Source organism: Lepisma saccharinum, chromosome 2 (genome assembly GCF_977018435.1).
Source record: "Lepisma saccharinum chromosome 2, izLepSacc3.1, whole genome shotgun sequence".
Classification (NCBI taxonomy): domain Eukaryota; kingdom Metazoa; phylum Arthropoda; class Insecta; order Zygentoma; family Lepismatidae; genus Lepisma; species Lepisma saccharinum.
In genome coordinates this window covers 37,754,267-38,330,982 of record NC_139230.1, presented here as the reverse complement: position 1 = coordinate 38,330,982, position 576,716 = coordinate 37,754,267, and the positions used below count along the sequence as shown (strand labels likewise).

Sequence of the window (576,716 nt, the reverse complement as noted above, 5' to 3'; positions counted from 1 at the left end):
CTTCTTTTTTATATATATATACTCCTTGTTTGGGGAACTGTTGTCGACATATAGTTGGACCAGTATCTTGTTAGACTACATTGACTGGCGTCATCTACTTAGGGTACACAGTACTACAATTTATTTTCATTCATGACATAAGATTTACAAAAAACCATTTGCAACTAATTTCCCAATGTATATCCCTCATATATACTTTCATCTTACATTCATTTACCAATCACCTTCCTTTTCAATCGAAGATAAACACAGCTGGAGCTAGGCAACGTCATAAACACACATGCGCGCGGCGGTAATGACACTCCCGATTGTGGGGAAACTCACCAAGGAAGATCTTGACATGAACCGATAAGAAGCCTTGGCGCAAATGACTCGGCGCAAGCGACATGGACTCTCCTTGAACACCAGAGGTGTTCAACCAAACGTGTTTCCAGGTATTTGAAATGTAGGACCTCCCCGATAGCGCAGTGGTAACGTCATCGGCTTAGGCCTATAATCAATACCCAGTGGAGGCACATAATAGTTTGGATCCCACTTAAAACTGCAGGTCCAGTTCCGATTATTCTATCTGTGCCTAAAATGGACTTAAAAACAAAAACTCAATGTCAGAAATGTGCTTCAGAAAGTAAGTATGTTATAGAGTTTAGTACTATATATTCGTCTTAAGTCCACTTGATGCAAAAATAGGCTAATCGGGACTGAGCCTACAGTTTATAGTTAGTTGATTGGCTGGTTGATTTGGTATTATTTTATTTCGCTTTTCTGCCACTTTTGGCTACTCGCAAAGATGAGAATGAATGATGATATCTATTTATTTCATTTGATTTTACTGCTGAAAACAGCGTACATGCCTAATACAGCAGTTTGTTATGACATGTGACATATACACAATATTACAATTAAAAAGAAAAAAATTAAAATTTGTACTACATGAAAAAAATATAGTAAGAAGACCAATTTCGTTAAAATAGAGAAAAATACAAATTTGAAAAGTACAATGTAATCACATATGTTAAAAGAAAACATTAAAAGTAAAATTACACATGTTATTATCACAATAAAAGGTTACTGGGCTCCAGTGGATTATGAGCGTATTGGGATATAAGAAAATTAAAATACCTATTGTGTCTAAAATAAGAAGTGACAGAAATTGCGGAGCAGTTATTTCGGAATACATAATGACTGTCTTTAATGTAATTTTAGATAATAAATATAGTACATCAAGTTTTCCATTAATTAATTTGGAAATGTAATTGTAATCGTTGATATTTCTTCTTTCCATGAGACACGAAATATTAAGTTTTTCTAATAAATTATAATATTCATAATAAAACCTAAAAAGTCTGAATTTAAAATATAGAAATGAGACAAATCTTTTCTGTACATTTTCCAGTATGTCTTTCATATTATCATTACATGCAAAATTCCATGTTGTTGTACTGTATTCCAAAAGAGGCCTTACATACAAAGATAATAACGGAATTAACAATAATAGATTGTTTGAATATGATGATATTGATGAAGGGACACTCACAAAAACATCCATGTCCAGGCCGGGATCCAAATCCGTAGCGCTACAACATATATATTGAAAGCCATATGAAGATGTTTCGCGAATGAACTTTAAATTCCCCCCATTATAGTCTAACATATAAAAACCTTGCTTATCGACTGTTGAGACCTTCTTTTTACCATTATGATTTTTTAAAAATATGTATTCTAATCTACAATTAGAGAACGCTAGGTATTTTAAGCATGGGGATATGAAAACGTTTCGAACATATTGCTACAGATTGACACCAAAGTTTCGTACTCCTTTGATATTTAGAAACTTTAAAACCATAAGAGTTGTCATCATATTTTAATTCTAAAGCCTCGTCCATCAAAATAATAAATAATAATTGTCTTGCCACAATGTACAGAAACTAATTAATTGAAAATGTTTACTTCCTGTACGTTCATAAATTGGGGAGTTGGAGGCACCGCTAGAAGAGAGGCGACTTTTACAATCGGTCGAGATGTCTTGTGTCATCCTCAAGTTGGTAAGTTACATAATGCCTAAGGAAATAACATATAGACTATTGGAAGTCTTAGATGTTGTGAGGGAGTAAAACGCTTCAGTAGGGTGCTGGTTGAGCCAGGGGGTGCAGGCGACGTCATTCCGATACCCTCATCACCACAAGCAAAATACATGGTACAGCACCTCCACACATTTTTTATGGCGTCTTTAATGTGGTCAATCAAATTGCAACAGGTAATTACTATAGTGCAACCCTGGATGAAATTATACTTCAGGTCTCCAGTACCTTGGAAGGGAGTAATTCACGTTATGTTCCAGTGAGGGAACAATGTACCCCCTAAATTTTTGAATAGGGGTACAGTACCCCCTAAATCCGTAGATCCAAGATGTACCCCTTGTACCCCCATCAAATAATTCGACAGAAGCAACGTGTTACTGTTCAAAATAATCTCATCTCTAATAGCTCAAAGCAAAATATTTATTTATGTTATTTACAAGCATTATCTTCCTTTCCAAAATAATTAAACCATATTGCAATACATTATGGTACATTATGGTACTAGTTAGTTCACTTCATCTGTAATCTGGAAAAGAACTTTTCAAGGACGTGAAAACTAATTAAAATGAGTTAAAGTAGGTTAACGTTTAATTTAAGAAAATGTTCCTGCAGGCTAATGCTTCTTTGTGTTGGAGACACATATTTCTAACGAAGTAACCGATTGGCATTCACTTTCGAATTTTTCAAATGGATTTTTAAGAAACTAAATACTTCCACTATAAAGTGTTAATTACACTCATGCTCATAAATTAAGGATAATATAGGTTTTGGGGCCCCATGATACAGCACTGAAACAAACTAGTTGTGGGAGCACAGACACATGTTGAACACACAAGAAAGACACCCACATACCTTGTTTAACCCTGATTATTGCAGAAAACGTGAGAAAAACCAAAGAGCGCACATATGATACAAAGCAAGGGAGATTGTAAATTGTTGTTCCACAGTTCTTTGAGCATGTGTACAGCTTTTAGTATGGAATGTGATGCCCATGCACATTGACACATGCAGTACAACGGCTTGGCATACTCTGGAGGAGGTTGTCGAGCAGCTGCTGGGGCATGGCCTCCCATTCTTGCACCAGTGCCTGTCGGAGCTCCTGAAGAGTCCGAGGAGGTGGAAGACATGCGGCGACACGTCGGCTTAGAGCATCCCAAGCATGTTCGATTGGGTTGAGGTCGGGGGAATAGGCAGGCCACTCCAATCGTATGATGACTTCTGTTTGAAGGTACTCCTCCACAATAGCAGCTCGGTGTATCCTGGCATTGTCATCCATAAGGAGGAACGTAGGACCGACTGCACCTCTGAAAAGACGAACATAGTCTTGCAGAATAACATCGCGGTACACCTGACCTGTTACAGTACCTCTGTCGAAGATATGCAAGGGTGTACGTGAACCCAGGGTAATGCCACCCCACACCATGACACCACCACCTCCATACTGGTCCCTTTCGACGATGTTACCGGGTCGGTATCTGGTTCCTGGTTCACGCCAGATGGTTACACGACGAGAATCAGTGTTGAGACTATACCTGGACTCGTCAGTGAAGAGTACCTGAGACCATTCTTCCATTGTCCATTGTCCATATCCTGTGTTCTCTACACCAGTTGTTAGGGGTTACTCTGTGACCATGTGACAGTGGAATGCAAATTGCAGTCGTCAGGGCGAATAAACCATGCCTGTTGAGTCGTCTGTACACAGTGTGTCTGGAAACAACTGTTCCAGTGACAGCTGCAAGGTCTCGAGCAAGGCCCGCGGCAGTACTCCGTCTGTGTCTCCGGGCACTTACGGTCAGATACCTGTCTTCACTGTGGACGTCCACTGCTGTAGCGCCGAGACAAGTCTCCAGTCTCTTGGAATCATTGCCATAATCGTGAGATGACACTTTGTGGCACATGGAGCACCTGTGACACGACCTGCTGTCTTTGGCTCGCCTCTAGCCGCCCAAGTATCCTTTCCCTCATTACAACATCAATATGTGTTCGTTGAGCCATTTCACACACGCACTCACCATTCCCACAACCGAACACAACTGCACACTTCCTATAGGCACTGTACTCTGGTCAGCAGTTTCGCTCCTGTGAGTCATTGGTCTGCTTACAGCGCCACCACACACTGGATCAACGTCATAGTCAACGCAGGTTCTTTGGTACAGTACCCGGACATCATTTCAAGCTGCAACGTGCACATCAAATATTTCTTTGTACAAGATTCAGCATTATCCTTAATTTATGAGCATGAGTGTACATTTTATTGAAACTATACGGTATATTTTTAAAATTGCAATTTTTGTGCAGGAAGTTTTAAGAAGTGAAAATAACTTCCCAGCAAGTAAAAAGAGAAAGCTTGTTCTGAGCTCATTTCAACAAATAAAAGAGTAGGAAATCAGGGAGAAATTTTAAAATATTCAATACTAAAGAAGCTGAAGAAAACTAGCCATGTATCGTCGTTCTATCTCTCTTAGTTCCGAAGATACAAATTTCATTTCCCAACATCTTTTTGGGAAATTTTCACTAACACGTATCAGTCCCTCTTCCGAAATTGCTTCAATTTCTCTCCTGATGTATTCCTTCAATTCTTCACAAGTTTTCGAACAACACTGTGTGGAACAGGAACATCTGGGAATTCTGCTGCAAAACGCCTTCTAACTTCCTTCCGTACAATAATTCGTAATGACGGCAGAGTCGGTCATAAAAATTGTAAAAAAAGAAGAAAAAACCTGTAGAAAAGCGCCAGATATCTTATAACAAAAAGTATTGTTTTCTGTGACTTAGAGGCCGTAAGTTATTACTAACTTATTATTAACTTAACTGTTATTATTATTTGAAGTAGGGCTACATTTAAGCTTACAGTCTATTTACACTGATTATCTAACTATAGAAAAAAGCTTTATGTCCTACATGAATTAATGTTAAATAAACAGTTTTGAAAATTGTATATAGATCCTACAGAATGTGGAAATTAAAAATGTATGTAATTTTAAAAAAACATAAGTACTAGTAATAATAATAATAATAATAAAAGTTTTTGTGAGTCTGCCCCCTTCCCCCCAAGAAAAAATCCTACGGGTGCCCTTGGTTGGAATTTATTTACCGATACCGGGCGTTATTTTTCCGGCATGTTGGTCTTTCACAGGCTCCGCAAAAATGTCGCACGACACTTTCGCAGAGTCCTGGAAATTATGCAAATTTCGATTATTATTTCTATTTTGCACCAGTTTTGCGTGAAAAATCTTAATTTTGTAATAACATAATATGTAATTTCATAATCTGATGTAATTCTTGAATATTTTAAAGCAAAAGTGTTGGTAAATTGATGCATATAATTTAAGTGGAATTCTTACGCACAAATATTAACCAATATTTTGAACAACTTTCAATTATTCCAATTTTCAAGTATCGGTATCGGTGGGAATCGGTGCGAGTGTCGGCATCGGTATTGGTTCAAAGTGGTAGCGGCTCAGCCTCAGCCTACGACACTTTCCCCGAATCAACTGAATGAACTGAAGAGGCGGTAAGAAAATGTAGTAAATGCCGTGGTGCAATCATTTTTTTGAAATTCCAACAACAGAGCATCAAAGCATAGCGTCAGGGAAACGCCGCTTTGCGGCAGTTTATTATTTCAGAAGCGGTATCGTTGCACTTCAAGAACGCCGCGGCGACTTCACGCTTTCGGCGGCGATACCATAGGTCGCATTTTCTTTTGCCCACTAACGTAAGTTGCGGTAGGGACTCATGATACTCGGGTGACTTTGCAAGTATGAAGGTGTAAGGAAGGATTTTTCACGGAAAGTGCCGCGGAGCCCCTGTTGAGCCCTTGAGGAGCCGCAGGGCTTCACAGAGTACACTTTGAGATGCGCTGGTATAGGGCAGTGGCGTAAATAACACCCTCGCGACTCCCGCGGTGCGTGGGGGGGGGGGGGGGGAGCACGAACTTCGGGGACTCAGTAAGAATGATAAATTTACAATGACCGATAGTTCACAATTTTTTTTCCTTTCGACATTAAAATACATTTTCAGCCAAACATATTATATTTTTATGCCCATACGACTACAAACAGAAAATGTTAATCACTTGAAAAGAGGAAAGTGAATTACCAGATTAGAAGAAAACCTTCATTAGCTGAATAGTTCAAGTCATCGAAGGGTGAACGACAGGCAAGAAAATGCTCTGGCAGCGCTGACTTTCAACCTTGCAACGAGATATGCAAATAATTTGGCATGTAGGCTAAGAGACAAAGTCCGACACTATACCACTTCCTTTTGAATACCTTGCTTTTCTACCATTTTTCGTATCGTTGGTTCACTTCCCATTGGTCTACAGGACGCGTTCCTCGCTTCGTTTTACAGCACATAATGTGGTTGGTGGTTTGTCATTTCTCGCAAAATTTGTGTGTTCCTTGCAATCGTGCACTGTTTCACCGCAAAAAATGACGTCACTGATGCCATGTTGAGTTGCCAGCATTCAGGCGTCAAAAGTGCTTTTTTGAACGACTTAGCGCCGAAATGACGCACCAACGATAAAAATGTTAGTGAAAAAAGTTGTCTGTTTTGAAGTCCTATTAAATGTTTCTGTGGTTCGTGGGCGCCATTAAAATGACACCCTGTATATTTTACAGTTTGTCTGTTGTATTAACCTTTCGAACTAATTTTTACATTGATTCAAATTACATGTATATGTGTATTTTCATGTTTGTTAATACCTTATATTAATGTAGGCTGTAGAAAAGAGAGCTTTTCTTTTAACGAGTAGGGGCGCACAACTGAAAGTTGCGGGAAGGAGGTAGTGTTGCCCACGAGACGAGACTTAGGTCTGTCTCGTCTCTTGGAAATGCTGTGAAATGTTGTCTCGTCTCGAAAATATTCGTTTGTCAAAGGGACACATGATCAATCTCGTCTCGTCTCGAATTTTTAAAAGCCTGTCCCGTCTCGTCCCGTGGGCAACACTAGAAGGAGGGGGTGCGCAGAGCGTGTTAGTTAAGCTACTGTATAGGGGTACCATGGGGAAGCGAATGCCGACGAAAAAATATTGTTCAAATTTTCTCCTCCATGTGAAAATGTGTCGCTGAACGAACGACAACAAGAAATCGGACATGCAAAACTATTTTCAGTTGATGCTAGTACATTATTCAATATGACCCTTGGAAGTGCAAGTGAGCGTGACCAATGGTCGCACGAAGAGAATGGTAGCGACAGGAGAACGGGGTGACCAATTATCTGGAAAACCTCTGGAAATGACATGATCATCGCCAAAGTTGGCACGAAGCAGGTCATTCACTTGTCGAACAACATGCAGGGATGCCCCATCTCGCATGAAAACAGAACATCATCGTTCTTGCAGGCAGAAACCACGTGCTGTGCAAGAACTTGAGCGTTCAGAGCAAAGGGGCACAGAATGAAATCAGCTGTGAATCCACACATACGGTGATGCAACGGCTCTTTCAGTGCCACATTTCCACCTGGTGGCGAAAATTTGAACTATTTTTTCGTCGGCATTCGCTCTCCCATGGCTTGCATAGCCTCTATACCAAGTTTTACCGCAATCCGTTGCATCGATCGAGCTCCAGAGGGCTCTGAGAAGGGACATTTGATTGATTGATTTGCTTTATTTTACTATGCTTTTTGTGCCACTTTTGGCTAATTTGTGAAGATGGGGATGAGTGATGATATGATGAAATTGATGAATGGATACTCACAAATATCCATGACCAGACCGGGATTCGAACCCGGGTACCTGGCGTCGTAGCGCGATGTGCTAATCAGTCCACCACGAAGGCCGGCGAAATTCAATTTAACCACCCGGTATATGGGGAGACGTGGGGATAGGGCCCCACATATTCACAACCGTTTGTTGAAGCGCAGAGCCGTTCGATGCAGAAACATTACCGGATCAATCCCTCACTTGAAATCAAACACCCCCGGAATCGAACCCGAGTCTCCCGCGAGGCAGTCACATGCCCTATCTCACTGTGGCAACAGATACTGTACACACAACATTTGAACATAACCGTCCAACATTTGATAGCGACCCTTGCAAGTTTGTAAACATTATCGCATGTTTTTAATACATTGAGTAACATTTGCATGTTTAATGAACTTTTGAGCACGAGTTCCTAAAATCTCCTCCAATAAAGCGCACCGTGTTGTAGCTTGTGGCCCATCTCAAAGGCCTCTTTCGTATGAGCGGAAATAATGTCCGACTACAAACGACTGCTCTGAAATATTGAAGGCCATTGAGGATTGCCTTTCACTATAGCTGTTCTCTGTAAGAACCAATGTCACACTGTAGCTTCTCTTCCTCGCTTCCCACACAACACCGATTCCGACCATGCTGTATAATGTTTAAATTATTCTATTACCACATATTGTATTTTCCTTATTTTGGGTCGTTTATCTGCCACCTTTCGGCCTATCCGGCTTATCACGACGATGAGTATCAGTATGATCAGATGACACTGATGAAAATACATTCAGAAAGAAACATTCATGACCTGGTCGGGACTCGAACGCGGAACCTTCCTCCGCTGCATGCTACGAAGGCAGAGATCCCAGATTCGAACCCTGGTTCAGGCATGTGTTGCATCATCATTTTTATTTCATTACCCATTTCATCAGTTCAGCATTATCTTCATCCTCTCGATTAATCCAATAAGTAGAAAGCGATGTAAAGTAACCCGAAAATCGAAAGAAGAGCCTCTATCATAAAGTGTGAGAAATAGCCGATTTCTAACAGCGTCGAATGGTATGTCGTTTGAAACGACGCAGAAACCAAGTGTCATCTTAGCGGGGATGAAATGGACTCGTGGGAGTCTGAAATCTAGAAATGGACCCACGCCTGCGTTTAGCAGAAATGAAGACAATAACTTCTACGCAAGTCTTCACTCAGTTGGTCTCCACGCCACGCGCGTGCTCTACCTGCCCCAGCTATCCCCCTGGATTCCCTTGCGGGTTGGAATCCCCTGCCTGGGCATGGTTATGGGTGTTACTTACATCAGCATCATCACTCATCCTCATCTTCACGAATAGGCAAAAATGGCAGAAGAGCGAAGTAAAATAAACCAAATCAATCAATCAGTCAAAACCCCAGGAGTTCCGAACTATTCTCCATCCACTGCAAGAATGAAGTCGTTATATTGATTGATTGGCTTGTTGTTTAAAGTCCACTTTATACACAGATAGGCTAATAGGGACTAGATCTACAGTTTAAAGTGGGATCCAAACCACTGCGCAATGTGCCTCCACTGGGTATAGAACCCGGGATTCCTTGATTACAAATGAAGTCGATGTAAAGGTGTAAGATGTCTTCTGATAAATCGTTGATATTGGTCAATTCTGATTTCAGCTCGTCCGAATGTATTTTTCATGTTTGTATTGCATTTTGTATTTTTGGTAATTTTACGATGCTATTACACGTAACGATTTCCCTATATGCTTTTCCAAATGAAGTTCCCCACATGAAAGCAGCACGTTTAAATCCACTTGGGAATTAACTCCATGCCAACTTCCAGACAGATCCAATCGTCTTGATACTTTGGGCAAGATGGAGAAAATGATAGGGAAGTTGATATGAGCAATAGCTTGAGTTTGAGGGTATTTTGGTCCACTTTATGCACAGATTCGCTAATCGGGCCTGGACATACAGTTTAAAGTGCGTATCGAACCCGGACCCACGTGTGATAGCAGCAATTCACATGGAGAAGTACATGGGGAAGTCATTAGGTGTATAATACCTTCATTACATCGCTTGTCTATCCATTTTGGTTCAACGAAAGGGATGAATGGCGCGAATTGATGCATTAGATGAAGAAGCAAGCAAGCACAATGATACCTTCAGGCCTTACCCAGGATTCGAACCTAGAACCTTTGCTTTGGAAGCTGATATACGTTCATTGTTTGCTTGAATACAGTTCATAAATTGAAGTTCCATAGCTTGATAATGGCAGATTAATTGATTTATGTGGCTTTATTTTGTACGACAGGGTGGTGTTGATGGGGAAATGAGAGGCTATTCCTCCCTATGTCTGATGCATCCACCTCTGGCTGCTAATTTCTTTACTTTAGATGAGAAATTATATGTCAATTTTTTGTAATATTGCGATGCTTCAAGAGTAGGCAGTTACTGGAACTCCCTCCACGAACTGGAATTTTCTTCAAATACCACACTGGCTATACTCATGTTTATCTTGGAGAGAACAAAACATGATGCAGACATTGAATATATGTATGACATAGTTATTGTCGAGAAATCTGTAGTATGAAATTGATTCTTTTATGCCCCTCAATGGTACAGTGGGATTTAGAAGTATTACCAAGCAAATTGTCCATCACCATGTTTATTTTATTTGTTTTACGCAACGAGAGCTTTCAAATTGGAACAAAGCACCAAACAAGCTGCTGACACCCTCTGCACCAGCATAAATAAGAATCTATCCCTAAAAAACACGTAGGACGCAAGAGAAAAATTAATGAAAGTAATAGTCAACAATTTGCCGAGCAATACTTGTGCATCCCCCTGTACGTGCACTTTATGTAGAATTGAAGTCGATGGCTTTAAGTTGAATATAGATGACTAAAGTGCTCCCCTCACTTAGCCCCGAGTGGCGTATAGGGGGTGTGGGGGTAACGCCCAACACTTTCTTGATCCGGTCGTGAGAGGGGGTGATGTGGTCAGCATCACGCCCCTGACCGCCTTTACCCTCCAGGGTTTCCCCCAGGTACCGGGGCCGCTTCCAACGTTAGAAAGTTCCCGGATTGAACCGGCCGGGAATCAAACCCGGGACCTTTAGCATGGTAGTCAGACTTGTTACCGACTGAGCCACCATGACGTCCTAGAAAGGTTTTTTGTCGTCTGGAATGTAGTAGGGGATGATTTTCCTAACATTATTCACTTTTTTTTCGTTGATTGGTAATGTGGCATTGTAATAGGTCCGGGATTAATTTCCTCTTACACCTTACGTTGATTTCAGGGCTCTATATCTTCCTCTAGGGACGGCTTTTTATATATTTCTTCACACTTACGTTTAGAGCGACGCTTTCCGACGATGTCGAGTACAAAAGGTCATTTTGCCATTTTTTGGTCTTCATTCCCTTTTTAAACCTGCCGATTCAATTAACGGCTCACTAGATAAAAACTGAGTTTGCATATACCATGTCCCGGGAATCTCTGGAGCGAGCCAACGAAAATAAGTCTCTGAGCAAGGTGACACGAGACGGATCGACCAGTGAACACGCAAAAAGGGAACGGGATTGTGTAGAGGGAGGCAGCGACTGCAGTAACTAGCCTTTGCAACAGCGTGCACTGCTTCGCTCCGCCCATTAGCTTCCCTCTTCTCTGCCGTCATGTGCGGCCTAGCTCTAGAGATTCCCGGGATAGAGTATAGCTGGACAACAGCATTGATTTTAACAAAACCTTTCATACCTATATAGACATAAAAATGGAGAAAAGAATATTTAAAAGCAAAATCTACAATTGATCATAATTTTAAAAATAAAAGTTACAGCCACAATCAAGAATCCAATCCTGCCTGTCTGGCTTCAGGCCAACACCATAACATCGATGCTTAACATGTTTGTGATGGGTGTCACCAGTGGGTGAATCAAAAGTGCCTTAACACCCCATATAAAATGTAAAGGAGTTATGTTGGATACAATTGGCTTTGGGGGAACCATAGTTGTGTGTGTGAATTTGAGATCCTACATATTGGCCGCCATATTGAATTCAACCCAAAAAATTTAAAATGGGAAGGGAGTGTTGCGATATATCGAGTCAGTCTAGAATTTCACTAGAAATGCAGTGATGAAGCTTTTCGCAACGTATCTTTAAACAGTAAAAAGTTGTAAACAGTTCCACTTATAAAATCTGCTCAATATGGTGACCATGTTCCTGTATACACACTCGTAGCACGTTTCTCCTACTCACGCAGAACATTTTGCTACGTAGCAGGTATGGCAGCATTGCAAGCAGCAACAATCATTCTCTCAGATGGTCAATATCACGGATCATTACTGCACTTATCATTGTTTTCAAAATTCAAATGTTCTCAAATTTAAATACCCAAAGGTGTTAGATCCGGTGAATGTTCTGGCCATTCAACAGGTTCTCATCTGCCAATCAGTGTACCGGGAAATCGAGCATGAAGAAACTGTCTCACTCTAGTGTTGTGCCACTTCGTCCCGTTGAAAGTACGGTACACTAGATATGTACCATAAGCAAGGATGGAAAACCTGTACACGTAACAAATTCGAGTAGTCCTCAGCATTTAAGGTTCCGTGAATGAAAAATGGACCAACAAATCGAGTTCTCTAACAACACACCAGACTAGTTGCTTACCAGCACCAACCATTCGTCTGGAATTTGTCAAATGTTGGTTATCAGATGACCACCCTGCTTATTGACTTCATCGTGAACATAAAAGTTAGCCTAATCACCGTGAAGGATTTTAGTTCCAAAGGAAGGATCACGTTGTAATTGTTCGAGAGACACCATTCACAATATAGTCTATGTACAGTAGATGATGTTATGGCTGAAGTTTATAGGGGTGTCATTCGTGCGCTTGCAAGATGCGAACAATTGGTCTTGACTAACACCACATTATTTGTGATAATCAGGGTGTGGAACGGTTATGGACTTTTTAAATGAAGCTCGTACTGCTGTGGGTGTATTACTTCGTTGGTGGAAGTTCTAAGACGTCCTAATCGTCGCTTGTCGTCGACTGATCCTATCTTCCTAAACTTTTGGAACAGTTGTGTAAATGTCACATGCGATAAATGATTTGTTTGGGGATGTCGTTGAATAAAATCACGTGCGATGGTAGACATCGATGCGTTCCTCACACGACGCATTCTAACACTTTTTTCGCATACCTCAAAAAGGAGAAATTTGTTACGAACATGAATTCATAACTTTTTGCTGGCTAAGGATACGTTGAAGAAAGTTTCAGCACTGCATTTCTCCCAATATTCTAATCTGATTTGATACATTGCACCACCCCCTTCAAATTTAAAATTTTTGAGTTGAATTCATCATGGTGGCCAACAATATGGCGGACCTCAACTTGACACACACAACTATTCAACTATGGTTCCCCCTGGGCATAACCTCTAAACAATTGTACCCAGCATAACTTCGTTACAATTTATGAAGGTGTTAAGCAGTGGCGTGAGGTGACTTCTATCCGTGGGGAAGCATCCCCAGCAAAATTAAGGTCTTGCTTCCTTCAAAACGATCATTAATTAGTGCCTATTTGAAGGTGAAAGATAGCATTTATCTGCCTTTGCAAACTCTAGTATTTCTTGATGAAAATGTCCTTTGCTTTCAATGTATGCAAAAGTTCATTTTCAATCACCTTCGTGCGTAATATATTATTATTCTGTCTGTATGTCTACTGTACTCCAAGCTTTTTAATTGTAATTTTAAAATATGCTTCGCTAATCTGTCTGTCTCAAAACTGGTTGCAAATGTAACGCTGGTAGCGAATTTCAGTCCTTCCGATTGGAGAGTAAAGGTATTGTTAATAGAAGCTGGCCTGCTATTAGATGCTTCAAGGTCACCTAAAGTGGTTCCGGCCAAAGAATGGACTTGGAAATTCTATTTTTGTCTTTTCTGTCGAAAGCCAGGGAGGGTCACATGAACCGCTGAACCAATCGGCTATTTCCATTTGCCGTGGTGAGGGGAAATTCTGGTGGTATTCTGCGTTCCCAAAGTTTTCGTATCGAGTCGTTTCCAAAACAGGTGGCACCCCCAACAAAGTCAAGCACGGCGAAGCCTAATGGTTGCCGCAGCGCAGCAAGCGAATAGGTCTCCGATTCCCTGCCTCTCCCTGAAATGCGAGCGAAGGGGGCATGTTGACAGGAAGAGGTGTCGTGTACGACTGGACAAAAATCAGGCGTGTAGCAACCGGTAGCACGGTACTGGAATGCACGCGCATGCTGTTAAGGGACGTTTTGAATCGCCCTGTATGTATGCGCGTATGTAAAGCAACCAGTCCCGTGCGCATTGTAATATGCCATGGTGGCACAATGTGTGGAGATAGGGGCCACACATTCACGATTTTGTCCTTTTTGTGGAGGTAATGTGATTAGCACCACTCTCCGTCCGCCTTTATTCTCAGGGTTGCCCCTCGGGAACACATTTCATTTATTAGAAAGAGCCACTTTTTGCAGGGACATGATCGGAAAAATTCCCACCTGAGATCACCTACCCCAGGAATCTACCCTTTGAAAACTCATAAGATGAGCTCGTATATGGGGAAGCCTCCTCGATGGCGCTGTGGTAGCGTCGTCGCCTTGTAATCAATGGGTCCCTGGTTCGATTCCTGGTGGAGGCACATAGTGGTTCGGATCCCACTTTAAAACTGTAGGTCAATTCCCGATTAGCCTTACTGTGCACAAAGTGGACTTAAAACACCTACTCAATCAATCAATCAATCGTATATGGTGTTTTGCCCTTTCATTGATTGAACGTTCTAGTTTACCAGATCTCGTAATCAGTGATTCTCGTCTTGACCTAAGACATTTATTCTCGGTCTCGTCTCGACCTATATACATATATTCTCGGTCTCGTCTCGGCAAATATAGTTCTATTTTAAAACGATGAACTGGGTATTCATTTCGTGTCGGTATCATCATTGCTGTACTCCACTCAAATCGACCTCGAGATATCTTGACTGAAACAGATGAGGCAATTGAAAGGTCTGACAGTCTAAGAAAGTTACCGTTCTATTTAGCTGTCAGTCTGCTAAGACTGAGTTTTAAGTTTTGTTTTTAAGTCCACTTGATGCAGAGAAAGGCTAATCAGGACAGAACCTAGCTTAAAGTGGGATTCAGTCTGCTTAGAACGTTGACTCGGAATATATAAATGTATCGCACGAAATAATTTAAGGTGGTAACAAATTAATAATAATTAGTATTTTATTTTTTTAAACATAATATTTATAGAACTCCTGATGCCAACGTTTGGACACGAGCATCAATGAGAACGGAAAATGCCTTGTTGTCAAACCGTACTGTACAAGGCAAATTAAGTACAGTGCAGTTTCGCGATAACGTACATGTCACGTATAAGGACGAAGCATGTGACAATAATGCATTTTCCGTTCTCATTGAGGCTCGTATCAGTGTACAGCCTCAACGGTACATTCTACTTTGAGCACTCAAGGATATTAGATTAAAAAATACTCGATTCCGTCAAATTTTTCCTCTTTATATTTATCGGTATCTGCACTACTAACCGAGTTGTCACCATGGTGTCCGGAATTTGGAATCACCCAGTATTGATACCGCTTGGTTAAGTTTGCCTACTAGAACAGACACACGAGACGAATGAGATTCTTTTTCTGAAAACAAACTGATCATTTTTAGTCTTTCAGTCCACCAAAATTTCCTATTTTCAATTTTACTAGTTTTTACGGTATCGATAGACAACCGGGGTAAGGGGAGGGGGGGTGACCACCTGGTAAGGCACCCAAAAGTCAACTTCACTTCCCCGTAGTGCATCCGGTAACAGCTTCTTGCAGGCTAACGAGGCTCTGGCGCCTGGGCCCACGGCCAGGATATTCCTCTGTGGAGTCGTGCTGTCCTGTATTTGTCCTTGTGTACGTGCTGAGCAATGGCGCCCGCAGAGGGGGGTCAGAGGGAGGGAGGGCACTTGTCCCTCCTTGAGATTTCTGGAAAGACTTCATATAATTTAAATGGTAAAAGTGTAGCATGAAAATATGGACGAGGTAGTCTAATTTACGAGGGGTGCCGTGAAAGACAACAGATTAAGTGCCTATGCAAATTATCCTAGTGCTGGGATGATTTGTGAGAATTCTCTTAACTGCGGAAAAGCATCACTCCACGTTCCCCCGACCTAAACACTGTTGCCCTCCCATGAGAAAAAATGCTGGTGCTGAGTGCCCCTTTTAAGCATCAGCTTCGGAAACGGTATTAGTTTTAGTTCTTGTTAAGTAATGCATGAATGAATTAGTTTTAGAAATTAAGTGCCGAAGTTTTACATATACATCTTTTATTTTCTTGTTAGCGGCTTGCTTTAGTTAAATACCGTATCCCCGTATTGTCATGTGTGACTGGAAAAAATAGCCTTATGGGTTGAAATACCCGAAATATCAAATCAGTCAATCAATAGACAATGATGATGGTCATTGTTAGCTGTTGTTTGACTCCCACGGAGAGATGAAACGGTCACACGAGCATTCTTACCAACAAAATTCAAATGACACAGAAGCAGCACGACAAGACATATTGCTTTATCTTACACCGTGTTGTTTCAGACAGAAGAATTCACTGTACAGAAAATTCTTAGCTGTCTATAAAAGGTACAACTAATATCACTACCACTATCTTATGCTTAATGCTAAGTAATGATAGTATCGAGAGGAGAGGAGAGGAGAGGAGAGGAGAGGAGAGCAGAGGAGAGGAGAGGAGAGTAGAGGAGAGGAGAGGAGAGGAGAGGAGAGGAGAATAGAGGAGAGGAGACGAGAGGAGACGAGAGGAGAGGAGACGAGACGAGACGAGACGAGACGAGACTTGTTAGCGACTCCGTCTCGTCTCGAGTTCTAAATGTCTGTCTCGTTCTCCGTTTAAATAATTATTTAAATAAATATTATATAAGAAGAATTATTTTAAAACTGTATTAAAAAGGTTGTTTGCCTTAATGACCTCTATACGTTGTGAAAGTTAGTGTGATGACATGATGTATATGTTGGTTATATACTACACGCGCTCAATCCCGCACGTTCATACTTGTCTATCAAGGCTGACAGGAGAACGAGACAGATATTTATAAATCGAGACGAAATTTTGCCAAGTCTTATCTCGTCTCGTCTCTACTCGCGATTAAAATTACCACCTGAGCGCTAGTGCCGCTTCCAATATGGCCGCTCTATGTTGGATAAATCTTTGTTTACATTCATTAGTATACGTAAGAGCAGCGTGTTGTCACGGTTGGTATGGAAGAAACGTTTAAATTACGCGACATTTTTAATTATTAAATTTCGATGTGAATTCCAGGAACTATAACGAAAGTGAAGCTGTGCTGAGAACGAAGTATTTAATGATGATAGGCAAAAATAACACGGAAAACTCAGACGAAAATAATGTATACGCACTGGTTCTTCAAAGCAGTGCTGCTTCATCTGCACCTCAAGTTGTATCTGGGGCTCTCGGAAATGATTTGAAAATAAAGGAAATCACCAGCACATATCCAACAAATGCTGTTGCTATTGTTGTTAATATAATTATAACTCCAATAGATCATGTATGAATATACAAATAGGATCCATAATATATTCCTCCTCCGACATGTATATATATACAAATGAAGAATATAGAGGCTCCGGTATTTGCAAAGCTTGTGCAGGAGAAAAATGTAAACATACCGTTACAGATCTTCCCCCAAAGAGGCAGGCTGTTTTAATAATAACACAGGATAATAATAATAATAGAATTCACAATTTCATCGAGGCTATCTTCACTGAAAAGGGACGTACTAAATGAAACAGTAACATTAGCATGTCCATTTTCTTCTTCTGGTTACCTTTGTAATTGAAAACTAAAATTGGTAAACGCTGTAAGTGCCACAATACTTCGGACACCGTTTTCTACGTTAAACTGTGAAATGTGCCATGCTTTATAATGTGGTAAACGTGAAATGTGGCTGGTAGCCCTCTAAGTAGTTCAAAGGGCGTGCACTAGCGTGCACGTTCTTACGGGCTGATGTGCGGAACGATGCAATTTCCCAACACTTTCGCTTTTGGCACTTACAACGTTTCCCTCAATTACAGACATTAATTAATTCTCAAACTATTTTCATCTTCGCACTTAATCGATTTGCACCTGTTCCAAATTTCATACATAATACGATGGCGCAGTGGTAGCGTCGTCGCCTTGTAATCAAGGGGTCCCGGGTTCCGGTGGAGGCACATAGTGGTTCGGATCCCACTTTAAACTGTAGGTCTAGTCCCCATTAGCCTTACTTTGCATAAAGTGGACTTAAAACACCAAATCAATCAATCAATCATACATAATACATTGTTTTCTAAAAAAAAAGTTTTATTCATAAAAAGCAATTTAAAACTTTACTTTCAAGGTAATAGAATCATATCATCTTTCTGAAATTAAAGTGAACAGACTTGTGCAGTCTTCGTAATTTCCTTTCCGCATTTCAATGTTATCCATTCCCCATGCCAATCTTCTGTAAAGCAATTCTGTTTTTCCTGATTTATTTTCAAATTTCATTTTGTTGATTCCACGGGGTGGAAATACGTCCTGACCCACAAAACGATTTAGACAAAAAACTGAACATTTCCCATGCTTTGAACAACTTACCACAACATAGTATCCTACATAGAGTAGTTCCGGAAAATCCCACCAGATGGCATATCGGATAATTTTAATCGCGAATACCATGCCTAAATTTTGCAACTGGTTTTCAACATGATTACTTACCTTTCTCTTCCGGGGGATAAATGGACTGTCAGTTTAGATCAGTGTTTCTCAACCGCCGGGCCACGTCCCAGTACCGGGTCCTTGCTCTTGCATCAGTTTCACTTGGCCTCGAGAAGTGCATTGGATCTAGTGGTTGATAACTAATTTAAACCTAATTTTATATTTGTCAACAAGCCTACATGTAATTGAACTATTACTTTTTTATGAATGAATTAATTAATTAATGATTTGATTGATTTTACTTCGCATTTCTGCCACTTTCGGCTAATTGCGAAGATGAGGATGAATGGTGATAAGATGAAATAGATTATGTGACAATCACAAACACCTATGGACAGCACACAACCCAAGTCCTATAGATAATTATACTGGCCATGGGTCTAGACGCCAGAGCCTCGTTAGTCTGTAAAATGCAGTCCAGGGTGTATTACATGGAAGTGAGGTTGACATTTGGGTGTCTTGAGAAATGGTCACCCTTTACACGCCTACTCATTATGATTATGCCATAATTTATATATTTCTATTTCATATCGATGATCAACACTCCTTGATTTTAAATGTTATAAAATCAAAGTTTATTACAATATTATTTTACCTTTGTGGCTACAGTTTTATCGACTCATACAATTTTATGTGGTATCAGTTGATTACATACACTCGATATGCGCCCCTCCCGTTACGCGGCAAACATTTATGCGATAATCTACGTAGCTCGGACCAGACTCTCCGCAGCATACCCGGCGTGATCGAGTTTACAGCTTCAGTAATGCGTTCCTGCAGATCATCCATAGTTGCGGGTTGTGGAGGTACGTACACTCTGTCTTTCACGTACCCCCAAAGGAAAAAGTCACAAACAGTTAGGTCCGGTGATCTCGGGGGCCACTTGAGGAACGCCTGGTCATGTTGTCCAGCGCGACCAATCCATCTCTTTGGCAGGTGCTCTTTAAGAAATGCACCGACAGCGAGATGCCAGTGCGGTGGTGCCCCATCTTGCTGAAAAAGGTAATCACCTGCCTCAGCAAATTGTGGAATCAACCAGTTGGTTAGCATTTTCAGGTAACTTTGGCCAGTAACGGTTCGATCCTCGAAGATAAACGGACCGAACACTGTCCGCTCTGATACGGCACAAACACATTACATTTTGGAGAGTCACGTACAACCTCCAGGGTGGCACGCAGATTCTCACTCCCCAATATTCGCACATTGTGCCTGTAGACTTTTCCATTTAAGTGGAAGGTCACCTCATCACTGAAAATTATATTTGACAGCAGGTTATCATCATTTTCAATGAACGCCTGGAGATTGCTGCAGAATTCAAGTCGCGTTGCATTGTCTTGAGGGTGTAACTTCTGCACGAGTTGCAGCTTACATGGGTGAAACCGCAAGTGATTGCGTAAGGTCTTGCTTACCGTGCTTTTCGGGACTTGTAACTCTCGACTAGCTCTGCGCGTTCACTTTTTCGAGCTCCGAAAAAAGGTTTCTCTGACGCGATCAACAACTTGCTCCGAGACCGATGGTCGGCCTGAATATCCCTTTCTGTTATCACAGATGCAAGCTTCCTCAACGAATTTGTTGTACCACTTCAAAATAAACTTGGTAGTAGGCGGATCCACATGAAATTTGCGTCTGAAATCACACTGCACAGTCACAGCACTCTTTGTTGTCTGAAATTCCAACACGCACCAGCTGCGTTGCTGTCGGGTGGGCGCCATCTTGGATTTCACTGTCCTTTGGCGGTAAGAGAAGTGCACAGAAGATTGATTTCTGTGGGAAAGAAAAGAAATGTTTTGAGTTAATATATCTGCGGTCACCATATCTGTAAACATATTCCAATAAGTTTTGATTTTATAACCATTTGAAATCAAGGAGTGTTTTTAGGGGCACCCTGTATATTAATTGATGCATGAAGTTAAGAATCAAAAAGGCATTTACGAATAAAATCGTTGGGATTGGGCCATCTACTTTTAAAAAGGAATTTACCGGGCCTCGATCTCAGGAAGGTTGAGAACCATTGGTTTAGATTATGTTCGACATTAAATGCAATTTGTTAACGCAAAAAATGTCATATTGCTTGATTTGGAATTTTTATTTGAAGTCCACTTAATGAACATGTAGGCTAATCGGGGCTGGACCTACAGTTTAAAGTAGGATCCGAACGACTATGTACTTCTGCAGGGTAGCGAACTCGGGTCCCCTTGATTAAAAGGCGACGACGTTACCACAATTATTTTTTTCAAGGGGAGCCCCTAGGCAGCAGTCTTCCCCGCACATCATTTCATTCAGAACAGACGTCCATGTCTTACCCGGGAGTCGAACCTGGAACCACTTCGCCACTACGCCATCGGGGAGGCACAACATGTCATTCTAATCAGGATGCGCACATCCGTCACAAGACATATTCAAATTCGCCCTCCATTGAACATACACCAAGGAACTGAGACATAACCAACATCAACGGCTTCAGTTAGGCAAGGGGTACCACAATCTCTCCTTCTTGGTAGTCTCACGAAATCCATAGGTAGCAAGCTTTGAGGCAACGCCTTCGTTCCTATTCAGTTTTATTCTTTGCCGGGGATAAGATGTATTGGTCATTACCCAAGCAGAAGAGGTTCTCAGTGGTGAGCTGGAAAAAAAAATACAAGAGAAAACAAGTGAAGGACGGGCACTCTCCGCATAGAGTACAGTGAGTCCGCAGGCACCGGGAGGCCCGGCCAATCCTTGTGATTTACAACAAAGATGGCGAGGATTTACGATCGTCTGGGGGAATTGGAAGAGGGCGAGTGGAGCCGGAACAGCGTCACGGGTCATGCATCATATCGAAAATGAAGAGCTGGGAAATCGGTTAATTTTGTGCTGAACTCATATGGGGGAGGGACATAGCAGAGAGGCATGATATGTGCGTTAATCTGCGGTTAGGATGTGCTGAACGTGAACAACTTCTGCTTGTAGGCTAGTTTTCAAAGTTAAAAACTATCCATCAGTTCGGATTGTAATGGGTGAAGTTGCTGCTCGAGGAGTGATGAAATTCTGAATTAATTGATTCGTTGGTATTAAACGGCTCATGAACAAATGGAACTTCAGGTTTTTTTTCAACCCCCGTAGAAGCGGGGAAAATGGCTCTGCTAATTGTTTACACTACGTTAGTGCTCTCCAAGTGGGTGCTCATCTCAGCGGAACTTCGTGGCATTTAGAGGTCCTGATTCATTAGACAGAATCATGCTTATTATGAAAACAAACTCCAAGGGACGAACAGGACTGATGCATTCTGAGTGGTTAGCACATCGCGCTGCGACGCTTTGGGTTCCCGGGTTCGAATCACGGCCTGGGCATGGACGTTTGTAAGTGCCCGCCCATTCATCAATTTCATCATGTCATTACTCATCCCCATCTTCGCAAATTAGCCAAAAGTGGCACAAAAAGCGAAGTAAAATAAAACAAATCAATCAATCAATCAAAAGCATTCTGATAGTTATAGATTTATTTTCATAGCGTGTGAATGCAATAACCACATTCTTAATTATCTGCTTTTATGAAAATAGGCCTCAGAGACGACGCTGGATTCTCATTGGCAGAAAGAGCGGCTGCAGAGGGGAGAGGTGAGATGGTTAGTTAGGAGGTCCACATTGTAACTCACTTTTGGTTATATTCGAGGGCGTAAATAAAAAATTGGATCACAACTTCTGTGAGAGCCTTCTTAGATTGTCCATGTGGTTGTGTCCACTAAAGAACGTGATATTTTTTATTTAGCGTCGCTTTTCTGCCAGTTTTAGCTAATCACGACAGCGACGACAAGTGATGAAATTGATGAAGAGTCACTTGAAGCTGGAACCCCTGGTGTCGATGCGCGCTGTGATAACCACTCCGCCACGAAGGTCGGCACTAAAGAACGTGCACGCTGTAATGCCCTGCTAATAAAATTTAGGAAGACATTGCCCTGTGGTCGATTTGTGTCTTCCTAAATTCTATTTAAAGGTGTAGCCAAAGGGGAAACGAATTTTGCTCATTTTCTCGACATTTTCTGAAGCTTTTTGGTTTAACAAGAAGTGCATTTGCATTTGTATTTTTGTTATTTATAGTTACTTTTCTGCCACTTTTAGCTTATCGCCACGATGAAGATGAGTGAAGATTAAATGAAACTGATGAAGACACAAAGAACACCTATACACAGGCCTGGACCCGAACCCGGTACCTTTAGTGGCGAGACCAAAAGAGACTTAACGTGCTCGGTTCCCGAGCAGGCTGTAGCAAAGCAGTGTTGTTGCCTCCTGTAATCACGGCTTTTTCTAGTGTAGCAGTATCATGAATGGCATTAATACACAGTGCCGTTTTCTTATGTACTTCATGCAATGTATACGTTCGCAAACGGATATTTTCTAATAGCATATAATATTTACACGCTCTTTGCTGAAAAGTGGTGTGATTTATACTACTCTCGCCTATTAACAATGGAAAAGCTAATCACTCTCCCATATTTAAAATATGAACGTTCGGATCCCGATGAATGCTTTTGTCTACACTTCTCCGTCCGCGAATCGTCGCCTGGAACTACAAAATATTTTTGTTTGCTTTTTTATCAGAACTGGTACCGAACGCCCTGGAGCAGTTGGGGGTCAGAGTTTAGAATGAAGGATATTGAGGGTGTGTGTGTGGGAGGGGGAGGGGTTAAGCTACCACACAAATTTTCAGGTTTAACGCACCTTACTTAATACATTTGTCATCCTTATTTATTTATATAAAGTTGATATATTATTTGTAGACTAAACGTACACTTACATTATCCACATTTTGTGTGAGGGAGTTGTAATACGAGTATTTTCAATATTGATTTTTGCTGTTGTTGTTGTTGATTGATTGATTGATTTGGATTATTTTACTTCGCTGTTGTTCCACTTTTGGCTAATCGCGGAGATGAGGATGTCTTGATGAAATTGATGAAGGGACATTCACAAACACCCATTCTCAGGCCTGGATTCGAACCCGGGACCCCTGACGACTTAGCGTAACCAGTCCGCCACGGAGGCCGTGTTCTTGTTATTATTATTATTATTATTATTATTATTATTATTATTATTATTATCATCATCATCATCATCACCATCGCCGACCTTCGTGGCAGAGAAGTTAGCACACCGCGCTACGACGCCAGGGGTCCAGAGTTCAAATCCCGGTCTGGGCATGGATGTTCTTTGTGAGTGTACCTTCATCAAATTTCATTACATCATCACTCATCTTCGCGATTAGCCAAAGTGGCAGAAAAGCAAAGTAAAATTAACCAAATCAATTATTGTTATCATCATCATTATTATTATCATTTCCAAGTTGGGAAATGTCTGCGGAAATATATGCAGAGCGCTAAAAATCATTCGGGGCTAGTCCATGACCCAAAACAGTTTGGCACCTTCGATTCGGGTGAGATCAGGAAATCGAACGACGTGATGGTAACCAAAACTGAGTGTTGAAATTTTCGGCTCAAAAGCAGTGAACAGTAATCGAAGTGGGGGAGGGGGTATAGGCTACCCCTTGCTAGAAAGATTTTCGCAGACCGTCCCACCAGCTGTCTCATTGTCACCATGCTAAATCGTAGGAGCATCCCCATACCTCTCTACTAAGCACCCCTGTGCTAATTTTATTCCACTTCTGGCGCTGGGCGTTTTCAATGACAGTCTCTATCAGAGATCGTCAAACTACCCGAGCCATTCACCTAATTCCCACATATACACGGCGAACTGCCAACAGCGGATTGCAAGATGCAGTTAAATTATCCTTTCCTTCAAACGGACGGGATAATATGAAAATTATGTTGAATTAAACTTTTATTTGCAAAATCTTCGAACTTTAGAAAATTTCAGGTCTTCGCATGAGATGTCAACAAACAAATCACTTGAGATCGACTGTTGTCTCACAGCCAGGTTAATCTATGTTGTATTGAGCTACTATTTGGTACGTCTATCGAAAATCTTCATATAGTTTGGTATTTACTAAGATACACATATAGTTGATATTGACCGATGGGTATAATCGGCTCATAAAGACCCTACTTTCAGTTTTGCTAAATCTCGTTTATTGGTACGAAAGGTTGAATTGAGACTGAGAATGTATTGGTATAAATATCATTATTGATTCTCTTATATAGTGATTTTCTTGATTCTCTCTACAGTGGTAGAAGGTGCAATCAGCATGTTGCAAAAGATTTCCTCAAAATTGCTTTCAGCCCTTCCAACCATTCACGAGCCACGGGAAACATCTCTGCGAGTTAACGGTAGCTCGCGATCAACGGTTTGACTATCCCTGGTCCATATTCTTACATTACATAAGGATTATCCAACACCCAAGGACGTATTCAGAGGGGGGTTAAGGGGGTTCGGATCCCTCTATGGGAATAGCATGTGCACACTGTGCAAAGAGTGTTTGGGAAATCGAAAAATTGCCTAAATTGGCGTTTTAAAGTTTGCTTTAAGTCTAATATTATGCACAAATAAGCTAACTCAGACTGGACCTACAGTTTAAAGTAGGATCTGAACCACTATGTGCTTCCACCGGGGATCGGACTAGGAATCCATTGATTACAAGGCGACGACGTTACCACTGCGCCACTGGGGGCCCTTTTTGCATTTTGATGAAGTTATTATGAAAGTAAACCTGGAGGTATATTTTAGCTGTTGCTGCATTATGAGCCAAAAATTTTGTACTGGTGTTTTATTACGAATATTTAAAGCACATTCATTATTTTTACAATTGATATATTTATGTTACGTTAACTGTTATCTGTACAAATTATCTATGCCACTTACAATCATAGAATCATTTGAGGGGAGAGGGCAGTGCTCGAAGTGGGAATTCCTAGCTGGGAGAATGCTTGTAGAGTTTTAAGATAGGATTTGGGATGCTTGTATGGATCAATATGGAGAGAATGCTTATGCAGATTATCCCAGCTTTATAAAAATCTTCTAGAGGAACAGTATCCTCATCGTTCCCCCCACTTTGACCACATTCTTTCAATTTCACGTAAAACAGTAGATTAGCGTATTTGCGTAAAAGAACGATAATACAGTTTTTATTTTACAAATAAGTTTTTCATAAACTTTTACCTGTTTCAAATAATTTGCCTATAGAATTTAGCACAGCGTCAGAGGATTCGGGGTGGGCATGGACACCCCTGCAACAAGTGCTATCGCTCGGCTGAAACTCAAAAACTTCCAGTGATCAAGAGATACATATGATCAGGAGTCAGCCCTAAGGCGGAGGTCCCGCGCTTCAGGGACCCCTGCGCCAGATAAAAATAAATGTCAGTGGGACGCTGGTGCTTACAATTAAGCAACAAATTGGACTTTTCCTTACTTCATATAGGTTATTTTGAAATACTAAAAAAATATCCAAAAATACTGAAATCATATTCTAAACAAGGTAGTAGTACGTAAAAATCGTGTTCAAATATTTCAATCAAAAATAGTTAATGTGCAGTATTTATAGAATGAAATCATGAAGTGAAAATATGAAATGTAAATTTACTAGTGTCAAAATTCAATGAAAAGTAAACAAAAGAGAATTATTGCAGAGAACACTATTCTGATTGATTTGCTTTATTTTACTTCGCCTTTTTGTGTCACTTTTGGCTAATTTGCGAAGATGGGGATGAGTGATGGTATGATGAAATTGATGAATGGACACTCACAAACATCCATGCCCAGGACAGGATTCGAACCCGGGACCCCTAGCGTCGTAGCGCGATGTGCTAACCACTCTTTTTTTAAAAAAAATACCCCCTACACGGAGGTATCCCTCACCATTCACTCTTTTTCTCACTTTTACACTTTCCAATTCTTACATTTTTGTTTGTTTCTTATCATCTGGACAAATACAAATACCCATGGCTTACCCGGGACTCGAACCCAGAACCCCTGGCGTTGTAGCGCGCTCTGCTAACCACTTTTTTTTTTTTTTTTTTTTTTTTTAAAGGAAATACCCCCTACTCGGAGGTATCCCCCACCATTCACACTTTTTCACTTTTCAATTCTTACAGTTTCTCAGTTTCTTATCATCTGGACAAACACAAATACCCATGCCTTACCCGGGACTCGAACCCAGGACCCCTGGCGTTGTAGCGCGCTTTGCTAACCACTTTGCCACGGAGGTCGACATCCACTTCGCCACGGAGGTCGACAATCACTCCGCCACGGGGACCGAGTGGTTCTGGATATGATTAAAAATTGCTACTTTGATAAATATTGAACATACCCAGTTTTGTAATTAAATGTAACTATCGTCGTAATAGTGGTGCATAAGATACAAGAAACAAACTCCAGGAGGTTTAAATCACCATTCTGGAGTTTCTTAGACAATAATTCGATATATGTACGGACAACTAATTTAGTAATAAGATGTGTTTTATACAGAGTAGGTATATTGATACACTTGCAGGCGCGGTTGGCATAATTTGTGTGTTTTTTAAAAAGAAACAAAACAGGTTTTTTTTGCATTAAACAGTATTTTAAACAATAACAAAAACAAGGTTTTAAACCACATGAGTGCGCACGGGGGAGCAAGGGGGCAGTTGCCCCTAATCATGAACGACCGAAGATTTTTTTCCACGGAGGAACAAGAAAGGTATTTTTCCATAGGGTATATTACTCCGATAATAGAGTTGCCCCTTCAAAAAACACATCTTGAATTTGAAATTATCGCATTAATGTAAATTACTATGACTGAAATCAAATTATACGTGTGAAATATATACTTTTAGGTTGACATTCGATTTCTAAGGGGTAGGTATGGCCATCTTTGCCCCCTTCCAGAGGTCTCATGTCCTTACATTATTGTACTTTTACCTAGAAATTTAGTGTAGAGGAATATTATCACCGTTATTAAAATATATTATACTCTTAAACCAAATAACTTGGCATTGTCCCTCCCCAATCTTTGACGGAAATCAATTCTAGAGGGGCAAGGGGGGTAAACATTGAGGTAAAAGAAAGCAAAACTAGTACGATCCATGAGTAGCAGGACAAAATGATACTCAAGATGGAATTAGTTTTCACATCTTTCTTGCATTATTACTTCTAGAAGGCCAAGAGCACCTGCAAGGGGGCACAAAAGGACAATTGCCACCCTCGATATAAAATTTTATACAAATGAAAATACATTTCGTAAAATTCCCTTGCTCGCAATGTCTGCCTTCCTTGCACTCTTGTCATGTTCAGAGCCTTAGCTAGGGGGGTGGCGGGAGTTGGCCCTGGGCGCCGAACGATCTAAATTAAAGAAAATTGGAAATGAGAATGCCATGGTGCCCCAATGAAATTTCTTGAGCCATATTAAATCAATATTATTTTCAGTTTCAAAAAATTTGGATCTAAAAATTTTCTTGCTTGCTTCGCTTGCAATTTTATTGTTTTCTGTAATGCACTGTAAATTACCAGAAAGAGAAGTAATAACTACTACGTACTTCAGACTCTTGCTGCTAAACAGTTTTGTCTTAAATGCATGAACACACACATACATATATGCAATGAGACTAAAACAGTAAGAGATAAAATGAGGTTTTCTTTCTCGACTGAACTTTCATCAAAACTTTTGCCCTACTCCCCCAACCCCCCCCCCCTAACAAGAGGGTCTGCGCACGCCATGTTTTAAACAAATAAAACGTTTAAGACATAATGTCAAGAAGACTGATTTTCTAAGAATAATGATTAATAAGAAATCTGATAATCATCCAAGAATGAACTGTGTTCCTATTATAAAGTAAACTCTTGACTAACTTATTTAAAATATATATTTATATTAGTATTAAATCTCGCTTGCAGGCTGTTCGAAAAGCTTCAACTAATCCACAGTTGGCAGGCCCCACTCAGTCCACGTGGTAGCTACTCTTTTTTTTTTTTTTCGAAATTCGACATTTTATCCTGAATGCAAAAAAAAATATATTGGCATTAACAACTACGTATGTGCAATGCAGTGTGTTAAGTGAGGAACAAAAGTGTCTCATCCACAAAGTATTCAATTTTGAAAATGTTTCAAACACTTGTAAAAAAAAACAACATATTCAGGTTTGTTTGTTTTATTTGTTGTTTTAAGTCCTCTCTATGCTCAGCAAGGCTAGTCGGGACTGGACCTACAGTTTAAAGTGGGATCCGAACCACTATGTGCCTCCACCGGGTACATAGGTGTTTTAAACGTGGCCCACGGATATTCTTCACGATATGTCTCTATGTTAATTCAATATACATTTTCAGCCACTGAATAGATTCTGTGCACAATAAACAAAATGTCACGGATTGAATGAAAAGGTAAAGTTACAAAATACATAAAACCACAAATTATCAAACATCAAATGTGTTTTAAACACATCTGAAAAAATAAAAACACGTTTAAAACACTTCGTTTTAAGCGTTTTAAACATTTGTGAAACAACAAAGTCGTGTGTTTTAAACGTTTAAAACAAGTTGTTTAAAACACTTTTGTATTAAACATGCCAACCCTGCTTGCAGGTTGAATTGTATCTTCTGTAAATACGCTGCACAAAGAAGCAAACTGCTGGAGTACTAAGTAAGGCGAGTGTACAGTGGGATCCATGAGTATTACCATAGAATAGTAAGGTATTACCGTTAAAATTGTCCATGATTATTTCCATTAAATTTTATCTTGTATCCTATGTGTTTTAAAGCGATGGACTTGTATGTATGCTGGTGTAGAAGTTGTCAACAGCTTGTTTTGAGTTTTCTTTTAATTCTTGAAGCTTTTATTGGGGCAAATAAAGTGCACGAACATGGTGATGGACAATTTGCACGGTAATACTCACCACTGTACATGGACGTCCGCAGATTTTTTTCCAGGAAAGAGCAAGCAAAATATTTTTTTCCAGGCGGGGGGCAAACGAGGCATATTTCCCCTTAATTAACATGACTGAAACTAAATATATACGTTAGTGCAACGTTCATTATCCAGGAGCGGCCGTGACTCCCTTTGCGCCCACTTCCAGACGCCCATGTGTATATCAATAAATATTTATTAATCTGAAGAATACATATACGTATAGATATTGCATGCCCCAGGCCCCAAACTCGCCTAGACCAGTCAGGAGTGACATGTTTAGAACCAGTAGCCCAGAAACGTTTTTCATTTGGGGGGGGGGGGTACAAAATTCAGCCTCCCATATATATATATTTCTTCACAGGTTCCCATTCCTAGGTATAATGTGAAGGCATGTGAAATATTCCATTCTAGAACAGCACACACGAATTTCCTGTTATTTAAAGGTAAATTTGAACAAATAATTTGTATTTCTTTGTTTTTCTTAGAATTTATGATAATTTTAAAAACATTATTTAAGATCAGATAATACAAGGCACGTCCAGAAAGTAAGTTCCGTTTGGTAATAAAATTAAATTGTGTACAGATACAGAAAAGTTATTTATTGCACAAAATTCTACAACTCTTAAACTACTTTTCCACATAACTGCCGAAATTTTGCAGGCATTTGTCATAGCGTGGCACAAGTTTTTGTATACCTTCTTCATAGAAATTTGCCGCCTGTGTCTTCAACCAGTTGGAAACAGTTTCTTTCAGCTCGTCGTCATTGTTGAAGTGTTGACCGCCAAGGAAAGACTTGAGATGTAAGAACAGATGAAAGTCGCTAGGAGCGAGGTCAGGGCTGTACGGAGGATGGTCAAACACGTCCCAGCCAAATCCCTGTAGGAGGTTTTTCGTCACATTTGCAGTGTGTGGTCGTGCGTTGTCGTGAAGAAAAACAACACCTTTTGACAGCAATCCTCGACGCTTATTCTGTATTGCGCAATAATAATAATACAGAATAATACAGAATAAGCGTCGAGGATTGCTGTCAAAAGGTGTTGTTTTTCTTCACGACAACGCACGACCACACACTGCAAATGTGACGAAAAACCTCCTACAGGGATTTGGCTGGGACGTGTTTGACCATCCTCCGTACAGCCCTGACCTCGCTCCTAGCGACTTTCATCTGTTCTTACATCTCAAGTCTTTCCTTGGCGGTCAACACTTCAACAATGACGACGAGCTGAAAGAAACTGTTTCCAACTGGTTGAAGGCACAGGCGGCAAATTTCTATGAAGAAGGTATACAAAAACTTGTGCCACGCTATGACAAATGCCTGCAAAATTTCGGCAGTTATGTGGAAAAGTAGTTTAAGAGTTGTAGAATTTTGTGCAATAAATAACTTTTCTGTATCTGTACACAATTTAATTTTATTACCAAACGGAACTTACTTTCTGGACGTGCCTTGTAATTCCGAAAGATATAAAGCTCTGGGTCTTGTTCTGGGCTCATTTTGAATTTAATGGAACTGAAAATCAGGAGTTCGAAATGTGAAAATTGCGGACAAAGATACATCTATTCATTTTAATGCAGGTTGCGATTTAAAGGGTGTGAGGAAGATTCCCACCCCACTCTTCCAACCAGGAATAATCATCTCCCACCTACTGGATATAGAAACCATATCATTGAATATATCATACTTATAGAATTCCACTTCAGTTCAGATCATTTTAATGTCCCATGCCTACATATAAAAATAAGTAAAAGTAAAATGTTCCCCTGTGCTTTGCACCACGCCATGAAGGCGTATAGGGGTGTGGGGGTGTCGGTCGAGCTGGGGGTGATGTGATCAGCACCACGCCCCTGGCCTCCTTTAGCCCCCAGAGTTTCCTCCTGGTACCCACTTTATACGACGCTGGGTGGGCGCCGGAACCGCTTGAACAGGTTGAAAAAGTCCCGGGTCTCCCCCGCCGGGGATCGAACCCAGGTCTCTCGCATAGTAGTCAGACGCCCTAACGACTGAGGTACCGCATCTTAAAAAAAATCATGGAAAAGCATTTATTTGTAATATAATTAGCTGTACCTAATGACGCTGTTCAAGCACTGAAAGCACTATTATTGCGCACAGTGGCGGCGATTAGGGAGGGTGAGGGGGCAGTTGCCCCCCAAATTTTCCGCACTATGCTAAATCTTATATACAAAGGGAAATATACTGTCTTTGCCCCCTTAGTTTTGCACTTTGCCCCCCCCAGTTTTGGAACCCAATCGCCGCCACTGATTACACATACAAAATCGAAATCCTTCAGATCTCAGAGCAAGCAAGGAAAACCATACGCTCGAAAGTTTCTTTCATTTCAATCTTTGGTGGACAATGTGAAGAGCCAGCCAAGGTTTCTTTTCACATATAGTGGTATTGAATGTAGGTACATGCGTGTGTTTTAGGGTGACATGCCAATTCTTCGTCCTCCGTGGCGGAGTGGTTAGCATAGCGCGCGCTACGATGACAGAGGTTCCGGGTTTGAATCCCGGCCTGGACATGAGTGTTATTTGTGAATAATAAGCCTAAGTGACAGAAATGCGAAGTAAAATAAACCAAATTAATCAATCAAACATTCCCATCTAAGTAGTGTAATTGGCTATAATATTGGCGCGATAAAGTATGAACCCCCCTCAGGCAGATTTGGCTACACTTAAAACTAGCTCAACATGCCCATATGAGCTTTTTGCTCAAGTGTGGTACTCTGTCTAATCCAAGATTTTTGTAAAAATGCCCTCGGGAATTTCCCGGGAAAGTATGACCCCCCTCAGATTGATTTGCCTACACTTACAAAAGCTACATCTGTGAGATTGTTGTCCATAAGTTTGTTAAAAATATGCCCCTCTTGATATTTTTTTTTGGCTACACCTAAAACTAGGCCAAAAAGCCACCCACACCCACCCACCCACCCACACACACACATACACACACACACACACACACCCACCCACACCCACACCCACACACACACACACACACACACACCCACACACACCCAGATGTTTTCAATGCGGTCCGTGCTTAGACTATATAAAGAGATTTTGCATTGCATATCAGCCAGTATTGTGAGAGTGGCTGAGGAGTACAGATGTGTTGTTGCATTGCTCCTCATACAGGTCTGATATTTGACATATCTTGCTTGTTTGTTGTAATCCACTCATATTTGGAGTCAGGTTTATATCTGCCCCAGTTTGTTATACATGACACTGGTATTAGGTCATTGTTTTTCTAGGACATGCCTGTGTAGACATGCATTTGTGCTAGGGCAGTGATTCTGTACTTATTTTGCCTTTGTGCATGTAGGCTATCAGCTTTACAACCTGTCATAGGTTTATTAAGTATAGAGTTTTGATTTGAACCCTAAGAAATTTTATATAAATAACAAAGCCAAAAATATTAACGCACATACACACACATACACACACACTAAGTATACAAAGCACACTGCTGAACCCAACTGATATTTATTATTAAGCATAGAATTTTGATTTGAATCCCAAGAAATTTTATATAATAAACCAACAACAAAAGTGCCAAATCAAAAATATTGTAATCAATGCAATAAGAATATATCCAGCCCCAATTGGGCTAAGCACCAAAGGAATTGTAATCCAGACAAATGCAGAACTCCCACAAAAATATGTTCTAAATGCCATAGAAAATATAGTCTGGAATATTTCTTATATAATCATAAAGGTACTTGTTCTGCACAGTCATCAACATTGCCCCCACAACCATCTATATCTGATCTGAAAAGGAAGCATGAAACACCTGTTAATGCTAGACCGGCAAAGCAGCCACGCTATGCACCACCTATTCATAGCAGTTTTAATGGCCAACTTAGGGATCACCGTTTTGTATCAGAGCCAAGATGTGACATTAAGAATTTTTTGAACAGTATAAATCCTGATGTGCAGGCAATTCTAAATGCACAAAATGGCTCTTATAAGCTCTCCCTCAAATTGTTCACACAATATAAAAAGCCAAATGGCACAAAATTTACACAGCCCCACATAACAGAAACTGTAGCTATATATTCAAATACAAATTCAGACAAAATAATAAGCAATTTGATAGATCAATTGAATATTAAACACTCTGAATTTGCTGCAAAAGAATCAGGATGGAGCCTATGCGGAACTCCACACAGGCTCTATGTTAATATTTATGAATTCAGCCCATTACAAGGATCTACATATGTGCCTTTACCTGCCAATATTAAAAACAAAAGAGCCGTGGTTAACATAAAAAATAATGATGAGAAATGCTTTTTGTGGTGTATTTTAGCTGCTTTGTTTCCAGTTTTAAGGGATCCTGAGAGAATAATTTATTATAAACAACATGAGCATGATTTTGATGATGCTATGGAGGGTTTAGAATATCCAATGTCTGTTCAGAATATTGATAAATTTGAAAAAAAGGCCAGGGATATCAATGGTAAACAATTATCTATTAATGTATTTATTTGTTCTACTGGCCGTGGAAATTGCTTGATAGCACCTCTCAGAATCAGTACACTTGATGATGATTCTGCTGTTCCGATTGATCTGCTCTTAATTGAAGAGGATGGCACACACCATTACACTCTGATACATAATCTTGAAGCTTTAATTAGAACACAACTAGACAAATCTAAGACAATATTCAAGTTGTGTAGAAGATGTTTAACTGTATTTGATGGTAGAAAAATGGTGAGTGGGGTTCGTGAAGTGAATACAGAAATTGCTAAAAACAAGTTAATTGAGCATCTGAAATACTGTGGCAATCATAAACCTGTTCATATGCTTATGCCTAATCCAAGTGAAAATGCCAAATTCAAAAAAATTGAAGCCTTGTTGGAACACCCAGCATATATAGTCTGTGATTTTGAATCAAACCTCAAACCCCTTGCATTCTGCAGCCCAGATCCTGATGAATCTTCAATTACATCATACCAGCTACATGAACCTTCTAGTTTTTATTATGTTGTTGTACAGGATGGTGTTGTTAGTAAAGAATATTTATACATGGGACCAGATGCCATCAAAAAATTTGCACATAGAATAGAAAATGAGTGCCATGACATAGCATCTAATATCTTATTAAAATCAAAACCTATGTTGCCTTTAACAGAGGATCAGATTGAAGATTTCAACAATGCAGAAAAATGCCCGGTATGTGATTCTGAATTTTCAGATGCAAATATCAAGGTGAAACACCATTCTCATACAGATGGTAAATTCTTAATGGCCCTGTGTAATAGCTGTAATATTAAGATCCAGAGACCATAATTTGTCCCTATATTTTGCCATGGTGCATCCAATTATGATTTCCATCATCTGATCAGGTACGAGGGGTTTCACAAGCAGAATTTAAATATTTTAGCAGAAAATAATGAGAAATATATTGCCATTAGCAAAATAATTAAAGTTAATGGTGTTCCTATTCACTTAAGATTTCTTGATTCCTACAGAATTTTATCGGCTAGCCTGGCTACACTGGCCAGTCAATTATCTGATGATCAATTCAAAATCACATGTGCTTTGTTTCCAAATCAGGACCTGAAATTAATTAGGCGGAAGGGTGTATATCCATATGATTATGTTACAAATTTTTCTAAATTTAATGAGTGTTCTCTGCCACCACAACAAGAGTTCTACAGCAAAATCAGAGCATCTGGAATCACTGATGATGATTATCACCATGCCCAGTTGATGTGGAACAATTTAAAATGCCAGACATTTGGTGATTATCACAAGGCATATTTAAAACTTGATGTGACCCTCTTAGCTGATATACTTCAGGCATTTAGAAAATCTTCCATGCAAAATTATAAGCTGGATCCAATGTATTTCTACAGTGCCCCAGGCCTAGCATGGTCTGCAATGTTTTTAAACACTAAAATGCAATTGGATCTGATCCAGGATCAGGATATGTATTTGTTTATGGAACAATGTATAAGAGGAGGGATGGTGCAATGCTCTCAGAGATATGCCAGAGCCAACAACAAATATATTCCTGATTATGATCCAGCATTGCCATCAAATTATATACTGTATGTAGATGCCAATAGCCTCTATGGTTATGCTATGATGAAAAAACTGCCATATGCAGGGCTTGAGTGGGTTGAAGATTTCAATATTGAGGATCTTCAGGATTTTGATGACAGTCACTATGGTCTATTCTTAGAGGTTGATCTGACAATTCCTGATGATTTACACAACAAATTTTCAGATCTGCCCCCAATTCCTGAGGTTGAGTGCTCACCTGGCTCTAAACAAAAGAAATTGATGATGACTCTGGAGCCAAAACAGGATTATGTCATATATTACAAAAACCTCCAGTTCCTAATGAATCATGGTGTTCAAGTGACCAAAGTTGGCAAAGTTTTGAGGTTCAGGCACTCAAGATGGTTGAAACCATATATTGATACAAACACAGAGCTTCGAACATCTGCAATGAGCCAATTTGATAAGACCTTGTTTAAATTGATGGTCAATTCAGTGTATGGCAAAACCATAGAAAATGTCAGAAAACATACTGATGTTAAATTAATTACTGACCCCAGCCGGAGCAAAAAATTGATTGCAAAGCCTAATTTCAATTACAGAAGAATTTATGATGAAAATATGGCACTGTTCAACATGAAAAAAACAAAGATTAAGTTTGATAAGCCTATTTATGTAGGGGCTGTGATATTGGAATTGGCCAAATTACACATGTTAAAATTGTATTATAATGTGTTGAAACCTTTTTATGGTGATTGTGTAAAACTGATGTACATGGACACAGATAGTTTTATCCTTGATATTCAGACAGAAGATGTTTATAAAGATATGTCCCAGCCTGCATTGCTTGAATATTTTGATACCAGTGAACATTCAAAAATTCAACCCCACAACAAAAAGGTGCCTGGCAAGTTAAAAGATGAGACACTTGGTGATGTTATTGTGGCATTTGCTGGGTTAAGGGCCAAGATGTACAGCTTTGAAACATGTAGTGGTGTTGTTGCCAAAAAGGCCAAGGGCATTGGCAGAGTAACTGTTGACAAAGAGCTTGAATTTAAAGATTATGAAGATTGTCTCAAATCATGTAGCACAATGAGAACATCAGAATGCAGAATTCAGAGTGTGGATCACTTGTTGACTACAAATGTTGTAAGAAAAGTGGCTCTGGACCCACATGATGATAAGAGATGTATTTTGTCATGTGGCATACATACTCTACCATGGGGTCATTGTGATTTGAAAAGTGGCAATCAATGCCCAATTACAGAGCATGATTTGAAATAAATAAACATGCCTATGAACTTATTTGGGTTCAAAAAACAGGCTATTATGGACCTGCCAACACCACAACCCTCTTCTGATATAATATCTAAACTAAGTGCTTTGTTAATTATTCATCTGAACAGCATACTTACAGATGTTGATGATGAAACAGGTAAAACATTGTACATATTTAACAATAATTTAAATCACTACCAATTACCTGTAGGTGGTCAATTACAATTTATTACAACTCCCGAAGGTAATGTCAAGATTTCAATAGGGAGAAATATTTACAGGATAAAGCACTCAAACATGATTTCTGGCACTGTATATACTGTTTCTGCTGGTGACTGCTTATATATATTAAGGTCCCGGGATCCTATGACAAGCTTATACCTTTTTTTATAGAATTAAGAATTAGATATTCAATAATAAATAACCACTAAAACAAAAATGCCTAATGATATATTTGGCCATACAAGGCATGAAGATCACAGTGATGAGATTCTGATGCTTGATGTCAGAGTCAAAAAATTAAGAAGTGATTTACAAGCTTTACAAACCACACTCAATGCCAGTCTTCAACTAGAAATTACAAATTTACAATCACAATGCATGGACCCTCTTCTTAAAATTGATTCAGAACTCAAATTGCTGCTTCAAAAATATACTGACTTGGCTACATTGGATAATTTTAAAAGTTTAGAGGAGGCTGTAGCAGCTCTTCAAGCCAAATTTAAGACCCAGGCCACCAACTCTGAGCAATTGAAACAACAATTGGAAGAGCAGATAAATAATGTCCAGACACAGCTCCAAACAATTGTCAAAAGCATAAAATCACAAGAAGATTTTGATCTAGTGATTTCCACTCTAAAAGAACAGATTCAATCACTGGAGATTCCTAATCTGGGCCCTCTGAACAATGCCATAGCCGAGGTTAAAGAAAAAATTGAGACACTTGAAAATTGTGTGAACAACTTGCCATCTTCTGATGCTTTGAGTGCAATAACTCGGAGTGTTGCCAACATTAAGCTGCAACTCGAGACATATGAAGATTTTGGAAAAATTCAAAGTACCATAACTCATCTTGAAGGTACAATAGCAGCAGTGCAAAGTGATTTGACAAATGTACAAGAATCACTAGAATCCCGCTTGCCTGGTATTGTAGACACCCTTGTCAGTGTCCAGCAACAGATCACAAAACTTGAAAACCTCAACACTGAATCTGAGCTATCTCATTTTCATCACTTGATCGATGATATCCAAACAAAGCTTGAAATTTTACAACAATCAACACCCACTCAGGCAGATATAGCCCTGCTTCAAGATGCTATGCGTGGTGTGGTTGATGCTTCTGAATTAAATGATGTGAAATTGGCACTTGAATCTTTGCAGAATACTGTATCAAATCTGCCTACATCACAGGAACTTAAAAATATAAAGAGAGCAGTGAATCGCATATTGAAATCAGAAGATATCAAGAATATTGAGACAGAGATCAAACAACTTACTCAGACAGTGGCCACTCTACCAACTAATCAACATATTAATGAACTGCATGCCTTGTTTGAGGCAGGCCCGTAGCCAAGAATTCTTAGTAGGGGGGGCAAAGTCAATCCCAGAGGGGGCAAATTTTTAATATATTGTGTCGCATTGGCAGATATAGCAGGGTACACTTGCCCCCCTCCCCCAAAAGCTATAAGTAACAGGAAAGGTATGATATCTTGAAACTCCAAAGAAACAGAAAAAGTTCGAGCAACATCAAATAACAGTATTTCGATAATGACCTTTTCGGGCTGCCAAATAATACAAAGATAAAGTCTGTTCGGGACTGTATCTACTTGATATTTACAGGTCGATAATGTTAATAGACCATTAATATGTACCAGCAGCTTTGAGCCTCTCTGCAGAGCTGATTAAGGGAGCCCTTTACAAATCGTGCTTCATAATGTTTCCCTCTAGTTTCCAGTATGCAAGATTTTTACGCACAAAGGAAGTCGGTGCTAAAGCATTTGTGATGGAACAAATGATTTGGAAATATTTTTCCAACACGTTCAATTTCACATTAGCTAATACTGAAAAACAAGCACACAACTATATTTTTGAAAGACACAAAATGCATGATGAACATAATTCTATTTGTGTATATACAGAGTATTCCCTGACATTCGCTACGAGGCTCGGCGGCAAGCGGCCCGTCATCAGTGCTTGTCTTTCCCGGTGAACGGGGTCCGCGACAGTCGGTAGAGTCGGCTATTAAAATTACAGTTTTCATATTGTGTACTAACCTTGACTACAGAAGGTGTTGAAAATGATGTCCCTCTGCTGCAACACATTCCTGGCATCTCCGAAGGAAATTGGCATTTACACGTGCAAGTTCGTCTACTGTAATTCTCCCGATTTCTCGTACAATGCTCTATTTTAACTCACGGATGGTGCGGATTGTCTTTGTATACTTTATGTTTTAGATTTCCCATTTTTCTTCCGAGGTTTAATATAGTGGTCCTATGTGGAACGGGAACACCAGGAAATTTCGTTGCAAAACGTCGTCGCACTTCTCCACAATTCCTCTTTCTGAAGTAACAGTCGACAAGATAAATCCTTTGTTGGAATGTAAACTTTTGTGGTGCCATATTAAGCTACAATTTTCAACACACGGACACGACACAACACAACTTCAGTCTGAAATGTCAACAGAAAGGGAAAGAAAGCGAAGGCAGGGAGGAGAGCGAATAAAACAGACTGTAGCGTGCGACTGTCGCGGACCCGTTTACCGGGAGAGAGAAGCGCTGATGCCGGGCCACTTGCCGCTGAGTCTCGTAGCGAATGTCAGGGAATGCTCTGTATGACATGTATAAAACATATATTTTATTTATGCAACATGGAACGACGTAAAATAAGAAAATACATAAGTATGCAACATGTTAACGCTAAATTGTATGCATTCAAAGTTTCTTTAATGTATATATTATTTATGAGAATACATTAAATACATTACATAATCAATTCATCCACCTCGTAACAAATCAACAGTAAAACTAATACAAATTTTGTCTCCTTTTCCTCAAAATAATTATTCGTGCATTTGAAACAAAACTTTTTAGCAGCAACAGTCTGAAGTAGCTACATATTTGGTCTTACTTCTCTCTCTCGGGTAATTTAGAATGCATTACAGAAAACAATCATGTTGGGATCGATGCGAGCAAGAAAATTTTAGATCCAAATTTTTCAAACTGAAAACATATTGACTTAATAGGGTGCAAATAATTTCATAGGGCGCCATGGCATTTTCTTTAACACATTTTATATTTCATTTAGACCGTTTTGGCCCCATAGCTATGGCTCTGAACTTGGACTATAACAATAGCAGACATTGCGAGCGAAGCGAGGAAGAAAAGTTTATGAAAATTTGAAATCAATGGGGTCAATTGACCCTCTGTGTCCCCCCCTGCAAGTTCCCTTGGCCGTCTGGAAGAAAAAACTAATTCCATCTTGAGTATCCATTTGTCCTACTATTCTTAGATTCTGCTAGTCTTGTTTTTTTACTTAAATGTTTGCCCCCCTAGAATGGACTTCCGTTCAAGGTTGGGAGGACAATGCCCCCTGCCCCCCTGTGGTTGCGGCACTGTTTGTGAGTGCCTCTTCATCAATTTCACGTCATCACTCATTGTCGCGATTAGCTAGAAGTGGCAGAAAAGCAAAGCTAAGTAACAAAAATTAAATATCCATTCCCTCTCTCTACTGCATGAATCACTATTACCAATGGTAGACTTAGGAAACAAGACATTAAGTAGTTCAAACTTCATAGCATCTTCATAGCAACACATCCAAGTAAAACATCCAAACACATTAGGCACCTTTAATAAAAGACTTCTCAAAATGTCATAACTGTTCTAGATACTGAAAATTACGAAATAATTTCCCGAAGTCTGAATCAGGAAGGGATCCCGCCCCCCAATCCTAGTACGACATTATTAGGAATCCCACACACCTCATTAAATCACAAAATCAATAAATGTCTTTGTTAAGTTGCTACAGTAATACAGGATATAATTGTAAAGATTAGTGAGAATACCAGGTAGGATTGTGTTCTGTATATTTCACAGGGGGGCAAAGCAGGCTCTCAGGCAGTTGCCCCCCCTGCCCCCCCTCTAGCTACGGGCCTGGTTTGAGGATATCAGAAGACAAGTCCACGATCTTACTGCTCAAAATTCAAAATTGGCAGTTGTTGAAAATTTACAGCAAATTGTAGCTAATATCAAGCAACAGCTAGGGACCATGGAATCTAATCAAGCAAATGCTCTGTCTGTTTTTGCCACACAGCTTCAAGAAATTGTGCAACAATACAAAAAACTTGATGTGGACATAAAAATCATGCCAGGCCATGATGATGTTGTTAGGACTATTAATGAGCACCTTGAATCTGTAACAAGTAGATTGCTTACAGCAGAAAGAGAAATAACTGGCATAATCGAGAATCCTAAACATACAGTAATTCTTGAATTGTACAGTATCCCCAACAAAGAATATGATTCACCATTTACACCAGGTGGCAAAATATATATGCTGTCCCCTGCACAATTTTATTACCAATTTTTTGTTGGAGGCACACTTAGACCAGTCAAGATCAAATATTGGCTTCAACCACAGGCACACCACTACCCTACCTTGTCAATAACAAATGCTGACAACAAACCAAAAATCACCAGTGTAGAGTTAGAAGATTTTACAGATCCCAATACATTAGAAACATCTTATGCTGAAGATGATGGCTCTCTGGAATTTCATATACAAATAGGAGACAAACTGTATTTAGAAAATCCTGTAGTATCAGCTGCTGAACACCCCATAGTTGCAATATTCTTGTTTACATACTATGTCTAGACAAATTATTGTTGATGAATTACACAGACAAGCCAGACATAATTATAAGAGACTGCCAGTAGTCACAAGAGGCATAGATGATTTATGGCAGTGTGACTTGGTGGAAATGGCAAGTGGACAGCTGAAAAACTTAGACAAGATCAACAAGGGCTACAAGTATCTACTCACTGTCATAGATACATTTTCAAAATTTGCCTGGGCTGTGCCAATCAAATCCAAGACTGGAAAATGTGTTACAGAAGCCTTCAGGACAATCATCAATCAGAGTGGAAGATCACCGCGCTATTTGCAAACAGATAATGGCAAAGAATTCTATAATTCTGTGTTCCAACAATATATTAAAAGCCAGTCAATACAACATTACTCGAGTTACAGTGATCTCAAGGCCTCTATTGTTGAAAGATTCAACAAAACCCTAAAAAATCATATGTATAAACAATTTACACTTCAAGGTAATTATAAATGGCTTAATATTCTTCCAGAACTTCTACATAAATATAACAACTCGGTCCATTCCACAATCAACATGAAACCCTCTGAGGTAACTTCATCTGATGAGCAAAAATTGATCAGCACTGTTTATTATCCTAGATACCAGCCAACAACAAGAAAAGCCAAATACAAGGTGGGTGATCAAGTAAGAATCAGCAAATATAAGCACTTATTCAAAAGAGGCTTTACCAGAAACTGGAGCACTGAATTATTTACAGTGGTTCAAGTTAAACCTGGGACCCGATACACATATAATAAAAGACCACCGAGGAGAAATTCTCAAAGGCAGGTTCTATGAAGAAGAACTCAACAAAACTAAGCAGCCTGACACATATCTCATAGAAAAAATCATCCGCACAAAAGGCAACAAGATACTTGTCAAATGGCTAGGACTTCCAGAACACAGCTGGATCGATGCAGACAAAGTGATACTATGAACACCTGGGATGTTATAAAAAGGCTGCCAGAACCTGAACAGCAGAATAAGAGAAATGGAATGCTGCTGCCTGATAATATTAGATGTCTTATTGTTGGGCCATCGGCTTGTGGTAAAACTACACTAATGATTGATATTTTTTTATTGGCACCCAACTGGTTAGACTGGAAAAACAGGCACTTGTATGTTTTCTCTAAGAGCTTGGAACAATTTAATTATCAGCAGCTGATGAAGCTATATGATGGATTGGATATAGCCACTTTTGAACCAGATGTTAAGCCACTCCATGAATGTCTCGATAATTCTGTTGTTGTGTTTGATGACATTATACTGGATAATCAAAACAAGGTTAGAAATTTCTTTACACAGGGCCGACACAAAAACATAGATTGTTTCTACCTGGCACAGACTTTTTCTAAAATTCCAAAGCAGCTGATCCGAGACAACAGCAATTTTATATGTGTGTTTCATCAAGATCATACCAACCTCAAACACATACATGATGAATATGTAGGTGGGGACTTGAGCTACAATGATTTTTCTAAGTTTTGCAGTAGGTGCTGGAACCAGGACAGCTATGGGTTTGTCACAATTGATATGACAAGGAAACCCAATAGTGGCAAATACAGAAATAAAATCAACAATTTTCTAGACATTGAAACATATATATATAACCATGAAAAGGCCAATCATTGATGATCTTAAATTAAGAGATTATCTTGTAAAAAGATTTAAGGGATGGAAATCAGAGAATCGAGGAATCTATGAAAAACACAAGCAAACGGAACAGCCTATTATTGATGCTATTAGTGAATTAGGTAAAAATATCAAAACTGTTACACAGCAAAATCAAAATTTGATCACAGAGCTTGTACCTGTAGCTGCTAGGAACATATTAGATTATCCAATCACCCCACTTTCTAGTATTCATACACCTAGTCCTGTTGCTCCTCGAAGAATTGAAGCTACTCAGGATCCTATTGAATTGGGTCTTCTTGCTCAAAAATATTTAAGCACACCTAAAGACAACAAAGATGAGGTTTTTGGCTTATATGCTGACACAGAGCGTGATGGTAGCATCATACATAGAATTGGCAATTTCAGAGTAACATTTATGGGAGATGATCTGATTGTATATTCAGAATCTCATCTTGGAGAAAGAGGTGCTTTTGTTAAGTATCCTGGCACACCTGGATTGTGAGAACTGATGACTAGGAAAAGGCCTGGCAGCTATACAGATCAAGATTATGAGCATTACAAAGAAATATTAATAAAATCAGATGCTCTGTACCAGAACAATGATCCCACACAAAAAAGAGTCAAGTCTAGCAGTGGAGCAAAATACAACAACTTAATCAAGCCCATATGGACACAGATCAAGACAGGTAGTGGAATCAAACAATACAACACCCTGCCTAAAGAATTTGTGTGGGTTGATGATGTCAGGAAACTTGTAGATAGGTTGCTGGTGATAGCTGGGGAGGAAAATGCTGAAAACAATGAAAAAGTTGGAATTATGGACATGATAAGCACCAAATTGTCTAATTTTATAGTGAATGACAATAAGGGGATTGGATATCTTATAAAAATTATTAATACTCTACCACCTAAATTTTGGAATATCTCTGAGGGTCGGGGGCTGGTTAATGACATCATAAACAAGCTGCCATTTGAACTACGCATTCCAGGCTATCAGTATTGTGGTCCCGGTACAAAATTGGACCATAGATTAAACAGAGGTGATCCTGGTGTTAATCCCGTAGATGCTGCTTGTAGAGACCATGACATAGCATACAACACACATTCTGATCTTGACAAGAGACATGTTGCAGACAAAAAATTAGAAGAGGCTGCATTTGGTAGATTTGTAAGCAAAGATGCTTCTTTAAGTGAGAGAATAGCAGCATTGGGGACCACCATAGCTATGAACACCAAACAAAAACTGGGGTGGGGGTTGTGAATATATATATATAATAAACCTACAATGAAGGCCAAGGGTGTTATGTATCAGATACCTTATGCAGGTCTTAAATCTCTTAAAACTATTGATAGTCTTTTAACCAAAAAGCAGCGCAAGAAGAAAAGTTCTTGTCTTGCCAAGGGCCATGGTATGAAATTATTACTTAGTACCCCCCAATTAAAAAAATTACAGCAATCTAGAAAAAAATCACATGTGGGTGGCTTCATATTTACTATCCCGGCCATCTTAGCAGCACTTGGTGCTGTTGTGAGCTTGGCTGGGGGATCAGCTGCCATAGCAAAAACAGTAATAGATGCCAAGAAGAATAAGGCAGAATTAGATGAAATGAAGCGCCATAATCTGGCCATAGAGAAATAAGGCAAAGGTGTTAAGAGAGCCATGAATAAGTTTAAAAAAAACAAGAGCCGCTTACAAACCAAGATATTGAAGCTTTAATCAAGCCACTGGGCATCAAAAATTTTAGAGGTGTGTACATGTCTGATTCTTTACCAGAACAACCACTCAACAAAGAGTGTGGCATTGTTAATTTGGATAAGTACAAAAATCAGGGCACTCACTGGATCTGTTATCTTAAATATTTAAACAATGAGGCATTTGTGTTTGATTCATTTGGAGGTATTCCACCTGAAAATTTAGTAAAATATCTAAAATCAACTAATCTTTATTACAATAATGCCCGTGTTCAAAATTTCAAAGATGTTAATTGTGGACATCTGTGTGTATCTGTTCTTAGATATCTGTCTCAAATAAATGAACCATCAATTGAAGATTTTCAAAAGGCGCTGTGGTATCTGAAACATCATGGGGGTATTCCATCTCACCAGCCAAAATTCAATATTGAAACTTAGATTACATGATGATATAGTGTATCCCAAAACAATAGCTCTCAGAGCATTTTATGGCATGTACTTGATCCCTAATATTACACACCACAACAACACAATTGCCGTTGGTGATCAAAAAATTGTCATCACTCCATGGCAATATAATCTATCTACTCTAAATGCTCAGTTACCCAGAGGTATAGTGCTAACTCAAAATTCTGTCACTCAGAGAGTAGAGATTGTATCTGCTACAGAGACAGTGGATCTGGGTACTATAGGAGAGCTGTTAGGCTTTGAGAACAACACAAAACTTGAACCAGCCATCAAAAACACTGCTATTAATATACCTAAATTCTTAGCCATAGAGACTCTAAATATTCACTGTAATGTGGCCGAGGGTATGATCACCAAATCAAATGGCATAGGCACTCACAAACAAACTGGCATCATTGCAACATTCAAGCCTAACTCTGAATTTATGGAGCCCATCATCTACACTCCATCACCAACATTATATTTTCCTGTGTGCCATAATAGAATAGATTACATTGAGTTGATGGTCACTAATGAAAAAGAAGAATTAGTTGATTTTGCTGGAGCCACAACAACTGCAATCATAGAGATTAATATTTAAATAAAAATACATATAAAAAAAATGAAAAATATTGAGAGTTATGAGCTACAATCATTCCCCCCAAACAGGAGGACATTTGCAAATTTAAATCAACCCAACACAGAGATTGAGGTTGATCTTGATGTAGGGGATGGCTTTATACACCCCCACAGAGCAGATCTATACATCAAATTTGATGTTGTAAAGCTCGATGGTACAGATTATCCGGCAAATTCAAATATAAGATTGGTAGACAATTTTGTGCCACATCTGTTCTCTGAAATTGAGATCAGAAAACATGGTGTTGTTATAAACAGAGTGGATTACCCTGGGATTACCTCTACAGCTTTGGCCACATTAAAATTATCCAAAACCGAGGCTTCTTACTACAAAATAGGTGGATTTGAGGCTGGTGATAAGATATTATCTAAGAACCACACAGTATTGTTTCCTATGCGCCTGTTGCCAGGATTCTTCTCAGATTACAAAGATATTATGTGGAAGGGTGGTTTAAGAATTACATTTAGAAGAGCTGCCAATGATAATAATGCTTTGATGAGGTACAGCACATTAAACTCTACTGGGGTAGCTCTGCCTAATACCCTACCTGATGAAGGCAAGTGCCTTATTCAGACTATGGAGCTAAGAATGCCAGTTGTTGAATATGAAGCCAGTTATGCTCTTAAATACAAATCAGATATCCTAAAAAATCCACAGGTGCCTTTACAATTTTATACATATCAATGTGTACAGAAGCCTGCCACTGGTAGCTATTATGAGTTTGATGCTACAAATTCATTCTCCAGTATACAATATGACATGCCGGATTTTGTGGTGGTACTGTTTCAGACTGGAAGACACAATAATCAAGAAAAAAATTCAAGTAGATTTGATAACTGCAACATCAAAAACATATATCTTAAAAATGGCAGAAATGAGGTATTTCCTACAGAAAATTATAATTTAGACATGTCCAAGGATGATTTTCTTAAATTATATGAAGCATTTACAGCATACAAAAGGGTCACTACTGGCAATACTGACATGTATTACACACCAGATGAATTCAAAGCACAGAGGCCCATGTTTGTCATCAACACTTCAAAAAGGAAACAATTTGTGGTTAATGACAGGACAAACATTAAAATTATCTGTGAATTCCACGATACACTCCCTGATGACACCATATGTAGTGTTATTCTTATAGGTGAAAAATCATATGTTTATGATGTAAGAAATGAGAGAGTCACAGAGCAATTCTAGAAAGCCTCTGCATATTACATTGTTTTTGTACTAGATATGCAAGTTGAGGCTGGTATCCAATTGAACTTAAACCGGAAGTAAATATGTGTGGGTGTGTGTGTGTGGGTGTGTGGGTGTGTGTGTGTGGGTGTGTGTGTGTGTGGGTGGGTGTGGGTGGGTGTGGGTGTGGATGTGGGTGGGTGTGTGTGTGTTAATACGTTTGGCCTAGTTTTAGGTGTAGCCAAAAAAAATATCAAGAGGGGCATATTTTTAACAAACTTATGGACAACAATCTCACAGATGTAGCTTTTGTAAGTGTAGGCAAATCAATCTGAGGGGGGTCATACTTTCCCGGGAAATTCCCGAGGGCATTTTTACAAAAATCTTGGATTAGATAGAGTACCACACTTGAGCAAAAAGCTCATATGGGCATGTTGAGCTAGTTTTAAGTGTAGCCAAATCTGCCTGAGGGGGGTTCATACTTTATCGCGCCAATATTATAGCCAATTACACTACTCATCTAACTCAAAGACCTTGTGAATCCAATCCAAAATCAACTGAATGTGAAAGCGGGTTCAATGCCATAAACCTAACTTAACTGATTAGAGAAATAATTTAGAAGTTTTAAACCTACTTTTCCTTTCAATAAATAGACCCCCAGTGCATTGTTTTCATGCAGAAAAATTTGCAAGAAGTTGGATCAAGTCTAAGCATCACAGTGCCCTTGACAAGCTAACTGGCAAACCATAGAACCTGCAGTGATTCTGATTTCTCTCGTACATTCATCTGATTTTCTTACAGTTTGACTTTAGGGTTTAACTTAAAATGGCGTTGTGTTTGTGTTTCATTGGATATCAAATTTGATTTTAATCAATTAGTGTCTAATTCTAAGTATACCTGATACGTAGGTAAAAATAAGTCCACCTTCCTGTGATAAGATCACAAATGTCTTAATGTCTAGGAAACATTTCATTTCACCTAGGAATGATATCGCAATGAGACGGGTCGAGAATTGTCACAGCCTCATCTCGTCTCCTTTGTGGTGAGGTCCTTCTCGTTCTTGTTTGTGCTTATTCTTGTCTCGGTTTCGGATCAGAAGATATTAAAACTTTTTCAAGATTCACTTCATGCTCAGATAGGCTAATCGGGACTGGATCTACAGTTTAAAGTGGAATCCAAAGCACTGTGCATGTGGGACCCCTTAATTACAAGGCGAGGTATCTCGTCCTGACCCACGAAATGTTTAGTATAATCAACATGTACTTTGTGGCTAGTGTTGCCCACGAGACGAGACTTTGGCCTGTCTCGTCTCGAAAATATTCGTTTGTCTCGGGACACATGATCAATCTCGTCTCGTCTCGAATTTTTAAAAGCCTCTCCCGTCTCGTCCCGTGGGCAACACTATTTGTGGCACCACTCTCACAACGTTCAATATCTCATTAAAGCAAAAACTTTAGTTAATAACGTTTTTCTGCTTTACATCTTGTTTCGACACTGCGAACCATTGAAACACGGAATTTTATCCTGAATAGATTAAACGGGCAGCACATGCTTACAATTGTCACTACTGGATTTACTTTGCAATTACAATAAATAAAATACACGGCTAATTTGAAAAATAAATTAGTATGTCTGAAAAAGACGAAGCGTTTTAAATTTATTTTAAGCAATTTCTTCAAACATGATAACCAGTTTCCAACAAGATCGTCTCTTACATCAAGTATCGTCTCGCTTTGATTTTGCAGAGATTTACTTCATTCTTGTCTTGAAATTTGAGAGAAAACAGATTTTTCTTGTCTTAGTAACATCTGTATTTTCAACAAATCTCTTAATACGAGGTATATAGGTTTAAGTATAGTTTTCGAATACCCTCTTACAAAGTTATGAAAATTATGGGTGAGGTACAGGAGTAGATTGTACCCCCTAAGTTCGTCAGTCGTGTCTAGTCTCGTTTGTGTAAGTATTTCGTTTCGGAAAATTCCATTTGAAAAATTCAAAAGAAAAGGTCAGTCACATACTCTTCTGACTAAGATTTATATCGTATCTTCGAATAGACGCGACCGTTTCTTAAGAATAGTGTATTCCCCTTATGCAAAAGAGCATTCGCCTAGAGAGTGATTTTCTGTGAGTAGGCTAAACTTTACCTGATCCCACATTTTAAACAATTTTCATCTCCTTAAATAAGTTTCCAAGAACACAGGTCAATGAACTAAATCATAGCAAGCACACAATGTAGTAGAATAAGTTTACAATGGTTTGAATTTCTGTGGTAAGGAAAATAATGCTTATAAATTATAAACAATTTAAACTCTTTTTATTGGGCTAATTGAAAATAGGTTATTTTAACAGTAGCACCTTGCGTCTGTCAAATTATCTAAGGGGGTACAATTAGATTTACGGATTAAGGCCTCCCCGATGGCGCAGTGGTAGCGTCGTCGCCTTGTAATGAAGGGGTACCGAGTTCGATTCACGGTGGAGGCACATAGTGGTTCGGATCCCACTTTAAACTGTAGATCCAGTCCCGATTAGCCTTACTGTGCATAAAGTGGACTTAAAACAACAAATCAATCCAATCCAATCCAATAGATTTACGGATTTAAGGGGGTACAGTAACCCCCTTCAAAAATTTAGGGGTACAGTTCCTGCGCCACTGGCCGTGTCCGAAAGGTGCAACACCGTACTTGAAGCGAGCATCCTCCGAGTATGGTCTTGGAGTGCGGTTTTCAAGTCGTGGACTGGAAGTACGGTAGGATCCACGAGTATTACCGTGCAAATTGTCCATCACCATGTTCGTGCACTTTATTTGACCCATTAAGAGCTACAAGAATTAAAAGAAAACTCAAAACAAGCTGTTGACAACTGCTGCACCAGCATACATAAAATTCCATCGCTTAAAAACACAACAGGATGCGAGATAAAAAGTAATGAATATAGTCATGGTCAATTTGCACGGTAATACCATGGTAATACTCATGGATCCCACACTGTACACGTCTTGCGAATTGCACTTCGACTGTAGCGCCAAATACGATCAGTACTGAGTACTCGTTGTTTTCTTCGTGTTTTAAACACTTATTTTCACAATAGAAATCACATAGCATTATCAAATGTTCGTACACATACTTTTCCACACATTAGAAAAACTATAACCAACAACTTGCTGGCTCATAACGTATATCTACCTGTGTCGCTGGCTTTCAATAGATCGACCACAAGGAAAAAAACCTTGGGACGAAAAGTCCCGGCGCAACTTTACCCTTCTTCCCTCCACCTCCGGCCATAAGGAAACATGGTCCACTTTCCCCCTCCCCCTACTCGCGGGGGTACGGTGAACAGGACTCGCGGGTCTGCGCAGGTTGTTTTGCTCGTGGTTCCACTATACCTCCCTTGATTTTAAACAAAGGAACAACGAGTGCGGAAACCACGTGACCTAGTCAACAACCATCTGAACTGCGAGCTGTGCCATACTTCTATTCTTGGGCCGTGTCCGGATTGGCAAGCGCTCCGTCCAGTTCTCTCCCGTTGCTTTTGCGTTCCGTCGAAGTCACGTCCAAGTCGTCCGAATCTGCATGTCCCCTTGTAGTACGGTTGTCACTTTTCCCGCCAGGTGTCAGCCCGAACTTCACCCACCACGCTCTGGGGCGCAGGCGCACCGCACGGAAGCAGAAGGCAGACGCCAAACAAACATCACAATGATTTCCACCTATTTACTACTCATATTAAAAATGTAACACGCTATTTCATCATTTACAATTTTTCTGCATTCAGTATTATCGATAAAATGTTAAAGTATAACTGAGTTTTACATCCTCTAATCAGTAAATGTTGTCTGTACAAAGTGAAAGTTAGAATAAGGCTGCCAAGCGCAGCGTCACAGCGAGTTCAAGCGTGCATCTGTCGCGCCTCTTTGCTCTCCCCTCCGACTCCACGTCTGCCGCGAATTCGGACAACGGAGGTAGCATGAGTCCCAGGATGGAACGGTGCTCTAGGTGACATCTGCTGCCGATTCGGACGCGGCCTTGGCGCTTTCGAACTGTACTAGGTGACGTCACTTCCGCCAAGGCCATACATCAAGTCTGTACTTTGTACCTTTCGGAGAGACTGTTTAAAACAAACAAAAAATTACTTTTCCACCAATGCGCGCTGTGATCGTCAACTTCTGAGGCCACAGATGGCAGTAACGTTACTTTGTTGACAGAGTTGTAAACTGTGTCTCGTCGTCACCCGTGTAGCGTAGCGTGTAGTCTGTGGTTGTCAATGTGTTGTACGTTCCTGTTCGGGGTTTGCAGATTTTACATCTTGTGAAATTTAATATAAACGTCATGTTGGTCTCGAAAAATTGATTTTATTCTTCATAAATTAGGTGTTCCTCATTAAAAATTGTCAAAAGACTTAACTATATGCATAACTCCTGGTTAGTCTTCATGCTAACTTGGAGTAGGATCTCAAATTCTGCGTTCATAAACAACTGTGGCCAATCAGAGACAAGTCTGTTTAAAGTAAAGAGATAAACACCGATTATAACTATGTTGTCGTTCCATTGGTACAAACTGTGGTGATGTTTACAGAAAAACTGGTTGTCACGTCATAAAATTTTCAATGGAAGAAGACATGATAAAACGCGAAAGCTTGCTCTCCAAATATGTTCATATTACTACAGTAATTACATTCTATTGGTGAGTTTACTCAATGGATTAGGAATTTAACTTAATGTTGTAACAGTCCACCGTGACACAACCGGAGGGAAGAGTTTTCTTTTATCTGCCGGCAAATGGTTCAAGTTGTTGCCTTGTGAGTAGTACAGTTTTGAAGGAAGCTTGTGTGAGTCGACGTAGTGTGGAAAATAGAACATTTCATTTCATAAATTATCCTGGACAAAACTTCTAAAGATTTGAGGAATAGTAAAGTTAGGTACCAGTCTGTTATAGGGAAAACACATTTCACTCGTCCATTTCGTCTTTTTTTACATTCGTACTTACCTAATATGCATTGCGAAACATTATTTAAGGTGGGATTTTGCTTTTTTCACTGAAATAATTGTAATTTTTTCACATTACGAGTATTTATTGTTCGTTGTTTTTTCGCTTCTGTTACAGGCAATATGGCGGGCAAATCTTGACTAGCGTTGTCTATCATCTGTGGGTATGCAGTGTTTCAAACCATCTTAACCGAAAAATTCCTACTTTCGTGTTAGTTTTTTTTTCCGGGTTCCAAAATCTTGCGAACCATGCACGTATAGCCCCACAAACCATTCATAAATAGCCCCATGAACCATTCACGGTAAGGTTAGGTTAGGCAAACATAGTTAAAATTTGGGGTCGTAGTAATATCAGGAATGTATATTTCGTTTTTTCATATTCTTACAAAAGAACAGCGTGATTGGAAACACTGACGGGGGTTATGTCATCGAACGTACGCAACACATAGAGGAAGCAAGTAAAAGCAACGGCAATTGTGTGTCGGATATATATGTCCTTTCAAAAGTACATGAATTCCCGGTCCAATAGATTCAAGGATGAAAGAAAATACATCCACGAACTTTGACAATGCTACAGAAACTTTATTTTCGTAAGTAGTTTCTTCTGTAAAAATGAAGAAATCCGTTGATCGGAGATTGAACAGTTACCCAACTCATCATACATAATTCCCTCATGCAGCTTATGTCACGTGGAGTTAGCAATGATGCTATGGCTTGATAAATAGTACCACACAAAAATTACTTATTATAAAGTTTCCACAACAGGAACATTCACTGAAACTATAATCTTCATAAATGATGCAAACATTTCCACTTCCTTGCATGCTGTACAGATGGTTATGAGCACCAACTTAACAGCTACACAATATCAGGGAGTCTGTGTGAGACTCAAAGTGGAAAAATATTTTAAAATGAGAGTGAATTAATGTTTGAAGTTTGTAGAACATGCATAACTTGATTAGATTAGGTTATGTTCATGCGAAGCAAAAATTTCATTCCACAATTGAGGCTGCAGAAGTCATTCTGGTTGTGGAGTTATTTTTTTTGGTCTAAAATGTAAATAGCGAAAAGGAAAATGTGTAAATACTAAACCAAACGGAAGTTGCCTAGCCTACTCATATAAGATATTTCTTCAGATTGGCTGCACATAAAGCAGAGAAAGAAGTAGGGAAGTAGTAAAGGGTCATTCCATGGCAAATCACCGAAATGGTAGTCGCCACTACATCTCCAATATTAATAAAATTTTGCACAAATGTATGTCTGAGGGTATTATGGAAAACTGTGAAATTATTTATGTCTACGGTCATTAGTTTGGGCTACAGGACTGATTAAAGTTACCGTCTCAGTGTGTAGTGACGTGGTAACGTACAGCGCGAAGGTACAAGATAAATGCTTGTAGCGTACCGAAAAGAAATGACATATGATTTCTAGTTGTTATATTATGCAAAGGAAATATATACAATGAAAAAAAGTTCAGTTTGGTAACAACTATATTAATTTGTGGTTGTCTTTTTGATAACCGAAAAAGCAGCTTCCCACACATATATGTGGTATATATGTCGAAATGTATGTCATATTTTAAAGTGGAAGGAAATAAAGTGCATTCTTCATAGTTCTCACAAGAACAGTTCCTAAAGTGTGGGGTCTCCACACTAAAAAGAAAGACTGCAATATATTTCCTTCTTGCTTAAAAAGTGTGTCATGTATGTTAAAAATATGAAAAAGCTAAAAAAGCACTCTTTTTGGGTGCAAAGTTCCATATGAGGGAAAGATATCAAGAAGAAATGAGTAGCAGTAAAATAATGTACTATTCCAACATGTTCCTCAGGAGAAATTTCATGTTTGCACTCTGAACCATTTTCATAGAATACTGAATTATGTGTACTGCCGTTCTGCTAATATCTGCTTTTACATATAATGCGGAATTGAGTTTTCGTTTCAAATATTTAAGATTGTTGTACCTCGACCCATGCACTCACACCTGTAAAAGAGTGTATTCCAAAACAAAAAAGTTAATGCAAGTTCTGAAACATTTGTGCATTTTGATACTCATTTCATGTGAATTTCAGGACACTTTTTTTCCTGCCAAATCTATTGTGTGATATGAGACTGGCTTCTGGTGGTGTACCGTAATATTTTGGTGAGAGCAGTGGTGTTTTTCGATTATTTAGTGTGAAGAACAGTAAGACTTGTTAACAAACTGTACTTAGAGACAGGAAGACATTCATTCTGTGTGTGATTACTCAAAGTGAAATAAACACAGACATGAAGACACTTACTCATGTGAACGAAGAGAAGAGGAAAAGGTATGGAAGAGCAAAAATGAAACAAATACAATATTCTATTACAAAGCATGTTGCAGCAGTTTTACATATCCCTGAAGAGTCGGAAGAATCTGCTGAGGCTACAAAAACTCCTGCTGAACGCGACCTAAACCTTCTCATGTCAGAACTTCAGCAGAAATTCATCGTCTTAAAGAGCTGAACAGCTTCCAATACTCACACTTGCCCCTCATAGTTGGCAAGCAACAAAGGTTAAAGAATATTTCAACATTACTGAGTACATGGTAGGAACAGCCAAAAAACTGAGAGCTGAGAAAGGAATACTGGCACTGCCTTCACCAAAGACTGGCATTGCTCTGAATGTGGATACCATTGATGCTTGCTGCAAATTTTATGAGAATGATGAAAACAGCTGAATATGTGCAGGAAAGAAAGACATCATTTCTGTGAAGGTTGACAGAGGAAGGGTGCATGAACGAAAGAATCAGGTAATGTGCAATTTAAAAGAGTTGTATGCATTGTTTAAAAATGAACATCCAAACTTGCAAGTGGGGTTCTCAAAATTTGCTGAATTACGTCCAAAATGGTGTGTTCTCCAGGAGCAGGTGGAACTCATAGTGTGTGTGTATGCATCATACACCAGAATATGAAGCCCATGTTGCACTCTGTTCAACCCCATGTCAAACTTCTTACTATAATGGAAAAATGTGTTTGTGATATATCAAATATGGACTGTACGAGTATGTTTGGTGAATGTACAAACTGCCCAGGAAGCTACGAAGTGCAGGAGTACCTAGAAAATGTGTGTGCAGAACATGAGGAAATAACATACAATCAGTGGGTCACTACAGACTGGAGCACACACACATCAGTCATACAAACAACAGAAGAATTCATTGCCACTTTCCTTGAAAGAATTCCAGCCTTAACCAGACACCATTTTATTACCTCTGCACAAAGCCACTTTTTGTCAACAAGGAAATCATCGCTTGCAGATGATGAGTGCATCCTTCTAGTAGATTTCTCAGAGAATTATGCTTTTATAGCCCAAAATGCTGAGCAAGGATTTCACTGGGAAAATTCTCAAGCCACACTTCATCTTTTTGTTGCCTATGTGTGGAATGAATCATCTGTTAGTACAGTTTCTCTGTGTGCTGTAAGTGATCATCTGATTCATGACACAGCATCTTTTTATTCCTTTCAACAAGAAGTTCTCTCAATTCTCAGAAACAGATTCCCAGCTATACGGAAAATTGTGTATTTCAGTGTTGGATCTTCTGCACAATACAAGAACAGGAAAAAATTTATAAATCTCTGTCATCATGAGGAGGATTTCGGTTTGAAAGCAGAGTGGCACTTTTTTGCTAGTTGTCATGGGAAGGGACCTTCTGATGGTGTAGGTGCCACAGTGAAATGGTTGGCAACTAGGGCAAGCATACAAAGACCATACAACAATCATATTCTAACTCCTATGCAACTATGTGAATTTGCATCTACAATCAAGAATATTCAGGTTTTCTATGTCAGCTCTAAGGAAATTGAACAGCAAACAGACAAGTTAAAGCCACGATTTGCTCAAGCAACTTGCATTGAAGGAACAAGAAGTCTTCATTGTTTCATACCACTAACCAAAACACGCATGCTTAAATCTCACATATCCAGCATGATTACAAGAACTGAAATTAGTGTGATATCTAAAGAAGTATCCAACGTGCCGGTAACACATGGCAAAATAATGCTACACAGCTCATCATACGTTGCTTGTGTGTACAATTCACAGTGGTGGTTGGGGATCATTACATTAGTGTCTCATGACAACAGTGAACATAGTGTCAAATTTATGCACCCTCACGGACCTGCACAGAGTTTTACATTGCCGAGCAAGGAAGATTCATGTTGGCTTCCACACACTGACATTTTGCTCAGGATTTCACCACCTGGCACAGTTACTGGGAGAACCTATACTCTGGATTCAGCAACTGTGCAATGTATTCACACTGCATTTGCGACATACAAATGAGCTGTTTTCAGTGAACTAAATTGACAACCATCACTGTCAATGTAAAATTATATTCCACAATGCAACTCTCAGATTGATCCCTTGAAATTACTTTCCACTTACAACTTCCAGTTGACTTGGGATATGATTATTAGAAACTTCCGTATTACGGACATTCTACACTGCACGCATTTCGTATGTCCGCAACAGATACCAAGTGAGGCAGAGTGCAATTTTCATACTTCCTGTAAATAATACCAAAGTTCAGGTGTTTCCAATTATACCACCTGCATAGTGTTGCCACCTTTCCCATTACAAGATTTTAACTCCTGAAATAGCCTCATTTTGCACTTTCTTTCCCACACATACCGTAAAAAGTGTCTGTAATTTATAACCAGAAACATTAAACAGCAATATGTGGGTGTGTGCTGATGAACCATACATAGAAGTCATACTATGATAAATATAAAGACTTTGGCTGATTTCCTCAGTAGGGGGGAAATTAATAAACTTACCCGATTTTCTGCCGCACATTTTAACGACAATGAATTTCAACCACTTCCTGGGCATACACACATAAAGGTAATGCAAAATCTACATTTCGTTACAACTAAGTATACTTTACTTTGTACAATAAAGCCAAAACATACTTTCTATCTCAGTTTGTTGTTTCTTAACAATTATGTGAAAATGTCGGTGTCTTGTACTTTTTTTGAAGGATCCCATTCTTTAGAGGCACCCTGTACAATATGTATTATGTTTTGAAACGAGATATTTCACACAATGATATTTCCTTACTAACTCTATACATGCACAAAAGCTTGTTACAATCTGTTACTATGAGGCGACCCGTTTCCGGACAATTCTGGTGACTTCCCATGGAATGACCCTAAAGCATTGCAGTCAACTTGCCTAACCTACTCACATAAGGATATTTAGGGGATTAAACACAAATGGATGGAATATTATGCTCATTGATTTAGTTTATTTTACTTTGCCTCTTGTGCCACTTTTGGCTAATTTGCAAAGATGGGGATGAGTGATGACATGATGAAATTGATGAATGGACACTCACAAACGTCCATTCCCGGGTTCGAACCCACGACCTCTAGCATGGTAGTGCGATGTGCTAACCACTCTGCCATGTGGGCCATTATGGAATATTATGTAAGCAAACAGCCTGTAAATAAAGAAATTTCTACTCAAAGAAAGAAAGACAATGTATAATTGAGCATAATGGTAAATGTTTAAAAGATAGCAGCACTTGTCTGGGTAATGATTTTGAATGTTGAATGATTTTTTTCAAGTTTTAGAGCAGTGCTAGTAAGTGCTTTAGAATACTGGAAACTGTTGGAGTAAGATTGAAGCTTGGAGAAACTAATTAGCACAGTTAAAGGATTCGTTAAGTATTATTTACCAGGGAAATCATGATTTGAAATGTAGGTTACATGAGCAAATGTTGTTAGTTTCTGACTGACTGGTACAGGAGTTTTTGCTGATTTTCATGCAAGGGTTGAAGATGGGTTACCAGATTTTATATATGAAGTATTTAATTCATTTAGGGATATTTTTAAATGCTAAGAGCATTAAAAAACTTCCTGAAAGCATGTAGTGATGCTTCGCACCCCACGCTTGGGAAGTAGATAGCAGCAGCAGCAGTCCATATCCAAGACAATAGTTTACAAATGTTTGCTCGCAAACAAAGAATCGTTTGAGAGTATATGGAAGGGGAGGGAAATGGTTCTCCAGAAAATGTCCAGTTTCACTAAGACTGTGAAGTATGTGTTAACAGACATAATTTGAAATTGAAGCACGTAAAAAAATTTACCTTGCTCAACGCTAACCATTCATTCACATCATGTAGTGGAATAAATATTTTGTCAGTGTACTTTTTGTGCAATTTTTTTTGTCTCTTTTCATGTGTGTGTGTGTGTAAGAAAAACATCTGATTTACCTCCGTTCACATGTATCAGAAATGAAGGGCACATGGAGGTATTCTTGTGATCATATACCAAGGCATGAAATATCAACCATTCCATTTAGTTTGGTATATGTTTCCTATTTACTTCATTTTATTATTAGCCACCCTTCTTTCTCTTTTCTATCCTATGTTGTAATTTATCTTTTTAATTTCAGGATAATCTCCATATCAACAGTTTTTATAAACAAGACCTTACTTGGCAGCCAAGTTGTAAACCTTGATGCTCCTCTATTTGTGACTTGGTATCAATGTATTGTCTCATCTGTGATTTGTTTCTGCTTAAGCAACCTGTCCAAAGTGTTTCCAGCTATTATCAAGTTTCCTGAAGGAAATCCTTTGGATGTAGACACAATGAGAAAGGTATGCTATAAAATATTTCCATTAATATAACTAATCTTTGCTTTGATGGTCAGACAATTGATGTAATTTGACATTATAGTATGGAAGTACTATTATTACTATATTAGTCTAATAGAAACATTATGACACCATATCATCATATGAGAACTATAGGAATGTAACTCCAAAAATGTGATTTTCAGTTTTGTTTAAATAATCTCACCTGAAGATCTCTAATTGGAGTCAGATTGCCATACCTCCACTTCTCATCCTTAGCTGTAAGGTGGAGTCATGTATTTCCAATTTACTGATTTTTTTTTAAGTCGAACATATTCCTAAGAATACATTTTTTCTTCTCTCCTGTAAATTTGATAAATTGGAGTTATGTCCCTCTGGTTCTCACACGATGATATGCATATTTATATACACCATCAAGGGTGCTAACTTTTCAAGAACATTAGGTGGGCTCAAACACTTGAATTATAAGTTCACAAAAACTCTCAAAAATACTCCATTCCATGTATTATGATATTAATGCCCATCAACAATGCATCCTAACTTTTTTAAAAATCTGTTATTTACTGATTTAAGCAATCACTCCACCATGAATGATGATAACAAATACAATGATAATAACACCGCAAATTATTGCTTGGGTATGGGCCCATATAAGTTGGTGCCACTATGCACCATAAGAAAAACAGAAAATATCTAACTTCTTTTCTGAAGGAAATTAACACGTTTCATATATTCAAATTCATTTGAACTACATCTTCAAGGCAGGTCAACTTTGATGTAGACATGCAAGCTACTTGCAGCCAATACAACCTTCAGCCTCAACCACTGACTGTGCCACCATTTACTCTTCCACACCAGATAGCCTTGCTGCTTTGGTCCGGAACTGCTTACTTGTGTTGTCTCTAATGTGCTGCTACTATCCCATTAATCTGAGGGAAGGTCTGCCACCTGCAATCCCTCAAGTAGCCAGGGCTCACCCTGGGCGTAACCTACACCACTTCACAACATTTTCATACAAGTTGTGATGTTCATTTTTGTCACATACCTTGTACCTTCATTAGAAAGATGAAGAAGTAAATGGTAGAAACAAGAATGATTTACCGTGTTGTATGTCTAGATAGCATCTTGTCTGCAAGCTCAGTGGCTGATTGCATTATGTTCATACTTCAGGTTTGTGCGACTTACTCACTTTTATATATATTCTTTCGTATTTCTAAAAATTAAAAAAACAAAATTATTTATTACTTACATAAAATGAGTATCTATTTTGTATGCATGGCATACGATAAGGAAAGCACAGGCAGAAAGGGACCATCTTTTCTTTTTTAAAAATTTTAACTTGGTTTTTAAGTGGAAGGTTTTATAGTGATTATTTTAACAAATAGCAGTGAGCCTGGGTCAAGCAAAGGTTTTAGCGTTTTCCAAATATTTTACCTTTACCTTTTCCTGACGAGTGTATAAATTGACGAGGCTATGGCAATTTTCGGATAGCAGAAATATAGGACCTGAAGAAGGGAACAGTGGTTCCCGAAACATTGTTGGTGTACAAAATAGATATTCATTTTACGTAAGTAATAAATAATTTTATATTTTTAGTTTTTAGAAATACGAAAGAATATGAGTACTTTAAGTGGTCAACTTTCAATCTTGCCGCTGAAGTTTCCGAGTTCGAGTCCAAGCCGGGGCATGGGTACACAAGTATGCTTATATCGGCTATACAGATGGAACACAAATTAATCTGACCCATTTCAACTAGATTCTACATGCCAGGTATAATGTGTTCCTTGCACACTGTTCACTTGGATAAAATTACCTAGACTTAAAGCAAATGAAATTTCAAGAAACACTTTCCAGAACTCATGAAAGAAGAATTATTCAATTTGATATTGTTCAGAATTAGTAAGACTTCACACCAGCCAAAAAGGAAGTCTTGTCTCAATAAAACCACTATTGTGGATTCATGCCTTAGCTTTTCCACAGAGGGTCACATTCTATTATATCTTACTGTACTGCTGAACTGTGGCAGTCTGCACATGTTACTATCATGAATTTTGTAGGTATTTACATAAAGTAATAAGGGAGGCAGATTGAAAATTTGTTAAGGACAGCAATGGGCCAGTCTACCCCAAAAGGTTTGGGAACCACTTATATACATAGTAGAGTGTGTAGAATATGAAAATTCTAGTAAAGTTAGGTATTCTGTAAATAATATTGTAGCAATTCCCAACTACCAGTATAATGGACAATTTCTTCAAACAACTTAAAAAAAAAAAAAATGTCACATTTCACATACATCACTACTGCACATTATGGAAAAAAATCATTTTCTTCCATTTCTTTTCTGCATTGTCTTTGGATTTTCTTTACCAATTAGCATGTTTAAATATTAGGAAGTTTTTACTTTGCATGAGCGATGTCATCAAGCTGAAATTTACTGATCTCTCTCCTCAATTATGTTTTGAACTGGTTCCAATCCATTCATTTCTTAGAGCAAGGCGGATTATTGTTCACAATTGCAGAAGTAAATGTTATGAATCCTTCCATTTTAGAACTTCATCTTCATATTTCTTACTTACAAGTACATTCGTTTTTTCATAGTTCTGTTATGTATTTACTGAGAAAGATAATGAAAAACACATTTCAAATAAAATGCAACCTGTAACACTATTGTAACTATTATAACATGTTGTATTGTAGTGAAGTTTAAAAAACAATAGCCGGATAATGAGAAACTATTTAAATATCTTGATATTTTTTCTGTTTGTGGCATGATTATTTTGACAAATATAAATGCACCACAACCCTACTTTACATAGAGTGAATATGTAGTGTGTATAGTTTTTATTTGGTTGTTATGACATTTCTTTCAATTTATTGACTGCATTTGCATAGATCTATGTGTGAGAGTGTGGGTTGGTGTGTGTGTGTGTGTGAGAGAGAGAGAGAGAGAGAGAGAAATAGTAATTACCATAAACTGGGGTCAGTTTGGATTTTCTTGGAAGATTTATATCATAATAGAAGTAGGAAGAGTTGAACGTGTTCTGTTGTGATATTCTATATATATATGTCAGGGTGGCTACTCACCGGGAATTCCAGGAATTATGCGTGAATTATTGACTCTGGGAATTATGTATGAATTCTACTTCAATTTTTCTCGTAAACGTGAAAAATTACAACTTTTATTAATCCAAATCCTATTCACATTTTATGCAAATAAAAATTATTTTCGTAAAATTTTCTTGCTCGCTTCCCTCGCGATTCCTGCTTTTTTTAGTCTTATCAAGTTTATAATCATAGCTAGGGGGAGGCGGGAGTCGGCCCTGGGCGCCGAACTATCTAAATGGAAAAAAGTTGTAAAATTGATTGATTGACTTGTGGTTTTAAGTCCACTTTACACACAGAAAGGCTAATCGGGATTGGACCTACAGTTTAAAGTGGGATCCGAACCACTTTGCCATGTGCCTCCACTGGGTATCGAACCTGTGACCCTTTGATCACAAGGCGACGATGTTACCACTACACCATTGGAGAGGCACAAAAGTTGTAAAAGAGAGAATGCATTGGCATCCTATTAAATCAATATTGATTTCAGCTTGCAAGAAATTAGATCCAAAAATTTTCTTGCTTGCTTCGCTCGCATTATTTCATTGTTCTCCATAATACAGTGTACATAATAAATTATCAGACAGAGAAATAACACTTGTCTTAATTGATTTTGTTTTAAATGCATGAACAATTGTTTTGAGGAAAGGGAGCATGCACATTTCAGAGACAATTTGTCATTTTTGCTGTTGGTTTATTGTGAGATGGATAAATTGGTTGTGTAATGTATTTAAATAATATATGTTGTATAAAATATGTATTAAAGAAACTTTGAATATGTACACAATTTAGTGTCCACGTTGCTCCATGTTGCATAATGTGAAACATATTTCGAATGCTTTAGCACCAACTTCTACTCCCTTTTTGCATAATTTACAATGGTAATAACGTCCTTGATACTACTACTACTACTACTACTACTACTACTACTAATATTATTAATAATAATAACAACAATGTTGGTTCCGGCAGGTTTGAATCCCGGCTTGGGCATGGATGTTTGTGACTGTCATTCATCAATTTCATCATGTCACTCATCCCCATCTTCGCAAATTAGCCAAAAGTGACACAAGAAGTGAAGTAAAATAAAACATATCAATAATAATAATAATAATAATAATAACATTATTATTATTAGTATTAGTATGTTTATCCTGGCACTTTCTCCCTGCCCACTCAGACAAAAATTTGTGGTTGCGCCTCTGATTGTAAATAGAAACTCAGCATCTTAAATTAAATATTTTAATTATATTACGTATACCGTTTAATTGAATTATAATTTTTGGATGTTGGAATCACATAGACCCTTTATACGAGGGTTGGGGAGTAAGTCATGGCAACCCAGTAATAATTCGACAATCGAAGGATGTATTAAAAATTTATTATATACAACTGAAAGAGTATCCATTATGGATATTTTGTTCGTAGGAATCATGAAAGAAAACCCAAGCAACCCTGTGACATGCACATGTAGTAATGTACAAGTTACAAAAACCTGTCTGACCCTGTGACATACACATGTGCACATGTTACAAAAACTTGTCTGATTATGACAAACCTTCGAAATAATCTCCCGCATTGTCCACAGCATGCTGTCATCGATGTGGAAGACATCGAATACCATTGGCAGCACCATCCTCTTCACCATGCCTGAAGCAGGTGATCTGTTGTCGCACAGCATTTTCAATGTCCATGCGGGTCACATATTGTGTACCACGCAGTGGCAGCGCGCTGTGGACAATGCGGGAGATTATTTCAAAGGTTTGTCATAATCAGACAAGTTTTTGTAACATGTTCACATGTGTATGTCACAGGGTCAGACAGGTTTTTGTAACTTGCACATTAATACATATGCATGTCACAGGGTTGCTTGGGTTTTCTTTCATGATTCCTACCAACAAAGGGGCCTCCCCCATGGCGCAGTGGTAGCGTCATTGCCTTGTAATCAAGGGGTCCCGGGTTCAATACCCGGTGAAGGCACAAGTGGTTCGGATCCCACTTTGAGCTGTAGGTCCAGTCCCGATTAGCCTTACTGTGCATAAAGTGGACTTAAAACACCAACTCAAATTCAAATTCCTACCAACAAAATATCCATAATGGATACTCTTTCAGTTGTATATAACAAATGTTTAATATGAATTATTACTGGGTTGCCATGACTTACTCCCCCACCCTCGTATTATTAAGATATTTGTGTGTGGATGTTGAGGGGAGGTAATATGTAAGGTTGAAATAGAGAAAACATCTCCTTGAATTTTTGGAAAGTTTGCCTTGAAAACTGGGAATTATACTTGAATTTTATCATGGTCATAGAGTAGCAACCCTGTATGTGTGTGTGTAATAGGGATGGATTGATGTGAAATTTTGGCTGATACTGATATTCTATTGATTCAGTATAAAATTACAAATAATCCTTGAAAAACCTGATGGTTCATTAATAAATGTATGAGGGGCAGTCAAATGAAAACCGAACACCCACCATAAAACACATTTCTCGCAAAAGTTGGCAACACTGTTGTTACGTATCGATACTGCCATCTGTAGGGTAGGAGAAATGCATAATGAAAACACACAGGTCCACTCAGTTGCTTCGTCATTGCTCAGGAGGTGAGCGTAGTGGAAAGTGTGTTCGTCCAGCATTGGAAATTGAGACAAGCAAAGAAGAGCAGAGAGGTGTGGTTCGCTTTTTGGTGGCTGAGGGTGCTGGAACATGCGAAACTCATTGTCGCATGTCTGCAGTGTATGGTGAACACTGCATGTCCCAGACAAGTGTGCGCGAGTGGCAGAAGAGATTCCACGAAGGACGCACATCACTGTAAGACGATCCGCACCCTGGACCGGCCCATCGAGCCATTACACGTGATGTGATTGCGAGGATCAATGGTCTGATCTGGGAATTCCGACGAATCATAGAGAAAGAAATTCGTGTTCAGGTTGGCATTAGTCATGGCTCTGTGCATGCCATTATCAAAGATCACCTGCAGTTTCGAAAAATTTGCATGCAGTGGGTTCCGCATCAACTGACGGAGGGACAAAAGATTGACAGAATGACTGCATGTCTGAGTCATTTGCAGTGGTTCCACGAGGAAGAGTATGCGTTTCTGTCACATATCGTCACAGGGGATGAAACGTGGTGCCACCATTTTGAGCCCTAGAGCAAACGGCAAAGCCAACAATGGAAACACGTCGATTCTCCCCCACCAAGGAAATCCAAGGCTGTCCATACGAGTTCCGGTAAGGTCATGCTGAGCTGCTTCTTCAACTGCAAGGGCCCTCTGCTTGTCGACTTCTTAGAGCATGGAGCCACAATCAATGCGCAGCACTATGCAGCCACTTTGCAGAAACTGCGACGTGCCATAAAGTCAAAACGCCCTGGAATGCTGTCAGATGGAATCATCCTTTTGCATGATAATGCCCGTCCCAAACTGCCAATCTGGTAAGGGATAAGCTTCAGACATTTGGCTGGGAAACGCTTGAACATCCTCCATACAGCCCCGATATTTCCTTTTGTGACTTCCACATGTTTGGTGACCTGAAGAAAGACATTCGTGGACGTCAGTTTCATTCGGACGAGGAAGTGCAACAGTGGGTGAGGTTGTGGATCCGTCGGCGACCTACCTCTTTCTACAAGACTGGAATTGATCGTCTCGTCTCCCAGTGGGATAAATGTCTTAACTTGTGGCAATTAGTTTTGAATAAAACAAACTCCATTGTCACTTTGTAGCTGGTGTTCGGTTTTCATTTGACTGCCCCTCATATGTAGACATTTATTTAAAAAAAAAAAAGACTAGATCATGCAGATTATATGTTTATATTTATAAAAAATATAACAAAATTGCAGAATTTTGCACTAAATGATAAGATACTTACAGTTATATCAGATTGATAAAATTATTGGTAATTGTACTGATGATATGCCAATATTCCAGTATCAGATTTTACTGATAGAGTGCCGATTAATTTGTTCCATCCATAATGCATAATTACACTAAATATTACAGGGCTTCTCATGCCACTAATTCTGATAAAGAGGTATTTAAAATTATTTGTGCTCAAAATCATGCTCCAAGCTGGGCTGACTTCAGACTTAAGGAGATGGTTTAGAATGTAAAATCAAAATTTCTTAGATATTAGTGTGATATCAAGCTGTAAAATGCACTGTTCAGTTCCCTCAGTTTTCTTGTAAGTTTCATAATATGTAATGAAGTTAATGTAATAATAATTTTTGTGAGCTGATGATTGATGCAAAGATGTCATAAGATAACTTAAATATCAAGAACAAACAACTCTTTCTTTCATGGTGTCTATGCTGCGAAACATGGTGGCTATGTTTCACAGCATAGCCACCATAGAACAGCCTGCTCTGTTATTATGTATACTGCATACTCAATGTGTGAATGATTTCTGTATTTTTTAATAGAAATGTAGCAGGTGGGATTGTGTTCTCTTCCCCCTGTTATTTAGGAATTCATTTCAAGCTTGTTGACCCAATGAATCACTACTCTTGATATTAGAAACAAGACACTAGCATAGCAATTTTTTAATTGATTTTGGTTTACCCACCTGGGATGTCTTGGTTAGCAAAAAATAATTATCCTATTCCTTTTTTGTCTTTGAACAGGAATGTTATGAATAAAAACAGTTACTGAATATAAATCATACTGTATCTAGCACAGAATAATGTGTTTTGCACAAGACAGCTCCTTGTAAACATATACAAACATTTCTGAAATTTATGACCTGTATTTTGTCATTGGATAAATGTGATCGACCCATCTCTGCCAGCATACATAATAAACACACAAATGCAAATTAGCCTCAAATTATGTAATCTAAAAAGTATTGGAGCAATTTGAATTAAAAATATTGTGTTCTTGTCTGAAATGACCCTAGTGTCCAAAGTAACCTCAATTTATGGTACAATAATAATAATAAAATAGGATTATTTTTTTTAAATCCTTTACATAGCATATAAAATCTTTAATCTTTCTACCAGAGGAATTAGTTGATTCTTAATTTCAATGGAATGGCTTTCCAGGTATAGACGAGATACGATTCCTGCAGTTCAAATTTCTTTACAGTTAATTTCGTTTAAAAAATGATTCTGGAAATATGGCACGTATTGTTCCGCAACACTCTACCCTTACCAGGCCGCTTCTGGCAGGAAAAATCCAAATAAACAACTAAATGGGCTCGTTAGTCCTGCGTTCCCATCCTGTTCCTCACCAGAGTGCTCGGAACCAAGGAATCAATCACAGGCAAGAACTTACTGAATTAATGTTGCAGGGTGATGGATGAAACTCGCAGAAATGTGCTTTTTACATTTATTTACAATTCAACAAACAAGGCTCGGATTCTTCCAATAATTCTATAATTTACATTATTTACATTTCTCTAACTTGAGCCCCATGGCAGAACTGCCAAGTGGAAGCTAAGCATTGGTAGAACCGCCTCGGAATGCTCTTTCTCAGGGGAGGCCACCGGAGACACTCTCCCTTCTGCTATCCGGTTCATAAACACACACTGTCCCATTCTCTGTCAGAGGCCATATTTATACTTCCTCCCTCGTCGCATGGGCGAGGGTTGAAAGTTTAAATCTTATTGGCTCTTTTAAACTACACTGAACCATGGAAGAAACCCAAGCATACAGAGTTAAACACAAAAAAGAAACAAAAAAACAAATACTGTTTGTAACAGTATTATACTCCCCTCACCGAAAAAAAAAGGCTTACCCCAGGTAAGTCTGTGTGTCCAATGTTCTGGTGAGGTTTGCCTGAAAGAAAAAAAAAACACTAACACCGTCCACTTCACTTCACTCACTTTACACTTTCTGGAATAAGTCTCTTCGAATGTTCCTCACTGCATCCTGTGATCTCTGGAACCGGTCACATCCTAATTAGTCATCTTGAAGTCCATTTCCAGGTGTGTGCAGTTTGACATCCATGGAAAGGACGTCCTCTTCAAGGTTGCTTCCTTCTTGTGAGGTTCTGGGATCAAGCCTCTTCCCATCTACTCCTAGGGTGGGAGTAATATCCAGCATGTGAATTCGCGGCACTTCTCTGCTTAATTACTGCAGAAAGTGCAAACACTCACTAGTAAATATGTGCCTCCGAATAAAAATAAACTTTTAACAAATGGAGATTTCAATTAGAACTGTCCCTTTAAAGAAACTATTTTCTAAGGGATGTTGCAAAAGAAAGAAGACTGGTTTGTTAAGTCTACCCAGCTGTTTCCTCCGAAGCTCCATAGGTGTGTCTCTGGGTCAACTGACCACCATTCTTCCCGGCACCTTAAGTTTCCACCAGAAACTGTACATCATGCTTCGGTCATCTTTTCACCTGGTTGTTCAGTTTGAATGCGATCGAATCTAAGTTTTCTGACCAATTGCTGTGTTCCATGCAAAACTTGGCTATCGCTCTCTTTACTGTCTTAATTGCTGCTTCTGCGAGATCTGCTTGTGGGTGGTATGGAGTAATGTAGACGGGTTTGCAGTTGATGGTTTTCAGTACTTGATGAAACAGGTGGCTACGAGACACACTTTGATTGTCACTGGTAAAAATCGATGGAAAGCCGTGAAGGTGACAATATTTCAATAAAGTGTTGGAAATGGTCCTAGCTGTCACTGTTGTCAAAGGTGCCAAAAATATGTGTCTCTTGAAAGAATCTTCAATGAGAAATATGTAGCGATAACGCCCCCTAGAACTGGTCGGAAATGGTCCAAACAAATGTCCGTACAATTTCACTCCTGGGCGTGGCTGATTGCGACTTCTTATGAATCCCATCTTTTTAGAAGAATCTGGAGTGTATCTCAAACAGGTGAGGCATGATCTGCAGTAATCTCTAACATCAGAGTAAACATTTTTCCACGTAAACTGTTCCAAAATTTTGAACAGCATCTTAGCTGCCCCTGGACTTGCAGCGTGAACTTGGTCATGGGATATTCGCAGCACTTCCGGTTTCAAGGAATCCGGTGTCCATATCTTTTGCTGCTGTCCAAACGTGGGAAACATCCCCTTCCCTTCTTCTATGTTTCTGTAGAGATTCCCATCTTCATCCAGGTAAGAAGTGCTCAGATGAAAATCAAAAACTTTCTTGTTTCAATTTCTCATCCAATTGAACTTCCTTTCCCTTAAGGCATGCAATTAACAAAGACAAATATGGGTCCTTCTGTTGCTGTCTTACGCATAATCGCTTATCTTCCAAGTTGATATTGCTGGTTGTTATTTCGTTTACTTCCAACTTCCTTGCATTAGGTTCTATTGCTGATTGAGTGCAATTGTTGATTTCGCCCCGAGGCTCGGGTATTATATCTCCAAGAAGTTCAACAGAAGTGATGTCAGGGTTGTCTCTCAAAAGACGTTTAAAGAAAACAGAGCAATAAAAGTCTTTCTTCATCTTCGTTGTCCTGTCCATCATCATCCAAATTAGCTAGTGTCATTATATCTTCCTTAATGTCAACTAAGGTTACTTTCTCTTGTTCCATTCCCTGCACAGCCGAAGGAGTCCTCTCTTACCAGGCAAATAGGATTATTTTCTTTTCCTTTTTTCCTGTAACTTACTGAATTTCTCATTCACATCCTTCTCGAATTTGTGGTGATATTTATATCCACCATCCGGGAGTTCAAAATGGAGATAACCTTCATCCTTCAGGTCGCTAATCAGAATATGATCTGCTTTTTCTTTTGCTCTCCTTGCCGATAACCTTGTCTCTTTCCTGACTTTTTCGGCTCTGGGGGTTTGCAACACTGCTTTGTCGTGGTTCTCTTCTACATGAATGATGGTGGAAGACTAGGTTACTAGTTTTCTTCTCTTTCTTCCCAATTGTGTCAAAAGGAATAATATCGTCCCTTTCATTCAGAAAAGCCCAACCGTTCAATGCTGGTGCAATTAGAATCTTCGCTCTGGCCATAAAACTTCTACCGGCGATCAGGTCATGCTGGGGATTCTCCAAAACAAAGAATTTCTCTCGGACCCGTTGACCATAGAAAGTTACATTGAAAAAGACGTGTTCCACAGTGGTTGTTTTCCCCTTGGCTAACTGTACATTCCGCTTACTATGACGTAATTTTGCCCCCTTTTCCTCCAATTTCCGAAATAAAGACAAGCTCATGCAGGATATATTAGCGCCGGTATCCATATACATTTGGATGTGAATGCAATTTATTTCTCCAACAACGAAAGGTTTCTGAATTTTACTATTTGACATCTTTATTGTCGAATTACAGGCACGTCTCACTGTCACACCCTGTCCATGATGTTCTTTTGGCTCCGAAACATTATCTTTCTTTGAAGCTTTGTGGAAACTTGCCAGATGTGCAGTTGATTGACAAACGTAACACTTACGTTCTTTACCAGACATTACTGAGTGGTCAGTAGTCGCTATTGTCTACCTCGAAACAGCAGGGGGTTCCTTCTCTAACCTAGAATACTTTGCAGGGTCCAAAATACGTCATTTTTGGACATTTTGGTCTTTCCCGCAAAATGCCACGTGACATTTTCGAGGAGTATAATTCATAATTTTCATACAAAATTTGAAGTTCCATATATTCGGCAACAATATTGGGGAGAATTGTGTTTTTTGTGTAACGTAGGAAGTAATTTAATTTTCTGATTCAACTATTGAATATTTTGAAGGAAATCTCTGATAAATCGATGCTTCTAATTGGGCTGGAATACTCACCCTCAGTATTTTGAACAATTTTTAAGCATTGGTATCGGTACCGGTTGGAACATGACTTAACAACAGTACACAAAATATCACAACTATGTCAATAGATAATTAGTCCAGCGCCCACGTCACAACATCAGGGAAAATAACAAGCACTCCATTTGTATACGATAAGATATTTTAAACTGATTTTGGATTGGTGATTGGTGGTAAGGTTAGTAAATTAAGTTAATATTCTTCCCAAAAGAAAATATTTATCTTTGCCTATCATGGACATTTTGGCTGTTGCTCTAAGACACGGGACAGTAATACTTTGCCTATTGTCCGCATGCTGTTGCTCTCTAACGGCGTAAAAAAGAATTAGCATCATAGCATTTCCTGCCGGTCCGTCGTGAAGTCTTCTTCCTTGCCTGCGTGCGCCTGGTGGGTGACCTTGGTTAGTTGCAGAGTCTCTTCAATGACGAGTCGGCTTAGGAATTATGGAATTAGCTTTTTTGATGCAATCAAGGGTAAAATTATTTGTTTGTGGTCTATATATTAATAGGAAAACAATGAAAAAAATACTAACAAAAAGCATGAAATTTCATGGTAAAATATCCGGTTGTTGTGTAACACTGCAACAATATCAGTAACCGCCCCTGACTGGTATTATCTTTCATGGAAGAATGCAAAGGATTCTCCATGTATGTTTACATTGAGATACATATGGAGATTCTACATTTTCTATGTACTGAGTAGATTTTAGAAGGATCTGTTGATTAATTTAACCATGTGCTAAATAACTGTGGAACTAACTATCTAAAAAAAGAAAAGATCTGTCTACCTTTCTTGATCTCTGTCACTATGTCCAAGTCTGCATTAATGATGTAACATAAATGATGGCAATTACATTATTATGGATTCTCATTCTACACATGATGATGATGAGTAGTTCCTATACATGCAGATGAATTCTCACTGAGTCACAGCTGTAAAGAAAATGGTACCAGCAAGAAAAGCAAACTGAAAGTTGGGAATGTAAAAGTGAGAGAGTAGTTTAAGATATGAAGAATGTCATAGAGAAGGTATCTTGGGATAGCATTAAATCTCGGCAAAGAGAGCTCTTTGGAGCCAAATCCAATATTTTCATGGTCGCGGGTTCGAATCCCGGACGGGCTTGGTTGTTTGTGAATGTCCATTCATCAATTTCATCATTTCATCACTCATCCCCATCTTCGCAAATTAGCCAAGAGGTACAAAACGCGAAGTAAAATAAACTAAATCAAATCAAAAAAATCAAACCAATATTTTCATGATTGGCTGTTGTTAGTAACTTCTATTGATGGACGATATCGGAAATTTGATATTGCGATATATCATCAAGAAACTATTGTCACAGATGGTACAATATTTTTTCTGCATTGTGATATCGGTAATATATTGTCTCCACAATATCGCCAAATATCGTGACAATTCATTGCTGACACGATATATATTGATTAAATTTTGTGATGATATATTGCCAATATGATATATATCTCTAAAATATCATGATGATATATTGCCAACATGATATATATTGCCAAATATCATGACGATGTATCACCAGCACTATATATATATATATATATATATATATATTGCCAAAATATCATGACAATATATTGCTGACATGATATATATTACCAAAATATCATGACAATATGCCTGGATGATATTTTTTCAATATTGCGATATATCATCTGGATGATATATCGCTCAACACTTCTCATAACATTTTCTTTAAGAATTATGTGTAGTGTATTAAGAACTGGTCTCTCTCACTGTCTGCGAGGAAGTTTTTTGTTTATTCTTACATTTTCATGTGTTGTGTTTGTCTTGTGCAGGTCCCTTTACAACCTTGCACTTTTAACTTTTCTCAATGGATTTTTTACACCCCCTTTTTTAAACTCTCACGTAAGAATTTTAGATAAGGGGATATTTCCCTGTATACATTGAAAGGTGCAAAATGGCCATATGCTGACACACTTGTCAATAAGATTTGCGTGGCTGTAACATGGTAAGAGTCTATCCATGTGTAGGAACACTTATCATCATTTGTGATATTAGTCCTTAGTGTACTGATCACCATTTTTGTTACATCTCTTTAGTCCTTGAACTTCATTAGTTTTGTAAAATCCTAAGCAGTGGAGTGCTTGTTTTAGTTTTTAGTTACTGGCATGGATATATTGTGCATGTAGGGCAATGTATGTTATCAATTCTTAACAGTGTAGTCTTATTTACCAGGGTAATATGCACACTTAACTTTTTGATTTTATTTGAAATGCCTACGATTTTACTAAACTGTTTTAATTAACATCTTTATTGTATTAAAGTCTGTTCATTACAGTGTATTGCTTGAATGCTTATATTTAATGAGTAATAATTTATCTTTTACAGCACTATTAATATTATGTAAGAATTTGTATTCAATAACAATAATGGTATACATTAATTTGAAGTGCTGACAAGTATAATTCAATAACTGTAGATGTAGATGCTTGTAATGATGATTTCACTTGTTGCTAATTCTTATATTCTACAAAGAGGTCATTTCGTGAGATTTTGTAGACCAATTACATATGAACTTGATTTCTTTCTTTTTTTTGGGGGGGGGGAGGAGAGTTCAAATCAGTCGAAAAATATTTTCCAGAATATTAATGTTTAGAATATCACATTCAATTTAAAATAATCCAATTGTCATTATTTTCTAAAATGATTACCTAATGTTATTATAGAAGTATTTTCATTACAATGGATAATCCAAATTTAGTTGAACCTCCCCGATGGCACAGTGGTAACATCGTCGCCTTGTAATGAAGGGGTCCCGGGTTTGATTCCCGGTGGAAGCACACAGTGGTTCGGATCCCACTTTAAACTGTAGAGATATTCATGACTGTCCAAACACTGGAAGAGCCATGTACTATTTAGACGAAACATACATAAATGAACATCACACGGTGCCAAAATTTGGCAGTGTGACAAGGACGTTGTAAGGCCTTTACCACCAAGTGGAAAAGGAAGGAGAGGCTTCTAATGGCAACCATCGATGTAGCACAGTTTCCTGTGACCTTTCGCAAGTAAAATATTTGGGGCCCTTAGTGGAAAGAATATACAGGGTGATTGGTAATTCGACCTATTCCTGGAAAGGGGTAATACTAGAGCACATTTGCAACACATTTGACCCTATGAACCGGGGGTCGGAAATCAATGGGTTTCGAGTTATTGCAGTTTGTAGATTTTTGTGACATATTCTGACTTGCGACCAAAAAACTACTAATTGTGAAAAAACTACTACACCCTGGACACTTAATCGACACGTTGCTAACAGCTGACGAATGAGTGACTACTGGGGAAAAAATTCATGCCCAAAATTCCCATGCCCACAGAAAGAAACAGTCATTGGTGCACAAGTAATGAATAAATTTGAAATTATTGTTTAAATCGAAGAGGATTACTCAAAAAATGGCAACACACTTAGCGTAAAAAATACGGAAAAAACTTCCTCGTTTCATAAGCTCTCCAAAAAGATACAAAAGTTGTCAACTGGCACACGAGTTGGGGGAAAAATCTGATTAAAAAGCTGAGAAGGCACCTTGTAGACCTCTTTGTAAAGTGAAAAGAAGTTGTCGGTTGTGAGAAATAAAGGAACGAAAATGAGTGAAATAATAATGTTATTTATACCATTCTCATGATTCCAGGTTGTCAGAATTAACTGTTACAAAAACTACAAATCCTGTTCAAATTGCCTCCCCCGGTTACGTATGCAAGCACGCAGCCTGCGGCATACTTCAGACACAGTCACTCGCGTTAACACACTGTCTCAATTCTCTCTCTCAACTCTTCTTGGAAATCCACTGGTGTACTGAAGACTTACTCTTTCATGTGACCCCAAATGTAAAAATCGCATGCTATTGAGGAGGGAGATCCTGTCAGAAGGATGGATTTTTGTCGATTTTTACTACATACCGACACTGAAGACCCCCATCACCTGACAAGAATTCTGTGGACGGACGAATCCAAATTCGACGGCGATGGTATTACGAATTTTCATAATGCGCATTTTTGGGCCTCTAAGTGTCGTAACCCAAGAAAATCTAAAGAAAATGCTCACCAGAGAAAATTCTCACTAAATGTGTGGATGGGAATCATCCACAATCATATGATCGGGCCATTCTTTCTGCCACAAAACCTAAATGGCATTACCTACGAAAACTTCCTAAGGGAAGAATTGACGACGCTGCTGGAGGATGTGCCGCTCGCCACAAGATGGGGTATGATTTACAAACATGATGGCTGCCCAGCCCACTATTTCCAGGGTGTGCAAAACAATTATCCCATGCAATGGATTGGTCGAGGCATCCCGAAACCCTGGCCGGCGAGGAGTCCGGATTTTACGCCATGCGACTTTTGCATTTGGGGTCACATGAAAGAGTTAGTCTACAGTACACCAGTGGATTCCCAAGAAAAGTTGAGAGAGAGAATTGTGACAGCCACCTAATACATAAGAGACAGAATGTCAACGCGAGTGACTGTCTCTGAAGTATGTCGCTGGCAGCGTGCTTGCATACGTAACCAGGGGAGGCAATTTGAACAGGATTTGTAGTTTTTGTAACAGTTAATTCTGACAACCTGGAATCATGAGAATGGTAAATAACATTATTATTCCACTCATTTTCGTTCCTTTATTTCTCACAACCAACAACTTCTTTTCACTTTACAAAGAGGTCTACAACATGCCTTCTCCGCTCTTTATTCAGATTTTTCCCCCAACCCGTGTGCCAGTTGACAACATTTGTATCTTTTTGGAGAGCTTATGAAATGAGGAAGTTTTTTCCGTATTTTTTACACTAAGTGTGTTACCATTTTTTTGAGTAATCCTCTTCGATTTAAACGATAATTTCCAAATTTATTCATTACTTGTGCACCAATGACTGTTTCTTTCTGTGGGCATGGGAATTTTGGGCATGAATTTTTTCCCCAGTAGCCACTCATTCGTCAGCTGTTAGCAACGTGTCGATTAAGTGTAGTAGTTTTTTCACAATTAGTAGTTTTTTGGTCGCAAGTCAGAATATGTCACGAAAATCTACAAACTGCAATAACTCGAAACCCATTGATTTCTGACCCCCGGTTCATAGGGTCAAATTTGTTGCAAATGTGCTCTAGTATTACCCCTTTCCAGGAATAGGTCGAATTACCAATCACCCTGTATATATATATATATACCGTGTGAGGCACCTAAAAGTACCACCTGAAATAACGAAGAAACCAGAAACAGTAGCAATGTGAGGTTTGCGGGAAACAATAATATCAAATGGAGCTCATAAATCGGATGTATGGGGTGGGTCGAAAAATATCGACAAATGGGGCATCTGGAGCAAAGTCATATTTTTTTTAAATGGAACGATATACAATAACATGCATAATATAAAAGAGCACACAAAGAGAAACACAACGCCACGGCATGTACAAGTATGAGATGTCGGAAGCCATTGGACAAGATGAAGACAGAATGTGTTAATTGAAGAAAAAATACAGTAGACATCGTCAGCACCATGTATTTGACAGTGTTACAGCTTAATGAAAATGACCATGACAGTATGTTGAAGAACCACTGTGTAAGAAGCGAAAACCTGTCAAAGTGCGTGTTCAAAGTGGTGGCCGTCAGCTGCGATACAGGCAACGAGGTGCCCACGCAAAGATCGTTGCACAGAATGTAGCATCTCGTAGGGAATGTCCCTACAGGCCGCAGTAATGCGGTGTTGCATATCCTCTGGAGTTGTTGGCACATCCCGGTAGACAATGTCCTTCAGCTTTCCCCACAGGAAAAAGTCTAACGGTGTCAAATCTGGGGAACGAGCCGGCCATTTGACAGGCCCTCCACGTCCAATCCAACGATTTGGAAATGTATTTTCCACACATGCTGTAGCTCGTCATGCACTGTGAGCTGGGCACCCGTCATGTTGGTACCACATTTCCCTCCTTGTCTGAAGTGGTATGTCCTCCGATAGTACAGGCAGTTCATGTTGTAAAAACTGTATGTATCGGTCTGCATTCAGTGTCCCTTGTATAAAAAAAGGGCCAATGAGATGTTCACCCACTATACCACACCACACGTTCACACTCCATGGGCACTAGCGTTCCACTTGGCAAAGCCAATGTGGATTTGTCACCGACCAATAGTCCTTAGGTTGACATTTCCATGATTGGTAAAAGTTGGCTCGTCAGTGAAGAGGATACGTGTCAAATCGGGTGTGTCGTGTCGTAACATCCATGTGCAAAACCGAACACGGTCCACAAAATCATTCCCGTGAAGTTCCTGATGGAGGGAGATATGATATGGGTGAAACTTGTGTGTGTGCAGAATGCACAATACACTTCGCTGACTCATCCCAGCATCCCTGCCAATTTCACGGGAGCTAACGTGCGGATTCACAGCAACAGCGGCGAGAACATTTGTTGCACCTGCCTCTCCTGTAGTTGGCTTGTTCTGCACACGTGGTCGTGGTGTTACACTTCCGGTGTCTCTTAATTTAATAAATAACTTACCAAACAGACATCGAGATAGCTGTCATCTGTCCGGATATCTCTCTGCGTACACACGGTAGGCTTCTGAGGCATTCTTTCGGCATTCCCCATAAATCAGGATCATGTCTGCTTTTTCTATGTTTGTGAACACCATAATCTTCGCTCTTACCACTACGACTGCTTGCTATGAACTAACACGATCTCGTGGACCTGCTATCAAAACGTGCTCTGCGTAAAGGCAGTTCTGTCAGGCACCTGAGAAGTCTTACATGCCATGGTACTGACGGTCAAGTGGGCCACTTGTTAGTTTGTTTACATATTTTCACATGGCCATATCTTCGTTCCTATGTGCAGTAGATGCATGAGACCAACGGCGTTGTGTTTCTCTGCGTGTGCTCTTTTATATTATGCATGTTATTCTATATCGTTCCATTAAAAAAAATATGACTTCGCTCCAGATGCCCCATTTGTCGATATTTTTCGACCCACCCCATACCTCCGATTTACGAGCCCCATTTGATATTATTGTTTCCCGCAAACCTCACATCGCTACTGTTTCTGGTTTCTTCGCTATTTCAGGTGGTACTTTTAGGTGCCTCACGCAGTATATCGAGAAGAGACGTATATACGCATTGATGATGTCAGAGGGATGGACAGACGTTTTAACCCAATAACTTCCATTACAAAAATGAGAGAGAAGGAAATGGGGGGAAGAGGAGCTTGCAGCATTACATACAAAGCAAATGTGGCCGTAATAGGTTAGAAGGTCGATATACTTTTTTTTTTCAATTAAAAGAACGTAGTGTATATACAGCTTTGCTAAGAAATGCTCTTGGTTATCAAGCATTCTGGTAACATACATTGAGAATAGCAATAAATTAGTGCGGTTGCAAACACTGCTTTTGAAGGGTGGAGAACTCATTATGAGGGTTGTCACTGCCTCCACGGTCAACTCGAATACTTTCCCCCCAGATCTCAAGTTGTGGCACGAGACCTATAGTTTATGCTATTTTATGGTATAATCTTGTGATCTAAAGTACACTTCGCAACATGTTATTTGACCGCCCCGAAAGAATTCTAAGTCCCGAAATTGTAAACTTAGCAACATTGCGCTTCAGGTGAGAGTAGCCAACTTTGAGTAGGTCCTTCCACTAGACAAAAAACGCTGTGGTGATAGGTTTTCATTTTAACACATTCCATGAAGTTAGAAACTATAAACAGGTATTATAATACACAATGAAACAGAAATAATAAATTTAAAAAAGAACCTTGTAGGATATTTACGATCCTGCTTGCTCAACTTGAAATTTGGGGGGTTTGAAACACTGAATAGAGTTTCTCTACACCTGGAGGAAATTGCCATCACGTTTGTGCAGAAAGAAGCAAATTTGTGAGGAGTTTATGCGACATTTTATTTACAATACTTTGCATAATATCGAACAGTTCTCAAAAACACATATTTTACACGACTTGTCAAGAAAATGTGCTTGAAACACAGGAAGGTGGGAGTCTTCATAAACGTCAACATGTTTTTAAGGGTATAACGTCATTAAGTTAGCGTAGAGCACTTGGTTAGGAGCTGCTATCCTTATTTTTCATCAAGTGTGAAAGGTCGCAGGTTCAAATCCCACCCTCTCCTCTTTCTTTTTTTTGTTTGCTGAACAGATACCATTGATATTAGAATATTTAAAACATTAATCTGATGCACACTTGAGGGACGTCCCTTCTGCACATATTTCCCCTTAGAAGTTGGAGATTTCCAGGATTTAAAGTTAAAACTTTTCTTTTTAGTTATTGTTCATATGTTGTGTTAACACACACATCATGATTAATTCACAAATCACATATATGTATTCAGGATGCAAAATGTAATGTTATTTAAGTTATGTATTGTTTGTTCTTCACTGACACCTAAAATATTGATTATTTAATTTCAATATACTAAAAAAAGATATACAGTTATGTTAAGTAGTGATGTAGTGCAGTACTGTAACGAAGGAGAGCGTTTAATGAGTTCAAATTGCTAAGATTGGTAATTTTATGTCCGTTCCTTTGTAATGACTGTTGTCAATCCCCTCACCACCATCTTACCATGCATCTAAAACTAATAGTAAATCGCTAATTAACATAAATAGATTGTTATTGCGACGAAGGTCGATTCGATAAGAAACTACTAATAAGTATTTATATAGTGAGTGACAAACAAAAAATTCAAAACCTCATAATGATCGTTAATTCCTCACAGCTTTGTATCTAAAATGTTTGTCTTTGAACAGAAAGTACGAGTATCAGATATAACAAACTTTCCGCACTAACTTTGCAATATTCGAAACCACCATTACAGACTTAGCTCTATGTAACTTGATTCTGCGCATTCCACGTGGCATGTGACTTCCTCCTATCATCGAAATAACTTTCTCTTACTATTTCCTTTCCTCTCGTGAAATACAGAGACCAATGTTAACTTCTTAGCACGGTGGATAAACTTTACACCCAACGATATACTCCTGAAAAAAAACCCTGCCTAGGTGTAGAATCGAACCTACGACCTCCCTCGTAAGAATCAAGCACGCTACCTCTTGTCCAGGTAGCTCATGTTAAAATTTGCTACCAGTTTGAAGAAACCAATTCACACATAATGTCATATCTATAATTTCCTCATGGCAATTTTCATGAGGAAACGAATTCAGATAAAATCGAGAAATGCTGAAAGGGAAAATGATGAACATGTCTATTGGCGTTTTGTCATATTTTGTAAATTGTGTAAAAATTCCGTGTTTTGAACAAGCAATCGTTTAGTTATGAAGTATTTTGTTGTTTGTTTAAAGTAGGAACAGGAAAGCGAAAATGAGTCATTTGAACCAGACCATGTTTGACAAGAAACTTCAGATTTTTTCCAAACACTGTATGAAAAGAGAGAGGAACGTATGAAATATAAAATATGTGTGAAATTAAAACAATGGAAACCTTGAAAGATAATACTAACGAACTTCAAACTATGAAAAACATATTTTCGTGGTGGAAAACTGCAAGTCATTTTCGAAATATGAGCTTGGTGTTTTTCTTTATTATGAAGTGGAGATATGGGACGATACGATCCCTCAGCAAGAAAATTTTAAGTAAGCTACCTTTAACTTTTTCAATGGTCATAATTACTAATTAGGGTCCGGAAGTTGATGAAAAATCAACTTTTTTTTCTCACCCTTAAAAACAATGCTAAACCTGATATCATGTCTGTTTCCCTTCAGTTAGAGCCGGAAAACACTTTCTATTTTACATTTTTTTTGCATTTTTCGGCCTTTTTTGGCTTTTAGTTTATTTGTCAGTATTTTTAACAGTTTTTGTTGCATTTTTACTTATTTTTGAGGTTTATTTTTCTCCTCCCCTGTTGTTTCGTGCATTTTAAATGCATTTACTAGTAAAACTTACATATTTAGATTTCTTAACATGGTCCTTTTAGCAAATTCACCATGAATCGAAAATACAGTCAATGGAAAAGCATAATGTTATTCTTAACTGAAATGTTTGGCAATGGATTAAAATACTTTGTGTGAAGCTCTACTTTGAGGTTCTTTTTATGGACACTATTATTGCTTTAATCTGCAGTTTTAAAGTAAAATTAGTCACAATATTAAGTGCAATTACACTCTGGTATACGCAAAGCAGAACTGTATTTTCGGATTCTGGCCGACTACAGTATCATAGAAGGCCCACTCTGAAAGGAGATGAATTGGTTGATTTGGTGTTTTAAGTCAACTTTATGCATAGTAAGGCTAATCAGGACTGGACCTACAGTTTAAAGTGGGATCCAAACCGAGTGGATAAAATAACGTGAACCATGTGGTGTAGGGGGATCTTTGCTTATGGCATGGAAGGTTATAGGTTCAAACCTACTTCTTTGCAAAATCTTTTTAGGGAAGTAAATGGCTTTGGACGAGAATGCTTATCTACGTTTCTCGGATATTTCCGTTGATATTTATGCGATTTATGTCCAGCATTTCCGGATGCAGAAAGTTGACATGTAAGTTCTTAATATGTGTTAACTTATAACAGCTGAATGAAAGGAAAAGTATTTCCTAAAATCCTGCCAATCACGGAAAGATTAGAAACATTAGTAGAAGCATTACTTGAGGCATGCACAGTGGCGACGATTATGGAGTGTGGAGGGGCAGATGACCCAGCACTATGCTTAACATTATCTACCAAGGGAAAGGAACTGTCCTTGCCCCCCCCCCCCAACTTGCCCCATCAGTTTTGAAACCCAATCGCCGCCACTGAGCATGCATCGCATAAATATTTACAGTAATATCATATAATATTATATTACGTTATTAGAACACTTTGTACTCGGTAAATAAAAAGGAAAAAATAATAAGCAAAGGGTGGGATTTGAACCTACAATGTTTCTATCTTGAAGAAAACAGTAAAAAAACGAAAGTGCTGTCATCTAACCAACTACTCCAGGAGATTGCTAACAGATAGCTCAGTAAAACACGTTAATCTTAGTTGAAGCAACATTGTGCCGGAGTTTCGAATCATTTTTCGCAAGAACCAAGGAAAAGACACACTTTGCAGAATCGTTTGGTGTTGTGCAAGGTATCTTTACTAAACATTTCGCATAAAATCATCATAAATTTGCCTTCTTGCATTCAAATGTGACCGCAATTCTTTCCAGGTGGATGAGAACCTGTTCAGTGTTTCACAATGCACATACATTTTCCTATTTTCAAATTCAGAACGAAGAATCTTGAAATATTTTCAACATTCGTATTTCTACTTAACATTTTTTGTCTACTCATATATTTTATTACTGCTTTAGGGTATCTTTACTTTATGGAATGTGAAAGAATGAGAAGAAAAATCACGAGCGTTTTCATTCAGGAAGACGAAATGTTGCAAAGTTGGCTACTCTTATTTGGCTCTGAAGCTTTATGCTGCCAAATTTACGAATTCCGGACTTTGAAATTTTTCAGGGCGGTCAAATAAGATGTTGCGAAGTGTACATTCTTCTCTGTGGATTTGTAGCATACATTTTCAGTAATAACATAAAAATAACCCATGGCACAACAGCCCTGACCTACCTACTGACTGCCAACCCCACTCCCACCTGATCCTACTCATTCACTCACCAGAGGTGAACCCCCAGTTGTTGTAGGTTTCCGTGATCGAGTTACAATACTCATTCATAGCTCCCCAATTTCTTCATGATTGTGGGTGGCCACTGGTTCCATACACAGGTCAAAATCGCAAGAGAAAAGTTGTTACACTTTCCCCAGGAGACCTGCACCAAGCATGATACCTTTGACTGCTTAGCCATGGTGCGGGACATATACATTTTCAGTGGCTACCAAAATTAATATATCAAAACTAACCAGATTCACACATGAAGTAAGAACTTGTTTCATATATATTAATGACCCACATTTTCCATGAATCTTGAACACTTAACATTGTTTGTTTATGACATCTCAAGTAATTGCGAAAAACTGCAACTACAGGGGTACAAAAAGGAACTCTTACAAACTTGACATCTTGCTTTTATACATCAAGGTAAGGAAAGATTAAATATACTTTTACTTTGCAGCCGCTGACCTCTGTGGCGGAGTGGTTAGCACAGCATGCTACAATGCCAGGGATCTTGGGTTTGAATACTGGCCTGGGCATCAGTGTTCTTTGTGGTGTCCCTTGATAAATTTCATCACTCATCCTCATTTTCACGATTAGTCAAAATTGGCAGAAAAGCAAAGTAAAATAAACCAAATCAATCAATTTGCAGCCTTTCTCTAAAAATAGGAACCAAAGTTGTTTTGCAAGGCACTTACTATTTGTGCTGTTACCAGACTTCGGTTTCTTTGGCTCAATGGGAATTGTTAATAGCCAAATATTGAGTTTGTGCAGATGAAATGTCGGAGAGATGACACCTGTGTAACAGTGAGAAAAATAGTATGGACCTATTCAAAGTAGTCCCCCCCTCGACATTGTGCTGAAGTGTGAATCCCATGCAGAAAGAAGTGGCATGACTGTGGAATGAAGAACTCATCCATTGCATGGCATGTATATCTGTGGTTCTGAAACTGCACACCTGAAAGAAAGTGATCCAAAGTGGATAAAAAGGTGATAATCAGTTGGGGAGAGATCTGGTGAATATGGAGGGTAAGGAAGGGGTTAATACCCCAACTTGTGTAGTGTTACCTGCATTCTTTTGGAACAAGTGGGACAAGGACACAAATTGTATCACTACTTATAACAGTGTCATATATTTATGGTATAATGCTGCAACATTCTTGCAGCTTGTGAAAATTCACTTCATTTACTTATATGCTAATACTGCCAATTTAGGAGTTCTCACATTTATAGACAATATCTTCAAACAAGGTTATTTCCACATGTGTACCAGTATTGGAATTTTGAAGTTGATTTCAATAGGCACGCTAAGTAAAGACATCGCTAGCAGCCTTCTTTGTTTCCAGATAAATGTTCACTACACAACTTAGCTGTGCATTAGCATTGAAAATTAATTGTGAAGGGTTAAGTTTTATTACAAAGACAGCATATAGAAACAGTTATGTATGAAGCTGCGAATGAACCACATGATATTCTCGGTGCAATCCCTTGAGACAAAGTTCAGCAATAAATGTCTACCTCATCAGTGCAAGAATTGAAGGTGTGTTTAATTACCAATCTTGCCATTTTCCGTAATGTTATTATTATTATTTTCCTTATTATTATCTGTTGAATATGTGGAGAATTTTATAATTTTATTGAACACATTAAACACATCCCAATATTTTCAAGGAAGAACAAATATTATGATTAATATTTTCATACTAGTTTCTTCATTCTTCAAATATTTCTAACAATTTATACAAATGAAGCAGAAGCAAATAATGTGTAGTAAAATGTATCAATGGACAGTTGTTTAATTATCTGTAATTATTAATCAAAAATTAGTAAATACACCAATTACATATCTGTTATAACATCACTAAGACTTCGATACTACTTTTCATACGTGAGGTTTGCTATACTGCCCTGCTTTGTGGTCACATCATGCAGATTTTGATTTTGAAATTTTCAAGGGTGGGTGTTTTTTTCTGCTCATGGATGTACAAGATCAGGTCTATTCTGGAGTATTCAGTATTCTTTTCGATGCAACACAACAACAACAAGAAAACAGGACTTGATTAATGAATGCTAGCCCAGCATGCCTTCAATGTAGAACACCATGCTAAAATGAGTTAATATCACATTAGTCTGAAGGGTGTGCAGAAACAGCACGGTACATATATGAAATTAAAATTTAGATAAGAGTGGAATTGGCCAAGGGTCCCGGGTTCGAATCCTGGTCGGGCTTGGTTGTTTGTGAATGTCCATTCATCAATTTCATCCTTTCATCACTCATCCTCATCTTCGCAAATTAGCCAAGAGGCACAAAACGCGAAGTAAAATAAACTAAATCAATCAATCAATCAAGAGTGGAATTGGGTTGGCCATTTAAACAACCTTCCTAGAGCTGGTGATGGTAAGGTAGTGAGGCACTTCACTAAACACATTTGACTGTCACTAAATAGAATTTATATATTTTATTAAATGTTAATGTATGAGATTTACCCAAATACCAAAGAAGTGCATTATAATCTTTTACAGAATCTATGCAATAAACTCTAGTTCTTGTAGTAGAATGCTTATGTATTTTTTTAAAAAAATGCCTGATTATTTTACACCATTTCTTCTGTAACGTCTCATCTGTAATGATGTATCCTCAGAATCTATTCTTCACATTGGCACATGATATATGTAACCACTTTATTTCCTAACTGCTGTCATCATAATAAAAGTTACCCCTTCATGGTGTGTTTGCACATTGAGTTCTCGAAGTGGAAGTTTCATTTGAAACTTTTTGTGCTAGTGACATGTTTAACTGGCCTATATTGAATGTGAAATATGACAAAATGTTCAATTGCGATATTGTAGAATGCTCTCATGCAGTCTTTAATAAGTTCTGTGTGTTTCTGAACCATTTAGTTCAAACTGTAAGTAAATATATATGTACATAATAATAATATATTAATTTCATTTTAGGTCATTCCATTATCCTTCCTTTTCATTGGAATGATAACATTTAACAACTTGTGCCTCAAACATGTAGGAGTTGCATTTTATACTGTAGGACGTTCATTGACAACTGTGTTCAATGTTGTTTTAACTTATGTGTTACTAGGTATGTATACATATCTGTATATTGTTTGCTTTTTTACATCAAATTATAAATATCTTATTGCTAAATTACATGATTACGCTTGCTTAAAAGAAGAGTGTTATATTCTTAATTTCAGTTTGTTTTGGAATGAATAATTTTTACACATTACAACCATGCATTGCAAGTAGTTTTGTAATTACTCCTGACTTTCATTTTTACATGGTTTGGAGGCAAGAATTAAAGTTAGATATAAAACATAAAGCAGTCCTCTCAATGTGAAGCCTGGCAATAAGATTTCATGTGTTCTTCTTCTTGCTAATAGGAGATGCAGAAAGTACAGAAGAAATGTCATCTGATGCTCAATTGTGGAACAAAAGAGACTTTTTAGTACTAGGATTGACAGTCAAAAGAGTAATTAGGAAAGGTTGGGTGCTGGGTTTTCTAATGGCTAGAGTTCTTGCATTTGATTCAAGTAGTAACATTAATTTGTTAGCTACTTGACTCTGGTGTAGAAAACCAGGTAATGGTAGTCAAACATGCTGAACATCATCAAGTTTAATTATGAAAGGTAATAGTATAGATTAAAGGAGTATATTGCAAAAGCAGAGTAAGGTTTTTAGCAAATAGTAAAAAATAAGCAAGAGTGTGGTGGAAACAAGTAAACTAAATATGTTCTAACACTAGTATGCTCTAACACTAGTTTTACATTTTGCACATTTAGTAAATAAATAGAAGATAGATGTGTGCAATGTTTGAATTTGTAGGTTACATAACGCTTCTACATGAAACAGAAGCTTATCAAAGTATTCTACTAAATGAGAAAACTTTTTTTATAGCATTGAAAAAATTTGAAAATCACAATTGGTTATGAACAAGTACAGTGTTAGGGAAGGATGGGTTTTATGAAGTTTGTTAAACAATTGAAATTCCAGAAAAGGATAGGTATCACTCACCTTTTTAAAAGTAGGGTCTATTTTTTGTTGTAATTTAGTTCACTGCATCTAATTCCTTGCGAGGCCAAGAGATCGGAAGAAGTGTGGCAGGCGGTGCTAGCTGAGATGCCGACATTTTCGACCATTAACACTAGGGTCCCGGGTTCGAATCCCGGTCTGGCTTGTTTGTTTGTGAATGTCCATTCATCAATTTCATCATTTCATCACTCATCCCCATCTTTGCAAATTAGCCAAGAGGCACAAAACGCGAAGTAAAATAAACTAAATCAATCAATCAATCAATCGACCATTAACACCCCACTTATTTTTATGGACATATCTTTAGCATGCAGATATTTATATTAATATTGCAAAACGAGCACTAACCTGTGTTATAAGAGTTGTTCAAAGTGATGTCCACCTACATTCACACATTCCTGGCATCGTTTGATGAAATTTTGATTCACACACAAAAGTTCTTCTTCCGTAATTCTTCCAAGTTCTGCCCTTATATTGTCTTTTAGTTCGTCGATACTATGAGGGGTTTTAATTTTAGTAGCTTAGTGGCTGTATGTGCTAATGATTTTGACACACCCATCTCCTGTGAAACACGGCGTAGAGTTTTGTTTGGAGGACGTTCTAACGCTGCACCAATTTCATCGAGTTTTTCTTCGGTTAGAATCCGTCATTTTTGCTTAGGGGTTCTAAAATTTAATGATCCAGTTTCTCGTAATGTAAGGACAAGATGTGTAACTGTCTCTCTACCTGGAGGTGAAACGCCAGGGAATTTCTGTGCAAATTGCCTACACACGTCTTGACATGAGTCTGTTTTCACGTAAGTGTCATACATAAAAATTCTTTGTTCTAACATGAACTTTGCAGCTGGCATTTCAGTCACCTCACTTACACACAACACACAAACACACTGCAATTACACAAAGAAGTAGCACAGCAAGTAACCAAAAACCTTACAAAATTAACGTGCTCTTGGTTCAAGGTCTGTTCCTCACTCCTTTCGCAGCTCTGTCCAGGCCACATGTAGTCGCGAAGGAAAGAGCAACTCAAGCTCGGAGCTTTCATATTGCAAACAATGCTCACGAAAACCATTGACTTTTAACGGTTTAGTCTGCAATGTAATCTTGATACAGTGTTGCACATTCGAAACCTCCAAATGATTCCGAGCGAAGCAAAATGCTTTCGAAGGTAAACTTAAGCGGGATGTTACTGGTCGAAAATGTTGGCATCTCCGCTAGAGCCACCCGCCACACTTCTCCCAATCTCTCGGCCTCACAAGGAATTGGAGGCATGGTACTTGGAGGTAATATAAGATTTTCTTAACATTCATTTTGTGAATTCTTCCTCATAGATGTGTCAATGAAGGCTCCAGTTGTTTATTTCTTCCTTTTTTGTAGTAGTGCATTTTATGTTTTTAGTTTTTTAATAAAATTTCACAACTAGTCACTTGCCAGTATTGCGATATTTGCAAAATAACATTTATGTCTAATTTTGATTATATATTGTAAAAGGGATGGGCTGATAATTTTTTTTCTGATACTGATCAAGTACCGATATGTACCTAAGGCCGTGTCCGAAAGATGCAAGACTGTACTTGAAGCGATCATCATCCGAGTATGGTCTTGCAGTGCGGTCTTGAAGTCATTGACTGGAATTGAAAATCTTATTAATTGCACTGCAGTGCCAAATACGATCAGTAGATAAAACTTAGGATGCATTGTTTTCCCGACGTTTTAAACACTTTTGTTTTTCACCATAGAAATCACATAGCATTTTCAAATGTTCTTACATATACATTTCCACACATTAGAAGAACTTGAACCAACAACTTGCTGGCCCATAATGTATATTTAACCTGTGTTGCTGGCTTTGTACCTCTGTGATTTTAAACAGATGAACAACTAGTGCAATGATCTGTGGTGCAAGCTGTGCACTTGCATACTTCTGTACTTGGTGCTTTCGAACTGTACTAGGTGATGTCATTTCCGTCAAGACCATACTTCAAGTGTGTAATTTGTATCTTTCCGACAGAGCCTAAGAAGGTATCCTGACACAGTTCCTGCTAGTAGCTAGTCTGTCATCTGCTGGAAGACCTTGGCACTCATCACGTGAGTGATTCCACCCACTAAGAGGAGCTCTGGAGAGAGCACATGCTTTATTCTCTGTCTACCAAAGCTCGCCATTCTTAGAATTTGAAACCTTGGTTGCCATATCTACAGCAGAGGGGAGCAGGAGGGAAATGATGCATAGGGAGTAGATATTTTGGATGGCAAAAGGGCAAAAAAAAAAAAGGGCTTGATTTTATTTGCTTGCCCTTTGGTAAAACTTGTGCAACAGCATGATCAATCACACTGCATGAAACATACATTTGGCAACAACAGATCACGTAGTGATGAGGACTGTGCCAGGATAAACTTTGTGGCCTACAAGGTTCACCAATATCAATAACCAATATTCTGCTGATCCAATGTAAATTTGCAAATGTTCCATGAAAGTAAGTGAATGATTCGGTAGCCTCCCTAATGAATGTATGTGACCAGATTACTGCAACAACAACAAAAATTTTGTACATTTACTTTACATTACCACAGTCAATGAATACTACTTTTATATTCATTCATTGTAACAAAAGACTGAATTGCACACTAAATTACAGGTTATTTGTAGAAATATCAGATATGGTAAAATTATCAGGATCTGTGCTGGTAAACCAGTACATTGATATGCCTGTATTGGCTGCTACTGATTGAGTATGAATTAATCTGTCCAGGATCTAATTTTTACTATTTTTCTTACTCGTTTATTCTTTTTCACTGTGTCAACTTGGTGCGATTTTGTCAATCAGTAATACTGTTGTAGCCAGCCCCCATGACGGAGTAGTTAGCACATCATGCTACGACGCCAGGGTTTCCGGGTTTGAATCCTGGCCTGGGCATGGATGTTTGTGTGTGTCCATTCATCAATGTCATCATATCATCACTTATCCCCATCTTTGCAATTAGCCAAAAGTGCCAGAAAAGTGAAGTAAAATAAGAAACAAAACCAAAAAATACTTTTGTACATATCTTCCTTCAACATATACAACAAATGAAAATGTGCATTGATGTTTGTAATTAGTATTTGCATGAAAAATGCATGAACATCAATTTTTTTTTTGCATAATAACATTTTTATGGGTGCACACATATGTGTGTGTGCATGCACATATTATTAAAGCTTTTGGCATCTCATGCCACCTATAATTCTAGAACACACTGGAATAATTTTCTATCAATACTGCCCTTGAAGCATCTCGACAGTTCTTCGTGCCTCCTCGATGGTGCAGTGGTAACGTCATCGCCTTGTAATCAAAGGTTTCCTGGATTTGATACCTGGTGGAGGCACACAGTGGTTTGGATCCCACTTTAAACTGTAGGTCCAGTCCCAATTAGCCTTACTGTGCATAAAGTGGACTTAAAACACCAAATCAATCAATCGACAGTTCTTCAGTTAGATACCCAGTATATACCACTGGCTCTTTGACCTGTGGGAGCCAGTGGTGTATACTGGGTTAAGAACCCGGGCTATCGCACCATATCATAGTGTTCGAATGGACAGAAATTTGCTGTTGGGGGTGTTTTTGTTTTTTTAACTCATTTGGGGTGGCGGGTTGAAGTGATGATACTCTGTGCTTAAAAATATATACCTCATAAATTAAACATGGAAATGGACACTGTCAGTAAGGAAAGGATTTCAAGAATTTCATTCTTGTTTGCATAAATAAGAGGCCCATATTGTGAAATATTATGTAGGCCTATATACGAGAATAAAAATAAAATTTCAACCAACCTATTTTCAAGATTTTAAGTTCGGGTACTCCTTGTTGGCGCAGTGGTAATGTCGTTGCCTTGAAACTAAGGGGTCCTTGATTCAATGCATGGTGGTTGAGATACCACTATAACTGTAGGTCCAATCCCCATTAGCTTATCTGTTCATAAAGTGGACATACAAGAAAAATCCACAACGATTTGGAGCTTATCGACATTTGTAAGCCAAATAGACAGCTTGTTAATTATGTCCCTCATTTCAGTTCACTACACAACACAGCACATATCATTCACAAAAATACAATCCACTCACTACTGTATTCACACGCTGCCTCTAAATAAATTCCACGCACCAAGACCACTCGACGCAATCTAGACTAGATGGTCCTTGTCATTTTGCTAATTTTTAGATGCACTCATAAACCATTCCCACTCGGCCAATAATTTTCTACTCCCCACTGGATCTCTAGTTGTTTGAAGGTCAACGACCTCTTTTTCAACTCCTCTGCAAGCGTTCAATGATGTTCTTGTAACTGCCACATGACAAACTTTCCCCTTGCCTGCAATCATTTGGCTTCAAAAGTCCCCATTCCTGGGAAAATTACATGCTGGGAAAAATTGGTTTTCAACATTGACCCAGACTGTTGAGGAAGTTCAGAAGATTTTTCTCCCCCGCCATATGCAACCCTGTTCTCTCTCCTGTAACAGTTTGGCTCCACAATTCCCTGATCCTGGGGAAATTACATGCTGGGAAAAATTAGTTTGCAACATTGATCGGAGCCCTGTCAAGCTTGCCCGTCCTCCCCGTGGAGTTGCCTGCCGGCGTTGGGCCAGCCGCCTCGCGAATTCAAAGAAAGCGGGCAATGTTTCCAACTTCTAAGAAATCAGGTTCATCTTCTTATTGAAATGAATAATTTTATGCACATTTTCTGATAGATATTTTTTCTGTATTTTATTCACTGAGTCTGGGCTTCGCAGATAGCCTAGATAGCCCCGAGTATATGCCTCTGGTGGGAGCCATTTTCTTCTGACATCATCTGGCTTTTCCATATGTTCTTCCCTTTTTAACACTTTGAGTCCAGGGTTTTTTTAATTGTTAATTATTGGCTCCATTAATAATTAATAATTAGAGCCATTTTCTTCTGACATTATCTGACTTTTCCACATCTTCTTCCACTTTTAACACTTTGAGTGAAGAGGGGTTTTTAATTATTAAAATATCATAGTCTGCATATTGTATACTATTAGAAAAAGAAAATTAATTATCCCTTATATTGTGTAGTCACTAATGATTATATAAATTTTGTGCTGGACAAACATAATTGTAAATGAAGGCAGAACTACAGTGTGTTTTTCCATCGCTTGAGCCACCTGTCAGCACAAATTGCACACAAAACAAGCATCAGATAAAGCAAAATAATTTCACAGCTAATGATCGCAACATTGTACTGTAAGTTTTAATACTAACCAACTTACACAAAAATGGTTATTTCATTTTTTTTCTTCCTTGTTTTTTTGTTCTGTTATCTGTTTTATACATTGTGCAATAACATCTCTGCAGTAATTTATATCATGGCTCTTTTGCTTGTCTAAAGAAACAACCAATAAGATTTTGTTTCTCAACACTTGATAATGCTCAGAGAAATTGAGCAGAAGACCACATTTACAAGTAGTTTTCTTTGATTTTTATTATGTTGACAGGAACAGTGATTCACTTTCAGTGACACATCAAATCATTATTTATTTGTTTGCTTTCTTCTTGTAGGCCAGAAGACATCATTCCAGAGTATTGTGTGCTGTGGAATCATTGTTGGTGGTTTCTGGTTAGGTGTAAATGAAGAGAATGTTACAGGTAATTTGCAAAATTGAAATTGTTTACTTCAACATAGGTCAGTGGTGTAGCAGCCACCTCCGTAATACGTGTATGTATGGGGGGGGGGGGGAGGGGGAGGTGTAAGGGCCTCGAAATTTTCTCTTTTTGCTCCTGAAATTTTTTATAATCCCAAAAATTTAACAGATCCTTTGAAATGAGCACTGAATAGAAATACTTGCTTTTTTGTCAGTGAACTTAGAATACATATCAACAGATTTAGTTGTATTGTACACTTCTGTTCAGAGAAACTGGCACACTCGTTTAAGTTGAAGTCCACCTTTGTAGGCGATCGTGTCTGGCAGTACAGCCGAAGTAAAGGTTCGGAAAGCAGCACCACCCGACAGTGTTGCTTACTATCAAACATTTTTACCACATGCAGGGAATTTTGTGTCTCTCAGCCTCAAAGAAAAGGGCTAACTGAAAGATTGCAGCGTAAATATTAATTAACTGGATTTTTCATGTCTACAATCAAAGTAATGTAAATATGAAAAATTTGTGAAAAATATATTTAAGAAAAAAAGAATGCATTTTTGACGTTCGTGATGAAGTGGTTATCACAATGCATTAGAATGCGAGGGCCACAGGTTCAAATCTGGCTTGAACATGGGTGCTCATTTTTAGTCTCCCTTCATCGTCGCGAGTAGCAGAAAATGGAAGAAAAGCAACACTAAATAACAAAAATAAAAAATGCAATCAGAATAAGCAAGGTGGAAAAGCTGCTGTTGTAATTCTTGAAAATGATGCCAAAAAGACTTATTTTTTCTTTTGGAAAAAGTGTTTTCCTAGCCAGGGAGAAAGCTTGAAGAATATATAAACTCCTTCCTCATCCACTTTGGTAAACAGAATCGCAAAGTCAGCACAGAATATGTGATGGGAAAAATAATAGAAATCCGAAAGCAAGAAGAGTTTATGTCAGTCAGGGAGGCACATGAGAGGAGATACCCCCGCCCCCCCCCCCCCCCCACACACACACATCAGTCTTCCAGGCTATTAACAATAAGTCAATGGTTGTCCTCTCATTTAATAGTAAATTGAAATTTTTAAAAATAAAAATTGTCAGGCTTTCTTTGTTTTACACATGCACAAGTAGCCGAATGGTTTCGACATTTTCGGGTGTTGTGCTCGTTGAAGGTCGTCCTGATCTCTCGTCGTCTTCCAGTGATGTTCTTCCACTCTTGAAGTGCGCATGCCACTCAAAACACCTCGCAGAACTCATTGCAGCATCGCTGTACACTTGCTGAATCATTTCAAGCGTCTGTGGTGGATTTGCCCAGTTTCACACAGAATTTCACTTTCGCTCGTTGTTCTAACTTGCTGTCCATGATGAAATCTCAGACGTGGTAACGCACGTGGTCAGAAGAGCACCAGCTGCACAGCTCACGATGTACACAGGAAGATGGCTCTTGGCACACTGACTTATGAAGGTTGGTGCTCCCTGTGCCTGTGCATGCAGCCTTGCGCTGCCATCTGTTGGCGTGTTATAACCTGGTGCAAATTCTCAGAAAAGCATTTTTGAGGAAAAGCGGACAAACAACATTTTCTGAATGTAATTGATGTGCTGATTCCGAATATTTTGTTTGCCACTCTCGATTTTGATGTTATGTGCTTCAAATCACTAAAAAACAAAATGGCTGCCATACGAAATGAGCTCCAAATAACTTTTGAAGGAGCAGAAACAAAATAGTGATCTTGGTGTCAAACATTATGTTTTTGGGTATGCTGAATACAAATATTATGTTTTCTAATCTGAAAATTTAAGCTATGTGCTCCAAATCGCTAAAAAACCAAAATGGCGGCCATACGAAATGAGGTCCTAATAACTTTTGAAGGAGCAGAAAGGAAATAGTGATCTTGGTGTCAAACATTATGTTTTTGGTCATGCTGAATCCAAATATTATGTTTTCTAATCTGAAATTTTAAGCTATGTGCTCCAAATCGCTAAAAAACAAAATGGCGGCCATACGAAATGAGCTTCAAATAACTTTTGATGGAGCAGAAACAAAATAGTGATCTTGGTGTCAAACATTATGTTTTTGGGTATGCTGAATCCAAATATTATGTTTTCTAATCTGAAATTTTAAGCTATGTGCTTTTAATCGCTAAAAAAGAAAATGGCGGCAATACGAAATGAGTTCCTAATAACTTTTGAAGGAGCAGAAACAAAATAGTGATCTTGGTGTCAAACGTTATGTTTTTGGGCTTGCTGAATCTAAATATTATGTTTTCTAATCTGAAATTTAAAGCTATGTGCTCCAAATCGCTAAAAAACAAAATGGCGGCCATACGAAATTAGGTCCTAATAACTTTTGAAGGAGCAGAAAGAAAATAGTGATCTTGGTGTCAAACATTATGTTTTTGGGTATGCTGAATCGAAATATTATGTTATCTAATCTGTCATTTTTGAAAATTGTTGTAGTTTTTTTCTCTTTTTTAAATAAAAGAACCACAAAAATGACTAAACCTGTAATATGTATAAATTTGAAAAGACCTGCACCTTTGAGCCATCATCTTAAGATGTTTCTTATCAGTTCCTCCAGAACATTGCCACAAACAAAGGATTTAGCTACTTCAGATATTCAAGATACTCTCCTCAAAGCTGAAACACTGGGCCAGGTAAAGCTAGGCACCTTCGTGAAGGAAAGGATGATGGCCCCTGGTAAAAGTCACACACAAGTCAAGTTAAGTGATCCTCTACATAAGTCAAATGCAAAGACTTTTAAGTCCCTCTATGATGTTAAATTGGTAGTAAGTTACAAGGAAACCATTTTGAAAACTGACAGGAATATTCTCCAGCGCCTGCCTCGTAACTGCATATGAGGCAAGTCGTAATGTGGATCTAAATCGCATTTTGTGTCATGAACTAATGCCAAATCCAATCTCCCTTGTCAACACAAACGGAAGTCTGAGAACAGGAAACAAAGCCATTCTAGTATGTGATGACCAAGGATGTAATTTGTCCACCTGATATATCAATTCCGTCTGTGTCATGCCTTATAATAGATGGTCAAGCATTAGTTGTTGCACTTGGAAAGCCTGCAGGAGTTTTTAAACTTTGGTCAACTGGCAGATGTATTTCTTAACCTTGTTCTTTCTATGAGAAGAAGCTTTAATGTCACATCATGATGACACCTTTGATCGGTATAATGCAACTTCAATCAAGGCTGGAACAAGGGATAGGCGCTTGAAACATGGTCATTTAGTAAGGAGAGTAATAGAAAATGGATCCGTCCCAATCCCCAACAAATTCAGTGACTTTCTTGCTAACTCAGAGAATATAAAAGATTTGGCCTGTTTTCTCTCTAATCATTTGATCGACAATGCTCCTGAAGACAAAATATTTGTTGTTTCTGGTGGATTTCACAAGGAGGATGACATACGAACAAACAATCGTGATTTGTCTATTGAAGGATTGCAGGCAAACCACGAAGAGGAGGACACGCGCATTGTACTTCACTGTCTTCATTCTGGTGCTGATAACATTGTTGTCTCAGCACGTGATGCAGATGTATTAGTGCAATTGGTAGCGTTATTTCACAAGATTAGATGTACGAAATTGTGGTTGCGAGCAGGAACATAAAAAAAAAAAAAAAATACATTCCAGTACATGAAGTCAGGCAGAAGCTTTCATTTACGGATCCTGTCTTCGAAACTCTCATCCCATTCCACGCCATAACAGGATGCAACACAGTATCCTACATTGCTGGGATCAGTAAGAAGACAGCATGGAAAATATTTAACACTAATAATAATAATGATCTACTAAATCTTGGTGTTGAAGAATTGAAACAAGAAACAGCACACAAGGCAGAGAAGTTCATATGCAAGTTGTATGGTGTACCGGATGCAAGCAGCTGTGATGAAGCCAGAGTAAAGCTGTTCAGCAAAGGAAAAACACCACAAGCACTGCCCCCCCCCCACTACCGATGCTCTACGGGAGCATGTACAACGGGTCCACTATCAAGCCATGGTGTGAAGGCAGTCGGTCATACCAAAACCTGTGTTACCACCACCTACTGTATTGGGATGGAAAATGGTTGATGGACAGCTCGTTCCAAAACTTCAATCGCTGCCACCAATTCCACAATCCTGCTACGACATTGTCACCTGTGGATGTTTGGGTGGTTGTATATCTGCTATATGTTCCTGCAGGAAAGGCCAGCTTGCATGTACTGCAGCTTGCAAATGTGCAGATACTGGCACTAAGGAGTGCATGAATATCCGTGACTAGAAAAATGTTATACTACTATTTTTGTAGGAAAAATAAGGTTGAATAAGGATAACGTGCGGATTTATCATACACTGGTACTGTTAATATTTCAATATGGTCTTATGCTTTGAATAATATTATTATTTTGCATCTTTACTTTAGCAATGTTCTATACTTTTTTCTGTATTAAAAACCTATTGTTAAACAAGAATCACTGTTTTATTCCTACTTCAAAAGTATGGATACGAAACATTGCATGGATGCACGTAGCCGCAATTTTGTTTTTTTACCAATTTGGAACAAACAGCTTAAAATTTTAGATTAGAAAACATAATATTTGGATTCAGCATACCCAAAAACATAATGTTTGACACCAAGATCACTATTTTCTTTCTGCTCCTTCAAACGTTAATAGGAACTCATTTCGTATGGCCGCCATTTTTTTTTAGCGATTTGGAGCACATAGCTTAAAATTTCAGATTAGAAAACATAATATTTGTATTCAGCATAAACAAAAACATAATGTTTGACACCAAGATCACTATTTTGTTTCTGCTCCTTCAAACGTTAATAGGAACTCATTTCGTATGGCAGCCATTTTGCTTTTTAGCGATTTGGAGCACGTAGCTTAAAATTTCAGATTAGAAAACATAATATTTGGATTCAGCATACCCAAAAACATAATGTTTGACACCAAGATCACTATTTTGTTTCTGCTCCTTCAAAAGTTAATAGGAACTCATTTCGTATGGCCGCCATTTTGTTTTCTAGCGATTTGATGCATATAACACCAAAATCGAGAGTGGCAAACAAAATATTCGTAATCAGCACATCAAATACATTCAGAAAATGTTGTTTGCTTGCTTTTCATCAAAAATGCTTCCTACAGTCAGAATTTTCGAAAATTGTCCCAGTCTATTACAGAACTAGTCTCGAAACTTTTTGATACCACCTCCTATACTACATACTGATCCACACACCCCTTCTCAATGCTCTGTTTGTGTGCACCTCAACCCCACCACAGTTCCATGGATTATGGGTCACAGTGACTTTGCATTGAGGTGGTCACAGTTCAGTAATCACTTGGTCTAGACACTGACAAAGGATTGGTCCAGTGATATGATGTAAAAGAGGAATCTGTTTAAAAAGTGTTGGACTAAGAAGTAGGTGTAGTTTTCTTTAAGTACCTTTACTGGAAGAATTTTTAAATATTGATTAATTAAATAAATGTACTAATCATGGCTCTCAATGTGTTATCTTTGCAGGTTCCCTGTCTGTCATAGGAGTTATTTTTGGTGTCTTGGGGTCTCTGTGCTTGTCACTTTATTCCATCTTTACGAAACGAGTGCTACCAACTGTTAATAATCAAATATGGCTCCTGTCCTATTTTCTCAATGTCTATTCTTCAGTACTTTTCCTGCCTCTGATACTTATAAACAAAGAAGTATCTGCAATCATAAATTACGATGGTTTATTCACCCTCACATTTTGGAGTTTAATGACCATTGGTGGGCTTTGTGGATTGGCAATTGGATATGCGACAGCATTACAGATTCAGGTAAGAATGGATTTTACTTTTATCAAATCTTGCCGTAATTTTCATAAACACAGAATAAAGCAGAATAAGTAATTTTTGGCAAAGATTTCAAGTTCTTTGAGTCCATCTATATGAAAGTGGCATTGGTTCTCAAATCTTCTCCAGATTTTACATTGTCAATAACACAAGAGAAACTCTTGAACAGTGCATAAAGTGTATAATTTTAGCAAATAGTGTGACTTTTCTTCTTAGGTTCAAGGGAGGCCAAGTTTCGTACATGCTTTTCGAGCATGATGGACCAAGCTTGAGAACTGAAATTTGAATCAGGAAAGCAGTAGCGTGGCGTGGGATTTAAAAGTGTTACTGGTTATCAGTAGGACATTTAAGGGAGACTTGGGCACCTCCCCACCTCATGCCCCCCCCCCCCCAATGTCTTCCAAGTAGTTAAAGTTATTAATCAGGAAAAAAAATGTTGACATAAGGACTGAAGTGAAATCGCAAACATTGGTTGTTTACACAATAATACGTAATTTGATACTTACAGAAACCTCGAAGGCTAATTATAGAGCAGATCAATCCAATGACTCTTCTTTGAAAATAGTTATATGATGCTGGGGTCCCGGGTTCGAATCCTGGCTTGGGCATGGACGTTTGTGATGTCTATTTATCAATTTCATCATATCATCATTTATCCCCATCTTGGCAAATTAGCCAAAAGTGGCACGAGGGAAGCAAAATCAATCAAATCAAATCAAAAAAGTTCTATGATGCTGTCATAAAGTGAAGTTTTTAATTTGAATTTGAATTTTTGGGTGCTTCATGGTCATGGTCCATGTTATCCACACCTGAATTCCACACTTTTTTTTCACCCGAAAATAGAGTACATGGCCAACAAAAGAGTTTTGACAACTGCGCACATCCACATAACCACGGATAGTCATTATACCACAAAATATTGAAATGTCGGTCATATCCAGCAGATGACTTGGTTTTTAAATCATTCAAAATAGGCTTTGGCCTCCCTTTCGCCACAATTTTGCTTTTTTCTGCAAAAGAACGAACCGAAAGATTGCTTCAAAATATCTTCTCTCGCATGATTACGCACACTGTTCAGATAGGATGAACCTGCCACCTCAGAACTCGGAGCAAGCTCCATTAATTAATTGACAATGCCCGAAAACAACATAAAGACGAAAGACACCACTCACAAAACTTGCACTGCACAGTCCCTCCCACAAACCGTTGTTTACTTTTGTAACACGTGAAGCACCCTCCTGCCCCCCCCCTCTCAGCATCGGCGCTTCCCCAATATTTCCTTCGGAACCTGCAAGAAGTCCAGTTCTACTACTGTTGCCATCTTAGTTCTTTTGAAACCAGATTTGCCCAAATCGTGAAACTTTTCGTTTCAAATAAGACGAATGTAGAGTAGATGTAGTCTTCATCTGTTTCCTAACTACTCCCACTCCCATGTTTCGCTAAATCCACTGAAATCTCATTTCTGACACCACTACTATTTCGTATATTTTATGTCCTTTGCTACCTTTAAGGCTTTCACTTTATAGGATAATCGTGACGATGAGGATGCATGGTGAATTATTGAAATAAAATTATTATTTCTTTGTGTATGTAATTATTAATTTTTATAATTATGTAAGGAAAATAATAATAACAATGAACATTCAAATAACCATTTCTTGCTGAGGATTCGAACCTGCGACACCTGACACTTCAGAGTGTGCTAAGATAACAATCGGGAAATTATGCTTGTAAGTAATGTTTTCACCCAAAAACAGTTCTACCACCTCAAAACCATTGCTTCAATCCGAAATTATTGCATTTGTGCGACAACGTATGTCAATCTCAATCGGCCCTTTCAACAATTATCACAAATTCCTGTAACCGAAATTATATTATATGTGTGAAATATAGAATTTTAGGTTGACATTTTTAGAAGGACAGCAGACACCTTGATCATACCCATCCCTCTCCGCTCCTTCTCGCCCATGATGTCGAAGAAGGACAAAGAGGACTTTCGTAATCGCTGATATTTAGAGTAAATACAAAATATCACTTGGTAGTTTGCTTTTCCCCCAGTGTGATTTGATTTTTTAAAATTTTGATTTGGCAATTTAAGTCCACTTCATGCACAGTAATGCTAATCGGGACAGTTTAAATTTGGATCTGAACCACTTGTGCCTCCACCGGGTATCAAACCTGGGATCCCTTGATTATAAGGCGGCGACGCTACCACTGTGCCATCGTTCCCCAGTGTGACTGGACACCTTCAGAGTAAGATAGACCCGATTAGACGACTTAGCTCTTTTCTGTCAATTGAATATGGCAACACTGATCTGTATCTGGTAAGGATCACTGGCAACTGCGCCGGCTAAACAGGCATGGCAATAACCTGCCTCCTCCTCCCACCATAACAGTCTTTGCCGCTACGCGAAGTCTTCCTTGCGGTGGCTCAGGGCCCTTTCCTCATGTTGCCTGTGGAGGGTACCGGATCAGTCCTCCTCTTCGCTTTTGCCGGTGTCAGAAAAAATGTCAGTCTGCAATGTTTACTTTACGACAATATTACCAGTTTATGTACGTAATAATATTTTAAGACGGGTTCTTCAATTCTTTATATTTTGGTGTTACCTGCGGTAACAGCGGCTACATGCATGCCACGCCTCTGCATGATAGTGTAACTTTGTGTGTCATGCATTCACTGAAATATTTTCTACATAATTAAGTATTTGATCTCACACTTTTATGAGTTAAGAGGTGTAGATGTATATTCTTTCAATAATATGCTTTGCTTGCAAGATTTGTATGTTGTCCATATAAAGTTAATAACAACCAACACCAATGTTTACATCAGGATACCTTTAACTGACTCCAATCTCAAAGAAATGCACACTGTGATCAGCCCATCTCTGTGTCAGAGTGGTTAGCACAGCATGCAACAATGCCAAGGGCCCCAGGTTTGAATCCCCTGGTCTGGGCATGGGTGTTCTTTGAGAGTAGCATTCCATTGTCGCCGTGTAATCAAGGGGTCCCAGTACCCTTTTGTGAATGAAGACAGTGGATCTTCGAAATTAATAGGATTGAACCATTAAATTGTGCAACGCGGATGTGCGAAATCTTCTAAATTTCACGTAAGTAAGGGGTCCCAGGTTCGATACCTGCTGGTTCGGATCCAACTTCAGTTCAGATTAGCCTGTCTGTGCATAAAGTGGACTTAACACAAAATTTCGAAATTCATTCTGTACCTTGATTTTTTTTTTTATATATATATATATATATATATATATAATCAATTTCAATAGCATGTGCTATGATTGGTCGACAATCTGTTGTGAAAGGTTTTATTTAGAAGCATTTCTAATTAGATATTCTTGGATGTTAACCATGAATTCGAGAAGAAACATGACATGTGCTCTGACGTCACTTCTTTTAAGCATGGAATTCAATGTGTTGTTTGTGTTTCATTTGATCGTGTATGGACAGCTTGAGACAGGATTTTGTATGTACTTTTAAAAGTGTAATTTATGACTGAATAACCTGCAATAAATATGCAGCACAGTAGTGAAGCGTAGTCTTACGAAGGAGACAAGCGATGTTTCAGTGCAACAAAATATGTAGTACAATGGCATGCCGAAAGAAAAGGGGGGGGGGCTATTCAAGGTTTATAGTCTCATTGGCCCATTCGCTGGATTTGACAAAATATCAATAAAGTGACTGCACTAAAAATAAACCATGTGGTCCGCAAACGTCACATTTATTTTCAAAATTCCAGGTAACGTTATTCGTATGGTAATAAACATCTTACATATGCGAACTTGCCGCATACGACTAAAGGTGTACGGAATTTCTTATTTATTTATTAGTACCCACTTTAAACTGTAGGTCCAGTCCCGATTAGCTTATTGTGCATAAAGTGGACTTAAAACGTGAACTCAACAACAACAATAAAATTTAAAACATGTTCTTCTGTTCACAATGTAGACGATTTTCTTCTGTGCTGTGTACAAATATCAGTAGATAGTTCTTTTTCAGATAGCTTTATTTTCACCCCAAGTTCTATTCAAAATCCATCAATTTATTGAATGTAGTTGTAAAATTTGAGAAACAGCTAACTTGAATTACTGTGTAAATAATTTGGCAGTTGCAAACACTGGTAGCGGTCAACACTTCTGACATACTTTGAGCTGAACCATGCTGGATGCAGGTCCAAGGTCCATCAAATCTTCTCTCCCTCCCTGGGGAATCTCTTCATGGGGGTGCACATTCCACTTCCTGGAAACACAAACGCTCGACCTTTGCCATCTCGCCCCAACTTGCCAATTTTTTACGCATTTTACATTTTGCGAAATCTAAAATAATTTGTAATATAATATGATATATATGGAATTTAGAACAGTGATAATAACTTCTTTTAGTTATTTTATGACTAAGAATTATTATTATATTCGCAATGTTGTTTTCGTGTTCATGAAGACAAATATTCGTTACTATGTATCCACAGATGTATCCTTCTGCTTTCGGTTGAGCTCAGCTATTTTTGGGAATCACGCAAGCTCAGAAAGCAGAGCTTTTTCTAGAAGCATTGTGGACAGTTTCCACCCGAATTTCATGCTTCGCCATGTGACTCCTTTGGGTGCGTTATTTTCCCACAGAGTGGCCGCAAGCATTGAAGCTGGTGCTTGCTACAGACCTGCTGAGGAAGTTTGAGGCCGTATTCTTTCGCGAAATCGAGTGCGATGTAAAATAAATAAGGCTAAAACATTAGGTACATTAAATGATATTCGAATTTGCCTTTGATGCAGCATCATGGCTTATGTGATTTATTACAAAAAATAAAAAAAATTGTGAGACACTCACTACAGTGTTGCATGAAAAGTTTCTTGTAGTTAGTACAGTCTGCAGCCAACAAATTTTCAAAATTGAAAAAAACAACTTTTAATAACCATTGTCAACTGTATATGTAAGGTTAATTTATGTGAGAACGAGCAAACAGAGGAAGGGGACAGGACCGGATTTGTTAATGTAAATGGATCTTGATGTTCCACAAATTGAATAACACCAAAAATGTAGATTGTTGAACTAAAATTTTGTTTGTAATTAAGTATCCTAATCATACTTTTCATACATATGAATACATAAAATAATGCATATTTGGCATAATACATGATTGTAATGTTTTGTGAATTTTACCAAATTTTATGGTTAAAGAACAAAAATTACCGTGAACATGATTATTCTGAAGGATGTACCCAGCTATTTTAAAATTCTGTATATTATCATGTATGAACTTAGAAATATTTAAAAATAAAACTGAAGTAGATTGATATGGCATGGTTCCAGTGAAAAACTCTGAACTACTATAAATTGTAACAGTGTTTGAGGAATCTGTATCAGTACCAGTAAGAATGGTAAGAGTATCAGGAGAAAGATGTTATTGGTTGATGTCAACTACAACTCTGGGTTCTGTGTTTTCTTATTTGACGAGTATTTAAGGCTTATAATCAATGTGCAACATAACTTTTAAGACTTAATTTTCAATGTGGAAAAGTAGATCCCCATCTGCTGTTTTATTTGAGAAATAAGTTGACTTTAGTCCACATTTTTATTTCTTTGTTACTTTTTTTTGCCATAAAGTTAGTAAATAAAACCTAAAAATCAATTGAAATGTGTTACTACATTTTTCATTTCATCTGTTGAAGTGAACATTTTCCCTAATACTCTGAAAATTTTCAATTTTGCTTATTTGCTTTCAGGTAACTTCGCCATTGACGCATAATATTTCTGGTACAGCCAAAGCATGTGCACAAACAGTATTAGCAACCTTTATCTACAGTGAGCACAAATCTTGGCTTTGGTGGCTGTCAAATTGGTTGGTGTTAGGAGGAAGTGTTGCATATACGCGTGTGAAACAACTAGAAATGAAAGTAGCATATAAACAAATAAAGGCTGAGATTTAAATGAAAAATTATTTATGTGTTTGTTACTGTCATTTATCTTTTTTTAATGTGTAAAATTTTCAGTTGTTCATGAAATTTTTAACTGATGTTATGTATTGTACTTAGGGCTAAGCAGATACTACAGAATTTTATACTGATGCAGAATTTTACAGGTTTCTGACATTTGTGTGCATGTGAATATAAATACATAACATTGCAGAGGTATTCAGTCAGTGCATTCAGTCCAGTCTAATCAAAATTTTGACTTAAAATTTTCTTAGTAAATTTTCTTAGTCATCTATGTAATAATAAAGAAATTGTTATTTTTAAAGAATTTCGTGACAGTAATTAGGAATTATTCTAAATTTCTGCATTTTGAAAGCAACACAGGAAATATAGTTTCCTTTTTGTAAACCACTGCACCACTGCACTCTGCAGTGAAAATACATGACGATCCATGATTAGGTTTAATACCCATTAAGTCAAATTATGCATAATACACTTCCAAGCCAATTTTCAAACATTTTTGCTGATCACAAATGTAAAGATTTTCAGTTTTAAATATAGTTCAAGAAAAGAATAGTATTGAGTGTACATTCGATAAGCCTGTCAAAAGATGTAGCAATATTTTATTTATTTTTTTAGGCTTTGTTTGCATGTTTGTATATCAAATTCAAATGTTGAAAATTATATTATACTGTTAGATTCTACTTACAAAACTACTCTAATTATATGAATGTTGAAGATAACACTTGGAAAATACCGTCCATTCAAAAAAGTCTGCTTTTTTGCAACTAGTCCTTATGTTTAGCTATGAATTCTGCATTGGAAGTTGTATTTTAGATTTAGAAATGAATGTTCGTATACACTAGGGAGGTAAATGAAAGCTATGGAACAAGAAAAATGTTACCTACCAATGTACATTTATTGTGAAAATAGTCCAACACAAAAGCCACAGAAAGAGCTTATTTTCCCCGCAAAAAAAAAAATCAGTCCTAATCAAACTTGTTTTAAAAGTTTTCTGAGTGACATTCTCACAGATTTTCAGTCAGGTGAATTTTGGGAAGACTGTACATTAGTTCTCTCTTAGAGTTGTTTCCAAATATCACCTGCTTGAAAATCTGAAAGAAATTCTGCTCTTGTTAGTACTTATTCTTATGGTATTCAGGCATAATATTTTACAATGGATAAGATCCAAAAAAAAAAGTGCACTAGTCATCAAATTACACATGTGTGAGAAAGCCAATACTCAATTTAGAAATATTGACTAAAACTGACATACCAGAATTTAAATCAGTATTTATAAATTTAAACCAGTTTCCTTTAAAACTTGGTTTACAATGACAGAGCCTAATTTTAGCATAAGGTTATTCTGTAGTGACTGGTAGCCATGTGCTATGCCAAATTTATTAGTAAATGCAATTTTATGTGGTATACATATTTTAATTTTATTACACAAATACACTATTGTTTTGAAATGTACATATTCCTGTACTTTGTATAAAATTGGCTCCATAGATATGCAAAATATCGCTCTTTGTGCAATGTAGAGAAAATATTTTTGCAGGTTAATCACTATTTCTTTCTTTTTTATTTGACCAATACATATACATAATTTTTAGCACAATATTTTAAATATTTATATAACTTATCTCAGATTATGTAAAACAAATTTTCTTTGTAAAGTTCCTGCTTTTTACCAAAAATTTGACATAATGGAAAGTAGAGCTTTCTTGTTTTTACATCAAATGAGCTTTTGAAGTACTCACTCACAATGAGCACTGAAGTGTTCAGTGTGTAGTGCATAAATTATAAAGCATTAAATGCTAATTCATGGCATTACATATCATTATATTGTTATTGTAATATATTGCATTTGAATGAGAAAGTATACCTGTGGAATTCTGTAAGAATAAAAAGAAAACTGAAAGGAAATAGAATTGTTACTTAATTAATAGAGTTTTAAATTTCCCAAAGGACAAAACAATACTACAATGAATTAAATGCTAGATTATTGCAAAATACAAGGTAACCAAAAAAGTTCTTGCCATTTTTGACGTCCCATTAATCATGCGCTCACAGAGAGGAAACAAAATGACGCACGTGCCTGCCAAGCGATCAGGAGTTAGTCTGACCATCGACTGTCAGTAATACAGGCACGTTGCGCACACACAGCAGCCATAGCGCGTCCAGTGTCGAAGAGAAATGGAGGTATCGAAGCAGCTTGTTCGTGTGTGTTTGTTGTATGACTTTAAAGTGGGCCTGTCAGCTGCCGCATCAAGTCGCCGCATTTGCCAGGCATTTGGGGAGAATGCTGTGAACGAACACACTGCCAGGCATTGGTTCCAGAAATTCCGTTCGAAGAGATATGAGCCTTTCGGATGAACCTCGCAGCGGACAACCACATGTGTTGGATGACGAGGCCCTGAAAGCAGCCATCGAGGAGGACAGTGGTCTAAAGTGTGATGAACTTGCAGAAAGGTTCCATGTTTCCGTTGAAATAGTCAGACTGCGCCTGCATGGGATAGGGAAGTCATACAAGTTAAGCAAGTGGGTACCCCACACATTGTCGGCAGCCAACAAGGAACAACGAGTGACAGCCTGTTTGTCCTTGCTCACTCGGCACCTGAACACACCCATATTTGATCGCTTGGTCACTGGTGACGAAAAGTGTGTCCTCTATGACACTCCCAAGCATACCAGACATTGGTTGTCACCACGTGACCCTGTTCCTCACACCTCAAGACCACCTCTGCATCCACGAAAGGTTATGCTCTCTGTATGGTGGAATTGTCTGCAAGTGGTGCATTCGAGCTCCTTCCACCTCCTTCCACCTGGTCAGACCATCACTGCTGACCTCTACTCTCAGCAGTTGCAAAGGGTGCACCGTGCATTGCAGCAGAAGGAACCGGCATTGGTGAATCGCAAGGGTGTGCTGTTCCTGCACGATAATGCCAAGCCACATGTGGCAAAAAGGACCCGGGAGACCCTTCAGCAACTTGGCTGGGAGACACTGTGCCATCCACCATATTCACCGGACCTTGCACCAACAGATCACCACCTGTTTCATTCCCTCGACAACCACCTCTGTGGGAGATCCTTCGCAAATGAGGGAGACCTGCGGAATGCACTCACGGACTTCTTTGCATCCAAGCTGGCCGAGTTTTATCACCAGGGTATTGTCTAGCTGCAGGAACATTGGCAAAAGCTGTTGGATACTGATAGAGATTACTTCAAAACCTAAAGGTACATACCATCCACTGTATTGCTCTTTGTTTATCACTGCTCTAGAACGGCAAGAACTTTTTTGGTTACCTTGTACGTATTGATCTACATTTTTTTTTTTCCAAATTGTGACATGTTATTTTCAATCTGTTACATTCAAACCTTATGAAAACATTTATGAAGCATCAGTTTTAAACTTACCATATGTTTAATCTCAATTTAATGTAATGTTATGATATTTATCTTGATTTTTGTAGTGAAAAATGTGTGTTCCAGAGGCAATTTTTTTTTTGAGCCTGTCTGCAAGATGTAACTATGAGAAAATTGACACTTTTTAACTTGGGTATTACCTAACCTTTCAGATTATTATTGGTATGTCCATAAATTACATATCGTTCCTGTATTTTTCCATCTTATACAAAAAACAATAGTGAGGATATGTAACTTTTATCTGTTACTGCAGACTGTATAAAAATAAGTATTTTTTTCAGGTAGGCAACAATTTTATGTCCAAGTTGTTATTTTAATTGCATTGGCAGTTGTCACTTAATGTGAATTTTGTGTAAAATCAAGTATGTTACCTAATACCTTCACACATGACCAGGGGCATGGTGGAAAGACAAACAGGTGGGTGTCTCTCAATTGTGATGTCATGTGAATGGCCAACCAGCTGAAGAGCATATCTACTTCAGAGTGGTAAGGAAAGTTTCCAGGTGTTATTTTTTGACACTGTTTTAGGGAATTGTGTTTTATTCAGCCTTTAGTGCGAGAATCTAAAAACATTACAAAAACTACTATGACTAATTGTGCTGTTTATGGCTGTGTAATTGTTAAAAACCAACCTCCGTGATGAAGTGGTTAGCACAGTGTGCCAGGGGCCCTGGTTCGAATCCCAGCCTGGGCATGGGTGTCCTTTTGAGTGTTCTTTCATCAATTTCATCATATAACAGGGTGGCTACTTACCAGGAATTCCGTGAATTATTTGCTCCGGGAATTATGTGTGCATTCTGCGTGAATTTTTCTCCGTGGGCAAGAAAAATTGAAAATTTCGTTAATGCAAATCTCATTGAATTTATACATATTTATAAATGCTCTGAGGCAAATTTTTATTTTTATTCAAGAGGAAAAGAAAGCTGTGTGGAAAATCAAACAGTTTTCTCTCAATCCGTTTCCTTTGTTAGTGTCCTTTGCAGACAATCTATCTGATAAACAGAAGATTGCAACATAAGATATCTTGAAGTTGATTAGGCAAATTTTAGTTTGAAATTCTTATACGGTTAACAATTTTTCATAGATTAGTATATACCATAAAATTTAGGAATTGTAGCTTTCCTGGCGACATGATTCGAACAGATGTTCTTGGGTTACCAGCCAGGTTAAATCGGCGTTAGCTTCCAACATTTCGAGTGCATACATTGCTCTCATCTTCAGGGAGCAACACACTCAATGCAATGTATGCGTGAGTGCAAAACGTTGGAAGCTAACGCCAATTTACCCTTTAGACGGCCGAGCAGGTTTACGATAGTAACCCCGTTCTGGCCCAGGCTTCTCGGCGGGAATTTTAAATTCGAACACTCTTTGGAGGAAAATTGTTATAACTCTGGCACTATGGGAGCAATCTACTTCAGATAACTTTTGTTTTGCAGCTAAAACATCAGTGCATACAACCATGTACAATTCAGAACGCCGGACCGAGGAAGGGGGCTTGGGGGCACGACCCCCGAATTTCAATGGAAAAAAACAAAAATCTGGAGTTTGCCCCCTCTTCTCCCGCTATTTTGGGGAGAAGGCACGAACCTTAGTAGTCTTTTCAAAGAATGGACGTTTCCAAAGAGAATGAAACATGTTCCTGGGTGCCATACAAGTTGAATAAAAAGCCAAAATGTGAAACCTTGTTTTTCTACTTACAAAAAATAGGTAATTTGCATATTGCTTAGAAATTGTTATAACTCTGGCACTATGGGAGCAATCTACTTCGGATAAGTCTTGTTTTGCAGCTAAAACATCAGAGCATGCAACTGTGTACAATTGAGAACACTGAAGCAAATTTCAATGGAAAAAAACAAAAATCTGGAGTTTGCCCCGTCTTCTCCCACTATTTTGGAGAGAAGGCGCAAACCTTAGTATTCTTTTCAAAGAATGGACGTTTCCAAAGAGAATGAAATATGTTTCATGTTCCTGGATGCCATACAAGTTGAATAATGAGCCAAAATGTGAAACTCTGTACGGAAATGTGGTAGGGATATGTTGTGGGGAGAGGAAGGGGCCCACAATGTGAATTTCCCAGGCTTGCTCCAGACCTGTGTCAGAGTTTCCACCCCAAACATAAAGAGTATGAAGGTCCAAAAAGCACATCCATTTCGTAATCAGCACCATGATACCATTTGGTATCAATGGGCCAGTACGACCTTACTTTTGATGATGCCATATGGTATCATCAGGCCAGTAAAGATTAACCTAGCTGGTAACCCAGAGAACATCTATTTGATTTGTTCGAACATTTGTGCCTTATATTTGTAGATGTATTTCGACTCTAAAATATTAAACATTTTAGATATGTATACCGTTTAATTGAATTAAATTAGAATTTTGAATAGGATTGGAATAACACAAATCCATTTATTATATTTGTGTGGGGGGGGGGGGCGAGAGGCAGTAATCAAAGGTTCAAATGGAGAAAACATATCCTTGAATTTTTGGAAAATTTTGCCTTGAAAACTGGGAATTATACTTGACTTTTATTTATCATGGTTCTTGAGTGGCAACCCTGTATCATTACTCATCCTCATCTTCATGATTAGCCAAAAGTGGCAGAAGAGCAAAGTAAAATAAACCCAATCCATCAATAATTGTTAAAAATTTGGCTGTGATTGTTTACAAAGTCATCTAACAGTCCGTACATCTTGATGTTTTTCAGTATTTCATCAAAACTAGGACAGAATAAAATAAATGAACAAAAAGGTCGCAAAGTGTAGACATTGCAGAGAAAGACAATTAATGAAGAAATTGGAAGAAAGTCTGTGCACTTTTTCTTATCGTGTAAATAATGTTAAAGAAATCTAACATTGGCTTGTACCAGAACCATAGCTAAAGATTTCTGCACTAAGGGTGAGGTTTTTTAGTGCCTCCTGCACAGAATTTGTTCCCATCTTTAGATGGGATGAATATTTATTCTCTTGCATTTCATTTCTTTTTCACTTCATGTGCAAACCCCCTCCCCCCCCCAACCTTATAATGCACCCATAGAAAAAATTATATTAATATTGTTTTAGGTGCGGTGCTTCTCTAAAACAAAGAAATCTTCTTGCTTCTTGACTAACAAAGCTTACTGTTAAAATTATCCTTCAACAAAAGGTTTGAAATTCACATTTGACAAGGGGCCTGTTCCGAAAGTCGCACGAGTTGAACGTGTTAAACGAGTTATGGTTTACTGGTTGTCCCATAAGTGCTTCCATGCGTTTCGTGAGGTTCATTATGCTGTCCCAAAAGTCGCATTCAGTGCAAATGCATGGGCCAGAAGGCTGGTTTGTTCGGTGAGAATCATCTGCTAGTTGGAGACAACGTGCGTGCTTGATGGATTCAAACTGCTCTAGTTCGGAAAATGTATTATAATTTTAACAGAGCGATATGAAGCAACATGCACAGGATGAGTAATGCCTTAACTGTTCTTAGAATGTGATTAAAATGAGTAACAGTGTCCCCAGTAGAGTTTATTTTTGCCATATGGACATTTCTTCCGCTGGACACCATGTGGAAACTTTCTCTAAATGATACGCTGCGCCTGCGCTTCCGCCTAGTGTGTCCCATAAGTCTGTAAAATAACTGGTTTCACCAGATTCACGAACCCAGTTATTTTTGTTGAATGTGTGCGTTTCGTTAAGACTTTCGGAACGCACCCATTGTAAATAAAGAGACATTACCTGTCATAAAGAGTCACATCTCAAAAAATTCAAAATTTGAGATATTTCACCAACGTGTAGTTTATACTGGTCTGCATAATCTGTCAAAATGGCCCACTCAGCTATCACTCATTTTCGAGATACTTATGACATCACTATGTTGCATCTCAAGGATCGACAAAAAAAAGTTATTGCCAGTCATATCTTGAGTTATCTCTCTGTGTGATGAAAAAATTCCAACAGAAACTGAAATATGTCTGCCTAGCCCCTTGTGTATAAAGACCATTTTTCTCGATGGAAAGTTAATATCATCTTTGACAATGACTGAATTGTTGAGCACATTGATGCAAATGAAAGGTTCTAGAAAAGAAGCAAGATGGATATTTTATTTTAGCAGGAAGACATATAATGTTGTATCTACTAAGGATTTAATTTTTTGAGTGAACACACACTAAAACAGGGCCTCAAGTTCATACTTATTGGGAGCCAGATCAAAAGTGGTATACAGGGACCATGCTTGCTATTGAATAGGGTAAGAATGGAAATTCTTCATCCTGCAGTTATGTTCTTTTTATCACAGATATGTCAAATGAAGAAACCTGCCTTTGACAATTCCAACCTGGGCTAATCTAGTGACTTCTGTGCTTCTAATATTGATGATCCTACTTGCATGGGAGCATCATATGAAGTTCGTGGATGTAAAAAGGAAGTTATCTTTAGTACGAGTACATGTACCAAGTGTACGTGTTTTATGTGCTGGCATCATTAAAATGCAATGTAAGCTGCAAAAATAATTATAAACTAATTACAATGTTGAAGAAACAACCACTTAGCTTTGGGATCAACCAAAGATATAGAAATATTTTAAAGTTGAAGGCTCACAACAGGAGTTGGCTCAAGATAAGTCTTCAAAATGTAATAAATGTAAAGAAGCTGAAAGACTAAGAAACCAAGGTTTCAAGTCTTACAATGAATAAATAATTCTTGAAGCTTTCCTGGCAGCGATTGATGAAGTAGTTTTGGCGGGATATCAATCAGGTGATTTCCGGATCAACTTCCAAGCTTTCGAGAGCTAGTGTCACTCATCTTCAGGGATTGAAGTGATTCTAGGTGTATGAATTTTTGTTATTTTTTTAAAAAAAGAGGAGGGGGATCCACAAACATTTGAGGATATGTGCTTATGTTTTGGTGCCTAAAAAGACACCTTTTCTTCAGAATATAAGTTTTTTTTTTCCTTGTGACTTTATTTGGTTCAAAAAAATACACACAGATCCAGTCTTGCAGGTTAGAAAGTAATCCACAGAATCTGATACCGGAGTTGTTTAGTAGTCCAGAACAAGCGCAGTTTACAAAGTTTGTACATGATACTTGTTTTATCTTAGTTCTGTTGGGTATGTAGTGTGTGTGTTTCAGTGCATTTATATGGCTGTGATCATGCTAGGAGTTAAAGGGTAAATGAGGTTGTGTGGATGTGTTCTCATGTCGTATTGTTGTTTGGCAAGTTTTGTGTGTGTAGTTTTGTTTATGTGTAAGTGTGAGAAGGGAGAGTGAAAGGTAATTGATTAAAGGTAATGAAGGCAGGGAGAAGTAGTTAAATAAGAGGGTGGAGTGTGTGACAATAGTGTCAGATATAAGGGTGTGTTGTGAGTGTGTCTTGAGGTAGCAGGGAAGGGTATATTGGGAGAGCATCAATATAAACTATTCTGCGAGCTCCAGGAGAGGTTTGTCCTGGGATTCATCAGGATAGCAAGGTTATGAGAGAAGAAGGGGATAGAAGAAGGAGACTATTTAATAGAAGTGGATAAGTCAAGAGTTTTGAATGTGTGTGGAATTCTGTGTTCATTATACAGGGTGTATCATAATAGAGTAAACAACTTTAAGAATTTATTTCGACTTAACTATATGGAATACAACAATGATATTTATTATGTATCAATCACTAATGTTTCAAGTTTTTATGAATGTCTGCAAATGTTCAATGTGGCTTCTACCAGATATGTGACACACATCCCATCGAAATTTAGAGTTCTTGCCACACACCTTGCCGAGCACCTTGTCCACAAAAGCAAGGGTGTTTTTTATTCTCTCCTTTATCTGTTTCCCATTCTGTGGCATAAGGTCTGGGGACCTGTGAAAGTTGCCATTTCTTTTTTTAACACTACTCCAGTGCCACAATGACAGTGTTTACAAAATTCTTGTACATGAAAACAAAACATGAAGATTTTTCTCATTGTTGTGTTTCGGATAATTTTTAAGAATAAACCTGATAAATTGCTTACTCTATTATAATACATGCTGTATAGTGAGATTCATGTTTGGCATGTTTCTTTCCCTTACTGGGTTCAAATTGTAGGTGTCCTGGGTTCTAATTTTTTTTATGTAATCGTTATGAGAGTCTCCTGGAAGACTTGGTCGTCTGATGCATCTTCTCGCAGGTTCCTCCTGGCATCCAGTTGAGCTTCTGGAAGCTCCAGGCAGTGGCTCTGGGTCTTCAGCTTCAGGTTGTTCTACTCTTTCCACTGGGTCATCTTTTGTGAGGACTGGGGAGCAGGGATTTGGAGATGTCGTAGCCTTTCAGATCACTGTGGCTATGGCTGCAGAGTATGTCTATTTTGGACTGGAAACAGAAGAGGGTTGTACATATTTTTCTAAAATTTTGGAGTGAGTTTTTCGAGAGGAGGATAGTTTGAAAATAGCTGCCCTGGCATCAGCGAAAGTTCTGAATAAAACAATTACATTTTCCCAGATGATACATTACCTGTATTATTATTTTTTGAGAAACTGAATTGATGCTGTGCAAACAATATATGTATGGGAAACCTCAACTCTATGGTGATGTAAATGATATCCTTGCTAAAAATTAGTGCTTGATCTTACAAGTGTTCACATTAAATAAGACCCTGTGAAAATATATCTTAGTGCTTTTGTTGAAAGTTCTTTACTATGCTATGAGAGTGGGCCTTGGAGCTTCCTATCCACATGAGGATCTGACATACTTGAATTGCAATGCAATTGCAATTGGATGTTTGTTGTCAAAAGCTGGTTTTATTATTTTTTAAAAAAAGCACGTGTTTTTCAAATGACCATAAATGTTTATGAAAATTCCTATAATGAGAACTATTTGTCAAAGAGAGTTTGCATTTATTTTGGGTAGAATGGCTAGGGCTTTCTAGAAGGTACAATCTTGACATGTCATCACAATATAGGTGCAATCGGAGAAGAAAAATGGTAATCTAATCAAGAAATCCATTTTCAGGGAGCCCCTGCAGCTCCCACATTAATCTGAAGTAAACTGAAAAAATTCCAAAATGTAGTTCTACTATATACACTTCTCCAAATGTTACCTGATTGCCCTGAAATATTTCTACGTCCAGAAATTGTTAATTTGGCAACATAGCTCTTGAGAACCAGCAGAGAGTAACCAACTTTACTGCAGGTCCCTCTACTAGGCGAGAAACCCTGTGGTGAAAGATTTACATTCTTGTGAACTGTCATTTTTTTAAACTTCATGTTAGTACTAGTGGCACCAGTGGTGTAATGGTATCGTGCTCGATGTGTGAGGCAGGGATCGTAAGATCGATCCCCAACCACAGCAGAAACTTTTTCAGAAGGTGAGAAGCATTTCAAGAAATATTTCTTCGATTCATGGAAATGACATTGATTTCTTCCAAGAGTTGGAATCCTTAAATTCCAGACAACTATCTAAATTGAAGCAGACAATCTGATACCACGTGACAGGTGCAGAAACCAGATAGGAAGCATAGCTTAGCCATCGCTAGGGTTCGGAAGTTGATGACCTATAGAATAACCTTAAAATTGTTTTAAAAAAATGTCCTAAAATACTTTTCGGGCTGACATCGACGGATTTGTGTGCATGTATGTTTCCATTATCAGTAGTTTCGTAGATGTAGCTTGTTTCTTGCATGTGGTGTAGTAGTCGCTTGCATGTACCGCTGAAATGTTCGCGAGGCCTTTGCTTCAAAATTCTCGAATTGTGTCAAAGTGCTACAATCGGGGAGTATAAAAGTTGCAATGAGCTGTCAACAGTGAAAACATTTTCTTGATTTGAACTTTAGTGCATTTTAGCATATTGTTTATGGTGTTTACCCACTTACAATCAAAATTAAAAATGGCAGGCGGAAAAAACAACGTCGAGAAAAGTGTTGAGACCAGCATGTCGACGGAACATTCAGAAGCGATGAACATGCAACAGATGAAGGCCCAAATAATGACCAGCATGAGAACCATGATGCAAGAGATGGCCCAGGAACTACGGTAACATATCCACCAAGAAATTAACAATGTTCAGTCAATGCATAAACAATCAATAAGTGCCCTTTACTCGTACATCAGTGAGGAAAACCAGAAACTAAGGGACTCAATGACGAGAGATGGTGAATGAACAAGGGCCGAGATGCAGAAAATTTTTGAGGATCACGGCAACAAACTGGCTGAGATATTCCAATCTGACCTGAACAGAATCGATGCCAAAATATCAGTGTGTGGCCAAGGCCAAAACCAACAACAAATAGAACCTTCAATTGCAACGAATCGTCAAGACCTGACACAAAGGATATGATCAAGGGACTATTGGATTCGATTGAGGATGTTTGCAAGGACATAGATGTGTTGCGGAATAGCATTTGTCATGAAGCACGCAATTCCGAAAGATCAACTCTCCACCATTTGGTTAGCGAGCGGCAATAACAACGAGTCTCGATGTCCAGTGAATCGAACGTCAGCCAGTCACCCTTTGTTCAGATGCCTAACCAACCCACCATGCCGGACACTGCTGCCCCGATGTCACACTCCATGATGGTTCACGCTCTGTTCAGGCCTAACTTTGATGGATCTGAAGGACTGCTGAAACTCTCAATGTATTTCCAAGAACTGGAAGACTACTTGATGCTTAGCAACATTCCCCAGGAGCTACAAGTACACGTCGCCTGGAACACGTTGACAGGAAGAGCAAGGCAGGCATATGAGATGAGAGCGGATGACATACGGGATCTTTCAACTTTCAAGGCAACCCTGGAAGAAGAGTACAAAGACGACAACGCCTCAAGAATGACGTTTGCTGAACACGCTGCAAGGCCATCTCTAAGCAGTTTAATCCAGGAATTCAGAGGACACTGATTGCACATAGCACCTCCACGCTTTTGGAACTCATGAACATTTTAAAAGAACTGTCACATGTGAGTTTCGACAGGCCGAATGCACCCTGCAGGGAATACCGTCAGGAAAGAAGACAGCACGTTGCTCACTAGAATGCAATGGCGTTGGGCCGGCCTGGCACCGAGAGAGAGAGAGAGAGAGCCGAATGACCGATGCCGGGACTCGAACCGAGGACACTGGAACAACCGACTCCCGAGATTTCAGAGAAGCCAGTGGGATGGAACAGATTGGTGGCACAGTGAACAAGAAAGTGACTGGGACCTGAACCCACATAATACTAATCACCCAGATTTAAACTAGATACGCCTTCAGATGATGGGGAGAGACCTGCAGGCAAAGTTGTGAATTTTCATGGAACCACGAGTGAATTCCCCATTTATATGGCAGAGCAGATTTTGAGTGAACAACCAGTTCATAGTACTACAAACTCAGAGGACATGAAGAGGAGATCATCGCATATTTCTGATAGCCCGAGGCCAATGACACATCAAAGTAATGCTTCAGATGAAGATACTAGGGTGAAAGTACCGTTCGAGGAAAGTGAAAGTGAGCCCTCCAATGTTTCATTCTCTAGCACAACGTTTAATTCTAACGCTGACAGATCAGCTGATGGCAACACTGCTGCCCCAGGATTGTGCAGAAATGAAAAGAGCGCTCAAAATCAGTCCCCAGCATCTATTGACGTCACTGATAACAGGACCACCCTCAAGAATGAAGGGGTGTGTTACCTCCTGCAAATCGACGCATGAGTAGGAAAGCAAGTCATCCATTGTCTCGTACACAGAGGTGCCACCTGTGCAGGAATTAATGCAGATCTTTTCAACCAGCTTAAAAGAAATGACCCCTCATTACCTTTGTTCAGAGTCGCAAACGTCATTGTGAAAGGAGCGACGACAACAAAAGATGTGAAAATTAAGGAACAAGCTTTAATGACTCTTGAAATAAATGGAGCAAAACTATGTTGTCCTGCTCTGGTCGTACCTGGATTACGGCACGATTTGATTTTAGGATGTGACACGTGGCTTGATTACAAGGCCAGGTTAGATTTCAACACAAGAACAATGCACCTCAACGTCGATAACCAAAGCGTTAGCATACCCTTCATTTCGAATGAGAATGCACTCAGCAGCATATGTCACATGTGGGTTCATACAGTTGACGAAATGAATTAAATTACTGCAAGCCATGATGAGGAAGCATACGATTACTTGAGAAGTGTGAATGCGAATGTGGCAGATATAAATATAAAAAGCCAACTTGAAAGGTGCATAATGTGATTATTTAACGACTAAGGAGCAACAAATGTCGCGTCGACTGTTATTTAAACACAAACACCTTGTCAGTGAAGAACCAGGCACAGTTAATGGTCATACTAATAAGATTAAGGTGAATTATGAAGCTCCAATCAAAAAACGTATGTCATACCGATGGCCTGTGAAGAACAGACAACGAAGGTGATAATAAAGTTATCCAGACGTCCAGAAAAATGGAGGATAATAAGGAAAGTCAGGCTAAAATCTGACTGCATAACATGAGAAGAGCATATAGTAAAGGGAAATTATTCTTATTGTAAGTTTTGTGTTTTGTTAACTTTGTAATCATTAACATTATTTATTCATATCTAGCAACCCATTTAGTGGATTTGATACTTATCTATTTCATTTGTTAATTATTCTTATGTAACATCCCTATTTCAATTTTAGTGTTTCATTTCATTTCTACTGTATTTCTATATCACTTTGTATATGATACTTGGTAGTTTTGTGTGGTATTGGTGAAGTATTATTTTATTTGTGGGATTATCATTTCGTATCGTACCCAAGGTATTGGGTAAGAAGTATAAAGTCTTAGGATAGCAGGAAGCAGAGAAAGGAATGCAGAATAAGCAATTAGGCAAACGTGAGGTGAGTGTTGGGATTGTCAGGAAGTGTGGGCAGTTGGCGAGAATAGGAGAGAGAGTAAGGACTACGGTTTGTGAGAGAGGAGCAAAGTGGGGAACGACTATTGGACGATGGTGTGTGACAAGAGACAAGTGATAGTTGAGAGGACAAGCTAGGAACAATCTCCATATAGTTGTAAGGCAAGTAATATCCTTTCCTTAACCAATCCATATCGGTTCAGTCACGGAGAGTATAAAACCCATATCTAATCTAAGTTAATTTCTATCGCCATTCCTTTAAAAGGTAACCTCTTGCATTTGTCACATTTAGGCCAAGCGAGTGATAACCATCTGAGAGATGAATAACAAATAACTACATCACCCAATTAAATCTAGAGGTTCTAGGTTCGATCCCAAACGCAGCATGGGAGTTGCGTTACGTGGTGGAGGCTGCTTAGGGCTTCTCATCCATTTTTGCAAATGTGATGAGAAAACACTGCAGTACGTGAAATACTGCGATTTTCATCTATTTCATCCCGAAATATGATGAAAATAATAGAGCCTTCTAGCTTTTCAAATTACTTACGTGAGATATGGCGCCGGAATTTTCACTTGTTAGCGCTTCACGTTGTGTTAATTATCAATTGTTACCAAAGATCAAGAAAAGAAAGCAAAAGATAGGCCTAGCAATATGCTACGCGGTAAGGCGCAAATAAATAAGAGTAGAGTTTTAACTAGGTTATTCGGCGATTGGCTTGTGAAAAGATGAGAATTAACATTAGGATGTTGCATAAAGGTTGGTTAAATATTTTAAAGATGTGTTCGGTACTGTCGTCACTCTGTTACGCGATTGTTGAACCTAACTTATCAAATTTTTGGGAGAGTAAACAATTGAATGCTGATAATGTCCTGTCAAAGCCACGGGGGGATGAGAAAAGAAAACAAGCAACTTAGTGCTAATTTTAAGCTAATCAAGCATTTTTCCTGCGCATAGGCTAATCATAGAATTATGGCGCAATCTAGATTTATCCACCCCGACATTTTCAAAACTATCCAGTTTCAAGGTAACATTCACGAGGATGTATTAAAATTCATTGACAAATTTGAAAGTTTAGCTATTCTTAATGAGTGGAATGACTTAAAGAAAAGGCAATTGCTACCGGCATTTTTGGCTGATTCAGCATTGGAATGGTTCAATACTTGGAGTCGAACTCAGGAAGCACAGGATATAGATTTTGTAACTTTAAAAACTAAAATTGTGGAAGAATTTACGGAACCGGGGGACACTTTTCAATTAGAAGAACAAATCAGATTACGCTTCCATCAGGAAAATGAACCTGTTTCAAAATATGTGAGAGAAAAACAGTTATTGTTATTAAAATTAGATCCTGCCATGGACATTAGTGAGCAAATTAAGCAAATAAGCGGGGGTTTACAACCTAACTTTATGAAAGAAGTTTATAACAGGGAATATGATTCAGTGCATGAAATGTTACGAGACTTGAAACATGTTGAACAATTCAAATATCTCGTGCAAAAACGTAAAATTCTAGAAACTGAATGTGAGACAATGAAAGCTCTGTCATGTTCTGAATCGAGTCGAGCCTACATGCCGACTCAGCAAGCTATCACGTTGCAGCGCACGGTCAATGATCATGTTGACATAAGTTATTCTCAGGCTAATCGGGAGATCGAGGAAAGATTAAATGCACTACAACAAGACCTTGATCAATTACAGTCGAACAAGGGACTCCAGTCTCATGAGTCAGATTTAGTTTCGCAATTTCAGAATCTTGAGGCTAAAGTAAATGCACTTGCAGAACATCGGAAAAAACATTCATTTACTGAGTCATCATTCTCATATACAGTTAGAGAAAATGAACATAGAGATAGAAACAATAGGAGAACCTATTATCATAATACTAATCATAGAGCTCAGAATAGAAATACTTGGCATAACAACCACAATAATAATCTCGACACACAGTCGCAAAGCTCGCATAGGGGGCGATGGCGCAATGGCAGTAACCCTCGATTTCAGCGTTCGCATTTTTTCATCTTCATCGCCGCGAACATTTTTGGAGCAACAACAGGGACGCGAAGATCCAAATAACCCTACTAATCAGGTTGTAAATACAAATCATTCTACTTTTCGTCAGAACAGAAGCAATTTTAAACGAGTAAGACCTGCATATGACGGGGACCTATGTGTAGGACCTTCGGGAAAAACTCTAACGGTCTCTACTTTTCCTTCTGAAGATCTGATTTACATCAATGTGAAAGTAGATGGGGAAATTCGACAGTTCATCCTGGATAGTGGAAGTCAAATTTCGGTAACGGGAGATAAGAACATACCAGTCAATGCCAAGCGATTTAATATAAATACTGCGATTAGAGGGGTCACCAATAGTCAACTGACGGTTAAGGAAATTGTGTTACTACCATTTTCTATACATAACCAAACATTTGTTCATCCATTTAGAATAGTTAAGGATTTTAATCAAGTTACCATATTAGGAAATGATTTCTTGAAGGGACAAAAGGCTAAGTTAGATTTTGAGGAAAATAAGCTTACATTGCATAGATTCGGCACACCTCCAAGAAACCAAATTAAAAATGAGAATAAGAAAGCTTTTGACGTGTCAATCAAAGTTTCCCATTTATTACAGCATGTTTTGCAACCAGAATTTGTAGCTGCTAAAAAGATAAAAGTGAAACCCAGGACGCATTTGTGCATTCCATTGAAATTGGCTAATTCATATGACAAGGATAGAACACTCTTGGAACCGGACCTACAGTTTCAAGAGAAAACGGGATTGATGGTTGCCAGAGCAATTATTAATCCGGATTCGAATCTCATTTGGATCACAAATCCTTTAAATTATAATGTTACAATTAAGAAAGGCACTATTATCGGGAAAGCTGAAACATGGAATAGACCAATCATGAGTAACACTAATGATGAGAATAAGGATGAGATTGGTGAACAGGCACAGGTTTTTGCGACGGAAGAGTTAGGGAACGTCAGTGACGCACGGGCGGACCCTAGTCGGTTTGATGTGAATCCGAATTTAGAACCCCAGCAAAAGGAGCAACTTTTGGCTGTTTTAATGAAATATCCACATGTTTTTGCGTGGTCAAAGGATGATATAGGTAGAGCCACGAATTATAAACATAGAATTCAACTAAAAGATGACACAGAATTTCACTTAAAATCCTACCCGATTCCAGTTCACCTTCGTGATGAAATTAAAGATCAGATTGAGACTTTATTAAAGCAAGGTGTTATTTCTCCTACAAAATCACCCTTTAACTCTCCAGTTATCCTTGTAAAGAAGGCAAAGGGGGGTTATAGATTATGCCAGGATTATCGCAGATTGAATGTTTCGTCTGTATTTGACGCTCTGGGTGTGAATAACACAGGCGCGGTTGGCCCTATAGCGCACAGGATCAGTGAACCCCCAGTAATATACGATAATCACCTCGAGAATGAACAACGAACAATGTCTTTAAATTTTCACATTATTTCGCTAAAAATTCTACACAATAAGTCATGTATTTGTGCCCGTAACACGGCGAACTCTCTTGCTGAGAAGAAGAAACCGCGAATCGGCCGCCCTGATACAGACCCTCAGTTGAACCCCCACAGGACAGCTCGTGCCATTGTGAAAGCTTCGTGCGGGAGCAGAAGCGCGAGGAGGGTATAGGACAAAATACATGGGAGATGAGATTTGCAGAACCTATGTTCAACCCAACGGTCATGCGCAGTTCGTTCTCTCGCAGAAGGCGCGGGACAAGGCTCCTTTCTCGCTGCTTCCTCCCTTCCAGTGTTGCTGCGTGCGGTTCAAGTTTGAAGTGCACACATTACATATTCAATCTTCTCTTGTATCATTTTTGCACCGAACTTCTTGGAATAAATGCAAGATTGTGTCAGAGATGGATGAGTGGAAACAAATAGAAGCTGGAATTAGATGCGATGAATTAAAATAAAGGAGATACATTACCAAAATACCTTGTGCATGCATTCAGAGGTTTTTCCTTAAAGGTGGAAACACTTCGGGTTCGCGAAAGAGAAAGAATGGCGCGAAGACGTGACTCGCTGTCGCTCGGTGTCAAAGTCTCAAGTTTTTTAGTTTTTGAAGTGCTTGGATACTTGTTGGAAAGTATTAAGTGATGCTGCGAGTGAAACGAGGGATGGACTTTACCTAGGTTATGTCATTTGATGCAGTGTAGGCGTTGCTGTCCGCGCAGGTAAGAAATGACCGATAGAAATGCACATAATTAACGTAAACAAACTTCCTTGTCCACTGAAAAAAAGCGTGTGCTGGTCGACCAGCCCCAAATTTGAACAAACCTGTCGCGTATAAATGAAAGGGTCTCAGGTTCGATTTCTAGTATGCGCATGCCATTAGTTGCCATTTCCCTTTAACAAATGTAGGACCAGTTCTGATTAGTCAGCATGGACGTCCGGAAGGGGAAAAGGGGGCCGCCCCCCATGGAAATTGAATGTAAACAAAAAATTATATATTACACGCATATAATTTAATTTCAGTCACAGTAATTTTTGGTAATTATTATAAAAGCGTTGCAGTAACTTTAGACTGAAGGAGTGTTTTTTGCTCCTCGTGGGGAAAAATATATTACTTGCCCCTACTTGAGGATGTCCATGATATTCCAACAAAACTCAACTTTTTTCATAAAGGCACAATTTATTGTAGTTTCAGCCCTAAATTTATTCGCACACCCCTACAACAAAACCTTATACTCCCAGATAAAAAGAATTTTTGACAAAGCTTTTAAACCCTCCCCCATCCTTTTGTTGGGCGAAGGAAGTATATTTTGCGGAAAGTGAATATATGTCACATCACTTCAGTGAACCCCCGGGTAAATAATGCACGAGCCGCGCCTGGAATAACATCAATGAAATATTATACAATATGGGGGGCAAGAAATACTACTGTACGGCAGACTTGAAGAGCGGATTCTTTAATATTCCTCTCACCGAGGACAGTAAGAAATATACAGCATTTACAATACCAGGAATGTCACAGTATCAAATGAACGTCGTGCCACAGGGCCACGTCAGTTCATCAAGTGCAATGACTCGTTGCATTCACCTAGCGTGCTCAAATTTGGATCCCAATCACTTTGCCCATTATGTGGACGATTTATTTTGCTTCGGAAATACCTTTGAAGAAATGCTCGTAACTCTGGAGAAAATGTTACAATGTTTACAGGCCGCGGGATTGAAACTTGCAATAGAAAAATGTCACTTCGGCTACACTGAGATCATTGCTTTAGGACATAAAATTTCAAAATTTGGCTATCGGATCAATGACAAAATCATTGATTCTATCAAGAAATATAAGACACCGACAACTGTGAAACAAGTTCGCACATTTCTCGGATTAACATCTTATGTCAGGAAGTTTTTAAAATCATATTCCGAGATGGCACTTCCCTTGCAAAAATTGATAGGAAAAAAGAAGAAATTTCTCTGGGGGGGAAGAACAGCAAACTGCGTTTGAGAGGTTGAAAGAGGCTTTACTTACAGCTCCTGTATTAATGGCATATGATCCATCCAAAGAAGTAAGGGTATATACGGATGCAAGCAGTAAGGCTATTGGCGCGGTGATTTTACAACCGAATGCGAACGGTGATTTTCAGCCTATTTCCTACTGCAGTAGAGTTTTAAAAGACCATGAAACTCGACTTTCAACCATCGAGCAAGAATTGTTGGCAATCATATACGCATTTAAGTCATTCAGATTATTTTTACTTGGGAGACATTTCGAATTATTTACCGACAACCAAGCAATCACATTCATTCGCTCCTCAACGCAACTTTCAAACAAATTATTTAGATGGTACACGTTGATGGCCGAGTTCGATTTTACGCCAATTCACTGTAAAACTACACAAAATATGGCGGATGCTATCAGCAGGGAAACAGAACATGATCCAAAGGATGAAGACGAGGAGCTTCCAGAGCCACGTACATTGTTATTGTTAGATGAGACAATTGATGTTGCTATACACCAACGAGAGGATTCTTTTTTTGGAAATATCATTAATATTTTGGAAGGAAAAGAAGACGAGGGGGGCAACAACCCACCCAACCCCTCCCTGCAGAGGCAAGCTTGCTATTATGTTATGGAAAATGGACTTCTTTATAGACAACATAAACTGGGAGCTACGACTAAAAAATTATTATGTATACCGAAGTCACTTCGCAACACTGTCATTGAGACATTGCATAGTTTACCAGCTGGAGGAGCGCATTACGGCTTCACAAAAACATACAAAAATGCACTGGATAGGATTTACTTTCCATTTATGAAGAACCATATTCAGAAAATGGTCAAGGAGTGTGTAATTTGTCAGCAGAATAAGCGCATAAAAGGAGCGCCATATGGAGAACTATTAACGTTCAACTCACAGAAACCATTCGATAGAATCGCTTTAGATTTTAGCGGACCGTATCCACCAAGTGGTTTGCTCCGCCATAAATATATACTAAGTGCAATCGATCATGGTACTCGATTTTTAATTGCTCAATCAGTAGCAGATACTTCAAGTGAGACAGCAGCTAACTTCCTTTTTGAAAATGTAATTCTACGCTTTGGATGTCCTTCTCGTATAGATACGGACAGAGGTACTTCATTCACAGCTAGTTTATTTAAAGAACTATCGGAGAAATGTGGAATCCATCTGAAATTCGCTCCAGCAGCTAATCACAATTTAATTGGATTATTGGAACGATCACATGCTATTTTACAGGGACTTATGAAAAACTTCGTGAACTCAAAACACTTTTATACTTGCAATCGGCAGTGTGGTCGTACAATGTTAATTACCAGGAGAATTTGAAGAACAGTCCATTTTTTCTTCTTCATGGATTTACGCCTAGATTAGTCTGGGAGAGCGGACTACATTTAACGCCCAGTGTGAATGTAAACAACGAGATGAGATTCAAGATTCTCGAAAAAGCACGAGAAGCAGCTTATGAGTCTCTACAGAAACGCCACCGACAAGCAAAGAAGTACTACGATAAACGTCATCAGTCCATTGAATTTACGCCAGGAGAATTGGTTCTAGTATACGATGGCAGTCATCGTGTACACACCGCTAAATGCTTTTCGGGAGTATATAAAGGACCTTGTAAAATTATAGCAAAAGAAAATCCCAATGTTTACAAAGTGGAATATAAGACAAGACGAGGACAGACAGTCGTAGACTCAATTTCGGTCCAGAGATTGAAGAAATACTATGCTTCGGAATACGGTAGCGGCGATGAGAATGTAAATGGTGATGAGACTGAAGAACAGGAACAGTCAGGAGTGAATGAGTGAGAACATACCCTTTTACCCTGTACGTAACTTCCTTTTCAGTACTCTTATGCACTAAATAAATTTTACGTCTTGCAAATATTTTCTTTAAACTAACAAACACTAAAATTATGTGAAATATTATTGTTTAGCCCTTAATAATTGCACGGAAGTGTAAAACTAGTTATTACCACACTAAAATCATTAGTTATGACACGTAGACAACGAGGTTTTATAATAATGAACAACAAGTACAGTAACGCGCAAAAATAATAATAATTAATATTATTATATTCACGGATAGTGAACAAAGGGAATGGTGATGAATATAAATTGCGTGCAAGGAATTTTCCTCAGATTTCTGTAGGCCTGCAGAGAACTGATGGAAATAATCTTTTGTGAACTACAAAAGATAAATAGTGTAAGTCGATAATAGACTTTAGTATTTTTTATGAATAAAATGTGTTAAACACATTCGGTAAGGAAAAATGAGAATTAAAATTCTCTATGATTTAGCGTGGTTAGTCAAAATAGGGTTTAAACAAGTACACATTTTAATATTTCAATTGTTAAATTTAAGTTAATTACATTTATAATTTTAATAACTAAATAAATGACAGAAATATGAGATTATCAGTTTCATAAGTTTTAAATAACGTTAAATAAAGAGAACAGTTATAATAAGAGCTGACTAGGCATACAGCCAGTAAATTATTCAATTAAACGAGCTACAGATCAATAATAACTAAATAAGAGCGATAATAAGAATTATAATATAGATAATTATAATAACGAAGAGAATAGTGAACATATTGAGTTCTTTGATATTTATAATAAAATGTATCACATGGAAATAATATAAATATTAAGATTACCTTTATAATTATACGCATTTTACATTGAGATTTTATTATTTTGTATATTTTTCTTACATAACTCTACATAAAAGCTAGATTTGAAATCTAATATGAAGAGTAATAAGTCAATTAAGAGCATAGAAGAAATAAGTAGTATTTTACACATACAGTTACGATCATGAGTTATCAGCAGCCACTTGTCAGATTTTATTAACAATTTAACGACACAGTCATGAGATGAATTACGAGTCTTGAAGGAGTAAAATATCATTAAACATGTACATTACTTTGATCCATCTAATTTGGGATACTTCATTCCAAATACGACTCAATTAGTTTATTGAATGTTATAATCAAGTTACTTAGAGTACTTCCTAAAAATTTTTTTCCGCATGGTAGAAATTTCCCATCTTGTAAAATTCCCACTTAAAATTTCCCTCACATGTATTTCATACTTCTCGAAGCGATATCCAAAGTCAATTTCAACTGCCTTCATGGTAAAATGTGTTTCGTCAGCAAAAGGATAAAGTTCAACTCGGATGCACCGGGAAAATTCCTTCCTCTTTAAGCAATGGGGAAACTGGAGTGACATTCAGGAAGACAGAACAACTCAAGAAATATGCAAGTGAGGCATTCTATTCGTTTCTTCTGGCAACGATATCTATTTACATCGACAGAAGCAAAATTCTCTCTTAACATGAAGTAACCAACACGTTGCAAATTAAACAGCAGATATCTTACATTCCACATTAGCCGGGGAACTGAATAAACTGTGACAGAGCATTCTTTCAACTCAGGTTATCAGATCGAAAGATACAAGGGAACATGGAATTGTATGTCTGTTCAGAACGATATTTCTTCATCTGGCAACATTTGGAATATAAATTGCAATTAAGTTTTTATTTTTATGTTATTTAATGTTAGATGCATATGCATATAGTTACACACTACCTATTGTCAACTTTCATTTTTTTTTCTCCATATTTTTTTGTATTTTTAGGCTGATTGCAATATCATTAGGAGAGAAAGAGTCTATAATGGACAACGAAATTTCGGATTCTTAGAATATTATTTTACGTATTCCAATTGTCATGAACACTATCAGCAAGTTGTGTATTTTACAATTAATCTTTATTAATGACGTTATTTTTAACAATTATACTAATAGAAGGGCGATCGTTCGACACAGTATTTTTAGTAATATTTAAAGTATTTCATTTCATTCAATTGTTATTTATAAATATTTTCAGTCAATTTAAGCATTCATATATTTTCAGAAATCAATTATACGTAATTTAAATTTTGCAGTAGTATACAGTCAGTATACACTCATAACATCTTTAAGAGTATTTACAGCATTACATTCAATTCATATGTAAAGTTCAATTTGTTTTCAGTAATTATTAGTAGTTATATTTATTTATTTTCTCTTCTCCAGATTGTAATTATATTTGGTGTGTAAAGGATGGCATTAATCAGAATTTGGGTAATTTATAGTAAGAGTAAATGTTACGACTGAATCGGTACTCCTTTTCAAATTCCATTTCCTCAAATATAACAACCCTCAACTACAAGATTTTTCATACTTGTAATATTTACAAGTACTACTTTCTTAAAATAAGGGTGACTTAGAGGCGCCCTTGTCTCAACAAAACCTCTACACATACCGACATATTAAGTTCTCTCACACACACATTACACTAACGATCAGGAGGAAATACCTGTTCGGTATATGAAGCAAATTTCCTTTCCAAAACCTACCTGAATTGCCTCACAGATAATTCAAATTTTAACGGTGAAATGGACGTTTTAACAATTTTATGAAACCCTGTTAACAGTCCTCAGTTCAACTTTTTCACAGATGTCAATGTCTAGAGATGGTCACCAGCTAAAACCTTGGAGAAATAAGAAATCAACACGAATTACACCTGAAGGATGCAGAGGAATTATTTGTCCTACGATTTTTTTTGAGAATTTCTCAAGATTTTTATTTCTGAGATTTTTATTTTATTTTTTCGACACGTGGAAACAGGAATTACAATTAGACCTTTCATCAATTTTAATTACGCAGTTCAGCGAAATCAGTTGATAAGCACCAAATCATTTAACATGGATCTCCTTCATTCTATTCTAATTAACTCCTACTGAAGTCAAGTAGTAGCGAGGCTAATCTTCAACGCTGATAATACATACATCGATTTGAAGGAATATTTACATACAACTAAATACTTCACATTCACAATTCGACGATATGCAGTTCTCTACTGTACGTTTTTCTTCAATGACAATATTTGTAGCTGCAAAGTTAATACATCAAAGTGAAAAACATTTTTCACGGCCACAAGGAACTAATATATACATATATACGTGGTTTGGTTCAAGAAGAAACTTCATTGCTATACGCAGAGACTATTAAGTGATGATAACAAGAGTAAAATTATGGTATTTTACTTGAACTCTTTATGAGAATCAGGATAACTCAAGAATTATTTTATGGACAAATGTTAGTGCTGTGATTTTATCTATCGAACACTATTATATTCTTATCTTCAAATACATAAATTCATGTACATATATTATTACTCAAGGACAGTTACTGATACAGTGTATATATTTTGATTAACTTCAAGTTTTTTAATTAAATATTTACTGTGATAATTGACATATATTATAAATAAAAACGACAGCGATATTTACATGATACACTAAAGTAAGAGACGGTGAAATTTACATCGATAATATGACATATGTGTGCAAGTGTAACTCGGATGAGTATCACAAACTTTGCCGATTTTGTAAATAATTAACTTCAAAATATTTAATAGTGTTGTGCAGTGTCAGTGTTTACAGGATTGATGACATATTACCTCATTAGTGTGTTACTGTGCCACACACCTTTTAACTAGGTCAATACGGATGGAACAATAACCTTATAATTGTGTTACGTGTTCTGTGTTTACATATTTTATGCATAGACAATCATAACGTCAACGTGTGTGACGTAAAACTCTCAATCATTGCATACATGAGTCAGCATAACAAACTCACATGTCAGTGTTCACCTTTCATACGCTGACAAGTATTGTTTATTTATTGTTTATTTTTCTCCATTCCTTTTCCTTTTTTCAAGAACAATATTACTCAAATTTCACATTTTCGGTTATGGTATGTTAATTCAATAATTTTGGGACTATATTTTGTAATAAAAAAAATCTCTCCATAGAAAGGATCGATATGGAATACAGCTTTAAATTTTTCATCTTTAGGTGAAAATCAAAAGATTTTCATTAGGGGGTAGAGGAGCGTATCGTACCCAAGGTATTGGGTAAGAAGTATAAAGTCTTAGGATAGCAGGAAGCAGAGAAAGGAATGCAGAATAAGCAATTAGGCAAACGTGAGGTGAGTGTTGGGATTGTCAGGAAGTGTGGGCAGTTGGCGAGAATAGGAGAGAGAGTAAGGACTACGGTTTGTGAGAGAGGAGCAAAGTGGGGAACGACTATTGGACGATGGTGTGTGACAAGAGACAAGTGATAGTTGAGAGGACAAGCTAGGAACAATCTCCATATAGTTGTAAGGCAAGTAATATCCTTTCCTTAACCAATCCATATCGGTTCAGTCACGGAGAGTATAAAACCCATATCTAATCTAAGTTAATTTCTATCGCCATTCCTTTAAAAGGTAACCTCTTGCATTTGTCACATTTAGGCCAAGCGAGTGATAACCATCTGAGAGATGAATAACAAATAACTACATCACCCAATTAAATCTAGAGGTTCTAGGTTCGATCCCAAACGCAGCATGGGAGTTGCGTTACGATTTTCTTGTGTTTAATTTTGTACTTACTCTCCAATAGTATTTGGAATTTAATGTATGGGATTTAGCATGTAGTAGTATAATGGAAGCATAGATACACATGTTAATAGATGCACTGATGTTGTTGTTCACGTTCTACGAAACGTATTACATTCATACAATGCATTTCAGGATTTAAGTCAGGCAACCAAGGTGGCCACATGTTTCTCATCACTTATGTCAGTGCTTCACTTGAGATCATATCAGTCCCAAGTATTGCACTTGGGAGGGGCATCATGTACCCGTATTTCCATACGTGCACATTATTATCAATATATATCATTTTCTTCTGTATTTACATTTATTATTGAACATCAGCATGTCTCCAAGTCCCCATCAGTTGTAACGGTCGGATTGACCATTACTGGTTTTGGTAATATGTTTATTAATTGCTGGCCAGCTACAAGGTGTAGGGTTAAGTAATATGTTTCCATGAGTGTACTTTTATGTTATTATTGCATGTAAGTGTATATGCTTATTGGATTGTGCTTTGCTGGATGTTAGATTCCCCTGTTTTACCTCTCCGGTTGGGGGAGCTAGCTGTCTTTCAAAAGACCGTTGCAGTGGAATTTTCCAACGCTACGGGGTCCACGTCCATGGACGTTTACCCCGGCTATAAAAAAGGCCAGTGGGCTTTAGCAGAAAAACTGTGTTTCCCCATTGATCGACGAAAGAGGAATGTCTCCTCAAGTTTAGTCCACTTATGGTGGCTAAACTGGATATAATAATGTAGCATCTGGTTAAGCCAGCCCCTGTTGCTGTCCCAAGTCCCCTTTTAGAAAAAGCTTTGATTATGTGGATATTTCCGTATTGATTAATTGATGCCCAAAAGAAAGAGTGAAGGCGTAAGGAAACACATTTGTAATGAACTGAGTATCATTTAAGCTGAGGATAGGCCCACAGAGATAGTTATGCTAACTCTGCGGTAAAGGAAGTGCCGATGGTTATGCCATAGGTGTGCAATTATATTGATTTAGAGATTTGGTCTATGCAGACACATGGAAAAGCTATGTAAAATATGTATATATATATATATAACTACGTATAATAAACCAATATATCCTACTAGAATGTTATGATTTAAAGAACTACGGTACTGTCCATTTAACAAGTTGTATATTCACTTTCTGTACATGTGTAAACGAACCAGGGACATAAAAATATAAATTATTGTGTGAACCCCCCTCCCCCTTTGTAATTCCGGTGCAAATATAATCTGCTCGCTTGGCACCCAGGGTGAGGTGGGAGGAGAGATTGGAAGGATTAAGGCAGGAAGTAATCCAAAGGGCCGGATAGAAACGAGGGATAGGGGGGACGAACATTCACACAGTTTCTGCAAAGCCAACCAAAGATCATTTGCCTTGCCCCCTTTTGAGAGCCCACAAAAGGGGATGGCTATATTTGTTCACTTTCTCTCCCAGAAACCCTTTTGTCTTCCCAATGTCCAAGATTTTCCATTCTTCCCTGCAACCAACCCCTCCTCCACGTCAGCCAATAGAAACTGAACATGTACAAAACCCAAACCAAACTGTGAATTTTGGCAGTTTGGTGAAATCAATCTGTTTTAAGAAGTGGTAGCAAAAAGTCTGTTGTGGAGAAGTTGCGCTGAAAGTCTGTTTTATAACGTGATACGGAAGAGTGCATGTTAGAAAGGTTGTACTGAACAGTCTGTCTAGAAATAGTACAGAAAAGTCAGTGTCATGAAGCGTCCGTGTTAAAAGGTCAGTGTCCATCAGTGCTCAGAGTATTGTTGCACATACATTTCAGTCACGATGAATGGAATAGTTTTCGTCACGAGATAAACTACACCTTTTTACATTTAAAGTATATATGTAACTAGTCACCGGAGGGCAGTGCAATTGACACCCCAGGAAGCAGCAGACTGTGTTACAGTGGCCAGTGTGAGAGGATGGTAGTTGGTCCGAGTTCTATATCGCAGTGACCGACACCACGGACATTTGGGGCATCCAGGTTCCCTAACGGCCAACGATGGACTTCAGTGGACAGTACCAGTGCATTGGAGTAAGTGACTGAAATCAAAACTACGTGGTGGACTTAACACATTCACATGTGTCATGAATCTCAATCTACCTGTAGATACATAATCGCATATTACAACAGTCCAACAATAAGGATCCCTATAATTTCACATACAACCCTCTCCTTTTTCATCATTTCAATATTATTTTCCATTTGTTTATATGCACCGTGCATCGAACCCTGGACGGCTTGGTCCCCAACCGCCTATTGTTCGGCTTCAACCAAGTGGCCCAGGCTGTATGGCCATAAGGTGTACTTACAATCTTGTTAAATATAGTTTAAAATTGTCCCATAGTTTTACATAAAAATTAATATGTATTATGCAATAGTAAAAAAGTAACTGTGCTATTTCATAAGTAGGCTATTAGTTGGCTACGTAACCTAGCTACGTGAATTTAGGCACCACAAAAGACCACTCTTTGAGAAACTTACTTTTTTATTTTAAAAAATCTACAAAAAATATGAAAAAATGTATTTTTTAAACTTTCACCCACCTCTGTTTGACCACTGTTTAGTGCACAGTACTCACAATAAAACAATATTTACCTAAGTTACTGCTGTACTAAGGTATTTATCAGCATCTATCATGCATTTTTATCATTACATAATTCAATTAAAATTTCAACACCATTTTACTTGGTTGTACACACATATTAGATTTTTTTTTATTCACACCAGTTTAATGCAGAGGCTCTTCAAAAAGTTTTTTTTTGTAAAATTTTCTTCTAATTCTGTCTTTTGGGAATGGGATACCATAATTTCCCTCCCACAAGAGTGCTATACTTTGTGAAAAAATACAACTGTCTGCTGTAAATAGTTTTCATTCCTTTTTTGTAGAGCACTGCACATGAGAAAAATGTGCACTTGAAAACCTCCCATCCTACATGGCTTACAGACGGGAAAGACTCCCATCTGCTAATATAAGAAAAGAAGTGTGGTACTTTAGCATATGCACCTATAACTTTTCATGTTTACTCTTTCGAGCTAAATCCAGTCTTGAAGTATAAAAATATAAGTTTTCCCTCTCCTTTTTATTTCTTTTAAAGCAGTTCTCAAGAACTCAAAAGTCATTATGAAGGAAAAACCTATTTTTGTTTCTATTATCACATTTTATTGAGATTCAGAAACGACAGAAAGTGACAGATCGATTAAGAATATATGTCAAACAAGGAAATACAAATTCATTTGCCTTACATACAACAGCTGCACTATAGCAACTGTACAGGTTACAATGCTTCCATTACATATCTCACCAAATTCATTATGCAATCACTGTTTGAAGTACATCTACATATTACAAAAAAATCTTTTAAAATAATGTCTTTGAAAAGTTTCAGTCAATAAATTTACTTTTAAATAAAATACCTCACCATATTAATCCTTCCATGAAGCTTTTGCACCAGTTCATTTTCTTAAATTAATCGTCATTCTACAAACCCTTATACAGAGTCCCAAGTAACATCTAAAGAACACATAATGTGTAGTTACTTAGAAAAACTTACACACTGTAAAGAACAATCATATTTAAATACACAAAAATAAATAAACAGCAAACACAGCACACACACAACCAATACACAAAGGAAACAATGCTTTCTGTGGGGCTACTCTCCCCTATCAGCTCGTACCAAATTAATCCTCACTTATTTTTTTGACCATACATGTGCAACATTTAATTTAGACAGTCATTCTACCATTCACACACATTCTCTTATGCTCAAGATTACACATTCACAAATACCATTCATTCATGAAACACTGACCATGCTGATACATAATGCGGAAGCCATACATTTTCTTTTGTCATGAGTCACACAATCTTCCTCCCATTTATGATATACATGATGAATGAATAATTCATGAAGTCCTACAAAGATACACACCTCAAAGCATAACATATACAACATGCAGTGATGTCACAGTTGTACTCAAGTGAAAATAGATAAGGAAGAAATTCCTTCTATATAAATTGAATTATAAAACTTGTGATGTTGTTATTTTTTTGCTGAAAATACATCTACTGAAAATCTGCAAAGATGGCAAATTAAAGAGTGAAAAAAAGAGAAAGAGAGAGAGAGAGAGAGAGAGAGAGAGAGGAGGAGAGAGAGAGCAGGGGAAAATGCAAGTGAAACACATACATTCTCACAAACAGAGATTACAGATCTCTCACAACATTGATCAAAAAGCTCCAGTGTTGAAAGATTTTCACATTTTCTTAACAAGAAAAGGAGTTTAGTTTTTCAAAATGTACGGAAATTGTAACAATGTATAAACATCATCTCTATAACAAAATATTACTTTCTTTAAAAATTTATTGTAACTTTCTCATTTATTGATTAAAATTACTTTAAAATAAATAACAAAATATAGTGCATCACAAATAAAGGCACTTGGTAGCTGCACTAAATTCACAGTTATTTCTGTATGATATTCTGTAACACTGGAATGAACAAAGATGCTGCAGATATTAGCACACTATCAGCAAAGGAATCCTCATAACTTAAATTAAACACACTGACAGCTGTGTTACGTATTCCTCCTGCAGGAATAATAAATGCAATTAATTCTTCTTCTTTCTTTTAAAGTATGAATCAGCATAATGTCCCCCAAGGCCTTGTGAATGCTGTCCAATGTAATTTCCTTCTGGGCTTGGTTCAGGAGAAGGAAGGATGTGGTTATATTTTCTCTTTTGCCCAATGGGGGTGCTAAGGCCACTAGGAGGTGAACTGAGTAAGGGGGGACTTCCCGGGTGTGCCCATATGGTTGGGTAGGGTCCAAACAATGTCGTGGGAGTAGGTGAGGCAAGTACTGGGTTGGCTGGACCAAGGAATGCCCCAGGGGCCCAGCCATTCTGGAAAGCTGCTCTTATACCTGATTTTACATCCAAAAACCCCATCGGCTTTGCACATGTTGGCATGGAAGAGGCTACACTAATTGGAATATTTTTGGGGAGCCCGTTCATAGCAGGTCTCGCTATGGGGGTGTTCAGTATGGGTCTTCTTGGGATAGGACTGGTTTGATGAGGCTGACCGTTCGCTAACAGAGGAGTGATAGACTGTGGACGTGGAGTGCCGGGCGATGCTGGAGGTACCGGCCAGCCTGGCTGTTGGCCTAAAGTAGGAGCACCTCCTTGCTGTTGACCACCCTGCACAGCATACAACAAAGCATTAACTAGCGAATTTGATGGCATTCCAGGGGGCTGGTTACTTGGTGGTTGATTAATAAAAGGAAAGCCCTGAGGTGGGGTGATTACTGGAGGGGTTGGCGTGCTTACACGGATGCCAGGATTGGGAGGAGAAAGGCCTGCTCCATTTCCATGCATTGCATTTGTAATTGATCCCAGAAGTTGGTTGAGATTTTGTGCATTGCTTAGCAAGGTGTTGATGGTTTGTTGCAACTCTCCGGGCAACTGAAGGTCAGAAGGAAACCCAGGTATTCCATTTGATTTTATGCCATGAGGATTTGGCATTTTACAGGGAGCAGGAAGAGGCGGTGGGAAATGAGCTCCACCTGGTTTGTCACCTAGCAGAGAAGCCTTTGGAACAAGAAGTCCTCCCCGAGACTGGTCAAAGAAATTATTTTTGTTCATGGCATTGGGTTCAACTGAAAGTTGTAGAGACTGGTTCTGAAGCTGACCAAGAAGTCCGTTCCAAAACGAAGCTGCTGGATCTTGAACCACTCCAAGCACTCCAGTGTTTCTGGAATCTTCTAGTATCTGGCCAGGGAATGGTGGATGGTTTACTTCTCCTGGAGGTGAACCTAAGGCTGCTGTGGGATTTGGTAACAATGGAACCTAGAAAGAACAAGAAAAAAAGAAAAAAACATTTTTCTATTTGAAGTGTTAACTGAAAGTTGTAAATACAAATGTTGTGACTATTCATTACTAGAGCCATATATTGATGGTGAATAAAAGATCAAGATTTCGGTACAAAAACTGGGCATATTTTGGGATCAAAAGTGGTACATAAAATGGCATTTTGGTGTTAAAATTGTGAATAAAAAGATAAATTTGATATTAAAACTATACTTATTACACAAAATAAACATTTCACTTCCAATAGCACACTTATATAGTTATCAGAGCATTAAGTTTATTCCTGTGTAAAGGAGTCCATTTTGCTTCTCAAATATTTAAAGCACAATTAATCAATTATCCATGATTTGCATAACTCATAGGATAATTCAGACCTGAGAAGGTGTCATGTCGGTAAATAAATCCTGTAATTCGTGTTTAAGAGTTTATTTCAGATTTTGCAGTTCATTTCGCTTCATTTCATGACAAAACATGGTAGCAAAAAGCACCTCTCACCTTTCAAAAACATGAAAAATTAACATCACAATGCATTATTTACATTTTGTGTTTTCATCAAAAACAAAATATGTATGCTCCTACTCATCACACATTCCAAGGATTTACCTGTTATTGCAAACTCTTTGGAGGCTGTAACAATTATTTATTTAATCACATGAAGTCAAGCACTGCTTGGCAGCTTTGTAACATATTACAATTGAAGGGCTCGGGTGTATAACATGGTAATTGACATTTTGGTCATTTCTGAGTTCATTAAGAAAGAAGGTTATTAGAAGCTCTACTGTAGATAAATTGTTTTCGTGTTGTGTTTACCAATTTCACAAGGCTTCACCGAGCAATGCAAATTGTATGACATGGCAATTTCACTTGAAAATTGAAGGGTGACTCTTTTTACTTTGTAACTCAAACATTACCAAAATGTCACTTACCATGTTTTACACCCGAGCCCTTCAATTAAAAACTGGATTTAGTAGTGCCAATGGCAGAAAGGTTGTTTCTGTGACCAGTGACTGGGATCCGAAAACATTGAAATAGCACTCACAAGAACCAAAATTTAAACTGCTCCAGTGTTTCAAACTCCAAAGCCTTATTGTGGGGAAAACTGACATCTAGGATGCAGGTTGATGCATGCAGCTACATTGCTATTCTTGTTTTAATATTGTATTGTGCCAGTTGGAGACTATGGTCACTCTTGACTGAAGGTCTCTCAGTTTTATTATGTTTTTTTTAGACCACTTTATGCTCAGATAGGCTAATTGTGATTGAGCTTATAGTTTAAAGTAGGACCCGAACCACTGTGCAACGTTTCTTCAATGGGGTCTAAAACTGTTCTTGATTACAAGGTGGTAGCATTACCACTAAGGCATAATGAAGGCCCTAATCTTGTTCAGTAAAATGTATGGAAGCACATAGTGGTTTAAACTGAAGATCCATTCCACTTTAAACTGTAGGTCCATTCCCAACTAGGGAAGAGTCCCATTTAATATGCCTTTCTGTGCATAAAGTGGACTCAAAACTAGTACAAATATTGAATTATTTTATGGACTGATGGAAACCATTTCTACACCATGTTGTATAAGAGAAAGCAATATGACTAATTGTTGTGCTGTTTCTGTGACACCAGCAATGGCATTTATCAATGAAAGTTAGAGAGGTTGAATTAAGTGTTTTTTTTTTTAAAGTTGATTTTTAAGCTAGATATGATCTGTAAAAAAATATGATTAATAATAATTTATAGACTCCCATGCATTCCGTATGGACAAACAACTTCAACTTCAAGTTCTGGCTAATTAAATGGAAGTTTCAACTTTTCCTAACGCACACAAAATCTTCAACCTGCCCTGTTCCTGCCAGTGGCATCCAGGATTTTCGAAAGGAAGGGGTTACATACACTCTTTTTTGGTAGTCAGTCCTCATTTTGCCACCTTTTCTTACCTTTGACTTCTTTTCTTTAGGAATACTGATCCAAATGGAGGCTATGACCCCCACCAACCCCATCTTGGGGATGCCTCTGGTTCCCACTGATGTGTTTTTCTACACCATCGGAAGTTTGATATTCCCAAGAGAACAAGTAAAATAATTCTCCCATAAGTGTAATGCTAATAAGCTAATGCTAAGTTCTCCACTCCTAAAACCATCCAGCGCACAGACCTCTCTTCCATCCCCAGCTCGCTGCAGGAAAAGGTCGGTGGGGGAGGAGCAGTTTCGGGTTCTCATGTCTGGCTGGATGTGGAAACTGTTCCTTGTGCCCTCGCCCCTCTTAATATTGATGGTGAGAGAATGTGTTCCTCTACACTGACATTCTAAATCAGACTGACAACCCAGCATCTTTTCACACACAGTAAGGAGCAGACACAACAATTGGGAGTTATAACTCCATTAAGCCTTGTTTCCATGATTATGAAAAACTAAATATGCTGACCAAGGCAGTAATTTATTTTATTAAAAACATAAACTAACGTAACGTTTCAACCTTCTAGCAAGGTCTTCTTCAGACTCTGTATCAAGTATAAAAGTAACCAGATACAACAAGAAGGGTAATATATATATTGTAGAGATATGGAGCGGGCTTACAACAATATACACAAACATTACTCCCTCCAGACTGGGAGTTAGTGCAATTGTAGTTTGCCCAAGCAGCCATATTTTCAACATTGCTTTGTAAAAGTTACAAGAGGTTAGTGAAATAGGGTTAAGCATGTTGAAAAAACAAGACAAAAACAATATTCTAAGTACACTTACCTTTTGTGGTGTGGATCCATTAAGAAATCCATTCTTCATTCCATTTTTCATGGCCTGCTTTCTTCCATCTACCATAGCGTTCGAATTCTGATTAAACTGGAATGAGTTAGGGGGTCCCATCTGTCCAGCATTTTGTATTGTCAGCATAGGGTGTGGAGAAGCCCCATTGGGTTGGCTTCCCTGCTTTATTAAATTCTGAAGTGCAGCCAGCATTTGCGGATTGCCAAGTAATGATGGCTGGTTGTTACCCATTTGGAACTGCATTTGTGCTGCTAATAAGATAACCAATGCAGCTTGTGCATTGTCAGTCATCAGAGATGGATTGGTCCCATTAGAATTTGCTGTGGGGGCATTTCCTCCGGCACTTTTATTTTTCCCTGTTGTAGTTCCCTTTTTAGAATTTTCAGGTCCAACGTTACCATTCTGAAGGTTCTGGATATGTGTTAAAATGATATTTTGTAGGTTCTGGGCAACTGAAAAATCATAAACATACATATTTTAGGTACTTTTCTGTACATTACAAACACAAGTGTCTGGTAAACAAAATGCATGGTTAACATACAGACATACACACAATCATCCGTACAGTGTACACAGAAAGTAAAAAGATATGGAAGATTAAGTTAAAGTTAGTTTTACAACAACAGATTTCCAATTATAATCGGAAGACAAATGAGAATTGATTTAAAGCAAGGAAACAAGATAAACTGAAATTCCCATAACTTCAGTTGGTATATATATATTATTATTCTGATATTAATTGCAGTTAGGAAACACAGTTATCTTGATATCTTTTTTTAAAAAATAGCCAAGGCTGTATATTTGGTGACTCAAAGTCCTGAGTAAAAGTTGTGACAATGTTTTGTGGTCACAGATTGGGAAAAGTATGCGTGAACTTGGATAACAAAATTTGTCACTTTCGAATTGCAAGTGTGGGAAACCTAGTCAGCAAAGTCAAACATTTGAAATATCTGAACAACCACCAATGTGCTGGGTGATGAAAGTAGAAAATACAATGGAATTTGTACAGGTGAGCATTTATGATGAAGGGACAAAAGTGAGGATTACCCAAAGAATATGTGTTAGAAAGTGTAAAAGAATGGACCCAAGTTCTGCTTGTTTAATTCTGAATTTATCATGGTGCACAAGCATTTTTTACATGGTGAGATTTCTAATTATGTCTGTTAACATATGCTTCAGAGTCTTCGAGATGACTTACTGCATGTTTTCTGGAGAATGATTTTTCTCTTCTGTATACTTCTACAACATTTTCTGTTTGCAAGCAGCCATTCATTTACTGTTGTCTTGGATAAGGACTGCTGCTGCCATCTACTTCATGTGTGTGGGGTTCGAAGGGGTATTTTGTCACTAAATGCTTAGCCAGGTCAGGTTTAGGGCTTTTAGCATTAATAAAATAACCCTAAATTGTTTCATTGTTATGTTAGTTGGGCCAGGTTTAGGATTCTTAGCATTAAAATAAAACCCCTAAATGCTGATCACACCTGATCACATATCTGGTCTCGATCATAAAACTCCCTTTGAGCTTCACATGAAAACTGCAAAATCTCACGTCCAAGTCGACTGGAAACCAAGAACACCTGCTTGCGCAAGCTACATTTCAAATCATAATTTCTCTGATAACTAATACTTAGTGAAACTTTTTAACTGTGCTAATTAGTTTTTCAAGCTTCGAACTTGCTCCCACAATCATTTCCGGTATCCTAAAGCAGTTCCTAATACTACTATAAAACTTGCGAAAAATCATTAAATATTCGGAACAGTTACCAAAAAATGTTCTTGGAGCACTTTTGTACTTTCAAAGAAAGTAACTGTTCTTCTATGATTTCTGTTGTACTTTATTTTTTTTGTTGTACACACATTATTTTCTCACACACTGATACAATGAATGAGTTGCTGTAGAGAGTTTCTCATGATCATTGTTATATTTTGATATTGAACTATATATTGATTGATTTGTTGTTTTAAGTCCACTTTATACACAGATATGCTAATCGGGACTGCACTTACAGTTTAAAGTTGGATCCGAACCACTATGTGCCTTCACCAGGTATTGAACCTGGGACCCCTTGATTACAAGGTGATGACGTTACCACCACGGCATTGGGGGAAGGCTGAAATTGTACTATATTTGTCTACGGAGAGTTTGTTTTTGTTTGTTAAACTGAGTTTTGGGATCCTTGCTTTCGAATATTGCAAAGGGCATAAAAAAGATGTTAATTTCCATTTTTATAAAGGGTAAAATTTTTGATATTTACAGATGATTTCATGTGTCAAGTCCAAGTACCCAAAGGAGCACTTGGATGTTTTGCTACAATAGCTGATTGAATTACTTTCTTTCTTTTCAAGAAAACTGTAGGGAATTTTCATGAAAAACACTTTTTTTTCTAGGGAGGTATGTGGAGTTTCTAGTGTATCAAGCCAGAAAACATAACATTGAAACTCTCAGCAAGAATGGTTATTTTCAGTACGAACAGGGTTACTTGTAAAACAGAGAAGAGCAAAGTCACATTTATTTGTTTTAAGGACAAGATAGAAACAGAACTGCAGTAAGCACCAAATATCAAACTATAATAAATCTAAAAGATAAGAATATTTTAAATAAGAATCACACTTCTACAAATGAAACCAAGTCATACAACAACTAAATAAAACAAGGAGTACAAAAGTACATAAAGTAAATATTTGTCTCTAAATTTCCATACCATTTGCATAAATTATTATTTTTCTAGAAATAAATTTGTTTCTTTGAACATAAAAAAGAGTAAAAAAAGTTGTGGGTTTTATTCAGTAATGTTACAATTTTATACAAAATCATAACAAAAAATGGTATAAGACCTATAATTCATGCAATTTTCAATCATACTTGTACTGTTGTTTTCAAATATTTGCAGTATTAATACTGAGCAATTATCATGCATGTCCATTGAAAAAAATACAATTCACACAATTTTGTGAATAACTCAGCTTTCCCTTTCAGACATTTTATATTTGGACTCTAAATTACTGCACAATGAACTGAAAACAATAGATCATGTGTATTCAATGCAGTACTACCTCAAAATTAGTGATGTTCATTTTCATTTTGAAGTTGATTTTTATTGCAACTTCAGAACATCACATTAGCAAGGATTACAAATGAACGGAAGACTACTGATGTTTTGTAAATATTAATTATTGGGTTTGCTCAAATACCACCAGAAAAATAATGAAAAAAGAAATAATAATTAAAAGCAGCTCAATAGTATGGTTTTAAAGTGAAAAATCAAATTGGATGGAACAGTGAAGAATTTACCAAGAATATGAAAACCAATAACCACAAATACTGTTCAACATTACAATGTTATTGAATTAACTGTGCTAAAAAATATATATATATTTTTATAAATTTACTGAATGAAAATTATACAACAAACTTAATGTATCTACTGTTAAGTACAACTCATGCATAATTTAAAATGTTACGTGGACAGAATCTCAAGAAGCTACAATACAAGTGCACTTACAGACAGGATTCTGTTTTGCCAAGTTTTGAAGCTGCTGAAAGACAGCAGGAGCAGGAGGGTCTGGTAGAAGAGCTGATTTTCCTTTGTTTTCCTATGGTAAAAGATTATTATAAATTTAATAAAAGTAATGACAATTATGCACAGAAAGTGCATGATACTCAATGAACTAAATATAAGCTCCTAACAAACAACACATCTAATCTATCAAGGAAAAAGCAGTTTAGTTTGTAGACATGATCATTAACATGCATTTCTGTACACACATAATCACACATTCATTACATACAGAGTTTACATTAGAAGAGTAATGTGATCCAATATACTGATCGTTTGTGCTGGTGTATCATTTCAAAAGATAACAACAAACATAAATTTACTTTGATCTCCTATCTAGTGATAATACAAGTGCAACATCAAAAGAACATCACAGTGTTAAAAATATAACATCATCACTTATGGCCAGCTAGACATTGACAGACAACTACAAATATTCAAAATTTGTTGTGTGAGCAACTACTACAGAATGAACTTAGAAATCAAGAGACTCACTATGAATCACATACTAACTCTCTCTGACGTGCACACTCATGTACAAATATCAATAATTGTAAGTTATTAAGATTTTTGTATGCATATGGAATTAGGTGTGATATAATGTATAACAAGTATCACAAGAAAAGAAAGAAAGTTAACCAATTTTGGATGTTTACACCTAAAACGCTCTCTTCACATTAGCACTACTCTACAAGCATAATTATAAGTAGTAATTATTCAAAATTAATAGTTCTAAATTTTCACTAATTTATACCAACATTGTGTGACAAGAGTGGATTTCTTATGAAAATATGAATCTTTTCAAGCAAAAGTCTTGTACACTGGTTTGGTACCGTTATAATGGAATACTTATACACTGTAAATATTATGAAAGCTTTAATTATTAGTGTTGAAAATATTGGTATCAGTACGAATTAGTAAGACTGTCAGTATTGTTATTCTCCCAGCACTGCTAATTTCACTTCCATTATGTATGATCGCCCGACCCTGTGGTCGAGTGGTTAGCACATCGCGCTGCGACACCAAGGGTCCCGGGTTCGAATCCTGGTCGGGCTTGGTTGTTTGTGAATGTCCATTCATCAATTTCATCATTTCATCACTCATCCCCATCTTTGCAAATTAGCCAAGAGGCACAAAACAAAACAAAGTAAAATAAACTAAATCAATCAATCAATCATTATGTATGATCAAGTTTTGCATACACAAAGATTACACAACAAATATTCTCTCCAATTTTAACTCAATCTGAGCTTGAACTTGAGCTTGCCTGTACTAATCTAAATTCAAACTAGCGTGTCTTTTTTTATTATTATTCATCAATTTCTTTATGCTTTCTATGTATGGATGAAGAGAGGTCAGTGACCTCAGAAGTTCCCTAGTTGCCCTTATAATGGTACGCTGGAACCAGGGAAATGATTGCTGAAAGCATCTCCACCTATTTCATCACCACCACTGTAAACCACAGAAGCATCCTTCCTCATCCAGATTCTCAATTTTGTTGCATGATTGGAGCAAATATCATCAATTAAATTTCTACTTCAAGCACTGCTTATCTCTTAATCTTACCAGTACTGAACCCATTTTTAATGACTATTAAAAATATGATTATACTAAAGTAATGTGCAAAGAATCTGACAGGGGGTTATTTTTTTTAGTTTGTCAGCATTTATTTTTTTCATATTTTCATGGATCTGAAATGCATCAAATCAATGTTGGTACCACTGTTTAGTTACTGAAAATCTCATTGCATAATGTATATTACACTGCTCTTTTTCTTGTGCAATATTCTTATCCCTCTTTTTTCATAAAGTGAATGTGAATATGTGAACATATTTCATATTGTGTGAATGGGGAGCCAGCTCATTACTCTGAAGAAAGTTTGTGCAAGCTTCTCCAAAAGGGCAAACTGACTCTCAAACAGATCTATGAAATTGAGGGTTAAAAAGGAATCCTTGAGATGCTAAAGCACACTGTCAACTTTGGGATAATTCATGATGGCCAATACTAATAATTCAGTTAGTTTCTTAGGAAAACCTTATTTTTTCCATTAGAAAGTAATTAGTCTGTTTTCTAACCGAAAATATGTCAACCTCTGAGATAGGGGATCTGTTCTGTAGATAGCCCCTTGTTTCAATTGATGTGAACCTGTACTTGAAGCAAGAGAATGTTTATGATTCTTTGTGGCATTTAGTTCAGTCTATCAACAGTATCAAACATACCTGTGTGGGTTAAGACGCCAAGCCTGTGGAAAAATTTTATGCTAGAAAGGGAACTGTTTCAATGATCATAAAGATAGCAATAATGTAAAACTTTTATATGCACAAGAAAGAAGCCAGAATTCACAAACTTTTATCCCCGTAGTTACTACCAATGAATCTAATGGTGAAAATATATGAACCGGAATTCTCACCTGTAGTATTATATGATGTGAAAAGTGGTCCCTTCCACTAAAGAGATACATTAATTAAAGTTTTTCTTTTTTGAAGTAAAAACTTTAGAAAACTATTTTCATCTAAAAGAGGTGAAAAATAGGTCATTGGAGAAGGTGACAATACTGAAGTGCATACCTCATAGAAAAATTAAATCAAGAACAATTCAATAGGCAGGATATGTAGCATTAGCCTGGTCCAAATTTGCAAACACTCACATTTTGTTGAGGGTAAAGCAATCCTCCCTCCCTGTTGGGTGCCAATGGACCTAAAAACACCCCACCCAAAGTTTGAGAGCCAGGCAACATTTTCTGGTCTTGCCAAATTCTCAACTTTTGGTAATTTTGAACCATGCTAATGCAACATGCATGGGAGAGGAAGGATCTATGTTGGAAAATCTATAGTAAGGGACCTTTTGGAAGGTGCAAATGGTAGTGAAGATTGTATTGATATTGCGGAAACAGATGACTGACAGAAGTAATGTATACCAAGAAAAGAAGAGTTTGCAAAGAGCATGATGATATGATGAGAGAAAGCAGTTCATTGTTCAGCCTCCAAAATGTAACATCTCCATACATATATTGTTACAGGACATTTGATACCATATGCCATGAAGGAGACAACCACGAACAGAGTGTGGAGAGTGAAACACGGAGGAATATCCAGATTGTGGGATAGGTATAGCTACATAAGATAGCCAATTTACACTACCATGAGTGTTAAGAACTAAGATATACAGGAACATTCACTTCCCAATTTAAACTTAACAGAGCATTATTTTTATACCAAGTATTTTCCACACAATATTATGATTTACAATCAATAATGATCTTGCGCCGGACCCTGTGGCCGAGTGGTTAGCACATCGCGCTGCGATGCCAAGGGTCCCGAGTTCGAATCCTCCTCAGGCTTGGTTGTTTGTGAATGTCCATTCATCAATTTCATCACTCATCCCCATCTTCGCAAATTAGCCAAGAGGCACAAAACGTGAAGTAAAATGAACTAAATCAATCAATCAATAATGATCTTGCACCTGAGTGTCTCAGGTTCTAGTCCTGATGTGAATGCCCCTTCATCAATTTCATCTGATCATCGGTAGCCAATAGAAGCCGTGGTAGCTCAGTCATTAGGATGTCTGACTACCATGCACGAGACCTGGGTTCGATTCCCGGCGGGGGAGAACCGGGATTTCTTCCACCTGTTCTAGTGGCTCCGGCACCCACCCAGCATGGTATATATAAAGTGGGTACCTGGAGGAAACTCTGGGGGGTAAAGGCAGCCAGGGGCATGGTGATCACATCACCCCCACCTTTGGCCATGATCAAGAAAGTGTGGGGCCCTAACCCCACACCTATATGCCTTCATGGCATGGCACAGGGAAGCACTCAATTTTTTTTTTTTTTTTTTTACATCATTAGCCAAATATGCTGAAAAGGTTAAACGGTAAAGCTCCCCATGCATATTGCACCATGTTATGAAGGCACACAATGGAAGTAGGGCTCCTCACATTCTTGGTCATGGTATTTATAGATCAGCGCCACACTCACTTTACCCCTCAGGATTGCCCTCAGGTAATAATTTTATTTGAGGCTGGGTGAACCCCAGAGATGCTTTATGCAGAGACAAAGTCTGAAAAATTCCAACCTTAGATGACCCACCCTGGGTCTCCTGCATGACAGTCAGATCAGATACCCTACTGACAAGACCATTGTGGCTTCTTAAAAATGCAGAAAAGGAATAGAAGAAAAATACGAATGCATGTAATTCTACTTAACAGCAAGTAGGAAATCTCATGGTCACTCTTACTGACATGGTTGTTGAAAGCAGAAAAAGCAACCCCCCCTTTTATAATAACACGATCAGTTTTTTAGATATAGCTCTATAGATATATAAATAAATAAGCCATACTGTACCAAAAATAAAAGAAAAAAACCTTTATGAAAGAAGAATGTAAGTTTTAGAAGTGTTTTAACACGTATTGAATGTATTTGTGTACTCAAAAGTGCAATGTATACATTAGAAATGTATTATAGCGTTAAATACAACTTACTGAATCACTGAGAAGTTTTAAGTAGAGGTTGATCGCTCTTACACCTGGGATGTAATAGGAAACGCGAATTTTCTGTCCCCTTAACTGAAACCCATTAAGAGCAACTTGTGTGCTGTCAGCATCTTCTCCTGTATTGAATTCAACAAGTCCCCAATCCTGAGGACACCCATTTTTTAAAGCAATCTGAAAAATATAGAAGACACAATAGATGTAATGGATTCTACAGTTAGAATACTGTAGAAGTATCAACACTATGCAAAAAAAAAAAATAAAAAAAAAAAAAAAATGCAAAAGCTATAACAATATACAAAAACAAGCAAGTAAAAATCAATATATATATATTAGGGCTGAGCCGATACAGATGTATCAGCATCAGCCGATACCAGTGGTATCAGTATTGGTTGGAATTTATTTACCGATACTTTTTCGGCTTTCATGGGTTGCACAAAAATTCCTCGACACTTTCGTGGAGTCTAATAATCCTGGCAATTATGCAAAATTACAAGCGTCTCTTTATTTTGCACCAGTTTTGTGTAGAAAAACTTAATTTTCTGATGACACAACATATAATTTAATGTTCTAATGTAATTTTTGTATATTTTAAAGCAAAAATCTTGGTAAATTGATGCATTTTCATTGCTAATGAAAATTTAAATAATTTTTAATTATCCCGATTTTTAAGTATCGGTATCGGTGAGAGTATTGGTAACTCTTTCAAAGTGGTATCAGCCCAGCCCTAATATTATATATATATACTGTGCAGTTTTCTAGAGTGGAATTACCAGATGATTAACTATGGCCAAGTCTCTACGTCTTGAAGAAAGATGGCTGAACACTGAAGAAATCAAAAGTTATTAAATGAACAGCTCTGAAGGAAAACTTTATAACCCACAAAAGTATGAAACTGAGAAAAACGCAAATGAAAGTTCATCCATTACATTGTGACTCATGTGTTATCCAGATGTTCCATTGCATTTCTGACCATCACTGGCTACTGAAGCAACTGCATGTAATGTTAACTCAATTTTGAATGGAGTGTGGGTTATCAAGTTTTACTCCTGAGCCACTCAAATGTCAATATCAAATTGAGGTGATGTGGCTAAACAAATTATTACATACTACTGCTCTTAAACTTAGTAATTGCTATACAATGCTAGTATTAGAGGGAGAAAATGAATAGTTATTATTTTTCAAATTAAAACTTTTTCCAGTAACACCACTAACATGACAGGCAAATAATTTTACAGAAATAATGAGCCTCCCAATGGAATAGTGAAAATTAGGGAGCAGACTTTTACATAAAAACATATTTTCTCTGTTGCTTTGGAGGTCGGCCAAACTCTGTAGGAGTGATGACCATATGGTTGCAATGTAATCTCAGGATGGCCACTCTATGACCACAATTAAATTCAAGTATAATTCCCAGTTTTCAAGGTTAACTTTCCAAACATCCAAGAGCACAAGCAGATGTTTTCTCTATTTCATCCTGTGATGTCCAACTCGATTTAGTATCGGTATCCCAGAAATATAAATTGGAGGAAGCGAACATGGGGGCCAAAAGATGTTAATCGATACCCAAACCCAATCAGGCAGTCACAAACCGTGTATCTTCCCTTTATTCCAATGAAACTCAATACGAGTCAAGTGTATAAAAGGATAACTAGTATGTATATACCTGCATTCCCTGTTGCGTTAGGTATGACCTTAATGCAGAATGTTCACAGACGATTAAGCTTTTTCAGCAAGGAACACAAAAATCACAAATAGGTAGTTAATGTTTTCTTCACAAAAGTAAATTGTAGTGAATTAAAGATGTTATGAAAATATCGTAATTCATTACAATCCTTATGAATTACTGCCTCACACCACCCACACACATATATATTAACAACGTAAAGGGTCTGTGTGATTCCAATGTATCAAAAAATTCGAATTCAATTCAATTAAATGGTGCATATATAACAGTTGGGCTGAAAAGTTCGTAGGCTAACATAGTAAAAAATATTTTTTTGACAAAATTCGATTTTATTATTCAATATAGTTGCCTTCGAGGGCGATACAACGATTATAGCGGTCATATAATTTTTCGATGCCATTTTTATAGTACGATTTCTCTTTAGCCTCAAAATAGGCCTCAGTTTCGGCGATTACCTCTTCATCAGTGCTAAATTTCTTTCCAGCGAGCATTCTTTTAAGGTCTGCAAACAGGAAAAAGTCACTGGGGGCCAGATCTGGAGAATATGGTGGATGGGGAAGCAATTTTATTACGGTTGAATATCGCTACACATTTCTCCGAATCATCAAAACGTTGTTGCTTTTGATCGATTGTGAGCACGCGCGGCACCCATTTTGCACACAGCTTTCGCATGTTCAAATATTCATGCACAATATGTCCAACACGTTCCTTTGATATTTTTAAAGTCTCAGCTATCTCGATCAACTTCACTTTACGATAATTTAAAATTATTTAGTGGACTTTTTTGATGTTTTCGTCGGTAACAGCCTCTTTGGGGCTTCCACTGCGTGCATCGTCTTCGATGCTTATTTCGCCTCGTTTAAATTTAGCAAACAACTTCTCAACGGTTGATTTTCCTGGTGCAGAGTCCGAATAATGTTTATCAAGCCAAGCCTTGGCTTCAACAGTATTTTTTTTCGCCAAAAAGCAATGCTTTATTAACACACGAAATTCTTTTTTATCCATTTTTTCACAATAACAAAAGCTGCTTCACTCACAATGCTATATCTCACGAACTAATTTTCCGGCAGCTGTGAAATTTATACACGTATCTTTTGAAGGTTAGTGCTAAGTAAAAATCACATGGATTTAATTCTAGTAACGCCATCTATGAGTCAGCCTACGAACTTTTCAGCTCAACTGTTATGTATGTATATATATACTTGAAATATTTAATTTAAGGTGCGGAGTTTATATTTGCCATTTTACATACTCAGACTCAAAATACATCTACAAACACAAGTCACAAATGTTACGGGATATACTAATTTATGAAGGGAAAAAAATGTATAAGAATTTACCTAATCAAATTCAAGATATCTTATGTTGCAATAATCTTCTGTCTCTCAGATAGATTGCTCTGCAAGGGACACTAACAAAGTAAATGGATTGAGAGAATTCTGTTTTATTTTCCACGTAGCACTCTTTTTCTTCCTTGATAAAAAAAAATAGAAGCTAAACTGTGAATAAACTTGTATATTTATACATAAATATGTATAAATTAAATGGGATTTGGATTAATTAAAGTTGCATTTTTTCACGTCTACGGAGAAAAATTCATACATAATTCCCAGAGCTAATACCCAGTGGAGGCTCATAGTGGTTTGGATCCCACTGTAGGTCCAGTCCCGATTAGCCTTACTGTGCATAAAGTGGTGTTTTAAAACACCAATTCAATCAAAACCAGTGCGAATAATTCACGCATAATTCCAGAGTAGCCACCCTGAATCTGCAAAGTCTTATTTCACATAAATGCATAATTTTACCTTTAGCACATAAAAGACACATTTCTATGGAAAGAACGTGTAGGTGAAATTGATAAAGTAAGTGTGCATGACATCCCTCACTTGAAATATGTATGTCTGTATACGAGTGATTTGGCATGGTCATTTTTGCAATACAATACATTTTTCACAGATAACACTAAGGAACAATGAAATTTTCCTCAGCCGGAAAACAACCTATTTCTATGTTTTTTGACTTGCTGAACACGAAAATGATGTTCTTTTTTCTCCACCACGTCTAGTTTTTGAAATAACATGAAATTGAAGTAAATGTGACAAAGCTTTTTTTTGCCATACAAGGATTCTTCAAGAGAACACGTGTGGCTGTTTTTCCTGTGTAATATGAAGAAAGCATTGTAACGACAACAAAAAGGACAAACATTGTTGTTTATTTTGTTACCTGATAAGATAAGAGTAGAGAAAAGTCCTTGTTAAAGAGGCAAGGTGACTTATTGTACTGTGTCTTTATCAGTTGTGTTCTGTTCGCTGGAAGTGTAGGCTGTGTGTTAGGTTGTGTGCTTCATCGCGATTGTTTTGTGTGGTATTTGAAAATAGTGCAGTGATGCCTCGTAACCTTAGCAAAACAGATTGGGTGAATTTACAATGTGTGCGGTGAGTTCACGACAAAATCCCCAACGAAACTAGATTACACCAATAGTGAAGAAAGCTTACGAGCTATATTTCGGATGCAAAATCGGAGACCAAGATAAAGGGTGGGCTCCTCATGTATGTTGCAGTAGATGCTCGTGATATTTACAAGGGTGGTTACATGGTACCCATCTATCCATGCTCTTTGCTGTTCCCATGGTATGGCGTGAACCATGAGATCACGTTACTGATTGTTACTTTTGTTTAACAAATGTTATGGGATTCTCAAGAAAATCCAAAAATATCCTACAGTATCGAAATTTACCTTCTGCGATAAGACCAGTGCAACATGATGAAACATTACCTGTTCCAAAGCCACCATTGGAATGGTCTTTGGAAGAGGAAACAGAAACTTTCTCAGATGAACCGATATCTTCTCTCGGACATGATCCTGACTTTCAAGAGCCAGCCACCCAGCCAGAATTAAATGATTTAGTACGTGATTTGAACCTTACAAAGAAAGTAGCGGAACTGCAGGGTGGAACCTGCTGGAACCAGGGACAAGTATTACATTTAGAAAACATCAACTAAAATGTTCTTCCTTTTTCTTCTATGAATGGGTCCCTGGTATACTGCAACAATGTCACTGGATTAATGCAGGAGTTGGGAGAAAACTATAAATCAGACGAATGGAGGTTGTTCATTGATGCGTCAAAAACTCGCTTGAAGGCGGTCCTCTTGCATAATGAGAAACCTTCAGTGCCAGTTACTCATGCGAGTGAAATGAAGAAAACATATGAAAACATTGCTTTGATTCTCACAAGTGTTAGCTACGACAAACACCAGTGGAAAATCTGTGCTGATCTGAAGGTACTGGGAATTCTTTTGGGGATGCAATCAGGTTTCACGAAATTCTGTTGTTTCCTCTGTCTATGGGACAGCAGAGCAAAGGACATGCATTACAAAACTAAACACTGGCCTCCCAGAGAGTGTTACACACCTGGAGGAAAAAGTGTCTCTCACAAACCTCTTGTCGATGCCAACAATGTGTTACTCCCCCACACTGCACATCAAGTTTGGGTTAATGAAGAACTTTGTGAAGGCCATGAACAAAGAAGGAAAAGGGTTTGAGTACTTATGAAGCAAATTTCCTGGTGTAAGCGATTCTAAAATAAAAGAAGTTATTTTTGTTGGCCCTCAAATCCGGGAGGTTATGAACGATCCCAATTTTGAAGAACTGTTAAGTGAATGTGAGAAAGCAGTATGGGGTGCGTTCAAGGGTGTGTGTCGCAATTTCCTTGGCAACCATAGGGCTCACAATTACTCTGAACTTGTAGAACGTATGCTGGCAACATCCAATATGTCTCTCAAGATACACTTTCTGTGTTCCCATTTAGACATTTTCCCCTCTAATCTGGGTGCAGTGAGTGACAAGCAGGGCGAGCTCTTTCACCAACAAATCGCAGAAATGGAAAAACGTTATATAGGGAGATGGTCTCCCAGTTTACTTACGGATTACTGCTGGAACACAGTCTCAAATGTTCAACATGCCTGTTACAAGCAGAAATCATACAGAAATACGTATTGAAGGTGCATTAATTTTACTGTTTACTATTTTACTTCAACTGCAAATTTTAGTGCATGTCATAACTACATCATTTACAATCATATTTGGTATTCTATGAACACAATGTATTACTAAAATTCACACTATCACATTAAGGTTTGGAGCAAAATGCTATATTTTACCCTTCTTTTAATGTGCGGTGAAAATTTTTCAATATGGTTTCCGCCAGAAATGGTACATGATACAGCATTTTTGTTATGATTTTTTAAATCAGCGCACCAGATTTATTAATCACCAATTTTCATCCAGCAGCAAAACAAAAAGTTTTAATTTGTTCCTCAGTGTAATTTTCAATGGGCCATTTGTAAATGTGCTTTGTTGTTCATTGCAATAAATAGAATTCAACAAGCAATTAACGTCCTGCTGTCACTTGTAAGGATGTATTATTCGCTTGACAGAATTTTGAATGAAAATATTTTTGACTTTTAGCCACATATTTCTGTGTTTTAGAACATAAAAAATAAATATTTTTCAGTTTGTAACACAAAAAAATCTGCTCCCTAGTAATAATGCTGTTGCTTTGTAAACAAAGGGTCCCTGTTTTGAACCTGAGTGATGGCTCATTACAAGTGGTTTAGATCACACTAACAAATTCCTTTCACAATTAATGTCTTGCTTATTGTAATCTCACATGATAAACAGGTAAAGGATAGGAACAATTAAAATTAACATGAGTAAAGAATCAACAGATGGGCTAAAATGGAGGCTGAGACCAAATGTGAACACATTATGTCAACTGTATGCAGATTGAAGGGAAGAAAATGGGAAATACATACAGATTATACTGAGTGGAAAGAGATTGCATTTGACTCTTTGAAACAAACAGCCTCTTCTCCTTACATTTCACATCCAGAATGAAAAAAAAAAAAATCTGTGTAGTTTTCCCAGCATTGTTGCAGTTACTTGAGTTTTTGTTTTAAATCCACTTTATGCACAGATAGACTAATTGTGATTGGTCCTAATGTTTAAAGTGTGATCTGAACCAGTATGTGCCTCCACAGTGGATCAAACCTTGATTACAAGGCAACGACGTAATGAATATGACATGGGGGAAGGCCCTTTGCTCAGAATTGTCCATGTATTAGATGACTTATAAGATATCACAGATTATTTCACTGCTCATGCTGCATGACCAAACAAGATCGACAATAATAAACATATTAAATGAAGTAAAAACTTACCTGGCAATAAGGAGGGTTCACAATGCAACTAAACACTTTCCTAAACTCGCCCATATCTCTGTAATCCTTTGGCAGGTTATCTACATATAGGCACTTGGAATGGAGAGATTCAAATGTAAGATGACTGGAATCTAACCAATCACAGCACAAAATCCAGTTTTCAATATGTTTTCCATCCAGCAAGTTTTTTGCCTGAAGAGCAGCTTCCTTTGTAGTATACTCTACAAAGCCATATCCTTTACTGTCACCTGAATGACAGAAACAAATGTGCAATACATTACTAACCAAACAATAATTTTGTAATTAAAGACAAGTAAATTCACTGATAATTTATGTAAGTAATACAAACTGAGATTTTCACAGAACATAAAAGAATTGTGAAGTCTCTTGTTTGTTATTTATTTCAAAGTTCTGATAAAAATTAGCAATATTTTACATTTACTGAGCTACAAAAAAATCACATTTTTTACGCAAAAATAAAGTAACACAATGACAGGATAAGGCAACACACTTAAATTGCTGCGGGGTGTCAAAGTAGCAGCTGTCCAGACTGATTATTTATTGCCACACTCTTACAAATTAAATACAAAAAATCTATGTAGTACATCTCCTGTGTGTGCCTAATCTACAATAAGACTTCTCAAGTTTCACTGAATCTCACATTATCTGGCTCTTCCTGCTGCAATTTTAAAAGTATTTTAAGATACATCCATTATGCCATTTTTCTTAAGATTTACATTTACCATATTTGTTCCATATAATTTAACTACTTTGTTGAACTTGAGAATAATTAATACTATGTATATCTCACATTAACAATACTTATAAATATTTTCTACTTCTAAATTTCAATGTGGGTTTGAATTATATATGTATATATTCTTATGATTGCGCTGGCTGGACCTTTGGCATCTGCAAGCCAAGCAGTTTCCATTTTTTTTCTTTTCGAAAAACTGCTATGATATTCTAAATTCTGAAAAATTATATAAGTTTAGAATTTCTTCTACAGCATTCATGTGTCTTTCTTTTGCTGTTGCCTAGATATCTGTGATGGAAGATAGGCTTATGTAGCCACAAAACTATTGTAAATATCTAGACAACAGCACAAGCAAACTACAGAAAGATTCATGTGAATGCTCAAGAAGGAATTCTAAGTGATGTAATTTTTCAGAATTTCAATATCAGTGTTTTTTTTAAAAAAAAATAATTTATTATTATTTTAAAGAAGAGGAATTTTCAATAACTGCTTGGCTGGCACCTGGCAAAAGACCTTAAATTTTAAATATGGATTGTGTAGCCAAATGATGTAAAAATGTACACTGATTATATTGACCCGGAGATGGGAAAAAGTGGAGAAATTTCAAAATCGAAATCATTCGAAATCCACTGTTGTTCTGCATAGTGTTCTATAAATTAAAAACATGGCAGCAGGGATGTAATATTATCAAAGAATCAAAAAGGATACAACTAAATAAAGAAAATCATACCTGTTTTTTCACTTATCATGAGGAAACTTCTAGCAACTTCCCCATAAGCTTGCACCAGTGTTGTAAATTGTTCTTCTGTGAAGGTAAATGGAAGCCTTGCTACACACAGCATCATTTCCGTTGGAGTTGGAGATACAGGAACCCTCTGGCCTCTTATGCAGAATACTCTGTCGCGGTCCCACTCTTCCAGCATCTCTGGATCCTCCAACACCACGCGTGCTATACCTGATCCTGTACTGCATTGTATCTGCACCGACTGGATAGGGAAGTCTGCCAACACTTCTCGAATTTCCTGCGGAGAGAAAAACGTTTCTGATTAAACATCACGTAAATCATGAATCTTGATTGTAATATTATATAGAACAACACTATCATTGATTGTAGCCAGTGTTTTGTATTTTTATTCTTTTTATTTAGCGTCGTTTTTGGCCAATCACGACGATGAGGACACTCAACACCTATGCCCAGGCCGTTCCAAAGCCGGGATTCGAACCCGGGAACTTTGGTGGCGAGATTGAAAGTCGATCATTTAACGTGCTCTGCCATTAGCATTAGGATGCCATGGTGCGGGGGCAAAAAATGGCAAAAAGTGAGAGCAACTCCCCCCTTCATGCAGGCCCGTAGCTAGAATTGATCTCCAGGGGGAATTTGTAAACCCAGTCCAGTTTTCAAAAGTTTAACGGTATTAAATGAAGGTAACATAAAATTTAGAAATATCATGCAAATGCTACAGTTTTTTCTACACCTTCTAAAACATCTATTGAAGTGTTCATTGACTACTACTGACACCATCCCTTAATACACACTCTATACTATTTTTGATGACACAGGTATTTATATCATACCAGTAGTAATGTACAATATTTACTTCAATCATAGTGCCTACCGTACCCCGGCCGAAGCAATAAAACTCCTCTTCGTTCCCAAAACTATGGATCTGTTGGCATTTGACGCAGCTGTGGAAGGAATGTGGATGATGACGTTAAAGTCCCAGATATTTGTCAAACGAAAGGCTGCAACAGGGACAGGGAAGTTACAGATAAAGAAGCTCCCTATGAAAAAACAACTTTCTAAAGTCTAGCTCTAGAGAATCTTCTAAACACTTGTCGGTACTTGGACTTCTGCTCCCAAACAAGACGAACAACTCTAATTGCTGTTCATGTTCTGTGAATGTATCCCTTGCTAACTACCGTAACAGACTAGCGACACTGTTCCCATGCCAGGGTTTCAAATATTTCAAGATTCAATATGATGCATATCACACACAAGAATGAAATAAATTAAATGCACACATTTCACAACTTCATTACTTCCTTTCACACTGTATTTCCGAAACGAGACAGTGATTTTAGGTTTTTGTGATCGGAGTTGTGTTCTTGGGTCACCCCGGTAACATTTAGCAAGATACCATCCCTACCCGCAGCATTGTCTAGGCATGGAGCAACTGCACTTCCACATATTGTTGACATTTTAATATTTTCTGCTAACATTGTGTGATAAATTTCACGAAAAACGACTGCGTAGTTGATCTACAAATTTTCAACTACCATACTTCTACATGATAATGGCGACCAATTACTGTGCATTACCGGAAATCGACCAACCTGTTTGTATCTATCTTGGTCAACAGGAATTGTGGGTTACGAGTTGCAGCCGGTGGAACAATTTGCAAGTTCAGACAAGTCTTGGAGAGATTTCAGCAGTGTATATTTTGCAAAACGACTTAAATAATAATATTTCTGTTATAAAACTTCGATCATTGTGAAGGAAATGGCATCATTACCTTGAACATTATAAAATAACAACCAAGCACGAAAAAAGAAGAGGTGGTAAGTACAGGAAAGTTGGATTAGCATTAACTTTGAGCGTAATGTTTCAAATTTACGTAAAAGACATACCGTGCATATATTTTTTAATACTGTACTTGTCGTACAGAATTAAGGGAAGCAAATGAACAAACGTATAATTACAAACCATTATTTGTGTGCGTCTCGTAAAGTTTTGTCATTGTAAAAAATTAAAATGGATGTTGAATGGAAGCATATTGAACAAGATTAAAGCTGACATTTGGCTTTTAAAAAGACTATCTATAGTCCGTTCAGTTCTCGAATTACGATTCGATAGTTTCGAGTCCCTACCTTGAAAAAGTGTATTTGTGTCTATATCCTGAAATACTTGACATGCAGGGAAACGAGTATTTTTTTTTATTGCTGGCTACTGGTTACACTTTTATTTCACGTCTTTAGATTATTCGGGACGATGAGGATGAATGATGATTCAAATGATATTGATGAAGCGATCTGAACTGGAACTGGAGCCTGGATCACTGACCTCCGTGGCGGACTGGTTAGCACAGCGCGCTACGACGCCAAGGTTCCGGGTTAAAATCCCGGCATGGGTGTTCTTTCTGAGAGTCCCTTCACCAATTTCATCATATCATCACCAATCCTCATCTTCGCGATTAGCTTAAGTGGCATAAGAACGACGCTATATAACAAAAGTGGCAAAAAGTAAAATAAAATAAGCTAAATCAATCAATCAAACCTGGGACCGTCCGTGACGAGATCGTTGAGTCCAGCACTCAACGCACTCTGCCAACAAGTCGACGTGTCTATAAGTATCGGTTTATATCAACTCAAAGCAGGGTGTTTCAAACTTTCATGTATTCGTATTTGCTGGTATTTGACGTTGTTTTTCCACCTCGCGAGGTTAACCGGAAGGAAGACAGTGAAGGAATAATATTATATATTATATCGTAATGAAACGTCCATTCCTTAAGAAGGATTCGAACCAAGGTTCCCCTGGCTTTGCTGCACCCCATGCTAATCATTCATCTCGGAGGACCTAGGATTAGTGTCGATTAGATTCTTGAAAATTAGGACCTGGGGAAGGAAAGGTTCGAACTGGGATCGCTGCCTGAAGATTTTGAAGGGAAACAAGGTCCACAGTGGAATGTAGCGCAACTACAGAAGTTTTTGTAAAATGTGGAGTTTTCATTGATAAATGCGGCCGTTTCATAGGGTAGTTTTTTTATTATATTTTATCTGTTCTTGCTTGCAATAAACGCTTTTAGCTTTTTCTGTATTTTCGAAGATGGTGCATAGGATAATAAGAGAGCTCTAAAATTGGAAATTTGATTCTACTGATGAAGTTGAGACCCGACATCCAGTAACGCAAGGAAATATCGAGAGAGGAGGCAAAAGACGGGAAAAAAATAAGTAAAGTGCTCCCCTGTTGTTTGCACTACGCCATGAAGGCGTATAGCGGGTGTGGAGTTAGGCAAAAGACGGAAAGGAGTTTATTATTCATGTATATATTCCACAAGAAAATGCGTAATTGGGCTAAAAGAGAATATATTAATCTAGTTTTAATTGTTGGCTAGGGGCGGTAAGGGATGGTGGACTGTTCCCTCCCCTTCTGGCGTCGTCACTACTGACACCACTCTTGAGTGTCCAATGAGTTGTTCAATCAAATAATGTTGGTGACAATAGCTTCATTGATTTATTTATTTCGTTTATTTTACTTCGCTTTTGGACACTTTTGGCTAATCGCGAAGGATGAGTGATGATATGATGAAGGAACACTCGCAAAGGGACACACCCATCCCCTGCCGGGATTCGAACCCGGGATCCCTGGCGTCGTAGCGCGCTGTGCTAACCACTCCGCCATAGAGGTCGGCTGGTGACAATAGGAATTTCGTATAGTTTATATACCCAAAAAAGTCGCTTTCACTGTGATTTGGAATGGAAAATCACTATAGACCCTATGTGACAAAAATCAGGGTTTCATCTTCAAGCATTCACGTTTAATTTTGGAGCTCAATTGCAACAACTGCTTCTGCTATAATTCCAATTATTCGAAAACGAGGAGGTGAAGTGTCTTTTCAGATGTTATCAGAGTTATTAACTCCAGAATGCTTGAATTCTCTCCGAAATGCCATGATAATCATGGGAAATTGATTTGGAGAGGGGGTAATGGGTAAGAATCGAGTCCAAACCGACTTTCTCAAATCTTTAATCTTAATTCAAAGATAGAGAGCTATTAACAATGATTAGAGTAAATGTGATACCAAAACAGGAGCACTTAGCCTTTAGCGAAACTCGAGGTTTTATTGTTTTCCTACTTTTGTGTAAACATTAATGTCCGCAACTGCCATCAACAGTCGCAATTCTTTGAAATATATTTTTTGCTGCAATTTACTAGTTAAGAAGGGTTTTGGAGTGTGGGAGCCAGACGTGAATTTTAGTGATAAAACTTAACTTCAACCTAACTTTTAAAAACAGTGGTTTTTCGAAATTAGTTTACACAGAATATTTCAAAATAATTCTTTAATAGGCTCATGAAATTAATTTCCTTATCGCAGGACAGTCTTTACAGGAGAAAAAAAAAGGCCAGTTCGAGTTCAATTTTTGCTCTCCAACGGCAAGTTTGAAGGGGAAATGTGGAAGAATAGGGAAAAGGGGAGCGAGAGAGAGAAAAGGACTACGAAGCCTCAAGTGATTTTAATGGAATCTTAAAGCAGATATGTCAGAATTTTTTTAAGGGCGTTTTCCTCCTTCAAACAAAAGCGGAATTTCTTCCATCTTGGGAACGTTTCACAACTTTTAAGTAACTGAAAACAAATAGCACTTTTCAGTAGCGTATTAAAGTTTTATTTCGGCTGGTGTACAATGCTTTCTTCAAGTAGTGCTCACATTAGTTTCCTTGTACACGCACTTCACGATTGTATTTGGTGCCTTAAGAATAACGACTCTCAAAACATAAGTGTTGAGCATTACTGAATTTATAAGTTTTAAGAAATGATTTATGGTCAATAAGTAATAACTAGGGGCGTTCTCTCGTATAAATGCACACTTTATGTATTCATTTCAGTAGATAGTTTTATAGTGTTTATTAATCGCATATTGGGGATAATTTTAACATTAAAGTGTCTCGTTTTATACCTTACGTTACCATCAAGTTGTGAGCAACGCAGACTTGCATATATATTTTTTAAAAAACGGTACCTTGAAATTGGTTATCTTGTATTTGTAACCAGGTCTAACTGGAAGAAATACAATTTTTTTGACCAGACAAAACGTAGGTTATTTTTTAGAACAGTTAATGATTAATCTTCATAAATCGCTATTAAAATTAGCCAGTACAAATATTGGACATATGTTATCACATCATCACTCATCCATATCTTTGCGATTAGCCAAAAGTGGCAGAAAAGCGAAGTAAAATAAACCAAATCAATCTAAAAATACACTACATTGATTTCAATTTTCTCCGACCAATGATGAGAGATCCGCTCTTGGTCCCCAAAACATAGATTTCGCTTTATTTCGCGCTGCTCAAATTTCATTAAATCCATTTCGAAGCAACACAGAAACCTGAAAAATAATTGAGGCACCTTACTGGGAATAAAAAGCACGCACTTCTTCGCAACACCCCTCCCTAATCGCTACGATCCTAGTTCGTGATGGAGAGACATACAAGAAAGCAGGCAGAACTGGCAGGATGAAGGTAGTATAGTACCAGAGACGGAATGACATCCTCCACCTGACGCGGATAACCTTATCAGTTCCAGCTAACGTAAATAGACTGTGCTATATTTAACTCTATTACGCTAAGCCCTAATGCAAAAATTGAAGCGGTGCATGAATGCACGTGATAAGAATTGCCAAGTTTGAGGCTGTAATCAAACTTGGTGCACTACCGCTTTGTTTAAATTACCTTTTATTTTCAATTCTAACAAATTTGTTAATGTGTTTGTGGAAGAATCCTACCCCCATTGGATGAAACAAGTATTTATTATTCCCCTGCTTTCCACAATTAAATTCAACCCCAACACTGCATTCGAAAAACATTAATTTACGATGTACGCTGTACATTAATGAATAAATGGGAAGAAAATTATCACGAAAACTAAGTCGGAAATTCTCAGGTTTGAGATGGTACGGCAACTGAATTTCCCATTACATTACACTAAAGGTATGATGAAATTATATATTTAACTGACACCTCGCAAACTTGACCATTTCCATTGACACACTCCTTCAACCAGCCATCCTCCACGTTGCGGTAGATTTGACGAAAGTCTCCTCTCGTGCCCAGTACGTAAATACCTAATGATTGATGGTACTCATAGACAGATGCCGACCTCAGTTGCGAAGTGGTTAGCACAGCGCGTACTACGCCAGGGTTTCTTAGTTTGAATCCCGTCCTGGGCATGGGTGTTCTTTGCGAATCAATTCCTTCATATGATCCTCATCGTTGCGATTAGCAAAGGTGACAGAAAATCGACGCTAAATGACAAAAATTAAATCGACGACAAACTCTCGACGCTCTTTATTCCAGATATACTCATTTTGACTTTCGACGATGCGAGAAATTGCTATCGCCTCCTGCGAGTCGAAAGTAAGTTCCGACGCCGCCGATAAGAGTCGCTGTAGGCAGCCAACTTCCATCTTTTAATCTTTCTTATTTCACGTCGATTTTCTGCCTATTTAGGATAATCTGGACGGTGGGGGTTAAATGATGAACAGGTGAAATTGAAGAACACTCACGTAAATGCCAAGAACAGAATTTTCGGTCACGAGATCGTCAATCGACCACTCAACGTGGTTGGCCACGAAGGTGGTACCAGTGAACTTAGATTTAAAAGGGACGAGGTACAGTTTCGTATAAGATGCAAATTAATTTCCATTATGATAAAGTGCGTGCAAGTATATATTATATGAAAAAGAGAACAACGAGTTCTAGATTGATGGTATATTCTCAAGTATGGTTGTAAGCACATCTCTAACTCGATTATTAAGTTAGACAAAACTTATTTAATATATATGGTTAATATATGCAAATGTGTTCCGACACCAATGCATTTCTTATGGGGAATGAAAACGCTCGCTCTTCAACGCAAAGTTTTCCCTATCAGAGTAATGTTTTGGAATTTTGCGTAGCAGCCAGTTCTTCAACTTCTCTTCTTTCCGTCCACGTGCTTTGTTCAGTTATATCGAGTAATATGTTACTATAGCACTTAAAACTAAAAATAATACTTCCAAAACCGCCCATGTAAAAATCCCGTAGACGCATTTCTCTCTCACTCGACTCCTAGCACTTCGCGAATAATTTGATTTGATTTGGGGTTATTTAGTGTCGCTTTTCTGACACTTTTGACTAACCGCGAACAATCACAAAGAACACCCATGCTCACGCCGAGATTCGAACCCGGGACCCCTTGAGTCGTAGGGTGCTGTGCTGACACTCCGCCACGGAGATCGGCAATGCCACCTTGTGAACGAAACTACCCCTCATCTTTAATATGACGCCAGAAAACGAACCGTGTTGGAAAACTATTTTTCAGCAACAACTGCGGTAACTTATTCTGCTAGGCTAAGCACTACCTTGTAACCAAGACTCAAAATCTCGCCCCCGAAAGTTCACTGTTCGAGTTCCAGCCAGAGTAGGCGCGTTTCGTTGTGTTTGTGCTCTTCGAGATCAACCTAAAGAGGCTCGATTGTTTGGTTTCATTTTCTTTCGCTATTCTGACACTTTGGGCTAACCGCGAAGATGAAGATGAATGGTGATAAGATGGATGAAAGGACAATCAAAAGCCCAGAAGGACAGCACACAAGACGAGCTCAACGGAGGATTACGCTGGCCACGAGTCCAGACGCCAGTCCAGGGTGGGAGGTAGGTTGACATTTGGGTGTCTGTAGAAAGGGTACAACTCTTACACCCACCAAAGAAGCAGACAAACGATGCCAAGAAATCAAATTGAAACAATCCATGATGGATAATTACGACAGAACAAAGAATATCACTTCACTGAATATGATCAATGGAAAATGTTGCTGTGCCGTTGCCAGAGAAGATTTCACCCAGATAAAGTAAAGCCGGCAAGCAATTTGTCTATTCTCCTAACAGCAGGGCCGATAAGGTAAGAGTACTTTGTGTGAAGTCTGAATGATCCGATTCAAACACGGAACTGCCGGTGAAAAGAGAAGGAAACCGCATTCAATTTCCCCCCGATGTTTGCTAAGTATCTGAAATGTTGCCTTCCAAGCTTACCTTGCCTCTACAGCTCACTGAGTCGTTTGATGGGAGTAACTTGAGTTCGTGAATCAATACTCCAATATCAGTCTCGTACTTGTCGTCTTGGATAAATTCCCCTTCTGGACTGAGCAGTCGATTTTCCCCCTCGTGCCGCCAGGATTAGGGTTTATGAGCTTTACTAAGGTTTCGTTTACACGTTCTGGATAACTGCTGGATTTATTAGAGAATAACACTAACGGACAGTTAAGGCAAAAAATAAATCTGAATCTTAGAACCGAGTTTAAAACACATGCATCCTCCCCGATACACGTGTGTTCAAAACTACTCAAAAATGAATAATCCAATAAAGTTTCCAAATTAAGTGGATCGATTGGGGTTTGAAATTTTCTCTTGAAGTGTTTAATGTGGGTATCGAACTACTGGGGAAGTGTGCCTCCCGCCGGGAATCGAACCCGGAATTTCTTGATCACAACGCCACGTGACATCTGAATGAACGAATGAATAGGTTTATTTTAAGATGACGGGACAATCACAAACACACATGGGCAAGACAACACGAGGCCGACAGGGGATTATGCTGGCTCTGAATCCAGACGTCTAGTTAGTCAGCCTAAATGAAGTCCAAGGCGTGCTACGTGGAAGACAAGTTGGTAGTTTGAAAAGAGTCACCCTTCAATCAAGTGAAAACTACTCGACCATCTGAGAATCCTCGGTTTGGAATGTGTGTACGTACATAATTTAGACATACATTTTATTACAAATTGCATAAAAATAATGGTTCATTGGTTTTGTCTCAGCTAGCCTGTAGAATCCTAAATTACAGTCTCTCACTGTCTGTCTGTCTGTCTGTCTCTCAGTCTCTCACTGTCTGTCTGTCTCTCTCTCTCTCTCTCTCTCTCTCTGTGTGTGTGTGTGTGTGTCAAAAATTGTTTATTGTGGATGTTTTTTCGTAAACAGAATGGTCATTATTCAATAATCACATGCAATTCAATTCAGCACGAGTACCCGCAGTGAGTCAGGTATGAAAAGGTTGCGTACCGTGACGACGCCAAATGGGGGGCAGGGGGGCGAGCGCCCCCAGTCAGACACTTTGCCCCCCCCCCAACTGAAGTTAATGAAATATCGAATAATAAGAGTTCATTAAGAAGAGTATGACGATTTTCACCTTTTCTAAGCGGTGTATTCTGCATGATATCACTTTTACTGCTTATAATACCAAATTGACTAACAAATATTAATTTGTTTTAGTATATACATGTGTGTATGTACATGTCTATATGTGTGTGTGACTTTCGTTCAAGATTCGAGCGCCGACCTGGGTATAGTCGATGTCTCATTCATTTATGTCCTTTAATCGTCGCGATTAATTTAAATTTTAACCACTTTTAAGAACTGGAAAGAAGCGTTGAATGTGGATGGTTTGAAAACCTCACGAACATTCTGAGGACCACAAAACATCAACTGTAATACGGGCAAATTATTCTAAACGTGGGTCGTTGTTAGTGACAATGACAACGCTAATCAGTAAAAGCACATAGTCTATGGTAAAAGACATTCGAAGATGATTAAAGATTTGGTTGGCTGGTTGGTTGATTTGGTGTTTTATGTCCAGTTTATGCACAGTAAGGCTAATCGGGACTGTACCTACAGTTTAAATTGCCTCCACCAGGTGTCGAACCCGGGACCAAAGGTGATCCAAGAAAACCGACACTACATGTCAGTTGTTGTGGTTTCTTACTATTCAAGGACTTGATTTTCGAGATGATGAGTCTGAGGCAAACCTTAACAAAGGGAATTTCTTCGATACTCTTGACGTTAATTTCAAAATGAGAGGATGTTATTCGGAAATATATTGAACCTGAACCTTAAAATGCAAATTATACTCAAAATTAAATTCAAAATATATTAATCTGCGTAATGTCCACACTTATTCTCAGCAAAATAAGCCAGGAAGTAGAAGAGGCGAAAGTATTCGCACTGATGTCAGATGAAACAAAAGACATTGCGAGAAAGGAATAGGACATATATTTGTATCGCGGGCAGGTAAATTGATTGATTTGGTGTTTTAAGTCCACTTTATGCACAGTAAGGCTAATCGGGACTGAACCTACAGCTTAAAGTGGGATCCGAACAACTATGTGCCTCCACCGGGTATCGAACCCGGGACCCCTTGATTACAAGGCAACGACGCTACCCCACGCGGGCAGGTAAAAGAACGCTTTTTAGGATTTGCTATTCTTCAATCATTAAATGCAGGTTTACTCTTTCTCGTACCTATCAAAATCGAATAACTCCATAGGTGCCTGTAAATGTGTAGCACAAACATTCGTTGGAGTGGTAGAGTATCTGCATTATTGAATTATGAGATAACTGTAACCTTTTTTCAGATTTTTATTCCTGTGATAACATTTCCCTGAAAGGTGAAATGCAGATTTTGCACAAAACTCTTCAGCGTTACGAAGATGGAACGAAAGTAGTCCGCTTAATGGATTTCTTCTAAATCCTAAGGTTATTGGCATTTCACAAGGTTCACACTCTAATTGTAGAATTCTAGTTTCCAATGCAGCGTGTGACAGAACCTTCTTGTGTTTGAAACCTTTGAAAACCCTTGCTCGAAACAGTATGCTTGATGCCAGCTGCCTCATTTGGCTGTCCTTGCTATTGAGAAGAAGGAATGCCAAGTCTTGAAGGTGGGCAATGTGTTCTCCAAAGCAGCAGAATTGCATTTCAATAATTGACTTTAGTTGCTTGTTTCTAATACTTAAGAAGATTAATTTCTTCCAACGTCATGTTTATTTTGCAAGAAAATTAAACTCTTCTAAACATTTTTTTCGTCATTTATATTATTATCTTATACCTTGAATATTTATATCAGTAGTTTTATCTCAAGAAAGACGATGAATTATAAAATTATAAATGTCTTCCAATATTGAAATAGACCACTAGAAACAACGCAAGTTACGGCAGTTCCCACGAATAAAAAAAAGAATTAATGCCTATATTAAAGCGAATCACATGGAGATAAACTCGTAGTCAAGAAGTAAATTTAGGTAGTAAACGTCCACTCTGAATAAAGGACAAACACCATGAATATAAAAATACATGACTATAATAAACATAATAATAATAATAATTATTATTATATATTATATATATATACAGTATGTAGTGTTTTCAGAAGTTTTAATGTGACTGCCCCCCTTCCGCCTCACCAGTCACTTTTCCCTGGCGCCGTCACTGGTTGCGTATATACAATTTCAAGGAGGTCGTATTTCATAAACAAGAAAGAGTAATGGGTTTCAATAATTAGTATTTTGTAAATGTAATTCGCAAACCTTTTTCTCTTTTGTACTAGTATTTATCGTGTGTACGAATTCATATTTTACACATGCATCCAAATTTACAATGTATGTCTTAATCCCTTCTCAACGCTGGGATCCAGATTAGATATTCAATGGCGACACATTTCAGCGATAGCGATTCAGCTTTCACCAACTAATATGGGATACTTTAATTATTTGCTAATGTTATTGAGTATTCGTTTGTTTTTGCTAGTACAAGCCATAAATACTTTGCCTTCAACTCATACGCCCCCACCCCTACGTACAAGTATTTCCGGAAGCACTTGTAAGGTCATGCCACGCGACAGCATTTTGCGTGACACAGGGCCATAGAAGTTGAACGCGACATATAATAAATCACCCGCTTTCACACGAAACGTAAGAGAACCCGGAGGAGAGTTATTATCGATGAATGAATACGTTCTTACATTAATCCAGTAAACCACACATAAGAAAAGGCTAGGTCGTTCCTCCCACGCTACAGTGCTCATCTGTCATGGTTGTTTTAATGTATTTATTTACTTAAGTGCGTCATACCAGCTCTTATAAATATCATGACTTCATCCACGTCGCTACGGACGGCAACAATAATGTAGTGCATTAAATAGGCAACATGGCCAAGGGATTGGGAGGAAAGGAGTAGAGACTGGACACCTTATTCGCCTGATCTAAACAGTTACGTGTTGTATTTTGATATTCATGATCTTGTTAGCCGCCGACTTATGGGCTGCGCATTAAGTAGGACGCGGGAGCACACGATAAGTTCGAGTATACGTCGAATAGTCAATAATATATGTATAGAGCAAATCTAATCTGTTCCAGACTGAGATCTGTTTCGATTCTCTTATGTTCACGTTATACATTATGGAGGAAAGTGAGCAAAGTATACAGCAAAGAATTACTGTATGTAGCTATGCATGAAAGTTTCTAGAGCCTTGACACTAGGCAGACAAGCTTTGGGACACAGGAAAATGTGTTTGGTGCATTTTACGCGATGACGACAATGTAACGGATGAAAGTTTAAGTTTTTCTTCCTAGCCTACCCGTGCATTACCTGAAGGCTGGGGGCTTAGACCCCCACACTTTTTATCACTAAAATTCAATAAACCACTTTGTTATTGAATCACTGCTTCCTTTGTTTTTTTATATACGTGCAGTTAAATTATAAATAACAGGGTGTAATTCCCGGTTTTGAAGGCGAACTTTACAAAAATTCAAGGTCACAAACACATATATTTGAAATATATAATTTAAGGTGCAGAGTTTACATTTGCAATTTAACATGTTCAGATTCGAAATACATCTACAAACATTTATAAACTAATTTACAAAAAAATTGTTAATCATATAAGTATTTCAAACTCATATTTACCTCATCAACTTCAAGATATCTTCATTTGCAATAATTTTCAGTTGGTTAGATAGATTGTTGGGTGCAGTCCACTAGCGCACAATAATGTGAAAGTGTGAGCTCGTGGTATATGAAAGATGCCACGAGCGCACAACATCCAATGCTGCGTTGCCATATCTATGATTGTGTAATGGTTAGGTTAGGTTTGCTTCGACTATGTATGTCTCTGGGGTCTGCTGGTGTCTCCCTCCTCCTGCAGCGACACACTGCGCGTCTTACGAGGCCAAATTCTTTATGAGATTGTGAGGTTATTTAAATGGAATAGGGTGTTATGAATATAGCCATTCACATAATATATGATACATAATAAGTCAACTTATAAGGACCCAGCCGGGGTCCCTTGAAAGGCAAAAACAGTTGGCACAACGTGGCAACATCGCCATGGATTTTGTGCGCTCGTGGTATACATTTTTAACCACAAGCACACGCAGCCTTTTGTTTGTGCGCTCCCGGCCTACGGCCAGATTGTTCTGCAAGGGAGACTAACAAAGTAAAGGAATTGAGAGAATTCTGTTTCATTTTCCACGTATTATCTTTTATTTTTCTTCCTCGATAAAAATAATGGCTAAACTGTGAAAAACTTGCTTCATGGCATTAACAAATATGCATAAATTCAATGGAACTTGGAATAATAAGTTGCAATTTTTCAAGTCTACGGAGAAAAATTCACGCAGATTTCCCGGAATTCCCGGTGGGTAGTCACCATGTATAATAATTACAGAAATTGCCATCATTAATAAAAAAACAAGAACCAATCGTTCACTGTCCCAAGAGGGGGGAGTTGGGGGGGGATAGACCCACAGCGTGAATTTTGCCGATTTTGTATACAACGGTAATACGGAAACAGTGGGCACACCGTAGGGAACAATGCAATTTATTTCAATTTTTTTATGAAAATGTTCACCGTTGAAATATCGAAAAACAAGAGGTGGTGGGCCTGACAGCCCCCCCCCCCTCATGTGAGCTAAAGTTAATAACGCGCTGCACTACTATTGTTTAAAGTACATTTTATGCAAAGAAGTAAACAGAGACGGGAACTGGACTTCCGCGTGAGACCTGAATGACCGAAATTCCACGAGGAATCCAACCAGGGATCACGATTACCAGATAAAGTGATGCTGGGGAAGTTTTTGCTCTTTCTTGTTAAACAAGATGTAACAAGAACAGCCGAATCACCTCCCCCCCCCCTCTTTCTACTAATGATTGTTATTTGAAGTCCGCCTCATACGAGAAACCCAATCTGGATTGTAATAATTCCCATGACCTCCCACGGGCTCGAACGCCGGATTACTGATTACAAGGTAACGAGTACTTGGAAGCATGTATGAAGTGCATTTGTCAACACTATCGTGGATGTTTGTCTTCACGTCCAATGCAGAGAAACAATGCTCACGGGAGTCTTCAATGTCACTTCGAAATGACGGCACGTCGCGCTGTGCATCCGCAATGCCTTGGACTGCATGAATACGAAGTTTCCTGACCGGAATATATTAAGTTTATTACGAAATACCAAGTTCCTCAGTCTCACCCATGGGACGAGTGCCCTTCTTTATGAATAAAAAAAGCACTCTACACAGTTTACTCGGGATAATGTGGATTGAACGATGTTGCTTGAATAGTGCATACCATTTGGGATCCCCCTCTTATGTTAAAATTAACAATATAACCCGCATCTATAAAGATAAAGGTAAATTCCGTTGACGAATGAAAGTAAACGAACCCTTAATGTCACATAAAAATACCGTCTTAGTCTCTTCAAACATGGTTATTTCTATATGAAATGCTGATCTACAAGTTTTGAAAATACTGACAACCATATTATGAGTCCAAGGTTCCCATATAAACTCCTCAGATCTTAAGTTTTCTAGAATTCTCATTCCCCCAGTGTATTTAATACAGAGTTCATTACCATTTAAAGTGTATTTTGCTGGGTGACTTTCTATAAGCACCCAAATGTCAACCTCCCTTCCACGTAGTACACCCTGGACTGCACTTTACAGACTAGCGAGGCTCTGGCGGCTGGACTCACAGCCAGTATAATCCTCTGTGGGGCTCGTGTTGTGTCGTCCATATATGTTTGTAATTGTCCATTCATCTCATCACCATTCACCATTCATCCTCATCTTCGCGATTAGCCAAGTGGCAGAAACGCGAAGTAAAATAAACCAAACCAATCAATCAATCAAATTTATTTTGCAATGGCCTGTTGCAAAATGGGGAAGATTAATTTGTACCCTATAGGTATCGGCCGATATAGGCATATTTATTGATACTGATATATTTAGTCTTAAGTTATGAATAAAAACATAATTTTTAAGTTTTATAAATTAAACATGTAAATATGTATTCCTTTTTCAGAGGCAAAACCCGCAATCACTTAGTTGCATACATTAATTAAGTAGGTGAATTCATGTTCTTAAAGGAACATTTTCAATTTTATATTAAATCAGTAAGTAACCCTATAGCGCTACAGCCCAATACCAATACTACAGTCCCACGCGGGCCACCAGACTAGGGGTACCCGACCCCCAGCCGGATTACGCTCGCTCACTCACTCACTCGGTCCCGCAGCCGCCGTCCAAAGCAAGGTGCCTTAGACCGCACGGCCACGGAGGAGGACTTATTGGATCAGTGGAATATTGTTATTGGTGCAGCTTATATCTTCAAAGTAGCTTGTGTGTAATGCAAGTTATTGCAGTTGTAATTTTTAGTACTTATTAGTTGTAATTATTAATACCAGAGGGCTGGAGCATATTCTACAATTAAATTTTCCTCGAGATTTGTATTTTTTTTCTTCAAATTCCCTGGGATTTCCAGGTGTGCGGGAGACCTGGAGTTCTAAAGCCTGACAAATTTGCAGAGAAAACTTAATGAAAAAATATCACACCGAGCACGTGAGAGCAATCTATGTATTCTGTTTAAAACTCGAAGAGGAAAAAACAAGACTTATCTCCAACGCTTCTAAAGAAATGTACCAAGAGCTTCAGAAAATAATGTATTTGTTTTCGTTTTGCAAACCCCAAAAGCTGTGGAAACAGGTTTGTTTACATCTGAAGAGTTCAATTCGTTAAGTAAAAATGTACTCGTTATCTGAATAAAGTGAAAAACACACGCAGTTGTTCTGCGGAAGTAGGATTACCCATCACTGTAGTATAAGGAAACTTCAGGCGTGATATATAGTTCTATATTATTTTAAGCTTCTTATCTACAATAGGGTCGTAAGAAAACCATTACTGCCTCCTTAATGACGTGTGGTGAGGAAACATACTTTTCAAGAACAACCGATGACCAAAAACCTCGAAAGAATTCAAGATACAACACACGCAGAAATTACCGTTGCTAAGATGGGTAAAGGTGCAACAACATAGTTCTACATGTATATTCGTGACACTTGCTAGCAATTGTTTTCAATTCATTGAAATCGTCAACTTAACCTTTTCTGCACGGTGATGCATATAACCATTTCCCTTTTATCCTTCTGGTATTAATTTTCTAAGCACAGTTCTATCACCAATAAACCTCGTGAACACAGCACGCACGTTGTTTGATTTTTTGTTATTTAGCTTCGTTTTTCTGCCATTTTTGGCTAATCGCGACCATGAGGATGAGTGATGATATGATGAAATTGATGAAGGGCCACTTACAAAGAACACTCATGCTCAGGCCGGGACCCCTAGCACACAGGTTGTGTCGAGTACGAACACAAGTGTGTATATCACATAATGAAATTTAATAAAAATAACCAGGATAATGATTTAATTACGTCGAGTTTTTGTTTTGAGTCCACTTTATGCACAGATAGGCCGATCGGGACTAGACCTACAGTTCAAAGTGGGATCCGAACCACTGTGTGCTTCTACCGGATATCGAACCTGGGTTCCCTTGGTTACAAGGCCTCGACGTTACCACTGCGTCATCGGGGAGGCAAATTAATTATGTATTTGCATTTGGATAATTATAGGGAATGTCAACAGAGAGGAAACCAGATAGTGGATGCGCAAGTAGCTCATATCCCTTTAACACCTCAGGGGGTAATTTGTGCGAAGAATGTTTATACGGAATCTGGACCTGGGAACTCAGTAGGGAATACTATCATTTAGAAGAACATCAAAAGCAAACAATACTTCAAGTCACGGGTTGTCGACCATTTTCTGCAAACATGAACACCATTTGATTTTCCGGCCTGTGAGTCGGGGTTGGAAACATGAAATCCATCTTTAACTCTCTTAACGTCGGATATTTCTGCACTGGAGGGTTATCATGAAATTGGTGTCGCCAGATTATATTAAAGCAAAGTTTCATTCTATCGCTCTTCTGATGTACGTACAAATTAGTGGAAGTCTTATCATTCATAATATGACGACTATGAAATAACTATGAAGAAGCCTCACTTTGTGCGCGGTACCACAAAATTATCTACCGTACAAAATCTTACAGAAATATCACCCAAGCAGTTGGAAGCAGGTGTTTATCAAATTCGAGTTGACCGCAGAGGCGCCGAACTCCGTGGCGCAGTGGTTAGCACTGCGCGCTACGACGCCAGTGGTCCCGGGTTCGAACCCCGGCCTAAGCACGGGTGTTCTTTGTGAGTGTCTCTTCATCAATTTCATCATATCATCACTCATCCTGATATTCGCGATTAGACAAAAGTGGCACAAAAGCGAAGTAAAATAACAGGGTTGCCACTCTAGAACCATGATAAAATTCAAGTATAATTCACGGTTTTCAAGGCGTACTTTCCAAAAATTCAAGGGTACAAACAGATTTTTTCTCCATTTCAACCTTACATTTACTACTTCCCACCACACATACCCCACACACAAATATATTGACAATATAAAAGGTCTGCGAGATTCCAATGTATCGAAAAATTCTAATTTAATTCAATTAAACGGTATACAATTAAAATATTTCATTTAAGTTGTCATTTCACATATTCAGACTCGAAATATATCTACAAGCACAAGTCACAAATTTTACAGGACATACAAATCTACGAAAACTTGTTAATTGTATGAGAATTTCAATTTCAAATTTACTTAATCAATTTGTAGATATTTTATATTCCATCTGTCAGATAGACTGCTCTGCAAAGGACACTAACAAAGTAAAATAATTGAGAGAATTATGTGTTATTTTCCACACAGCCATATTTTCCTTCCACGATAAGAATAAAACTAAACTGTGAAAGAAATTGCATCATGGCATTTGTAAATATGTATAAATTCAATGGTATTTAAATTAATAAAAGTTGCAATTTTTCACGTCTACGGAGATAAATTCACGCAGAAAACAGGCACAATTCCCGGAACAAATACTTCACGCATAATTCCCGGAATTCAAGGAATTCCCGGCGAGTAGCCACCCTGAATAAACAAAATCAATCAACGACCGAAGAGGCAGTGAGTGACAACCCTCATAATGAGTTCTTCTTGTCAATAACATTATCTTGAAAAGCAAATATGAATATAGGTACACTCCATGATTATGTGATTGTACATACAAACATATGTTCATGCTACATGTTACTGGTTACAAGAATTCAAATGGTAAATAAATGAAGTATTTAATTTTCCATCTGGGGGATGTAAGTTCGTGTTTAGAGAGGGTGTAAGGGTAAATTTAGAGCCAAAATAGCCTTAAATTACCTCAGCATTGAGAGAGCGGTAGTCCTAAAGGAAACCCGTCGTCGCTTTGTAATCGAGGGGTCTCGAATTCGGTACCCGGTGGGAGCACAGTTGTTCGGGTCCCACTTTAAATTATAGGCCCAGTCCCGATTAGCCTATCTGTGCATAAAGTGGACTTAAAACAACAATTCAATCAAATCCTAAAGGAAACCACAACACTCCACCGACCCACACTGTGTTTTTCTTTTTTTTCTTTGTCAAAGCCTTGTCTAAACCATACAGTGATTGATATTCTAATCTTGATTACTACAAAATACACTACGTGCATCATTATGACTTTATAACAAAATACATTACTTCTAAAGAACAAGGCTAACTGGGGAAACTAGCAAAAATTTCATGCGTTAAAATGACCTTCACTTTTAACAGAACGAAACTAACTCTGGAAAGGATGTTTTTATATAACAAAACTTCTGAAACTGAAGCTTGTCTGCAAAATTGCACAGAACTGCATTTTTCATTCCAAATAATATACAGTCTTCAATTACCGCCCGGATTAAACTGAATTTTCCTAGAAACGATAAGCTTAAGTTGCTCATTTCCACAGCATGGTCAGATCGGAGTATTTTGTAGACAAAGCTCATACAAGATTAGTTTTTAATGCGGTTGTCGGTAATACGTTGCTCGACGCGTAATTTAATAAAAAAACGCAGTTAGAAATGCCTGCCTACGTATTAGGTTTCACGAAGCTTTACAGAGAGAGTAATTAAACCACGAGTTAACTTTACACTGATTGGATCAAATAAATTTTAAAATATTACATGCTTATCAAGTATATATGTGGCTGAAAAAATCAGTCCTGCATTCATCAATTTGTTTAGGATATTAATTTTTCTTGGTTATTGAAGATTAATTGAGGTCTTATTTAAGGGCGGAGCGTCAAGGAGAGCGAAATAATTATCTGATATAATCTGCCTGGCAAAAAAAAAAACACCTCAGGAAAAAGATAGGTCGGTATAGAGGACGGATAAACTTTATCCATGACATCATTCGTTCAAATTTCTTGGATGTTTTCCGATTTATTCTGTTGTTCACCGGAAAGCTTGGTGATTACACTTAATTTCCTTACCATCAAGGTTTTCAATTCCGATGGCAACCATGTCCTCCGGATTTCATACAAAATATAAGTGTAATTCAGATTAAAATTTTCAGAAGTTTTGCAGTTGACATGTTCATCAACGATATATCGAACGTCTAGAAATTATTTAAATTAAGCCTTAAACTTACAATGCCGACCTACGCGGCGGGGTGGGTGTTCTTTGTGAATGTCCCTTCATCAATTTCATCACTCATCATCGCGATTAGCCAAAAGTGGCAGAAAAGCAAAGTAAAATAAACCAAATGAATTAAATTTACAAGAAATGAAATGGGGAGGGGACTAGAAAGCGATATTACATGTTGGAGTGAGGGTGAACGTTCTGACCTCGGAAAAATTGTTTAATGGGAATAGCTCCAGACTACGGATAAGTTCGCGCCGGCCTTTCCAAATTAATTTTCTTGCAAATTTTCCAGGAAATTGAATTCCGGCTGGATGTCACCCTGCCAAGCAAGTTCTCTTTACAACTTTCGTGGGAGCGACTTAATAATTTAACATCCGATATCTGTCCCTGTACTTTGTGCCTCTCCTGGTACTAGCCAAGATCAGCAGTTGCTTTTTTTCTCCCCCCACGCGTAACTAAATTCGGTGTCTCCGAACGTTAATTTCAACAACCACTGGAGAGTCGTTATGTTTTTAATGGAAGACGGTGTTTGCGAGCGTACAGGAGCATCCATTTCACATAGGTCAACAAATAGGGATGTAAAGTTGAGGCCTGAAAGTTGTAAATTATGTCATACCGCGTTATTATATTACATCACCTATGAATGTTTCACGATTTTATTTTTTGTCTTTTTTAGCCAGAGCTCATAGTTATTACTTCTATATATACTATGAAGGACACAGAACGAGTAGTAATATTATACAAATGTGCGCCCCCTCCCCCTACATGCACGGGAGAATGACCCGACAAGGTGGTTTTCTTTATCTTTGGTAGTTTGACCTTGACGATGAACACTAATGATGAAATTAAGGCGAAGAGGGACAATTACGCACCAGGCATGCATTTATTCCAATATCGTTGGAATGAGCAATGCTACTAAAAAGATCTCCGCCAGAAATGAAGAGTATGAATTTCTCCCCATGTGGCAAGTGGAAGCGGTTTCCTAAGTTGATTATTAAGCCTTATATGATTTTTGAAAAATATGATGAATTAGTATTTACCGAATCCCATGTATTCCTTATGGGACATCAACTTCAACTTACGGCTCATCAAATGGGAGTTTCGACTTTTCCTACTACTATGACATAGTTCAACGTGTCCTTTTTCCGTCCATGTACTTTTCTACGTCATCGGATGTTTGATATTCCCGAGAGAACGAATAAAATAATGGTCCCATAAGCCTAGTGCATTTCTCCTTGCCTCCTACGGCCATCCTGACAGTGTTGCCAAACCTGATGTGCATAATAGAGCTAAATTTCACCATTAATATAGCTAAAGAGGACTTTCAAGGAGCTAGATTAACGAAGGCTGCATAAAGTGCCTACTAGGGTAATTTTAGTGGTCAGAGGGGTGGGGGTGCTGCTATTACCGTTTGCTTTAAAGTGATGGCAATTTATTCTTTAGTTTTCACCGCCTAGATTTGGCGGCATCACCCATCTCAATAATCCAATGATGTTAATATAAAATCGAAAATAAAGGGTTCCCGGATAACAAAATTTTCATCTTCATCTTAGCCACAGCGCTATATATAAAAATACATGGGGAGGAAAGAAGAGGTGGGTGACGCAGCCTATAGCTATACGAATATCACGTCACGTCCAAAATGTACACTCATGGCAAAAGTTGGTATTTATGGGCCGGAGCCAGTGGTGGCATCATAGTGGGGCAGAAGGCGGGTGCCACAGTTCACAGTCAAACGAGTGCACGAAAGAGCCAGATCTGGCTCCAAAAGAGTAAAGTTGGCAACAGTGATCAGCAGCTGCCCCAGCGAGAAAGACCTAGGGGAAATTGTCTCTCCTCGCCTTAATGAAGGATAAGTCCATACATACCCTGCCCAAGACTCGAACCAGGACCTGTGGCGTTGTAGCGTGCAACAATAACATCCCAGCCATGTCCACTGGAAAGCAAATATGGGAACAATTTAATTTAGCCAAGAAGAAAAAAGCCAAATTATCCTTGTGCTGGTGCCTACAATGTTAATACCCTCACTTTTCAAATTTTGGAGGGAAGGTGTGCCATGATCCTGTTATATTTTGCCCACTGTCTTAATTTCCAATGAACGTAACTATTGGTCATTAATCGATAGGCCCTGACGTATGAACATTTACACGTGGTTAATTTCATAAGGAGGGAAGGGGGAGCTTTGTTTCGTTTGCAATATGGTCATAATCCCGTGTGTGGTCAGTTAGAATCCCAAGTCTTATCATTTTTTCCACTTCATCATTATCGAAGTTCATCCAGAAACATTAAAAAAAAATCCAAGGACTCGCGTTCCTTATGGGAATTCAAGGTTTCGTAGCAGTGTCGAAAAAATGTCCATGCAATTTAAGGAACTGCAGTGACGGTGAAATAACCATAGCTGATGGGTTCTTCACTGTCTAAATTATTAACGGTAGTTCTGGGTATTAACGCTGAGTTATTTAGAAATCAGGATGTTAGTACATGTGGACGAAAGAGGACTGGATGACTGATGGACACCGAAATCTAAACTAACTTCTCCAGCATTCCAAGCAAATTGAAGGAGTTTATGTTCCGAGAGGTATTTACTTCCCTCGGTGATGGAGGCCGATGAAGTGATTCCTATAGCCAGAAATAACCTGTGCGATTCAAATTAGGCCCAGTTAATAGTGCAAGCCGATTATGTTTCTGGACAGAACTACCCTATTTCTGCTGCCCACACTCGCACACGCCAGATCGTAATTACGCACCAAGAATCGCTAAACTCGTATCGCATTACACTTCAAAAGCACATACATACTAATTATTGTAAAATGGAAGTGCCTCTCTGCAGCGTAGGATTTCCGTTACCCAACGCGAAAACTTTTAACCAATGCAAATTGGTTGAATAAGCGTTATATATGCGATAGGCCTGTTCTGAATCCAATGTGTCAAACATCACTTGAACAGATGTGCTACAAAAAATATATAAACTGCTTCCAGTCTGTGATTACTGCTGGGCGTTACCATTTCAGCAAATGACAAGTGGAGACAAGACAGGCTTTAAGCTATTACATCCTTTCCACAATAAAAATACATTAGTTTGTGAAATCTGTACTTAGGTTATTGCCACAGGTGAAAAAAAAGTAGCGAAGCGAATATGGTAGTTGTGGAAGCAGTTCAAATATACAACCCGTCCGTAACCTTAAATGGTTTCAACAAACAATTTGCTTTGATCTTCTCAAAACTGGTTTCTTCGCACTCTGCACATTTCGTATTTCCAGTCTTGAGTAACGTTTGGTTTGGAAAATATATATCCTCTAACGTATTTTTAAAATATTGAAATGGTACTACTCGGTTTATTTGGAGTTTTAATTTCCTGTCTATTTTAGGAAAATTTGCTTCAGGCAGTAAAATTTATTTTCATTAACACTTTCACAAAATTGCAGTTCCATCAACTTAAATATGACTAGCAAAATAGGCATTACGTTGTTTGTACATGTAAAAGTACAGTTGTATGATTTATTACGTTGCGGAAAAAGGATGGAAGTGGAATCAGCGCAAATCCTACATTAAAGCAAACGACAAATTTACTGATCAGACATTTCGTTGCGAAGTTTGTACAGTACAGTTATTAGTAGAAACATGATAAAGTTCGGAATTTCACTTTCTGCAATTCTTAAAAGTAAAGTTCATTTTATCATTCCTGGTTAAAATAACCAATAAACCTAAATATAACCAATCCCCCAATCTCAGCATTTTACCCTCTTATGTAGAGTAGAAATAACTTTCAATGTTTAACAAAAGATAAACAATAATCGAAATTATTCATCCTTATTTTCACTCAATTCGATTTATGAAATATATGTTTCAAGTAGTATAGAAACAAAATAATAATAAAACGCCCGTGACATACCCCACATCTAAAACATTAGAATTTCACAAAATCTTAATGAAAGTCATTATAAACAATTTGCTAAAACGCACTTTTGAGAACTGTGTACCGGCCTTCGTGGAGACGTGGTCAGCGTAATGCACTACGATGCCAAAGGGCCCTGTATTAGTCCCATCATTCATCCTCATCGTCGCGATTGAACCAAGAAGTAGAAAAGCTATAGAAATTTGTATGTAAGACATGTTTAACCTGTTGCTTCGTTTGATCCTCGCTGTTCACTTCGACAGAAGTAACGAGCACGGTATGTACTTTTCCTGTGTCTCTTTCCATCCAAATTATTTGTTGTTCTCCGTAAATAATATAAATAAAGACTAAATGAACGCTTCTGTGTGCCAGGCGATTTCGAAGTGTAAACACACAAAAAACAGAAACGAAGGAAAACTTGCATGTCATTCCTGTCAGCCACTTCTACTTTCTGCATCGTCAAAGGCAAAAAGAGTTACAACCCTTTTGAAACTTCTCACACCAGTTGAATATGATTATGGCGCAATATTTCGTTTGGAGGTATGATCATAGCAAGATGTCCAATACGGAATTTTGGTGGGCTTTAAAAAAATGTACCTCAAACACGAAAACATTTGCTAAACAATCCTTTCCATCCTTTATATCCCTCCCACTCCCCAGTTTTTTTTCCTTTGGAGGATTGCATGCAAGGTGCGTGGTGAACATAATGAATCCACAAGATGAAGTACCGCTTTAATTTTTCATCAGCCAGACAGCTCGAATGGCGAAGGGTCGGGGGAAACAGTTATCGATTTACTGAAAGACCATCAGTGAACACGAGGGAGGGGCAGTCAGACTACCGAACAAGCCTTGCAGCGTGTGAGAAAGCACGGAAACACGCACGCAGATAGAGTTTAAGATATATGTTTCCCTTTCGTGATTTCCATCTTTCCTGCATGTACTTTATTCGAAGTACACTCTGCTACCGCATTTCTTTTCGCCCAAAATAGCCCAGTGGAGAATGAAAGGAAGACGACTCGCATGCTATGGAAACAGCCCATCTGTGAACAGTGCCACTATTAAGTCATGAATACTACTTAGCCCTAGTATATCACAAGAGGAGCTTCTCAACAATTCGCTCGAATTCCGAGAGCCATAAATATAACTGACAATTACATGGCATATATTATATAACAAACGTACAACAAAGAGAAGCATAGCGTTGAATAAACTGGTATGAATGACAGTAAGCAAATACTACACGGGATGTTAATACAGAGACAGTAATGTGTGCAGAAATTGGCTGTACTTATCTGAGAGCTTTGGAGTGAATATTAGCGTCTGAAAACACCACTAAAAATTGCCAGCACAGTTTTTCTTTTGTTTTCTAAATGGTTATAATCTTAGCGAATGGAATGAGGGTCACATTGACTTGTACTGAAGAATACATCTAGAGCGCTATATCAATTTAACACTGTATGCTGTGAAATGCATATTATAATTATTAGAATTTTCACACAATCCTGACAAGGATTTCTCACATGCAATATTTCTTGACAGCAAACGAATTCCCCCTATCTGGTTTGGCTATTATGTTATATACATATATGTAAAGCTCGACACTAAGAACAGTATAATTTATTACAAATTTGTGAAAATAATTTCTGAAAATTTAATCGACCATCTTAAATTTCCCGGCATCTATAGTATCTTGCGGAATATTCCAAATGCAACAGTTAATGGCTGGAATATCTAGAAAATAATGGACTCGCAACACATCTTAAGATCCAATGTCTATTTATAGTAGTAAAGGCGTCAATAATCGACTAATGAAGTATTCAAACTTCAATCTCATCAAATTATTACAACTGCTTTCAAAATTTCTGCAACAATAAATCATCTTGCTTATTTGTGTGTCGCCGCTGCAGGGGTTTAAAAAATGAGCAATCTTTAACCCGCAGTGTGCAAGCACCGACATTGCTGGGATATGACGTGCATCTTTGCTTTTCGCAAATGGCTACAAAACGACGAAAATGGGGACAAGTGCCATAACGTTAATGGAGGGTCATCACATAAATGCGCTCAACTCCAAGAAAATCGTGAGGAGCTAGCAACAAATGCATGTCCCCCTCCAGTAATCTCACAATGATACTTGTGTTTCTTTTCTTTCTTTCGGCAAATGGTCAAAGCTTCAAGAAGTTTGACATCCTTTTCAAGACACAATGAAGTAAATGAAAGAAATAAAGAGAGAGAAAACATTATTCCGACTATAATTTCGTGTTGTTGAAGATCTTGAAAAAATTACTACAAATTTTGTTTGCCATAAAAACAAGTGGGGATTATACTTGAATATCGCGTTTGGAAATTTGCTAATATTTTCACACCAAATTCGTTCAATTGTTCGTAGTTTATTCGAGCAAAGTAATCGCGTGAAAAGCATTTGAAAATATTTGGGATGGTATGGTAAACTTGGCAGAGTCTAGGTATCGTATTGAGTGTCTCGTTCTAGTCTCGGAATATACCTCCGTGGTTGAGTGGTTAGCACAGTGCCAGTGGTCCCGGGTTCGAATTCCGGCACGGGTGTTCTCTGTGAGTGTAGCTTTATCAATGTCATCATATCACCACTCATCCTCATCTTCGCGATTATCCAAAAGTGGCAGAAGGCAAAGTAAAAAACAAAACCAATCAATCAATACATAGTACAAACAACATATATAGCATATTAATGCACGAACTTGCACAGCGTATAGAGGTCATTAAGGAAAACAACTTTTCTTTTAAAATAACTTCCTTACGAATCCTCGAAAAACGGAAGTCTACAATGATTTTTTCAAGGTTCACTATTGTTGCTGGATTAACTAAGGGTAATATCCGAGATTCTCGGATATTACACTAAGTCTCGGTCTTGTGTCGATTTTAAAGGTATCTCTCGTTTTCTTCTCGATGTTTACAAAGTCGTCTCTCTCTCGGTACCATTCCTAAATAAATACGAATTCGCATCTAGGGAAGTTGCTATTGCTGCTTTTGTCATACGTATTTACCGGGAATGTCCAAGATTAATTTTCCCCACCCCTATTAGTAAGTCAAAGTTACAAATTATCGATTATGCTAACACATCGAGTAAAGAGATTATACTTCCGTCAAGTTCCCTTACTCAACATAGTCAGAAGGAAGAAAAGATTCATGCTACGTATTTTCCTTCAAAATTATGGTTCCATAGGTCATACAAGATGCAAATTACGGCCAACGAAGGAAATTTAACCCGACATGAACGGTAGTTGTGATATCACAAGACAAAGCAATCCTATTCTGGATATATATATCAATGATATGACAAGTACTTCGCCTTAAACGCATCACTTCCGAGCAGCCCATTTCGGATAAATTCGGCATCGAACGAATCACTCCGAAGTTGCTTTCGCCAAGTTCTGAAATTAGTGTCACCATAGCGACATAATTGTGTCCACGTGTGAATTCCGCTGACGCTGATCAGATGAATGTACGCAGGAGGTGGAACTCGTGCTGAGTTCTTGGCTAGCACCACAGTTCCACAGCGTCCAAAACTATTATGTAGAAAGTTGGAATCCTCACCACTTGCTATTTGACTTATATTTTCTAGATTTCCCTACTCGAATGCAGGGACAGGAGTTAAATTATTGCCCACCGCGGTACCCGAACAGTAGAAATGCCTGAAGGTACACACCTCTCCAACATGGCAGTTAGGCACTCTACCTACTGCACCACCGAGGCTCAGAAATGCTTGTATGCGTTTTAAATGATACCATATGAAATGCAATAAAGTTTGCAAAATTAGTTTCTTGTATTCAATCTTTCGTGAAAAGGCTAATCTGTATCAAGTGTAAAATTTAATAACTGATTAGTGCTTAGGCCAACCCTAATCATCTAATCAACCCTGCATTGCTTGAATTACACCCCGATAGAATTATAATCAAACAATATGTATGATGTGCATGATCAAGGATGTCGTTGCTGGGCTTCTATATTTTTTTACTTGTCACTATATGGTCTGTATTTCGTTTCCATCGATATGTGAATTAGACATGTAGGAAAAAGGATTATTTCGACGTTTGCTAAGTAAAATTAGACTGTCAGCATGAAGTTCTCTAGACACTAATCTAAAATTAGAGAATTGCCTGGCCAGGACTCGAATCCCAGACGGAGCGTACCTTTGGTGAAGTCGTGACAAGAATTTCAAGTACACTTAAGCTCTGCAGGCTAATCGGGAGTAGAATCCGAACCACTGTGCTACGTGTCCCCACCGAGGATCGAACCCGGACCCCCCCCTCTCCCTCGAACACAAGCTGACAGCGGTACCACTATGACAATGGGGAGGCGCGGCGAGGTTGCGAGTCGACCACCCAAAGAGCAAAATACGTCTGAAACTTCCAGACAAGTAGTTAATAAACCCGTGCATTACCGCATCTGATAGCTTTTGTACTTAAAGGCTCTACCTACGCAATTTCCTTTTTCCGTCATTATCCGCCGCTGTCTGAAGCTTTACTCTTTGCAGGGCGCCATCACGATTAACGATTCTCTAAGCGCTCCGCGACAAAATGACAAAAGGGATGCCAGGACTAAAATCTTCGGTCACACGTGGCTGCCGGTTACAACAGAACGATACTAAGTTTATCTCGGGAGTACTAGAAATATTTTTAACTTCTGCTTTTACCATTCCCCTCCTTGGTCGTTTCCCACCTTATTCAAGGTTTTATGTTTCCTTCACTTTTCTTGCCGAAAATACCACAGTGAGTATTCCACAGGTTGCAAACACGCACTACCTGTTTAATATCAAGAAGTGAATATGAAACTAATTTACAGTCTTAATTATCCAAATACTATTTTACGTGCTTTTCTACCTCTGCTTAATCGCGACGACGAGGAGAAATTATAAATGTATGAAATACGGGAGGGAAAAATGTTTTAGAAATGGTTCGAACCTTGCCCTTTGTTTTCTACCAACCTAAAAGAGATCAGTTGAATAAGGAAATGCATACAATTTAGCACCGCTCTAGCAAATCATATACGATGAGTATGGGCGCGTGATATCCAACTCTTTGGGTACCTTCTTTGTGGTATGCACGGAGATCTATGAACATTTTAGGTAAAAAAAACCGTTAAACAAAACGTAGTTCTACATATGTGACGTAACTATATTAAGGACACATTTTTGGTATGTGAAACAATATTCCATACAACAGCACATCGATCTGGGGCTAATTCAGCCTCACCTGATTCTTAAGCGAGGGCGCAACCAGGCGAAGGGAAGGTGCCAAGTCCGGAAAATAGTGTTGATGTCACTGCTTCTATCTACATCTGGAATAGAGTTGTATAGTCTCGCTTTCCTACTTGAGTGTTTTCACGGCACTCTGTTTATAGGGAAAATTACCAATGAAAATCAAGGAACCGCTTGGAAGAGTAATAGGCTAAAAAGGCGAGAATTCAATGTTGACAGTTGTTCAATGTCAACAACACATGTCTTAATGACCCAATATAAAACATATGTACATACACATATCTAGACCTACAGTTTAAGTGGGATCCGAACCACTGTGTAATGTGACTTCATAGGGAGGCTCTGGTCCATCAAATAGCCGGTGTCGTAATTGTAAATTGTTGAGAGTATATGCTGACAGTACGCATACAACGGATTTTTTTTTTTTTTCACAGTATGCCTTTTTATGTTCTTTTGTATCTGGTTGTTTCGCACCGCGTTTAGTTTAACAATATTAACACGAAGGGGCGAATAATGGAAGATAAACAAGAAGATAACATTGTTTCTGCACAACAATACAGTAATGTATCCTTCTCCCATAAAGGATTAACCAAAAGGTAGAACGACAACATTATATGCACATACACGGGGAAAAGAAAAGCAAAGAAGCTCGAAATGTCAAACGAACATGTTTCAATAATTATCTACTTATTAGCATTCACGAAACGCAAATATAAATCGAAATCAATCACAGAAATCTACTGCGTATAATTTTATTTACGTTACTTTTCACCCTCCCTAGGTTAATCCTGACGAGGATGAATGTCGAATTGAAGAAATAGATGCCGGGAGAAACACATATCAGTTCTTAACCCACAATGTGTTAGCCATTTCGCCACAAACGTCGGCTGAACTTTAAAACTGAATTAGAAAGAATGATGGACAAATAAAGGAGTGCTTCAGCTCACCTTACACTGTTTACGAGAGCAATAAATTGAACATAACGTTGAATAAACGGAAATATACCGTAAAACAAGGACAGGGATTTTATAGAGGATGTTGAAAGTGATTGACGCTGCAAATGGAATGGCACTATATAAAAGGAACGTTAGCTTGTAAAACACTGTAGAGTTTAACGAGTTTATGTACCGTTGACGCGTTGACAAGTGCACATGAAACACCGTGTCAAACTGAATAGAAAACTGCTGCATTTCGAATACAGTTTTTGTTATTTTTATTGTCTCTGTCTCTTTAGTCTAATTGTGATGATGAGGATGAATGGTGATTAGCAGTTCATGAAGGTGTACTCACAATGATAGAACACTAAACGTTCTCGGCTACCGAGGTGACAATCTTCCATTGGTAAATATCGAGTTAGCCATGCCATTACTGAACGGCTTCCATGTAACTGAGTTAAGTCCTATTTTTCGTGAGTTGTGGTGGACACTTTTGGTGCACCTAGAAAAATAAATGAATGGAAACAGCAAAGCTGTTCCACGTAGTTGCATACAGAAAAGATAAAAATGCCGTTTTTCCAGGGTTTGTAGGGTTGAAACTAAGCCTGAACAAGGAAAACATTACTAAGAAAAATGTTAGTCTTGGTTTCCTCTAAGCGCTGTTACAGTTTGTCGATATTGGACGGCGACATGACACCCTGTAGATATAACAAGCAATACGATGCCGGTAAAGCGAATTTACTTGATTGGTATATCTTAGACTCTCTTGCAACACAGAAATCCACAAACATTCGGATAATTTATTGCCTGCTCGTGTAGTCTTTTTCCGTATGGATCCTTCAATGATTACAATTTTATTTTCTGCCACTTCTGACTAATCGCGACGATGAGAAAGAATGGTGAGAAAACTGATGAAGGAACACTCACATAATAGAAATTGAAACTGGAACCTTGGGTGGCGGGTCGTAAGTCGACCGTGTAACGCGTTCCCCACCGGAGCAAGTATGCAGTGATCTCTCAAGGTTAAACGGGATGATAACGTTAACATGAATAATTACTATTTTGGGTAGATACACGTATGGCTGATATCATTGGCCCGGTTGTTTGGTTATTTGTATGTGAAGCACAGTACCTTAAGAACCTACAAGAATTTCGGAGTTTTGTGTAAGCACGAACATTGGAGCATGGAACACTGAAGGGTAGGGTTTAATGAAGTTTAAAATCCGAATGGGAAGGAATTCCCTTGAACCAAACTCTCAGGTTAACTACAATACTTATATCTGGTAATCAGAAGGGCCGAGTCCAAGACTTGGACTGTACATGCGAAATCGCCCAACACATTCGAGCTACAACTATTGTTGGTCCATATTCTAGAACTTCGTTCATTTAAGCCAATTTTGCAAGCTAACTGGGGAATAGAAAGAATTGCTTACTTGCCTCCTCAAATTAAGAATTGCTGTAACGATTGATTTCGTTGGATGTGCGCCTACTTCCACGATTCTGATGATCGAATCAGAATCTTTGAAGGTTTGGGTAACTAATCAAATTGTTGAGATCCGGTAGTCTCAAATGCGGATACGATCGCCCATCCCGAACCGCGACCACAAACATCGATAGGAACAGGAGAAAGTAATATCAAAGGCGTTCGAACGGCGTCCCTTTGTCGGCAGGATTAACACCTTCATCAGAGAAGCACCTAGTCGTCGCCTATATTACCGATTCAGGGAACTCAATATTGATCGAAAGTCTTTCGCGTTCGTGGACGTTTCGCTGACCAATGCCTATCATAAAGTCCCCAATTGATTTCAATCACTCTCTGGTGACGTTAGAAGACTTTACTTGACGTCCAGCTTAGTGCGGGACTGCCAAACCATTAACACAAACACACACGAGACAACCGACAACGTTGTTGGGGGCTACGATATCACGGAATGTCCCTAGGAGATCTCCCAGTTTTGCCTCCTCCTGTTAATAAATTACAGAGTTCACGTCTCACTACTAACAGCTCATTGATTCACATATATCAACGTAGAAATATGGTTTCTATTATTTTTCTTCATTGTCTTTAATTAAGTCAAACCATTAAAATACGTCTTCCAAACACGAGCTTTTTTCTTCCTCGTGTGCCCGACGCGTTAAAAATAGAACAAGGGTCACAGACAGCTATGCGCCCTGCCCAGCCTTCTTTGGAAAGCTATGCTTTTCTTTTTTTCTGGTGTTCTCTGTGTTGTAAAGGGGAGAAAAAAACCACAAGAACACCCGGCTGGGGTAATCAATTTTACAGTATTACAAAGGGAAGAAAACGAAAGAAAAGGATATATGGAACAAACATATTTCTAGAAGTAGGCCTAACTTGTTTATAAAACCTATTTTGAAGCAATATTCTCTTTCCAGAAAGCACTGGAAGCACTTGAAATAACGTTTCCTTCAGAGTGAAAATAAACCAAATTGAAGTGTCCTCACGATAGACTACAGGTAAGAATATTTCTCGGAATGATAGTGATAATGGTTCTCCATTTACACGCAATGTTCATTAGACATTGTACATTGTGTAGTGCTTCTAATTTTGATCTGAGGAAATGGATGACGGGACACATTCATGCCTTACCCAGAATCTAATCTGGGATCCCTGGCTTCGTGACGCGTTACGCTTTAGCCACTCCGACCCGGAAGGTGGCAGTAGAGTGCCACACACGTAAATTTGCCGTTGCGTAGAAACGAATTTTCGTTTCGTCTCCCTCTCTCTTAGCATCACGTGTTCTACCCTGCTCGAAAACCTTCGCTATTGTTGCCATATTGTCATTCCATTCCTGGACACACTCGCGCAAACTTCATTGAAAACAATTGAACAGCGCTCCAGCTCGCGGTTCCCACCGGTCAGCAGGGACGGCAATGTGGCAATATAGCACGGCGTAGTCGTTGCTTCTTTTATGCAGTGCATGTTCATTGGCTAGCTAGTAACTAGTGTTGCCAACTGTAATAATGAAGCACTATTTCTGTCACGGAAGGGGAAAGCAGGTAAAGTGGCGGTGAGTTTTGTTGGATTGGAAGCACCATATTTTTATTTTATACTAAGTATTTGACCGGTTTGACGTTGTGTGCGTGTATTGCGTGTGTGTATGTAAAAGTGTGTGTTTGCTAATGAACGTTAAATTCCATAATGCCTCCAGTTCTGTCGAAGTTGAAATCAAAAACCTTGCATAGCCAAGCTCGGGAAATTCTAAGCAATTCAACTCTGGCTCCGGCAGGTGTTCTTGTAGAAATTGCATAGAGGAGGCTGTCATTTTTGCTGCTTAATGCGATACATATTGTTTTCTGTGTTAAAATTGCCATGCTTTGATGGGTGACCAAGTTCATAGCAGGGCCGGCGGAAGGGGAGGGCGAACCGAGCGGCAAAATTTGAAGAGAAGAAAAAAATAAGCCTATTGAAAACTGTGATCGAGCGAGATATTCTTTTGCGCTGAATAGTATTGAAATAGCATAAGAAGTCTCATTATTTATTTTATATTTGATGTTTTAGTTAGGAATATATTGATTTTCAATTTTCCGTTGCTGCGTAATGACCGGGGGGGGGGGGGGTCGAAATAGAGCGGCATCTACTGCCACCTCCCAGGGAGGCAAAATGACTAGCGCCGGCCCTGGTTCATAACAAAAGAAAAAGCCGCGCAGCTTATCATCTAGTGGCAGTATATGTACTTGTTATTGTTGTCGAAGCCGGCATCCTTTGTAAATGTACAACAAAGGCAACCGACTGTCACAGATCTCAGAGAGGAAATAATAATACTGTTTGAGGAGGAGTGTTATGGTGCAATTGTAGCGGTTTAACACGTTGGCATGTTATTATCTGCCGTTGCAGTTCCATACCAGTGTATACGGGTTTTGGGAGTGAAAAGTTAGAACGCCACCAGTGCATTAATGCAATGAAAAATAATATATACGTATATATTTTTTTTATTTTGTTTGAAATCACTCAAATAAGGAATCGTATGAAGAAGTCTTCTTTGCAGAATTTTTGGTAATTGTACTTATGTGTTAGTTCATATTTTGCGAATTTTTAGTCCATATGTATGTAGCTACATACAAAGCCACTTGTTAGTACATATTAATCCTAGTCCTGGTATAATGCATGACGTTTAAAACTCAACGTTAGATAGACCTGAATTCTCTAATTTTATTGTTGTACGTAACAGCTGTGCATCGGCGCACCGCAGCGATTTTTCTATCTGCTCCATTAGCAACACTGCTTCTTTAGTTCTGTCGCGCATTGCACGGCAGAATTATCTGCGCTGGACTCTACTGTATGCAATTACTTGATTGTTCAATGTAATGTTATGTATAAAAATCCTAAGAATGGGGCCTAAAGTAAATATGAACGTTAAGTATAAAAAGTGAACTGAAATTCCGCTATGTTGAGATGTCTGCCTTGTACACAGGGTTGCTAAAGGTCCAGGAATTTTAAATCAGTTCAATTCCGGTCCAGGAGAGATAATTAGCAAGCGTAAATGGGGTCTGGAGCGTAAATAACATTTTTATCTGCAAAATATTTCAATTCGGTCCAGGAACTTTTTCCAGATCAATTTAAATACGGTCCAGGAACCTTTTCCGGTTGAATTTAAATACAATCCAGGAACTTTTTTTCAATGAAACAATACGCAGCTTGTAGCGAATTTAAAATGTGCGAGAAAAAAGTTTCAGGTCCTGCAACGGAACCCAATAGAACCCATTAGAATTTATGGGTTCCTGGATCTTTAACAACCCTGCCTGTACACCGAACAGACTTCCGTAAACAATTACAAAAATTGTATTTTTCCAGGGCACATAAACAATTACACTTATTACCTAAGAATAAATTTCGTAACTTATCTGGGCCTCCCCGATGGCGCAGTGGTAGCATCGTCGCCTTGTAATCAAGGGGTCCCGGGTTCTATACCTGGTGGAGGCACATAGTTGTTCGGATTCCACTTTAAACTGTAGGTCCAGTCCCGATTAGCCTTACTGTGCATAACGTGGACTTAAAACACCAAATTAATCAATCAAGCAATCGTAACTTATCTGAATCCACGCTAGTGAACTCCCCTCCTTCCCACTGGGCTAATTATAAAATATGGGGACTCTGCTGGCCGCAAGGACTAATCCATGGAAGGGTGAATGCACGCAGATGATTGATCATCGATTTAGCCTTTGTTTACCTTCGATCTTTGACTTGGCTGGGGCTAACGACGCGGTGAAATGTGCATGAACTTCAGATATTGTCAGATTATGAAGCAAGGCTTAGGTCAACCTTTTCTCCTAACGATTGAAAACCAGGCAGTGAAACAGGATTCCTGACTGCAATCAACGAAGTTTGCTTGAACAGTAAGTGCACAATATAATTGGGTTCTATTCGTGGAGTAGATATGAGTTCGTATTTCTGGCCGTGCCTTTCGATTGATTGGTGGGTTGTTACACAAGGACGGATCTGAGGGGAAAATTGTAAATATGCCAGCTAAAAATTTGGTGATGCTGTTAACAAATATTTAATAGACCGAGCATGTATCATCAGATTACTTTCAAGAAAGGCTTGTTGTAAAAAGGAAAACTGGTTTCTGATTCTTTCATTAGAGAAAGGGTGACTGGTGATGCATCAGCTAATGAGCTCGACAAGCTATACAGCATTTTTTCTTCAAAAATACAAAGCTACAAAGAAGCAAACCTGAACTTACCAACAAATCGCATCAATTCTGAAGATCTCTAATTTGGTATGGTCTAATCCAATTCATATCTCTCGCCCTCACCCCAGCTCATTTTGTAAGCTAAATGTTTCCTGTTGTTGTGTCTTAGATGCAAATCAACGAGAAGGGTTCAAAAGATAGATTTCAGGACTTTCTCATCTACATCAACATAATTTATTCTCACCGTCGCGATTAACTTAAATCGGTAGAAGAGTGACGTTAAGGAACCAATTATAAGCAATTTAAGTTATATTCTACATATTGTATGTTTTACTGCCAAGTTTTTCCTCCCCATTCTTACATATACTCTAGGCATATGATCATATTTGGAGGATATTCTCAAACTGCGAATTCAGGAGCTTCGTTTAGAATGGTGATGGTTCTTTGTATTCTCCTCAAGTACTTTGCAATTTGCAAATTCATTGTTCATACCGTCGCGATTAACGAAGAAGAAAAGTGACGCTGACTACAACTTCAGCGCTGATAAATTGCAAGCAACTTGCAGATTCTTGACAAAATCTGTTACATTCATCTCTAATGCAAAACTGTATGAGGCGTTAACTCAACTAGAAAAATACTTGCATACAGTATGCTGTTTAAGACCTTTAGTCGTGTGATTCTCCTTCAAAGAAATTGAGGTGTTCGAAGCAGTCTTTGAAAACTTGCTGTAATAGCAGGTTCACCTTCGCACATCTCAGATATTCCAAAACACCCTTATTACCCAAGCTTTTGGGAGAAGACAGAAATCTCAAGAACAATGTTGAACCTTGCAATATATATATATATATATATATATATAAAGAAAACCCTCTCCTCCTCCTTTGAATTGCATTCATGGTCTTACATGACGGCCCTTTCACCGACTTATACTTAGTCACGCTACAGGATGAATCAGCTGCCAGCAAAAGGAATCTACTGTTGCTTCTAGTCACGCACAGTTTCTTTCTTAACTCGCACGGTGAGCAAAGGTTGTTCCACTACTAATCTTTAAGGCTACGCCTGTTTCTCATATATCCATTGCGGTGTGAGAAATTCACAATTTTCCTTTGTTAAAGCACGTGTATCTCTCAAATGAACGTGCGAGAAAAAATGTAGCAGCAACCACCAAACCACCAGCTAAACAAAATAAAAATTCTATTCCCATGGATAAATTCATATAAAATAAAACCGATGGTCGAGCAACAAACGTTTTGGAGGTACAGTGTGCTTCCTAGAATTATTCCTTCGCACAGTCGTGTTTGTGTGGTTTTACTTTTGTCATTTAGCGTCTCTTTTCTGCAGCTTGTGGATAATTGCGATTATGAGGATGAGTGACGATTAGATTAAATTAGTGGAGGGACACCCACAAAAACCCCCAACGTACCTATCGCACAGTCTCGAATGCCCTTTTTGTATGTAACAGTTGTAGAGTTGAATCCAAATAACAAATAACCAAATCTTTGCGACCTCGGATTGGGTAGGAAGAGGATTGGTATACGATCACCCTCAGCAACTGTGACAGACAAGGACTATTCTTCTGCTATTGGCAATTTGCATGAATGCTTCAAATATGTTATATTCACTTTCTCAAAGAGTAGTAGTAGTAACGCTGCCAACTAGTAATCAAGGGGTCCAGAGTTCGATACCCGATGATACAGCGGTTCTGATCGTATTTTAAGCTGTAGATCTAGTCCCGATTAGTTTATCTGAGCTTGAAGCGAACTATAAACAAATAACCTTCAGAGACTGTGCTTAAGTATGGCTTCCTTTGCCCTTTCGTAAACTTTAAAGGTTATGATTATACGCATGTGTGCTAACACTTGTAGATTTCAAAATTAGTAACATAGACAAGAAAACCTCTTGGTAGTAGTGATTATCGCAACTAACTGGGAAACTAAGGACCTGTTTTTTAAAATTATTTTTTTAATATTTGTACGGTATGAATGTTGTCATCGTCCTCCTTTCATTTCATGAATACGTTATTCTCAGTTATGATTAAACTTTAAAAAGTCGGTAAAATACATGAAAACTTTAACTGACCTCTTGATTGAGAGGATTCAAATGGAAACAGCAGCAAGTATACCACTGAAACAGGGTACGTTTTCGGATTATCCTGGGTTATTTAATTTCGATATACCTGACGCACTGCACAAACACCAATAGGAATAATACGTTATTCTCAGTTATGATTAAACTTTAAAAAGTCGGTAAAATACATGAAAACTTTAACTGTGACCTCTTGATTGAGAGGATTCAAATGGAAACAGCAGCAAGTATACCACTGAAACAGGGTACGTTTTCGGATTATCCTGGGTTATTTAATTTCGATATACCTGACGCACTGCACAAACACCAATAGGAATAACGCCAGTAAAAAAAATCCAATCACTGCAAAATCGCGTTTTATAGCATGACCGATTAAAATTATGGAAAAAAAGGTTATCCCTTTTTCAAAGATAATTTGAAATATGAAATAGGATGATATCGGAAAATAACCTTTAAAGAAACTACAGTGTAACAACAGGGTGGCTACAAACAAGCAGAAATGAAATTCCCTGACTTTTCCAGGTTTTCCAGGACAAAATTTACATTTTTCCCTGACAATTACAAACTAAACTAAATCGATGTTTTTGCAAATGGAAATAATAAACTCATACAGATCCACTATGGTTTTGCTAAGTACCAATATTATCTTCTATGAAATTGACTTAATTTCTCTATTCTCTATGATTTGAATTCAAACTGCAAAATAGTGAATTTGGAAAATTATTACAATTCACAAGCTAAGGAAGGATTATGGAATTTTGTCATACGCAGTAAGTTTAAAATAAAATACTTGATTATTTTTAAAGTTACGACTAAATGAGATAAGAGTGAAGAGTGATTGATTAAGAAATACAATTAGTAATTTATCAGTCTCCTTATACATTCTCGGTATTATATGTTGATATTTCCACTGAGGTTTGGAACCCTCTGCTTGCAAGAACTATGAGTGCAGACTCATTTTTCAATGCATAAAGCTACTTCTGTCTTCTTTGTAAAGCAAATAACTTAACTCTTGCATATAAGTGAAACAAGTGAATCGAACAAAAGAAAGTGTCATATTTCCTTACATTATCGATGGGATTTCTGCTTCAGTACAGTATATCCAAGTGAAGTGCTGTGAAACTGACAACATGCAGTAATACCATTAATGCTGACGAAAAGGGTATGTAAGTATTAGAAATTTAACGCAAGGAATTTATAGAATTGCATTGTATAGGTACCTGATTTAGCTAACCAACACATTAAAACAGGAACACTCTAATAATAAAAGCTTCTGAAAGTTCATATACGAGGGGAATCCTGAAAAAAGCTTCAATGGTGCCTATACGCAGCACTAGTGGTCAGAGAGCGACACACACACATGCAGGCAGGAAGAAGTGGCATGTAGCTGTAATCTGGTACAGTTGCAATGCAGCCGGTTTAGGACAGTTCTAGGTTAAAGATTGCAGCTCTCATAAAGTCTCCCACCGACTGCGATGTAACCTACATTGCACGCTCAGAATTTGGCACAGAGCCACCAGCAATCGTGTGAGTTGTGCAGACTGGACGTCGTCAGTGATAGTATGGTCAGACGATGGTGCAGACAATTCACGGAAGGCCAATCGAATGTGCACAACCCCATACAGCTGAGTACACACGGGTCCTTTGCATCACTTCAGGTGAGAGATCTTAGACCACTCCCGGTACAGCCCTGACCTTGAATGTACCGACTTTCATCTCTTTGTTTAACTGAAGAGGTTTCTGGCAGGACAAGGATTTGACAGCTACACTGCGGTAGAGATAGTTCCAGTCTTTGCTGTCAGACACATATACCATGGGCATACAACATTTAGTGCCATGCTATGACAAATGCCAGAACAACGGTGGCGATTATGCCAAAAATTAGGTTAGGACTCACTGTTACTAATGCAATAAATTACAACTGATATTCTTGTTTTATTTATGCCTAATCGGTAGGGACCTTGATATTTTGTTATTTTTTTTCAAATTGGTGTATTTTTTTATTTTTTTACTATACGGTGTTATTTTTCCCAAAATTCACATTTTCATTTTAGCGCATTTTCTGGCAAATATCTGAAATTATACCTTCATGGTGTTTTTAAACTACTGTTTCAAATTGTAAGTCACATGGCTTACGCCTCTTCGCGAGAGTTTGAGATCTTGAAAGTTATTTTGGGAAAGTTATTTTCCATACCCCTTTATTAATTTTAAGGCAAGGATTTTAGATAATGGAATTTTGGTGTGGAGTTAGGGCCCCACACTTTCTTGATCACAGCTGAAGGTGGGGGTGATGTGATCAGCACCACACTCCTGGCTACCTTTATCCGTCAAAGTTTCCTCAAGGTACCAGCTTCATATGATGCTGGGTGGGCGCCGGAGCAGTTTGAATAGGTGGAAAACATCCCGGTTCTTCCCCGCAGGGGATCGACTTCGGGTCTCTCGCATAGTAGTCAGATGCCCTAACGACTGAGCTCCATTATTACTCACTCGACAAATGCCGATAGTGCGCACTTAGCTTGGTAATTCAAAAGATATCTCGTGATACGAAGATGTGGCTCCCGTGTGACGGTAGATACGCACTCGATCTCCTGTTAGAACCCTGCCACTTTGCTCCGGGATGCAAATGGTTTTGATAGAAGTTGAAAAAATCGTGGGAAATAAATGATTTAATGTGGCTGTTGGAATTATTCCACGTACGTATAACTCTATAGTTTACTCTTGAGTAAAATGTTGGAAAACTTGCATGTTCTATGTACACAAACATGGCCTAGAAAAGACAAGGATGTTGGATTTCATGGAATTTTTTGTTGTTTTAGGACATTTCTTTTTAAAAAAATCGCTAAAAACGCCAACAATTCGCATTTTTTGCCAAATTCGCATTATTTCGATATTTCGAAAGGGCGAAAAATGTGTCCAGACATCACTGCACATTCCTAAACATAATTTCGCAGCAATTACCATTTTTCACGGTTTTGGCGTTTGCGAAAAATCAATGTACCTGCTAATTGGAAATTACTTTCTGGCCACCCTTCGTATAAATCAGTAGATGGAAAGTGAAAATTTAGCAGGGCTGGCAGAGAAAAGTCAATTCTTGAAGGAAGTGATTTGCTGTTATGATTGAATGATTCGAGTAAATATGATATTTTAATATTTACGTATGTATTATTAGTATTTTATTTCACTCAGTGAGAGATTTAAGACCATCTCTCACGAGATTAGACAGACGTTAATTTCATTGCAATACTAGTGTTGCAGTAAATTTGAGGTTGGGAGCAAGCACTTGCCAATTTTTATAACGTTCACCAATGCAGATTTATGTTTCACTTTTTCGTGATAGTATTCAATATATATCCCGTTTGGTTGGATTATTCTTGATATCTAAGAATATTGCAATGTCATTGTAAACATATATTAACTTGTGCGAAACCAGTAATAGTCAGGATGATAAAAGAAAGCCTTCGTAAGTACTGCTACATTAAATAAGGTGAAGTGAACCAGAAGAGTAATAAAATTCCAGCAGCATATTTGCAGTCTAAAGCTCTTCTTGTTTATGCATTCGATTTTTGTTGGATGTTGCAGTCGATGCAATTTCTGTCACATGTTGTAGTGAGATACTTTGTCGGGTGGCAATATTCGACAACAATCGTATGTATCAATGGAGCCTATTTGTTTCCATGTTCCTTCAGTTTGCCCAACAAAATGTCTTACTACGACGTCCGACGACTATCGGACAGCGCCACCCACTCTTATCTCCTCCATCTGTTGACAAGTCCCCTTACTACTCCCATACGGACAAGAAAAAATGATAATTCAATGCATTTTCCACATAATATTTAGAGGCTTAACCTTTACTCCTCCGATGATAACAACCATATGGTATCATCAGAGTAAGGTCGTACTGGCCCGATGATACCATATGGTATCATGGTGCTGATTACGAAATGAAAGTGCTTTTGGGACCTTCATACTCTTATGTTTGGGTGCAAACTCTGACACAGGTCTGGAGCAAGCCTGGGAAATGCATATTGATGACCAACCTCCCCCCTCTCCGCAACATATCCATGCCACATTTCCGAACAGAGTTTCACATTTTGACTCATTATTCAACTTGTATGGCACCCAGGAACATGAAACATGTTTCAATCTCTTTGGAAACGTCCATTCATTGAAGAGAATACTAAGGTTTGCGCCTTCTCCCAAAATAGCGGGATAAGATGAGGTAAACTCCAGATTTTTGTTTTTTTCATTGAAATTCTGTGGTCGCGCCCCCAAACACACCCTTCCTCGGTTCGGTGTTCTGAATTGTACACGGTTGCATGCTATGATGTTTTAGCTGCAAACCAAAACTTATCCGAAGTAGATTGCTCCCATAGTACCCGAATTATAACAATTTTCCTCCAAACATGCAAATTACCTATTTTTCGTTAAAAAATAAAAATTCACATTTTGGCATATTATTCAACTTCTATGGCACCAAAGAACATGAAACACGTTTCATTCTCTTGAGAAATGTCCATTCTTTGAAAAGAATACTAAAGTTCGTGCCTTCTTCCCAAATAGCGGGAGATTTTTATGGTTTTTTTAATTGAAATTCGGTAGTCGTTCCCCCCAAACCCCCTTTCCTCGGTTCGGCGTTCTGAATTGTACACGGTTCCATGCTCTGATGTTTTAGCTGCAAAACAAAACTTATCCGAAGTAGATTGCTCCCATAGTGCCCAAGTTATAACAATTTTCCTCCAAAACTGCAAATTACCTATTTTTAGTAAAAAAACAGTTTCACATTTTGGCTTATTATTCAACTTGTATGGCACCCAAGATCATGAAACATGTTTTATTCTCTTGAGAAATGTTCTTTCTTTGAAAAGAATGTAGCAAACTCCAGATTTTTGTTTTTTCCATTGAAATTCGGGGGTTCCAACCCCCACCTCCTGGGTGCCATACAAGTTGAATAATGAGCCAAAATGTGAAACTCTGTTCGGAAATGTGGCATGGATATGTTGCGGAGAGGGGGAGGTTGGTCATCAATATGAATTTCCCAGGCTTGCTCCAGACCTGTGTCAGAGTTTGTTGGGCAAAACAAAACAAAAGTTATCCGAAGTAGATTGCTCCCATAGTGCCCGAGTTATAACAATTTTCGTCAAAAGAGTGTTCGAAGTCAATGAAGACAAAATTCCCTGACATTTCCCTGACTTTTTTTGACACCTCAAATTCCCTGACTTTTCCCTATTTTCCAGGTCTGTCGCCACCCTGAACAACCTTTTGAGGACCACGACCCACCAGGCGGCTTGCCGTTTTCTGGCTTTCTAAACAGAAGCCAGCTACTTATTTTTCAAGTAACTCCCTAAGTGTCAACACTGAAATTTGGAGCACCCACCGGAGGTCGAACTCGGGACTGCTCACATCAGGCTACGCTAGAGCCCAGAAAATAATCTCAGGAAATTAAAACAAACTAACGAACATGTAAATATTGTGTTGTCTTGCTCAGCAAGCTTTGGAGTTCCTTAGAAAGATGTAGCCTTAATCCTTATTCTCTATCCTTCTTATCTTCGCGATTAGCCCAAAAACTGACAGAAAACAAAGGGAAAACAAATCATTCATTCTATCCTTGTAATCATGAGCGTATATTCTAGGCTATCTGCGAAGCCCGAAGCCCACAGAATAAAAATGTAATTGAAAATGTTCATAAAATAATTTAATTAGATTATGATGGTGGTGGTGCTTCCGGAGTTGGCAATCTGAAGGATTTTGCGACCAAAGTTCTTTGAAAACGCCAAAAACTAGCAATATGTGTGTTCCTAACCACTTATACTAGGCACGATGTTTACCGGAACATAAGACTTCTTCCTTCAATCATAACCTAGAATCAGGAGTCGAGCAGACCAAGGGGTGCGAGAATCTGGACAATTGTGAGATAACCCAGATCTTAGGTTCAGCATACGCCACTGCTTGGAATATAAGGCATTGCAGGAAATTCACGGCTGCAACCTCTCCCCCTACTTCTTCCAGGGTTTTGAACACAAATGTTCTTGTGCAGCAAGCACAGTGGTGATTGAAAGGCAGGTATCAGAGTAACGCACAACCACCTGCAAGGCAGAGCGTAGTAACGATAACATGTAAATACCATCAACCTACAATCATTACACATGCAAGCCCATTCATTAGACAGGAAGCAGCGCCAGGGACGTCGGAACTTGTTTCGGAGGGGGGGGGGGGGGGTTGGAGTTCTTAAATCCACCAACATTTTTTCTCAATCTATTTTCATATATATATATATATATATATATATATATATATATATATATATATATATATAAAAATTATATTAATTATATATTTTATTTTTCATATATTCATGTATTTTATATTACATTTTAGATTAAATTAGAGATGCTGCTGCCATCGTCCTCTCCGCTCTAGGTAATATAATTGCACAAACAAGCGGTGATAAATACATTAATCAGCCAATCGATGCTCTGTTGACGTATTCAATTCCATTTATTCTTACTGTTAGCTAAACTGTGATGGTATGTATACATTGGGGCAATACTAGCTTCATTGAGGTCACATCACGATCTAGAAGAGGGACTCCTTAATATATCAAAGTTCTTAATTGTTCAAGACTTTCTTTTATAATAATATCATTTAAAATAGAAAATTATCAATGGCTTTAACAAAGTTAGAAGAACGCAATGACTGAGAATAGAAAGTAACCTTTTGAGAAGCCCTTGCATCGCGGGTTTGCGGGGTCCTTATAGAATATACTGTTCTGATTTCAACACGTTCATCGGAAGCGAGTTCCGTACCAAGACTAAAACCCATAAAACTTTCTTAGAATCTCCGAAGCTAAGGAGACACTCAGCACACCCCACAGAGGATCATACTGGCTGTAGGTCCAGGCGCCAGAGCCCTGATGGGGAAAGTACAGTAGAACCAAAGGCAACGCAGACCCGCGTGGAGGGAAGGGGCAGAGTGAAGCATGCTTTGATAACTGTTCAGTAAAACTGAACTTTTCAACTGCGGCTAGAAGATCACTTGCTTGCGATGGTTCACTTGGACAGCTCTGCTTAACTGACAAGATTGAAGAAATTTAACAAAAACATGAAGTGAATCATGTTTTTCTAGAAATCGAGTTTCACACATTGACAATAGTTTTTTTTTTTTTAATGTCTGGTACATAATGCAAGGTACTTCTCTTTAGTATTTCACCTCTGCATATATTATTAAAAAAACACATCAACTTCAGTTACTGTACCAAAACAGTTTTTTTTTAGTGGATGCTATTTTCAGAATCCACAAAAAAAATTAAGGAATTTTGGGAGGGTCCGGACCCTGGACCCACAACCAGGATACACCCTTGCGAGGGATTAGGGTTGAGTGTCCCCTTACCCCTGATGTTTTGGGGGATCACACATGCATACTATGTATAAATATCCATAAATAGGGGTATCCCAGACGTATCTACTGGCTCTCAAACTTTTTATGCGATTGATTGCTGGATATTGCACCATAATTACTCTAAATATATTGCATAATGTACTAATTAATTTTTATTATGAACACAGACGAACCAGATGTAGAACGCGGGCAGTAGTTTGGGTGGCCGTGAACTAATTAATTAAAACAATGTAAGGGACAGTGTATCTCGTAAACATTTCATGTTGTAACACTAGAATATGTGCAACGGGGAACAAAAAATCTCTGGGTCGCAGATTCAAACCTAGTAACCAGCCATCACATTTTCTGCAGTCTCATTCCTGTAAGGTTAGTGCTGATGATGCACCTTTAATAATTAATAGACAGTGAAAACTCCAGTAGCAAATAACCTGGTAGTGAACTTTTGTCTGTAAAAGATAAATTTGCATATTACATGTACGAATATGGGCTACGTAAAATTGGAATGTCCACCCTCAAAATAGTCTCGCTCGTTTCCTATCACCTCCTCACTCATATTGGGGAGTTACTGCTTTCCAATCATCGTTGCGTTTAATCTAACTTTATAAATATGTGACGTTAGGGATAATTTTTCAAAACTGTCATGAATTTTCAAGAATGTCACTTACTATCTGCATTAGCCATTACGCTATATCATCGGTGAACAGCCAGTTTTTGTAATGTTATTTCTCGGAATCGTAACTAAATGATGGCAAAAAACAGTTGAAATATCATACAAGCCATTAAAAATATTCTTAATGCTCCTTAGAACAATTTTTGTTTCAGAATTCTAAATTGGTTTTTCTTTTCATGGTTAGCCGTTCATTATATTTAATTTTGACGCGCTGTGGTGAATTTACATTGTTTCATGTAAATTAATATTACCACGTTCTGATTTTATAATTAAATTGATAGTGCATATAAGCTATTTTTGATTGAAATGTTTGAACACGAATTTTATTTAGTACTTGCTTAAAATGTGATTTCTATAATTTGGGATATTTTTAACCCTTAGCTGGTGAGGTGGAGTTTGAGCTACCCCACGAATATTTTGAAGTGACTGTACTTACATATTAATCACATCTGATACCTGGAATGCTGAGTACATTTCAGCCAGATTTCTAGCAGCTGTGCGAGGATGAGGTTGTGTTGACCTGTGTAAACAGTCCGGTGAAATATTGTTGTATATACAGAGTGGGGTGGACTAAACCCCATCTTACCACTTACGTAACATTATTTGTGCAATATAAACTGCATGAAAAATGCATCAGTGTAATCTGATTGTAGAATATTTTTATTATTCTTTATATCTATGTCCTAATAAGCAATATCTTGTAAGAATTTGAATTTTTTCCTTCTGTATGAGCTGAAAAAATGTATGTGAAGGTATGCATTTTTTGCTTTTCATTTTGCATTTTGAAATAAAATAGCATTTATGTGTATTTTCTGTAAGGTTATGTTTAAATAAGTGATGTAGTTATGTTAATTAAAATCAATTTCATTCATTATTATTATTATTATTTTTTGGAATATATTGACAAGCATTCCTCTCTGAGGACATTTTTTTGTTCGGGCTTTTACTCACCCTACCTCAACAGTTACGTCCCAAAAAATCCACCTCACCAGCTAAGTGTTAAGTGTGTCAAAATAATCATGTAGTTATGAAAAGTCCGATTAGTTGCTTCATTGGAACCACCAGATAAACCCACAATAAACTGTGCACAATCAATTATTTTTATCTGGCACGGGCACCCTGAAGTGCTGGGCCTCGGGAGAGTGCCCGAGTTGGCCCTCCCCGGGGTCGGCTCTGCCCCCGCGCCCCCATCCCCCCAAGAAAAGCCAGCGTGAGACGAAATGTGGTGCGATGTGTTACCGTGCGATCAACATTTACGTTCAGTTTTAAATGTATACGTTCAAACAGAGGCAATTACCATTGAACATGTAACCGATATTTGCGCAATGGCTAAAGGATAGTCATGAATGAAGGAATCATGTATGTGCTTCATTGGAAATAGAACACCTTGTTGTTAAACTTTTAATTTTGGTGGCTTTACCATTCCACAATAGCTTCATCTTATGTAAATGATCGAGAATAATTTTATTCTACTGCTTACCTCCAAAAAGACGTCTTTTGTGCTGGTTGTTCCTTCACTCTTCTCCTACAACCAAATTTTCAGCACATTTGATATGTTAATAATGATACGATGGACTCATTGTTATTCACAAGTTTCCGATGCACCCGATACCTGAATACTGACCAAACAGCAAACTTCAACTGAAAAGTTCAAGACAAAGCGAGGGAAAACGAAATGCCCATCTGGACAAAGCTTTCCGGACAAGAGAGTTGTGGACATGCAACAGCAGGAGGGATACAGAGAGAGTGAGGCCAGGAATTCTTCATATGATATTTGGTTCCTTCACAACACCTGTTTCGCGGAAATATATCGGCTTGGATCTATTTCGGAACTGCAGACCGTTCCTATCTGAGTGCATTGACTTCTTCCCCCCTGCCCTCGCTGGAGAATTGTTACGAGCAAGGGCATCTGTAGAAAACCTACTGGAAACAGGAAGAGGGAATTTCTAGGAGGGACAATTCACGTTTGCACTTGCTTTGAAAAGACGAAACTGCCATTCCAAATCTGCTTAGGGATCTGTCAGTTAAGTATCGTACTTCTTTTCTTGTTCTTGCGGAAACTTCAGCCCATGTTCATTTGACGAATGCAAAAATCTTTTCTCAAATATTATTCAGTACCAAAAATGAGCAGAATAAAATAGTACATTTTTTATGGCGCGACTGGGTGGGGGGGGGGGCAAAAAAACCATATTGCCCCCCCCCCCCCCCCGGTTCCGACGTCCCTGAGAAGCGCTGAAAATCCGGAGTGAATTTCTTCCTGCATCATACCTCGAAGACACAGACGTGGCAACGGTGTACACCGAGGCCGCTGCACCTTGAGGGGTGAACAACCTGTGGGATGTGAGCAGTGACCCTTGAGTCCACTGCAAGGCGAAGGAAACAAAACGTGCTTCCCTGACTCATGGTGCATAGAACTCCTCTTCCTTTCACTGTTTCGTTCTTTTTTTTTCGGTAAGGAAATTTATATATTTTCCGGCCATATCAAGAATCCAGATTCTGCAGGTGACGGCATCTTTCTTAGATCTCTCGTGCATCCACTCGGTTCAGGCTACGACTTCATGAATACTCCAAAGAGTTGGGTCCACTGTGGATATACGATATACAGTGGCCCAAGAATTCGATCCAAATTGTACTCTCCTCAACTTGACAGACGTAAGAGGCTGCAGTTGCAAGAATTTTCATTTTAATATATATCCACAAACTTTAGTTTGTCTTATCTTATCCTTATTTGAAAAAAAAATATCAGTCACAATACACTCAGTATGACATAGTGACACTGGTTAGTTAGTTATTTGTGGCATTGGATATCATTTTGAGGCAGAAAAGCGGTTCAACCGATGAAACATGATTACGTGCAGTTTCAAGTTAAAGATCACTTTGTGCAAATAAAAAAAAATGCAATTAGAATATTTGTTTGCTTGAAAATATATAAGATTAACCTCTACTCTCTCTCCAAGGTCTGTAAGGAAGTTAGATCTGAGCTCGCTTGCTGCTTCAAGAAGTGAGGAATTGTAAGTGAAATAATGTAAAATAGTTGATCCAACTATTTGTGTGTTCAACATTCAAACCTCCACCCAATTTTATCACCATCTATGTGTATGGTCAGATGTAAACATCTACAGATTTACGTGCAATAAGTGACTGCAATCCCCCCTGTGACAAATGGCGTGCCCACTAATTTCTAAAGAGCGATGACCTTGGGGGGGGGGGGTATTTTATCTTCAGTAGCCAGTGTAGATATCCACGAAGAACACGTTCGGTTACTGGAAAGATAATGAAACATGTCACTGGATTTATGAAGTAGCTATTAACACAGCACCTATTGGGATTAACACGGGAAAAATGACCTCAACAGTTACTGGACATCTTGAGCGATACGCAGCTCTCGTGTACCATGCCCAAGCACGAAAGGTCATAACTGTAAAATAATTAGTACTCATCATTTCACTTCGCTTGAGGCAATCTAATTCGTTGATCTACCTGTATTGTCAATCTATGGATAATGTGCTGAAGATATTATATCAGCAAACTGTTCTCATAACTTATGGTAGGACTAAATTAAGGGTCACATTCTCTGTTGTGCCAGATATTACTGACTTTGTAGGAGACCATGTCTCACAATTAATATCCTCTTACATACAAATGTTCAGGAAATAACTTGTTAAATGGTTCTATTTGATTTGTTTTTTGTTATTTAGAGTCGCTTTTCTGCTTTTTAGGCTAATCGCAACGATGAGGATGAAAAGGTTAAGCGACATTAACAAATATCATCCATGTACAGGTCGGAACTCCTGGCGTCGTAACGCGCCGTGCTAACCACTCCGCCACGGAACTGTGAAAATCTGAACTCGTGCGGTTCAGCCGATTTTTCTAAATCAACAGGAGGCAACAAATGTTTGCTCTCACGTCCTTCCATCTTCCAATCATATCCTCGCCGCGACAAACATAATAGCACAAGCGTCATCTTTTAAATCAATCATCGAAACCTTCTACATGACTGCATAATACTCCTTTTATGCCACATCTCGCTCTTTTAATTAAAAACTTAATAGTATAATAAACTTCGATTCCTTCTATGTGGGGAGGAGGGAGGAGAATGCATTTCTGATCCCTGATAGTCCTGCTCACTTTTCCATTTTCTGCATGTTTTGAATAAAAAGCGTATTGCCACCAAGACGCGGATCAATTTTCTCTTAACGAGCTTTTTTCTGCACCAGAGAGGATCACATGCTTGACTTGATCACGTGTTGTCGACATAAAAGAGTCGACGTCGTCTCGTTTCCGGCGCCTTTCACAGAGCTGCACACACGCGACGACATGACATTGTCCGCGACACACAAGAGTGCTCTCACTATTTAGTCTGTCTTTGAGAAGTTATATATATATATATATATATATATAAATTATTACACACACACACACACACATATATATACATACATACATACATAAATAAAACTTACTCATTAGCTTGTTAAATAGAAATAATTTGAGAATATCTGGAAAGCAATTTATCTGATACGCGAATAACTATTGTTTTGTTTCAAAACCGCTCCAATAAAGTAAACTAGCTAATTGATTCAAGTCCCATAACAAATACAGTTGGAAAACATCCCACTTCATTGCAGAAAAATCATATTGGGTACCAAATATATAGTCAAGATTCTACAACTTGTGAAATAAAATTAATGCAGGACACCAAATTCATTTGTCATCAACGTAAAAATGGGGTTGGTAATGTGTGTAAAGAAATGAGCTTGCATTAGACGGGCAACTGAAGGTTATGAAAACTGTTCAACAACATTTTCAATCTAATCCATCACTTTTAGGCAATGAGGACCTTCCATTCCATAGTGCTTGAAGTGATCGATTGGAACGGGACCTTGGCAAATCAAGTGTCGTATAACATCAAGAGGCATTTCATTTTTCTATATATGTACTATATTGACTGGTTCTTCCTTTGCTGCTTGTGCGTATGAATATATTTTAACAACACGTTACAGAGAGCAAATGGAATAACTTGGCTCATAATCATACAGTTGACAATGTCTACATTTGGGGCTACAACAAATTAAATGCACAGTGACTGACACTTATGGGTTGAAACGATGTCACTGAAAGTCGATGGGGTTGCTGCAACCCAGACGTGTCCGTGACTATACTAAGTGCTCTAAGTCTAAGGTTTCTATAAATAACTGCAAATATGTGAAATGATATTGTGAAAGTGTTTTAGCGCACCCAAATAGCCTACACCAGAAAATTTCGCATACAAGATAAATATGCATTTTAAAAAGTCCATTTAGTGTTTCTGCAGTACTACAAACAGAGCAATCTTCACCAGACATTTTCCTCTCATCCAAACCCTTACGCTTAAATTTGCTCAGTAAAGCTCATCTTCCCCAAAATCCTTTTTCCGGTTGGTTTAATCGAATAGAAAAATGTAATTTTTATGATGAAACGATGATTTGAATTTCAAATTAGCGTCTACCTTTGTGCTACACACATTTTTTGGCGACGGAACTCATCGGTGAGTTGCATACATTCAGGTGCCGAAAGCATTTGTACGTTTCTAATGTTAATCTAGGATAAATTAATTAAATTAAATTTGATCTATGTATGTCGATTTGTTTCAACTCTGCAGGCATGGCGTTTGTTCAATCTAGTCTAATTCCAAATTCAACCTCCACTTCAATTTGGGCACGACGCGTTGAGAACAAGAATGTCTTTTTTGTATTTGTGTACGACACACATTAGGGTCTGCGGAATTTTAGTATGAGCACGTGTCTTTGCTTATACAAATCCCGAACCAAATCCAGCAAATGAATCTCACAGCAGGAATGGCAAGCTGTGTAAATTCAAAAAAATAGTGTGGACGATACGAGCAGTATATAATGAATATCGTGGTTGCAATTGCAAAGATGTGAATAGGAGAAGGAACAGCAACAAAACAGCGGAGGCATTAAACGCCTGCAGAAAACTTCCACACAAAGGATTTACTTCAGAGAACAGAACGATTCTTGTAATGCTCCACTCCGCTTTCTAATAATGCTCGAAACTGATGCAATCAGAAATTCTGGCTTTACTCTGTAGTATGATTAATTAGGGGCAAGTTTTTGTTTGGTTAACTCATTATAATTCATGGCCAACACGAAGCAGCTGAATCAAGAAGGGCAAGGACATTCCAACGGTCACTTCTGGGGAGGAAGCCATAAGGGAAACCACGTTTCCTGTTCTCGTATACTTTCGTTTCTTTGTTGTTGTTTTTCCTTTTCCAGTTCTTGTTTCCTTTGAATTTGTTAAGAGGGACGAAATTATACGGTTTAATAAATAGGGAAGACAATTATGGGTTTGTTATTTTGATAATATTTATGGAGTCGTGTCAAGTCGAGATGAGACTTTACAGTCTCGTGTTACGAATAAGGAACTCTGTCTCTTCTCAGGTTGCAAATGCCAGTTTCGTTCCTGGTCTCGCCTCGTGTTACAAATCCCCATCACTTTCTCGGTCTCAGTCTCGTTCTCGATTGAGGTGAGACCTGTCAAAATTTATGTATTTATCAGCGCGACAGTTATTTATACATAGTACAAAACGTGCTATGGGACAAGTCCTTTAATTCACGTCACACACACATGCACGAACGCGAACAACACAAGAAACTCACTCGAATAACCAGTACATTGATACGCAGTTTGTATTCGTGTTAATTATCGCCGCGAATCTGCCACTTTTTGGCTAACTGCGACGACGAGGATGAGTTGCGATGAAGGGACACTAACTAAGATCATCCATGCCCTGGCCGGATCCCCAATCCGGGAACTCGATGCAGAGATCGAAATTCGACTTCGAGACGAATAGAAATTGGCGTTTCAATATCCATTTTAATAGCTCCCTCCATATTGCAAATTTGTTAGGATGAAATACGGACAACATTGCCTAAGAACAATGCATGTACGTACGTACACTTATGGCAGTAATATCAAGTATTATGAAAAGCCTAAGAACAATGCATGTACGTACATGGCAGTAATATCAAGTATTATGAAAAGTCACTGGTGCTGAATATCATTTTCGCTGCCCTGTTATTTTAATCATTAAAAAAATGAAATGGAAGCATTTCCGATTTTCCTGAACTTCTGTTTGAGGTTTCAATATTTTACCAGTTTCCCCCATTCTACTTAATTTGTACACCACTTTTCCATCGAGAGTTTCTTGTGGTAGTCGTAGTTGTGCAAGACTCGCCACCTGCTCACTCATGTAGCTGTGAATCTAAGATAGCAGTTGGGGGGGGGGGAGAAATGCGTCAACACACTCGATAATTATTGATATAGCCTGAAGTGTGCGAAAATTGCCTGCATTTTTAATTAAACTGATTTCAGTGAAGTACCACATCGTCATATCTCGGTACTTCTTGAGTTACCTTCCCGCAATATTCGCATTAGCATTTTTGTTATTTTCCTTCCTTGATAAGTGAATCACTACGATCAGGATGAAACTTTTTTCCCGTCACTTTGTAGGAAGGTTATTAGGATCCGAATCAGTCAAAATTGCCACCAGCGGGAATTAAACCGAGAACCTCTGAACACAAGCCGATATGTATTAGTAATCGCTAAGCTATGGGGAGGTTATGGCTTATAAAATCAACAAATATACACGAGAAAGAAAAGTCTGTGTATATTTACGAGGTGTGCCTAACTTTCGAATTCGTAGAGCCCTACCATAATCTCTATTAACATTGAAGCAAGACACAACATCTATGAATGTTCTTTCAGGAAATAACAGTTTGGTTTGTTTATTTAATGAGATAATTTTCTCATGAACTACGAGCAATTATAATGGCAACCTTATTCTAGTTTCGAACTCAGGATCTGTAATTTCAAAATATGGTAGGCTAACAGTATGACCATCAAGATTGTCAATTTCATCATTTAATATAAAAATCAACTAATTTCCTTCCTGCAATGCTGAGCTGTAAATGTATAGGCAATAAACTTACATCTGCCTCCTTTCACTATGAATGCTTTATCCACAAGAGAAAGGCAAAGGTGCTTTCACTCCCATCTTATGTGCTTTCATCGTCAGTTGAGCCTTTTCTCTCGAGTTGAGCAGACGAGTTTTATGGTTTTGTAGTTTGTGATTTGTTTCGTTTTGTGCTAGTGCAGTGCAGTGCAAGTTACGACAGAAGATCGCAGGATAATGAACCAGGTACACGGAATTCAAGGGGCGGAAATTTTGTTATAGCACGCGGCGGCACTTAAATATTTTTTTCAGGGTTGCTTAGTTTTGCAGCAAAAACTTGTTTTGGGTTGTATCACATTGCAATATATAGGCTACAATTCACGGGGAACTGATATTTAATATCAGCATAGTTGACAGTAGTACACAAGCATAATTTGGTATCAGGTACATTAAGATTTTAAAGAAAATATTTGCATTAATTTCCTGGTATTTTGTACTAACGTTTTGAGGTATAAAAAATTAGGTTTGTTTTTATCTGTGTTAATTGAGTTACTTCACAAAATACGACACAATCACTCTTTCGGTATTGTGGTGAGCATATCACGCCACAGACTGGATCTCAGGCAAGGCTTCGGTGTTTCTCTCTTTTAATCAAATTGTCACCCAGCATCATGGTTGCTAGTAAAGAAACGCAGTAGAAAAGCTACGTGGAAATAATAATAATAATAAAAGCACAGCTATTGCGTTCGAAATACTACATATCGCCTTAAGCATACACATACCCAAAAGATGGTTCACCGAAAATAATTGATTTTAAACTTTTGGTAGCATGACCAAAACAGGGCGTGTATTTCATGCAAGGGCGAATGCATCTTGGTGAACTTGTTATTAAAAGAGTGGGAGGGAGGAAGCACTCTGTCCAACCCACACACTGAGCCGGCTGGATTCCTACTTGCTTCTTCCTTGTTTGCAGTTTCTTCCTTTACATTCGCATATGCAGGGTTTCCACTCATTTTGCAAAACCCAATTCCCCATTTTTTCCAGGTTTTCACGCATTTAATATACTCATAAAAAGTGTTATCATTGAATGTAAATCAGGCATATAAAAGTTCATTCAAAGTTGTTGCAAATCATGTAGTCCCGTTTCGCTTAATCCCCTTTCGCCTAATTGCTTATCAATACAATGTGATTTATGACCTTGCCGCCATTTTTGGCGAAACTGATATCCTCTTTCGCCAAATCCCATTTCGCCTAAACTGGTTGCAAGGGAAATATTTCAAATGAGGGAAATTTAATTGTCTCTCAATAGGGAGATAAGTGCTCTGCTTTGTTATGTTAATTCATCCTTAGCTCTCCCTGATGTTACACACCTCATCCAGGCGAATTGGGGTGAGATTGTTGAAAATAAATAGACCATAAAAGTAACACTTTACGTTTATTATTATTAAAAAAGAAACCAGATGGGAGGAAAAGGTGAAATGTGTTTTCAGTTTCCAATTCCAACAGGCAAAAACAGTTAATTTCCCCGAAATTTTCACGTTTTAGAATGTTTTTACACAATTCTGCTTTTTCCATTACCTTTTCGCTCTTAATTTTATTTCCTTGGGTTTTCCAGGATTTACATATCGGTGGGAATCCTGATGGCCATGTAGGAACTGTATTTGTATTTTTAATTTGTTTGACCGCACCTACAGTATAAAGTGGCATCTGGACCACTTTATGTACCCACACCGGTATCGAACCACGGATTCCTCGATTATAGAGCAACAGTCTAAATAAGGGTGTATGTATGTGAAAAGGTATACACAGAGCTTTTATGCCTCGACAGAACGACGGTTTGACCAACTCAAGTTTTGAATGCAGTATGGTCCCAAATTCAATTTATATAAAAGATGGTGCGGGTATTTAATAGACAAAATATTCCAATGCTAAATATATTTAAAATTGAATCAGGCCTTTGTGATTTATTATATTTTGCTTAACCTAATCTCAGAACATAAGTGTTATGTATGCTTGGACTTAGAGCATCATAAAGGAATGCCTTTACACGGACGAAGTTTGAGAACCGCTGGGATAGCACAATGGTGGAAAACTGGAAGGGGGCGGGACAGGTTGGATGTGGGAAGAGGTCCTGCAGTTAACGGAACAGCGGTAAATACAAGGAAGTTTGCAGGAGCAAGGACATACCAGGTGGGTATTACCTCAGGCTCATCAAACCTTCGCTCGTAACTGGCTAGGCTACATTAGCGATGTTGCCACATGTAATCTGAGAGCCCCCCCCCCCCCTTTCCACTATCGAAAACCGAGAGACCGTCAGTTAATCCGATCCTCGCACAATCCGCAGCGGAGGGTCAGACTCAGTCTGAGGATTTTTTAAATTAAAGTGTAACCTTATGATCGCACTGGATTCAGTTTCGGTCGAACATTTATTGTCGTGTTTGGTGAGCTGGAATGACGGACGTTCTGGTGAGGTGGTGGGCACACTGCAGCAGAAAATTCGTCAGTGTGCTGGTAGAGTTGATGTGCACACTGTACCGAAACGGCACAAGAAATGTTACATTGGAAAAACAAAGGGTGGGTTGGCGTGAAGTTAGAAGATTTTTATTATTTGGGCGTATTTCTAATAACGAAGATTTTCTTAATAACGTCGCTCGTTAAGGTCTCGTCTCGAAGCTACGAGCATTTCAAAAATAGTTTCTATCCTGCACGTATGCCGGGCGGCACAGATTCGTGTTTACAACCATAGTATATTCATATTTCATTTTCCTGAGCTTAAAATTTCAATATTCCCGGCAAGAGGCTAATGTTTTATTTCTATTTTTAAGCCGTGGAAATTTGTAACCTTAAACGACATACATAATATGTGAGTGGTACTTTACAAAAAAGAATTAAGTCAATAAGTGATAACCTTAATTTTTTTTTATTGATCGGCGTAATTTCGTGGACGAGGTTTCACTTAGAACTCTGGTGAGGTACGTATTTATGTATCATTGTTTTAACCGAAAAGGTAGCAAAAAGGGACTTAAAGTAACCAAAAATAGAATTAGAAACGTATATGCTATAGATCCTGAGATATGCTACATTGATTCCTACTATATGGATAGACAAGGCAGAATGCCGACCTCTGTGGGGGAAGTGGTTTTCACAGTGCGCTACGACGCCAGGCGTCCTGGGTTCAAATCCCGGCCTAGGCATGGGTGTTCCTGTGAGTGTACCTTCATCAACTTCATCATATCATCACTCATCCTCGCGATTAGCCAGAAGCAGCAGAAAAGCGGAGTAAAAGAAACGAAATCAATCAATCAACAAGACAGAACTAGTCGATATAATGCACGCAGCACTCTATTAGTATTTGCTAGGGCCACTATTACGCATGCTTCCACCTCTACTATTTCATGAAATTAATTCTACATAGTTGATATAGGTGGACGGACGGAGCGACACGATAAAAGTGCTTTGCTAGTAGTTCCATAAAAAGAGGAGGGGGATTAGTGATATACAAACACCTTCACTGAAAACAAGATTTGACGCATAAGTTTATATGATCTGTTGGTGTTTTATAATAGGAATCAAAATCCAACAAAAAGTAACAATGTTGCAGGTTGCCTATTGGAGATAAATTTAATTTACAGCTATTGCATCTGATGTGCTTCCTTGAAGAAAGATCCCCTGCGGCTCTTTCTACAGGGGGAAGCCCGATATGTCTGTTGTGAATCGACCAATAATACAGGCCTCAGAGCAGTCATGACTTGGAGGCTGCCCGAAAGCAAAATTCTCAAGCTTGAAAAGTCGAGGGAATGAACTCAAGGTCAGCTTGTGAAAGAATTCTCGACTTGTGAAAGTCTCCAACCAACAAGCTTCAGGGAAGCCAGCATAGTGAGTGCAAATGTTGTGAGGTATTGGTGAAATCCAATCGCCTCTGTTAACTGTATTTATTGCTTTTCTTCTCAACGAAACACATTCCAATTATCTTTTTTTATATACACATACAAAATAAGAATGAAGTTAAGGTGGAAGACGAACACTGCACGCTCGGAAAATCATAACGATTTAATGTAATTGGAGGCGGTGTATACGGCTCAATTTTTGTGCAATGCTCACGGTTACTGTCTCGCCATGGTGCGGTTTCCGGATTAGATTCCTGGTGGGAGAAATTTTAATGGTTCCCTTTCTACGTCTTATTTTAAGAATCTTGGGATTACTGCATTGTTAGATACCATTTAGTGTTCAATTTCTTAACTATGTACTTCTACAAGGAATATTTTCCTCTTTTGTATGGTATGTGTGAAAAATAATAATTAGATGAAAAGAAAGGATTCGATTTCGCCGACGTGCACATCACACGAGCAAGAACAGCAATGCTGTCGCCTTGTAAACAAGGTGTCCCGAGTTTGATCCCCGATGGAGGCACATTGCACAATGGTACGGGTACCACTTTGAACTGCAGATCCAGTTTTGATTAGCCTATCTGGTGATAAGGTGGTCTTAACCAAAAAAAATAGCAAGAAGATAAATTACTTTTGTGAAAAGTAAGAACTTAATAAAAAAGAAAGAGTCAAATGTAAAACGTCACATAATATTAAAATTTCCAAGTTATTTACGTTTAATTAATACGCAATAAAATATTGTCGGTAGAAGCTAAGGAAGAAACCAACGCTGCTGTAGTTTACAGCAAATGTATCTCCTTAGTATTAATCACCATATGTGAAACAAAGTGGACAACCATGAAGAAAAATTCAAATCACTTTTTCACGCTTTGAATCAAGGATTTCACACTTGTGTCTTCATTTCAACTAGTGAATGTAATTGAAATATGCATATATTTGCTAGTCACAATAAATTTACATAGGCTCTGAAAACTTCACATCACTATTGTGAGCAAAAACGTTTCTTTTTTGTGTGTGTGTTTTATCTTATATCAATATTCAAAATTGACACCACATTTACTAGTTTTGAATATTATTATAGTCTTTTTATTTCTATTTGGTTTCTAACCTTTTTGGTTCAACGTGCAATATAGAAGAGAAATGAAAACGAATGGTTCGTTCAAGTATTACACCGCACATTTTTTTTCTTTTTTAAAAATTTAGGTATGGAGACTTGGGAGAGAATGAAAATGATCCTTCACATGCTTGACGTAATGCGGAAAGAGAGCCATCTTGTGAAAAACCCATTATTTGTTTCTTGTACCTTAACATGCATGACCTCTATGTTGGAGTGGTTATCGTAGCGCGCTGATATGCTAAAGAGGGACCTTCGAATGCCGAAAATATATCCACGGTGTGCCACAGTGGTCTCGAGTTCGAACTCCGGGCTGGGGATGGGTGTTCCTCGTGAGTGTCCCTTCATTAGTTTCAGCATATCATCGCTCATACTCATCGTCGCGATTAGCCAAAATTAGACGAAAAGCGACGCTAAATAACAAAACTCGAATTTATTGTATTTGTTTCCACCCATCTATTCATCTACGCCGGCTCGGTGGCCGAATCCCGACTTTGTTGTATGTAACTGTCTCTTCATCATATCATATATCCTCATAGTCGCGATTATCCAAAAGTGACAGAAAAGCATCGTTAAATAATAAACATATAAAACCACAAAAAATGTATAAAATAAGTAAAATACAACCCCAAAAGCACAATAGGACGGTTTCCTTGACATTGTTGTTGCTCCGTCCTCGCTCTTGTTGACATCTTTCCATACGCATTTATTTACTCTGCTCGCAAAAAAAAAAAAAAAAAAAACCTCCCTTCGTCTCCATTCCAGTAACAGCCTGTTATTATTGTCTGCCATAAAAAAAATCCTACTTTTGAACAACCGCAGTGTCAAAATAATTTGAAGAAAGTGCTGACTAATGTCAAAGACAGTTTCACAATTTATTCAGTGGGATACTAAAGGACACTCAGCAACATAAATGACAAGATCTCACAAGCGTTAATCTCTTATCGCAAAATCCATCATTTAATTAATACCTTTTCCTTCTCTATGTTCCCATGCGCTTTCTTCTGAAGTCTGAAGGTCACAAAAATGCACTCTCACAAATACTAAAATGCATGTAGAATAAACAAGGCAACCCAGAAATTTCTTAACTGGAGCTATGATGTTACTTAATGGATCAGTATCCCTGAAGGTACATTTGATTGCATGGTAATTATTGCACCCTCGCATTTTTTTAAAAAAAATATATAGAAATATTGCATGTGCAGTTTCAAAAAGTCTTGAATCTTGGCCAAGTTTTGACTAAAGGGCAATTTTCCGACGGTGAATTATAAAAATTAAAAATGTTTTTCTTTACCTCGGAATACGATCTGTCCGCGATGGTTGCCATAAAAAGTATCTGAATCTGAACACATTTGCGGCAAAACTCGCGGGACTTCTCTATGTCAACTGCATTAAGTATACAACTGAAAATTGCTTCCTACATAAGCGCTTCCAAACGCAAGGACAAATGCTTCCTCTATGATGTCAGAACAATCTGAAAATGGCGTGGTGCAATGGCGAAAATGTCAAAACAGAGCAATTTTCGCCTTTCCTACCATAACAATAGTTTTTCTAACATTATAAATCGTGAGTTGAACTATGGATACTTTAGGTGGTGAGATCAGAGTCGAGTACTCAACTTGCTCGACCACCGAGGCGGCATGTTGCATGTAACATGAAAACCACGAATGATGTACACACACGTACGTCTTTGTGAAGGTAGTAAGTACATACTTGCGTGGGAAACTAAGACATGTTCACACAAAGCAGTCTTTCTGAAGCGTAAACAAGTAGTACCAAAGAACACACAAAATAATTCGTTAGACGTGTTTCCTATCAAGGATTATATATATATTATATAATGCTGTATATTTTTATCAGATTAATGTAGACAATAAAATTGAAAATTTGTATTGGTATTTTATTTATTTTATCGTGTATCATTCATTTCTAGGTCAAATGAGAAATGAAAATGAAAGGTGAACTATTGAAGAGGGATATGGATCCACGGCACGTGCTTTCGCAGCACTATACGGTAACCACTACATCACGGAGACTGAACTATACAAGATTACCCTTACAACGGTAAGTGACAGTACAAGCCTGATATTTTTCAATTCAACCGCACTATGGAAAACACACGCACGCACGCTCTCTCCCTCCCTCCCTCCACACACAACACACACACACACACACACACACACACAGAGAGAGAGAGAGAGAGAGAGAGAGAGAGAGAGAATTAGTCGTATTTGTCCGTGCGCCTAATCCTGCACCAGACAAATGTTCTAATGCTATTTATAAATAAATAAAACTTACTCTCAAATAATGGAAGAACCACAACACATTGAGAAAAAAAAGGAATAGTCCTTGAAAAGCTAATAACATCCATCAACTTTATATTAATTTCTGAAAAGATTGCAAATATCAAATAATTAGACGAAATATTTAAAAAGGACGTTCATTATATACCTACAACGTAACATGCTTGAGGTATACCTTTGAACTTCTCTGCTATCTTTTGGCTCCCGAGTCGATTTGAGAAATCGTCGTAATCGAACAGGTTCAGTCAAACCATTCTGGTTCCAATTTACGAAACCGATCATAGATTCACGAATTAACTAAACAATTTTTATACCGCGGGGTATATATAAAATTCGTAGTAAATCGCAAACTGTTAAGAGCGTTTGTATTTGTTGTACCATGTGAATCTTAAATAATGTGCAAGAAAAGATGATGAAAACCAAATATATTGAAAGCATATGATACACAGGCTAATGGGTTTTCGGAAAGTCGCGAAATGCAAAATTCTGAATATTTAACTGATTTTGGAATTACTCTGCATTGAAAGCAACACATTTCACTGAAATCCAAGGAAGATTCCACATTAAATAACAAACAATGTTAATTGCGCAAGAATGTGGATTACCACTGTTGCAAGGCCAAGGAAAATAAGACATGAAAGCAAGCTTGAGGACGAACTCGTATTGTGTAGATATCTCTTGGATGTTGCAGCTTACGCAACATTTGAAATAACTTCTCTGGTCAGGTGTGTTCACACAAGGGTTCGTGTATGCTGTAACATATTTAATTTATTTCTTTCGTTAATAAAAGCTGCCTATTTTTACCGCTACGCTGTGAGGGCATGGATGGATGCTAACTGATTAAGAGATTATGGAGAGACAAATGTAAATTTGTCCGGAACTCGAACCGAAACTTCCTGGTACCGAGGTGTTATAATAGTGATATCGAAAGTCTATTTCTCAAAATAAATAAATCCTATTTGCACGCAGCTAAGCCTCTAATTCATATTTTCTAGCAAACTGTAGGACACTAATGGTTTCCAACGAATGCGTTCTTATGACTTCTCCATACAATTTAAATTAGAAAACATATATATGCGTAACTAGTTGTAACGAAAGTTTGATAATTCGCGACGAATTCACGTTACTTACGTTATTTGGGATTGCATATCTTTTTAATCTGAAATGTCCTTAATTCATAGCGCATCGGACATCGTTGCTGCCTTGTAAACTAGGGGTCCCGGGTTCGATTTCCGGTGGAGGTGCATTGCGCAGTGGTTCGGATACCGCTTTAGACTCTAGGTCCATTGCCAACTAGCCTATTTGAGCATAAGGTAAACTTTAAACAAACCCTACCAAACTTTTAAATTGATATAATCAGAATTCATGTTCAACCGAGATATTTTCAATGTAATATTCCAGCGTGTCAAGGCAAGGCAATGCATTTTAATTACGCGTATCAGCATTATCACAGGATGCTTGTGTTTCATTTTATTAACTTTCGCCTTACACACAGTGACTAGTTGGAATGGACCTCACAGTTTTATTGCATCCGCTGGCCCCCAAGAGGCAAGTCTAAAATAAAAATAGCTAGCGCATATTTTGTCTCCAAGTAATTTATTCAAAACAAAGCATATCATCTTGAAATTTCATGCACATCAGTGTAAATTATTGATGCGAACCTTAACAGCAACTCGGCAGCACTGCCGAAGAGGGAATTACATAGACCTATCTAATTTATCGACCTCCGGCTCTTCTTTAGCAGCCGACTTCCTGGAACAACTGTCGCTGAATTCATTATACGGCAAGCAGCAACGCGAGTACAGCCCTTTCCAGTTACAACTTCTGGTGTAAACCTCGTCTGCAAGAGAGTAATGTCCCCGTGACCTTGGGATGAAAGAGAAAGTGCACATAGTTACAAGTTACGGTCGTGGCTTTGGCTTGAGGCATGGATCCATTATGGACTTACATCCAGAACGAAAATGTTCCAAACTGCAGAAAACTATTTACTGGGTCAGGGGTGACGAAAGAACCCTACAACAGATTCAGTGACGTCGTCGCCTTGTAATCAAGGAGTCCCGGGTTCGATACCCAATGGAGGCACATAGTGGTTCGGATCTCATTTTAAACTGTAGGTCCAGTCCCGATTAGCCTTACTGTGCATAAAGTGGACTTAAAGCACCTAATAAATAAATAAATAAACAGATTCAGTGACTAAAGCAAACCTTAGGTCACTACAGTAAGATAGCTGTGTAAACGTCTCTCTTCTTGGACATCGCTCAACTGACCTTTACGATTGTGACGCGATTCAAACACACGCGATTAATTTGATTAGAACAGAGTTCATTAACTGCGGATCTTGACAAAAATGCACCATGGACTCAATGACTTCGTTCAAATTCTCAAGCTCAAGGATCAACTGCATCGTCCAACACATCTTTGGTGTGTTATCAAAAGAAACTTTCCTCCCGATACATGGGTTAATGATACACATTTTGAAATATCCTGAGTCACATTTCAACCTCAAAGCTACATCATAACAATATGGGAGTGGATGACAAAATTATGAAATTTACGAGAGCAAATAATCTAAATATTACCAGGGTCCTGAACTCTGATTTTGCTATGCTAGGCGATTCAATCGAACAAACTGTATTGGGGAGTTAAGAGGAATGCTCAGACTACATATAATTTCAAATGGAAGTTACGATTGCAATCGTATTTCCAAATTTCATATGTATACTTTGTGGGTAACTATACATATAATTACCATACATACATACGTGCATGCATACACAGTTTCGGCTCTATCGGCAGAAATCGGAATGAACGATAAAGCATATTTGTATATATTATGTGCAGAAGCTGTTATTGTATAAGCTAAATAAAATAAAATATACGAACATATAGAACGGTGAACGCAGGTTCTATATTGATTTTTGCGCCAAAAGGCCGGAACTAGTGTACAACCATGCAGAACATCAGAGTGCATCTTCCAAAGGAAAAGGAAATTTTGGGTTTCTCTGGCACTTCAACGCTTCAGTTAATTGCATCCGTATTGATTGAAGGGGAAACTACCCTCAGATACTACACATCCGCGCACTGTGGCAGGGAATTGGAGAGGAAATTGTCTGTGGTCTAAATTGAGGCTATCTTATTTATGGTTCCGGACAGCGATAGCTCCCTTGATGTCTGGAATTTTCAAGGGAGGATCTCACACTACGGCTCTTTCCCTTTAATATACAACGTTTTGTCAGGTAACGTTCATTGTACTTATAAATATGCATTTATTTGTAGGTTTATAATTCCGTGAAAACGTACTAGTACACACCAAAGTGTTATGTGATATACGATGTATTTCATGGTTTTAACAGTGCAAATTTTTAAATATTTCACCCACAAAAGCTTATTTTAATACAGATATTTTAGTTGAACGCCCTCAAAGATATTTCACAATCTATTAATTGCTGTCCATCATCCTTAGATGTTTGCTTCTTTTACTGCTGTCATTACTATTGTTACTATTAATTGTTTTAGACATTTCATTACTTAAAATTATAATTTTAACATTGAATTTTCCAGTTATTGGTACAAATTACTGTTACATTTTTCGTGAACGCGTGCGTGTGTGTAAGTAAGTATATATCATTTACGAAAACATCACGACGCACACTAAAACTGTGCGTCTCACAGATCTCCGTGATAAATTATTTCCTTCACTTCATAGTCGAGCCAGACCGCGACTTTGTTTTGATGTCATACCCACAAGAAAGCGCTTCCGAGCTAAGTCAAAAAGCTTTTAAAAACAAGTAGTTTCTCTTGCCTCCCAGTGCACATAGCTATCTGACGTCTTGACTTCAACGGCCGTCATTAGAGATTTACATCGGGCGTCTAACTGCGAAAAACAAGGGCCAAAGTAAACAAGAAAGATAGAATACCAACGGATCCGTTGCGATGCCATTAATTTCTACAGCTTCTGGCGGGCTGTGCAGCAGAAATTCAAAGCAAACTATTATTCGCCCCAGCAAGATGCTGTGTATAATTAGGGAGGGGGAGGTGTATTAAATCATCTTTTATATTTGACAAAGGAGAGGTATTATAATAGTTCCAATCTGCATCTCAATCAGAAGCTAATTGCGGTTTACACAGGAGGACGGATTCTGGTGTAGGTGGGTAAATGCTGGATTCGAGGAAATCCTATGTAACGAAGGACGAATAAGAATCAACAACCAGCTTGCAGACGCAGGGGCGTACTTGGTCTATCGACCTTGGACCAGGTCCCAACTGTTCTCGCCCCAAAAAGAGGGAAAAAATAGATTGTGGTTAGTTTTGACTTGACTGTAAATCGGTTGTTAAATTTTAAGTCTAGTATCCCGAAGGAGTACACTCCTGTTCACATAAAGTGGCAATACTTCAATTGTCCAGCCTTATAAAGCGTGTCACTTTATGTGAACAGAAGTGTATAACTAAGATTCAACAAAAGGGCGTGTAGACTACCACACATACTGGGGTCGGCCTCTGTGGCGGGGCGGTTAGCACAGCGCGCTACGACGTCAGGGGTCCCGGGTTCGAATTCTGGCCTAGGCATAGGTGTTTGTGAGGTTTCCTTAATCAATTTCATTGTATCATCACTCATCCTCATCTTCGCGATTAGCCAAAAGTGGCAGAAAAGCGAAGTAAAATAAATCAATGAATCAACCCATACTGTAGAACCAACCTTCACGGCGAGTGCCAGCGATCCATACTAGTAATTTCTGAAGAGTAACGTACACACACACAATTTATATCTGGAGATAGCTGCGGCTTTACTTTTTATCTACTCAGTGTTGAAGCCCTGCAAATTGAAGGGGGTACACATCAATATATACATCCACAAAACACTAACCGAAATTGCTCAGTCGGTAACGCGTCTGACTACCATGCTAAAGGTCCCGGGTTCGATCCCCGGCCGGTTCAAATCCGGGAACTTTTCTAACGATGGAAGCGGCCCCGGCGCCCACCCAGCGTCGAATAACATGGGTACCTGGGGGAAACCCTGGGGGAGTAAAGGCGGTCAGACGCGTGATGCTGATCACATCACCCCCACTCACGATCGGATCACCCCCTATACGCCTTCATGGCGTAGTGCTATGCAGAGGGGAGCACTTTACTTTTACTTTACTTTTTTACAGAGAGGAGCATTGGGGGGGGGGGGGAGTTCACAACTTCAAAATAAATACAAAAACAAGCCACTGGACAGTTGTACAAGTACATATCTGAATCATTGATTAAAGTCTTTTGGGACGTAACAGTTGTACAAGTACATATGTGAATCATTGATTAAAGTCTTTTGGGACGTACAAGAAGAGATTACTTAGAATCATATACGTCCACCGATGTTAACAATGACGGAATTTTATGCCTAAATAAAGGCAGACGCAAATTATTCTTTCGGACAGCGATAAAATGTGATTTTCCACTATTTTGTGGCCCCATGCTTATCACCAGTCACGGTGTGGATAAAAAAAAAGCATGATGCATTTGAAAAAAGAGGGGAAATATAGAAATTGATCGTTTTGTAAAGTAGTAAAAAAATGTGTTTGTAAGTCCTCTCGTATAACCATACAGACTAAGAGAAGAATTTGAAGTTTAAAGTAAGGACTGAATTTCTGGGTCCCGTAGATTACACAGCGATAGCGACAACCACGAGGATGAGGATGTTGTTTGGCATTTATTAGAATAGGCCAATGCATACACTGAAAGTCCAGCTGCACGAGACCCCTACACTAGTTCCAAGATTTCACCAACGTATGTAACCCTAGTTCTAGCCAGGCTTGTAAAGATCTGTCCACCCTCTACACTCCCCCCTTTCTTAATATCCTTCAGAGGTGAAGATCTTGTTAACTGGCGCAGATAATCTTGCACGTTTCCAGTGAAAAGTAACCTACAATGCGATAACAGGGAAAATGGAATTTGTAATGAGCTTCATTACAGAGAGAGGAGAATTCGAATACACCGAATCGAATTACATCAAATGCACTTCGCTGCCTTGTTTGAAACCCGCCCTGCGTGACCTTAGCGCTCGGAAATGTTATTCGATCCTCTTCCTTGTTCTGGAAACATATTCATTACGCCGTGGCACGATCTGCTAGCGTGTCGAGGCATCCTTGATTCTATCCGATGTATGTGTGTCTGGATCACGTTCCGAGGAGAAGAGAGCTCTCTGGTGCCTTGCGTGGTAAAATAAGAAGTTCGGCCTTCATATTTTTGGACAAAGGTGACGATTTTGATCTTACTCTTGTTGTTAGTATCTTGGATACGGGACATAGTCCCTAATACATTTTAGGTAAATCACAATTTCATATTGTAAGACTTACGGTACTTTACATCGCGTACTCATATCCAGCTCAGGGATATGGAAAGGGCGGAGGATTCTTAAACTATGCTTAATTGCCATTCCATTATAAATTAAGGGGTGCACAGCCAGGTACACGAATCGTGCATTTTTAATGAATGCCGGATTTTGATGTTTGATAAAGATTTATAGAAGATCCTTAAGTGAGTGCATTATAAAGACAACCACGTCTCAAAACTGGACATGTAAATCAGAAATAGCAAATGACACAACGAAATGCCATTCAACTGCAGCCAAGTATACTAGGGATTTGGCTGTCTTTGTTATTACAGCTCTCAATTCTTTGTAAGGCGTTATGGATAGTGTAGGATGAGGCGAAACCAAAGGAGTCCAGGATTCAAATTCCAGGTAAAACCAATGTTCTTATATCACCCACTTGGTGACCTACCAATAAGCTACCTAGGCTAATAAAAGAGGAATGAACCGACAAGTTATAGGAAGCCAACTTCAATTCAACCAGGGATGTTTTTGCTATTTTATTCCGCTACGATGACAGCAACAATGGAGAGAGAACATGTATATGTACGAGGAGAGGCTAAAATGTTATTGTCCTTACCATGTGCTAGGAATAAGGAAACCATCACTTTCGTTTACATTTCACAAACTGGACACTTACACAGAAAATATTACATTTTGTGACCAGAAACTAGGGTTTGCTTTTCTGTCATTTCAACATACTACTTTTAAAAGTGAGCACAAGTGACTGCCACCTAACATATTCCTTTCAAGAGATTTTACTTGGTTCGTCGTAACAATAGGCATGCTTAATATACAGTAGTTACTTTTCTTAAATAAACCTGTTACTTATAAAGATAATGATTTTGCTACACATTATGATGCTCATATTATACTTAATATACTTGAAAAAAAAAATATTTTCATTTTGTAATCAATCATGAGGGCCAGAAACAGCGAGTTTGAGACCACTGCCAGGTACTGATGGAACCACATCTGAATTTCCGTTTCCATCGTTTAGTAATCTCAGATGATGGACATCCTTGAAGATGAAGGAACCGTATTACGTCTCGATGCTCAATGTTGTCCATTATGAACCTTCTCCAAATCTGGTGGTTATCCCCAGTTTAATAGGGCCCGTAACGAAAGTGTAAAAGGGCCCGCGTATTCTGAAGGTAACCACCCACAATTGCTTAGAATTATAGTTTCTTGCACACCTACAGCATGGTGAGGTTAATAACTTTCTGGCCTCCCTTCATATTAAGATATAGCATGAAATACAACCAGAACCTCTAGCTGCCTCGGAGTCCGAGAACGCCGAGTTTTTGACTCATAAGATCTCCTCATCAAGGGGTGTGGGTTCGAGTTTCATCATGAGTGTTGTTTGTGAGTATCATTCATCCTCATCGTCGTGATTGGCCAAACCTAGGACCCGTCGGCCTCTTTGGCGGAGTGATTCGAGTCTGAGCAAGTATAATTTCTCACAAACGGAGTTCCATCAATCATCTATTTCATTGGCTCATCCTTCATACTCATCGTTGCGATTAACCTAGAGAGGTAGAAATGCATCGTAAACTAATACATGGAAACCGACGAACTCATTATCAGTAGGGGTAGAACACGTAACGACTTCCCCATTTGCTTCTCCACGTGGAGATCCTCATAGGGAAGCAGTACGTGTAAACCCAAGTGGGTTTACAGCATCCAAACAGATATATATCCAAACCACAATGATGGAGAAAGTCATGGGGAAGTTGATATGTGTAATTGCAGCAGTGTTCAGTCAACTTCCCCATGGGGAACTCCATGTGCAGAAGTAGACGGATAAGTTGCTACGTGTACTACCTCCATTACAGTGACCAACAGACCACAGGAAGGAAGCGAAACATCGAAAGTCCCAGTGAAGAATATTGCGACGAAGTAATAATTTCAGTGCAACGACGTAGGGAAAACTTTTGTAAGGCAAGAGCTCCGCAACAGGTGATGGTACTCTCCCCCTCGTGGAGTGAGATGCTTTCTGGAGAATCAAATCCATAATAGCAGATTGCTTTCAGATCACGCTTGCGCACTGAGGAGAACCTTGGAACGGAAATGCCCTTGAACTGCGGGGATAATAACGACAAACGCAGTTCATCGTACGCGTCTTAATTGGATTGATCCTCCGTTAAATACGCACTGCTATCTACATTCTACAGACATCTTCAGTTTTTCCGAATAATCCTCCGCCATTCATCGACGATTCGTCCTAGGATGGAAGCGTGGGTGCTTTCAGCCGCTATTCCATGCGTCACATTCCATTTGAGAAGCTACAGCTGTGCTTCTTCCTGGAAAGCCATTTTCTAATTTCGCCTTCATCAGTTTCACACAAAACCACTTTTACGAGTCGTTACAAGCTCCCTTAAGACGCTTACAATGATCAATTGAAAGAGAAAAGAATCAGACGCATTAATTATAATTTGATTATCTTACTTATTATGATCTTTATGTAACTTTCTTTCCAGAAACTATACATTTTCAAAAACGCTTTCCTGGTCTGGGCTCTATTTCAGAATTATTATTAACTCATCAAAGTTTGAGAATAACTCGAGCAGTATGGGTCCGGTGGACGTGTTTCAGGAAACCCTCAGAAATTCTAAATCCTGGAAAATTACATCAATTTAGAAGTCCTGCTAGAACATCGAAGAGTGGTTTCGTACATCTGGATCTGTCGCCTCGGTGACCGAAAGCATTGAGTGTTGGACTCACGACCTCGCCAAATACACCTGAAACTTCGACTTGCATTCAATTTCCTGCAAAATCTGACATTTAAAATTCCTACTGTAGCATTCAGTGATGTGCATGAAATTATCTGTTCTCTAGATATTTGTAACAAACAGGTTATACATTTGTAAACGTTTTGTGACTAAACTATTGTAAATATTTAGACCACAACGAATACAATTCGCATGCAGGTTTTCTTATTACTGTATTAAGAATTTTAAATACCCCACCTCAATTATCAGAACCTATAATATCAACATGGTCTCTAGAAAGAAGAAACGTTTTGGAAATGTCGTTGCCAAGACAGGCCACATACCTAGCAGGATCTTATAAAATGCTTTAAAAGTGGAAACAAAAGTCTATTTCGTTGTCTTGCTTATTTACTGTTTTTGAAAAATTTAACAATGTCTTATATGAAATGCGATAATTTTCAATGATGGCCGACAAAACCCACAAGATACAATTATATGGGAAACGAGCTAATACTTAATTTTAGTGTCCATATCCTTCGCACCAGAAGCGGGGTGGAAGAGGAGGCATAGGAGGAACGAATTGTCATCGTCGCGATTGGTCAAATGTAGCAGAAAAGAGACGTTAAATAACAAAAAGATGTAAAATTTGTAATTGAGGTAAATGTGGTGTCAAATGCAATGCGATAAATAAATAAATACAGTAGTACCAAAGATGGGTATGAGTTAAATATTCTTTGCCGTTTTCAATTTTTACATTTATTGATTTGGTCCTAGCCCTAAGGAATGGCGCCTGAACACACGGCAAAAACAATCCTGAGGGGTTTCGTTATGCCATTTTTAGTGCTGAGTGCACCTTTACAACTTCACTTACTTTCACGTGCGTGGATATATCGCCGGCTGAATGTTGTTTTGTCCATCTCCACTTTTAATCGGAGACGAGTTGATGACGTTATCGTGTTCCTTACATGTTAATTCGTTATGATCTCCTGAAGAGTTGGTGCAGATGGACATGCGACAACATAGTATTCAACCGGCGATGTGTATATGTTTTAGTTTGGTTTTTGAGTTTGGCGAAATTTGGGGAGCTGAATGAGACTTTTCTTTTAAATCAGCATTTACACATACAACGAGGAAATCATACGTCAGCATACTTTTCTTGCTAAAGCTTTGAAAAGCCAAGCTACCTGGAGGCGCGTCATAAACAGCCTCCAGAATAATAACAATAGTAAAGCATAAGCAATCGTATGTTGATGGTGTCCAATGAACACCGAAAGGGAAATTTAGGAATAGAATTCCGCACACTTAAGCTAACAGATACGCCGCCGCGTACGTACATAGTAAAATAAAATAGAGAACTGCTTTTAGGAATTGTTTTAAACGTATAATCCAGCCTCTCCCTCTCTTCACTTCCTTCATTAAAAGATAGCATTCATGTGCACGCTCTGGCTCGGTATTCCTACTGCAGAGAAAAATCCACAGCCGCTAGCGAAATCCTTTGGACGGCCGCAGCAACGATCTTTTCTGTTCTGACAAACCAGCAAACGCAGCAGACCGAAGACTAATCTACCTACGTTATGCACCTTGCCTCCAATTTCTTTCGTCTGCTGTTGTTGAGCGGCATTTTTATTCGAATGGTCTGCTCAACGTCGTGCATTTTTACAATAGCATGGAAATCTCTTGTTAGTTTTTATGTCATGTGGTTAATATAAGTCACAATGTTTACCCTTGCAACAGCAGGAACTAATTAACGATGTTTTTTGTTGAAAAATTCAATCATTCGAATCATCAGGGACTTCGATTCGATTAAACTGCCAAAACAGTTTTGGCTTTGGATGGCACGATGGCGGAGCCGACCTCCGTAACATAGTGGTCATCATAACGCGTTGTAACGATAGGCTTACTGGGTTCGAATTCTTAGTACTTGTTGTTTCTATTTAATAATTTAAACTCGATGTCGGCTTTTATTGGATATGGACTGAATGTATAATTTTATCGACTCTCTCCACATGTAATTGAAACACTCAATTAGTATTTTGTATTACAATAACCTTTCTCTCGAGAAGGCGCACACATTCCCCTTTAATCTATAAACACTGGGTAAGTCCACGTACTTAGGAACTCGTTAGATGAGAATGAAACAAGGGAGACATTTTTCTGTCATATTGATTTCCCTCGTGTCTAGTGGTGGTACCGAGATGAGACTTGTTAGCTTCGTCTCGTCTCGCCCAATGAATGAGACTCTCTCTTTCGTCTCGAGTTGAAATTGATTTTCTCGTTCTCGGTCTTGGTTTGTGTTACAAACGCTCGACGGGAGTTTTGATTTGGTCTCAAGTATCAAACCGATACATACACAAAATTAAATAAATACTTATTCAAACAAGCTGAATCACGAAATTATCTAAGAACTCTTAAAACTCAAATTAACGGCAGGTAGTATTTTTTGCACATTAAGGAACACCCTTGATATCTCTGAAAAACTTGCATTCCAAAGCAATTTTAAGTTTAGGTGAAATTTTCGTGCATGCACTAAATTCACGAAAGACACGAGACTAAAACCGAATTCTGTCGTTTTGGTTTTTCAGACATCTATATCATTCTCGTCTCGGTTTTTGAACAGCGGTCTCGAACTCGCTCTCGTCTCGTGACCATCTTTCCGCACGTCCCTTAAATGAAGACTTCAAATTTCCTAATTTCATTGTATTCAACATTTTTGTATGATTTATCCATGTGGCAATTTATGGTGTCAGATGTCGCGAATGTCTCTTTCTATTTCGGTTATTTCACGTCTCTTGGCTTGAGCGCGATGACGAGGACGAATGATTAAATTGATGATAGGACAACGCAATGCAATTCATGCCTTAATTTTGTTTTGAACCTGAGGCGTCTGGCTTCGTAGTGCGTTACGCTGACCACTCCGCCACGGAGGCCGGCTGATAGCGTGAATCCTCTAATTCTACACCGACATTGCTTCGAGAATATAAATATTTTGAATTACAAGAACTAATTGACTTGCAAAGTATATATACACAGGGAGGGGCAAAGGTTTTCAAATTTTGTCAATGGCTACATACGTAATTGTGTTCATAATTTGAGCTTTAGGAGTTCTTAGGAAATTTCGTGATTCAATTTAGTGACTTGGTACAGTCAAAAGAACAAAAACTAAACTTTCATGCCAATATCGAGTTTGTTTGAGGTTAGAACTTAAAAGTTATTGACATTCGGACATTTGTAACAGTCTGGTACACATGTTACAAAAGCTAAGATATCTTGTTTTAACGGTAGTTTTTTCTTAGTAGTTAGTGTTAATTGGCAAGACTTTCATTACCATGGTTGTCCAGCAAACAGATCTTACATTGCACATAATTACTGCAAGAGCATACACTAATTTAACTATTTAAATGATCACCATGAAATAAATAAGAATGAAATAATAACTATTACAGAAAATACAAATGATGGTTTATTTGGTGTCGAACTAAAGATATATTAATTTAAAAGAGAACGATAATTCAGACTACAAAACAGCAAACACTAATAACACACTGAACAAGTTTCACAAACCAGAAATACCACCAAGAACAAGTTTCTCAGAACTATTATCAACTTTTACAGCAATTAAAATGTCAAGCGAAGTCCATGTGAATAGCATTATGAAATTAAACTGACGCCAACTTGCAGAGTTTTGCAGAGTTACTTGACCTATCCTGGTGAACCGTGCTGCCAGTTAAACTTCACGAAACGCACTGAGAAACGATGAGTATAGTGTTCGAATCTCATTACTTCATCGCCCTTCTCCGTTTTAACAGGTGCGATAATAAAAGCGACATATGTTGCACATGGATACCCTTGTCCACGCTAGGCATTGCATGTATTCCTTGCTCCCAGATATTTCGCATGAAAATATCGTTCCCGGTTACTTGCTTTTTCTCCTCTTACTAAGGCACACCCCAACTCCGTCGATGCTTCCTCACTCTGGGCTTTACACCTTGAACTAAGGGTGATACCGAATATTCTTGTCTAGTCTCGTGAATGAAGATGCCTGTTTCCTTCCCGTTTAGAGTCTGTAATAAAGCAATTTAGGCGAAATTTTCATATTGATTGATTTAGTTTATTTTACTTCGCGTTTTGTGCCTCTTGGCTAATTTGCAAAGATGGGGATGAGTGATGAAATTCACGAATAGACATTCACAAACAACAAAGCTCGAGCGGGATTCGAACCCGGGACCCTTGGCGTCGCAGCGCGATGTGCTAACCACTTTTTAAAGGAAAGCCCCTATGCGGAAGCTTCCCCCATCACACTTCTTTCACTCATATCATTTCATTCATATTTCAATTTCAGGACAGACAATCACAAACATCCACGTCCGAGCCGGGATTTGAACCCGGGACCCCTGGCGTCGTAGCGCGATGTGCTAACTACTCCGCCACGAGGGCCGACACCACTCGGCCACAGAGTTCGGCGAAATTATCATATTACCTTTAATTCTAATATACTAAAATCTAGAACAAAACTTCAGGGGATGTTTCTCTTTCTCGCCTCTAAATTCAAAATAAGACCGAGATACATATCTCATGTCTGTATCATTCTTACCTTGAACAGTGTATAAAGGGAAGGTTGAGGTCAAGTCCTTGGGCAAAATTGCTGCACTTACTCAGGGTTATCCATCACTGGATAATATTCGCCTAACTATAACCCAAGACACCGTCATGCGTATCATCTGTCTGGATAAATCATCTTGTGAAAACAGTAATAGAACGAAGATTCGTACATCAAGTGTACGAATGTATAATATCTAAGCATGACCGCGGAAAAAGCAATGAACGAATGACAAAGCAAATGTCACGCAAAGGTTGCATTAAATCTACTTATTCACACAGGCAATTGGGGCGGGATCAATCTGATCATAAGAATTGCGGGGCTACACAGAGCCGATTAAGTATTTCCTTGATTACGAAGCGATGGCCCTTTAACAGTAGAGAATTGGATGATTCCTAAAATATTACTTGTATTTGGGTTATTTTACATCGCCTTTCTACCCCTTGGGTTAATCGCGACGGCGAGGATGAATAATAGAATGGATGATGGAACAAACACAATGATACACCACGACTTAACGTGTGTTCGAACCTGGAACCTCTGGTTTCCTAGTGAGTTATGCTGACCACGTCGTCACAGAAACATTTTGAAATGTTTGTTTTAGATTCCAAGAAATTAATATTAAAGTTGAGTAGGAAGGGACGTAGACTGATTAACACCAAGTTCATTCTTACTCATTACGCCTTGTTATTACGGATCAAATTGTTCGTATTTGTCATTTGGTTATTTTAAGTCCACTTTATTGCTCTGTGGGCTATTCACGGCGACAAAATGGGTGGTGTACTGATAGAAATTAAATTAAAGATAAAAAATATGTAGCAGATTATCAGGAATTCGAACCGAACCAAGAACCACTGGCATTGTAGAGCATAACGCAATCATTCTATCTCGAATATTTTGCCATATATGACAATGGTAATTTTATTATTACGGAATAGCATTCAATTAATATGTCACCATCCCTGTATTTATTTAGATACACGTTAAACAAGGCCTAAGAAATGAATAAAATAACATGTTTAGTACTTTTATGGATTACTTTTGCTACTATACGGATTCAATGACGAGAGCTACGAACTTCATCACAAGGACTAAATTTTTTATCTCCTAACCCACCATGTGCGACCCATTAAGAGTTGGAAGGCGACTAGAGGACATGCGCAGTGAACTTTACAACGCTCATGAATTCCAGCCAAAAACACCCTTTGCACATTCCTTTATGCATGGCTGCAGCTTTGGAGGGTAAAAATTTTTCACCTCCCCCCCCCCCCTTTCGACCAGAGGATATAGTAGCTACTTGAATAAAAATTTCTTAAGAAACTGCGCATAAAATTTAACGGAATGTTATGCAAAATTTTATACTTTTTAAAATGAAATCTTCCAGAAAGAAAAATACATAAAGTCTGCTTTGAAACTTTCATTGTATCAGCGATAATGCATTTGATTGATTGAGTTGGTGTTTTAAGTTCACTTCATGCACAGTAAAGCTAATTGGGACTGAACCTACAGTTTAAAGTGGGATCCGGACCACTATGTGCTCCACCGGGTATCGGACCCGGGACTCCTTACAAATTGTCTTGTTTAGAACTAAGCTTAAGTAATACAAACATTTATAATTATCACTAGAACGGTTCATTTACCTTACAAGCAAGATCCCAAAGATATACAACCCCGACTTGATTGGTTACGCATCTCGTTTTTCAGGTTACTTGTTGGTATGACTCGTGATTTTTTTTGTCTTGATCTGCACAGCCAGTGTCCTCCAGGAGTTCACCTGTTTGGTCTTTCTTTTTTGCAGTAACTGTACACTGTGCAGCAAGACGTCAATGCGAATGTCGCAGCACAGCCGAATTGTCTCTCAAGTCACGATTAATCCTTTATGACTCAGCGAAGGTCTATGCCCGACTCTCGTTCACCATCCCTGTAGTTGAGCGGGGTCACTGACATTCCAACTAAAAACGCAGTCCCGTAACAAACTCCAGTCAAATACTGTTACAAGGTTTTCCACACCTTCTTTCCTGTCACAAACGGGCATGGATAAGCAGACCTTCTTAGCTACTGTTCATTCTGCAAATTAGATGTATTTTGTTGGTGTTTTAAACACTTCCCGTTGTGTAATGTATTGAATGCCCTTATATACAATTGTATCCATTGACATCTTCAATTTTGTTCAAACAGTTATCACGTGGTAAGTCCTATACAGACACGTATGGAAATGCATATTAACTAAATTACTGAAAAAATCTGATTCAGGCATAATGCTAGTTACCAACAATAATAAGAACAACCTCTAATAGTTTAAGCCTATACTACTCGCCTTTGTATTCTTATTGTCAGACAGTCTGAATTTCTCACGTGCATTTTCTCACAGTTATAATTACGTTAACACTCATTTCCGGCCATATGTTTTTGCAAGTACTGGATGGGTTACATCTTGTTTCTACTGTTATAGAACACTAATCTAGAAAACAATCCTAATAGCTTTCGTTACAGGTACGTATAGTCAAATTCACAAGGTACGTGTACTCAAAAATTTTTCATCAAATTTGTGTCTTTTGTTTTTTGGAATGTGAGGTTCAAACAAAATCCCTAACAAAGCAGATGATAACCCGTCTAGCATCAATAGTACAAAATTGTCCCATGTAAGCTAGTGGAATGTTGCAAAAAGTGGATGAAAATTTTGATGAGCGATTAACGTCTGTGTCTTTGACCTTGACTGTACATTTTAGTGTTCGGATGGCATGACTGAACCAAGGATCTCACTAAGTTTTAAACCGAACAAAATCTCGTCATTTATACCGTAACCTAATTAGTTCGACATTTTGTTTAACACTCTGTGGAGGCCCACTGCTTCAAATAGGACGGTCATGGACACTTTTGGGTTGTATCGATTATGGGGTCGCTACAACCCCCAAGTGTCCTGACTGTACGTGAAATGTTAGGTCTGATCTCTAAGCAGGAAAAAAGTCCTCCCAGTGTCATTAAACAAATGAAATGGATGGAAATAATTAGCGCCCCCCTTTTTCCTCTTTCAAGCCTCATTACATAAACTGTGATAGAAGCCAGGTAAATACAAATATTTACCATGATACATTTCTCATAAGATTAAATTAAACATATGTGGCCTTGCTTTCGTTAAGCTTTTGAGTTTGCTTCGATTTTCGTGAATTTCATCTCGTATATTACCAAAAGAAGCAACACATTTCGCTTAATTTTGTAAATGTTCTTGTGGCGCCATATTTAGTCCTATCGCTCACGTGAAACTCTTAGCTACGTATATTCAAGGGAGTACAAAACTTTGGGCAAAAAACTATAAATTCCAGACATTTTACAGTGGCGCTCATCCTGCAAACCTGTAGTTTTAGGATTCGGACGCTGTACTCGATGTATGAAACTAACACTAGTAACAAATTGAAACGAAGCCTATGGCATGCATATTACAGCTGCTTACATTGTGCGGCTACCAGAGGCATCTCGTTTCCTGCCCTTGAGGTCTAACTGTGGTAGGTGGAACCAGTAATCGCAGTGAACACCTGGCTCGACACGATTGTCACCAGGATTTCCGAGCACCGCGTTGAAGTTCGTTATGTGATCCACCTGGCATGGAGGTAATCTGCGTATCCTATGTTTATGGACAAGACGACAGCAGTCGTCTCTTCTTCTTTTCTTTCTTCTTGCTACTAGTTGCGAATAATTTTTACATCACAGGAATCTTGATTCAAAGTCTGTAATGGTCCAAGGTTGATTCTACCAAATATGGAGGTGACTGAACACCCACGTTCGCATAACTAATTACGTTGTACTGTACGTGAGCAATGCTACTTGAACCAACACTGTGCAGGCAATGCGGAAATCCAGGATTGCGTGTTCCGATGCTGCATCTGGCATGCAGGATATTTTTATTCGAGTTATTTTTGGATAACAAATTACATTGTTCTAGGCCTGAGTTCGCAGCTCTCATTATATCATTAACGCCTATGTCCCCGCTATGTGTGAGCTCCATTTCTTTTGTTTACTGAATTATTCGACGCATTCTGACGTCAGCTGTACTCCGATGGGCAATAAAAAAATTGGAATGGGCTGAAATTTTACTAACCTCACACTTCTTAACGCGAATGCACTCGTAATTACAAAACAAACAAGTTGTCATTCATACGGTTTTCTTAACACCGATAGAAGTGACACACTGCATGGGGAATGCAGGTTCGACCACGACCTGAACCCGGGATGCATTTTTATAACTCGTTCAATTTATTCGCTTATTATTATTTCATAATGACACACAGAAACACTTAACCACGCCTTACGCAGGATTCAGACATGGGACGCCAAAACATAATTCCTGCAACCAAACATGGTGATATATCAATGTCTTTCTATAACATTTCAACAATTGCTTACAACAAAAGTATGTGTGTTCGCGAAAACAGAAATCCTTGCTACGTTAGATGACACGAAAACCCCATACCTACGCTGTAAGGAAGCATTGTGGCTAAATTACAAGGGGGAAAAAAATCTTGAAACGTGAATAGTTTCAGTCTTAAAAGGAAAAAATAATACAAAAAGAGCGATCAATATATTCACCTATACAGGAATTTAGCTTAAGACACGCGTAATTACAGCAATTGCATTTCCCCCAGTTCGAAGTAACCATATCATGGAGAAAATAAGTCGAACAGTTTTAACCTTGTCGAAATTTCCCATTCCGCGTTAGCTATTCAGCTCAAGAAACTGAATTTGTTTCATAGGACACGCTTCGATACTTACAGTTCATTTTCCTCGGTGGTGGACAAATATTCTGAGTGTGAATCTTAGTCAGACCATGGGTATTCATTGCATTAGCTCTTTCAGCTATTGATCATTCGGTCTAATCGTTTCAATGAGGCTCGAACTTAAACTGAGATCCAAATTAACAACAAAAGATACATCACACAATTTCCTGTGTTTTAGCAATAAACCTACCTACAAAATTCCAATTAAAAAAAGAACTTAATGGCAATAATAGAAGATAGGAGGGGTATACAGCGCATAAACAAGCTGTCACGTTAAAAATATACGTTGCTCTTAATGAGTCAGATGAGTAAAATAACGAGATGCTTTTTTGGGACGATGAAGGTTCAAACCAAAGCTCCACAGCAGCATGACTTAGTTTTCTAAGGCCCTTCCAGGTGAATGTTGAAGAAATACATTTAAAAGAATTCCTAATTGCCTTAAAACAATCAATATATATATATATATATCCCTCTTTCTCGTTGCCTACCATTTGTTTGTATGTCTCGAAATTACTCCACAGTGGGAATACAACTAATTAAGTAACTTAATTTCACAATATTTTTTCTCAACATCAAACCTGACTTTTTCCACTCCGACAGTATTTCTGTACTGAAGAAGTTACACCGCGTTGTCATTTCGGTGGCCCAGCGTATAGAGTGCTCGACTTTTAAAGGTTCTGGGTCCGTTTCTCGGTCATCGCGTTTCATTAGTTCGTTCTCTTAACGTTGGTATATTTTATCCATAATTATCATCGATCCTTGTCGACTTGATTATTCTAAGGTAAAAAATGCGGTGTTTTATAAGCAGAAATTAAATGGCAAAAAGTAGTATTTTTTTTATTTTCAATAAGTATCATCGAGGCATCACCAATCGATCTTCTGGCCTGAACTTGAATATGTGAAAAAGTATGAACGTTGGTTCTCTCAACTTACTCATCGTTGCGATGTAAAAATATCCACAATGCAACATGTACACGTGCTATTTCACAGTTTGCGACAGCCAGAGAAAAGTACGGCAATGCTGGAACCACGGTTGGGTGCTGCTGTTCAACAGTAACAGGAAAGCGAAGGTTGAATTGTCAAGACAGTTTTTCTCGGAACGCCCTGCTTCTAATGGAACTTGAGAACTACGTAAGTTCCTGTTTATCACGAAACACAACCTGCTCAATGCTCCCTTGTGCAGGATGTTCCTACATTCAAGGCACATTATGAAGAAAGCGACACACAGGGCGGTTTCTCTGAAAGTATATGTAAACTATTTCACCGCACACTGTGCCAAAATACGTTGTCATTACAAGTTGAATGGTTGTAACGTTGCGTTTTTGCTACTTTTAGTTAATCAAAACGATAAGGAAGAATGGTGATGAAGCTGACGAAGAACTCGAATCTGGTACTGTTGTTGCCAAGATCGTGAGTCCAGCATTCAACGCGCTCTATGGAGAATTGATGGAAACTATTTACTGTAACTTATAGACCTAAGCGCGCCCACAGACACATATAAAGGCAAGGGAAACACGGTGTTAGTATGCATACTTATATCACCATCCTTTTAAAAATAACCTAAAGGGGGACTATTCTATGATGAGGATATTCGATGTAGTTTCATCGTCTGCTTGATTGATTTAGTGTTTTAAGTCCACTTTACGCACACTATGGCTAATCGGGACTGGATCTACAGTTTAAAGTTGAATCCGAATCACTATGTGCCTCCAGCGGGAATCGAACCCGGGACCCCTTGATTACAAGGCGACGACGCTACCACTGCGCCATCGGGAGGCCCCGTCTGATTTTGCTTTAACCTAACTTTACCTTAGGTTACCTAATCCAACCTAAATATCAAATCGACAATTCCTCGTAATTAAAGCGGTGCTAGACAAGATCAGGTCGGTGTATTTATACCACTCAAGTGTTTTTGGAAAGTACGAGGCAATACAGTAATGAATATATATTTTAAAAAATCAGTTTAATTTGATCCACTTTTCAAATATTGATTGAAGAGCTTTTAAGTCCACTTTACGCACAGTTATACCAATCGGGACCGCACATAGAGTTTCAAGTGGGGTTCACTATGCACCTCCACCGTGTACCAAACCTGGGACCCCTTGATTACAAGTCAACGACATTACCACTATGCCATCTGGGAGGGTCTATTGTATTGACAATTGAAGCGTATTTCAACATGGTCATCAGGGATTATCAACGAGTGATGAGCCTTGTCGGATCCCAATTTCAACTGGCCTATCTGTGAATAATGTGTGTGTGTGAAACAATCTGACGAGTATTGAGAAAGAAGGGCCAAGTTCTACAGAGAACGGATTTGTAGTGACGACTACCTTATTTTGAATCTTACATTCAATGCACTTTCCTACTTTCCATGAGCGCCTCTGTCAAGTCTATGTTTCTATGGCCTGTCTTTTTGACCCTTGTGAATGGAATTCCCGAGTATCTTTACTGATTGAACAAATCATTCCGGTACTGACTTTGAGTTAAGGAGCAAATATAACAAGCAACTTCTGACAGGAGGATAATCCGAAGATTTGAACCCATTGTATCCAGAATTCAAGTAACGAAATAGCTACCGTAAATTCACAACTAGTACTCTAACTAAAGTTGCTCCTTCTCAGAAATTAACCAATCAGTGGAAATATAAAAAATGAAAAATTAAAATTTTTCTATAGCTATCGAAACGGAAGGGGAAGTCTTCTCCCTTTTGATCAGATTCATTTTGTTTGTTCTTTTACTGCTATGGACAAGAGTTGTAAAGGAAAGCATGCGGAATCTGTGTGTGAACAGAATTTTGACGTAGCTTTGGTCCTCAAAATGATGACATTATGTTGTAATTTTGAAAGAAACGCTTATTAAACTGTTGGCTTGCTCATTTAACCTTTTCCTAAAAGGCCGCATGACGCGGGTTGACATTAACAAAGTCCAACACTCCTAACAGAAATAGTGTTCCGAATTTTAGCATGATGGTTTCCGAGAACATTCAATATCCTCTTTATAATTTCGTACAATAAAGTTAATAGAAAATAATCTTTCAAGTTGTCTTTTTAATTTATCTCCAAATGACTTCGTGGTTCACCACAGTGTGAAATGCAAGATCACTACGATGCAAGAACAAAGTTCGGGGGAAGGGTTATTAATAAAAAAACTGTCAGAATACAAGGAATCCACCTAAGAGTCACCACAGCCAAAACTTCGGTAATTTGCCGGGTGTTCTGAAGTTCAGAACTGTCAACACTAAACACAAAAGAACAGAAAAGGTTTCCAGGGAAGAAGTTTGAGGTTATAAGATAGCAGCCTGGCATCTAGGTGAGTGCTTCGTCTCATTATTCATGACTTTCATGTCTACATGAAAGCAGCAACTACATTAAAGAAATTGCTTTCGTGGGCCAAGAGCAAAATTACTCACCTCAGGTGCCGCAAGTCATGCGCCTACTCTTGTTTCAAACACAACAGACTCGGGAACAAGAAACGTTATCATAGTCTTAATTGAAATTAGAAAAATCGGAGAAGATTTTTCGGTTGATGTCAGATGGAGAGATGGCAATATTTTCTGAGTGAAGGCAGACGAACTTAAATTAATTAACTTTCATATTTACTTGCATGGTTTGCTACATGCTCCCTTGTCCACCCCCCCCCCCCCCACACACACAAAAGGAGACTAGAAAAACTCTTCAGGTTCGTAATTTGTTAATCAGGGAGAGAATACATACATACATACATTATTCAACAGTTAAATTCCTCATAGAAAAACAGTTCTTTTCCTGTTAAGAAGAAAATATTATTCACACGGTGAAGTGTTCCAAAAGAATAAGTAATAACAAGTCATTTAAACTACATTAGATTTCTAGCACAAACAGGTTCGCAGATATGTAGCAACATTGCCTTAAGGCGAATTGTTGCTGGATAACAAAAGTCTAAAAAGATATACAATATGTTGAAATATGATATACAATATATGTTTCAATATTATTCTAAACTCCAATGCATATTAACAGTGAGATTCTAACATGTAGGTACTGAACAGCAACAAATTTCTGTCTTATCGCGGTCTGACGCCAGGGGCCCCTGGTTCGAATCCCGGCCTGGGCATGGTTGTTTGCGAGTGTCCATTCATGAATTTCATCATAGCATCACTCATCACCATCTTCGCAAATTAGCCAAAAGGCACAAAAGCGAAGAAAAATAAAGCAAATTTCCCTCTTACACGAAGATGTTTGTTACTGCACTACTGGCAAAATAGCTTCGTGGGCCGAGCAAATCCCCAAAATAACCGTCCAGATGGTACAATTTACACAAGTCTTTTCTAAAGTCATTAACTTTGGACTGGCAGAACTCTGCAATTTGTGCCATTGAGACAGAGCTACGTCGCATAGCTACTTCCGAGCTTAACAGTTGGGCTGAAAAGTTCGTAGGCTGACTCATAGATGGCGTTACTAGAATTAAATCCATGTGATTTTTACTTAGTACTAACCTTCAAAAGATACGTGAATAAATTTTACAGCTGCCGGATAATTAGTTCGTGAGATATAGCATTGTGAGTGAAGCAGCTTTTGTTATTGTGAAAAAATGGATAAAAAAGAATTTCGTGTGTTAATAAAGCATTGCTTTTTGGCAAAAAATTACTGTTGAAGCCAAGGCTTGGCTTGATAAACATTATTCGGACTCTGCACCAGGAAAATCAACCGTTGAGAAGTGGTTTGCTAAATTTAAACGAGGCGAAATGAGCATCGAAGACGATGCACGCAGTGGACGCCCCAAAGAGGCTGTTACCGACGAAAACATCAAAAAAGTCCACAAAATAATTTTAAATGATCGTAAAGTGAAGTTGATCGAGATAGCTGAGATTATTACATAGCGTTGTTAGAGCGTTTAAAGGATGAAATCACGAAAAAACGGCCCCATTTGAAGAAGAAAAAAGTGCTGTTTCATCAAGACAATGCACCGTGTCACAAATCAATGAAAACGATGGCAAAATTATATGAATTAGACTATGAATTGCTTCCCGATCCACCATATTCTCCAGATCTGGCCCCCAGTGACTTTTTCCTGTTTGCAGACCTTAAAAGAATGCTCGCTGGAAAGAAATTTAGCACTGATGAAGAGGTAATCGCTGAAACTGAGGCCTATTTTGAGGCTAAAGAGAAATCGTTCTATAAAAATGGCATCGAAAAATTGTATGACCGCTATAATCGTTGTGTCGCCCTCAAAGGCAACTATATTGAATAATAAAATCGAATTTTGTCAAAAAAATATTTTTTACTATGTTAGCCTACGAACTTTTCAGCCCAACTGTTACATTCGCAAATGTCCTAAGCATAAGTGAAGAGTATGCATCTGCTTTCAAACTTATAGAAAATAAATCTACGCATTTCTGCCGCTGGAATATGATTTTTTAAAATATAAATTGCGAAATGAAATCTTAAATCAGTTTATTTACACTGCATTGAGGACAAGGGATTATGTTTAAAGCAGTAAATTACTTGTCTATTTGCACAAACGTCGCAAAGAGAACGGTGGAATATCTTCCTTTAAAATATTGCCAAAGACCATGTACTCTGCGGCATAATATTCTATAAATGGCGTTTACAACTGGCAACACTGTGAATCCTCTTTCATCTCAATCTTGGCTGTTAGGACGCTCATTTAACGTGCTTGTGCGATGGGTTAGTACCAGTATCCATTAATGAGTCAATTGGAGTGGAGGGAAAGGCTGAAAGATGTGATGCGACACGCTGGGCTCTTCTTGTTCTTCGGCTGCTTTAGTTGGGGTACTTTTTCTCTCATTTTTGCTTCCACGCACACGTAAGGAGTTGTTACAACTTACCTTCCTACGATTAAAAGTGTTTAATATTGCCCATTATTATAATACGATCATGCGATGCCACATTTCTTTATTGGGAAATTATATTTTGTGAACCCAGACAAGTAAATTACGTCAAAGAATAAATTATATTAGCCAGAAATCTGTATTTGTTTTATGTCGCTATTCTTCCACTTTTGCCTAACTGCGACGATGAGGATGAACAGTGCACGAAGGGACAATCACACACGAACTATGGTCAAGACAGAATATAAACCCTACATTGGATCCAGGGTCTAGGCGCCAGAGCCTCCTTTGCCATCAAGAATTCAGTCTCCAAAAATGTGTGCAAGAGAGAGTGTTCCACAACGTCCCTTACACCACCTGGGTCTGTTACTTTAGCAATTTGCACGCACGTAAAGTGTGGAAGGGCTTTTGTTTGTTTGTTCACGTTATTTAATGTCGTCTCTACACCGCGTTAGGACATCACACCGATGACAATGACTGGCGATAATGTGAAATAGATATAAACGTTTACCCACTTTATGTTCACATAGGTTAATAGGAACTGGACCTACAGTAAAGTGGGATCCAGACCACTGTGCCTCCAGTAGATATCGAACAATGGACCCCTTGATCACAATGCGACTGCGACCAGGGAGGCCCTTGAATCGTAAGAATGCATCGAAGAAGCAACCCCTGCTCAGGTTGGAAATCGAACCTTCGGAGGTAAGATCGTGCGTTGACAATTGAATACAATCTTTACAAGCATAGTCTTGAACTTGCGTAAGCGTGGCTCGCGATATATCACTCGTTCAAGAGCATGTGTGTAAAAGTCGCTAACGCGTTCGGTCACTGTTTTCCAGGAAGCAGAAGCGATTCCCGCGTCATGAAAGCATTCGATAAAAGAAATATCGTTGGAGATTGGTGTGATTGACACTTCCTTTCGGGATGTTCCAGATGCACACAGTCATCATGTTTGGCCGGAACATGCAATGTACCCAAAACCCGCATCCGGCCGACCTCCGTGGCGGAGTGGTTAACACAGCCCGCTCCGATGACAGGAATCCCGGGCTGAGCATGGGTGAATCGTCATCGTCGTGACTAGCCAAAAATTGCAGAAGATCGAGATTTTTAAACGAGTAGGTTTAGTTCATTAAGAATGAACACCGAAAGTGATTCATCCTTTTGTGCATTTTTTATAAGGGTCTCTGATTTGTGGTTTTCTCGATGTGGCAAACATGACAAGTTTCCTCAGACTGTTTTTCTACCAGTCCAGATCAATTATGATAATGAGGATGAATTAATTTAGGAAATAGATGAGAAAAGGAATCAAACTTATGTACCTTAGCCAGGATTCGAATAAGAACTCTACAGTTTAAAGAGGAGCAATACATTACAGGTTGAGTCAATCCTACTGCCACAATTTATCGATACGTACGATATGCACCTATGGTTCTCACCTTTATTTTTTTAAAAACCAATTAAACAAAACGCACTGGCCAAAATAATTAGAGAGCAATGAACCTTCCAAAGTCATGCATGACAAATAATGCAACAGTACAAGGTTTCACTTCGGGGCATATTTGTTATCACAAATATAAAACATGCGTTACACGTTTGCACTGATTTGTAGACTTGCAGCAGAAACAGAGAGAGCAGTTTATTACGAATACAGAATTTTGCTGAGGAAAAGCTGTGGAACACTTCTTGAATGCAGAATTTCCCGCTACTACACTACAATGAAGTTATTGGTCCAGAAAACACTGTAAGATGTTTTTAAAGAACACGTTCCATAAAAGTCAATCCGGGTGTAAGTAAACTGATATCATACACACATATCAATTCACGTACTTTGAGTATTAACAAAATATACATGATGGCTGATGAGCACTAGAAGCCAATAACAGTACAAAAACCACCATCGCAAAATAACTGGTGTTTTCTTGCTCATGGAGTGCTGTTGGTGTAGAGTACTGTTTCATCAGGGAGTGGACAAATATTACAAAAGAGACCCTACTCATTCCTAATATTTCTAAAAGGTATCTAAACAAAAACGACCCGCGTACGAGCTTCTGGTCAAACACAAAACAATCCAGAATATCTCTAAACTTGCTACAGGCCCAGAAATCACTTCTGTAGCAACACGCTACTTCACTACTACTTAAAAACATTTAAAAATTATACTCATTATCACTACATTCATGCTTCTTACTACACTAGCCACTTAGCTAAAATACACTAGAAAAGTATAAAGAAGTAAATGTGGGATTATCTACATTACAAGAAGAGACATCATTTATTCTTGATTACTCACTTCAGGTAGTAAGTTGCTCATGCAAAATACAAAAAAAGATACAACATAAAACTAATGTACTTGCCACTATACCTAAGAGACGTTTACAACATAAGCCACATGTGCGGTTCGGGTACAAATATATTGAAGAACAATTTAAAATCACAACACAATTGGGTATTGTGATACTGTTACTTGTCGTTTCACAAATTGCTCAACCAGGTATTTTCCTAGTATAACATCACCACTGGAAACTACATATTTCTCACATAATAATTATAATTAAGACAGAAAACTGAATCGTAGTAAGGTTAAAGTTGATAATGTTTGTTGATGCAATAAGGCAATAAAAATTCAATTCGATATAATGACAGTAAATATACTTTTACGGTAAATACTATCTTGAAACAAGAAAACAAATGGCATATGGTATGTTTTCTTATTTGTTTTTAAATACAAGCAACCATCACACTTCGAAAGTTTTCCTATTATCCTGATAATACACAATATTCACAATCTATGTCAAAAACAATCTGGAGCATACAGATTATAGATAAGAAGATACATATTACTGGTAAAACCAAAGTAGAGTTAAAAATATATATATCAGTACAAAACTTGCAAGCCACTTATCACACTGGATTAGTGTGCATTTCTAGGTTGATCCTAATCATACATCACTGTTGCTGTTTGCATAGCTACAGAAAGAAGTAACACAACCAAATAAAAGTCGTACATTCAGTCATTTTACAAAGATCATCAATTTATTTTGCCGAAAATGTGTGTCAAATATAGATGATATCCTAGCAGTAGCACAATTGTTTTGGTTTACTGGAACAAAGAGTTGATGCTATAAACATATGCTTTATTTTCAAATTAATTCGTATATCACGAAGAAAATGTTCGCAATAAGGTATGTACGTCCAGGATATCGTGGGATACGTACGTCCTTTTCTGATGAAAGCATGAACACAACAAACATTACGTTCTAACAAAAGAGTAGCCATCAGGAAAAAATTCTCCCCTTTGAACCGAGTGAATTTCTTTGTAGTTGCGTACCAATCCGTTTAGCCAGCAGCCTACAAAGTGCCTCCGCTAGAGATTACTAACTTCTGTGAGACCTGTCCCGAAAAAAGAAAAAAAAAAAACATTCGACGGTTGTTTTTTTTACATGCGAGAGCAATACGAACCAGACGTTAATTTATTAAAGTTTCTTCTGTAATAAATAAACGCTTGTTACGACGAAGGTACGTAAATTATGTTTAAAAATTAGTTATTAGACTATTAAAATAAATTTCAAGATGCTTTAACATATTTCGGAAAATTAAATCACTCTTGCAGTGTTACGTTTTGTTGTTGATAAGAATATTCTTCCAGTTAAGTGCTGATGAACCCATAATTTTGATTTCAATCAATCAGACTACAATCGCAGAAATTATACAGACATACGTACTTATTAACTGCACATACAAAATAACGTTTATAGAATCGTACGTATATTCAGACAGCCCCAGAAGTTGCCGCTTCTATCAAACGTTGCAAATATTTGTTACTTTGTGCTATTCTGTAACATTTTACCGTTCACAGTTTCTCTAACTTCATCTTGCGATTCACATTCAAGTTCTGCAAATTGAGCAGATGCACTGCTTATGTTTGTGTACATTGACCACGACAGTCCCTTAGCATAGTTAATTACTCAATCAACATTGCATCACTCCATAAACATTACGTCAAGGCATATTTATTCATTTACTCTCTGCTCATGAAATGTCACTTAGGCACCGTCAACAAGCTCAAGCTACTCTGAAAAACCTCCATAGCGTGAATTCTCTCAAGGGTGCACGATTCAGAACGTGGCAAATGTTTTGAATTGAATTACATCAGGATTTGCTATCAGACAAGGTCATACTGCTGCATTCTCGCCCTAGCTTTATTTTCGATGAATCCTCAAATACTTTCATTTCTTAATATGTAATATAACTTTCACAATATAGGTTAATAGATATATAACGTTCCGACATCACGACTGTTCTATTGCCAGAATAAAATTGTACTGAAAAATAACTAGCATATTGTTTTCTTCTGGAATTCCGCGATCTGTCCAAAAATAATGCAGTAGATTATCGCGATGATGCCAATACGTCATAATGAGCAACTAACAAAACAGTTAACAAAAATTACACGAAATCTGAAGGTTCACAAAAAAAATCAGTAATATAGCAATAAACAATTTAATATTACTCTTGGGCTTCTTCGATGCGTAGCGGTAACGTTGCCGCCTTGTGATCAAAGGGTTCCGGGTCTATCGCAGATTAAACTGTAGGTCCAGTCCCGATTAGTCTATCTGAGAATAAAGTGAATCTAAAACAAACTTCCTTTATTTTATACGAATCTAAAATAAATGTTTCTATCCCTGTATCGAATTTTCCTAATAACGTTTGGAAAGGAATTTATTACTTCTTCAATTCTTCATCTTTCTTTGCATTTCATATTTCATGCAAATATCCTATAATTAAATTGTGTAATTTATATGTTCGATTTTGAAATTTCATTTTGACGAGATAAAAAGTAACCACTTTCCGCGCATTACATATATATTTTTAAAATATTTACGATACAGTCTTTTGTAAAACAGCTGCTTAATCTACATATTACACACACACACGTGCATGCGTGCGCGCATGTATAATGTTCATGTGTCTAACGTTCAGTGCTAGCTCTCATTAAATCCTTTATATATTCTAGTAGTAATTTTCTGTGAAAAACTATAATTATTGTGCACCATTCATTTGCTTAAAGCGTGTATGCCAAATTGCTGGAGAGAGAGGAAAAACATATTCCATTGCGTAGTTTTATGTAAAGTTTTGAAGTTTATTCCTCCACTGTTGTGTGTGCAACCAACAATAAAGCTCGTGATTCTTTGCATGGTGAGGATCAATTGTCACAATTTAAGATGTGTTTATGTTTAGTTTTACTTTTGGGATAACGTTTCCTTAACACGATTGGTGACGGTCAATTTTGAACAATAGAAGCACGATTCTACTTTTCATAAATTGCCAAACTACAGAAAGGCCTCAGACTTCTTTTGTGGCATGCCTCCAAGTTTGGTGTGGTGACATTGGCGGTTATAACATCTAAAGTAAGCTCTACATCTTTTTGGTATTTCCTCACTTAGTCCACCCAGGGAGAGGGTTCGAGTGAAAGTTCCGTAAATTTGCTATGAACAACTCAAGTAATTACGTTGACCCGTTTTCAGGCCTATAATTCCCTGTGTGGAAGCGACAAGCGGTTTCGCAAAATTCCAGCAACAAAGGTGAGGGGAAGTGGAAGTTTTGGTGTTACCAAGTTTGAAAACTTTGAGGTAATATTTCAATGTTCAGTTGTGCAAGTCAACCTATTTTTATTTTTATTGATTCCTTTGCTGAGTTAAACGTGACAATGGCAATGGTACCGGGGAAAGAGAAAAGAGATCATGGCAAAGAAAGCTGCATTCTTTTATCTTCATTCGGATTCAGTATCGCCTTGCTTCACCACCGGAAATTAGACAAACTGTTTGTTCCAACGAGACTGGTCTATGATATTGTAACTTCATTCTCAATTGTACCAGCCGAAAACAATACTAATACATTTTAGATTCACGCCTCGATGATTGAGAGCGTTAAGAGATGGGCTTGCCACCAGGTTCGAATCCCCCTCTTACCAATGCGATTAGCCTTAAGACGTAGAACATCGACATGAAAAAATTTATGGATGCATTTCTTCCCTTCAAGCAGCTCTCTCCATTGTGGGTCAACACCGAAATTTTGGGAGTTCAACCGGGAATTGAACCCGGGACCGTTCGCACAAAAGGTGAGATTGCTAATAATTTTGATTGCGGGATCTCGGCAAGTATTCAGAAGATCACGAATTCGAAAACTGCTGCAGCATCCTGGTTGAGGTTTTCCATGGTGTGTACGTACGTATAGTATATGTGTGTGAAGTGTAGATCTTATCTTTCGTCCAATCATCTTCATCGTCACACTTAACAGCAAAACAAGTGTCGAAAAAAAAGGTGGAAAAATATTAGAGATTCATGCAAACATGTACTTCATTCACAGCTTTTCACACATAACTACAGAAGCACAATTACACTAAGAGATCTACACAGAAGCTTATTTATGTAATGCAAAGGATTTTCTAAAATATAAAGATATGGTGCGAGGGGGGGGGGGGTTGATTCTAATAATTAATTTCGGCTGGATGGACATGGTTCAACTTATAGCAATAAAGTGTATCACATCCAAATCTTATATTTAAAGCTGGCCCATTCTCTGTGTAACTAAATTAAAAAGAACGCACAAAATTCGCTTCAAATACAATTCAGTTTCCAAGGCAATAACTATTCTGCCGTTATGTTATGACATTAATCACAGCTTACTTCTATGTTTTCACGATGTAAGTACGTGCATTTTCCAAGCACAACATAAGAAAATTGTTACAGGCCTCTCGTCACGCTAACGTACGTTCTGACCTGAAGTTCCACCTGTGAGGTCCCACCCCTGTTCCGGAAGTCGGTAATATGCGTGCACTATGTCTGCTGTTTTGTCTTCAACAAAAAAATGTTAATGTTGTTTGTGGCTTTTGCAACGACGGGTTGCTGGCTAAACGCGATTTGATAAAATGGTCGTTACACAATTCTTTAACGAAATCTTTATAATGTAGATTAAAAACCTAATCAAACAGAAATATATACCGCAAGAATGATAAAAATTTGGAAATTTAGACCTGGTATAAGGAGTTTTCAAATTTGTATTCAGCTACACCAAAGCTGTCAGTCAAATCACTTACAATCTTTTATTATAGGCTACTTTTGAATTTAATTATCCGCTTTAAAATTACTGGAAGTCATAATCACAGATGTTAAAAAATAAAAATTCGGTTTTGTGGTGGACAGCTCAGAAATTGAATGATGTTAGTAAAGTCACCACGAAGTAGTTCCCCAAAATAACACCAAATACTACTAATATCTAAACACTTGGAAGAACTCAAAAACTCTCATAGACTTTTCAATGTCCTTAGTAATGACTGGAATATCATTAGATGAATGAAAGTTAATTCGAATTCTTCGTAGAAATATATCCTGGACGAGTATATTTTTTATTTCAAGGTTCGTTTACATTCAAGAACAATAGGTTTACAGCATCAACTTCATTGTTTAAGTAGCAACGTTATGCAAACGCAAAACACACTGTTTGGTAATTAGCGCAAAATAAAGAGATACACACAAATTTGCATCTTAAACCTTTTGAAGGTAGGTTAATTTATATGATATAAAATTTTGTGTCGTTTTTTGAATATGTTTCATAGCACAGGTGATTACGATAAATCAGCAAATTATTATACTCGTATATTTTATATCTTCATACTTATTATACAAACACATACATACCTTCAAGTAAACAAGCTATGATTGAACAAGATGCGCGTACTCACCTAGAAAGAGAAAAATTAAGTTTGAGTAATGTTACCAACTTTTACAATAAATATAACACTAACAGCTTCGTTTGATACTAAAAAAAAATAGCACAGTAAATTTAAGTCATGCATGTTTCGAAAACGTAAGTAATATATAATTGATTTTCATTGTAAGTAAGGTTAATAGGCCTCCCCGATGGCGCAGTGGTAGCATCGTTACCTTGTAATCAAGGGGTCCCAGGTTCGATACCAGGTGGAGGCACATAGTGGTTCGGATCCCACTTTAAACTGTAGGTCCAGTACCGATTAGCCTTACTGTGCATAAAGTGGACTTAAAACACCAAATCAATCAATCAATAAGGTTAATAAAATAACTTAAACCAATGAACTGCCGTCACAATAAATAAAAAAAGAGAACAATTTTATCACCTGAAAGGTTGCACACTAGACCTCAGTGCAGAAGCTTACAATAAGATGATAATGATAACAATAAATAGGAAGACCGTATCCGTTATATACCAAGTAAAAAATTGTACCTGCAGTACCAATTGCTCTTTGTGCATCAAGTGGAATAAACTCTGGCAAACTTCTGCCGTTGTGACAGTTACGATATATTTAACAGCATTTTCCACTTTAATGGATTAAAAGTGAAAAAGTAGCGCTACGTATTTAAATTCTAAAGCTTGTCCTTCCACTGAGATTGGCGTTCAACATGTGGAAGCAAAGTTGACCAGGAACGCGAGAGAGCCGTGAAAATGGAAATTTCGGGCCGGACTTCACGCAGAAGTGAGTAAAGGCATCCTCATCCCGGGAGAGTTCGATGGGCTGAAAAATCTCTATTATGCTGCTGAGGTTCATTAGCGATCCATTCAGGGGTTTACACGGAGTTATTTGCCCGAGCTCAATGTTTATCCAAGCCAGATTCACAGTCGATACTGATTACAGGTTATGTCCACGAGCTTCCGGTATCTCTTCAGGTACAAATTAAGGATTTATTTCAGTTCCAAAATGCGCAGACCCAGCATCCCTAATTCCAACAGAAAGGGCGCAATGCATTGCGAAACTCTTGCACAATGGTGAAGAAAAGTGAACAAGCTGATGCCGCAGAGTCGACGAAACGATCGCGGGCGTGTGGTTCAAGGGAAAGGCATGAAGCATCTCAATAATAGACTGACAAGGAAAGATTCCGATATGCAAGTCGCACCCTCTGGAAGCTGACAGTTGAATGAAGGTCGACGAGTTGGGAGGCTATTTATGCGGAACTGCATGACGCAAAAGATGTTTGCTTGCAAACGATATGTAGTCATCTCACCTACTGTCGAATGGTTTGGACTTGGCCATTTCAATGCAGCGCAAAATGGCACGTCTGTCTGGAACAGCGTAAACATTAATGCAGAAGCAGAACCTTTGGCGCCTCTACTTGTTGTATGTCAGCAGAAGACTCATGTATATCATCTGTCTATATCACGTGTGCCAACTACGTCGCCATTGTTTCTTTAGAATACCAACTCGCAGAACCCACTACGAATCGTATTTAAGATGACAAATGAAAAAAAGGAGTTCCTCATTGCTTCCAGTGATCACCCTTTGCTTCTGCATGCAATGACGACAATAAATCTTGATGCGCGTAATAGAATCAGCACTATTAATGACATAGCTACCCGAAAAGTACATATAATCCTAGTTATTCGGGAAATACAGTGCGCATTACTGATTATACTCAGTTCTGCAGTACAGCCTGGAGATAATTAAACTGTGGCACTGTTAATTGCAGAATTCAAATTTTAAAAAAAGAAGGATGTTGATGTGATCTTGACGTCAAGCACTGTGATGAACAGGGTTCGGTACATGATGAAAAATCATCTTGTTTCGGGGTGTTTTAATATAATAGCAGTCTGCTTCCATTATATTAATTAGAAGAACCAGAAGACGTTTTCTGAGGTTCTTTTTTGGTTATTGGTCATTTTTGGTATGTTTTTGCAGGTTCTTATTCAAGGTGTCTACCAAAATAACAAATCCAAAATTCTTGACATTTTCATAACTTCTCTTTCCTCCCCCCCTTTTTCTTAACATTTAACCACACCCTACTTGGATGTTTGGAAATAAAGAAAATAGATATTTTTATTCAATGAAAATCCCCTACCACAAGGCAGTACTGTAAAAAAAAATAGATTTACTTTAATTATTAGTGCAGGTAAAAATTCATGCTTCAGACTTCATCCTCGATGGGGAATGGCCACTACTTTATTTAATATTTGTACAAAATTTCACGCATGCAAGAGATACAAAGTGAACAAATCTTAACCACAACTCAATATAATTTTAGATTTCCAAATATTCAATTTTATCAAATCCCAGGAGGGAGGGAGGGAGAGAGGGGGGAGAGGAGGGGAGCAGGCGTCTTCTCGGCACCTGGTCACAGTTAATCGTTGCACTTCATTGTTATTTTATCCTTAGCTTCAGTCGTTTAAACCACCCTGCAATTAGTTGGGACGAATTATTCAAGTACTTATTAATGTCTAAGTACATTACAGGTTATTTTTCTTAAAGATGGTCATTTTTCAATAATTTTAAATATATTTTTTGACAATGTTCCACATTTTCCGCTTCCACACTTCAAAGAACTTGGGTGATCACCGTCCACTTGTAATTTATACAAGTGTATAAGTCAACATCTGTGTACAGTCACGGACACTTCTGGGTTGTAATGAATACATTGACTTTAAATGGAATCGTTACAACATACTTCATTGTGGCCTTATTACGTGAAATATGAATGCAAGACAAGTATTAAAATCTGACGAACCAATCTAGAAAAAAACAATGGTTCAAAATGCACATATCTCCTTCAGTCAACACATTTTCTTATTAAGTTCTAAGTGAACTGAGACATCGTCTCAAAAATGAGGAATGGTAACTTGCTTACTGCTTCTTTTGCTAAAAATATAGTGCAAAAGCTTTTTACACACTACACTCACAAGAGATTACGAGACGGTCGACTGAATTGATTTTGTGTTCTAGCCCAACGAAGTACATGAAAGGGTTCATGAATAAATAATTTTACATTAGTACACAAGGTGACTTTTATTGATCTGGGGTGTGACGTTTCCTTCTTTGTCGGAGAAGGGCGGTCATAGCACCAAAGTATACGCGAGAGGTTATGCATAATTCTACTATCTCTGTCCCTCACACAAGATCAGTTTTAAATACAAGTTATCATATTATCGCAACAGAACCTGTTTCAAGTTGAAATAACCAAATACTTATATTACCTGACATCGAACGGTCAAAATATAAGACAAACCACAACAATATGTAAGCATTAAATGGACGATAATTATTTTTTGAATCTCTCATTCATGTAGTAGCAGCTAACCAAAACGATAGAAAAGAGAAGTTATATGATAATAAGAAATAAACTTTATACTACATAAAAACGTAGAAATTTCATTTGGAAACCTTGCATACATATGATCATAATTCATGTGTTCTTTGTGCACATCGTATATCTTACGATAAAATCGATTCAGTAAACATTTTATCTGAATTTAAAATATTATTGAATTATCCGGTCAGTTAACGTACAGAGAATTCTCAAGTAGTAGTAATGTTTATTAACACTCGGTGCGTATGCTATTGAATACATTTTAAGACTCGCTCTATTATTATATTTCTGCTTTTATCCCATCATTTAGACACTAAATCGTTTTCTTGCGTGCAACTGATTTTTGTAAGGTAGCAACGAAAACCTCATAAAAAACCTTAGCGCGAGCTTCTAGTCGAAAGACAGATTTTTATCTTCAGTGTGAAACATGAAGTTTTCCATGTCGACAAATTTCAACCCTCAAAACTTCTTGATTTGGTGCCAATTACAATGGAATTAAAAGCAATTTGAAGCACGCAGTATGAGTAAAATAACATGTTTCCGAACATTATTTCCTCGAGAAGTTGTGAATTTCATACAAATTTAAAATCATTAAACATCTGCAATTTACCAAACTTTCTCGTAGTAGATTCCGTCTACGTTTTATTCGCAATTCGCGTGGACACCATTCTAGCCACCAATCGATCCAAAAATAGGGTACGTAATTAACTCTAGTTTATCTTCGTCTAAATGAACCAAAGTTGGCAGCCAGTCACATTTCATCCAGTTCACAAGAAATAACATAGTACGCTTCAAATCAATGCAGTTGCAGCCATTAAAATCTGTATAGAATGGGATGCTTCAAATCAACCCAACTGGCTTTGTAGTACAGGTTCTTATCAATTTCTTTCTTCCCATTTCCCTATATATTGGCTTTATACGTAAATGAGAACTTTTTGTTCTTTCATTAAGAGATTAAAGCCATTTGTAAAATGCCTTGAGGCAGAGTTTCACCTACACAGAGGTGATATAACCCAACATATTACTTTATAGGCCAGAAATAAAAAGTGAGCTGGAACAAGGCATATAATTTCTCTGATCTATAATTTTTAATTTAGAAAATCTTGAAGTGAGCAAGTTCATCTGCACTAACCTATATTTTGTCCACTAACAGAATGATCAGAAAGTTGAAATATAACAAATAGGGAACAACTCATTTCATTTTGTAGAACAGCTAATTTTGTTTGATTGTACAGTCATGGACATTTCTGGGTTCTAACGATCCCACTGATTTTTTATGAGGACAACTGCCCTACTTTTATAGCATTCACCTGGAGCAAACTATGTTTCTGTGAATATTATAACCATTTCCACTAAACTGCCAGGAAAATAAATGTATGTTAAATATACAACAATCCTTTTCCCAATAGAAACAGCTATTGCAATGACTAAATCAAACTCTCATTTATTTGGAACGTTCAATGATTAAAGAAAGAAATAAGTCTTTTAAACATTGGGAAAGCACAATATTTACATGCATTTAGAAAATATGCTGTCAACGACTGTGACAGTGACGAATGTGTTCGAACTTTCCCAAGAAACTGTTGAAACGAGAGACGTCAAAATGAACTCAGCCGAAAAAAAAAAAACTCCTACAGCTAACTTCTCTTCCATTGGTTACGCCTTGGAAATTTTACGGATTGCAGGTTAATGTTGACTCCGACATTTGGAAGCACGGGCCAGGATTATTCTCCGCTCCCTTTCCGGGATTTTACTACTGGCGGCAGCGTCCCCGCCCCACCTCCTTAAGGAGAGAAAATATCTGCTACACAGGAAAGCGCTTCTCGAGGAAAATCGAGAAACGTTGCATTCCTCCCTTCCTGAACTTTTTCTTCTTGAAGAGCTCCATTCGAGAACGTCTGCTTTCTGGAATAATATGATGTTTTATTTGGAACAGATTCACTACTGAAAGGAAACTTCACAATAACCCAGGAAATCGATTACTTTGTAATGTTCACATGACTGTCCAGATTTTCTGTCTCAATGACGGAGTCTTCATTTTTAAAAAATACGTGAAATCACTTGGAAAATATCTCAAGATGCACTGATAAAAGTAATAGTTACCGAAATATTCTCGTAGCGTTGTGGTAGATATGTTAACACATGAAATTAAATGTGGAAAGCTAGTTAAAATGTTAGCTTTCTCTGCAGTAAATCATTTACATTATGTATGTCAGATCTGTCTTCCAAGGATTACGTACTTACCTAGAAATTTACCATATTTTCTTTTCTTTTTGACGTATATAGTATTTGGAATTTTGCTTCTGAACAAATGAAATCATGTAAAAGGGAAAAGGGAAAAGGGAACGAAGTTTATTTCTTCCTTTGTTATTAGAAGACGGAAAGAGTATCATATAATAGCTGGGAAACTAACACGTTATTTTATCGGAATGGATAAGACCACTAACATAGACAACAAAATCAGTAGTTGGCAAATTAAGGAGTACCTCAATAATCAAAACTGTGAAAATAAATTATTGTCACGAAACTGAGATTACGCTGGATGAAAAGCAAAGAAAAAATATTTTAAACAAGTATAAGACATATCTATTCACATATCTATTTATGGACATATCAAAGCTTATCATTGAATAGAGCAGGTGAAATCTATAAGTATGCCTAATTCTGTTCCCATACTAAATAAGCAGCTTGTTTACTGTAACTAAACATGCGCTAGTGCTCATGTAATGATATATTTTATCTTTGTTCCAAGCCGGAGAATGTCCAGAACTTGGTGGGACGAACACTGCGAATATAACTCTGGTTTGTTGCCTCCCAGGCGTCAACTGATACATCAATCGAAATTAATCTGTCTAGTGCGGGAAGTTGCACTGCTGCTTTCCTCACGCCTTCATTTAAGTTGGAATATATCGATCTGAACAGAGAAGGGCTTTTCCATGCCATCACTGTATGAAGGAAAACCCACGCTGATGATTTACTGTCAACCTGTGAGAGTGAAAGACAAAAGTTCAAATTTGTAGCGTTGTAATAAAGGGCAACTGCAGAGTAATGATATAATTTTGTTAATATTTTGGTTCCTCAACATAAACATTTGCAATTCTAAATTGAAATTAATCGATACTGATATTACGATATTTACTATTTTTACTTCAACAACCCTATTACTATTTAGTCTTTATAAATTGATGTAGAAGGGGGTGTAATGTAATACATCCCCAAAGATAAGATTACTATTTATAATATCCGAGGGCAGTCAGATTATATGTATACTGTTGTCTCACTGCCAACAAATATAAAGTGCAATTTTCCACCAGCATGTAAAAGTACTTCTTTATGCATCTGAATACCACAGCGATATTTCTCATAATGCTAGCCGGTTTTCAAAATTAGTTCACTATGAAACACGAGTAAGTATATAATCAAGGTCACGAGAAATATAATACATGTTGGAGTGTTTATGTCTCCTTAAATATAGCTCAGTGCAGTTGAATCAAATTCTGAGGCTCAAATATTTTTGATGTACACCTTCGTTTCTCTTTCTTCAATGTTGGAGCCGGAAAGCTCGGTGCTCATCCAAAAACTCATGTTGCCAATTTGAAAAGTCTTACGTTAAGCAGATACTAGAAGTAATTACACTTGCAAATGTGGGTGCTGTGTTCTTCACACTGCATGTTCCGGTATTAAATGAATGGTGTGCATTGCGCACTAAATGAGTTTCTTGGCTCAGAGATCCTAAAAAAAACAGCGTAAACAATTTTGTTTTTGGTTTCCAGTTATGTCAGCAATAAACTCGTTTCAATTTAACGAGTACTCCGTAAAACATCTTCGACCTTTGCCAACGTCTGTTCCCATCAAGACAGTTACGAATTTTCAACATGAGACGCCGACTGTTTCCTGGCGTGCACCACATGCAGAAAGAATAAAAATTCTACGTCTGCCGGGCTAAATTCGCTCCAGAGGTGCATGGCAGAGGTTGTTTGTTGTGAGATGGACTTCAATATTAATTAGCCGTCTAGATTTCACACCTGCGAGTTGTGTATCAAGTTGAACTAGGAATTCAACTTGAAACTTTTCAAAAGGATGGCTACACTTGCAGAAAACCCATCCGGCCCACGGAAACAGTGCCATTTTTTTATACTTGGAAATTATTCTGAAAGCAAGTTTTTCGTCATGTGCTTTATTTTGGAGAGGCTTCCGTTATCTATAGCAGTTAGCGTAAGGCCAAGGAAGTCAGAGGTCTTGGATGAGGCAAGGACATTACTTTGTTTACATTTTATCAAGTTCATTTTAGTCCATCCTCCATTCTTATCGCTGCTATTATCCTATAGGTTAAAAAATGGCATAAAGGAAAAACATAGAAATATCTTGTTTCTTATGATTTCATAGGAGTATGTCCTTGAGGAAACCAAATCTCTAAGTCGTATATCTTACAATATACATAATGGAAAGTTTCTTCAAGTGAGAAGGGGCGACACCTATATGGTGCACTAATGTAGTCATTGGTACTTCGATATTCAGTAATGTAAACATATCAGCTGCAATGTGTTTGGAGTATTTGCAATTTTAATTGTTGAATGTTTTGTGTGTGTGTGTCAAATGCTTCTCTGCAGCAATTTTTTTAATGCTATGTAAATGGGAAATTGTTAATAAGCCAACGTAAGCGAGAAAAAGGAGTACCTAACTAAACACGTTAATCTAACACTTAATGATTAGAAATGTTTGGTTTTACCGCGTTTACTAGACGAATACCAGTGGTGACAGTATCGTTGATTGACTAATTGAATTAGGTTATTTAACGTCACTTTTTTTACACTTTTCGCTAATCGCGACGATGACATTGATGAAGGCACACTCACAAAGAGTATTCATGCCCAGGCCAGGATTCGAACCCGACATTCTCGTAGCAAGCTGTGATAACCACTCTGCCAAGGAGATCGGCCGTGACAGTATTCGAGACAATACAAAAGAAACGAGTAAATTATATAGAGTATTTATAAGTTCAGTACTTTCCGACAGACTGTTTCTGTAAGAAATGATCAATTATGATTGTTCAGCGGCGCTTTGTGATTGATTTAGTTTATTTTACTTCGCGTTTTGTGCCTCTTGGCTAATTTGCAAAGATGGGATGAGTGATGAAATTATGAATGGACATTCACAAACAACCAAGCCCGAGCTTGATTTGAACCCGGGACCCTTGGCGTCGCAGCGCGATGTGCTAACCACTCGGCCACAGGGTCCGGCGTGTCGCTTTGTGAATACCCTTACCTATCTATGAAAATTCTCCACAAGGTTGAGAAAATAGTCAGTCGATAATACAAGATAGCCTTAGCTAATAATTCCATAATATTTTCGTAAGTGGATTTTCGGTTCGTTTCCACGTAAAATTGTAGGTCCAGATCTGGATTAGCTTCTGTGACTAAAGTGGAATCTAAAGCAAACTGCTGCATGTTGATTACTAATAAGCAAAGTCGACGGAGTATTGATGCCTTCCATATTCCCGTTCTGGTGTTCGAGAAAAAATGCAGTTATTCTGTAGATCGTATGCGTCTTACAACTTTACCACTGACGCACCCAGAAAAACCTCAGAACTCTCCACCGACCAAACTCCACGGTCTACAAGCATGCACGCACGCACACACACACACACACACACACACACACACACACACACACACACACACACACACACACACACACACACACACACACACACACACACACACACACACACACACACACGCAAATACACACATGTACGATCACATAAACTGTGTATCTTTAGCTGGAAAAGATGCAGCTGCACTCAGGCTCAGCATCCGAGGCCAAACGTTCCGAAACGACATCACGGTCCTGGTTGTTGTAAAGCTTTCGTACGTAGACCAACATCTGTCGGTTCATTGTGCGCTGTTATTTATTTACTTACTTACTGTGACCATAGCTTCGTTATTTAATAGCGAGATTTAAGTTAAAGTAACGAAAATAATACGATTACTATCCTGATAATAGGGTACCGCACTTCTCAGTAAATACTGCTGATACTGTTTCTTATTTTCCTCGTTATAGTAAGTAGTTTATACCGACAAAACCAGTTTTCTTTTTTTGGGGAGAGGAAATATTTCGAATTTCTATGAATTAAATAAGAAAACGTACAGAGATTTTTTTAAGTTTGGAAAAGTAGCAAGGTTCTCGGAAATAAACAGGTTCAAGACACACCCGTGCCCGAATTTCGTCATATCAGTAGTGGTATCAGCAGTATTATTTTGATTTGATTTTTGTTATTTATCGCCGCTTTTCTGCCACTTTTGGCTAATCGCGACGATGGGGATGAAATGAAATTGATGAAAGAACACTCACAAAGAATACCCATGCCCAGAACGGAATTCTAACCCGGGAACCCTGGCGTCATAGCGCGCTGTGCTAACCACTCTGCCACGGAGGTATGCTAGTAATCATATGCATTAATAAGTTTCCAACGAGCAAGAGTCAGTGTTGTAAATGTTGATGTATATGTTTCAGAAAAATGCACAGTAGGTAGCTATAAAATACGAGGAATCTACAACATTTATCTTCCTCTCTAATTCAGTTATTTTACGGGATGTTCTAATTCTCGTCTCGGCTCGTTGCCATCCTGTAAAGAAAAAAAAAACACTTTTGTGACGGTACCCAACAAAACTTATCTAACACCCAGGTGAAGGTTTGACAAAATGGAAGCAAATTGTTCATGGCCTTTACTATAGGCTTTAAAGCAAATTTACGAGACAGCAGGTTACTTACGGCTATAAACCTTTTATAGATGAGGTACTGACGATCTGATGTGTTCTGTGGTTTATTTCATCTAATCATGTGGTATTTTTTATGTTTTTTATTACTTTATAGTACAAAGTGGAACAAATTAGCAGTACAATTTTCCTTAGTATGAATCACACGACCTCAGAAATATATGCATGAATACTTAGATAATTGGTAGACCCACGGACCCAGTACAGCATGAAGTATAAAGGATATGGCAAAAGACAAACAATTACTAATCACTTAATATTTTAATCCCTGGCTATATTAATTTATAAACACATTTCACAATCAAGGTTACACCCCTATTGATTCCCTTTAACCTTTTCATGGTACATTTGACAACCGCACGTCGGGGGGAATATCAGCACTCACTTAATCTGATTACAACATGATCATTATTACCTCCCGACATCGAATGGATACAAAAATCCATCATAGTGGAAAATATTTTTTTCCCCCTTTTGTTGTAAAAATTCACAAAGCAGGGCACGCGAATTTTGCATGAATGCAACTGCCCGATCGCATGTTGCGATGTATTAATTGTTGAACGACAGGCGAGGTCGGGAAAGGCACGAATAGGAATATTGTTTCCCTCAATCTAACAGTATTTGGTGGTGCAAAAGTAGGCTCACACTTTCCTATGAACCTGCTTTTGGACCACGAAGGAAGATAATTCGGCGATTTTGTTATACGTGACAAGTTGATGGAAATGAACGAATTGGGTGAGTGGATAAAATAATTCTGTAAGGGAAATTTCACACCGAAGCGACAAGCATCACGCGACACGTGTCGCTTGAGAATTTCACCAATCGAATGTATGTTTGTGCGGTCTGTCATGCGGCTACGGTGTGAAACGTTGCTGTTGATTGGCTCGTTCGCTTCGGCCTGGAATCTCCATAAGTCGTGGTTCAAATCCTCAAAGTTCGTCTATCGGATGGACTATATCCTACCTTGATGTTTTCAGTGTTCTTCCGTCGGGTTAATCATAAACACAGACTACAATCATTTCTTTGTATATCTGTGGGCTTGGTACTTGCGTTTGATGTATATATGCCCTACGATAGAGATAGATAATTTCTGCAGCCTCTTTCCACAGCGGAAAACTACAGACGAACCCTGGCAGTTTTTAAACACTGCATCACGTTCTCTTTTATACACTGTATCATATTGATATGTTTCACGTAATGACGAACTATCAATGAAGGAGTCCTGGGTTCGATTCTTCTTTACCATGTAACTATAAACTTACTTTTAATAAGTCGAGCCTTTGGTCTCAAATACCTGACGAAGGGAAATTTTAGATAAAAGGGGGAAGGATAAAAGTGAAAATCCTTCGGTTGGGAAAATATTAGTTTGGAATGCGAGAATATTGCTTGAGAGTGAAATTACACGCTTTCGTCATAAGACTGCGCAAGCTTTTCATCCATTCTAGCTTTCAATAGCTGGCAATGTCCTCATACAAACTACAGAGACCTTTATTTCGTTCTTTCTCATTTTACTTCTTACCTTGCGCTTTTAACAGGATGATGGGGCGAAAGACATTACTCTTCGAGTCAAAAAGAGCCAGCCAGTTATTACACATCTAACTAGGTATCACACACAATTGTTGAATAATAGGGTCCAGCTTCAAAGTAACGTGCCAAACGTTCATTTCTTCTTCCAAACAACCTGTTGCATCTTCGGGTAGGATATTCGGACACGTGTAACGATGGGTCAGGCTTGGTTTTTACCAAGTGCTGTATTGTGTATCTCTTCATTCTCTTGGAGGCAGTTCAGAATAGTCCCTATGAGAGCATTGTCTCCCGTGTGAACCATGCAGTGGCAGCACAGCGGAGCGGAAAAAAGTCTTCAAGCAGTCAAGGACTCGATTTTTTTACTCACAATAGGGACGTGGAGTATAAATGGTGAGGTGGAACATGCTTAATGCAGCACTTGGCGGCGCTTTCAGCACAACCACAAATGTTTAAAACTACCAAAAGACAGTCGAGATCGCAAAATTGTATATTTTTATTTAATATAATCGCCGACCTAAATTACAGGGCTGCTTCTTTTATTTTCCCAGACGTCAACATGACGCCGAGCGAGTCGATGAGTCATCACCACGTGAAACATTGACTCACCCAAGCGATAAGGTGAATGGCACTTAATTGTACATGTTATAGTTTCAACAAGCTGATCAAGGAATTTATATGATGCTGGGCCGAAGACTTTTCTCTCAGAAAGGGAGGGTGAATAAATATTCCCTGCATTCTTCTTTTTGAGTTTTGTTTAAAGTCTAATTCAGGCACAGATAGGCTAATCGGGACTCTACAGCGCGATCCGAAACACTATGTGCCCTTGCCGGTAATATAAAACCCGTGACCCCTTCCCTTGACTACAAGGCGACGACGTTGCCGATACGCCATCAGGGAGGCGTATCTCTTCCAAATATACTACTCCCTCTGTCCCATAATTATAGTCCGGTATGCCAAAATGGTAACTCTTTATTTATGTTATTTTGGATACTTGATCGGCCAATTTGTACTGATCCTTGAGTAATAACGTTGTATGACTCATTCCCGTGTTTCATTTTCTTTTTCTGTATACACCAATGTCACAGTTTGCATATCGGACAATTATTGTGGGACAAGAAACAAAAGTGTACCGGACAATAATTATGGGACAGAGGGAGTATTTAAGAACGCAGAGGATTTTATTTTGCACCCTTCACATTATACGGGGTCCAGCCCCTTACCATAACTAAAATAACATAACTGTAATGTCGTGTAACTAAAATATTAAAATATTCTGACTTAGGTTAAAAGCTGAGGCTGTAAAGGGGCACTCAGCACACATAAGGACAAAAAACAAAACAACACACAGAATTATACTGGCCATAGCGCCAGACGCCAGAGCTTCGTTAGTCTCCAAAAAGCAGTCCAGGGTGTACTACGTGGAAGTGAGGTTGACAATTGGGTGTGTACTACGCGGAAGGTCATCCCATACACCCCGAAGATTTAATTGTAACTGGGATGATATCGGATTCCATCAGAGACATTCCTTCAGGACCGCTCAGCTAAAATCAACTGATTCGTTTATAGGGCCCCAAAGTAGACGAAAATAATGGGAACATTCGAATCACCACAGTGGTCGACAAGCTTTAAAGTAACGAAGATAAATTAACGTACGGAATTCATACCACAAACAGTTTGCCAGCAGACCAGGCAAGGCACTCATTTCGCCGATGCATATAGGAAACAAGGTTTAGTAATTTCGATCAAAGTAAGTAATTGATCTTCAAGTGTGAAATGAGGCAGTAGTGATTGCTGAAGATTTCATTAACTGGCCCCCGATATCATATTCCGGCTGGCGGACGAAGATCGTAGATTCTATCTGGTGCCGCTTCAGTTGGTGGTCATCCATGTGATTATAGACTCTGCCTCGTCAATAACTCTCTCCCCTTACTCTTCCGATGCGCCGCTTTGCGTTTTAACTACATGGATGGCTTACCCGTTGGACCTAAGGGACTGAATTATTGAGCAACTAAATGGACACTTTCTGTTCTTGGCGTTTTGTGAGCCTTTTCCCGTGATGTTGGGGTAGTTTCCAAAGGCTTTGAAAAAAAGGCTCGGTTTTTATGTTGAGCTTCAGGATTTTCGATTAGAATCCAGTCACTGGAAAATGAATGATACGTTTCAAGGATTCTAGAACCCTTTACTCTTCAGTTATGTGCTTGTCCTCTAAATGAGTTCCAATATACTTTTAGTCTCGAGCATAAAGAAAGAAAGAAAGAAGCAGTCTAACTGCAATTTTCTGAATCTCTACGCACACTAACCAGAACACTAGAGGAAAACTATTGTTGAATATCAATTACATTCGTATTTACACAGATTACATTACATATGTTGTGTTAAAAAATAATTTTGTAGGAATAAATGTAAATATATAGGAAAAATCAGGAACTGAGTATTCGCTATTGTTCCAAATATATTACTAGAGATAATCAATGATCACCACAACATTTACCTCATTCTCATAGTGTAAAGGCTAGAATAGTATGGTGTATTCGAATCTCGATATTTCTTTGTGCTTTTTCTTTCATTCATTCTATCTTTCGATTTTGATTATTTTACGTCACTTTCTTCCCAATTGGATTAACCACTCCAACAAGGATGAATGATGAACTTATGAAATGGATGATTCGACGAACACAATGATACATCCAGTACTTACCCTGGGTTCGAATGTGTGGCTTCTGACGTAGCAGCACATTACACTAAGGAATCCGCAACGGAGGTCAACTTCTTTCATTCGTTTTACCAATTCACCGTCCCACTGCATCGTCGCTTTTTATCTAAATGAATAGTAGAGAGGGAGAAAGGTGGAAAGGGACAGATAACGTGTGTAGAGCATCCTAGGTAGCCCGTCTCGTTTTTCGGGTCATCAGCATGGAAGGTTTCGGGTTCAATTCCTCGCCTGGGATTTCTTTGTGGGAAATGTCCGTTTCGTCTAACGACCATCATCGTCAATGTCGCGATTAACCAAAAGTGGCAGAAATGCGACGTGAAAATAGGAAAAATACGAGAATATTGATTCACTTACAAGTACTGCGTGACAAGACAAGGTACGCGGCATCCACACCGCTAACAGAATTCGAAACACAAACTCTCCGAGCTACGACATGACCAAAAAGGTTTCCATAACAGATACTGACAAACTGTAATAAAGATAAGTCAAAGAAGGGCCCAAAAAACTTCTCTTTTTACACCTCCGATAACAGCCACTTGGCTGCGTTTTCCTCATCTGTTAGATTTCCATTAGGGGGCAGATGCGATAGCATAGTGTAGGTGACGTCAAGAATCTCATGTTTACAAGTTTTGTCTCCTAGGAAACGCTTGCCATTATGTACAGAAGCACTCTGGTTAGGGCAGGAGAGAATTCTGTCTTCAGCTTGTCTCCCTCGAAACGAGTTCTTATGCACAGAGGCTATTGTTACAGCTAGAAACTCACAATAGCAATAAAAATGAGCCTAGCCTAATGTGCTGGGATGCCAGGGGTCTGTGATTCGAATTCAGGGTAAGCCACAGTTTTGTAATTCATCTGAGAGCCCAAGAGTCAAACCCAGTAGGGTTTCACTGGTTAGTACTTCATTTTAAATTGTAGCTGCAGACCCGAATAGCCTATTTGCACATAAAGTGGATTTCGAACAAACAAGCTTTCAGCTTTGTGCTCGTTCCCTTATTCCATGCGTTCATTATCCATCAATGAACCTAGAAAGGTAATGGAACATTGAACATTTGTCACTTTCTTAGTCGAATAGAAAAAAGATCTGTTGGCCCTTGAACTAATCAAGGAAGGTTCGTTACCATGGAGACGATTTGCTTTTGTTTTGTACTGCTTTGGCATACTTAATAGTGACAACGTCCTAACAATAGGGCATGGGTATGGTATGCCTCTGCTCTTTCCGAACTTCTTGGTTCGACTGCGAACAGTATATGTTAACTGGCGGAAGCGTTGTTCATGACTAAGGGTAAATCAACGAATCTACAACATTGTACTCCTTCATTTGGAGCCAGAATGTCTAGCTTTGTTTTTTCTGCGCGTGAACTGTATTTCGCCTTGTAATCAAGGGGCTCCAGGTTTGATTCTCGGTGAAGACGCATTGCTCAGCCGCTCGGATCGAATATTAAATTTTAGGTCGAGTGCCGTTTAATCAGAAATTTCTGCGTTCCTGGCCTTCCACATGTAACATTGGCTGGTCAATAGTAGTGATCTCGGAGTTCAAAGTCAGTAAACAGTGACGAAGGCACTCGATGCGATGACCACGCGTCACCCAACGAAAGGCCACTTGGCAGGCCTTGACCCTCATGGGGACATTGTATAACTGAATTTATATATAAATACACTGGTCGGCACAGGAAGATTTCTAACATAATGGCAATGTCACTATCATAAAAAATTCACACGTCAGTGACTAAATTGGACATAATTTTGACTGCTTAGTTTTTGTATACTCCCGTCTCGTTACTTCAGAAAAAATTCTGAAATTATTCCACGTGCCAAGGTTTAAGTAAAAAAGTAAAAACAGATTCTAGTCTCATTGGGAAAGTCTGGGTTTCCCAAGATTAGAACAATCATTACGGTCTGGCGCAGTCTTTAGTTCCAGGAAATTGCAAAAATCTTAATCTATGTGATTGTTAAATATACTACTGAAAATAAAGTAACCGTAATACCGTATACCTTTCGATTCCATTCTTAAGGTTACCGTTCTGTCGTGTAATCCAATTGTAAATACAGATTCACTTAGGAAGTGGAAATGTAGCACCATCTGTCCAGAATTTGTAATAAGCTACTCGACCACCACGTGATGCTAGATTTATGTAATTCATTATTCAATTACGTCATGCGCATGGTTACCTTTGACTTTTCTGGAAGGACATTGTGTATACTACACAAATATCTAAAATACATAATACATTTTTCTGGATTATTAAGGTGTCCCCCTGTTTCCGACGCCCATGATGAAAATATGCACAAGGCAATGAACTATGTTCTGATAGTGACAAGAGGGACTATTGTGGTTGTTAATGCTGCCGGATGTGTAGCGGCGATAAGAAACGGACCATCAATGTTTCCTTTCTAGAATATTCCCTTCAGTATTCATTTTTCTTCCAACAGTAATAGGCTTATTACAAATTTCGGGTCAGTAATCTTAATTGATTGCTTCTACAGCAGAGAAGAGTGTAACCAATAGAGTAGTTCAAAGTCAACTACGGAGAATACTTAGTCGCGGCACAGTTAGAGAGAGAGAGAGAGAGAGAGAGAGAGAGAGAGAGAGGCATCTTGAGTCGAAGTAAATGCAAATACATTTTTCACACGCCATGTGTACCGAACAAACATTAACATCACAATCCCTTTGTTACCTCAATGGCATCTCTTTCCTCAAGATACAAATGTTGTGTCAATACGGATAAGGACCAAGTACAACCGGAATGAGAACGTACTTATTGCTTTAATAATTACATCACGTAGAAGCTAAATTCATAACGGAAATGCCTAGATTGTAACAAGTGGGATACCCATAAATGTATTTACTTCTTGAAGAATTATCTACACATTCTTAATAAGGCTGGTTTTGAAGCGCATGAATATCATATATTACAAAAAAAAATATGTGAATTACAATGCAAATATTTTCTCACACGAAATATAGAAAGGAGGTATTCAAAAATCACTTATTTCAATAGAATAAAGCGAATTTTTCAAAATTGAAAAATGACCGAGAGCTTGAATTGAGCAGTGCGTCAAAAAAGGCAACGTTTATGCTGATTGAAACATAGAACAAGATAACTTATCTGGAATTAACTGCAAACTAAAGAACTCACATGTATTTTCAAATACATTGCTCTTTAATTTTTACTGTAAACGGTGTATTGCACTGCAAGATTTTTATGCATTTGTAAACACAAGAGTGGAGATGTGATAGCAACACAATCACTCTCACATGCTAAGTTATTAAGTACTCATCAATCTGGATTTCGCAGCATTCAATTAATACAATAAATGAAAAAAATATACCGGGTAAATGGATATTTACAAATCAGATTGAAACGATACAATAAATCCTTACTCGCAGCTAGTACATTTTGGTAGACTACCAATCGGAATGGATCAGTTCCATTTCCCATACTATGTTTGGAGTAAGCTCTGTAAATCAACGTCCTCGGCACAGATACTGCCTTCCGAGCTGGATCGATGCCCAATGTCTTTTTAACTCGTCTCCCCTCTCTTTGACAAAACTTCCATGTGTTGGTACGACTTCTTCCTGCTTTCTATATCACACACCATGCCGGAGAAGGTGAGGAGTAAAAGGTAATGGTTACCAGCAGCTCTTGAGAGGTTTCTGCCTATCTCGGGATCGCCTTCTCTTTTTCACATCTTACTGCGCAACGTTTTTTTTTTCTTTTTCAAAATAAATGTGTATATTTACTTAGTGTGGTTCTCTAACTCTGTTGTTATAATTTGCGGGAGGTCCGTGTGAGGCACGCTAAAAAGAATGAGAAGCTGGCTAATTTATATGTTCCGTTTTTGTAGCACAATATCAATGTCATTAGACAATGCCAAATGCAACGTATCTCGTTTAAGAATGCCTAATGTTTGTTTAATTCTGTTAATTAACGTCGCTTTTAAAAATTGTGTGTGTATAGTCACGAATAAAAGTGTGTCCTATCAAGCATACTAACTTCACTTTGCTATTTCTTCGGTGGTCAATGTGCCATGAGATTGCAATCAATAACAAGCAGGAACCCCCCCTCCCCCGACGCTAATATCTGTACAGTCGCAAAAAAAAATACATTGTAACTTGAAATTGTAAGATTTTGTTTTAATTGCACAATCAAATGCTCAAACGGAATAATAATTTGGGAAGTTCTAATTTCAGTGTACAACCCACTTTTGCTTCTGACTTGCCTTATTGCCTTGGCTGCAGTGTGGTCCACTGGAGCTACCGCAAGGTCAATTACGTGCTCGAGTAGTATCAAACTCATTTCTGCTCCCGACAATGAATATCCCCCTTTTAAAATGAAACTCCACAGTTTAATAAAATTCAACGAACGCCATTCGCTTCGCAACGGGCAGTGTGTGTTCTAATTTGTTCCTTGCGAAAGTTCCATTAACCACATCTGCTGGTAATGAACCACACTAATGTAATGGAGATAGGGGGGGAACATGAACTTCACGGCACTGAAACAAAACAGATGACAGCTGGGAAGCTCAGGATGAAGGAGAAGGGCTTCAAGTTTCCTCTCCGTGACACGCAGCCCACATGCCCAACAGCACACAGGTATTTTCCAACCTCCAAATGACCACAGTACCGGCACGCGATGTTCCTTTCACGTTCGATACGGTGGCATCTCAGGGTAAGAGGAAGGAATTTAGTTGACGTTATCCATTGGTTTATTATCGCCTCCCACTACAGCCCATTAACATTACCTAAGTTTCCAGGATATACTTGGAAAAAACAATCATGGTGCACTCGAGAGGTGTATAAGAACGGATTCTCTAAAATTCAAACAGAATAAAATAGTCCATATTATCTCGCGAAACTAAGATGAAAACTAGCAACAATATTTGGAACACACCGTAAAATCCCAGTCCTCTAAGTGAAATTATAATGTCAAAATCCTACACAGAAAAAAACATTTATTTTGGAATAACCACAAAATAGTATCTGGCAATCAAATATTTATTTATACTTGACAAACAAATAGTTGTGGCCGTTGACCCACCGTACTGCTTCAAGAATTACGTTGATTTTTTTAATCGACAGATTTCGATGTTTTACGTAATATAAAATTGGTTCCAGCGCACATAAAACACAAATAACGGAGATATTTGATCCCAAAGTATGACCCGCGTAAGTAAAAGAACTGCCATCTCGGGGTACTTTCGCCGATTTTTATTAGTAAAAACCCGTTGAATGCACACCCAAATAGCTAAAGAGCACGTTGAAAAACTTAGCACTCCTAACGAAAATTTCACTTCTATTTTGGTTTCATAAGTTTTCAGTCCTTTGTGTTTGATTTACTTCATTTTATAATACATTTATGAAAAGCTAGGCAACGTCCCGTCTGCTGGTGTTGTGGAATGGCGTGTTGGGTGCTGCTATATTCACTTGCGCGAAGCCTTCGGGACAAGATCATCTTCATAAATCATGCAAAATATTTCACTTTCTCGAGGGAGGGGGTCAAGGGTACCTAGTTGCTCACCAGAACCGAATTCTTTTAGTAATCGTGGACATTTGTTTAGAGTTATTACAGAATTTGTCAAATTGAGAAAATGCTACTATTTTTTTTTAAAACAGGTTAACCAACAATGTGTTTTGTTGATTCAAACAAATCCGCTTCTTTCCGTGTACTGTTTGTCCACTGAAAACCAGAACTATAATGAACGTGTGATACTATTATGATCTAGTTGCGATGAGGGCGTGTGATGATAATACCAACGCCGGTGTAATTCCCAGCGTGGGCCCTCTCACCCGGTTAGGCTGCCGCAACATTTATCTCATGGAGGAAGAATGAAACGTGAATGGAACAGTCAGACAAGGAACATATATACGTATATATATTAAATAAATGTATATACATATTTATACTATTCGAGGAGAGAGATAACGCCAGCCGTACTATAAATGAAAGAAACAAAACCAAAAAACATATACGACCTGCAGAGTCTCGCACACCTACAACCTTCACCTAATAATTCATCAAATATCACTTTACTCAACAAGCAATTGCAGGACACAGGGGTCCTTAAAGTTTAGTGGACTACTTTTAATTCGAACTCCAAGAGGACACAAAAAAATTTAATTATCCAAATTCCAAATTAACAAAAACATGTATAATTAAAGATGATTTCAAGGGAACAAACATCTGTTCGAAATACCAAATAATTTGAATTAAAACGATTTGGTTTGGTTTGATGTTTTAAGTCTACTTTGTGCACAGTAAGGCTAATCGGGACTGGACCTACAGTTTAAAGTGGGATCCGAACCACTATGTGTTTCCACCGGTCATCAAACCCGGGACCCCTTAGTTACAAGGCAACGACGCTACCACTGCGCCATTGGGGAGGCCCTCGAATTAAAGAGTCCACTGTACTTTGTTTCCAAATGCGTTCTTATCTACTGAGAGTTGCTGTTTTCTTTTGTTCCGTTACGTCACCTTCTGTCTTTAAGGTTAGTCGCGGCCGATGAACGAATGTTGAACTTGTGAAATAGATGAGAAAATAAAAGCAACATACATGCCTCATCATGGATTCGTACCCAAGACAACTGGTCTTGTAAGAAGCTATACAAGCAAACTCTGGAGGTCTGCGATGTTTTGAATGAACTGTACCAAGAAAATTACATCAGAACACGGCGTGGATTTCCTTTTCGAATGTGAATTTTCCGGGAAGTTTGATACGAAAGAAAAGGCAGAAATTCAATCCATCCCCCCCTCTCTCACACAGACACACACACACACAGGAAAAGAGAGAGAGAAAGAAAGAAAAAAGAGAGAGAGATATACTCGTATATTTTTACTTCCCTCTCCGCTTAGAATTACAGTTCTGTTGCGAACACAAACATAACTTCCATACGTAAACCGCATATTTAAATCTCCAAGGTGAGTTTTATTGCACTTGGGACTGCAATCTGGTAAGAGGTTCGCAGATTCGATCCTCTGGAGTGCAAGCCACAAGCGCCCTCAACGAGGAGTCCTAGTTTTCTAAGAATTTCAGCTCATTCTCATACGAATGGCACTTTCAAACGTAGACTCTCCTTGACCTTTCGTAATGTGTATTTAGACCTGCTAGCAGGGGTTTGAAGGTGGACCGCATAATACAAGGCCTGAAAAGTAGTGGTCGCTGCTAAAGATATCCCAATAAGGGGAGGAAAATATTAGCAAAGAAGAAAATTATGTGTTTTGTTTGTAAATGTTACTTAAGGTCGGTTTTCTACCTCTTTAGATTAATCGTAACGATGAGGAATAATGCTGATTAGATAATACGAGGTGATAGCATGGACACAATGAAAAATATACATGGGCTCAAATCCAAACATCCGGGGGAAAAGAAGAAAGAAATTGAAATTAAGTCGCGAGTTTGGATATACAAAATTCCAGAGAAAGAAGAGAAGAAAATTATGAAAAAGTAACAGTAGTTTTCCTGAATGTTTACACACACACACATTGTAAACATACGTCGCTGGAGTTGCATGAAGCCCAACAAAAATATACTGTTTGTGCAAATTAGCCTGCACTATTGTTACCCTGGTAGAAAGAGCGTACAGGTCAAACAAAGTTAATTGAAACATGTGGAAAATGAAGACCCTACAACGCTAACCCCCCCAGCTTGTAACAATCCAAGTGAGTAAGGTTGACAGCTTCATAGATAAGCAGAAGCATTTGAATTCGAGATAGGATGAACAATCCACCCACATAACTTCATCCCCATCCCTGCCCGCTGCTGAGATTGTGACATGGTCTGTGGAAGATCAGATAATCTTGTTTACCGCGCCCACGATTGCCAACATTTATTGAATTAATGAACCGATTCCAGGGCCGTTCTAATTTGCTGCTGACAGCGTCACTCAAAAATACATTTTTATTTTAATTTCATAATTTCAACATAAAAATATTTTAAAATACTTTCTTTGCTGCTTTATCTCCCAAATGAACGATAACAATATTTCTATTTGGTCTATTTTCGAGTGAAGTCTGTAAAAAATAGATGATATGTATGTCTGTGTGTGTGTGTGTGGAAGATGCAGTGTCCATGGTTTAGCAAGGTACATTCTGAAACTTAAGCGATTCAAATTCTAAAACTTGGGCAGAAAATGAGAAAATAATTGTAAGTTCATCCCTTTCAACATGCTCATCAATTTGTAACTTCAGGGAACAAATGAGCAATATAAAACATCTGAATAAACAAACAAGGACCAAAGATGACGATCACAACTTCGAAACCGTTAAGTATGAAACAGAACTTCAATAATAAAGTTACACCTTTCAAATGCAGAGATACCAGAAGTTCTCTGTTAGAAATCACAACCCTCCTTAGCAAAATCAAAGTATGAAAAATCGGAAGGTACAATTTACAAATGAAATAGTAGAACTTCTATTGCTGAAAATGATATAATTCTTGTAGTGTTAATGCCATATCATGCTTAGTTACTTTCCAAATGATAAACTATAAGGCATGGCAATTTCGAATAAATCTCATTTAATGAATTGATGTCAACATCACTGCACTTTTCAAAAGATCCTGACATAAATTAGATAAGCGACAACTGTATGAGGAGTATATGTAAGACATTATTTTAAGCTACGATTGTGAATGTGTAATCCAAACGTTCCATCATCGTGCTTCTGACTAATCAAGATATTTTTATATCTGGAAAAGGACCAACGATCTCGTAATTCAACCACCAAACCTACTCCACGCACATCTTAAAACAAGTTTTAAATAAACTAGTCCACGTGCCCGTCCTATTGAAATGAGTACGGAACTGAATAAGGAGACACCAAGAGCATACTGTCAGGTGCACGCTTTTCAAATTCGATTACATATCCTCATGTCTACTGAATACTAGACAGAAAGCATCTTAATAAATCACCAATGCAATGAGTATTGTAGTGAATCGATATTAAGTTCAGCTTTCGTTCATCATATTTAATTGTTTAAAAATGTATATTAGGAAGGAAGTATACAACGTAACTATGGTAATGGCAGCTACAAGTATTACCTTCTAAAGAAGAAATACACAATGTCCCACTGTAAGCTTGTAACATATCACTCTATTCTCTCAATTATGTTACTACACTTAACGAAAACTTTTCTGAAGTTTCTTGCTGATTTCATTTCACGTTTCTGTAATGTGTTAACTTGGCATTTTATAACAGTGACGTATTCTACAATGGACTCAGGATCATTACCTAATCCATATTCATAAACTCAATCTAAATTAATCAAGCAGACACTTTCTGTTTTCATACAATGCGACACGAAGTTTAAGTTTATGACTAATCTTGTTTATCTTATGATGCTCGAAATTGACTGGTTGTTACTGTGTGTAGCAGGGGTTTTATCTTCCTAACCCGAACAGATATTATATACACACACACATAAAATTACAGCGTACAGCAACATATGATTGTGTGCTGGGAAATGTATTATTTGTTACTAGGCACAGACATTCTGCGGCATGAAATTAGAATATCAGTGGGTAGGGTATACTCATCAAACAATTTTTCCTTTTAAAGATATTCATAACAATTGTAAAAGGTCACCACAATACACTTGTTTGAGGATGACATTAGCCACACACACAAGAGCTTCACGAGTACAGTTACAGAGAAGTTCCATCCATTTTGTTGTTTTATTTACTTATTGCAAGCAACTTGCCACTTCGGATGACACATGTTTTATAACGACCTTGCTTCTGTATCATCTTCAACTTCTAGGCGGTGTACGCTCTCTGGTACTTGCACGTAATACGATTTCAAGGTAAGGACCATGAACTACGCGATTGTGCATTGCCTTTATCATCCATCATACTTTGCCTGCATCTTAGAGAATCCATTTGCCAGTTACTTAAGCCCACCTTCTGTAAATCCTGCTGATAGTGTTCCGTGGAGATAAAACACCAATATTGACGTGTCTGTCACGCCATGGAACACATGAACCACGGTGAGACAACCATATTTGAAACCACCATTAGACCCTGTCGTGAACAGTCTCTCTAAAGTATTAATTATTCGCGTCTTCATAAATGATAACTTAAGATTTGTTCTGAATTCGAACCTGAATTAGAACTCCTGGCTTCGCAGTGTCAATTACTGCACTGTATATCATTGAGAGTTTTGGTTTTGAAGCTTTACGTTGATCAATAAGTTCACTTTTCAAGAAGTGATATGAAAGTGAAGAATTTATATTTAATAAATCAAGACTGCATTATGTTAAAATTTGTCATGTGACTACACAACGCACAAATAATTTAATTTTGTTATATACCTAGGCACATTGGATTTAACATCCGAGTTTTTAATATCGAATCAAATTTTGAGGACTAATTTTTCGCATTTGGGACCTGGCTATTGTGCAGTAGTAGACAAATAACAACTAAAAATCAGTCAACGGAGTTTCCGGGTTCGGGGTATAAGTGGTGACCTTCCACGTAGTACACCCTGGACTGCATTTTGCAGACTAACGAGGCTCTGGCGTCTGTCCCTATAATTCTGTTTTGTCCTGTTTTTTTGTCCTTTGTGTGCTTAGTGCCCATTTACAGCCTCCGCTTTTAACCGAAGTCAGAATATTTTAATATTTTAGTTACACGACATTACAGTTATGTTATTTTAGTTATGGTAAGGGACTGGACCCAGTAGTATAACGTGACGGGTGCAAAATAGCCTTAGTGCTGACGCACCCAAAATTTCCGAGTTCGAGTCCCGGCAAGGAGTGTCCTTTCATTAGTTTCATCTACTCATCACTAATCGCTGCGATTTTCCAAAAGTAGTTGAAATTAGATCATTATTGGGGGAGATATTAGAGTCTTCATCCACAGTGCATGTCCCAAAATAACATCTAACCAGCCGCAACTAAGGCACATTCCCATTATTTCATCAAACACTGCATCCAAGGATGGGCGGGTGAGAAGTCAGCGTCGAGCCAACCCTTTTAATTGACGCGGTGAGTGAGTGGAAAGCTCTGCAACATCCTGGGAAAGGTTAAGAAGAATCTACACTCAGAAAACAGTTAGTTTTCTCTTTTAAAAAGACAGTAATCTGCGTTCTGTTCATTTGATTGATTGGTTGAGATAGTTTTCTGCCACTTTTGGTTAATCGCGAAGAAGAGGATGAGTGATATGATGAAACTGATGTATGGGATGCTCACAAAGAACACCCATGCCCAAGCCGGGATTCGCACCCAGGACCCCTGACGTCGTGGCGCTGTGTTAACCACTCCGCCAGGGAGCTCTGCTGTGTATCTGGTGTGTGCACTCCTATGTTATGAGTAGGGCTCGGAAGTTGGAAGACCTATAAATTGCCAAAAAAAAAGACCTATAAAAAGACCTAAAATATAAAAAAAGGACCTAAAAACGAAAAAAAGGACGTATAAATGTAATCCAAATTAATTAATAACTTCAGCTTTAATTACAAATTTAATGAATAAAGAAAAGACAAAATCCTGGTGGTATGGAACACACAGTGCGAAAAAACTATATGAATGAAATGCATCTTCTTTCAGACATATATTAGATTAACATAATTTAAAAAATCATATTTGAAGAATCATATTTGGCCTAACCACACTAGGGTTACAGAAGAAGGTGAAGTTGCAAAAAAAGCCATTAAGACCTAAAAAAAGGACCAATAAGCCAAAAAAACGCAGAGAAAGGCAAAAAAGGACAAATAAAACCAACCTTTTTCTTACCTACAATAACCCAAAATGAACATATACGTATTATGTTGGGCCTCGTCTTCGGACACTAAGGAAAAAAAAAGATTTTTCCTCAACTCCCGAGCCCTAGTGATGAGTATAAATAAGATATTTGGATATGGGAGGAAAAATGAATAGCGACCATGAACGATGATTAGACAAAACTGACATAAGAACAGAAAAAAACATGAAACATCCTATACTATAGCTGCGATTTGAACCTAATGCGCTCGGTCACCAAGGTTAAATATACTGAGTGTTCCTAGGTTTGAGTAGGTTTCATCCAGTCTCGTGGATTGATTTGGTTTATTTTACTTCGCTTTTGTGCCACTTTTGGCTAATTTTGCGAAGATGGGGATGAGTGATGATATGATGAATGGACACTCACAAACATACATTCCCAAGCCGGGGTTCCAAGCCGGGACCCCTGGCGACGTAGTGCGATGTGCTAAACACTCCGCCACGGGGGCCGGCAAGTCTCGTGGAGAACTGTAGGGGCCTAATCAGAAACTGGCAAGGCAAAAATACTAATGTATGTTGACTGACTTGTACTTGCTTGTGCTTTTCTCCATGGGGAAGCAGCACGTCTAATAGGGATAACTCCATGCCAATTTCCAGATATCCATCTGTTTGATATTTTGGGGAAGCAGTAAGTCTGATGCATGCGCGTACTGAAAACACCCTCCTCCACCAGAAAATGCTGGATATGGGTAATTCCATGTAATCTATATGACCACTATCTGCATGCCGCGTCCAGGAAGTATTACGTTACTCATGAGACAAGGCTACAATAAGAGGTTTCTGAAAGATGGGTAATGCCTCGTGCAACAACTACGCACGCGATGTGCCCTTAGGCAAATCGTGAAGTTGTGGACTGCTGCTGAATTCCTCCTCCGAAGCGCGATGTTTGCTCAGTCCTTCCAATGAGGACAAGGACAAGGCAACATCTTATCTCAGTTTAAGTAAGAGAAAAAGTAAATAACTTATCAGGTAGCTAGCCTTCCTTAAACAAGCCATCTGACGTTTACGAAAAAAGATATGCGACGTTGGATGAGACCAGACTCCTGCTATCTCTTTGGTTTAGTTCTTTGGTCAACACGTTCATTTCTATTTTTGTTATTTTACGTCGCATTTCTACCCCGCTAGGTTAATCAGCGTGATTAGGATATTAAAAATATTGGAACAAGCACACATCCATTCTTTACCGGGATTCCCATCTATAACTGGTGACGTCGTAGTGCGCTGCGTTAACCACTCCGTTACAGAGGTCGACACAATTAACCCTAGCTTACTCCTGCCGTACGAGAAACTTATTCACCTAAGCGGGGAGCTCATAGGTCCACACTTTCTATATCACTAAAATTTAAGAAACAATTTTGTTATTGAATCACTGTTTCCTTTGTTGATTATATATGTGCAATTATTTATTAATTATAATAATTACAAAAATTACCATCATTACCAACCAATTGTACACTGTAACTGGAATGAGTGTCTCGAATAACACGCATTCAAAGATGGCTCCTGATAGGCCCACCAAGTGCATTTTCCCTCCTATTTACATTACTTTTGTTTTTTATGAACAAAAGTATTGCAGAAATATTGAGAATACATTACGGAACAATGTAATTTATTTTCATTTTTTAATAAAAATTTTAACAGTTGGAAAAGCAAAAAAAAATAGAGGTGATGGGCCTGACAGCCCCCTCCCCCTCCCCGTGTAAGCTAGGGTTAAGACGTAAAAATAGCTTATTAATTATTCACCATCACGTGAGCTGCTGCACAAGAAACACAAATGACCGTAAGACCTCATGACGCATGCCGAACATGGGAGTGGTCGACGGGAGAAAGAGTGGGAGGAAATCAAGTGTGCGCTGCGTGTCCTAGGCGAATGCTACCTGTTGCGTTTCAGAGCGTATTTTATCACTTTCCGTTCGCTTGCGGGCACCCAGGGGGAGCCTAACTTACGTGAACGGCTTTTCCGTAAGAGAAACGAACATCAGATCGACATTTGGAGGGAAAATCAGAGTTCCACACCCACACGCAATTCAAAGTCCAGACCTCAGGGTGCAAAAATATTCAATAGTCCTTGCCCACCGCAACGGGTTAATGAGTTGGACGTGTTTGATACGCTTCTGCGTACATTGCAAATGTAGTGTATACACTTGGATATGTGTGGGGGGGGGGGGATCAAAATTTCTGCACATGCGTTCTCTCCTACACGTGTTCAACAAGGTTGGAACGCTTTTCTCGGTTTTCATTTCCTCAAATAAAGCCACGAACGTACTTTTCTCGTTCATCGTGTTTTCTACTGCGATACCTCGCAACGAAAATCACAGAAGCCAGCTACATTTTTTCATTATGCTTTTATTATTTCAGCTGCTTTCCCAACGGCAAGTCTACTTTACCTAGATGTAGAAATGCAAGCAGATAAACAATAATGCTTCTGTTATTCTTATTTAATATTATTTGAGTTTAATTAAAACTTTTTTTTATTCTTCTCATATCATCATCTCCACCCTACATAAACTGCTTGCATGAATTTTTCTCCTATATTACGTTGCGTTTTTGTGTATTTGTTACATGTTTTAGTAGACTCTGAAGTATGTTTATGGATGCAAAGCAAACGGCTGTAATGTATCACTAACTTATTGGGAAAAAACCTTACTGCACTCAATTCGTGTTATTTCTTACGTTAGAGACGGACACCCACAAGTACTTTGCTTCCCCCCCACTCCCCCAGCCTGGTTGGGGAGAAGGATCAACTGAATGGGTTACGGTTTAGTAAAATAACAAATATGTATAGGCACATTCTGTTTAAATTGGCATTTGTAAAAAAAAAAATAAAAAAAAAGCGTTGTTTGAAAACATGTCGGAGAGGTGTGGATGGTTCACTAAACTGATGGGACTTATTGGATATAATTTTCTAGCAAGTTCAAGAATTCGGTGTTTGGTGCAAAATAATTATTATTTTTTAAACAAGAAGGAGAAAAGTAGGAGTTTTCTTTTTCTTTTTTAGCCTAGAGCATCAGCTTCATATAATGCCCCTGCAGCTGCGCCCATACCAATGTTCTCCAAACTCTCTTTCTTACGACCAGACAGTATATATTGACAGAAACTGGAGTAGGGCGATTGGGTTCGGTCAATATCTCAAAATAACCTCGCCTTTCCATGCAGAAAAGATCCTGCAGTGGAGCATCTTGTGCACGAACACTAGCCAGCTGTTGATTAAAGTCTTTCTCGCGTTTCTTGACAAATAGGGACACGTGAAGCACATTAGTTTCCTCGTGGTAATAAAATTCCGTGGACGAAGTCTCCGAATTTCACATTCGAAATCATACTGTACTGGTATGCTCAACTCCGTCATCTAGCTATTTCCCATGCAGTCGACTCATGCTGCGGCAGTTTAACGAGTTCATCACCAAGAGCATTCCGGTCTTCCCAAACACGCACCCTATGGCTATGCAACATTAATTTAATTACGACTCTGGCTACGAGCAACAGAAATCCTAGCTGCGTCCTAAAACTTCCATTTATTTCTTTCAGACAAGGTAACAGCTCATTTCAAAGGTGAAAAGCTTAATGCTTATATCAAAACGGCCATGATGAAAGTTGATTTCCCGTGTCTGTTATCGCGCTTGGTGCCACATCCCGAGAAAGAAATGGCATTTCCAACTCACGGTTCTTCGACGTCAGTCAGCACAGAGTGCTACAACGCCAGGGGTCCCGGGTTCGAATCCCGGACTGAGCATGGGTGTTCTTTGTGAATGTCCCTTCATCAATTTCATCATATCATCACTGATCCTCATCTTCGCGATTAGTCAAAGTGGCAGACATGCGAAATAATAAGTCAAATAAAATTTTCAGTCAGTAAGTCGTACTTGATTCGAAGCCGAGTATTAGAATGTATAGCTTGCAATCGAGGACTCGATCTCAGGTGGAGGCACATTGCATAGTGGTTCGGAACTATCTTGGCTAGCCTTTGACAAAGAATATATAGAGATTAAACGGGATAAAACTTAAGGTTTTACCTAAAATCCTAACCATTGGTTCCGAAGTCACACATTCAGTTTTCTTTGATTTGATTTGATTTAGTTTATTTTACTTCGCGTTTTGTGCCTCTTGGCTAATTTGCGAAGATGGGGATGAGTGATGAAATGATGAAATTGATGAATGGACATTCACAAACAACCACGAACCCGGGACCCTTGGCGTCGCAACGCGATGTGCTAACCACTCGGCCACAGGGTCGGGCTATTCAGTTTTCTTGTCATTCATCACATTCTTTTACGGCGTCTACTTCCAATATTGCGCTAACAGCGGGAATTGAAATGGATGCTAATAACGATGAAGTTAATGTGTGCCTCTTGGTTTATTTAACGTCGTATATCTAGGTTAACGACACTGAAATAAATGAAGATTAAATGAAGCTGAAAAAAGAAAAGCAAATGGAACGCCCATAACCATTTCTTGATTTGATTCAACTTTGAAATTTGAATCTAATAACGGCCGTTATCGTCACGGCAGAAGGATGCGAAAATAAAAGTTTAAAAAACAAACGCATGGTGAAAGCCTGCTCTCTACGTAAGCTGACGATATGTTGTTTTTTTTTGTTCTGAGGTGACGTCAATTATCCTGAGGTTACTCATGACTTTGTAAGCTCTTCTGCACAATGAAATAACAGCGGTAAGCATTCCTTGGTTGAAATTGTTCGGAAATCAAATGACTCTTAAATGGCTTCAGAGAATACACAAAGAATTTTAAACACATTCCTACTATGTTAGAAGCGCCTTTCTGATAGCGCGTTGGTTAACGTTGTCACTTTGTAATCAGGGGCTTCCCAGTTCGGTTCCAAGTGAAGGTATATTTTGCAGTAGTATGTAGATCTGGTTTACAGGTTTTAGGCTACGTCCGGAGACCGAATTAAAATAGCTCAACGGACAAGATTGACAAAGCACTGCGATGCTGACAAGTAACACATTTCGTTGTAAATATGTATTTTTAAAAAGAAAAAGAACATTTCAAAAAAAAATATGAAGTGAAAAAAGCCACGACTGACAAAACACCGTTGACTTAAAAGCGCCAAGATGAATATAACTCTGACCAATTGCTTCGCCAGTCTCAACTCTGGAAACTGTGGTAGGAACCAGTAGGCAACATGAAGATAATCTTAAATTAAGATCAATAGTTCCTTTTGAACAAGTTTCACTAGATAGTTTCCTACAAGTTTCCAATAGAAAAGTGGCCCCCACTGTTCCGAGATATTTCACTTTAACAATTCGCAATTGTATCTCTGCTTCGAGTGACTAACCTACAGTCCCCACAAATATGTTATTTGCACAAATTAGACAAAAACCAACAAGTCAAGTACGAAGTTAATTCGATGACAAATTCTCATTAAAGAAGGTCGACATCGGTTAAACAAAGCTATTCGTCATTCAACTGTCTACAAAAGGTTGAGAATAAACAACTTTCAAAGAAACAATGCTGCTACTTGTTTGGATATTAGCAAGGTCAAAAACTGATCTATGCTAATGTTCTAAAATGTATTCAGGAATGCTCCTTTGTACAATACTGACAAGTTCAACATTTTTTTAACCAAGCATGCAAAAATACAATGGATATCATATTTATATTAATCAAGTTTCAATGCCGGTCTACCGTTGCAATTAATTGTAACTGAAACATGCTATACAATATGATACATTGTAGTAAGAAGTATCTAATAGATGAGGCATCTATGCTCTCGAATTTGGGTGGTCGCACTTTCAAACTTCGACTGCAATGGTGCTTTTTCGTTTTAAGGCGAATATTATCCGAAGGATAATGCTAGGATATCCAGAACACACTTTAGACTATCGTGCCATGGCACGAATAATCAAATTCTGTTATTTGTAATTCGTATTAATATTTCAGGTGCAGTATTGAAAAAAAATGTGTTCGAAAGTAAGAGTAGAAGTTGCAGCAGAGAAAGAGAATTTACCCAAAGCTCGTTACGTTACGTTTCAAAGTAGAGTAGCCGTCCCCGTGGCGGAGTGGTTAGCACATGGCGCTACGACGCCAGGGGTTCCGGGTTCGAATCCTGGCCTGGACATGGATGTTTGTGAGTGTCCATTCATCAATTTCATCATATCATCACTCATTCCCATCTTCGCAAATTAGCCAAATGCGACACAAGAAGCTAAGTAAAATAAAGCAAATCAAACAAAGTAGAGTACAATCGCTGACTGAGAACTTACCCCTGTTCTAAATATAAATAGCGACGACAACGATCATTATTAGAATAGTTGACTAAAGAACACACACCCATGTCCGGATCAGGACTCGAACTTCTTGTGACATGATCGCGAGTCCAGCACTCAACTCGATCGGCCACAGAATATGCATGTGTCTACCTGAATCTTGTCGCCACCTCAGCCGCGAGATTGAATGACTGCAGAGGTGATGAACAGGCAGATGTCACAAACGGTTTCATGATGTCTGATTCAGTGTCATGAATTATTTACTCCATCTGGGTCTCACGTGCTTCTTCGCCGATGCTGTCAGATTAGAATTATACATAATCCGTGGCGATTTGAATCGATCCATTCCAACGCCTCCACAACGACAATCACGACTGACAGGTTTCGGCGCAGCATAAATTCACCTTACAGAAAAATTACACTACATTGAATGTTTCACACCGCTTGCGATAGCGGCGTTTTAAGCCCACGTTATGCACAGTAAGGGTAATCGGGACTGGACCTACAGTTTAAAGTGGGATCCGAACCACTATGTGCCTCCACCGGTATCGACCCGGGGCCCCTTGATTTCAAGGCGACGACGCTACCACTGCGCCATCGGGGAGGTCTCAAATGCCCAAGAGATTGACAGTGTAACCTCGTGGGATATTTTGTATTCCGCCATCATGGAAAGTTTATAGGCAACGTTGTGCACGTTTGTTAGGTTGTATTTAGAAGAAAACACGTTTATTATATTTATTGTATCACTTTTCTCATTAAATATATTTATAATGATGCATGATTAAATAGAAGTACATTTTTATCTGCCATTTCTTTCAGGTCATGAAATTTTAAATTCCGTAATTTCTTTTTCCGCACCGATAAATTGGGAGCTTGGGTCACAAGCCACTATTGTAGTAATATTAACCCAGAGATGTCCAATTATGTCAAGTCTCCATCTTTACGTGAAGTAACAGCAGTGTTCACTTTGTCGACTAGCGAGTAAAGTTCACACAAAGATCTTTTGTGGGTACCGATATTTGCCAGGCTCTGGGATTTATGGATACGAGTATTATATATTTGTTGTTTTAGCAATGTAAAATAAATTAAATTACATTGTTTATAATTTGTATTAGGGCTTAATCTAACATAACATATTTGTCTTTGTATTTGTTATTACGAATATATAACAGCTTTTTTTACCTGCAGACAAAAAAGAATGCGATGTGTAAACTTTCCGAACATATTGATGCTGATATAATAAAATAATTTAAAACTGCGTTAATAGAGTTCTTTCTGGCTGAGTTCTTTTAAAGTCCACTTTATGAACAAAAAAGATTAATCGGGACTGGTCCTACAGTTTAAACTGGGTTCCGAACCACTATGTGCTTCCACCAGGTATCGAACCCGGGACCACTTGTGCGTTGATAGAGAAGGAATAACGAGACGACGACATATTAAGCAAAAAATAAGGATTTTATTTGTTTTATTTTACTTAGCTTTTCTGTCAATTCTGGCTAATCGCGAAGATGAGGATGAAAGGGAAATCACAAACATATGTGGTCGACACAACACACGCTCCACAGAGAATCATAGTGACTGCGAGTCCAGGCGCCAGAGCCCCGTTGGCCTGCAACACTGTAGTTACCGGCGTGTACTGCGTGGATATGGGGGTGACTTGTAGGTGCCTTCAGCAAAGGTCACCCCCTTATACCCCGATAAAAAGGAAATCCATAATTAACTTACATGGAATGCTAAACGAAACAAAGAAATAAAATAAAATTGTTTCTGAATGGTTGGTTCATTGGTATTTCTTACACACATGCTAATAGGAAATGGGCTTGCTCTCTTCCATGATCACTATTATTATTAGTTCCCCTCATTTCCATTGAGAGGTAATTTGGGGTTGAGAACGATAAAGCAACGTTTTGTGCGCTGGTGGTAATGAAATAATACGCGACCTTAAAGTAAAAAGGTTCTATCTGCCAAGTCGTAATATTCCCAGGAGAGCTAGTTAAAGATTTGACTATGTGCACAGGGAAAACTAATTATTCCAACAAGTTTTTTTTTATTTATTTGATATATTTTATTTTACTTCGCGTTTTGTGCCTCTTGGCTAATTTGCGAAGATGGGGATGGGTGATGAAATTGATGAATGGACATTCACAAACAACCATGCCCGAGCGGGATTCGAACCTCTGGAATTGTATAGTGATCCCTCCCTCTCTAATATATACAGGAAAATTAATGAAAAAATATTACTAATGTTCAGGTATTGCAACGTCGAATTTGCAGTTAGAACCTTTTTACTCCAAAAGTAACGTTTCAGATGAGAGTAAAAAGGTTATCTCTTAAATATTCAAACTTTTTGCAAAAAAAAAAGAAAGGTGAGAAATTAGTTATATTCTAGTTATTATATATTCTGCATGAACTATGTACATGTTAAAGTAAATAAGATGTCAAAAGTGCTCCAGAGTACAAAATACAAATTGTATTTGTAAACCAATTACGTAAGTGTGTGAAGATTGGATTTTGAAATAATGTTTAATAGAAAGTATTGACATGTGAGTCAGTTGAAAAAAGTAACCATGTTGTAAATAGTGTTGCAGTATATAATCCCAGTATTAACACAAAACGTTCATTTTAACAGAACATGCTACTGCATATCCTTCTGATAAGAAAATGAAAAGTATTTGTACTCATTGAGGGTAGGTATCGCTTATTGACAACAAGACTGGAAACAAATGGAAAAATAGTATCTTATATGTTTCTCGGTACCCTTGACACACTGTGCCCCCTGCAGAAAGTTAAATATTTTGCATTGTTTATGAAGATTGTGTTGTTTATGAATGTTTTCAGTTGATTTGAGTTCTAAGAAATGTGTTATTGTGAAGTACAGTACGTCTATTGTTTTATCGTATTTCTTTACCGTGTAGCAGAACAGCACGAAGTCTTTGCGCAAGTGAATGTAGCACCCAAACGACTTTCCTCAACAGCAGATAAGTAGTTAGGTTAGGATTGTTAGGTTTGGTACTGATAGTTATTTTTGATGTGTTCTTTCGCTATTTTAGTGTGCATACAAAGATTTTACTAACAAAAAGCTGAGGAAATACTCCGAAATTGCAGGTTTAACTTACGTGGGCCATTTTTTGGAATCAAATATCTCCATGGTTTTGCTTTCCTAACGCTGGAACCACTTTTACATTACGTTAAACATTGAAATATGTCGATGTAAAAAAAAACAATCGACGTAATTCTCGAGAGGGTACAGTGAGTAAACGGCCCCTGTTTCTCTTCAGCACCGTAGCAAAGTAACGTTGGTCCACAGCCGGCATCCACTTCATCATATAAGTGAGATCTGACACTTTTTCTTTACTTAATTGCTTCCTCTCTACGTTGCAGGTTCCAATAGATGGATACATAGAAGATGAACGTTGTGCCATTTGTCCGGAAACAAAGCAGATAGAATTTTTTTGCCCCAACTTGAAACCTCATTTGCAGATAGTACTTTTTTACTCCGTTGATTTTTTCGAAACTAATATACTTCGAAGCATGATCTTTACGGAGTACAAAGAATGTAAACCAATGGTCTGCTTAAGGTCACAAACTCATTTTCGCACAAAAGTGTAGATAGAACCTTTTTACTTTAAGGTCGCGAATAGACAGAGAAAGTGAAGGGATGATGCACTCCTGCATACAACCATAGTTGTACCGTGAACCAAACATTCTACTGCAAGCATGAGAGCGAGAAATCAGCCAAAGCAGTTAGGAAGATAAAGGAGTTGCCGACATTCCGAGTGGTAGCTTCTACATTTAGCACGTGCTTGGTGTCCAAGGGTCAGGCTGAAGTTCAAAGTTGGTTATTCAAACAGGCCGCTGCCTTTTGAATGCAACGCGCGAATTCATTTTAGTGACTTCAAAGAGCACAGCGTGTGAAAACTTGCACAAGTTATACAAGAAAAGTCCATTGAGCAGACTCCTTTGACAGTTTTATTACCTAGAACTTGAACATTGAGCTGAGCTTCGAGAGAAACGTTCTTGTTGACCGCAGCGGCAAAGACAATCATTACACGGAAGTTCCCTTCATGGTGTCCAATACTAAAATTACATGAAACTAATGAAATTGAGGAAGGGACATTCACAAATATACGCTCACGTTCAGGGCTCGAATCCAGAACCTTTGGTGCCAGCACCAACTGCTTTCCAACAGAGGCAAGTCAAGATATACATAAACCCAGTACCACTTCATACACACCGTGGGGGTTAACCTAAATGTAAAAATGAACGACATTAAGAGAACCAGTACAACGTGTAAACAAACAGTCACACTTTATCACACGTTTCAATGCAGAAACGATCTAACTTTTTACTTACTTTCAGCACGGCAATTTTCCCAAACTTCACTCCGAGACGAGAATGATTCAAGGACTCATTCAATTATAATAATTTGAGAGGTATTTACGTAACTTTCGAAGGGGGGGGGGGGATAGAACCATGCGAGATAAGTGAAGGCAATGTAACAATATGCATCTTGAATCCATTCATGGCCTACATTTCCTTCGGGATATGGATAAAGAGAAATCTTGACATCCAACTCTTGATATTAAAGATTTCAAGTTCACGGACGTTGGCAATACCAATCAGCATGTTTCCAACATGTTACAGCCATTAACAGGAAAATCAAGATAACAGATGCCTATCAAAAAGCTTCACGGCGAAGCTTCATTCTTGCACAGAAATTCCAACATGTGAAAAACCACACTCATGAAATAAAATCAATAAGTATGCTGCCCGTAGGAATAGCAGCAAAAATTATACTTAGCCGGTGAAAATGAAAGTTTGACAATGCTATGCAAAGACGGTTATTATCTACTCGTGAAGAGAAACGCCTACCTAGGTGAAAGATAATGCATGTCAACCAAACGAAGCGATAACAGCTTGGAGGGAAAAAAAATGGATGCTCATTTATCTTACCACGTTGCGCAATATCTTACTAAACTGCGTTTTGTCCGAGCTGTTACCTATCTCGCGCTTGAGATTGCTCGAAGTTCCTGTGCCAATCAGAAACGAGGGAAATGTCAGCTGGACCGAGAGGAGAGTATGGAAACTTGAGAAGCTGACCTTGCACACACGTTGTTCCCACTTTGTAGTATAATCCGCATTTTTGTTGTCTTGGTCAGTATGCTTTCTGTACGTAAGTTTGTGAATTCTTATCCATAGCATGGATCCCCAACGTTAGGAGTAGGTAGCGACAACGCTGTTTTGTTTCTGCTGGAATGACCAACGTTCGACAAGCTTAGGAACAATAACAGCTTAGACCAAACGCGGTTTAACGCAAAAATATGGAATAAACGCTGTTCTTCATTCTACACAGCCGACCGAGGCAGAAGTGCGACATGGAAAACTGAAAATATACCACTGATTGTAGTTGTGGCGCTTTAACAATATATTCTTGAGCATGAAATGGCTTCATTAATCTAGCAACGCTAACCATGAGGATTCAAAGTTCAAAACTCTCCTAATCAAACGCATGGTTCAAAAAACTAATTATAATTAATCTTGACATCCTATGTGGTGGAGAGAATATCCGAATCTTGGATAAGGAATGAACGCCACACAGTGATTATTTATTATCCATTTAATAGCTTCACCATTCATTCTCATCGTCGCGATCAACCTAGAGCAGCGTAAAATAACGAATGTAAATGTACAAAAATACAAATTGATATTAGAAATGGGTGAGTGATAATACTGAAGAACTTTAAGGCAAACTGAAAGATTATACATAACCCATATTAGCATACGCAATCACCGCTTTTGCCATGTTCTACGGCTGATTGTTCCACCACACAAGACTGAATAAAATCTCTGATTCTCACAATACCAACTATATATATATATATATATATATATATATATATATATATATATATATACACACACACACAATTTTGACCAAACATCAAGTCGGTTTGTACAGATACAATTCTGTTGAATTGATTGATTTGCTTTATTTTACTTCGCTTTTTGTGCCACTTTTGGCTAATTTGCGAAGATGGGGATGAGCGATGACATGATGAAACTGATGAATGGACACTCACAAACATTGATGCCCAGGCCGGGATTCGAACCCGGGACCCCTGGCGTCGTAGCGCGATGTGCTAAATAACCACTCCGCCACTGGGGCCGGCAATTCTGATGGATTAAAATCTAATAAGACCTCAGGCGATATCAATAACAATTATTTTTAATCGCATTAAGGGAAACAAATACTGGAATCGCGATGACAACGCCTGCCTACTAAGTTTTGCCGTTGGCTTGTAATCGACGGGTTTCGGATTCGATACCCCTTGTAGGCACGTAGTAGTTCGGTTCCCACTTTAAGCTATAAGTCCAGTCCCTATTAAATTTCAAAGCGCAATATGGGTGTATATAACCTTTTTTAAAGTTTGTTAAGTTACATATTATTCACGTAGCTCCTTTATAATATATATATATATATATATATATATATATATATATATATATCACACAGTGATCAAGAGATCGCAGTTGCTAGTTCGATTCCTTATTAATCCAGCTTCGATTGGTCTGTGTGCATAAACAACTTTCATAATATCTTTTGACAAAAGGAGCATGAGGTCAAAAGAAAGAAACAGAAGATGGAGCAATCTTTATCTTAAAGTCTACATCAAAATCAATGTGACGTGCTAAAACCCGACAAAAGGAACAGCAGTCTGCCAAGGTTAGGTCGCGCCTGTCAAGCCAGCGAACAAAAGTTTCAGGTTGTCTATGACAAGCAGTTTGAATCCAATTTTCTCTAACAATCCTTACTCTGTAACTACGCCTGCAATTTACGATCCTCAACGAAGTGCTCTAGAGCCTGACAGAGCACACCGACAGGTCCCACGCATTACCAGTCTTCTTAAAAGCTCACTTCCACAAACTGAAATAAGCTGGTGAGGACTCGGTGAACAGCTGTCGCCGGTAGCTACCTGTGAACAGTCTACATAAGGAAAAGTAGATTATGGTGCGGGGACTAAGGTTAAAGGGGAGGGGAGATGGATGTCTCTCATAAAAACCCCTGCACCCAGTTTTAGAGAACAAAGTTTAAATATTGCTACACGCGTGTTCTGCATTAACAATTGAATTTCCAGAAAATACACTTCTTCAACTCTAAGATTAAAAATATCCTTCAATTTGTTTCTTTAGAAGTCAACTATTCTATCGTAACAGCAAAAGTGAGTTTATTTCTGGTTATGCTCAGGGTGTTCCCTTGACCTTTTGGATTGAAAAGGTTTGGGTTGGTTTATTCTACTTCGCTTTTCTGCCACTTTTGGCTAATCCCGAAGATGATGACGAATGATAATATGATGAAATTGATAAACGAACGCATGCCCAGACAGACATTCGAACCCGGGACCCTTGGGGGATTGAAAAGGTAAGCAGACTTTCATACGTATTACCATTGACTTTCTGAAACGAGTGACAGCAATAAAGGAACCGATAATTTATTTCGAGTTTTTAAGTTCACTTTATGCGAAGATGGGCTAATCAGGGTTGGACCTACAGTTTAGAGTAGGATTCGAAACCGGGGATCGAATCCGAGACACCATGAATACGAAGCCTTCCGGAAAGGCCCATCATATGTTCTGAAATGCCACAGTCACACTGGCGGTTTTCTTTAATAAAATGAATTCATCCTCTTGTTCCAAACCGCTCGGTGTTTCTTCCTCGGTAGCCCCGTGCATTGAGTTGTCAACTCACGATCTCGCCTCAAAAGGTACTGAGTTCGAATCGCGACTTAAGCATTTGTGTCACTTTGCGATTGCCCCTTCATCAATTTAATCTAATTACCATTCATTCTCATCGTCGCGATTTACTCAAATTGGAAATAAAGCGACGTAAAATAAAAAAATGCAATTAAAATTAGGCACTCTTGCGTTTTGTTAAACACTGAATTAAAACTATCTAAAAACTCAATTTGGTCGTTAACATCAGCTGGCATGGAAATTATGAAACCAACCGAATACATCTGAAGATACTAATAGTTCTTGTAGGAAGAAGTGGCTTCCCAGATGGGGCAGTGATAACGTCGTCGTCTTGTAATCAAGGGGTTCCAGGTTCGATACCCGGTGGAGGTACATAGTGGTTCGGATCCCACGTTCAACTGTAGGTCCAGTCCCGATTAGCCTTACTGTGCATAAAGTGGACTTAATACACGAACTCAATCAATCAATCTTTTAGCAAGAAAGTGAATCCAACAACTGACTCAGAAATTTTTGCCAGGAACTCTGTGCTTCGGCCAAGGACTTGAAGTATTTTCCATAAATAGTGTTTCAGTTTTCTGAGGCCGAAAGGAGAAACTTAATAAATACTATGAGCAGTATGAATTGAACGGAAGGAAGCACAACGTCTGACCAGTCGCGTAACTACAGTTTAATTTCTGGATTTTTACAGTGTGTATTTGTATTATTAATCCGTGAATTACGCATTTGCCATTTTAATTGCACTATGAAATATTCATAATATAACTGTGCTTTATAAAATAAGAATATTTAAAGTCAACAACTGATAATCGTGATTTTTTCCAGACTGCATATCGGGAGACTTCGCCGAAATACGCTATTGTTTCTAACCAATTTGAACAACAGAGGGCTGTTAAATGCGTATGAAGTCAGACTGTTTTTCACGCAATAACACGCATCTAACCAAAATAGATAATGCAGGCGTGGAAAAGGTAATGTACTTTCTAAGGCCATAAAGCCTGTCAGAAAATACACAGGGCTATCATCCACCCTAACCGACACGCTTTTTGACTCTGATGTGCTTCCCTTACTACCCCCTAGTGACCACTTTCGCTTTTATAGACCTGCTTTCGTCCCAAGCTTTCCTCCGCAATGCCAATGAAGTTTTCTTCTCCTCGCTCTTCAAATTAAGTTAATTTTCTCCAACCAGCATGGAGAGGAAGAAAGGACTTTATACATCCACACATTATCATTTTGAGATTGTCTATCTCGGATAACAGCCAGGATTAAAACTTTGAACTCGGACGGATCTTCAACCCTGTCAAAAGCTGCAAGACACAGCGGCATTTGCCTCCCCTTTTCAAAGTTGGCAGCACTGCAGCCAGGCAGGTCAACTTTATGGAATCCAGCTTGTTACCCTTCGTATCCTTGGGGATTATTGGGTACTCTTTCAAGGAAAATGTCGAGGGTAAGTGCTATTTATAAATTCTTTGATTTCCGAGGAAGATAAAGGCGACCTGGAGGGTACTGTGAAATCCCTTGGCAGGAATTGCAAAGGGGTATGCTCAAAGATGACGTCATATCCCATATTTCCAGTTGGGTCCACACAAATCTTTCGATGAAGAACACCACCTCACTAAAGTTCTCGCCATGGTTTGGCTTGTAAGAAGGTAAACAATACTGGTTCTGTTCTCGGAGGGGGAGACATCACGTTGTAACTGCACAGTCTGGAGTACGGGCTTCTTAGGGACTTATTGAAAAAACACCCTATCTAGAAAAACAACCTTGCATCGTGTATTGCCTTGTGAGTTTTACTTTTACTCAAGGGGGTGGACTACGGCCGCCATCTTGAATTGAAAATTCGTCATATTCATTTACATGGTAAATTGTTCAATTTGCATTTTTGTTATATAGCGTCGCTTTTCTTCCACTTTTGGCTAATTGCAACGATGAAGATGAATGATGATTACATGAAACTTATGAAGGGGCACCTGCCAAGAACGTGCAGATCGGGACTCGAACCCGGGAACTTCAGTAAAGAAATCGAAAGTCTACCACTTAACGCTCAGTCACCGGGCTGATGAGAAAATGAAGGTCTACCAATTGCATTCCTATTTCCCTTCTAGCAGAGACCGACACTGTTCAACGGATGCTTATTGCTACTGCTCATCATTACCACGTAAGATTTTCTGATATCTAATACACGAGTATCATGCAAGTTTTTCCTAATAATTTAATTATTGCAGCAACGTTAACTGTAAATGAAATCTGCTTCACATATCTCTCAAGATTATCGACTTTTTGTTCCGATTGCCAAGGGATCGAGTGCTCTTGAATTACAAAGGACTTGATCTGAAGGACATCACAGAGCATCACTTTTTGTTTCTGAAGTTATTTAGGATTCAAGATCAGGATACTGGGATAGTGCTTTGTAATATCAACTTTCCGACATCATTCGAGTCGACGTATCGAGTATTGAAAATATCGATGACAATACCGATAATGTCGATATCGCCCATGCCAATAATGTCAATATCGTATTTGTGTTTGTAGTTTATTTAGCGTCGCTTTTCTACTACTTTTGACAATCCCGACGATGAGAATCATTGATGAAATTGATGAAGGAACACTATCAAAGAACAACCATCCCCGGGAACTTCGGTGGCAAGATCGAAAGTTGACAAATTCACGCGCTTGGCCACCGAACCGGCTACAATATCAATATCTACGTGTCTAAATGTGTTTCAGTCCTACGCTTGTGTTGCAATTTTAACTAGAAACATAAAATCGTGTTCTTCTGAGAATAATTTAAACTGAAAGTATGAGTCACACAACACAATGGAGTGATTCACACTGTATCCTGTAATTCTTATCGAGGAACTTAAAAACAAGCGAGACTGAATAATGTTGAACTATTTGCATACAAGTTAGGTAAAACAAAAGATTTTCTTGGAACGTGAACGACATTGTCTCTGACTACATGGTAAAGTAAATAGGTGCAACAACCAAAAACAGAGAATGATCCTGCTTTATAAAACATGCTGGTTACCAGTGGCGTCTCTATTACGTTAAATCTAAAAAATATAATACGTTAAATTTTAAAAATCATGTTTAACGAAATGTTTTGCCCTGAATAATTTGGAATGAATAGAGTAACTGAAATGTGTCAATAAATATAAATATTTTGAAATGAGACCAGAAAAATTATTATATGATTCACAGGAGTGAAATATGCTATTTAGACATCGTCTGAAATTCATTAGAAAGTTGCACCGCGCGAAACAAAATGTAAACTATATACAGCTTGAATGCCAGAAACAAAACCTATTTTTTTACTACGGAAAAAATTTAATACTTTTTCTTTTCGTGCTTAGAGTTTTGAATTATTCAACATGGTAGCCAAAACCCACTCAATATCAGAATTAAATGCACCAACGGGATATAATATGCTTACAGTAGTATCATTTTCATCTGTAGGTACTGAATCTTACTCTTCCCGCCAATGGCTCGTTTCTCCCACTATCAGTGTAGTCAAGCTTTATCAGCGTGTCATTTTATTATTAAAGGTAATGATTAACCGTAGTTCTACATCTTCGTATAAAAACTAAAAATATTGAAACTGATAAGTGTTCAGTCGAAACCATTATATTATAACTTAAGAGGCACTATAATATTCATCGCTTTCGACGTCACCACGTTTGAAAAATCTAAGTTCATATCTAGTACCGACTTAGCCGACCTGATTGGCCCAATGGTCATCCTAACGTGCTATGAAGGTTCGAAGCCTGGAGGGTATGATTGTGTTTGTCCCATCATCCATTTCATCAGATCATCAATCATCTTCTCGATTAACCCAATAGGTAGAACAGCGGCGTAAAATAACCGAAATATAAAGATGAATTACTAACTGAATGTTTATTTGGGGTTACTTTGCGTTGCGTCCCTAGAGCACTAAATTAACTTTAGTGATCCGAGGCAGGATCGGTGGCCGACCGTGTTAATAGTCGACTTTCGGTCTCGCCACCGAAGGTCTCCGGTTCAAGTCTCGTTCTTTGCGAGTGTCCCTTCATCATTTCCATCTAACCATCATCGTCGCCTTGTGATCAAGGGGTCCCGGGTACGATACCCGGTTGAGGCTCACAACGTTTGTATCCCACTTGAAACCGTAGGACGAGTCTTGAATAGCCTGTCGGTGCAAAAATTGTCCTTAAAACTAAACTCAACATCGGGAATAACCAAAAGGAGCAAAACTGCGACGAAAAAAACCCCCTGCAAAATAACAGTGATCCGAATTTATGATTCTTGATAATAACGGAATATGGGAACGGAAATGGAAGATCAAACACGTACTTTCTGTCTTTTCTACTAGATTCTACCCCTCTGCTTTGGTAACGCTCTATGTTAACCAGCAGTTTACGCAGACTGGTAGATTTCGCGTAAAAAGAGGTCTTCTGTGCCACGAATGAAAGATTCTGATGTTCTTTGCTAAGGACACACGAAACCTTTGCCGAAGTGCCAGAAACTTTGCCAGACCGAGCTACAAGGCAAGATGAAGAGACCAAATTAGCATGTAATAATCATTCTCACTGTAACCTACAAATCTTAAATCGCTCCGAGCAGTGAAGTCTTCAGAAACGCAGAAAGAAAGAGCCGCCGCTTCTTCACTTCTCCTCGGACAGATGTTAAGAGTTTGGAAAAAAAGGAAGGTCGTCTCGGATAAGTATTTACTACAAACCTTGCCGCTGTAATGGTGGCAACGAATGAATCCGTTGGCTTTCGACGATATAACCTCAGTTTGAGTGTTTTGGGGTAGCTACTTCGGTAAAACCTAATGTAAAATGGAAAGGCACATTTTGCTTGTGCAACTCCAAATATTGATTAATTGATTTTAAAATTACGGGTACGTCAGCACATAGGCTATTTGCACCCTTAACTAAAACAAAATGAAAGACAGGACCCTAACAAGATAAACAAAAAAAAAATGTTAACAATTCTTGAATAAAAAAAATTGTTAAATTTCCTTCAATCAATTTCTACAACTAATGCTCTCGTAGACTATTACCAACAACTAAAGCTATACTCTCTCTGAGGATAAAATCTCCATACCCTAGTTAAAAGCTGAGGCCGTAAAGAGAGACGGCAATACAATCTCATAGAATATCATACTGGCTGTGAATCCAGGCGCCAGAGCCTCGTTGGCCTGGAAGAAACAACGTTGCTCAAACAGCAGTAATTATACCCGCACGGGAAAGCTACAATGTTATCAGTGCAATCAGAAATAGCACTTGGTAAAAGCATCTTTTTAAAAAGCCTGGTATGTTACTTTCACCTGAAGAAGAAATTTAACTTAAAACTACAATGTACTACACTCCAATGTAATACAACATTGTTACAATATGTAGTTCTACATAAATAAAGGAGAAAAATGATCGTGATCACTACATTCTGGTAAAATGTAAACTTGTCCTTGTTCAAGAGGGAATTATAATAGAACATGTTGTCCGAATCGGTTTAATACAAATAAATGTATGCATATAATACATCCACGTATTTACTTCTGTGGTTTGCCGTAGGTTACTAACAATTCGACAAAACAAATAAAATATTAGGTTTGGTATTCAGGTGCTTGGAACGGCACCATTCTAAATACAAACGCAACTGACTATCTCGCCTAATATACGATTTTGATCAATCTGGTAAATACATATACTTGCATGAACGGGCGAAAACTGTTGACTTATTTTTCACTAGACGGGCCAGAAGAGATCTGATGTAATGCATGCAGCGTGAATAGATTTTATTCTCTCGCCATGCCGAAGCGTACACATAGGAAATCAAACCGTTCAACATCAAATTCACATAAATGCAAGTTTTTAAAATTTTTCAAATATCTGTGGAACAAATCAATAACATTCTGACATGACAGCGTTGCTCCAGGGCCTTTTCGAACAGTTGACTAAAACTGAAAATCGAAACTGAAGCTTGATTATTGACGACTACCCTGCTGCGGTCACACTCGAATTTACAAGGCAAAGGGCTGCCGAAGTGTCAATACTCAGAACGGGTTCGTAACATTCGCTTTGATTGTTCCATGTTAAAACATCTTGCATCTTGGTCTCTTAAGTAATGCCTTTCCAATGATGCTCTGAATGTTTGTATTTGCAATCAAAGCTTCTGTCCTATACTCTTTATAAATTAAACATTTTCATACATGACCATACTTGCAGTGACTATTGCATTTTTACAGTACACAACTGTTTTCAACCCCATATTGGCATAATCCAAGAACCAGTATCAACTTCACAAAGATAGTTTTGCTAGCAACGCTTGCGATAGGAAAGAACATGATACAAATGGAAACGACTAATCCTATCATTACAAAGGTCAACAAATTATTTCAGCTGACATCGATTCACGGATTTCCACATATCTTCCTTTCAATCGAGAAATCAATTTATCGACTGCACTGCAATCTAATTTCTCAATTATTTTTTAAATGCTTAACAGTTCAACTTTCGTGATATAATTTTACTTTCTTATCTTAACAAGCAGTATTCATATAATTTTACTTTTTATCTTAACAAGCAGTATTCGATTCGCATGTTCACAGTATAATTCTTAATTGAAACGCATGTTGTTACACACACACACAGAAACACATAAGTATATATGTGTGTAATTGTGTGTACACACATTCTTGCATTACAATTTCGAAAATATTATAGGAGTCAGATGAAAATTGCCTACTGCCAAGGTCGTCAAAGGGAAAACTGAAATGGTAGCATGCGTTTATGTTCAAGGAAATATAAAGATTTCCGGGAATATTTATTACATCGCCAAAACTTCCGATAAATTTTCCACTTTTATCATTAACTCCAAATTCCTCTCGCATTTTCAACGTAAGCATACATATGCATTCGTTTACAATGCACCTGATAATAAACCTTAGCTCTCTTCACCTTACCAGTGCCTCTTATGCTGCGTGTCGACAACTCGAACCCCGATCATAACAAACAAACTAATGGGTGTTTTAACGTGCTTTTTACAGCCTACTCTATCAAAATGGGTAAATACACTAAAAAATGGTCAATTAATCGAGAAATCACTTTAACCCACGCTCTTGCACGAAAAAAGGAGCAACAGTGTTTTTAAAATCATGGTCTACGAATTTTAACGACCCATTACGATATTGGTGAAGTGCCAAACGCAAAAAAAGAAGCGAAATGAATTGTAAAATTGGGCTTAATGACATCTCAAAGCACGCTTAAAGGTCCTTGCCAAATACTAATTCATCCATCTTTCCTTGGCATCTGAAATAAAGCCCTTCTACCCCTTTCCCTTGAACAATTTATCTTCACATTATTGTTTCAGTTCAGGCGAAATCAGGGCCAGATTTACCCCTTTGCCGTCCTAGGCCAAACAAGCTCTGCCGCCCCACATACCGTTTATCAAGAATGAAAAAAATCATTATTTTCTGTATTACTATTTTTACTATTAACGGCATGCAGTATTAATTAAGTGATAGTTACATACAAAAAATGTAACAAAGCGATATGACATAAATTATATAAATTACATTTTAACATTTACCTTGTTTTTCAGAGAAGTCCTTTATTTCTAATTTATTTAACTTATATTTACAATACAACTACATTAAGTCATTCCATTCGTGTGTCCGGAGGAAAAAAAAGAGGCAATCCGGCCGCGGTGGCTCATTCGGTAACGCGTCTGACTACCATGCTCAAGGTCCCGGGTTCGATCCCCGGCCGGTTCAAATCCGGGAACTTTTCTAACGGTGGAAGCGGCCCCGGCGCCCACCCAGCGTCGAATAACATGGGTACCTGGGGGAAACCCTGGGGGGTAAAGGCGGTCAGGGGCGTGATGCTGATCACATCTCCCCCACTCACGACCGGATCAAGAAAGTGTGGGGCGTTACCCCCACACCCCCTATACGCCTTCATGGCGTGGTGCTATGCACAGTGGAACACTTTACCTTACCTTTTTATAAATTTGAAACAAACAATCGTACAGTCCCTACCAAAGTTCCGCTCTAGGCCCGGGCCTATTGGGAAATCCAAGAAATCGCGCGAAATACCAAGAAAGCCATGGAGAACGCATCAGGCTGTTTCGCAGAATGCCACGGGATACGTTCCCATAAGACTAGTTGCACCGCATGTGCATATATATGTCCTGGTAAAACGAAATAGCAACATGTTCCTCAGCTTGTCACTACCAGGGATGGACCAACCTCCTTGGCGGAGTGATTAGGGCAGCGCGCTACGACGCCAGGGGTCCCGGATTCAAATCCCGGCCTGGGCATGGGTGTTCTTTGCAAGCGTACCTTCATCAATTTCATCACTTATCCTCATCTTCGCGATTAGCCAAAGGTGACAGAAAAGTGAAGTAAAAAATCAATCATCAGGGGTGTAAGGAGTGGCCCTTCCCTCAGGCACTCAAATGTGAATGTATCTTCCCCGCATTTCACCCTAGAAACTACATTCTTGCAGAACGAGGTTCTTGCACCTGGACGCACAGACTGTGCGGTCCTTTGAGGGATTTTGCAATATCCTATGGCTTGTTCTTGCACTCTAGCGTTCATTACAGTTTCAGTTCTCATCTTGGGTATTACGATTATACTCATCACAGGATAGTGCTGTTTTAGTCTTGATAAGGGACTTATTTCCGCAAGACATTTCGTGCATTTGAATATTAAGGACATGGTGGAGTAAATAGGCTAAGCACTGATCCCCCCCATCCCATTAAAACTTAATTTAGTGTCAGTTTTTTTATTTAACTTCTTGTTTTAAGCCTACTTTATGCACGGAAATGCTGATCGGAACTTGAATTACACCTTAAACTGGGATCCGGGGTATCAAACTCTGCTCCCAAATTTAATTTAAATCGATACTATGAAAATGGTTTAATTATTATGGCCTTCCTACATTTAACTCGCGCCTCATCTTCCTGACTGTCATCAAAAATTTATACACCGACTCCCCCAACTGGTCAATCTCAACAAATCAACCAGTCACGAAGAGCTGCTATTTCTCTTCACCAATAAACATAGGTCACATTGAAAATTTATTAGTTTCATGCCCCATGTATGTTTGGCAAATATTAACACTACACCACTAAACCATCCATGCTCGTAACAGGCAATATTCAAACGGTCTCTTGTGTACTTGAAACAGGAACTTTCGCAAATGATGCGCCGGAGCCGACCACGCTACGCCCGCTTGCACTTTTGATGGACCTTTGCCATCACTTGCTGACCTCACGTCTCTCTCTCAGTCACAAGCAATCAGCCACACGCGATGTTTACACACTGCGTTCTACCATACATAAACAAATCTTCGCCATGTCGCTAGAAGATTGCGGACTTAGCAGTGGTCGAAATTCTAGTTTGCATTTTGGGTTTTATTATTTCACATTGCTTTTCTATGTCTCTTGGTTGGTCGCAACGATGAATACAGACGACAGGACACGCTAAATGAAACGTCCATGCTTTAGCGATGATTCGAACTCGGGACCCGTCGCTGACCACTCCACCACGGATGCAAACGACAGATACTGTAAACAAACTATCAATATAATACTGTCTCTTTACGTTGATGGAAATGGCAAAGTCGAAACTTCAACTTCTCAAAGCATACACGCGCAACCATACGCAAGCTTACCTAAGCAATATATTTGGATGCTAACAATAAAATGTCCATTTGTCGACTTATCTGACAAATACTTGAACTTGAAGTCAACAACTGAAAAGAGCTAAGTCATGTGCACTGTTATCACACGTGCAAGTGAATTGACAGCATGCTGTCATTGTTACAAAGCACAAGACGATATTTGGAAAATATTTTCCTTGTGTTATATCTACTTTAAGGCAAAATAACACACCCATAATTAGCTTCCCTGGAAACATACTACAATATATAAAGAACAAACTTGCCGAAATATCTTGCACCTCTCCCCCCACTCGCTGAGACAGATGAAAAAATTCAGCATTTTTTCTTATTTTACTTCGCTGTCTGCCACTTTTGGCTAATCGCGACGATGAGAGTGAACGTTTGGATGAAACAAACATTTTACTCACACAGAAATGCCCGGGTCAGGATTAGAGCCTGAAATCTTCATTGGCAAGATAATGAGTTACGGGAAACTTAGTTTAGAATCTAAAGTAAGCCATGGATGTTTGTACGTTTTTCCCATCCTCATCATTGCCACTAATAGGAGAAAAGCTAGAAATATAGTACCGAACTACAAACTAACAACCCCTTATTGAATCTCGACCAGCATGAGCATAATCGTCACATAAAAAGCTCACGGAAATGCTCAGGCTTCGTATAGCAAAGTAAAAACGACCGATTTTGCTAATAAAGATCTGAACAATGGCCAAACAACGTAATTCCTCAAGAAAGGTCAATGTGATATGGAGAAGTTAAAATGATCGCAATGATAAAGTAAGTGAACCATTCTTTACAGCATGCACCAAAGCCATAAACAAAGGAAATTTCACATCCAAATGGTCCTCGCGGTAAGAGAAAAAGGGCGCAATGACATTCCATGACCTTGGAGACAGCCCGCACTCATGTAAGTGCCTTTCATTTTGCACCATTGTCAACAAAATAGGACTTCGTTGTAAACCAAAGGAAAAATATTTCATTAGTAGGTCTAAGTTTGCTTATATTTGATTATTTAACATCAGAAAAGGGTCTGTTGTAAGAGCAGCCCTTGAGGCCGAAACACGCTCGCTCTAATAAAGATGATTTTATTATTATAATTATTATTTCAAAAAATTTGTGTTGACCTTAGTGAAAGAATAAACTCGATGAAACGCCCACGCTTTGGACTGAATTCGAACTCGGAACTATCGGCACGAGATTGTGAATTCAACTCGAAACGGAAGCGACTTTTGCGTACGGAACTTCGAAAGGTAATCCACAAAGTTTTTAACCCCATTACTGAAATCATATGGGAAAATCGGGATTGAAAAGCGAGATCCTAACAACTACACACTGTGAATCAAATCCGGGACCCCTTAATTACTAGGTGAAAGATACTCAAGTTGGTAATGTATGATTGCGTGAGAACGATTTATAAGAAGGGCTGTGTGGGGGTGTTTCCATTTAATTAAAATCGAGACCAGTAAAATAAATTCGCATTCCACCTAGATTTTGTTTTATTATTACTATTATTTTGACCACTATAAAAGAAACATTGATCGCAAGTCAAAGTATAAAAAGATAAACTGCAAATACATTGTAAATTCGCTTTGGATTCGAAGCTCTTCTTTTTTTGTTTTTATTGTCATCCATTAAATCTATAATAGTTAATCTTCATCGTCGCGATTAGTCCAAAGTGGAAGAAAACCGACGCTATATAACAAACTCAAATCAATTTTCATCGCTGCAATTACCCAACAAAAGTAGAAAAGCTATTATCAAATAAGAAAATACAAATATAAACAAACCAAGTGCGTGAACTTTTTTTCCCAACTGCATACGAATATTTCACGACACAATCAATCAGACACGTGAAAGACTTAGACCAATTGCACTTTTTGGCACTAAACGCAATTGTCACAAAGTATATTGAGCCATGCTACGTTGTATATGTAACCGGTTCGAACACAGTTCAAGGTGAAAGTTAATATTTCAAGGTCAGCTTGTGCGGGAAACTCAATCTACCGTAGTATTCGACATTCTTTAGAACGCTTGCACCACCACTGTTTGGCTACCAGGAATAAAACTTTTGGTTAACACACCCAAGCCACGTTATCTAAAATAAACAAATGAGACAAACAGGATGGTTCCAAGTCCAAACTCGCCTGTGGTGACTTCGCGTACAAAGATGATACAAGAGCGCAATAAAAATAATATATAAACGGAGAATTACATTCCCATGAGTTATTTATCTGGTTTTCATATTGTACTTTGTGCGATCAATATTAACAAATTTTTTCGGCGTAAATCACGATTCTCCACCGCGAACAAAAAATACAACAAAAAACTGCTGAACGTTAATTTAAAATTTGGCAAGTTTCTTAATGCCAGAGTTCTACGGCTGTGTCGTGAATGAAAAGCATGGTTAAATCAAACGAATCTGACACTTTACGTTACACTACCCTTATATTCGCTCAAAAAAGTATTATTTCACACTTACCTCTTCAGTGACGTCACGTGGTAAATGTTTGATTTGTAGTTGACGACCGTTGTGGAACTTGCGCTTCAGTTCGTTAATCTTCTTCTTCACTTTTTCTTCCGGATCATCGTCCCAAAAACTACCTGTAGACGCTGTCGCTACAACACCGGCCGTCCAAAATTTATCGTGGGCAGTTTGTAATAAATCTGTATTGAAACAACCCAATGTCTGTGGAGCCGAAGCAATCGCGTCCGCTGCACTTGCCGCCATATTGGGTTTAAACTTCCCCGCTTAGAGAAGATAGAGACAAGTTTCCAAGAGACGCGTCGTTGGAACAGTCCACTTGCGGGTAGGGGATGAACGGAACTGGAATACAACACAGCCGTTACGACTGCGAGGACGAGACCAATGAGATTCGCTGCTTTGTCACGTGGAGGCTCTCGCTACGATACGGGAGGAAATAAGAAATCCCTACCCGAGCGCTCCACGCGGTAAAAACTGGAATGACAGTACGACCCTGTCAATGCCCGGAGGATCCTTCCATGTGTTCAATGCTCTCAAGAACAACACTGTAGAACGGAGTCGTGCACTCAAGATACGGTCTGAGTTTTCCCACAAGGTAAACAAAAAACGAAAGAAGGCATCGAGAGTTCATTGTTCAATTTGAGATCGTGGTGTTTATCAGCGATCAAGAAGTGCCAATTTCAATTTTACTCCAACTCGCAGGCACTAGCGTGGAGGTTAGTCTGACCCACGCATAAAATAAAGTATGCTTTTTCTTTCCATTCCAGTTATATGGCTCTTGGATCATATTGCTTGATCAGGACGCTTTTTCAACGTGCGGACCACTTTGACCCTAACGGAAGTATTGAGCCATACTCCTCTTATTTGTATGTTTGGCTATGGCTACTTTCTTACCGCGCTAGGTTAACCACAACGATGAGATCGTATAGTGAATTGATTAAATAGATGAATTAGGAAACAAGAAAAAACGACTGGGCATTATCTAGAATTCGAGCCCAGCGCTCTGGTTTTGCATGGCCTTTTTCTTAGTCTACGACGCGTCGGTTCGACTTGCGTAAAGTGGTCGGTTTTAAATCTCGCGACCTCCAGGTTCACACGTTCGAGTCCTGGCGTGAGCACGTTTTATTTTGCGAGTGTCTCTTCATAAATTTAATTTAATCATTACTCATCATCATTGTCGCGATTGACCAAAAATGAAAGAAAGTAGCGTAAGATAAATTACATTTTTTACGCCGTCTTCTGTCTCTTCAGGCAAATCGCAATGATTTGGATGAATTAGATGAACTTTTTGGACATAGGCTCGCATATCATTGACAAGGTACCATGGGCACAATTTGGGACCCAACTTTGAAGCGCAGAATCGAATTTGGGGCTTATATGCTATCCCATCAAAATAGTGTCCAAGACTATTTCACTAAAGAAATCATAAAAATTACTTATTACTTTGCTCATCAGGTCCGATGAGGTTAACAAAATTACTACGTATTAAATTTGAGTAAACTTGATAATTTTAGTTACGCCTATGCAAGGTACGATTGATTTTTCTTCTTATATGCACAAATTGGCGTAAAGAACAAACAAAATATGACAGTGGTATAGTTCATAGATTCCAAGTTGTTACAAAAGCTTTAAAAAAAGAAGTAAATTTTTCTCGAATAAAATGTAGACTGCAAACAATGCAAACTAAAATTTTCTCCACCGGTGCGTATAACGAGCTTCCTCGCTGGCGTAGTGGTAACTTCGTCGCCTTGTAACCAAGGGGTCTCGGGTTCGGTACCTGTGGAAGCACATGGCATAGTGGTTCGTATTCCACTTTAAACTGTAGGTCCGGTCCCGATCAGCCTTTCTGTGCATAAAGTGGATTCACAACAACAATTCAACAACACATGTTTTGACACTATATACACACACGAAAAATCGTCGCCCTGGCTTTGCAATCAAGGGATCCCGGGTTGGACACCCAGTGGAAGCAAATTGCACACTGTTTTGTTTGGATTTAAGTCCACTTTATGCACAGAAAGAATAATCTGGACTGGACCTACAGTTTATAGTGGGATCCGAACTATAGGGTGTCTTTAATTATATGGGGACGACGTTACCACTACGGCATCCGGAAGCCCCTGCATTACACAGTGGTTCGGATCCCACTTTAAACTGTAGGTCCAGTCCCGATTAGCCTATCTGTGCAAAAATTAAGGAATTGAATTCGAACAACAAATCGTAAAGAACAAATGTCTCTCAAATTTATAATATTTTAACGTGTGGTGTAATATCGAAAAAAGTAAGAAGCTATTATCAAATTACCGTTCTATTTCAACGTAACAATTCATGACGGAGATGAAGTATTAGTTTTAACCCTCATCAACCACACCTCTTCGTGGACACACCATATCTTTGCCCAACCTGATATGGACTTCAAAAATTGGTTACTTTTCTTATTTTGTGTGCAAATTTTGTCTATTCATGACGATGGAGACTGGTAATGATTAGATAAAAACTGATGCAGGGATACTCCCAAATGCCCAGGTCAGGACTCGAACACGGAACCTATATTGACTAGATCGTGTCGTCAGCTAAACCCGCTCGAGCTCGACCTCTATGGTCCTGTGGACCTCAGTGGCTCTGCGACTCTGTGTAATGCCTGAGAAGGTTTCACGTAAAAGGCAAGAATTAACCAACATGCAGCGTCGTCAGAACATGAACTGCTTCTTTGAACTAAACTGAAATCGTGAAATGCATCTGAACCACACATTGCACCAGTCACGTGCGGGGCCCCAATACCCTGCAACATTTCATTCACACGGAACCAACATCTTGGCACTAGTGAATCAGAACCGATAAAAGATGGCGAATGCGCGCCAACGTACTTCCCTCCTGCATTGGTGATGGGCGATATACGTGATAAACTGTCCAATACGCAGGTTGGCTATTTCAACTTGGTTTACTCACCTAACGTGTTCGCTAATGTTGTCGAACTAATGTTCCTTGCAGTCATGCATTATGGAAACTGAAGAGGCACAAGTAATGTAAAGGACTGGTAATTTGTTGTTGGTTACGAAAAAGTCAAGTTATTTGCAGTGGAGGTTTTAGAAAATAATTCTTGAGTAGAATGTAAATAACAGTCCCATTCAATTAATTTAATACATCACATGAAAAATATCCCGTTGAATCAATTTTGAACCCGGCAGCTCTGAATGTGAGCCTGTGATGACAATCACTAATCCGATTAACAGACTCTCTCCGTCAGTGGCGCAACTACAGGGGGAGAAGATGGAGGACATTGCCCCCCAACCTTGGGCGGAAATCGATTCAAGGGGGGCAAATATTGACGGCCAAGGGCACCTGCAGAACCACAGAGGGGCAATTGTTCCCCATGATTTCAAATTTTATGCAAATAGAAATATATTTCGTAAAATGTTCTTGCTCACTTCGCTCGCAGTGCCTCCTTTTCTCAATGTTATCAAGTTCAGAGTCATAGCTAGTACCGGACCCCGTGGCTGAGTGGTTAGCACATCGCGCTGCGACGCCAGGGGTCCCGGGTTCGAATCCCGCTCGGGCATGGTTGTTTGTAAAATGTGCATTCATCAATTTCATCATTTCATCACTCATCCCCATCTTCGCAAATTAGCCAAGAGGCACAAACCGCGAAGTAAAATAAAACAAATCAATCAATGATAGCTAGTGGGCGGAGGAGTTCGTGCCTGGGCGCTGAACGATCTATTTAGATCATTCGGCGCCTAAGCCCGACAATAGGTTTTTATGACACAGTCAATACATTTTCGAGCCCAACTTCGCGACCCATCAGACCCCCCCCCCTCGGGACCCACGCCCCATAGGTTGAGAAACAATGATCTAAAGAAAAAAAATATGAAAGAGAGAATGCCATGGCGCACAGTGAAATTATGTGCACCCTGTTAAATCTATATGGTTTTCAGTTTGCATAAAATTGGATCTAAAAGTTTTCTTGCTCGCTTCGCTCGCAATTTATGATAGTATTCTCTAATGCATTGTAAATTAACAGAGAGAGAAGATTCATTGATTTTGTCATAAATGCATGAACAATTGTTTGGAGGAAAAGGAGCGTGCACATTTCAGAGAAAATTTATATAATTTTTGCTGTTGTTTTATTATGAGGTGGATGAATGGAAATAATATATGTTGTATGCATAGTGTTAAAGAAAGTTTGAATACATACACAATTTAGTATTACAAAGTTGCATATGCATTTTCTTATTTTACGTCGCTCCATGTTGCTTTTTTTGCAAACATATGATCTACATGAAAGTTATACATGTTACATGTAAAAAAATAATTATATTCGGAACGTATTTATCATGCATTTCCTGCCTTTCAAAAATAAAGTTGTGTGTGCTTGTTTTCCATTATTAATGTGAAATTGAACGTTTTGAAAGAAATATATTTCAAATCGTTTTTTCCAACACAAATGCTTCAGCACCGACCTCTACCCCTTTTTTGCGTAATTTACGATAATAACGACTTTGATACTACTACTACTACTACTATTATTATTATTATTATTATTATCGTTATCACTTCAATAAATATGATTATTATTATTATTATTAGAACAATACACAGTTAAGTGCACAATATTATATAACAATAAACAATTATTAGTTTCAGAGATATAATAGATCTCGTTGAAAACTGTAACTTGAAGTGTAAATATGCTAACTTGTTATGTTATGTTATTCTACAGCTTACGTATTTGATTCGTGTAACTTTGTACTTTTGTATTTGACTTAGTGCTGTATTTGGTTTCATACTGTGCTCAACACTTAAAATAAACGATTATTATTATTATTTTTGTTATTGTTGTTGTTATTATTGTTATTGTTATTATTATTGGTACGTTTATCCTGGTACTTGCCCCCAGAGACAAAAATTCGTGGTTGCGCCTCTGCTCTCCGTTATTATTTTCGTCTGCGTAATATTAGAAGCTTTTAAATATTTTTTAGTGGTTCCTTATGCTATTCCATTAATTAGGCCCGAATCTCTTTGTGTCACAATATTAAAAACAGTTACGAGGTGAAAATTAAAACATGTATTAAGTTTCATTATATCCGTTCGTCGTATGAGAACCAGGTGAACGTAATCCCAAAGAATGCGGTTTTCAGTTTCGTTTAAATAATACTTAAGAGCTCTTAAGAGCTCTATTTGTAGTCAGATCGACATATCTCCACTTCTGATCCTTAGCAGTAAGGTGGATAAAGTTATCTCCAATTTACTGACTCTTTTTAAGAGTCAAGAGGCATATTCCTAAGAATAAGTTATTTCCTCTCTCTATGTAAATATGATAAATTGCAGTTACTTACCTCTGGATCTCACACGACGAATTAGCCTAAATCTGATTCCGCGATATTCGGTCAAGGAAGATACTAGACTGCATTTTAAAAATAAAATTACAAGGAAAAAATATTTTGGTTGAAATATTGGGAGCATTCGCCCTCCCCCTTTAAAAACGCCATCGAATTTTCCAGTTTATCCCGAAATACCATGAACGATGCAGGCGATAAATTAATTTAATTTCCTCCTTTTCTCTTCTTGTTGTATTTTCGTTTTATTTTGAGTTTTTATTATATATTATTTGCATAATAAGCAAATGCTTGATTGATTTGATTTATTTTAATTAGCTTTTCTGCCACTTTTGACTAATTGGATGAGTAATGCTATTATGAGTTCCGCAGCCTAAGTTCAGGCTTCGGGTTCGGAACACGGGACGCGTGCTGGTTCGTCTCTCGTGGGAGGAAGCGTAACAACTTCTCTCCTGAGATTTCGGCCAGTGTCTGGGACCGCACCGTCGTGAAGAAATTGGGTTGCTACGAATGAGTAGCGCAACCCGGTCATGGAAACCTACAACAACGATTGGGGGTTCGTCGTGCTGGCCACACTTCACCCCCGTGATTGGTTGGATGATCTCCCACCTCGTCAGGTAGGATTGAGGTCGGTAGTTGGTAGGTGGGCTGTGGCCTCCAAGGGCTGTTGCGCCACGGATTATTAATGATGTAATGAAAATGGTGAAGGAACACTCACAAAGAACAGCTATGCACATGTCGGGATTGAAACCTTGGACCCCTGGCGTCGTAGCGCACAACAAACTAATGTATCTGTGCCTTAATCAATGTTTTGCTCATAACACCAAATAACAATAAAAAGTTGAATTGACATGCAACGTAATGGACGTTAGAGGGTATTTTCCATGGGTTCCGAATTCGAATCTCGGTTAATTGCTTTGGTTATTTAAAGTTGCTTTTCTACTTTTTAGGATAATCGCGACGATGGGATGAACGATACATTGATTAATTAAGGAATAATCACATATAAATACACATGGCTCACTCGCGAATTCAAAATAACTTGTAATGTATCAACTCACGTTTTATGCACCAACAGGCACAAAAGAAACTATAAAAAATGTTTGTAACCATAAAACCAATTTTTTTATTTTTTCAAATCAACCTTTCATCAAAGTACAACATTTTTGCGTTTTTTTTAAAAATCAAAATATAAAATTTAATATTCCGTTTTCTTCTTTGGTAGCAACAATTTGTAGCGGCAACTGTCTTATTTTTTTCAAAGTACCGACAAAGGACAGGTTTTTTTCTGTTTAAGTTCTCGACAAGATCTAGGCTACTAAACCAATTGTTATGCAGTTATGTTTCGACCAATACCAAATAAGGGCTCAGCCTCTTAACCACAACTTTCTTTCCAACTTACTTTCTCAAGAAAGGCCCTTCAGGTTGCTTGCCAGGATAAATTTCTAAATTATAGGAATGAAACAGTAGTCAGGCTAGGAAAACACATGTGTTATTATGAATACTGATATATTCTAACATTATTTATTTATGAATAAGATAATTTAATTTACTGAATAGATATGGAAAATTATTACATTACAAAAAGTTGAGAAATCGGGCGCAATGTGCCTGACGTATCACTTTCGTCACTACATTCACTTAAGAAGATTTGAAGCAAACTGATTGATACGTATTCAAACATCATTAGATAAGAGACAGCTACTCAATAGTACAAAGGGTGATGCCATCTAGGAAGATTTGATTGATTGAATTGCTTTATTTTACTTCGCTTCTTGTGCCACTTTTGGTTAATTTGCGAAGATGAGGATGAGTGATGTTATGATCAAATTGATGAATGGACACTCACAAACATCCATGCCCAGGCCAGGATTCGAACCCGGAACCCCTGGCGTCGTAGCCATCTAGGAAGAACAGGTGGAGATAAAATGTGAGAGCTGTGCCTATTAGATCAGTTGCGCCCGACAGAAGGTTAAATTATCATGTCTGATCTCCTCAATCATTTCATTTTTAGTGCATTATATTAAACAACAGTTCCCTTTGATGCATTTCTGTATGTATTTTGATGCGTCAAAAGTGAATCATTAGCAATAACACACTTTAACCCTTAGCTGGTGAGGTGGATTTTTTGGGACGTAACTGGTGAGGTGGGGTGAGACAAACCCCGAACAAAGAAATGTCCTCACAAAGGATTGGTTGTGAATATATTTCAAAAAATAAAGTAATGAATGAAGTTGATTTTAATTAACATAACTACATCATTTATTTAAACAAAACATTACAGAAAATACACATAAATGCTATTTTCTTTCAAAACGCAAAATTAAAAGCAAAAAATGCACACCTTCACATTTTTAAAATTTTTGCCGATCATAAAGAAGGAAAAAATTCAAATTCTTACAAAATATTGATTATTAGAACATAGATATAAAGAATAATAAAAATATTCTACAATCAGATTACACTGATGCATTTTTCATGCATTATATATTGCACAAAAAATGTTACGTAAGTGGTGAGGTGGGGTTTAGTCCACCCCACTCCGTATATGCAACAATATTTCACCGGACTGTTTACACAGGCCAACACAACCTTATCCTCCCACAGCTGCTAGAGAACTGGCTGAAATGTACTCAGCATTCCAGGTATCAGATGTGACTAATATGTAAGTACAGTCACTTCACAATATTCGTGGGGTAGCTCAAACCCCACCTCACCAGTTAAGGGTTAATGTGTTACTGGAGTTACGCTTTCTCTTGATGACTACAAAGACAAAACCACTTTTTTTTCCCAAATAAATTCATATTAAAATCTATTTTTGATAATGCCGGTCTTCGTGGCGAAGTGGTCAGCGTAACATGCAACGAAGCCAGAGGTCCCGGTTTTGAATCCTGGCTCAGACATAGACACAGACGTAGCATTGTGTGGGTCCATACCATCAACCCAAGATGTAAAAAAGTGAAGTAAAATAATAGAAAGAATGATAAACTTAACGTGACAATGAACACGGTAGGCAAAAGGCCCTAGGAAAATGAAATGTTTGAAGTTAAATATGTTGTGAAAATAATGCGAATATAACCAAACTGATATTCACTCCGCAAAAAAAGGAAGAAAAAGCTAATTTTGTTTCTTCGCTCTCCTAAAACAACCCAGTTCATTTAGCTTTACAGAATAATAAAAGTCCCCCATTGGATTATGAGGCAATATCTTATTGTTGTCGAGAAACAATAAAAAAATAATTTACAGTTTCTTGTGTAGATGTGAAGAGAATTGTTATCCTTATGACGAAAAGATTGGGGCACGTTTTAGAGAATAGAAGACTCATACAGCGGAAACAAAAACATTAATTTAAGTTCAAATCACAGTCGCCGTGCTGTCAATAGGCGATACTGGACTAACTTGCATTTATGTGTAACCACAGATAAACGTACTACAATACTTTTGTCTGTGGTGTAACCTTGGCTCTTCGAAATAACCACTGGACTTGCCCCACTCTGCCTAGCGGGAGGAATTAGCAACGCTAAATAATACATTATTATTATTTTTATTACTGCTACTACTACTAATAAAGGAAATAATAATAATATCAGCCTCAGTTTGTTAGCACGTCGTTCTAACAACAAAAAATCCTCAGCGTTAGTTATTGAACTGGTCACAGCCACCAATGGGCGTCGCCAGAAATTTTTCTAGGGGGGTTCGAATCGAAGATGTCGAGAACACCCCCCTTAAAGATATTGTGACTCAGACTAGTGGCATATGCAGAAGTTTGTTAAGAGGGGTTCATTTTTAAAATTATTGCATTATCGGTATTTTAAATTGTTATTATTATTAATAGTATTATTATTATCATTATTATCATTATATTATTACTACTATTAGTAGTAGTAGTAGTAGTAGTAGTAGTAGCAGCAGCAGCAGCAGTAGTAGGAGTAGCAGTTCTAGTTTAGTATATTTTAGCATCCAATAAATTTAGCATATGAATAATATAGTATTCGTTACAACCAAGCTTAGATCACCCTTTAATAAAGGAAAATTGAAATTGAAATAGAAATGATTGTTACTTCTAACATTAGTAGCAGTAGCAGTAGCAGCAGCAGCAGTGGCGGCGATTAGGGAAGAAAGGGGGGAAAGGGGGCGGCCCCTTAGTTTTCGCCACATTTGTTCCTGCACTATGCTAAACCATATATACAAATATACTGTCTTTGTGCCCTCCCCCCCAAGTTTTGGCACCTTACCTTCCCCGTTTTGGAACCCAATTGCCGCCACTGAGCAGCAGCAAACGCAGTAGTATAAGAAGCCTCGGAACGCAGTTTTTTTGAAGCCATACAATTAACAAATTTTAATTTCTCTTTAATTCTGTATTTTTTAAAAATACGTATCTCGCCATTATTACGTAATAATCAAAATCATACACACCTAGACAACAATTTGTATAAAATGGGTAAGGGACTTTAAAATAAGTAAGTATATTGTAGGACAAGCAGATTTTTTTAACGAGAACATTTGAGAAGAAACAGAAGAAATATTTAATGTAAAATAACAGTTGAAAACTACATGCAATTACCTAGTTCACTATTTGTAGTGCACGTGCACTCACTGAAGATGAAGAGTACTTTGCAAGTCTGGTTCTGCAGCAAGATTCCACACACGGTTCCTCACATTTCATGAAATCGCATAAATCTCACAGTTTACACTATCACTACACAGCACAGACATACGATATAATTGACAAAATGTATATTCATAGCATTGATTTTTGTTGAAAAAATGTTTTTAAACTTCGTATATCAAATCAAATTAAGATTTTTTTTAGTTCGTAGCTCAATCGGTATATTCTATTTAGTCATGGAGGAAGGGACGAATTCATTCTCCTCCCGGAGATGAAATTGCAGTATACTAAGTTATGGGGCAAAAGGACATAAGCCTACTATTTATACAGAAGTTGCATACGTCTGGAATCTCTTCCAAACACATCCAGGACATCAGAAATGAACTGTTTTTTCTTCTTGTTTCTTCATGCACAACCCTGTTAGTCGATCTTGAGACATGGTAGACCTTAGCCAAGTTTTCACACGTCGTAGTGTGCTAAAACTTCTTTCCACGCTGCACGTTGTCACAGGCAGTGTTATACAAATGATTATTGCTTCTTTTACAGATAATTTTTAAACAATGACACAAAATGAAGTGAAATAAAGTGCTTCGTTTATAAATTGCCATAAATTGAAATAAAGTAAATGGGAATTTCCAGGGGGGGGGGTCGACCGACCGGTTCGACCCCCTTCCCCCTGGAGCCCCCATGAGAGCCACCAAAGTATTTTTGAAAATATAAAGACTTGTATTGTTTCATTTTTGTTTGAGTTGGTGCTTTAAGTCCAGTTTATGCACAGTAAGGCTAATCAGGACTGGACCTACAGTTTAAAGTGGGATCCGAACCACACTATGTGCCTCCACAGGGTCTCGCACCCGGGACCCTTGATTACAAGGCGACGACGCTATCACTGCGCCATCGAGTAGGTCCTTTCATTTTTGTAAGTAGGTATCGAGCCATATTTGAATAATAGGTGTTTAACTTTCTCTCCTACCGTAGCGTGGCAGCCCTTTAAATGGTAAGGACTGTCCAAAGGGCTTTTCAGTGGGTGATACCTGGTCAGTGCCTGTAGTTCCATCGCCACTGTTTTCTGGTTTTCGAGACCGGATACGGTACTCTGCTTTCAAGCAGCTTTCAATTGTCTTGTTTAAATTTATATATTTAAATTATTTTTTGTCAGTTTACGTTGCCTATATTAACTGGAACGATTTCAACAAGTGCCGATTACGTAGACGATAAGGTATGTTATAACTTACAATTCATGGCCGTAGGCAGGAAAACATTTTCGGGGGAGTTCACTCATAATTGTTCTCATGGGTGTCGCAAGAAATTTGAATAATATAAATAATAGCAATAATGATTATTAATTAATAATAATAATTAAAATTTCATAATAAGTAACTAATTGATTCCAAACATATTATTATTATTATTATTAATTCTTATTATTGCTGTCCTTATATCCTTGAGGAGACTTTTCTAGTCTATCCATCAGAAGTGTGAATATGCAGCACAACTGTTTTTATTTATATTTTTCCTTACGTTTCATGCAGTGTGTACTGAAATGCACAGCTATTATATTTTGTTATTAAATTTTACGAATTCCTCAAGAAAAAGCCTTAAAAGTAAGAGCGAGAAATTTTAGTCATAAAAATTATGTTGTTTGACCATTCACATAAAACTTATTTTTTGAAATTTTGAAAACTGTGGAAACCAGTAATTCTTTGGATTAAATGGTAAAACATAACAGGTGCCTATAATGTAACCTCAATTTTTCGATCTAACGTGGTTTTTATTTGGCTCGAATACTAAGTAACTGGACTTTATTTCCTTAAACAATTTTCATCCTCTCCCCTTCCCCCAAGTTCTGGGGATGTAAGATATATACATGAACCTTTCGCAGTTAGAATCCCTTCCTCCGCCGGTCTCCATTGCTGAATGATCGGTGTAACTTGCTACGAAGTCACAGATGTCCGAAAGCTGGTCAAAGCATTGTGTTGGTTCCATCATCCATTTCCATAGATCATGATAAAGAAAGAAAACAAAGCACCCTTCTTACAATTTTATATATAGTACTTATATGCCGGCCTTCGTGGCGCTGTGCTAACCAACAAGGACGTATTTAGGTAGGTTGGACCCCCCCCCCCCAAGATTTACCAAGTACTAAAAAAAATAATAATGTACTTTTTAGCATTTGTTGCACTGTAATCCATGGTTATTTATTTCTCATGAACTTGGAAGACAAGGATTATTATATTGGGATCTTACTGCTTTGACGGACAGTACCAAAGAAGATTTATGCACACTACTACTTATGAAAATATGCATAAAATATTAATCTGGAACATCCATTTTTTATAATTCAATAAATATTCAATTCCTTATCTATTTAACATTGATTTGCTTGGTATTATACATATTTGGCGATCTTAAGTACACGCAAACTAGATAATAAATAATATATGCTGTTATATTTATATTCTTATACTGTCCTTTTAAGTATTGATGTAAAAATAAAAATGCAATATTAATAAATGTACATATTTTAATTAATATTTAATTTAATTGTTTTATTGTAAACATTATTATTATTTCTGGGACACAGTGAACTACGACGCCAGGTGTCCCGGGTTCGAATCCCTGCCTGGGCATGGACGTTCTTTGTGAGTGTCCCTTCATTAGTTTCATCATATCATAAATCATTCTCATCTTCGCGATTAGCAGAAAAGCGAAGTCAAATGAACCAAATCAATCAATCAAGTACTTATAAATTTTTCTATATTTGGTCAGATGGAATCCTCTTTCTCCTTTTTTTCTGAACCTAGATCCAATCCAAGCGAGTAGATATTTGAAGGAATTCCAAACCTACAAGAGTATGCAGCAGAAAATCTCAAACTTGAAACTGCGATTTTATATCACTTTAATTTTTGGAGATGACCTCGACGAATTATTGATTGCACTCTTGGCAATGGATGTAGGCCAATGCCCTCCCCGCAGGACGCGACCTACCTGTCACATACTGAAATTAACCTCACTGGTCCATGCCCATCCTAAACTTGGCACATCCAAGCTCGAGGTTACTACTACCACCTTGGCTGCTAAGAATAGCCAAGAAGTTGGACTAGGCAAGTTGGCCAGCTGGACACTGCACGCAAACCACAAGTGTGGCAGGATCTGTGGTGTTGTGCTCGACTGTCTTATCTTTTCTGCAAGCCCACAAAACAAAGGCAAGCTTCAAGGAAAGAGTGCTAACATGCCTCTTCGACACCAACCCCCTACTTTGCGGAGGGCAACCATGATAGTGATTGCGAAGAATTTCGAGGAGTTATGTTACTCGTGCACTTCCGCTGAGAGGATGACTGAGATGATAGACACAGAGGAGTATCTCAATTTCGAAGGACCTTTTATACATATGCGTAAGTAGGACTATTTGTAATTGTATGCACAATAGATTGTAAAGGACTTTCATGCCCCGTTGCATCAAAGTTTTACATTAAGGAGATAAGACCTTGCACCCTATTTGATGAGAAGAAAGCTTGAAATGAGAATGACCGGACAATACGTTTTGAGTAGCGTCCCGGGGTCGAATCCCGGCCTGGGTATGTATGTTCTTTGTGAGTGTCCCTTCATCAATTTCATCACATCCTCATTACTCATCCTTATCTTCGTAATTAGCCAAAAGTGGCTATTATATAAATAAATGTAGATTGTATGTATTATATAATATTGCATTTTTATAATGCTTGTGCAAAAAGCGAAGTAAAATAAACCAAATCAACCAATCAATACTATCTGAGTAAAAGAAGCGATCATTCTTAATTGACACTGTAGTCTCTGATATCTTTAGTACATCAATTAATAGCAACGTAGACTCCACCAATTACTTAGATGTAATTGAATCACGGCCGACCTCCGTGGCGGAGTGGTTAGCGCAGCGCGCTACACATTCCTTTTTGTGATTTGCTTTCTGCAAGTGTAGGATGTTATAGTTGAACTTTAGACTTAAGTTGCTGTAGAGGTGTAACTTATTAAATAGTTAAATTAGCTATATCTTGATGACACGTTTTGGAGATGCAATAAATATGACAGAAACAAGGAAACTATCTTCTAGAACAGAGTACCTACACTCTGCGTAGTATCAAGTAGTTGATAACATTTCTACATTTTTTTTGCATTAATTTTATTAATGTTTATAGAGTGCAACTTAATATCAGATTACGCAACTACTACCTGATCAATAAGCAATTGGGAACTTCAACGACTGCTATACCCTTACCTTTTCAGGTGACCTTTGTTTTCCTAACGGTCTCTGCCAACCAAGAGCACATCTAATGTTTGATTTCTTTCGGGAGAGAAAGATATCAATTTTTCTTTACTATCAAGCGAGAACAAAGACCAAGTTCTTTTCTTTCTGGGGTGAGAAGAGAAATTGGTAAGAAACAAGGAAATGTAAGAGACAATTGAAGATTAAAAAACACTTAAAGCTTCAGGTTTCTATTGAGTTTTTGTTTGTTCACATTATGCACAATAGACTAATCATGACTGGACCTGAAGTTTAAAGTGAGATCCGAACCACTATGTGTCTCCACCGAATATCGAACCCGGAACTCATTGATTACAAGGTTTGTAATCGAATATGTAAGCAAGGGTTGCTTTTACTGTCACTTTATACCCAGGCGTGCTACTCTGCATGCAGTACTGAAATAATAAAATGCGTCCCGCCAGGAACTTACCCAGGAACATTTATCACAAAGCAACAGCATAAACTACTAAATTTGACATTCTTGTAATGTAAGAATAATGTACTCAATGTTTACAAGTTTAAGTTGCCTTGATACAAACACGTATACTCTTTTGTTTTATATAACGTATATTTTAATAATGAACAGCGATTCTTCTTTATTTGCAAGTTTCTTATATTCAATTATGACGACCTTTATCAATTCCGAAGAACTTTCTTTCTCATCATGTTTTCATTCCACATTGGAAACAAATTTCATATTAACTCCTTCTGATGTTTCCATATCCACTCTTTTAACAAACCGACGTAATCCACTTAGGGAAAAATCCTTTTGATGGAAGATCAAGTTTTCCTGAATTTCAATTTTCTACTCGGATGGTCTGTAGGTGAAGAGAAAAAGGAAGATGCTGCGACAGGGGTGCTGCAATTAATGAAATGTATTATGAATGAAGCCTTAAGAGGTTCTTAATGATTCTAGCAGAAGAACGAGTGTTTCAGGCCAAGTCTATTTATTTATGTCTCAGGCAGACGCTCCTAAATACGAATAGAGACCCTGGCTATAGACGGCGACTGTGGAAAATATGATCAATTCAACCGCTGCTTGTTGGGTAAGAATTGTATAATCTGTGGTGTTTCACCACCACAGATTATTTCATTTCTCTGCCGTGGTGTTTTTTTCTGCCCATGCATTACAGAATTATAATTACAACCGGTAGCGTAACAAGAACAGGTGGGGGGATTACGGGGTCCTTTATACCCTGAATTTTTGGAGGGGTACAGTACCCCCTATAGCCATCAATCCACAGTGTACTCCTTGAAAATTTCTATGATAAGTACAAATAGTTACAGTTGGTTGAAGTATACTTCAACTTCAAATCTATAGATTTGGTAATATGAAACGTGTTTTCCCCATATTATCTCCAAAAAGCATACAATTCCTATTAGGAAAAATTATTCACATTAAAAAATTCTGACATATTTTCAATGTAGTTATATTTGTGTAAGAGGTTGCCAGAAATTTTAATTTCTGAAGAGCATGAAGTTAGATAATACGCTCCGAGTTTATTTGAAAGATACAGAAATAGAAAAGTCAAATGAACAAAGAACACGCTCTCTAGCTTCAATTTGTTCCAGGGTTAACCCAATAGTTTGAAAGCTAGAAGTTTTCAAAATGTACATAGTTTTTGCTAGTGGAAGCATACAGATTTATCAAATTCCATAATAATCCGAAGTAGGAGAGTTCATTGAGGCTCCTTCTTGTTCTGATACTCCATTCTCCACTCCAGCATATATTTTTTCTATTTCGGTTATTTTACGTGGCTCTTGTACCTCTTGGGTTAATCGCGACAATGAGAATGAATGATGCACTAACTGATGAATGGGAGATGATACAAACACAATGACCAAGCATAACTTAATAAGATTTCGAACCTGGGACCTTCGATTTCGTAGCACGTTACGCCCACCACTCCGCCAAGGAAGCCGGCATATACTGTATGTACATATGTTCAAATCCAGGCATGGGCATGCTGTTTGTGAGTGAGTCTTTGTGAGTGTCCTTCATCAATTTCATAATATCATCACTCATGCTCATCTTAGCGATTAGTCAAAAGTGGCAGAAAAGCAAAATATACCAAATCAATTAATCAATATATTTTTTGTTAATTTGCATTATATCATATTACAAATGTATTATATTACACAAAACAGTGTATAAAACAATTTTTGTTCGTCTTCCTCCACACTCGAGTAACTTTTTATTTTGTAAACACGAACGTGATATGTGATGTTGGACTATTCGAACAGGACTTTGTTCACACAGATTCCTATCGTTCATTTCCCTTAAATTTTCTGCGCTAGGATGTTCATCCAGGATCATTCATCATTCAATCGATCAAGGTAATCATCGCATTGGTTCTAGCATTTATTTTCAAGGTCTTTGATAGAAACAGTACTGAGCTTTATAAGTAACAATAATCAATGGCAACATTGAAATGCCAGTAAATGTTTATTACTATGTATAATTTGTGCAGACGTAAATCAGGGCTTGATCATCAACTTTATATGGTACGATAGATTTATCGATTTGTATGGTACACAGATTCCATGTATATGGCAGATTAGGAAATCGTTGTTTTGAAACACTACAACCAATCTGCAAACCAATCCGTGCCCTCTTGATAGTAGACAATAAAGATAAATCAAGAACTGACTTTATTACCTTTCTCATTCACATAATTTACGTCATTAACATTTGTGACAGGGAACTAAAGATGAGGATAACAAGAATTTGCTTTATTTGTGTATAGTGTAAGTTTCTCTTGTCTTCATAAAGGGAGATATGATAAGTCAGAATGAGGCGAACTGTACGAATATTACGAACTACCGATATAGAAATTATGTGTGTGACAAACATAATATAACTTAATGAAAGTAAACTGTGAATTGAAGATGTTTACATGCAAACAGTATAAAAGTACTGTAAGTGCAACAATAACACTTGCTTTAAAGATAAGTTCTCTGAAACTATATCTTCTGTGATGATTTCTTGCTTGAGCTAAAATCGTCAGCCCCTTGTGGCGTTTCAGTCAGCCTCTTGTAACTTTTATTGTGATTATTTACTAAACGAATAGATTCTTTAAAGTGGGGAGGCTTGCCAGATTTTGGTGGAATTTTAAGATTCAGTTAATTTTGAGATTATCTTCTTATCTGAAAAGCCATAATTTCTGTTTAATGTTGAGTCTACACAAGAAAATCATATTTGCTTGAGATAGGCCAAGAGCATACAGATAGGCGGAGGATTAGTGTCTTAGCTCTCGTGATAGAAAGTATACGCTTTCATGCCGTAATGTTGTGAGAGAAAAGACAAAGTGAAGGAGACAGATATGACAAAGTTGGACAGTTTGCCAGAACAAACAGCGAAATGTAATTAAAAGTTCATTCACCTACTACTTCTGAGTACACATTGTAAAGCTATTTTCATTGTTGGTCTGCAACGTTCAGTTTTCTTTCTTAATCTATTTTTGTATTGCTTTACACACCAGTTCCAACACATTATATATAAAAATGAATTATCGTCCTATCGTCAGATAATTAATCGCCAATCGCTAATTAATTCAGCTAATCTACCAAGCTACTGTTTATCGTATTCATTAGTGTAAATTTCCTTAGTGTTCTTTAGTATAAATGACTACAGCAGGCATGATAACTATCAGAGATGATTTGTGGTGTTAAATTAGGATAGTGTTTAGATCAATAACATCTATCTAGATTTATTTTTAATATTTATAAAATTGCAAGTTTTATAGAAAAAAAGTGGTAATTATTACAGACTTTCCAGTTCTGATTTCGATACTAACATGAACTGTTTAGAATTGACGATTTGCTTGTTTTCATGTTATGAAATGAAATAAAACTGATAAAAATACAAATACGATGGACATTTCAAAAGTTTTCCACACTGCAAGATAAAATCGAAAAACAAACGTATTTTACAAAATCACTTTTGACAATGTCATTTCTATTGTTTGTTATCACAGCTTCCAAAGGTTTGCGCAAGTTTTGTATTCCTGCCAGGGCGGCACCTTCATTGTCAAGCTGTCTCATTACCCGGATCACCTCACCGGAGCTTCTTCAACCAAAGTGTTTCCCACAGAGTGATTGTAACGAGCGTGGGGAATTATTACCCATCCATATTTATCTACAACTTGTACTGTATCGGCAACATGTGGTTTCACGTTATCGTACAAAATGAGGACCCAGCTGCAAGCACGTAGGGCCATTATTTGACTAATCTCTAATTTTACAGTAACTATTCTGTAAACTGAAGCGACTGACATATTAGCTTCGTGAACAATTTCCTCACATGTTTTGCGTTGATCTTTTTGCAAATCCGACCTTCACGGAAAAGAGCAGCCAGTGCTATGATCACACACATTAAGCAAAGCTTTGTGAATTTCGGTTGGGTTTTTCCCTCGTAAAGTTTTACTTTTTTTATGTAAGATCGCTGGTCACTACGTGAGACCTTATCCGAGTCGTTTTCTTCCATTTTACAGCACAATTGTTCAGCACAGAGCCAAGCTATCAAGCAAACGTACACACAACATTTTAGACTGAAGTTTAACTCACCACTGATGCAACCATCAGAGCGATCACGCCACCCTTACTTCCGCGAATGCGCAGTGTGCAAAGTTTTTGAAATGACCCTCGTATGTAGGAAACTTAATTTTCGCAGTCGCGATAACGCAAAAAGCGTTAATTGTTCTCCGAAATTACTTATAAGTGGATTACACAATATGCTAAACTCGGTTTTCATTCATAAGCCGACCTCCGTGGCGGAGTGGTTATCACAGCACGCTATAACGCCTGGGTCCCGAGTTCGAATCCCGGTATGGGCAAGGGTGTTCTTTGTGAGTGTCCCTTCATAAATTTCATCATATCATCACTCATCCTCAACGTCGCAATTAATCCATAAGTGGTAGAAAAGCAACGTTAAATAACAAATATCAAATCAAATTATTCAAACGAATTGCAAATTTAGCATATTCATGATTTTTAGTTTTTGTCGTGAATGTTATCACATTTTGCACATACTCTGTGAAGAACATTACGAATATCGTAAATTTTCTACTATGTGAGTTTTATTTCTAGCAAAAGCAGTATGTATAAATACTAGTAGTTACAATTGTTACACATTCTGACATACATTGCAAATCAGCTATTTCAGTAATAGTTTCCCTTCACAATTGTCCAACGATGCACTTTATAATCCAAGGTTGGGTCTCGCTCGAAAAAAATCCTTTCTACGTCTCTTACGTGTGAACTCCAAGAGGGCTTTTCTTTTCTTTAATGATGGCTATTTAACATTAACATTAATTTTCATTAGGTTACAATATATCTCACATGATCAAATACGCGTCTTGTAATCAAGGGTCCCGAGTTCCCTATCCGGTGGAGGCACTTAGTGGTTCGGATTCCTCTTTAAACTGTAGGTCCAGTTCCGATTAGCACACATACATGTGTGTATATATATTATCAAATCATCAATGCTATCGAAACGTACAAAAATGTTAGGTTAGGTTACGTCACTGTCAAAGTATTTATCAATTTCTTTGTTCGTTACTTGACAACTAACTGAATTATATTTACATTCACTCATTTCAAAATAAATAACTAGTTCCAGTTACGAACATGCGAAAGTAACTGTTATTTCCAAACACTACCGTAACGATCTATGAAATAATTAGAAATATCAATATAATGAACCACCAAATCCAAATCCCAGTTATTCAGCGATCATTTTCCAGACAAGAACTTGACAATCAGGAATGCAGTATCAGACATTACCTAAGCTTTTCCTGGTCACCAATGGCGTAAACATGTAAACAGGTGAAATAGGGTATGTTACGCTTCTGACACCCACAGCTATCCATTTCGCCCGAATTCGAGACTACAGGTAACTAACTCTTTCAGCTTTACTTTTTTGCTTCCTGTTTTCATTTCAAACCCGTCACTGCAGCGTTTGCTAAAAGTGCCCAGTTATGAGATGAATGAATAACCACCGGAACGATATTGACAACGCGTCACATGCTTTGACAAGCTGACTGACAAGTTATCCAAAACAACACTTACCGCGCTCATCTGGTGCAAAGTGGAAAAATAGGATGTAGTAAATAACGAATTCAAAAAAATATGTTAAAAATTAAAAATGCTTATTTTTTTTTTAAAAAAAATATCATTGGAAATAAAGAATTTTAATAAATAAGTTTACTTTAAAATTTGAAAAGCTGTCAATAACCATATCTTCTTTCGATATATTATCTATTTGAAATTTGTTGCTTCCAAACCAGAAATCTCGGGTTTGAATACCAATGAGTGAGCAATGTTTTGATGCTTATATTTTATTCACTAAAGCTATAAATATTGTACTACACGTTAAGAACAAATTAGTTCCAGTTCAGAGAAAGACCAAAGAAGGGTGAGATACATACAATAGCCTCTACAATTTTACCTTATATACATAGTATAAGAAAGAACGAAGTTTGGAAAAAAGTTAATAGGTCTGAACTTCATTCGTAACATAATTGGCTTATGCTACTTGAATCACAGATATAGAGATGCTAGTCTGTGTAAAGCAACATCATTAGTATTTTAAGTAAATTAATTTAAATCACAATTTTACACATTTTTGATCGTATAGTCTTCAGATGTTATGTCTTCAGTTATGTTTCTACTATACCTAGGTAGATGTACTCAAGATATTGTGTAAACTAAAAATAAAAATGTACATTTATATTTTTTAAAGTTTCATGAAGAATTGTTGAAACTCTATCACACAGACGGAAAAACACGCACGCACCCCCACCCCCTGCACACACGCACTTTTTGCTGTACCGACAGACTGTAACTAATAGGACTGATTGCAAGCCAAGTCTAATAACAACGAGCGCAATAAAAATGTATGTTGAAGTATGTGAAGAAATTACGTGAAGTATTGGAGTGAATTTAATTGAGCGTTCGTTTTAAACGAGAGTTGCATGTTTGTGTAAATTCCACTGGTACCAACTTGATGGACACCCTGTATAATGTGCAAAAATTACATACACTAACATTGAGCAAATGAGGTTCTAGCGAAATTCCTTTCTATATTTGCTCTTTGACGTTGCCGCCTTGCCCACAAATTTTATCCTAATTTGTCACATTTAACATTATAGAGACAGGTTATTGGATATCTATTAAGCACGGATGAAAACTACACGTTCCACCTATTTCTCGAAGAGTTTTTCGCATAGAAATTGAACTCTCTCCCTTTTCCTTTAAAAGCAAAGAAAACATGAAATGCATTTCGTTGGACAGAATGCAGGTTCTGTGTTCGTTTCTCGTAAGTGGTTATAAACTAGCAAATGCCACTTTCCAGACGAATGTAATATTTTATCCTTTCCCCTCTGTGAAATATTTTTTGGCTATTTGAAGGGCAAGAAACGTGCTTTGACACCAGGTACCAGGTGCCAGAGGAGCAAGATATACGATCTAATATCAGTTGCATGGATGAATGCAGTTATGAATGTTCCTCTCCTTTATGTTTTTGAAGCATCATGCAGTTGTAACACAGCTGAGCTGTGGCATCTGTTAGTTGACGGGACCTTCTTATGTCTGTATACTCTGTCCCGACTATCTCTGGAACAAGGCCGCGCATAGCGACAGAGAGGGGGGGATCGAGTGGGTACAAGCTGTTGCGAAGGCTAGTAACTGCAGTCGCTCCCCCCTCCACACAATCCACTTCCCTCTCAAGTGTTCATTGGCCGTCTTGCGTCACTACTTGCGCTGAGACTTGTTTTCGCTCGCTTGCTCCAGAGATATCCGAGACAGAGTATAGAAATCTCGGCGCGGATGGTTTTCAAGAGCGCCATTTTCAAGACAAGAAAAATAAGACGATAAGTATTTGTCGTAGAGAGTTAACGTTTGATTCATTTGAGCTGTGCAATTTTGACATCCCACCTCCTAGGAAATACAGTTGGAAAAAGAAAAAGAAAAACGAGAATTTTGCACAAGAATTCCTCTTCGGCAAGCCCCGGAACAATAAACCAAAATAAGCAGAAAAATTGTAAAGTGCAGTATTGTTATGGGCCCAGAATTGTGCAAAACTAAGTTGAAAATCGTTTGATATAGTTCATCGTAAAAAAGATGTATTATGCAAGAAAGCTAGGTTAATACCGACAGTTACTATGTGCGAGAAGTACGCTAGGCACTTGCATTTCACAGGTAATTATTAATCACTTATAGGTATATGCTCGTACGTACATCTGCCCCTACAGACAAAAACAATTTTACTGACCACGTGCTATTTAAGGGGACAAAAGGGGTGTACCACACTTTAAAAAATTACATTTGTAGGAAGGTTTCAGATTTTTTTATTTTTGTTCTTCTTTTAAAAAGTACTTTAATTATTTTTCTTTGCGATAACTATGAAAGAGTTTTCAACTAGACTGTGCACGATTGTGGGTACATTGTAGTGAATCATCGTAGATTTTTTTTCTGTTCACTTAGGTTTATTGTGGGTACAAAGCGGAGCGCTGAAGAATAATGTTTGTTCATCTTCTTCTTCTAGCTGTGTTTGTTGGGAGGTGGGATGTCAAAATTTCCCTTCCTGTGAAAGCTCGGGCCTAACCTCCCAAATACAAGTTTCAACTCTCTGCGACTAATAGCCCACACATCCTACGATTATTGTTGTACAGTCATTGGCAATATAAATGAGACACCTGCATTTTGAAATACTCTTTTCCCTGTAATGTGCTTGATTTTTTTTTATTTGATTTGATGTTTTAAATCCACTTTATGTGCAATAAGGCTAATCGGGACTGGACCTACAGTTTAAAGTAGGATCCGAACCACTATGTGCCTCCACCGGGTATCGAACCCGGGACCCCTTGATTACAAGGTGACGGCATGCAATGTGTTGTCTAACTTTTGTTTGACAATCTTCGGCGTTGGTCGAGCTAGCTGTTGAAAAGTTACTGTTGAAGTTCGCTCATCCCCATAATGTTAGGCAACACACTTAACGCATTTATAGGGAAGCGAGAACTCCAGGATCCATTTGTCCCATTATTATTGCCTGTGATTGTACATATCTACACACTTGAAGAGCCCGCGCTTTAATATACAAATCGACAATAAAGGAAACGCTTTTTGACAAACTTACAATAATCGTATTGCGTTGTCATTCAAGTATGTCACCTTCATATGTGTGTGCGTGTGTGGGAGGGGGTGAAATATCTTCAGTAGTTTTGGAGAAATCTATCTGACACAGAGCAACAATACATGTTACGACCGCCCGCTAAAGAGCTACTTTAATTAACCAAAATCCAAATATACTTTTTAAACGACAAAATGTACAACGTACTCAGTATCCGGTTTCATAAAATACACCAAAAACTGAAAAAAAGTTTGAAGTGATCAGGTTTTTGTTAGTAATTATGAATCACTCCGTCGAACAGTAGTTCCGATCTTACGGAATACTGTATTTAAAAGTACATTTGCTAAAAGTGTGGTGCTTCTGTTGTATAAACTTACAACAAACAGTGGTATGCCTAGGGATTTTGTAGGTGGTTGTTGATCCTTTTTTTAGCAGCTAGTGCTATCTTTCTTAAGTATTAAATCTTCTATTATTTTTTCATACGGAAGATGAATGCATGTATAGGGTATTACCACCATCAACCCTTTCCCTTTTGAGGGGTCCCGGGTTCGATACCCGGTGGAGGCATGTAGTGGTTCGGATCCCACTTTAAACTGTAGGTCCAGTCCCGATTAGCCTTACTGTGCACAAAGTGGACTTAAAACGCCAAATCAATCAATCAATCTAACCTTTCCCTTTTGAACACATCATTGTGATCAAGATTACATGCAGCTGCTTTTGATAGAGTTTTTAAGACATGATGTCTTGAAGAAATTCTAAAATTTTAAGTGACGTAAAAACATTTTTTGTTTTCCATCAAGCTCGAAAGTGTAAATACACAAGCTGTTACATTTATTACTTGTGCCGTGTGGGAACAGCTTGCTGAGCTAGTTTTGTCCGCTTGGTCAAAGTATATCAGCGTTTACGCCGTAAAATGGAGACATCTCCGTTATTTAGTCCACATGGTTGTCGTAAAAGTGTCATTCCATTTCGGAAGGGCGGGGGTGAGGGAGGGGAGGGTTAGTGACAGGTTTTGCGGCCATCTATGATTAACTTCAAGGGAACAAAACAGCACAAGAATGGCATCCTTAGAGGTAATCAATGGCAACTTGTCAACTTTTATCTTTAAATAAATTCTGTGATGAAACAAGTCCGAGTTTAAACTTTGTTACAGAATACGACACGTTAGGTCTTACTTACTTCTAGTACTTTACGCGTTTTTAGATTATTGCTTCTATGATTTATGGGTATTCGGTTCGTCTGCTCTGAAACAAAGCTGCTGTAATGAGAATATAAACACTTGTCTTAACTACACACATGACATGTTACAAGGACAAACGTAAGTGCCGTGAAGAAAGTGTACCACTTCATCTTTTACGCAGTATCTGTCAAAAGTTGTTTTGATGTTGATGTCAATCATTTTATGTTTCTGCGTTCCCTTATTTTCTTTATGTTTTTGGTGAGTGAGAATATTGTGTTAGAAGCATATTTTATACAGGGATTGACTTATGTTGTCTTGGGCAAGTTTTCATTCTTTACTTCCTGTACGCAATACTGCTAAAGAAGTACACTTGGTGTTGTGACTTTCTCTAATAGTTTTAACAGTTACGATAAAGATATTTCTAGCATGAAAATTTTAAAGTTTCGCCACCTATATATGATGTAAGGCATTGAAGTACTGTGACAATTGCTGCAGAATTAATCTATTATGTGTGTAATTCACATTGTATGCTTACTGTATGAATGTTGTCACACAAGTGTATATTTATATTTCCGCTGCCTTCAGGTAGTGACTTGTTTACGAAAGATTGTTACAACGTCTTTAGTGTTAAGGTTCTTGTTGTTTATATTTCTCACTTCTTAAGGTATTTGTTTTGATATCTCTAAGGTGGCTACTTGAAAGGTCTAGTGTGCAGATGTTATTACACTTTTGAGAATGATATTTTGACATTTATGGAGAATGAATTTCGCTGTGGTGTTTTATATGTTTAACTTGAGTATAGCTGCCTCGGCTTCTGATCATGCTGAGTGTTGGATTCGTGGTCTCGCCATTAAAGAATCCGGGTTTGAGACCTGACACTTTATCGTGATCGCCTATATAGATGGACGACTTAAAAGTAAGAAAACATTAAAAATAATAAGATAACAATTTGAGTCAAATATTCTTCGTTTGTTAACTCGATCAACTTAATTAGAGCTCATACACAATTTTACAACAAGGCTTACCCTTAATTACGTTATACTATATGTTTGAAACTTTCCTCCTAACATTGACATTACCTCACTCAAGAAAAGAGCTATGTTTTTAAATTTTCATTCATATTAATTTGTATTATTGAGTAAAATAAGCAACCGAATAAAGAACAACAGAATAATCTCTTTGCTACTCTACTCTGCAATTTTCTTATAGTTAACTTAACAATTATACATCTATATTTGCCTTCGTCCACTGATATTAGTTGTTGTTTAAAATTATGATGGGAGTGTCACAACTCCCTCCGCATTAGACGATAATCAAAAATAGAAGTAACGTAATTGTTCCGGATATTCGAACATCAATTCCCCTAATTTGGAAATGAAAATATGTCTCTTTAAGCGACATTGACGTTATAATTTCTATTATAGTTACGTTGTAATTTATCGTAGTAAATATACATTGTAACTTTAGTTACTAAATTGATCGGATGAACGGGAAGCTTAAAAATGTCCTCTGTGTTTCTTGTAGCACCCAGTCTCTTGGAGGACATGATGGATGCTATATTAGAGGTGAAGTCGCTACACAGAAAACACTTCCACATGCTGGTGCATCAACAACTGGAGAACGCGTCTCTAAATTTTGGGGTGGGTGACGTCTTTCACGGCTTTCATTTTATCAAGGAAAGGTGCAAGGTAATACAAATTAAATAAAGGTTATAAAGTATTTCTTTTTTTAAATATTCGTGTGTTAGATAAACCCTACCAACCCATGACTTGTACCTTATGCACGCACCTATTTATATACTTGAATCTACCGTTCTTCTTAGGTGAGATTATGATATATACCAGGTGTGTGAACTATCGACGTGCGTTAACTCGTCTAGGTAACATAAAATTACGATGATGAAATAGAATATCGCCTCGGTATATGACATGTAGAATGATATCAAATACTCTTTATTGTCTATCCTTAAATTTGCATTTGTTTTCAGTTGTTGAAACCTTGAAAACTAACACTGTACCTATCTTGTGTGTTGCTTATTGCCCAATGCAAGTATGAACACTTCCATTACTACATTGCCTATTGAAGATTAGACCAAGATATTTCTATGTTTACTATGTGGATATAATAGTAATAGAAGTACACTGCAAAATAATACAGTTACAAATGGAAATTTTGGAAACTAATACAGGAAAAGTGAAAAAGTTATGCTGAGCCAAGGAAGCTGATGTATATGGATAACTATTTTTGCTAAGTTAATATTCTACTTTAGTATTATAGACAGCTTCTTCTGTAAAGAAGTAGTCTGCGGACTCTTCCGGCAAAATGTTGTTACGTACTGTATTTCCAGTTATATGTTTTTCTTTAGTCTCACGTCAGGGCCAGGGCATTTAATTAGAGACATTTCCTCAGTAATAATTTATAGAAACTTACGTAAGTGTAACGCTTGGTTTCAAACATAAAAAAAAATACAAAATATATTACGAGAAAGAAGTATAGCTGAACCTCGCCCAGCAATAAAGACAATTCAATTCAATTCAATAGTGGAGAAAATCCCCTGAGCTGTTTCATCACATAAAATATTTTCAAATGTATATGAACCATCTATCTTTTTTTCATCAATAAATCATGATCAACGATAAATATTTCCTTATGGAAACCAGAGAGAAAAACTTTGAAATGCTACCTAGCTTTAAAGCATAGGCATGCAGAATTAAGTTGGATAAATCCATTTTCTCTTCACATATTAACACAGGTAGTCTTTAGCAATAAGAAATGCTGGTATATATAAAAAAAAACTTTCCCACCCTCATACGTAAATAACAGAACCAGACAAAATAATGTTTGCGCTGTGATGGTTCGCACATGGCGGAAGAATTTCGGTTAGATCCTGCAGCAAGTGCTTGTCAGTTTGGTTATCCTTGCTGATATTTTAGGAAAGGTTGTGTGATTAATGTAGCATATGACGCTGTTTCACTTCTGTGCAGATGGACGCTAGCCAAGCGTCTCTATGAAAGTATCTTGTTCATCAGTTGTCCTTTGGTGATATATACGGGTAACAAATTCTGGAACTAGGATATCTGAATTCTGGAATAGGGTAGGGGAATTGAACTGGAAATCGAAAATCTTTCTCAGCTTTTCCATCACTTACATGCTGTGAGATTCATACCCGCAGAGACAGACATTCCACGAATAACATTAAAGTCCGTTCAGGTAGAAGTGAACAGAATATGTTGTAGTCATGAAGGATTCTTCTCAATTTGCCACGACATATTCAGAGCAACTGATTATTTCTTTCATCTAGTTAGAGCGCAATTCGCTGGTCATATGTTTAAGACAATTTTATATCCTCCAGTTTTACGATGCTATTATCCGAATGATTTGTTCTGTTTCAGAGCTTCAGAAAACGCTTGCAGGCCTCATATTACTGAGTGCTGTTGAATATTCTTTAATATTCGGTTCCCAGCCTCAGACAATAAACGGTTGTCTGGCGACAGTGCTAGGGCGGGGATGAATGAAGCACAGGACGTAGGAAGTTGCACGAGACAAATGAGAGTTTTATGGTCAAATTAAAGAGAAATAATAAGATAATCCATGTGCGATGGCAAGAAAATGAGGAAACGGGTCTCATCGGAAGGAAAAAGAGAGCGTGTTTTTTAAAAAGTGGAAGGTATGAATAGTCCTTTATCATGTCTTGACCCCAATTGAAACGTTATTCAGGTGACCCCAGAAGGTTTCAGATAAACTTGGTTTCCTAACATGTTTGATATGATTTGATTTATTTTACATCGGTTTCCTGCCGGTTTTGGCGAATCGCGAAGATGAGGATGAATGGTGATAAGCATACTGCATATTGACGAAATTATAATAGAAGTCGACGCTTAGATTACAAGAATATCAGTGATAAATGATCAGGTACCCTTCATAATATATAACCTATATGGCCAGCTTATCTTCCATCATATTATCATAGACTCTTAGGGTTCAAGAAGTTAAAAGTGCGCCTCCCCGATGGCGCAGTGGTAGCGTCGTCGCCTTGTAATCAAGGGGACCCGGGTTCGATACCAGGTGGAGGCACGTAGTGGTTTGGATCCCACTTTAAACTGAAGGTCCAGTCTCAATTAGCCTTACTGTGCATAAAGTAGAATTAAAACACCAACTCAATCAATCCAATCAGATCATTTAAAGGTTGCTTAAAGCACTGCGCTAGTTACGTTCGCTAGTTACGTTTGATTGTTAAACGTCATGCTTCCTCCGGAGGTCTTAGGTTCGAACCTGAGATAAAACACGAACATGTGTCATTGTGTTCGGCCCATCTTTTATTTCGTCAGTTCATCATCATTCCTCCTTATCGTCACGATTAACCTAAGGGACAAAAAAGCGATATCGAAAGATAATCCAAAACAGAACTGACATGTGAGTATTCTCTTTAAGTGTTATTTTTCTCATTATATGTTGCTCCTTTCCTTTTATGATGTTGACTATTCTCACTGCTTGGGAGGTGAAGGGGTAGTTAACGTAACTTCTATGTAAAATACAACCCCCTCAACAGAAACATATCAAATATTTGGATTTGATTGCTTGATTGATGGATTGATGGATTGGATTTGAAATTTGGGTGCGTCAGCACTTAGGCTATTTTGCACCCGTCATATTATACGGGGTTTGCCCCTTACCATAACTAAGATATAACTAATATAACATAACTGTAATGACGAGGGTCTAAAATATTCTTACTTTAGTTAAACGCTGAGGTTGTAAAGGGATATTCAGCACACAAGGACAAAACTCAGGACAACACACACACAGCCATACGAGGATTATGCTGGCCGTAAGTCCAGACACCAGAGCCTCGTTAGTCTCCAAAATGCAGTCCTGGGTGTACTACCTGGAAGTGAGGTTGACAATCGGGTGTACTACGTGGAAGGATGACCCCTTACACCCTTTATCAAATTTGATTGATTTGGTGTTTTAAGTCCACTTTAAGTAAGGCTAATCGGGACTGAACCTACATTTTAAAGTGGGATCCGAACCACTATGTGCCTCCACCTGATATCGAACCCGGGACCCCTTGATTACAAGGCGACGACTCTACCACTGTGCCATCGCCCTTATCAAATATATGGAATAACATGATGTACTCGTATGCTTAAGCGTTTCCCAACAACCATGCTATTGAAAAGTATAATACCATAAAGTAACACAGTTCTCATGTTTGTCTGTTTTATCTGTTATTGAATAATTTATGAAACGTGGCATGCGAACAAGCTCTAACTGTCCATAAAATGTGTTGTAAAATTGAACAGAAGATTGATTGATTGATTTGCTTTATTTTAATACGCTTTTTGTGCCACTTTTGGCTTATTCGCGAAGATGGGGATGAATGATGATATGATGAAATTGATGAATGGAAACTCACAAACATCAATGCCCAGGCCGGGATTCGAACCCGGGACCTCTTGAATAGTAAATAGTAAGAGGAATTATACAATAATGATAAATTGAGATTGCAAAAGCAGAAATATGACATAAAGAATGGTTACTCAAGAATAATTATGCATTTACTCAGCGAAAAGAAGATTTTCCTTCAACTTTTATCTTGGTTTTCTCGATGAAATGCTGCCCGACCCTGTGGCCGAGTGGTTAGCACATCGCGCTGCGACGCCAAGGGTCCCGGGTTCGAATCCCGGTCGGGTATGGTTGTTTGTAAATGTCCATTTTCATCCATTTTCATCATTTCATCACTCATCCCCATCTTCGCAAATTAGCCAAGAGGCACAAAACGCGAAGTAAAATAAACTAAGTCAATCAATCGATGAAATGCTATTCAGGATCACATGGTGTGCTTTAACAGCTGCTCCAAATGTGGATGTTGCACGTGCACTTTGGGAGTGTTTTGAAATGTTTAACGTAGAACAGTGCTTGGCATTGTTATTTCAGTGCAGGTCTATAGTTTGAGTCAGGGAGATCATTATTCAGTATTGAGTGATGCAAGAGTGTGTATTCTTTTATAAAACTGTTGTAAGTGGGACATGGAACGCACAGTTCATACAAATATTTTTGTTCTGTACCAATTCTTGGGTTTTATTTTTGGCGCTCACACAGGGTGCAATTTCAAAGATTTTCATTGATGAGAACATTTTCATTTAAAACTGACTTGACGAAGATCCTAATAAATCAGATAAACCTAATAAGTAAATATTCTCCCTTGCTGTGAAAGAAGAAATACACAGATAGATCAATAGCAACTGGACATAATGTTTAAGGTGGGATTCGACCTACCGAATGTCGATACCTTTTCCATATAAGCTTAAATTTTAAGCTAAAAATAAACAAATATTCTGTTAAAAGAAAAATTAAATTATTTGAAAGTTACAGTGCGAAATACAAGATATCAATTTATAATAAATAAATTTCAAGCATTCATTATAGGGCCTTATCGTGGCATTATAATCAAGGCGTCCTAGGTTCGATACACAGTGGAAGTACTACATAGTGGTTTGTATTCCACCTGTACTTTCAGTCCCGATTAGTCTCTCTGTGAATAAAGTGGATTTGAAACAAAAACGAAGTTAGATCCACTAATTTTCAGGCAAACTAAGTTATTGAGTCGTCGTTTGAACTTTCATAAATAATCAATATGTTAACCTTTCTTTGATTTTCTGCTATATGCGTTACCTTTCAGTTGAAAATGGCTAGCACCTCGCGCTACGACGCCAGGGGTCCCGGGTTCGAATCCCGGCCTGAGCATGGATGTTTGTGTGTGTGTGTACATTCATCAATTTCATCATATAATTCACTCATCCTAATCTTTGCAATTACAACCTTGGTGACAATGAAGTTCGACCAGAAAGGAATACGTGATTAAATGCACAGAGACATAGGCGGTGGAAATGGTGACCCGCAGAAGTGACGCATGTGTGTAAGAGGAGACGTGTGAGCAGGCAAGAATCGTGATCCCAGCATGTTGCACCCAAGGTCACGTAAAGAACGAAAACGGGGAACAATACGCGTGACATTGAACTTCGATCAGGCACCAGACCCACACGGTAAAATTCCAGATAGTGGTGCATTCGACGGAAGCATGACGTCACGGACACGATAAGGGAGTCCGCCGTATATAAGCGCGTGCTGTGCACCGAGGAACCGCAGTGCATCATCACCATGGCCAGGGGCAAACCTATTAACAACACCGTGAGGAGAAGAGTGGTGGAGTTGCAACGGGATGGACTCAGTGAACGAGAAATAGGGCGCCAACTGAACTTACCAAAGTCAACCGTCCACTGCATCATCAAACACCACCAAAATACGGGTACTACAGAGCCTGGTAAGGCCCCCGGTCGAAAACGCCTGCTGAGCGTGCGTGACCTACGGATATTTAGGCGTTATATCCAAACCAACAATCATGTTTCTGTGGCCGAATTACAACTGTGGACTCGAGAACGCTTTCACATTGAAGTGTCAACCAGAACCATTCGCCGTTACCTACAGCGATGCGGTTACCGAGTGTACAAGGCGAAACGTAAACCCTTCCTTTCCATGTTGAACAAAGGCAATCGACTACGGTGGGCACGAACGTACCGGGGATGGACATTTCGGCAGTGGAACAGGGTTTTGTGGACGGACGAATCCATTTTCAATGTTGTGTACGGGAAAATACGGAAAACAGTCATTTGTCGGAAGGAGGAACAGAATGAAGCAAGGCCTCCTCGATGGCGCAGTGGTAGCGTCTTCGCCTTATAATCAAGGGGTCCCGGGTTCGATACCCGGTGGAGGCATAAGTGGTTCGGATCCCACTTTAAACTGTAGGTCCAGTCCCGATTAGCCTTACTGTGCATAAAGTGGACTTAATACAACAACTCAACCAACAAATCAACCAGAATGAAGCAAAATGTTATGCACGTCGGGTACAGAAACCTGCGTCGGTGATGGTATGGGGATGCATGACGGCATCTGGGGTTGGCCCACTACACGTCCGTGAGGGCATCGTGAATGCACACGCGCATACACGCATACTGGAGCGGCATCTTCCCACAGTGCGAAGGCACCTGTTCCACAGGCGGCGTCTCATCTTTCAACACGACAATGCCAGGCCTCATACAGCGAGGCTGACAAGAGAATGGTTGACTCGCCATCACGTGCGAACTCTGCCATGGCCACCATCGAGTCCCGACCTCTCGCCCATTGAGAATGTGTGGCGTGTTCTTAAGCGACGTGTGCAACAGAGGGGACCCACGACAGTGGCTGCTCTTATCGCCTGCCTGCAGGAAGAATGGCACCGCATTGATGTGGAATACCTTGAACGACTCGTCCGCAGCATGCCCCGACGCATTGCCACAGTTATTCGCCGACGGGGCGGCGTGACACCATGGTAAACAGGATCCCCTCTAACAGTGGTCGAACTTCAATGTCACGTGTAGATGGACGAAAATGTTTTATTTTGTGTGGACACCATACATTGCTGCGTTGCAGCGGAAATTTATGTTTTCCTTTGTTCCATGTAGCCTGCTGAATAAAATATGTTCAGCATATGCATGTGTTCTCCTTCTTTCACAACGCACTCCTATATTTGTGACTGGTCGAACTTCATTGTCACTAAGGTTGTAGTCCAATGTGGCACGAAAGCGAAGTAAAATAAACCAAATCAATCAATCATTTTCGGCTGCTTTTATCGCAATTGTAATTCCAGTTTACGTAGTTCTGGCAGATTTATTCTTGTTATTCTTTGCGAAGCGCAATATATCTTAAATTTCACGTAGAAAATTTAATTATCATATTATTTGCTAATACTAATAAGCTAGTGATTTAAATTTGATTTTAAATTTTGCGTCATGCCTTTTCCAATTTGTCAAAAAATATTTCAAAAACATTAACAAGTTACGAGTTTTATAACTTGTTTACCTTCCCAATAAAGAAAGAACAAGAAGGAAATTAAGGTAACATTATTGATTGCTTATTTCTTGCAGCAACGTCAATTGCTGGGAAGCCATCGCAAGTTCATTAATTAGTTTTGAACTCAATAGGTGTTGCGGGAAGGCAATTACGTGAGAGTGCTGTTTCTCTGAAATACATAAGAGTTGGGCCTCAGAGAATCCAAGGTGTGGTAGCGTTGGCAACACATGTCCTTCCTCGAGGTGGTAGGAAACAAACACTATTACTTCGCTCCACCAATTAAGTTAGTGAGGTGAAGGTGGTATCACTAAAAACAAACGTTTAGGACCAACAAGGACAAACAAGGTTCCACTATTAAATCTACACTTGATACCTATCAATTGAATTCCATATGAAAATATGAACCCCTTACTAGATCCTAATCATACAGTGAATTAGTTCTACCAGTAGACTTTTAATCGCGGCAACCTGATGGATATGATAATGAACAACAGATGATCAGAGACGATAGGAAGCGTTCGTCAAGAAATTTTCAAGCGACTTTTTCAGGTGATACCTGAATATGATGTTCACTGGAGTTCTCGAATCAGATCAGGTGGATGAGGAGGCTGCGTTCCGTGCGTGGCTTGTGATGCTCAGTGTAATGCGTGGAAAGAGTTTCTCCTTGAATTTTATTGAAGTGGGTCACCTCTGACTTAGAGTCAGTCAGTGTCTCCTCCTAGCATGGGTTTGATCTTTTCACAGTATTGCTTGCACATTTATGGATTTATAAACACTAAAAATCTGTAAAATATATAATTACATTTATATTAAGATTAAAATAAGCGTTTGAAAGGCACTAAAGAATAAAAGAGGCACAAAAATAGGAAGTGACCATGAACTTGTTACTAATTTAATTTGTCAATTGCACACGTCGATTTGAATTTTTTAATAATCTTTTGTGTTTTCTTATTTTGCGCCGTTTTTCTGTTTCTTTTGGTTCATCGCGACGATGATGGTGAACGGTGAATAGGCAAAATATATGAAGGGACTCACTCTGACACAGGATTTCTCGGTCCGGACCTTGAATCCGGTTCCTTCAGGACAGGGAGTCGTAACGTAACGAAATGGAACGGTATTTTCAATTACGGTTTCCGTTACGTTACAACCAGAAACAGAATAACTTTTTTCGTGAACAGAAACGTTACCTCAGGTATATGAACATTACGTTACAGGTGTGCATAACGGTACCGAACCATAACTGATCTCTAAAGGAGTAGGTCTTCACGTGACACTTTAACGTTACATCCATTGCCGGCAACCAGTAACGTTACAGGGTAAGAAAGAGGTTCGTCACGTATTGACTAGTAACTTTAGTGTGTGTGGAAAGTGATAGTAACGTTACAATTAACCAGTAACTTAATTGAGGTCACTACTGAAAAAAACGTTACACTCCTTTTTTCAAAGCAACAACGTTATTTATAGCTGGTATCATACAGACGTTCCGATGTGCAATACCGTGTCCGATGCCGTGTTCCGGAGAGAATAACATAGGTCTCTCGTATAATTGTGCTCGTTACTTTTGTAACGTTACAGTTCTTTTCCTCCACAAAAGTCTGTTTCGAAAAAGTGATACACATATCCGTTACGAATAGCAAATACCGTTATCGAAGGCGTTTTCGAAGAAGTCTCATAATTGTTTGATTTTGATTTGCTGTATTTGACTTCGCTTTTTTTTTGCCACTTTTGGCTAATTCTCGAAGATGGTGATTGGTGATAACAATATGAAATTGATGAATGCACACTCACAAACATCCACGCCCAGGCCGGGATTCGGACCCGGGACCCGTAGCGTTCTCATAATTGTGATCGGCAGCATAGTAACATTACAATATTTTGACACCTTGAAAGTCATTAAGTTATAATACGTATTTTCGTTTTGGATGTCAGTGAAAACATTAAATTGTAAAACAAAACGTTTCATTCGGCGTGACAGAATTCTGGTTATCGGAATTTACTGACTAACTATGTATTTATCACAAATATATTTCTTTTCTGCATACTTAATCACTTTACGTGAATTTGTTCTAATTTGAATATCTATGCAAGATGAATTTTAACATGTGCGTTCACTTTATACAATAGGAAAACAAACGTTTGTTGAAGGAAAACGTTTCTATCTATCTATCTATCTATCTCTCGCTCTCGGTTTACATGTGTTACATCAATTAAAAAAAAATACATTATGTTTTTCGATGAGAATGATTCGTTCTTAGATTAAAATGCTGAAGGACGAAACATAAAGGACCAACCATGGTCGAGCCAAAAAGTCATCCGTGCCACGCGTTCGTCCACATAAGCGAGAGGCAAGCTTTTTCCTATCGGAAGACGAAAAATAATTGCTTGCTGCGCGACCTTGAGAAGGCGAACCGAACTGATAGCAGCAGCACCACGCAAATCGGAAAATCTGAAACTTTGTACACGTGACCTTCGATCACGAAGCATCCGAGTAGACAACGCCCTGAGGCGATATGAAAGGCACTTTTAGCCAGTGGCGGCCGGCGGGTACTGTCAACGTGATCAAGAAATCGAAGAAAAAAAACCTCCGCAATGCCTTGGCCCCCCTCCTTGAGGTTGCCCCACTGGCCAAGATGTATATCCTTGTTTGGTAACGTGGAAAACAGTGTGTTTAAGTAATAACACACTAATACGATTCATCTTCACTCACTAACCTATCTTTAAACACTACAGGACACTTCACTAAAAACACAATTACAAGAGGAAGGGAAAGCAAATCTTCTCACCTTCTCCTCCCCCATGCACACGTATTCCAACTGGACGTTGAAAATATTCTACATTTGATGTAAAAAGAAATTGTCGAAATGCCAAAGGAATTTTTACTTTTATATTTTTAAAAAGTCTGGATGGCCCTCTAGGCGCATCTATCTATTATCAAAATGTTCATTTAACTTCGGAAAAATACTAGGTTCGTTTCTCCAAATGTTGGCAGAAAAGTAGATAGTACCTTTTTCACGAATTACTTCCCCAACGGGTCGTACAAATCCGTCGTATTTAGCGACTTATCTCTGAAGATGGCAACGGTGTCAACACTGAGAAAGTTCCCTCGCTGTGCTAAACGGGCACGGCTGGTGTCTTATGGGCTAACCCCATTGGCTAACACCACCCCCTGCCACCTTCTTCCCGGCTTATGGTGCAAAGGTTACTCGCTGAGACTTCACCAACCCTCTGCACGCGTTTCAACTTGGTTAGGCCAGCTCTTGGGTGGCGCCGACCGCTGCCTCGCCGAGGATACGAAACAGCTGGCGATGCAGTGAGGAGGTTGGGGCGGTTCATATCTAGTCTGTGGTTGGGGCGGTCGTCACGTCAGCTTGACCGATTGAAAGATTCGAATCTCATTGTCTGTAAACTATCAATGTATTAATTTAACAATACTTGGGCTAGGGGCTAGGTATGCATTTCTTCTGAGGGTAGTGCCATGGCACGGCGGCTCTCCCCCTTGAGCCGCCGCTGCTTTTAGCAAGTAGAAAATACGTATAAAGGATGGAATTTGTGTACGAAACAAATGAAACCGCGTTTGCGCAACTGGTCTGTAGCTAGACAGGGCCTTTGGACTCTGAAGTAGGCAACAATTGTATGGAGAGTGATTCTCAAAACTAAGCGAATAAAAGGACAGTACACGTATTTTACAAGGGCCCTCATCTGCTTACAATTTTGAAAATTACTTTCAGTAATTCGTGCCTTTTTGGACAGGAGATGAATTAAACTTTGTGGTGTAGAAACAGACAGAGCGCCTACCACGTTTGAAAGAAGAGCATAGGCAGACATTAAAGTAATTTTCAAGAATGTAAGAACGACAGTCGACATGGACATTGAGCAACGTGTGACTGAGAAATACAATCGGAACAAAGGACAAGATTCTTCAAGAAACAGTAATTTTATAAAACTTCCTATCATTAACTAAGTTCATCCTTTTATCCTCTTTTGTTTCTTCTACTTTTGTATTGTTCTTGTATCGCTTTTCTGCCACTTGTAGATAATCGCGACTATGAACATTAATGATGATCATATTAAATCTATGAAGGGATGGTTACCAAAGAAAACGCTCATGCCCAGGTGTCTACTCGAACTTGAAATGTTTGGTAGAGAGTTTATGAGTGGATCACTCAACGACTTCGGCTTCGAGGATACTGTTTCAGTTGCAACATGCAGTATAATTACGTTTCTACTACTCTCAATTGACCCAAGCATGTGGTATGTGTCCTTCATTTTACTTAAAAAGCCCCCTTGATACATGAGATACTGCAAATAATTTCAGGCATGCCGTCGAATTCACATTGCCTGGCACTTTTTTTAAACTAAGTAATGAAGTGACGTGTATATTCATATTACGACTAGCTCGAACTAAAAACTCTTGTGGAATACTGTGTATATGTTATCCTTGTTGAAGTGAGGAACTTCATATTTTGCTAAGAAAATATGTATGAAAAAATATGTTTGTAGCTACTAGAAGAATTCAAATTATTATGATGGAATTTCAACTTGCGTATACTCTTCATATAACGTGGTATATAGTTATCGCAGACGAGGTCTTGTTTCGCAGTCAATTTATTTTTAGTTGAGGAACTCGAGAGTAAGTTGCAAATATTTAATGACCCACGTTGTGGTGTGCTGTTCGATTAAGCAGAATTGGAGTGAGAGAAATCATTCAACACGTCAATTTGTAACTGTGAATGCAAGTTTTCTTTGATTTAGCGGGAAATCAGTCTGCTATTGTTGTAAGTAATAAATGGAAACATATACATTTTCTGCTCGAGTAGGAATCCACAGGCGTTATCCAATCAATCAGTTTCTGTGTTTGAAACTTCTGTCTAGGAAAGCTACATAAAATTTGCTTTTAATAACAGCAGCTTCAAAATAACCTATCCATTCTTGTCATGCCAAGTAATGTTTGATTTTGATTTGTTATATTTAACTTTGGTTTTCTGCCACTTTTGGCTAATCGCGAAGACGAGGATGGGTGATGAAATTACAAAATTGACGAAAGGACATCACAAAGAAAAATGAAAATGATGCATAGGCTGGGATACGAACTCGGGACCTGTGGCGTCGTATTGCGATGTGCTAACCGCTCCGCCACGGAGGTCTGCAAAGTTGTATTTGACCATTGTACATTGTTAATGAAATAAAAACATTACATATACAGTGGCTCACATTAGTAACCGAAACGTAGCATTTTGTTTCATTTCTTCACAATATTTCACAATTAACAACATGTACATAAATATAATCCATTGTGAAATATTTATACGCATTTATTAAAGCTATATTCCCTGTTACGTTTTTCTTTTTTTGTTTAATTTTGGGTGTTTCAGCACTTAGGCTATTTTGCACCCGCCACGTTATACTGGGTCCAGCCCCTTACCACAACAAATAACATAACTGTAAGGTCGCATAACTGAAATATGAAAATATTCTGACTTAGGTTAAAAGCTGAGGCTGTAAAGGGGCACTCAGCACACATGACAAAAAGCAGGAGAACATACAGAATTATACTGGCCAGTCGCCAGAGACTTGTTAGTCAGCAAAAGGCAGCCCAGGGTGTACTACGTGGAACTGATTTTGACGATTGGGTGTATGTACTGCGTGGAAGGTCACCCCTTACACCCCTGTTACGTTTTCAAATCTGAAATTAGTTATTTATATTTGGGTGTGAAAAAAAAGATCACTTTAATATTCAGACAAATCTTGAAAGCCTTCTGTTACTGTTACATAGTTTTTTACCGGTCAACTACAATGCGGGGAAAGAACAATTCATGCTACTTCCTGACTACATCTGTTATGAGTAACTGCATTGATCCCTGACTGAAGTACGAGAAAAATGGGTAACAAAACAAAAAAACAACATTTGACGAACGACAGCTATTTATATTTGCCGTATCTAACCAAAGGGTGTCGGTACGTGCAAGGAAATTGAAAATGTTAAGTACATGTAAGCGTACCGTGGGTAACGCAATAAAACGTAATGAAAAGCAAAATGAGGTAAATTCCGTATCTCAGAAAATTCAACCAAGATAAATGGGAGAAAGAAATGAAGGAGCTTCGGTATGAAAAATCAAGACCCTTTCCTCACCCCCACCCCCTTCTCAAACCAAGGGCTCTGAAAGCAGCTGTGCAACTTGGAGCAGACATTGGGACTGCTTTACAGACGGGATAAAATGAAATGTACTTCCGTTTTCCTACCAACTCAGAAGCGAGTTGGAAACTCTTCATTGCTCCTGTATAGATAAGAAAGTGGGGGAGGGCAGTAGCAGACAAGGCCACCACGGAAACTTGTTTCCAGCAAGCTTTATGTTGGAGTCTTGGCAGTTTGTGGAAGGATTTTGTGTTCTGCCTTCCCCCCCTCCTCTCTCTCTTTGGATTGAAAAACAGGGTGCGACGATTATGCGATGAAATACGGTAATATATAACGATAAAGCTTTATTTGATTGAAGATGATGATAATAATAATAATAATAATAATAACCCGTGACGCAACGGTCCGTGAGGGCCACGTCCTACCTACCGACTGCCGGCTTCACTTCCACCTGCCGAGGTTGGAATTATGGGGTGACGCGTGGTTAACAAGACAAGTCTTCAGCTAATCTGTGGTCTTCAGTCTTTGCAGGTTTCCATGGCCGCGTCACGCTACTAATTTGTAGCTCCTCAATTTCCTCACGACGGTGGATGGCCACCAACCCCATACACAGGCCGAAATCTCAGAACCAGGGGTTCCGGGTTCGAATCCTGGCCTGGCCATGAATGTTTGATCTTTGCAAATTAGCCAAAAGTGGCACAAAAAGCGAAGTATAATAAAAGAAAATCAATCAATAAATTGTTTATTGTTGGTTGACGTGAATTGTTAATATGCCTAACTATTAAAATACTCTAATAGCAGGTTTTCTGTTGCAAATTATTATTTGAATTTTGAGGGCATCCATGACGAAGTGCTTTGCATACTGCTCTATGAAACCGGAGACCCTATGATCGATTGATTGATTGATTTGCTTTATTTTAATTCGCTTCTTGTGCCACTTTTGGCTAAACGCGACGATGAGGATGGTCGATGAAATGATGAAATTAATGAAGGGACACTCACAATGAACACCGAATGAACACAATGCCAAAGCCGGTGTTTAAGCAAGCTGTGCTAACCACTCTACCACGGAGGCCGGAATCCTTCTTAATGTATAGGAGAAATCGTTCTTTGACATCGAACTAAGAACAGTTAATATGCGTCACCTCGGAGTTATTATATTTTAAATTTCGAACAATCAATTGAGATTTATTCTTCACCATTATTTTGTCCACATCAAAACTTCCACACAATAAGATCAATTACACTAAGGACAACAGCATTAGAGTCTATGCTTTAAGGAATGATTAAGCACACAACGATGACGGAAAATAATTCACATGATTAAAGTGATGCATTACATCAGTGAAACATAAATTTTCGGTCATGAAGAAAGATTGAAAAACGCAGGGACACAATAATCGATGTGTTTATTTATTTTATTTCGCTTTTCTTCCACTTTTGGGTAATCACAAAGATAAGTATGAAAGGTGTGTTAAGATGAAATTTGTGAAAGGACAACTACAAACGTAAATGGATAGGACACAGTCCAAACCCCACAGACCATTATACTGACCTTATGTCATGACGCCAGATCCTCGTTAGTGTGCAAAATGCACTCCATGGTCACAATGACGTAAGCATTCGTAGAATTGATTTGTATATCATTCTTTCTTTTTTTCAGAAAAACGCGAGCTAAACTATTGCGCGTTCTGTGATATGTTCATTACTTCTCAGGAACACTCGCGGCCTTCAACCAGTTTTATCCTTAAACAAAATTGCGGGTTAGGATGTTAACAGATACTTCAAAGACAATATCCAAAAAATTACTTGTCACATACGCAGAATGTAAAACATTTTTATTTTCTCGTTTCTTCTACATCCTTGGGGAGTAAAGACGGCTGGAGCGTGGTGCTGGTCATATGACCTCCAAAATGTCCGAACTCGAGAATATGCGACACCCTACTGCCACAAACCCTTAAATGTGCCTTCATGGCACGGTTCTATACGCACGACGAACTTTACCTTACCTTTACTACTACTAAGTACTCATGCCCGGAATTTTTGTATTTTTGATCCCTCATTATGTCTCCATTGCTAACCTGTTTCATTTCCAGTCATGACAGCAATTAGTCGATGCAATAAAAATACGTCAAACTTAAAATGAAACAGGTGTCGGCGCGCGCACACACACACACACACACACACACAAACACAAACTCAAGGAGAGAGAGAAAGGCGGGGTTGGGGTGGGGGAGGAACACAAAATCCTTCCACAAACTGCCAAGACTCCAACAAGACGCTTTGCCGGAAACAAGTTTGCGTGCTGGCCTTGTCTGCTATTGCCCTCCCCCACTTTCTTATCTATACAGGAGCAATGAAGAGTTTCCAACTCGCTTCTGAGTTGGTAGGAAAACGGAAGTACATTTCATTTTATCCCGTCTGTACATCCGAAATGGTAATCTGGCGGTTAAGAAAGCAACGATGAGTATGAGCGACGAAATGGTGAAACTGATGAAGGGACAATCACAAAGAACACTCCTGCACAGGTCGGGATTCGAAACCGGAACCCCTGGCGTCGTAGCGTGCTGTGCCACTCTACCACGTAATATTTTTTATGTACTCATTTTTAGCTACTTCCTTTGTTCCTTATTTTATTAAGTGTATCCGAATATTAATGTTGCTGCTATGTAAAGTCCAACGTTCATAATTTAATATCTGACTAAATTGTATTTTTTCAAAATTGTTCCACTTTGTATCACACATCTACGATACCGAAGATATTTTTTTAAAAAAAATTCTAACGTTCCTTCATTTAAAATGTGTCTGACATGCCTTAAAATGAAAACGTCTTATCTGGCCAAATATTCGAGAGTCTACCTATTTAGCGAAGCGTTTTTCTGTTGTTTGCGACGTGAACAACGTAACGCCTCGAAGGTAGTGAAGTATAAAGACATTTGTAGACATGTGAGCACTTTTGTTATCATATTCACTGATTGTAAATGTCAAATGATGGGGAATTGCAGAATTACGCCTGTTTATTTGATGGAATTCTAAGTGAAAAAGAAGAGAGGAAATGGAGATATTAATACTAACATTTATTGAACGTTTTATCCTGGATGCGAACCCGGCTTCTTAAAGGTAAGTGATCTCACTTTGTATTTGTTGAATATGTATTTAGTGTACACATTTGTGCCTAATAAAGAAGTCCAAGAAAAATGTATTTTTTAGCTAATACGTTTTAGAATTATTATTTTTTTAAGTATTTGTAGGTGTGTTTTACAACAAAAGAGCATTTCGGTATCAAAGCAGAGGGACACAAGAAAGAAAATGCAAGGGCATTAAATGAAAACTCCTTAACTTCATTAGGGGTAACATCTGAAATAAATAAATCAATAAATAAATCTAAGCGTACATATGGTGAGACATGAATCCATAGGGACAAAAGTATATTTTTGGTGAAATGGATTAGAATCACTGCGTGCACCCTAGAAAGTTTGATAAAACACCTCAAGTGTTTTTCTTAAGAGAAGTGTAATACTACCAAATAGGACCTCTGGCAAGAAATCGCTAATAGGCGGTGTGTGCCAAACAAAGAAGACGACGACAACCTATCTCCAGTTCTCAAGGGCATTTAGTGGAATGAGTGATTATAAAGTTTTATTTTGGATTTGTTCAGTAATATGGTGCAGGCGATAATCGTTCAGGTGTGTATATGTATATGATTAATTGAATTAGGTTATTTTACTTACCTTTTTGTCATTTTAGTATATATATATACTAAAGCAAGATATATATATATATATATATATATATATATATATATATATATATATATATATATCTTGCTTTAACCCACGGAAATAACTATTTCTGCTTCTGCATTTTTCAGCAGTGTACAAATACGCCACAAGCTGCTTCTACATGGAGCCAATCAGATTCGCAGTGTTCGATTTAAGGGAGGGGTAGGAGGTTAGAACTACATTTTACAGCGGAGGTAGATGAAGAAATTGGGATCCTTAAAACTAGCGTGAATGGGAATCTCGGTCTTTTACGATTGGTTACAATGGAAGGAGAAGGTTCTTCGCTATCCAAGGGAAGAAAGAGAAAAAATCCCGTTCGCATGTTTTTCTCCTTTGATGACATACGACGAGAATCTCACTGTCTTATTCCGGGCTGCGGAAAGAAAGTTGCGGTAAGTGCAATCTTCGGGCAGGTTGAAATGTTTCAGTTCTCGCCGTAAATTCCGTTATTTAGGATTTCAGGATGGGACTTATCTTAACTTGTCGAATCTCATAGCCGTCCTAGACCGAAGCCACCTTGATCGTGTTATTACTATTTAAACATCATAAGTGTTTTCTATCTTATAAGTTACATTCTTCCTCTCAATTGTTCTGCCAGTGAGGGTCAACGTAGAGAACGTGGTCTCGAAAAAGGAAACTGAAAACAGCTCGTCTAAATGTCGGAGAGCCTTAGTTTAGAGTGCAATGGGGTTATACGTCGTATAGAGCGACCACAAGGGGAAAAAAAACGCCGAAAAGTGTACGCACAGATTTTCCTTCTTCCATTCAGCTCTGGCCATAAGAAAGCATGCTTTACTGTGCCCCTCTCCTCCACGCGAGAGTACGGTGCACGCGAGCCGCGAGTCTGCTCAGGTTTATATCCTTGTGGTCCCACAGTAGTTTCTGTTCATTTCTGCAGGAATTCAATCTTATCATAAAAAACTAACTAAACTTTTTGCTCTGATTGTCGTGGATTAAAAAAATGTTAGGATGCAGGCGAAAGGAAATGGAAAATAATTAACGTTTGTAAATTACACGTAGGATTGTGCACGAGTGCACTCTTGCTCACACATCACATTCTGCTATGAGCCAGCGTATTTAAAGGTGCTTGAAGACTATGGGCAGATCTTTTCATGTCTGCAGGTTTGCCTTGGGAAAATTCAAATGCCTAGTTTCAATACATTAATTAATTTAACTTTATTTGGGATTCTATGAAATTATTTGCATGGAGGTGCATATAGAAACGTTCATTTCATCATGTTAACGTTTGAAAGCAACTGATATAGTCTGACCGTGGGCAATAGTTGCTTCGGCATTTCAAAACTCGGCTCCATATGCATGTGTGGGGGGTAGAGGAGTATTTTATTTCCTATTTCGGCAATTTTACGTAGCTTTCCTACCTCTTCAGTTATTTACTATGTTGAGGTTGAATAGATATTGGGACAAACTCAATGGTACGTCCATACCTTAGCCAGGGTTTCAAATAGCAGCTTAGCTGATCAGTCACGGAGCAGGCAACGACTTTAGTATTTACGGTGTTCTTCAAGCAGCAATTTTAGTATGGTGTCTTGATACTAATTTTTTCATGGCCATTATTTTGTTGGCCGTGACGATATAAGTTGTTATTGAACATTGTATCTAAAACTCAAAGTTTGCTGATTTACGTGAATGCTGAACTCTTACTCCAAATTGAAATGAATGCAATACTCCTTGACTACTAAAAAGTGATAGCGATACTTGAAGTGAAGGTCGGCTTCCCCGATGTCGCAGTGGTAGCGTCGTCGCCTTGTATTCCAGGGGTCCCGGGTTCGATACCCGGTGGAGGCACACAGTGGTTCGGATCCAATTTTATAAACTGTAGGTTCAGTTCCGATTAGCCTTACTGTGCATAAAGTCTGACTGTTAAACGTGACTCAGTCTTACAGATAAGAATTAGAAGTGGAAAAATGTCGATTTACTTCAAATACCCTTCAGAGGATTTTTTTTTTAACAAAACTGAAAACCGCATTTTTGTAGTTACGTTCGTCTGATTCCCGTAGGACGATAGGTGAAATACGTTTCCCGAGAAATATTTGAAAGGAGTTGTGTTAAGATGTCAAGCATGTAGCCCACAGCCATGCTGTATGATGAAAGCATAGAGGATAAGCCCCACACTTAATCTAGGTTCACAACAAAGATAGCGACTGAGAGGCCTAGCGTAATGAAAGGCAAGGAAAACTGTTAATCATTGGAAGAGACAATGAGTTTCATGTTTAGATCATTCTATCATATGTATAATTAATGAAATTGCTTATAAAAATAAAAAATGGTACAAAATGCTTCAAAGTAATTGAAAATATCGTCTCCAGGAAAAACCGAGAAAAGGAATACGCCCATTCAAACTGCAAACCTCGATTTGCATACTATATAGAAGGAATTTCCACCACATACTTGAAATTAGTTTGAGAAAATCTAAAATACGAGGAATCCCTATTCTCGTGTTGCTATTTCCTGTCAAATAAGAGGCTGTTGCGGTCTACTTCCGCGCTATACATTGAAGAAACAACGCTTTATACTCCGAAGTAGATACCAATGGTTCATGGACGCCCGCATTTTTTTTCAGGGAAGGGCAAGCAAGGTAGTTTTTTCCAGGGGGGGAAACAAGGTGCATGTCCTACACCATAAGTGTTGTCTTTTAAAAAAAAAACATTACTTTAATTTGAAGTTATGTTCATGCAATAATTAACATATATTATTGTAGCTGAAATGACATTATATGTGATATATATATATATATATATATATATATATATATATATATATATAATTTTTGGTTGACTTTCATTTTCCAGGGGGGTCGTCCACCCCTTGCCCCTCTTTCGGACGTCCTTGCAAAGGTTCTATTTTTATTTCGCGTCTACCACTGTTAATCGCGATGATAAAGGATGCGATAGATGATGGAAGTGGTATAAAGACAATATCTTCTAGTCCAGGTTCTAATCAGACTTTAGACTTCGCATTGTATTACGCTAATTAATTTGCCACGGGATCGGCTACTTTGTGTTTGTCTGCTCATCAAATGATTAATTAGTTATTCAAACTCTATAGGTAGCAAAGCGATATAAAATAACGAAACGGAAAAAATCCACTTGACGTCTTGTAGTACTATCATCAACCTACAATTTCATGCTCACAAATCCACACAGGAAACTTCTTGTGGCATTAGTTTTGCGGAATGGCCTTGGGAAATAAAGATCGCCCATTTCCTTGTTCAGCTCTAGACAATTCAGGTGCCTTATCGAAGCTGCTCTTGAGCACGCAGGGTTTCTAACCTACTTCGCCGTAATTCAGTTGTTGTATCTTGATCAATATGCTGCATTGAACATTCCACTCAGAAATCCCATCCTATTCAACAGGGCGAGCTCACTACCATCCACTATGTGTAGGGTATTCTATAGTATTTTAATCAGGCGTAAAAAGTGCTGGGATTCCAATTTGTGACTAATCTCCATACATTAAGCATATTGTTATATAATGACAGTTAGTGGTCTCCATATATTTACGTATATGGGTATATTGTACGAATACACAAACTCGCACATAGATTTTACTTTGATATTAATTCTTTCAGTATGAATAAAACTATTTTCTTTATAGGGAGATCATAGTGGTAACCTAGAGAAACATATCAAGCGGAGGCATCAAGATAAGCTGTCATTTCTGCAGAAGAAGAAAATGAGAAATGCTATCTCTAGTAATCCGAAAGCCAATATTCTCCTAAATGTAAAGATGACCGCAGACATCCTCAGGCAGTCTTGCATCCGACTCATCTCGGAGCACGGACGTCCTTTTTCACTGCTGAATGACCAAGCATTTCAAGATATAGTGAATCCTCTTTTGGAAGCGATGCCAGCTTCTGACAGGTGCGTATTTTCATCAATGTCGTCAGATTGTCCTTTACATGTATTCCTTAGTATGTTCACATTGTATACGAATGAAATTATTTTCATTGTTAGTAACGGACAGTCTTAATCAGTGTTCGGAAAGTTACTAGAGTCAGTTGCTTGGTTCAAAAAGTAGGTTCGGTGCAGCTACTCAATTTAAGAATAACTTACTTTTGCAGTTACTTTCTGTTGGATATTTTATTGCGAAAAATTGAACACACCCAATGATCATTAATTACAAGAAAATAAATATTTAAGAAATTTTATTTTGGATTTTATGTCTGTGGTATGTCATCGCATTGTAATATTATGACAACAATCAAGATTAAACCAAACACTGAAGTTTTAATGAGCAACTAGAAATGACGAATTGCAACAAAGCGTGCATGTCCTAAATTCAAAATGGAACGAAGCCCAGCTTTCTTGCCTTAGTAGGAGATTCCGAAAAAAAAAAGGAAACAAAAGCGTCCAGAAAAGAAATAGTTGGAAGCTAAACTACCCCTCTAAGAGAAAGGCCCTTAAATCAATTTGACGTATACAAACAAGACTAATTATTCAAATGCCAACAACTCTAAGCTGATTTTTCAAAGGATGACGCTTGGTCCGCGCATAGTCCATCGCAGCTATTTCTGGCTTTCAAGACAGAACCCACTCCTTAACTAGCTCAACTACTGTCCTCGCGTAGCTGGGCAGGACTGAAATTTTGGAGGGCTCCCACCAGGAATTTAACCCTGGACCGCTAGCGCCAAATGTTAAATCACTAATAATTTGGCTACGCGGGAGCCCATAGTTGAAACAGTGTTGCGAAATTTAACTTTTTCCCCCAACGCTACAAATTTTAAAGTTAAAAATTTGTCTTAAAGAATAGTAAAAGTAACGTCATAAAGTTACATCTATTGCAAAAATGAAACTCTGCTACGGTTACAGCTACCTTCTTTAGTTAGAATTCCTTAGAAATTCATTTCAGGTTACTTCAAATACATTGATTTTATTGATCCAGCCTCATGTAATGAAGGTAGAGAGTTCTGTATATCCTTACAATGTTTAGAAGGAATGCAATTACGTTAAGTTAGTTTTTCAAATAACTGTAAAACTAGTTACTCACTGACATAATCATGAGTAATTTCAACTGCAACAGTTACTCTTTGAATAAGTAAACTAAGTATAACTGTCTGGAAAAGTAATTTTCTGAAGACTGATATGTATGAGACACATTTTTTCATCAAATGATATTTAACACACTTTTGTACACTCAAACAAAACTAATTAATATAAAGTTTTCAAATATTATGTCAAATTTTCCTCAATTTTACAAAGTTGTTACATATACAGTGCGTTCGTTTTAAACTCTTATAACACAGGTTAGGTCGGAATATGTAATATAAATACTGTATAATTGTCTGCATGCTAGACGTTACGGGACGAAAGTGCCGGCATCTGTCCCATATCACGTGCTAACTCTGCGCAGAGACAAAACAAACTCACTGTACTCCATATGCCTAGAGACAGGTTATGCTAACATTCTGTAGCTTTCCAGTGCTGGATGGAACTGAGCATGCAGTACAACTTATTTAGATATCCCCTATATACTATTGTTAATATATTTTAGAAAATAAAAAAAATATAGGTGTCACATATATCCTTTTCACAGCCTTAGGTATATCTGAATGAAGCAAAAAGACCTATTGCCAAAGCCCAGTGCTGTGACCAGGGAGGGTGGTGTTATAACTTCCTCATTAGTTCAAACTTTACTAAAGAGCGTTGATTGCATCAAATAACACTGTTTATTGCATGCAAGCTGCGTTAGTTTCTAGACACACTGATAGAGGTTAACCTATTATGGTTTTAAATAACAATCTTTTTCACTTTCACCAAAAAAGTGTTCTGCTTTCTCATATTTGTAGCATTTGCCTAGTTGATGAAAGCTTGATAATATAATTAATTCATACTATTTGAAAAATATTTTTAAGAATTTTAATTCTATTTTGGGTTTGAAACAAATGTCTTGAAAATTTCAAAAATCAAGAAACAACTTATCAATTAAGGATGAAAGCAAATTTTATTCTCTGCAGGTTTATCGTGAACAAGGAAGGTGTACGGAACATGCTATTCAGTCAGGCCCAGCAGATCAGAGAAACAATACGCGGCGAAATGGAGGGAAAATTGATACATCTAAAAGTTGATTCTACTTCGAAAAATGGACGATCATTCTTTGGTGTCAACGTTCAGTTTGTTGTAAATGGGGCTCTCCAATTGCGTACTTTGTCAGTTCAAGAGTTATTTGTGTCTCAAACAGGTAGCAATTTGCGTTACGAATTGTTGAACATTCTGGATAAGTATAATGTGCCCGTGGAGAATATATATAGTTTAACTACAGACACTGGAGCAAACATGATTAAAGCCGGGAAACTTATTGGGGAAGATCAAGAAACACAGATGTCTAATATTTCTCAAGACACTTACGAAGATGAAGATATTGAAATGGAATTGACGAGTAAAGATTATCGTCTCCAATCCGTTCGTTGCGCGTCGCATACTCTTCATTTAGTCGTAAATGATGCTCTCAATTCCATTCCTGAAGTTAAGGATATTATTGTGACATGTCAAGCAGCATGCCGTGTCTTACGATCGCCTACAGCACGGCGTCAATTGAATGCAGAATCACTGCCGGTACCATCCCTTGATGTCCCGACAAGATGGAACAGCACAAATGATATGCTCCAGTCACTTTTTACACTTAAAAAGTTCATAGGGGATTACTATCAAGAGCAAGTTAAAATAAAGCAAGAAGACTGGATATACATTGAGGCTATTTTGACGTCACTGGAACCAGCCAAAGTAGCCACAAAGAGGCTGCAAGAAGAACAGATTCTACTTGGCGACTTCTACGGGATATGGCTGGAGTGTCGCCTTAAAACATCAACAATCAACACAGACCTTGCACGCCACATAGTAGAGGGCATGGACAAACGAGAAAAACAAGCATTATATGTCAATAACGAAGAGAGACTTCCATCATTATTTGAGTATCCAGGATTTCTTGCTTCTATTTACATGGATCCCAGGTACTTTTCTGTTTTAAGTGAAGAAAACATCCATGTGGCGAAGGTGTATCTCCAGAAGTTGTGGTTAAGACTTGAACACATGAAATCCTTATCAGTGTGTGGAGAGGTAAAGAAACAAGAAGATTCCAGCACTGAAGATGATGACAGTGACCATGTCACAAACTACTTAAAGAAACAAGATTTATTGCGGCGGAATACCATATCTGCACCAAAGTTTAATATTGCGTCATTATTGGACACTTACTTTGTTTCAACTCGAAGACTGAAAAGGACTGAAAATGTTCTAAATTTCTGGGAAATTAGAAAATCAAGTTGTCCCGAATTGTACATTTTGGCTTGTATTGTTCTCTCTACTCCTGCAACACAAGTTAGTGTCGAGAGACTCTTTTCATCTCTGAAATTCATACTAAACCCACTCAGGTGTAATATGGCAACCGAAATTATTGATGACATACTTGTTATTAGAAATAATTATATTTTCATGAAAAAAAATCTAACTAAATCTTCATTAAAAAGCAATCTCAGAAATAGCAGCACAGAATTGACTACAAACATTGTAGCAAACTTTGTGGAATCCAATGATACACCACAGAAAGATCTTGTACAACATGTTGAAAATGTGGGGAATATTACTGTCTAGATTAATAATGTATATAATTACTTGATTTTTTTTGTGATCTTATAGTTCATTATACATAAGTAGCTGTAACCAAAGAAAATCTTTTCAGAGGTTCCATAAGAAGTAATTTAATTAAAAGAACAATTTTGCTCGTACTTGTTTAATGTTTCCTAGTAATTAATAAATTTAGTTTTGAGTAGCTGTCTTACCTGTTCACAAAATTGCACAGATATACTGATGTTATACAAGAGTATGAAATATATTTTTATTCATGTCAAATTTGTGGAATTCTGTTTAGTTTTAAATTGACACCTGAAGGAAATGACAGTGTATTTGCTTTGTTTTGAAAGATACAAAATTTCTCTAGTTTTTTAAGTAATAAGGTCTTTTTTTTCCTTGTTTTAGAATTTACCTTGGAATGATTAAGAGAATAATAAAGATATTCAACAAAATTTTAAAAACTGTTTCAATATATACTTTTCAGAACCTCCGTTCTATTCTTATGCTTATACAGTACGAATGCATACTTTAAATATATGTATATTTACATTTTTTTAAAAAAAATTGAGCTTCGATGTTGTAGGGAGTTGAATATATGGCAAATATTGTTATTCCTTGGTTGGTGAACAAATCCTAATTTTTTTTTATTGTATTAATTCCCATGATATCTGTTTCTTTGTGAGAGATTAGTGTAAATTTTTAGATTTTTTATGATAAATTTGACAGCCATTTTAGAATGTACCTCAAAATGTAACATTTAGAGCACATTACTCAGGAACACCACTCAATAACAGACGTTACTGTTAGCCTCCTAATATGTAACCTAAAATCAATTCTTGTTTTTCAAACACGCTACTTCCTAAGGTTAAGTTTAGTTCTCTTGTTATAAAATTCTCTTAATAAAATATCAAAAAATGGCAACATCATTGTCATTATCTTGTCTAAGTAATTATTGCATGGCATCTGATAAATTATCAAAAGACGCACGCAAATGCAAATTAATGTACATTAATTACCTTGATGGACGCACGTGTCTGCCTGTGTGTGTATCCAAATCAGCATGTTACTTTCTAATGTTCTGGACAATGAGTTTTTGAAGAATGGAAACCGAATAGTCAATCACTCTACTACCAAATCATCCCGTGTAACAGCATGGAATGTAAATGGAGATGACAAATAGCGTCCACATATCTTTTGAACTTGACTCATTTTGTTAGAATCAGTCGTTCCACATGTCTTATCGATACCTCAAAAATACTGAACCCACAATTGTAATATTAAAATGGGCTCCAATAACTATCAAAGTTTAATTTTTGCATGGCTGAGTTGGGGTCATGTAAATTCTTGTCCTCGCTAAAGTACAGTATGCGTACGTTGCACAAGACTATATAAAAACAAAGTAAATTTGTTACACACACATAAGTGCGCGCCCGCAATTGCATAGCTGAAAGTCTACTGAACACACACACACATCAACTTTCGAGCACTAACGATGACCATTGCCATAAGCACAATCTCTGGCGTGTGTCCAAACATGCACTTCTATGTTCACTATCTAGTAGTAGCAATTTATGGTAGAAATCAATGGTCACTAAAAGTGCATGTTACAACGTCTGCCCACACCTGGGAGTTAGGAATGGAAGACATCGCCATTATGTTATTAAGTGTCCTGTTCAAAATGTCCTTACTTTTATTTTTAAGAAATTTGCCAGAGAACGAAGCGCGATAGTTTTCAATTACATAGAAAATGATGCACCCCCTCAGAGGAGTAACCACAAATTCTTGTCTGCGGGGGGAGTACTTGGATAAACTATTAATAATAGTAGTAATAATGGCACTATTATTATACGTACACAATTTATATAGCCTATATTAATACATTACATAATGAATTCATTCGCCCCACAACAAACAACAAAAAATATGCCTCTGAAATGTGTGCGCTTCTTCTCCCCCAAACAATTGTTCATACATTTAAGACTCAACTGTTTGTAATAGTCTGACGTACTTACTTCTTGTTACTTCTCCCTCTGGTAATTTACAATGCATTACAGAAAATAAATTGCTAGCGAAGCGATCAAGAAAACTTTTAGATCCAAATTTTTGCAAACTGAAAACAATATTGATTTAATATGGCGCAAAAAAATCATGGAGGCCCATGACATTCTCTTTTACATTTTTTTTTCTATTTACATCGTTCGGCGTCCAGGGCTGACTGCCGCCGTCCCCTATACATCGACCACAAGGAAAAAAACCTTGGGACGAAAAGTCCCCGCGCAGCTTTCCCTTCTTCCCTCCACCTCGGGCCATAAGGAAGCATGGTCCACTCTCCCCCTCCCCTACAAGCGGGAGTATGGTGTACAGGAGTCGTGGGTCTGCGCAGGTTGTTTTGCTCATGGTTCCACTATAGCTAAGGGTTTGAAATTGACAAGACTGTAAGAAAAGCAGATATTGCGAGCGAAACGAGCTAGACAATTTTATATAACTTTATTTACATTTGTATAAAGATATAAATCGAAAGGGGGCAATTGCCCTTCTGTGCCTCCTTGCAGATGCTCTTGACCGTCTGGAAGAAATAATGCACGAAAGACGTGAAAACTAAATCCGTCTTTAGTATCGTTTTGTCCTGCAACTCTTAGATTCTGCAACCTTTCTTTCCATAGTTCAATGTTTGCAACCTTACCCCTTAGAATTGATTTCCGTCCAAGGTTGAGGCCCAATCTCCCCCCCCCCTGTGGTTGCGCCACTGCACCTTCTTTAGCCGTAGTTGTTTTGTGAACTTTCATTGGCTTAAAAATACTTCATTTTCTTCAAGAGCATAATATAGTTTAATAACCGGCGATAAAATTCCTCTCCCCTAACTTTCTGGATTAAAGTATAATAATATAGGGGCATGGAAATCTGAAAGGGGGGTGCGGATGGCCACCTCTCTCCTTTAGAAAACGAATGTCAGCTAAAAGTATATATTTCACACGTATAATTTGATTCCAGTCATAGTAATTTACATTAATTATTATAATGGGTATGCAGGAATGCGATAATTTCGAATTCAAGTGGTGTTTCTTGAGGGGGCAACACTATTATCGGGGTAATATGCCCCATGGAAAAATACCTCGCTTCTCCCTCCGTCGAAAATATCTGCAGACGTCCATGATTAGGGCGGGGCATTAACCCCCCCTTTGGACTTCGTGCGCACGCCTATGGCTACTCATTTCTACACTACATGGAAGGTTTATTCAATTTCGAGCCAAAAGTGTAATTTTCAAATCAGGGTTTTTAAACGTCCACGAACCCATCAACTAATGGGTTCTATTGGGTTCCGCAACAATACCGGAACCTGTTCTATCACAGTGTAAATTCGGTCCAAGTTGCGTATTGTTTCATTTCAAATATGGAACTTAGACCGTCTTTAAATTGATCCGGAACGAAGGACCCTGTGCCGTATTTCAATTGATCCAGAAAAAAGGTTCCTGGAACTTATTTAAATACCTTAAACATAAAAAGGCTCTTTACGGTCCAGATCCATTTATGCTTGCTAATATTCCCTGCTGAACCTGAATTGAATTGATTTAAAATTCCTGATCCTTTAACAACCCTGGTGGAAATTCATTAATTTACAAACAACCATATTTTTAACGAAACATTAATCCCACACAATATACTGAGTTATTTTTCGCAATGTTCCAATGAATGGCAAGAGATTTGGGCTATTCCTTTTTCTTCCTTGATGTTTAATAGATTATATTTGTCACGCACCTATAACGTTACTAGCAAACATTTGTGAATTGTTCTTTCCTTGTAACGTTAACATCTACCATACTGAATTTATTTACGTTCCTTATGCAGATGGTATGTACCCAACTGCATTTTGTTCCGTTCCGCTACAGTGGTTTACATTTTGTTACATTCCTATGTAACGTTAATTAACCATATTGCCTTTCACTTCGTTCCGTTACGGAGGATTGCATTCATTACGTTCCTATGTACCGTTATTTACTACCATGTTGCATTTCGTTACGTTTTTTTGTAACGCTAGTATATACCACAATGCATTTCGTTACTACGTTCCTTGTATCCTTGTAACGGTAGTATATACCATATTGCATATTACGTTATGTTCCAATGTGCTCATTTCGTTCCGTTCCTTTATAACGTTAATATCTACCATAATACATTTTGTTACGTTCTCTGTAACGTCAGTCTGTAACATATTGCATTTCGTTACGTTACATGGGTACCAGCAGCTGAACCATACTCTTCCTCCTACAAAATGGAACGTAACGTGTAACGCAAATTGGGTACGTTACGACTCCCTGCTTCAGGATAGAGATCCTGAGTCGGCCACTCAACACTCTCTGACTCCGAGGAAGTGTATCTGTTTCAATTACATTCCAATTGATCGATAGGGATATTTCTAAATTTTTCGTAGTAATTGCAGTTGTTTTGCTGTTAAAATGCCATAGTATTGTGCAGATGTTCTTTCTACTTCACTGGAAGTAATGAAGTTGAAGTTTGTTTTAAGTCCACTTTCATGCACATATAGGCTAATTTGGACTGGACCTACAGTTTAAAGTGGAATCCGAAACACTATGTGCCTCCACAGGGTATCGAACCCAGAAACCCTTGATTGCAATGCCATCGGGGAGGCCCAGGAAGTTAATGGATCATCGGAGTAAATATGATTTATTTTTACCAGGACCAAGTTAATTGGTTGTTATGTATAAATTATGATGAACATAGGAACTTAAAAAGGTACTATAAAATAGAAAAGACACAGAAATAAGCAGTCAACATGAAATTCCAAAACTTGTAAATTATAAACGGATCCCACCTCGGGGAAAGTTTGGGGTGACGTTTGCGCTGTAATATCATACCTGTTGCAATTTGGGAACGATCGCTTGACTACAGTAAATATACCAGATGGGAGATGGGGGGGGGGGGGGAGTGGTCATATTTAAAACGCTCTTCCTTTCCATCGCACACACAGCAAAAACGCGCGACTCGTACATACAAGCTAGTGGCTGGAAAAAAGAAAAGCTTGGTTGAGTCTGGTTAGCATCGATTTGTGCGAGTCAACTGGGTCTGACATTACTTGCGATTCTGAAATTCGGTAGGCCTAAATGCCAGTTTTCAGTTCAACTTTTAAAAAATACTGCAAGGAAAATGGAGTACAAAAAGTACTAAAAGTCCTTTTAGGCACGATCATGCAAAGTAGCTACTGAACATCAAAATTGGCATTTGGAGGCACTATACAAATGTGTTATCAGGCTCGAGACAACATGAAACGACCTTCAAACTTTAAAGCGCATGTTTTACTACAAATTGGAAAATAGGCGAAAATATGCTCCCTAGTGATATTTGGTGGTGTCAAGGCACGAGGATCAAACGTTTGGGAAGCGGGGAACCAATGTGACAAAAACTGATTTTATTGTTATTTATATGGATTGTATTTTACTGATGTTACGAGACTGCAAGAATAGTTCATCTGATATTAATTTGTGAAGAATTATAAACAGTTAAAGTTTCTTTCAACTTTCAGTTTTTTTAGAGACTTACGAAAAAGATTCCTTTGATATTGTTAATGCAAACTTAATTAAGTCATCAGTTAGAGCTTTGGTTGCAACTTAATTCAACAATTTAACCTATTGCAGTTGATAAACATCATCACCTTCTAAAGTGTAGTGAAGGCACTACTCAAGGTTAGGTTGCAAAATCTTCTTCTCTCCCCCCTTTTTAACCCGTAACTGGCGTGGTGTGGTCCCAGAGACCCGCGGCCTAGAACAACGCTCTCGTTCTCTGAAGCAATAACATGTAATTCCCTCTCCTTTTCGGTAGCTTCATATTTTGGAAAATCACGTAACCTGCCCGCACCACTTCGCTAGCTGCGTTTTAGTTTCAGAACAACAGATACTAGTGGGTCCCACGGACCACGCGACGCCGTTTGCGTAAGTCTTTCGGCAAGGAACCTGCTGCGAGAATCAGAGTTGACGATTCGTTTTTTAGTGAAAATATTTTTGATTTGATTTGAGTTGGTGTTTTAAATCCACTTTATGCACAATAAGGCTAATCGGGACTGGACCTACGGTTTAAAGTGGGATCCCTTGATTACAAGGCAAGAACGCTACCACTGCGCCATCGGGGAGGCCCATGAAAATATTTTTGAAATAAAAAATATTAAATTGAATAAGTTGCAAGCGGAAGTGAATTATCAGATTTAGAGTCTGATAAAAGCGATAATGAAGTACTTATCTCCACTGACTATCGCTACGATCAATTATCATAATATTGACATTGTGCAGAACTTTTTTTGTGTGTGAATTTCTTTATGTGATTTTGTTTCATGGGGTAACAACATGTATGAACTGTGATAATTGAACAACTAAATGATATTTTGTATCTTACAGTCCTATAAAAATGTATTTACAGATCCGTTTACGAAAAACGAACAGATTTTTGTAGCGTTACATAAATTGAGTAATAAAAACCGCAATAACAGAAATAGTGGCCAAAAATTTATCTTAATTCCATAAACAATGTCCAAAATAGATGATAATTTGTGAAAAAGTTTGGTACTGTTTCGATAACTTATGGAAATAGTGAATTCAAGTTGGTCCACGGGACCACGCCACGCCATTTGCGGTACAATCTGGGGCCACGCCAGTTACGGGTACGAATCTAAAATGTGTTATCGATCAGATGGGTTCTGGACAAGATTCCGAGCTTTAAAGTGATAATATTATTCTCATATTTCTTCAATATCAACTAGATGAGTTCTGAGAAGATTCCAAACTTTCGAGAGCTAACGTCTCTCATCTTCAGGTCCTACCGACCAGGTGAGGTCTGGAGAAGTTTCCAGGCATTCGAGAGCTAATAGCATTCCCGCTTTATGGAGTGAGGTGTAGTTCTCTCGAGTTATCAACTAGGTGAGTTCTGAAGAAGATTCCAGAATCTTCACCAGAACTTACTTGGTCCCTAACCCGAGGAACCCCGTCATCATTTATCACCAGAAGTCTTCAAGTTGGCCTTTACATATCTAAAATCTTAATGAGTAATCAAATAACACATACTATCAGATTACTTGAACTTGATTCAACAGTTCTTGTTCTTGCACCTGCCTGATAAGAATATGCATAATGTTGGGCACCATACAAAACACACTGAAGTATTACTAAATTTCTAAATTTGTTCCTCTTTGCCCTTTAACTCACACACGACACCCAGCAGATCTAGCGATAACCGCCTCTTCAGTATATCTTTTATTTAACTTGTTGCTTTGTTGGCAAATAAATGACTCCCTCCAAAGCACAATGACGTGTTAAGTGTATTCCAACCTCCCGTGACCGTTCAAAGCGTTTTTGCTAAGTTGCTAGGGTGAAGCCACATGCTGTGGCTTGACGCCAAACTGTTCATTTTTATCCCACTCTGTCTACGAATCGGATGAGACTGTTTTTTTTTCTCGTTTTTTCCATTCTTTTTCTACTTTTCTCGATGCTGCTATTTTCATAGAGCAGACCTTTGGCAGCGAATACGCATAAACAGTGCAATTGTATTTACGTGATTTTTGTGCAGACTGCTTCTTCTGCTTCTTCTTTCTTCTACTCAAGTCAAAACTTTGCTTTTTATACTTGAAGTAAAAACACAAAAGCATGTAGCTGGTGCAGTATTCATTCAAAGAAGAAGATAAATCCTTAGTTTTTCTTGATGCCAGTTTTTGCACTATACAAATCGAGTATCCATTGTCAGTGCTCGACTTAGAAATTCCTACCTGGGAGGATGCTTGGTCGAGTTTGGTGATATGTGAGAGCAGCCATTTAGTTGGATTTATTAATTTAGCTGATATATTCTCCAAATCTTTGTGCAGTTGCTGTACTGTTGGGTTAGATTGTGAAGATTCGATATGTGATGGAGCATCTTTGCTCAATCTCACAGTGATATCACGCTAACTAACTAACACTCTGGTCTTCTAAAACCCGAAGGTTTACGGCTGAACCAACACAAGCCTTCCATCTGTCCCTATCCTTGGCAAGATCAATCCAATCTTTTTCAACCTTACCGATTTCCTTTAGGTCCATCTTAACGTTATTCCTCCATCTTCGTCTTGGCCTTCCTACAAGTCTCCTACCATCAGGTTTCCTAACAAGAATCCTGTAACCTCTTCTTTCCTCTCCCATTCGTGCCACATGGTCTTCTTCATTTAATTACTCTAATAATATCTGGACATGAATACAAATTATGAAGCTCTAAATTATGTAAATTTCTCCACTCACCTGTCTCCTCCTCCCTTTTAGGTCCAAATATTTTTCTAAGGATTTTATTTTCAAATACTCTAAATTTATATTCCTCTTTTAATGTAAGAGACACGTTTCACATCCATATAATATTTCAGGCAAAATTACTGTTTTATATATTTTAGCTTTTAGTTTCTTAGATATTATATATATTATTATATTATATATAAATCTCGTGATATCATGCTATAATTTCAATGTAGGGTAAACGAGGAGTAAACACACACCCTAAGAAATATGTTGAAATAATGCACACAATGTTAACTGAAAAAAATATATTCAAACAATTGATGCCTCTCTATTATGAAATGTGAAACATTTTCCTTCTTAAATGTCTTACACATCAGCTAGAACATATTTTAATACTACGTGACATGTCCGCACCTACGGGGAGAAAGGACACATACTTTGGAAAAAATGGACTAGGGATGTTACCGAGACCAAGACCAGTCTTTTTATAAATCGAGACACTTCGAGGCTTGTCGAGACAAGACCGAGAACAAGACAGAACTCTGTCAATTCGAGACGAAACTGAGACTCAATGTCCGAAACTTTGTATAACATTAAAAAAACATACCTAACCAAATTTAATTTATGAAGCGACGTCTTCGGGCCTAAATAAAGTCACATGCATTGTTTACAGAAATTGAAATGTCAGTCCATCAGTGGACATTTGAGCCTGTGCTATGTGGGTGAATATATATTCTGGATAAGATTCCGTTTTTCGAAGGCATATAGTGCCGTAGGCAATAGTCAAACAGAAAATTATTATATAAAAAAAATGTTTACCTTAATGACCCCAACACGCCGTGAAAGTTTGTGCGGTGCCACGATATATACGTTGTTTATACTACATACAAGATAGTCCATAACTGCCGAAATACCTATTTAAAGCAAATATGTATGGTGAAGCATAAAGGAGGAAAACCTTTTAGGATATGTTACAAACGTGGCTATCTTCTTGAAATCCACCACGATTCAGTCATGTGACATTTCAAAATTGGCTAGAATTTCATGACAAATATAACATTGCGATTAATTTGAACGTAACATTAACCATTATGCTATTCTCTGCAGTGATACTGTCCTCACCAAGGGCTCTATTATTTTTAATTTTCTGATGACTAGGCTAACTGAATACTTCATATGGCAATTTTCTTAATGTATTAATGTTTTTACCACTACATTACTTTGCTCATTTATTGTCAATCATATTATCATTAATTTTGGTATTTGAAGAGTACAGTTCCATATGCGCACCACAGCAAATATAGTTTTTAAAGTACTAATACTGGTAGAGCCTTCCCGATGGAGTAGTGCTATCTCTGTGGGCTTGTAATCAAGTCCAGGAATCATCTATGGTGGAGGCACGTTACACAGTGGTTCAGATCCGACTTTATACTGTATGTCCAGTCCCGATTAACCTATCTGGACATAAAATGGACTTCATCAAATTTAATAACTAATGGTATTAATAATCGCAATAAAAGTATTAATGCTAATAACCCGGCCTGCAATATTTTGACTTGATATGAAAATGGCCCAAACTGGAATTAAGTAGGATATGACTGGAGAAAGATACTGAGATAACTCACGAGGATCTCTTACGTGTTATGCAACTGCGATGCTGTACACAATATCTCATCATTACCAACTTTCAATTTTTAAGGATAAAAAAAAATCGCTCCCAAAACAGTTTACAAAAAAAAGGAAAAAAAGAAGAGAAAAGAGCAAAGTGTATACAACGAGTACATAACTTTTCCGCTAGCTGTGTGACAGTCTCATTTAATTCTACCCTTATTCGTCAAATCGACTTCAATTTCTGTCATCGTCGAGTATTTGGTAGGAAACATTTTGCCTTGCAAGTGAACCAAGTCAACACCGACACTGATTCAGTTTAATTGAAGTTTGTAGGGAGTACCGAGAAGTGAGTTGTTTGCAAAAGCAAATTACTAGTAAGAAGCTGATGACACGTATATGTGTAAGCAAGAGAGTAAGAGTTGCTGATTCGTACGTGCCCTCTCTAGAATTTTACAAGTAGTACGAATTTTTCCTTGGATATTATTTTTTTCTAAAGAAGGCAATAAACGTAGGATTTGTACTAACTTAACTAAGTTTAACTTACCTGCTTTTCATAAAAGTAGGTTGTGTTCTATTTATTTGATTTGATTTATTTATTGATATTTATTTACTGGTTATATTATGGATTAATGGACAAAGTTTACAATGAACAGCATGGTTGGGTTGGTGACAAGTTTGTGTTGGAGACACAAATTTGATTTTAATTTATTTTGACTCATATGTTCAGTTTAATTATATGAGTTATCGAAATTGCATGAACAGACTCCCTTAACTAACTCTCGTAGCAGTAACTTCAGCATTCGTTGTTCTTCCCCATTGTCTGCTCAGCCACAAACTAGAAACATGCCATACAGAGTAACATAATAATCAATCAATAGAGTCCCTCTTAATTACGTAAAATTACCCGCGTGCTTCCTCCACGTCCTTTATTTTTAGACAAGATCTTCGCTCGCAACTCTCCAACTCCTGGAATTGTCGGTTCATTATTTTGTCAGATACTTAAAAAGTTTCTCTACTGTCCATCGTTATCGAACGGCTACTTTAATAACATTATTCAGACCATTCATCATCTTTGGCTTTAGATCAATCCTAGCAAGAGTGTGTAAGTCTAACTGTGTAAGTAATATTTCAGAATCCAACTGAACATTTTACGCAAGTTCATTTCCGACTTAGTCTATTCCTTGTTTATTAATGCATTACAAATAAATCATTACAAATATTCATACCGGGTTGCAGTTTACTTCATGTATACACTAATTCTACCTCTATCTAGATAAAAACTACTTTTAACATAACGTTGTCGCCTTGTAATCAAGGAGTCCCGGGTTCGATACCCGGTGGAGGCACAAGTGGTTCGGATCAAACTTTAAACTTTAGGTCCAGTCCCGATTAGCCTTCCCGTGCATAAAGTGGATTTAAAACACCAAATCAACCAACCAATGTATACAAGTTGCGCAGTGACGACGAATCAGACTTTGACCCCCCGCCCCCAACTCTCTTGCACAACTAAATAAGAGGCTCAATGTAAACGGAGTTTCATAAATTGTTCACAATATCATACATATGTAAAATTACCAGTGTTCAGAACAAGGCAGATATCTACAAATATGTTTCTGGAGGAGTTCGAACCAAGTGTCACACGTTTGAGTCTTGCATTTTGTAGTTCGCTTTATGTGCAGATAGGCTAATTGGGGCTGGACCTACAGTTAAAAGTGGGATCCGAATCACTATGTACGTGCCCCCACCGAATATTGAATCCGGAATCACTTAATTACAAGGCGGCGACGTTACCACTACGCCATCAGGGAGGCCCGAAGTATCTCACAAGTAATAATAATAACAATATTTAAAAAAATATAGATTATGTCTGTGATTATTATTATCAAAATAAAACAATTGATAATAATAATAATAACACGAATAGTTAAAGATGGTATAAAAATAGTAATAGTCCGTGGTGGAGTGGTTAGCACAGCGCGCTATGACGCCAAGTGTCCTAGGTTGAAATCCCGGCCTGGGCATCGCTGTTCTTTGTGAGTGTCCTGTCATCAATTTCATCGTATCATCACTCATCCTCATCTTCGCGATTAGCCAAAAGTGGCAGAAAGGGACTCTAAATAACACAAATCAAATCAAATAAAAATTAAAAATAGAGATATAACAGCTCATATATATTTTCAAGTTGATGACGTTTAGTTAAGATAACTAAAATCTGTATATAAACAACTGTCCTACCAAGGAAATTTATGTAAAAATATAATAAAATGGAATACTATTGAATAACAGAGCATTAGTTTCATTGCACTCAGGTGGTTCTAGATAATGACCATTTTAGCTGTGGTTTCAGCTTCATTTTCTTATGTTGAAGTAGGGTAAGGTGGTACATTTTCGATCACAAAAAATTAAATTCAATATAACTTGCAAAAAATAGACAGCAAAATTACAGCTTTTGTGCCAATGAAATGCTTACCTTTTACTAAAGATGCTGGCATAACATGACATTTTTAGTTCTGCTACAGTAGATAGCAGAACGGAATTTCGGTCGGATAAAATTTGATCAGAATAGTACCTAGGTAGGTACAAATGTGATCACCGTGCGGTACAATTTGGATCAACATTGAGTGAAGAAACAGTATCCTTAATATATACTACAAGTGCAACTTCTTCTATGGTGTAGGCCTACAGGAGCAAAATAAAAACAAACTGCATGTTATGTTAGTTTAATAACTCTGTTTGACTAATCATCGTTACATAACTCAAAATATAGGAGAAGTATGTATAGCTATGCCTAAAGTATTTTTTCCGTTCTCTTAATATTAGGCTACCTTGTAAGTACTACTCGGATATTATATTAGGGAGATAAGTTTTTAATTTTTTGCTACATTACAATATTTTATGTAGCTATATTATTTTAAACATACTAAAAATATACAAAGCAGAAAGATTTTAAACAGAAGAAGATCTTTACGTAATATACTGCTGGACAAAAAAAAACGGACACTTGCATTTTTTGTGATAACGCATACATTCTGATTCGAAGGCTAACTAAATTATTGGAAATATATTCAACAGAAAACAAACTTTGAGGATGTTCTACATACATTAATAAGTTAAATTAGAACAAAAACGAAAGTTACAGAAAACTACCAAACTGAGAGCGTAATTCATAAGTAATTGCAATTCAGATGTCAAATATTAAAGTGTCCGGTTTTCTTTGTCCAGCAGTATATTTATAGATAGGTCTATTTTTAACATGAAAAAAATCACAAGGATTTATTGACGCGTGTTCCTTGATTTGTTGTTAGCATCATGAAAGGAAGTCCGTTTTGTCTACAGCCATTACAGGCATTTGCCGCAGGTGAATTGCTTCTTTCCTTTAGCGCCAACACACAACTCGTGATACCAACGATTGCAGCTCTGACTCCGTATCCAGCCTACTTTAGATTCTGAGGCAACACTGGAATAACTTATATTACAAAATGCACACACAAAACCGTTATTTTTTAGTGCTGACGAAGTCTCTCTGCTCTTTTGTCTCTCTGTCGGTGGAAACAGTCTATTTTTAGTAAACCTATTGGTTGCAGTATTGCACAAGTTTTTGTTGCTTGTTAAATGAGTAGAAGATGTTTTCATTCTCTTTCCAGCATTACTTCCATACTTTGTGAAGTAATGTGTTGCACGCGTTACGGTAATGGAACTCAAACTGTATACCTCACTGATCGAAATTGTACCATTTCCGCCGATCGAATATGTACGACTTTGTGCATGGAAACAAATATTTCTGTAGTTCCCTCATCTGTCACCACATGGTTACACATGTCACATGCTACAGCCACCACATGCTTGTCCACGTTTGACCTGAATTTCGCTGTCTTACGTTCAAGCATAAACATGGGGCACGCAAAATGACAGGCAGACGTTTATATACAAAGCACCAATTATATCTACATACAAAATTACGTCTGGTTCTCCGGGTTTTCCGTAGAATTTCTTGATGTTTCTGCACAACACACCTGACACCCCACGCAACAACCCTCACTCCTCAAATCAACATGAAGCAAAATATTCGACTTTTTAGAACGGGTGATCGAAATAGTACCTATATCGAAAATGTACCACCCTACCCTATACAATATTTTTGTGATTTTCACCATACCAAGATTTCCTCTTTCATATTTCACATGAAATGGTCGAAGGTATCAATTAAGTAGCAGTTAAGACATAACAAGATGAATACACTAATCGCATTTGTAATAAAACCCCATAGCACATTTTTCCAATAACGTGTTTTCTCCCCAACCAAATTCTCAGTCGGGCCTCTTTACTACTTTTTCTTTCAACGCATTTATTAAGGTGCGCTACGTGGGCAATTATCATTTTTTAACGTATAAGTACCGTTTTCATACCAGTGGTAGTCATTTCTACGTTTTGTAATATTTTCTGCATTCAGCAATCTTTCTTTTTAAAAGATAGCTAGAGCTACGCCGAACTTTCCTGAGTGGACAAAGAGTTTATGCAGAATTTTCCATCTGGATGGTGTAAATTCGTCCTTAGGGAAGGGGCTGTAAGGGTAAATTTAGAGCAAAATGACTATAAACTGTGCCTTTGCGAAAAAATCTAGGGGATGTTAAGGAAATTTTGACAGGTGTTAGGGCGATGTGACGGTGTGTGGATAAGTCACAGTTCTGGACCATAATATTATCTTTGTTAGATTTACTCTTGTTACATTTAGGCTTTTATTTTTAAATTTTAAATAAATATTCTACATTAACATATACTTATTGCATACATAGTATTAGTGATGTATAAATTAATAATTTATTTTTTCCATAATCATTTATAAAATAATTATGCTTAGGCTATTAGATGAAGAAAATCACATTATCAATAGTGAAGTAAGTATGTACCCTTTTCATACCTACACCTTACACAAAATTTCAAATGAAGTGGTGATTAGACAAATTGTCGATTTCATTGTATAAATAATACAAAATGTGTACTAAACCAATGGGACGGTTATGAATGCTTTAAACCTTTCCTTTTTATGTGGCCCTCATGTCAGATTACAACGAACACTGCATCAGCAGAGCTCAATGAATTTGCCTTGTAGTCGAGACAATCAGCTGCAAGACGCAAGGGCAAGATGATAAATCATCCAAGCACTGATAAAGCTTGATTCAGTTTTTATTAAACTTCACTTTATGCACAGAAAGTCTAATCGCGAACGGACCTATAAATTAAAGTGGGATCCAAACCACTTTGTGCTTCCCCCGGGTATCGAACCTGGGACCCCTTCATTAGAAAGCAATGACGTTATCGCTACGTCATCGGGAAAGCTAAACATGAATTGATATTGCAATTTGCAGTTTATAATGCAAATTAAAGAATATTAAACACAGTCTACTTCAGGAATGTATTTCAGTATTTTGTTCACATTCAATTCAATAGTAGCACAATTAAAATGATCAAGGATACCTTTTATTAGTAATCACTTCTTGTTAGGTTTTATTTAGAAAGCCAGTCATTGAGATCGATAAACAATATGCCCATAAAATAAATCGTCGTGTGAGGATCAGATGGACGTAAATCGAATATATCAGATTTACAGGAGAGAAGAAATAATGTATTCTTAATAAGTCTGACTCTTAAAGAGAGTCAGTGAATTGGAAGTACGTGACTACCTTACTGTTAAGGATTAGAAGTGGAGAAGGGCGATCTGACTCCAAAGAGCTCTTGAGAGGATTTGATTCATTTAGTTTATTTTACTTCGCGTTTTGTGCCTCTTGGCTAATTTGCAAAGATGGGGATGAGTGATGAAATTATGAAATTGATGAATGGACATTCACAAACAACCAAGTCCGAGCGGGATTCGAACCCGGGACCCTTGGCGTCGCAGCGCGATGGGCTAACCACTCGGCTACAAGGTCCGGCTGCTCTTTAGAGGAGATTTAAACAAAGCTGAAAACGCATTTTTGGAGTTACCTTTCTCTGCTTCTCATACGACGAAATAGTCGAACGAATATTTTCCCTTAGTTACCAAGGTTCTAAACTTAAATTACCTGTATCGCCTTGTAATCAAGGGGTCCCGGGTTTGATACCCGGTGGAGGCACATAGTGGTTCGGATCCCACTTTAAACTGTAGGTCCAGTCCCGATTAGCCTCACTGTGCATAAAGTGGACTTAAAACACCAAATCAAGCAATCAATCAAATTACCTGTAGAAGATAGCGAATCTTTACATCTATATTGGAATAATATCGTTGTTAAGATCATATATTATTATTTTAAAGACCCGTGGAAAGTTGAAAAATCGAGAGATATTCGTGCTCGAGTGACCACCATTAGATTCCATGCGTGACTCGAGTTTCATGTCTTAGTACTCTGAAACTTGATTGAAGATTAAGCATCATAAACCTAATGTGTCCATCTTGTCTGGCGGAAGCACCGTGCCGTCTACGTTCTAGGGAGAGATCTATTTGAGAGGGGCGAAAAACCTGTGGCTTTCCTTGTCATGCAACGTTAAAAGAAGACCCTTGCTTTTGTTTGTCCTTGATTCCTCCAATTCTCTTCTGCGCCATCAGCTAGTTGGCATGATCTCAATTCTCTTCTTGGCACGAACATCTGCCACCATGCAGTGCCTTTCTTTAACTTTCTTTCCCTTTGCGATGTGCTTGTAGGAAGATGCCCTGCGGGTCCGCAAGTGCAAGAAGGTGTATTTCCGTAACAACCAGTGCGTCCAGAGTGGAAATATTGCGATTCTCATTACGAGATACTCAGCATGTTTCTTTCATGTCACTGTAAAATTATTAACTACAAGACTCTACTGGCTTTTTCGCTGCTGTTGCTAGGCAACTTTTTTCTCCATTCATGTTGATATTACACAGAAATATACTGTAGTTTGTAGTCTTGAAAAACACACAAAGGACACGTTCGCACAAGGTTGGAATTTCAATAAGAAGCAGTTAGGTTGGATTGCTCAAAGTGGATACAATTTGAAGTCCTCCCTTTCTCATTTCAAGCACTCGACTTTTGCGTTGCGAAAAAGATAATATTTCAGTGGTCTGGTAACTTGACAATAGCTTGTTTTATCATAGGCTCTACAAAAGGGAGGCAAATAGGCATTGAATATCCTAGTTTGTATTTTCCTTATGTCACGTTGTTTTTTTTCCTACTTTTTGGTAGTCGCGATAAGATGACATTCATAAAGAACATTCACCCATGCCAAGACCGAGTTTGAAACCTGGAACTTACGATGGTGTGATGAGTCGACTAGCTCAAGTGCTCGGCCACCCAGATGGCATATAAATAGGCACAGGAAAAGGAAAACGCAGTTGAAGTCACGAAAATAAATGAAAATAGGTGTTTGGATCTACAGAAAATGTTGACTTGAAAGAAAATCCCATTTCGGAGAAGCGGAAATAGACTAACGTTTTTAGGAAAGGACATAAGTAGATATTTATTTACTTTCTGATCGAGGAGGAAAAATAATGAGAGAATCCTGCACCCACGAATACATTTTTATTTCAATTTCATATTAATATCTTATCCTTCGGTTTCCCTGCCACTTTTGGCTGATGGCGACGATGTGGATGAATGGTCATTATGAAATTGATGAATTTATAATCAGAAAGTAACACCCATGCCCTTGAACCTACAACGTTCAGTAGAGATATAGTGAGTCGACCACTCATAGCACTCGGTCACATTTCTTATCAAGACGATGGTGACATCGTCGCCTTGTAATTAAAGGGTCCGGGGTTCGACACCCGTTGGAGGAACATGCACAGTGGTTCGTATTCAACTTTAAAATTGCACTGGCCGATTAGCCTATCTGTACATAAAGTTGACTTAAAGCAACAATTCAAACAAACAAACATTTCGTATCAAGTAACCTGAAAGAGAGATAGAAAGTTAGTGACTCCAGCAGTTACTATGACCCGATTCGGCTCAGTTCTAATTAAATTACAATTCGTGCTTGTCTCCGTGATGTAGAGTTTAGCAAAAATCAACATGGAACCAAATTTTCTGCATTGAAATGCCATTGTAGACAGTTCTCGACCTGAGCAAAACGTGAAGGGGGTGGGGGCTTCAAAAATATTATACTAACATTTTAAATATTTTTCAGCGTTGTTGCCTTTCTAATAGGAGTAAATTCAGATTATGTCATTACAATTACAACAGGTACAAAGCATACTATTTAAGGAATAATTGTTTTTATTTAAAAAAAAAGAAACATAAGTCGCAACTGCATGATTTTAATTAATTTTTAAAGACCTAACATGTCAGTAGAACAATTAATAACAATGAATAATTAATAAGAAATAGCACATATATTCTCTGAGAACATTAAATATCTTTCGCCTGTTGGGAACAAATTTAGATACGTCCTGCTTGGGAAAGAAAATCCATAGGGATGTCACCTTCTATTCGAAAACTGAGTATGGGAACAGATGTTTCTTTGTGTTTTGCTTCTCTTCTATTTTCATCAGAAAATCAACATCTTTATTGCTTGTATTAACCTAGAGATTGTTGACAAATTAAGTGAAATAACTTTTCAGTTGACCATAACAAAATAGTTTTCTGATAGTATTTTTTTCTGTACAGAATACCACGGAAAATTTGTGCTAAGAATTAGCTGGTTATATCCTTAGTATAAAAACTGATGGACGGTAGAGACAAAATAAGGAAAATGGTTTTCTTACAGGAGAATCCTCTAGGATAGGAGTTCTACACATGTCTACATGGTTTCATGGATGATGGTAATTGATACGAGTACTTGTACTTTGCCATTTATTTCTCGCTCATACCAATTACAAGTCATATTCTTATTTTGACATCTTGTTACATGTACTTAAGCTATTTTCTAATGAGGTTAGAGTTTAAAGTGTTTGTATTTATACTTTAGGAACAAAAAGAGCATTGAGCGTGGAGAATCCAAGAAATTCTCGGTCAGCAACGTGAAGATCTGTTGTTGTCCTGAGCACAGCTTACGCAACGGTTCATTGCCCTTGTGTTTTGAACTTGTATTCAGAAGAATACCGTCTACATGACTACCATCCTAACCACTTAACGGGTTTAATTACGATGATTAGTAACACTTAACGGTAAGTGTTGGGATAGTTATGCACTTGCTTCGAAACAGGATTACTCTTACCAAGGTTGCGTGATTGGTTCTGTGTTATCACACCAAGAAAACCTAATGTGCCATGAAGAAAAGTAAGACACTACATCACGGATTTCGACTGTTGTCTTTGAGTTAATCCTAATAGCATTTTTATTTTCACATTTTTGTTTCGCATTACAGAGAAGTTATTTACAATGACCTACTGGGTGGATCTTCCAGGTACACACGCTCCCATAGGAGGTCTTCGAACTCACAACCGTCGGAATTGAATTCATGCAATAAGAAAAACTCCCTAGAATTCAGTTCGGCTGGAACAGCTAATTGGCGACCAACGTTAAATTTACACACCCAAAAACGTTTGGACAACATGCTTACAAGGGTATGAATGTGGGATTGACCTCATCAATGACTTAGTGATAACAAGACCTCGGATTTTTAGATTCTAAAAGTGTGCTTTTAGGTTCCTAAAATAGGCTCTAAATATCCGAAAATAGGTTCTAAAAATTCTAAAATAGGTTTTAAAAACCTTAAATTAGGTTCTAGAAACCTTAAATTAGGCTCGAAAAATCCTGAAGTAGGTAGCAAAAAGACATAATTTGGTAAAAAATTCCTGAAAAATACTAATTAGATACAATCGTTAAAAACAAAATTTCACAAGAACCGTAATAACCAAATATTAATTTTCTAAACAAATTTTCATTTCTTCATATCATTTTCAAAATTATCTACAAATTATTATAATACTGCACTTGTGCTGTTAGAAAAAGTTACTTGTTGATATGAAAAATGAATTACGTATGTATACTTTACTGCACAATATCAGGGTGGCTACTCACTTGGAATTCCTTGAATTCCGGGAATTACACGTGAATTATTAGCACCGGAAATTATGCGTGAATTATTGGCTCTGGAAATTATTCATGAATTTTGGCAAGACATGAAATAAGGTACAAGCGGAGGTTTTCTCCATTTCATTTTTTCTCCGTATACGTGAAAAATTGCAACTTTTATTAATCCATATACCATTAAATTTATACATGTTTATGAATGCCCTGAGGCAAGTTTCTCTCAGTTTAGCTTTTATTTCATTCATTATTTTGAGGATGAAAAAGAAAGCTACACAGAAAATAAAACAACATTTTTTCAATCCGTTTACTTTGTTAGTGTTTTTTACAGAACAATCTATCTGACAAACGGAAGATTATTACAAAATAATATATCTTGAAGTTGATTAGGTAAATCTTTTGTTACATTGGAATCATACAAATCCTTTGTATTGCCAATATAAAGGGTGAGAGTCGGTAATACGTAAGGTTGGAATAAAGAAAACATCTGCTTGTATCCTTGAATTTTTGGAAAGTTTACCTTGAAAACCAGGAATTATACTTGAATTTTATCATGGTCATAGTGACCACCATAAATCTTTTTTCGTTATCCACACTCAAATTCCACCTTTTGTCTGTGAGGATCATTTCATGTGCTGAAAATTATCTTTCAACTGAAACATAGTCAGTAGTGCTAATTTGAATGCTGAAATATTACTTCACAAGGCGTGAATGCCAAAAAGGACCAAACTGACGCGAAAGTGAGCAAGACCACACGGATCAGAAGTTTGCACTTGGGACTGTGCAGGCAGTAGAGACGATTGGGTGCCAAAACTGAGAATGGGGAGGAGGGGTGGGGGGGCAAGGACAGTTTACTTTATCTTAGTAGGCAAGGCTTATCATTAAGAGTCTATAGTGCAGGGGTAAAAAGTAGGGGGAACTGTCCCCTTTCGCCGCCACTGTCTGCAGGTAACAGTGACGTCAGACATTTTTGTTTTGTTTAAAGCTTTGATAAACATCATATACTTGGAGGGAGGGAAATAGACAGAAAACATGTTTCAAACACACCAGTCATTGAATTATTTCGCCACCAAACCTAGTAAATACCTCTGTGAGATATAAAAATTTTCTAAAACCTAAAAAAGGTTTAATTTAGCCACATAAACCCAAAATAGGTTCTAACAAGGAAAATAGGTTATTTTAGGCACTATAAAACTTAGTCAGTTGTTTTCTTTTTTATGAAACGCCGATATAACTTGTTATTTCTTATTTACCTGCAAAAGAAAAAATAGGTTAAAAACCTAAAATCCGAGGTCTAGTGATAACATTATCGCCTTGTAACAAGGAGTCCTGGGTTCGATACACGTTGGAAGCACATATTGATTTGGATCCCACTTTAAACTGTAGGTCCAGTTCCGATTAGCCTATTTGTGCACAAAGTGGACTTAAAACAAAATTCAAACTCAATGAATGTGGGTTTTCCCAGAAATTTTCTCCACACGGACGCAGTTCAAAACTAGAGAAACATTGCTTTAGTTTGGCCTACGTGATCAAAGAAAATTTTATGTGGAATACTCATATCACTGGACATGTATTCTGTCTGATTGTTCCTATATAATGCGATGAAAGATGATGAACAGACAAGGTTGGGTATGGTGATTTTCACACCAGTGTAATGATCTATTATATATAGACTGTATTCCACGCTCTCATAATAGCATTATATGGTGATGCAGAATAATCTTTCAACTCCGTTCCACTTCCCGTCTCAACATCTTCCGGTGTGTTTGGTAGGGTCTTTGTAACTTTGTGAAGATGATTATTATCAGCTCCGTGCGTGGTAATCCACTTAGGCATTCTGACTCTAAATGCACTATATGTTTTATTAGCTGACGAGTTGTTTCTTATCCCGATATCTCTACACGCTATGTCACGGATTCATTTGGCTCCTGCACATCAAATTATTATCTTCAACTCAATCTTATTACGGCATTTTTCGAAGATGTAAAAAACGTGGCTTGCCCTTCAGATGTAAGCCATACATCATCACCTGCATGCTGACATACATTGAATGTAATCACATAATTACAGAAAACCAGATTCGAATACAGGATACCAGATTTAAAAATCACTCATTTATCTCTGAGAGAGAGAATTTTCGAGCTGGATTTGTGGAAATAGTAAGAACGTTATGAAACAATGCCATGGACTTCATGACAACAATAAGACTTTCAGTTAAATTCAACGAATTTATACTAAAATGCCATTTTCGTACTGCCTTACTTTGTATTAAGAAAATTGCACATCACAAGACAGTCTACATAGAAGGTTGTAATCCTTCTGAAATAAGAACCTTAATAATGTAGAATATTCTATGTAAAAGGTCCTAATAGGCTTTCACACAATGTACTATTATGTATGTAGCAACTCTGTATTCTTCTGTATTTTTTAATAAATGATAATGTTTGTGTGGTATTTTTTGCGGATGCGAACCACATAATTTTGCACTCCCCTCTCCCACTGTAAAGCTAAACTGTAACTGAAACCCCATTATTGTCAATAATTGTAGGGTGTTCGGGAAAAGACACATAAGTCACAAACTTCGGTTTTCTTTTGCTCTCATAGTCTATAAGTCCCACTGGATCAATTAAAGAAAGAATTATCACTATAATTTTTATTGGGCATGTGTAAAATTCTAAACAGTGACGATACAACATGTATATGATGTATGTAATGTTTGCTATTAAAATAATAAACATAAGAAAACTGCTGTAAAATTGCATTTTTGACTTAAGTGCTCTTTCCAGAACAACCTAGAATTGTGTCCCTAAAATAAGAGTTCCTCTCCCTAAAATTATCACGGCCATGGCAAATATCTTCTATCTTGTATTCTCTGTACCTTCTTCTCTTCTTCGGGAAGATCTGACTAGTTGTATGTTCGATTCCTGGTGGACGAACAATGTACAGTGGTTCTGACTTCTCTTTAAACTGTAGTTCAGTCCTGACTAGCCTATCCGAGCATAAAATGAATTCAAAAGAAATTTTGCTATCGACAGTAAAGCATGTGTCTATTTTCATGCTTTATGCATAATTTCATATTATTTTTCTAATTATTATTTAGAAATTATAATGATTTGTACTTTATTACAGTACAATGTAGCATTTTTTTAACCTAAATATTTGCACCTTGCACGCATATTCGGTTCTATGGATCACACAAAAATAGTTCTAATGTGAAATAGATGTTTCCTTATAAGTCGAACACTACGTCAACATACGTATATCCCCGACTCCAGGTGTCATTATTATAAAGTAGTAAGACGTAGCAGGTTGGAGACTAGGTTTGGTGAAAAACTGAAAAACTGCTCAGTTAAATATAATCTGTCACTACTAAGTTCTGTCCTTGTTTTCTGACAGCGAGATTCTTTGAATCAGCATTGTCTCATTTTTTTGTCTCGGAGCCAGAAAATTTTAGTAATAATTTGGCAAAAGTTAAACGAAATCATCCTTATGTTACGAGTATCTTCCTTATGAAAAGTTCGTTAAGACTGAACACGTATCTCTTTATGCTTCTAGCAGATTGTAATGATGACAAGGATCGAGTTTAAGTTTATCCACTTTACTATATACTTGTCGATATCATCTCAGCCAGAAAGTGTCTCTTCTTGATATTATTCCTAGTACTTGTTTGTAGCGATTTCTCTTATTATTGTTTTCAATGTAAACTTTTCAATACTTCGCGTATTAGCTAATTGTCAGAAATTTTTAATTTTAAAATGAATATTTACAAGGCCTACCGTCAGCGCATATTGTAAAATAATTTAAATATCATTTATCATACTGAATCGATATTCAAATATTCTTCATATTTATTTCTAAACTTACCATACTGTAAGCATAACATACTTTTCTTGTTGAAGTACAGAAGATGTGTAAATATATTTTTGTCAACCTGAACATTTGCTATAATTTTTTAAGGTGTTTGCGATCAGGTTCAGAATATTTTTTTTATTGCTTTTGCAATTTTGTTACATAAACAGACTGGGTATTTATTAACGAATGAATTAATATACATATATAGAGCGTATTTTTAAAATTTTGATGTGAAATAGAAATTTAATCTTAAGTATGCAGTGAATTACTTACCCCAGACATTATTGGAATGAATAACATTTCCCTTCCCTCAGCCCCACACATTGTTGAAGAAATAAGTGACGAGCTGAAGCACATCACATTTCTCCGACGACGGCATCTCCAAGTTCTCCTGATTCCTTTCCTCACCAGATGGACCTCCCATGGCGTGGGAGATCTCCTGGTCGCCTTGAAGGTACTGCCTCAACGATGCAAGGTAAACATACATCCTCCTATCACAATCTCTTGACTCACATTCCTGCCACAAAGCCACAAGATCGAAACCTAACTCCTACATTTGACCTCTAACATTTCACGCACTGTAGAAGTCGGCTACTATGTGTTGCTAATCCGTGTTGTCAGCTTGTTTCTTGTTATTCAGTTACAACAGAGTAATCGTTTCGTAGAATATTTTTTTCCTGTCAAATTCCTGCATTACATTAGGAAAATTTTAAGAAATCAACAACAGAAGAAATCTTAATTGTGCTAGAGTTTAAATTCTAAATGACAAATAAGCATTTGGCACTTCTAAATACCATGACTAACTCAACAATGACATATTTCTTATTTGTTCTACTTTTACTACAATGGCAATCGATTTTACTCTTAGTGTTTGTTAGTAGGTATCTTTAGTACTAACTGAACATTTATTACTGAAATGTCTATGAAATCGATGACTTGAAGGGAAATTGAGGACTAAAAGTGGTAAACGTTGTAAGTGCCGAAACGAAAGTGTTGGGAAATCGCATCGTTCCGTACATCAGCCCGTAAGAACGTTCACACTAGTGACATCTTTACACGCCCTTTGAACTACTTAGAGGGCTACCAGCCACATTTCACGTTTACCACATTATAAAGCATGGCACATTTCACAGTCTAACGTTGAAAACTGTGTTTGAATTATTTTGGCACTGACATCGTTTACCAATTTTAGTCTTCAAATATTGATAAAATATACCCAAATGATAACTGGATAAAGGCAGGTTACTTCGGATTGGATATATAGAGATATACCCTTTCCCAAGATTCAGAACGATACAAGGAAACCAGAAAACCAGAAAACCAGACAATATTCGATTGAATAAATTATAATGAGTCAATTCTTTAATTAAATGTGGGTGCATTCTATTACATTTTGCTAGTTTCAGTAGAATGTACTCACATGCACTTCTTTCGACACTTGGGCTAATATTGCGATCTATATAGAGCCTATATAAAGACTTCAAAGTAGCACTACTCATTTATATTGTTTGAATTGTTGTTATGTATATTTATTTTGTTAATTGCTAATCACAGGGTATACATAAATCGTCCATCAGTTGCATCTTCTTCAGTCAGGTTAGAATATTAAATTAACAAGTATTGTTATTGCCTGTGAAAAAGGTAAATCATTAGTTTACTCCTAAGAAGTAATGTAATAATCAAAAGGATATAGTTGTGTGGATTAGAACATTTTTTGAGGAGAGGGTTGGCTCCTGAATTCCTTCATTATGTATATCATATTATCAGCTCGTAACAAATGTTATTTGAAATTATACGTGTAATACAATTCTTGTTCATGTCCCATTTTGTAGACATAATTGCATTACGAGTCTTCAATTGAGGACTAAAAGTGGTAAACGTTGTAAGTGCCAAAAGCAAAAGTGTTGGGAAATCGCATCGTTCCGCACACCAGCCCGTAATAACGTTCACACTAGTGACCTCTTTACACGCTTTTTGAACTACTTAGAGGGCTACCAGCCACATTTCACGTTTACCACATTATAAAGCATGGCACATTGCACAGTTTAACGTGGAAAACGGTGTTTGAATTATTTTGGCACTTACAGCGTTTACCAATTTTAGTCTTCAATTTACTAGCAGTTTAATTATACTAGGAATAGAATATTCGTGTCGGATACGCAATTAGAAATTGTCCTTATTATAATATAATACTGTACTTGGTATGACGTGCACGAGAGATATATTAAAATTAAGGATTGCTACGTCTGGCTTTGATTGTCTTTTCTAGAGCTATCAATATTTCCTCCCAAAGTTCTAACAACCGACTCTTATTTCTATTTATAGAAGTTAAACAAATACATATCCGCAAGAACATACTAAAATGTAAATACTAACCTTAGTGTATGTAGCATGCATATAAGGGAAGACGGGGCAAGACAGAGTGCATAATGTTTGACCACACGATTTAGGCACGTACGTACTACATGAAAACAAATGCGTTTTTTCTCCCCACAAATCGGTTTCTGGGTTCCTTATCTACATACAAGACCTGTGAAAAATGGAGAAAACTTTCTTAATGTTTGAAATTTGATTATATCGAAGATCTTCTTTCCCCCCTCAACCGTTATAGCATCTTAGAAAGGTATGTTGGAAATATACGTATTATCGACGAGAGTTGGATATAGTAATCCCCTTTTTACTCACAACAGTCGGTTGTAAAAAAGTGCATCCGTTCCTCTAAATCATAAGACAATGCCTGCCTAGAACTGAGACCAATGGATGTCGAGACGAAGAGTACTGATAATGTTACAAAAATATCCAATGCATTTAATTGCTAGGTATCCGGTCTTGTCCCGTATTTCCCTACATTAGAGGGGGATATTAAAGAATTCGACAATCCATTTGTTGTTCTATTAATGCCTTATCAAAGCACGCTCTTATTTTAACTTGCCAGGGTCGAATAATTGTTATTTATGTGTGAATATTAAAAACAGGTTTAAGTTTGGAGAAGAACACTTCTATTTTAATATATTCTGCATGGGATGCACATGTTTTGACTTGTGAAGTGCCGATGGAAGGTTCAGATCTTAAGGATGAATGATGACAGGTCACATGTTTTGTTTATAGCAATTGCAAACACCCATCAATGCCCTCTCTTAACCTATACAACCTGTTTGCATACATGCTGGATACATTTACATATTTCGAGGGTTGGTAGCTTCGAAACAAGGGGTCAAAAAGAAAAACATTATGATTGATTTTACCTTAATGATCTCTAAACGCTGCAAAATTTTGTCTAATGACACACTGTATATGTTGTTCATAATAACTATATATTTCGAGGCTCGAGACGATATCAAGACGAGGATTAGACAAGAACGACACAGGTGTTTATAAATCGAGACGAGATCGATACAGGCATTTACAGATCGATACGAGGTCGAGAGCGAGACAGGCATTTACAATTCGAGACGACCAAGATTTAGCAAGTCTCGACTCGTCTCGACACCACCCCTTGTAAAAAATCCACCTTCTGTAGCCTTGTTCTTCTTCTTCCCTTTATGGTTTTAACAAAGCTCTATGTATAAAAGTTATAAATGTTATATGTGTACTTTTAATAATCTGTACAACTGCGCATTCTTGGAATGGGTGTGAGAGAGTTGAAAAACAGATAAATAATACAGAATAACAAACAAATAATCAGTCATGTATAGAACCGTGAGAGCAAAATTCAGTAGGGTTACTTTGTAGTTTTAAAGTTTGTTATCAGTTACATAAGAAAGTACTACTAACCTTATTCTAAATGATATGATATTCTGCAATTAACACCAGAACCCAGAAATTAAATAATTGGGATGCATCTGTTGACTGCATTAATATACAATATACGAGACTATATTCCGCTGATGCACATCTAAAATAAAGCAGTTAAATTAGAATATACACCACCCTCCTTATGACCATTAATATGGTCAGTTTGTAGTTCAAACAAATGGAGAAGTTTGAAAAAATGAATTAGGTTAGCGAGTTGCTCTTAAATAAATCCAGGGTTCAAATAACGATTTATGGTACTCATCATTCAACTAAGAGGTTACGAAGGAACTCGGTGAAACTGCCTCCTCTCTCAGTAAAGTCGGAAATTAAGCTTAGTTTCGTCTTTAAAGGCGATAAAGCCCGCTGGAAAAGTTTACCACGATCCTCAAAATATATGTACCTATCCTGGGAAATGACATTCAACACTCTCAACCCATTTCTGTTCCAATGACGTGTTCATAGTCCACTATTTGTTCCAGGTAAGCTTTTAGTCTTGACGTAAATAGAAATTTTGATAGTTTGTTGTTGAAGGTCGTTTTCACGACAGCTAAGGTCTGACTACGACAAAACACAGCCCCTTTATGTTCTGTGAATTCTCCATTCCTGTCGCTTTAAACTACTCCAGGACTCGGAGATCGGCTGGGCCGCACGTTGCCATGGTGATCTTGCCTAACGCAGCCACAGAACGCCACATATTGCAGTTTGCTTGCCACATGTGTATCTCCGAGCTTCAAAATTGTATAATTATCGCAGAGCCATATTGTGCGGCGGATGCAACTTATACTCATTGTCGATTATTTTACCGATTCTTCATTAAATCAATGAAAATTTCCATTCCGTCTTCTGGAAATTATTACTTACCATCTCTCTCTTTTCCGCAATTAAAACTTAATTGATAAATATAATATAAACTCATGGCATCATTTGGCTGGAATGTTGTCATGACATAATCTTCAGGAGAAAATGCCAGTGGCACTCTTGAACGGGTGATATTATTGTCTCATATATTTGATGTTACACCCAACGGCGAAAGAAACAGTAGGCGAATTGTCCACCACCATTTTCATTCGGTCTGAATTACACAATGTGATGGCAATGAATTGAAATAAAGACGTCAATAAGCAGAGAACAATGCCTGCTTCGAACCAACATAGTGTCATTCCTTAAAACAACACAGGATGTAGAATAAAAAAGTAATGAAAATAGCGGTGGGCAAATTGCTTACCATTATCTTTGCCGTTGACTGTACAAGATAGCACTTGATTTCACCTTTTAGCAGTTCATCGTAGAAATTGTGTCGTAAGCATCAATATTCATATATTTCACTTGCACAGTTTTATATATCTCAAATGTTGAGTGTGACAAATTTTCTCACGATGTTTCTTCACAGTTCAAAATAAATTAAATTTGAGGCATCATGCAATAATACAGCTTTACACTATATCTTTGTCCACCACATTTGCCTTACTTGAAACGGTAAACAAATAATAATCCCTTTCCTAGTTAATAAGCAGTATAATTGTTTAGTCTGAACCTACTCGGCCTCATATATTCAAGCTAGTGCTGGTAGCTGCGATGTTATGCCCACAACTCCAGTCTAAGGTCAATTTGAAGCCTGCCTCCATATTTTCTATTTGCTTTCTTCGCACATATTAATTTGAGACCTATAATAAAGGTTCCTTTGTAGAAAACATGCAGAAGACATAATAAGTAACTTTATGGTACTGTTACATACTGTTCTAAATATACAATAAAGATTACTTTAAATGTTAGGATTTGATTATAGATACTGATGATAATTCACATAGATAAAACTCGTAATATAGTAGTGGCATCTGTACATGAAATATGTGGTTGTAAATAAATCAATTGAATCTGCAGTTTAAAAGCTATAGCATCGAATATACCCCCTTGACAATAACAAAACAATATCAGTAACTTTTTGCGAGAATATAAATAAGTATATAGAGGAAAGGCACGGGCATCTCAAGAAGCAAAAATTGACTCGATCTTGCACATTCAACGAAAAGTATAAGAAATATATAGACTAAATATGTGTGTCATTTTTGTATTGTGGTTATTGAAATTGTCAAGCACTTTTTAATTTATGTATTTATTTTTCATAAGTCATGGATAGTAACTTATTTAATACAATTTTACTTGCAGAACTTAAAGAGACTAGATGTATCCTACCTGAAACATATCAAGCCAAATGTACTGCTGGGGCTGGTTCCTTGTTTCGCTTCTTTAGTGAGTCTGAATCTCCGAATGACTCTAACGATTGATCAGGTACTGTACATTTAAGGATTATAATAAGGAAGGAAATTACACAACAAATCACATATATTATAAGCTTAAAATAACATTAATAGTTATGTTTGTCATGGTGGTTTATGTTCACGCTGTTTTTTGTGTGAAAATATAATAGAGAAATAAATTAATAATGTCAATGCAATACAATTGTTGTAAGGTTTCACCACAAAATAAAGGAGCAGGTATATTTTCTGAAACTACCAGTGTGTAGTTCTAAGATACAAAGAAACAGTCTCATTGGTTGAGATCGCTGAAGGTGCCAGAAAATTTGCTCCCTTCCCCTTCCTACAGACCCTTTTCAGCTAAGTGCTTGCTTGCGTGAGCGTGAGAACAGGACATGTGTTTTCGCACCCCACCATTAGTTTTTCTGAAACATCTCAATATACACCATTCACTCCATCTCCACCAAACCAGAGAAGGAGACTGGGCCCATCTTTATAAAAAGAATGACACTGGCAAAATCACTAGAAAGTAGATATTGCTTTCCTAACTTGAGACCCAGAACTCGTGTCGTTAGGGAAGTGACTGCATTGAAAGTTTCACACGTGTCTGCAATAATCACCGTGCTACTCGTATTCACTTTCTGCATCAGTAGTTAGAATTACCATTTCCTGCAGTTTATCCACCACTGGTCAAATATACGAGCCTCCCATATTCAAGATCATCATTATTATTAATATATATATATATATATATATATATATATATATATATATATATATATATATATATATATATATATATATACATACACACACCCACACACACACAATTTTCGGTTCCTAATTTAATTATGCTAGATCTTCGAATAACAATAACACCCTTTTGACTGGGATATGCTTCGATTTTAACTATTTATTTATAATATTTAAAACATTTACATACATTTTACTTTTAGTACGTGACTTAATGATGAAGGGATGATAAACGAAATGTTAGTAATGTACGTACAATGTCTCTGGATAAACTTACTCACGCACTAGGAACGCTAGGAACAGGAACACTTTGATCAGCATCTTAAATGTAGTGATATATTTGAGTTTTTAAGTCCATTTCATGCACAGATAGGCTAAGAGGGACTGGATCTACAGTTCAAAGTGGGATACGACGAACCACTATGTGCCTTCACTGTAGCGATATGCAAACAGGGAAACAACGCAAATTAAACCAATTTTTAAATAGAAGATCGTATAAAAGCTTCCAACTTTTATTGAAAAAGCTTGTAGTTTCGTGTAAGAATGTACTAATTGTTGAATATGCGGCAAGAAATTAATCATAATTATTAGATATATAATTCATTGAAATAAATGATCTTTCATTTGCATTTTTATTTACGAACTAATAACTAATAAGAAAACGCAGAGTTGAGGAGAAAACATATTTTCTGAAGAAATAGTTGTTTTTTTATTACTGCAGCTTAATTGAAAATGGCATTTGGAAGATGACAAGGAAAGATGCTGAAGCTTTTAAAGCTTCTTCTACCGAGAAATCCTGTAAAATTCTCCACGACAGAACATCTAACTTCATCTCCTTTACTGAGATTTTTTTTCCTGCCGTGAGTTCACGCGGTTAAACCAGTGGCCCAAAGGAATCACAAGCAGACGTGATCATGTTACTTGAGTATTGGAGGTGCAACCTACAAGATTTTCTCACGTTTGGCGAGAAACCAGTTGCTTGCTATCTTGTTATTCTACATAATTAGGAACTCTGGACTGGCTTAAAATTGTGGGCCTTTTAGATACTTAGTGAATTGTGAAGAAGAGTAATGCAATACAAAAGTTATTCTAAATGATGAGAATTACCTTTTAGTAATGGTTTTATTTGAAGTGAATTGCATTTTACATTATGTTTAGTTTCTAACGCAGTTTTTGTTATGTAGAAAGTAATGATTTCGTCATTAGCGGGATTATTTATAAATTTCATAAAATTTTCCCGTACGGTTAATGTAACACACTTCGAAGACATGGTTCGAATCCTGCTTCAGGAATGGATCTTCTTCTTGTGTTTATTACCTTAATTATTTAATTCCTTCATTAAACAGAGTAAGTAGTTTAAATGCACACCCATAAATGATCAAATTGGTTAATTATAGTACACCGAATTCTGCAAGCTTTATCCACACATCCTCTGAAAGAAAATTAGATTGCCCTCAACCCTACTCCTCTAAAAAGTTCATCAGACTTTAACAGATTTGGGGTAAAGGTTTACCCCCTTGTACAGTGTCTCTCAAAAGTCTTAGGACAACGACTTTTTATAATAGGCAATCGAACTTACATAAGGCGTTGGTGGGTTGCCTGTAGAGTTAGGCTCAATTTCAGGGTTGCCACATGCACAAGATATGTATGAATTACGCGAAAGGAATATATGTATAAAAATATTAAAAATATCAGTATTGTAACTCAAATGACACAATACTTTCTGAAAAAAGAAAATCGATTTTCTAGTATTTCATCGCTGATGGGTCTACACAAAGGGAAGTAAGAGGAGAGAGGAAGCTAAAGGAGAAGAGGAAAAGTAGAGGAGGGAAGAAAAGAGAGAATATAAGAGGAAAGAAGGAGTAGTGAGAAGAATGAAAAGAGATGCGAGGAGAGATGAGCAAAACGAAATGAGATGAGAAGAGAAGAGGAGATTGAAGAGGAGAGGAGGAAACGAGAAGAGGTGAGGTGGAGACTAGATTAAAAGAGAGAAAAAGAGAAGAAAGAGAAGCAGAGAAGACAATTCAATGGAATCGGAAATCGAAAACAGGAGAGGAGATGAGGGGAGTGGAGGAGATTGGGATGGAGACACAAAAGACGAGAACAGAAGGCGATATGAGAAGCATAGGAGAAGGAGGGGAGAGAAGAATAAGAGGAGAAGAAGAGACGAGAGTGGAGATGAGAGGAGAGAAGGGGTAGTTGCAGAAAATATCGTCTCAGCGTCAGAAATTGGTGCATTTAACCAATTATCAACATGAAACATTCAATCTAATACATTCTCGAGGCGAAATGCGTTTTGGCCGAGTTGAGAGCAAGATAAAATCTTCCGCGTGAGATTTTCGATTTTACCTGCGATTACACCAATAAAAACATGAATTTAATTTCATATTTATAAGAATTACCAAATTTTTCTCCACTTCTCAGTTTGGTGAAATGGAGATTATATTCTTTAATATATCATTGTTAGTGGCAAACAAAATCATTCCATTTCATATGGCGTGGACAATGAACACAATGGGATACGTCTAAAACTTATGAAAAGTTTCTACCACCGGAGGGGTTTGAATTTCCGACCACCAGGTTGACAATCATTAACCGTAACCACTACCCTACACGCTTCCTTTTCTGGGAAGAGGTAGAAGGTTGAGAGACGATGTACAATTTCCTTGCTCCTCGTACCAATGAATTACTGCTGCGAAAAATAAAGCATATTTACTTCATAGGTATGATTTTCACTGGAGACTATTTTTTTTCAGCCTGCGGGGTTGGGCAGATAAAAGGATAATCCAAAAGAGGCTTCCATTCACCTCCATACAAAAACAACAGTGCGTAATTGATATGTGAATTCACTTTAAACTACTTTGAACAATGAAAAAACGGTTTCCTTAAACACTTCAGTGGCAAATCTTCTTCCCAATTTTCCTCGTGGGAAAATATCTTTCACCGTTATTTTTTCCGTAGTTGTTAACAAAAGCTCTAGGTTTACGCTTTGTTTGCGCCGACTTCAGTCTACAGCAAGACAACAACAACTTTGTTTACATTAAGTCAGGTAAATCTTTCATAAAAGTCCTCTGGAAGTTTCAGGGATTTGCTGGTAATCCTTGAGCAGACACCTACACTATTTTGTTTCTCTCAGTCTCCTCCTAAGAAGCTCAAAACTTGGAACTCTTCCATATTCCTTCCTTCCCTTCTTGTCATTCGCATCTGTAACACCTGCCGCAACTCATCCGTGGAGTTATCCCTTCTTACACATAATTTGCTTCCACCTTAAGAAGTTGGAGGTAAGGAATTGTTTGAGACCAACGACTTCCCAAGAGCAGCAAATCCATGTGATTTTATTCGAGCCAAGAAACTTCCGACTTCCTTTTCCACATGCATCTAGAGTGTAGTTTCGACCCTTCAGTGTTCATTGCCGGAGACCTTTTTTTCCTTTCTAAAAATACAGCCGCTGTAAAGAAAGAGATAGTATTGCTTTCAGTTTGTGAATCTGCCAACATTGCTTGCCCGACCCTGTGGCCGAGTGGTTAGCACATCGCGCTGCGACGCCAAGGGTCCCGGGTTCGAATCCCGGTCGGGCTTGGTTGTTTGTGAATGTCCATTCATCAATTTCATCATTTCATCACTCATCCCCATCTTCGCAAATTAGCCAAGAGGCACTAAACGCGAAGTAAAATAAACTAAATCAAATCAAATCAAAAAGCCAACATTGCTTGTGTTCTCCCTTTCTACTAATGCCTGAGGAGCAGAGGTATACCCTGTCCCAGCTAACTGTGGAGCAGGGCCAAGCATAGCGGCAGAGAAGGAGGAGGGAAACCGAGTGGTGAAAGCCTGTGAAAGCGGGTAACTCCAGTCGCCTATTACGCAATCCCGTTCCTCTCACTGTTCATTGGTGGAGCCGTCTTGCGTCACTACTTGCGCAGAGACTTGTTCTCGTTCGCCTGTTCTACAGTTAGCTGGTACAGGGTATAGTTGAAAATATATTTACTTGTCGGATGTTTTCATTATCGATAAGAAATATTTCTCTGCCGGTTCGGTGACCGAGCGCGTAAAATGGTATTTTCGATCTCGCCACCGAAGTTCCCGGGTTCGGGTCCCGGCATGGGTGTTCCTTGTCAGTGTCTCTTAATTAATTTTGTCTAGTCATCACGCATCCTTATCTTCAAGATAAGAAAAGAGAAGCAAAATAACGTATGTAATATAAAGTTTCAAAATTCTTACGTGACAAGAAAATAACAAGAGATTATAATTAATACAATGTTATTTGTGCACTACGACTTGCAGATGTGAAAGGTTCACGATCTATGTATTCTCAGTACAGCATAAATTTTCCTCTTACACAAAATCATTAATTTGAATTTATCTGTTAATTTTCCTTAGAGATTTTATAATGTTTTCTTCAGGAGTGTATGATAAAAACTCACAAATATGAACAATATGGTGTTTAATTTTAAAGTACAATTTATTCGCGAATCAAATCGGGGATAGCAATTTTTGTTGCAGTACTTCAGTATAATTTAATTTTACTCTTTTACACCTGACTTTGTTTACTAGTTTCTCCGGAATTCCGCCATTATATCGTATTGCAAGAAAAGATCCAAAGAACAGAAAAGTAACATAGTCTGCTTTCAGTATTACCTGATTTTCAAGATGCATTATCAGGGTCTTAATTCTCCCTGGAAAAGGGTGACAGAAATTGGAAATTTCAAATCTTGGAAGATTGACTTTCTCAAGGCCGTTGAAATGCTCGCTTGCTGATTCTATTGGATTAGGGAAAATCGATATTATGTTGAATCTATATCCTGTCAGTTGCGTTGCTTGCTTGGGGTGAAAAATCTGTCTCCTGCACGGTACGATGTGACTATTCGAAGATTAAATAATTTTTTTTTTCATTTGAACTGATTAACTGCAACCGAACAAATTTGATACAGATTTCTTCCTCGAAGTGACTACGAATCTAAAGTATGTATTTTTCCTTCTTATTATTTTCTTTATCTCACAAACTCATATTTCGCAATTTAAACTTACTGAATGGTATTCATATGTTGTGAACATGCAGAACTGAGTGGGTTTTAGGTACGTACTAGGTCATATTGAAGATACACCTTACTTACGGGGAAGGTTCAGGCGCTGGCTGCACTACCACCTAACCTTTGTCAGTATTTACATGTAGAATAGTAATTAAATGATAATACAGTAATTAAAATAAAATAATATTGCATACATATGAAAATCGATTAAGATAATTCAACCTACCGCAAGTAGGTTGACATATTTATATATATAAGACATATACTAATTTTTGATATTAATGTTATTTACTATATGGTAGGGCAAGAGAAAAACTTGAATTTTCTTGGTAGTGCCAGTCTTATGTTATTTAGTATGTGCTACTGCCGTTTATTGTTTGCTTTTGAAACAATTTTCATTCTTTGCTGATTTTATATTGTTTGGCAGTGCATTCTGATGTTTAGTTATATTTTTATATTTTTAGCACAATTTACATATCATATTTTTAAATTTTGTGTTCCTTTTCAAAGTATGGTGACGTTGTAGTCTCCTATGCCACCTCTAAATCTTGGTTTGCTTGGATCATCTAGTTAGAGACTGTCTTAGCCTCCAATGCCATCTCAATTTTGTCTTTGTCTTCAGACGTCACTAACAGTATTTTAATAGTTTGCTGTTCAAGGAATATGCACTTGCCAAAAATAAATTTCAAGTCATCTGTTTCTGACAGAGAGAGAGAGAGAGAGAGAGAGAGAGAGAGAGAGAGAGAGAGAGAGAGAGAGACAGATGGCTGCCACGGCAGTTACCTAGGACTTAGAAGAAAGTCCGTAGGCCTTAAGATTGACTTTAATCATGAAGCCTTTGTTCACGTTAATTCCTCATTACGGCCAAAGTGTCTTTCAATGGGGTTTATAGAAAGGACAGTTGTCCTTTGGATTCAAGGCGAGATTGTAGAAGTAGGAACTACGGAAACATTTCGAAATAAGATTTAAGATTTTCATTACTCAGGTGGTGCCTGCATATGTTCAGTATGCTTCTTCTTTCTTCTTCTTCTTCTTCTTCCCATGGCGTCATAGCCCTGAATTGGGCCTTAGCCTCCGTGATCTGCCTCCACTTCTCTCGATTTGCTGATGCTGCTTCCAATCTTCTTGTTCCTAATATTATTGCAGCATCTCCCTTTATCGCCTCCTGCCAGCGGTCCCTGGGTCTCTCCCTACAGGCCTTCTTACTTCAATTCTTGCTTGCATTACTCTTTTGAGTAATGCTTCTTTCTACACTTCAATTCTATCCGCTTCCTTCTTTTAAACTTGACTTGCTGTACAGTTTCCAAGTTCAACTAGAATGTGATAAAAATGAAATTTCCATGTGTAATATTCTGTTTATAACTTAAAAACCAATATTATCTTTATTATTTTATTTAGATTAATATCACTAGAGTGATAAATAGATATTAGTGTTCCTTTCCTAAACTCTTTCATTACAAATGTCGGCTATAACAGTTAAGGACAATGGCTAAATGTATTATTATTATAATTATTATTTACTGTGGCATAAAGGGTTCACGATAAGTTATCTGTCTTAGAATTTTAGATTAATGTCGGATCCGAACCACTATGTGCCTCCACAGAGCATTGAACCCGGGAACTTTAGATTACCACCTCGCCATGGGGATGCTCTGTACACATATAGATATCATATAACGTTTCTGAGGGGGAAATTCTCCCACACTGAAGTGTAAACGTATTTGCTTGCTAAACTCTAAGTCCAGTCCCGTTTAGCCTATCTGTGCATGAAGTGAACTTAAAACGAAACTTTGGTGTGTGTGTTAGCTTCACTATACATTTTCTGAAGAGGGTACGTAACGTACTGAACGAACTGAAGGAAATGAATACGAAGTCCGACAGCAATAAGAAAATGAAGTGCAACACCTCCGCGTAAGGTTTAAGCAATACAGTTGTGCATTCAGGAACTTCTTAGACACAAAGAAAAAAATCCAAACTTTGTTTTCAGCGTATTATTTTTTTCTAATTGTTTATGATCCACTTCATTCACATACTTCTAAAAAAGAGAAATATAAACATAATGTAAATTATATGTAAGTAAAAATTATTCACAACTGTGACATTGAAGCTGCTCTTCTGTTCTATTAGCGTTTAATAACTTTGATATAATATTTTCAAAGGAAGAGCAAAGAAATTGTTATGACAGTTCTATCATCATAATCAAAATTCCTAATTTGATGGATATAAATGAACATTGGCCACAAAGCTCCTCGAGTTGTCCCATAGGAAGCAGTCTGTAGTTTCCAAAGTTGAGAAAGAAGTCTTGTGGTCTCTGTCTCTTTGAGAAAATAATCTCCGGTTTTCTCGTTGTAGAAAAATGTTCTGTGCTCTCCCAGCCCCTCTCCCTTAAAAAAAATAAAGTCTTCTCTTCCCTGTTCGAACAAGGAGTTCGAGGTTGCTCCTGTGAAGGAGAGGTCTACAGTTTCTTCTCTTGGAGGTGAATTTTGTCTTCGTATATTTTGAAATTAAGGTTTTTATATAGTTTGAAACTAAAATCTATTGTCCCGGTTTGTTCATATTAAAAATGGAAGAAGCATGCAACCATAAGTGTGTCGACCTCCGTGGCAAAGTCGTTAGCACAACGCACCACACGCCAGGGGTTCCGGGTTCGAATCCCGGTATGAGCATGGGTGTTCTTTCTGAGTGTCCCTTCATCAATTACATCATATCATCACTCTTCCTCATCTTCTCTATTAGCCCAAAGTGGCAGAAGAGCGGTGTAGAATCAATCGAGACACCAACGTTGCCAATCGTTGTGAATGCACCCTGCTGAGTCGGTTGGTGGCTTATTTTCCTTGATTCTGCACAAATCTTTCCAACTGTTGTGTACAGTGATTTATAACAGAGACACAAACGTGTGGCAATCATCTGAAATCATAGCCCCAAGCCATCCCTTTTGGAACATGTGGGGAAGGAATGATTGAGGGTTCCAGGTCTTTTCCAGGGGAAAACGTTTCTTTACTGATGTCCACAAGAGTAAAAAATATTGTATCAGTAAGTAGACACACATGTATCAGAGGTAGTCCGAGCAACAAATGTTTAGCGGTCCTGGGAAGACGATTTTTTAAATTTTTTTGTTATAGTTGAGTTGTTGTTATTTAAGTCTGCTTTATGCACAGATAGGCTAATTGGGACTGGACCTAGAGTTTAAAGTGGGATCCGAAACACTATGAGCTCCCAGCAGGTATCAAACCAGTGACCACTTGACTACAAGGCAATGATGGGGAGGTCCCATGGAAAGACAAATAATAATAATATCAATTCATAAATATTATGACTGTATAGAAAAACAATGCTAAAATTTACTATCCTCCTATCTTTCATTATTATTATTATTATTACGTACATAGGACAACTGGGTCAAAGAAGAGGGTTATAACCACCAACAAACCCTCCTAAACAGGGGGAACTGCATAAATAATTATTAACTATAGTGCCACGTATACTACAGATTAACTGTACACTTAAAACAAACTGAGATCACAAACATACATTATTTATTAAATACACCTATGAAACACAATAAGAAAAATAATATGCAAGCACATGTAGTTATTTAAAAAAAAAAAAACCATTAAAGTCCCCAGGACGATACCAGTGAAAATTAATCTTTCTTTTTTGTCTCTTCGTGGCCCTACGAGGGTTTGGAGTTTACTGAATGAGGTGCGACAGGAGTTCACCATAGTTATAAACTCGAGAACCTTTCCATACATCAGTGCTAACCCTGCATATTTTGATTCTTATGGCATTGACACCCACCGTCCAATGTTTGCCATAATGAGTGATTTATCCACACACCCCAACACGCCCTAAATTTTTGGTAATTTTGACTCTAAATTTACCCCTACACCTCCTAAATACAAACTTACACCCCTCAGATGGAAAATTCTGGATTAACCCCTGGTCATAATGATCGAAGTAACATAGTTGTTGAGCTCTCTAGCTGCCCTTCCTTCGCTATCACCGTAACCAAGGAAAAATAAGAAACTGTTAAATCAATATGACCAAGGGCGCTAGCAGAGGAGGGCCAGGGGAACACTTGCTCCCCCTCCCCCTTCTAGATATCTGGAGAGGCTTTATATAATTCAAATTTTGAAATTGTAGCGTGAAAACATGGACGAGAGGTGCCGTGAAAGACAGCAGATTAAGTGCCTATGCAAATTATCCTAGTGCTGGGGATGCTTTATGAGAATTCCCTTAACTGTGGTAAAGCATCACCCCACCTTTCCCCCACATTAAGCCCTGTGCCCCCCCCCTTGAAATAATCCTGCGGGCGGCCTTGAATATGACCACAACATATAATGTCTTATGATAAATTATGTGCTATTTTCCAAGTTCAGGTTATTGCACAAATGCACAGAATATTTCCATACCTTGAACTGAAAATTTCGTTTCCGATGGTTGGCAACGCTGTTCTGAACCACAGGCGATTCAGCTTCCATGTAATCTTATGGTTAGGGTGGGTAGCCTAAAGCACAGGAGAACCTTCTCTTGTAGGGCTATATTGGCATATCGCGAAGACTTAAACAACGCTGGAGAAGCCTCTGGGTAGCCTGATTCGTGATAGAAGGATTTAGTATCTACAGAGGAATGTCTACAGATATGAAATTATGTTTTGTATGCTGTGCCGGCAGTAACAGCAAGCAAATGTCCTTCAACAATATACTCGCATGTAGTTTGGTGGTTATGCAGCTCTGCAGTTCTTATTGTAGACCTTATTTTATACATCTTAAAGGAAACAGTTGATTTCTTAGTCGCTGGATGCTACGCATTTTACTGTATTTAGAAGTGTAATGCGTTGTGTATTTCAATTCAAGTATTAATGAATTTTCTTGTATAATATTAATTTTTGCGCTTCACAGCACCTCCTTGGAGGATTTATTCCCTCTTATTATTGCCAACTCGCCTCTAAACTCGCTTCAGAAGTTTTCTTAAACAAGTGTACCGACATATCATAAGATATATTGTGTACACTATTAGCGTAGTAATATCAGGATGAACAAGTACGGAACAATTAGTGTATTTCACTGAGTAAAATTATATAATGTGAAAATTACTCTATGTACACTATTTGTCACACTTAGACGTTTTGTGAAGTTAATAACATTTACATATATTCTTGTGTCATCAGTCAATGCGTGTATGCTTCTTAACAAAATTGTGCACACATTGAATTGAATTTAATTAAAACTTGATGCATTAATTTTGTTGTTATGTAGACCCCGGGACTAGAGTTAAAATTGTAGAAGATAACAACTTTAGCCAGGAATTAAAAATTCTTTGAATATGTTTGACCTAATAAAGTTACTCTATAAGTTACTGCAGTAAGTGCTATTTATTCAATGTATCTATTCTATAGTAATTCACTGCTAAATGTTTTAGTTAATTGAATACAAAAACTTATAATTGTTTTCTCACGTTGATTAGTATTCTCAGGTGAAATAAAAGCAAAATAAATTTTAGTAAATGACGTGACTGCGATACGAAATAGAAGTCAGTTCCACGAATTCTGTTCGCAGCTTGGAAGGAATGATGTAATCAAAATCACGTTTTGTCGGGCTCTGGCCTTCAAGTAATTATTTGAAATGAAAATAACCTCAGCATTGATCGATGTTACAGTGTCGTCATTAGCTGATTTCTACCACGTAGAGGCCATCTAACGTAATGTTTGTTTATCCAGAAAAAACCGAGATGAAGAAGGAGGTTCTCTCTTTAAATATGGATCTGTGCTCTAAACGGACAGGCTGAATTCTCAGAATTTCCGGGAAAGGGGTGGGAGAACGGCACTAGAGTGCTGATGGATGTAATGCACCCTGCAGTTTTATGGACTGCTTTATTTCATGTCAGTGTAATACAGGAAATGAAATGTTTTGTATCTAATGGAAGCGTTAATGTAGTTCTTGGGTGTCAAATTACTTGTATAAAAATCCTATTTGTGACGGGTGTCAGAGCTTACAGATTTCTGTGGACGGCGACGAAATCCATAATTACGTTGTTGGATCTCGTTGTCTCATTAGGCATATATTATCATATTTTAAAGATATTTTGCATATTATTATTATTATTATCATAATCATTATTATTATTATTATTATTATTATTATTATCATCAGCAGTATCCGTGATGGTGGAGGTGGGGTGTAAAGGGTAGTGTGATATTTGAAAAAAAATCCAATAATTGCTCTTGAAGCTACATAAATTATATGTGCAGTTTCTCAGCAATCAGAGGGGGATGTAGATACGAGGGAAGGAATTCTCCCTCATTCCCCTGGAATACCACCCTGCGGAAAGCACTCAAGTGTCAACATCTCTTCCACGCAGTACATTCTGGAGACAGCGCTCTTACAGGGTAACGAGGCCTTGGCACCTGAATCCTTCGCTTGTTCTGAGTACCTTCATAGCCTCAGCTTGTATAATAGGTATGGAGATGCTGTCTTAAGATGTATGTACGTATGTATTATACATATTTTAGGCATATTGGAAAGTTCATCTCTACAAGATTTTTTTAAATTCGCGAAAACTATCTTTTATTTCGTTGTTATGGGGCTCCTCTCAGAATAACGTGACGAGGCAAATAGCCCATGAGCTGACGCACTAATAATTTTAATTTCAATGTGGCAGTCAACCAGTGGTGATGAAAGTGATGAGCGCCGCCAGAAATCAAGCAGTTGACATAAAATCCAATAGTAGAAATATTACTACTAATAATAAAATAACAATTGCTATCATAAACAACCAATAAACCATCGTTTTATTGTCAATTATTTTAACCTTGTGAAGAGTCTTCTACACGAGTGAGTGATTATCCGGTAACGGCTTTTCTTTATTTTTTCTCATTTCATAGCGTTTATATACTGAAACCGACAGTTATTCAATTTTGTGATTACTTTTACACACTTTGTTCAAGATGAATCTTTGAATGCCAGGGGATGATATATTCATTGCGTGACCTGTAATATAAAAACATTAATTTTTTGAACTTTGAAAACTCTGGATAGGGTGATGAAAACATGCAGTTCTGATATAGGTCCTGTATTTTACACTCAATTTTTGTAGCTCACTCATATGTATCCATCGGTTATTCTGCTGAAATGAACGATACAAAATTCGGGGCGGGGGGTGGGGGGGTGGTCGAGTAATTAGATTTGATCCCCCTCGTGCCACCCATGATAGTGGTGGTGGTAATAGTGGCATGGTTAAAAATAATTTATAACAACAAGAAAGTTATTTACTCTTTTCTAAGTGTTTTTATTCTCATAGAAATTAGAATTACAATATCGGGCAAAAAGCAACCCCAAAGCAAAATGTATTCAGATCTTTATTCTGCAAGAAATCCAAAACATTTAGAGAAATGTATTTCACACAGAAACAACATTTCGTTTTTGTTACTTACTAAAACTTTCTTACTTACCATTCATTAAAATTTCAGATGTTGGGACTGATTGGTGAACAGTGCACTGGCTTGAAGGAACTCAACCTGGCTTCCACCTCTATTACGGACAGAGGCCTCATTATGCTATGCTTGGATCAGAATGGACAGAAGAGGTGTCAAAAGCTGATTCGGCTGATAGTGACCGACACATGGATCACTGCAGCAGGTGCCACTGTAGTTCTTCAGAGCCTTCCGAATCTTCACGAGTTTGACTATGACAATATATATGAGGTAGGGAAAAATTTGGATTACTACTTGACAGTAAATTACCATTTGCATATTGGTAAGTAATTTGCTTAATATGTGTCGCCTTGTTTTGTGTGACAGTCACTAATGTTCCATTGTTCCCCACCACTGTTTGTGCTCTGATCAAGTCCCGGAATTTATTTATTTATATTTATATTTCAGTGAGGCCCAGAATTAAGGCTGTAGGTGTCTCGACATAGAAAACCTTCGTGCCTCTACCCATACTCTAAGTTAAAGAAACCTACAAAACTTTAGGAAACTTTTACACGTGTTAAGATCGTATCTACGTTAAAAAACAACAACTGGGCAGCCAATTTTAAAGAACATAAAAAACAAATTGCGCTCTATCCCTTGGATACCTTGGCCTTCTAAAGAAAGTATATTTCTATTTCCAAGGAGCAAATTCATTCCCGAAACAACAACAACAGTTTCTATTAATGTACAGCTTTGTGTCAAAGTATTTAACTGAAAGTGGTACCAGATAGCTAAAATTATGAACCAAGATAAACGTGCACAGATAAATTATACACGTCAAAATGGGTTGGCCGCGGTGGCTCAGTCGGTAACGCGTCTGACTACCATGCTCAAGGTCCCGGGTTCGATCCCCGGCCGGTTCAAATCCGGGAACTTTTCTAACGGTAAAAGCGGCCCCGGCGCCCACCCAGCGTCGAATGACATGGGTACCTGGGGGTAAAGGCGGTCAGGGGCGTGATGCTGATCACATCACTCCCACTCACGACCGGATCAAGAAAGTGTGGGGCGTTACCCCCACACCCCCTATACGCCTTCATGGCGTGGTGCTATGCACAGGGGAACACTTTACCTTTTTTTACCTTTACGTCAAGCAAGTGAATCAGATTTCTGATCGAGTGCAAGAAATGAAAGAATAACCTGGTATTAATGAAGGCTTGTTCTCAGTCAACCTGCTCAGGAACTGGACCTGTACTTTAATTCCGAATCACTATGCAATGTGACTCCACCGTGGATCGAACCTGGGACCCCTTGATTACGAGACGGTAGCGATACTAGCAATCAATGAGACCATGCTAATTCTGAAGAGAATGGACGATCCTCACTGTTCGCTTAGAAAGGCTATGCTAGAGAGTGTAAGAAAATGCAGGAATGACTTCATATTTCGATATTCTTCGGTGTTATCTACTTAGAAATAGCCCGGAAGTTAATTCCGAATAGGTATACTTTTTATATAATATGCCCAACTAGTTAAATGCTGGGAACCGTTTGAACACCCAACAGCAAAGGAAATAGTAGGCGATTTGTCCATCACCATTTTCATTTAGTCTGTTTTCCAGAATGTGATCTTGAATTGAAATGAAAAAGTCAATGAGCAAAGGACAATATCTGCTTCGCATCAACAGAATTCCATACTTTAAAACAACACACGATATAGAATACAAGAGAATAAAAATGGTGAAGGACAGTTTGCCTACTATTATCTTTGTCGTTGACTGTACAAACCCATATAAAACTTGGACTATATTCTTCGATATTAGCATTTCTAGTCATGAACTCAATACTAGTTAAAAAAGAGTTCATTTCTCCATAAATTTATTAAGACAGGACTCCCCCCCTTAAATACTGTAATCACGCTCCTGTTGACCCGTATTACCTCGAACGTCAGATAATTATCGGTATTTTCAGTTCTTACGGCGGGCGCTCTAGAAGCTGGCAAGGGAAGTGGGGAGCGGGGTTATTCGCCGCAGACCAACCAGACAACAGCGGTGGCGCCAAGAGATACGACGTGGCGGAAATAGGTACTACGTGAACCTCGTTATACAGGCTGCTACGTTTCTTATCGCGCTGGATTGGTCGCTTCCCCGATCCCCAATTCCCTTCTAGAGCGCCCGCCGTAAGAACTGAAAAGACCTATAGTAAAAGTTTCCGTTATTGATACAATCCGCTTCCGTGCAGAAGAGTTATGTTAGACTCTATAATGCCAGGGATCCTTGAATCGAATCTTATGTAAGACATTAACGATTCATAGTATGCATTTCTTCGCTTTTTCTCACATTTCGTTAGTGGTGTGCTGTTTAGGCTAATCGCGACGATGAGGATAAATAAATGATGATTAAATGAAATTGACGAAGGCACAATCACAAAGAAACCACCGTACGTACTCCATCAATTCGCCATTCGTCCTCATAATCACGATTAACCTAGAGTTCTAAATGCAACTTAAAAGAACCAAAAATACCAATATATAAAAAAAATGTTATTGCAGAAGAAAAGTCTCAGTTTCCAGCACTATTCAACCAGTCTCTCATATTTCAAGGCGCTGCCCCTTCTGGCGAGAGCGTGCTTAATTGACCTAAAACTTGGCGCTCTCTCCTCAATCTTCAGCTGTCTCTGGAGGATTCTAACACTGAAAGCCTCGCATCAGCGGAAAGAGGCCACTAAGAATTATCGATCGACCAAATCAACCCAAAAATATTACTCAGTAGTGGAAGCGCCAGTGGATATCGTGACTTTTAGAGCGTGTCCCGGCAACTTTTGCTACAAGTTTCATGTTCAAACAGCAAGCCTCCTGCTGAGGTAATCGAAAATATGTCAAGGTAGTAGGCACGGAAGGCGTAGCAAACATGGATGTGAATTCAGTTCATCTTCTCAAAGGGTTCTTTAAACAGCGAACTTCACATGGCGTTGCTGTGAAGCAGTTTATACAATAAGCTTTACGCGTCTTCGATCTCGACTGCAAATGGAGATGATGTGATCAGCACCAAGATCAACCCTTATATATATATATATATATATATATATATATATATATATATATATATATATATCAAAGGTGTGTATGGAGTTTTTGTAGGCTGTTGTTAGCATTGTGGCTAACGCTATTATCTTGTAATTTAGAGATCGTGAGTTCGTTTCTCGGTGAGGTTACAACGGAGTGTTTCGGCTCATACAATAAAGTGTTAAGTTCATTTCCGATTAGCCTATCTTAACATAAACGTGAACAAACTTTGATGGGAAACTGTTACAGTTGCAGCAGTTGGTAGTACCTGCATAAAGGTCCTTAGGACTCCGCTGCATATTTAACTGTTGGTTCCTTCATTTCATAGTTGTATCGATCAGAAAATATTAGTAGTGAACTTTAAAAATAATGAATTGGAAGAAGTTTGTATGACTTACTAGGTGAATGTTCAAAACCACTACACAGATAATGAAAGAATAAATAAATGGGAACATTTGTTCAAATTTTGATTTATTATGAATGCGTCGACCTAAGGGCCATATGGTTCACTGGAGCTAAACCACCAGTCAGGGTCAAGATGTTACTTTTGTGACCCTTTTTATGCCCCTGAAAACCTGTTACATGTCTTTCGTGTCGCCGTTAGTTCGAGCACAATGATTTTATTGGATACGACTATGGACTGGACATCCATGACGAATGAACATATACACATATATTTGCCTGGACTTGAACCTACAGTCCTAGGAAGGGAGACCCCACAGCTGTGCGCTCATGAAGCTCCTTCCAACTGATCAAGGTTGTTGGTTGCTTTTTTTTTGCTACTTTTTTATCGTTTGGTTGGCCGTGATGGTTAGAGCGAATGGATATTTGTGATGAAGTGAAGAAAATGATGGACTGAATTAACTATACCATTTCCAGTTTTAAAATGCAGAAACAAATATTGCGATCAGGAATAAAAGTAAAAAAGAAAGAAAAAAAAGCTGGTGAATACAAAGACACATATACATATTTCTGGGGTATATGGGCTGATCCTTCCACGTAGTACACCAAAATGTCAACCTCACGTCCACTTAGTACACCAACACCCCGTACTACATTTTGCAGACTAACGAAGCTCTGGCGTCAGAACCTACTGCCAGTATAATCCTCTGTAGGGCTGTGTGTGTGTGTGTGTGTGTGTGTTGTCCTGTGTTTTGTCCTTATGTGAGCTGAGTGCCCCTTTAAAGCCGCAACCTTTAACCCAGGTAAGAATATTTTAACCCTCCGACAATATAGTTATGTTATATTAGTAGAGACCGGATTTTAAAGGGAAACATTTTTCCTCTAAAAAGGACAAAAAAAGGGAAAAATATTTCCAAAAAAAAGTGGAAAAAAGGACTAAAGTTTTTTTGCACTCCACTAAAAGCACTATTTTAAATGGAAGCGCAAAATATACCATTCATATATAAAAAGGGATATATTAAAATTCGTATTAATGTATCCCTTTTTATATATGAATGGTATATATTGTGCTTTCATTTAAAATAATATTTTTAATGGAGTGAAAAAATAAACTATAGTCCTTTTTCATTTCATTTTTTGAAGGTAAAGTACAGCGAATAATCTTACCATCCGTTTCGATGAAATCTTCCTTGCAACTCCTTACCGCATTCCAAAGCTTGCTGCCACTTGTACCTGGCTTCACCATTTTACTGACACTCAATACTGTCGTCACTGTCACACAGTTAAGTTAAAACTATTCTAAAAAACTTGACAATAAAAGTCTAAATTTAACAGATAAACACACTTTCAACTCAACAGGTGTGCCGCACTCAATGCGTTTGTTGCTGTTTAAGCCCAGCTCGCATTGTTTCAAAAATTTCTGCAACGTACTCCCAACACTCATGGAGGGAAGGTAGAAGGCGCTTGTTCTTTTTTTACTCTAAACTGCACCAAATAATAGACAGTTGTTGAATATTTTGTTCAGGTAAGAAACAGTCGTACAAAATATTTGATATCTAGTTAATAAAGGGACCAAGGAAGATGTTTTTTAATAAGTGGGAAAAAGGAATGTAGGCTGAAAAAGTTGTCAATAAAGAGACCAGAAAGGAAAATGGGAATGTGGACTGAAAGAGGGGAATAAAGGGAAGTCAAAACCATGTAATCTTGTTGGTGGAAGATAATTATCAACACTGTTGTTATTTATTGCATGATCCATGATGAAGAATAAAATAGGATTTCCCTTTAAAATCCGGTCTCCATACATTAGATTTGAATTATGGCAAGGGGCTGACCCCGTATAATGTGCCGGATTCAAAATAGCCTAAGTGGTGACGCAGCCACAATTTCAGATTCAATCAATCAATTAATATTTCTTTTCCTTCTTGTTGTTGACTTTGTTTTCCCTTTATTTATCGTTGTTTGACATCCACATTTCATTTAAAGCACGCAGACAGCAAATTTACTTGTGAAAAGCTATTTCATGTTCCGAATAGTTCTCTGCTATCTCGTGTCCACCATTATATATATTATGGGCACATGCATACATACACATCAAAGTTAATTTGCTTGCTAACAGTGCATTCAGCTATGACAAGTACACACAAAATTGTGAGATGTGTGGACAAACACATGCACACACAAACACACTAATGGTCCAATATTGATGGAATTCAATATATACAAATATTTGCTCATTTTGTCGTTTCATGGCTCCACTTTAATATAATACTTAAACAAATAGATCTGCAGAGTTCAGAAAGTATGGTTTCTACGTGTTGCATTTTATAAACGCTGAGCAAAATGGGTGTGTAGTAGTAAGGTATACAAACAAGGAAAATGCTCACTCGTGTTTCGAACAGAATTCTACTTATATTTAAAGTTCTTATATTATTATTTCTCTTTGAGTTAGAATACGCAGTTGAACTAGCGTTATACCACAGATAAAGATATATATCTTTATCTGTAGTTATACTGTCTGTGGTAGCAGAGTGCCAGGCTGCGTATTTCACATGTGCACATTGAAATAGAGATTGGAGGTCGTGGATTGTAATAGAGAAGTTTCTGGTTGACTGAGTCTATATCTTTTACTTTGTTGAGTACTTCTACAGCGTGCCTTACAATTTGACTATAGGCTTGAACTTGTTGAAAGATGAAAACCACTTATATTTTCCTTTCCCATCAATTATCTACTTTTAATACATTGCTTTAATCTTTTCTACATGTTTCTGTTATAGCTTCACTTTCATTAAATCGATACTTATCCTCTAACGATTTATTTACATTCTTTCATCTTGTGCTGCCATCTACTCTTCTTTTTTAAAACTCCTTTCTTTCCATTTTGTGTTGTTATATTTGTAACAACTCATTTTAAAACAAATAGGCGCGCGCTTACACAGTCAAAATTAAGGTTTTGGCACTACTCAAGGGTTTGACAGATTTTTAAAGTAAGAATTCAAAATGTTTCTTGCTTGCATCTGACGATTGTAATTGTATAGTAATTGTATAAGAATTTTCATCAAACGCAACATTCTAAAAATTATTTCCTTTGTTATTTCCAATAAGAAAATCTATTCGCTATCCGAGTATTGATTACTATACGAGTGCGTTGTATTCCCCGACCAGATGGTTCTGCTTGTGCTGGGGTATAGAAGTCTGTGGTTTACAAAAAGTGTTCGCCCAAGTCAATGAGAAATATGTCAGTTTCCTATCCTATAATAGATTCTCATTGAAGCAGTCTGCTAGCCAATAGGGAGCCTTCATGCACAGACCACGCCCCTTCCTCCCAATCTCTATTTCAATGTGCACATGTGAAACACGCTGCCGGCCTCTGGGGTTGTCAAAGTTGGGGAAATCTTTGTAAAATTTGATAATGAATTTCCTTATTCGGTGTTGCAGACTGATCTTTTCCAAGTAAGATAAGGTAAACATTTGCAGGTGTTATTACAATCACCGCTAGAGTTAAACAGGAAAAGAAATGAGGTTGGTGCATAAATTATGCAAATTTAGTCAAAATAGATGGGGTTGTAGCAGATGATCCGTGACTTGACATGGGATAACCCTTTGACACTTAAGAAGCAAGTTTTCATTAGTAGGTAATCACATCTTCCGAAGAAAGAGCTTATTTTTAACATGGAATGACACAATATATTGTGATGATATTCTGGCATAACCTAATAATTTTACTTTTATTTAATCGTAGGCGTTTTCTTATATCGAGAACTGGAACAAAGGGCTCGAGATGCGTCTTCTGTGCGAAGCTGGAATCAAAGTTGGGGCCGATCTGTGCATAAATCCTCCTGATTTTCTGCATCTGTGCACTCTCATATCGTCTGTGGACAGGATTGAACCTGAAGACATAGACACTGCTCTCAGGTTGTGTCCCGAGGCTAGATCTATTGTGATAGCTAACGCATGGATTTCCAGTGAAGTACTTTATAAGTACATGGTACTTGAACATCTCACTTCATTGTCAATTACCAACAGTGATGGACTCACTTTAGATTTTCATGATGGTGTTCTTCCTCTTCTCATCACATCTGGATCTCGACTAAATAACCTCATACTCGCCAAATTTACTGCTATAGATCTCACAGGTAAATAAACTACACCCAGTTTACATTATAATCAGGTCGATGCAATTTATGAATAATTCTTAGCGAAAATTGTGAATATATAAAGTAATGTTTATCCTATTAATGCTTAATTTGAATTACATTTTAAATTATATGCCCTTTCTGCCTTCTTGAGTAAGATTTTAATATTCTTCTTCTTTGTGGTGTAATGTATTGAAAATATGAACCATTAAGCAGCCATTGTTATTGTTATTTATTATTATTGTTGTAATTTTTATCGATTTAGTAAAGTAAGTGTTTAGCATTTTAAGTAAAACTCGTACGACTGAAAAGTTCCAAAAGATTGACAATTAAATAAATACATACCATTTAAAATATAATTTAAGTTACATTGTAATCCAAGAGCAGCACAATCCAATATGTCATTCAACTTGTACATTGTTGTAAAAATTATTATTTACTGAAAAGCTTTTTATTATCAGCATCAACATAATGTGTAACTTTCTATTAGTCCTACATAGCATCATAGTTGGTTGTGTGCTTGAGTAGGCGATTCACAATATAATCACCAAAGATTCCGAGTTCGAGTCCCCGTCTGGCCATGGGCATGTTCAAAGCCTATCTCTTGGCGAGAGTTGTTTCATGAATTCCTAATCGTAGTTCATCCTCGTCGTCGTGATTAGCCAAATGTTGCAGAAAAGCCACGTGAAGTAAGAAAAACTGCAAACACAAATTTTAGTCCTACCATGTTCACAATTCTGCCTGCATCTCCTAAGCTCCAAAAGCAGAATTTTCGAAAAAAATTCAGATCACCACATGGAATTCCATCACTGCTATTATCTTGGTTTTTAGGGCTTGGAATACACCTTTACCGTATGTAGGGAGGGGGAAATTAATTTGTGCTTGAAAATTTTACCAACATTTACTAGGTATAATAGGCTCCAGGTTCGGCTTTGGGTACACTTCTGCTCATGACACGTAAATAAAAATTCACGCGGTATACAATATATTGTACTTTGGGACCAAACCTTGCCTTCACCCCAATCCAATGGGAAAATTTCTGTGGCTTAGTTAGTTTTCAGATAGTTTTGGAACACCATTAGTGAAGCAGAAAGATGGATCTCCCCCCCCCCCCTCTTGTACCGAATTTGGCGTCCCTTCCCCTTGTTTGGCATAAATGTCATGTACATTATTTATTTATCTGAAAAAAATTATAATGCGTTACCATGCAGTACATTTTGTAGTTACTACACCATACAGAGAATGGTTAACACAATAGGATTTCTGATAAAACAACATTGTTAAAATGAGACACATCTGTTTTAAATATCTACAATAGAACACAACGATCAAGTATTATTTTGTAATTTATATTGTCGATCACTGATAACCTTTATACGTCTGCGGTGCAATAATTACTTCATCAAAACCCATGTATTTCCCGATGTTTGCTCTTTTAAAATTTTTAACCCTAGAGAGCTAACGTGCAAAATCAGGAACAATAAAGCTAAGGCGTAGTCATTTTGACGACTTAAATCACCATCATGAACAAATTGCACTCAATATCTGTTTTCAAGCAAGAAGTACAAATTAGAGATAAGAGACTACACGCGAGCGAAGCGAGCAAGAACATTTTAGATCTATTTCTTTGCAAACTGTAAATAATATTAATTTAATAGAAGGCCAATCATTTACTCTCATACAATATTTGATCTTTTTGCTTGTTCGCTGCCCTCTGTGCCTCGCCGCCTGGGGCGACCATCCCGTTAACCTGTACTACCTACGTTTCTGTGCAAAATGTTCGGAGTGTCTGAATTATAAGAGTATAGGATGTATATTTCTGAGATGTATTTTAGTTTACAATTTTTGATAGTTTAATTAATTATATATATATATATATTTATTTTCAGCAATTGGCAAAGCATGTCCTCGAATTATTAACTTAGCACTTTCCAGCATAGCGCATTATGAACCAATAAGCCAGATATCTTCGGAGTTGTTCAACCAATTAGAAGCTCTGGAGATATGGGCAGACCCGGCAACCGAGATGGGTCCGAACATACTACGACAGCTTCTCCTCTTCAGCCCTAAAATGAAAAACGTACTCTTCAAGGGTTGCGAAGCTATTTCTGACAAACTATTGGACAATATATGGAAAGTAAGTTTGTAGTGAAAATCTTATTTATTTGCTTGTTTCTTTGAAGTGCCATTTCAAGTGAGTCTTCGGGATAGATGGCAATCGACATCTATGGAAATGGGTAGCAAGTACAGAAATTTTGTGAGACGTACAATGCTTGCTTGCTTCAGATGCATTCTAGTAGTAGTTTGGTTTCCATGTTTCAAATTACCCGAGATGTTTGATGTTTTACAAATAGAGAGAGCAAGAGTAAATTAAAGTGAAATAAGAATCCAGAATAACCCTCGGAGAACCCATCGGATATTGAACACAACACGATGTATGTGCGCTATGTGAGTTGATTTCTGAAACTACAGAGTTGGATGGGAATTGCTATCTTCTCTCACAATTTCCCTTCAGATCTCTCTGTCTCCTGCAGTCCCACCATTTTCCGATTCTCATATTTTTCAGGTCCTTCTCCCAATTCTGAATGAAATCCCTCGTGGTATTCCTCTTTCCTTTTCGCATGCATTTTTACATCCAATATTTTTCTGTTCTTTTTATTTTTCTGTTCAATTGTCGTGGACAATAAAGAAAAATCAAGAATTAGAACACATTCTATATCCTGTCCCGGCTATCTCTGGAGCAAGCGAATGAAAACAAGTCTCTGCGCAAGTAGTGACGCGAAACAGCTCCACCAATGAACACACGACAGGGAACGGTATTGCGTGAAGGGGGGGAGGGACTGCAGTTACCAGCCTTCGAGCAGCGTGTATTGCTTCACTCTGCCCACTCGATTTCCCCTCCTTCTCTGCCGCTATTCGCTGCATTGCTCCAGAGATATCTGGGACAGAGTATAGCAGCGATTTCACTGAAGTTAGTAAAAGCAATACGAATAGACTGGTGTCAACGAATGAAATGCACATAAGTAAGGAATGGATATTGCTATATTAAAACCATGATGGCCATGTCAGCCATCAGCCTGACTGCTTTTATTTGAAAAAGCCAGCATATGGAGGCACTTTAGTCCAAAATATATTAGTCAACATGGTAAAGTACTCTAGTGCATTGTTTCTCAACCGCCGGGCCTCGACCCGATACCGTGCTCTCGTATCAACTATACTGAGCAGCGAATTTTATGCACAAATAGACTAATCAGAACTGGATCTGCCCGGTGTCTCCACCGGTTATCGAACCCTGGATCACTTAATTACAAGGAGACGACGTTACCACTTTGTCTTCCATATTTTTATATTTGTCAACAATCCTACACACATAATCAAACTATTATTACACTTTATGATTATGCTAGAATTTATTTATCAATATTTAATTTCATAGGTACATTAGAGCGTCGATTATCCGAAGTAATTGGGGGACATGGGTGTTCGGAAAACTGGTTTGTTCGGATAATCGAACTGTACATGTTTATTTGCCAAAAAGAAGTACTGTACAGTAAATTTATTCATAAAAACAGGCATCTCTTTAAGTATTACAAAGTAACGTACAAAGGCAACTTTAGTAGGAATATATAGTATGTGGTACAGTTTATTAAACAAAAATATGTACATATTACATACGCATGGATGATGGACGGTAGGGTGGGAGAGTAACAGGTGCGGCCTCCCCCATGGCGCAGTGGTAGCGTCATTGCCTTGTAATCAAGGGGTCCCGGGTTCGATACCCGGTGGAGGTACAAGTGGTTCGGATCCCACTTTAAACTGTAGGTCCAGTCCCGATTAGCCTTACTGTGCACAAAGTGGACTTAAAACAGCAACTCAAACCAAACCAAGTAACAGGTGCGAGCGAGTACACAGTTCGGTTAAGCGGTCGTTCGGTTGACCGACGTTCGGATAATCGACGCTCTACTGTACATGCTAATTCATGCATAAAATCTTAAATACTGTAAAGATTTACGAGGAAAATTCTTGGGCTAAGGGCATTGACTTAAAAAAAATACCGGGACATGGTTTCACGAAGGTTGGGAACCATTTCTCTAGTGTTGTGTTTACGTATTCGCTTTATTCAGGCTGAAAAGTCTAGTGTATACAGTTTGAGGTCAGTGCATATTATTTCTCAGTTTTCTCATGCACAACAGCCTCTCTCAAGTTTCAATAACTTGCACAGTTACAACTCAATTTACATGTAACAATGTCTCTTGTTGCGTTTCTTTACGGGTGACTAATAAACTGATTATTGAAATTATATCGGTACCATCATGCAAACTGAGCAAACCAGTGTCGCTTGCCGCGTGTCGCGTGCATCTTGTTTCTTCGGTGTGAAACTCTCGTGTCGCGTGTCTCTTCGGTGTGAATTCTCCCTAAGATATTTATTACCATTATTATTTTACAACGTTTGTATTGCTCTGAAGATGTCATCTTCTTACACCAAAATAGTGAGTTGGTGTTTTAAGTCCACTATATGCACAGTAAGGCTAATCGGGACTGGACGTATAGTTTAAAGTGGGATCCGAACCACTGTGTGCCTCCATCGGGTATTGAACCCGGGATCTTACACCAAAATAATTTGTCTGTTTGCGACGTTATGCTATTTTAAAACTTAGTGATTGAAACATATAGTCGAATGAAGAAACCAGGTACTCTCCAAAGTACTACCACTTTTTCATCCCACGAGTAACTCTTACTTTATTAAGAGCCAAAAAATCATAAAGAATGGCATTCCTGAATCCATGCTCTAGTTTGCCAAAACCAATAAACATTTCCCATGTTTGTACAGATGGAATTTCAAATATGCTAAGCCCAAATAAGATAAGATTACCTCGGTAGTTTTGGAGGGAAGAAAAGCAAATTACATTTTATCACGGCGTGATTTGAAGGGGATTGGAGGAACCTTCCTCTGTCTTTAACTATCCCACCCTCTGGAATGACACATCCCAACCAAGATTAATTATTTCCCATGCTCTGGATATGTAAACTATATATTATTATATACATCATACTTGTAGAGTTCCAGTTCAGTTCATTCATCTACGGCGAATGTGTCCCATATTTTCTCCAAACTCCAAAAATCAGAGACTGAACTTTTTCATCGAATACTAAAACTGGGCTGTGTTTTGTGTATATACTAGGTCGCTTCGTCCTTTAATGTTGTTCGATCGTCTCTTGAGAACAATAGTGTTTTGGTGTGTCTTAAACATAAATAAAAAATAACTCTCAGTCGTCATGGTTCCTTTTGGCAAAGTAGTAATTTATTATGGAATTAACTGTACTTTAGTAGTTTCTATTTATTGATTTTACTTCGCTTCTTGTGCCACTTTTGGCTAATTTGCGAAGATGGGGATGATTGATGATATGATGAAATTGATGAATGGACGGACACACACACACAAACGTCCATGCCCAGGCCATGATTCGAACCCAGGACCCCTGACGTCGTAGCGCGATGTGTTAACCACTCCGCCACGGGGTCGGCTAGTAAGTTCTAGAAGTATTGAAAATGGCAAAACTTAAATTCTTTTTTATTCAAAAACTTTTGAAACAAGGAAAACGATTGATTCAACATGTGAAGATGGTAGTTGAGGATTTAGAGGGAAACCATACGTTCGAAAGATTTTTTCAATCTTTGGCTGGCAATATGAATAGCCGCTTTGAAGACTTGGGTTTCTTTTCGGACGTACCCGTATTAAATCCAGATGAGTGTGAACGTGTGTTTTATGGCGACATGTTAATCCGTCGTTTATGTGATAAGGCGAACTTTAATGTAGCCAAAACCACCCATGTGTTACTAGTTAAAAGACATTCGCATCTACATACAAAGTAAATTCAAAACACATTCCCAAATCGCTCAAAGAACTTATGAATTAAATCAAAATTGTACCAGTACTTACAGCTGGACGTGAACGCGGGTTCAGTGCATTGTGTGGATGCAGAAAAATTTACAACAGAATGGATCAAGTTTAAGCACAACAGTGCCTTTGACCATAGCCCGGTACGATCGTAACGGGCTATGCCTTGATAAATCAACTGGCAAACCATCAAACCTGCACGAACAGTCTCATCCATCTCGTCTATTCAACTAATGTATATAGTTTTCTTGTAGTTTGTTTTTAGAATTTCACTTAGAACCAGGGTTGTAGTTGAGGGTATACGGTGGTATACGCCGTTTACCCTCTGGTTAACCTTACTCAATAGCGAATACCTTCTGCTTCAATATGCATACCCTCTACTTCCGATAGTGTAGCGTTATGTTTAAATGCAATCATTAAAATATGCCTACTTGTTTCAATTATTTTTTCATTTTAAGAATACAATCGCTAAACCTCATTTATACCTATTATGGATATCATCATCATCACTATTCTACCATCAATGACATGTTTTCTAGAAGTTAATTGATTTCAGTCACATATTTGATGGACACATAATCCAAAATTAATATAAATATGGTCCCTTCATAAAGTTTCACGAAACTTATCGTATACCCTGTGAAATTTTTGGAACTACATCACTGCTCACAATAATACTGATTTATGTCCCATTTAATATCAAAATTAGATTTTATGCAACTAAAGTTCAATTATAAGCATACTTGGTACGCAGGCAAAGAAAATATACTGCATGCAAGGTTAAAATTATTGGAAACCTATTTCTCTGGTGGAGCTATCGGCAAACATGTTAGTAAACCCACTAACCCTTTGATAAAAGCACAAATCCTGCCCTGCACCTTATGGTCTATAGTTGGCCAAGATCCGACTCACTCTATCAAGCAAGTAGAAACCCGAAAAAGATCCCACAGCTCCACCCTCCGGGCTTTAGCAGACCCGGAGAAAGTTTGTTTGTTGCCTCTGGAACAGCTGGATTCGTTTTAGGAAAGCCCATAAGTAAATTGAACCTAGAGACTGTAGTGGCGCATATCTTTACGACTTTCGCGAGTCGCCAAGGCTCACACAACTCTGCCATGATGAGGATAAGAAGAAGTTTCTGCCCCTTCGGTTGGTGTGTGAAAGAAGGCACACGCGATCCTTGGGCAATGGGCTACAAGACAAATCTCCATTCACTTTGACATCCGGGAAGAGGAAGATAAGATATTCGATTTCCTCGCGCTTCATCAGGACGCAGAAGCCTTTTTGCTTCTCTCTTTGGCTTCAGGCCCATCCCTTCCTTCGAGCCCGGTGAACGAGTTCCGCTGGAAGGTTGCACAGGGTAGCAAATGAGTTTTTATCGAGTGTCAACCCAAGGCGGTCTCCGAGGACATTGCGTGGTGTCTTGCTTGCGTGGACGTACGAATTATTTCGATATTAATAACGAAACTTAGAGATTGCGTTTTTTGCCCAGTCCATCCGTAGGTTTGTAGCTGGTACAGTCGGTGTAGAAACTAATACAAGTTAATAATAAATAAAATTAATTCTTATGGAGAGAAAACCAAATTAAACTGAGAGTATAGAGGATCACTCATCATTTAAGGATTTACACTCCTATGGAGCAAAGAAGGATAACACAATTTATTTATTTATCATCTATAGTAGAGCTACTGTTACAATTACCATAGGCTTACATATAATAATAGAAATACGTATCAATTACAAAAATACAATAAAATATAAGCAGAAACACACATACACACACACACACACACACACACACACACACACACACACACACACACAAATTTATTCCAGTATCCTTTATACGATACTGAAGACATAAACTGATTAAATGGCATAGCAAAGTCTAAATCCCCATTTCACTATGTTTAGTACATAATTCTATCAGAGGCGAATCTCGATGTACTTTAGAATTAATTGCATTTGCCTTAATCAAAGGGTTGTCTGAATTTGATCATATCCGTCTTAACACTAAAATGTAAGGCTTTAAGAGAGCTTTAAGTGGTCGTATTTCGATCTCGCCACTGAAGTACCTGGGTTCGAGTCCCGGTCTGGGAATTGGTGCTCTTTGTGAGTATTCCTTCATCAATTTCACCTAATCATCACTGATTCTCATCTTTGCGATTAGCCAAAAGTGGCAGAAAAGCGAAGTAAAATAATAATTATCATGTTACGTAGTTAACTACCTTGCATAAGAATAATTAACAGGACGTTTAACTCCTTGGGTATAAAGGTGTCATACTGAATTATCTTAGCAGTAATTTGTTTGATACCTGTTCTTCATACGATGATCTTTTGTTATTTTCCTTAACCACTTGTTTTGACGCCTACTGTACATGTGGAAAATATAGAACAGAGAGAAACGACATGAGAATATAAAATTTATCGATTTTATGGTTGTTAATCAATGACGATAAATATCGAATTCTGATTTTCTCATGTTGAGTCGAGGTGCTCTCGGATGGCGTAGTGGTAACATCGCTGCCTTGTAATCAAGGGGTCCAGGGTTAGACACCCAATGAAGGCACAGTGGTTTGTGTATCACTTTAAACTGCAAGTCCAATTTCGAATAGCTTATCTGTGCATAAAGTGGACTTAAAACTCAAACTAGTGTTGAGTCGAGTTCAAGTTGTCGTGTGTGTTGACCTCTAAACCGAGGATCTGAATATACGTGTACTTCAAAAGATTCTCATAAATCATTTGAATATTGCCGGCCCTCGTGGCGGAGTGGTTAGCACATCGCGCCACGATGCCAGGGGTCCCGGGTTCGAATCCTGGCCTGGGCATCGATATTTGTGAGTGTCCATTCATCAATTTCATCATCTCATCCCCATCTTCGCAAATTAGCAAAAGTGACACAAAAAGCGAAGTAAAATAAAACAAATCAATCAATGATATGAATATCCGCGATAGTTTAAATATGTGCACATGTGAGAACAATGCGGGAATAATTTTTTTTCTTTGGTAATGATAGCACTCATACAGGGTAAAACATAAAATGCATACGCTACATATTGCTCTTGTCGGGAAGGAGGAGGCGAAATATAAGTGAGACACATCAAAGTCAGATGTTTTATGAATCAATTAATTAAATTCATTAAACATTTGTTTTAGCTTTGGATTAGAACCTCTGCAAATTGTTTTCACAAAACCTGGTGAAACTCGCTCCTCCGACCCTACGGTTCCCTATCTCCAACTTATGTATACTGTATATATTTGTGTGTGTGTGTGTGTGTGTGTGTGGATGTGTGTGTGTGTGTGTGTGTGTGTGTACATGCATACATATACATACATACACGTATGTGTCTGTGTGTATGGTGGGGATGACTTTAAAACAAACTTTTTAAATTAAAGCCCCTTTGAAAATTTTCTCTGATCGCAAATAAACCCAACCCTTCTTTTTTGCGTCATCTAATGCGTACAATTAATCTATCAATTTCAATACAATGGAGTCACGGGAACGTACAGGTTTAATATACCTATAACTGTTTTCTTTAAACTTAGAATTTGTGAACTATGAAGCAACATTGAATTCCACTTAGTTTCCTTTAGAGAAAAATGTTTGAAGCATAGAATCGATTTTTCTTTGTGTTACCAGAAATTAGATAATTCAGAAGTGTTTACCGAAAAAGAAATCAGAACTTGCTGCGGAATATCTCAGAACGCAGTTCCACGAATACGTGAAATGCTTCAAACAAGATTACGTTTATCGACCAATCTGATGGAATAACGCTGTGTTGGTTCTCCAATCCCCTCTACCCTGTAAGTGGCACGAAGTGAACGTGGCGTTGGGAAGTAGAGAACACGGCAATATTGCAAGCAGGATTTCGAAATGACCTTTACAGATCGCTGCTTCTAACACCCTCCTCACCGATCTCCGTGGCTCAAGGCGCTACGACGCCAGGGATCCCGGGTTCGAATCCTGGTTTGGGCATGGGTGTTCTTTGTGAGTGTCCCGTCATCAATTTCATATCATCACTCATCCTCATCGTCGCGATTAGCCTAAAGTGGCAGAAAAGCGACGCTAAATAACAAAAAGTAAACCAAACCAATTCCCTCCGCATAAAACACAAGATGGGAGGAGAGTAATATAACACATATATTACTTAGTAAAGAGTACAACATGTCAAGTAATAGCAAGCAAGTGTCATGCACCACTAACAAGTACGGTCACCGGCAATGAAACCTAGATCCTGAAGCACAAGTTTCCCTGCAAGGTGTTATGGGTCTTGCCTAACTTTACGGCGACGAGTGAATTTTAATAGCAAATTTTCAAAGGTAAGTTCTTCCGCCGCCGTAGAGTTAGGCAATACCCATAACGCAATGCAGGTGAGCTAGTACTTCAGGATCTAGGTGTCCCACTTTTATTGCCGGTGACTGTACATAAAAATAAGTGGGTACATACAATGATTTTAAAATTCTATATGAATTTTTAAAATACCTCTATTATGGAAAGTTGATTGATTCATTGATTGATTTGCTTTATTTTACTTCTCTTTTTGTGCCAGTTTTGACTAATTTGCGAAGATGGAGATGAGTGATGATATGATGAAATTGATGAATGGACACTCACAAACATCCATGCCCAGGCCAGGATTCGAACCCTGTACCCCTGGCATCGTAGCGCGATGTGCTGACCACTCCGCCACGGGGGCCGCTATTATGAAAAGTGATTTAAAATTTTTCCAATATAATATTTATCAGACTTTTTACCTTTTTCAATGCTCATATGTGGGAACACTTAATTGTTAACACGCGTGGGTCCCTACCTCCACACCCACTATTTTCCTTCATGATATAGTACAATGCACAATGGAAAGCTTGTGTTGATTGGCAGGGCATCGGTTTTCTTCGTAAATGTCCCTTTGTCACGTTCATCTCGTCACTTATTTTCACCGTCGCGATTAGCCAAAAGTGGCACAAAAGGAACGTAAAATAAAAACAATACGAAATTCATTCTAAATTTCTCACTTAACTTACGGGTATGCTACGTAGGGACGTATCTAGATATATGTATATTTTGGACGCTAACTGAGTGTCTCATCTCGTATTAATAATAATTTGCATGAATAATAGTAATGGCTATATTATTGTTCATATATAATATATTATTATCATTATTCCTACCACTACTAAGGCCTCCCCGATGGCGCAGTGGTAGCGTCATCGTCTTGTAATCAATGGGTCCTGGGTTCGATACCCGCTGGAGGTACATAGAGGTTCGGATCCCACTTTAAACTGTAGGTCCAGTCCCGACTAGCCTTACTGTGCATAAAGTGGACTTAAAAACAACAACTCAACCAATCAATCCTACCACTGCTAGTAATATTACATGAAAAAGTAAAAACCTTAAAATACAGATATAATTGCATACATTCATTATTTAACTTCTTTGCAGGTAAGACCACAAAAAATTGCACTTTAAGGCTATTTCACAAAGAAAAATGATGTAAAAATAAACAAAAAATGCAAGATTTATAATATAAGAGAAAGGATGTTATTCTCAGCGAGGAAAACTGAAATCTCTGATTATATTTATTCATTAATTTCTGTTCACTGTCAATAGAATACTAATCCATTCCAATCAAATATTATCTTCGTGTAGGTTTGGTGGAAATAAATAAACTTTATATTATACATTAAACGGCATACAAGTATTTTTCTTATTTAATTTAAATACTGAGACATCTATTTTCATTTAATTAAGAAAAAACAAGACGCTTTTTTTAATTCTTGTTCATGTCTACTCTTTCTGGGTGATCTGAATCACCTGGTCTCTTCCCAAATCCTGGGTTTGATACACAGTGCTGGAACACTTTAAACTGCCGACCTCCATGGTAGAGTGGTCAGCGCAGCACGCGACGATGCCAACAGTCCCGGGATCGAATCGCGGACTGGGCATGGTTGTTCTTTGTTCGTTAATCGATTTCATCATATCATCACTCATCTTCATCGTCGCGATTAGCCAAAAGTGAAAGAAATGTGACACTAAATAACAAGTATAAAATCAAACCCACTGTAAACTTTGGATACCGATCAGCCTGTCTGTCCATAAAGTGAACTTAAAAACTCAAGCTCAAACCTGGACCCCTTCCCCTCTAAATAAGTTCTAGTTGCGAAGTAATTCACAAAACAACACGCACCTAAGTTCTAAGTTGTTCCGTATAGCCAACGACAGTTCCTAATATTTGTGTTGTAAGGATATGTATACAAAATCAAACACTTTTGATAACGGAGTAGCTAATTATACGTAATTTGAAATGCGTCAACTTTAGCGTTTCTTATTTACTCCCATGAGGTTTCTCCGCCACAGACCACAGTCACGGGCACGGAAATGTGATGTTGATACTTTCAGAGAGTTATGAATATCATCAACAGATGTCGCCTAAGTGCAGAGTTACGTGTCGCTGTGGGCTCTCGGAGAACTTCTACTGAATGCAACATGCACGTTGCCACAAAATGTTGATTTCCACTCAGATAGAGATTCTGTTAAACTTTCAACCTGTCTCAGAAACAACTTTCCATCAAAGTATCTCCTTTCAAAGAACAATGCTTATCTAAATTAATTTACATTTCCAGTGATTTATTTCCGCAGAACTTACATGAAGGTAAGGATTAAAATGTGATTACACAGCTTTGCGTTGGCAGTGCCTGTGAAAATCTATGCGTACCACTACTACTAACAATACACATAAAAATAATGATCAGGGACATTACTTTTGATCAGCTTGGCCTTACAACCTTGATGGTATTCAATAAACAATCCATTTTAATTTTACATTAGTGATCTTAACTAGATATAACCATAGATAATGATTACATACTGTTATATCTCTATTCTTATATCATATTTTTACCTGTTCTTGTAATAATAATAATAACAATAATATTTATTATTAATTGAACTGTTCCAATAATAATATTATTCTTAATATTCATATTAATCCTATTAAGCCTTTAATTATAAACTTCATTAATATTATTATTAGATGTGAGACATTTAGTTCTGACACCTCCCAAAATATAGTTTTAGATACGTGCCTGATATTGTCTAGTCTTACAAAATAATCACACAACACAGTATGAGTTACCCATCCACTTTCCTCCATATATCCCTCTAATTAATAAGAATAATACATGTCTGAATGTTTGTATGCAATGTTATTTGGACATTATCCATTGTCTAGTGATTTTCTATAACTTACTCTAACGCATAAATAAATGTAAAAAGTGCAAGACAATGGATATTGTACGCTAATATAAATAACGTATTATTAAATTTACCGATCTCCGTGGCGGAGTACTTAGCACAGCGTGCTACGACACCAAGGGTCCCGGGTTCGAATCCCAGCCTGAGCATGGGCGTTCTTTGTGAGTTTCCCTTCATTAATTTCATCATATTGTCACTCATTCTCATCACTCATATCATCATTGATTAGCTCAAAGTGGCAGAATAGCAAAGTAATATAAACCATATAAATCAAAATGAAATCTTTCATGTAATTTCATTATTTATACTTATTTATACAATTCCATGAGGTGTAATGCAACTTAAATCTTGTCCTTTCCAATTGTACCGTACTTGATCAAACCTTTGTTGAGGATTGCAACAGAACTGAAGCAATTTCCTGACTTTTCCAATCATTTTCGGAACCGTCCTCATATTTAATTTAGTTGGTTCCCTAGCCTAGAAGTGAGTCGAACTATTACAGCCCCTTTAAGTGTTTTTCGTCATGCGATGGTTGGCTATCATTGGTTGCCCTTTCACCTAACAAGGTCAGGTGCATTTGCTCACGCGATCCTCAACTTGCAACCAGAAAGAATACTCCTCCCCCCACCGTCCCTCCCGTTCGTTAAACGTTTCTCTGCTTAAATTGACTTTTCACCTTTCATGCTTAATGCAGCCTTCCACTTCGTTCATGCTGAAGCAAGCGCTGTAATTAACACGTTATATCATGGCCAGAGGTCCTCATTATATCAACGTTTTTGCATGATACCTGCAGTGAAGACTATGATAATTTCTTACCCTTGAGAAGAAATGATGTTCGTGTAATACTCGAGGTAAGGGTGAACACTATATACCGGGACGTAAGGGGTCACCTTCGCAGGAGGCACCTTAGAGTCAACTTCACTTCCACATACATCCCGGTAACTGCAATGTTGCAGGCCAACGAAGCTCTGGCGTCTGGACCTGCAGTCAGTAGGGCTGTGTGTTGTCCTTAAACGTGCTGAGTGTCCCTTTAGAACCTAAGTTTTAATCTTGGTTAGGAAATTTAGTCCTCGGAGACATATGTTGATTTTAGTTAGTAAGGAGTTTGACCCCGTATAATGAGACCTGTGAAAATACCCTAAGCGCAGGTGCACCCAAAATTTTTACTTCAGTCAATAAATCAAACTCCATAAACCTAGAGGTAGTGCGCGCTACCCCTGTCTATGATGTGAGTGGTCAGCTGGAATTGAACATTTTGGAAAACGGCGAATCTAATAAGGAATTTAAAGTGTCATGGGATAAGTGAAAATGGCAAATCTTTCATTATCTTGCAATTAATTTTCTTAACCCTTAAATTGTCAAATAGATTTGATGTTTCGCAGGATTTAAATGATGATGAAAATATAAATGAAACAGACGTAAATGAGAATTGGGAGCACATGCGTAATGCAATAGAATCAGCAGCTAAAGAAAGTATAGGATACCATAAACCAAGAAAAAGTAAGCCATGGTTTGATAATGAATGTCATAATCTAATAGAAATAAGAAATCAGGCTAGACTTAGGTGGTTAAATACTAACTCTGATGATACAAATCTAAGCAATTATAATAGAATAAAGCGAGAAGTTAACCGCACGTTTAGAAGTAAAAAGAGAGATTACTTGAAAAGCAAAATTAACGAAATTGAAACAATCAGCAAAAACAAAAATATCAGAGATTTATATAAAGGTGTAAATGAATTTAGAAAGGGGTGGCAACCTAAAGTAAACTTGATAAAAGATAAAGACGGTGATTTTTTGGCTGCCCCAAGTGATATTTTAAATAGATGGAAGAGCTACTTTAATGACCTTTTAAATGTTCATGTAGGAGATAAATCAGAAGTAAATGAAGTACACACAGCAGAACCTAACTTGACTGAAGTTAAAGATGCTATTAAAAGGCTAAAGAATAACAAAGCACCTGGCATTGATTTAATACCAGCTGAGTTAATTAAATATGGTGGAAATTCGTTAATATGTAAAATTCATAAATTAATTTGTTTAATATGGAATAAGAAAGAAATCCCTCAACAGTGGAAAGAATCCATAATTGTTCCTGTGTTTTAAAAAGGTGATAAAATGAACTGCAATAATTACCGTGGAATTTCTCTACTCTCAACAACATATAAAATATTATCTAACATTCTCTTAACAAGACTAACCCCATATGCTAATGAAATTATAGGTGATTATCAATGTGGATTTAAACGTAACAGATCAATTTTTTCACATCAGACAGACACTTGAAAAAAATTGGGAATATAATCAAAATGTACTTCAGCTATTCATTGATTTCAAATAAGCATATGATTCGGTCAAAAGAGATAAATTATATAATATATTAGTCGAGTTTGGAATACCTAAGAAGCTTGTTAATATAATAAAAGTATGCACCAGTGAAACAGAAAGTAAAATTCGTGTGGGTATTAATGTGTCTGACAAATTTACAATTCATGATGGGTTAAAACAAGGAGATGCATTATCTCCATTGCTCTTTAATTTTGGCTTAGAATATGCTGTTAGGAAGGTAAAAGAAACTAACGAAGGACTAAAATTAAACGGTGTGACTCAGTTGTTAGCATATGCAGATGATGTAGACTTATTAGGGGATCATATAAATACAATTAAGAATAATGCTAAAATATTTTTCAAAACTGGTAAAGAGATAGGTTTGGAAGTTAGCAAAGAGAAAACTAAATATATGTTTACAGGCCGAAATACAGTGTTAGTTATAATCAAAATCTAATTATTGATACAACTCATTTAAACCAGTTTCCAAGTTCAAATACTTAGGAGTAATATTAACAAGTGAAAATTATATTAAAGAGGAAATAAAAAGTAGGCTTAATTCAGGAAATGCATGCTACTTTTCTATTCATAAACTTTTGTCTTCTCGTTTAATATCTAAGAAACTAAAAGTTAAAATATACAAAACAGTAATTTTGCCTGTAGTGCTCGTATTATATGGGTGTGAAACTTGGTGCCTTACATTGAACGAAGAACATAAATTGAGAGTATTTGAAAATAAGATCCTTAGGAAAATATTTGGACCTAAAAGGGTTGAGGAGACAGGTGAGTGGAGAAGGTTACATAATTTAGAACTACATAATTTCTATTAATGTCCAGATATTATTAGAATAATTAAATCAAGAAGACTTAGGTGGGCAGGACACGTGGCACGAATGGGAGAGGAAAGAGGAGTTTACAGGATTCTTGGAAAACCTGAGGTAAGAGACCTGTAGGAAGGACAAGACGAAGATGGAGGGACAACGTTGAGATGGACCTAAAAGAAATCGGTAGGGATGGAAAAGAGTATATAGATCTTGCTCAGGATAGGGACAGATGGAAGGCCTGTGTTGCTGCAGCCATGAACCTTCGGGTTTAAGAAGGCTAGAGAGTTAGTTAGAGTAGAATGACAGCACTTCGTTCCTACGCGTCAGCAAAAATTTGATGCGGCTGGTGTTATGTTACATCCGGTCGTAGCGGGCCACGAGCGGTTTTATTGTTGAGTCAGCAGAACGTGTCTGATCACGTTGAAGACATCGGAAGCGGTGGGGGGAGGGGGTCAATGGATTTGTCACGTTGTTTCTTGATGTATGCTAACCTAACACGTGCATATGTTTGTGTGTGTGTGTGCGTGGAGGAAATGCGCACGCAACCATTGCGTATGATGGAAAGACACGAAGAAATTATTTAAAGATGGCGCCGAAGGTGCTGTACCACCCCCCCCCCCCCCGAAAGCTTAGCGGCTAAGGTTATTGCTCTGTAAAACAAGAGGCGTCGAGGGTTCGATTCCTGGTAGAGTCAATATTGATCGATTGATAGATTGAGTTCGTTTTTTTAAGTCCGTTTTATGCACGGTAAAACTAATCAGGATTGGACCTACAGTTGAAAAGTGGTGATTCGGACCACTATGTGCCTCCACCGAGTATCGAACCTGGGACCCTTTGATTACAAGGCGACGATGTCAATATTGAATGGTCTCGATTAGTCTGAGTGTAAATAAAGGCAACAAAATGGTTGAGTTCGAAAATCGAGTTGGGTTAGTGGTTAATGTTGTCACCTGGCAATGAAGAGGTCGCGGGTTCGATTCTCTAGGTAGTTAAATTAGGCCAATTGTTTAGTCCCGCCATTATAGGTCCCCGATTAGTCCATCTGTGCATAAATAGTGTTTGAATAAAATCAATATGGTGGCCTTGGGTTAGTGGTTATTGTTGTCGCCTGGTAATGAAGAGGTCGCGGGTTCGATTTTCTAGGTAGTTAAATGAGGCCAATTGTTTTGTCCCGCCATTATAGGTTCCCTATTAGTCCATCTGTGCATAAATAGTATTTCAATAAAATCAAAATGGCGGCCGCGTTTTGTGTTTAGCGGCGGCGGCGCGGGGCGGGGCGGCGCGGGGGTGTTTTATATTCCGCGAGATGTTTTAACCAAGTGGTTGAGGGTTCGATTCCCAATGTTGGTGAAAATTGGATATTCAATTGTATTTGTTTAAAAGTTCCGATTAGCTTTTTGTGCACAAAGAGAAAATGAACTAATTGGAAATAGGATGTTTATGCTGTAATGAAAAGGTCCCCGGGTTCGATTCACAATGTCAAATTGGCTGATAATGATGTTGTTTTTAAAATAAAAAAAAAAGAAGTGTGAATAAATTAGAATCTGTTGTTTTGCCGTGTGGGGCCCCAGTAACGATTATCTTAAATGCATAAAAAGTAGGTAAAATAAGCAAGATGGCCGTCACTATTGTTTTGTGATCAAAGAGGAGTCACAGGTTCGATTCAATCAAAGGAGGCAACATTCTATGTTTCAATTCCATGTAAAAGTCTAAAGTTATGTTTCGATTAACCTCAATGCATAAAGAGGAATTAAACAAAAACAAGCAAAATGGCGACAGATGTGATAAAAGAAAAATTGAATTAGTTTTTTTATAGTGACAAGAAAAAATAGCGAATCACTGTTAGAAATAGAATGAAAATAAAGATACTTGCCTTTGCGTGTCCAGCGCTGTGCAGAAAAGCTCTCATGCTTTATCTCCGACAAGTCCACAATACACAATTTTTTTTTATTGTATAGTTAATTATTAATGTTGTTATTAACACAGATTCTTACCAGTGTGAAGAAAAGCTCTCATGCTTTATCTCCGACAAGTCCACAATACACACTTTGTCATTATATAGTTAATTATTAATGTTGTTATTAACACCGATTTTTACCAGTGTGAAGAAAAGCTCTCATGCTTTATCTTCGACAAGTCCACAATACACATTTTTTCATTATATAGTTAATTATTAATGTTGTTATTAACGATTGTTACCAGTAAAAATATAAACCATGAGGATTTTTAAAGGGGTGATAAATGAAAAAAAAAGCCAAGACATATATTTTATCCCTGTTTATTACCAATATTTACAAAATTCAAAAGAGCCGCACACACACACACACATACATATGTAAAATGTTTATATTGTGTCACCAGTTTATCAGCATGTTATTTAACAAGTTTTTATTCTTCAAGTTTGTTCACTCACCCACATAAGGAATTGTGTCACTATCATATCCATTTTCTGCTGCAACCACTGAATTAAAATGTTTCACTATTTTTTCCACAAGCATGTTCTCGCAAAAAAGAAACACTTCTTTGGAAAGTCTTTTTCCGTCGATGTTTTGTATAGACAAAGGCTCAGGTTTTGTACATCCATGTAGATGGGAAAGCACAAACTTCTCCTTATTACATGCATGGACAGGGGAAATATCTGTGCAACCGAAACATTGTTCGCGAAGGTCGAGAATGCAAGATTCCACACAGTTTCCAAAATATGATTTCAGATACGGCGACACTGTTTCACACATAACTTTCGCATGCTCGATGCACACAAATATCTTCATAAAGGTCCGCCACGAACTTTCTGCGATGAACACTATCTCCAGGGAACCGTAAGCTGGTTTTTTCCTTATAATGATCTGACGACGATTGTACAGTGTGGTTATCAGCAATTCATGTTGCTCACTTAGTGGGTAGGAAACACGAGGCTGCTCACCTGGAATAGCGATGTAATTGTCGATTACTGGAAACAATTCCTGAAGAGCGTGCCACTCCTGCAACTGTAGTTCAACACCGGCCGCCCCGCTTCTGTGTAGCCTGACCACAGGTTGGAAATCCAGATGAGAGGAAAGTCCGATTGAGATAACCTTTGTTTTCGAAGCATTCAAATAGTAGACGTGATCAAATAATATCGACTGGCGTATAAGACTAGTTACTTGTTTTTGTTCTTCAGGTAAATGCTGATCGCTCTCTTTCTGAAGAACCCCCTTGAAATTAGTGTACGGTTGAAATCTTTTTTTCAGCGGCATCGAAATAGAGGATTCCATGACTAAGAACTGCGAGATACTGCATGTCGCAGCGTGCAGATATACATTTGAAGAAATGCGTGGGTGTGTTTTTGAGACGCATGCGCGCGTAGCAAACCAAGCATGTGCTGGACAAAAAAGGTGGAGGGGGCGGGGCGTTACAAAGATCAATGGTGAGAGAAAAATCAGCAGAATATCATAAACGTCATATTGAGGAAATATTGGATAACAAATATTAATTAATTTAATTAAAGCATCAACCGCATTGTCGATCTGAAATTAGGTTTATAGACAGGGGGCAAAATGGAAAATATCGACGATGTTCTAGTATTGGATTGTTTCTGTATTTCCATCGGTATAATCCTCCACCACATTTGAAGCATACTGTTTTATCCTCTTTTTGAATGTAAAATAATCCTGCTTCGGACAGAGCTTCTACAAACGGGAATTCTTTTGATTGCCAGTTTCTGAAAGAGGACAATCTAGCATTGAAAGATCCCATCTCTGGATATTGCGTCATTGTTCTGTAAAGACACAAAACAAGATAAATATTATAAGTAAGCTGTTGTAAACTGTAACGCTACAAAATTATTAATATACTATTAGGACTATATGTAACTTGTATAAAATTTCAAACAGTATTTACTGTCAATATTTTCTAGTATACGTACCGAGTATTATAAATTTAATTTACGAGTCAGCAAATAAGTTGTTATAATATTGTCGTTTTTTATCGGTACTGGGAATAAAATTTGAAATTTATGCATGGGTTTACCAGAGGCTCTATGGAATAAATACAGAAAACAGTAATGCCCACAGTACACAGACCCGTAACTTTGTATCTGATGAGTGTTGTACGTATAGAATTTAGAGTTACTTTCCAAAAATCGCAAATGGTTATGCACATGTGGAGGTTTTCCGTAACTATCAAAAAATTCCCCCCGGGAGTTACTGTCTATGTAAATTGCTACCCAGTGCTTCCCGGGGCTATCTTTGGGGTCTGTATTTACAATCAACGCTGCTGGTAGTTCCACATGTACAGGTAATTCATTAGCTGCGAAAACCCCAACATGATGATTGTCAAAGGCTCTATTTGATATTAACCCGTGAAGCAAATTTAAAGTCGACAGCATTGCTGGACACTAAATAGTAATATTGTGCAACTCACCTTCTTATACTTCAAAGTAGACGGTACACGTCACAGTAGATTCCAGAACCAATTTGATCTGGGCCACCAAGCTGTTTATCGTTGTTGAAACAATGGAGAGCTATCTAACACAACGCTGATGCTCGGAATATGTAGGCGGGGTTTACAAACGCGCATGCGTACAATGCTATCTGGCATTTGTTGTGCTGTTGTAAAATGAATTTTGTACTATAAGAAAATTGTCTGTATCTGTGTGTGTGTGTGTATATATATATATACATATATATATACACAGACACACACGCATATTTATTTATTGATGAAGTGTATATATATATATATATAAAATACAATACAATATAATATATATATATATGTAATTTGAAGATACAACATATCAGTAAAAGCTAACAACTAGAAAAATATTCATAACATTCGACTTTTATATTATATGTAATTTAAAACATTCTTCACAGTTTGAGAAATGGAGTGCTTGTGGAAACACCCGTTTTCTGCAATATTGGCTGGTCCATCAGGATGTGGAAAGACATATTTTGTGAAGCATTTTCTCCAGTGTTTACCCCAAATGGTAAATGTAAAATTCAACAATATTTTGGTGTGCTACGGGGAATGGCAATCTGCATACAATGATTTCCCTGGTTTTGTACAATTTCGGGAAGGAATGCCTAATATTGACCAATTTGTGCCAAATTCTGGACCTCATCTTATTATTATCGATGATCAGATGAGGGAATGCGATCAAAGAGTCACAGATTTATTTACAAAAGGGTGTCATCATCGTGATATTAGTCTTTTCTTTATCACTCAAAATCTATTCCATCAGGGAAAAGGGAATAGGGATATATCTTTAAATAGTCATTATATTGTATGCTTCAAAAATCCAAGAGACAGAGCCCAAATTAATTATTTATCTAGACAAGTATACCCGGAGAATCCAAATTTTATAAAAGATGCATATTACAATGCCACCGCTGAACCCCATGGATATTTGCTGTTTGATCTGAAGCAGAACACTCCGGAAGAAGTACGTTTTCGGTCGCGGATATTTCCCGACGATGATATCAATTATATATATATTCCTACAAAAAAAGCAAGCATAATCACTAGTCGTTTATTCTGTCATCATGGCTCCAAGAGTGAAACACGCTAAAGTGCTCCAAGTTTTGTCGGATGCTAAACCAGCTCTTCGCACAGCGATATTACAAGCTGCTGATTCTTCCTTAGTTAATTCAATCTGTGAGTGTTGTTACAATGTTCTAAAAGGGAATGTTCCTCTTTCAACACCTCAGAAAACAAGATTGAGCCGGTACAAGAAGGTGATACGTAATCTCTCTGCCAAAGGACACTCTACAAAGCAGAAGAAACAGATACTAGTGCAACACGGAGGATTTCTACCTGCGTTATTAGCCCCTTTAATAGGAGGTGTGTTATCAAGTTTATTTAAGTGAAAAAAAAATCTGAACATGGAGCATGCCAAAAAAATTGTTATAATACCTCAAGAATTTATGGATAACATGAGACATCCTGTTATGTCTGCACCGTCTACATCCTTATCGCAATTGGATCAGGATATGCAAGTAATTTTGAATCTCAAAGGTCTTTCGGATGATGAAAAATGGAATCGTTACAGTATTGTGCTCCAAAAATTTCTGTCTATTACTCGAAAACAAAGAGAACCTGTGTCGCTACCGATTACAGAATCTACTGAGAAGTTGACTGATATGAAAGAAGAAATTCTAGCTGCTACACCCAGCATGTATCGTAGAAAAGCCGAACTGTTGTATGAACGTCTTTTACATAATAGTAATATTGATTGGGATAAATATGGGGCAGTTTTTATTAACAATAATAAAATTGAAGGCTCAAATATTGTCGATCTAGTATCGGATATAATTCGACCACGAAAAACAAGCAATCCTGCTGGGTGGCAACTATTCAATAGAGCTCTGGCGTTATCTAATATTCCTCAAGAATATATTGGAAACCCCCGGAGACAGGAGTTTATTCAACAGATTGTTTTTGGCAACCCCGGACGCCATGTTCCGCTGTCCGGAGCTAACCAAGAAGAGGCACAAGAATTAACAGAAGAAGAAGAAGAAGAAAAGGAACCAATTTCTTTTGTATCATCATTTCCAGGGCACAAACGTAAACGTACTGTTCCAGTTTGGTCAAGATACAAATCATGAGCGTAAAAATATTAGAGAATATCTGGTACAACCCATCTCATCCAGCATCCTATTCTACAGCTTCAACACTATGGAAAGCTGTAAAAAAATCCATACCATTGTCAACAATCAAACATTGGTTGACAAAGCAAACTGCATACACTTTGCATAGACCTGTAAAGCGTCGATTTCCGAGAAAATTTTATTTTGTGCATAATATCGATGACCAATGGCAGGCTGACTTGAATGACATGCAGAGTTTGCGGAATCACAACAAAGGGTACAGATATATACTCACAGTTATCGATATTTTTAGCAGGCATGCTTGGGCTGTCCCTGTAAAAAATAAAACTGGTGTATGTATAAAAAAGGCTTTCCAGCAAATTTTCAAACAAAGCAAAAGAAAACCTTTGAAATTACAAACTGACAAAGGCCGTGAGTTTACCAACAGTATTGTGCAGGAATATCTCAAAAAACAAAATGTAATTTATTTTACAACAAAGAATCCTGATATTAAAGCTAGTATTGCTGAAAGATTTAACAGAACTTTAAAGGAACGCATGTGGAAGTATTTTACTAAGCAAAGAACCAGCTGTTATGTTAATGTACTCCCAAAGCTTTTGAAAGCTTATAATCATAAAATTCACTCGAGTATTAAAATGGCACCAGCAGATGTTACTCCTGAGAAGGTTTTGAAAGTATGGCACAATATGTATGACAAAAAACTCAAATCTGATTCATCTCCACTATTGTCATTGAAGATGCCATTCAAAATAGGAGATACAGTGAGAATAACAAAAACCAAAAAACGCTTTGACAAAGGTTACATGGAAAATTGGACAAGAGAAATATTTGTGGTGGAATGTATTTTGAAAAGAAATCCTCAAGTGTATGAATTAAAAGATCTACAAGGACATAAAATCGATGGAACATTTTATACGGAAGAGTTGCAATTGGTCCGCTTACCGGATATGCATGAAATTGATAAAATCCTTGCGACCAAAGGTAAAGGAGCCAGTAAAAAGTTGTTAGTTCATTGGAAAGGTTACTCCAGATTATTTGACAGTTGGATTAGCGCATCGTTTTTGGAGTCAAAAAAACAGAGAGAGAGGCATAAATTTTTGTAGATATTCTCATCAGTGGTACAAATAACCTTCATAACACATCATGAGAAAAGTAAACGCTTTCTACCTTACTTTGCCTAGTAACAGTTCCATGAAATATTTTCCAAGTAATACTCTAACTAATTACACCACAAAGCTTCAGAACCGTGTGGAGTTGGACACCAACAAATGGGAGATGGCATTGGTAGAAGTGCATTATCCTTATTCAATACTAAATATTACAAGATTTAACAACTATATTCAATATAAATCTATGGATGATGTCAAATGGAACGAACTTCGAATATCCGAAGGCTATTACGCATCTATAAACAGCATTGTTGCAGAAATCAATAAATATTCTGAAACATTAAATTTTAGTCTCCGAAATCATCCTGCGTACAAACATGTGACTGTTGATATATCTACCAAGCAGAGAAACATAAATGTACGATTGTCACCTCAACTGGCACGGATATTAGGTTTTAAACCGACCGATGATCTATCAGAAGTAAAAATTGGACGCTCGCCTCCAAATGTTGTGAGAGAAATTCCTTCCCAGATGTATATTTACACAGATATTGCGGAATCACATATGGTGGGAGATGCTGTCGCCCCTCTATTACGTATTATAAACATTAATCCTATGGAACATACTTTTGGAAGTGATGGTGTGCAAATTTTCGATTCACCACATTACATCCCAGTGCAGAAACATAATTTCGAACAAATAGAAATTGACTTAAGGGATAGCACTGGTGCACACATCCCATTCTCCTTCGGACTAGTGTGTTTGAAACTTCATTTTAGACCTTGTGGTGAAAAGCTGTGATTATGAATGACCCATATTTTCAATACTACCATCAACAAGCTGGATCTGGTGTGGGTAACATATATTACGGTGCTGCCTATCAAAAAGAACATGGCATTGGAAGTTTTCTTGGAGGACTTTTTCGGTCAGCTTTGCCTCTTATCAAAAAAGGAGCGAAAGCTGTAGGGAAAGAAATGTTAAAAACAGGGGTAAATGTGTTAGGTGATGTTGTAGACAAAACACCCCTAAAACAGTCACTACAATCCAGAATTTCGGATGCCAGATCAAATCTGAAAAGAAAAGCTGAAACAAAGCTAAAGGAAATGATTGGTTCAGGTTATCAGGGGCATAAACATTTCAAAAGGAATCACTCTGCTTCGGGACAGCGAACTGGAAGGATCGCTCAGAGAAAGAAGAAATCCAGTGCCAATACAAACACCAAGAAAACAACCAAACGCAACCGTAAGAAAATTCAAATAACATCAGATATTTTTGATTAGATATGGCGCTAATTAGGGAGAAATCATGTGAGTGTTTTAAAAGTGAATTGGATATTTTCTCGGTAAAACCTATTCAGACAAGCATCTTAGAACACCACACCATCGGATACAAACCTGTTAGTTCTCTGGCAGATAATGCCCCCACCGAGTTTGTAATACCTGGACATGGTGATGATTATATGGATTTAGCACACACAATGTTGAATATAGATGCCAGAATTGTAAAAGCGAATGGTCAGTTATTGCTACCCACAGATAAAACAATTGGACCTGTCAATGATTTTCTCAATGCAATGTTCAGCGAAGTACAAATCTACTTAAATAACAAACTCATCTCGTTTCCATCTCACATGCACCCATACAGGTCTTATTTTAAAAAAGCACTGAACTATGACATATCTGCAAAATCATCTCATCTCCAAAGTGCATTGTGGTACAAAGATACAGCAGGCGCTTTTGATAACGTTTCGGAAGACAACAAAGGCTTTACAAAACGTAACCAACTAACAAAACAGAGTAAAACATTTGATATGTTTGGTTACTTGCATTCTGATATTTTCAATCAAGAGAAATTTTTGATCAATGGAGTGGAAATGCGAATAAAACTGATTCCTTCGAAAAACACTTTCTGCTTGATGGGATTAGATGACAGTGAAGGCAAAGTGGAAATTCTGGATGCTACACTATATGTGAGAAAAGTATCGGTCAGTTCATCCATCAAACTTAGTCACAATCGCATATTGCAAAAACATACAGCAAAATACCCTCTAACAAGAGTACAACTTAAAGCTGTAACTATTCCAAAAGATATTGTTTCAAAAACAATTGACAATGTGATACTTGGACGTCTTCCGAAACGATTAGTTGTGGGGTTTGTTACCAACGATGCATTCAACGGCACTCTGTCTACAAACCCATTCAATTTTCAACATTTCAATTACAACTTCTTTACTTTATATGTTGATGGAGTCCAAATTCCCGGCAAACCACTTCAACCAGACTTTGAAAACAACAAGTACATAACAGCATATCACACATTATTCTCTGGAACAGGGATACACTATATGGATGAAGGAAACAATATATCGCGTGAGGAATACCCCCAGGGATACGCATTACTTGTTTTCGATACAACACCAGACGCAGCTGCAAGTGCCATATCCCACTGCAGTCTTCAACGGCAAGGGGCTGTTAGCTTGGAAGTCCACTTCAAATCGGCTTTGGAATCTACTGTGACTTGTGTTATCTACTCTGAATTTGACGCTCTCATGGAAATTAATAATCAAAGAGATATTCATCTGGATTAATTGTATAACAAGGTGAGTTGCACAATATTACTATTTAGTGTCCAGCAATGCTGTCGACTTTAAATTTGCTTCACGGGTTAATATCAAATAGAGCCTTTGACAATCATCATGTTGGGGTTTTCGCAGCTAATGAATTACCTGTACATGTGGAACTACCAGCAGCGTTGATTGTAAATACAGACCCCAAAGATAGCCCCGGGAAGCACTGGGTAGCAATTTACATAGACAGTAACTCCCGGGGGGAATTTTTTGATAGTTACGGAAAACCTCCACATGTGCATAACCATTTGCGATTTTTGGAAAGTAACTCTAAATTCTATACGTACAACACTCATCAGATACAAAGTTACGGGTCTGTGTACTGTGGGCATTACTGTTTTCTGTATTTATTCCATAGAGCCTCTGGTAAACCCATGCATAAATTTCAAATTTTATTCCCAGTACCGATAAAAAACGACAATATTATAACAACTTATTTGCTGACTCGTAAATTAAATTTATAATACTCGGTACGTATACTAGAAAATATTGACAGTAAATACTGTTTGAAATTTTATACAAGTTACATATAGTCCTAATAGTATATTAATAATTTTGTAGCGTTACAGTTTACAACAGCTTACTTATAATATTTATCTTGTTTTGTGTCTTTACAGAACAATGACGCAATATCCAGAGATGGGATCTTTCAATGCTAGATTGTCCTCTTTCAGAAACTGGCAATCAAAAGAATTCCCGTTTGTAGAAGCTCTGTCCGAAGCAGGATTATTTTACATTCAAAAAGAGGATAAAACAGTATGCTTCAAATGTGGTGGAGGATTATACCGATGGAAATACAGAAACAATCCAATACTAGAACATCGTCGATATTTTCCATTTTGCCCCCTGTCTATAAACCTAATTTCAGATCGACAATGCGGTTGATGCTTTAATTAAATTAATTAATATTTGTTATCCAATATTTCCTCAATATGACGTTTATGATATTCTGCTGATTTTTCTCTCACCATTGATCTTTGTAACGCCCCGCCCCCTCCACCTTTTTTGTCCAGCACATGCTTGGTTTGCTACGCGCGCATGCGTCTCAAAAACACACCCACGCATTTCTTCAAATGTATATCTGCACGCTGCGACATGCAGTATCTCGCAGTTCTTAGTCATGGAATCCTCTATTTCGATGCCGCTGAAAAAAAGATTTCAACCGTACACTAATTTCAAGGGGGTTCTTCAGAAAGAGAGCGATCAGCATTTACCTGAAGAACAAAAACAAGTAACTAGTCTTATACGCCAGTCGATATTATTTGATCACGTCTACTATTTGAATGCTTCGAAAACAAAGGTTATCTCAATCGGACTTTCCTCTCATCTGGATTTCCAACCTGTGGTCAGGCTACACAGAAGCGGGGCGGCCGGTGTTGAACTACAGTTGCAGGAGTGGCACGCTCTTCAGGAATTGTTTCCAGTAATCGACAATTACATCGCTATTCCAGGTGAGCAGCCTCGTGTTTCCTACCCACTAAGTGAGCAACATGAATTGCTGATAACCACACTGTACAATCGTCGTCAGATCATTATAAGGAAAAAACCAGCTTACGGTTCCCTGGAGATAGTGTTCATCGCAGAAAGTTCGTGGCGGACCTTTATGAAGATATTTGTGTGCATCGAGCATGCGAAAGTTATGTGTGAAACAGTGTCGCCGTATCTGAAATCATATTTTGGAAACTGTGTGGAATCTTGCATTCTCGACCTTCGCGAACAATGTTTCGGTTGCACAGATATTTCCCCTGTCCATGCATGTAATAAGGAGAAGTTTGTGCTTTCCCATCTACATGGATGTACAAAACCTGAGCCTTTGTCTATACAAAACATCGACGGAAAAAGACTTTCCAAAGAAGTGTTTCTTTTTTGCGAGAACATGCTTGTGGAAAAAATAGTGAAACATTTTAATTCAGTGGTTGCAGCAGAAAATGGATATGATAGTGACACAATTCCTTATGTGGGTGAGTGAACAAACTTGAAGAATAAAAACTTGTTAAATAACATGCTGATAAACTGGTGACACAATATAAACATTTTACATATGTATGTGTGTGTGTGTGTGCGGCTCTTTTGAATTTTGTAAATATTGGTAATAAACAGGGATAAAATATATGTCTTGGCTTTTTTTTCATTTATCACCCCTTTAAAAATCCTCATGGTTTATATTTTTACTGGTAACAATCGTTAATAACAACATTAATAATTAACTATATAATGAAAAAATGTGTATTGTGGACTTGTCGAAGATAAAGCATGAGAGCTTTTCTTCACACTGGTAAAAATCGGTGTTAATAACAACATTAATAATTAACTATATAATGACAAAGTGTGTATTGTGGACTTGTCGGAGATAAAGCATGAGAGCTTTTCTTCACACTGGTAAGAATCTGTGTTAATAACAACATTAATAATTAACTATACAATAAAAAAAAATTGTGTATTGTGGACTTGTCGGAGATAAAGCATGAGAGCTTTTCTGCACAGCGCTGGACACGCAAAGGCAAGTATCTTTATTTTCATTCTATTTCTAACAGTGATTCGCTATTTTTTCTTGTCACTATAAAAAAACTAATTCAATTTTTCTTTTATCACATCTGTCGCCATTTTGCTTGTTTTTGTTTAATTCCTCTTTATGCATTGAGGTTAATCGAAACATAACTTTAGATTTTTACATGGAATTGAAACATAGAATGTTGCCTCCTTTGATTGAATCGAACCTGTGACTCCTCTTTGATCACAAAACAATAGTGACGGCCATCTTGCTTATTTTACCTACTTTTTATGCATTTAAGATAATCGTTACTGGGGCCCCACACGGCAAAACAACAGATTCTAATTTATTCACACTTCTTTTTTTTTTATTTTAAAAACAACATCATTATCAGCCAATTTGACATTGTGAATCGAACCCGGGGACCTTTTCATTACAGCATAAACATCCTATTTCCAATTAGTTCATTTTCTCTTTGTGCACAAAAAGCTAATCGGAACTTTTAAACAAATACAATTGAATATCCAATTTTCACCAACATTGGGAATCGAACCCTCAACCACTTGGTTAAAACATCTCGCGGAATAAAAAACACCCCCGAGCCGCGCCGCCCCGCGCCGCCCCGCTCCGCGCCGCCCCGCTCCGCGCCGCCCCGCCACGCCCCGCCCCGCGCCGCTCCGCCGCTAAACACAAAACGCGGCCGCCATTTTGATTTTATTGAAATACTATTTATGCACAGATGGACTAATCGGGAACCTATAATGGCGGGACAAAACAATTGGCCTCATTTAACTACCTAGAAAATCGAACCCGCGACCTCTTCATTACCAGGCGACAACAATAACCACTAACCCAAGGCCACCATATTGATTTTATTCAAACACTATTTATGCACAGATGGACTAATCGGGGACCTATAATGGCGGGACTAAACAATTGGCCTAATTTAACTACCTAGAGAATCGAACCCGCGACCTCTTCATTGCCAGGTGACAACATTAACCACTAACCCAACTCGATTTTCGAACTCAACCATTTTGTTGCCTTTATTTACACTCAGACTAATCGAGACCATTCAATATTGACATCGTCGCCTTGTAATCAAAGGGTCCCAGGTTCGATACTCGGTGGAGGCACATAGTGGTCCGAATCACCACTTTTCAACTGTAGGTCCAATCCTGATTAGTTTTACCGTGCATAAAACGGACTTAAAAAAACGAACTCAATCTATCAATCGATCAATATTGACTCTACCAGGAATCGAACCCTCGACGCCTCTTGTTTTACAGAGCAATAACCTTAGCCGCTAAGCTTTCGGGGGGGGGGGGGTACAGCACCTTCGGCGCCATCTTTAAATCATTTCTTCATGTCTTTCCATCATACGCAATGGTTGCGTACGCATTTCCTCCACACACACACACACACACACACACACACAAACATATGCACGTGTTAGGTTAGCATACATCAAGAAACAACGTGACAAATCCATTGACGCCCTCCCCCCACCGCTTCTGATGTCTTCAACGTGATCAGACACGTTCTGCTGACTCAACAATAAAACCGCTCGTGGCCCGCTACGACCGGATGTAACATAACACCAGCCGCATCAAATTTTTGCTGACGCGTAGGAACGAAGTGCTGTCATTCTACTGTTAGTTAGTTAGTTAACTACTACTATGGGCGTTGATAATCAAACAACTAGTATGGAGGGATCTGTCAGACCGCTGTTTTGATTTTGACCTGTGAACTAGCTTTTTGCTACTTTAAATTTCTGACGCGTTTCACATGACTTGACATGGTTATAGAATACTCTAAAGCAGTTTTCAATTATCATTGTTTAGTTAAAGAAACGTAACGTAATTTATGCAAAGAGGAAGGAAATCAGTTAAAAATTGCAACAATGGCTCCTTTATTTTTTTGAAATTACAATTATTAAAATTTCTACATTTTTAAATTGTCAGAAGAGAGGTAGTTTAAAGCAATTTAAATTTTTGCAGAAATTGAAAATGAGTAATGAACCATTTGAAACACAATGTAACAAAAAACACACGTAACTACTATGGTGAGTCTGTCAGACCGCTCGTCGAAAATAGAATTCAATATGATTTTTAAAAACAAAGACAAGACCTCGTGACCTCGACCACCTGTAGCCAACACCTCAACCAAAAGGCATGGAGATGGATCCACTTGTGGTTGGAGTGGTGCGGGAAATAAAGTAAAAGATAAATTCAGCGCGGCCTGAGAGGCGGTCTATAGTAGTTAAAGGTTAAAATAAAGTTCTCTTCCTTATCCATGCGTATGTTGTTGAATGGCACGAGCAAAAAAAACAAAACTTTTAGCATTAAGCTCCTGGGGTAAGAAATCTTCAAATGAACCAGATGAACGGATCTAGTTGACTGATTGATTGATTGGCTAATCGCGAAGATGTGGGGTAATATGATGACATTGATGAAGGGACGCTCACAAAGAACATCCATGCCCAGGCCGAGATTAGAACCCGGGATGCCTGGTGTCATAGCCAGGGACGGCGCTACAGGGGGGCTAAGGGGGCTGAAGCCCCCCTGTACCCCCTAGATTTTTGTAGTACGATAGACGCATTTTGACCGAAAACGTTTTCAATTGGGGCAAGTACAATGTTCAAGTTTCATTTTATAGTTCGGTTAGATCGCAAAGTTACTTTTAATACGATGTGTTCTAAAATCAAGGGAGTGGGGTAGATGCAGATATGCTTGGAAACCAGTGGCTACTGGCCACTGACCATTTGATACTACGTAATGGGCAAATCATGAGTGCCCGCCGACCTTGATACGAAATATGCTACCTACCTCATAGGTGGACGACGTATTCAGTGGCTGTGAGATTGTTCTTTAATTGTTGGCATAAACAGTTAAACGTGTTCATTATTAGCCTCCGCAAATCTTATTGCTATATTTCGGAATAGGTCTAACAAATATGCAAAATGATTTTTTATAAGTTGGACAACGACGAACATCTAAAGAGCCGTCAAGTTTATTTTCTGTTTGTTAGTTCCTCATTCGAGTACCGACAATGGTATGAGTGTTATCGATGTTTTCTCGTTGTTTTCATCGTTATACCTATCCTTATCTTTGCAAATATTCAAGAGGGAGAAATACGACGTTAAGTAATTAAAGAGTACACAAAGTAACTAATTCTTAAACGTTAAGAACTGGAAATATTAAGATTGGACCTTCCCCTCCCTGGTTATCTATCAGCAATACGGCTGCCTTGAAATTAAGGGGCACCGGGTTCGATAACCGGTGGAGGCACATATCATTAAGTGGCTAGGATTCCACTATAAGCTGTAGGTCTCGTCCCAGTTAGCTTCTGTGTATATAGTTTATCTTAATACAAATCCAATCAAGTAAACATTTTTCCATACGATGCAAAAATCAGCACGCTTGGGCAATTTCATTCTTCGCTGGCCTAGGCCTACATGCTAATTAATAATTATTTGTGATCTTAGAACATAATTTCTGCAGTACCGTCAAAGTGGCCAAATTTAATTCCGTGCAGAAGAATCAATCTTTGAAGCACATCTCATAAAACTATTGATCCAATAATTCTGATCAATATTCAGAGCATAATATATTTTGAAATATTATAATCTTCTGCAGTCACTTCTCTAACCAAAATACCCAGTGCTAGAGTTGCAACTACATATTTTCATTGATTTATGTCAATATATTTGTATCATAGTGGAGGTGGATATATAGTGAAAATACTTTTGTTCCTTGAGAGTGGCACGTCCTAAGTGGACGATTTCTCACATCCTCCCCATTTTTAGCCCTAAGTTCTGAATTGCAGTCGTTGAACAAGAAAAGGAAAGATACTTCATCCTGGCAGAGAAAATGGTATCATTAATACACTTTCGATCCAAGGGTGTTTTTGCTTATTTGATGCCTACTTTATTAAGTTAGTGCCGCTTTTCTGAAGCACGAAAAGCTACAATCTTTATACGCTCCCTACTGTTGTGATTTGGACAGTTTAGAGTCATGGCTCACGACGAGGCAGAAAGGAAGCCTAAATAAATCAGCAGCTGCTTGCAATAATTGAAACATTCAAAATTTCCTTTTTGGTACTTTATAAGCTTTTCGTTATTGAAATGTTCAACGGTTGCTTGCGACAAATCTTTGAAATCTAATTGGTGACTACAGTTGAATGCTCTATCTGTTCTGTCCTTTGGAGAGCTTGCAAAATCTTTGGATTTATAAAAGGTTGTAGCTGCTCAAAAAACACGTATCTTATCGTAATTTTTGCTGTGACTCATTTTAGCAAAACATTAGTCACACTGTTTACATACAAATAGTGTTACGGGTAGTATTTATACGTTTATCCAGCGAGTTGATAATGAGTGTGGTTTCTATGGGATATTTCGTACTAAAATTAATTTTGTATATGATGGAACAAAATACAACATCTCGTTGATTTATCTTGAGTTCTGATTGTAAAATATGCCAGCGGTAAAATTATACCCTAGTTAAGTATGAAGTAAATACATTTTAGCCTGTATTACTTAGCCTCCGAGAATTTGACTCCGAAATATGTAGCCCCCCCCACTTATTTCAGGCTGGCGCCGTCACTGGCCTTAGCGCGCTGTGCTAACCACTCCATCACGGAAGTCGGCGTGTTTGCCGTTTTGATGACGTGATCATGGAGGTATATAAAAAAGAAACATGTTTATTTAATGTTGTGAACAGTATATACTTTACACAACACTGGAAATAAATTTAAGACAATAAAAGATGCACTTTAACTACGACGCACATCCAGAAAGTAGTTCACAATTTCATTAGAAAAGAAATGTGGAACATTCAAGTGTATCTTTATGGAAGAACTCTGGTCAGAGGTCATAAGTTCCCTCTCTCGCTTCGATCAACTGGGAGCCGATGATGGAATGAACACACCGGGTCTCACTTATCGCACCCAACTCAAAAGCCTTCTTCACGGGTCCCGGGTTCGAATCCCGGCCTGGGCATGTCGTCACTCATTTCCATCTACACAAATTAGCCAACAGTGGCACAAAAAGCGAAGTAAAATAAAGCAAATCAATCAATCGAAAGCCCTCTTGGTCAAGCGCCGTATTTCGTCTTCTGACATCAGGCGGAGCGAGTGACAGGACGGGTTTGGCCTGGTTCAAGCTAGAGGTGTGGGCATAATGCAATCGCGTAAGAGAGGACGAGAGTGCAGAATGTCCAATGTGTGGGGAAGACGAGACGAAATTCCACGTTCTCCTTCAGTGCAAAGAAACAGCAGAGGCAAGACGAAAGTGCATAAGGGATATGAACGAATCTAAAATTGAGGGGCTAATGAGGACCATTAAGGGAAGAGAAAGGGCGGGTAGGGAGGAAACGCAAATAAGGGACTTGGGTACCTCCCTACACTACGTCTGGACAAAGAGGGCGAATAAGATGAGGGAGGAGAGTGAAAGTGCTTGAGAGCTTTGTGCGGAAAGCTTGCTGCTGACTCAAATAAGTATCAGTGTGTGTTATTGGTGTTTGAAATGTACAAAAAAAAGCCCAGGAAGAGGATAGATTGTAGTAAGCGATAATACACAATTAACATGAAAGGAAAAGACGAACATAAGGACATAAGGAAAAGGGATATGTAAAAACCTTATTGATGTGTGAAAATGTATGTACTGTACAGCCAGAAAGGCTCATACTGAAATAAACCATAGGCGTGCGCACGGGAGGCAAGGGGAGCAAGGGGAGCAAGGGGAGCAAGGGGGGCAATTGCCCCCTTAATCATGGACGTCCGCAGATTTTTTTTCCACGGAGGGACAAGCAAGGTATTTGTCCATGGGGCATATTACCCCGATAATAGTGTTGCCCCTTCAAAGAACACCACTTGAATTTGAAACTATCGCATTAATGTAAATTACTGTGACTGAAATCAAATTATACGTGTGAAATATATATTTTTTAGATTGATATTCGATTTCTAAGGAGGAGGTGTGGCCATCCTTGCTCCCCCCTCCCAGACGTCCATGTCCCTACATTATCATACTTTCACCTAGAAATTTAGTGTAGAGTAATCTTATCCCCGGTATTAAACGATATTATGCTCTTAAAGAAAATGAAGCCGATTAAAGTTCAAAGCAACTAAGGGCAACCCAATCTTGGACGGAAATCAATTCTAGGGGCACAAACATTGAGGTAAGAGAAAGCAAGACTAGTAGAATTTAAGAGTAGCAGGACAAAGGGATACTCAAGATGGAATTACTTTTCACGTCTTTCTTGCATTATTTCTTCCAGACGGCCAAGAGCACCTGCAGAGGGGGAAGGGGCACAAAGGGGCAGTTGCCCTCCCTCGATATCAAACTTTGTACAAATAAAAATGCATTTCGTAAACTTTTCTTGCTCGCTTCGCAATATCTCCTTTCTTACAGTCTTGTCACATTCAGAGCCGTAACTAGGGGGCGGCAGGAGTTGGTTCTGGGTGCCGAACGATCTAAATGAAAAAAAAAAAAATGTAAAAGAGAATGCCATAGCGTCCCATGAAATACTTTGTTCCATAATAAATCAATATTGTTTTCAGTTTGCAAAAATGTGGATCTAAAAATTTTCTTGCTTCAGATTCTTGCTGCTAAACAGTTTTGTCTTGAATGCTTGAACACAATTGTTTGGAGGAAAAGGAGCGCAGCACATTTCAGAGACAATTTATTTATTCGTTAGGGTGCCGCATTATATATTATATATTTTATGTATTTATACCCGTCAATGCAATGAAACTAAGAACAGTGACGTAAAATTAGGTTTTTCTTTCCCGACTGAACTTTTATCAATGTTTCCCCCCCCCCTCATACCAGAGGGTCTGCGCACGCCTATGAAATAAACCTCTATTCTATTCTACTTTCGTAGTTAGGTTAAATGTAGTGTATTTATGCTAAAACATTTTAACCTAACAAGCCTAACCTAACCACGAAAGGATACCGCGCTTATGTCAGAAGCAGGGAGTCGTAACGTACCCAATTTGCGTTACACGGTACGTTCCATTTTGTAGGAGGAAGAGTATGGTTCAACTGCTGGTACCCATGTAACGTAACGAAATGCAATATCTTATAGAGTGACGTTACAAGGAACGTAACAAAATGTATTATGGTAGATGTTAACGTTATAAAGGAACGGAACGAAATGAGCACATTGGAACATAACGTAATATGCAATATGGTATATACTACCGTTACAAGGATACAAGGAACGTAGTAACGAAATGCATTGTGGTATATACTAGCGTTACAAAAAAACGTAACGAAATGCAACATGGTAGTAAATAACGGTACATAGGAACGTAATGAATGCAATCCTCCGTAACGGAACGAAGTGAAAGGCAATATGGTTAATTAACGTTACATAGGAATGTAACAAAATGTAAACCACTGTAGCGGAACGGAACAAAATGCAGTTGGGTACATACCATCTGCATAAGGAACGTAAATAAATTCAGTATGTTAGATGTTAACGTTACAAGGAAAGAACAATTCACAAATGTTAGGTAGTAACGTTATAGGCGCGTGACGAATATAATCTATTTAACATCAAGGAAGAAAAAGGAATAGCCCAAGTCTCTTACCTTTCAGTATATCGTATGGGATTAATGTGTAATAGCCGTTAAAAATATGGTTGTTTGTAAAAAAATGAATTTCAACCAGGGTTGATAAAGGGTCAGGAATTTTAAATCAATTCAATTCCGGTTCAGCAGGGAATATTAGCAAGCATAAATGGATCTGGACCGTAAAGAGCCTTTTTATGTTTAAAATATTTCAATTCGTTCCAGGAACCTTTTCTCCGGATCAATTGAAATACGGCACAGGGACCTTCTTTCCGGATCAATTTAAAGACTGTCTAAGTTCCATATTGAAATGAAAGAATACGCAACTTGGACCGAATTAAAACTGTGCGATAAAGAAGGTTCCGGTGTTGTTGCGGAACCCAATAGAACCCATTAGAATTTATGGGTTCGTGGACGTTTAACAATCCTGATTTGAAAATTACATTTTTGGCTCGAAATTGAATACAGCTTCCAACTAGTGTAGAAATGAGTAGTCATAGACGTGCGCACGGGGTGCAAAGGGGGGGGGGGGGCACATGCCCCACCCCCTAATCATTGACGTCTGCCGATATTTTCGACGCAGGGACAAGCAAGGTATTTTTCCATGGGGCATATTAACCAGATAATAGTGTTGCCCCCTCAAGAAACACCACTTGAATTCGAAATTATCGCATTCCTGCATTCCCATTATAATAATTAATGTACATTACTATGACTGGGATCAAATTATACGCGTGAAATATATACTTTTAGCTGACATTCGTTTTCTAAAGGGGAGATGTGGCCATCCTCGCCCCCTTTCAGATTTCCATGCTCCTATATTATTATACTTTAATCCAGAAATTTAGGGTTGAGGAATCTTATCACCGGTTATTAAACGATATTATGCTCTTGAAGAAAATTAAGTATTTTCAAGCAGATGAAAGTTCACAAAGCAACAACGGCGGAAGAAGGTGCAGTGGCGCAACCACAGGGTGCAGGGGAGATTAGCTCTCAAACTTGTACGGAAATCAATTCTAGGGGGTTAGGGGGCAAACATTGAACTATAGAAAGAAAGGTTACAGAATCTAAGAGTAGCAAGACAAAAGGGTACTGAAGATGGATTTAGTTTTCACGTCTGTCGTGCACTATTTCTTCCAGACGGTCAAGAGCACCTGCAAGGAGGCACAGAGGAGCAATTGCCCCCTCTTGATTTCTATCTTTATACAAATATAAATAAAGTTATATAAACTTGGACAGTTGCTGCTGCTTACGGTGTACGTTTTGCCCGTGTAAGGTAATATATAGATGTATTATTAATTTTTGAAACCCCACCGTTCATTTATAAACACACTGTATATGAGTCATTGTGAATTCGAGTCAATTAAAACATTTTGCGTTGTTGGGAGATTATCTATTAGGATAAAATTTGGACATAATGAATCTAAGTAGAGAAAAATCCAACTTGTATATCAAAATTGCCATGTCCAACTGATCTCCGAAAGTAGTGTTTAGCACGTCACATTTCAAGTATATTGTAATAATCTTCAATTAGGCCAAACGTTAACGAACAAAACAACATTTATTTAACTTATAACTTCATGTTATATAAACTACATGAAATACATTTAACAAAGACAAAAGACAAAATACAATCTCTCTCCAATTCGACTTGTTCACAGTATCTCTTCTAAAATTTTTATCTTTTTCTTAACTTCCATCATATATGATTGATTGATTTGAGTCCACTTTATGCACAGTTAGGCTAATCAGGACTGGACCTACAGTTTAAAGTGAAATCCCAATCACTTGTGCCTCCACCGGGTATCTAACCCGGGACCCCTTCATTACAAGGCGATGACGCTACCACTGCGCCATCGGGGAGGCCATTTCAAGTATAGTCCATGATTGTATCTAGTAGTATATGAACGAGATGTGTCCCTCCATTCAAACAATACGTGGCTTGTCCCTATAAGTGTGTCACTTATAAATTAAGTTTCCGAAAGCAGGTATTATGCATGAACAGAACAAAATATACTCGTGAGAAATTACAAAAATTATAAGTAAGTTCGTGGCGGGAGTTATTGACGGTTTTCCCCACAACCTATCCGCTTTAGGTTCCGGGTTCGAGTCCTGGTCTGTAAATATCTTTTTTAGGTGTCTCTTCATTAATTTAATCTAATTATCATCCATCTTCATAGTTTCGATTAATTATAAAAGTCACATAAAAGCGAAGCAAAATAAGAACAAATAAAAATAATTGCAAAATGATTACAATGTCAGAAGTACATTTGAAAAATAAAATGCGGACAGGAGATTCATTTTCAAACAGGTATTTGGGTAGAATTGTGTAGACAGACAGCATGCTCCCGAAAGTTGCCAATCCACGTGTAGCATGACCTTCGATACTGGGGTTGTGCTTTTTCAGGAAAGTTTGCTCGACGCTCCTCAAGCGTCTTATCAAGAATGCCTCGGTGTTTGCAGCATTACTAACTTATTTTCCGTCGGGAAAATCTTTTTTCTCCTATTTAATCTGCGGTTGACTCTACAATACAGCATATTAATCAAGATACAACAACTGAATTACGGCGAAGTAGGTTAGAAACCCTGCGTGCTCAAGAGCAGCTTCGATAAGGCACCTGAATTGTTTCGAGCTGAAGCAGGAAATGGGCGATGTTTATTCCCCAAGGCCATTCTGTAAAACTAATGCCACAAGAAGTTTTCTGTGTGGATTTGTGAGCATGAAATTGTAGGTTAATGATAGTACTACAAGACGTCAAGTGGATTTATTTTTCTGTTTCGTTATTTTATATAGCTTTCCTACCTATATAGTTTGAATAACTAATTAATCATGTCATAAGCAGACAAACACGAAGAAGCCGATCCCGTGGCAAATTGGTTAGCGTAATAAACTGCGAAGTCTAATGTCGGATTAGATTGATTGATTTAGTTTATTTTACTTCGCGTTTTGTGCCTCTAGGCTAATTTGCGAAGATGGGGATGAGTGATGAAATGATGAAATTGATGAATGGACATTCACAAACAACCAAGCCCGACCGGGATTCGAACCCGGGAGATGTCGGATTAGAGCCTGGACTAGAAAATATGGATGGGTTGGGTCATTGTCTTTATACCACTTCCATCACCTATCACATCCTTTATCATCGCGATTAACCGAAAGTGGTAGACGCGAAATAAAAATAGAACCTTTGCATGGAAGTCCGAAAGAGAGGCAAGGGGGGGGGGGGGTGCACGACCCACCTGGAAAATGAAAGTCAACCAAAAATTATATATATATCTCACACAATTCCATTTCAGCTGCAATAATATATGTTAATTATTGCATGAACATAACTAGCTAACTAACTAACTCTCTAGCCTTCTTAAACCCGAAGGTTCATGGCTGCAGAACACAGGCCTTCCATCTGTCCCTATCCTGAGCAAGATCTATATACTCTTTTCCATCCCTACCGATTTCCTTTAGGTCTATCTCAACGTTGTCCCTCCATCTTCGTCTTAACCTTCCTAAAGGTCTCTTACCATCAGGTTTCCCAACAAGAATCCTATAAACTCCTCTTTCCTCTCCCATCCGTGCCAGTTGGCCTGCCCACCTAAGTCTTCTTGATTTATTTATTCTAATTATCTCCTCATCCCTTTTAGGTCCAAATATTTTCCTAAGGATCTTATTTTCAAATAAGATGAATATGATAACTTCAAATTAAAGCAATGTTTTTTGAGGAGACAACACTGTTATGCACCTTGTTTGCCTCCCTCCCCCCGGAAAAACTACCTTGCTTGCCCCTCTTTGGAAAAAATCCTGCAGACGTCCATGAACCTTTAGTATCGACTTCGGACTATAAAGCATTGATGCTTCAATGTATAGAGCGGCAATATACCGCGACAGCCTCTTACAGAGTATTTGCCAGGAAATATCAACACGAGAACAGGGATAGGAATTCCTCTTATTTTAGATTTTCTCAAACTAATTTCAAGTATCTGGTGAAAATTCTTTCTATTTAGTATGCAAATAAAGGTTTTAAATTTGAATGGGCGTATTAATTTTCTGGGTTTTTCCAGAGACGATATGAAGCACTGCGGATACGAAGGGCGAACTCAACAAAGTGCATTGTGAGGGAAATGCGTTTCAAGTTGTCAGGCACAATTCGAGCTCCACAAAAACTTGGTAACTGTAGATCGGAATGTTTCATGCGTGATTTTCAAAGATTTTATGGAGTTTGCACTGTGCCTGGCAACTTGAAACGCATTTCCATCACAATGTACTTTGTTGAGTTCGCCCTTCGTATCCGCAATGCCTCATATTTTCAATTACTTTGAAGCATTTTGGACCATTTTTTATTTTTATAAGCAACTGCATTAATTGATAGAATGATCTTAAACATGAAACTAATTGTTTTTTCCAATGATTGACTGTTTTCTTTGCCTTTCATTACGCTAGGTCACTCAGCCGCTATCTTTGTTGTGAGCCTAGATTAAGTGTGATTGGAGCTTATCCTATATGCTTTCTTCATACAACATGGCTGTCGGCTACATGTTTGACATCTTAACACAACTTCTTTGAAACATCGCTCATGAAATGTATTTCACCTATCGTCCTACGGGAATCAGAGGAACGTAACTACAAAAATTCTGTTTTCAGTTTCGTTAAAAAAAAATCCTCTGAAGAGTATTTGGAGAAAATCGACATTTTCCACTTCTAATTCTTATCTGTAAGGCGGAGTCACGTTTAAGAGTCATATTCCTAAGAATACATTATTTCCTCTCCTATTAATTTGATAAATTAGAGTTAAGTCGCTCTGGTTCTCACACACGCTATCATCCCCTATTTTCCAACATTTGGCACGTTAGGTATTACGCCAGATGTGTCATTTGGGTATGATGCATTTTTGTTATATGCCTGTGGAGATTCGAACAGTGTTCTCGGCTTGCGAGCCAGGTTATATCGGCGTCAGCGTCCAACGTTTGGAGCGCATACATTGCTCTAAGCAGGATGCTCTCTACCTTATGATGGGACACTTTTTTACCCATGAAAGTTATTGTCCGTGGCCTGCAAGCAAAGTTCTTGCAACAAACTGCCTCGAGAGAATTATGCGTAGGCTATGTGTGACTTTTCTGTTTCTCAGACCACGTGTGACTACCTACAAATTATGTGAAACAATAACATAAACAACTTCCCATGTGAGTATGAGAAAACACTTGCATTCTAGCCGGGTTCGATTCCTGTGATTCGAATTCCACTTTGAACTGTAGGCCCACTCCCAATTAGCCTATCTGTGCATACAAGTGAACTTAAAACAAGACAAACTTTCATTCTAACCTCAGTCACTTATGGGAGCTGCTTAGAAGTAGTAGTGTTGACTGCCATGACTAAAATTTCTGGATCCAAGTTCACTTCCTCTCAACGATTTTATTTGTTGTTTTAAGTCCCCTTTATGCACAGTAAGGCTAATCGGGACTGGACCTACAATTTAAAGTGGGATCCGAACCACTTGTGCCTCCACCGGGTATCGAACCCGGGACCCCTCTCTCGACGATTTGACTGAGTCTGCACTCCTGCGCTACACTCCGCTGTCTATGCAATGTAGTTTTAAAAGTTGTTAACTGAGGTATCCTAGTCACTAATTCCACCGCTGCCACCAGTTAGTCAAGGTATGACTCATCATCAGCCAGGCTCGGGCGAAATGCAACTCATTAAACCGTCGCGGACGAACTGTGGCATTTTTCTAGGAATTTCGCTTTCGGACCAAACGCTACTGAACGTACAGCAGTCCCAGTGCCTGCTCCAAGTTGCACTGCTGCTTTCGGAGCCCTTGGTTTGGGAAGGGGATGGGGGTGAGGAAAGGGTCTTTATTTTTCATACTGAAGCTCGTTCATTTCGTTCTCCTATTTCTCTTGGTTGAATTTTCTGAGATACGGAATCTACCTCATTTTCCTTTTCATTTTGTTTTATTGCGTCACCCACGGTACTCTTACATGTACTTAACATTTTTAATTTCCCTGTACCTGCACCCTTTGGTTAGGTAAAAATAAATAGCTGCAGTTCGTCAAATGTTGTATTTTTGTTTTTGTTACCCATTTTTCTCGTACTTCAGTCAAGGGCAATGGAGCTACTGGTAACAGACGTAGTTAGGAAATAGCATGAATTGTTTCTTCCCCGCACTGTAGTTGACCGATAAAAGAACTATGTAAAGTCTCGTTTCTATTACCACAAATTTTACCGCGCAACATGACACGCGGCATGCGACGCTGCATGTGCCAAGCATTTGTTGAAATGGAAACTGTCTGCAACATGCCGCGGCGCAAGTGCCGGGGACAAAATTGCCCCAAACGATTAAGACGCACAACGTGCGCGGCGGACAATGGAAACAGCCTGCAGCAAGTTCCTGGGGCATACGAACTAGAGTAGAAACAGACGACGCGACTACAATCTGTGGTCCAACAAGATTTAATAACAATGCAAAATCACTTGCAGTCATTCTTACAAAGTTTTCGTATCCACTTTGAAGACGTAAGTCTCTCATCAACGAGTTAATTTTTTGCTAGAAAACTTCTAATCCACCATCTAGGTTGTTTTCGCCTCTTTTTTTAGAAATTCATGATACGCGCCTGCCATAACCAACAAACCCGCCATAGCTTTATTGTTCATCTTTACCCAAGTTAAATCACCACCAAATTATTACAATACAAGAGAAGGAACACTGACTACTCTAAAGCACTGCACAACGCTACACTGCGATCCTGCACTCCAGTGTTGTTGCGGACGTATTTTGAAGAAGTAGTTTTGAATTGGAAGCAGTACGAGTACACTAAATGACGCGCAACATGCGCCGGCACATGTTGCACGTCATGAGTCTGGAACTTGTCTGAATGGAAACGTAGCTTAACAGAAACAGAAGGCTTTCACGATTTGTCTGAATATTAAAGTGATCTCTTCTTTCACACCAAAACATAAATAACTATTCTCAGATTTGAAACCGTAACAGGGGTGTAAGGGGTGACCTTCCACGTAGTACACCCAATCCTCAACTTCATTCCACGTAGTACACCCTGGACTGCTCTTTGCAGACTAACGAGACTCTGGCGACTGGCCCTATGGCTAGTATCATTCTGTGTGTTCTCCTGCTTTCTGTCATATGCGCTGAGTGCCTCTTTACAGCCTCAGCTTTTAACCTGTCAGAATATTTTAATATTTCAGTTATGCGACATTACAGTTATGTTATTTGTTATGGTAAGGGGCTGCACCCCGTATAACGTGGCGGGTGCAAAATAGCCTAAGTGCTGACGCACCCAAAATTAAAAAAAAGTTACATATAACTTTAAGAAATGCGTATAAATATTTCACCATCGTTTATATTTATGTACATGTTGTTAATTTTCAAATATTGTGAAGAAATGCAGCAAGATGCTACGTATTTGATTATTAATGTGAGCCACTGTATATGTTATGTTTTTATTTCATGAACAATGTATGGTCAAACATTACTTTGCAGAGCTCCGTGGCGGAGTGGTTAGCACAGTGCAATACGACGCCACAGGTTCCGAGTTCGGATCACAGCCTGTGCATTATTTTTTTTGTGATGTCCTTTCATCAAATTTGTCATTTCATCACCCATCCTCGTCTTCGCGATTAGTCAAAAGTGGCATAATACCAAAGTTAAATATCACAAATCAAAATCAAACATTACTTGGCATGACAAGAATGGATAGGTTATTTTGAAGCTGCTGTTATTAAAAGCAAATTGTATGTAGCTTTCCTAGACAGAAGTTTCACACACAGAAACTGATTGATTGGATAACGGCTGCGGGTTCCTACTCGAGCAGAAAATATATATATTTCCATTTATTACTTACAACAATAGCAGACTGATTTCCTGCTAAATCAAAGAAAACTTGCATTCACAGTTACAAATTGACATGTTGAATGAAGTAAACTACAAATTTCTCTCACTCCAATTCTGATTAATCGAACAGCACACCACAACGTGGGTCATTATCTAGTTCGAACTTACTCTCGAGTTCCTCAACTAAAAATAAATTGACTGCGAGACAAAAACTCCTCTCCGATAACACATTATATGCAGAGTATACGTAAGTTGAAATTCCATCATAATAATAATTTGAATTCTTCAAGTAGTAGCTACAAATATAATTTTTCATACATATTTTCTTAGCAAAATATGAAGTTCCTCACTTCACAAGGATAACATATACACAGTATTTCACAAGAGTTTTTAGTTCGAGCTAGTCGCAGGCCTAATATGAATATAAACGTCACTTCATTACTTAGTTAAAAAAAAAAAGTGCCAGGCAATCAGAATTCGAGGGTATGCCTGAAATTATTTGTAGTATCTCATGTATCAAGGGGGCTTTTTAAGTAAAATGAAGGATACATACTACATGCTTTGGTCAATTCAGAGTAGTAGAAACGTAATTATACTGCATGTTGTAACTGAAACCGTAGCCTCGAAGGCCGAAGTCGTTTAGTGATCCACTCATACACTCGGTACCAAACATTTCAAGTTCGAGTAGACATCTGGGCATGGCTGGTTTTTTTTTTGTAAGCATCCCTTCATAGATTTAATATGATCATCATTCATCTTCATTGTCACGATTATCTACAAGTGGCAGAAAAGCGATATAAAACATGAATAATACAAAAGTATAACAAACAAAAGAGGATCAAAGGATGAACTGAGTTTGAGTTAATGATAGGAAGTTTTATAAAATTACTGTTTCTTGAATAATCTTGTCCTTTGTTCCGATTGTATTTCTCAGTCACACGTTGCTCAATGTCCATGTCGACTGCCGTTCTTGCGTTCTTGACAATTACTTTCTTGTCTGTCTATGCCCTTCTTTCAAACGTGGTAGGTAGGCGGGCGTTCTGTCTGTTTCTACACCAAAAAGTTTAATGCACCTCCTGTCCAAGAAGACAAGAATTACTGAAAGTAATTTTCAAAATTGTAAGCGGATGAGGGCCCTTGTAAATGATAAAATATACTGTCCTTTTATTCGCTTGGTTTTGAGAATCACTTTCCATACAATTCTTGCCTTCTTGAGAGTCCAATGGCCCTGTCTAGCTACAGACCAGTTGCACAAACGCGGTTTCGTTTGTTTCGTACAACAATTCCATCTAACATTTCGTTTCTACGCATTTTCTACTTGCCAAAAGTGCCTTTCATATAGCCCCAAGGCGTTGTCTACTCGGATGCTTCGTGATCGAAGGTCACGTGTACAAAGTTTCAGGATTCAGATTTTCCGATTTTGCATGGTGCTGCTGCTATCAGTTCGGTTCGCCTTCTCAAGGTCGCGCAACAAGCAATTATTTTTCGTCTTCCGATAGGAGAAAGCTTGTCTCTCGCTTAGGTGGACGAACACGTGGCACGGATGATTTTTTGGCTCGACCATGGTTGGTCCTTTATGTTTCGTCCTTCAGCAACTTAATCTAAGCACGAATCATTCTCATCGCCAAACAACTGTAATTTTTTTATAAAAAATGATGTAATACATGTAAACAGAGAGAGAGAGAGATAGATAGATAGATATAAACGTTTTCCCTCAACAAACGTTTGCTTTGCTATCGTATAAAGTGAACGTACATGTTAAAATTCATCTAGCATAAATAATCAATTTAGAACAAATTCACATAAAGCGATTAAGTATGCAGAAAAGAAATATATTTGTGATAAATACATAGTTAATAAGTAAATTCCAATAACCAGAACTTTTGTCACGCCGAATCTTGTTTACGGATGTTTTCAAACGTTCTGTTTTACAATTTAATTTTTTCACTGACATCCAAAACGAAAATACGTATTATAACTTAGTGACTTTCGAGGGGTCAAAGTACTGTAATGTTAGTATGCTGCCGATCATAATTATGAGGCTTCTTCGAAAACGCCTTCGATAACGGTATTTGCTATTCGTAACGGATATGTGTATCACTTTTTCGAAACAGACTTTTGTGGAGGAAAAGAACTGTAACGTTACAAAAGTAACGAGCACAATTATACGAGAGACCTATGTTATTCTCTCCGGAACACGGCATCGGACACGGTATTGCACATCGGAACGTCTGTATCATACCAGCTATAAATAACGTTGTTGCTTTGAAAAAAGGAGTGTAACGTTTTTACAGCCGTGACCTCAATTAAGTTACTGGTTAAATGTAACGTTACTATCACTTTCCACACACACTAAAGTTACTAGTCAATACGTGACGAACCTTTTTCTTACCCTGTAACGTTACTGGTTGCCGGCAATGGATGTAACGTTAAAGTGTCACGTGAAGAGCTACTCCTTTAGAGATCAGTTATGCTTCGGTACCGTTATGCACACCTGTAACGTAATGTTCATATACCTGAGGTAACGTTTCTGTTCACGAGAAAAGTTATTCTGTTTCTGGTTGTAACTTAACGGAAACCGTAATTGAAAATACCGTTCCATTTCGTTACGTTACGACTCCCTGGTCAGAAGACGAAATACTGTGCTTGATCAAGAGGGATTTGAGTCGAGTATGAGCGTGCGTTGGCTGGGATGAGTCATACCTGAACATGCCTCTCCCTCAACCCTGAACATCGTCACGGAGTATCCGAGCCCATTGAAAGCATTTACTTGTTTCCAGTCATTACCAATCAAGCCAAAACCTAAGGTTAAAAAAAAACGGAAGAAGAGCAAAATCGAGAAAAGCTATGCTTAAATTCTATTCTGTTCATGGAGAAGTGACCAAAGATAGACATATCACTCAGCAGTCCTGGGCGTTCTGCGCCTTCAGTCGGTGTGGTCATCAATTATTACATCCTCAACCGCAGGTTTGTGATGAGTAGGTAAGAACGGCATACCCAGAGATATAAATTTCATGAACTTGAAGCAGATAACGGGAGATAAAATAAAAAGAAGAAATAAAAAGAAAGGACTTGTAGGTGGAATTAGATACTTGGCTATCGTGTTGCTGCATCCATTTCTGCACGCAAATGAAAGAATTGTATCAGGCGCCAAGTTGTTCCTGATTTTTAAGTCCAACTTACTTTCTTAGCCTTTTAAATGCTACATATTTGTAAGATCAATTAAAACATATTTAAAGCTTCGCATATTTTTTTGCCAAGTTTTAAAATATATTTTAGTAAAGTAGAAAACATATTTCGGAAAGAAACACTATTTCTAGGTAATAAAAGTAAACATTTTTTCTTTTGTGTAAGAGCACGGCAAAATGTTAATTAGTTGTTCAGAGTTATGAGTGCAGTATTTTTATGTAAATAAATAATAACAAAAAAAAATCAACTAGAGTTTTAAATTTAAAAACTAACATTTTAATAATAACTGTCAGGAATGTATTATGAAACACCTGTCGCGTGTCGTTTCGGTCAGAAATCTGCCTAAGAAGCGCAAGGAAGGTACCGAAACTGTTGCCAAACTGTTTGCGGAAATACGGATATTACAAACATCTGGACTATTATCACCCCCCCCCCCTGTTACGTGTGAAAAAAATACACAGGTATGCGAACAAATATATTTGTCAAATATCCTATGCATAATGTGTTTAATATTAAAATACTATCATTTTTTAAATGAAGCTTTGATATATTTCAAGAGAGGGAGAAAATAGATTAATTTAAATTAAGTGCCAATCTGGGATAACAAGTAATTAGGATGTCTAAGTGTTCTTAATTTGCACAAGTCTTGTAATTAACTTCATGTACTTACAACTAACTATATACCTTATCCATCATTATTGACGCACTGTTGTTGCATATGACTTTAATTTCTTTGAAGAGGAAGATTGTAACTGTTTGCAGATAAGTATTACTGATAGTTTCATAATATTTAATCCTCAGGTAAATCCAATGAAGATGTTGTCACATGTAACTTTGGATCACTGTCATGTAATATCGGCGCAAAGCCTTCATGCCCTTCTGGATGGAGATAACGAACTAACTGTACTCAGGATATGGAGTTGCCTAAATATTGCCAAAACACAGAAGATACAATTGGCTACCAGAATCGAAGAAGAAAATATGGATCTCTATTTTGAATGGTTCCAATATGACGAGTGAAACAGATTCCTTCAATGGAAAGAAGATCATACATATCTTTGTACTATTTGCAGGACAAGATTTTTTCATATCTCACATTTGTTTCATTGTATACATTGCATGTGTTGGTCTTAACTACATTTAGTGTTTTTTTTGTATGTAAAGGAAATTGAATTTGTTTTAAAGAAAAATCGTTTTTTTTTATTACTTCATTTACAATTATCCACAATGTAACTTTTGTTCTGATTTTTCTCATAGAACGTTGAAGATAAGTAAGAATAGAATCTGCCAACTCCAAAAATGTTCGTAGATGTGTTGTATGTGACATACAACACATCTACGAACATTTTTGGAGTTGGCAGATTCTATTAAATTTCACTGCAATCTTTAACCTTCTTTTTTAGAGCTGTAGGTGTTGTGCATAGGAAATGTATGTTTTTCGGTGATTTTCTTGTCTCCTGGATTAGTAGGAACTGGCTACATTGCAAATCATCACGTGCTTCAGTTTGATGCACCGAGACACTGGTCTCCCTTATCGTACAACACTAGAGCAATCTTACGTTTTGACGTCACCGGGAATGCTTTATTGTTAGGCTAAATGCCTAAGTTGTTAGGTTAGGCTAGCTAGGTTTAGTTCTCTTAGCATAAATAATACATTTTTCGTGTACTCATGCTAATAGAACCAAACCTAACAGACCTAACCTAACAACGTAGGCATTGCTCGTCTGACGTCAGAACGTAAGGTTGCTCTAGTGTTGTGAGATAAGGGAAACCCCCACAGAGAGAGCACCCACAGACAGGTGTCTTACAAAGCGAGAAGGAGGGAGTTGTATCGTTTTCTACGATACAAGTACGGAAATCAATTTATATTAAGAAGACTTTTTGTAAAGGTAAGTGCGTGCTTCATTTTACTATTTCTTCTCGTAGTAATGCCCGTAGATAAGTTAGAACAACTCGAAAAACCGTGTTCTTACTTACAATTATTTCGGATGGAATGGAAAATCCATTACGTTGTCAAGTGGGGGGTGGGGTAAAGTTACGTTACACATGAAGTTTTGAAGCTGCACTACCATTTACAAACCTCTGCAATAACAACAGCAGTGTAGTTCCATAAACATGAATGCATTTTCATAGTACTGACAAAGTTTTATGAAGACTTTGCGTAAATATCTTATTTGTTCCATTTGCAGTTTGTGAAGACATGACGATGTAATGACGATGAAATTTGTTAACGTGTAACACGTAGAACGATTCTTGCGAAAATAATTATCTCAATCACAGATATACTTATCGTACAGTACACATTAAGGATGCAAATGTACACTTTTTTGGGTAAGATTTTACAATACCAGACGCTTCCGTAATTTCTATCCTACTTCTTATACTCACGAAATACGTAATCCCGATGAAGTATCTGAGGTTAACATGTGGGGGTGACGTGTAGAAATTGTTAATTGACGTGTAGAATGTGTAAAATAAGCTTTTCAATTACCGCGATCATTCTCCGTATACAAGCATGGATGTTACGAAAATGGCGTCTTCCGTGAGGAAAAATTGTTTGCCGTTAAAGTGCTACAAAACTAAGATTTCGTTAATGTATGTGCTCTTACTTGGCCATCAAACAATTCCCTGATATCCCCACGAACCATTCCAGGTAAAGTTAGGTTAGGCAAACATAGTTAAAATTCTGTTCGTAAAACAATTCACATGTATTTCGCAAAAATACACATTCTTTCCGCTTATTTCCCATTTTCAAAACGCGACCCCCACATTTTAACTTCAGATTCGTGATTACGCAGATCCGGATCCTGGCGGATCCGAAATCCGGATCCTAGCGGATCCGAAATCCGGATCCGGTTGGTTCCGGATCCAAATATTTTTCGGATCCGGAATTTTCGGATCCGGATCCGTTTGGCCATCCCACATGAGCGCTTCTTTGGAAAGTAAGAATGCGTTTATAACATATTGTTACCTGCTAATAAACACACACACACACACACACACATATATATATATATATATATATATATATATATATATATATATATATATACAGGGTGTTTCTAAAGGTCGTTTACAACGCTTGGGGGGTGATTCTTCACACGAAAACAAGCAAAAAGTCTAAGTTCCATTTTTACGACTGAGGCTTCGTTTCCGAGATAGGAGCCTCGCAAAAGGTGACAAAGTGAACGTCACACCTGACTGGGACGAATACTATAACAGATAGAGAGGCGGTTCCAAGGGAATCATAAAGGAATCGTATGTGCTCAGTCCGGAAGTCACTATGAAAAGTTCACTGCACGCATGCGCAATGGAGTCCTCAAAGGAATTGGGGATTTCCAGCAAGAACAATACATGGAAAGGGTATGTAACGCAGCAAGAAGGACCGTGACAATGAGAAATGCGTTCAAGACAACACATCCCGACCTCAAACATCAAAACATGAGCACCGAACACAAAATCCGAGAAGTTGAGCACGGTTGCATACCCCAGTTACACGCGCGGAATGAACGAATCATGTCATGTGGCATACGAGAGACACATTACTCCACCAGGAGGAGGGAAAGAAAAACACAATATCAGATGATTGCGACAACGTGTATTTTTACACGCGACAACTACGTAATATCCCCCCCCACACACACAACAAACAACAAATGCTACAATGTCTTATGCACAGACAGTCCGTGTCACTGTACACCAACTGAAGATGTCACAAAGGGGGTGGGGAGCAATACCAAAAGTGTTCGCACGCGATCATTGTGACGTAAAAGAGACCAGTTTTGGAAGCGCTGCACAGGCAAGTCTGGCTCTCGTAGGCTACGTTAACCTTCATGACTGCTGTTCCCGCGAGAGGAGCTCGAAGGGTTGGTTCTCTTCGGCAGTCGTTCCAGTCCGGTTGCAGGTGCTGGGATATGATCAGCAGTTCGCTCTAGGTTGTCATACGCATTGAAGAGTACTAGTATGTTGTATTGAAAGAAGTTGACGTGGTGGAGTGGGCAAGTCAAGTATCACAACAATTGGTCTGTGGTGTTCGTACGGTGATACGGCCAATTTGTTCAGTGTGCCAGTGTTAAACAAAAACAATACTTTGCAGTTCCAGCTCCCTATTACACAGATGGCTGCGTATACGACCCAGCAGCTAGCAGACATGCATCTCATGTACGGGGAGGCACGTGGTAATAGCCGTGAGGCAAGGCTCTTTATGGAGAACGCTTTCCACATAGACGTTTACCATCTCACACCTTATTTCAGGTAGTGGACAGTCGACTGCGTGAAACAGGGTCAGTGTTACCACCGCGGCAAGAAGTTGGAAGACCTCGAAGTGTTCGCACACATCAGTTTGCAGAAGATGTGTTAACAGCGGTCGCAGAACATCCCGGCACCAGTACGCGAGTGTTCGCTCGGGCACGAAGCACGTCTCATGTGAATGTTTGGCGAGTGTTGTCAGAGGAAGGAATGCACCATTTTAAACTGCAGAAAGTACAAGAACTGTTACCTCGTGACTTTCGCCCTCGTATGGAGTTTTGCCAATGGCTGTTGCATCAGTTGGACACAAACCCTCACTTCGGGGCCAACGTATTGTGGACAGATGAAGCCATTTTCACCAGGATGGATGTCTTCAATAGTAGAAACAGTCATGTATGGGACTTTGACAACCCACATGCACTTTGTGTGGCCCATCACCAGCACAGGTTTTCAGTGAATGTGTGGTGCGGGATAGTACATGATAATTTAATTGGACCATACATTCTCCCTGTTCGCCTGAATGGTCGCACGTATCATGCATTTCTTAGTGAGGTTCTGCCTGAACTGTTGGAGACCGTACCTTTGGCACTGCAGCAAGAAATGTGGTAGCAACACGATGGTGCACCAGCTCATTTCGATTGTAATGTACGACATTTCCTGCATGACGTGTTTCGCAATAGGTTCATTGGTAGGGATGAGCCTGTGCCTTGGCCACCGAGGTCGCCAGATCTCAACCCTCTCGATTTTTTCTTCTGGGGAGAAATGAAAACCCTCGTATACGACACACCTGTCACATCAGCTGAGGACCTCGTTGCTCGCATCAACGTCGCCGCCGCGACGGTAGCAGATACACCTGGCTTGTTTGCTCGTACTCGACAATCCATGATTCGTCGCTGTCATCTCTGCGTAGAAGTAAACGGCAGACATTTTGAAAACCGTCTGTGATTATTGCCCTCGGCAAATCTCAGTGAGAACACTTTTGGTATTGCTCCCCACCCCCTTTGTGTGGTGAAAGTGACATCTTCAGTTGGTGTACAGTCACACGGACTATCTGTGCGTACGATATTGTAGCATTTGTTGTTTGTTGTGTGTGTGTGTGGGGGGGGGATATTACGTAGTTGTCGCGTGTAAAAATACACGTTGTCGCAATCATCTGATATTGTGTTTTTCTTTCCCTCCTCCTGGTGGAGTAATGTGTCTCTCGTATGCCACATGACATGATTCGTTCATTCCGCGCGTGTAACTGGGGTATGCAACCGTGCTCAACTTCTCGGATTTTGTGTTCGGTGCTCATGTTTTGATGTTTGAGGTCGGGATGTGTTGTCTTGAACGCATTTCTCATTGTCACGGTCCTTCTTGCTGCGTTACATACCCTTTCCATGTATTGTTCTTGCTGGAAATCCCCAATTCCTTTGAGGACTCCATTGCGCATGCGTGCAGTGAACTTTTCATAGTGACTTCCGGACTGAGCACATACGATTCCTTTATGATTCCCTTGGAACCGCCTCTCTATCTGTTATAGTATTCGTCCCAGTCAGGTGTGACGTTCACTTTGTCACCTTTTGCGAGGCTCCTATCTCGGAAACGAAGCCTCAGTCGTAAAAATGGAACTTAGACTTTTTGCTTGTTTTCGTGTGAGGAATCACCTCCCAAGCGTTGTAAACGACCTTTAGAAACACCCTGTATATATATATAGTGCGCGTGCGCGATTTGTAATTAATACACTTACAAGGGAGGTTATCTAAATGTCCCCCTCCGATTTCCATGAAACTTGGCAGGTGTATAGAGGGGCCCGAAGGAAGAAATACGTGTTTTTTTGTTTCGGCTAAAAAAATGGTTTTAGGGGGCAACCCCCCCCCCCCGCTCAAATGTCAAGATGAGGAGAAATTGAAGTCGGGATCTGGCCCCGAAACCACGTAAATATGGCATAGGAAGAAACAGAGGGCATAGGGTCCCTCTATACACCTGCCAAATTTCATGGAAATCGGAGGGGGACACAGGGGTCAGATCCCCCTGTCAATTTGTCCTCATCTTGACATTTGAGGCGGGTTTTGCCCCCTAAAACCGTTTTTTAGCCGAAGCAAAGAAACACGTATGTCTTCCTTTGGGCCCCTCTATACACCTGCCAAGTTTCATGAAAATCGGAGGGGAACACAGGGGTCAAATGCCCACTTCAATTTGTCCTCATTTTGACATTTGAGGGGGGATTTTGTCCCCTAAAGCAGTTTTTTAGCTGAAACAAAAAAACACGTATTTCTTACCTTTGGGCCCCTCTATACACCTGCCAAGTTTCATGGAAATCGAAGGGGGACACAGGGGTGAGATCCCCACTTCAATTTATCCTCATCTTAATATTTGAGGAGGGGTTGCCCCCTAGAACAGTTTTTTAGCCGAAACAAAAAAAAAAAGTATTTCTTCCTTTGGGCCCCTCTATACATATGCCAAGTTTCATGGAAATCGGAAGGGGACACTTAGATAACCTCCCTTGTTAGTCTTACACTTTGTAATTATACACTGCATATATTATAATGTTTTATTTTAATTTTTAAAACTGTAACTGTAGATCAATTGTATAATTTTTGTATATCATTTCTATCTTGTTAAATGTGTTAAAGGTTTCATCCTGGAATGGAATGTCGCACATTTATGTGTGTTTCCATTTCCAATACATTCTAATGGATACATATTCGTTTCAATGGAATTTACAAAATCACCACTGACATTTTATGTTAAACAAGTAAGATTATTTTTGTGCACGAGTGTGTTAGCCGATGAGTAGCAAATTATTTTAGGAACAACACTTGAAAAAAAATCTTGTAGGACTAACAAATGAAAAATTTCTTTGTAATCGAAGATCATAATACCTTTTAAGGTGTGGCAATATTATAATGGGATTGAGATACGAAACTATCGGATCCGGACCCAGATCCGGTATTTAGGACCCGGATCCGAAAATTGCGGATCCGGAACTTTTGGATCCGGATCCGTTTGGCCATCCCTAATTACGAGGCCTCAATTAATGACTATGCCAAATATGAAAGAAATCGGAGAGGCGTCCGGTATTGTAAAATCGTTCCCTTTTTTGTGTTCATTTCTGCATGTTTTATAGATGTGAAGCCAAAAATAGAATTATATGTACTCGTTGACTGGGGTGCGATGGGATATTTTGTCGCTTAAATGCTTTCGTTGTTAGGTTATGTGCGCTGCGCGGGTCAGGTTTAGGGCTCTTAGCATTAAAATAACGTCCCTAAAGCCTAAATGCTTTAAATGTTTGGTCTGAAGCAGAAAACTGTACCTATATCCTATCTACCGAACATGTCTCACTCGTTCATTTCGTCACTTTTTACATTGGTACTTCCTATTGTGCACCGGGAAACATTCTTTTAGGTGTTACTTTGCTTTTTTCACGAAAATAACTTCAATTTCTGACATTGACAGTTAATATTGTTTTTCGTATTTTCGCTTCCGTTTCGCTTCCGTAACACCATATGGTCGCGCACTTGGCTGAGCAGCTTGACTTGCGTAGTGGATATGCAGTGTTTCCAACCTTACTAACCGAAAAATGCCCCACACACCATTCACGCATAGCCCCAAAAACCATTCACGATAAGGTTAGGTTAGGCAAACATAGTTAAAATTTGGGGTTATAACCATTCACGAATAACCCCAAACATCATTCCCGCATAGCCCTCAAACCATTCACGGTAAGGTTAGGTTAGGCATACATAGTTTAAAAAAAAAAGGACGTCATTTTCTTGTAAAACAACGACGTGGTTGGAAACAGTGCCAGGAGATTACGTCATGAAACGTGTGCAACATCCGGTTCATTTAGAGAAAGTAAATGGAAAATGGCAATTGGGCGTCGGAGAGATATTTCTCTTAAAAAATACATGAATTCCCGGTCAAACAGATTCAACGATGAAAGAAAACACATCTACGAACCTTCAAAATGCTACAGAAACTCATTTCGGTAAGTAGTTAGTTTCTTCTGTAAAAATGTAGAAATCCGTTCGGCGTATAGGATACTGTTACCCAGAAAACCCCTTCGGGCCACTCATGAAAATCCGTAAAATCTTGTGGCGAGTCGACCGTAACGCCTGCTTGCGCAAGCTACATTTCAAATTGTAATTTATCCGGTAACTAGTACTTAGTGAAGCTTTTAACTGTGCTAATTAGTTTTTCCAAGCTTCGAACTTGCTTCCACCATAGTTTCTAGTATTCTAAAGCACTTCTATACTACAATACTACTATAAAACGTAATGAAAATTCATTAAACATTTCGATCCGTTACCCTTGCACGATCTTAAGTTCAGAAGTAAAGGATGATTCATTTCTCAAGACGAAATATGTATGCTTCTTGTGTTTTAAACTTGCGCATATAAAGTTACACTAGGAAAATATGCACTGCGCTGTGTAAACGGTTAAATGTCCTTATTGTGTAGTAAAGTAAAAGTAACCCGATAGTGTTGAAAGCAAAGTAACGATAACGCATTACTTTACGATGACGTAGTAATAACGTCGTTGCCTTATAATCAAGGGATCCTGGGTTGAACACCCGGCGAAGGCCCATATTGGTTCCTCCGATCCCACTTTAAACTGTATGCCCAGTCCCTACTAGCCTATCTGTGCATAAAGTGAACCTAAAAAAAACTTACCCAACAAATATTTTGTCTAAAAAATGACGTTGAAATCATGTGAATTGAAAGCGCAAGGTTCGTTGCAACTAACCCAATAGAGAAAGGCGACGCAAATGAACCGAAATAGAAGAAAGACAACGCAAGCAGTAGGCAAAAGGTTTGTTCCTCTAGTCTTCAGAAAGTCGTCCTTGGAAGGTATGCAAAGGTGTAGGATAGAAGCTTGTGAAGCGAGAGGCACTAGAGGGTGGAACGACGAGGGTAGGTGAAGTAAACAGAAGTCCAGTCACGGTGAAAGTTTTCTTCGGCGTGTTGATTTCGGGAGAAAGAAGTGTCCTTATTATGTTAATATAGATAATTAAAATAGCTTCAATGGGCGATAAGTAGGAGGGAACAGCCTGTTCCATGGAGGGACCGCCACCGCTCAGGTCAGAATTCAATGTAGGCACCGGCGGCATCCACCAGCTTCCTCAAACGAACGGGGTTGGTATCCACGGGCTTCTGTAGGAATTCCTTCGGGACGTTTGTGATAACATCCCGAATCCTTGCCTCCAATTGTTCCACAGTGCGGGGTTTTGTCTTGTACACTTCCTCCCAGTCACACACAAAAAAATCACAGGGCGTGAGGTCGGGCAGGCCATTCTTGAGGTCCTCGTCGTCCCAGCCTACGTCCCGGAAAATTGTGGTCCAATAAGGCCCGTACGGCAAGTGCAAAGTGTGGCGGCGCGCCGCCTTGCATGAAAACTAACTCACCAATCCAATGTTTCCGCAGAGAGATAGGATGAGCCTCGCAACATTGTCAGGTAGCGTTCGCATTCATGATGTCATGCAGAAAATATGGACATGTTGACCTACTACCATATCGGCTATCATATTGTGAAATTCATATGCACCTGTGTAATCCTATTCCATAATGTATATGTGTAGAAAGTTTCGTTGAGATTGCTTAAATATTACAAAAACTACAGCCAATTTTCAATGCCTAGTTACTTCTCACCAACCGTGTAGACAACAATTACGGTATATTATTCCGTAATAAAAACGAGCGCATGTTGTTCTTATGATGTTAGTTTTGCATATCCTCCAGTTTTAATGAGCAGTAAAGCTAATTTATTAACCCATTAATAACAATAGGTTGGTACGGACTAAATACCAAAATGTTGGCCATTTCAAACAAACTCCAATTTTCATAACTGAAAGCTGATAAAAGCTAACTTTTTTGTTTTTGCAAAATATAGTAGCTATAACAAAAGTGAGAATTAAGATACTACTAATAATCAACAAAGACAACTTCTGCCGGAATATTAATGGAAAACTTCACCCATCCTAGGTATCTGTCTTTCTAGTACTTGGGTTATTTTACGTCGATTTTTTCTCATTGGTTTATCGCGATATTGGCCAGGGTTTGAACCTGTAAACTGTGACTCTCTAAGCTTTCCGAATAAACTTTTGTTAATAAGTTTATATTATAGCAAGAATATATCATCAGACCTGGGATGGAATGGGTGATCCTTTCTAGAAATACCCAAATGTCAACCTCTCTTCCGCGTAGTACACCCTGGCTGACTGCATTATTGTATACTAACGAGGCTCTGGCATCTGGGCTCACAGCCAGCGTAAACTCCTGTTGGACTTGTGTGCTGTCCATTTGTGTTTGTGATTATCCTCTCATGCATTTCATCGTATCACCAGCCGAACCCTGTGACCGAGTGGTTTTCACATCGCGCTGCGACGCCAAGGTTCCCGGGTTCGAATCCCGCTCGGGCTTGGTTGTTTGTGAATGTCCATTCATCAATTTCATCATTTCATCACTCATTCCAATCTTCGCAAATTAGCCAAGAGGCACAAAACGCGAAGTAAAATAAACTAAATCAATCAATCAATCATCGTATCACCATTCATCTTCATCTTCGTGATAGCCAAAAGTGGCAGAAAAGCGAAGTAAAAATAAATAATCAATATCATCAGACCTCAACACATCAATAGGCTTTTCTTGCATCAAATACAGTCATATTTACTAGCCGAATAGGTAAAAAAAATACATACTTTTGCGCATCTTGTTCTTTTTCCGTTTCAAGCTATATTCAGTTAATTAAAAATGAGAATACATTATATTACAAATAAAGGTTTGACTGAAGATGACCGGACCCCTATCCGATTTTCTTCATATTTGGCATACTTACTAATTGAGGCCTGCTAATGACGAATCTGAAGTTAAAATTTGACGGAAACGTCTAGAAATTGCAAAATAATTGCGAACCATTGACGCTAGCCCCACGAACCATTGACGTGTGGTTAGGTTAGTTTCGGTTAGGTTAGACAAACATAGTTAAAATTTGGTGTCGTGGTAGTATCAGGAATATATATATATATATATATATATATATATATATATATATATATATATATATATATATATATATATATATATATTTGCTTGTGAAACAAGAAATTTCGCGGAAATCGACGGTTTCCATTCCGAAAATTGACGCCTTATTTTCGCTTAAGTTTACCATTTATTTTAAGCATGGTGATTGAATCAGTATCTCCTTGTTACATGTTTCTACAGACCAGACCATTGCCAGATTTTCCTTCCGGTCTGATTATTCTTCATTTGTTCTTGCTTTGTTCTATCTCTTCCGTCTGAGCATAAAGTGGACCGACCTAAAACAAACTTTGAACTCTTGAAGGTTCTCTTTCCGTTCCGAGATAATAGCCGTAAGAAATGAGTTATGCGTCCAGTTCTCACGGACACGTATGCTTTAAGTGCCGTGCAGGTCATTAAGCAGAGCCAAGTACTCGCTTATTTTCTTAACCCTTTTCCGTCAGACAAATGTGATCTCTCTGCGGTAGCTCTGTAACAGTATCGACGAACATGTAATTACGTACTGTTATTGTAAATCCTAGTTTAAGGACATGAAAACACTACACACAGGCTAATCATATATCATGTATAATTAGACGAGATGCCTCTTAAAAATATCCAGCAGGCGTCGTTGGTAAAGGCAGGTAAAAATTGTCGTTGTTACTTTTGTTTTTTGAAAATACACTGAAGTTTCCACAATTTACAACAACGGTCTTTTTCTCCTGACGTTACATATATCTCTCATTATAGCGCCAAAAGTCTTAAGTAAAACATGGATGTGTGTTTCTCCCAGTATCTTATGTCGTCAGTCACTGTCATCGCGATTAACCTAGAGAGGAAGAATAGAAAATTGAAAAGCGTAGAACTGTGAAAGACTAATCCAAAAGACTTAAAACCCTTTAAAGCACTTTGAGTACTGGGGATTCATTCGTGAGTGCAAAATTTCACTTGCAAAGGTGAAATTGGGCCACCAAGTAAGGTATCAGCCATACAAATTCACTCATCCGCTGCCTGTAGTGTGGTAACCGTGCGCAATAATAGCAGACGCTCTGTGTTGACATATTTCATAAAGATAATGAAAATCCGTGTCTGTAAAGGTAAAATTTAAATAACATAGTAACAGAATCCTAATATAGTTTAATATGAAAACCCCAGTTTCCCTGTGTAATCAAGGGGGGACCCGGGTTCGATACCCGGTGGAGGCACATAATGGTTCGGATCCCACTTTAAACTGTAGGTCCAGTCCCGATTAGCCTTACTGTGTATGAAGTGGACTTAAATCACCAAATCAACCAACCAACCCAGTTTCCCTGTGTGGAAAAATTGCTCATTAGTAAATGGTCCTTATTTGGATATTTTCACGTAACTGTCTTTAAATATGCTGGCTCCTGTATATTTTTATCAAACGTTCGACATTTTTTTTTTAAGCAGCAACATAAAACTCTGTAGCTAAGGAATGTGAGACACGTGTCTGGGGGGGGGGGGGGGTTGGAGCATGAGTTTTCATTTTTTGACGATTGGCATCAATAATGGAATGAAGTCGTATTTTTCAACATTTAAGATAGACTAGTACTTCCATTAGCAAACGAATGATATTACTGAAGTACCGGTAAGAAATTCTGAATTGGATGGTTTTACTTAGGGCGGGTTGGAAAAGGGAGAGGGGGCAAGGTAAACGGTGAGATAAATAACGTTTATATTTATGGCACCTTTAAATACGAGTTTGCAAAAAAGTGACAATATGGAAAAATGGTGCAAGATATCTGCATTCTCTTGCATTCTGATGCGTACTTTAATATACGTTTCTTGACCTACAATAGTTGGGTACAACTCATTTTTTTAATTTGTCTCGTAATTGAACTAAATAGAAGAAATATATGAAGGATAAAATGTAGTAATCAGGAAAACATATGTGCTTATATTTTGTTGATATCTAAATAGCTACATAATCATAATGTTTATTTCTCTCTACTGTAAGTACTTGTACAGTTATGAATACTTCTGGATTGCAACGATAATATTGAAAGTTAATGGGTATTTTACAATTCAGAAGTGTCCGTGACTGTAGCACCGCAAATATTTACGTTATCTTGCGCTTTGCCAAAAGAGTTGATTCTAGATACCTGGGTCATAAATTCAATGCATTCCCTATTCTCTTGGACTATGTGTGTATGTTGCTGCCTAGTTATTATATTTTGTGTAATGTAGTTGAGAGAGAACTATAATGAAAATACAGATAATTTATTGTAATACTTCATACATAAAGTTGTAGGACACATTAACCGTACTGTTTCGACCATTCTAGATTTAGGAGACTATGAACTAATTCAGATCTGATTTTTAAACATGACCAAAAAAAAACAACCAAAAGAAGTGCAACTTGAAGCACCAATCATAAAGAACTAAACAAATAATTAGGTAAATTAACCAAATTCAAATACATTTTTAATAAAAACAAATAAATTATCCAAGCCTATGAATATTATGAGTCACCATTTACTATTTCAGATGCCGTATACGGATCCACATTCTTTTATGCAGAACCGTCGTACACGAAGGTGTGTATGTTTCCCTTTGTCGAAAGTTAGATGTGTACAAACAACCATGTCACATTCGTATTTCTCTAGAGATGCGAAAACTGTGTCCAGTTAAACTACACACACGCAATTGCGATGCATGTATGACTTGTGAACTGAATGGGGAATCTAGGTTAACTGTGGAATTTGCTCATAAACGCAAAAATGTAAGAATAAAAAATACATTATCATTATGGTATATATTAGTATATGCTGTAAAAGTTTTACTGTACAACGAACTGTTCAAAATATATTTCTGTTTGCATGTATGGTATATATAACACAGGGTGTCACCGTACAACAACAAATATCCATAGCTCGTAGAGGACATCAAGGCCAAGAACACTTTTCTCAATAACGTTTTGCAGCCGGCCTTCGTGGTGACGTCCGGCCTGGGCATGTATGTTGGCGAGTGTCCATTCATCAATTTCATCATATCATCCCCATCTTCGCAAATTAGCCAAAAGTGGCACAAAAGCGAAGTAAAATAAAGCAAATCAATCAATCAATAAAGTTTTGCCTTGTTTCGACGCTACGAGCCCTTCATCCACTGCCTTTTCTATCCTGTATGTATACAACAGTGCGGCACGGATTCACAGTTGTCAGTGACATATATTTCATTAAGGAAACTTTTTTCACTTTGATGTCTTCTACACGCTGTAACAGTTTGTGGGTGTTGTACGACGACACCCTCTATAGTCTATAGTTTCAAAAATAAATTATTCATAAATTTACCATGTTACGGAGACACGGAAATGCTCTGATCAAGGCACTTTTTGACACAAACTTGTAAAAATCTCATCCACACAAGAGACAGACTTATCGATCGCTAAAATTTATCTCGTCATTGTATTGTGTTATGAGATAAACAGTGAACATGCCTGCTAGAATGCCAATGTTTTGCATCAATAACACAACCACACACGACTTCGCGTTCGTTTCCATCGCTTCATCCATCGCTCTCCTTAACTCTGGCATCTGGAAAATAAAGAGGTACATATTTATAGTGCCATTTTTAACACTACGAATTAAAATATAATTATTAAAGTCTCGGTACTCTACCGTATCCCCCCCCCCCTCGGTGCTACTCATTTTCTCAGTTTCTCTGAGACTGTTCTTTTCTGACCTATTATTTTTCTCGGAGTCATTCTCTTATCTTCCCATGACTAATTTTCTGTCTTCCCATGACTCATTCTCCTTCTTTCATTCTTCCTTCCTTTCTCTTTCTCCCTCTCTTTCTTTCTCTCTTTCTCTTTCTTCCCCCCTCTCTCTCGCTCCGACTATAAAGGGGTCCCCGGTTCGATACCCAGGGAAGGCTCACAGTGGTTCGCATCCCACTTTAAACTGAAGGTCCAGTTCCGATTGGCCTATCTGTGCGTGAGTGGATAAATATCAAGAACCCAGTTAACTCTCTCTCTCTCTGGCACATTCTCTTTCACTCTCTCTATATCTCTTTCTCTCTCTGACGTACACACTCTCTCCCTGAGTCATTCTCTCTCAGACACAGCTATTTTTCTCTCATTTTCCCTCTCTGACTCAATTCTCCATCCCTCACTCCGACCCATTCTCCTCTCTCCGACCCATTCTCCTCTCTCTGACGCATTTACCCCCTCTCTGACGCATTTCCCCCTCTCTCTGACGCATTACCCCCTCTCTTACGCATTCCCCCCTCTCTGACGCATTCCCCCCTCTCTGATGCATTTCCTCCCTCTCTCTGACGCATTCCCCCCTCTCTCTGACGCATTTCCCCCCTCTCTCTGACGCATTTCCCTCTCTCTCTGACTAATTTCCCCCCTCTCTCAGACTCATTCTCCATCCATCTTTATCACGAACTCCCTCCCTCTCTGACTCATCATCTCGTCTTTCTGCCAGAATATTCGATTTGAGCGGGACGGACACACACTGAACTGCATTAACTAACTCGATACCATAATGGCCAACATTTTCGCCATGTAATCAAGGGATCCCAGGTTTGATTCGTACCCACTTTAAGCTTTAGGTCCAGCCGCGTTAGCCCGTTTTAACATACAAGTGAACTTAGAAAGAAACTTTTGGTAAGGATGACTAAACATTGTATGATGAACGAAACAAATTTGTTTGTTTCCAAATTATTCGATGAAACCTAACAAAAGATAGATATTTTAACACCAATCTGATGAAAATTCTGCTAAGGCAGACCCCATTTAAAAATTTGGTTCGGAACTGCGGCGGAACTCAGTTGTAACACAAGTTAAAATGAGTATTTTTTTCCTGATGAAATTATGCATGAAAACAAGTAATTTAAAAAAAATACCTTTATTGATGTGATATATACCATGGCTCTATTGTTGACTTGTAGGTAAAAATTAGAGAAGGAGGAAACACTATATACAAATTTGCTATGGTTTGGAAAAAGCTACTCTCATGATGCGAATAATAGTTTTAGTCCAAATGTGTCTGCAACAACTATCGTATTGTATAGGAAAATCGGCTTAGTTTGGTCTGACTGTAAATTACACACGCACGCACACACACACACATACAGACACAAATATATATATAGGGTGTCGCTTACAAGGCTGATAAACTTTCCCATCACTAAGGCAAACCATTTTCCCTATTCTCTTTGAGACACCTATTCGGAAATATCAGTCCTCGAGAACATATTTATCCTGCATACGCAGCTATTCATAACTTCCACTGACATGAATTTTCTTCTGCTCTGGGGAAGATTCAAAGAATCCGGATCCCTCTAATACAGTTGCAAAGCACTAAAATTACATAGGTAAAATACTTGTGTACACTTCGTTTTACAACATGAAGTGTATTTATTTCAACCATACTTGCATTAATATAGAGATTCAGTTGAGATGAATCAGTGTTGTTTTGCCAGTAAGTACCGAAATTAAGGTGTAAGGTTACAACACTTTTTGCAGGTCACAAAAAGTACTGTACAACTATTCTTATTTACATGTTAGATACATTTTCTGATAAATAGTTTCTGAATTGTTCATAGCTGTGATATGCGTATATCACATAGTTGTTAGTCTCATAATCTACAAATTCTAAAAGAAGCTCCCCACAGTACCGCCCTGTCTGGGCACGTGCGTTCATTGTGAGTGTCCCTTCAGCAAACCTAATCTAATCATTACTTATCCTCATCGTCGCGATTAGCCATAATTAGCGACGCTAATTAACAAAACTACAAATAAAAAATGTGATGCATAATTTAAAATCTGAACTAAGAAATAATTGACGCCATTGTTTTGCTTTCAGCACTAAAGAACAGCGAATTGCATATGGCATTTAATTTGCGAGGCCTATCCAGAAATATGTTTGTAGATACGTGCCTGGTTATAGGAATCGAATCATGCTTCCAGACATGCCATCATAGTTTACTCCCATCTCTCAACTCATGTTTCATCATCCATATGTCCTATTTGGCGGTTCTACATTAAATATATAATTTGTAATTTTGTCTATAGGATTTCAAGCTTCAAAGGTCTCTTACACTGATTGGTTACACAGTCTGTTCGCGCATGGTTTGCTCTTTCTACAGTGTTAGACAAAAAGTCAGAGCCAACAGCTTGGTTACATGCATACAGCATAAAATGTTTTACAATAGCTAATAGAGTCGAAATGACACACCAATGATAAACAAAAGATTTCTTTCCTTGATGTCCTCTACACGTTGTGAAAGTTTGTCGGCGTTATATAGCGACAAAAAAAGTTGAGATCTTACCAAATCTGATAGAGATATATACAGGAAGAGACCTCCAGCGAAGGCGAATATGTAAATACTGGCATTTAATTCTCCGAGCACAATGCCCAATGCAAGACCAAGGAAAGCCGTACAGGCAGACAAAAAATTCATCAGCAAAGCTCGCTTCAGTGACATTCCAGACTTGATTAAAATGGCGAAGTCCCCTGAAAAGTAACACACATTAAAAGTTAAAACAAAAATATTAAAACATTTTCAAAATATGTTCAGAACATGTCTCTGGGAAGTTCCTAAACAATCAAAATTCTGAGAAAATATGTATTTTTCATGTTCATGTGTAACTTCAAGGGAATTTTGACAAGCTTTTTTTCACCAACGAAATCACAGAAAAACTGTTCACACACACACACATATTCCTGATAGTGTTTTATTTTCCAAATTAAACCAAACGTCCTGCATGAATAAAAGTAGGACTCTTCTAAGTCAAAGAAATTCAAGACCGAACGCAGGAAATTTACTTGTAAATACCGTACAATGACACTCTAGTATTAAGGATGGAAGAATCCTCCTGTAATAATAATAATAGAAAAGATCGAAAAGCTATGTAGGAAGAATAAAAACATTGTGGGAGATGAAATTCTCCCAATGCTCCCTCCACCTTTTAACATTTTCGGATACTGTCACAATATTGTGAAACCCAAGTTCGCTGTAATAGCAGTTCAAACAAACAAACGAAAGTAGGAACTTCGAAGAGCTAGATCATGTTCTATTTTCTTTTTCTTCTTTCTTAAGAAAGAAACAAGATATTGGAAATAATCGCTCGTCTCTTAGCAACGGTTTTGTGTGTTTCATAAGGGCATTAGACAACAAATAAGTCCTACCATTTTCTTCTTCCAGATTGGCGAAACAACTTTTCATTGGATTGACTTATAGGCAGGAAGAAAGCAAACTGCTGTTTGCTTTTCAGGCTGCGGTTGGGAAGCAATAGTAGGGATATAATGGCATTCTCGGTCTTCGATATATTTTTGCTATTCTGGCACACGAAAGATCGATTCTAGCTGAGGAATATCGATAGCGTTATTGCATTTTGTTTTCTTTAACATTTCCCCATCCATCCAGGAACAAAAATTGTATTCTTGTTAATGTGTTGAAATACTGTCTGTATTTCTACCGAAACCGTATTTCCGCAATTGATCTGTTTTGAAGCAAAAGTTTTCGCGATATTTAAATCATGTGGCTGTTAAAATTAAAGTGACATTTTCTTGTATTGAACATTGTTTACTTGTGTTCGCCTTGTAATCAAGGGGTCTCGGGCTCGATACCCGATGGAGGCGCACAGCGGTTGGGATTCGTCCCGATTAGCCTATCAATGGACCTAAAAACAAACTCAATTTTGAAAATGACATAGTGTAAATTTAAGTATTTAACAATCTGACCCTAGATTTAAACATGTGAGTATGCAAAATAAATAATCATTATTGGTTCAGACTTATTATAGGGTGTATAAAGTATCGTGAGTATGCAAAAAAATAATCACTATATGGCTCCGTAGAGCAACAATTTCAACATATCAAATACGGTACTTTTTAACGTTTTAAACTGAACTTTCAAATATATATTTCAAATTGGTTGGGGCATGTGCAGAAATTAAGGAAATACTTTGTTTCCACCGAAAACAAGATACTGCTTATACTTAGAAAGCAGCCTTGTCACTGTCCCAGACCCGATTCGTACAGAGACCAAGGAAGGGTCTTCTGTTCGCTGAACAAAATATACGTCGCACTTAGTTCAGTTGTATGTTTCCAGGAATGAAATCTCTGTGTAATAGTGTTGCGGAGGAATTTTGTACGTGAGATATGATCGGTAATGAGAGATGGGAAGTTTATGGCTTTTTCCTCAGCGGTCAACCATATATTTGTCTATTTTGTCCTCCATCCAATTTTTTAAAATACACCGTGTCCATAAATATACTGTCATACTTTAATGTGGTATTACGTCGCTTTGGATAATCGTATTTAAATGAAATTGGTGACATTTGAAAGAAAAACTCAAAATATTTTTGTGCATGTCAACAATGGACACCAATATCAGCAATGGACAACAATGAACGAGGTCAAACATAGAAACTGAAATAAATTCACTCCTGACAACAATGGACGATGCGGGTTCATTGTGGATATTTAGCAGGCAGGCAGGTTACATGTGAATGTTTTCCTTTAAAATTGTGTTGTTATTACAGAAGATTTAAGAACGTAGTTGGTGTGTTTTGGAATATCATTCCACGCAGAGTTTGGTGAAGGTTCAGTCTGACTTGACGGTCTGTGACTTTTTTTATGGGGTTACATAAAAGATTGTGTCTATGTACCCCCATTGCCTCAAAACCTGCAAGAACTGCAAATTCGCATCACTTCTGTAATCCAGTCCATCCCTATGGATATGTTGGAGCGTGTGTGGCATGAATGGGAATATCGCCTTGATGTCTGCAGGGCCACTCGTGGGGGCCACATTCAATGCCTATGAGTTGTAAAATAAAATATTTGAGTTTTTCTTTCAAATGTCACCAATTTCATTTAAATACGATTATCCAAAGCGACGTAATACCACTTTAAAGTATGACAGTATATTTATGGACACGCTGTATATTGTTTTAGAAAACCTGGGTAAAAGAGCGATTTCTTGCTGTGCGCACTATTCTTTCTGTGGGAACTAATCTCTAAACCTAATTCTAATTTCATTCCTTTTCTGAATATAAGCACGTGACGTAATCATTTTGAATATACTGTTAAGCTGTAAAGAAAAGAAAATCCCAAGTGAAGTCGACGAGCGATCTGATTTAGGAGCAAAGTATTTTCAAATTTTGTCTCTATCAAACGTAGAACATAAATATTTTTTGCATCTCAAGAACGGAAAAGCAAGAAAGACTGTAAAAAATAAATCCAACCTTGAATGAAATTCGAACTTGCGTTCTCTAGATAATTTTGCGAGATCGTTATCGCTTCAACTTCTTGGACGAATACTCCGTGGTAATATTTTAGCTTAAGAAGCAGGAACCTTGCACATTTGACTGAGCTACCTACTAGCATGCAATGTTAATTGGACGTTATCCATTGTTCTAGTGCTTTTACTTTTACTAGCACTACATTTCGAGAAAGCTCATCTCTTGTCTTCAGGTGAACAAATTTCTCTGGGGCTCCGTGGAGTAGTTTGTCGTAGGTTCGATTCCCACCACCGGTCAAAAGAAATTCCTTCACCTGAAGATAGGTACGTATTTAGAAATATATTTCGGATGGGTCCGAACAAAGTGTCTCATAAAAATAATAAATTATAATGGCATTTAATTAAAATAATATTAATTAACATATTAAATTAATTTCTATTGTATTGATTTTATTACATTAATGGGTAAAAAGTCGCCAATTTTGTTTATAAAAACAACTGTCCTGGCAAGGAGGTTAATGTCAAATAGATAGAGTTCAGTCAATAATAAAAAAGGATGTTAGATCCAGTTGACGAAATTCCTGGTTCCTATTTTATGCATAATATTATAAGCAGTAGTGTGCATAACTCTTCTTCAGTACTGTCATTCAAAGCAGTATGATCCCAATATAATCCTTGCCTTCTAATAAGTTCGGCGGAAATTAATAACCCTAATCAAGTTTATTTTTATTATTTTATTTTAGCAGTTGGTAAGTCTTTCGGGGGAACCGGACACTCTGGACCCCCCTAAATACGTTCTGGCCTGAAGACTAGTGAAAAGGTCCTCTCTCGAAACTTAGTGTTAGAAGAAGTATACTTATACAGGGACACTAACGAAAAAATTCCCACCTCGGAATCTCCCGTGTGATGATCCCTCACCGATTACGAAAACCCAAAATTACTTTTGTGAACTAAGAGGAACGTTTACTTTGTACATACCTAACTCATGAGGGAACTCCTCGCAAGCAATCGCAATGCTGATGCTCACTCCCGTCATGATGCTCTCCGTGAAGCCAGCGCCGATGGACATTCCGTCGATGAAATTGTGTAAGCCGTCACCAAATATGATCATCCAGGCAACAGTCGCAAGTGAGGCATTTTCCAATTCCTCCAAGTTTTTATGCTCGTGATTATGAGGTTTCTGTGGACAAGTAGACGAAAATATATAAACAGACTATACACATCTATAATTTTCAGCAAACTGTTACATTATTAGAATTTACCGTAAAATTTACAATATTTTACCGTTAACATTTAAGTCTGCCTGTTAATTTTCAAAAACATACGCGACTATTTTGTAAACGCATAAGCAATCGTGTCGTCATACATCTGTGCTGTGTCTAGAATGAGAAGTAAAACATGGTGTCGGTAACCGCTTGGAATATTAAACGCAGACACGCTTAGTGTGCAATGGGGAGCTGAAGGGGCTACAGCCTCACTAGAAATTTTGAGGAAATCAAAATTTTCAATTGAAAACAGTAAAGAACTCGAACGAAAGCAAAGTGGTAAACGCAACCCCACCTTAAAATGACCCCCGATATCCGTTTTTGTCTTTGAGCAACTTTTAAAACTAAGGTTATAAATGGTAATTACGAAATATTTTGTCTCTCCGGTCCCCCAGAACGCAGCTATATATTATTCACATTTGCAATCCCAGCTCCCTCCTAAAATAAGTCCTGCGCACGCTAGTGTACAGACACACACTCGTACACTTGTGTATTGGCCTATAGTAAAACATTGAGACGCATAAGAAAAACTTTCAAATTTACAATCGAATATTTTATCATGGATATAATAGATAATAATTAAAAATTGCAATTATGTGCAACATATATATTTAAAAAAGAAAAATTAAAAGTACATTAACTATAGTTAACTATGTAAAAAACGGTCATGGCAAATGCTTTAGCTTTCAGTCAACGTTTTGCAGCGTACAAACTATTTTATATTCAGTGTAGAGTGGTCTGACTGTGAGTGAATATCTCTGTTTCTTATTCCCAGAAATCATGAAATTTCTGCTTGACATACCAGAACATAAATGTTTGAAAGTTACTTGTAATAACGTTACAAGTAAAATTAACTTTTTTGAGCAGCGTTAATTGGAACTACTAACCTACTTTTGAAATGTGTAACTATAAACTCAGTGATATTTTCAGTGACGGTAACGACATTAACACTTACTTTTACAGTTTTTGTACGTTTCAACAGTAATGAGTTACGGTTTGCTAAAAACAATAGAAGTAAAATATTAATCTTCATATGGTCTACATTTGTTACGAGCAAATGTTTTGCATGACGTAATTTTTTCAAGTATAATGATTTCCTTTGAATTTCCTTAACTCTTCATTTTCGGATACTTGAAAATAAGGTTAATTATAATTTATGAAAATTAATGTTCTTAGATGTCTTTAGTAAAAGAATGAAAATACTCCTTTCAATTCTTGCAAGCAACATGTTTATCTAGTATAACGGTGCAAAAAAAAAAAAAAAAAATTGGGGAGGCAAAGAGGGAGGAAGGTGAATATTTTCTGCGGGACACTTTTAAGTGCCAAAAGTGAAATTGTTGGGAAATCGCATCGTTCCGCACATCAGCCCGTAAGAACGTTCACACTAGTCACCTCTTTACACGCCCTTTGAACTACTTATAGGGCTACCAGCCATTTTTCACGTTTACCACATTATAAATCATGGCACATTGCACAGTTTAACGTGGAAAACGGTGTTTGAATTATTGTGGCACTTACAGCGTATACCAATTTTAGTCTTCAGTTATATTTAATGTACCACAAATAACCATACAAAGAATGCATATTTGGGCTAAACGATCATTTGCTAATTAAGTTTTGCAGGGCCCCGCTGCAGAGTGGTTAGCACATCGCGCTACGACGCCAGGGCTCTCGGGTTCGAATCCCGGACTAGGCGTGGATGTTTGTGAGAGTCCATTCATCAATTTCATCATATCATCACTCATCCCTATCTTCGCAAATTAGCCAATAGTGGCAAAAAAGCGAAATAAAATAAAGCAAATCAATCAATCAAGCTAATGAAGTTTTTCTTGTTTTCGGGGTGGAGGTGGAGGCGTGCGGACAGACAGGAAACGTCAGATTAAAAGTAACTTAGTTTTTCGTTCAAATTACTGCTACTAGGTTACATTTCAAAATGGATAAGTGTGGCAGAGTTACTTTTAGAGTCAAATAAATGTGACTTTTAAAAGTAACTTTCCAAGGACTGTATATATATACTATTAAATTTAGTACAAGGAAACTCTCCATACAGTGTGGAAAACTAAAAAAAATATTCCGCTGATCGACAGACATAGTAATTTACTTTGTGTAATACACACATTCCTTGAAACACGTTGGAAATGTAATTTATCTTTGAATTTTGTTGATACAGTAGTTATGTGGCAAACTAGGTGAAGCAACTAGTTGCACATTTGAAGGGCTCTGGTGTAAAACATGGTGACATTTTGGCCATTTCTGCGTTCATTAAAAAAATAGCAATACTGTGGATAAATTGTTTTCGTGTTACGTTTACCAATTTCACAAAGCTTCACTAAGTCGAAAGCAAATTGTATGACATGGAAATTTCACTCGAAAATTGAAGGATGGCACATTTTACTTTGTAACTCAAAAATAACCATTCATTTCATAATGCTTCCTTACGTATCTATTTTGCACTTGCAGATTATCTTGACATCGTTTCAAATGGATGATTCCGTTGAAATTTTGGACGAGACACTTTAATTATGAATTTAAAAACTTAAATACTGCGCCGTGGTTCAGTAAATCAAATATTATACATATTAAATCACATGTCAAATACAATACTTGGTGCACGTTTTAAACTGCAACTTTCAATGCATATTTCGAATTGGGTAGGGCATGTAAGGAAATACATTATTCATATCCGTCGTAAACGGTCTATTTATGACACTTCGGGGTCAAAGAAATAATTACAAACGAGTAGAACCACATATCAATGGTGAATGAAAGATCAAGATTTCAGTACAAAAACTTGGCATATTTCGGGATCGACAGGAGCATATAAAGTGGCATATCAAAAGCCCTAAATTTGATATAAAAACTACAATTATTGCACAAAATTAACATCTCACTTTTAATAGCACATTTTATGTAGTTATCTAGATGATATGTTTATCCCTGTGTAAGGGAGTCCATTTTTGCTTCTCAAATATTACAGTAGAATTAATCATTTTACGTGATTTGCATATCTCACAGGATAATTCAGACCTGTCGTGTCGTGTCGTGTCGGTAAATAAACCCTAAATTTCGTGTTTAAGAGTTTATTTTGCATTTTGCAGTTCATTTCGTATCATTTCGTGGCAAAACATGAAAATGCACATCGCACCTTTCAAAAACATGAAAAATTAACATTGCAATGTGTTATTTCTCATTTTGTGTTTTAGTCAACGAAATATGCATGCCCCTACAGATAAGCTACGTTATATTAAAAAATTGAAAAAAATAGTAATGCTTACCTTGGGCAAGGAATCTGCTTGCTCTTGTAGAAGTCCATTTGTTTGCTCGATGCACGTTGCCATTGGCTCCACTTTGTGTCCCAGGGTAGTTGGAAGAAGCGAGTTGGCAACCTCTGGTTGACACCCAGTCAAGTCCATCAAGCTCAAACTTTTCGCTTTACGACACAGAACTCCGTCAGTCTTCACGGGCGATTTCTGTGTGAAATTCATCTAATGTTATTTCACTGAATTACAGTTATTTGTAACGTACGTACACAGGAAAGTAAACCCAGCAGTTGAAACCAAAATGCATCGAGAAAGGCGCATCAAAAACTCAGACATACACGAAGAAGGAAACACTCACTTGCATCAAATGATGTACTTTCTTGTTACCTGTACAAAAGATAAGGGTTATTCCATGTCAAATCAACAAGTTCCTCAACCTTTCATTTTTTGATTCATTTGAAATTTGGCATACTGGAAGGGCAGGAAAATTTACAAAGTTGCAGATTCATATCTTTTGTATTTCCGAAATTCCAGTGTTGCAAACTCTGCGAATTGGACCATTTTCCCAGTATCTTGTTAACTTTAAATTGAAATATTTCGGCAATTAGGGCACCTATGGAAGTGATTCAGGCGGCTTTAGAAAGGTTTTAAAGGGCTCTTTCATACGAGATATGTCAGGGTAAAAAACATTTGAAGGTGGTGTAAAGAAAATTTTGGTACCTATTTTCTTAAAAACAACTTATTTTTTTTTTTTTAAAAAAATGTCATACATACACTATTACTTAATAACTGTACAACATTTATAAATGGGACATCAATTGGATACAGAATTGTTAGATTTAGGTTAGGGCAGGTTAGGTAATGCAGGATAACAGATTTTGATAGACAAATTTCTGTAATTCAAAAGTAAAAGTCTAACAGAAATGGGACACAACATTGTTTGAATTAATGTACATGAAGCTGATGTTTACATTCCCAGTTAGGCAACACATAGGCAACTCCGTTATTAGTGCACATAGCGAAACATGGAAAGAGCGGAAAGTTGTTGGAAATACGTAAATTTCAATCTAAAGTTCTTGAAATTTTAACATAGGGTGCACCGTTCAGGCTGTACACTGGTACGAGCCTCATTGGTAGCCGAAAACGTCACATGCATGCTTATGTTCTGGCTGAGGTGCTCGTCTACTTTCTTGCTTGGCGAAGAATGTCCTGTTGGAAACCCAGGTAATAAAGAGTGATTATTGTTTGCGTCGAGTGAAGCTGAAAAGTCTTCATATTCTATTCAAGTGTTATTTATGCTTCCTCTAAAGCGGTAAATGCCACTATCGCATTTCTCGTCTTCAGGTTTGAAAGTAGATAACATGCGTAAGCACATAGATAAATCAAATCTTCAAGAAACAGGCTACCTATTGACAGTGCCTATTTCTTTAAAAGATAATGTTTATAACAAGAATAATAAACCCACTTGTAAAACTGCATGTTAATGAATGTATTTAAATTCCACATTCAGTTCAATGTTAATAGTAAAATTAAGTGGGAGTCAAACCACTATGTAACTCCGCCGGGAATCGAACCCGGGACCCCTTGATTATAAAGCGACGACGTCGTACTAGACCGGGAATTTATTGGAGACTCGACAAGAATCTGAACCCTCTTAGATTTGCATGTTACTTCCCAGTCGCTCCAACACTCAAAAGTCACGTGAAGGCCTGTGCAACCTGTATGACGTAGAAGGTTCATTCCAACGCCGGGCACCATTGTCAGTGTTTTTAACCGCAATAAATAAATAAATAATAATAATAATAATATACATATTAATAATTATATATAATATTAATAATACCTCTATATGTGTGCGTGTGCGTCATATAAGAATTTGATGCTGGATGTTTGGAGCGGGTGCCCATGGAGGACGCTTCCCCAATAATTTAGAAGCATGTATGATATAGGTGTATCATTAATTGAGAAGTAATTTCTATATTGCAGTTAGTTTATGGCAAGCATATTTTTATAACGCATATAGTGGGAACATGTGATTTACTGAACAATATCATACCCGGCCCTCTGTCGATAAAAGAGGAGCTACAAGAGCAAATATTTAGAAAACCTGGTGAACGGAAGGATTTTGAAAATGTCCTACCCAATATTAGTTCACTACGAAACGCGTTTTCTCGATAGGCCGGAGTCAAGTCGACAAAGTTGTCTGTTTTGATACTATTCTAGGGATGTAATATCGCACTTGGTGTCTAGCTTGATATGTTGCTACTGCTGAAATGAACACAGACAATATTGCATTCCGAATTGGCCATTTGACATATCATTGCTTTCCCTGACTATTGTAAAACTCACGGTTGTTTAATCCAACTATTCCGTACCGTTTTCCATGATTTTCAGTATCTCGTGTACTTTAGCTACATAGCTACTTAGTGTTGCCACATACTCAGAAGAAATTTGCAATGTGTTATTCGTGGAAATGTTTACAATTCGATGATTCGGAATTAATGACAATGTCATTGATATTCTGTAAATTTTGCAATAACACAAATTTCAGTGCTTCAAGATATAACAAGAAATATCTTGTTATATCAAATATTTAAAATCTCTGCATAGCACAGCAGGTTCGCTAAGTTGCTAAAATATAATTGTTATATATACACACACTTTTACAACACCTTTCCACACCTTTATATATATATATATATATATATATATATATATATAATGTGTGAGTCTTACGAGGATATTTATTTGATTTCAGAATATATTTGAGAAGTAAATTCATCGCCACCGACACTATCGACACAATCGGAAACTTACATTTAAAAGCAGAAGAATTAACACGTGTGCATACTAGATTTCCTAATGGAAAACTTAGAGTACAAAACGTTCAATTATGTTATGGTGCCAATTACCTTTTTCGTTTGATTAATTATCTTGAACACAGATTCAAACATGTAGAAAATCCAAAAACTTCCCCACAGGATCAATGCTGTGTGCAGATAGTTTGGATCGTGAGTCTTAAGTTTAAATCCCTGAAAGACAGAGGTAGAAAAATATAAATTGTTAGTAGTAAATTTTCGGTACATAAATGATACAAGTTAGTAATTAATATATAATTCCTGACAAATTTACTATTTCTACACTTATAAATTGTATAGATTGTAAATGGAGAATTTCATACAAATTAAGAGAATGTTTGGAAATATTTTCTGTGCAATTTCTTGGAAGATATGAAAACCGATAATGCCTTAGAAGAAGAAATGAACAGGAAAACGAATAACAATTGCACAAATCTTGTACACAAAACAATTAAGTTCATAATGAATTTAATATTTTCAAATACCGGGAACAAAAGTTCCAACGAGAAACCACTATCACAATTGAAATATTTTCCCATTATTGTAGTATACTACAGGCGTGACGATTGTTTGGAACTTAGGTGGAAAATTCTGACTTATTTCCTTATTATGCAGCAATTTTAAATGGAAATTGCTGTGCTAGGAACATATGAGACGAAATTACTACAAACCAAATATAAAACTATTTTTTCTAAGGTTTGTTTACATTGTATTAATATTACAACAACAATTAAAGAAATAATTTAATTCACATCAAATTTTGTAATTGAATGTCTTACGATTATATGCACTTTCGATTAGCCATTCCAATATATATTTTTATGGCTGTGTAAATAGCATATACATGACTAAATTTAGTTTCATGTATATATGCAAACCACAGGTTACACATCAGTCTCGAATTGCTTCATGCTTATACACTAGTATACATTCTAAATTCAATTTGAGCTTATGGTTTATAGTGTTAACGTCACGAGAAGAAACTAGAAAAACTTCTCGCTCCCCTTAATCAACTATGACCTCCACAAAAGTTTTGAGTATGAACATCAATGAGAATTTTCCTTAAGATGCACCTCGGATATATTTTGCGTGTCTAGAAGCTCTGTTTCTCCTCAAATATGTCACTGTCATAATGGAGTGTACTTTTGACTTATTGTGTGTATATACTTAAAAGTGAAAATGAAACACACAATGAAAACAGTTTCCCATACTTTCCTAATTTTATCAAAATAGAATAAATGATTGTTTTTTCTCAATCACTATACCTCTGGTATTAGCTGAAAAGTTGAAGTGGCTGTCAAAGAACCCACAGCAAGTCCAATTAGCACTTGCATAAGACGAGCATAATACTTCGTCCTCATCAATGGCAGAAATGCAACTCCAAGAACTGCAGACAGGCTAATAAGTGCCACGGAAAGTAGCCCATAGCCCCACACTGAAAGGAATGAAGGAATGAAAAAGAAGTGTGAAAAGGGCTACATCGTAATATATATATATTTCCATAGGCGAATAGGAAGACATTGTTACACAGGAAAATATGTGCCTAATATTTTACATTTCTCAGTTCATTATTTATGTTCTTTTAGCACAATTATTTTTTCATATGCTAGATTGAAATTCAAAATATTTTGCTGTATTTCCCAGCGGTATGACCACCAGAAGGTGGGGTTTGTCACTAGCCCACAATGAATTGGTTCGAGCTCAACTTTTTCTGCATCATACATTTTCAGTTAACATAAACAATTATTTTATCACCTTGGTTAGGATTTTACTGTACAATTTAAACACAGCAGTCATTACAGTACTTTTATTTCTTTATATTTTAGTGTATGTTATTTAGGTTGTGATGTCCTGCTTGCATGGCTATTGTGCAAGCCCACTCTTGCACTCATCTAAACTAAACAAAAATCCCTAGCGCTGTCTGATCAGCGTGACCTTGAGTCGCCAGCTGCAAATTAAGAAACAATAACTGCAAGACGAAGAAATAAATTTGCACACTTCTTACCTTCAAGACTAGTTGGTTTCATGAATGTATCAGGCGAGATTTTTGGATTTGCGTTAGGAGTTCCATTGACTGTGTTCTCCCTTTCTCGGAGAATCAGCGCGCACAGGTTGTCCATATATCTCTCCTTCCCCTGGTCCCGATCAGCTAGACTCCAAGAGGCACACTGAAAATAAAAATAAAAATAAAATACCGTAATTTAATATCTCAACATTTTCTTCTTTCGTTTTCTATCTTCTCAAGATAGGGAAACAGGAACTACAGTTAAAGAAAATTCTTTCGATAGCAGTGTAATTTGAAGCTTGTTTCCGAGGACTAGAACTTTGCATGCAGGATACCAATTAACAGGTGTACACTAGGAATGTAAAATGCACGGTGTCATTTGTATAATGATCATTGTTTCAAGGGCAATGGTGAAAAATTATGTTCTTGTAAGGCCGAAAATGAATTATGGAGGTTGTTACCACATAAGTTACTTCTTGCCTAGATAAAAAATGCTACTCACAAGCAGAAAAGTGTTTGAAAATCCGAAAAAAGGAAGGACGTGAATAGTGTCAGACAAGGTCAATAAAATAAAATCGTCCCCCCCCTCCACTCACATTCGCATTTTATGCCAAATTCGCTTTATTTCGCGATTTGATTTCAAATGCATGAAAAATGTGTTCAGAACATGTCACTGCACATAAACATTTTTTTTGCAGCAATTAACATTTTTCGGTGTTATCTGGTTTTCAAAAAAACAAGGTCCCTTCCTGTTACTTACGTCTAGACCTCAACTTAAATCCCATTCCGGTCGAATCATTTAGATTACTCACAAGCGAAAGGGCCCTCTTCCTTCTCAAGTACTGGTGGATTGTTATCAGTGATTTATCCACACCCCCCTAACACCCCCCAACACCCTCCCAAATTTTGACGAACACCCCCCCAAGCAGAAAAGTGGAACACCCCCCCTGTGGGGGGGTGTAAGTATGGATTTTATATCAACAATAGAATAACAATACTCCAACATAAAGGAACCATTTGTAGTTCTACCAGAAGTGTAGTCCAATGGACCTGGAGGGTGGAATGTTCAGCATGGTCATTTCCTGGAAACACCAGCTTCCTTGACAAGGCTTTGGAAGGAACACTGACATCTGGAAAATATCAAACTGACCTCTCGCCCTCCTTCCAGGGAGACATACCGCACACAGTGTTGACAGTTCAGCGTTTGAATACCTAAATAAATATTTCTTAAATACGTTACAGACTTGTAAATTGAACCCCCGAGTCAATGAAATTTACATTTTGTTGCATTTTCCTTTCGATTCGTTCATGTGAAAAGTGTACGATAAAAGTAAGGGAAGATATTCAAAGATACAGGTTTGACTTCTTGTAGTGAATTGTGTTACTATGGTTAGCAACACTATTTTCTGTAACCTGGCCGAGATGGATGATTTTGGAGTGGTAAAGAAGAGAACTGTCAAATGCCTTAGGCCTTAGGTCAGAATCTTAGTGTAGCATCTCAGTTCGTGAGTTGTCGTTCTGCTTAGTGTAACTGTCTGAAACTTTATTGCAAAAGTGGTTGAAGAAGATACGGGATTTTGACAAAGAGAATGAAATCAGACAGAAAGAAACCGAAAGGGGTGAGTAGAGAAGCAGTGACACTATATGTAGGTAATTTCTCCCAACTGATATTCATAAAGTCCCGGGTTCGATCCCCGGCCGGTTCAAATACGGGAACTTTTCTAACGATGGAAGCGGCCCCGGCGCCCACCCAGCGTCGAATAACATGGGTACCTGGGGGAAACCCTGGGGGGTAAAGGCGGTCAGGGGCTTGATGCTGATCACATCACCCCCACTCACGACCGGATCAAGGAAGTGTGGGGCGTTACCCCCACACCCCCTATACGCCTTCATGGCGTGGTGCTAAGCACGGGGGAGCACTTTACCTATTTTTACCAATATAAAATTTACTGACAGAGTATTCGATATAAAACGAAAAATATTTTATGAAGAACCGAAGTGATTAATTCACGTCTATAGTTGATGTATGTGACCATTTTTGTAGCTCTAAGAGTTCTTACCTCTGTAAAAAAAACTATATATTAGAAAGAGAGTTGTAAAAAAGGGGGGGTTCGCACGAGGTGGTTGCCTGGGAGCTAAGGACAAATGGGGTGTCGAGCAAGCAAAACAGATAAAAATAGAAAAGCGTTAAGGTCGTGGTGACCTGTGAAATTACTGGCATCCTATTAAATTAAAGTTATTGTCAGTTTGCAAAGATATATATTTAGTAAAAATTGTCTTCCTCTTTATATGTAGGCTAGTCGGTTCCCTGACATAATGACATATTTAATTTTTTGCAACTTTTAAGAGGAAGCAAATGAAGTATAAGGAATTAAACATAAAAATAAATTTAATTTACATTAAGTCCCAAATTTATATCTGACCATAAGCGCACCAGTGGGGGCACGACGGCGCTTGCCACTCACTACCTGCTGGAAAACGTAGAGATAAAAAATTTGTTTGGTTCATTGTGCTCTTTGTGCTGGAAAGTGAAATAAATGCTATTCAATTTTAAAATAATTGAAAATAAAACATTACTTCAATTTAGAAGTGAAAATTCCTTGCCTTCCCTTTGCAGCTAACATGCCATACGTTTATTTGCACATGTTTTTTAGTTTTGTTTTAAGGCAGAGATACACATGACTCCTAATTCCCCAGAGTCTCTCGTCCAGTATTTGAAAGATAAACTCTGAACAGCGTCAAGAGTATTTTCCAAAGTTTTGTAAGGGTATAGGACTTCAATATGAAATTCCTTGACCGATTTTGTTCAAAAGCAATACCAAGCATATATGAACTTGCATCCCAACTTCCGCGACGCCAAGGGTCCCGGGTTCGAATCCCGGTCGGGCTTGGTTGTTTGTGAATGTCCATTCATCAATTTCATCACTCATCCCCATCTTCGCAAATTAGCCAAGAGGCACAAAACGCGAAGTAAAATAAACTAAATCAATCAATCAAACAATAAAGCATCCCAACTTCCCACTATATTTTAAAGTCTTCATAACCATGCTCTAAATATATACGTAGTTTCATTACTTTATTTCAGTTTGTGAATCATTGTTTAAATAGAGATTTGAAAACAACAGCAGAATTTGTAACTCACTCGCAACATAGAACTATGAAAATTATATATATGCATATTTTCTAACTGACTGAAGCTAGAGCAGGAGGGGCCAGGGGGCATGTGCTGTGGTAAAGAGGGCGCCGAACGAGCAAAGCAAGATTGTAAAGAGTAAACATCGTGGGATACTGTGAAATGAAAGTATTGTCGCTATGTTTAATTAATAATATGCATTATCAGTTTGCAAAGAAATAGTTCTAAAAATTTTCTTGCTCGCTTCGCTCGCATTTTGTTGATTTATTAAAGAGTCATATTATATTTGTATTCAGGCATGCAACCGCGCACACAACCATCCAATGCATTTTCACTGATATTTCATCGATGAATTGGGCACCCCCTAAGATGAACTCCGTCTTACACCTTTGACAAGAAACATACAAATAAAGTTAGAGAATATTGCGCAAGTGTTCCTAATTTCTTTAAAACTAGCTTAAGAATTGCATGAAATGGTTTCTGGTAATAATATGTTTAAATTTTGTGTTTTTCAATGTCATCTCTTGTCTTTTGCAATGTCATCCTTTGTCTTTTGTCTAACGATTGATTAAATCAAGTGGTGAACTTTATTGGAGAGCAATACTCGAAACGTTAGACTGAAATGTTAACATTATCACAAAAATCTATTTTCCATCTTTTCCTGCATTTGACACCATTGAAGGTACGTAAAAAAGGGATCCGCTCAGGGTTGTGGGTGCAGGTAGGCGAGTGGAATAAAAATTACATTATTCTACCTCATATACGTACTTGTTTATCTGATACAACAGGAAAATACAAAATATAAAAAAGAAACCATCTATAAACAATAATAACGAAAATATCACATATTTTGAACACAAAAAGTCTTTGGACACTTGCCATTCTTGTCCATATTTTCTGCAAAAACAAAAGCATTTAATATTTTGTTGGATTTCCTTTGGCACGAATCACTGCCTGGAGCCTGTCTGGTACAGATTTAACCAGATCTGAATTAATCTGAGGTGAAATGGCATTCCATTCTTCCTGCAATACTAATTTTAGGTCGGATTTGTCGGATTTGTTTCTTTTTCTTATCTCTTTCTCTAATACACTCCATACATTTTCTATGGGGTTCAGATCTGGGGATTGAGGGGGGAGGGGTGAAGTTGTTTTGGAGTGTTATATAACAGCCAAAATTTTGTATTAAGGGCGGTATGCTTAGGATCGTTGTCCTGTTGAAACAAGTAATCATTACCCAAGTTCATTTTAGCCGCACTAGCGCTCAAATTATTCTTCAATATATCAATGTGCATGTACTGATCCATCGTCCCCTCTATGAAATGCAACTTTCCGACCCCAGCAGCACTCTTACAACCCCATAATAAGGGTGAACCGCCACCGTGTTTGACAGTTGGGATTAAGTTTCGCGACTCCAACTATATATTTTTTGCCGCCATACCATATGCCTACCATCCGACCCAAATAAGTTGAATTTGCTTTCGCCTTAAAAAATGACTTTGTTCCAGAAGTCTGCATCGTAATTGCGGTGGTATAGGGCAAATTCGAGGCGTTTCTTTCTGTTTTTTGCACTAACCCAAAATTTCTTCCTTGCCACTCGTCTATGGTAGGCATTTCGTCGGCATATATTACGAACTGTACTGGAAGAAACTTGCTCAGCTCGGTCTTGAAGGCTCGCAGCCAACGTCGGAGCACTAGCTTTGGGGGTCTTTTTTTATAGTTCGCAAAATAAACCATTCGTCTTGCACAGAAAACACTCTTGGTCGTCCAGTCCTCGGCTTATTTTCTACTGTTTTTCTTTCGCCAAAGCGATCTATGATCACGTGCACTGTTGATTTAGGAATTCCAGACAAGCGTGACATTTCCCTTACTGATTTGCACTGATTGTGAGCCGGATAATTTGCCGACGTTAAAAAAATGAACTCTCTCCTTCCGGAAACCATGTTGCACTATCGTGTTCAATGACGCAGAGCTACTGCCCGTACTGAGACTTGCGAACTGACAGCTGCGAGCCCAGAGGTTGAAGGGGTCAGTGGTACGTATATGGTAGTCCAGGTTTATTGATCGTGTTTCACAGAGGTCCTTTTTAATGTTTTTTTTACTAAGTGTCCAAAGACTTTCTGTGCCCATAATTTGTGGCATTTCTGTTATAATTGTTCATGGATTGTTTATGTTTTGATATTTTTATTTCGTTGTTTTGCCAAGAAAAAAAGAATTTGAGGTAGAACCATTGCACTTTTATCCCGCTTACCTAGCATCATCCAGAACGGCAAGAGAATTCATTATTAACGTAACTACTGCAGTGTCCAAACACTTTTTGCACTCACTATATCTTTTCTACTGAAATGATACGTGAAGGGAAAGGGGGGGTTGATCTCTGGAAACATCTATGAACAAATTGAAGTAGAAACGGTCCAAAATATTCACTTAACATCCCCAAACTTACACCCCCCCAAAAGTTTCCAACACCCCCCAAGAGAAAAATCCTGGATAAACCCCTGATTGTTATGCAATGTACTGAAGGTATAAATGGTACGCTCATCGGTTTGAATACCAGTTGTATACTGCATTATACTAATACAATAACACATAATACCAATACGATTAAATACAAAAAAAAATACTGTTTCCGAGATACATTTGTTAACACCACACAAGATAAAAAAATTAACAAAATTTTGAATTCATTTAAAAATATCCTTTTATTTTGTGAGAGGTTTTTATTTCATTTTGTGATTGTGAGATGAAACACTGGTCAGCTTAACCCTTCAGAAATCTGTCAACACATCACTCTTAAATGTTTCAAAGTAAATATAAATTTGTTAAGCTAGAGGTCTCTTGAACACGAATGCAATCTAAGGGATGTTTTGTGGAGGATTGTGTAATATGACAGGCAGTGCCGGATCTACAAATCTTGCCCCCCACAAATATTATCAAAGCCCCCCCCCCAACTAAAAGTAGGTAGTTGGGGGGGCCTTTGATAATGTATATATAACGTGTGTGGGGGGTGACCCTTGATCTCATGTTGACAAAGTCACATATAAGGGCCTGAAGGGTGATTCAAAAGTTCCTTAACACCCCAAATTGGTCCGAAAGAAACAGGTTAGGCGCTTAGGGGGAACCACATTGGTGTGTTCCAATCTGATGTCCGCCATATTGGTGGCCGCCATATTGAATTCTACTCAAAATTTTTAAATAGGAAGGGGGTGATGTGCGTATATGACACTGTTTTCTCACACCTGGAAAATTATAGATTTGTTGCAATCATGCAGGCGTAACTGATTCCTGATTAAAGATAGGTTGCATTTCTCGTGAAATTCTAGCCTGACTGCCACGTGGGAAACCCAGGGTGGGTAACCTAAGGTCGGAATTTTTTCGACTTTGTCCCCACATAAAGCGGCTGAAGTGCCCACCCAGCCTCAAATCGAATGGTAGTATTTTTTATGATGAACACAAGAACAAACCAACTTGAAGAGTAACGGAACTTTCCTCCCAGAAAGAAAGCACTGATTAACAATAATAAAACGGAAATTTTAAGTTTCTATGACTGGAGGGCAAGATCTGACCCCTCCTCAAAGAGTTCAAATTACTTACTGTGCAGAAACAATGCATCAAAAGAACATTATTAGTGGCTTGAACATGCAAGTGTGGCACCAATTTTGATATTTCAATTAGCTATAGGAAATATAATTAATTACTTAAAAATAAATTTACTTTTGTTCCTGATACTTTATATTTTTTACTTCGATCAATTTATGAGCTTATAAATTAAGAATTTCTTTCATATTATCGTAATATCAAAATCTATTTTCTGTATAAGTTAAGTAAAATCACTGAACAATTTCTTCGTAAGAATTATGCATGCAAGTGTATAAATTGAGAAATATGCATTTCGATCCATAAAATCCCATCGGATGTGCAATTAACACACTAAGATGCATCAAAAGACACACTCCACAGTCGATATTCGATTTGATGCAGTAAAAGTGCATCAAATCCGAAGACAATTTCAAATAATCCAAGATTACACGTTTAGGTGTGTCATTTGATGCACTAAAACTGCATCAAATTCGCTTTGATGCATTTCGAGTTCTCTGTGTAGTAGATTCGAATTCAGCGGTAGGCATTTCTTTCCCTAACCCTCGTATTCTCTTATTGGCATTTACCCGGTGGAGTCACGTAGTGGTTCGGATCCCATTTTAAACTGTAGGTTCAGTCCTGATTAGCCTTACTTACTGTGCATTAAGTGAACTTAAAACACAAACTCAATCAATCAATCAATCTTGTTGGCATTTAACCTGGCGTGGAGTAATGCTCTTAATATGAACTTCTCTTTATCTTTCTTCGCAGTGAATTTGATTATGCCATTATTTATTTTGGGGAAGGGTTCTTTGTACTTGAGAATTTTTTTTTTTAAAAAAAAAACATTTTGAAAATGACAGAGAAAAGGAGCTGAACATGACTTCTTATGCGCTTAGTTGATTAGATTGGTGCTTGCTTTAGCCTGCTTGAACCCTAAATCTCTAGGAATTCAGCTCTGAACCAAGACACTTCCATAGCTATTGGTGACCTGAAAATATAATCAGCTGTTTAACATGCAGTTGACGGGTAAGAATTGTCGGATGAAAAATTATAGGTACTAGAGTTTGGTCTCCAATTAAAAATTAACCAGTAGACCTACGTAAAAACGAGTTACATGAAAATTTAGCTTATTCAATTCTGCGTTAATCAATGATAACAATTTTTTTTTCGAATATGCCTTATATTTTTTATCGCCGTGAGAACAAAAAAGGGCCGGCTTTTTAGTTTTGCAAACGATCGCTCTCTTTGAAATTCTGTAAATCAATGAAATTTTAGTAGGTTGCCGGCAGAAAGGTTTTAAACACAATTATTAATTTTCAGGTTTTCAAAATTTGTTAAAAAACAGTTGTTTTCAATTTTGCTAAGCAACTTTTTCTTAGTATTGGGTAGTCCTACGAATACAATATTGGTCTTGTTTTGAAGCGTTTTGCATCTGTTTTTAAAATCCATTATCATTCTCAATTCATATTGCGAAACCTATTTTATACAGATTTTTATTCAACGAAGTAAAGATGTACGTATCACCAGGACAGACCGTCAATGCGCAGTATACACGGGTAAAGTAAACGTAACTTCCGACGCTGTTTTGTTGTGACAGCGTTTATCAAATGAAGGGCTCGGGTGTAAAACATGGTGATATTTTGGTCATTTTGGAGTTACAATGTGCATCGTGTAGTCCATCGTAAATGGAGTCGAATCGTACTATTAAGTGTTTCGTTTCGTCAACAGATAACAGAGCTAGACGTGTTGAAAGTTATGGTATCTACCAGTTGTTTCATGTAATGTATGGTAACTAGCAAAGATGGCGGCGAAACGGCTGTTACTGAATTGCAACGTGTCTCAGAAAGTTCGCGAGTATTGAGGCAACAGCAAAGATGAGAACGAGTTAGAAAGTGTATGTGATTCCCATAATGACCCGGAATATGTACCTGGATGTGAACTGCGATCAAGTAGAGAAGCACATACTTTTCTTCTACTATATATAAATAACTATAGTCACATAGAAATTCGTTTGATTCTTAATTGGTTATGCACATTTAAGGCTGCTTTAAGATACCATGCCTTAAAAGCAACGTCACATAAGGAATATGTAAATTGATATGAATCATATCAATTATTTGGAACAGTTTAGTTTTTTATAAAATATTTCTTTCATAAATCTGTAATGCGCATTTTAAAAGTTATAATATTTTTATGGTGGACCTAATAACGTATTTGTAATTTAATTAACTTCCATATTTATGATATGTGTGACTGATGAAAGCAAATTATTTTATTGTTGATATTGCAAATATGTCTTCTTCTTGGATCGAAATTACGAGCATAACTATTTTAATCCATAAGAGTGAAAACTATTAAAAACTTAAGCCCTGTATACATTTTAAATCATTCTTTACAAACATGCCACGTTAAAGAAAAATACAACAAAGTTACAAGGTCATAATTGTGTCTTCATTGATTTGCTTTATTTTACTTCGCGTCTTGTGTCACTTTTGGCTTATTTGCGAAGTTGGAGATGAGTGACGGATGATACGAAATTGATGACTAAGCACTCAAAAACATCCATGCCCAGGCCGAGATTCGGACCCGAGACCCCTGGCGTCGTAGCGCGATTTCATAACCACTCCGCCACGTGGGCCGGTAGTTGTTATCTTGAAAATTGAGATTTGAACTAGGGATGGGCTTTTCGAAAATGAAATTTTTCGTTTTTCGGTTTTTCGAAAAAAAAATAGTTTTCCATTTATCGATTTTTTTTCGTTTTTCGCTTTATTTTTCGAAAAAATTAGTTTTTCGAAAAAAAATCGTTTTTCGAAAATAAAATAGTTTTTCGCAAAAAATAGTTTTTCGTTTTTCGAATAAAATCGTTTTTCGTTTTTCGAATAAAATCGTTTTTCGTTTTTCGAAAAAAATAATTGAAAAAGAATAGTTTTTAAAAAAAGAATCGTTTTCAGTTTTTTAAAAAAGGATTTAGTTTTTCGCTTTTTTGATTTTCGAAAATTTTTTCGTACTTCCACTTTTCATTTTCGAAAAAAATGATTTTTAGATTTTCAATTTTTCGAAAAAGAGGCCATCCCTATTTTATGTATAAATTGCTTATTGAATCACAAAAATCTAATATTTCCATTGTATGCAATTTGGATAGTCTACGTAACACAGCTTTGTGTCAAGAGAGGCTTGTGAATCGCGTTCTGGTTGGCATGGTGAGATAATAAATAGAGCCTCTGTGTGTGTGAAGTAGATATGTGAAGCTGAAAAACTGATCATATATAAACATTTTTTTACGAATATTGATATCCATATAGATATAAGGAAGTTATTTTTAATCACAAGCATTCAGAACTTATTTTTTTAAATGCTAACGTAATAAAACGATGAAATCTACTTTTGTAATGGTGTTCATTTCAGTCATAGATATAGGAAAGCAAAAACTTGTTTGAACAAGTAGCTCAGGTTATTGTTTCTTGAATAAAATTATTATTATTAAAGGCTTTCATTTTTTTATTACAAATTGTTATGGTTGCTAAGTCTAATGTCAAAATATTATTATTGAACTGACCCCACACGTTAGCTTGAATAAAGCGGTATCTGATCACTCATTTCGTAAATATCGTTGCATGTAAAGCATGGTAACTACAACAATTCCTTGAACAACCCTCAAACAAATCGCATGTAGCACCACCGAAAAAAATAATTCGGATGAAATATCATGTTTGTATGATAGTAAACATACAAGTGAATCATATTTGCTGTAAATAATTTAGAAATTTATTTTAATTTATAAATCAGATTTTTTTTAAACATCAACTTTCAATATCTCGAAACCTGCATTTTGTCACTTACCATGTTTTACACCCCGAGCCCTTCAAATAAAATGGTACTATGTATCTTACACCATTGTAAAGATTAGATTCCGAAGAATACGTAGATAAAATACAGGTTGCTTGCAGTCGACAAGTTAAAGAAGAAATTGAGAAACAAAAGCAGGCATTTTCCAAGAAAGTGACCGACAAACAATTGGTCGGAACTTACGATTTCTTCGGGTTAGCTAGGTACCTTACGTTTGGTGGTGAGTAAGGAAACGTGAAGTCTCATGGTTCTTTGTCTACGGTCAGATATGTATTATTGTTTCGCGCATGACTGAAAACTTTAAGCATATTTCCTGCCCTTGCACTACTGGGCATTAAAATAAAGTACAATGCATGTTCTCGCTCAGAAGAATGTGTGTGTAGGGCTATATTAGTCCATAGTCAATGGATGTCCCCAGAAATTTTTGTAGGGGTGGTCAGGCCATTGACAAATTTGAATAGTAGAGGTATTAGCAGTGCTTAAAGTGGTTTCATTCAACAACCGGAACGCAAACTACAATGAATAACAATGCCACTACTACTAATAATAACAATAATAAATGCATATTGAGATAACAACGGTATTATTATTAGCATTAGTACTCTGTCATGTCTAGTAGAAGCTCTGTCATGTCTCGAGTTTCAGGAAATTAGGTTCTATTTACATCTTAAAGGATAACACTTACCAAAATATAATATTTTTCTAAATTTCCGGAAATACTGAATAATCGTAACTAGTAAATAAGCGAATGGTAATCTGAAATATTTACTTCCATTTATAGATTATATACAAGATTTTGCTTATCATTGTTTTGTGATGAATTCTTATAGATTTCGACCCACTAAACACGCATCCGACAACAATTTTGTCGAAATATCAACATTTTGAAAGATTAGCATGTTTTGTTCTCTCGCACTGCTGGCTTAACAACAGCAATATGGGTGTATTGACTCTTACAGTCGCTAGATGGAAGCACAGTTGCTGTTGATTTTTAACTCGTGTAAAGGTTCGAAACTCCCCCTTCATGTCTACCCCGTCTGTGTGGTTTCTCTATTTTTCTTGTGTGTTTTTTTTTATCGGTGCGTAGTAAATTTGAAGAGTACAAGCGCTCACCTGAATTCCTATTTTGGCCTTGTGGTTGTGTGTTTCAAGGTTGTTTCTTCGCCACCATGTCTACTACTTCAGTCTGGGTGTGTGTGAATATGCGTTAAGTTCATTTGCTTTGTTATGGAACAGCATGTCAGAGGGTCGGAAGTGCAAATTACATGCAGACTTGTTCTGTTATGTATGTGGATACCATATTGGGCCCAAGCAAGTTAAACATGTCATTGTACCAGGGACAAAATTTTGTGAAGCCTATAAAGCATACTTTGGAATGGCTGTTGGTGATCTGGACAAACCATGAGCTCCACATGTTACGTGTGGTAACTGCAGGTCGACGATGGAACATTGGTTGCGTGGTAGCAGGAAAGGCATGCCATTTGCGATTCTGCGAGTGTGGAGGGAACCTACAAATCATCATGATGATTGTTACTTTTAGATGATCGAACTAGCACATTTCAAGAGAGGGAAGAACAAGCGTCAGCTACAGTACCTTGACATACCATCCTCCCAAGCACCTGTTCCTGACAGTGAAGATCTTCCTATACCATCGCCTCCAATCCAAACCACATTTGCGGAAGAAGGTAGTGATTTGGACAGTTCGGGTGACCATGTTACTGATGATGAGAATAGCAAGAAACCTCATTTACTGAACCAGAAAGAGCCAGATGACCTTATTCGAGACCTGAATTTACCAAAAAATAAGTGTGAACTTTTAGCTTCACGGCTGAAGGAATGGAACTTGCTACTTCCTTCCTGTAGAATAACAAAATTCAGAAAGAGACACCAGGTGTTTTCGTGTGTTTTTTTTTTCTGTGGAAGAGTCGCTGTTCTACTGTTCTGATATAAGTGGTCTCTTTAGTGCAATTGGCTTTCAGTACGAACCAATTCCAGTCGCGTACTCCATCCACTTCAAGGAAATTTACTCAAGTGTGAACTTCATGTTGGAGAATATCCAATATGATTAACACCAGTGGGACATATGTGGTGATTTCAAAATAATTGGTTTTCTTCTTGGTTTACAAAGTGGGTATACAAAGTATTCTTGTTTTCTCTGTCTCTGGGACAGTACGAGCAAACTGTGTGGCCTGAAAGAACAGAACTAATTCCAGGAAAACACAAGCGCAGCTTAAGTGCCCAGAGAGAAGATTCTCCTATAGCTCTTTTCAGTTCTTACGGCGGGCGCTCTAGGAGCTGGCAAGGGAAGTGGGGAGCGGAGAATTCGCCGCAGACAAACCAGACAACAGCAGTGGCGCCGAGAGATACGACGTGGCGGACATAATTACTACGTGAACCTCATTCTACAGGCTGCTGCGATTCTTATCGCGCTGGATTGGTCGCTTCTCCGCTACCCACTTCCCTTGCCAGCTTCTAGAGCGCCCGCCGTAAGAACTGAAAAGAGCTATACCAACGCTGCACATTAAACGGAGGTTGGCAAAACAATCTGTGAGAGCATTGGATAGTAAGTCAGCTGCTCTACATACAGTACATAAAAAAATCCTAATCTGTCAGAGGCAAAAATTGTGGGTGGCATTTTTACAGGACCACAGATTTGTTTCATGCTAAATAGTAATGAACTTAAACAAAATATGACCGAGCTGGAAAGAAATGCTTGGAAAGCCTTACACAACTTGATGAAGGGATTTCTGGTCCACAACAGAAGTGAAGCTCTTGACAATCAAGTTAAGACACTAATTGATGTATATAGAGCACTAATCTGTAGAATGTCTGTAAAATTACACATGCTTCATTCGCATCTTGATTTCTTTTGGCAGAATTTTGGAGAGATAAGCGAAGAACACTGCGAACACTTTCAAAAGGAATTCAATTCATGGAAGGCAGATACCAGGGAAGATGGGACTGTGCCATGATGGGTGATTTTATTTGGGGATAAGTTCGTGACGAAGGGGAAGGGAGTGTTTCCCAAAAAAAGACAACGAACAACAAATATTCAATCTTGAGCATGTTGTCACATAAGATGAACTAAATTAAGGGACTGATGTGTAATATTAATGTATTAATGTATTCTGTTCATTTCATTGTATTGCTTTAGCTATTTTTCATTGTTATACTGTTCATTATATATGTAATTTACTGGATACTGACTGTACTGTGTTTGTAATTTTATGTTTTTCTACATAATACATATGACATGTAGGCTACACGTTGCACTTTGAATAAGAAATAATAAACGGCCCATATTATCCGAAAAACTGACATTACAGCAAAACCAATGTCATATTCGTGTTCAGTGGATCCAAATTATGAAAATAAGAATGAAAAATATACATAAGCAGAAAGTTCATGAAAATTTGTAGACCAGTGTATCAAGGATTGACATAAAATAATGTAATTGTTTCTGTGATTATATTTATCACAGTACACATCAAGGGGTCCCGGGTTCGATACCCTGTGGAGACACGTAGTGGTTTGGATCCCACTTTAAACTGTAGGTCCAGTCCCAATTAGCCTTAAGGTGCATAAAGTGAACTTAAAACACCAACTCAATCAATCAATGAAATATTTATCACAGTACACAACTGACAGTAACAGGAAACAATTCTCTTCCAGAAGCTTATCTTCTCGCAAATCCGCCTCCTCCTTCCAAGGTATGAATATCGCTTTGGGCATTTCAGGACTAACTAACGAAAGATTAAACATGTGATAAACCTGTCGTCCTGGAATGTCTGGCGCCTGGAACCGAATCTAGGACAATTGCGATGGCGGACAATTGCGACGAAGCCAAAATCACGGACAATTGCGATGATTTTGACGGTGAAGGTCTTTTTACAAATTAATGGTAGGACAATTGCGAAGATCAGGAACTAACCTAACCAAAGGCGCCACAGAACTAATAATGCTGAAGAAGGTTGGAACAACAAATAAAATTGGTGGCTTGGAAGACGCATCCAAAAATTCATGATGTGTTTCAGGCCGGCCTGAAGAGCCAAGCAGAAGACACCAACATGAAGTAAGTACATGCGGATGGAATTTAATCTAGAAGGTCAGAAAAGGAAGAAACGTGACACGAGAAAGTTGGGAAAGTGTATTCGCACATATGAAGAAACGGGTGACTTCAAAAGGTGTCTGTTGGCTCTAGCCCATGTTCAAAAACTTGAATGAACCAAATTCCCAACCAAGTTTGACGAAACACTGTCGTACTGACAAGGAATAAAGGAAGAGAGAAAAGTAATAACAAAAATACGAGAATGAGAAAATAGTTATGACTGACGAATGTGTGGAATAACACTGGTTTTAAACACGCCAAAGCGATTGTAATGCAAGTACGTTTACAAGCTATCTTGCCAGTCTCATGCCTGGAGAAAGTGAGAGAGATATCAGTGTTATATTCGAAAATATCAATATTTCACATAATTCTCTTGTAAGAGGTATTGTACGGGGTGTTAAGTCACTCTTCAATTTGATAGAAGATTTAAAATGTCATCGCAATTGTCCCCCCGCCTTTTCACTTCTAACTGTGTTCATTGCAATTGTCCATCATCGCAATTGTCCGCCATCGCAATTGTCCGGCTACCCCTGGGACCTACTGACTGCTCACAGACAGGAGACAAATTTAGCATAGGCGTGCGCAGATAATTGCGAGCGAAGCGAGCAAGAAAATTTTTAGATCCAAATTTTTGCAAACTGAAAACAATATTGATTTAATATGGTACAAAAAATTCCATGGACCGCCATGTCATTCCTTTACATTTTTTTTCATTTCGGCGCCCAGGATCAACTCCCGCCGCCCCTAGCTACCGCTCTGAACTTGACAAGACTGTAAGAAAAGCAAAGATTGCGAACAAAGCGAGCAAAAAAATTTACGAAATGTATTTTTATTTGTACAAAATTTGATATCAAGGGAGGGCAATTTCCCCTATGTGCCCCTGCAGGTGCTCTTGGCAGTCTGGAAGAAATAATGCAAGAAAGACTTGAAAACAAATTCCATCTTGAGTATATTTTTGTCGGTGTCCTGTGAAACGCGCCCAGTGAAAATTGCGCCCAGCGAAAATAGCGCCCAGTAGGGTCCCTACCTGTCAGAGTAAAACACTCCCAGCGAAAATAGCGCCCAGTACGGTCCCTATCTGTCAATTAATCATATTTTTCAAATAAAACTGACTCCCATCACACTTTATCCACACTTTCCTTCGTTTGCCTTCCATACTTAACTCTGTCCTTATTAACGCACACACTGATTTTTCTGCTTCTGTCTTCATACATTCGATCACGTCTTTATTTTTTTAGGATTCGGCTTTCCCAGCATATTATTAATTTTGTTGTGCCAGCCTTCTACAGCGTTGGTGGTTCGATGGCGCCGTGTGTAGGAACTCCAAAGACTGACCGGGACTTCACAATTTTCTAACCACCTCTCCACAAAATAGTCGAAAAACTCAGAAAGCTTGGCGACCGTTGATGCTTGGGAATGTATCTCGATCCAGCCATCAAAGACATCTTCAGGCCGAAGGAACGCCAGCGCAGCACACATACGGATATGCAATCTTACTTCTTCATTTTCCCTGTATTCGCGAGTAAGTCCCAATTCTTGCACTTTTCTCCACAGACTTTTTTCATGTGAAAATGGCATCCATGCACTTCAACTGATGGGAACACAACTTTTAGTGCAGAAATCGCTGCTGGTTCAAAATCAGCGGTCACATTTTTAGGATTCCATTCTTTAATATGTTCAAGTACATTACGAAAAAGACGTACGGAGATATGTCTCTTTTCTTTTGTTTGGTAAGAATGCAAAGCCACTGGATAGATGTTTGTTTCACTCTTTGAACTTCCAAAGTCGCATGGATCGTGTATATTTGAGAAAATTGCTTGCTACAGATTTTAAAGGTTCCATCCATAAAAAAGTCTTGTTTACCGCGGTGGAATGTGACTCATGGTGACCAGGTAGTCGCTAGGAATGAATACTTAAACTGGTCGCGATTTACACAGATTTTTGTATGGGCGCGATTTTCATATATTCATTTTTGTCCTGCTACTCTCAGATTCTACTAGCCTTGCTTCCTTTTACCTCAATGTTTGCCCCGCTAGAATTGATTTCCGTCCAAGGTTGGGGAGGAGCAATAATAGCATAATATTGTTTAATAACGGCGATAAGATTTCTCTACACTAAATTTCTAGGTGAAAGTATAATAATGTAGGGACATAGACGTCTGGAAAAGGGGGGGGGCAAGAATGGCCACACCTCCTCCTTAGAAACCGAATGTGAACCTAAAAGTATATAATTCACACATATGATTTGATTTCAGTCATAGTAATTTGCGATAATTTCAAATTCAAGTGGTGTTTTTTGAGGGGGCAACACTATTATCGGGGTAATATGCCCCATAGAAAAATACCTTGCTTGTCCCTCCGTGGAAAAAATCTGCGGACGTCCATGATTAGGGGTGGGGGCAATTGCCCCTCGTTGCCCCCCCCCCCCGTGCGCACGCCTATGAAATTTAGTACAAGAACTGTGTCTGTTCCTCTCTATTGTTTACAATAGGAATTCACATCATAAAGGATTGACTTTTATACAGTTATTAAATAAATAAAATAGATGGCCAATGCCGCAGCAGGAACTGATTTACCGGAACGGAGTTCCGATGCATTCCGGTGGCCCAGTAATTATTATTATTACTATTATTATTATATCCTTCGGAAGATTCTTCTACTCGATCCACCAGATGAGTTAATACAACTGTTTTTCATATTTTTTTCACATTTCCTGTACTTGGTGTACTGAAATGCATAGTTATTCTAGATTGTTACTAAATTTTACCCACAAAAGAGTTATGCGACATTTTAGACCTAAAGTTTGTTGTGTGACCTCTCACATAAAACTCTATTTTTTGGAATTTTGGAGACTGTGAAAACATTTATTCCTTGAATTAAATTGTAGAATGAAAAAACATAACCGGGTTTCTGTATTTTTCCAACCCAATGCAGTTTTTACTTTGGTTATTCTGCTCTCTATTTCTCTTATTAACAATAACCTTTCTGCTTTTTATTTTACTTGAAATTAACTATTTCAATTTCCATGGGTGTCCAAGAACCGATTCGATTCCCCTTCCCGACGCCCATAATTCATGCTAATATTTTTTTTTGTCTAGAAATTTCGTTCGCTCTACTTTTATTTATTTATTTACCAGATAATTCCAAATACAGCGTTGGCCATTTTACATTGGAATGTATAAACAATGGAAATAACAGCAAAATCAACAATGGAATAAATGAAAGTACCAATAAAGAATAAGAAACTTTTATATATATATATATATATATATATATATATATATATATATATATATATATATATATATATATATATATATATATGAAATAAAGTGAATTACATGTTGTTGGAAGAAAAGTGAAGAAAAGAACACCAAATGAAAGTTATCAGTACTGCTGATATTTGTGTTTAGAGGATTTCAATATTTTCTCTCCCTTACTACAATCTCATGAAAAATAAATTGCAGAGTTACATAAACTCGCCCACCTGTTAGTCAATTCGGATCGACCTTAAGATGTTTTTAGCTTGGCAGACCATTATTAATTACAACAAATTGTTTCCATTCGATTTTTTTTTTGTATAAAAGAGCGTGGTAAATTGGAATAAGAACCACAAAATAATTACGAATGGAGGAAACGGCACATATTGTGTTCAATCCCTTTGTCCTCGTGATAACCTCGTAACAAAGGAATACAGGCCATATTGGTTAAATATCTCTTCGCTCACACACAAAGTTAATATTAAGAAAGCGGCTGTAGACATTTCGAAAAAAGTGCTAATCACAACATGTGCGACATCATCTGAGTAGCACTTTCCTAAATATCATATTATTTTTCTTCCATGCTGCGTTGCACCCTTCCTTCGACGACACCTTCTTATCTTACGTATCTAAAACCTTGCAAGTGGTTTTCCTTATGCACTCTCCCTCCTTTGTTGTTTTCGGTTCATCTTTCCAAACTGTACCAACGCGGAATAGCGTTTCGCTGTGTTGGCGCTTTAGCAACCACCATAGCAACCGGTTGTAGCAAGCAGCCCCTCACACCTCACTGGCGCCCCCTATGATTGGACACAAGTTGTTTCCGAACACCGTTTAGAATATAATATAATGCAAACTAACAAAAATAATAAGGTACCACTAACCATTCTATTTCTCCCGTGATGGTGTTCGGCCACATTTCTTAGAAATTATTCCATTGAACAGCGATACAGTTACCGTATTGTTCGAATTGTCCAACGTTCTTTCTCACCCCCCAAATCTGCCATCTGGGTTGTTCCTGCATTCGAGCAGCGATTCAGTTTTCCAGAGTCACGAAGTTCGCCGTCTACAGCCGTGCAAGGACCTTGACTGGGATAAGGAAAATGCAAGAACAGCAGCAGAAACGATTATACCGTAAACTGATAGGAAGGGCTCCAATGCCCTCTTGAAGTCTGCAGGAGCCGAGTGCACACTGTACGGAAAGATTTTTTTTTTTTTAATTTGATTTAGTTTATTTTACTTCGCGTTTTGTGCCTCTTGGCTAATTTGCGAAGATGGGGATGAGTGATGAAATGATGAAATTGATGAATGGACATTCACAAACAACCAAGCCCGACCTGGATTCGAACCCGGGACCCTTGGGGTCGCAGCGCGATGTGCTAACCACTCGGCCACAGGGTCGGGCACGGAAAGAATTTGCTCACTCTCGCTGGTAGAACAACAGTGACTGCTCGGGAATTAATTAAAGTAATTAGCTTCTCTCCCTCTCTGTATCACGTGATTAGATTATGTAATTAGTATTCACTACATATCTTTATGTTGATAATTATGTAAGCCCAGAAAGTAAACAGTGGTAGTGCAACTTGATAACCTAACCAGCAACCACCTCTGCTCGACTTAATGTTACTCGAGAAACTAATACATTTACTTCAACGATGAGAACTAATTTTTCTTTAGGGGTACTTTTCCGTAAGCATCAAAATGTCAACCTCTTTCCCACGTAATGCACCCTGACTGCATTTTGCATACTAACGAGGCTTTGGCGTTTGGATTCACAGCCAGTATAATCCTCTGTGGAGCTCGTGTTTTGTCGCCCATATAAGTTTGTAACTGTCCCTTCATCCATCTCATTTCACCACCACTCCTCATCTTTGTGAGTAGCCAAAAGTGGCAGAAAAGCAAAGTAAAATAAACCGTTCATGCATTGCTAATTTTCCTTCAATTTTAATTAAGTTTTACCCTAAAAGTGACTAAACGCACTGCCATGAAATTAGGCGGGTGGCAGAGGTTCGCCCTTTTGCCATGTCGGAGTACAACTCCGTCTGTTCGGAGGTTCAAGAGAATGAAAGATCTCATTGTAGAGTTGGTTTTTGTAATCCACGTGATACAAACCGACAGTATTTGCTCGAAAGGTCAAGGATGACACAAAAGTGCCCCGGGGAGAGGTGGGTTTGACGCCCGAACTAGGCAACGCAGCCCGGTTGACGTTGCCACACAGTGCGCGGGAACCAGCGACTTTTGTCACGCTCTCGCTTTGCTTTTTCCCATATGTGGCACCAGCGCAATTCTGTCCAGCCGCTTATTTTCATGGGCCGTGCGTATAAATTCTCTTCATTATTGTGAAATGACCATTTGCTTTTGGCTAAATGTTACTCGAAAGAAGACTAAGTAACACTGCCAAATAAGATGATGAACCCTTTGAAGAAAATCGGGTCGGATCTATTTTGAATACTGGATTTACTAAAGTAATTTTTTTAAAATATTTTTAACTGCCATTTTTACAATGCAAGACTTCTTGCATGTGCACTAGATGTGAACATGCTAGCAGCCGCTGCAAGGTAGTATTATTAGACGTTTGTTGGCATTACTGGTTGGGAAATTTGGATCGTCTCCATAATTAATTGGCAGATAGGGAAAAGACAGCTGTGTACCAAATGCCCCCCGCAGCTATCTTCCTTCATTGAATCACGCTCACCCACCTTCAGAGTTTGGATTGATGTGATATAATTCCACCGATCCACGTGCACTATTGATTAGCAAGTGAAAGGCACTACCATGGAACCAGCAGACTGAATACGAACTAACGAGTAACTAGAAGTTAAGTTTGCTGCAACAGCAATAAACAACAAGAGTTGTGCATTCGGTTGTTTACGTCACTTACATCTTCCTCAGGTTAGATTACTCACATGGATGAGGAGAAACGATGAAATAAACGATCAGGCCCAACGGATTCGACCCCAGAAGCCCTGAAACTATTCAAAGAGGCAAGTGCTTGTATATCTGAGATGTTACTGTTTAATTATCATGGGAATATTAGGTTTGATCAGTGGCGAACACTTCTTCCAAAAAGGGGTAGAGAACTACAAAATACCCCACCCCTTCATACATCAAGTATATATGTATTTTCGGTATTATACCAGTATTTATGACATTTCATTTTTCTTTTCACACCATGTTGACAAAAATATTCAATACCAGCTGACCACCCACTCCATAGACAGTGGTAGTAGCGTGCTACATCTGGGTATATGGAGGGTCCACCACTGGGTGTGATTAGCAGTTATTGAGGGGATGATATACGTCAAACATGGAATACTTTTGCAAAAGGATCTACTGTCGATTTGCCTTGTCAGATTCAACATCATCTTTTGTAGATATTACCTCTAATAAAACCTCGAATCAATAATATTTAGTACGAGTAAGATCAAACACAACTTCAGATGAAAATTGATTACAAGTAGCATGTGTGTGCGTAATGTTGATGTGCATTGTCCTGACAGCTCATTACAGCCAGAGTTGATAATGTGAAATCTTATCAATTGACCAAGCAAAACGTACGCACATAGCAACTACTACATGTCAGATTGCACGTATTTGAAGAAGACCGATTACTGTGAATTATCAATTGCATAACAACATGACATTAACATGCTCCTCTTTAAAATCGAATTCAACAAAAAGGTCAGATATTTCTCATGAGATTCAGTTCTCGATAGGTGATTGAACACTTTCTAAAGAAATTTTTGGAGTGTATGAATGATAACACACAATTGTGCGTCGTTCTAAATGTGATCAGAGTTTACAGTTCATTACGCAGTTTAAGTGCTGAGTAAGCAATTGAAAAGTTTCCTTGTCAATAATCACACCCAGGACTCCTTTTAAATTTGTATTTATTTCATATAGCTTCTACCTAATTTAATCGTGATGATGCCAATATATTATGCTATTATGAATACAGGGTGTCACCTAAAATTATGACCGGAAATATTTCGTGAACAATAATAAATACTGAAAGACTACTTTCACAGATAAAGTTATGACAGAGGCTCATGAAATTAGTGAATACAATACGCTCAACTACGTAAGGAAGTATGATTTTCAACATAAATTTACATTTTTTTAAAATGGAAACCCCATATTATTTTTAGTGCAATTGAAAGTAGGAAAAATACATTAAGAAGGGTGTTTGTTACATTGTAATACGTCAAGTAGTACTCAAGTAATTGTAACGTGAGGTTGACGCTTGAAACAAACGTCTGAGAAGTTGATTCTTGTGTCGTAACAAACATGTTTCCCCCTTTTGACTGTACCAATTTACAGTCAAAATGGGAGACATGTTTGTTACGACACACGAATGATGTCAAAAGGGGGGGGGGGACATGTTTGTTACGACACAAGAATCAACTTCTAAGATGTTTGTTACAAGCGTCAACCTCACGTTACAATTACTTGAGAACTACTTGACGTATTACAATGTAACACCATTCTTAATGTATTTTTTCCTACTTTCAATTGCACTAAAATAATATGGGGTTTCCAGTCAAAAAATTGAACGTGTTACATCCACTAATTTCATGAGCCCCTCTCATAACTTTGTCTGTAAAAGTAGTTTTTCAATATTTATTATTGTTCACGAAATATTTCCGGTAGTAATTTTAGGTGACTCTCCTGTATATTACAGGACGAATACAAGTCATTCTCCAGGATTTGAACGTAAGATCTTTGGATTTGCAGCCACATGTTAATCACAACGCCACGAACGGAGGCAGAGTTCTATCACATATCTTTATCCGTGGTTTTATGATTCCAAGTGGATGGTCTTAAACACCAGGCAGTTAGCAAAAGTCTGGCTACGTTTAAGTTCATTATGCACTGAGCCTGCAGTTTAAACTAAAATTTAACAACTGAAAACGTGTCTCGAGAGGAAAATTGACTCTGGGAACATCTTGAAGGCTCGGCAAAATGGAATGTGTACCAATAGAACGCAATAGTACTACGAATTATCTGAGGCTTGGTTTGGGAATAAATTAAATATTTCATCAACATACAAAAATCCTCTCGCCTCTCAAGAAGAGAAACTAAAAATATCTGCAGCCAAGTACTTGTAGTAGTTTTGCAATATTTACTCATTCGTAAAAGGTAAACTAAGCCAATGTAAATATTTAGTTCGATAAGTGCCTTTACATTTATCTTGACCGTTGCCCATTAGTTCCATCCTGCAATTCTGCATTTAGCGTGCTGCTGCTCACGCTATCAATTATCTTCGTCTAGGAGGGTATTACCTCAAGATTGCACAATCATTTGCGGCAAAAATAATCTGTTTGTTGATAAGTGTCGCCACGGACCGAATATGTGATACTGAGAGACGGGTCAGGGATGGAGTGAGGTGGATGTTTGCGTACACAGAAGTTCAATATCCGAATCCTCGTTGCATACGTAGGACTTTTTAATTGTCGCTTTAACACTATTTCACAGGCCATGCTGGTACTTCTTAAATTTGAGGCCAACGGCCCTGAGTTCGAATTCGGGAGATGAAACTTAGCATAGGAAATATATGGCGTTAAGATTTCATTAACATCAAACATACTCCGTATTGTTGCGAAGGCATATGCGATAAGTGGAGGCTAAGTCTCCACATGTTCTCAACCTGGACCTTCCTAAGATGTAATTTGCATAGTCATCCTCATGTTCCCGTTGCCATTACCTTCCCCTTATTCCAGCATGCACTCATCTGATAGATGAGCTTCAGAGACTCTTGAAATAGATAATTTTAAAAATTCATGTTTCTAACTGGGAATCGAACCCATATCGATCTGAATTAAATTTACAAGTTTTCTAAGTTCTAATTTCTATTTTTGATAGTCCTTCGAATCTATCACAGTTTGTCGTTTCCCAGTAAATGGTAATCCTCACCTCAAGAATCTGTCCCAGAAAATATTGAATCATTAGTAAATGAAGAAATTCTGCTAACTACTACTTACCGGCACAGATATTCGAAAATAGTTGTACGTACAGTCTTGGACACAGCTGGCTTGTAACGACCCTATTGAAGAAGCAGTGAAGCAAGCCATCCATGTCTGACCACCAAGCGCCTTGTGACTAGACAACCCAAACAGCATTGCAATTTTGCGGCTTGTATACCAGTCACGGGTATACATCTCTGTAAATTGAGTAGTGATGCCAAAGAGAAATACGAGATGAAGATTGTCGATCGTAATGTCTCGTGTTCTCGACATGGAATAATATTCGGTCCACGTTACGTTCCATTATTTAATGTTGTTTGGGAATGAACCTGACGGACTAGGTTTATATTTTCAATCCTTGCATTACAGTAAATTCCATATTTTACAATTATATTAATGCTTTGAACGAAAATAATGCCCAGAAAAACATCGAACACACGTTCACACCATTCTTCTCACACACATGCACGTAAAAAAACAAACACACAAAGCTAAGTTTTAACTTCCAAGTGAATGTCCAAATAACAGTAAATGGAGAAGCACCCTGTGCGAAACATGGGATTTTTCACAGAAAGAATGCGTCTATTTGTGACATACGTGGTTTCTATTATTAGACAATGAAACAATTATGAGAGAAATTAACATGCATTTTCGTCATCAGGTGCTGAGGAGGAAACAGACTGACTGGAAAAAGGAAAGCATGGTGTTATTGATAGGCCGTTGGTTAGCGTACAGAGCTTTCATCAGTGAGGTCTAGGTTCGATCCCCACCAAGGACATTTATTTTTATTCTTTTCTATTAGTGAAGAAGTATGTAATATTGTTTTCTAGGCATTTTGACGAAAGGATACGCATCAAATTTGTTCGTTTAATCTGTATTTTCATTCTTCTAATAAGTTCTCTATCGCAATGGGATATAGAGATTCTCTATCTAGGCGATCGATATCTTCTCAATGGTTACGTAGCTGCGATTCTCCAGTCCCTTACACCCACTTGTCTTATTTATTTACTTCATTTCATATCTAACGAAAACACACAGATATAGTTAGAACAAGAAACACACCTCGCGTCGAAGGTTCCAGACTCGAGTTCTGGTTTTTTTTTTGCGAGGGTGATTATTCTTGTGTGTTTGTTTATCATCTTTGTCAAAAAAATATACCTCATTATTGCCGTGATTAACCTAGGGAGAGACCAAATCGACTGAAATAAGAAAAGTACAGAAAATGCAAGACACATCTGCCTAAGCATGTTATACCTTGGGAATTAGCAATCTGAAAATTAACTTGCGTTTCAGTCGACTACTTGCGAAAGAATTTCGTTTTAGGTCATTTTCCCGGATTTTCGGCATTTACCCGTCATTTTTTGCAATATTCGGTATATTGTTTCATCATATTTTGTCACTTCTTTAATTTTGGTAATATTCTTGAATCTTTTCACCAAGATATATATATCTGGCAGGGTTGCAATTTTCGAGCAAAAGAAATGCTGAACTGGTGACAGTCTTTGTTGTGTCGGGGGAAACCACCAGGTGCCCGCCTGGGGCAAACTCAGATTTAAGATCAGATAAGGAGAGGCTTGAAATACCATAGCTAGACCCCGTTTGCACTGAAAATCCTCGTTGCATATTTTAATTGAATGTGCATGTGCTATCATTTGGTGCCCTTTTTTAAAGCAAGATTGCATTTTGTTTAATTTCATTTTCATTTCAATTTTTAAACTGAAACTAACAAATTTGATGGTCATTTCTTGAATTTTACGTCATTTTTTCCCCATTTTTTAGGATATTCTATAGGTCATATACCTATATTTTTTAGGTCATCAACATCCGCTCCCTACTTATAAATATATCAAATTATGTGGATACCTGATGTGAAACGTACGATGCACGATCAGAGAGCCTGAATGTTGCATTGAAAACTGCAGAGAACAATGACTGACTTATGAACAGTGAAAGGTTTTTCCATGCTCCAATGGGATTTTATTTATAACTATAAATAAACAAGGGAGATGGTCACAGATTGGTATGATGAACTATATTGTAATCTAAAAGTTTTAATTGAAGAAACAAAACACGTTCGCGGTTAAAAATAGGGCATTCAATTTCAGACACATTACACTAACTGAAAGAGTATTTTCAAAATTAATAGTATCTTCGTTCTTCACCTTTTTCTCAGTTGTGACACATGTCAATTTCCTCTATATTATCTGTATTCTCATTGGGACAAACACCCACATCCATGCCCGAACCGAGTATTGGTAATATCGCACGCTAGCCAACAATTCCAGAGGAAACGTTTGATACGCGGTTTAGTGGTTCCAAGTGGTTCAAATCCCACTTTAAACTATAGATCCAGTTTTCTTACTGTGCATAAAGTGGACTTAAAAAGAAGGAAAAAATCGAGGAAAAGCGCTTGAAGGTTTCGATGAGTTCCAAGTGCCTTGATGAGGCGAAGCTATTACATGATTTTCAAGTGGTTAAGTGGCCCCGTGGTAGCGGATAAGTTTCACGTACAGAAGGATTTGAGTTCGATTCCTGTTCTATTGCCCTATGTTTTTTTTTATATAACTCGAGCAACTAATTATTGCATTTTATTTAATAATTTATTTGAGTAAAAGTTAAATACATTTTTACTTTGTTTTTGGGTGGAAATCTTTACTTTACTGTTTTAAATTTTATTTGTGAAAATTATTTTTTGCGATAGTTTTTTCCACATATCTCATCGTTTTACAAACATACTCAACAAAATGTTATGCCTGGCGAAAATTATACATTTATTTCGAGAAAATGATCCAGAAATACATATAATACTATTCACAAGAAATTATCGTAATCGTTTGGAAAACAAAATTCAACAATTCGCACAGCAAATAAAATAAGAATGTTCGCAATAAATAAATTCAAATATATAGTCGCTCGAGTTAAGAAAAAAAATTGGAGGCAATCAAAGGGGAATCGAACCCAGTATCTCCTGCGTGTCAAACTTACACGCTACCAACCCACCACCTGGTCTTCTGTCAGTCGGACAATCTAATCGTCTTATGAGTAACGCTTGCTAAGTTTCTAATCTTTGAAGCACTTGTAATTGTTCTTGTGTGTCACGGAGTTATGTTTACTGCAACATTTGAGCACACAATCCAAACATACGTAAATTTTATACACAGAAAACATGGGTTTTCTGCACATAATTACGGAGCATGCGCTCTGTCAAGGACTAGAAGGAACCTCGCAAAAGTTACTGAAGCTTGTCTTCGGTGCTGACAGTTGGCCCCGGAGTCACGTGGTCTATCTCGTTATCAGTCGACATGACCTTGAGCCTGCCGAACCAGCACACTGAAGTGAACGAAGGTATTTTACGTGATTTGTAAACTGGAAGAAAACATGCCACGCGTTACAACAGACAGAGGTTTGTCTTCAGCTTTGGGACAGACAAACCACACTAGGCATACAGACAGAGTATAATGTAAGATAAAAGGAAATTATTTCTCCGTCTCCTCACACTGACAATTTTATTGCCTTTTTTTTGGAGGTATTTGGCCACAGAAACGGGATTATATTATTGAAGTCGTATCTCGTGTGATGGCTTGGTTCAGTATGCTGATCAGGTTTTCTGACAAAAGCAGGACGAGCTACCCAAGAACAGTAATTGTCTATCTTTTATATCTGCTTCCTTCATCATCCGGTATATACCACAAATATGTAAGAGAACTATTGCTAACTTGGTAACTTGTCTTGCAATTGAATTTCTGTCATGAACAGCTGCAAAGAAACAAAGGCTTTCCATTTAAAGGATTACACTGAATAATTGTTATTTGATTAGGATACTAAAATGACTTCAGTATTTACATGCAGTACACAAGAGATTCTAAACACACTCTAAAACATACTACTGTTCGTTTCAACGTATTATTTCAACAATCAAGACACAAAATAAAGGGCATGCTCAAGAAAATTTATGTTTCCTTGATTATCAAGTGCATTACGTGGTTAACATCAAGTTTGGATTTGCCGGTTATCCAAATATTATTAATTTTGAAAATAGTCTTTCAGTTAGTGTAATGTGCCTGAAATTGAATGCCCTATTTTTAACCGCGAACGTGTTTTGTTTCTTCAATTAAAACTTTTAGATTACAATTTAGTTCATCATACCAACCTGTGACCTTCTCTCCACTTTGAATGACACGCATTAGGTTATAAATGATAGTATCTTCTCTCAGGTTTGCCGTAGAAACTTCAAGTTTCTTTTCTTTTGTTCAAAATAGTGTAAAATTTCATTTTAATAAGGTTTCAGAGGATTGTATTAATAACCATGTATTTTTATGTATAGTTTCATGTATTTTTTTAGAAGAAAAAATGACTAATTTCAAGAGCAAATTTCGTGCAATGCCCCCCTTCAATTTCCCCCCAATTTTATATGTAGGTAGCTCAAAGTGTGTACTAATGCTTGATGGAAAAATTGGGATGGGCGGTTCAGAGACAGGGTGATAGGAAAATCATTTACATCAAATTACATTAAAAGTTAATCTTATTAAAAATGCTTATGTATTTAGCACAAAGCCTGAAGTACATTGTGTTTTAAAGTATAATATTCAAAAATTCTGTTCACTATGTGTGAAGGTAAGCATAGGCGTAACCTGGCGGGGGAAAAGGGAAGCATTTGCCCCCTCCAATATTCATAAATTAAATAATAATTGCAGCGGAACCCCGATTTCAAGTTCCTTGATTTTACATTGTCCTGCATTCTATATTCAATCTTGGTGGTCCCCACATAGCAAATTGATAAGAAATTTTCCTCCGTTTTACATTTTCTCGCATTCTAAGTTTTTTCAGCTTGGTTTCCTGAATAACATAAAATCGAGGTTTCACTGTATCTAAGTTAGTTTCAACTGTCTTCATTGTTTTAAGAAATATAATCATCATTATTAGCAAATTATCTTCGAGAATATTCTTTTTGTGCATTTTATCTCAATATGGAAGTTCTTTCTTGGCTACTCTTCACGGGGATACGTAATATGAAGTTAGAATTAATAATACATGGAGATTTTGCCATATACCACAGAAACTCTTGTGACGGGCTACTTGGAACAGTTAAAACAAGTTTGTCAATGATGTACCAATTAGAAATAGTATTCAAGGCATAAATTTCTTATTAATGATGTAAGGTGAAATGACAAAACGCGCAGTACGATGTGTCAGCGATTGAAAAGTCCTAAATAACAGAACCAGGAAAATTAAGTATGCACTACTTTGAACTTAGGCTACAGGTTCGGTAAGTTACTTTTTACAAGTAACCGAGTTACAGTTACTCATGTAAAAACTAACTCGGTTACAGTTACTGGTACTTTGAAAGTAATTATGAGTTACTTTACAATTACTGTGGAAGTAACTTACAGTTAATGATCATTGATTTTTGTAAAATTTACACAAAATCAATGATCATGAAGACTTGAGTGTTTTATTTATGTTTTAGTACATAATATGCCTTCATATATTTACATTGCTACTGCAAATAAATGGTGGAACACAGAGTCAGCTTTGCTTGAACGATTTTAATTAAGAAATCATTAGTGAGCTAACCACGGTATATTAAATATGGTGTCATTGATTCCACTTGCACCTATTTCTTTCTCCTCCATTCCAAGATTAACAAGGTCCACTCCTTTGACAATGACATTTTCCTAGCTTGAGAACCACATTCCAAACGAACGCAGAAGACTACCAAAAACTGAAGTTTTCACATGTAATTAAAAATGAATTGAAGTAAAGCGTGGATGTTCTAAAGTCAGCATTCAACAAAGCATAGCTTTCTTGCCAGGTCAGCAATTCCTAAATAAAAAGTAATTGTTACTTGCAACCAGTTACTTCGAATCACTAGTTGTTTAACAGTCAATGCAAAAATAATAAGAGCTGATGAAATAAGTTTTGTGTAACTGTGTGGTTTGACTGTAGTGAAGAAGTTTCTTTCTGAATTCCAACTCTAAACAGTTATGTAGTAGCTTGTGTGTGTGACTAAAACTTGTTTGTAAGATTTCTTCAAAAGTCCATGGGGAAAAAAGGAAATGCAGCAATTAAATTCTTGCATCCACTTGGTCCATCAACTTCCTACTACTGGCCACAAAATATTCTGTGTCCAGTGGACATTAACAACACAAATGGAAGGACATACCGTATGTACTTAGTGATAAGTCAAATACTTTAGAGTGTTCGAAATGGTCAAAATATTCTTCTAAAATGTGAAGGGCACAATCCTACATGAAACTTTGGCAATGCATAGAGTACAAAAGTGTAAGTATTATTAGTACTATCTTCACTATCTTCTATCATCACAATTATTACTCTTTCTTTGTTTGTTCCTCAAGTGCCAGAAGGTTCACAATATATTTAGCTGGCAAATTTTAATAAATCTATAAATTTTGGAGGGGTCAAATGCTTCCCTTTCTCCGCCAGGTTACGCCTATGCTTACCTTCACACATAGTGAACAGAATTTTGAATATTATACTTTAAAACATATTGTACTTCAGGTTTTGTGCTAAATACATAAACATTTTTAATAAGATTAACTTTTAATGTCATTTGATGCAAATGATTTTTTTATCACCCTGTCTCTGAACCGCCCATCCCAATTTTTTCATCAGGCATTAGTGCACACTTTGAGCTACCTACATATAAAATTTGGGGAAAATTTGGGGGGGGGGCATTGCACGAAATTTGCTCTTGAAATTAGTCATTTTTTCTTCTAAAAAATACATGAAACTATACATAAAAATACATGGTTATTAATACAATCATCTGAAACCTTATTAAAATGAAATTTTACACTATTTTGAACAAAAGAAAAGAAACTTGAAGTTTCTACGGCAAACCTGAGTGAAGATACTATCATCTATAACCTAATGCGTGTCATTCAAAGTGGAGCCGCAAGTGGCGTACACGGAGATTTTAGAAAGCGCGTAACTTCTAAACCCCTTGACCAATCTTTAAAAAAATGTCATTTTTGTAATCAGCATTAAAATTTCTATAAGTATGCCGAATTTCATCAAAATCGGGGTTGGTGGATGACATGGCCTGGATGAATTGATGTGGAATGACCCACGTGTGTATGGTAAGCGGGCGCTCAAACAAACCTTGAAAAAGTAATTTTGAACACACAGAGGTCCAAAAAAATAAAAGATCCTTGAGTTTCGTGGAAAATCAAGGAGAGGGAGTACAATAAGAACAATGATGAAATGACCAGCCCGGGAGTAAAGCGCAATAAATTGAGTAATTTGAGTGAAAGGGGTGACCTTTGCTGAAAGCACCCTAAGTCAACCTCGCTTCTACGTAGCACACACTGGTAAATACAAAGTTGCATGTCGACAAGGTTCTACTGTCTGAACTCGCGGCCAATATTAATTCTCTGTGTGCCTTGTGTTGCATATATGTGTTTATCCCTTCATCCACTTCATCATTCATCCCCATCGTTGCGATTAGCCAAATGTGGCAGATATGCGACATAAAGGCAAAATATAAAGTTCTCCGTGCATATAGCACTGTGGCACGAAGGCACATTGTGGGGATGTGCCCCACACATTCTCGATCTCTGCAATTTGGGACGTGATGTGATCAGCACCATGCTCCGGCTGCCTTTGCCCTCAGGTACACATTTCTTTGAGGCTGGTTCAGCCCCAGAGTCGCTTTATGCGGGGACAAGGCCGGGAAAATTCCGACCTTAGATCACCCACCCCGTGAATCGAACCCGGGTCTCCCGCGTGGCAGTCAGACGCCCTACCGACTAGAAATGCGACGTTCAAATATCAATTAATGAATTGAGTCAACTGGATGGTGTGGATGCAGTCTCTGTTGCTTCACAATAGCACACGAAGTTCATTCAGTGGTCTGTGGCAGACAGAAATACAGGAACATCTGGGAACCCATAAACTTTCACCTGCATTTCTTCGGTTCGATAGTTTTGTGAGTTATCAAGTTTTACTCCAGAGCCGCTCAAATATTCATAACCTCTGAAATTTTAAGTAAATTGCAAATTTGAAGTTCAGGTACTTACGTTCCGCAACTCTCCTCCGATGAATGGGTGGCTCTAGAAACCAACTTCACCCATAAATCTGAAAATAAAAATCAAGAGGTATAAGTTTGGCAACACGTTTTCATGACTACATTGACCGCTACGACCGAACACGTCCGAGTGATCGACACCCGGGCTCGCCACCGAAGGATAGACCTACGACTTCTATTTCTAATTCTATTCCCGGCACAAGCATAGGCATTCCTTTGAGTGTTCCTACACCAATTTCATTCATCTTCGTCCACACGGTTAACCTACAGATGTCAGGCTGCCTACTGTGCATTACACCACTGTACCATGGAGGCACGTCGTGTTCTAAAGGTAGTACGGCCCCTTTCTTTCCGGCCCTATTTACTTTCTCTTAACCTCTCTCTTTCCGTATCTCTCTCGGGGTCCCCCGAGAGCACATTAATAACGCCGTGAGGTTTCGGTTATCTTTGCTAGATTGTGTTATTGTAAAGGTAAAGTGCTCCCCTGTGCTATGCACCACGCCATGAAGGCGTATAGGGAGTGTGGGGTTAGGGCCGCACACTTTCTTGATGACGGCCGAAGGTGGGGGTGATGTGATCAGCACCACGCCCCTGCCGCCTTTACCCCCCCCAGAGTTTCCTCCAGGTACCCACTTTATACGACGCTGAGTGGGCGCTGGAACAGGTGGAAAACACCCCAGTTCTCCCACGCCGGGGATCGAACCCGGGTCTCTCGCATGGTAATCAAATGCCCTAACGACTGAGCTACCGCGGCTAAGGTTGTGTTATTGTCATGTGCTACTTGAAGACCTTGGGAGTGTAATGTCATGGCAGTTCGTAATGCATGTCTAAACACTGCAGGTAAAAGTGACAACAGCGCTTCTCAGAAAAACAGGGGCTGGCTCGAAACCAGAAACGCGTCCAGTCGGCTTCCTCTCGAGCTATGTCAAAAATACCGAACTGGCGTTCGAATCAGGACTTCAACTATACAGGTCCTCACTTTATCCTAATGTATATGCAACCACATAGCGCGCACTCATAATTTGCATTAATGGATTGACTTTTTAATTACTACAAAGAGCATGTAGGACGTATCTGTAAATAGTCAGGAGGTGGATTACAAATTGGTATGTCTGAAGAAGTCCTTTGGTAAAAGAAAATACAGGTAGTTTATGGAAATTGATTAGTGCCATACTAAAGTTTCGCACGAAACCGAGTCTCGAACTCCAAGTCTCCGTTTCGTATAAATTTTCCAGGCCTGTCTCTTTTTCTTATTGATTTTAGCCGGCCCCCATGACGGAGTGGTTAGCACATCGCACTACGAAGCCAGAGGGCCCGGGTTCGAATCCCGGCCTGGGCATGCCTGTTTGTGAGTGCCCATTCATCAATTTCATTCTTTCACTCTGGTGCTCAGCATGTTAAATGTTAAATTCCTGACCTAGATTGATTGATTTGGTGTTTTAAGTCCACTTTATGCACAGTAAGGTTAATTGGGACGGGGCTTACATTTTAAAGTGGGATCCTAACCACCATGTGCTTCCACCGGTCATCGAACCCGGTACCCCTTGATTACAAGACGACAACGTTACCACTGCGCCCTTGAGGAGGCCCTCATGACCTTGAGTGCGAAGCATTTTTTATGGGACGGCCATGATTGCATTTGTCTTTTCATCTTTTTAATCGACTCGTCATTCATCCTCATTGTTGCGACTCGCAATGAGACAGAAAGGCGACGATTAGTAACCAAAATACAAATTAAAAATTTGGTGCTGCAAATGTGTAGAGGTACCGCTTAATACACACACTCATATGAGCGCTACAATTATACGCGTACAAACGTGTGGTAAGTTTCATTGACTAGCATAGCGCGCTACGACGCCATGGGTCCCTGGTTCGAATCTCGGCCTGAGCATGGGTGTTCTTTGTGAGTGTCCCGTTATCAATTTTCAATGTATCATCACTCATTCTCATCTTCGCGATTAGCCGTAAGTGGCAGAAAAGCGAAGTAAAATAAACCAAACCAATCAGTCAATTCATCAAAGGTGCATTGGCAAGAAAACTTCTGACAAACAAGACGAGAGAACAATCACACCTTCCCGTAAAGAATCACTTATGTACTATTACTTTCTCCAGGATATCTGGTTGAGTTTTGCTTTGTCCAGTTTTTATGCTCAAATACGCTAGTCGGGACTGGACCTTCAGTTTAAAGTGTGATCTGAAGCACTATACGCCTCCATCGAATTTCGAACTTGGACCCCTTGAATTACGAGGCGACAACATTACTACTTCGCCATCGGGGAAACCATGTGGTTGGTAACTATGGAGTTCCAAATTCCCATATAGTCGACACGAGACAGCGTAACCGAAGCAAATTATGAAATATTTAATATTTCTATATTAATTAGTAAACGTAACCAATAGTGTGTGTACTTGCATTCTGCTGATGGATTTATCACCGAATAGTAGCACGTCTTCAACTTTTTTTTGAAAATGTTTGCACTCGTAGAAACCCTTTGCACTTCATACGCTGAATAATCAGGGCACAAGAAGTGGTCGGGAAAGCACCTTGTACCTTTGCGTGGTCAACGCGCCTCCTATTGGTGCATCTGATTACCAGCGAGGGGAGTAGCAGCGACAATATGAAGTGCCAGACTTTGTACCATCAACAACACGGCCACCTTCGTTACCTCACATATGCAAATCCTGCACGTACCCCGAGGTCACGTAGGCTTCCCGAATGGTCCTGATCGAAGTCTCGGCCAGGGCGTGGGCGCTTCTTGTATTTCTCATTTCATCAATGCCATAGTGGCAATAAAGGGGTTTAAACAATATAAAATCTACAGAAGCGTACTCCTTGGAATGTAAATTCCACATATGTCGCCTTCCCACATTCGTCGCTGTTTGAAAACAACATGTAGTGGAAACACCCTCCAAACTTTTGATACATCGTCGGAAGTCATGGGAACCATTATAGTACCTCTTAGACTTCGAAGAGAAATGTGTTTTCTGAGAGAGAACGAATGTTTTCGGCGATTCAGTCGGTATCGTGGTGCACTCTCACGAGGATGACTCGGGTTCGAATTCCTGGGCGATCTCACGCCATTGTGTTGTCAGTAAACTAGCACAGGCGGCTCTGGGGCTCACGCAACCTCTGGCCAATGGATATCTGGGGGCAACACTCGTGGAAATTCTTTCATGTTACCTCATAATTCTCTCCGATAGCGTAGTGGTAACATCGTTGCCTTGTGATCAAGGGATCCCAGGTTCGATACCCGGTAGAAGCACCTAGTGGTTTGGATCCCACTTTAAACTTTATATATAGTTAGTAGAATCTAACATGGCGGATAGCACCAGACACGTCTGAAACCGACTCCTGCTACATCGCCCGTTTACGCTAACACAAAGCACTACCACGCGGATAAAGGATTCTCCTACACTCGCATACATTAGATACATTGCCTGCAAGACTATCAGGACACCAACATCAACGACAGGGTCAAATCTGAATCAAACAATACGTAACAGACACGCTCTAAGTAGACCCTCCGACAGTGCTACCAACCCACCAGTCAGCAATGTCCAACAAGCAGCTGAACCAGCGTTGCGGCACCCTCGAAGCCAAGCTCCAGAAAATCGAAGAAAAGGTAGAAGCGGCCCTAGGATCCACCAGGCAACCCAACACAGAGGCAGTCTCTATCAATAACCCATCTGCTCTCCAGGATGTACTTCAAGATATACAAATCATGAAAGGGGAGCTAGCAGTCTTTCGTGAAGATATGGAAAGTGTCAAACGTCAAATCACTGACCAAGAAGACGCCCTGGATAAACTCCATCAATACAGCCGGAGAAATTGCCTGTTACTCCACGGAGTCCCGGAAACCCCGCAGGAAAATCCAACCGAGGTCACCCTCAAAATATTTTCCAGCAAACTTGACGTCAACGTCCCGGAAGATTTCGTGAGTCGCTGCCACCGTCTTGGATCTCCTCGAACGAAGAGAATGGCGGTGGACGTCGTCAGGCAGGGGCACAGGTCTTTAATCATCAAGTTCGTGTCCTACAAGCACCGGGACGCTGTGTGGCGATCCAAGAGGAATCTCAAGGGAAGCCAATATCTGATCACAGAATCGCTTACACCGAAATGCCAGAAACTGCTCCAGGAAGCCAAGGCAAGACACGGTAACTTCAATTGCTACACAATTGATGGGAAAGTCGTCGTGGTGACCTAGGAAGGAAAGAAATTCATTGAAACCGAGACGGACCTAAACGCTCTCAAGTGTAGGCGGGAATGATGCGTGGAACTGGAAAACAAGAAACGAACGTGTGAACACTTGTGCGTGTGTGTGTACCCCATGAACTCCATCCAGAAATTAACTCACGATTTATCACTCCCCAATTACTGGAAAAATTCATATTATCTCATTTGGTATTTGATTATTGTGTACTTTTGTGTGTGTGTGTGTGTGTGTGTGTTTGTGTTTAGTGAAGTTACATGTAAAAAAGTGCTTAAAAATGTGAAGATGTTAACTGCTAACTGTGTGAGGTTTGGCGAGGCTAGTTTTTACAAGGAGACAGCATGTAAGTACTCGAACACTCTCTTCTTTTCATCCCTCCAGCCTGATCTATTTTTAAAACACCAAAAAAAAAAAAAAAAAGGTAAAGCGTTCCCCTGTGCATAGCACCACGCCATGAAGGCGTATAGGGGGTGTGGGGGTAACGCCCCACACTTTCTTGATCCGGTCGTGAGTGGGGGTGATGTGATCAGCATCACGCCCCTGACCGCCTTTACCCCCCAGGGTTTCCCCCAGGTACCCATGTTATTCGACGCTGGGTAGGCGCCGGGGCCGCTTCCACCGTTAGAAAAGTTCCCGGATTTGAACCGGCCGGGGATCGAACCCGGGACCTTGAGCATGGTAGTCAGACGCGTTACCGACTGAGCCACCGCGGCCACCTCCTAATCACCGAGAGCTGGTCTTGTGAAGAAGCGCCCACGTCCTCTTTCGCTATCCCTGGTTACACGGCCATCAAAAAAGACAGGACTACGAAGGGTGGAGGTGGTGGTATCTTATATCATGGCGAAGACTTAAATGTCAAAGTCCTTTCAACATCCACCAATTATGAAAATAACGATGAAATTGAAATTATAAACATAGCGATAAAGATTCGAAACACAACCCTGGGAATAATCGGGATATTTAAAACACCAAATAGTATTCAATGTTTTTAGGTCGTTTTTAAAAAGAAAAACACCCGACTGCCTTGATAAAAACAGTTACCCCTCCTGGTCCCAATCTCAACAAATGGTACCCCTGTCCGGCCCTCTCTGCAAAAAATGCCTTCCATGTCAACAACATCACGTGACGCAACCGCAAGAAACGGTCCCCTCCCCCCTGGTCATCGTCTTTCAGGGAAAGACCAACCTCCCCTCCTCACCCTCGCAGAGGCTAACGTCAGGTCTCTGTCGCGGACAAAATTAGAGGAACTAATAACAATCACACGCGAGTGCCCTCCCGACTTCCTCCTAATCACCGAGAGCTGGTCTTGTGAAGAAGCGCCCACGTCCTCTTTCGCTATCCCTGGTTACACGGCCATCAAAAAAGACAGGACTACGAAGGGTGGAGGTGGTGGTATCTTATATCATGGCGAAGACTTAAATGTCAAAGTCCTTTCAACATCCACCAATTATGAAAATAACGATGAAATTGAAATTATAAACATAGCGATAAAGATTCGAAACACAACCCTGGGAATAATCGGGATATACAAAGCACCCAATATATCCTACACAAAATTATTACGTTTAGAAACCGCAATCTCTGAAGTTTTCCCGCGTGTTGACAAATTGATTATTTTAGGACATACAAACGTAGACTTTCTTTCGCCACACAAACCGGAAACAAAATACTTTCGATCAATTCTTAATTCTGTCGGCCTTACGCAAATTATCAATAAACCAACTAGAATAACGGAAAATAGCGAATCACTCCTGGATGTCGTAATAACAGATGACCCTGCCATTGTACGTTCATCAAATGTAACCGTACCTATCGGAAACTCAGATCACTGCATGGTAAGTGTCACCCTTGCCATTGAAAAACCTAAAAGAGAAAAACATTATGTCACATACCGTAATTTCTCAAATCTCAATAAGGAGAAAATTTGATAATGATGCTGCAAAAATTGATTGGGCACAAATTAACAGCTAGGACAACATCGAAGATAAGGTACAGTATACCTCTACCAATATTATCCACCTTTTTGACAAACATGCACCTGTCCACACTAATCCGGTTAAGCATAAAAGTGTTCCGTGGATATCCGAAAACACGAAATTACTCATGAAACTCCGCGACAGAGCTTTATTAAAATATAAACGCGAAAAGACAAACAACAACTGGGAACACTACAAGGAACTAAGAAACTTTACAACTACGGTGCAACGACAAGAGAAAAAAGCATTCTTTAACCATCACCTACGATCTAATAAAAACAACAAAGACCTGTGGAGCAAACTCAAGGCGTGGGGAGTATATAGTAAAACTACTAATAATGAAATACCCTCTGATATACGAGACGTAGATAAAATAAACGAACATTTTTCAAACATCTGTCGTGAGGCCGACTGCTCGAAATCAGCCTTAAATAAAACCAGTAATTTTTTTAACTCCAAAATATTTAATGAAAGTGCACAACAATTTCATCTTAAAGAAATCAGTGAATATGACACAATTAAAGCAGTAAATAATATACGATCCAATGCCTCTGGCAATGATGGAATAACAAAAAAAATGCTCAAACTATCACTTCCGTTTATCTTAAGTCACCTGACACATATAATAAATTTCTCCTTTCGGACTGGACAATATCCAATCAGCTGGAAAACAGCGCGCGTGATCCCTCTACCTAAGAAAAAAGTAACATCGTCCTTAAACGATCTTCGTCCTATAAGTCTACTACCCACCCTTTCCAAGATCACCGAAAAAAATGTTTACAATCAAGTTAGAAATCATGTGAACAGCCTCAATCTCCTTCCGAAATGCCAATCGGGCTTCCGCCCTGCTGACAGCACGGCGACGGCGTTGCTAAAAGTCACGGATGATATATTTCGCTCAATGGACAAGGGTATGACAGTTGCTCTGGTTTCACTGGATCTGACAAAGGCTTTTGACAAGGTTCATCACGACCTACTCTTAAGCAAGTTGAAATATTATAATTTTTCACACCCCGCACTCAAATGGTTCAGATCGTACTTGACAAACAGGCAACAGAACGTGTTCCTAAAAACTGCCACGCCCTCTCTCTCGAACACGCTTCCGCTAGAAACTGGCGTTCCGCAAGGATCAATTCTAGCTCCTCTCCTATATACAATCTTCAAAGCAGATTTAGAAACCAACATAGAGCATAGTACCGTACACTTTTATGCAGATGACACCCAAATTCAAATCCCATTTCCACCAAAATCACCAGATTATGCAATTGCATTACTTAACAAAGATTTGGCAGCCATCAATACCTGGTGTAATGCAAATGGTCTGAAAATAAATCCACAAAAGTCTGTTTCCACCGTCATGGGTTCCAAGAATAGCCTCGCAATGATAAACCCGAATAATCCACGCGTCAAAATAGAGACATCCGAAATTCCACATTCAAAAAGTATAAAGAATTTAGGAGTTATGTTAGACGAACACTTGAACTGGGACCTTCATGTTCAAGAGCAAACTAAGAAAGCCTACGCAGCACTAAGATCCCTCTATAAATTTAATGAATACTTAAATGCAAATATTAAAATGAAACTTGTGCAAACACTGATTCTCCCTCTTCTAGACTATTGTGATATAGTATACGGTGCAAACTTGTCTGTTCGAAATAAAGTAAAAATTCAAAAAGTTCAAAATTCGTGTTTACGCTTCGTTTATAACATTAAAAAAATCGATCATATTCTTCCAACCCTGAACGAGAACAAAATGCTAAACATGAACAGACGTCGCAGACTTCATTTTTGTTGCTTTATACAGAATCTTTTGCATAAAAAATCCCCGAAAATTTATTCGAGAAACTAAAAACCAGAAGGGAAATACACAACTACAAAACAAGAGGAACAGCGAAACTTGAACTCTTCAAACACTCACTGGAAATTTTCAAATCGTCTTTTACATTTTCAGCGGCAAAAACATGGAATGAACTTCCGCCCTCCATTACCTCCCTCCCCAGTCCTAACAAATTTAAGAATAAACTAAAGAATTTTCTGTTAGATGAGCAATATCTCTGTTCAAGCTCCCACGAGTAACACTACACAATACAGTTTAGATTACATACGAGCCTCGCCAATCCAATCCAATCCTTGACAAATCTACAACTATATTGTAATATTTACGTATGCGTTGTTCTATCGTACCTCACAAAACTACCATAATCATGTACATCAATCTCAACATCCGTGCGTGAATGTCCTGCTCATAAATGTTTAGTATGTGTGTTTTAATATGTGTGTGTGTGCATGAATGTGTTTTTTTCTCTCTTTCTTTTTTACGTGTTCTCTTGATTTTTATTTTTTTTAAATCTCGTCTTTGTTCTTTCCTTGTAACCATTTTATTTTTTTTATTTTATGGTATTTTCTTCTCTTTTTTATGATTTTGTTTATGTACACTAGGTAAATGTCAAACGGGGTTAGGTGGGAGAACAGCCACAGGCTGAACCTCGCCCTTTAATAAAGAAAATTTGAATTTGAATTTGAATTAGCCTATGTGTACATAAAATAGACCTGAATCCCACAGAATGGAGCTTTCGACAGGAGGATAGCTTTATGTTCAATAACTATTTTTATCAATTTTTTGAGCTGTGTGTTCCAAGGACGATTCCAAGTAACGAATTCTGTATAAAATGCAATGAAATACATCAATAAATTATCATGAAGTATGAATGACCGGAAGTCTTCATCAACGACAATAGCTGAGACCACTCGGTGCTTTAAGTGCTACAAAGAAAATGCTAGGAAAATTCATGTCATGCAAAGTGACTTTTTACATACCCAGTGTGTTCCAGAGATTCTAAAGAATTTTATAAAATATAGCCATAAAAATCGTCCCTTGCCTTTAAAAACCCCTCCGTGGGACAAACATCCCGTTGAGGGTCAAGGTCTGCCAAGCGAGTCTTCGTTGGGTGATGGTGTGTGCGTCGTGTCCCATCGCCGCTGTTCTCTGGCTTTCAAGTTGCTACCAGTTGTGCTCAGGATTGTGAAGTTGAATTCGGAGTTGACCTCCGAAATGTTGGAGCTCTGGGGATCGAACCCGTGGACAGTTTGCACGAAAGGCGAGAGCGCTAACCGTTATGGCATTTGGGAGCTCTCGCATACCAAAACAAAACCTCCCAAAATATTCATGATACAGAAACCTTAAAGCATCAGTATCAGAACACTTGTTGCAGCGAAGTTTCACAAAAGCCGAGCAATAGTTTCCTAGTTCTCAGCCATGCAAATGCAAAAAAATAAATCTAATCAGTTTCTTTAGTGACTCCTTCCGAGTCATGATTCATGTCTACGCTTTCCTCCTCCTTAGTACTTAGTAATTATTTAGTCATATGTATGTATCGGGGTCGATTACATCCAATTCATCAAGCGTCGCTTTGAAACAATTTAACCAGGCTAACACATACCTAGTGGCTGGCATCTACTACACATAACCCTTTTTTGTATGTACAGTCACCGTCAATAAAAATAACACGCCTAGATCCTGAAATACTCGCTTCCCTGCAAGGCGTTATGTGTGTTGCCTAACTCTGCGGCGATATGCGGATTGCAATAGCAAATTTTCAATGGCAACTTCTACAACCGCCGTAGATTTCGGCAAGACATATTGCAACAACATTGCAGAGAAGCGAGTATTTCAGGATCTAGGTGTCCTATTTTTATTGCCGGTGAGTGTACCTGCATTTTGGTACATCGGAGCGGTGGTGGTCTCGTCGGTTGGGCGGCTGCCTGTTCGATTCCTGGGATGGGAAACTGACCTTGATTCTTGTATTATGTGCCTTTGGTGTTCACAGAGCCTGTAATGAATGGATACTGGGCAAACCTGGGTTGTAAAGGCAGGCGGAGAGTGGTACTGATCACACCATCTAGAAAACTGCCGAGATATTGATTACGTGACGCTTTACCTCCACAACCTCCATATTTACCTGCATGAAACGGTACAGTAAGCACAAGGAACTTAACTTCACTTGCTACATTAATTGATTGTTAATCTTGGGCCTCCCCGATGGCGCCTTGTAATCAAGGGATCCCGGGTTCGATACCCGGTGGAAGCACATAGTGGTTCAGATCCCACTTTAAACTGTAGGTCCAGTCCCGATTAGCCTTACTGTGCATAAAGTGGACTTAAAACACCAAATCAATCAATTGATTCTTAATCTTACACGTCTTGAGGGTGGTGGTCGAATAATTTTAAGCATGACGGGAGGACAATCTCCTCATAGAAGTCAAAGAGCTCATTCTATGGTCCCCCACTCAATAAGTCCCATACTTTAACGCGTTAGGGGATTCGTTAAACGCTCTATCGTTTAGTTTGAAGTTCAATTCCACTTCATACACAGATAGGCTAATCGGGACTGGGCCTACAATTTAAGGTGCGATCTAAACTACTATGTGTCCCCACCGGGTACCCAACTTGGACCTCTGGATTATAAGGCGACGACGTTACCACTACGCCATCGGGGAGACCCATTGAGAATTTCGATACGAAGTTGTTGCTTAGAATATCGAAAATACCGACGTCGATAAAGACAACACCGCTACATATCTAAATGATGAGTCTGACGTTTGAATTGCAAATGCAAATGCTGTTCCTTGAATTGGCCTAAGCAAAATAGTCTACAACACAATGGAGTCGTTCGCTTCGTAGGTCTCACGGAATCCTTCTTATCAAGGACCTATAAGATATGGCGGTGTTGCATTCCTCGCGCACAAGTCAAGCACAAGGTTGTTTATGAGGGCAAGTTTGACGCATCGCGGGGGTAGAACAATGGATGTGAATGATAATAGATTACATGAAAACACATTACATGGTTACATGGAAAGCAAATGCGTTCAACAAACGAAATGGAGGGTAATGTAACCGCTTTAGAACTTGTTGATCAGAGCCTCCCCGATGGCGCAGTGCTAGCGTCTCACCTTGTCCCGGGTTCGATAACCACATAGTGGTTCGGATCCCACTTTAAACTGTAGGTCCAGTCCCGATTAGCCTTACTGTGCATAAAGTGGATTTAAATCACCAAATCAATCCAATCAATCAATGAACTTGTTGATTACCAGCGTGTGCCCAAGTGTAGGGATGATATCGAGACGAAACAGGACAAGACGAGACTTGGCGGTGTCTCGGTGATTGTCTCGTTCTCGGTCTCGTCTTGATTCGTAAACACCCGTCTCGGGATCGAAGGGCAAGCGTGGGCCTCGTCTCGAATAATATTGTACAAACAAGCTATAGAGCTTTTTTCCAAACAAACGTGTCTCTGTTTGTCATCTCGTTTGCTACAAGCAGTGATTCTGGAGGGGGTAGGGGAAAGATGTCCCCCAGTCGACCCAACAAACAAGATTAACAAATGCTGTTTTATTGCAAATATGCTTTTCTTTGTATGGTGTGTAAATGTTTCCTGCACGTCACTGCTGCCCTCTACAAAACATTCCAGTCCCATCTGCTTCCTCACTATTTTTTTTTCTGGCGCGTCCACTGGCTTCGAGCCCTCGGAAATGGAATCTGTATCCTGAATATATGTGCTAGCAATTGTTACTAACAGATTGACTTTGTAATTACTTTAAACTTTATGGCTTATATACAAATAATCATGGGTACATATCCGTTTGTTTTTGTCTAAAGAAACCGCATATACACTCTTCCGGTTATCTCTTGAGCAAGGCCAGGCATAGCGGGAGAGAAGGGGGAAATATCGAGTTGGCAGAGCGAAGCAGTACACACTGCTGCGAAGGCTGGTAACTGCAGTCGCTTTCTCCCTACACGCAATCCCATTTCCTCTCACGTGCTCATTGGTGGAGCTGTCTCGCGTCGCTACTTGCGCAGACTTCTTTTCATTCACTTCTTCCAGAGATTCCCGGGACAGAGTATAGTAAATTTGGTTTAGGTAAAATGTTCAAATGCCATACCAAAGTCTCGGTCTCATCTCGAAGGGTTTGGTGTTGTTTTAATCTGTGTCGGTACCATCCCTACCAAAGGGGTTCGTGATGGACCACAACTCCTCCTCCTTTTGACCAAATGACATAAAATGCTGGAAAACACAGTGAAATATACCACTGACTACTGAAGAAAAAAATACACAATCCTACCTTACAACCTTATAACCCCCACTCTACTAAAATCCTAGGCACGCCTATGCTTGTTATGCTATTATTTTCATCGAGTTCATTCTTCCTGTTCCGTGCGGATGTCTGGAGTGTATACTTAGAAAAATTACGTAATCCATATTTTATTTTAGTAGAAGCACGTAGTTATTCATGAGATGAACAATTGCAAAATCAGTCTCACTCGACCTCTGCTCCAGTGCCGCATTTACGAATTTTATTACAGTGCGATATGATAGCTCTCTTTAAATATGCCACTACTTTGTCGTCATTCTCATGGCATTACACCATTCTCATCAATAGTTTATTTCCACACGACTTTCTTTATGACTCTCTGATCCAACTTCGTTTTTAATATGTTTGTTAGTATCATATTTCTTTCTTTAAGAAATGCACTATCTCGTGACCGTAGTTCCGTAAATGTGAGTTTTTGGCACAAATGGCATTTTTTGCATTGTTTAGCCTATGCTATCACGATCTTATTTCACAAAAAGAACTACAAATAAAACGGTGATACGTCATATCTGTCATTAACGTGTCCAGAACCTGGCCGTGGTTCTAATGGAAAGTTTGAAGACAGATTTTATTTAACAGGTATACTTTGTAGGTGTCTTAGCAAGTATTTTTACTTGGTAGATTACACCTGGTACGTTTTATGCCATAAAATTGGTCGCTCCGTCATTCCTCCATCCATTGCCAGTACTTGACTAATAAGATATTGCTATAATTTTTTTTAACCATTTTCCACTTTTTACTCTACAAAAACAACCCTCGATATTTTCACTTAAGTTATTGAAACGAATTCAATACTACTGTTGAAGACGTAAAGTAATAATGATAATATATGATATCACTAACAAAGTTATTCCCCAGCCTGCATACTACTGCCAGATTTTTTTCCTCTTTCCAAAGCCATCCCAAAATGATACTTACACCAAAAAGAGATTGCATGTAACTGCATAACATACTTTGTTTTCCACAAAATTGAACATACACTTTCTTTTTAGATATTCAAGATCAAAAGACGCATCATGTGACCTTGAAATGAAAATTTCAATATTTTCATATAAAATATTTTCTTTTATGAAAACTATGTTCCCTTAGCTTCAAAACAAACTCAAAATGAAAGTTATGCCATAATTAGAAACAATATAGGAAAGATTCTGTATATCATGATGATATATAAACTTGGGTTTTCAGATAGTTATTGCAAATGGTTTAGAAAGTATTATTTTATAAATATATATTCAATTTTGTAATGTTGGATCACCTATTTTGACAGTAATGTACCTGGTTGTCAAATCGTGCTCATCACTTAAATAATAATAATAATTATTATTATTCCAGAATAACTTACTGAACTTGAAAAGTAAATGGCGATCTACATGCACGGATTATCTGAATATCCGTTCTATCCGAAACGGATATCGAATAATCTGAAATCCGGATATCTGTTATCCGAACTTTTTGGCCATCCCTATTCTCCCCACGCAGCAGCCAACAGGCAAGGTCCTATAAGCTGATGAATTTCCTTTCGGTTGCTCTGGAGGTCAATTAGCATGGAACACATTTATTCTTTGGAAATGATACGATCGAGTTACCTAACTTAAACAAATTTTCTTGGATCTTGTTGGTCTAACACTATGTGCGTTGCTATGCTGCACTAAAAATGATCATTATTACAAACATTACGAGGAAGCGGATTGCTTCGTGCCAACCTTAGCTAATATGTGGACCTCGGATTTTTAGGTTCTAAAAAATGCGCTTTTAGGTTCCTAAAATAGGCTCTAAAAATCCTAAAATAGGTTCTGAAAACCTTAAATTAGGTTCTGAAAAGATTAAATTAGGCTCGAAAAATCTTGAAATAGGTTGCAAAAAGACTTAATTTGGTACAAAATTCCTGAACTAAACAAATTTTCATTTCTTTATATCATTTTCAAAATTATCTGCAAATTATTATAATACTGCACTTGTGCTGTTAGAAAAAGTTACTTATTGATATGAAAAATGAATTACGATGTATAATTTGCTGCACAATATCAGGGTGGCTATTCACTTGAAATTTCCTGAGTTCCGGGAATTACACGTGAATTATTGGCACCGGATATTTTGCCGTGAATTTTTGGCCTTCGAAATTATTCATGAATTTTGGCAAGACATGAAATAAGGTACAACCTGATGTTTTCTCTATTCCATTTTTTTCTCCATAGACGTGAAAAATTGCAACTTTTATTAATCCATATCCCATTAAATTTATACATGTTTATAAATGCCCTGAGGCAAGTTTCTCTCAGTTTAGCTTTTATTTCATTCATTTTTTTGAGAATGAAAAAGAAAGCTACACAGAAAATAAAACAACATTTTCTCAATCCGTTTACTTTGTTAGTGTTTTTTACAGAACAATCTATCTGACAAACGGAAGATTATTACAAAATAATATATCTTGAAGTTGATTAGGTAAATCTTTTGTTACATTGGAATCATACAAACCCTTTGTATTGCCAATATAAAAGGTGAGAGTCGGTAATACGTAAGGTTGGAATAAAGAAAACATCTGCTTGTATCCTTGAATTTTTGGAAAGTTCACCTTGAAAACCAGGAATTATACTTGAATTTTATGATGGTCCTAGTGACCACCGTGAATCCTTTTGCGTTATCCACACTCAAAGTCCACCTTTCGTCTGTGAGGATCATTTCATGTGCTGAAAATTATCTTTCAACAGAAACATAGTCAGTAGTGCTAATTTGAATGCTGAAATATTACTTCGCAAGGCGTGAATGCCAAAAAGGACCAAAGTGACGCGAAAGTGAGCAAGGCCACACAGATCAGAAGTTTGCACTTGGGACTGTGCAGGCACTAGAGACGATTGGGTGCCAAAACTGAGAATGGGGAGGAGGGGGGGGGGCAAGGACAATTTACTTTATCTTAGTAGGCAAGGCTTAGCATTAAGAGTCTATAGTGCAGGGGTAAAAAGTAGGGGGGAACTGTCCCCTTTCGCCGCCACTGTCTGCAGGTAACAGTGACGTCAGACATTTTTGTTTTGTTTAAAGCTTTGATAAACATCATATACTTGGAGGGAGGGAAATCGACAGAAAACATGTTTCAAACACGCCAGTCATTGAATTATTTCACCACCAAACCTCTGATAGATATAAAAATCCTGTAAAACGTAAAAAAATATATAAAAACCTAAGAAAGGTTTAATTTAGGCACATAAACCTAAAATAGGTTGTAACAAATAAAATAGGTTATTTTAGGCACTATAAAACTTAGTTGTTTCCTTTTTTTATGAAACGCCGATATAACTTGTTATTTCTTATTTACCTGCAAAGGAATAAATAGGTTAAAAACCTAAAATCCGAGGTCTACTAATATGGCAGCCAGTGCTCCAAACTTTGTCACTTTCCTTTCACGTGCAAATTTTCTGTACAAGCTGTGTATTCAAAGGGACGGTGGCGACTGGAAGTTATGTACAACAGGAAGCAAGAGCATGCCATCAGCATCCTTAGCCATCTGTTCACTAGGTTCCACTAGAATACTCAACAGTTGATCGAATGAGCTTGCTATGGTTACTTAATATGGCTGGGATTTTGTTACTTTAAAATAAAAAAAATAATAAAAAAAGCCAAATACATTGATCAGTTAGTTTCAAGTGGGAAATGTTAGCTGGGGGTTTCTTTGGTGGAGCCTTGGGGTTAGCTGGCGAGATGCTCTTATGCTTTAACATGGTGACAATGAGACAGCTGTGGGGATGCTTTGTTAAAATTTTGCATCCCCCGCATTCCCCTCATTTCGAGCCCAAGTAGCCAAATGGTTAGCGGCTCTTGCCTTTGGTGCTAGCGGTCCCGGGTTCGACCCCTCAGTGAGAGCTCTCAAAATGCCTGCGTTGACCCAGCGCGGCGTCGTGAAAACAATTTGGAAGCTACTTGAAAAGAAGTAGTCTCGAAAGTCAGAAAACGGAATCGATGAAACTCGATGCGCTGATTACGCGTCACCGAATCTAAGAAAAGCTGTTCCGACAGGCTCTGCCCTTCAGAGGGCAGTTGAGCCATGGAGTTTTCAGTTCAGTTTATGGCATTTCTGTAACCTTATCCTGTTTTCTTTTCGTTTTCACCAGAGACGGGACAGCATTTCGTAGTGTTTCTGTAAATTCTTCTCCCTCCCCTTCTACGAACGATATTGAATGAGAATGAACCTGCCAATACCAGGCTCAGAAAACCACCTCGATCTCAAGCCGAATGTTTTCAGAAGTGAGCTTCAAACTCGCAAAACACGAACACGTGCAAATTCACAGAACACAATAGACATTGCAATGCTGCACAGCCCAGTGTCGAGACCTGTATGGTCTAGGAGACGATGCAAAATCACAAATGTCGCCAAACTCGGCTGTACCAGGGAACGGGTGGTATGGTTTGGAGAAATCTGATATCATTGTTTTCTGCCACCTCTCCGTTGACTAAATAGGTGCAGCAGGTGCATGGTTAGAACAGTGCGTTGAGTTTGTAAATTTCTGTTCTATTGTGAAGTCATATCGAAACAAAAAGCAAGTTAAGTTTTATGTGCAGTGGCGGCGATTGGGTTCCAAAACCGGGGGCGCAAGGTGGCGGGGCGCAAAGACAGTATATTTCCCTTTGTAGATAAGGTTTAGCATAATGCGGGGTAAAAGTGGCGAAAAGTGGGGGGAGGCAACTAACCCCCTCGCTACTCCCCCTAATCACCGTCATTGTTTCTGTGGATCAACAGGGAATAGAGAAGCACAAAAGAGGACTGCAGAGCTTCAAGGTAGAAAACAAAGTGTTCAGCAAATGATTCTTGGTCAATCATACCCTTCGGGTTTACCTTTCTTTGAAGATCTCTGTTAAGCGTTGATTAATGTATATTCCTTTGAGTAACCTAAACAAGCTGAAGTTCCGCGCTTTCATGGAAAACAAAAACGTACCGACAAGCTCATACCAGACTCATACCAAGCTCATACCAAGGAACAACTATGTTTGTAGATGCAACGAAAAATAATGCAGGACATTAGGGCAAAAGTGTCAGGGGAAAAAAATGGGTTTATAAAAATGAAACTAGACATGATAGATTGCTATATATCTGACGTTGTAGTAGGCACCAATCTATCGTGTCACCTTCCTGCAACAGCAAAACGGAGAGAAGAAAATATACGAGAAAGCACAATCAATTCAAAAGAATAAATAATAATTAATCTTGTAATTCTAAGAAAATTCTTCAAGTACTCACCTTCCATAGATAGATAGTTTAGAACCAGCTGGATGTCTTCGAAACCACTAAGAATTGCTTGGTTGTCTGAAAGAAAGGAAAACAATGTTGTAATCAATAATTAGGGAACATCGTTACGAAAGTGTGTCGCTCATTACCTTGTGTCATCTACAAGACTTCCGTGGACCATATCAGTTTGTTTGACTTTGTTTTAAGTCCACTTTATGCACAGAAAGGCTAATTGGGACTGAACCTACAGTTTAAAGTGGGAAACGAACCACTATGTGCCTCCACCGGGTAACCACCCGGGGTTTTTGATTATCACTACGCCATCATATTAGTGGTGCCATCACTTGAAGACGAAATAGCCTGGCTGATTCAAAGCAAACCCTTATCTGTGCTCTTACCATGCTTTCCGTGTGACTTAACCTTGGTGTTCGATCACGAGGGTTAACCTTTAAGACAATAATTAAGAAACAAAATGGTGCTGTGTATCGTGCTAAATATAAAAATATAAATATAGTAAGTAAAAAACTATGATTCCCTACATTTATTTGTGTGTATACAAAATAAAGTTGCCATTGCACCATGCCGTGAAGGCGTATTTGTGGAAGTGATGAGTTCAGCATCACGCTTCAACCGCCTTTACCCCACACAGCTGCCATCAGGTCCCATTTATTAGAGCCTGAGTGAATTCTAGAGCTACTTCATCACCTGAAATAACATACCCTGGGAATCAAATCCGTCTCTACTGCGTAGCATTCGGACACCCTACCGGGTATGTGGGTGTGTATGTGTCTTTATATATACACTTTATTTTTCTTAAGTCGGAAGGGTGTGGCATCGAATTTTCCCTTGGTGAATGAAGCCTGATGATTGCTTCCCCGCATATAAAGTGGAAGACCTTGTCCTACGGAAGGTCGTGGTGCTGACCACTGCACTAAGTAGCGTTCCTGCTCTTGAACCTACCCCTATCGTGCTCCTTGTTCTGCCAGAAACCAAAGGCTATGTATACCCTGTCCCAGCTAACTGTAGAGCAAGGCCGCTCATAGCGTCAGAGAAGCGAGGGAAATCCAGAGAGAATCAGTAGACGCTGATGGGAAGACTGGTAACTTCAGTCGCTTTCCCCCACTCCACGCAATTTCGTTCCTCTCACGTGTTCATTGGTGGAGCCGTTTCGAGTCACTACTTGCGCAGAGACTTGCTTTCGTTTGCCTGCTCACAGTTAGCTGGGACGGAGTATAGACCGACTGGAGCGAACCTCACCTATTCAAGCAGCTCGGTGTTAATTACTGCCGCCAGTTTTGTCTAAATCAGAGGACACGTGACACCTTGATTGCAAGGCGATGATTCTCGAACCCTAGTCAGCCATGAGTGTATAACTGTGTTTGTTCCATTGCCCATTTCACAAGTTAATCATGCATCCTCGTCGTCGCTGTTAAACAAAGATGTAGAAAAGCGAATGATAATGCCCTAATGAGTGGAATTAAGCTGCAGCAAAAAAATATGGATACATAACTGAAAATAAGTCAAATATGTTAATGTAATAAGCAGCGGCTCAAGGTAAAGGTGGATTTTTTGTGCCCTTTACTTTTCACCCTGCCGTTTTCTATCCTGGCCCTTCCACCTTCCACCAATAAAAACAAACGTAAACATGTTAGATTTATTTACGGTTTTATTGACGGAAAATAATATCCTTATTTTTTTAAAAAAAAAATAGTTTAAGTGTTACTTTTAAGGCTCGGATGGGCCTTTTATTGCTGCCAGGGCAGTTGCTTTCGAGTTTTCCCCTCCTTTCAAAAAACCGATAGGATATTCCAAAATCCGAAAAATTACACGTGCTTAGAATTACTTGTACAGCATTCGAATAATTAATATTCGTGTGGTTTTCTTTCGCTGTTGCCTAGAAATTCTCAATAGTATTACGTGGAAACGAAACCATTGAACACGTTTATTGTAGGTATGTATTTATTTAATACCTACGTAATGGTATCAAAATAACAAAAATCTCTTACCTTAAATTGCTACATGAGATTGCAATATACTTATTATGTTATGCAGCAGTAATTTCGATCACATATCTACACAAATCGAACTCCTTTTCAAACAAATAGTGAAGCTTATATAATCAGAAAATAAGGTTCGGACGCTTCCGAGGGTAGTATCATGTCTTGAGATTTTCCTGAATTTCTGGTATTTTTCTTAATTTTCCTTCATGTGACAACACTGCGCCGAGAAGTGCGGTTACTGCTGTATATCGATGTCGTCTGCGCATTTTTTATTCCAGTCAACTTGTGAATGCTGTTTCATTTCTTGCTCTCTGATTGGCTGTTGGAAAGTTACGGTGCTGTGATTGTGAGAATATCTTGTTTGCGCTGTACGTTAGGTTAGGTTAGATTAGATTAGAAAGCAGCAAATTTGCGCTAAAAAATAGGAAATTAAACATTCTCACATGCGCGGGTTTCGCTTATCGGAGACTTGTTGCAGTCTTATCTTGAGCATGGGCGAAGGACTCTTCGTACTGACGTCAGTAACGGCCGAGTAAGTGGCGGGAGGTTAAAGGGGGTAGGATTCGGTCAGGAATTTCATTCAGTGGCGGATCATGGAATGACTTGGAAAAACTTAGTGTTTTTGTATCATGTTCTGAAACACGAGGAAAGGTCAGATTAAACGCTACATCGTGTTTACGGAATTATCTTTGTCGTTAATTTCTGGGGAACATTTCCAAAATCCCCTTTTTTGATAATATTGTATATGTTTCTCTTTTTTTAAGAAAACTACACGAACTACTCGCTTAACCACACTAACACATTATGTCCCCATTATTAGCACTTCAGTCGGCCTCTCTGGCGGAGTGGTCAGCGTATCTTCCCACGAACCCGAAACTCGAACCATGGTCAGGCATGGATGTAGTTTCCTGTTGGTCCTATCATCCGTTCAGCCCCATCATCGTCGCGATTAACGCACACAAGTAGAAAAGCGACGTAAAGTTTCACTGTCTTTATTATCACATTGTAGTTCAACGTATGCCCGAAAATTGATGTGGGCTTTGTTTCTTTTAAAAGAGAGGTTATTAAACATCAGCAGAATTTGGAACGTTCGCACAATTGAAAAAATCGTTGTCTCGTTCGCCATCTTGAAATTAGTTTAAAAATTTCTTTCAAATACAATATAAGCCCAATTCCACAAAATATCAACAAGAATTGTAGCTCAGGAGCTCCAAGTGTGCTGCAGTCATCGTAGTCAAAATGAATGTTTGTATTCTTTTAACCTCTACTAAACTCAGCACTACATTTTAAATGTTCGAGTGACAAGCCGAAAAAATTCTCAAAAATTGCTGAGAGTATTGTTTCTTTAATATCCGAAAATGTAGTCTACACAGAGGTTTGAATATATCAATAGAATTTGTAGCGATCTCAACATTTGAAAATCAAAATTTTCCATCACCATCTTGAACTGCCTTGAGGGCCTTTCAATATCAGGCATCCGCTGTATGAAAACTCAGATTAAAAGCTCTAAATTTGATGCAGTTATCATGGCCACATTATTGATGACGTGTCCCCATTTCAACATGCTAAACGTTATATCTCGATTGGTAGCTTACTATTACTGATAGATTTGTTGTTCATGAAAGAACATGTAATCTACACTAAGGTAAACAGCATTTTAAGTATTTTAAGTGATCGCAAGACAAAAAGTTCGACTTCTTGCCCACCATTAACCGTTAACCGATTTCGTTCAAATGCAACAGAAAACCCTTGAGATATCGAACCGCTGTAAAAAGGTTCAGTTCAATAACGTTAAATTTACCGCAGTTATCGTAGTTAACTAGTTATATGTCCACTGCATTATTAAACTGCACTTTGTATTTTTTTTAAATGTTATTTTCAAAGATATATGTTTACATATGTCCTAAAATCTGCTTAATTCCTTACACTCTGAAAATGATTCGAGATAGAGTTTTGAAGTTAGCGCAAATTCGTCTTTCCTCCTCCATCCTCAAATTTGTCGTCCAATTTCTCTCTTAAAAAGAAAACAGTAGAGGAGAAGGTCTAAATATGGGCGAAGGTTTAAATATGGGTTTTGGAGTTATGCGCCCCCGGGTGCTGCAGCCTGGCAGAGACTATTGGAACTGGTTATCTGTCAAGGACAAAGGTTGCGGCGCCAATTCGCAAGAGAAATTGGAGGTTAGTTTCGGCCTTGGACGCTGTTATAGAATTGCGACCTCCGAAAACTTTTTGCAGGTATGATTTAACTCAGCGTTTTCTGAATTCTCATCTGCTTTGTATAGGTTATGATATTAGCGGTACAGAAAAGAAATGTGGGCTTTTATAATGCCATGATTTGTATGTGAAATATGTACCACAGAGAGCGAAAATAAATCGAAGAAGAAAAATAGCGTGATGGTCTAAATATGGGCTATAACATGAGGTCTAATGTTGAGATCACATTTTCAACAAATATTGGGATTTTTTTTTTTAATTTCGATTTTTCCCATTCCGCGTGATTTTCAAAACAACAGATTATTCATAAATATGAATTTTATAATGTTTTTGCGATAAATGACTGTCTTTTTAATTTTAATTGCTTTTTGTGATATTGCCACTAGTAGCCCATATTTAGACCTCAATTTTGAAATACATCATTTTACCATTTTTTGGAAATTGCTTTTTTTTTAAAAAAAAATGGAGACCTTCTATACTTTAGCATGCTATTGCATTTAAGTATATATTTCACAGATATACATTTTAAAAGCAGGTGCTTGATATATTAATTTTTTTCCTCCGAAAATGACAACATAAAAAGGGGGGGGGCAATATTTAGACCTTTTCATCTACCATTCCAGACCTTAAAAGTACATTACCTGCCCGCTGAAACAATTTTACCTAAATGACTCTAAACTTAAGGCAGTTATCTCAGCCACAAAATTGGCGAGTTGGAAGTTCTTGCCTCCCCCATGCACACACATCCCAAATCAACCATGCTAGTAAATAAAGAAAAACTGTAGTTGCTAATATTGAGAACGGAGGAGTGAAAGGAAATTAGAAAGAATGAAATGAACAAAAAATGGGAAGATGGCAGTGTGGAAAATAATGGATAGAATTTGAAATGTTGAAAAAGGAAGGAAAAAGTTATAATGAAAGACCAGAAAAATATCGGGAGATGCATGTAAAAATATTTACTAGACTAGAGAGAATCAAGAGTAGTATTAATATGTTATTATTGTGAGTAAAGGATAAACGTAAAAATGTGAGAAAATAAAATCAACAAGAATCTGCATTTATTAACATAAAGAGAGAAATGCGACAACCATAAGTTCTAAAAAATAGACTGAGGATGGGAAAAAGAAGGAATATTAGTTGATAATGCTGAGAAAATAGGAAAAAGGGGAAGTATTAAGAAAAAAAATGAAACTGGAGAATAATTTTGCTAATGTTGTGAGTGAGGAGTAAAATGATATAACTAATTTCATAAAAATGGAAAATCCGAGGAGCTACATTTATAAATATGGGCAACTTAGACCTTTATAGTGAAATAAAATGCTAATATTGGGGCAAAACAAATTAGTAGTGTTATGGGAAAATAAATTAAAATAAAATTTAAGCTTGATATAACAAAATGGACAGCTAATTGACACAAAGAAGAATATGCAATTGTTAATGCATAGAGAAAAGGAAGAGAGGCAAGTCAAAGAAATTAAAACGAAGAAACAGGGACTGAATTTTCTGAACATTCAGAATAAAGGAAAGACGAAAATATTCCTCGAAATCACAATAACATTTTCCACTGTCTTCCATGTTAAAAAAAAATTCTGCTTATTTACTCACAGCTAATGACTTCCACAAAATTTCATCCGAATTTCATCGAAATTTCGATTGTTCCTCCTTGAAGCAAACCGATCCCTATTTAAAACGTATATTTGTTTTAGGCTTGCCCCATAATGTGACGGCTAAACTGAAGGTCAAATTTCGATTAATATATGTTTGCAAAAATTCGTTTTCCTGGAATTAGTAATATTTTCGCAGGAAGATATTTTGAATATACAGACGAATATGCCCTAGATTTAATAACGGGTGGGGCAAATTTACTAGATCAAGTTCGGATACGTATTTCTGTGCTTACAACGAAAGTTAAACAAACCTTTCCATCTTCCCTACGTTCGTGTACGTCTATCTTACTGGAATATATGCTCGTAGAGTGGCATGCATAAGTATTACCAAGCCAATTCTCAACTACAATGTATATTTTAATTTTTTACGCAGTGAGAACATCAAGAATTGAAATAAAACAACAATTAATCCGCTAACAACTTCTGCACCTGCATACGTAAATGTTCCTAAAAAAATACGTAGAATGCAAAAAAAAAAAGAGTTATAAAAATTACGTGGTATTTTCATGAAACACTATGGTATGTATTTATAATTTACCTAATTACCAATTTCCGTAAATTTTGATACTCCACTGAACCTCGTCAAACCCGATTATCGCTAAATCACCACAAGATATCGAACTGTTCGTTTGTCAAGAATCAAAAAGTTTAAATCTATAATATTCGGGAAGGGAGATACACTTACATATTTACGTTGTAATTTTAAAAGGCCGGAAGACGCTTTTTCTGGGAATTTTCGGCAAACGATCCGGACAGCAACACTTAATTTAAATTAGATACCTGAACATTTCAGCTAAAGAGACTAGTTCGCCAAAACCTTTCTTGTCAACTCCTTGCAATGTGAAGGACAGTCCCAACTGCGAGATAATTCGACAAAAAGCAGCGAATCCAAGACAAATGAGCATCTATTAATTAGTTGATGAATAAAAACAGTGACTTGTACTTACTCTTTGCGAAAAAGGAAGTCTCGTGGTTGGGTCCCCTCAAGAAAGAAAAACTCGCAAAAATCACTTCAACACAACAGTCAGCAGAAGACGACGAACGACTGCTACCTCGTACACCCGATTAACACGCCCTCTGTTGGCGCGGGCGCATATGAATGATTCCGAGATCAGCGACCAATCAGCGACGACGTGAAAAGCAGAATATGACGTAATCTTAGCATGACAGCACTTCAGCTGAAAACTTACTGTCGCTTTCCTAGTGGAATTTTGTGTTTATATTTATTAAGATAAGTCAGATCATGTGCGTATAAATTTTGCCGGGGTTTCTAAGCAGTTTGTTTTCTTTAAAATTTTGAAATTGGAAATTATTTTAGTCCATACAAAGGAAGGATTAAAAGGAGGGTAGAGGGGTCGGTCGCACCCCCTTGAAACCCTTGAGGGAGGTCGTGGTCACTAGCGTACGCAAGATTATTTTTGGGGTGAGGGCTGAACTTGTAGAATTGAATGGTGCGTTCAGTGGCGCAGGAAAGTTGTTTCTGGTTTATCTGGAGGTACAAAATTCTCTTGAAAAAAAATCATCCTACAAAAAAATGTTCGAAATAAAAAGTTGATAGTTTGGAAGGGGAAGTTTAGTGGTGCAACAAAAGAACACCCCCTCCCCCTCTTGTAGGTGGGGCGGGGGGCAACTTTGAAATTTCAAATAGAAGCCCCTATTTTTTATTACAGATTCGGATTTTACGGAAAAAAATACATAAGTTTTGTCTGAAACATTTTTTTCGATTTTTGATAGATGGCGCTATAATCGACAAATTTTCATTTCTTGAATGTTTACACTTTAAAACCAATGTATTTCATTTCGCAATTCATTTAAATTCAAAAAATAAAACATTTTTGTTCCAGGACTTGAAATTGTTGTAAAACAAATTCCTTTGTTTAGGTTTAACACTTCCTTCAGTAGTAAATTGATTGACTGTACGTTGAAACGAAGCGAAAGAACGCACCCTGCCTGGAAAACGCTCAGTATAAACAACGACAGCTTGACGGAGATTCCTGCCAGATTCTCCATACACGAGAACCATTTCAATTTTCTATTCTACAGTTAATACATCCATTGATATTAAAAAGTATCAACAGCGTAGTCAAATTAATCGCTCGGAGCATTCTTGTGATCTAAAAAACAATGAAAAACAAACAATGATTTAACAGGAAAAGTCTAAAAAGGAACTGTTTCTTGAAATTGTTTTATTTTTTTATTTTATTTTTCTGTTGTAGCTTTGTTAAGCATCTTTGACACAACAATAAAAAAAATAAACAAATATTGAATCTAACTTTTAAATGTTGTAAATAGACGAATTACCAGCTTAATGAAATCTCAAAAGATTTGTCAAGAATTAGTACAAAGTTCATGCACGAGAATGTTTTATTTTTTGAATTTAAATGAATTGCGAAATGAAATACATTGGTTTTAAAGTGTAAACATTCAAGAAACGAAAATTTGTCGATTATAGCGCCATCTATCAAAAATCGAAAGAAATGTTTTAGACAAAACTTATGTATTTTTTTCCGTAAAATCCGAATCTGTAATAAAAAATAGGGGCTTCTATTTGAAATTTCACAGTTGCCCCCCGCCCCACCTACAAGAGGGGGAGGGGGTGTTCTTTTGTTGCACCACTAAACTTCCCCCTCCAAACTATCAACTTTTTATTTCGAACATTTTTTTGTAGGATGATTTTTTTTCAAGATATTCAATTGATTCAGGTTAAAAAAAACCACCCGTTATGTAGGGGGTGGAAATCGAATGGGCAGAGCAGGGGTGCCCATCCCCCAAGGCTAATAGCGCGTCCCCCCAAATCTTGTCATGCACCTCCCCCCCTAAATGCTTAAGTTAATCTCAAATGTCATTAAGTAAATTATATCAATATACATTTAAACAGTGTTTGTGAGTGGAGAATAAGATTTTAAAAATCCATAATTTGAGTACTTAACACAAATTGTTACCCAAATTTAAAATAAATTCACCCTGACCGAGCCAAATAACGTGCTGCAGTTGTCTGTTAACCGAAACTGGCTTGTTCGTGTGACCGATTCAATTATTGTTTCACGAGACATACAGCTAGAAATTCCCAAGACCCGGGCTAGAGTATAATAAGGTGTCTTCTTCAAAGAACTCGCCCTACTCTGCTTGTGTTAAATATAATTATTTTAATAATCCATAGCAAAATTACATGGACTTTATCTTAAATGTAAATTTCCCTTGCTATAGTAAAATTGTCCTGCGACAATAAGTTAGAAATGCGAATTTGACATTATTTAATTTTCTGTTATATCGAGTAATGTGCAAGGTGTTACCACAGATAAACCTGTAATACGCTTATCTGTGGTGTTACTATAAAGTACGCTTAGTACACCTATTACAGCATACAGGGAATTAATAATACAATAATATTGCTAATAGAACTACATCATCCAAATGATGCACCTGCAATATATACCAACACCTAGCATTCTATTTAAAAAAAATGATATTATTAATCAATTTCGAGAATATTGCTTGTCTTTGTAATGCAGCTATGGTATAATTCTTTACAATCACCTAATCAATGAGACAAAAATGCATTTTAGGAACCTATCATTGCAATCAAAGCGAGCAAGAAATTTTTTGCAGCTTCTCTTTTCGCACGTTCGGCGAAAATGTGTGCATACCATATCACTAAATATAGTCCTCAAAATATAATGTTTGAGCCCTCCCCCACTGCAGAAATCTCTTTTTTATTATCTAAGATTTAACATTTTATCAAGAGCTTCATATCTCGCCCCCTCAAATATAATGCTCAATCCTCCTACTAAAATTTCCAAGCCAATTTTAGATATACTGTTGATACTGCTCCCTCCAAAAAAATCATTCTCAGAATTTCAGCAACAATCTAAGACGAGAATGTAATACACAAGAGTTGGATATCCTGCTTCCAAACATTACCATTGTGTTGTGGTGAAGAGGGATTTTTCAAGGGTAAGGCAGACAACCCCGACAGAAAACAGCATGCTTGGATGCATCAGGTCGCAGCCTTACCACCAAGCTCGGGTGCTGTAGGCGAATCACCTACACACCTTAAATTGCCTTATTAAAGAAACTAAAGTGAAACGCAACCGGGTGGATGCTTTGAGGACAATCTTTGATGTTAAACGGAAAGCGAAGATAGGATGTTGGAATATCAGAACTCTGAAAGAAAGCTCAAAACTAAAACAAGTGGAAAGAGAAATAAAAAAGTAGAAACTAGAAATTATTGGGTTGGGTGAGGTGAGATGGGTAGACTTTGGTGAAATAACAACACCAGAAGGAAATACAATTTTCTATTCAGGACAAATAGGAGATAATGCAGAACACAGAAATGGCGTAGGGATACTCCTAAACAGAATGGCAAAGAAGATCCTAATAGAATGGAAGCCCATCTCCGACAGAATTATTACAGCTGGATTTAGAACTCGCTTTAGAAATGTAACTATAATACAATGTTATGCTCCCACAAATGCAACAGAAATTGAGTGAAAGGATGAATTTTACAGCAAATTAAATGACACAATAAAAAATGTGAAGACGAGAGATATTTTGATCCTCATGGGTGACATGAATGCCAAGGTAGGCCCGCAGAATGAAGGATTGGAACATATAATGGGGAAACATGGACTGAGATACATAAACGACAATGGAGAAAGATTGGTAAACTATGTGCATATCATGATTGATTGAGTTGGTATTTTAAGTCCACTTTATGCACTGTAAAGCTAATCGGAACTGGACCTACAGTTTAAAGTGGGATGCGAACCACCATGTGCCTCCACCGGGTATCGAAGTGCATATCATGAATTGGTCATTGGAGGAACAATCTTCCCTCATAAAAACTGTCATAAAGTAACTTGGGTTACACCCGATAGCACTGCAGAAAATCAAAAAGACTATATAACAAGAAGCAGGAAGTTTAGGACATCGCTGATGGATGTAAGGACTAAAAGAGGAGCAGATGCAGCCAGTGACCACCATCTTGTGGTAGCCAATTTTAAGTTAAAAATAATACCATCATCCAAGAAGTTTGAAGAAAGAAAACGAAAGTTAATATGAAAAATTGACAGAGAATAAAAAAACAAATATAATTTAAATTAGAAATAAATAAGATATCTTTTGGAAAGATTGAATGGATGAGATTGGGGAAATGTATAAAGCATCTACTTCGATACTGGAGAAAAGGTACTTCGTACTAGAAATCAGCTACAAAGGACAGGATGTCTGAAGAAACTTGGGAAATAAAAAAATAGGAAACAAGCAAAGCAAAAAAGTAAAACAAGATTACAGAAAGCAGGGCCCCAATCAGATTACTCGGAAATAGATAAAAAGGTGAAGAAATGTGTGAGGAGAGATAAGCGGAAATGGGCAGAGGACTTAGCACAAAATGAAGAAGAGGCAGAAAAGAGTGATGACTTTTTGTTTACCAGCTATCTATATATAGATACTTCGACAAGGTCGTAGTTTTTGCGTCATAATGTCGCTATTATTCGCTGGAATTGCGATTTTCTTCTTTTATATTATTGTTAACACATATCCTGCACCGTAAATACTTGTTTTTCCATAAAGGGGGGCGGGAATGGCGGGAAAATGGCAGCTTTCTTTGAAACTGAGTCAGTGGCGCTTGGGTGATACGAGTCGTGTTCTATTGCTCGTATGATAATAGTGCAATTATTTTCTTGTTCCAGACATGCCAGCCATCATTTCCTTGTGTATTTTGACAATGTCCTGTACTTTGTTGTCAAGGGGCGGAGGAGGAAAGGGACATTTTTCTTCAGAAATTTTGGAATTTTCCTGCTCCTCCCCTCCCCCCGCATCCACTCAATGTGCATAAATTGTATGTAGACCGAATCTAGTGTTCATTCCGCGTATAACGGTACTTGATTCATCCGTCTAGGGCAATTAGCCTCCAATATACAGGCGTTTCAAGGTAACTCTGCAATCCGAGGCTTGAGTCAGTGGCGCACAGACATGTCGTTGGGGGGGGGGGGTGAGGTCTACAAGTCGTGTTCTATTGCTCGTGTGATAATAGTGCAATTTTTTTCTTGTTCCAGACATGCCTGCGATCATACCATGTGTATTTTGACAATGTCCTGTACTTTGTTGTCCAGGGGCGGAGAGGGGGAGAAGCATTGTTTCTAAGATTTTGGAATTGAAGTGGGGATCTGACCACGAAACCACGTAAATGTGGCATAGGAAGAAATTAGGTACAGTTACTTATATTATAAATAAATACTTTGTCAAATGTTTTACAAATTGGTCGGGAACAGTATTCTTTTAAATAAAATTCCCTCTAGTTGCCTGAGAAAATACCGAATACTATACATGACTTCTAAAAGGCATTGGATGTGGTACACATTTGCCATAAATTGAGACTTTAGAATTAAAATGAACTGAACTGAAGTGGAACTTTACAAGAATGATATGTGAAATAATACGGTTTCTATGTCCAGTGGGTGGGTTCCCTGGTTGAGATTGCTCAAGATATTATGCATTAAAATGAATAGATGTTTTGTTCGCAATTTTCATATTTCAAACTTCCGATTTTTCCGTTCCGTTAAATTCAAAATGAGCCCAGAGCATCATTATATGTTTCGGATTTCTTATCAGATCTTAAATCTGTTTTTAAATTCAATATAGACTTTAAGAAAAACAAATAAACAGATTTTTTTTCAAATTTTGCATTAAAACAGGAAATTTCTGTGTGCTGTTCTAAAATAAAATATTTCCGATGCATTCACATTATGCCTAGGTATAAGTGAAGTAGCACGTATGTGGACCCCCTCCAATATGTCACGGTGCTTTTCAATGTCAAGCCGCACACAAACACACACACATGTGGGGAAACTGAATGTTGTACACCCCCAAAATAAATGACGTTCTTGAGCCATTGTTCAGAATGTTCGCAAACTGTTTATCGGTGTGGAATACGACGAATCAGCCTAATTTATTTGTTCTTTTTCTGTTAGTAAGGTATACAATCCAGAGATGAGATTTATTTCAAAGCACTAACTTTCCACTCAATATAGTGGTTGAGAAAGTAGTGTTACAAATGAGTGTAAAGAGTGTTTACAAATGAGTGCAAAGAAAAAATGTTGTTACATAAAATTTCAAGATGAGAATGTGGCATTTTTTATATCATATTCAGACAGCTTTTCACAAAGTCGTGCCTTTAGTACCATTGCACTTAAATATTTAACATTCAAAAAACACAAAAACCTCTCATTAAATTTGTTATAAATAAAATAGCGAGGACACACGCTCGTTTCAACCTTACCCTTGTTTCGTCTGCAATATCTGCAAAATAACCACTTTCATTTACCTCCGTTAATATTTTTTCTCAGCAAAGTTGCACACATTCCAGCAGAACGTACTGGGTGTCTGGAGAAAGATACGTGGCATTTTTTGGCATAACGTTTTGAAATCAGTATCAAACTTCCCTAAGGTCTTCAGAATTTCACGCACATTTCCTTGATTGAAAGTTTCTTCACTTTCATCATGGCCTCTTTGTGCTATGCACTGCCTACCTGTGAGCAATAACACTTCAACATGAAGATAAGAACGGCGTTTTTTTTATTTCATTCACACTGGCATTTGTCAAACGATCAACTACTGTCCCCAATTTTTCTGTACTTTGGAACGTCAGCCATTTTTGAGAAGCACATTTCTCGTGATCTTCATTGTCTGTAGCCTTTTTCCAGCACTGTTAAATGCAGGTTCTGTCTTAACTGTCTGGCCTACGAAATGTCTACAGGGAAATCAAAAGGCAATCCACCGGAAACTTTTGTACCATACTTCATTCTGGTTACCGAAAACACTACCTTCGCTTTTACTGAAGTGATGAAACTCTCGACTTCTTTTGTAGATGAACTTGGAGTTGGAGGACATATTTCCGATTCAGCTGGTACCTTATCTTCATCGAGACAATCTGTGGCTGTGCTGCATTCCCTTGAAGCATTCGTTATTGTGGTCCGTTACACACAACAGGCTCTCCTTGCGAAACATTAACCCTCGAAAACCACCAGGAGAATGGCTGCAAGCAAAGTGTCACATACCGTGACATTGACGGCAAGGGGCGCAGCAACTTTGTTCGTCAGTGCAGGGAAAGTTTCCCTCGTGGCTTTATGGTTGTGACGGGATTCGGATATGAAGGTAAGTTGATGATAAGCAAGGTGGACAACAACGTGAAGGCTAATTCCAGATACTTCCAAGACTCCATTCTGACACCTATCTATCGGAGAGACATTCCAAACTGGAGAAAGATACGTGGCATTTTTTGGCATAACGTTTTGAAATCAGTATCAAACTTCCCTAAGGTCTTCAGAATTTCACGCACATTTCCTTGATTGAAAGTTTCTTCACTTTCATCATGGCCTCTTTGTGCTATGCACTGCCTACCTGTGAGCAATAACACTTCAACAACGCTATGAAGATAAGAATGGCGTTTTTTTTATTTCATTCACACTGGCATTTGTCAAACGATCAACTACTGTCCCCAATTTTTCTGTACTTTGGAACGTCAGCCATTTTTCAGAAGCACATTTCTCGTGATCTTTATTGTCTGTAGCCTTTTTCCAGCACTGGTAAATGCAGGTTCTGTCTTAACTGTCTGGCCTACGAAATGTCTCCAGGGAAATCAAAAGGCAATCCACCGGAAACTTTTGTACCATACTTCATTCTGGTTACCGAAAACACTACCTTCGCTTTTACTGAAGTGATGAAACTCTCGACTTCATTTGTAGATGAACTTGGAGTGGGAGGACATGTTTCCGATTCAGCTGGTACCTTATCTTCATCGAGACAATCTGTGGCTGTGCTGCATTCGCTTGAAGCATTCGCTATTGTGGCCCGTTACACACAACAGGCTCTCCTTGCGAAACATTAACCCTCGAAAACCACCAGGAAAATGGCTGCAAGCAAAGTGTCACATACCGTGACATTGACGGCAAGGGGCGCAGCAACTTTGTTCGTCAGTGCAGGGAAAGTTTCCCTCGTGGCTTTATGGTTGTGACGGGATTCGGATATGAAGGTAAGTTGATGATAAGCAAGGTGGACAACAACGTGAAGTCTAATTCCAGATACTTCCAAGACTCCATTCTGACACCTATCTATCGGAGAGACATTCCAAAATTGTATGGAATGGACGCGAACGAGGTGATGACAAGGCTTCGAGTCATACCGCCAGAACATCAGGAAATGGCAGAGGAATTAGGTATTCGTGAAAAGCCCAGATGCCTGTTCAATAAAATGCTTGGACTGATTTGAGTACAGTGGTGTTTGACTGAAGTGCAAAAAGTGTTGTTACAAATGAGTGTGAAAAGAGTAGTTCGATTGGAGTGCACAAAGTGGTGTTTGATTGATGTACAAAAACTGTTGTTACAAATGAGTAAAAAGTGGGGTTTGATTGAAGTGCAAGAAGTGTTGTTTCAAATGAGTGTGAAAAGTGGTGTTCGATTGGAATGCACAAAGTGGTGTTTGATTGAATTGCAAAAAGTGTTGTTACAAATGAGTGTAAAAAGTGGGGTTTGATTGAGGTGCAAAAAGTGTTGTTTCAAATGAGTGTGAAAAGTGGTGGTCGATTGGAGTGCACAAAGTGGAGTTTGATTGAATTGCAAAAAGTGTTGTTACAAATGATTGTGAAAAGTGGAGTTTGATTGGATTGCAAAAACTGTTGTTTCAAATGAGTGTGAAAAGTGGTGTTCGATTGGAGTGCAAAAGGTTGTGATTGATTCAAGTGCAAGAAGTGTTGTTACAAATGAATGTGAAAAGTGGTGTTCGATTGGAGTGAAAGAAGTGTTGTTACAAAAGAGTGTGAAAACTTGTGTTCGATTGGAGTGTAAAAACTGGAGTATGGTTGGAGTGTAAAAAATGGGGTTTGATTGAAGTGCAAAAATTTGGTGTTTGAATGAAGTGCAGTGCAGAATGTGGTGTTACAAATGTGTAAAAAGTATTTTGATTTGAGTGAAGAAGAAAAAATAAATAAAAAAGTGGTTTCAAAATTTTGCAAACGGCTAAAGATATATTCCGGAAAATTCCTTCTTGTTGTCTGAGAAACACTTTTTTTTTTGTTTCGGCTAAGAAACTGTTTTTGGGGCAACCCCCCTCAAATGATAAGATGAGGAGAAATTGAAGTGGGAATTGACCCCTGTGTCCCCCTCCGATTTCCATGAAACTTGGCAGTTGTATAGAGGGGGCCCAAAGGAAGAAATACGTGTTTTTTTGTTTCAACTAAAAAAAACGTTTTTCCCTCAAATGTCAAGATGAAGACAAATTGACGCTGGGATCTGACCCCTGTGTGCCACTCCGATTTCCATAAAATTTGGCAGATGTATGGAGGAAGGAAGAAGTACGTGTTTTTGTGTTTCAGCTAAGAAACGGTTCTAGGGTGCAACCCCCCCTGAAATGTCAAGATAAGGAGAAATTGAAGTGGGGATCTGACCACGAAACCACGTAAATGTAGCATAGGAAGAAACTTACACCTGCCAAATTAGGTACAGTTACTTATATTATAAATAAATACTTTGTCAAATGTTTTACAAATTGGTCGAGAACAGTATTCTTTTAAATAAAATTCCCTCTAGTTGCCTGAGAAAATACCGAATACTATACATGACTTCTAAAAGGCATTGGATGTGGTACACATTTGCCATAAATTGAGACTTTAGAATTAAAATGAACTGAACTGAAGTGGAACTTTACAAGAATGATATGTGAAATAATGTGGGTTCTATGTCCAGTGGGTGGGTTCCCTGGTTGAGATTGCTCAAGATATTATGCATTAAAATGAATAGATGTTTTGTTCGCAATTTTCATATTTCAAACTTCCAATTTTCCGTTCCGTTAAATTCAAAATGAGCCCAGGATTTGTTATCTGATCTTAAATCTGTTTTTAAATTCAATATAAACTAACAAAAACAAATAAACAGATTTTTTTCAAATTTTGCATTAAAACAGGAAATTTCTGTGTGCTGTTCTAAAATAGAATATTTCCGATGCATTCACATTATGCCTAGATATAAGTGAAGCAGCACGTATGTGGACTCCCTCCAATATTTCACGGTGCTTTTCAATGTCAAGCCGCACACAAACACACACCCACCCACACACACACACACATGTGGGGAAACTGAATGTTGTACACCCCCAAAATAAATGACGTTCTTTAGCCACTGTTCAGAATGTTCGCAAACTGTATTTCGGTGTGGAATTGGACGAATCAGCCTAATTTATTTGTTCTTTTTCTGTTAGTAAGGTATACAATCCAGAGATGAGATTTATTTCAAAGCACTAACTTTCCACTCAATATAGTGGTTGAGAAAGTGGTGTTACAAATGAGTGCAAAGAAAAAATGTTGTTACATAAAATTTCAAAATGCATGGTTTGATTTGAGTATAAGAATGTTGCATTTTTTATATCATATTCAGACAGCTTTTCACAAAGTCGTGCCTTTAGTACCATTGCACTTAAATCTTTAACATTCAAAAAACTCAAAAACCTCTCATTAAGTTTGTTATAAATAAAATAGCGAAGACACACGCTCGTTTCTTCCACCTTACCCTTGTTTCGTCTGCAATATCTGCAAAATAACCACTTTCATTTACCTCCGTTAATATTTTTTCTCAGTAGTTGTATTTACGGTACTATAAACCCGAGAAAGTACGAACCCCTCTCCAGCAGATTTGCTATACTTAAATCAAGCTCAACATGCCTATATGGGTTTCTTGCTCTAGTGTGGAACCCTAGTCTAACCTAAGAATTTTGGAAAAATGCCCTCGGGAATTTTTCAGAAAGGAAGAGCCTCCTCAGATTGATTTGCTTATACTTACAAAAGGCACTTCTGTGAGATTGTTGTCCATAAATTTGTTAAAAATATGCCCCTCTTGTGGCCATACTTAAAACTAGGCCACCCACACACATACACACACATACATACACACACACACATACACACACACACACACACACACATACACACACACACACACACACATACATATTTATTTCTGGTTTAAGTTCAATTGGATACCAGGCTTAATTTGTTTATCTAATATTAAAACAATGTAATTCTTCTAGAATTGCTCTGTGACTCTCTCATTTCTTACATCATAAACATATGATTTTTCACCTATGAGAATGACACTACAAATGGTGTCATCGGGTAATGCCTCGTGGAATTCACAGATAATTTTAATGTTTGTCCTGTCATTCACTACAACCTGTTTCCTTTTTGAAGTGTTGATTACAAACATGGGTCTCCGTGTTTTGAATTCATCTGGTGAGTAATACATATCAGTACTGCCAGTAGTGACCCTTTTGAAAGCCGAAAAAGCCTCATATAATTTGAGGAAATCATCCTTGGACATGTCTAAATTGTAATTTTCTCTAGGAAAGACCTCATTTCTGCCATTTTTAAGATAAATGTTCTTGATGTTGCAGTTATCAAATCTACTTGAATTTTTTTCCTGATTGTTGTGTCTCCCAGTCTGAAACAGTACCACCACAAAATCGGGCATGTCAAATTGTATGCTGGAGAATGAATTTGTAGCATCAAATTCATAATAGGTACCAGTGGCAACCTTCTGTACGCATTGATATGTGTAAAATTGAAGAGGAACCTGTGGATTTTTTAGGATATCTGCTTTGTATTTAAGAGCGTAACTGGCCTCATATTCAACAACGGGGATTCTTAGCTCCATAGTCTGAATAATGCACTTGCCCTCATCAGGTAGGGTATTGGGCAGAGCTTCTCCTGTAGGGTTTATCGCACTGTACCTCATCAAAGCATTATTATCATTTGCAGCTCTTCTAAATGTAATTCTTAACCCCCCCTTCCACATGATATCTTTGTAATCCGAGAAGAATCCTGGCAACAGGCGCATCGGGAACAGCACAGTGTGGTTCTTAGATAATATTTTATCACCAGCCTCAAATCCACCTATTTTGTAGTAAGAAGCCTCGGTTTTGGATAATTTTAGAGTGGCCAAAGCCGTGGAGGTAATGCCGGGATAATCTATTCTGTTTATAACAACGCCATGCTTTCTGATCTCAATTTCAGAGAACAGATGCGGCACAAAATTGTCTACAAGTCTTATATTTGAATTTGCCGGGTAATCTGTTCCATCGAGCTTTACAACATCAAATTTGATGTATAGATCTGCTCTGTGGGGGTGTATAAAGCCATCCCCTACATCAAGATCAACCTCAACCTCCGTGTTGGGTTGATTTAAATTTGCAAATGTCCTCCTGTTTGGAGGGAATGATTGTAGCTCATAACTCTCAATATTTTCCATTGTATGTATTTTTATTTAAATGTTAATCTCTACGATTGCAGTTGTTGTGGCTCCAGCAAAATCAACTAATTCTTCTTTTTCATTAGTGACCATCAATTCAATGTAATCTATTCTATTATGACACACAGGAAAATATAATGTTGGGGATGGATTGTAGATGATTGGCTCCATAAATTCGGAATTAGGTTTGAATGTTGCAATGATGCCAGTTTGTTTGTGAGTGCCTATGCCATTTGATTTGGTGATCATACCCTCGGCCACATTACAGTGAATATTCAGAGTCTCTATGGCTAAGAATTTGGGTATATTCATAGCAGTGTGTTTGATGGCTGCTTCAAGTTTTGTGTTGTTCTCAAATCCTAACAGCTCTCCTATAGTACCCAGATGCACTGTTTCTGTAGCAGATACAATTTCTACTCTGTGAGTGACAGAATTTTGACTTAACACTACACCTCTGGGTAATTGAGCATTTAGAGTGGACAGATTATACTGCCCTGGAGTGATGACAATTTTTTGATCCCCTACTGCAATTGTGTTGTTGTGGTGCGTAATATTGGGGATCAGGTACATGCCGTAAAATGCTCTGAGAGCTATTGTTTTGGGATACACTATGTCATCATGTAATTTGAGTTTCAATATTGAATTTTGGCTGGTGAGATGGAATACCCCCATGATGTTTCAGATACCACAAGGCCTTTTGAAAATTTTCAATTGATGGTTTATTTATTTGAGACATATATCTGAGAACGGATAAACACAAATGTCCGCAATTAACATCTTTGAAGTTTTGAACACGGGCATTATTGTAATAAAGATTAGCTGATTTTAGATATTTTACTAAATTTTCAGGTGGAACACCTCCAAATGAATCAAACACAAATGCCTCATCGTTTAAATATTTAAGATAACAGATCCAGTGAGTGCCCTGATTTTTGTACTCATCCAAATTAACAATGCCACACTCTTTGTTGAGTGGTTGTTCCGGCAAAGAATCAGACATGTACACACCTCTAAAATGTTTGATGCCCAATGGCTTGATTAAAGCTTCAATATCTTGGTTTGTAAGCGGCTCTTGTTTTTTTTAAACTTATTCATGGCTCTCTTAACACCTTTGCCTTTTTTCTCCATTGCCAGGTTATGGCGCTTCTGCTCATCTAATTCTGCCTTATTCTTCTTGGCATCTATTACTGTTTTTGCTATGGCAGCTGAACCCCCAGCCAAGCTCCCAACAGCCCCGAGAGCAGCTAAGATGGCAGGGATGGTAAATATGAATCCCCCCACATGTGATTTTTTTCTTGATTGCTGTAATTTTTTTAATTGGGGGGTACTAAGCAACAATTTCATACCATGTCCCTTGGCAATACAAGAGCTTTTTTTCTTGCGCTGCTTTTTGGTCAAGAGACTGTCAATAGTTTTAAGAGATTTGAGACCTGCATAAGGTATTTGATACATAACACCCTTGGCCTTCATTGTAGGTTTATTATATACATATTCACAGCCCCCACCCCAGTTTTTGTTTGGTGCTCATAGCTATGGTGGTCCCCAATGCTGCTATTTTTTCACTCAAAGAAGCATCTTTGCTTACAAATCTACCAAATGCAGCCTCTTCTAATTTCTTGTCTGCAACATGTCTCTTGTCAAGATCAGAATGTGTGTTGTATGCTATGTCATGGTCTCTGCAAGCAGCATCTAGGGGATTTACACCAGGATCACCTCTGTTTAATCTATGATCCAGTTTTGTGCCTGGACCACAATACTGATAGCCTGGAATGTGTAGTTCAAATGGCAGCTTGTTTATGATGTCATTAACAAGGCCCCGACCCTCAGAAATATTCCAAAATTTAGGTGGTAGAGTATTAATAATTTTTATAAGATATCCAATGCCCTTAGGGTCATTCACTATAAAATTAGACAATTTTGTGCTTATCATGTCCATAATTCCAACCTTTTCATTGTAAAAATTGTGGTTCCCTGCATTTTCCTCCCCAGCTATCACCAATAACCTATCTACAAGTTTCCTGACATCATCAACCCACACAAATTCTTTAGGCAGTGTGTTGTATTGTTTGATTCCACTGCCAGTCTTGATCTGCGACCATATGGGCTTGATTAAATTGTTGTATTTTGCTCCACTGCTAGACTTGACTCTTTTTTGTGTGGGATCATTGTTCTGGTATAGAGCATCTGATTTTATTAATATTTCTTTGTAATGTTCATAATCTTGATCTGTATAGCTGCCAGGCCTTTTCCTAGTCATCAGTTCCCACAATCCAGGTGTTCCGGGGTACTTAACAAAAGCACCTTTTTCTCCGAGACGAGATTCTGAATAAACAATAATATCATCCCCCATAAAAGTTACTCTGAAATTGCCGATTCTGTGTATGATGCTACCATCAAGCTCTGTGTCGGCATATAAGCCAAACACCTCATCTTTGTTGTCTTTAGGTGTGGTTAAATATTTTTGAGCAAGAAGACCCAATTCAATAGGATCCAGAGTAGCTTCAATTCTTCGAGGAGCAACAGGACTAGGTGTATGAATACTGGAAAGTGGGGTGAATGGATAATCTAATATGTTCCTAGCAGCTACAGGCACAAGCTCTGTGATCAAATCTTGATTCTGCTCTGTAACAGTTTTGATATTCTTACCTAAATTATTAATAGCATCAATGACAGGCTGTTCTGTTTGTTTGTGTTTTTCATAAATTCCACGGTTCTCTGATTTCCATCCCTTAAATCTTTTTACAAGATAATCTCTTAACTTAAGATCATCAATGACTGGTCGTTTCATGGTTGTTTATTTATGTCTCAACGTCTAGAAAATCGTTGATTTTATTTCTGTATTTGCCACTATTAGGTGTTCTTGTCATATCAATTGTGACAAACCCATAACTGTCCTGGCTCCAGCACTTGCTGCAAAACTTGGAAAAATCATTGTAGCTCAAGTCCCCACCTACATATTCATCATGTATGTGTTTGAGGTTGGTATGGTCTTGATGAAACACACATATAAAATTGCTGTTGTCTCGGATCAGCTGCTTGGGTATTTTTGAAAAAGTCTGTGCCAGGTAGAAGCAATCAATGTTTTTGTGCCGGCCCTGTGTAAAGAAATTTCTAACCTTGTTTTGATTATCCAGTATAATGTCATCAAACACAACAACAGAATTATCGAGACATTCATGAAGTGGCTTAACATCTGGTTCAAAAGTGGCTATATCCAATCCATCATATAGCTTCATCAGCTGCTGATATTTTAATTGTTCCAAGCTCTTAGAGAAGATATACAAGTGCCTGTTTTTCCAGTCTAACCAGTTGGGTGCCAATAAAAAATTATCAACCATTAGTGTAGTTTTACCACAAGCAGATGGCCCAACAATAAGACATCTAATATTTTCAGGCAGCAAGTTGCCATTTCTCTTATTCTGCTGTTCAGGTTCTGGCAGCCTTTTTATAACATCCCAGGTACTCATATTATCACTTTGTCTGCATCGATCCAGCTGTTTTCCGGATGACCCAGCCATTTGACAAATAACTTGTTGCCTTTTCTGCGGATTATTTTTTCTATGAGATATGTGTCAGGCTGTTTAGTTTTGCTGAGTTCTTGTTCATAGAATCTGCCTTTGAGAATTTCTCCTCGGTGATCTTTTATTATATATGTGTTAAGGGTCCCGGGTTTAACTTGAACTACTGTAAATAATTCGGTGCTCCAGTTTCTAGTAAAGCCTCTTTTGAATAAGTGCTTATATTTGCTGATTCTTACTTGATCGCCCACCCTGTATTTGGCCTTTCTTGTTGTTGGCTGATATCTAGGATAATAAACAGTCCTGATCAATTTTTGCTCATCAGATGAAGTTACTTCAGAGGGTTTCATGTTGATTGTGGAATGGACCGAGTTGTTATATTTATGTAGAAGTTCTGGAAGAATATTAAGCCATTTATAATTACCTTGCAGGGTAAATTGTTTATACATAAGATTTTTTAAGGTTCTGTTGAATCTCTCTACAATTGAGGCTTTGAGGTCACTGTAACTCGAGTAATGTTTTATTGCCCGGCTTTTAATAAATTGTTGAAACACTGAATTATAAAATTCTTTGCCATTATCTGTTTGCAAATAGCGCGGGGATCTTCCTGAATGATTGATGATTGTCCTGAAGGCTTCTGTAACACATTTTCCAGTCTTGGATTTGAGTGGCACAGCCCAGGCAAATTTTGAAAATGTGTCTATGACAGTGAGTAGATACTTGTAGCCCTTGTTGATCTTGTCTAAGTTTTTCAACTGCCCACTTGCCATCTCAATCAAGTCGCTCTGCCATAAATCATCTATGCCCTTTGTGACTACTGGGAGTCTCTTATAATTATGTCTGGCTTGTCTGTGTAATTCATCAACAATAATTTGTCTAGACATAATATGTAAACAAGAATATTGCAACTATGGGGTGTTCAGCAGCTGAAACTGCAGGATTTTCTAAATATAATTTGTCCCCTATTTGTATTTTAAATTCCAGAGTGCCATCATCTTCAGTATAGGCTGTTTCTAATGTATTGGGGTCTGTAAAATCCTCTAACTCCACACTGGTGATTTTTGGTTTGTTGTCAGCATTTGTTATTGATAAGGTAGGGTAGTGGTGTGCCTGTGGTTGATGCCAATATTTGATCTTGATTGGTCTAAGTGTGCCCCCAACAAAAAATTGGTAATAAAATTGTGCAGGGGACAGCATATATATTTTGCCACCTGGTGTAAATGGTGAATCATATTTTTTGTTGGGGATGCTGTACAATTCAAGAATTACTGAATGTTTTGGATTCTCGATTATGCCTGTTATTTCCTTTTCTGCTGTAAGCAATCTGCTTGTTACAGATTCAAGGTGCTCATTGATGGTCCTAACAACATCATCATGGCCTGGCTTGATCTTTACGTCCACAACAAGTTTCTTGTATTGTTGCACAATCTCTTGAAGCTGGGTGGCAAAAACAGACAGAGCATTTGCTTGATTGGATTCCATGGTTCCTAGCTGTTGCTTGATATTAGCTACAATTTGCTGTAAATTTTCAACAACTGCCAATTTTGAATTTTGAGCAGTAAGATCATGGACCTGTCTTCTGATATCCTCAAACAGAGCATGCAGTTCATTAATATGTTGATTGGTTGGTAGAGTGGCCACTGTCTGAGTGAGTTGTTTGATCTCTGCCTGGATATTCTTGATATCTTCTGATTTCAATATGCGATTCACAGCTCTCTTAATATTTTTAAGTTCCTGTGATGTGGGAAGATTTGATACTGTATTCTGCAAAGATTCAAGTGCCAATTTTACATTGTTTAATTCAGTAGCATCAGCCACATTTTGCATAGCATTTTGGAGCAGGGCTATATCTGCCTGAGAGGGTGTTGATTGTTGTAAAATTTCAAGCTTTGTTTGGATATCATCAATCAAGTGATGAAAATGAGATAGTTCAGATTCAGTGTTGAGGTTTTCAAGCTTTGTGATCTGTTGCTGGACACTGACAAGGGTATCTACAATTCCAGGCAATCGGGATTCTAGTACATTTGCCAAATCACTTTGCACTGCTGCTATTGTACCCTCAAGATGGGTTATGGAACTTTGAATTTTTCCAAAATCTTCATATGTTTCAAGTTGCAGCTTGATATTTGCTACACTCCGAGTTATTGCATTCAAAGCATCAGAAGATGGCAAGTTGTTCATAAAATTTTCAAGTGTCTCAATTTTTTCTTTAACCTCGGCTATGGCATTGTTCAGAGGGTCCAGATTAGGTATCTGGAGTGACTGAATCTGTTCTTTTAGAGTGGAAATCACTAGATCAAAATCTTCTTGTGATTTTATGCTTTTGACAATTGTTTGGAGCTGTGTCTGGACATTATTTATCTGCTCTTCCAATTGCTGTTTCAATTGCTCCGAGTTGGTGGCCTGGGTCTTAAATTTGGCTTGAAGAGCTGCTACAGCCCCTTCTAAACTTTGAAAATTATCCAATGTTGCCAAATCAGTATATTTCTGAAGCAACAATTTAAGTTCAGAATCAATTTTAAGAAGAGGGTCCATGCATTGTGATTGTAAATTTGTAATTTCTAGTTGAAGACTGGCATTGAGTGTGGTTTGTAAAGCTTGTAAATCACTTCTTAATTTCTTGACTCTGACATCAAGCATCAGAATCTCATCACTGTGATCTTCATGTCTTGTATGGCCAAATATATCATTAGGCATTTTTGTTTTAGTGGTTATTTATTATAGAGTATCTGATTCTTAATTCTATAAAAAAGGGTATAAGCTTGTCATATGACCCAGGGACCTCAATATATAAGCAGTCACCAGCAGAAACAGTATAAACAGTGCCAGAAACCATGTTTGAGTGCTTAATTCTGTAAATATTTCTCCCTACTGAAATCTTGACATCACCCTCAGGAGTTGTAATAAATTGCAATTGACCACCTACAGGTAATTGGTAATGATTTAAATTATTGTTAAATATGTACAATGTTTTGCCTGTTTCATCATCATTATCTGTAAGTATGCTGTTCAGATGAATAATTAACAAGCCACTCAGTTTAGACAGCATATCAGAAGAGGGTTGTGGTGTTGGTAGCTCCATAATAGCCTGTTTCTTGAACCCAAATAAGTTCATAGGCATGTTTATTTATTTCAAATCATGCTCTGTAATTGGGCATTGTTTGCCATTTTTCAAATCACAATGACCCCATGGTAGAGTATGTATGCCACATGATAAAATGCATCTCTTATCATCATGTGGGTCCAGGGCCACTTTTCTTACAATATTGCTAGTCAACAAGTGATCCTCACTCTGAATTCTATTTTCTGATGTTCTGATTGAACTCTGGGATTTGATGCAATTTTTATAATCTTCAAATACAAGATCTTTTTCCACAGTAACTCTGCCAATACCCTTGGCCTTTTTGACAACAGCACCACTACATGTCTCAAAAGTGTACATCTTGGCTCTTAACCCAGCAAATTCCACAATAACATCACCAAGTGTCTCATCTTTTAACTTGCCAGGCACCTTTTTGTTGTGGGGTTGAATTCTTGTATGTTCACTGGTATCAAAGTATTGAAACAATTCAGGCTGTGACATATCTTGATAAACATCTTCTGTTTGAATATCAAGAATAAAACTATCCGTGTCCATGTACAATAATTTTACACGATCACCATAAAAAGGTTTCAGCACATCATAATACAATATTAACATATGTAATTTGGACAATTCCAATATCACAGCCCCTACATAAATAGGTTTATCAAATTTAATCTTTGTTTTCATCATGTTGAAAAGTGCCATGTGCTCATCATAAATTCTTCTGTAATTGAAGTTGGGCTTTGCAACCAATTTTTTGCTCCGGCTGGGGTCAGTAATTATTTTAACATCGGTATGTTTTCTGACATTTTCAATAGTTTTGCCATACACAGAATTCACCATCAATTTAAACAAGCTCTTATCAAATTGGCTCTTTGCAGATGTTCGAAGCTCCGTGTTTGTATCAATGTATGGTTTCAACCATTCTGAGTGCCTGAACCTCAAGACTTTGCCAACTTTGGTTACTTGAACACCATGTTTCATCAGGAACTGGAGGTTTTTGTAATATAAGACACAACCCTGTTTCGGCTCCAGGGTCATCATGAGCTTCTTCTGTTTAGAACCAGGTGAGCACTGAACCTCGGGAATTGGGGGCAGATCAGAAAATTTGTTGTGTAAATGATCTGGAAATATCAGTTCAGTCTCTAAGAAGAGGCCATATTCACTGTCATCAAAATTCTGAAGATCTTCAATATTGAAATCTTCAACCCACTCAAGCCCTGCATATGGCAGTTTATCCATCATAGCGTGACCATAGAGGTTGTTTGCATCCACATACAGTATATAATTTGATGGCCGTGCTGGATCATAATCAGGCATATACTTGTTATTTGCTCTGGCATATCTCTGGGAACATTGCACCATCCCTCCTCTTATACATTCCTCCATAAACAGATACTTATCTTGATCGTGGATCAGATCCAATAGCTTTTTGGTGTTGAAAAACATTGCGGACCATGCTAGGCCCGGGGCACTGTAAAAATACACTGGGTCCAGTCCATAATTTTGCATGGAAGATTTTCTGAATGTCTGTATTACATCAGTTGAGAGGGTCACATCAAGTTTCAAATAAGCCATGTGATAATCACGAAATGTCTTGCATTTTAAACTCTTCCACATCAATTTGGCATGGTGATAATCTTCATCAGTGATTCCAGATCCTCTGATTTTGCTGTAAAATGCTTCTTGTGGTGGCAGGGAACACTCATCAAATTTAGAAAAATCTGTAACATAGTCATATGGATATACACCCTTCCGCCTAATTAATTTCAGGTCCTGATTTGGAAACGAGGCACGTGTGATTTTCAAGTCATCATCAGATAATTGAGAGGCCAGTGTGGCCAGGCTAGCAGGTAAAAATCTGTAAGAATCAAGAAATCTTATGTGAATAGGAACACCATCAACTTTAATTATCTTGCTAATAGATATATATTTTTCATCATTTTCAGCTAAAATGTTTAAATTCTGCTTGTCAAACCCCTCGTACCTGATCAGATGATGGAAATCATAATTGGATGCTCCATGGCAAAATATGGGGACAAATCTTGGTCTCTTGATCTGAATATTACAGCTATTACACAGGGCCTGTTTATATCGACCATCTGTATGAGAATGGTGTTTCACCTTGATATTTGTATCTGAAAATTCAGAATCACATACCGGGCATTTTTCTGCTTTGTTGAAATCTTCAATCTGTTCCTCTGTTAAAGGCAACATAGGCTTTGATTTTAATAAGATGTTAGATGCTATGTCACGGCACACATTTTCTATTCTATGTGCAAATTCTTTGATGGCATTTGGTCCCATGTATAAGTGTGGCTCACTAGCTACACCATCCTGTACAACCACATAACAAAAGCTGGAAGGTTCATGTTGCTGGTATGGTGTACTTGATGATTCTTCTGGATCTGGGCTACAGAATGCAATAGGTTTGAGGTTCGATTCGAAATCACAGACAATATATGCTGGGTGTTCCAACAAGGCTTCATACTTTTTGAATTTGCAATTTTCACTTGGATTGGGCATCACCATATGAACAGGTTTATGGTTGCCACAGTATTTCAGATGCTCAATTAACTTGTTTTTAGCAATTTCTGCATTCTCTTCCCGAACCCCCTTCACCATTTTTTGACCATCAAATACAGTTAAACATCTTCTGCACAACTTGAATATTTTATGAGTTTTGTCTAGTTGTGTTCTCACTAAAGCTTCAAGATTATGTATCAGAGTATAATGATATGTGCCATCCCCTTCAATTAAGAGCAGATCAATCGGAATAGCAGATTCATCATCAAGTGTACTGATTCTGAGAGGTGCTATCGGGCAATTGCCAGTGGAACAAATAAATACATTAATAGATAATTGTTTGCCATTGATGTGTCTGGCCCTTTTTTCAAATTTATCAATATTCTGAACTGACATTGGATATTCTAAACCCTCCAATGCATCGTCAAAAAGATGTTCATGTTGTTTGTAATAACTTATTCTCTCAGGATGCCTTGAAACTAGAAACAAAGCAGCTAATATACACCACAGAAAACATTTCTGGTCGGTATTTTCTATATTAACCACGGCTCTTTTGTTTTTGATATTGGCAGGTAATGGCACATAAGTGGAACCTTGTAATGGGCTGAATTCAGAAATATTAACATATAACTTGTGTGATGAACCGCATAGGCTCCATCCGGACTCTTTTGCCGCAAATTCAGAGTGTTTGATATTTAATTGATCTATCAAATTGCCTATTATTGTGTCTAAATTTGCATTTGAATATACCGGTACAGTTTCTGTTATGTGGGGATGTGTAAATTTTGTGCCATTTGGCTTCTTATATTGTACAAACAATTTGAGGGAGAGCTTATAAGAGCCATTTTGTGCATTAAGAATTGCCTGCAGATTAGGATTTATACTGTTTAAGAAATTCTCAATGCCGCATCTTGGCTCTGATACAAACCGGTAATCCCTAAGTTGGGCATTAAAACTGCTACGGATAGGTTCATGGCGTGGCTGTTTTGCTGCTCTGGCATTAAGAGGTGCTTCGCGCCTTCTTTTCAGACCAGATGTAGATGGTTGTGCAGAACAAGTATTTTTATGTTTATATGTGAAATATTCCATGTTATATTTTCTATTGCATTTGGGGCAAATTTTTGTGGGAGTTTTGTATTTGTCTGGATTACAAATTTTTTGATGCTTGGCCCAATTAGAGCTGGATATATTCTTATTGCATTGATTACAATATTTTTGATTCGGCATTTTTGTTGTTGTTTATTATATACAATTTCCTGGGATTCAATTCAAAACTTTATACTGGATAAAAAATATCAGTTGGGTTCAGCACTGTACTTTGTGTGTGTGTATGTATATATGTGTGTATACACTTAATATTTTTGGCTTTGGTATTTATATACAATTTCTTGGGGTTCAAATCAAAACTTTATACTGGACCAGTTGAGTTCAACACTGTACTTTGTGTGTGTGTGTATGTGTATTAATATTTTTTGGCTTTGGTATTTATATACAATTTCTTGGGGTTCAAATCAAAACTTTATACTGGATCAGTTGGGTTCAGCACTGTGCTTTGTATGTGTATGTATATATGACTTTACTTGGATTATTCCGCCAAATTATATGCTTCAAGTCTCCTATACTTTGGTGGAGTAGTGGGTTCCACTGCCAATCCAGCAATAGTGAAGAATCTGCACTGTACCCTGGCTTTTATAGTTTTACAGAGCCAATAGAAACACTGTATGGGGGTACATTCAGAAACATGAGCTATTCTCTAACATTTTTGCCGAAGTACTTTCTTCTGAATGCACATCCCGTTTTTCTGCTGAGCATACATGCAATCCGTACCGCAGCGCCTCCACGCTTAGGGGAGCGGAATTGTCTGGAACTAATCGATGCAATCCATACCGCAGCGCCATTGCCTCCCGGCGCGGCGGTGGACAACTCTGGAACTAATCGATCAGAATAAAACTGCCCGAGCTCGCTCTAATAAGACTCAATGCAGGCAAATAGAACTGTGCACCGTGCGGAAAGTATCGATCCCACCGCTTTGGGGCCGTCATGCGCACATATTGTTCAAGTATTGATCTTATACTTTCTCGGGGCTTGATTTTATATATGAACAGATTACAACAAATAAACTGAATATAACAAATGCAAAATATCCTAGTTTCTATTCAATCCATTTATCTGAATTGAAGAAACCAACAATTCACATATCCCCATATCATTGTATGCTTGTCCTATTATTTTACTAATAGGCAATGTTCTTGAAGAGTCCTAATAGGCAATGTTCTCAAAGAGGCCTAATAGAACAAGATACAGCGGTATGAGAAAATATGTAAATTAAAGATATTTTAGTAATATACGACGTCTAAGAAAGGAATATTCAGCTCCAAAGTACTTTGTTTATTGCTTGCTACCATTTCCCTATTACTTGCAAAAGAAGTTAAAAATATTGACATAATGAAAAAAATTGACTTGTTCCCAAGTATTCACCGAGTTCAGGCATTTGCACATAGATGGGTCTGTTGTCACAGAGCAATTCTAGAAGAATTACATTGTTTTAATATTAGATAAACAAATTAAGCCTGGTATCCAATTGAACTTAAACCAGAAATAAATATGTATGTGTGTGTGTGTGTGTGTGTATGTGTGTGTGTGTGTGTGTGTATGTGTGTGTGTGTATGTATGTGTGTGTATGTGTGTGGGTGGCCTAGTTTTAAGTATGGCCACAAGAGGGGCATATTTTTAACAAATTTATGGACAACAATCTCACAGAAGTGCCTTTTGTAAGTATAAGCAAATCAATCTGAGGAGGCTCTTCCTTTCTGAAAAATTCCCGAGGGCATTTTTCCAAAATTCTTAGGTTAGACTAGGGTTCCACACTAGAGCAAGAAACCCATATAGGCATGTTGAGCTTGATTTAAGTATAGCAAATCTGCTGGAGAGGGGTTCGTACTTTCTCGGGTTTATAGTACCGTAAATACAACTACTTTTCTCAGCAAAGTTGCACACATTCCAGCAGAACGTTCTGGGTGTCTGGAGAAAGATACGTGGCATTTTTTGGCATAACGTTTTGAAATCAGTATCAAACTTTCCTAAGGTCTTCAGAATTTCACGCACATTTCCTTGATTGAAAGTTTCTTCACTTTCATCATGGCCTCTTTGTGCTATGCACTGCCTACCTGTGAGCAATAACACTTCAACATGAAGATAAGAACGGCGTTTTTTTTTATTTCATTCACACTGGCATTTGTCAAACGATCAACTACTGTCCCCAATTTTTCTGTACTTTGGAACGTCAGACATTTTTCAAAAGCACATTTCTCGTGATCTTTATTGTCTGTAGCCTTTTTATAGCACTGGTAAATGCAGGTTCTGTCTTAACTGTCTGGCCTACGAAATGTCTCCAGGGAAATCAAAAGGCAATCCACCGGAAACTTTTGTACCATACTTCATTCTGGTTACCGAAAACACTAACTTCGCTTTTACTGAAGTCATGAAACTCTCGACTTCTTTTGTAGATGAACTTGGAGTTGGAGGACATATTTCCGATTCAGCTGGTACCTTATCTTCATCGAGACAATCTGTGGCTGTGTTGCATTCGCTTGAAGCATTCGTTATTGTGGCCCGTTACACACAACAGGCTCTCCTTGCGAAACATTAACCCTCGAAAACCACCAGGAGAATGGCTGCAAGCAAAGTGTCACATACCGTGACATTGACGGCAAGGGGCGCAGCAACTTTGTTCGTCAGTGCAGGGAAAGTTTCCCTCATGGCTTTATGGTTGTGACGGGATTCGGATATGAAGGTAAGTTGATGATAAGCAAGGTGGACAACAACGTGAAGGCTAATTCCAGATACTTCCAAGACTCCATTCTGACACCTATCTATCAGAGAGACATTCCAAAACTGTATGGAATGGACGCGAACGAGGTGATGACAAGGCTTCGAGTCATACCGTCAGAACATCAGGAAATGGCAGAGTAATTAGGAATTCGTGAAAAGCTCATATGCCTGTTCAATAAAATGCGTGGATTGATTTGAGTGCAGTGGTGTTTGACTGAAGTGCAAAAAGTGGTGTTACAAATGAGTGTAAAAAGTGGAGTTCGATTGGAGTGCAAAAAGTGGGGTTTGGTTGAAGTGCAAAAAGTGTTACAAATGAGTGTAAAATGTGGAGTTTGATTTAAGTGCCAAAAGTGTTGTTACAAATGAGTGTGAAAAGTGGAGTTCGATTTGAGTGCAAAAAGTGTTGTTACAAATGAGTGTAAAAAGTGGGGTTTGATTGAAGTGCAAAAAGTGTTGTTTCAAATGAGTGTGAAAAGTGGAGTTTAATTGGATTGCAAAAAGTGTTGTTACAAATGAGTGTGAAAAGTTGTGTTCGATTGGAATGTAAAAAGTGGAGTATGATTGGATTGTAAAAAATGGGGTTTGATTGAAGTGCAAAAATTTGGTGTTTGAATGAAGTGCAGTGCAGAATGTGGTGTTACAAATGAGTAAAAAGTATTTTGATTTGAGTGAAGAAGAAAAAATAAATAAAAAAGTGGTTTCAAAATTTTGCAAACGGCTAAAAATATATTCGGGAAAATTCCCTCTTGTTGTCTGAGAAACACGTGTTTTTTTGTTTCGGCTAAAAAACTGTTTTAGGGGCAACCCCCTCAAATGATAAGATGAGGAGAAATTGAAGGGAGAATTGACCCCTGTGTCCCCCTCCGATTTCCATGAAACTTGGCGGTTGTATAGATGGGGCCCAAAGGAAGAAATACGTGTTTTTGTGTTTCAACTAAAAAAAAGTTTTTCCCTCAAATGTCGAGATGAAGACAAATTGACGCTGGGATCTGACCCCTGTGTGCCACTCCGAATTCCATAAAATTTGGCAGATGTATGGAGGAAGGAAGAAGTACGTGTTTTTGTGTTTCAGCTAAGAAACGGTTCTAGGGTGCAACCTCCCCTGAAATGTCAAGATGAGGAGAAATTGAAGTGGGGATCTGACCACGAAACCACGTAAATGTGGCATAGGCACCTGCCAAATTAGGTACAGTTACTTATATTATAAATAAATACTTTGTCAAATGTTTTACAAATTGGTCGAGAACAGTATTCTTTTAAATAAAATTCCCTCTAGTTGCCTGAGAAAATACCGAATACTATACATGACTTCTAAAAGGCATTGGATGTGATACACATTTGCCATAAATTGAGACTTTAGAATTAAAATGAACTGAACTGAAGTGGAACTTTACAAGAATGATATGTGAAATAATATGGTTTCTACGTCCAGTGGGTGGGTTCCCTGGTTGAGATTGCTCAAGATATTATGCATTAAAATGAATAGATGTTTTGTTCGCAATTTTCATATTTCAAACTTCCGATTTTCCGTTCCGTGAAATTCAAAATGAGCCCAGGATTTGTTATCTGATCTTAAATCTGTTTTTAAATTCAATATAGACTTTAAGAAAAACAAATAAACAGATTTTTTTCAAATTTTGCATTAAAACAGGAAATTTCTGTGTGCTGTTCTAAAATAGAATATTTCCGATGCATTCACATTATGCCTAGGTATAAGTGAAGTAGCACGTATGTGGACTCCCTCCAATATTTCACGGTGCTTTTCAATGTCAAGCCGCACACAAACACACACACACACACACATGTGGGGAAACTGAATGTTGTACACCCCCAAAATAAATGACGTTCATGAGCCACTGTTCAGAATGTTCGCAAACTGTATTTCGGTGTGGAATTCGACGAATCAGCCTAATTTATTTGTTCTTTTTCTGTTAGTAAGGTATACAATCCAGAGATGAGATTTATTTCAAAGCACTAACTTTCCACTCAATATAGTGGTTGAGAAAGTGGTGTTACAAATGAGTGCAAAGAAAAAATGTTGTTACATAAAATTTCAAAATGCATGGTTTGATTTGAGTATAAGAATGTTGCATTTTTTACATCATATTCAGACAGCTTTTCACAAAGTCGTGCCTTTAGTACCATTGCACTTAAATCTTTAACATTCAAAAAACACAAAAACCTCATTAAGTTTGTTATAAATAAAATAGCGAAGACACACCCTCGTTTCTTCAACCTTACCCTTGTTTCGTCTGCAATATCTGCAAAATAACCGCTTTCATTTACCTCCGTTAATATTTTTTCTCAGCAAAGTTGCACACATTCCAGCAGAACGCGTTCTGGGAGTCTGGAGAAAGATACGTGGCATTTTTTGGCATAAAGTTTTGAAATCAGTATCAAACTTCCCTAAGGTCTTCAGAATTTCACGCACATTTCCTTGATTGAAAGTTTCTTCACTTTCATCATGGCCTCTTTGTGCTATGCACTGCCTACCTGTGAGCAATAACACTTCAACAACGCGAAGAAGATAAGAATGGCGTTTTTTATTTCCTTCACACTGGCATTTGTCAAACGATTAACTACTGTCCCCAATTTTTCTGTACTTTGGAACGTCAGCCATTTTTCAAAAGCACATTTCTAGTGATCTTTATTGTCTGTAGCCTTTTTCCAGCACTGGTAAATGCAGGTTCTGCCTTAACTGCCTGGCCTACGAAATGTCTACAGGGAAATCAAAAGGCAATACACCGGAAACTTTTGTACCATACTTCATTCTGGTTACCGAAAACACTACCTTCGCTTTTACTGAAGTGATGAAACTCTCGACTTCTTTTGTAGATGAACTTGGAGTTGGAGGACATATTTCCGATTCAGCTGGTACCTTATCTTCATCGAGACAATCTGTGGCTGTGCTGCATTCGCTTGAAGCATTCGTTATTGTGGCCCGTTACACACAACAGGCTCTCCTTGCGAAACATTAACTCTCGAAAACCACCAGGAGAATGGCTGCAAGGAAAGTGTCACATACCGTGACATTGACGGCAAGGGGCGCAGCAACTTTGTTCGTCAGTGCAGGGAAAGTTTCCCTCATGGCTTTATGGTTGTGACGGGATTCGGATATGAAGGTAAGTTGATGATAAGCAAGGTGGACAACAACGTGAAGGCTAATTCCAGATACTTCCAAGACTCCATTCTGACACCTATCTATCGGAGAGACATTCCAAAATTGTATGGAATGGACGCGAACGAGGTGATGACAAGGCTTCGAGTCATACCGTCAGAACATTAGGAAATGGCAGAGGAATTAGGAATTCGTGAAAAGCCCAGATGCCTGTTCAATAAAATGCGTGGATTGATTTGAGTGCAGTGGTGTTTGACTGAAGTGCAAAAAGTGGTGTTACAAATGAGTGTAAAAAGTGGAGTTCGATTGGAGTGCAAAAAGTGGGGTTTGGTTGAAGTGCAAAAAGTGTTACAAATGAGTGTAAAATGAGGGGTTTGATTTAAGTGCAAAAAGTGTTGTTACAAATTAGTGTGAAAAGTGGAGTTCGATTTGAGTGCATAAAGTGTTGTTACAAATGAGTGTAAAAAGTGGGGTTTGATTGAAGTGCAAAAAGTGTTGTTATGTTGCAATATTTATTTGCATATGTCCATAAAAATAAGCGGGCATTTCAGGCCGCACATATCGGCATCTCCATCAGTGACGCCCGCCACCCTTCTCCCGATCTCTCGGCTGCAGATCGAAATGGACGCACGGTATTATAAATAAATACTTTGTCAAATTGGTCGGGAACAGTATTCTTTTAAATAAAATTCCCTCTAGTTGCCTGAGAAAATACCGAATACTATACATGACTTCTAAAAGGCATTGGATGTGGTACACATTTGCCATAAATTGAGACTTTAGAATTAAAATGAACTGAACTGAAGTGGAACTTTACAAGAATGATATGTGAAATAATATGGTTTCTATGTCCAGTGGGTGGGTTCCCTGGTTGAGATTGCTCAAGATATTATGCATTAAAATGAATAGATGTTTTGTTCGCAATTTTCATATTTCAAAGTTCGCAATTTTCATATTTCACACTTCCGATTTTCCGTTCCGTGAAATTCAAAATGAGCCCAGGATTTGTTATCTGATCTTAAATCTGTTTTTAAATTCAATATAGACTTTAAGAAAAACAAATAAACAGATTTTTTCAAATTTTGCATTAAAACAGGAAATTTCTGTGTGCTGTTCTAAAATAGAATATTTCCGATGCATTCACATTATGCCTAGGTATAAGTGAAGTAGCATGTATGTGGACTCCCTCCAATATTTCACGGTGCTTTTCAATGTCAAGCCGCACACAAACACACACACACACACACACATGTGGGGAAACTGAATGTTGTACACCCCCAAAATAAATGACGTTCATGAGCCACTGTTCAGAATGTTCGCAAACTGTATTTCGGTGTGGAATTCGACGAATCAGCCTAATTTATTTGTTCTTTTTCTGTTAGTAAGGTATACAATCCAGAGATGAGATTTATTTCAAAGCACTAACTTTCCACTCAATATAGTTTTTGAGAAAGTGGTGTTACAAATGAGTGCAAAGAAAAAATGTTGTTACATAAAATTTCAAAATGCATGGTTTGATTTGAGTATAAGAATGTTGCATTTTTTACATCATATTCAGAATGCTTTTCACAAAGTCGTGCCTTTAGTACCATTGCACTTAAATCTTTAACATTCAAAAAACACAAAAACCTCATTAAGTTTGTTATAAATAAAATAGCGAAGACACACCCTCGTTTCTTCAACCTTACCCTTGTTTCGTCTGCAATATCTGCAAAATAACCACTTTAATTTACCTCCGTTAATATTTTTTCTCAGCAAAGTTGCACACATTCCAGCAGAACGTTCTGGGAGTCTGGAGAAAGATACGTGGCATTTTTTGGCATAAAGTTTTGAAATCAGTATCAAACTTCCCTAAGGTCTTCAGAATTTCACGCACATTTCCTTGATTGAAAGTTTCTTCACTTTCATCATGGCCTCTTTGTGCTATGCACTGCCTACCTGTGAGCAATAACACTTCAACAACGCGAAGAAGATAAGAATGGCGTTTTTTATTTCCTTCACACTGGCATTTGTCAAACGATTAACTACTGTCCCCAATTTTTCTGTACTTTGGAACGTCAGCCATTTTTCAAAAGCACATTTCTAGTGATCTTTATTGTCTGTAGCCTTTTTCCAGCACTGGTAAATGCAGGTTCTGCCTTAACTGCCTGGCCTACGAAATGTCGACAGGGAAATCAAAAGGCAATCCACCGGAAACTTTTGTACCATACTTCATTCTGGTTACCGAAAACACTACCTTCGCTTTTACTGAAGTGATGAAACTCTCGACTTCTTTTGTAGATGAACTTGGAGTTGGAGGACATATTTCCGATTCAGCTGGTACCTTATCTTCATCGAGACAATCTGTGGCTGTGCTGCATTCCCTTGAAGCATTCGTTATTGTGGCCCGTTACACACAACAGGCTCTCCTTGCGAAACATTAACCCTCGAAAACCACCAGGAGAATGGCTGCAAGCAAAGTGTCACATACCGTGACATTGACGGCAAGGGGCGCAGCAACTTTGTTCGTCAGTGCAGGGAAAGTTTCCCTCATGGCTTTATGGTTGTGACGGGATTCGGATATGAAGGTAAGTTGATGATAAGCAAGGTGGACAACAACGTGAAGGCTAATTCCAGATACTTCCAAGACTCCATTCTGACACCTATCTATCGGAGAGACATTCCAAAATTGTATGGAATGGACGCGAACGAGGTGATGACAAGGCTTCGAGTCATACCGTCAGAACATCAGGAAATGGCAGAGGAATTAGGAATTCGTGAAAAGCCCAGATGCCTGTTCAATAAAATGCTTGGATTGATTTGAGTGCAGTGGTGTTTGACTGAAGTGCAAAAAGTGGTGTTACAAATGAGTGTAAAAAGTGGAGTTCGATTGGAGTGCAAAAGTGGGATTTGGTTGAAGTGCAAAAAGTGTTAGAAATGAGTGTAAAATGTGGGGTTTGATTTAAGTGCAAAAAGTGTTGTTACAAATGAGTGTGAAAAGTGGAGTTCGATTTGAGTGCATAAAGTGTTGTTACAAATGAGTGTAAAAAGTGGGGTTTGATTGAAGTGCAAAAAGTGTTTCAAATGAGTGTGAAAATTGGAGTTCGATTGGAGTGCACAAAGTGGTGTTTGATTGAAGTGCAAAAAGTGTTGTTACAAATGAGTGTGAAAAGTGGGGTTCGATTGGAGTGCACAAAGTGGGGTTTGATTTAAGTGCAAAAAGTGTTGTTAGAAATGAGTGTGAAAAGTGGAGTTCGATTTGAGTGCAAAAAGTGTTGTTACAAATGAGTGTTAAAAGTGGTGTTTCTTTGAAGTGCAAAAAGTGTTGTTACAAATCAGTGTAAAAAGTGGGGTTCGATTGGAGTGCAAAAAGTGGGGTTCAATTGAAGTGCAAAAAGTGGGGTTCAATTGAAGTGCAAAAAGTGTTGTTTCAAATGAGTGTCACAAGTGGAGTTCGATTGGAGTGCAAAAAGTGTTGTTTCAAATGAGTGTGAAAAGTGGAGTTTAATTGGAGTGCACAAAGTTGTGTTTGATTGAAGTGCAAAAAGTGTTGTTACAAATGAGTGTGAAAAGTGGAGTTCGATTGGAGTGCACAAAGTGGGGTTTGATTTAAGTGCAAAAAGTGTTGTTACGAGTGCGAAAAGAGGAGTTCGATTGGAGTGCAAAAAGTGTTGTTATAAATGAGTGTCAAAAGTGGAGTTCGATTGGAGTGCAAAGAGTGTTGTTACAAATCAGTGTCAAAAGTGGAGTTCGATTGGAGTGCAAAAAGTGTTGTGTCAAAAGTGGAGTTCGATTGGAGTGCAAGAAGTGGGGTTTGATTGAAGTGCAAAAAGTGTTGTTTCAAATGAGTGTCAAAAGTGGAGTTCGATTGAAGTGCAAAAAGTGTTGTTACAAATGAGTGTAAAAAGTGGGGTTCGATTGGAGTGCAAAAAGTGTTGTTACAAATGAGTGTCAAAAGTGGAGTTCGATTGGAGTGCAAAAAGTGTTGTTACAAATGAGTACGAAAAGAGGAGTTCGATTGGAGTGCAAAAAGTGTTGTTACAAATGAGTGTCAAAAGTGGAGTTCGATTGGAGTGCAAAGAGTGTTGTTACAAATCAGTGTCAAAAGTGGAGTTCGATTGGAGTGCAAAAAGTGTTGTGTCAAAAGTGGAGTTCGATTGGAGTGCAAGAAGTGGGGTTTGATTGAAGTGCAAAAAGTGTTGTTTCAAATGAGTGTCAAAAGTGGAGTTCGATTGAAGTGCAAAAAGTGTTGTTACAAATGAGTGTAAAAAGTGGAGTTCGATTGGAGTGCAAAAAGTGTTGTTACAATTGAGTTGGAGTGCAAAAAGTGGGGTTCGATTGGAGTGCACAAAGTGGGGTTTGATTGAAGTGCAAAAAGTGTTGTTGTGTTAAATGAGGGGTTCGATTGGAGTGCAAAAAGTGTTGTTACAAATGAGTGTCAAAAGTGAAGTTCGATTGGAGTGCAAAAAGTTTTGTTACAAATGAGTGTGAAAAGTGGTGTTCGATTGAAGTGCAAAAGGTTGTGATTGATTGAAGTGCAAAAAGTGTTGTTATGTTGCAATAAAAATAAGCGGGCATTTCAGGCCGCAAATATCGGCATCTCCATCAGTGCCGCCCGCCACGCTTCTCCCGATCTCTCGGCTGCAGATCGAAATGGACGCACGGTATTATAAATAAATACTTTGTCAAATTGGTCGGGAACAGTATTCTTTTAAATAAAATTCCCTCTAGTTGCCTGAGAAAATACCGAATGCTATACATGACTTCTAAAAGGCATTGGATGTGATACACATTTGCCATAAATTGAGACTTTAGAATTAAAATGAACTGAACTGAAGTGGAACTTTACAAGAATGATATGTGAAATAATATGGTTTCTATGTCCAGTGGGTGGGTTCCCTGGTTGAGATTGCTCAAGATATTATGCATTAAAATGAATAGATGTTTTGTTCGCAATTTTCATATTTCAAACTTCCGATTTTCCGTTCCGTGAAATTCAAAATGAGCCCAGGATTTGTTATCTGATCTTAAATCTGTTTTTAAATTCAATATAGACTTTAAGAAAAACAAATAAACAGATTTTTTTCAAATTTTGCATTAAAACAGGAAATTTCTGTGTGCTGTTCTAAAATAGAATATTTCCGATGCATTCACATTATGCCTAGGTATAAGTGAAGTAGCATGTATGTGGACTCCCTCCAATATTTCACGGTGCTTTTCAATGTCAAGCCGCACACAAACACACACACACACACACACATGTGGGGAAACTGAATGTTGTACACCCCCAAAATAAATGACGTTCATGAGCCACTGTTCAGAATGTTCGCAAACTGTATTTCGGTGTGGAATTCGACGAATCAGCCTAATTTATTTGTTCTTTTTCTGTTAGTAAGGTATACAATCCAGAGATGAGATTTATTTCAAAGCACTAACTTTCCACTCAATATAGTTTTTGAGAAAGTGGTGTTACAAATGAGTGCAAAGAAAAAATGTTGTTACATAAAATTTCAAAATGCATGGTTTGATTTGAGTATAAGAATGTTGCATTTTTTACATCATATTCAGAATGCTTTTCACAAAGTCGTGCCTTTAGTACCATTGCACTTAAATCTTTAACATTCAAAAAACACAAAAACCTCATTAAGTTTGTTATAAATAAAATAGCGAAGACACACCCTCGTTTCTTCAACCTTACCCTTGTTTCGTCTGCAATATCTGCAAAATAACCACTTTAATTTACCTCCGTTAATATTTTTTCTCAGCAAAGTTGCACACATTCCAGCAGAACGTTCTGGGAGTCTGGAGAAAGATACGTGGCATTTTTTGGCATAAAGTTTTGAAATCAGTATCAAACTTCCCTAAGGTCTTCAGAATTTCACGCACATTTCCTTGATTGAAAGTTTCTTCACTTTCATCATGGCCTCTTTGTGCTATGCACTGCCTACCTGTGAGCAATAACACTTCAACAACGCGAAGAAGATAAGAATGGCGTTTTTTATTTCCTTCACACTGGCATTTGTCAAACGATTAACTACTGTCCCCAATTTTTCTGTACTTTGGAACGTCAGCCATTTTTCAAAAGCACATTTCTAGTGATCTTTATTGTCTGTAGCCTTTTTCCAGCACTGGTAAATGCAGGTTCTGCCTTAACTGCCTGGCCTACGAAATGTCGACAGGGAAATCAAAAGGCAATCCACCGGAAACTTTTGTACCATACTTCATTCTGGTTACCGAAAACACTACCTTCGCTTTTACTGAAGTGATGAAACTCTCGACTTCTTTTGTAGATGAACTTGGAGTTGGAGGACATATTTCCGATTCAGCTGGTACCTTATCTTCATCGAGACAATCTGTGGCTGTGCTGCATTCCCTTGAAGCATTCGTTATTGTGGCCCGTTACACACAACAGGCTCTCCTTGCGAAACATTAACCCTCGAAAACCACCAGGAGAATGGCTGCAAGCAAAGTGTCACATACCGTGACATTGACGGCAAGGGGCGCAGCAACTTTGTTCGTCAGTGCAGGGAAAGTTTCCCTCATGGCTTTATGGTTGTGACGGGATTCGGATATGAAGGTAAGTTGATGATAAGCAAGGTGGACAACAACGTGAAGGCTAATTCCAGATACTTCCAAGACTCCATTCTGACACCTATCTATCGGAGAGACATTCCAAAATTGTATGGAATGGACGCGAACGAGGTGATGACAAGGCTTCGAGTCATACCGTCAGAACATCAGGAAATGGCAGAGGAATTAGGAATTCGTGAAAAGCCCAGATGCCTGTTCAATAAAATGCTTGGATTGATTTGAGTGCAGTGGTGTTTGACTGAAGTGCAAAAAGTGGTGTTACAAATGAGTGTAAAAAGTGGAGTTCGATTGGAGTGCAAAAGTGGGATTTGGTTGAAGTGCAAAAAGTGTTAGAAATGAGTGTAAAATGTGGGGTTTGATTTAAGTGCAAAAAGTGTTGTTACAAATGAGTGTGAAAAGTGGAGTTCGATTTGAGTGCATAAAGTGTTGTTACAAATGAGTGTAAAAAGTGGGGTTTGATTGAAGTGCAAAAAGTGTTTCAAATGAGTGTGAAAATTGGAGTTCGATTGGAGTGCACAAAGTGGTGTTTGATTGAAGTGCAAAAAGTGTTGTTACAAATGAGTGTGAAAAGTGGGGTTCGATTGGAGTGCACAAAGTGGGGTTTGATTTAAGTGCAAAAAGTGTTGTTAGAAATGAGTGTGAAAAGTGGAGTTCGATTTGAGTGCAAAAAGTGTTGTTACAAATGAGTGTTAAAAGTGGTGTTTCTTTGAAGTGCAAAAAGTGTTGTTACAAATCAGTGTAAAAAGTGGGGTTCGATTGGAGTGCAAAAAGTGGGGTTCAATTGAAGTGCAAAAAGTGGGGTTCAATTGAAGTGCAAAAAGTGTTGTTTCAAATGAGTGTCACAAGTGGAGTTCGATTGGAGTGCAAAAAGTGTTGTTTCAAATGAGTGTGAAAAGTGGAGTTTAATTGGAGTGCACAAAGTTGTGTTTGATTGAAGTGCAAAAAGTGTTGTTACAAATGAGTGTGAAAAGTGGAGTTCGATTGGAGTGCACAAAGTGGGGTTTGATTTAAGTGCAAAAAGTGTTGTTACGAGTGCGAAAAGAGGAGTTCGATTGGAGTGCAAAAAGTGTTGTTATAAATGAGTGTCAAAAGTGGAGTTCGATTGGAGTGCAAAGAGTGTTGTTACAAATCAGTGTCAAAAGTGGAGTTCGATTGGAGTGCAAAAAGTGTTGTGTCAAAAGTGGAGTTCGATTGGAGTGCAAGAAGTGGGGTTTGATTGAAGTGCAAAAAGTGTTGTTTCAAATGAGTGTCAAAAGTGGAGTTCGATTGAAGTGCAAAAAGTGTTGTTACAAATGAGTGTAAAAAGTGGGGTTCGATTGGAGTGCAAAAAGTGTTGTTACAAATGAGTGTCAAAAGTGGAGTTCGATTGGAGTGCAAAAAGTGTTGTTACAAATGAGTACGAAAAGAGGAGTTCGATTGGAGTGCAAAAAGTGTTGTTACAAATGAGTGTCAAAAGTGGAGTTCGATTGGAGTGCAAAGAGTGTTGTTACAAATCAGTGTCAAAAGTGGAGTTCGATTGGAGTGCAAAAAGTGTTGTGTCAAAAGTGGAGTTCGATTGGAGTGCAAGAAGTGGGGTTTGATTGAAGTGCAAAAAGTGTTGTTTCAAATGAGTGTCAAAAGTGGAGTTCGATTGAAGTGCAAAAAGTGTTGTTACAAATGAGTGTAAAAAGTGGAGTTCGATTGGAGTGCAAAAAGTGTTGTTACAATTGAGTTGGAGTGCAAAAAGTGGGGTTCGATTGGAGTGCACAAAGTGGGGTTTGATTGAAGTGCAAAAAGTGTTGTTGTGTTAAATGAGGGGTTCGATTGGAGTGCAAAAAGTGTTGTTACAAATGAGTGTCAAAAGTGAAGTTCGATTGGAGTGCAAAAAGTTTTGTTACAAATGAGTGTGAAAAGTGGTGTTCGATTGAAGTGCAAAAGGTTGTGATTGATTGAAGTGCAAAAAGTGTTGTTATGTTGCAATAAAAATAAGCGGGCATTTCAGGCCGCAAATATCGGCATCTCCATCAGTGCCGCCCGCCACGCTTCTCCCGATCTCTCGGCTGCAGATCGAAATGGACGCACGGTATTATAAATAAATACTTTGTCAAATTGGTCGGGAACAGTATTCTTTTAAATAAAATTCCCTCTAGTTGCCTGAGAAAATACCGAATGCTATACATGACTTCTAAAAGGCATTGGATGTGATACACATTTGCCATAAATTGAGACTTTAGAATTAAAATGAACTGAACTGAAGTGGAACTTTACAAGAATGATATGTGAAATAATATGGTTTCTATGTCCAGTGGGTGGGTTCCCTGGTTGAGATTGCTCAAGATATTATGCATTAAAATGAATAGATGTTTTGTTCGCAATTTTCATATTTCAAACTTCCGATTTTCCGTTCCGTGAAATTCAAAATGAGCCCAGGATTTGTTATCTGATCTTAAATCTGTTTTTAAATTCAATATAGACTTTAAGAAAAACAAATAAACAGATTTTTTTCAAATTTTGCATTAAAACAGGAAATTTCTGTGTGCTGTTCTAAAATAGAATATTTCCGATGCATTCACATTATGCCTAGGTATAAGTGAAGTAGCATGTATGTGGACTCCCTCCAATATTTCACGGTGCTTTTCAATGTCAAGCCGCACACAAACACACACACACACACACACATGTGGGGAAACTGAATGTTGTACACCCCCAAAATAAATGACGTTCATGAGCCACTGTTCAGAATGTTCGCAAACTGTATTTCGGTGTGGAATTCGACGAATCAGCCTAATTTATTTGTTCTTTTTCTGTTAGTAAGGTATACAATCCAGAGATGAGATTTATTTCAAAGCACTAACTTTCCACTCAATATAGTTTTTGAGAAAGTGGTGTTACAAATGAGTGCCAAGAAAAAATGTTGTTACATAAAATTTCAAAATGCATGGTTTGATTTGAGTATAAGAATGTTGCATTTTTTACATCATATTCAGAATGCTTTTCACAAAGTCGTGCCTTTAGTACCATTGCACTTAAATCTTTAACATTCAAAAAACACAAAAACCTCATTAAGTTTGTTATAAATAAAATAGCGAAGACACACCCTCGTTTCTTCAACCTTACCCTTGTTTCGTCTGCAATATCTGCAAAATAACCACTTTCATTTACCTCCGTTAATATTTTTTCTCAGCAAAGTTGCACACATTCCAGCAGAACGTTCTGGGAGTCTGGAGAAAGATACGTGGCATTTTTTGGCATAAAGTTTTGAAATCAGTATCAAACTTCCCTAAGGTCTTCAGAATTTCACGCACATTTCCTTGATTGAAAGTTTCTTCACTTTCATCATGGCCTCTTTGTGCTATGCACTGCCTACCTGTGAGCAATAACACTTCAACATGAAGATAAGAACGGCGTTTTTTTATTTCATTCACACTGGCATTTGTCAAACGATCAACTACTGTCCCCAATTTTTCTGTACTTTGGAACGTCAGCCATTTTTCAGAAGCACATTTCTAGTGATCTTTATTGTCTGTAGCCTTTTTCCAGCACTGGTAAATGCAGGTTCTGCCTTAACTCTCTGGCCTACGAAATGTCGACAGGGAAATCAAAAGGCAATCCACCGGAAACTTTTGTACCATACTTCATTCTGGTTACCGAAAACACTACCTTCGCTTTTACTGAAGTGATGAAACTCTCGACTTCTTTTGTAGATGAACTTGGAGTTGGAGGACATATTTCCGATTCAGCTGGTACCTTATCTTCATCGAGACAATCTGTGGCTGTGCTGCATTCTCTTGAAGCATTCGTTATTGTGGCCCGTTACACACAACAGGCTCTCCTTGCAAAACATTAACCCTCGAAAACCACCAGGAGAATGGCTGCAAGCAAAGTGTCACATACCGTGACATTGACGGCAAGGGGCGCAGCAACTTTGTTCGTCAGTGCAGGGAAAGTTTCCCTCATGGCTTTATGGTTGTGACGGGATTCGGATATGAAGGTAAGTTGATGATAAGCAAGGTGGACAACAACGTGAAGGCTAATTCCAGATACTTCCAAGACTCCATTCTGACACCTATCTATCGGAGAGACATTCCAAAATTGTATGGAATGGACGCGAACGAGGTGATGACAAGGCTTCGAGTCATACCGTCAGAACATCAGGAAATGGCAGAGAAATTAGGAATTCGTGAAAAGCCCAGATGCCTGTTCAATAAAATGCGTGGATTGATTTGAGTGCAGTGGTGTTTGACTGAAGTGCAAAAAGTGGTGTTACAAATGAGTGTAAAAAGTGGAGTTCGATTGGAGTGCAAAAGTGGGATTTGGTTGAAGTGCAAAAAGTGTTAGAAATGAGTGTAAAATGTGGGGTTTGATTTAAGTGCAAAAAGTGTTGTTACAAATTAGTGTGGAAAGTGGAGTTCGATTTGAGTGCATAAAGTGTTGTTACAAATGAGTGTAAAAAGTGGGGTTTGATTGAAGTGCAAAAAGTATTTCAAATGAGTGTGAAAAGTGGAGTTCGATTGGAGTGCACAAAGTGGTGTTTGATTGAAGTGCAAAAAGTGTTGTTACAAATGAGTGTGAAAAGTGGGATTCGATTGGAGTGCACAAAGTGGGGTTTGATTTAAGTGCAAAAAGTGTTGTTAGAAATGAGTGTGAAAAGTGGAGTTCGATTTGAGTGCAAAAAGTGTTGTTACAAATCAGTGTAAAAAGTGGGGTTCGATTGGAGTGCAAAAAGTGGGGTTCAATTGAAGTGCAAAAAGTGCGGTTCAATTGAAGTGCAAAAAGTGTTGTTTCAAATGAGTGTCACAAGTGGAGTTCGATTGGAGTGCACAAAGTGGAGTTTGATTGAATTGCAAAAAGTGTTGTTACAAATGATTGTGAAAAGTGGAGTTTGATTGGATTGCAAAAACTGTTGTTTCAAATGAGTGTGAAAAGTGGTGTTCGATTGGAGTGCAAAAGGTTGTGATTGATTGAAGTGCAAGAAGTGTTGTTACAAATGAATGTGAAAAGTGGTGTTCGATTGGAGTGAAAGAAGTGTTGTTACAAAAGAGTGTGAAAACTTGTGTTCGATTGGAGTGTAAAAACTGGAGTATGGTTGGAGTGTAAAAAATGGGGTTTGATTGAAGTGCAAAAATTTGGTGTTTGAATGAAGTGCAGTGCAGAATGTGGTGTTACAAATGTGTAAAAAGTATTTTGATTTGAGTGAAGAAGAAAAAATAAATAAAAAAGTGGTTTCAAAATTTTGCAAACGGCTAAAGATATATTCGGGAAAATTCCTTCTTGTTGTCTGAGAAACACTTTTTTTTTTGTTTCGGCTAAGAAACTGTTTTTGGGGCAACCCCCCTCAAATGATAAGATGAGGAGAAATTGAAGTGGGAATTGACCCCTGTGTCCCCCTCCGATTTCCATGAAACTTGGCAGTTGTATAGAGGGGGCCCAAAGGAAGAAATACGTGTTTTTTTGTTTCAACTAAAAAAAACGTTTTTCCCTCAAATGTCAAGATGAAGACAAATTGACGCTGGGATCTGACCCCTGTGTGCCACTCCGATTTCCATAAAATTTGGCAGATGTATGGAGGAAGGAAGAAGTACGTGTTTTTGTGTTTCAGCTAAGAAACGGTTCTAGGGTGCAACCCCCCCTGAAATGTCAAGATAAGGAGAAATTGAAGTGGGGATCTGACCACGAAACCACGTAAATGTAGCATAGGAAGAAACTTACACCTGCCAAATTAGGTACAGTTACTTATATTATAAATAAATACTTTGTCAAATGTTTTACAAATTGGTCGAGAACAGTATTCTTTTAAATAAAATTCCCTCTAGTTGCCTGAGAAAATACCGAATACTATACATGACTTCTAAAAGGCATTGGATGTGGTACACATTTGCCATAAATTGAGACTTTAGAATTAAAATGAACTGAACTGAAGTGGAACTTTACAAGAATGATATGTGAAATAATGTGGGTTCTATGTCCAGTGGGTGGGTTCCCTGGTTGAGATTGCTCAAGATATTATGCATTAAAATGAATAGATGTTTTGTTCGCAATTTTCATATTTCAAACTTCCAATTTTCCGTTCCGTTAAATTCAAAATGAGCCCAGGATTTGTTATCTGATCTTAAATCTGTTTTTAAATTCAATATAAACTAACAAAAACAAATAAACAGATTTTTTTCAAATTTTGCATTAAAACAGGAAATTTCTGTGTGCTGTTCTAAAATAGAATATTTCCGATGCATTCACATTATGCCTAGATATAAGTGAAGCAGCACGTATGTGGACTCCCTCCAATATTTCACGGTGCTTTTCAATGTCAAGCCGCACACAAACACACACCCACCCACACACACACACACATGTGGGGAAACTGAATGTTGTACACCCCCAAAATAAATGACGTTCTTTAGCCACTGTTCAGAATGTTCGCAAACTGTATTTCGGTGTGGAATTGGACGAATCAGCCTAATTTATTTGTTCTTTTTCTGTTAGTAAGGTATACAATCCAGAGATGAGATTTATTTCAAAGCACTAACTTTCCACTCAATATAGTGGTTGAGAAAGTGGTGTTACAAATGAGTGCAAAGAAA

At 38.1% G+C, this 576,716-nt stretch overlaps 4 protein-coding genes across 5 annotated transcripts; 2 read left to right on the top strand and 2 right to left on the bottom strand.

Moving 5' to 3' along the window:
* Window positions 1-51,280: 51,280 nt before the first annotated feature.
* On the top strand, window positions 51,281-105,425 carry LOC145983999 (GDP-fucose transporter, Golgi-like). Its single transcript, XM_083117277.1, has 6 exons — window positions 51,281-51,744; window positions 58,464-58,668; window positions 85,064-85,202; window positions 91,700-91,786; window positions 97,280-97,572; window positions 103,317-105,425. The coding sequence occupies exons 1-6, from the start codon at window positions 51,668-51,670 to the stop codon at window positions 103,518-103,520; spliced, it is 1,005 nt and encodes a 334-aa protein (XP_082973403.1). The 5' UTR covers window positions 51,281-51,667; the 3' UTR covers window positions 103,521-105,425.
* A 26,828-nt stretch (window positions 105,426-132,253) lies between these two features.
* LOC145983998 (ribonucleoprotein PTB-binding 1-like) lies at window positions 132,254-300,212 on the bottom strand. Its single transcript, XM_083117276.1, has 7 exons — window positions 299,838-300,212; window positions 154,767-155,058; window positions 153,280-153,527; window positions 146,365-146,547; window positions 141,832-141,922; window positions 138,308-138,780; window positions 132,254-135,547 (listed from the first exon to the last, which is right to left on the bottom strand). The coding sequence occupies exons 1-7, from the start codon at window positions 300,084-300,086 to the stop codon at window positions 134,315-134,317; spliced, it is 2,769 nt and encodes a 922-aa protein (XP_082973402.1). The 5' UTR covers window positions 300,087-300,212; the 3' UTR covers window positions 132,254-134,314.
* A 12,709-nt stretch (window positions 300,213-312,921) lies between these two features.
* On the top strand, window positions 312,922-450,160 carry LOC145984405 (uncharacterized). Of its 2 annotated transcripts, none has more exons than XM_083118068.1 (7): window positions 312,922-313,180; window positions 374,771-374,931; window positions 380,418-380,540; window positions 393,755-393,988; window positions 400,897-401,290; window positions 403,180-403,427; window positions 449,811-450,160. In XM_083118068.1, the coding sequence occupies exons 1-7, from the start codon at window positions 313,018-313,020 to the stop codon at window positions 450,027-450,029; spliced, it is 1,542 nt and encodes a 513-aa protein (XP_082974194.1). In that variant the 5' UTR covers window positions 312,922-313,017; the 3' UTR covers window positions 450,030-450,160. The 2 variants fall into 2 exon arrangements, with proteins under 2 accessions (XP_082974194.1, XP_082974193.1); XM_083118067.1 differs by lacking the exon at window positions 374,771-374,931 and adding an exon at window positions 325,902-326,065 and having other exon boundaries at window positions 449,811-450,159.
* A 13,373-nt stretch (window positions 450,161-463,533) lies between these two features.
* Window positions 463,534-497,747, bottom strand: LOC145984404 (metal cation symporter ZIP14-like). The gene is made up of 8 exons (XM_083118066.1): window positions 497,664-497,747; window positions 478,858-479,020; window positions 478,118-478,287; window positions 476,907-477,026; window positions 474,010-474,204; window positions 470,448-470,649; window positions 466,554-466,738; window positions 463,534-463,810 (listed from the first exon to the last, which is right to left on the bottom strand). The coding sequence occupies exons 1-8, from the start codon at window positions 497,664-497,666 to the stop codon at window positions 463,652-463,654; spliced, it is 1,197 nt and encodes a 398-aa protein (XP_082974192.1). The 5' UTR covers window positions 497,667-497,747; the 3' UTR covers window positions 463,534-463,651.
* Between the last annotated feature and the right edge of the window lie 78,969 nt (window positions 497,748-576,716).

Bases quoted from the DNA above. Each gene is read 5' to 3' on its own strand.
- LOC145983999 (XM_083117277.1), top strand. From the start codon at position 51,668: ATGGAAGAAGACATGATAAAACGCGAAAGCTTGCTCTCCAAATATGTT. The intron at 85,203-91,699 runs GTATGTATACAT...TTCTTCTTGTAG, and splicing joins TTTAACTTATGTGTTACTAG to GCCAGAAGACATCATTCCAG. The intron at 91,787-97,279 runs GTAATTTGCAAA...TTATCTTTGCAG, and splicing joins AAATGAAGAGAATGTTACAG to GTTCCCTGTCTGTCATAGGA.
- LOC145983998 (XM_083117276.1), bottom strand. From the start codon at position 300,086: ATGGCGGCAAGTGCAGCGGACGCGATTGCTTCGGCTCCACAGACATTG. The intron at 153,528-154,766 runs GTATGATTTTCT...TCTGTCATTCAG, and splicing joins CATGATAAGTGAAAAAACAG to GTGACAGTAAAGGATATGGC. The intron at 138,781-141,831 runs GTAAGTGCACTT...ATGATTTTTCAG, and splicing joins GGCAAAACAGAATCCTGTCT to TTGCCCAGAACCTACAAAAT.
- LOC145984405 (XM_083118067.1), top strand. From the start codon at position 313,018: ATGCCTCTTCGACACCAACCCCCTACTTTGCGGAGGGCAACCATGATA. The intron at 401,291-403,179 runs GTAAATAAACTA...ATTTATTTTCAG, and splicing joins TACTGCTATAGATCTCACAG to CAATTGGCAAAGCATGTCCT. The intron at 403,428-449,810 runs GTAAGTTTGTAG...TTTAATCCTCAG, and splicing joins TATTGGACAATATATGGAAA to GTAAATCCAATGAAGATGTT.
- LOC145984404 (XM_083118066.1), bottom strand. The intron at 477,027-478,117 runs GTATAGTGATTG...TCTGTCTTTCAG, and splicing joins CTTTTCAGCTAATACCAGAG to GGATTTAAACTTAAGACTCA. The intron at 470,650-474,009 runs GTAAGCATTACT...ACTTGTCCACAG, and splicing joins AAGCAGATTCCTTGCCCAAG to AAACCTCATAATCACGAGCA.